Here is a 576,716-nt window from a genome sequence, read left to right as displayed (position 1 = left end):
GAAGAGAACTCAAAAATACTCATAAATACTCAAAAATAATGTCTCTAGGGAGAGAAGGAAGAATTTTTGAAGGACTATAAAGAGAGATCTGGTCTGTTTAAATTTAGATAATAAAATCATGTAAACTGACTTCCACCCTAACCAGAGAGATAAAATAACCAGGAGACATTAACATTACAGCCAGGCTGCTGATAATGACATCTTTTAAATTATCACAGTGATTTTAGACAAACAGGAAAGTCATTTAGTCACAGAGGTCAATTGGTCCATTTAAAGCCAAGATCATGCTTACCTAAATATCTCAAAATATATATCAGGTATTTATTCTAGGTTTTTATGTGAAGTAGTTTCTTGAAGCCTTAGAAAAATGGATAATTCATAATCTTTCCGCAAAATCATTCCAATGTTTAATTATCTGACTCCTAAGATGTGTTGTCTTCTATACAACTTTATATCACTTAGCAAAAAGTAGGTCTATTATATTTTTTTTTATTCATAATGTATATATATATTCCTTATCTTGAGACTGAGCAGCTGCATGCTCCTGATTATAGAGATTACAGATACTATTTGCCATCTTCTGATGGTGGAGATTATCTGACAAGAAAGCAACTTGTGTCTCTCCAGCCAAGATTTGGTAGGCAGCTGATATCTGATATCTCCTTGATCTGATATCTCCTTGATCTGATATCTCTCATGGCATCACTACATGAGCAGGAAAGGACTTCCAGAACCACCAGCTTAGAGCTTCCAATTTACTTGAGATTTCTGTTCCAAGTTGTGGGTAAAGTCATATCTGGATTTAAGTCCTCGAACCTGAGTATCTGAGAGAACTGATATTTCTTTTTGTCATTATTTTCAGAGTTAAATCCATGGCTCTGGCCACATGGCCAGTGGATTCAAGACAGTAACACCACATGTATTCCAGTAAACTGAACAGGGCACAAATATTTCCTATTACTCTATCATCTACCCTGTTAAATCTTAGATTAACCCTGGTGTAGTTTTGGTCCTGGCCGTGTACACCTCTCCCTACAGGATCCTCCAGCATGTTTCAGTGATTAGTCTGGACAAAAGACACTTGGAGGGTTGAGGAAGCTGCAGTGGGGATATTGTTTTGGGGCACAGGCATGGAAGGGCACAGTCCCATGCGTGGTGGCCTCAGAGCACTACCCTGGGCAGATTCAGTTTTTCAGTCTGCTGTTACTTTGAGTTTTGATTTTTGTTCTTTCTTTGTTTGGTTGTTTTCTTGAGGAGTGGGTGGTAAGGATATTTTGTAAGCCTAACCTAGATGACAGTGCACTGGACTGAAGCTTCTTGAAGCTGAGATCTTTTTCCTGTTCAGCTTCATTTTTTTGCATGATGTTGATTTTAAAAGTAGCCAATTTATTGGCTACTCTTCCTGTATTGTAGGCCTTACAGCATAAGATGGAGTGATATTCCTTTATTTAACATGTGAATAGCAAGATTGATATCCATTCCTAGCTGAAAGGATACCTATTAGTATCCAGATGCATAATGAGATAGGGTATTTTTCAAAGTTCAAATCTACCAAAAAGTTTTAAGGGTGGGATTTGCTTCTCTTCTGCAGAGCCATTTAGTAGTAGCTTGTGTTAAAAATAAAGTCTGACAGTAGAAAAAGATTTTCCACCTAAAACTATTCTCTAAAATGGAAAAGTTTCTAGAAGAGAACTTTTCAAACAAGCATCTTCAGGGAGAAAACTTGCTCTCATTACACTATAATATCCCTTGTGATTTCTGAGTATGAAACCAATGGGACTGTCTGCAAATTTAGCTTTCCTTTTTAAGATTGATTTTCAACATTTTTTTTTCTTCTTGTTTTATCGAGGGAATTATTTGGAGCTTCATATCGCTTGCAACGCAGGATTCATTTGCCTGAGAATTTTAGGAATAAAAAAACCCCAAGATATAAAAGTATACGAGCTTTTCACAACACTCGTGAACTGAAACTGAACATTAAACATCTGACTATGCTGTAATCACTGTTATGACTCCTGCATAACAGAACGTAGGCATCCTGAGCTAGTTTTAAACTAACTGAACAGAGAGCCAGCAGTCATTTCTCATGTTTAAGATCTACCTCTGAGAATTCACACAGAAATTCACAGCACATCCAGAGATCAGTATTATACTGCTTCTAGCACCAACATTACCTACTTTAAATTTGAAAATGTCTGTAACTGGTTAGCTCTATTCCCAGTTTTCCATAGCAATGCTAATTATTTTCTGGTACTTTGGGGATCTGGAGGACAAAGAATAGTTGCTTATTAAAAACTCAGATACTTTTGAACAAAAAAGAAAAAAGTAACTAATCACTTGCTCATAGTAATGAATATCCAATCATGTACACCCATCACTTCCTACTTTATTGTATTTTCCCTTAAACTGAAACACAGTACTGTTCTTTAGAGACCTAAAAAGCAGGTTTCTATTAATGGTTCATTATAAACCATACACTTTTTTATGACTAAATGCAGAAGACTCCTGAAAATGTCTGCAGGTTCAAACACACCTACAGCAGAAGTCCTTTAACTGCAGGGAACTCAGTATACACCAGGGATGAATTTGGTCCTGGGAGCTTAAAGCTTGAAGAAAACTCTAAAGGAACCAAGGCAAATCAAGAATATTCAATGAATTCCTGATGCATGCATACTGTTTTATTGGATTGTTTCCTCCAGGGTTTATTATGGGTGCATATTTTTTTGTTCAAAAAAAGTGTTCAAAAATTTTTTGGGAAAAAAAAAGACAATCATACCATGAAGGATTAAAAAATTATCATATATATTAATCTGCTGTCAAGTCAGAGATTTCTGCCAAGTTTATGAGATGGTTAAGTAGTAGTTCTCTCTACATATAGTGTATTTGAAATATTTTAGGCTTCAGTGATTATGAGTGTCTCAGCTGCAAGATGTTCTGCCACATTCATATACATCTCACATCTCTCCTCTCAGGCTTTTATTCTTCAGGGTTGTTATGAAATAACAGCAACCCACCAGCAAGTCCTACTCGTGGCAGCCAAAAATCTGTTCCTGACAGTTGCTATGACCAACTAATCAATCTCAAATTATGGTCAGACACTTGCTTACCAGCTACCTGCTTCACCAGCTGTACCAAATACAAAAAGATTACCCAATAGACAACAGAGAAAATTGCATAGGTAAAGCCCTTTCATAAGAATGTATTACAAAGAACTGTTTTTAAATCTTGGTTTTTGTGCACCAAACAAATGTTCAGCTCTTCTGCCCAGACACCTCAAGAGCTATGTAAGGAAATTATACAAAAAGAAGGCAAATATCTTACTTTCTGGCTTACTGCACTAATTTCAAAATGCCAAGTATGAATTCTAATTGTCACTAACATGGACATCATCAGCAATGAATCTTTTGCTAAGAATGTTGCTAGCTCCAGATGTTATTCTTTATAACAGTGGTCACTATAACTAAGCTTTGCCCTGTAGCTCGCATTGACCCTTTCTAATTCTGCCCACTGATACTAGGTTGGTTTTCAATTATTGCCGAAATAGTGCTTTCATGTCATTGGTCATATTCAATCAAACAGATCCTACTGCTTTGGTGGCCTTTTGGGTATATTCTTTCCAAACTGAAATTACTTAGGAGAATGTGGCCAGATTTCTGGCTGTGAGCAGTAAAAGATGGCAAAATATGAATAAATTAATTACAAATTTCTTTCAAATCATCAGCAAAGATACAAATTCAAGTAAACTAGAGTCTAGTGGTCTTACTTTGGCCACAGTGTCCACTTCAATGTAGTATGTAGCATTTATTACATGATCATTTACTATACTGAATATACCCTTATTTTTGTTCAGCACTCCATCTCTGTTTCTTCATCACTCACGTCACCTGGCTCACAGTCTTTTCCCTGATAGCTCATTCTCAGCTGCAGACTCCTTGCACCTCCTGTCCAAATGCTTCCTTAGTCCTAGCACACAGTCACTCTCTAACCTTCGTGCTTTTATCACAGCTCTTTGCCCCTTTCTGTGCCCAACAGCATATGTGAGCAGAGGGCATATTAAGAGGTCTAAGTTTAAGTAATTTGACCAAACGTGATAATTTTTAAAGCCATAAGTCAAATTTCTGAATTAAAAAAAAAATGCACACGTCATTTATCAAGTTCCCGTTGCTGGAGGGCCCTAGAGTTTTCAAAAGGAGTGATCAACATATTTTCTACCAAGACACTTTTTTTTTTTCTTTTGTTGTCTTTTCTCAGAAAGAGATGAACTCATTTGAGTGAAATTGTCTATAAATAACCAAACCTAACAACAAAACTGAGGCAGATATCCAACATGACAAATTTCAGCCAGATAATTATCTTCTGAAGTAACTGAAAGGGTTTTATTTTAGAAAGTGTCAGGAAGGCAATGGTACCCACCAGGTGCTAATGCAGCAAGTGACTTGCACCCACAAGTGCCTAGAGAGTTGGCTGATGTCATTGCAAAGCCATTCTTTCTCAGTTATCTTTGAAAGGTCACTGCAATCAGGAGGTTCCTGGAGACTGAAAGAGAACAAACGTCAACCCTATCTTCAAGCGCAAGAAGGAGTTTCTCTTTCGTTAGCCTCACCTCAGTCCCCAGGTAGGAGATGCCGTAACTAATCTTGACTAGCATGTCCAGATGTGTGAAGAACATGCAGGCAATTGGGAGTAATTAGCACAAATTACAAAAGAGAAACCAACTTCAGAGTCTTATCCAATGAGGTGACTTGCTTGGTAGACAAGGGAAGAGAAGTTGTTTATCTCAACTTTAGAAAAGTTTGTGACACTGTCCCCGCAAATATCCTTATAGTCAAGCTGATGAAGTATGGGCTAAATAAGTGGTTCATGAGGTGAACTGAGAACTGGTTGAACTACTGGTCTCAAAGCATTATAACGAGTGGCATGAAGTCCACACTCTGTGGACTTTGGCCAGTCTGGAGATATGGGATAAAGTTATGCCATATCTAGAGAGGAAGATGTCAGGGCTGTAGCATGGAATGAGGATGTTCTCACTAGCACTACATGGTCTAGAGACTTTCAGATCTCTTAAAGTTGAGATCTTCAAAACTGTAAGAAATTTGAACCTACATTGTTCTTTTTTTCTTTTTTTTTTCTACTTCTGTACTTATGTGCTATCAATGGTAGAAAGCAAAAAAAAACAAATGTCTCTAATAAAACTGAATTATTGTTGTGTCAGAAACCCATAAGCTTTGTTCGTTTTTCTGCAGCTTTCTATAAGACAAAGCTGGGATGCAGACAACTGAGGAAGTTGAACTAATCTCTGACAGTACCACTCTATTTTTACTGACTATAGAAGGCACGAAGACTTCTAGAAAATTTGTGTATTTCGAGCAAGCCAACCCTAGTGTTAGTTGAGAGGGTTCTAGGTTTGAAGGTGCATCCCTAATCAGTCTTATAATAAACCACAGGAAGGTATCACATGGCTTGAACCAGTTCCGCAGAATACCAGCCTCACTATCTGAGGCATAGACATGGTTGACAAGCAGTGCTTGGCAAAACTAGAACAGCAAAGCCCTGGAAAGATTTCAAAATCTGAAGAATTACAGGGAGCTGAACAAAATAGCTCTGATTAATAAATCCACAGTTTTATAGTTATACACACAAAAATTGCAGGAGTCTTTACAAGTAACTAGACAATTTCGAAACTTTTGTAACTTTGCAGTAGAAATAACAGGATTTTTTTACTGAAAATAAAACTTTTTTTAACAGAAGTGAGACTTAAGAACTAAGGAGCTCAAACCTGGCACATGTAGAAGGAAGAGAATCACAAAGCATATACTTTAGCAAAATTTTTATATAAATGCTATCAATATAGCAAATTAATCATGTTATACAAAGACATTTTCCATAGATACAATTAGGAAAAAAAAAAAAAAAAAAGAAGAAGAGAGATAGAGAGAGAGAGATTAGGTTATAAAATCATAATTTAACTTTCTTTTCTGGCAAAGAAGAAATTTTCTCCTGAACTGGAACTCAGTCTGTTTCACACAAGTCACTATAATACATATGAATATATTCAAAAACAACAGGAATTTTAATCCATTCTATTCTGTATTTGCTATACAACACCTTTAAGCAGAGATTCTCCTTTGCTATTATTATTTCATAGTCTTCAGAGAATAAAACTTTTGTAACATCCCCTATTTGCACTCAAGTGGTATTCCAATTAAACATAACAGTTTGATTAAATAAGGGGAGGCAGCACTGCAAAAGCTTAGAACTCATATTGGCAACTCTTCGTACAGATTATTGGTTGATCTGCATAGTACAAAATAGATATGAAAACAGTTTATTCATGTGACGGTGCTTTATTAGTTATTGGAGATAAGTACTCTAAATCCTGACGAGAAGCCCATGTGCAGATTTCTTAGACTCTCAGTAACATCAACCCATTTCACTCCTTTTAATCGTTAGCATATGCTTATTCCCGCATTTTTGAATAAAAATTATTCACTGGTCTAGTAAATGAAGGGTAATATAAATATGCTTATTCCTGCATTTGTGAATAAAAATTATTCACTGGTCTAGTAAATGAGGGGTTAACCCTTCACTAGCTCTACAACATACCTTGGTAATTACATAGAACTGTTATATAGAACTGTACCAAAAAGAGATTTGGTACTTTTAGTGAAATATTGATAATACATGCACATGTTGCTATAGATGCATATCTATCTAGTAGATAGATATATGACATTCATTATAGAACAAAGGCAGAGCAGAAAATTTCAAAAATACATTATTTTTGAGGTTAAAATGTGAATATTATAGTATTTATTCTTTAAAGTTCTTAAAAATTCATGATTCATATCATGAATAAGAACTTGAAAGGATTTGAGTCATATCTAACAGAGAAAGCTCCTGCAGGAAAGACAAACTGAAAACCGTTGCAAATTATAGATGAATAGTTTGCTTCTTAAATTTGAAATTTTACAGGGCTTAAATTTTCTTTAAAAATGCTTTTCTTTTTTCTTATTTTCAGTCTCTATTTTCTTATGCATAATTTTATTCAACAGCAATGTCTTTCGCTTTGTGTTTACTATCTTCAAATATTGCTACAGTTTTGAACCATCCTTAACCCTGACATAGCTTTGGTGAGAACTGCTATCATGCCAAACACAATGTGCCTGATTAATATAATTTAATTAAGAGGGATTCCTCATACCACAGAAAGTTAAGTGGTCGGATGCTATCCTCATAGAGAAGAGGCAGGAAGAGAATTGTCAGAAAATAAGTGGACTTTTGTATGATAAGAGACATAAATTTTGATGCCCATCTCAGAGAATCAATACAGATGCCACTTTGAAAACAGCAGCAGTTCAGGTACATGCAAGAAATAAAAGTAATAAAAATGTCCCTCAGCTACGTTTGCTGAGCCGTTACACCCTGGATCTCTGCATTCCTCCACTAGGTGAGTGCCTGAAACTTAAAGCTTTGCTACCTTTGCCTAACCTAATAACTTTCGGTACTCTCTAGGAAGAATATCATTTCTAATGAAACAATTAGAAAGAACAATGAATAAATCGAGTTAATCTCCTTTGATAGTTCATGTGCTGAAAAAGCTAATTCTTAATTTCTGTTCATACACGCAAAAAATGATTTTTTTCTTTTCATTAAAACTAAAATAGCAGGTATGAGGTTTTTTTTTCTTTTTTTTTAATTAACATTGATAGCAAGCATTTTAAGATTTTAAAAGCTTTTAATGCTATATATGCTATCCAAGGTACAAGAAAAACATTCCCCTGGGACTGAGATGTGATGATAACTTACAGGTGATTATTAGTGACTAAGGTTTTGTCTTCTCTGATATACTAAAAAGTAAGAAAGAAATAACAGCACTAACAAAACCGCTCAGGGCTGATTAAATTTTTCTTTGTTCAAGAAATCTATTGAATGTCAACAAGAGTTATAAATATCCAGCAGCAGCAGAAAAGGAAAAATCTTAGCTTTCAAGCGATCTAACAAATATAGTAGAAGAAAGAGTGGATTGTTTATTGTAATGTAATTGTAATTGTTTATAGTGGTGGGTGTTTCTTGTGTTCATGTTCAATATTAAGCCTTGTTATTTGATAGGCACCTAATGTCTTCATAAGAGAATTTAAGCACACAAATTACAGTGGAACACTTGTATAAATCCATATTAAAATTGAAGGCATAAAAAGACACCCAAAAAAAGTGTGATCCGAAACAATTATGAGCAAGGACCTATTTGCATTAATTCAAATAGCTCTTAGTAGGTTTTAATCCATCTAAATTTGTTTGTTAGTCTTGCTTTCTGTGTTAAAAGTAACATTCACAGTTTCCAAAGCACTTTTCCATAAAGAAATTCTTCACAGTACACAGAAAAAAGTGATGTAGGCTCCATAGCTTCTGTAAGAAAAAAATCAATAAAGCTCTATGTTTTTATGTATTAGAGGACTCATGAGATCTGTGATACAATATCCCATAGAAAGTATTAAAGATGGTTCATCTGAAGCTTCAATATACAATGCAAAGACTTAAAACTGAAAATTTGAAAGAGTATTCTCTCCTTAATTTACTGTCACTAGAAATTATTAATAGAAACCTTTTGCATAATGCTAGATTTCTTCTGGTATTAAATTGTCTCATATGTAAATATGATAGAAAGTTAAAATTAATGTTTGAATGTAAATGTCATGATGGAATGAAATGAAGCAGTGAGACCAAGGCATTTTCCTAATCATTTCTTATCCTTTTTTCTGAGCATCAGTTGCTGGCAACATCTTGAGACAGGATAGTCAGCTTGATGGACCTGTTGTCTAGCAGAATATGGCAATTCTTATGTTCATACAGTCTTATAACAGCGCTCTGCTCTTTGCAAGCACTTAAGCTTTAAAGTGCAAAAGCAAAGATAGGGGGAAGTTGATTGAAGGTGTGAAGCACAGCTTATGATGGGGATTCGTGAAGAAAAGCAGAACATGTATGCCCCAGGCAAATGCAAGGCCCGTGGCAGCAAAAGGAAAGTACTGCACTACAACACACCATGAAGAGGCACACAGGAGGTTCAGCTCTGTCCTTTGAGACACCTACCTGAAAAAGTGGTGTGTGGCAGGTACACAATATGCTCCTCTTTCTGGAAGCGGTACCACCGAGTACAATTGGAACATGGTGAGATCCATAGTTCTTGGTTTTCAAGTGCTATAGCTTTTTTCGTGCACCTTCCCATTTTTACCTACCCAAATGGGCAGGTATGAATTAACTCCATTCTGCCCAGTTATATGCAAGACGCTCCACACCTCACACTTGAAGAAGACAAGCGCAGACAGAAACTTAAATTGGGCATCTTCAGAATACCTGCTAGTTCATACTTTCCTATCCATAATGAAGATGTCCTAATAAATTACCCTTACTGAAAATGAGGATTTCACAAAATGAAGAATTCAGATTTCCATGTCTATGGCTAACTGAATCCTTAAGGCTTCATTTCATAATGACCATATAAAATATTTTCAAAAATCTTTAGAAGCATATTTTAAATTATTCCCTTAAAACCTGCTCAGATTTACTGTATGATGAATGTGGGAGTTTGAGTGAGAGTAGCTTATATGCCAAGGAGCAGGGGTAAAAAAGAATGACAAAGGACAAATTGAATAATAGGAAAGAGGGAGTTAGTTAACTTACACGTTCTTACACTTTCTTTTCTTTATGTATGTATAGCAGGTCCACTTTTGCTCTCTTAGGCATTATTGGGACTAACAGAGCCTATCAGGTATAACTTATACTGCCTTTTGTGTCTATTCTGATGGCTGTATCTCTTTAAATGGCATTTACAGAATCAGCCAAAGCAGTCTACCTGATCACAAGCATTTTTAAGGGACTTGTCACTTTGATTCCACAGCTGGATAATTTCATGACTACAGTTAAAACACCATTAACTAGGTTATTTTTGCTGTCTGCTGATGTAGACACAGCTCTGTGTTTCTCTAATTACCTTAATTTTGCAATAAAATATCTCCATACTTTATATTGTTTTTAAAGATTGTTCATCTTCATTAAATACTGGTAGCCTTAGAATGATTTCGAATTAGAATGAAATGCAGATTTTCACAGACTCTGTCATAGTTCTTCAAAAAGCACTTAGCAAAGGCCAACCATAACTCTTTAAAATCTGAAACAAACAACTCATTCAGCAAGGGGACGCAAAAGGTTTTTATGAACATGACTTGATCAGCTGCTGCACATCTGTCCCAAAGCATCAAAGCTGCAGATCAGGGTAGCCATCATTTATGGAATGATCACATGTTTTGAAAGTTAATACTCTAAGGGTATATATCACAGGAGGGTAATAAACCAGCATCACATTAGTAAACAATGTGACATCTGAGGGACATATTAGTCAGCTCACACTACAACTTCTCTGTCTGCTGTCCAACAGGGATAACACGGAGACCTTTTCATACCACTGAGCACTAATTAGCTGATACAATCTTCTTTGTGCTACCAGTTATAAATATTAATATCCTTCTATGTTTTATTCATTTTTCTAAGTAGTAGTTTTAGGATTCTTCTCATTTTGTAGGATGATATCTCACACTTAAAAATGTTAAATCAAGTTAAAAAGTCAGGGTGAAATAGTCTCTATATTTGTTGGAAAGGTAAAATGGAGTCACATTACTGAATTGATGTGTGCCTCCATCTTTTGACAGATAAAATTCCAATTGTGTAACTGTAATGCTCTCCTTCCTTACAGCCTTTTTTTTTTTTTTCTTTCTCACATAAAGATCAGGTCTTTTTTTTTTTTTTTTTTTTTTTTTGATCTCTTAATGCAATTATCCTATTGTCCTGATTTTTCCAATATTGTCCCAATTTTAGATGCCCTTCATTTCTGGTATAGAGATGTGTACCTTTCCTGATAGTGAAGTATCGCTTGCAGTGTCCAGTCTTTCAGTTTCAATTCAGAAACCAAGCAGCTAACTCTCCATTGCTTTTCCTAATATAACCTTTCCTATACAAATAGTATTGTATCTGACATCTGCTTTGCACTCATAGGGTTGAATTCTCCTAACCCAACATCAGGAGGTTAGTCATCTCTAAGTCTTGCTACCTCAGGCTGCCTACACAGGCAGAATTTCCTTGTCAATGACAAGTCTTTGATCTGTCTTAAAAAGCTTCCTTTGGGCGGGACAAGTCATCCACTACAGAATCTATTCTCTTCATTGACCGTAAAGAAAGTGTCAGAAAACCAACTGAGCTTTAAACCTCTAGCTTAGGTGTCTAAGATAGGAGAAATGGATTTCATTCAACTTGTCTGAACATGCATTTCAGTGAAAGAAAGTGGCACTGGAGAACTGAGATTTAATTTCTATTTCAGCTGTGCTCATGATTCACAGGTGTCCTTGGGCAAATCAATCCCCCTTTCTTCACCAGGAACTGATTTGCGAAGAGGCGAGGGAACCTCAGGATGAAAATCAGCAGCTCCCTCTATAGGAGTATTTAACTGCAGAAGAGCAGTTAAACTAATAAAAATGAGGGATGTGTCTCCATAGCTAGGAAAAGAAAGCATTTGTAAACAGGAAAATGTTATTTTTTCATGCAGAATAGGCCTGTAGATTTCAGAGTATGCTGCTCTTTGTAAAAACCTCATGAAGGGATCTTAGCTGGTATACAGTTGGTTATGCCCAATGATTCAAGAGCAGGCCAGAAGCAGATTTCAAAGCTGAAGTAAGCCCAGGTCAAGAAGGAAAAGTTTAGTGTTATAGAGTCTTTACTTTCTATAGAATATTGGTGTTTTAAAAGTCTTTCCTGCAAACTATTTCCAGACAAAATAACATCAAGCAAAGATGAGAGCAAAGTTAAGCAAAAAATCTGGGAATCCATAACAAACTATCAAACACACAGATAAATGCAGTCTCAGAAGTGCTGGGTAAGGAGCTATCAATGTCCAACCCAAACTCTTTTTCAGATCAGTTGAACTTATTAAGTGTTTAATTACAAAGGAAACTGCCATATGTAGGCCTTGTTTGCTTGATGGTGCTGACCATGGAGACAAAAGTCCTGTTACACTACCAACTCCTGAACTATTTAATAGGACATTCTCTTGTGGGTAATGATTTGGGAGTGCTCAGATGCAGTGATGAAACCAGGTGACGCCAGTGGTGTAGAATCACTTTTTTTGAAGACACTCAAAGCCAGACACATTATTCTTCTACTATAAGAAGATTTTTTAGGATCATCTGTAGCTCAGCAGAATTATTTCCAAGTTCTGCTCATAATAAGCAATCTGCTACTCCATGCAGGCAGGTAAGTTCCATAAAATCTTTCCAGTTTCTGTGAAAGCAGTAGTTAAAAGAGTGGTTTTATATACTTATAGGCTCTATTACATGGGTATCAGGAACTGAATTACAACTAGCAGTAAATCCTGATGAGAAACCACTCTGATTTTCTTCAGTAGCACTTCAGTTAAATCTTTAATGGAGAATACAGTCTTCAGCTTTAAAATTGCATAAACAATAAGCAAGAGAAGAAGAAATGACTCCAGAAAGTCCATATTTAAAATTCTATGTGCTGAAGTAAAGAAGGAAAGGTAGAGAGAACTGTGAACAGCTGCTCATAATATCAAATTCAGACTACAATGTAATTCTCCTACTCACATACTGACTAATCTTGCAGAAGTCAAGGGCATTACTCACATGATTACTCACCTCTATATGACTAAGACTATGCAAATCCATCCCGGATGATGAGGAGCAATGGTATAATGCTTCCTGTGGCTCCTTCTTCTTTGGTCAAACATCAAATGTCACACACACAAACGTCCAGGGGAAATCTGACTCTTTTCAACAAAATATTAGAAACTGATGCTTGGAGAAGCATCAAGAGGCAGAGGGAGGGCATCCAGGCAGTTCCTTCAAGGCCTTTGATAGACTGACCCTGAGTGGGACAGTCCCACTCATTCTGGCACAGAGCTGCTGCCACCCCATCACCATCTCCCACGACTCCTTTCAGCCTTCCTGGGCTTGGTGTTTTGGCAAAGGGTCATGCAACCTGCTTGTAATGTCTGTACTGAATTAACTGCCGCACTCATCTCCCAGCTAGGGAGCATTGCTAAATGTCAAGAAGGAGTCAAGGGGCTGCTGAGATGATGTCAAGGAAGAGGCAGAAATATCAGTTTGTTATAAGCCCAGAACAGTTCTCAGACCCCCAAATGTCACTTAAAAAAAAAAAAAAAAAAAGAAGTCAAGGCTCTAAATATAAAAGAAATCTTTATCTAAAAACATTGTTTACATTCCTGCAACCTTAAAGGCTTTACTTTGACATTAAATGCTAGAATAAAGTACTCATGCTTACATTAGAGCCAAGAAAAATAAGACAGAAATTTTAATATCTCATTTTAGGTAATATTTATCAGGAACAACTGGAAACATGGCAGCTTTATTCCATAGAGACAAGTGCACTTCTGAGATGTAAAGTTAACCGCAAAGAGAAGGAAACTGTTTATGCTGCTTTTGTTTGCTAGGTTCCCTGAGAAGCATAAATTGACATGAGGAAAAGACATTGCTCTGATCATTTTAATTAAAGCTTGTAATGCATCGGTGGCTACCTAAAAACAAACATCACTCTCATCTGCTGTTCTCCCACTCTTCTTTCCCTCAAATATACACAGCATATGGAGCAGATAGAATTTAAGACCTAATGATACACCTCCATCAGCTATTAGTATTTCAGTATTTCATTTTTTTTACATGGGCCTGAGCAGATCCAGGAACCAGGTGGTATTGGCAACAAAAAGGGTTAGGTTCAATCTGTCTGGGAGTCCCTTCAAAAATAAATAAAATGATGGCATGAGCTCTTTCCCATAGCCAAGCTTTTTATTCCTGTCTCCTGGCAATTGAAATAAAATTTTCTTGAACAAATGACTAATCAAATTTGTATACAGTAACTCCTGTTTGGCAAAACCTTTGATAAAGACCAGACATGGCTAGTTGTAGTGGAAACTGGTGCCATGATCACAAGCAATCATGGTTAATGCCATGAGCAGTGCCAGAAGTGCAGGCTGTACTGCAGACAACACACATGCTGAAAAGTATATCTGTTTACCTTCTTCCTCTATGTTCCTTCTTAACTCCTCGCTTTCTCAGACCCCTTTCAGAAGGGACATCAGCTCTTCCCTGATTCTGGTTTCACTGCTTCCCAGACCAAAAATGCATGTGCCATCCTTCACCTGGATGTCATCCCTATACTGCCACTCATACACTGCAGGATGCCCCAGCTTCTGTATACAAGTTTATAGAAGCCGTTCTCTAATACCTGGATTTATCTTATCTATTAAGCATGCAGCCACATGTGCAGTATGCTCTTTCCCATCAGGATTTATCCATTAGATGGTCTAGCTGGGTTGCTTCAGGCTGGAAACTAGAAACCAAACAACTGGAAGCTTATTTACAGGAAATGTCCTGTTAGCACGAAGGAAAACAAGAACAGGAATTCTGCTTCCTTGATCATCTCAACCCTGAGAAATCTGCAAAGACTAAAGAAAAATACCAAACTAGTGCTGAGGAAGCTTGTGGAAACAGAACTGGGAAATAGACATCTTGTTACTTCTACAGCTACAACTGGTGCTATTCCTGCCAGTATAATAAAGCCCTTCTTTCCCCCTCAGGTCATGACAGGTACAATAAACAAGAAGGCCAGCACATCTTACATAGGAGTTTAAACTTGGAATAACCTGAATATTCATGTGTATACTTCTGCCTTGTCCTACTGCCCTTTCCCTTATAGATTAGCTGTGAGAAATATTCTGATGAGTTGTAAAATAAAATGTACAGTAATCAAGTGAACAAATAGGAGAGACAGAAGAAGATTTCTTTCCCAAAAGCCAAAAAATATATGTTCAAGGGATTAAAACGAATGTTTTCAAGCAAATATTGCAACAAACCTTCAGTAAATTTATGTAGTTAACAGTTTGGGAACATATCTATGGCTTAAGTGTATCCAGAGATAAACTTTACCTAACAGTTGCCTTTCTGCCTTCATTACTATATTATGCATACAGTATATTATATATGATAAATGTATATAATAAAGTATAATATATACTTACATGTAAGAGTATATTGTAGGCACAATATACTAGTATCATATATAGTAGGCGACTGTCAGTACATTCAGTTGAAATGTAGTGAACAGATTATGCAAAAAAAATGTAAGCTTAATGCAGGTAAATCTAATTGTATCCAGTAATTTATAAAAGCTTTAAATGTGATCACTGATAGAAATATTTGAGTATCTCTTCAGGTTCAATAAAAAATAAAGGCTCAGCAGAACACTATATCTGTACTGAATAGGCTCCATCCCAAGACAACTTTCTAGGGCAGGAGTTGGTCCTTTTTCTCTGCTTTTTTTTTTTTTTTTTCTTTCTAAGGAATAATGTAATGATCACAGGAAATTAGATGAAGGAGGTCATATGGGGGTTGCAACAGCCCCAAGGGGCATATGTATCATAATTCATGTGCAAAAGGATATAGAAAAGGTTGCACAGTTAATGTCAGCATTTGACTACACCCCCATAACATTCTGCTAATTATATGTAATTTCATGTAAATTAGTAATGGGAAGGGCATGTATCTAACTTCTCTCTTCATCAATTCAGACTGTTTCCACTGTGTATTTGTTTGTGTTTGATTCAGTCTTATTTTAGAGGAATTCAATATTCAGCTATTCTCTTAGAAAGCATTTTAATATATTAAGAAATTTTGTTTTAAGAATCTTTTTTCTCCATCCGTTATGATGCATTTTAACCTTTCTTCTTTTGATTTTCCTCCCTGTGCAGCAAGATCTAAGTAGAATTCTCCATTCCTTTCCCCTTGCAGAATGCCTGAGCCAGAAAGGCTGATCACATTGGCCTGAGGTGGGCAGGTGGGCACAGTGTAAAATCAAAGCTGAAAATGTTCAGGTGCCAAAAGCCCTGGAAGGAAAAAAAAATATATAAAAAGCTAAAAGAAAAAAAAAAGAAAAAGAAAAAGAAAGAAGAAATCCAAGAGGGTTTCTGTTCATAAGGACAAAGCAGGAGGGAGCTGCAGCACCAGTCATTGTATAAACTCATTGCTCGTGCACCCTTACTGCGTGGGTGAAGCATGGTGGCCCATTAGCTGCTAGATGTAGTGCGGATTACAGTCTGATAGCCACCAAACACAACAGCTGTCATGTCTAATGCAGCCAGCAAACGACTGTTGGAACACAGGCACCATGCACAGCGGAATCCTCGGCTCCCAACCCTGCTCATCTTGGTGCATCTTTTCAGCCCTCCACACGGTGCTTTCTCTTCTTCCACGCTTGATCATTTCATTAAATGCCAGGATTCAAGTGTGGCCAACCTTCCTATGTTTCAATAGGTCTTATTTATGTTTTCTTCCAAAAAAATTGTATTGTAAGGTTGGTTTATTTGCAAGACGATGTTTAACAAAACAGTATGAGATGTATCTGATTAAAAACCCAGCCAACAATAAAGTGATTATCTTTCAGCACAGTGTGTGGTGCCATATGGTGACTGAGCAAGTGGGAAGAACTGGTGTTTAATATGCAGCTCCAGTGATTTACGGTTACTGACTTCCTGCAGAAAATGACTGCTTCTTTCATAAAAACCTAATTAGTTTCAAAAGTACATGTTTGCAGAGAAAATATATGTTGATAAAGTTGCCAATGCATTTTCCAAATGTATTAATGATCTATAAACAGCTCCATTGGCAGGTGCATTCTGAGCCAGCTGTCCCCCTCTATCCCACTGACCCTGATCAGAAGAGTCTTGAAATAACTGTGAGCAGCTGTTTTTATTTCTTTTTTAATATTTATTATAAAGACTTTCTAAAGAAAGAAAGCATTCTTATTTCTCCTAAATTCTGAGTCTGCTTTATCCCTATAACAGTATAAAAATACAAGGTAGCAACCTACAAAACATACAAAGAAGAACTAATAAAGCGGTAACACTTTTTTTTTTTTTAATCAAGAAAGATTCATTTCTTCACAGAGCTACAGTGTTTCTCCTTATTAAATCTGTACAAAAAAAATCTGCTTTACTTAGTACAAATTCAAAATAAAGCATTTTGTGTTAACAGGCATAATGGGAAGGTAGATGCCTTTAGGACCAAATCTAAAGCATATCAAAACCTTTTGGAGCCTTTCTGCTCACTCAAATCCTTAATTCCATAAATGGTAAATTGACTTGTATCGAGCATAAGATATCAGATAATTTCTAATATATATGTAATTCAAGCCTGTGGGATATCACAGTAGGTATTCCCTTTATTTCTGTATTTCCTACTTCAACCTTTATATATATATATATATGTTTAATTCCTTCTTTTTATCTTTTGAATTCAATATCTTCTAAATGAATTCACTTCAGTCAGCTTCATGCTAAAGGAAGGCTGAAACCCACTGAACCCTGTAGTGGCTAAAAAAACATGTATTTAATTTCCCTCTTAAGCTGACAGACCCACCGTCCTGTCTCCATCCTCCTCCCCATTCTCTATAGTCTCTTTTCTTCTTTTTCCTCACAACTCCCTTTTACTCTCTTGTTTTTTTTCCCCTATTTTATTTATTTCAGAGGTTCATCACCTTGCTGTAATAAATGTATTCATCCATTCTTCCATTTGCTTTTGTTCTCCATCCTTAACTTTTTTTTTTTTTTTCAGAAAAACAAAACGGTAATCATTTTTTCCCCAGATTATATACACAGTTCTTCCCCGTCTGTTGTGCATACATCAGTTTGGTGATGTTTCTTGACTTGTCTGCTTTGTATTTACCTGCAGACTTGTTGGCATGGGATTAAGCTAAAGTGTCAAGAATATATACATATTTTTCTTCATCATGACAATAGATGTTGAAAGTTCTGTATTGCTTTAACAACAGTGTTAAACACAAGTAGCTTAACTGAAAATAGCAGTTACATACAAATTTACATTTGAATTTAATTCAAATTTAATCCCAGGTGGACAGAAGAATGTACACCAATATACTATGAGTGCTGTTTCAACACCACGATAAATAATACAGTTTCTCAAATGAGGAATATATCCTTTCTAGGAATAGTGACCTACTAGCTAAAAAAAAAAAAAAAAAAGAAGAAGTAGAGATATGGGAATTATTTTCTTTCTTCTGCATGCATGTAAATACGTAAGAGAAACTGTAAAAGGAACATGCACTAACAAGACATCATGCAGCATATATATTTATTTCTTTAGGAAAACATAACTAAATATGTTTATAAATATATATAAAGAAATAAATTCTTAGGAATGTATTGCTAAACATAGTAGTAAAATTTCTAATTTATTTTGAAAATATTTGCTCTCTAACAGCAAATTGCAAATATTCACACTCATGTTGAGTAGAATATTAGACTAGATTCCTTCTAATAAACACTTTCTAATACAAACATTTGATTAAAGCAAGGCTTAGATCAGGTTGCTTAGAGTGAGTTTGCTCACAGAAGAGCAAAAGTAAGCCAAATTAATCCTAATTAATATTAAAAATTTAGTCAGCATAGTGGCTACGGGCTGTATTACAGGGTAGGACTGAGTTACAGGTTAAATAGATATTTAAATTTAAAGATTCTTAAGACCCTTGAATTAGTCTTAAGCACATTGAAGTGTCACTCTAGGATAGATCGTGAAGAGGAACAAGTGAGTATGAGATCTGGTGGTATAAATTCCAAACTGGTAATCAAATTTTCAAATGTGTCAAGTTGAAGGAAATCCTAGAGGAGTTCATGGCGGCATCGACGCTGTCCTGGCTTTGTGCTCCCAACTTGTGATTAAAGAATGATGACAAGTGAACAGTAAGGGAAGTAATGAGAAAGAAAGATGAAAGTGAAAAATAGAAAGATTTTTGAAGTGTAATGGGCTCAATTATGGATTCAGAAAGTGCGGGAGTGGAAGCACAAATGAAATAACAAAAGTGTAATTTAGAAATGATGACATTAATTGCTTTGTTAAGCCTTTGAGCATGCCCAGGATAAACAAAATGCTTTAAATTTAGATTTAATTTGAAGCTCATTAAATGGTTATGTGCAGGCTCTATCACTTGTGAAGTGCTTCATTTCACATAACTTTTCTCAGTCCAGAGTGAACATAGAGGACTGAATGGGGGACAATTCAGGTCCATACAACTAGTTAGCATACAGTCAAGAACACTTCATTTTCAGCTGGCGCTCTACCAGGCATGCTCCACCTATAAAAGGAGTGTGATATATTCCTGCCTCTTCTTTCGATACCAGCATGATTCTGTGGATCAATTAAACTAATTCTGTTACTCTGATTCAAAGCTGATATATTTTTTAAAAGCTCTGCAAGCTCTGCATCTTCCAATATTCCACAAAATGTATAGATAGAAGAGACGCCCATCCTAAACTTATACCTGTGTTTAATTCTCACCAAAATGAGAATCTAAATTGAAATTGGAACTATTTAATTAAACAACATTTCTTAAAGGACAAGTGTAGGGCAGGGGGTACTCTGGAGAATAATTGTTTTTTTTTTTTTATTTTTCCTCAATTTTTTTATCACTGCCTGCTTTCTTCAGCATTGGCTCCAGAAAATAGACCATAATTTGTCCATATGGAGAGTTACCACCTTACGTCTTTCTGCACTCCCCTATCCACCCTCTATATTACCTGTTCTTTTCTATTTGCAACTTGCTACCACTTTCAACAGCAACATCCAAGGCCTGCCAGTGTTTTGCTCTGTACCATTTCCTACAGCCATTCAGCTACAAGGAGGAGAAACGAAGCCAGTCTATGGCATGGATTTTAACATGATGAGCTGCCCGAATGAGCAGCTGAAGGAGCAGGCCGTACCATCATAGCTCTTGTACTTGCTAGGAGAAGAGTCACCTCAGGTACATGGTAGGACACAGTGTCTGGAGTTGGGCAGCTGGCACGTGCTGAGTATCCTGGTGCTAATGTGAATGAAGCAGGTGAGTCTGAGGGAGAATTGTGTGGTGCTGTGCCAGGAAATGTAGGTCTAGAACTGGCAGCAAGTAGATGGAAATTGTTTCAGGAAAAGTCTCAGGTTGCTGTTAGGAATTGGGGAGTTTTAGATCAAAGTTATAGGCCTCTTGGTTTGATAAGGGAAAAATAGCAGAAGATGTTCTTTGTTATTTGGTTAATTAATAGTGCCTTTTAGTGTTAGTCCATCATTTACATCCAAAAGAAAAGAAATACATTAGATCATTTGAAAACTGGAGCAGGTTGTTTTTATTTGCTTTGTTTTGTATTTAGCATATTTATCTTAAGAGTTCTTGTAGCTGTTTCCTCTCATGAAAAATAAAGGCTTGAAAAATAAAGGCTCGAACCTTAATCTTCATCATGTAACACCAGTTCACCAAAGGGGGGAAAGGCTTAAATACCTGACACAGAGAAGGTGGTTTTATTATTACAAATAACTGCTGGTATCCAGGTGGCATCTTTTAAGTAAAGGGAACTGACCCCATGACATCATTGAAGTTTTCATACATGATTTCACTCTTTTTTTTTTTCAATTGTCAAAATAAACAGAGAAGCTATCAGGCTACAACTTAAAGTTACACTGAGGCTGTCAGTGTGAGTGCTGGGGTTATTCTTTTCTGTATTTCCCAGATGGATTTCAGTTTGTCACGGAAGAGCAGTCACTTTTTTGAAATGGTGAGACCTTTGTCTCACCTACACAACACAATGAAGGTTTGTCAAACTAGCAAAAGCAACTTCAGAAGAAGTAGCAACAAGAAAGCCCCAGTATCCACACAGCACAGAGCAGGGTGAAGAGGTTCTCCAGGTCAAATTGAATCACACATTTTTGATGGTCAAGGGCAGGAAAAATTGTCAGTGAAGACATATTCTAACACCAACTCTGATAATATCATGATGCTATTTCTTTACACACGGCAACTGGAAAAAATGATAATTCATTTCTAATATTCTTTTTAATCTAAATATTATGAAAATAATGAGCAGTTCATCCAAATGCAACTTGTCTAATTGCAATATTTCTAATAGTGTACTTGAGCACTGTTGGAATAATTTATTTCAAGAAAAAAATATTTCCTTAGAAATCAGTAAGCCTCAGTTCATGAAAGATTAATTAGACAGGAATCAGATCTGGGCTTGACAGAGTGTGTGCTTTAATGAGACTCCACAACAGTGGGTACTTGCAGAAACACTACCTAGAGATACTGAGTACAGTACAGATCCTATTGGCCTCCCTTCCATGTAAGTCCATGTTCCTGGGATCTAGGTACCTCTGAAGACCATGAGGGAAAGTTAATCTGAATGACTTACATGACCACTAATGTCCACATACTACTGTGGGCAACATCAAATTAAGGTGACTGACACTGAATCTGTTTTATGAAGGATTCAACTCAGAGTCTTTTTCTGTATATTCTTAACTCGTCTTATAACATATTGGTAAGAGTTTCTTTTCACTGTTTTCCTACCTGAAGGTGCTCATTAGCTATTCATTGTACAGTCTCCCATACGTAGAATCTTTGACAATTTTTTGGACTCATGTAATACTATTTGGATCAGTTTAGGACATAAAGCTTGTATCATTTCCCATCTTTTATCTCAACTTGGCTGACTTCCACCTACAAAAGAAAGAGAACAGGTTTCTGCTAAAATAGCGTTTATGACTTTAACAGAAATCAAAAGTGGTTTTGATCTTTCTTTATGTGCTTGTTCCTTAAGATTTTCCATGGGGTTTCACTTCAGAATAGTTAAGAATTTACATTTGAGGAAATCCCTAACGAGATTAAGCCCTAGGATGTGGAAATGGTCGTTAAGCTATAACTCAGGGTAGTAATGCATGTGCCAAAGAACCCAATGCATGTGATAAAGTAACACAGTTCCTGAAGAACAGAAGACTGTATCTTCCACTGTGTTCTGATGGCAAGAGTTAGCCGAGGAGTTAAAATTTCTCGTGTTGCCAGTATTGCCATGTGCTTACACCAGTGTCTTGTTCAAGTCAATATATATGCACTGACAACAACTAGAAATACTAATGAACTTAATGGGCTTAAAATGAAATCGCTCTTTTCTGCTCCATTTGACTTGTAGCTATTTTACTTTACCTACAGTATGTATGTCACTCTCTGTGGTAAATTGACAATGAGGACTTGACTATTATGAATATTTTGAGATACTTATTGAAGTCCCATGGCAACACGATTCAACATTTCTTTTGGGGTTATACTAAGATTTTTTTAATCTTACAGTTGAACACAAGCAGAAAAAAATAGGGATCACAGGACAAGTAAGGGAGCAAAAGCTTTGAATATCATAGTCCCACTGGCAAATATAATGAAAAATGAGCTGTGGGTCTTCTCTATTCCCCCCACCTGTTTTTTAAGGAATGGAATTAGAAAAAAATTGGCAGTAATTTTTCATCATCCTACAGAATTCACAGAGCAAATGTGCTGCGTACAGATTTCTTAGCATATTCTTATTTTGAATATTAATTATAATGAACTACATTTCACATCATTCAAATAAAAAGAAAGATGTTCATCACTCATATGTCAGATGTGTTCTGCTGTTATCATAGAAGGTCCTATGAGGAAAGACTAAGTGAGCTGGCCCTGTTTAGTCTGGAAAGAGAAGACTGAGAGGAGATTTGATCAACATGTTCAATACCTGAGGGGTGAATGTAGGGAGAATGGGGCCAGGCTCTTCTCCATAGTGGCCGGTGACAGGACAAGGAGTAACGGGTGTGAATTGAAATAGATGAAGTTCCATCTCCATATGAGGAAGAACTTCTTTCCTGTGAGGGTGACAGAGCCCTGGAACAGGCTGCCCAGGGAGATTGCGGAGTCTCCTTCTCTGGAGATCTTCCAAACCTGCCTGGACATCACCCGGTGCTCTAGGTGTCCCTACTGGAGCTGGGGGGTTGGACTAGATGATCTCTAGAAGTCCCTTCCAACCTCAGCCATTCTGTGATTCTGTGATTTTATGTCTTATTTTATTTAGCATTAGAAAAGTTTCAAAATCAATACAATTGGACAATTGAAAGAGTTTAGATGTTGGTAGTAATTTTCTAAATGACTCTCATATTTATAAATATGGTTTAAAACTTTAAATAACTTTGAGGAGAATTCTATCCAGCTTTGCTGTTTTTCTGGGAGCCTCTCCACATGTTTACTTCTTACCTGGAAATGATTTTCACACCTGATTCCAAGCAAAGATCGGAAAGCCTGCAGTAGATGGTATTGGAACCTCCTTAATTCTTTTGTGAAGGATATTGGCTGAATTAATCAGATTATGAGTAGTAACCTGTTTAAGCATTTATACACTAAGAAATTGTATTTTCCTATTAGTATAGGCATGGCAAGCATTTCAAAACATTTTTATGGGCACTATTTATAAGATCTGCCTCTACAAATGGTGATGAGATGCTAGGAAAAGGTTTAAATTTAGGCATGACAGAGTGCTAGGCTCTTACTTCTCAATTTCAGATGTGGCATAGAGGTGACATCAGTGCAACACAGAGTGTAGGAAAGGAAATAATATCTCCTCTGGAATTAAATTAAATGCTAATTAATGATAAGAGAGAATGAAGACTTTGTAGAAAACAAACTGTTCTTCTGCCACCTCTCAATACTAGCCAGGAAGTATGAGATGGACTTTTGCTAGAGAAAATTTAACTGTGAATTGTGGGGGAGATTGGGAGGAAGACAGTAAAGCAATGCAGGAGCTTCTGAGAGAGTTTCTGCCTCCCTGCCCTCCTATGTTTTTCTATCATCTGCACTAAGGAAGTGTTCATCTCCTTTGAAGAAACTAAATATTAGATGGTTAGGTGGGATATTTTAATTTATATTTCAAGACTGGAATAGAATACAAAGCATAAACAAAGGCAGAGATTTATGGCATGAGAATGAGAAACATTTTGCATTAATAAGAGTTTAGAAGAACTGATATTCATGTTTCTAACAAAAGTAAAAGCAAGTGTCAAGGCCTCTCCAAAGGGGAGACTTTCTATTATTGATGTACACATGCTGCATATGATTCACCTGCTTTTGGGAGAGTTGTTGATTTGCATCTTATGTGCCTTGGTAACAGAATACTACTTGAAATGACATTTTAAACTAGCAAAGAAAAGAAGACTTCTTAATAGGTACACATATACATGAATTGTGATATTCTTTCTGTTCATAGAATTCTTGCTGGTTTGATTTATGCTAAAAAATGAGTTGGAAAACCTGACTTTTAGTATATCCTGCAAACAGAAACAAAAGTACATGGTTTACTCTTTCGCATCTCTTGATCTGATCAGTTTACTCAGATATAACTGTCACTAGTTGCCACCAGCAGTCCCATTCCTTCATTTTATTTGTTTTCCGTTTTCTCTCATGAACGAATACTGGCCTGATGGCAGCAGCTCATTTTGGTTCGTATCTGTAAATCCTAAATGGAAGGAAGAACTTGCTCCATTTCCAAGCTAGAACTTCAATATCCCCTCTTTCCTCAGCTGTGCTTGTGGCTAGCTCCAAGGTCTTCTCACCTGCAAGATATTTTATGTGAACTTGTATTTAAGTCCCAAATTTCTGTATGTGAGGCACCTTTAGTTTTAAGATTCCCAGAAATTATAGTACGCAGAAAATCTCTGTATTAGAACATGGAGTCTCTGAGCCATGGCCCAGACAGCTGCTAGGTTAGATCTTCTAATGCACAAGGACTGGCAGCATTTCCTACATATACAGAACAGTTACTCATATTTCCAGAAAAAAATATGATTGGGCTGATAATTCCTATTGTCTTAGTCAAAGAAAGAAGTGTGGTTTATTCTTCTTCTGTTTTGACTTAAATATTCAACCATGAATTGCTCTCTTCCTTCACTGCAATTACATTTAACATATGAACATAAAATAACCAGACAAGCTGCAATGATTTAAATAGCGTTTTGCACCAGCTATTCTATAAAATTTTAATGGGTACACACAAAATGATAGACGTTAATGCATTCTGTAGAAGGTAGACAAATCTGCAGATAACTTTTTATGGGATTTTGAATATACATATAGAGTTTATTAAAAACAATATTTTACTGAGGCTTATGAAACTAAAGAGTTCCAGTATCTTGTCAATATTTTATTGACTAACAATTCTAAAAAGTTAATTCACAGAAGAAGCAGTGGGAGGACCACAACAACTTGGACTGGAATCAAACTCCATTAATGACCTTTCATCTTGCAAAAGATAAGGGTTGCTGAAAGGGTTATTTATTTACAATGTCACTACATGCTATGGTGGGTCAAACTACAGTCTTACCAAGCCGGTTATACTTAGGTTGGTGCTTTCCAGCAAGCCAAGGTGTCTGACTAGTGCACTAAAACAGTATCACAATCACATGCAAAATGTCTTGCAGTTCATATTTAATGGTCATGGGATAATAACTATATATATATTTGTATATATTAAAAGCACAAATAGCATGGCAGAAATAATACAGAGAGTGCTGAGAAGTACATTCACTTGAAACTACTTTAAACTATTTCTAAAAACCATGGAACATTTGAATTTGAAATTGTTATAATTATACCGCCCTTTAACACTTTCCTTCTTGTGATCTTGGACAGCACAAGCCGAAACAGCTATTTAAGTTCTATTTTAACAATTGAAGTGCACCATGACAACAGCTTTGTATCTCTGAAAAGCAAGAAGGGAAGATAAACTCCTTCTCTGTCTAAAGGGATTACATCCCTTAATTATTTTCTTTAGTAGGCATCACATCCCAAATAGTAGCTTCCACATCTGCACTGTTTAGAGGCCAAAATACTGCATGACTCATGATGCAAGTAGTTTGCTGATAGCAATTTCTCCAGCTGCTCTGTGGACAGAATAACTTCCATATTGGCAAAATTGATTTTAACTGGGAACATTATCCATGCAAGTTGACTCTAAGAGCCAGATTTGAATCATTTTAGTGATTGGAAGAAGTGAAGAATATGTCATTTATATGACTAGTGGTGACAGGGGTATTTAGGGTAAGTATCAGTTTTGCGCTTAGGTCTATATCCATTAGTTCCACCAGACAATCAAATACGTAAAAATCCAGCATGGATTCCAGATCCATATCTGGAATACTTCTGCTGTGTCATGATTAGAATCTCTTATATTTTGCTTTGCTTGGCAAGGGATTTTCCTTCCTTAGGATGTTGTGCACCACATTATAACCAGGACAAATGACTTGCTTAATCTTTTTGTCATGGCTTGCTGTTAACTTAATTTTAACTGAATGAAGACAAAATGGGCTCTTTGGTTGCAGACAATATTACTCCCTTCAAGTTTAAAGGTAAAATTTAAAGGCCAATATAAACCACTCTATAGGGTAAGCTTCACACAGTTGTGTCAATCCAGCAATATAACTGCAGGATCAGACCAGTACCAAATAATATAAAAGAACCTCAAGTCAAATAAATATGCATACTTTTTTTTTAAATAATAATGAGAAAGGCTGAATCTGAGGAAAAAAAAGTCTTCATGTCCTCTTCTTAATCACTGGATAGTTATTCACCTTTGAAACCACCCTGGTTTGGTTCAGATGCATAGAAAAAAATGAAAAGCAACTTGCTCTCTATTCAAAAATGTGAATTTCTTAAATTGTATCATACGATTTAATAAGATCACAAGATTTAATATCACTATATTGGCAGAGGACCAGGAAGCATTCCTTTTAACTTCTTTCAAATGAAAATTTGAAATGAAATGTGTTGATCTTTAAGGTACACTGTAGTAGAGAGAACACATTGCAATGATCTGGATGTTGTACTGTTGGCTAAAACAAAAATGAAAGCTTACAGCAGAGATGTACTTTGCATTAGACAAAAATACCAAGAAAAAAAAAGAATTAGATTATGCAAGGCCCAGAACTCAAATCCCAATTCTCCAATCATCATGCTGTGCTCTGATTAGAATCCAAAAAATTGCCTCATTTCATCTTTGCTTCTTCATACTGTTATGCTTAACAGGAAGCCAGCACAGTCACCAAACCAAGATGGGTCAGCTTTAGCTGAGTGCCAGATTGCATTCAAATAGCTCAAAGAGTGTTTCAGTGACCAGCAGTGAGATGTCAGTACCCCCGTCACACCTCCTTGTTCCTAGATATGGCCGAGGTGCTGGAACTGAGCTTGGATTTGGGGTAGGTATTGCATTATTCCAGCTTATCATTTTGTCTGTAACCCTTGGATTTCTGAACCTGTTGTGTCACGTTCTTCACTAGTACCTGTGTGAAATGGAATCATTTTAATTTATCTCAGTTTAAAGCTCTTTCTTGAATTCCTTCAGGCTGCTTTTTGTTCTTCTTTTTTTTAAGAGCACAGAAATCAAGCCGGAACTTTCTGTTCTACTAATTGCAAGATTAAGAAGATACCCATGTATATAAGAAACACAATAATATCAGCATTCATATCGAAAGTTTTAGTGACATGAGACTTTTCCCAAGTAAGGAATATCTCCTTCTATTGTGCATATAGTTTACTAACAGGGATGGACAGAAGATGGTCATATTTGTGTTAATCCAAACAGACATAAAGAAAGAAAAATATTTAAGTGTTTCATTCCATAAGAAAACTTCTGTTCTAGTGCAAAGCCTTCAGAAATAACATGAATCTTTTCACTGATTTTAAGGATTTATAGAGTAGATCCTTACTATTTAATTTTAGACTTTTTACATTCTAGTAGAAAGTACTGAGATAGGATGCTTTTTGTCTGAACTGTGATGGAGTACCTAGAAGGAGAGGATATTTGCCATACTTTGAAAATAGCTTCTTAAAGTACTGTAAGCAAGTTTCTTCTCTGGTTATTGATCTACTTTAAATTAATGTTTTTTGAAATGTACATACTGTGGGAACTGCAAAATTTAATTATCCTGTCTGTGGCCAAATGTTTCTGGTACAGTGGTAGCTTCAGTCCTAAAATGTGCAATATTCAGACCTGGTGGCACAATCAAGCACCCTTTCCAAAACCATTAGCACCATTTTTTTTCTTCTAAAATGAATATGAGCTGCACTAATTTGGAACAGCCAGTCTCCAGTGAAAATCATGAAAAAATATGTCAGAAATCCATGTCTGTCCGTCAGGCATCCTTGGTTAACCTCTGATCTGATCACAGCTAGACCATAGAGTTTTATTTTGTATGAATATTACTAGTATATATAGCATAAATGCACTCAAAGAACTTTTGAGAACAAACTGTATCCCAGTATTTTTCTTTTTATAAACTTTTGAATAGCTATCAAGTAATAATCATACCCAGTCATTTCACTGAGAGGAATTTGAACCAGCTTCTATTTCATGAATTATCCAGTTTTCCAGCTGCATTTCTTTTGACCTAAAGAGCAAAATTGTTTTTCTTTGCTTACGAAGCTGGTTATTTTCATTTAACTCTTCTTTATGAAAAAATGTCCTTGTCTTAAATGTGAGGACAAAGGAAACAATGATCTCTGCAGCCCTAGGGATTTTCTATATGTAGACAGTATATTTAAGTGCCTACTTTTTGATCAAAGTTTATAAGCACTCTTTTCATAGGTTTTTTTGCATTGGGTATTTTTTTCCTTCTAAGTGCAAATTCAAAGAACAGCATATCATTTTTTTTACATTAGCAGTGAACTGCTTTTTAATGCAATGCAACAAGGCTTTGCTGTTTAATTCACACACCTTGAAGTACCAAAACACTTCACAACTGGACAACTTAGTCCTTCTTGCAGGGCAAAGTCCTTTACTTTTACTGAGCTCCTGATATATTGGTAATGTCAGGCTGTCATGTCATAGAAACTTTTCTCATGGAGAATGACTTCCAGCAAGCATTTCCAGTGCTCCTGGTCAAACCCTGCGCAGCGCTCTGCCATGAATAGCTTCATGGATCCTGCACATTTGTTTCCTGAATTATAGGCTATGCACTGGCCGGCTTCAGATTTCATTTTGGTAAGTTTTTTGTTAAGCAAGGTGGAATTGCCATGACTGTGTGCATTGTTTATAGCTCTTAAAAATACATTAAACACTTATGATTCAATATTGTTATTTTTACTGACATAGGTTTTAATTTAAGCCATTTACACCCTGTAATTTATTCCCATCTGATCTTAGTAGCAATTTCACTATGCAAAACATTGCCATGCCAGTTTATTTTTGAGTATTATGCCTTTGGTGCCTCATTTGAAAATCAGCATTTGAAATACTGAGGATGTACAGAAAGATGCACTAGAATAGTGCTTATTACAGCACATCTGCTTCCTTTCTGAGGAAAGCAGCAGTCTTATGCCAGTGCTTCATATTTGTCAATAGGAAGGTCTTCTGGTTCTCTATACTTCAGGAATATGTAACAGTCAGTTCAGCACACTGAGGCCAATGAGATTTTGAGCATTGGAAGTGGGAGATAAAGTTTTTTTCTGCTGGGGGTGGAAGAAGGTGTCAGTAGAAAATAATCCCCTTGGTTTACAACTTCTTCAATATTGTTATGAAAGGGAGGCTGGTTCCGCAAGGCTTTAGTGACATTGTTCTGTTACTCATCACAGTCTTGCAATTTCTTTCTGAAAGGATATTTAATTAATTGCTGTGTGAAGAGCTGTTGCTTGAACATGTTATGAGGGGAACATGACGGAAAGCTGCATAACTCCTGCTCCTTACAAGATTTTTTAAAGGGCTGCTTGTCGCTTCTCATCAACATCCACTGGATTAAATAGCATCCACAAAGCCTTGTTTTCATTAATCAACATGCATGATTCATCTTGAAAGAACAATGCAAAACAATACGTTCCTGTAATTATAGTGTAACACAAGACCAAAACTTTATATACCGAAAACAATTTTGCTTTACTCAAGTGTTATAAAGCAAAATACATACATGTGAGCAAGCAACCAAGCAAACAGTGAAAACACAGTACCGGAAATAAATGTAAATTCATACAGACACTGTTTTAATGCATTGAAATAGTCATGTCAGTTATTAGATGTAAAAAAAAAATTACATAGGAAGACAAAACTGGATGAAGGCTACTTAGAATCCATTTAATCTATATTTGAGAACCTCTCTTTAAGATGCAACTACCTGTCTCTATTGATCACAAAAGCACATTTAGGATGCAACTTGTACCTTAGGTAGAAAATACATAATGCCTGGGCTAATGATACTGGATTCCATACCTTCAGGCTTCTTAACTATTAACTCCTCTCCTAGACTCTGCTGCTGGCACACTGCTGCTTGTGTCTCAGCTTTCCTGTGCGTAAGGATTGACCCTGATATGGAAAAAAAAAAAAGCCTACAAAAAGCACCATGGAGATGGAGAGTGTGGGTTTTATATAAGTCTGTAAAATGCTGTTATGTCGGTAGGAGGATTCTGGTGGCAAAGACACTGCAAATGAGAGTCCCTTGTTCAAGTACATGCTAGGAATTATATGGTCTCAATAAGAAGCTAAGAGTAAGATTGGAGGAACTGGGAAAACCAATTTCCTAGAAAAAAAAATCATGTTCCATTATATATTTCTGCTATTGCATTTCTGCATAGCGCAGTCGCAGAAAAAAAATCAGAACAAAAGGGAAGCAATACATGATTGTTTATTCCTGCAACAATCAGTCAATCAATAAAAAACCATTTGCATTGTTCTTAAGTAACTTCTAAGTAAACTGAGCAGCTCTGGCATAATTTCAGGTTACCTCTCACAGAGGGTCCAGCCTGTGGTGTTTGCATTCTAGATGTTGCATGTATTTTCACACTAGCTGCAGGCAGAGGTAATCTTGCTGTCATTTCAAGAATTGCCACTTTCAAGATAAAAGTGATTTTAGGTTTCCTTGAAGTTGCCTATTTGGAAAAGATAGATGGAAGTATTCCTTACATCTGACCTATCTTTGAAATTTCAGAATCGAAATCCGTATTTTGCATTTTTCACAGATACCACACTCACAGCAGAGACGATAACTGTGCTTGCATGTACTGGGAGCTGAAATCGCTGGGCTCCAGGGACAGATCTGTACACCACTATGCCCTCATGTCAGTGCCACAAACATCCACAGTACTGTCTCTCCAGAGCTCAGGTGCAGGCATAGTCCAAGGATGTTCTGCAGAGTGAACTGTGTTTGTAGTAGATAAATCCAGATTTGAATTATGTGCCTACACCCAGCCAAATATCATAGATTGGTTAGAGTTTGGAGCATTTTTGAGCCTTCCAAAACTTGGAGGCATGCACCTAAGAGCCAGAAGTCAAAGCAGTATGACTATCATCTCCATTCCTTAATTTATTATATTCCTCTAAAACATTCAGTTATATATGTATCCCTCTAAAACTTTCTTTCCTCCCTCTTGTATCTAGAAGTCTTTCCCTCTTGTATCTGGGAGCTATGCTACCTGCTTCTGCAGTATTTGCACTGCTTGGCTCTGGCTATAGGAAGGAAAGCTAAAACCGTATTACCAATATAAGGCTGCTCTCTCTTGGCCCAGAGTAGTCAGATTATATTGCCTGAATCAACATATTCAAAACAGTGGGTACTCTGAGTTGTCTTTTGTGGAAAACCTTTTACTCGTTCTGCACATAGTGACAAATGACATCAGTCTACAGGGCTGCCAACATAGTTTGTATGAGGGCAGATGAAAAATAAAAAAAAAAGTTTGCCCCGTTCCTCTGCTCATTTGTGTGCAAATTCAGTGTACTACAGGAGACAAACAACCTTTAAAGTAGTAATTGTCAGGTTTGGGATCCCAGGCTCTGGCATATTGTGGACGATTTTGACCTTCATCTGGCCTATCATAGGTCAACTACTGTCAGAAGCAGACATATTATTCCGATAGCTTCACAGCACTTTGCAGGCAAACAAAAAAGGACATGTTCCTGCCCTAAGGATCTTGCTTCTAAATTGGATACAATAAGCAACAGATGTCAATAAGGAAAAGATGTATATTTATATATATTTATATACATATTTAGTTGGAGGTTGCAGTATAGGAACATCTGCAATAGTGTCAGCAGCTTTCCGGATATTTACTGAGCATTCAGTTCACAGGATCAGGCATGTAAATTATAAATGCCTGCAGTTTTTCATAGATGCAAGATAAGTATGATATACGGATACAGCAACAGTCTGCCAAGAGCAAGTATTGGTATCTTTTTTTTTTTTTCCATAATAGTGTCAGTATTGTCATATTTACCTCTTAAAAAAAAAAAAAAAAAAAAAAAAGATAAACATTGAACTTACCAGGAAATAACATCTTGGTAAATAGCCTGCAAATCTACACACAGCCTTCATTATGGCAATTTGAATAGCCATACTGCAAATAAGTAGTCCCTAGATTTCACTTTGTGGAGCTGAGTATATTATACTATTGCTTTCCTAGCATGTTTAATTCTACTACTAGAACAAACTCATTTTGTCTTCAAAAGTCATTTTAAAAACTGAATTCTGAAATAATCAGGAAAAATAGAGGGACTGTGTTTGCTTGACTATTCTTAAATTTATGTGTGGAACTCTTCAACAGAAATATTCAGACAATTTGGAGGTAAAAAAAGGCATCTGGTTGCTTAAACAATAAGTATTATTAAGAATTGTTATCAAAATGAGGGGACTAGAATTTCTAATGAGAAATATGAGCTTGTTTGCTGAAGAATAATTCTACAAATATAGCAATATTTTTATTCTACAGTGGTTCACTAGCTGTAGTGACATTTCTTCTTCTTTGTTTTTTGATTATTAGAATTATAAATCCCAGGTTTTGCATTATTAGAATTAGGTAGGGGTACAGCCTGTTTCCACAAACCCTGCACAAACTTTCCGTCAGTCAAAACCCAAGACTAGAGAAGCTTGCATACTGGGGCTGGTGCCATTTCAGGATTCACATTGACATTTTGTCTATTCTACAAAAAAAGACACACACAGTCTACAAAACTTAGAGAGGAGTTTTAATGAGGATTGCTACAGCTGCAACATTATTTTTAAAAGTCCTGGAGTATTAGAATCCAGGGCAGACTGTACTTAAGATTCACTCAAAAGATTGATGACTCAATTCAGAAAGTTTCAAAAGATCTAAGTACAGTCTTTATGACTAGAAATGCTTGCAGCAAAAGCCGGCAGCTCTTAATTTCTCTGAGTAACTTACTTGCCCTTTAAAGTAGGAATAATACAAATGTGAAGGTGCAGGGAATTTTTTGTCAGACTTCAGAATTAACTGTCTTCTAGAATCTACATCTTCCCTAAAGAAAATACAGAACAAACATTTCAGGTAGTAGCTTCGTTCAACGTATTGAAACAAAGCGCAGACTCTTCCATTAAAAAGCAGCCAGTTTAAATCAGCCCTCATTGGTAAGTGACTAAAAGCTGAATTCAGAGCCCATTAAAGTAAGCGGCAATCTTTCCATTGACTTCAAAGGGTTTTAACTTAGGACTGAAAATCAAAAGCATCCAACATCTGCTGGTGTCTGTTCAGAGGCCAAGATGAAATTAATTATTGTTGTTGGACTGTGTTTTGATTCTGCATTTAGAATAGGCAGGAAAACAAGTCAAAGAGCTCCCAGTGCCAGTAAGGAGGAGAATACTCCAGGAGAAGACCCACTGCTTACACATCTCAGGAAGGGAATGGTCTGTCTCTCCTTCTTCTCCTTACATTCCAGGGACAACTAGCTGAACCCACAAAGTGAGTAATTTAATCCATGTACCATAATATACTATGCCTATGGGTATTTAGAATGCACAAGCTAATAAGTTCCCATATGCTGCTGAAGTGCACCAGAGAAGGAACCATCAGTTTACTACTGGTTGGATTCTGCATATACACTCGAATTACTACATGCCTAAATGTCATGTAGTGTACTACATCAGACACGTATTTTCTTGAACCTCTGAGGTTTATAACCATTTTCAGATAATATTTTCATACTTCCTTCTGATATGTCATCCTCTGGGGCACAACTTTAGTTATTCCAAACACCCCTGAATGTGGAAGATTTTTTTGCCTTTTTTTTTTTTTTTGCTTTTTTTTTGTTGCAGCCTATCAACATAAACCTATAAACCTCAACTTTTTGTACCCTAGTAGCTGTCCTAGTTAGTGTCTAAAAATACCTGAGAATTTAAGATTTGGAAGTCCAAGGATACTGCCAAGAAATCATCTCTATCTATAATGATCCTTTGGATATATCCAATGGGATATAGGAAGGAATTCACATCCAGAATGCTAATTAACAATGTAGATGTGTAAAGAGTAAAGCTGTTTTAGGGCAGAAAGGGACATACAAACAACTGCTAACATATCATCAGCCACATACTATCCAGACAGTAAAAATAATTTTGTAGTTTCACCTAAAAAAAAAAAAGAGATACACAACCTTTCTTTATATACACCCATCTAGCTACCAGGTAATTAGAATCTGGAGAATGTTTAATAGAACCTAAAATATTTGCAGCAGTAACGATTTCAATTCCTACATGGATGTGGGATTGCAACAGTGGGAAATCAACCAGTTAGTGAATACCAAGCAACATGAGAAGCATTTCCAATAATAAACACAATTAGCAATGTAGATGAGAAATCTATCTGATTTATGGGCTGCATATGCAATTATAACACATTCATAAAATGTTACCCACAGAGCAATCCAATACATTTGTTTATTCGTGCTCCCAGATTAAGAAAGTAATGTTGTCAACCAACCAATTGTGGGCATTACAGATTCAAGATTAATTACCATCTGCATGGGACAGATGTTAAATCTTCAATTTCACGGCAAGGCATCTATAGCTTATTTCCCAGGGAGTGCTTCTTTCTATGATCAATAAATGTATCAGCCTAGCTGTTCATCTTGCCACAAAGGTCAGAGGAATGACAGAAGTACATCTGTTTTTGTGTCAAATAAGGGCTGAGGAGATGAATCCCATCCAAGCAGATAAACAACCCTGCTACAATTGTCCTTCAGTCTACTCAGCTACTGATGATGATGAAGTTTTAAGCATTTGGGAATTTGTAAGCCTTAGCACATTAAAAAAAAAAAAAAAAGAGAGAGAGAGAAAGGCAACCTTTTACAGGCTCTCAAACTCGAATTTATATCCAAAGTTTTTCTGCACTAAGCCTGATTCCCCTCTGCAACTTCAATTGATTCAATGGCTGCCAGTTTACATAACATCTGATTCTGAGACTGTACTCTTTTTTCTCTATATTATTTCACTTCATATAAGTATAAAGTATGTAAGTATAAAGTAAGAAGATGAATAATCTAATTAGCTGTCATGTTAGTGATTGAAGAGTGTATTTTTTGAAAAAGATGTAATAAATACCACACTAAATGCACTGTTGCTTCACAGCACAACATACAGAAACCTCCTTAAATTAGGATTGGACACAGAGTATTCTGACACAGCAATTTCTCTTTACCTAACCATGTGAGTCTCTCTACTCCTTAGATAGTGCCCTGCAACCTCGAGAACGTGACTTGGTGTAACCTGGGTCACCCATGACTGATCTGAACTGTCTGCTCTGCAAAGAAGGGAGCTGTAATGTAACCCTGGTCCAACATGCACAGGTAGCTGCTTCTGTTAGTTTAAGTGCCCTAGGTATGTCCAAAGAGACAGAATCAAGCTGCAAATGCCTCTCTCTGATGAAGTGGCAGCTTTGCTCACTGTGTGCATATGAGATGGGTTGTCTAGTTATTCAATTCCAAGGAAATTCCGTCCCAATAAAAGAACTTTATCTGCATTTTCCACCAGGAGTGCCCTAACCAGCATGGAGCACAAATGCCTTCCCTCCTGCTGATGCCTAGACCTGACCTGGCTTCAGGACAATCACCAGCACATCACCACATGCCATCCCATAAAACATGTTCCCAGTGAGCGATGGCTGTATTTTTCCCAAGGGACTGGAGATGGCAAATATTTCTGCCTGGCTTCTTGAACTCTCAGAAATAGATTAAACTGGATCTCTTTGTGAAGATGGAGAGAAGTAGTAAAGACCTCCTGCAGAGACAACTGAATAAGGCATTCAAATGCTTGTGTCCTATCAGGCTGCATGAATTTTCCTGGATGAGAATCTGTAAATAAAATTTCTATGAGGCAACACCTACGTTAGGCAGGAGAAAAGCAGACATGGGTTTGGGTTGAATTTCAAGTTCTACATGACAATCTAGGTGCAATAAAAAATAAATTGTGTGGTATTTAGCATTTTCTTTAAAAAGGGATGTTAACAAGTGCTAAACTGTAATGTCACATTGTATAAAGGCAGAATTAGGATTGCACAGCTAAATTTTACTTTAAATTATCATAACTAGTCATTTTATCTAGACAAACTGCCAGCACTGGTGCTAGATATATATCCTGATCTTACAAAGGAAGAACAATGTAGATTCAGTAATTTGTCTAATCATTTCAGCTAGTACTCCCAAGTCTACTACCAGGGAATTAACTTCAAATAGTAGTTCCCTCTTCATTTTTAAGGGTATTTCATGCCACTTACAGTGACTCTGATGAAAAGCTTACTCTGCACCGAAGACAAACATGCTCCTCTCTTGAGATGTTCTGTCTCTTGGACAGCATGTTCGGGACTGTCCACGAATCTGGTTTATGCTGTACCTCTTTATCTAATCTCATTGTCAGTGCTCTCTACAGAGACAGGTACACAGCTGTATGGCTGGAGATCCATGTAAGAGGAACTCGTTGACTTTGAACCTTCGTTCTTTCCGTTATACCTTTTCGGTGCGAGAAGAATAAACAAGGCTCTGAATCATTTTACACAATATGTAGAGAACTTGAAAACTCACTTAAGCTCTCAGCCATGAACCTCAGGAAAGCCAACCCTGCCCTGTAAATAAAGTTTCCATTAGGAATAAGCTTCTTGTAGCTGCTATTGTTGCAGTAACATTTTAAATGGGGAAAAGAAACTCAAAAGCTAACACTGCTATTAAAGACCTGAGGGGATTGGTGAGAATTTCTGTTGTTGCTTGAGAAAGTTAAGTAGAAGAGAGGAAAGAGGCACTGACGCTATTCTAAAGAAGGGGGAGTCAGAACAAGGCCGAGGACTGACCAGGTTACAAAGATCTACGAAGTTCTCATGCAGAGCCAGAAGCTGTGACAAAGCAAATTCGTACACACAACAAAGGGAAGTTTGATTCTGGAATGGGAACTAAGATTGATGCCATTGTTGGTTTTTTTTCAGCAGACAGAAAACATTATAAAAAAGCAGTAATATTTTCCTGGCACCAAACTCCAGATTTATTTTGCGTTTTTGTTTGGCTATTGTACATACGCTCCAGAAAGCAGTTTTATCAGAGTTGTATCCAGCAGTGCCCAGGGTGGATACCTGGTGGAATTGGCAGTGGTGATTTTTTTTCACCAGGCGCTAAGCCTAGAATTTCTGCAGTGAGTATCTGGTTTTATCCAGCTGAAGATGTGTTGCTTGGCAGAAAAGAATTAAAAATGCAGAGAGAAAAGAAAAGCACAGGGGGGAAACAAGATTCTACAGCTTAGCAGTCAGTACTGACTTTGGGATAAAGCAGTTTGGAGCTTTAATGCTGAATAAGAGAGAAAGGAAGGCAGCATGGTTTGTACCACAACAGCACTCATCTGCAGCAGCCTTTCTTGGATTCTGGTTTGTTTCTGGAGCTGCTTCAGTATACTATACATTTACCAAATATATAACAAAAGGAAGGAGAGTGCCTTCCATGCACAGAACCCAGACTATGGAAGTAGGAGATTTTACATACTCCCCACTGCACTATCTACTGTCTAGCTCTAGACTTTTTTTTTTTTTTTTTTTTTCAGGAAGCACAGTAGTTTCCTTGAATTGTTATTGAAATACATAGTTTTATTTTTCATTCTCTTGATATCTTCTGTTTTTTTTTTTGTTTGTTTGTTTTTGTTTTGTTTTGTTTTGTTTTTCTGGTGTGTCTTACAATTTCTAGCTTGCTTTCGTGATTTAATCCTTATGAAAATATGCGATCACAAGGAGAAGAAAATAGTGGATGGGTAACGACAAGCTAGAAGTGATAATATGGACCAAAACCAGTAAATGGAGTTTACTATACATAATTGTTTTCGTTCTAAAGTATATTCACAGCAAAGTCCTATTGATTATTTTTTACATGTCTCTCTGACGTCATAACAGATCTTCCCAAACATGAAGATATTGTATGGATGTTTTCCTCCCAGACTGAGGTGAGATATCCCATGCAATACAGAAGGAAGAACAACTGTGCTGCACAATGTTGGCACTGCTAGAGCTGTAGGACAGAGGAACTTAGTCTAGCCCACAGCAAATACTGGAGAAGAGAAGAACTAGGAACCACTACTGGATTTTTTTTTTGTGTGTGTGTGTGTAGTGTTTTCAAATATTTTATGTGCCATAGAAGTGGTTCAGAATCTGTATTTTATCCAAACATTTAATCCAAGGGACTATATTTGCTGAGAAATTAGCCCTAGACTTCACCACTGTCACAGACCAGGAATAGATGTCTTTCTTTCTCTGCAAACCAAGCCCCTTTTCCCCATCATCCAAAGCACATACTTGAGATAAAAGATAATATTTCATACTTCTAGAGTAATGCTCTACATAAACTGTGTTTCATTCTAAGTCTTGATTCTACAGCAGTACAAGTGGAATGATTCTTTGTTTGCATGTCATTTTTTGTAATCTCTGTTCTTCATGTCCAAGTCTTTTTTTTTTTTTTTTCCCCTATTTCTGAAGTAGTACAGTGAACCATCCGTCTTAATTGGGGGAATTAAAAGGTTTGCCCTCAGTAGGGGAAGGATCAACTTAGGGAGCATTTAAGTATACTGGACACATACAAGCCAATGTGACCTGATAATGATGCACCCGCAAATGCTGAAAGAGCTGGACAATGTCATGTTGTGACCACACTCAATTATCTTTGAAGGTAACGGCAATCAAATGAGGTTTCTGAAAACTAAAAAACAGGATCTGAAGAACTACTGTCAGTCAGATCCACCTTGATTCCGGAGCAAATATTCCTGCAAGCCATTTCTATGTACAGAAACAATGAGAAGGTGATTTGGAGTAGTTAGCATGGCTTTACTCATAGCCAATGAGTAAAAATCATACTCAATGAAACCTATTGCACCTTTTACATTGGAACAGCTAGGTCAGAGGATAAGGAGAGGGCAGGGGCCATTGTTTATGGTGACTGAGGCTTCCAACACTGTCTCCCATAACATCCTTCTCAGTAGTATCCATGAAAAGAATAAGAGACAATGGGCCCAAACTGAGGTATGGGAAAATCCATTAAAAAGTAAGAAAACTCTTTTACTGTGAGGAATGGTTGGACTCTGAAGCAGGTTACCCAGGGTGGTTACTGTAGAGTCTCCATCCTTGGGGATACTCACAACTCAAATGCACAAAGCTCTGAGCAACTTGCTCTAGATGACCCTGCTTTGAGCGGGGTAGGTGGACCAGATGATCATCGGAGGTCCCTTTCAACCTCCACCGTTCTGCATTCTGTGATAAATACAACTGTTAGATCCATTATCATTCACAATAAGAAATACTTAGAAGAACAGACTCACTAGATCTTTTTCTTCTATATAATTATTTCTCTCATCCTGGTATCAGTAGCATCAGGACTCTGGGCTTATTTTTCCATTGCATGGAAGACTCTCCTTTTTTATCTGCTGATAGCAGTTCCTGCTTTAGCCATCTCTTCTTGTATTTCCCTATACCGACAGCAAAATCTCTACTTCTGCTGCTGTGTTTTGCCTCAAATGTGGATAAGAAATGACTCATAACATTAATCTGCCTTGCAGACTAATAAAGAGCAATGCTGTACCAGAATACCAGGTGGAGAGCTTGTACCACATAATGAGACAGCAAAGACACTGGAGCAGCAACACTGTGATATCAAAATGACATGTTTTTGCAAAGCGTATCAACATCAGACAGATACCAATAATCACAGGTAATGAAACCCTGCGGGTACCGGGCCGGAGTCCTCACCGTGCAATAACGCTGCAGCCCGCAAAGGGGCACCCGGGTGCTTCCTTTAAAGCCATTTTCCTCCAGTGCTTTCTGCTGTGTATTTCTGCAGACACTTAAACTTCAGAAGTTTCCAGACAAAAGTTTCCTCTCACCACGACACCATTCCCAAGCCTCAATGAAATCCTAGCCTATCAAAAAAAAAAGAAAAAAAAAAACCTTCAAATCAGCGGAGTTCGTTTGAATATACATTTAATTAATCTCTCTTCATTTATCACTGTGACAACTGTGATACAAAAGTAATTTATGGGTGCTGCTTCTTTCCAACCCCCTCAACACTTTTTCGACTAATGAAACTGAGGCCAGCAACAACACTAAAAAAGCAGCCTCCAAGGAAAATTGCCAAGTGCTTATTTGGCCAGAATGTTTGTTATAAAAATAACATTACACATGCACAAATTATTATCAGTTAGATGCTGCTTGAATTTGCTCCAGTCCTCATGGTCTACAGCCTTCTGAATCCCTTTGCTCTTATGTTTATGGATACATAAACATTGCAATTTTGCCCCTTTCCACTGCTGGAAAGGGAATTAGGTATGATTCAGCTTTTTCAATAACCCCACCACATTCCCATTTTGCCTAGTAAAGTGCACTTAACATCTGTACACCAGTCCTTTTTCCGGTAAAATCTACTCGATGTCTGTGACATTGAAGAAATAAAGAAGGGAGGGGACCAGTGTTGAGGCAACCATAATGTGAATGTTATACCCAGCTGGTACTAAGTCTGAAATTAAAATGGCTTTGTAGCAGTTGTAAAGCATTTAAAAATGCATAATTAATACATGGCTGTGATTTCTGTGCCATACATTTGCCAGACCACTCCTTTAGCTGGCTAATGGTCTCTGAGAAAGCAGCTCTGAGCAGCTCTGCTCTATTGCTAAGAGGGGAAAATGGCAAAAATCTGATTAACTCAGTCAACAGAGGGAACAGCATTACTGCAAAGCAATGGACTCGTGTTCCTACATGAGCGGACCAGTGATATTCTGACTGAATGAGGACATCCTACTTTCCGGACATCAAAGGCATTTCTCATGTACAATTAACCTTTGCTATGGGTCTACCACTCAGTTAATAAAAGAGGATTCTCTTCTTTTCATATTAAAGCCTAATATTGTATCTAAAATGAAAGCATCTGATATACGCACTTATACAGGTCTGACATGACTTTACAGCACTAAAATACATATCACATTTCCAACACTTATCATCCATTATGGCAAGCAGCAATAGTTTTGGCTCATATTGTCAGCTGTTGGTGGAGAATAAGTCACAGGCAGTATGATTTAAGTCATTTTCATTTGGATTGATGTGTTCCCATCTACTGCTAGAAGACTGAACAAGCAGCACTGGGATATTACCTGAGGAACATGAAATAAAACTGATGAATTTTATATCTTTGATGAATTTTATATCTTTTTTTTTTTAAAAAAAAATGGTAATGTTCACTGTTTTCAAGTTCTTTTGCAGACTAAAGTAGTAATGATTGTAAGGCTGTATGGGACCTGCAGCACTGTTATGCTTGGACACGGGTTTGGGCCATTTTTTACCACCTGAACTTGTATTAAGCCATTCCACATACGCTTACTTAAACTCTTGCTGCAGTGAGATATGAAGTGTCATGAGACTCAGCTGTAAAATAATAGCACACAAACACATTTGTATCTTGATATGTCTGGTCCAAAAGAAAGATTTATTATGTCCTATCCATTTACTACACACGGCAGTCAGAGTCGTAATTGGCTAGGAAGGCAAGATTTGATTTAGGATGGTGATATTATCGGCTTGGGTTTTAGCTAATCAGGCATAAGTGGTCCATACTGCAATATATCTCCCTATGTTACGGTCTGCCCTAGGTAAACTGCATGCTGCAGTTTAATCTATGTATGCCTGCCTTTATGCCATGTTCAGTGACAGAATACAGACACGTTTTTGATCACCCTCCATATTTATAAGACAGAAGAATGATATTTCTCAGAGGCTTAACCTAAACTATAAACATTTCCAAATCAATAATGATTGTTAAGAGGATTACAGCTTCCATTTAACTCACTAAGACATTGGACGGATTACAATGATCAAAGCTAAATATCCTTTGGCATGAGGCTAAGGTCTCTTATTCTGTACTTGCTATAGCCTAATGCAGGAGAATCAAAGAATTAGATGAGAAATGAGCATTTATGAAGTAAGTAATTAGAAGTATGGTTTATGGCCAATAATCATTAAATGACTGTATTTTTAGATATATGTGATGAATCATATTAGCAGAATGAAGTGCAATAAAAGTAATGAATGCCTAATTCTTTTATGGAAATGAACAATGATATTTTCAAACAGAATCCTAATTACATAATTTTGCATGAGATGTTTTCTTGTTTTTCTGAAGTCAGACCTGTGAACATTTTTAGACTGTATCCTCAATAGCTTTTTTTTTTCATTTTTTTTCTTTTTTCTTTTTTCCTAAGAGGCTAGACGGCTAGATGGCACAGAGACAGAGATTTATGTAGAGTTTTTTCTCTAACACATTACTGCAATGATCTGGACCCCTCTCAGATCAGTAACAGTCATACATTAATAACATTATCTAGTGGCTTTTTAAAGTCAGTTTCCCAATTTATTTTCTAGTGAACATTTGTGTGTATGACGGAACTACCAACAGCATGGACACCTTTGCTGGAAATACAACATTTCTAGAAGTTGATGCTTGAGGCATCCTGGCAGGGCAAGAAGGCAGTGAACTCAATAATCACAGTGTCTGGTAGCAACGACTTAACTGTCTGGTAAGTAGCGAAGATTGTGTCTGTTGAATGAAAACAAACATTGAACCAGACTTAGGAAATGGAATTTCTGGATAGTTGCTACCTCCTCCTATTAAATAATCTCATATTATCATTTAAAGTTAAAACTACAGCTACCTCCTTGCTGCTGCAGAAGCCCTGGATCATCCACAGTTCTGTAGACACTAGTGGTTAAGGCTATGGCCATGGACGCTGGAGATAAAAGTCCAGAATTCCTTGCTCTGATGTGAACTGCTCATGACAAGCCAATTAGTCTCTCAGACTCCTTTAATCTTATGTGGCAGCGGCGCCCCATGGGGTGTTCGGGTTACCCAGTCTTCCAGTTCAAGAACTGTGTGTAATGTTCCACAGCTCCTGCAGGCCCAATATCCATGGTTCCTGGGCACAGGAGCAGAGTATACAAAGGAGATCAGCATGGAAGTGTTCTCAGGTCCCAAAATTTAGAGCTACCCACAAAGCTGCGGCTTTTCATTACTACCATGGAAAAAAAAAAAAAAAAAAAAAAGACTTTCCTATTATGCTATTGTAAAGATTGAGACACTCAGATACCGGGGAAGGGAACTCAGAGAGCTCATCTCACACACTAAAAAAAATCAGTTTTGTAAAATATTTTAGAGAGTTACCAATGTTACGAATGGCATTTGCAGACACAACATGTGTTCTATGTTGAGAGACACGGTTTGGGCTACATAGAGCCTGCTATCATGCTTACAAAGATGATGCCAATCTGTTAGGTTCCTTTAGTGTCTTTTGGAATCACTGAATTACAGGTCTCTTTCACCACAAGTCTTCATTTCATAAGAAAAAAACTCTAAACATGTTGCCTGCTCTAAACAGCAAAAAGACTGTGTAACTCTGAAGCAGTACCCAGAGCATTTTAGTAGAATAACAGACATCTTACTGGCATCCTGAGAGAGAAAGGAATGTGAGGTTATTTGGTAAAATCAATATTTTAATGTACTAAGAACAGCAAGTTTTGGAGAAAATCTCAAATAAGCCTTAAAGGTCTCTCTGTTTATAAAAGCTAAGTAAAGCTTTGTGTTTTCCTTGACCACCTTTCACCAGGATTCAGGCTGCTGTGATGTTTCAGGCTTTAAAGGAATGTGAGAGTGTTTATTCTTTCCACTTTTTGCTCTTTCAACAAAAACTAATATGTAAAAAAGGTTCATGGGCTGTGAGTGAAAGACGACACTGAGCCTTGTGTAGCTCTAAGAAGAAGACACATTTAAAGCTACTTATCTTCAGACACTGATATTTTCAGAAAAATGCCTCTGGCTAGTGGGTTTCTTGCAAGTCCCAGTTTAATTCTTCTCATAGAAAGTGAACTTTGAAAGTCACTCTGCTACTGGGAAAAGGATATTGAAAGCAATAGCTAGATTACTGTGTGTTGCAGGGCAAAAGGGGTCCAAAGGGAGAGCTAGAGAAAAAAGATACCAGCAAAAGTCAGTGAAAAACGGTACCTTTCTAATAATGTTTACCAGATATCACTGTTCTGCCTTATTTTTTCAGTTCTTCTCCATAAAATGCTCTTCTTAAGTGAATGTTGGGACGTATGCAACAAAAAATCAACACAATTTTAAAGATTGCTTAAAAAAGGAAATGAATAAGAAATATTTGCAGCTCTCAAAGGAATGCTCCAAGGGAGCAACTGGCTTTTCTATTCAGGACATGCAATAGATGGCCCATTAATAGGCTCTCACAGGGCCAAAGATTAGCCATGTTCTTTTAACTGTAAGATTATGCTCCTAAACTTGTGGAGGATTCTTTACTGGGCTATGAAATAAACCACTCTAGTAAATGAGATATTTGCTAGTGACTGTGCTGATATTTAAACTAGGACTGTAACTTTGGTTATTTTTATTACCTCTTTTAATTTGCATGGAGAAAAATGTACATTAATAGCTGTAAGATAGCACAACATTAGGTGTTGTTTCAGGTAGGAAGTCTGCCATTTGTGACTTTAATTAAGTGGGCAAAGACAAATCAGCTCCCAGACTTCCTATCCAGCAATGGTGAGAACAAATTTTGCATCTACAATCCACAGTAACAAGATGATCCAGCTCTACTTCTGACTGTGACCAAAATGGAGTTATGCAATTTTGAAACAGAATGTAAAATAAAACAAAGCAAAGTTCCAAATATTCCGAGTTTGTAATTAGGCTGTGGTTGAGAATCTTGTCCTGTAACAAATATGACCTAAATGTTTTAAAGCCTGCAGTGTACTCGGACAATGATCTCTATACTCTTGTCCCCTACTATATATGCCTGGCTAACACGCACCCTTGCTGAAGGCTCCAGTTGCTGTAACAAATTCATTAAGCCATCGTTTTCACGTGCATCAATAGACTAGTTGATATTAGTGCATATGAAACAACATTGAATCCTGCCCCTGAGCAAACCATGGAGTTCCTACCCATGCCCACCCTAAGGCTGTTGAATGAATGGCTCCTCCTTCTCATAACTGAACTTTGGTTCCTGTTGAGTCATTTACAGCACCGCATAACAGGATCTATTGTCTCTTATTGCATGCATGATGTACAGCCATTTCATCAAAATTTTGATGTGGCCATCAATCAATGTGCTGTAGGCAGCAAAAGTTTCAATATATAAACAAGCGTTGTTTATAGTGGTTCTGCATCACATTTAGTGTTTTTAAGTGTATTGGTTCTCTAGGTAGCCCTGTTATTTAGGATACATCCATCTCCTCCTTTTCCCTTTCTCCCTTCATCAAAAAAGTTTAAGATAGGATTGGCTTTGATGCTGAACATTTGTTCAAAGGAACTGATGTGAAGACCACAAACGAAATCTGTCATGTCCCACCTGCAGCTTCATCAAATGTGAGGTGGTCTAATTTGCCAAGTTTCCTAGAGATGTCAGGAACAGCTGCTACACATTTATGGCTTATAAAGGGCCTTTAATCAAAGCAATGTGGACTCTTGGGGGCTAGCAGCAATAGCAGGGAAAGACTGAACTCACTAGGCCCTTATTTATTAGTGTTAGGTTAATAGGTTTTTGAAAAATAATATCTGGCTGCTGTAGCTGGAAAGGTTGACAGGATTAGGTATAAGTACTGCAAAGGTTGTACAATAAATATTTGGAAAGAAAGCCAACAAAGATGTAGCTTCTGAAACATAAATGATGCAAAGATAAATGTCAATAGCAGCACAATATTAAGAAAGAGATTTAATATCAAATGTCTGTAGGAGGAAAACCAGATAATGAAAGCATTGAGGTTGTGCATAAGTTCTTTCTATACAAGGCAGTTAGAAGAAAGGGACACAATCAGTTATAACACAAAAACAACAACAACAACAACAACAAAAGAGTTGCAAGCTTGTTCAACAAAGTAAATCTGATAATGATCATTATTAAACAACATTGTCTCTGAGATGGACTGAGTAACAGGCAGTAGCTTTCATGTAGAACTTAAGTCTTCCCTTTCCTTGGAAAATTTCAATACAAGTCTCTTGTTCTGTTAATACTTCTATTTTCAATGGAAAAATTCTGCTCAGAAGCTAAATGCCTAGATGAACCAGAGGAAGCAGACTTTGGTTTTCTGGGAAAAACAGCAAACAAATTGGGGAAGATGATAGGTTCGCATGAATATACATATGAATACATGAATATCCAGCCCCCAGTATAGAAGACAAAGCTTATATGTGAAGGATATGCAGGCTGACATAAATCATCATCTCACAGTTCAGCAAGTGGCTGCAGGCAAAACCGGTGATACGAGGCTGAGGCCAAGATGTACTGTGAAGGTAAAAGCTTGTCTCTAAAGTGTTACATTAGCTGCAGGTTTGAAAAATAAAAAGCTTATCTATGTCAGCTATGATCTAATTATGATCTGATAGTTAGATGGAGGGCACTTTCATTATTAAAAATAAAAGAGCTAAGTGTATCTGGCTGGTTGCTTTTATCTAGGTGATGGATTATTCTCATGGGTGACTGCAGAGGTCAGGGATCATAGGCCAATCATCACAGGATGACTGTGTCCCAGCAAAAGACTAATGAGCATCTGTACACATAATCACTAGTCTGATTTGAATCAGTCATAAAAAGGAACCACAAAATTTACAGGGACCAAAAATCAACAAACTGGGGCTTAAGTGAGGGTACTTCAAGCACTTGCTTGCAGGAAAGGAAGTCTCTTCAAGACAAGACTTCTTGCATCCCTTGAAGAAATCAGTACGCTCAGACACCTCTCTGAAGTACCTGTACACAAATGCACACATGGGGAATAAACCGGAGGAATATGTGCAGTTGCTAGGCTATGAGCAGCATGTCTCACTAAGACATGGTGGCAAAACTCGCATGACAGGAATGCTGACATGGATGGATACAGGCTCTTTAGGAAGGAAAGGTCAGGAAGGTGAGGAGCTGGAATGTACTGAGCTCTGCCTAGGGTTGGGCTATGGGCTAGCTGAGTGCTTATGGATAAGGATTAAGAGGTGAACTAACAAGGTTGACGCTGGAAGGACAATACAGCAGGACACAAGCAATTCAAAAGGCTTTTGGAGCACATTAACGGCAACTTCCTGACACAGATTTCAGAGTCTCTGCTGGACCTCATACTTGCAAACAAAGAAAAGCTCTTTAGAGATTTGTAGAGGGAGCTTGATTCAACTGAGTCTAGCAGAAGGCAGTGCCAAGCCCAAACCTGTCTGATTCCACACGCGGGAGCTCTGGAATTACTTACTTGATAAAAAAGGTCCAGTGCTGAGAGTATTTTCAGGAAAGTAACCAGTGAGAAGACCTGCCAACAGTTGAAAGAAGAGCTGGATATAGGCAGCAAGGTTAATCATCTGGCAAGCCAAACTGTCCACCTGTTGGCAATGTCGTTGAAGGTGAGTTCTTCTAATCCCTAATCCCTAGCAGTATAGGCTTCATCTTTGAATCTGCCAGTGGAGCACGGTGCCACAGGGAGAGTGTCCTGGCATCTTCTGATCTAACAGGCTCCTTCTCCCCACTGAACTCCAAGGTGCTGCTCAGCAGAAGCCTGCTGCCTGCAAATGCTGCCAGCCTGGGATTGAAGGCAGCTCTACCACCTCTCACCTGAAGCAGCCAAAAGACACAAGTACTTTTGTGAGCTGCAGCAGCAGCTATTCAGACTGCCTCTCTGTTCCTCTGCTGACCAGCTGGAAGCAGGAGATCAGCAGCATGCACAGAAGCTTCCCAGATGCAGACCTGTCCTTCTGGAACAGCAAGCTGAAAGTTAAGGGACCCAGTAATACAAAGTAGAGCTTTTTCTCCCACAATAGGTAAAGCGCAGCTTCGAATACTGGGCACAGGAAACAACACCTTGCCCTCCTGGCCTTGCACTCGTTGAATGGCGCTCCCTCCCCAGCACATCTCCCGGCTGCTCCCTGCAGAGTTCCCTTTCTCATCTGAAGGCTCGATCTTTGCCAGCTCTGTACTAGTTTCAATCCTGAGCTCCTCCTCTGAAAGTTTTATAAAGAAGCCCAGGAAGGACAGCAGAATAGCTAGCAGACATATCAGAAAGCACTCCAGGGTGTTCACTGCCTGTGGGGCAAAAGGCCCCTTTTTTCAGACACTTCTGAGGCACACAGACCTTTTCCCTTCCAGCAAGGCGTTCCTACCTGCTAGTGTGGGAGAGTCAAGTCCTGCCTATGCTATATTTCAGTCACCTTATTCTGACTGTTGACATTACTCTGGTTTAACTCCAGGACTGTCCTGTTCACATCTGTTAACAGTCTGGAGTTATCCTCTAATTTATGAGTGTTATTTTTTTTTCTTTCTTTTTTTCTTTAGTTTATCTTTAAAGATAATTTCCTGCCTTTTTTTTTTTTCCTCCAGATTTTTCTTCCCAGACATGTTCAAACAGCTGTTTTACTTATTTACTTCTCCTCTCCCAGCACAGGATCTCCACATACTTTTAGCCAAGACTCCATTCCTTGACAGTAGCTCATAACAACACCATACTCTTATAAATAGGCTGTCATTTGTTTTCTCTCATATGAGAAGGAGAAGCTGGGGAATAAAGTACAGTTTAGACCTGGGATTTGCTCATCTGAAAGGACCAGTGCATCCTGTTATGCACCATATGTTTTACACCAAAAATGAAAAGGCCTCCTAAATTTAACTTTTAACCTCTGGATGAGAATGCACACTCACAAATTTAGCAATCTGGAGAAGGTAAGCTAAGGGTCTTTTTTGGTTAAAATTAAAAAAAAAAAATCAGCACCCACTGTGGCAGGGTGTCTTTCTGGAAGTGATGCTGTGGAGTTGTAAAGCAGAGATACACACTCTATGTTGTGTTGAGGAGTAGTCCCACTTCCCTGCTTCCAAAACAGGAAAAAAAAAAAAAAAAAAAAAAAAAAAGGAGCTCTAATCTCCTGTACGCTAGAGAATCCATTAGCGAACCAAAGAAACAGATCTGGTCCTTTCAATACTGTACAATTTTATACAAACAGTGTCTGTAGCTGTGGACTTCCCTGAGTAGATCTGAGGTGGCAAAGGTGCTCTGAGTTTAGAGCTCTGTTCATCAGGTGCAAGGAATGACTGCCAGCTCCATCCACCGCCCCTGGCTCCAGAGACCTGCAGGAAAGGTCCCAGAAGTCACAGGGAGGGACCTGATGCTGCCTCCCTTGTTTGATGGATGTCTCAACCACTCCCGAAATGGGTCAAAAGAAGCTTCCAGAAGCCCCCAACCTGTGGTCCCTCTCTCCTGCTTCCTCAAGCTGTTCAGTAACGTAACACAAGGTCCACCTGGGTTTCTCACACAGCCCCATAGGTTTGTGCAGAAAATCTTGCTGTCAAGAACCTAATGCCCACAAAAGAGGCAGAGGAGTCCTAAAACTTCATTTGAATAAATGGAGACTCCACTGGGGCATACCCCTATGGGGTCTCTCAAATTGCTGGAGGACGCTGCCTCCTTTTACCCTAATTTCCTGACAGAGGTACCCCCTCTTCTTTTCCCCATTGGCCAAGGTACTCAGAAGTTACAGACTTCCCACTGGCCTACTGTGAATTCTCGGCCTCCCTCCTGTTCTCACCTGAGGTCAGCTGACTTCTTTGTCCCACTCATCAGCCAAAGACTGTGGAGCAATTCCCTCATTTGCAAAGGCACCAACTTCTTGTCAGTTGTTCCTTTGTCCTGCTCATCAACCCAAGACTGTGGGCAACTCCCTTATTTGTAGAGACATCAAGTTGTTTGTTCTGCCCAGCTTAGGCAGGTATAGTTGTCAGAGGACCATCTTTGCAGAGCATCCCTAGCATTAAATTGGTGTTTATGCAGGAACCTGAAGTGTCTTTTCACCTTAATCCACACCGAGGGGAGGTCTCCCCTTTCAGAGGGAGTTGACACCACGGTTCCCCTCTCCTAGGTGGGAGATGATACCAGGGAGTTTAGGCAACCTCATCTTTCAAAGCCAACTAGCATCATTATCTGCCTTTTAGAGTCTCTCTTCAGGGCTAAATATGCACAACCAGACAGTCCACCATAAGACTGAGTCTGAAAAAAAAATGTTAAAGGCAGCCCAGATAGTGAAAGGTTTGTGCAGATGTGTCCTGCAAAACTGATTAAATGGAGGGCAGGCAGCTTTTTGAAACTTGCTCAAACAGAAAATACAAAAATATAGCAGAGCAGGCTAAGTACTGTCTGTTCTTCTTGTCTGTACCCCGGTCAGGTTTTCTCATTTCACTTATGGTCAATGCAGTGACAGCACAAGTCATCTAGACTCCTTTTGACAAAGTATAGTTGACAGGAATGATATAATTCTCTGAATTCTCCGTTACGTTTAACCTCATATATTGGGATTTGTTGCATCACATTAACAGTAAAACTTTTAGAAAGTCCTTTGGTATTTTCTTTATTTTATTTTTCTTCATGGTGCAAGGGCATATTTTGCATATCTTCTAAATTATGGAAAAAATCAAGAATTGGGGTCAAATAGAGAAAAAATAGGTGACTTTTTTTTTTTTTTTTTTTTTTTACTGTACATTTAGATTCCAGATTAGGAAACTTGCTGTTTAGAAAGTCTAAAAATTTATGTTCCGTCCCCATCTTGCCTTACCATCTTGTTGTAACTGTGTCACATAATTTCTATATATCTGTATTCTCTCATCCCTAAAACAGATATGGCAATACTTTATTTCCTTTGCAGAAACATTATGTGGTATGAACAGTTAATATTATGAAAGTGTCTTGAAGTCATAGAACAAAGATTCTCTTTCAAAACACTATTATTCTCTAAAAGTTTTTTATTTCCCAGGAAGGAACTTGATCTTCTTAGCTTTTCCTCTTTCCTCCTCCTGGTCTTTACCCTTCTCACTATTAATAAACTTGCATGAACAAATTTTAAAATTCATTACTAGAAAAGAAGTCCATCATTTTTCAATGCCACAATCTGGCATTGAATGCACACTAGGATCACGGGATAATTCAGGTTGGAAGCACCTCAGGAACATCTATCTAGTCAAGTCTCTGCACCATGGCCCTGAGCGCACCCTTTCCTCGGGGATGTCTGACCTAGGCATGAGTCACTGGTCTGTGCCCTGACAGCCACCTCAACAAATAACTTGTTTATTCCATACATCTTCTAGATAGGCCAACATTTTTGTGTAGCAAGTAGGCCCCATAATTATAAATTTGGTCTTTTTTTTTTTTTTTTTTGAATGGCACACTATCCTAGATATCCTAGATTTATTCTCAATAAATGAGAAAGTAGAAATTCCTCTGGATCAGAGGTCTTTCAAGGCAAGTATTTTGAGTTTTGTCTTCTTCCTGATCAGAATGTCAGAAATCTTTGTTGGTGCTTAAAAGAGAGGTCTTGTAAAACTGGTAGTTTCTGCACAGGCATACAGAAATAATATCTGAAGATGTGAGTGAGGATTTTAGTGTTGAAGGATCATGCAAAGACCTTGCAAAATCTGCCAGCATTCACATAGTAGGAGGCTAGAAATAGTCATTTGAAAATCTGGCAGAAAGTACACTCCCACAATCTCATTATCGTTTGATATTTACTGGGAAAATGAAAGCTTCATCTAACTTGATACATTGGTTTTGTACTACTGATAGAAAAATACCTCCCCCCCACAGTAAAAAATGTGTGCTACTGTTTAACAGAAGAACCTCTGAGCATCCAGCTCTCATTGAAGTCTCTGGGGAAATTCCCGTTAGTGAGTAGGATCATTCATATTTCTTTTTTTAACAGATTAGTGGGTGTTTACGTAAAGGCCCTGTAGGCACCAATTAATCTGCGTTCATATAGCAAAGGCAAAGCTTAAAAACCCCTGACATTCTTTCTTATTGGTAATTCAGAAATATGCTTTGGCAAGCAATGGGACTCATAGCATTCATCTTTTTCAGAAATTAAACTTTCAGTATTTATTCAAGATTTATTTTTAACACATGTAATTCTAAACACGAACTAAGGATAAAACAATACAACATCTTTTTTAAGGTTGTAGGCACTCAATTGCAGACCTTCTGCTGCAGCTCACAGCTTTGCTGGGAAGCCTCAGAAAGAAATTCAGCAACTGAACTGTTCAACTTCACAGTTACAGTTAGAGACCGTGTGGGCAGAAGAGGAACAGTCAGGACTCACATACTGCTGCTACTTGGGAAATGTTGAGTAGCATCAGAGAAAGACGCAGAAGTAATACACAAAATAAAAACGGTCAAAATCAAATATTACACCCAAAATCACTTCTTTGACTTTCATATAGAAGCCTCTGGAGTTTTCATTTCTAGCTCTTTGCCCATTCATACACCTGCATGTCTACACATTGCCTGCAGGTGCTCTCTGTGAGGATTATGATTGTGTGGTGGTAATAGTGTGCTTTTTACACTCCAGAGGATGTGTTCAAATAGCAAATTTAATTCTCTGGATTGACTCTCACGTACAGAGAATTGAACTTATCATCTATAACATGCCTGTATTCTGTTTCCCTCTGTTTAATAAAGATTTTTTTAAAAAATGCAAAAGTTTTGTTGATAGTGAGTATTTTTGTTAACAACTAATCTGGCCAGATCTGATAGATGTAGACCTCAGAGGCAGAGTGCAGTAGCTGCTTGCTTGAGCCTTAACAACCTAGGGAAGTGGTGAATGAAGAATGAGACTGAGAGAGATAAAATCTCATTAAATGACAGGAGAAAAGAGGCTGTGTAGTTGGAGGAAGTCAGAAAAAAAAAAAACAGCATTATAGTGAAAGGGCTGTCATGTGACATGGGACAAGACAGCATGGCTTGTTTAGCATAGCAGAAAAAAGCCTGGGAGAAGATTTGATTGTTTTCTAAAAATACACAGGTGGAGTGAGGGAAGTGAGAAAAGGAAGTAAATATCATTGGGAGAGAAAAGCTTCACATACTAACCAATTCCAGTACAGGGATTAACATATTAACTGTCCAAGAATAAATTCAGGCTGACAAATAGAAGAAAGATGTTACAATTATGGTGGCAAAAAAACCCTGAAGTCACAGAATGGACTAAAAAAAATCTCCAGTCTTAAAAAAAACGAGTTTGTGGATAGTCTGATTACCAGCAACACAGGAGTGAATGATCCAAAACATTTCTTTAGTTTCGCTAGGAACAACCAATAGAGCTTCGGTGGAAAATCACTAGACATGCTTTTTTGTTGCAGACAGCAACAAATCCACTGATTGTTCCTCAAAGCAAATACAATCGCAAGACATATCAGGATGGCTTTAGTGACTGTCCATGCACATGTTCTAAGTCTGGAGAGAGTGAGAGCACCTGGAGTTAATTAAAACGCCTTCAGTCGACTTCGCACTGGAAATACCTCACCTCTACAGCAGACTAACACGCACCGAGAGGTTTCATACCATGGATGGGAAGATGCAATACCATTTGTTCTGGTGTTTACATCATAAGTCACTTGTATTACCACAACCACTTACCTCCGTTAACAGCAAAGTGCAGGGAAAACTCCCTGGAGTTGCTAGAACTTTTATGAAAAATATATAACTCCTTTGGATTCCAGACGACATAAATTCTGCATCTCTGTAGAAATAAAATGACCCCTTAAAAACTTAAAGTAGCTTTTGATATGTTTTAGCTGTAATAAAATTGAAATACTTAATCATTTGATATAAGTGGTGGTAGGTGATTCTGATTTCAAGCTACAGTATTTGGTTGAAGTTGTTGGGCATTCTCACTTCTTTTTTTTTTTTCTTGGTCAGACACAAATCCTTTCAACCTGGACGTGATAATTATGAGGATTTCTCACATAAGTGCAATAAAAACTCAGCCTAGTCCAATCTTTAGAAGCCTCGGGCACTGTCGTTCATTTGCCAGCTTCGAGCTATTATGTTTTAGAAATACACGAAGGGACTCTGGGAGACAGCTGTACCTGGATTTATTTTTCTGGAGTCTAATGCATTTTTACAGAGGGCATCACATTTGGAAGAGGTGAAACAGTACAGAGTAACTGCATTTTGTACCACATCACTGGTACCAACAGCCCTCTTTCCTACTGGGCTGCTAATTATCTTTTAGCGTAGAAAGGGCCATATAGGCCAAGTGGACACTGCTTTGAATATCCTCTAATTAAAGAAGAAGATATATCACTGCTTACTTGATACACATGAACCCTGTTGCTTAAAAGGACTCCCCTGCGCAGTTCGTTCACTCTCTTGGAATGTGGACATTTCATCATATATCTTCTTTTTCTAATAAGGAGCTTCCAGAAGTTTCCCAGTGGATTATGCATGGGAAGAACTTATTTGTTGTGAGGATAACTCAGTGTGCAGTTTTCACAGCACTCAAGAGAAAGTTCTGCAGGTTACAGCAGAGGAGAAGATATTTTCTGGCCACGTTCTTCCAACACAGTGTAAATAACATGGACTGAGAAATGTTGAGCGGAATCGTTGTCACAGGTGCCAGTTGTCTGATTTATTCCCACTCGGAGGAATATATTGGCATGTATATGGATAGCAACACCTTGCCAGCTGGCCAGGAGGTGACATCAGCTGCCCTTTCAGACAGATGAATTACACTGTATGGCTGCCAAAGGACAGACTTTCCAAAAGAAGTAAAGGCAAAAACCACTTCATGTTTCTCTGACAGTAGTTTTTACTTAATATTTGTTTATAAAATTAACTTTATTGGACCAGCTTATCACCAAAATTCTCTTTTTGACACTGCAGTAAGTTGCTGGGAATGGATGCTATAAAGCCTAGCAATTCACGTAGGAATTTGCATTCTCTCTAATGTCCCTGAGCAGAGTGTATTTTTCTCAGTGTGGTCATAACACTGTATGTGCAATATGATCTTATTTAATCTCCTTTTTTTATGACCCTAGATCACTGGGCCAAAATAAATATCCTTACCTTCAGGCATCTAAATTAAATAGCCAGGTTTTAAGGCCTGTTTAAATGGGCCGAGCACTCATAACTCTACTGATAGTCATCTGCTCGTGAAGGCGTGCCACAAAGTCTCAGATGGCTTTAGGGGACAGAGCTCTGCTAAAACCATCCGTGATCACACATCAATACCACCCAAGAAGCTGGCAATGCTGAAGTAGTGGGTCTCAACACTTTTTACAAAAGGATCCCAAATGGGGTTTGGGATTCTATGACAACTGGAGGATCCCATGCAATTTAATCATAAAGAAACAGAAAATGAGTACACCCAATTTGTTTGCAGAATGAAAATGCAGGCTTCCATGTATAATAAGAAATGATAGGAATGATATTTAGCTAAGCTGAATCAGTAAGAAAGGATAAACATTGTGTGAAACAATTCCACAAGATTTGTAAGACTGTCAGATTAGAAATATAACAATGACTTTCTGATATTAGAAGCAGTGGTAACAATTTTTAAAAGCCAGCAGTGTCTTTTTAATTCATTTCTGGGAAATGTAGGTATAATTGCATCTGCTCTTTGCTAGAATATGTACCTTTTTCCTGGAATGAATTAACGTTGATTTTTTTTTTCATGTTTAGAGTCTTGTTAATGACCTCCGATTTTCAGTTCATTATGTCTACAGTAGCTATGTAGTTCAGCATAGGATCTTTTACAATGTTGATCATATTGTGTGAATATATGAAAAACTATCTTTTTTAATGATAGACATGTTTTCAGATTTGAATGCTCATTGTTCATTTTCTCCATGCCTCATGCTCTTTAAGTCAATTGTTTAATAGATTTCAGCTGAGTGAATTAAAAGAAGAATTGGAGTGAATGGTTATTTCTGGCTTATCTGGGTGCATCTCATACTACCCAAGTAGGGAATCTGGGTTTTCCAGAGGAGAGAGAAGATTATTTTCCCATCTTTCTAATGTTCCTGCTAATAGATCTGATATTCTTAGGCATAATATCAGTCAACGGTTGGACAGTGTCCCAGGCTGTATGGTCTACTTGAAGTGTTAAGTCTGCTTAGCAAGTGTGGTAGTAGTGGAAGTAGTTCCTCTTTATAGTAGAGTAATAAAGGAGCTGCTGCATTTTGTCTCTGGTATCTGTGATTTAGGTAAAATTGGATTACTTCTACATCTGCATCATTGAGGAAGAAACAAGCATAGCAAAGACATGATGTGATTTAGAGTATCTAGATGAGATCTTAACTCTGCAGGTGGAGTCCTTTAAATTTTTGTCCGGCATTCATTCTTACTCCCGCTTACCTGAGGACACCATCTCCATGTCTGAGTCATGACAACATCCTGAGATCATTTGTCTTCAATTCAAAGTCACACAGCACAGAGTGAGTCACCACTGAGTGTTTATTTAAAGCATCTGAGCAGACTTCTCACTGAAGATGAGCAACTTTCACACAAATAGTTAACGTGACTGATGTACAAATGCTAGTGAACAGCAGGGGCAGTACAGTCTTAAAATACCACAGCTACCAGCCCACACTGCTCATGCCTAGAGCTGAAGCTCTCTTAATGCCACCACCTATTTCTCATCCCAACTAGATATAGGCTGTGGTCTGTCTGATGGAGAGTGAAGGAGCTGCCCACAAAATCCATGCACATGCCTACAACTGCTGGACTTCCCAAATTGTGTTGCTTTAATTAAAAATATTAATCTGCTTTATACTTCACAGATGGACACTAATAGCATGAGTCTCTTCATGTAAAATATTGATGTCAGGCTCCGTGATGCAGAGTAGCAAAATACTTCATGCAGAAGCCATACAAACTTCATCTAGATTCCCTAAGGATTTTGGCCCATCCTAGCAAGTACCCATTAGACTGCTTAGGTAGCTGTCAATTACATTGCAATTTCAGGCACTGAGATTGCTTGGACTGTATTCTTTATTACAGCCAAAATAAACCCACTGCAGTGGATTGTTTTTCTCTACTAAGCAAATGAATATTGAACATGCATTAGCAATCGAAAGCACTCAATCTTTTTACTCAGTTTTGTCATTGACTTACCTGGTAAATGTGCAAAGTTCAAAGTTGGCAACAAATATACAGCTATAATTCTCTTGTGTGACATTGTATAAACATGGCTTTTAGAATTATGAGCTGTAATAGTCATTCTATGTGTATGACAAGATTGCATAACATTAACGGCCTTGGTCTCCATGACAATAACAGCACAAGATGTTGGATGAAAAAAAATGTCTATAAAGATGATTTAAACAAGTTTCACCACACTTTCAAGGCCTGTTTACCTAGCAAAAGTTTTGAATAAACTGGAAATAAACAAAGTATTATTTTGCTTCCTTATCTGCTTAGACAGCCAGTTTTCTAGGACAGAGATTGACTTTTTCCCGCATGTTTGTAAGTGCCAAGGCTAACTCACAGATAATGGCCCTCATCTTACTAATGTATCTAGGGATACCCCTTTCAGGAATGCTGGGGAGTGCTGAAGAGTACACAGAAACTCCAAAATGTAATGTCAGTCATATGTAACCAACTATACACAGCCCCAAAGTCTGTTTCTCCCTTCTGATTGCAAAGGTTGCCCCAGGTGTTCAGGGTCACCCACACACTGTAACGTGAAAGCAATATTAGCCATGCAGACATATTTACTGTGTTGGGTATGCTGGGTGGATAAATACTAAATGCCATAGACAGAATAAGGAGTTTTTCTTCTGCATCCCTCCTAGCTGGTCCTCTTGAAGCATGCTCACCAGTTTCATCCACCAGAAGATGACAACGGGATGGTCTCCCACAACAGCCTTTATTTAGTTGCCCAGCAGTTCGAATATCAGCGTCGATAAACAACAGACTGAAGCTTCTGGGGATTCTTTTTATTTCCCTTTTGAGGAAATGAATATTTTTTTCTTTATTTAATTTCAGATCTGCTTTTGACACAGCATTAGTTAAAGGAAAAATATTTTCCGATTTTGAAAATGTATTCTTTAATTCTCTTTTCAGAGACTGTGACATTTATTAGAATTCAAATTTTTAATGAATCACTATGTTAAGATAATAGCAGCTTCAATTTATACAGCGAGTGTCCATTTACACCAAACAGAAAACAAATGAGTTAGTTAATCTTTTTTTTTCAGAATAATGTATTTCAGGCACCACTACCATTTCAAGCTAGCTATCGGGCATTGCTAGGGAACCCTATTCCTGGATTTCTTTAACTAAATAAAACCATTCCCAAAAGAGTAATTGCAATCATTCTGTATTAATAACTGTATTAATAAAGATGAAGGCTCAAGATATCTTCAGATGATCATCTCCAGTAAGTATTGTTGAGACACTGTCTTTAGCAATTTCCTTTAGGAAAAAAAAAATAATGCCAAAGAAGATTATTTTTCATATGCATTGGCAACAAGACCCTTTGCTGTCTCTCAGCTGGTCATGAACTCTTAATTGTAACTTACTGCAGTATCTTGGAGATCTCTTTCATCTCAAAATCAAGTTAATGGTTGACTTATTGCAACTATCACTGAAATACACGGTAAAACCCAGTAAACCAAAGAGACAAGGGAACATTTTCTCAGATATGTGGTAGGCGTCAAGCTTCCAAAAAGCAGTGAACTCAATATCATTTTCAAGTCAAACTCCCTATTTTTATGTTTCATAAGCTGTGTGTTCTAAGCAGCTGAATACAACAAAGTGAAATTTAAACCACAATGTCAGGAAGTTGCAAAAAAAAAGGATAAAATGCATGAGAAATCCATTAAAAACAAATGCATTTTTTTAGGAAGGGTGTAGAATATGTAAAATATTTTCACCAGCCTACTTCTCAGTGTAACTTTGAATGATTTCAGTTTTATTGCCATTGTAAAAAATGCCTTCCATAGATGATTTTGCCTTTTCTTTAGAAAAAAAAAGTAAATATCTGACATACATAGTGTCAGACTCCAAGTAAATTAGGTTGTGTCAAAATACTTCAATTTCCAGGAAACATCTTCAGTATTTTATTTTTTGAAAAAAAAATAATCCTGAGGCCGCTTGTCCTAATTTCTTATAAATTTCCATGTGATAATTGCAGCTACATTTCTCAGATGTTTCCAAACAGGATCAAAGATGTTCTATAACAGCTCTTCTTTCCGTCTTCACCTAGAGTAGGACACATACTACGTATCCTGGACAAAACTAAAGCTGTGCTACCAATGTCTAAATTGCTTATTAAGTCTTCAGTGTGTCAGCTGGGGAGTTTGGGTGTTCTTCAGACTTTGGGAAATAATCCTCTTTGCCAGTCTCTGCAAGATCAAAGCTTCCTTGGGCTCAATTCATGTGGAAACATCAAGAAGGGAACTAGCTCTCCAGCTGCCTTGTAGTGTGTGTTATTCCAGCCTCCCACTGTCTGTCAGATGTGAACACACCGAAGAACCTTTTGCAGTTTCCCCCTGCTCAAGAGTAGGTAGGATCACAGGCTGCTTAATGAAGCAAGTAGCCATCTGCATCGAACCCCTGTCTCCAAGCAGACGTAAAACTGAGTCACCTCCATCAGTAACTGCATAAAATATGCTGGAGGACATCAATAATTCACAGAGATCCCAGAATAAGATGCTTTGTGACCCCATCTGTCCTATGCAGAAGAGAAAGTGTCTGTACAGCAGCCATCCTTGACCAGGGATTGGAATTCTTTTTATTATTTTTTTTATTATTTTTCTTTCCTTTTTCTTTAATTTTTCTTTCCTTTTTCTTAATTTTTCTTTATTGAGACAAGTAGCTGTCTGTAACTCATCCAATAAAACCAGAAGCTGAAAAAAAATAGACCTGGTTAATTTCGTTCTAAAATGAGAATGCAAGTAAACGGAAAAATGAAATAGTTGAGAGTTTGCTACCAATGCTATCTGCAGCGAACATACTAAAAAATATTTTTCCAAAGGCAAAATCCAGAGTCTATGTTCAATCGTGGGTAAACATCAGCCAGTATTTATAAATCAGAAAACAAAAGTGACTCCCCAAGTCATGCAGTCACACCAACGCACATGCAGGTGCAGCGGGGACAGTAAAGGTCCGGAGATCACATCCTTACTACAGCGACTTGACTTTTGCTTCCTCTTTACTGCATTCTCCTTAACCCAAAACCTTGCATTCAGTGTGTGATCCAGAAATTTGCTGAACTGAATCTTCTAGCTGGTTTTAGTGACATCAGATCAGCTGCCTCATGTGTTCCTGACTTCATCCTTCCATAGGCTTTTATTGTGAAAGTTTTAATTCCAACAAATACACATCAGCAACCTGAGTTCTAGCAGAAAATACAAATGCACCATACAATGTTCATACACAACCATTTACTGAAGCAGCATTAAAGCAACCGTCCTTGCTACCCACAAATATGCAAACTTATGTGTGTCTATTTTTTCAGAACTTGTAAAATGAATTTAGAGGAGAACCTCATATATTTCTGTGTCGATATGTCAGACTTGTAGCAGAACAGGAATTTGATAATGATAGCATTATTATCTGCATCTGACTTTTCTGGTAACTCTTTCTTGTTTTCTCCCAAGCATCAGTCTTTAATCCAAACAGATCCAACACAATCCTGCAATGAACATCTTCACCACGCTGCCCAAATATTAGAGGAAGTTCTTCTCTCAGGTTTCTCCTTTGACAATAAAGTGTGTTGAGTTTGTGAATGCCTGGTTCTGTTCATCAGCAACCTGTTTTATAGCAGAAATGCCACAGATAACAAGATGATAATGGCATTCACTATTGGAGAAAATGAAAAAAATCTAAGCTGGATAAATGCATGGACATGTGTTTTATTTTTGTTTTTGTTTTGTTTTGTTTTTGTTTTTGTTTTCCATTTTTAGAAACTTACTACTATATTTTCAAATTGTCATAGACCAAAACTCAGTTTACTCTGACAGGCTGGTCCTTCAAATACTTCTGCAAATATGGTTCTGTTTATCACTTTCATGAATACACTTAAGCATCTTTTGGCACTGAAGTGGAAAACTGATTGGAAGAGGTATTCGATTAATATTTGAACTTACACATGTAGGGAATACCTTGAAGGAAATATCAGACTTAAAGTGTCCAGTAGAAATCCAAATGTTTTGTTGCCAGACAGCTATATGCTCTAAATATAATTCAAATTTTTATTATTTTTTTTAATCATAAGGTATGTTCCATTTCTTCTATACGCATGAAATTCTCTCTATATAATTTATATAACCTCCCTATATATAAATTTTTTGTAATCTTCTCCTCCACAAAAAGAAGTTAGTCAATTTTGGAAAAAAAAGCCACTGTTCGTAAAATACGAGTTGCTGTGATTTAATTATTCTACTAGATAAGACAAATGTGTTTGACACATGTGCTAGACAAAGCTTTGGCTAGTGCAGTCATGCATAGCAAGTGGACATTTCCCTTGAGATGAAATGCATCATTCTGCTCCATTCCTGTTAAAAAAAAATAGATTTTGCAGTGTCCTAATTAACAGAAAAAAACAGCAGTTACAGGAGTAGGACATATCAGCACCTTCTCAGCAGCAAGAAACTGGTGAGAAAGGGTTCATGGCATCTAAAATTTTAAGCAATGGGCAAAGATGATACAAAGAAAAAGAATCTGATCCAAAATCAGAACCCCTAGAAAGACAAACACTGACTTCAGTAGGCATTAGATCAGAATCCAGGGGAATTACTCAAGGCAGTACAATCTCCAACAGATCATACAGTGCTTCAGCAACATTCGAGCCTGTCAGTGATGCCTAAAGAAACATTCAGTTTAATAAGAATGAATTAGGGTGAAAGTATCTGTATATTCCTTTTGCCTGCAAATAGTTTGTATTTTAAGATCACATAATTAGAATCAGGCATTCAAAAACATTCTTCCAAAAATTGAATTTGAAAACCGGTGCTTGCACACAGGTTGAAGTGGGCAGGTTCTCATGTGAAGACAGACATTGTAACAGCAGAATACTTTTGGAAGAAATGGTTTGTTACTGTGGTAGCGCTCACATCTTGTGGTATACTCACATCCTGCAAAGTAGTGTAAGAACAGGAGCACATTTGTGTGAAGACACCTGAGCTCCTTTCTGCCAAGACAACTTAGTTATTTTTATATAAGTCCTAATTATTTCAAAAAGATACGATGGAATTGCTGATTCTGTGGCTGTGTTTGAGATTCAATCCACCTTATCCAATTGAATCTCTCAGGGAATGTCATTGCTAGCACTTCCCTAGCTTTTGGACACTGTTTCTGGAGCTAATCTTCTGGATTTGGGGAATTCTGTTGTGGAAAGGCCTCTAACATCAGAAAATGAGTCACTTGGAGGTCTTTCCAGGGCGCTGCACCAATGCCTTGGAAGTGTATCCTTGTAGACACTCACTTCTGGTTGTGTCTGCAGGACGCTGCAGGTCACCAGGCCTGTGTGGTGCTCGACAGGGAGGGGACTCCACGGGAAATGAAGGTGTTTGCACTTATCTATGTCAGGCCTCATGAAAAAGATTTTTTTTTTTTCCAGGGGAAGCAATCGGGACTCGTGCTTCACATCCAAACAAACAGAACTTCCCTACATCCAGAAACAGCGACAACAAACCCTCTCGCGTTACCTGTCATTTCCCCTCCACGAACATCCCTGCTGCATCCCGGGAACACCGCACACGCTTCCCGACGGCCTCCCGCGAGGTGCGGGAGGTGGTACAAGCGCGGCGGTGGTACAGCCGGCATCCGTCGGCGCTGCGTTGCTAAGCAGCTCCGGAGCAACCAAATCCCCAGGCAGCCTGGGCTGTGCAGACACCTGCGCGTGGCCCCGCTCCGCTGGTTTAATGAACAACCGGCTCCGGCACCGGGCCGGAGAGCCACCGCCACCCATCGATTAGGGCGGCATTAAGCAATCCGCCCACCATGTGTTCCCACTTAGCGTGTCAATGAGCTGGAAACGCGGCGTTTACTCCAGCCTGCTTAATGGGAGGTATCTCAGAGCAGAATACGGAGCGTGTTGCAGGAGCCGAAAGCAAGCTGTCAGATCTGTCGCTTCCCATTACAAATGCATCTTAGGCAGAGCGTCTTGCATCCTCTTGAGAAATATCAATAATAACAGTTTCCCCCCAAAGAAGCATCAGTATCGCTTCATATTGCAGCTGAAGTATATCTGTTTGCCCTCTTTAATGGACAGACAGATGTGTAAATGTATACAGGTATAAAAAGCAAATCCGTAACAAAACAATAACGTTCTTTTTTACACTTCCTACTAATGAATGTCCTGTGTTCACTGTAGGTATCTGAAGATGTGCAATACTCTCCTGACACATTCTTTTTATACATTTCCAAATTCCCAATGTCCCTCATATCAAGCAAAAGGCATTGGTAACCAGGTTTAATCAAGAGAAACTGCCCCTTAGAGTCAGCGCAGCTTTAACGTTATTCTGCACGTGCCAAGTGCACGTGGAACTCCTGCTTGGAAACTCTGCTCTCTCGAGAGCAGCTACACATCAGGCAAATTCTTTGCAAAAAGCTCTACTCATGGTCCAATGGAGGATTCATTTTTAATATCTGTAAGGTACAATGTCTGAAGTAGAATTTCATGTAACCATATATTTTACTAATTTCCAGAAGTGCTGTTTCAGTTGTGAATGAGTTCCTAACACCCAGGGCACAAAATCACCAACAAAGAGCTGCATTGTTACACGTACATTAGACTCTTTTCCCCTAAGCCCCCAGGAGGGTTTATTGGTGTAAACTAAGCTGCCAGGCTATGTTTGAGAGTCAGTAAAGACTGTCAGATGGAATAGGAACTAGTAAGAACAAGGGAAGAATTATTTTTAAGTCAGAAGCTGTCTCTTTTCACTTGTATCAGAATATATCGCCTGTAAAACTACCCAAGTTAATGAGCTTTTTCAGTCTGATATTGGAATGAGATCAGAGTATAAGCAAAAATCCACAAAAATCCCTACTTTTAAAGGTAAATATGAACACTTTTTTTTTTTTTTTTTTTGCATAAAGAATTAAAAAGCCTAGCTATTTACCAGAAAGCCTTTTTGTTGACTTTAGCAAATAAACATTCAGTGTACAAAAAAAGGGTACTACTAGTGTGACCTTTGCTAAATAAAACCTGAAATACTCATGCCTGGATGTGGAGGTACCCTGTAACAATGCTTGCCATATCTGAAGCCTTAAATGAGCATTTCCTTTGCCTGCTAATGAAGGTATTAAAAAACAGCTATGCAGTAGTGACAAAATGAGCAACAAGGCAAATACAATTTCCCCATTAACCTCTTCAAACTCATTGGATGTATATATAATCTATATTAGGAGTAAGCAAGTAGCAGCCAGAGGCTCCAATTAGTTTAGGGCCCTCACTGTGCTGAATATTGCAGAAATATCGATAGGAAATATTCCTTGCCTCAAAAAACCTATAATCCAGACACCAGCAGCACACAGAGGAACTGGGGAGAGCAGTGTGGAGGAAGGATGCTGAACCTGAGGGCAACTAATTGGAGCTCAAGAATTGCAAAAACTATTGGCTGAGCATTCGATTGGAGACCTTAAAGATTTTTTTGTTGTTGTTGTTTTCCATAAAACAAGTGGGCAAGAGATACAAATGAATCACTATCAGCCTGCCTGCTTAAGCGCTCTCATTAAGCATGGATGTCGTGGTGAAGATGGATCTTAGGGCAGAAACTCAAGGCAACTAGGAGAATGGTTGTGTCTAATGATTTGGTTATAAAGGCAAAAATCTAATAAGGCATCAGTTATCAGCTCACACTATTAGAGAGCTTAACAAGACATAAAGGTATGGTGCTGGCAGAATTTCTATAACCAGCTGATACACATAACATGGGTTGGTGGGGAGAGCTGTGGACAGCACTTAGTATTAAGTCCTTATATTACCTGAGTTAAAAAAATCCATTGTAATAATCAGAAAATCATTGCATAGTCTTAATTTCTGTGATCGAGCTATTAGAAGGGGGAGGAAAAATCCATAAAATGAGACTTTAGTTGGGCAATGTTTACAGTATCTGTGATCTGTGCCCCCTCTCCTGCTGCTGTTTTCCTCATCATGCTTCTCCATGTGCCAAGGGCTCCGCGCAGAGCCAACCGTTCCCGAATCACACTTTCTGACAGCCAGGGCTTGTGCGAGGAGAGATGGACTTAGTGGTACAAAGTCAATGACCTGAATTTTCAGAGACTCCTAGTGAAAGCAGAATATGTTAATGGAAATCTTTGGCTACCTCTTTGCAGTTTACCATCTTTTCTACGGTAACACTAGTGGAGAGCCAGTAATGGAAAGGTGACCTGGGAAGAGACTTGTATCCTTCTGGCAAGGTAATTTTTGTCTAGGAAAAGAAGTCTGATTAGCAGTTTTTTTAGTGTGTTTTTTTTTTATATATAAAAAAAAAAGAAGAATAGAAAAAAATGAACAGTGGAACAGTGACTGGCAAAAGCAGAGCTTTTTAGCACACATGTAAACAAGATGCTGATCTGACATCAGGTCTACTTTTTCAGCATGCTAATTAATAAAAGCTCTTGCTATATTATTTCTGCTTCTGCATCCTGGGATACATTTGTTGTTTATGAGATCCAAAACATTGTGTGAGTCACATTCATAATACACAGTATAAAGCCTAATGACTTCTATCACATTTCAAATAATCTTTTTTTTTTCCCCTCCAAAGAAAAGCTTTAGTAAGTCATAAGAGGTTAAGAGTGATAAAATAGAGTTAGGTCATCTAAGTCTAATCCGGAAAATGATTTGAGTGAAAATCTTGGTCTCTGTGATATCTGAAAAAAAAAAAAAAAAAGAAAAGAGAAAAAAGAAAATTATAAGACAGGCAGTGGAGGAAGGAGAGGGAGAAGAAGAAATGCTGCAGGAGGCTATTCCTGCTGGGCATCAATATGGGAAGCCTCAGCTCCCCTTGCTCCTCTTGGAGTCCTTGATGGCAAATAAGTGCTCTAGAAAGCCCTTACCAACGAGAGACAGAAAACAGAGTCAACACTGCACTAAGCAGTGATTGCTCCATCCTTTCTCATCGTGGATATTGACAGCTCCAGATACACCTGATGTGAGTGTTGTCTGCAGCCTGCAGAACCATGCAGCCGGGGGAGGGAGGGAAAAGGGGGATAAATCATGATCCAGCTGCAATAACAAGGCAGTGGTGTGGAAATCTGTCAAGAAATACATACCCCTGATAATAGGAAGGAAGCAAGGCCTGATCTTATTTATTACAAGATGGGAGTTAACACGTTCTGCTACATGGCAAATAAGGCAGTTCCCCTCGTGTGAGCAGAGGTGCCTCTCAATTTGCATGAGAGCAGCGCACAGCTTGTGATCACTTGATCTTCCAGACCCTCCTCCTCTCCTCAGCTGTGCTGTTATTATCCTCTGCTGTTATCTTCATATTTCCCCTGGTTATTATCAGCACGTTACCTTTGCCTTTATGCTGACAAGCTACCTGGCAATTTTTTCCTCTCCAGCTGGCTTCCCTCTTTCCTGGGTGAGAAAACTAATGCTCTCCCTTCCAAAGTGAATGTCCTGTTCATTATTCTCAATGTACTCTGGCATGGCAGCACTGAATATCAGAAAAACTCCAATAAATTCTCATCTCTTTCTTAGTGTTATAGAACAATTAACTGAAGAATACAAGTAGCGACCTTGCTTTTCTTGTCCCCAATGACTTTAGTTTTGACTGTGCTTATATTTCACAGTTGCCCAGACTTGTGATGTGAATGAACACGTGAGCAAATATTGTTAAATAGTATACATTATGATGTGCCAGAGAACACTTCCATAGTATCCATTCTGTCCATTCAGGATAGAAACATGGAAAAATCATTTTTCATAACTAAACAGGCCAAAACAGAATACAGCTGTTGAAAAGAAACTGCTTGCTGCTTTGCAATGCCTGTGCCTTGCAGCCATCTCAATCCATCTTGTTCCTAAGCAGGGCAGCGGGGTGGTGGGCAAGAGACTTGACCTCTTGCTATAGGTTTGTCACCAACCCACTCTAATCCCTCCACCAGGTCTAGGGTCAGCTGGGACTTTCTTGACGTTATGGTCTGTATATTCTGCTTTTCTACAGCAGTATTGAAAATTGAAGTAATCAGTGTCTCCCCCCAAAAAATAAAAATAGATTGCCACGGCCTACATGGAGCTACTGAGTAGGTCATCATGCTTGAAAATCACTCTGATGCACACACTAGTAGGTTGTCTTATGGTCTTTTAGTTAAAGATTAAATCTTCTCTTGTCCTTTAAAACCTACCATGGCCACGCTTTTCCACTTTTTTTTTGTATAGAGCCAGCAAAATCTGTAGACCTCAGCAAAGACAAAGAAACAATAGCTAGCATTTCTCGTGATTAGAAACTTGAAGTTTTACAAACTTTAGCAATGTGAAGGTCAAGCTCACCATAAAGTCAGGACATGGGAAAAACAAGTTACAAAAAAAAAGGGATTAAAATGCAATTATGAAATATTCACCTAAAAACAATAATCAAAACTATTAATTAAAACAGTAAGCAAACCAGCATTATTTACCTTGCTCCTTCATGTAAAACTACAAAGTTCTAAACATTTAAATGAAAATGCTGCTGTCAATTTCCATTTGAAAAGAATATATAAGGAGAGTTTAATGGCTTCAGTTTGTTAAAGTCATTTTGTACTCATGCTTAATTAAACACATAAGGACTTCCATTGAGAATCAGGATGTTCTAAATAATATAATAATAATTTGTGTAACCAATTACTGTAAAATAAAACTGGATTATCCAATGCAACCTGTCTGGCTTTGGTATTCATATTTTTAAATCCCATTTAATTAAATCCTCAGGGTACCATAAACATAAACATAAAAACAACCATGACCTTCTTATATAATACAAATTTAGTAGCCATAGTGGGTCAGGAATGAATATTGGTTCCACAACTGGGTGACTCATTCATCAGAAAATTTTCTAGGCTCTCATTATATTTAAACAACATTATGAGCCAGTTCCTCAGCTGGTGTAAATGGACTGTTGTAAACTGACTAGAATGACTTTATACCATTGCTCTTTATCAATGAGGAAAAGAGAACACAAGAAGAAGTACAAGTATTTCTTGAATCTAATGGAGATGAGGTTTATTCAAGACATCTATCACTTGTTTTTTGTCTCCCTCTTTTTTTTTTTTTTAGGAGAGAAGGTTTGTTCATTGTGAGATTGTATTCTGTAATGTTTTGTTAATTAGTTTTGTGCTTTCCTAAATAGAATCAAGGCCAAATGAGAACTTGTCATCTAGAGGTCATGACAATAAACATATCAAATTGGGGAGTGATTTTTCTATGATGTTAACAATCTACCCACACATGCTATAAAAGTCTTTTCTTTTTTCTGATTTTTCCCATCCATTTTTAACCCAGCTGCATGTTTTCTGCACAATGAAGGCCTGTAAGTATGTTGTCTCATTATCATTCAACATATTCCAAATTTAATTGCCTCAACCATAAAATGTAGATCATTTTCTCAATATAGAAATAGTCGGAACTTAGGTAAAATGAACACACGTTTTTTATCCAGTTATACAGAAGTTTCATATGAAGTAACCAAGGCCCAATATTGCATTACATAAGTCTCATTATTTGCAGATAGCCATAAGTTGGATCAACCAACTAGTGTGTGATTTCAACAAATACAATGCTGTGTCCATAGGGCCAGATATATAGTATAATAAATTCATCATATTTTTTCCAGTGTTTTCAACAAACTGTTGAAGAGATTCAAAATATAATGTAATTAATAGAGGGGAACAAGTTGTTACACTGTATATATATCTTCATACATATATAAAGAGATTATTAAATAGACTTCATCTACTTTACATGTTTGAAGCATACAAAAGAGTTTGGAGCAAGTAATGATGTGAGCATGTGAAAAAGGCTGGTTATAAATATCTTCTTTTTCTTCTTTTTCTCATTGCCCTTACGAGAATTCCAACAGAAGTTTAAATGGTTGACATTCTAAAAAACTAGGAGCACAATTATGTAAAAGGAATTATTCAGATTTCTTTTTCAAAGTCTGATTTTTTAATGCAAGGATGACTAAGGGAATCATTGATGATGGCAGATCAGAGTCCACTGTCTTCAGCATCAGTGCAGCCACACAGTTGATGTTTCACTCAGAATTTCTAGCTTCTTATAGACTGTCTTTTCAAATATGATTTTGCTAATCAAAAATTATCAACTACTTAACAAGTTTTAAGATATTTTATTTCACAAAAGGCCACTTGTTCTTTCCATTTGGACTATTAAGTGATCTACCTACTTAAATAGTTTTAGTCTTTATTGTCCTATTAGCAAATTTACTGTCTATAGAATCCAGTACCAAAATATATCTACCATATAATGGTCCGGTCAGGGAAAAAAAAAAAAAGAACCATTTTTCTTAGGTTTTCTTTTAAAACCTAATCCACAAAAATCTCATTCTTTAGGTCCACCTTTTGGGACTGGAATGATGGAGTTGGGGAAAATTGCAGTGAACTGTTAACTACTGCTGTTGACTGAGTGGAAATACGTGCTGCAGCCGTGAAATTTCAAATACAAGGGGGAAATCCATGAGTATATAAAAAAACATAGAAAAGAAGCCAAGGTTCAGCAACAAACACATGTGTTTTTTTTTTCATATTCTGTCTGTATAGAGATAAGTGCTCTCTGTGAACATGTAATCATCTCGTAGGGTGAATAGCTTGTTTCATTACATTAAATCATATTTTCATGCTCAGCACATTGATGAGGAGACGAACAAAGCACATATCACTGATTTATAATTTCTGATATCCAGTGAGGAGTTGTCTGGAAGCATTAAATCAAGAGATACCAAACTGTCCCATTTCTAGTTTTCATTGTTTAATAACAACTCTTCTCACTTACCCACAATTTCTTAGTTTTCTTTTTCCATGGAGAACTTCTGTTTGATAATTAGCAAATATATATCTATGTTTAAATATTATTTATACTTATTTATATGTTTTATATATATATATACATATAAACATACAATATTTTATATACCTACATATGTACACATACACATATGGATTTTTGTCCTGTGAGATCGAGGAGTTTTGGAAGAAATTCTAAATATATATATGTATTAAAATGCATAAATATACACGTGTACTTTTTTTTTTTATAAATATTCTTTCTTGTATTTATAGTCACTATATGTACAGTACTAATAATCAGCTTTGACCACCAAGTAGGTACTACTTTCAGGTCTTAGAGATAATATCCCATTATCTTTTTTCAGTGTTTCAATCATTAGTCCTTCCCTAATAATACTTTCCACTTGTCTGAAAAAAAGCCTCACAGGAACCTTACGTTACCACTTGAAGACCTGCTGTTATCATAGGTACTCAGACATTCAAGTTGTTGCTATACAGGTAGGTAACTTAAGAAGTGAGCTTTTCTTTATTTGTATGAGTATTTGATTTGTAGGCTATCTTTTAAATTAGATTAGAACAGAAAACACTTCAATCATCCTGGTGTTTCATAGTTTCTGTAGACATTCGCTACATAACTCTTTCTACCATAGGCAGTCTTTGACTAAGCCTTCTTTTTGGATAATCTTAAGTACTCAGACACAACTCACATAAACCACTTTAGGGATAAGTCAGTGGCACTTTCATTTGGCAAAGCCCTTTCTCCTGGTTGTTTTTAAGTGCCTACTTGTTTCACCAGATAGAGTAAGAACTCTTTCTTAAGCTGAATACTTATTCTTAAAATAACCCCACTGGGCAAATAGAGCAATTTGCCTCTAATTAATCTCTTAGCAGGGATTAGCTCCATACACAAAACTAATACAGGGAAGACATTTCAAAACATTATCTGCAAATTACATTCTATACTGTCCTCCATAATTTCATTCTTTTGGTTGAAAATATGTATGAAGGTTAATTATTATAGGAAAAAAATCATCATTCATCAGGAAATGTGTTGAATATATGTCTGTCCTTTGAAGAATTTCCAGTTGTTTTGCAAACATTTATTAACTGTGACTTCTTGCATTCTTTGTGTGGAAAAAAAAAAGACCATAAGTTTCTTAACTATGATGTCAGGAGCAGATCCAGAGATAGTGTTGTTAATTACGCACATCTTGAGCATCATTCTTTAACTTCAAGACTATTCTTGGAGTCTTTAATACTTAATGTTGCAATAGTCCCCTAGATTGCAGCTCCCATTACAAACCACTGTATATGTTTAAAGTTCATTCATACAAAAATACCTTTTACAAAGGACAGCAGGACATTGTCAATAACACATACTAATAGACTAGTATAATAGTATGAATCTGATATTTTTCTAGGATAGCAGCTGCTATCTCCTCCATGTATCTTAGATAAAGCAACTTATTTCAAGCTGGAAATAGCCTGGTTATTCCGATCTTTGGTCTGTCATGAAAAGAAGCTACCATGTGTATCAGCCTGCCAGGTTTACATACTAGCTACTGTAAATCTGAGATGGACAAAACAAGGAACAAAACAAAATCATAGCATTCATTTTTTCTCATTAGATGAAAGATATATATATTCAGAGGCTTTTTTTTGTGGGTTGTAATGATGTAAAAGGAGACTAAGCAGGCAAAAACACAGGAAAACAAAGTTGCAAAGTTCACATTCATGATCACCAAATGACATATGTAGTTGTCATCATCGAAGTTTGTAATAGCTGTCTACTTACAGTCACAAGTGCTTGGGCTTTATCAGAGGCCAAACAGGCAGGTGGATAGTTCTTTGTGTATATGTCTACATACTTTTACTGCATGCCGCTGATCAGCCTCCTTCCTTCTGCACTCCGTCTCTTCAAGTGTCGTTTGTCCCTTTCTAAGCCCAGAGCAAGCTTTTATAAACAGAGCAGAAGGGTGAGATGGCATGCAAAAATGTTCAACATCTCTGTATGCACTTGAACAGTGTCAGTGGGCATAAACAAACTCTCTTCTTAGTTTATTCTTTACTAAATGCTTATGTCCTAACTCCTACATCCTCCTCACTGCCTGTGTTTTGACATGTATTGAAATTCAGCTTTGGAATGCACCAGTTGGTGTCCTGTTAAGGAAACTTGCTTGAAAGAGAATGCAAGAATGTAAGAATATCTGTATTAGTACAGACCAGTTGGGTGGCTACTCCAATAAACTGATCCCAACACTGGGCACAAATCTGGTGGACAAGATAAGAACTGGAAGGGTAACAGCATTTGCTGCTTCTCCCTAACTAACATTCTCCTTTCCTCTGGGTATTTCCAGTTCAAAGATTTGCTGAGTCAGAGGATGTTTTGTGTATTTAGTAACCCTCAGTGGATTTCTTTGACAAAACTTGTTCACTGTCCCCTTGAATCCACATAATTTTTCAGCATTCAAAATAGCCTGCTAGAAGAGCTCCCTCAGGCCTCCTGCATTCTGTGAACAGCTATCTCCCCGCAGGTGTCTCAATGAAACAAAAAGTGACTTCTATGAGTTTCAGGCTCTCTTGTTCTTCAGCAAAGACTCTGAAAAACTACCACACGCTCTCTTCAACCTTCACTCATTCTCTTTATAATTTTGTAAACTTCTAGCACATCTTGTCCCCTTATCATCTCTTTTCCCAACAGAAGAATCCTACCTTACTTAAAGGTTCCTTGTATAGAAGGTGTTATAGACCCCTGATCACTCTTGCCACCTTTCTCTGCACTTTTTTGAGTTTTACTTAATGCATTTGAGATAAGAAGACCAGGACTGCATAAAACATCTTAGGATAAGGTTCAAACCAGAATTTATATGGGGGGAGAGTGAACTCTGTTTTGCCCTCTATTACTTTTTTAATAATTCCTAACATTTGCTTTATGACAGCTGCTGAGTATCATCTGACATTTCAATGGAAATATCTCTCTCAGTCACAAAAGTTTTCCCCTGAATGGCAATGGTCAGCTCACTGCACATCATTTGTATATGAAAGTAGGATTGTCTTTTCTTTTGCTCCTCACTTAAGTAGGCAGAATTCCATCTGCCATTTTATTGCTCTTTCAGTTATCTTATACAGCCTTTCTGCAATTCTTTGCACTCAGATCTCATACAACCCTGAATAATTTAGTTTCATCATTCTACTTTCTTACATCATTGCTCACCCTGTTATGCAGGTCACTGGTGACTATATTAAGCAGAACAATCCCCTGTTCATATCCCTGTGGAATTCTGCTCCTGACCTCCCTTCACAGAGAGAACTGACTATGTACTCCTATTATTTATCCAAGTTATGACCTTTTTTTTTTTATTTCTTATGCATCGCTGCTTAATTTCTAAATCCAAATAGGTTATATCAATCAGTTCAGCTTTCTCCATATGCTTGATGACCCTTTCAAAGAACTGCAATAAATTTTCAAGACAGTATTTCCCTTTGCAAAAGCTGTGTTGACTTTTCCATTGTATAGTACAATTATCCTCATGTCCATTAATTCCATTCTTAATTATAGTTTCTCCCATTTTCCCAATGCAGACACCAGGTTTACAGGCCAGTAATTCAGCACATCTTCTAGATTTATTTTCATAAGTGAGAGTCATTTTTTGCCATGCTTTAATCTTCATTTAACTAGACAATTTTAAACTAAAATACATATCAGCAGTAATAATTCAGCTACTTTATTTCTGAATTCCTTTGGAGACCCTAACTAAACATTATCTGGTCCTTGCAGGTTGTCACTAGTCATTTTGATAGCTAATTCCATAACCTCTCCTACAGTTACTTCAGTCTTAGGTATCTATCTCCTCTGGAAAGTCCTCTACAAAGAAGCGACCGTATGGGGAAGTCTGCATCATGCATGTCTATAGTCAGGACAGTCTGTTACTACTGATCGATGAGGGAAGCAGGCAGCAGAATCCCCTAAAAGGCAGAAAGTTCAGCTTTTCATAGCTACAAAGCCAAGAAGTCTAGCCTTATCTTTTCATTCAATTCAATCTACAGGTTATTTAACCTGGTATGGCAAACATTTTTTTTTCTTAAGGATTTGGGGGCATAGCATGATTTTCCTTTGCTTTTCCTCCCCTTCCATAGACACCAGATATATAATCAGTTGCATCTAGATGAAAAACACTTTTTGTGCCATATGATAACTAGGACTTTCTTTTAGCATTTTCTCATCCATTAAAATAGGTTATCCTAAAATACTTCTAAATTCTGTTTGTTCCTCTTATACAGCAGAACGTGGTACATTCTTATGCAAGTAACAAGTAACTAGAAAATGAAAACTTGTAAGAAAAAAAATAACAAAAATAACAACGTGATAAAATGGTGGTACATGGCAACACTGACATTGCAGAAAGCTCTTTACAAGCATGTGTAGGCTGCTGGGGCACCTTTCATCAACCGGTACACTGCAATGAAAGTGGCTGAGTGGGTCTGACACTGCATTTACTATGGGCAAGGTGCTTATCCATACTCACTTACTACAGCTCAACTGAGATATCTTTATTCACCAGTTGCAGCAACCCAGTTACATTTATGTATTTTGAATACGGAAAACTCTCTCTGACAAAATATATATAGCCCATAATTGTTTCTACTGCAAGCTCTAATACATTAGGAAACCAGCATAGACTTGGTCTCTGAAGTCCAGCTTGCTTTGTCCGCAGATGTTCTGCAAAGTGGAAGAAGGCAGTATATGTGACAAGCCCCTGTCCTGTTCCACTAGTCATTATCTTTCTTTTTACTACACAGCATTATGCATTCTGAGTTCTCCTCTCATTATAATCTTCTATTCTGTTCAGCTATAAACTCATTAGTCTCCGTCAATATGACAAGCTGTCCATTTTGTATCACTCAGCTATTTGAATCTTTGTTAATAATCATTTTTCCTTATTTCATAGCCATAAGTCAGCATAAGTAATGTATGACTTCAGCCATTTGCATGTCACAGTAATTTGGCCATTGGCAATGTCTGACAGTCTGCATTTTGATCAGCTAGCTTAACCAATCCATCTTTTTTAACATATTTTTTCTATACATTGATGTTACACATTTGCAGTTAAACCACATAAAATTAAGACTCTGTTTCACTTTGGAACTAGATGTATTTTTTCTTATGACACATGTTCATACCCCCAGCCTATTGTTCTTTACTGCTGTATATACTTTGCAAATTTATTTGAAAACTGCAAATTTGTTCTCATAAGCTCTTATAGTCTTACTTCCTTTACTGTAACAAGTAGATTAAAAAAAAAATGTGAGGAGAACTCTCTTTATACTTACATATACATATATATATATATATATATACATAAGAGAATTTCACAGAATTTCTTTTACTTCTCATAGTATGCACACAAAGCATGGGCATATATGTATGGATTTATGTGGGTAATTCTGGCAATTCTGTGGCTCAGAAGAGGAAAAATAAGATTACATTTCCAAACGGTGAAACTTTTCATTTTGCAAGGGCCTTCTGATTCCATAATGTCAAGAGAAGAATAAGAATAATCTCTTTTCTATTGGTATCAACAGAAAAAAACTAGGAAAGTGTAATGTTGCTTGTGGTTATATTTCATAAGACTTTAGGAAAAAAGTGCCAAATTTGGGCTTGCTTAACAAAATGCATTTCAAATTCTTCTAATTTTAAGTAAAATAGAAGCTGAAGATGCTGAAACTCATCAGAAGGTTAAACTAGGGCAGGTGGATAATTTCACTAATAAGTAAATATGAAATGGATGGTTGTCAGTAAGCATGCTCTGCAATCACCATGTAATTTATTCTAACTTTCCATAAATACAACATAACCTTAAGATCTTATACAGGTGGTTTGCTTATATTGTCCAAATTATGCATGCAATATCATGCCAGTGTCCTCAAAAATCACCTCATGCAACATGATATTTTAAAATCACAGAATCACGGAAGGGACCCCTAGAGATCATGTAGTCCAAACTCCTGCTCCAGCAGGGACACCTAGAACACGTGGCACAGGGTGGCATCCAGGCAGGTTTCGAAGATCTCCAGAGAAGGAGACTCCACAACCTCTCTGGGCAGCCTGTTCCAGGGCTCTGGCACCCTCAGAGGAAAGAAGTTCTTCCTCACATGGAGATGGAACTTCCTGTGTTTCAACTTGTACCCATTATCCCTTGTCCTGTCACTGGCTACCACCGAGAAGACTTTGCCCCCATCTTCCCTACATTCTCCCCTCAGGTACTTGTACATGTTGATCAGATCCCCTCTCAATCTTCTCTTCTCTAGGTTAAACAGGCCCAGCTCCCTTAGTCTTTCTTCATAAGGCAGATGCTGCAGTCCCTTAATCATCTTGGTCGCTCTACGCTGGACCCTCTCTACAAGCTCCATGTCCCTCTTGTCCTGGGGAGCCCAGAGCTGCACCAGGTGCAGCCAGAGCTGAGTAGAAGGGCAGGATCACCTCCCTTGACCCGCTGGCAACAAAAATGATGCTGGCATGTTGCAGGTTTACATTCTGCATTCACTACTAATTAAATAGTTGATCTAAATTAAATTTCTCTAAATTGCTCGTTAGCACTGATGCAGTCCGTACTTATTGCCCAGACTTATGTCATTTCAGCGGGACTGACATCTTGGAAAGGATGTCATAAAGTGAAATATATCTATGTCTGTAAACTGTAAAAAGAAAGAAGAAGAACAAGAAGGCTTCTATATTTTGGTAAATAGGTGGTCTCATATTCTAAAATGTCCAATCTCTAGAAAGGAAAACATCTTTAAAAAATCGTAAATACACAATATTTTATTTTTTAGGTTTTTCCTCTTTCATTTTGCTAATTGAGAGACATAGCAGCATTTCTGCTGCTATCATACCTTACTGTGTGACTGCATGAATTAAAGCTGCTGCAGGCAAGAATTATGAAGACATCTTCCTGATTTAAACCATTTGATTAAAATACTCACTGAAATGCATACCACTGCAATTTTTGGTAAATAATAATGAAAGAAAAAAGATTTTGGATTGAGAACATTCTCCTGCAAATTCCATATTTATGTTGATGGAAGTGGAAGGTAAAAAAAAAAAAAGAAAGAAAGAAGGATTATAATTGGTTCTAAGCCGTGATTTAGTCTAATAACATGACTTGAATAATTTAAAGGATATATGTAAAATATCTGATTAACTTGAGAAAAGGTGTCTAGTTTTACTCATAATGAAATGAAGACCATCTCTTTTAACACTCACAAAGAATATTTATTTCTAATATGAATTATTTTGTTCAAACACCTTTTTAAATACTTAGCCTAAATTGTTAATCAGCTAAATTGATCTTGATAATGTATCTGTATTGTTTATTTTTACTTAAATATTAACAATTCCTAGACACTAATAATAATTTATTGTAGCTTTCTTTAAATGTTTTAATACAAATATATAAATGTGAGATAATTACATATACTTCAATAAACTTTTAGTAAGCTAAAACATGGACCAAGAACATTTGAGAACCTATATAGATGAACAGGTCTTTGTGTCATACACGTCAGACACAAAAATTAGAGTTTTAGGCAGTAATTTACCTCTTTTTATTATAATATCCACAGAAGATGGTTTATGAGAATTTTTACTGAAGCATGCAGAATGTCTAGATATTCATCATAGAATGACAAAATAGGCAATGCTTTGTCAGAAATGAATGATATCTGAATTAATCCCATCCAGAATGTGCCATTTCCTGCTCCTGGAGCACTTGATTATTGAGCAATGATAACACACTAATGTAAATTATAGCCCGGTTTGTTCAAATGCCCCATTATTGGCTGTAAAGTGTGGCTGCTGTGCACTAGACTTTAATTAAAGAGCCTGACATGCAAATTTGTTCTTCCCTAAGGCCTGAACACGTTACCAAGCACCCCAAAATGTGCAGGAATCCAATTTATACTTCCCAAATAGTACAGAAGATCAGGTTGCCTCAACTCTTGAATCTCCCTCTTCAACGAAAGGTGCCCATTGCTTCTGTGCTTTGTGCTAAATTTGACAGCACCAGCATTGAAAGATCATTCAGAGCACTCCTATAAAGAGATGTTCAAAACAGAACGTTCAGTCATTCAAATATGTGCAATCATGAGATAAGATGCTTGAAAAAGGTACATCACGGGATTAAAAAAACTTCTGAATCTGCTGTCCAAGTCCAAACTTAGGCATGTGGTCTAAGTCTCGCTCTGCACTCTCTTCATCCTGAGTTCCTCACATGCTGAGAACTTCTCTCCAGAATTTCACAGAGCTAATTTGAGGACTGATTGCTGATAGGTTTATTGTGTACTTTGCATGAACTCCTTGTTTCTGCAAAACCTAAAATTAACCTTATGTTTTGGTTATGTTTTGTTTTATTATTTTATAGTAATAAGGTTTTATGTTCTGGATACAATTGCTAACCACAAAAAAATACTTTTCTAAATTCCACTCTCACACGGGCATGTGCCACTGAATTTAAATAGAATCTCAGAAGTCAAAATCAGCGCAAAATTTAATGCTCTCATTTCTATACATCTAACATATGTGCCATAACGGGTATTCCACTAAATATCTGAGCCTGACGGTATTTGTGTCCTGAGAGTGCAGAATCAGTCAGTGAAGAAGAAATTCAGTCTTACACAAAATGTGGACATCTGAAGTTAAAACAAAGTAGCATAACTGCTACTCCCATAGTATCTACCCCAAATCCGCACTGCAGTCAGTAGGCAGCACTTCATGCCTCTGGAACCCTCAGAAACACCCAGAAACTTGTGTACATCAACAAGCGGTGTAATCATCCCCACGTCACTCAGTAATACCAACAAAATCTGGAATATGATTGCTGCAGCCAAGAGAAATGGAATAATTGTTTGCTTAACAAAAAAAAAAAAAAAGAGTCAATCCCTGATACTTCAGTAGGATGAAGTCATTGAGTCTAAGGGAGTCAAGCTGGAAACACAAAGACTTACTTTCTATTTTGTAGGGGGAAAAAAAATAAAAAAAAAAAAAGAAAGGATGAAGAAAGGCACTTAGAGTGCAAGAAACCTTTTAGCAGCTCTTGAGCCAGTCAATACCCCTGAGCTACATGTTTGCTTTCATGTCCCATGTGTACTAATGACATATTAACAAGCCACATAGGTAGAAGTGGGAGTTTGAAGGCCAATTAGATGCTGTGAATTTTCCCAAACGTGTCAAAATAAGAAAAGCAACTGTGCTAAATAACTCAGTGCTGATATACACTGTAGAAAATGAGTGATTAATAAACCTCAGTGCTTTTATTTGCTTCCTTGTGGCATGGTGATCTGGCTGCTCTGCACCGTGAAGCAGAGTGGTGTATGTACAACGCAGGAAAGACTAGCTAAATATCTTCCAAATCAGTGCTTTGTTTTAAAGTAAACATCCATCCAGGTTAACAATGAATATTTGTTCATATGTTATATTAATAATGGTACCAGATTTTCTGCCTCTCCAAAATAACTAGTTCTTGGCCCCAGCCCTAAAATGACATCAAGCAAAAGGGAATATTCTGAGGTACGCACTAGCACAGATCTGTACTGCTTTGTACCTACATGCCAAGATGACAAACTTCATTATCACACTTTTGGGCGCTGTCTAAATCAGATTGACCTTGGCAGCCCATAACTGTGGTCAAGAACAGCTTTCTATTTGTGATGTTCTGAGTACATGCATGGGCCCTCCATGGATGGCACTTTTTGCCAACATTTTGTGTATGTAGACAAAAGTGAACTTATAGCTAAGCATCACAATCTCTGCTTCTCCAGGCAGAGACTGGGAAATGAAGGTTTCCCCTCCAGTCTGGCTGGCTCACTGACAGTCACCTGGAGGGGCAGGAAAGGAAATATGGGGAGGGAAACACTCTCTGGCAGCCCATTGGAGAGCTGATGTCAATTTTGGTCTGAAGTGCAAATCTGTCAAGAATTTTGGGGGTAAGATGAAATAATATTTTTTCCCCAAAACATGGATTTCTAGGACCAAAAAAAAAAAAAAAATCCTGTTTCAAGATCCAGTCTTGAAAAACATGCCATGATTTGGAGAGCTGTTTCCTTTCTTTTTTTTTTTTTTTTTTTTTTTTTTGATTTCTGCTCCTGTATCTGTGCAATAGCATTGGATGTCTTTGCCAGTGGAAAAGTTTCTATGCCTTGCATGTGGAGTGATTCCAAGTCAGTGGCAATAATGCTGTTACAGTTTACCTCTTCAAAACTAACATATAAATGAAAATTTATTATTGATCTGAGCATTGCTGGAAGTTTCAGTGTCCTTTTTTGTAAGAGAGAAAAAAAAAAAGGAGGTTTGAAAGACAAAAAAGTAAGAGACCTTGCATTCCATACAAGGGCAAAGGTAAACCATGTATTGCATGTCCGTGCTATACAATATGCATTCTATATAACCATGCCATGCTTCATGCTTTAAAGTAGCTTGTATGCTTCTAGATATCTTGTCAATTTGGTGGTACTGGGTAAACAGCAACTTCTCCTCAATCTTAACACATCAGAGAGTGGAAATGCTTCAAAGGAGCCTTGAACCTCAGCAGAGTGGATGGAGGAGAAGTCATGAGCTCCCACACTGTAATTCTAATTAGGAAATCAAAGTTGTACATCAGACATGGGAATTTTTCCCTCTAAATCAAAAAGACAGCTGCCAAGCAATGTGCTTTGTGCTAGCAGAGGAAAGGTCATTCCCTGGGGAAGGCACAGTCCAAGAATGCATTTGAAAATAACCATCACAATAGCAGGAAAAAAAGAATTTGTGGGGTAGCAGCTTTCACCTGTAGTGACTTGGTGAAAGGTGAAATGGAGGAAGGCAGGAAAAAGCCAGGACTGTGTCCATATAAAGTTTTCAGGTTGATACCATCTCTGGAGTTGAATTCAGTGTTGGGATTTTGACGGCAGAACTAGGAAGAACACTCTTCTTTTTTATTTGATCTCTCATAAGGAGGAAGAGGTCATCTTTTAAAATGACTACTGCTTTTTTTACTAGAGGCAATGTCCTCACTTAAGACCCCAGTTAAATGAGACACTATGTTAAAAGAAAGTTCTTAGATCAAAGGCTTGATTTTGTCACTATTGAGAAACATCAAAAACATAAACCTTCCCACATGGGGCCAACTCATAACAAACAAAGAAATAGATTTAGGTTGTATGTCCAAAGTGTCTTCGTACTAAAAAAGGTAGAGGGACAAAAAGATCTTTGCAAACAGCAATAAATGTGAGCTTCAAACCAGCGAAAGGAAATACAAGGTTAGCCAGCCACTGTAAATGTCACACATATTTATCTGTAAGGCTTTGCTACCTATCATTTTCTTTCTGAACCCTACTGTAAGAGTAAAAAGAAGTATTTTGATTGCCAGAGATCTCTTTGACAAAGTTTTTTTTTAAAAAAAAAAAAAAAAACATAATTTGATTTATATGAACTGTCACCACCCCCATGCTATCCCTGCTATTCCACAGAAATTTTCCTGTTTACACCTCACATTTTTCTTCCAGGTTTTACTAAATGTTTTGAAATTCCTGGGGGCAATTTAGTAATGTTTCTTGTTGATTTTGATATAGGGCAAAAACAGGTACAATCTCTCATGAGATTTCCTCAGAGCCAGTAAGGATAACAAAATTAATAAATTAATAAAGCAATGCTTTCCATTTAAAAGGCATTATGTGGATGTTTTCTTTAAACTGGAAAGCTCTTCATCACCACAGAGTGGCCAGGTAAAAATGATATCCCACATCCAGGAGCTTCTGATACCGTTCTAAACAAGCTAAAATAATGCTCTAATGTGCCGAAGAAGGAATTTCAGTAATACTAGCAGAATTATACTGGTAGAACGAGTATGTGCCGTAATCCTACATTTATGGACATCTGCTCTTTCCTAGAAGTCTAACATGATGATTAATATATGACAGCCCAGAAGGAAGCATCACAAGTCTTACTCATTCAGGACTGTACAGAGCAATTATCATCAAGTAATGACTTTAATATTAAGAAAATATGTTGCTTTTTTAAGCCTAAGGCTAAGTTTACTTATTCATTGTCTGAGACTGAATCAGAAGAAGTCTCCAACATTGATACAGACATTTTAAATATTTTGCTAGGGGGTGATTTTTAAATAACTCACTGATTAATTAGTAGCATCAAAGTGTGGAACTGTACATCACCTTAGGTATTTACTGACTGCAATGAATAAATCTCATCATATGCTCTGGTGGTATCTTCAGTACCACGTTGCAGCTGACTACGCTTTGAGTGAAGGCAAAGGACAGGTTTATAAACTAGTTGAAATTGTGTACAATAGGACTATAGCAGATGTGGTCTGTGAACTGCTGAGCCCCTGTGGATAAATGGTTGTCTTATCTCACTCTGTTGAGCATGATGCAAGGAATCCTCCCTGCTCCAACTTGTTCTAGGTACAAGTTGTGGTACCATTCTTTCTACTCCAAGCACCTCTTCCACGTTGTCATCACCTCATCTCCCTGCCTCTATTGATAATATTTTTACCTTTGTTTTAAGTCGTTTTCTCTTGGATGACCATGTCTGACTTCTTTGCTCTGACAACTCTTTCTGGTAAGACAAAAGCAAATCCACGAGAATACAATCCACAGTGAATACTTAAGGCTTCCTGAAAGATAGGAATAACTTCATGGTTTTATCTCCTAGCAGGCTGTTAAATCCAGGGCATTGGGTTTGCATATACTATATGCCTGACTAGCAAGGAATCTCCCTTTCTGCTCCTGATCTCCCAAAGCTGCTTATCCTTTCTACCTGAGAGAGTGGAAAGCACAGCATAAGGAAGGTAGATCACACTCGGCCTTATCTTTTGTTTTTGGCAGGTACAAAGTCTGTCTGACAGCCTTTGTCTCTAGGTCTTCAGTCCACTAAATTATGCTTTGGCAGTGCTATTGGAGATGCAAAGAGAAGACTGTTACGTGATTGACTGCTACCCGATGTTGGCACAGCATCTTCTTGTTGCAAGAAAATAGCATTTTTTAGTAAAATTAAAAAATCAATGTCAGACTGCAGCCTTTGGGACAGAGCCCAAGTCTGGATTGTAAAAGCCAGGGCAGACTGGTTAGAAAAAAAAAAATGTTGGCAGATGACCATAGTTCAGGCCCTGAAAACAGTACCACTCAGACTCATTTATTCATTGAAAAATATGAGAGAAGAATGCAATTAGAGGTCTTCATAGAGCCAAACCAAACTCTGCATGGAAAACGGTGACGACTCTATATTTTATTGAAAAAAAAGTGATGTATTGAATTTACAAAACTAATTAACATAACTAAATATCCCAGGGATTTCCAATGCTCTTATTAGCTTGGTATATGAGCGTCTCGCTGTCTTCAATGCCTTTCTTTTCCTAATATCACTGTGAGATGATGAAGTATTATTAGGTCCATTTCACAGTCAGAAAAGTGAAGCTCAGCAGACTGCTGAGTTTGTGCTGGACCATGCATGTTGCTGATCTTGGTCTTACAGCCAGTACATGGGATACAGCAGAAGCATGTTAAAGAAAATGCTATCTCCTTTTTAAAACTAACATAGAAAAAGCTTTAAATAGGCTTTCTAAGTTAACCCTTGTTCTACACATCCTGAAGTCATTTATATCAGTGAGAATGGTGAAAAAATTACCCAACCAGCAGAGCAGCATTTGTAATTGATGACACAATCAAAAAGAGACAGCAAATTAGAACCCTGCATGTGTTACATTATTTTCCATACTTGGGTGCTAATGGCTTTCACATTTAGTCAGTTCACAATGAACAAACATATAAAGTATCCTGATGCAGAAAATACCATGGAGTTTGCCCTACAGGGTCTGTTATATTCCAAATAAAATAGGCTGTAGGTTTTCTTACAGTGAAATTTGGGCCACATTATTTTATTGATTTTCTAACACACAGTCTAGTGAAATCAATGGACAGTTCTGCTTAGTAATCAATGGTACTATCTGGCCATTAGCTTGTATTAGAAGAGAGATCTGAACATCTGATAGACATGTCTAATAGTGCAAACATCTCATTATAGCTGTGTAGGTCAAAACACAAAAGTGATGGCCACTTTGCATGGAAATACTAATGAAAGAAAATAATGTTTTTTCTTTTTATCACATTATCTCTTAAAGAAGTAAAATCTTTAGAAAGTATTTCGTGCATTCTTAAAAGAGTGAGCATCATCAGGCAGTCTCAAAAGTTAGGCAGTCAACACTTGCAAGATTCAAAATTAGCAAGGAATCTACGGCTGAAACCTTGAATTCACTAAACCCAATTTTTATTGGCTTAATTTTGTGTCTAGGATTTAATTCTCATCTTTCTACTGAAAGAAAGAAGTTCTGAAACTAAGCATGGCATACTTTTTACCTTCATGTAATATGTAAGAAACAGAACTAAGTGAGTTCAGAAGCCTTAAGAACCGAGTTGATTCACCAGACAAGCTTTGAAGTCATGCCTTGCACATTCAAATATGTGCGCCTTCAGGACTTATGACATTTTTAACCATGTTCTCGCCCTTGATCTGTGCAGTTTTTAATAGTTTGAATTGTATTGGGAATAGTGGAAAATAAATAAATTAAAGATACCTCAGTTATCTTTATATACCTATCAGTATATAGATATTGCATTATCTATGCTGCATTGCAAACAGGAACTTCGAGAGTTCCTCGAAGAAGGAGAGTTCCTCGAAGTTCTCCTCGAAACAGATCGAGCGTTCAGGTGGCCTACCAGGGAACACAAGAATAATGTCTTGCTATGTCTACTTAGGCTTGCCATGAGCACTGCTCTGAGGTGTGCTGTGGTAAATCTTTCGTTGCATGCATAATTATGTACTCACAGAAACAGGGACTGACCCCTGCTGAATCTGGGATTCCAAGCTAGCTACTCTAAAAAAATTTCTAACAGTGAGGGTGACAGAGCACTGCAACAGGCTGCCCAGAGAGGTTGTGGAGTCTCCTTCTCTGGAGATCTTCCAAACCCACTTCCATGCAGTCCTGTGCCATGTGCTCTGGGTGACCCTGCGTGTACAGAGGGATTGGACTAGATCTCTAAAGGTCCTTTCCAATGATTCTGTAATTAATTTATTTACATTTTAATGTAATTAATGGCATGGATATTCCCAGGTTTCACTACGGTTTTGGCATAAGATTAGTTGTTTTTTCAAAACATTGTGATTAATCAATGCTTCTAGTTTTTGTTGGTTCATTAAGTCTGTTTACCACAGCACAAACAGCTTGGTGTAGGTCTGGCTAGATGGAATTCCTTGATTCATTCATTCTATGACTGTATGGAGTGGGAGAACTTTAAGCTCTTTGTCTACACCAAACATGTAGGTACTAGTGGCTTTTAAGAGAATTAAAGATCTTGTTGGTATATTGCTTTGACCATTCACCAATCCATTTGAGTATTGACAGCCCTGAGAGCTATTTTGAAACTTCTAGTAGAATTTATAAGCTAAAAATATCTACCCCAGTTAACACATAACATGAAAAAAAAAAAAAAAGTGATTCATGTTTCATCCGGTACAACAGATAACAAGATGGTAGCAGTGTGCCATTTATACTCAGGATAGCAGATCGAGCGTTCAGGTGGCCTACCAGGGAACACAAGAATAATGTCTTGCTATGTCTACTTAGGCTTGCCATGAGCACTGCTCTGAGGTGTGCTGTGGTAAATCTTTCGTTGTATGCATAATTATGTACTCACAGAAACAGGGACTGACCCCTGCTGAATCTGGGATTCCAAGCTAGCTACTCTAACATTCTCCTTCCCTCTTTCAGTGAATAATTATTTTCATAATAATAGTTATATTATAGAAAGACCTTCTCTGACATCAAAAGGCAGACCTCAAAAACATAAATCATGGAAAGGGTATAAGAAAAGAAAGTCTTCTAGATATACATCTCTCCTTTTCTGTGGTTTATTTTTCCTCACATGTAGGTGAAAAGGAACAAGATCAGGCTGTCCACACCACTCACGTTTTGTGTGGATGTCGTGTGTGTTTATGTGAGTGCTGTATGACTGGACCTTTGGACAAGGCCACAGAAACCTTCTGTCCTCTTAGGCTGCCAGATTCAGAAGCCTCTGTCAACCTGATTACTCTTCCTCTTGCCATAACGCTTGAACAGATATTTCAAACACCTTCTCCCTTTTCCAGAATTCAGATATATAGGCTTTATAGTCCATTTAAAGCCTTTTCCTCTGCTTTGTAGAATAGCTGTGTCTCAAACTCAAAATGGCTGAAGTTGGAAGGAACCTCTGCAGGGCAACCTCATCTGCACCAACACTCCTGCTCAAGCCTGGTCACTAGAGTAGCCTGCCCAGGGCTGTATCCAGTTGGTTTTGAGTATCTCTGAGGTTGGAAACTCCACAACCTCCCTGGACAACCAGAAAAGACTGAGGACCAGAGGGATCCTCCTCATAGATACAGCACAGGATATGGTATTGTAATATTGTTGGAATGTCCTTTATTAGGACCATTGCATTACAAGGTGAACGTGGAACACTGTGGAACAAACTCTATTGTAACTAACTCACTACATAGCCACAGAACCACATATGATATTAATTAATATAGTACATATTTCTGGATTTATTGCAGTGGGCACAAAATTTGATGTATAGCTGTTAAAAGAAAATCATAAATCTGAATAATACATTTGATTTGTTTGTTCCTATGATAAAAAATAATCCCAGCATAACCATAAATAAGGGGAATTAAAAAGAGAGGCCTTTTCTTAGCAGGTGAAATTTAGTTTGCTTCCACTTCCATATATTCAGCTGTGAACATTTGCAGAAGCTAAAGTTTGACCCAGCAAGCAAACTTTGGATTTTCAATTGCATTTGTCACAATACATTCAAGATTTGTTAGTTGTACAGTATCACTCATCATGTTATATGCCATTTCTTTGAGAATGTAAAGGGCTGAAGGGACCATTATGATCGTGTAGCTTGACATTCTGCACAGCAACAAAAAACTGTGTTTTTCTCTAATATTTGATATATTGGGTTTGAACTTAAACACGTTTTAAGAGATTTATTTAGTTTTTATTTAAAATAAGTCAAATGCTGGAAAATTTATGAAGTGACAGTGAATTTATGAAACAAACTGACAAACTCTTCCAATGATTAATTTTTATCTCTATTAAAAATATATACCTTTTCTAGTTCAAGTTCATATATTTAATATGCAGCTTTTTTCTGAAATGAGTAAGTATCACATGATCAAATAGCTGAAGAAATGGCATGTGTGTTTGGCTCATTAACTAGACTGTGCATGTTAGAGACCCGCTAATGTATTCATCCGAGAACTATGTCTGCTCAGGAAAAAAATATCATCAATTCTCAGCAAAAAGGACCAATGTAGGAGTTTCATTAATGTCTCTTTAACTGCTTTCTAATTGGCAGTCATGGTGCTTTTCTATGATTTTTCAAAAGCTAATACACAAATGTAACAAAATATTTCTCAAAAAGCGAAGCAGTACTTTAGAAAGAAAATCCCCTTGTACTATAAATAATATGCTGAAAAATAATTGCCAGCTGGGATTTTAAATGACTATTTTCAACTGGACAGAGGATGATAGCTATATTTACTGCAAAGAGGCAGAATCAGTACAGAACTCCATTAGATCTTTTTCTCTCAAATGCCTTTCTCATGTGGATCTATTTTCTTATATTTCTTTCAGCTCCGTCAGAGTACCACATATATTTATTAATGTATATTGTGTGCTAAAGAGGCTGAAGATGCCTGCTCCAGAAGTGCAAAGCCAATCTGCTGTACACAGAGGGCTAGGGACTTTAAGAGTAACTCTGTTAGCCCCTCTTTGATTTAGTTTGCTCATGGGCAGAGCTTCCTTTGAATGTGTGAGCAAGCTTGACAACTGGCAGTTGTAGCCTCTGAAACACACAGTTCTCTACATAATTGGCCCCAGGAGAGAAAATGCACACTGTACCTTGAGGGTATTCCTGTGAGAATAAAGAAAACATCTGCCCTGAGAAGGTCTCTTTAAACATATATATTTAACAGATAAAATCTCCAGCTTTCTGAAAGGGTAGATACATTTGGAAATACATAATATATAGTTAAAAATAGCCACACGTCTGTCTTCGAGAAATATTTTGGCTTATTTTACTTCCAAGTTTTGAGCAATCTTGCCCTTTGTTTTCCCTCTACCCAATAGATACTCCTTGTTTATTAGAAAACAATCTATTAATCATTTTCTAACAAGAGCATAAAATTCATATACTGCTAAGCCAGAGTTACTACTAAAATGCAATTCTGGTGATGTATTTGTCCACGTGCAAGACGTGAAGAGGGTTTTAGGCGCACAAACAAAACTTGCATCAGCTTAAGTAGCTAAATCCAGAAGTGCTACTTAGGAAGAAAGAAATACCTGCTACTCATTGCCTTCTTGATACTAAACACAGCTTTAATTTGACTTAATGACTGCATTAGTATCCATGCCTATTTTTGGTACATGCCCAGAACTGTTCTGTGAGATGCCAAGAAGGTAAGTCTCATCTAAAACCTAGACAAAGCTAAAATCTAGGTGAGACAACTTTTCAGTTTTTTAAAGGGTCAGACCTAGAAGGCATGTTTAGGTCATGATAACAAACACTAAAGGAGATATCTTTCCTACTAAAGCTAATGAGGCCAGGGCATAAGTCTGCAATAATTGTTACAAAATGAACACTATTTAGGCATTGTGCTGTAGAAGATAAATGCCCCAGGGCTTTGAGGACATGTTGCATGTGGATATAATTACCCTGTTTTAGAAGGAGAAAAGAATCGAGCCATATGGACACAGGTCCTCCTGCATCACTTGTCAACAGGTTGGAAGGACAGGCTCCCTCCTGTTTGCTTTTTTACAACAGATGTAACTAAAATTATTGAACAAATAAATCATAGCAGCTGAAGCTGTATTCACTCAAAACAGGGCAAAAGGAATCAGTGATGCTCTCTATCTATATGATGTATTACCAGTAGCCCAAAGACAGTTCCATAGACTTCAGCTGAAGAGGTTCAAATGCATATAGTTTCCTTCCCCCAAAAATGTCTTAATCACCAGATAGCTTCACTGTGTCACTTTCCACCTCTCCTGTTGAAACTGGGCCTACTGAGCAACCAAGACAGATTTGAAGGAACAGAATGGAAAGAAGCACCAAAAAAAAAAAAAAAAAAAAAAACACCAACCCTTTTAAGCTGGCCTAATATAGCATTGAGGTCATTCAGCTCAGTGAGAGAGTCCTGAACTCTGATAACTGTTCCCAGCACTGTTTATACATTTTATATTAGGCAGCCATTGGATAAAATTAAAAATAATTCTGAGAGCAGGAATATGGAATGCAGCCTTCCTATCACTTCTTTGATGAATATCTTAGCAACTAGTCTGTTTTATTTTTAAAATGACTTTAATCCCTAACTTAGCTAGGAGGGAATACTTTGCATACAATATATTCCTACAATGTTTTCCTGGCCAAAAAATAGAAATTAGTCATTAGTCATTAATCAAGCTAGCCATTTAATACCATGAGGCATTAATTGCACTGCTCCGCTTTTTACACTCTTTTCTTTCATGGTCAAACAATGAAGATCAAGACTTTTTGTGCTGTCCTAGACATCCTTTGGAACATCACAGTGCAATGACAAGCAGAGCTGCCAAACTGTTTTAATGATGGAGACTGTTACAATAAGTCACTAAAGTGAAAAACTTCTAGGTTGTTTAGTTAAGGAAGAAACATCACTGTTAATGGAAAAAGAATAAAAACACATTCAAAATGTATTTTGTGAATGTTCTGCTGAAGAAAACCCTGCTGGTTCATTGTGAGTCCATTAAGATGATGGCATCAGCTATGTGCATTGTTGTATATGCTTTTCATCCTGTTTAAATATGCCTCTCAATGACTCCATGCATTCAAGCTAAAATGAAAATATTTTACAGGCAATCTCCTGCCCGCCAACTGAAGGATCATTGCAAAGATGTTCTGATACAGAGTGGCCTCCTTCACCTATTTCTTCTCTCCAGTCCACTTAAGAAATTATTTTCCTCCTTCCCCTCCCCACAATGTTCTTTTTTTTAATATCTTTGCTTTTATTTTCTGCAATGTTCCTCCTTTGTTCATCTGCAGTGGTTCTGAATGCTAATGAGTTCATTTCTGCTGTAGCTTTTTGAGGTCAGTTTGCAAGGAGACTGGAATAGACTTTTTTATCTTGAATCCGAGATTAATTAAAGAAATCTTGAACACAGATTCAAGATTACTTGTTTGAGTAGAGAAAGAAAGGAAGATATAAGTTCAAAAATACTCAACAATCAAAAAAGAAAAGAAAAAAAAAAGGGAGGAGGCAGTGACAAAAATGCTGAAAATGCTGGAGCAAGTTCACAGACCCTGTAACTTAGTGAAAATAATTTAAGTGCTCATTAGTGTTTGCAAGGCACATGTCGACTGTGCTGATAGGGTACCTGTGAGTGCCTGTGAACACATGCTTCCACAGATATTGCAATATCTAAATGAAAGATTTGTCAAAATTACAACAAATTCTCTGTCTTTAATGAGGCTTTTCTTTCCCTATTCAAATAATAAAAGCACAGCAGAGGTTCTCAACTCTGTTGGTCATATACATTAATAATTCTTTTTTGTTAGTTTAGACTCACACTTTGTTTGATTTCTTATACACTTCTTATGCTTTTATCTCCTCTTCGAGACATTTGTCTCCAATTGTGTGCACTTAACATGAAAAAGTTAACTCAAATTATTCTGAGGCTCCTTTCAGGGATGCTCTTTGACATATATATATTGAAAATAGCAAACTCAAGTTCAGCTATTTACCCCAGCAAAAATCAAAAGAGGCTTACTTTCTTGTATTGATAGTATCACTGTGATTTGAGCACAGGTTACTTTCCATCGTAATGAATTAATAATATCTTGGGAGCTCAGCAGTCTATTAAGGATAGGTGTTACCTCAATAGGAAAAGGCTTAAAGGAGTCTGCAATATAGCATAAAAATAGTATCAGCATTCAAACCAAGTACATATAAAAGTGTGCATATTAAGTACATTTCTGTATCCCCAGGGGAATCTGTGTCAGGACCAAACTCTCTCTGAAGAAAGGAATGTGCTGCCTTAGTTTGTGTTTTGGTTTCAAGACCGTACATGGGTTGTCTACAGACTATAGCGACAAACTTGTCAAGGCTGGTGCGCTGTTTTGATGAGAAAAGTATGAGCACGTACCCGACGTGCTTACCTTACACACAAATGTTCCAGAACAAATTTATTCTGTTGTGTAGAAGATACTGAAATATCTCCCCAGAAAATACTGCACCTTCACATCACTCGATACATACTTTTGTGTCCAGAACTGTCTTCCTGAGGCCGTTCTGCGCTGCCTGCAGAGTTCAATATGTCTCTTATGAAGTGAAACAATGTAACTGCAGAGATTACTTAAATATAAATTCAGCAATTTAGAGTAATGAATAAATCCTCATTTAGAGAATTCTGGGTACAAAAACTTCAAAAGTGTGCTTCACAAATGTATTGTCAAGGCAAGGCTTGTTTTGGAGGCCAGTGAAACACAAAAACCACATACCACGACATACATTTATGTCAGCATTTTCTGTCTCTGTTCATCCACAGGCATTAAGCCCACCCTCTAGAGCAGAATTTTGAAGATAAATATATTTTTTTTAACCATACCTACATTATTGAGGGAAAAAAAAAAAGAGAGCTAACAGTAAGATCAAATTATTTTCAACATATAGAAAATGAATGATCTATTTATCCAGCCTTAAAGACTGTGAAATTATGCCCAAATAATGACAAATCTGGTTATGGTCTCCTTCCATCACAATCTTACAAGACGAAATGCCCACAAATTTTATTTTTATCTCCATTTAAAATAGAAAGATTTCCCAATGCTAGAAACAATTCCCAGATACTGAAATTACTCAACTTTATCAAGACGGGAAATAATTTCAGAGAAAGTACATCAGAAATCATCAGTGTAGGTGTTAGATAATAACTTTTTAAAATATTATACATAAACATAGGTCATTAGTCCTAAAACGCTAACATAAGTGCCTATCTTCCCTGTAAGGATGAAGGAGAGAAACCACACAAGAAAAAGCTATCTTCAGAGGCCTCTGGAAGGAGAGCCTCTTCCTATAAGTCAGACACTTTAGATACACTGTGTTTGTCGCTTTTTTTTTTTTTTTTCTTTTGTGTTGCTTATATAGGGAGCTGAAGTACTTACTTCGAAGAATGCTTGCTAGGTTCTTAAAATTTAGGGGAAAAAAATGTGTAATGTTTACAGAATTTCATCCAGCCCTATCTCTACACATCTTTACACAAATATCAAAGGGCTTAGAGATACTGTATTAGTCTAAACCACAATTAAGAGTAATTTCAGAACTTTTAGATAAAACAAATATTGATCTGTAACCAACAAGCACAATAATTTTGGTATTGACTTCCCAGTCAGTAAATCCAACCAACTAATCCATATACATTTTTAGAAACACTGCTTATTTTTGCTTTATCCTTAAGCTCTAACAAAATGACAACAAATCTTTTGCTGATATAAAGCCTAAAATACATTTCATCTGAAATTTATGCTAGGAATGTATACTACCTGTACTAGCCTGCAATGTGGAAAAAAAAAATCCCTGTAAAGAACATTAGTTTACACCTGAATTGGTTACAAATGTCTTGGCATTATTACAAATAATATCAATTCTATAGTGATTAGTGATAAAGTGATTTTAACCTCTCTTCTTTTTAGACCTCTTTAGTGTACATCTTCTTTTTTATTATTATTTTGTATCTTACCAGTGTTAAAGAACAGAATATTATACTACTTACATGAATATCATTAAATATCTAAAAATGCTACAAGGGATAGAAACAAATGTTAACATGGAATATGTAGTATGTAAAATGTAACAAATACAGATTGTAAATTGTGCTTAAGTATGTATTCATTTATGATATGTTTTTAGAATTCTCAATGGCTAAACAAGACAGTGTTCAAGCTATACTGTTGCTTCTTTTGGCATTATTCACATTTATTTATTTCATGTGTTTAAGTTGGGTGTGAAACGCATGAAATTTTTTAGGCAGGCAATGAAGCAGTCCTGAGGCTCTGTGCCTACTTCTTCTGCAGCCAGCACAGAAAGATTTAGTGATGACTTTTAGATCAACTGAACCTCTCTCTGGAATCCCTCAAAAATGAGGAATTCAGGTTTCCATGTTGCTTCTACAGATCTTGATCTCTTCAGAGAAAGAGTTACACTGATTGATACTGATATTTATCCTGAACAATTCTCCTTTACACCAAACCATATTACGAGTTTAGGACATTCAAATCGTTATATGTATCTGGGAAAGAATGAAGACAACATAACGAGCTACCCTAAACCATATGTGAAGCAGAGCCCATGGAAAATCAGAGGAGCTATAAATGCCAATGCTTTTCTTTCCCTTCGAGGGTTGGTAATCTTTATCAGTAACAGGGCTATAACTTACCAAAACAAAATGTTATGGCCAATTGAGAAACAATAAATTCAATGATTTGAATGGAGTCAAAAAGGAGGTTGCTTGCTGAACACAAGCACAGTTGTGTCACTGCCTGTATGCACCCATGCAACCTGATTGCCTATGCCAGGGAAACCAAAGACCAAAGGGGATACACAGTAAATACAGAAAAAAACAGCAGATAACCTCTGATATCCATATATCAAAATAGAGAAGCAAGGAATTATGTCACCTGGATCACCTGCACATTTATCATGAATAGAAATATATAATTTCTGTGTGCAGTATCCAGTGGCTTCAACATCACAGTTTGCTGAGGCAGAACCACACTGTCACTACTGTCACTTCAAATCTGTCCCTATGTAACTGAAATTATATATGCAGTTTCTCCTAGGGTTTCTGCATTCTCTTATTTCTACTGTTTCTTAATGTCATTGCCCATTTGGAACTGTGTCCACTTCATTCTCTTGGATTAGGAGGACCAGTCTTGCAAAACATATAAACATAAAAACAAATAAAGAGAGACATCACTTTGCCAAGAACCCCAATTTGACTGGAAAAAAGAAAAAAAGGAAAGAGTGGAATCTAAATTCAGCTCAAACTGCAGTATGGAAAGGGATGGAGAGGTATAATGAATAGAAACATATTTATAGAAACAAATTGAGAAATAGTCTTTTGTCAAATTACACTTTCCATTTGACTTACTTAATTTAAAAGTTTTCTGATGAGTATTTCTAAAAGAAATAGAAGAAACAGAGAAGAAGTATCATCTCATTTTATTGAAAAAGACAGTAGCTGAGGTAGTCCCTGCAGAAGTTCAGGCTCAACTCCCTGATCTGAGCGAGATTCAAATCCACAGTTTCTGTGTAACTGTGCTAACAGCTACGGCAGGGTCAGCGGCTTCAGTTGAAGAAATATAAATTGGCAAAAGGAGTGAAACTCAAGGAAACCCTTTTTTCTCATGAGTAGTCAAAGTCAAGCAGGCATGCTCTCTTGCTCTTGTCACTGAATATTTTAGCACTTTACACTTTGATACTTAAAAAATCTTGTTTTGCTATACAGAGCAGCCTGCTAAAAGGAGGATAGGAAACGTGTTTCAGAAGTTCCTCATGATTATCTATCTACTTTGCTCGAACCAAGGTTTCCCAACACAGAAAAGGTGTCCTAACTACCAGGCAAGAGGCCTTTGTTTAATGAATATTTAAGATACTTTGTTCAGTGCTTCCAGACAAGCAATCATGGCTACTAAACCACACATTAAAAACATCTTCACAGCTGCAAAACGTGTCCAAGTCAAACCAGTGTGAAGCTGTCCATATGGCGTGTTCCCTGGACATGCAACAGGACAACAAGGTGCATCCCAGCTCAGTTCCTCCTATCACTCTTTCCATATGCATGTATACATGAGCTCCCAGAAAGAAAAGATCCTTTTTTGGCTTGTCTACATGTCATGCTTTGGGGAGGTCCCAGCAACCCAGAGACCACAGCTCACAGCTGCTGCTTTTGTCTTTTTCTCTTTCCATTTTTATTCATTTCAAGGGCATTTCAAAACACATGCATGTTCTTTCAGCAGCTGAACTACTGTAAATGTTATGAAAAGTTTATTAGCAGAGGCTGCTTGGAGAATATAAAGCTTTTTCTTAGAAACCACCTGCCAAGTATATTACAGACTGACAAAGCGTTATCATTTACATCATAGATCAAATGCTCAGAACAGCAAAAGCTGGACTCTTGTGACCTGTATGCTCCTTCCCCAGCTCAACCTGACTTTTCATATGTAGCCCTATTCAGGTGTTAACCTGCAGTGACATTATCTGATCCTGGGTGTTGCCTCCCTGATTTCTTCCCCAACTCAGACATTAACCGTCAATGACAGTCCCGATGGCTGCATCCTGATGGGTAGATAAGGCAAATTGTGCATACACCAGCCAAAATTGGGTTGAAATGAAAGAATGACTATAAGACAATCATCTTATCCCATAAATATGGGGAGAGCCTGAGAGCCCACTGAGCTCTCCTGCATGGCAGCGGGCTGCATGCCAGGATCTCCCCTTGAGCAGGGATGCCTCTCAAGGACACTCCTCAGGGTTAAGAGATCCTTGCCAGATCCTAACAGATTCATGGTAAGTGACTATAGTGCACTCTCCTTCTTTTGAACTTGTAAACTTCGCTGACATAACTGCACAAACTTCCTTAGTCCTAAACCATTGACCAGGTCTGGGACTAGGACTGGATCCAGCTGCACTCAGGTTCCTCTCAGAAGGAGTTTGGAAAGCAAAAGGGTCCAATCTGAACCCTGTGACTCAACAGGAGGGTGTCCTTGGTAATTCTATGTATTATCTTGAATGCCATGCAGTAAATAGTAAGTGACCTTGTCACAGAATCTCACGAAACTATTGTCCATATCAATAAAACCTATCACTGTTTCTTTCACACAAGTGAAGTGAATTGTGTCACTCACTCCCACCACCACTCCTTTCATGACAACTCCTTGAACTCCTACATATATATGTAGCACTATGACAGAATGACAGCTCATCGTCTGAAATTAAACAACAGGAAAGAAATCCAAAATATCTCTCATAGGATCATAGGGTCATATCCTGATTTTTTTAGAGTCTTGTGTGTGTGTGTGTGTGTGTGTGTGATTTTTCTCCAGCAAATTCATACCAAATTTGAAAGAAAGCCCCAAAGTTTTGATTTATTTTTACATAGTCCATTCATAGAATAGACCAAAAAAAAAAATCTTCAATTACTTCACCTGTAATAGATGACTATAGTCCACTAGGACTGTGTAGGTGGACTACGCAATCCTTAGGGCACATCAATAGGTTATGATAAGTAAACTATGAAAATATTGAAGAATTTGGGCTTGCAACCTTGGATCCTGTATAACTAGCACTTCAGTTTACCTTTTCCTTTATTTTATGTTTCACTCTTTAAAACACTGATTTCTTTCCATAATTTAAAGAGCTTCTTTCAGTGTTATCAAGGAAATTTATTGGTGTTCTGAAGACTCCAGTTATCTTGCGATTTATGTAAATTGTACTGAAATCAATGGACCTCTCCACTATCTTTGAATCAGGCTCTTCACACTTAACTCATGGAAGTCAAACATAATTGTTAACTAATGGCCCATAGCTTTGTGTGAGGTTTATCAGCTCTCTGAGCTCATCATTAAGGAAACTTGTCTCTTAAGAAAAAGGGAAAATAGAGGAGTAGACCAAGTTCATTGAATGCTGGCCATAAAAAAAAGACTCCCTATGGGGAACTGCATAATCCAAAAAAGACTTACCTGCTCTCTATTTACCCACTCTCTATTTATTCTCTTAGCTTGTGTTTTGGCTTGGCTGAAAGAGAAGCCCTGACTTTGATCAGAATGTCCCAAGTACTTCAGATTTTTGATGCACATTCAGTCTTTAAAAACACCCTAGCTTTACACAATGCTGAACCCAGTTCATCTTAAAAATCGATGTCTGAAGTGAAGAAGGGGGTTGGAAACCACAGCTGTGAGGGTGAAGAAAGAGGCATGGAGTATTTTTAAACAAATATATTAATCATAACTCAAAAGGGGGCTAAGAATGGGTGTCTGCCTGGAGGAGGAGATGACACAGAGAGTCAAGTATCTGTTTTCTAAATATCTGCTTTGCCATAGCTCAGAACAACTACTCCACGTGCAAATGTACAGCTGAGATGCAGAGAAAAGAAAGGAAACGGGTATTTTTCTACCCTAGCACTCTGAAGTAAGCCTACTCATTATTCTGACGCAGCGGGAGAGTGGGAGACTCACAGAAGCAGGGTGGACGTGTGAATGTGAACCTGTATAAAATAGCAGTCACCATTAAGTTATCCTTATGCTTCCTAATTAACACAGTTTTTAAAAGAAAATCAAATTGACCTGACAATGCTTTGAAATACCCGATTATTTCAGCAGTTTGTTCTTGATTTATTTCTCATGCACTAACTTAGGCCAGAGATGCACTGATGAGGCTGCTTTACTGCTTCATTTTTAGTATATTGTTGAGTTTGCAACCCCACATCTGGGCATGATTCTGAGCTGTTTAGTGAAAAGAACATTCAGTTTGGTGGTCTGAAAGTGAAAAACAGTTAAAACTGAATTCTTAATCTTCTTTAATGTGCATAGCTCATTAGGCAAAGAGGAATGTTCAGTATCGTTTACTAGTGGAATTTACCTTACACCCACAGCTTATGCCACTTTATGGTAATATACATATACATAATACAATTTGGAAAGCAAAGGCTTCTACGTCATGGTAGGTAGGGAGCATGTAAGAGAAAAAATAAAAATATGAGCAAGATTTAGAGAATGATTTAGTTGGGGAGAAAAATTCAATAAGGAGAGAGGTGGTTTGGAGTTTGAGTTGCTTTTAAGCATCTCAAAAATGATTTAGGAGAGAATAAATTAGAGAGGCAGATCTGAAATATTTGAGGAGCTTGTAGGAAGCAGAGCTAAAATAAAAGAGAAAAAAAATATCCTTTATGATTCTTAAAGCAGAAAGGTTGTTTATGAAGTTTCTCTACATATTTCAATGATCCTTTTCCTAATTATTGTCAGGGCTTTCATTTTCCCCTCTCTCTTTCTCTTTTTTTTTCTTTGAAAGAAATGGATTTCTCCAGGCAGTTGACATGGGCAGGAGGATGAACACCTGATTGCTGACGCTTGGCTGTGCTGGCTGCCCCTGAGCACATCGCTTCACCTTCGTGTGCTTTTCTTGCTGAGGTGTAAGCTGCTCAGCAGAAAAATGAACATTCAAGTTGAGGCACATGGGCACGACTACAATACAAATAATGTACCCTTCTCCCTAGTCAAGAAGGTCTTATAGTAAGGCATTGTGTTAAAAACTTGCTAAAAGGCTTCAGTAAGAAGATCTTTCATGTTCTTTTTTTCTTATCCCTGAATTAAACTGTCTGAAATTGATTTCATTTAAAGGTTCTAAAAAGAAACGTTTTTTGCATGACATTTCATGAGCACATAGTACCAACAAGCAAAATAGTGCCGCTAAATAGTTTTGCTGGGGTTAGTGTAAAAAGAAGTGCAACCATAGTGGTTGTCCAGCTGGGGTATGAAATGAAACTGCATCTATCATCTGCACAAAAGGAGGCAAAACCTACCTACCACTGTATTCCCCTGGAAGCATGAGTCACAGACCTACCAAGAACAAAATATGGATGTCAGATGGTTAGCCCCTCAGGCTGTCTGGCAACCTGCTTGCTACTCAGAAAGAGCTAACAGCTGCTTCATATAAGACTAATCAGGATGCTAGGAAGGCCTTGCTGGCATGCAGAACTCAACACCTGAAGAGAATAGGGAAGGGAGGCAGGATCTGAACATCAGGAAACAACAAAATCCTAGCAATGTTTGGGGAAGCAAGCTCTGGGTAGCATTCAGGTATAAAGGCCTACTGTGCTCCTGGATGTAAGGCTTTTTTATGGTTTCTGTTATATTGTTTTCATAGTGAGATATATGCCATCTTATATTTGTACTACATAAAGTATGTCACATTTGTGTTCATGTTTAAAAAATAACTAAGAGCCAAAGAACAAAAATTCACCAAAACTCCACAGAAAGTTCAGTGCCCAAAGCCTTCAGTTGTATGAAGTAAAAGCTCAGGAGTTGGACCAAAACTTCCCTCTTACTGTTGAACAGGGACTTTATGGTTTTTCTTTGCAGGTCCTGAAAGCTAGAAGGGTTGGGACTTTTCAAGAATATTTTCTTTCTCGAAAAAATTCAGCTACTAGACCAGACACAAATGATGTTCACAAATTAAGTGAAGCAGAGATCAGGAGTAAATGCAACATGTGGCTGACATCAACAACCCTAACAAGGTTTCACAAATGTGCATTTGTAAAGCCAAATTCTTGGCTCTTAAATGACCACTGAAAATATCAATGTAGGCCTGAGATTGAACATATCAGTGTGAAAAAAGGAAAACATTGGAGTTTTTTCGCCTATTCAAAATGATTTGCATTACACTTTTTTTAAAAAAACAAGAATTGACCAATATGTTTTACTGATGGTCAAATTCAATGTCTCCATAGCTGTTTTCTTTGTCTCTGCTCATAAAACAGATGCCTTGTCTTCTCTCATTCTTTCTGCTCCCCCAGCAAAGAAGCTAAACACTCTGATCCTAAATATGGGGAAATGATGCTCTGCCCTTGGAAACCAACAGCTAGACTCTTGGACCAGCAAAGACAGAAGCCTTCTGAAGAGCACATGGGTATTTAGATAGAGCTTTTAGTAGCTACTCATGCATGTAGACAATTCTTAATTCAGCTGCCTGGAAAAACATGAAAGAAATCCCAGATCATCACTGAAACAGATGGATGTTTCTCACTTCTACAGAAACCTGGATGTAAATAAGGCAGCCAGTGCAACTGCACCTCTCTTCAGATTTGAGCAGGATACCCAGACTCATCTCCAAAACACATGACTCAACCCAGATCAAAAGAAGTAATTTGACACTTTCCTGACCACCTTTTTTTTTTTTTTTTTTTTTACTAACAGCATCAGGTCTAACAGTAAAACTCAAATCAGCAAAAAGAGTCATTTCCCAACTAATACCCTGGGATGAGAAGTCTGGAAATAGAAGTTTTAACATCCAAGTGTAGGCTTCCTTCACGATCTCTGTGGAGTCAAACCCTCCTTCCTTACTCTCTAACCTTTAAAGATGATACGATTGTATTTTTTTTTTTACCCTTTAGGCAACAATAAGGTGCTCTGGAAGTTACTTGCAGCACCGCTATCACAGAATTTTTGATTCCATGCATTTCTAGGGGGTTCCTGAACTGCGTCTAAAATATATAACAGCAAAAGCTTCATTCAAGTCCAAAACTGGGCTTCTGCTCCCTGTAAATGCGTACATTTCAGTGCTTACCTAACAGCAAGCCTCTAAATCTTTGCATTTCACCCATGACTGACAGAATATGTTGAAATAGTTAAAATTATTTTTTAAATCCAGGTTATAAAAAGATACTCAATGAAACTCTGTCAGAATCTCATGGTAATAGGGGAGTGTCTTGAATGTCAGAATGCATTTAAATGCTAATGAATGTCTGATTCACATAAAAATGAACAAGATAATTTAGGAAATAAAAATGACCTCCCTCCTCCGTGCCCTATTGATTATGTGCCTGTAATACATCAGTGAATAGGATACCACCCACTTCTTCGATCATTATAGATATTCTGAGATACCTGGCAACTGTCAACATGTGTATTTCAAATATGCAAGAGCTGCAATGGCTGAAGGGCAAGCTTGTTATCTATTCAGATAATGAACAGAGCTATACTTGCAGTCATTATATTAAATCCTGGAAAAAAAAATCAGTCTTAATATCCAAGTGGCATGTACTTTTTAAAATAAAAACAGCTTTCCAAGACTTTTCAAAATCTAAACTAGTTAAATGAAGATAGGAAAAGAGGCTGACAGCAATAGTATAAAGATTAAAGAAAAAGTCTATAAAATGTTATTCACATTAATGTTTATTTTAGGAGTCAGGTCTATGAGCACACTGATTATCATCCATGAGTGGTGGGTCCTCTCTTCCTAACCTTCCATCCCAAGCATAAACTGAACAACTCAGCCATAGGATTAATGGAAGAAAGAATTAATCTGGGGTTTTATTCCAAAACCCTCACTGCAAATGAAACATGCACCTCTACTGATACTAGAATTCCCCAGCTCAAAGAAACAGGCACTTGAAAATTATTGGTCTTTGAGTCTAAAGAAAGGCTTATATATGCATATTTTTCAATGGTAAAGACATTTTCCTGTGGGACTTTTTTGGTGTGTATCAAATTTCCCAGTCTAAGCTTACAATACTCTTGTGCTACTCCATAAGTTGCTTTCTGAAGACCAAACCATTGCCTCCCCATCCGTCCCTAGAGACTCAGCTGTGCAGCACTGAGGAGTAAGGACGCCACAAGCTCTGCCCCTCTACCTGCCCACTAACTCTTGCCAACTCCTAGATACGTGTTTCTGCACAGTAGATCATGCACCACATCTAACATTTTCTCAAATACTGCTGAGATTTGGATCAGATATTTTTCAATGAATAGATAATTATGCAAAATTACAGCTCCAGGTAGGCCAAAGATAGATCTGAATTTGTGCTGAATCTAATGAAGACTTGTAAATTTAATTTTTTGATTTTTTATAATAATTTATTTCCAACACTCACAAAATATGAATTTTGATGCTATGAAAAAAAATCCATTTACAAGCCTAAGTTTGTGCTTTGAAATAAAGCTAAAGCTCACATTAAAATATTTTATTGTTGAGATTAAATAATGTTGCATTTAAAGACTTCTTTTGTACAGAAAACTACTTTTAACTTGGGTCCAATCAAACACTTTCCCTTCTTCTTTTTTTCAGTTCAGTTGGTAGATCAAAACTAAATTATCTGAAAAACTTTGTGCTTAAATATGGCATTTTATTGATAGACCCTTTCTTCTTGAAACTCTCTCAGTAGACAAAACAGAGGCAGGTGTTTCAGTTCCTCAATTAATCCTTGCAGCTTTGATTTCTCTGTATTCTGAGGGTACAGTTTTCAACATCAAGCTATTAAAACATATATTCCGATGCAGCCTGCAGTCTAGCATAGAGAAGACGTTTCATGCTAGTTCAGGAAATGGATTGATCAAAGATACTGCAGTTCTAATGACTTCTTCAGAGCAATCCTAACTTCGCAGGTAACATCAGAAGTAACTAACCTTATCAACAGAAAGCAAAATCTTCAGAAATGTGTGACTAGAACTATGTCTTTGGTCTTCCATGAGAAAGCCAGAAAAGTTGTTTCCAGCACATCTCTAATGTGCTGTTCCACTAAAGGACAGGATTTATGGGGTTACTAAAACAAACATCAGCCAAAAGCTCTCCTGTGTCCCCCAGAGGTAAATTAATGCTAACAGCATCCTTTCCTCTAGAGCCAAAATCTTCATTTTTGGCACTCCACTCTGCAAAACAGAGTAGACGCAGAATGCAATACTCCCCTGAAGATCATCAGTTATGAATTTCCATCCCACAAAAAAAAGAAGTGCTTTGGCCACTGTATCGGATAGCTGGTTTATGATTCCTAAGACATTAGCACACAGTAGTGCATCATATACAAGAATTATAGCAGCAGCTATCAGTGAGCAATGAAGTCACTTTTCAGAGCTAAGTATATGCAGATCTGCCAGGATGTTCTCCTCCTGTCATAAGTTCTGCAATCTATCTATTTGAATTTTAAAACTGAAAAATTTAAAGTTAAACTTAGGAATCTCAACAACAAAAGCAGATTTTTAGATACGGAAGGTGTTTGTCAGATTTTTCTTTTCCCCATCCTCCCTTTTTTTTCTTTGATAGTTTTATGCTATTTTGAAGATTAATCTTATAAAACGAAAACTTTCTTCCTTTTCTCCTTTTTTTTTAAGCCTGTATTTCTGAGTGTTAAAGAAATACAAGGAAATAGCTTTTCTTTTCTCACATCAAATATCTGAATCTCTGTGATGATTGATATGTGAAAGTAGCTATACTACAAACGATCACTATCATCTCATTGGAAGTGAGTGAACATATGGTGGTAGGATAAATCAACACCAAATTCATGAAAACAACAATGCCAAGTCATTAGGTAAATAGGGAGGAAGGGAAGATAACATTGCATGAAATAACTGATGACAGGATAACATTTGTGAAGAGAGTTTATGCTTAATGATGTTTCCCTTTTCTATGGGGCAACTGAGGGTAACATATGAAGCCAGTGATCTAGATATAATCTGGTTGTGTTTTGCTAATTAAGTAAAATAGCCTTTAAAGCAGTGGTGGGGAGATCACAGAAGCCTTGAGCACTGCTCTTCAGATGCAGATTCGAGCTGCAGTTCTGTGCGTGGAGCTCAGCCCTAGCTAAGGTACAGAAGATGACATTCAAGTGGAAGGATCTCCAAGTGCTAGCACACATCCAGCACTCTGGATATTAACCCTCTTGGATTTGAACTTGGCATGTGGCCAGTGATGACTGCCAGTGCCAAGAAGGAGGAGGGGAAAAGATTGATATCAGTGAAAGGGTGCTGCTTAGGATTGTTTCTGCAGAGATTGAAATAGCATCAAGCTGACGGGGGCAGCTCCAGGGAAGAATAACTTTCCCTGGTGAAATCTAACAGAAATGGCCTCTACATAACTTTTACCATGTCACATAGGGCTGACAGCAAGCAAAGGGCATTTCTATGCATAAAATTGCTGAGGAGCAATCACAGGAGCAGGAGGCAGGTTACAAGATCAATGTGACAAAGTGAGCAATCAGGGCTTTCCTCAAATGGAGGACAGACTTTTTCAGCACCCTGTCATCAGCTCTCAGGACTGAGGCTAATGCATTTGGCCTTACACGGGCTGATCACAGCAGGCCATCCTAGGTCAGGACCTATTGAGTTACTTGCTTCAGTGCAGGTGATGTTGTTCATTCCAGACGTGGCTACTCTGAGACATTAAATAAATAAAATATAGTATGAATTAAAGGACATTATTAAGCCTACAAAGGCTACAGAGACAGACATTCAAAAGTTACTGCTGTGCGCTCAATTCAATCCCCATCTGCTTATTTTCTCCATCTTCAAGTGACTCCCACCCACCCTTACAGCCCATTTGTACACCTATAGTAAATTTTGGTTACACAATCTACTGTCTATCCAATTTCATTCCAAGCAATTGCTCTCCTCATCTATTTTGGGCCATAAAGTAGAGTCCACAGGAACCTGCCCTTGAGTTTCTCAGAGCAACCTCTAAACAGAAAACAAAGCATCTCTCTGCAGTCTGTACATGGAGAGAATGTGTACGTTTACTGCACAGGGAGGATGCCTATGTGCTCTGATCATATAAAAGCTGTGGAAGGTTTAGTGTGTTCCCTGAGGACAGACCTTTTGGAAATTTCTGCCCTTAAGCTTTCAAAGATGTTTAGCAAACATGTCACCTGTGCTTTTCTAAAAGTTTGCCAACTGGTAAAACTTGAGCTGATTTTTATAAGGATAATAGAAAGTACCTTCCTAGTGCAAAGTCTGCCTCGTTCCATGGTTATTATGCCTGAATGAAAACATGGGAACACTACTGTACTTCAGATGAGAAGCCACCAGAGGCTTTAAATACTGGAAAAATATTTGTTCCTTTGCTTAAAAGTTACAATTTGTTTTGGATGACATGATTTCCCCAAAGTTACCTTGAAATAGAAACTTTCAGGGAAAACTTCCCAAAATGTCACAGCTTAATCAACTAAAACAATATATTTGTTAAAACAAGCCTTAACAGTAAGCAGATCTGCTAGTTCCCTCTCAGACTAAGCAGCACACAAGTATGGTGGCAGACAGAGGAATAAGAGTCTGTGTAATCAAACATTCGGACTCAAAAGTCACTTTATGTGGCCTGATATCCATGACCAAGGCGATCTGTGTTAATAGAGGGCAACATTTGCCCACTGGGTGTATATTCAATTATATTTCTTTTTCTTTGAAACCCTTGGGTTCTTGTACACAGGAAAATGCAAACGTGGATCAACTGATCTTCCAAGAAACTGAAAGTCCAGAAAGGTCATTGCAAAGCTGTGATCATTTGCAGAAACTGCTAATGGGGATATTCTTCATGCAACTCTGGATTTGCAGCAGACTCATCTCAGTCTTTCTGCTCTGCTTTCCTTGTCCCTTCTTTTCAAGGTCAGTGGGCCCAAGGACACAGGAGCTAAGCCCTGAAAGCCCATTCCCTTTCAAAGTAGCTCTTCCTCCATGGGGACAGTCCTCTGGGTCAGGCACAGAAGCACTTGACTCCGAAGAGGCTGTGGAACTAGCCATGAATATTAGTGAATTAACCATGAATATTAGTGACTGGCTCCTTGCATTTGAACCCAGAAAGTCTCTTCTTCAAAGAAACAGGTAAGTGAATAAAATAAAATGTCTAAATTCCATCTGAAACCATCTGAAATCAACTGGGAAGGTAAGTCCTAGATCCTACTGAAGTGAGACCAGGTCTCCTCCCTTACCTGTCAAATTTTATTTCTGCCACAACTCACGTGAATATAAAAGTTCACATTTATGTGACGCTATTGGGAAACTCCACTAAAAGCTAGTCAGCAAGCTAGAAATTGCCCTAATAATAACTTAATTTGACCTCTGGAAAGGGCACTGGTAGCAGGTCAGGTTTTCTCAACTTTTCTCAAGAAAAGTGTTAGCAAACATCAATAGCTAAACCTTTCCTAATACAATCAGTTTGTGAACAGGAAGCTTGTTAGCACAAACCACAGGTACAGATGAAAACAGCAATGAAAACGCACTAAATCAGTATCATACCAGAACTGTACTCTGTGTCTGGCCAGGAGCTGCATTTACCTGAGTTTTAGGTTTTGAGCTTTTATACCAGTTTCATTTCTCTGACTTTCTTGGGCCAAGCCTCTTCTCTGCACAAATATGCTGAGCTGGACTTACGGTCAAATGGGCACTAGTACTATGGAGCTCTGATGTCAGGCCAGGTTTTGTGCTTGCCTGGGAGGAAGTTCAGTCCACTCATTTGAATTTGAATTTAGTGAAAAGGACACTTTTCTTTACGAACTTTCTCCTAGATTTCTGCAAAATAAGCAAAAGGTTCATGAAAGGCCACCTGCAGAAGAACACTGTGTGGGAAGAGCAGGGGAGCTGGGTTCCTGGGTATTAGAAAAGTCTTCTTTATATCTTTTTTATTTTATTTCAGCTGCTTGAAAAAAAAAAAAAAAAAGAGTGTGTGAGTGGAATATTGAAATAAACTATTGCACATATTCGGAAACATACTGCTCCTTTTCTCTATCCAGAAATGGAGAAAATCCATCTCTAATCCAGAACACTTAGCAGATTCACTCTAATTGGGATAACTGTTTCTGTATTACAGTTGCATTTTGCAGCAGAGTTAACATTTTTACATGTAAAGTCATGCCAGTGAGTAGCTAGCTGTAGTTTACCATTTTATTTATGTGGAACGATTTGAAGCATTGTGGTTTCATGGTTAGCTGGAATAAAACCAAATCTGATTTTTTTTTAGAAAGGATAATGTCCCACTCAACACTTCTCTCATGACAGACTCATGACAGCAGCCAGCTATTAAGTTGATGACACATGAGGCATGCCTCTAGCTTTGGAAAGCAGGGCAAGCACAGGGCTTCTCTCTGACCACCGCAGCCCTCTGAAAGAGAGACCTCGTCACCCTTAACTGTGCTTGCATAAGCTCATCATTGCCCACATATCATTAGTTTTAAAATGAGATAGAGATGATAGAGGCTGAATTTAACAATCTGATTTCAGTCTGAAAGGATTTCAAATTACAGCTGAATTTTAGTTGCTTTTACTTCCATGGCCCATGATGAATCAATAATAGAAATAAATATGGATGTGAGGAAAAAGCACCTGAAACAGTTTATTCTTGTGATGCCTGTTCTTTATGCCTGTCTTTTCCTGTCCCATGATCATGAATTTTAAGGCTGTTACATGCAAATGATAGAGAATTCCCCAGGAGAGTGGCTTCTCCCATCATTGACCAAAAATATAATATTTTGTTTGCTTTGGTATACAACTTGCCAAAAAAATAAATAAAAAAAAAAGAAGAAGAAGAAGAAAATGAACAAGGTCAAGAAGCTTAACAATGTGATACAGGAAATGTAGAAAGTCTTACAAGAAGAAGGCACAGAAATAAAACTAAAAAGGTGAACTGGTACAGTAAAATAGGCTCCTAAGCACAAAACATGAAGGAGACAGATTAGAGCAAATGTACGTTCTCTATTAATAGAGAAATTTTACATAATCTCCACTGTCTGGAGAGTTTAACAAACTGATGTATTCATAAAGAATGGTGTTACTTGTGTTAAGTGAAATACAGACTCACTGTGGAAGTGAAAATGAGCTGTGAAACTGGTTGGGGCAAAAGGGCAATTGTACTGTTATTTGAGGGTTTCATGAACTGGAAACAGATCTTCTCTTCTTGCTTGATAGAAACTATCCCTGCTCCAATGGTTTTGATTTCCCATTTAAATCTATTCATGACTAATTTGTTCCCATTTGTTCTTGTACAGGCATTGATCATTAACTAAAATGGTTCTTCTCTCTCTTCTGTCCGCATGGTTTACTATTTCAGGGGGTAGTCATGCTCCTTATTTGTCCTCAATTTGCAAGAGTGTTGGGGCCTTAGTAATGGGATTCACCTAGAAGAGAAGAAGGAGTTTGTGGAGAACTGGACCGACGCCTAGCAACCAAGCACCTGGAGGAGCACTAACCAGCTGGGAATCTGTAGCTGGCCAATGAGAACGCCGCTCCTTAGCGCATGCCCACCTGCACCGGTATAAAGCCCTGCTACAGACAACAGCAGAGCGGAGTTGACTTCACTTTGCATAGAGGTGTTGTTCACTCTGGCTTGTGGGGAAGGCTTTGGCACTCACCATGAGTTAAACCCCCTTCATATTAAAGTGCTGCTCACTCTGATTCGTGGAGTGAGGCTCAACATTCGAGTGACCCTCGACACAAGAGGAAACTACATTTAATCCCAGGAATTCTTCTTAGCGTTTGCTGCGTTTAACATGGTTTGCCAGAAGTACTTTCCCTATTCAGGATGGGTCTTGTAGCTATACCTACATGGGAATGTAAAAACATGGGCTTCAAATCCCCATTTTTTTTTCATATTGCAAACTTAGACTGAAATTAATCACTTTACAAGAACACACATAACCAGACTACAAGATCATATTTCATTATTTTGTTTCTATATTACATCTATATTACATTTTCCAGGCACATGGAGGACAAGAAGGTGCTCAAGAGTAGTCAGCATGGATTCACCAAGGGGAAATCTTGCCTGACTAATCTGATAGCCTTCTATGATGAAATGACCGGCTGGATAGACAAGGGGAGAGCGCTGGATGTCGTCTATCTCGACTTCACCAAGGCTTTTGACACCGTCCCTCACAACATCCTCCTGGGCAAGCTCCGGAAGTGTGGGATAGATGAGTGGACAGTGAGATGGATTAGGAACTGGCTGGATGGCAGGGCCCAGAGAGTGGTGATCAGCGGTGCAGAGTCTAGTTGGAGGCCTGTGGCTAGTGGGGTCCCCCAGGGGTCAGTCCTTGGTCCAGTCCTGTTCAATTTATTCATCAATGACCTGGATGAAGGCACAGAGTGCTCCCTCAGCAAGTTTGCTGATGACACAAAACTGGGAGGAGTAGCCGATACCCCAGAGGGCTGTGCTGCCATCCAGAGGGACCTGGACAGACTGGACAACTGGGCGGTGAAAAACCTCATGCAGTTCAACAAGGCCAAGTGCAAGGTCCTGCACCTGGGGAGGAATAACCCCAGACACCAGTACAGGCTGGGGACCGACCTTCTGGAGAGCAGCTCTGCAGAGAAAGACCTGGGTGTCATGGTGGATGATAAGTTGACCATGAGGCAGCAGTGTGCCCTCGTGGCCAAGAAGGCCAATGGAATCCTGGGCTGCATTAAGAAGAGCATCTCTAGCAGGTCGAGGGAGGTGATCCTGCCCCTCTACTCAGCCCTGGTGAGGCCACATCTGGAGTACTGTGTCCAGTTCTGGGCTCCACAGTACAAGAGGGATGTGGAGCTGCTGGAGAGAGTCCAGCGCAGGGCTACGAGGATGATCAGGGGCCTGGAACATCTGCCCTATGAGGAGAGGCTGAGGGAGCTGGGCCTGTTCAGCCTGGAGAAGAGAAGGCTGAGAGGGGATCTAATCAGTGTATATAAATACCTCAAGGGAGGGAGTGCAGAGGACGGGGATGGTCTCTTTTCAGTGGTGGCCACTGATAGGACTAGAGGAAATGGCCGGAAACTGAAACATCAAAAATTCCATAGGAACTTAAGGAAAAATTTCTTAACAGTGAGGGTGACAGAGCACTGGAACAGGCTGCCCAGAGAGGTTGTAGAGTCTCCTTCTCTGGAGATCTTCAAAACCCGCTTGGACGCAGTCCTGTGCCACGTGCTCTAGGTGTCCCTGCGTATGCAGGGGGGTTGGACTAGATGATCTCTAGAGGTCCCTTCCAACCCTAAGCATTCTATGATTCTATGATTCTATGATCTGAAAAAAATCAACAATTAATTGATCATAGTCATCTTGTGAGGCACCAATATGTCCAACAGCGATGTCTTTCTAATTAGTCCTTAAATTCATTGCTTTCTCCTCACCTTCTTATTGCCCTCATCAGGGGCATCCTTCCCTTCCTGCCTGGTACTTGTCTCTCCCCTTGCATTGGCAGATCCTTTGTGGTATCAGCAAACAGAAACTGTTGGAAATCATCATGAGCCTAATGAAAATATTACATGGGATAGGTCTCTAATCTATTATTTAAGGTAATCTTACAGCCAACATTATACCTTAACTTAGCCTGTTTCATTTTTAAGTCAATTCTTCACTCACTTGAAAATTCTTGTACTAATCCCTGACTTCTCTACTTTAGCGAATAATTTCCCTTGCGGAGTTGTATCAGATTCTCTGTTAAAATCCAAATAGATTAGGTGCACTTCATTTCCATAGTCCAGAAAACCAAAGAAAAATACCATCTTAATCCAGCACTATCAAGTCATTTGTAAACCCATGCTGTATTTTATACCATTTTCCTATATCTTTTATTATTTTATTTTTTTGAGCAGAAAAGGCCTTGGAACAATCAGGATGTCCCTCCAAGTAAGTTCCTCAAAATCATTATCCTGTTAGATGAGGATTGGTACGGACAAGTCAGATGCACTGTCTGAGCCCTTTCCAATAACCAATGGTGTGAAACAAGATTGCGTTCTCGCACAAACTCTATTCACAATCTTCTTCAGCGTGATGCTCCAAAGGGCCACGGCAGACCTCGATGAAGCAAATGGCATTTACATCTGATATGGCACCAGTGGAAGCCTATTCAACCTAAGGCGTCTGAAGGTCCATGCTAAGATCCTAAATCACCTTGTCCGTGAGCTGCTTTTTGCTGACAACGCTGCCCTTGTTGCTCATACAGAAGCAGCACTGCAGCGCTTAACATCCTGCTTTGCAGAGGCTGCTGAGCTTTTTGGGCTGGAAGTCAGCTTGAAGAAGACAGAAGTTCTCTACCAACCTGCACTGCAGAAAGTTTTCTATCATCCTCACATCACCATAGGCAAATCAGAGCTTAGGTCAGTCCAAAAGTTCAGCTATCTAGGAAGCATCATTTCCTCGGATGGAAAGATTGACAATGAGATAAACAACAGGTTAGCAAAGGCACACAGAGCTTTTGGAAAACTTCATAAAAGAAGCAATAAACACCTGAAGCGAAGTACAAAGATGAGTATCTATAGAGCCATTGTACTGTCTACTCTTTTATACAGGTCTGAATCACGGGTCATCCACCGCCACCACCTGCGACTCCCCGAACCCTCACCTCAGCGCTGCCTCTGTACAATCCTAAACATCCACCGGACTGATTACGTGACTAATGTGGCTGTCCTTGAACAGACAGGTGACACCAGTATCGAGGCCATGCTGTGCTGGGCAGGACACGTCTCCAGGATGGGGATCACCGCTTCCCTCAGACTGTGCTCTATGGTGAACTCACCACTGGTTATCACAAGAGAGGAGCCCCAGAGAGGGCTCCCTGAAACAACACCTCAGCTTTGGCCATATTGACTACCATCAGTGGTCCACTCTGGCCTCAAATTGGGAGACATGGAGACGCACCATCCACAACGCTGCTGCTTCCTTTGAGAACACACGCAGAATCAGTCTCAAAGAGAAGAGACAACGCAGAAAGAACCGGGCCTCGCCAATACTGCCTAAGGAGACCTTCTGCTGTGCCTTCTGCAACCGGACTTGCCTTTCCTGCATTGGTCTTTTTAGCCACCAGCAAGCTTGCAGCAAACGTGGGTAAAGCCCTTCCCATATCTTTGTTCATGAAGCCTAGCCATGACTATAGATAAAACAAAAATACATGGGGGGAAAAAAAGAAGAAAGCATGTATCATAAGAACAAGTATTTTTTCTTTATTAAATGATCTACTAAAAAATTAGTCAAATGACAACGCATCCTACCAGCTAAAGAACATCAGTGGTGCTTCCCAAAATATTGGATAAAGCAGAGTCAGCAATTTTATACCCGCAGTTTTCAGACAAAGATACGAATGTATCTATGTCTGGGAATGAAATCATTAACTGCACTGCACATTTTTGTACATATGATAAATCTTACAGTCTCATTCCTGTTCCTATAGCTCTATGGCCGGCATACACTGGTTTTCATTCTGGAAGATTTTAGTAACCTGCCATACCCAACTTATAATACTTTGCTCCTCAGTACTGATGCCATCTTCTAGCTAGTTTTTATGTAAGAGCTGAAATGATCTATAACAAAGGAAATTAACCTGTCAAGCTGATGTACTGGAAGTAGCCTTCAATAGAATAAATCACATTACTTTCTGTTTGACACACAAACTGTCCACAACAACTCATTTAACAGCACAGAGTTATTTAAGAAAGGTAACAACACGCTTCTAAAAATATCTCCTGCTAAGCATCTTTCATAAAATAAAATCCTATTAGAAAATCAGATGAAACACAAAATGAATAGATGATATTATAGAATACAAGGTAGTGCAATAATGGGCTAGATTTTTTTCACCATTCCCATAATAACCTTGATATTTTGGGGTCATAGTTCAACCTGTGTAGATTGTATTTGGAATGAAACTATAATTTAGGAATTTTCAAGATACCAAAGGTTTTACAGAGCAATTTTTAAAGTACTAGAGGAAGAGGAAAGTGGATTTTTTTTTACTAGTTGTATAGATTCTTCCCTTCTCTTTGGATGCTTTTGAAAAACAGATTTTTTAAAAAATGCAGAAGGTTCTTTGAGAAGACTTGTACATTTCTGGGCATTTTGTGGATATTTTGTTTGACACGTTGGAGATTTTTTCCAGTTGGAGAAAAAAAATAGCTACGCAGCAGATGCACTAGCTATTTCAAAATACTCCCTCCCGCTACACCACCAGAAAACGGCACTGTTGATTGCCACTGCTTAATATCGTCTCCCACACATTTAGAAAGCCATGATTTTGAGAGTGAAATATCCAGGACAGTTCACTGAAATGAGGCTTGGCACAGAGATCGCTAGCCTGGCTGTAATCACCCTTTGAGTTATAGAGCTTGTAAATCACGTATCAAAACAGGGGAACACATCAATTAATGGTGTACTGGAAACAAATCAAGGACAAGCCTACGGTGTGACATTCTGCCAGTTTTGTGTTGAATAGATGTGGGGGGAGAAGCTGCAATGTTTGGTCACAGCCTTTATTTACCCAATCTGTCTTATATACTATTGCATAACGCTATCACAATATTAACATGCAAATTGCCACTCCAATAAAAGCTCCACTTTCCCCTTGATTCTCAGCAGAGCTTCTGTTACAAAGAAAAATACTCAGCACTTACATTCCCTTTTCATCTTCAACACTCTCCCAGTACATTTTAATTAATCCTTTCCCTTTCATTCCCCCAGCCCAGCATTTGGTTTGCTGCCTCCTTTCTGCACTCTCAAGGTTATGTCCCCCTTTGAGTGTTTTCCTCAGACTTTTGTTGTTTTTCGAAAACGATCTCCCTCTCATCTCTTTTTCATGCCTAGAAAGCAGACCACGGGAGACCGGCCAGACGGAAAGGGCAGATGAGGGCAGGAGAAGTGCCCAAGGTTGAACAGAAGCAAAACCACCCTATTTCCCGGGAATAATGAGGAGAGGGGGCTCCATCCACTGCTGCTGCTCCTTCCTCATAGCAGAGACCTCACATGGGTCAAAGTCACCCTGAGAAGGGGTGATTTTTTTGAAGGACCCAGAGCAAAATTTGTAATAGGAGCCCTCTTTTTCTGGCTTCTATTTTCACATTTTAGCTTATTTCATCATGCCCTTGGCTATTATTAGTTACTATATATTTTATGGTAGAAGATGATAATTGATGATAATTGTAAATACTGGACTATTAATATATGTCAGTTGTTGGGGTTTCCCCTTCTGAGGAAGATTAGACTCTGGCACCACTTCTCACCTACTTAAACCAGGATTTAGGCAAGATTTACTTATAAAGGTGAATGGGACAAGGACTTATCTGCTTAGGGGATGTGTTTCATTCACGGAACACAGATGGGAGTGTGTAGGACTTGACAGTGGGCTTTCCCGGTAGGAATAAGGGAAAAATTCTTATGCTGCATTTAAAAATGGGAGAAAGGATTCCGATCTCCTAGGGAGGCAAAATAGATATTTTAAGTAAGATTTTCCATCAGAGCTGTTAAGGGAGCGCATATGCCTCGCTATAACTTTCGTAAGACATTTTAAGAATTAGAGGTGATAAATGGCCACCACATTTCTTTACAGAGAAATGGTGATAGTAGTTTTCGAAATATTTAGAAACTGTAGATTTTATCAATAAGCATATTTGGATTAACAGAAAGCCTTCATTCTTTCAAGCAACAGAGGCCTATTTTCCTAAAAGTTTCAGTTTCAAACCAGCCCCACCAAGTTCAGCATTTAATAAGCCAGCGAAGCTGGAGACAGACCTAGTGGTCCATTTGTTACTACACACAGCCTGCCTCCCTTGGACTTTCCAGACTATACCAAAAAAGGCACAAACTGGATTTAAATTGAAAGAATCAAGCGAAAGCAAAGATTGGTACCTTAACTAATTGATTACTTAAGTTCCTTGGGATCTAAAAATCCCAATGTGTGCTCTGTACTGCTTTGTGCTATGACATTTTGTTTATCTTGCATTGCTCTGGGCTTGCCGGGGAGTGGAGGAAGATTACATTTTCTCACTTCTATTTTCCCCTCTAAAAAAAAAAAAAAAAAAACACTCAATTCACTTCCTCTCACACCTTCTTTAAAGTCTTATAGTTACTATGGAAACAGCTATTAAAGTGGGAGTGGCAGTAATTAATGACATCTGCAAGTGCAAGATGAAGGCTACAACATAATTAATCCCAGGGCTGGGAGGGGATTGTGCAGAGCTGCCCTTTTTGCTCTGCATGGGAGCGTGGCCAGCACAGAGCTGGTTGCAACAAGGGGCCGTGGCCCTGCATGGGTACAGTATGGCTGGAGAAACACTGGGTAATAGAGAGGTCTTAGCCAATTTGAGTGAGTGACATCATTATTAGATAGTTTAATATGTAATTAGTCGTATTCAGCACTTTTTGGACAACAAGAAAATATCCACTCACTGCTAAAATGTCAGCAGAAGGTTGATCTATGACTTAAAAAATTGCTTCCTCATTTTAATTATAGAGACTGGGGTTGGTCAGATGTGTAGTCTCACCTACAGGTACTTTTATCTTTTGACTTTTTACTTTAAAAGTTGAATGGGAATATTTAAGAACTGTCAATTAAAGATTTTAAATAAAACATTAAAACCCATCGTTCCTCAGGCTTCATCAGGGAAGGAATACTATAAATATTTATTTATTATTTTATTATTTCTTAGGGATACCTGGCACAAATTCTATCCTGTGGCTCACTATCTTCTTTCATCAGAAACTGTGTGCACATAAGAGATTCATGTTACCTTAAATCAGTTTTGCAATTGCTGTCAAATGTGTAGAAAACACTAGTATCTGCTTGCAGGGATATTGCATCGTGCACAGACCTAACTGAGGTCTGTCCACACCCTCAGCAGAAATACTAAATCTTTTGCTTCCTTGGCCTCAGTGATCTAAGCGAGTCATCTCCATTGACAGGCAAATGTAATAGATGGGGCGCAATCCCAGGTAGTGGGACCGTGAGCCATTCCATCTAATGCAGCATGGTCACAGCAAACTCATGCCCACCCACAACATGCTCTCCTGAAATACCTGGTTTCACATCACTTTCCCCTATTTTATCCTTTCTCTTCATTTCTTTCCAGTTTATCTTCTTTTCATGATATATGGAATTACTCTTTTGACTCATTTCCTGTGTCCTGTGCATAGCATTCCTTCTTATTTTGTGTATTTTCCTGATCTTAATTCTTATTTTTCTTTTATTCTGTTTCATTCCTGACTTTTTTTCCCCTGTCTCTTCCCTGCCTCATGTCCCTTCTGAGTTGTTTAGTGTTCATTAATAGCTTGCAAACTGGATCGAAGAGGAGATTGCTCCTACGCATCTCAACCACCCCTTTTAGGAAAGGATGCACTTCTCTGAAGGTGCTGACTACGTCCATCATCTACAAATGGATCTGAAATCCTTAGTTTTTACTAGGCATTAAATCTAAAGGCATGGGAAGGTCAGTGATCTGATAGTCACCGCAAACGCTGCGCTGGAGAGCACGCTGCCTTGTTCCTGTATGACACCATGTCCAGGTATACCTGTGGCCAAGGGGTTTTCACTCTCAGCTGGGAGCACAGGTCTCTTGCCCTGCTGTCCTTTAATGAAATGCTCAGTCGTTGCAGTATTTAATTAATCTGGACAAGACAAAAGAAAGTTCCCTTCCCTGAAGGGGCTCCCTCTGCATCCCCCAGCTTGCAGAATGAAAACAGTCGAAACTGGGATCCCAAAGCAGGGAGCTGCATCTCAGACAAGCTTTAGTTTGTCCCCTTGAACTTCCCAAAGTGGTGTCTGGATCTGGCTGCTGTGAGAGCTCATGGGTTTCACCCATTTTGCACGATTTCTGCAGAATCCAGGAAAATGATAGTTGTCAGAGCCATGGACAAACGATTATTAATAAAAAGAAAAAGAGCAAAGGGGCTCCAGTTGCTCTGCCAGAGTTCAGGAGATTGCATTCAATTATTTTCTCTGACACAGGCTCTTTGCAAGACCTTTCCAACTTACTGTAATATTGTGCTATATCTGCTAGAATTTCTCCTTATCCTAGTGTTGTGTAGAAGTGAGTAACAATAATAATAGCCAATAGCAGTGTTCAAGTAAGTATTTGAAATAGGTAGAAAATAGAGCTATATAGATGTCACATAAGATTCTGTTTACTTAGGCTTCTGTTTACAGGAGGCTATTTAGGGAAAAAAAAAAGTAAACAGACATTATTCCATGTTTATAAAAGAACGGCACGTGTCTATTTCTACCACTCTAAAGCCCTGCATTAGAAGATTAGTCACAAATCAAAGATGAATACACAGTGCAAGGACATATGGTAATGCAAGGACAGGTCTCGTCCAAGTGCTCTGAGGAACAGGAAGAACAAAGTTTTATTGTATAAGAATATTTAGGGTTAGAATCTAACAACTTCAGAATGCAGCTTTCCTCATCAACTGGTTAATTAGGTTAGATAGGTTAACTAGCTATGAGTTACTGGGCCGACTCCAGCACACCTGGAAGGGGAGAAGTTGTTTGCTATGATTATTCTGACTGGCATCTCAGAAATCCAACTCTCCTTTTCCAATAGGGCAAAGTAGTCTTTCTTAGAGCTAAAGAATTGTAAGATAAAAGATCTCAAGACTGAAGCATTCTCAGGTTTAGAAAAGCCTCTATGGGTGTAAGGATGAATATTGCAAGATGAAAACTTGGCTTGGAGAAAATTTGGGAACAAAATGCATTATTTGGGAGGTAAAGTGGAAAATATACATATTTTATAATACTTTAATTTTAAAAATATAAAGTGCCTTTTCAAAGATAATGGTAGAAATGGAATAAACCAAGTTAAAATAGATTAGGGGCTGGGAGGAAGATAAACAGGATTATACAAAAATATCTTGTCATATAAACCTGTCCCTTTATAAAACATACGTGCTATTCATATAGACAGTACTTACTTAGATTTCTTTACAAGCTCAGAACATACTGTGCTTTAACATTTATAATTGAGGGTTTCCTCCAGCAAGATTACTGACATTTATGGTTTTCTGTGAACGGTGTCACAACATCAATATATGAGATTTACAATGAACATTTCTATATTACACAGTGGGGCAGTGTGCAGTGATTTTTGAATGAGAAAGATCATTCTGCTTCCAAACTCAAAAGCATAATAATAATAATAATAATAATAGCACACATAGACTGCCTTTCAGAACCAAACTATTATCTCCACTTAGTGCTACACCGTAGAGGCACCTGGATCAGTGATATTTCAGTAAACCCTGAATTATGCTGCCTCCTTAAAGGGATAAAGTTTCATATTTTTGGCACTTCATTTTAAAATAATTTTTTTCCTTCTTCACAGAGAGAATATTTCTTAAGCTAGGCTCCAAGGTTCAATATTAAACTATCTTAGAATAATTATTGTTTTAACACAAGTGTCAAAAAAAAAAAAAATCTGCCATGGGAAAATTCATACTTCCCTGCTCTTATCACTAAAATTAAACCTTTTTCTCAAATTTAACTATAAGAATAAAAAATAAAACCACACTTAGATCAGGTAGGAAAATTTTGCTGACAGGTTCAGCTCACTCATAAAAATGACAATAAAGACAGGGGTGAGGACTAAATTCCTTTTTTTCTTCTTCTTTTTTTTTTTAATTTTAGGGTATTGACTGAGTTGGATGTAGCTCATAAAGTTTTAAATAATATGAAGTGATATCCAATTCAAATATGCAAAACAATTCAGCTCACTTGCAGCGGGCCAGATCCTGCATTCCCATCTGGCACAGACTTCAATAAGAGGTTTTTTTTTTTTTTTTTTTTTTCCCCTGAAAATAGAATTTGAGATCAGCCTGCCTGCACTCACTAGTCACCCCCGCATGGCTAAACAGAGTAAGAGTTGCTACATCTGCTTACCCCCCTCCTGTCCTGCATAACATGCAGGCATAAAGATGATACTATATGCCAGGAAGAAAACCATGTATTGCTGTTGTGGTGGCATTGATTAGGACCTTGTCATACTTTTTTTATTTGCATTATTTCAGCAAGCACCTTCTGGCTGAAATGAATGACATTAAGTGCACTTACCTTGGTGAAAAATAGGTTCATGGCCACTAACATCTACCACTAATTCGCTGAATCTAACATTCCCCTGCCCAAAAAAACCCAAGACAAAACAAACAAACAAACACCCAAAAGCACGATAATATATATATATATATATATATATATATATATATATATAAAAACTCAGAAAAAGAGATTAAGGATAAAGGCTTGGTCATGAATTCATACTCATTACTGATAAATATAATTTAGAAGAAGCCTTTGATGAAAAATAAATGCTGCATTTTCAATAATGAATTTTATTTCAGATGAAGGACTACCAGGATCAATTTGAAGATTCTCAGAAATTCCAGTAGTTGCAGAGCAAACTTTTTGCTCGACAGACCTCATCTTTATATTAATCCCTGCCAGTCACAGCCTCCTTCACGGAAAGGTCTCAGTCAGATATGATGGGCAATAAATTGAGAATGAGGTGAAGTAAGAATGAAGAAAGATTTACTTCTGTGGTTTGTCATCCAAATCCATATTCAAGTACTTAAAAAAGATGATTTGTCAACCATAATACATCTTTAGGAACCCTAAGGCAGATGAATTATATCAACAGTGCCACATTATTCTAAATAGAAATCAAATATTTAAATACTGTAAAATATGACTGCATATGGAACATAATCATCAAATGTTAATAAATTGGTCATTTAGGGGGTTTTAATGGCTTTTCAAAAATTCATGATGAAAATGGACTTTTCTTTTCTGGGTTACAGGAATATGAAGAAATACCAAGAATCTCAATTTTGCAAATATTATATACTAGGTCAACCTTACCTTCCCGTCAAAGCTAGTGAGAAGTCAGTTGAGTACAATTACTCACATCCATGCTCGTTTGTAGGATGAGGTCAATGTTTGTAAACATTATGCAACCTCATTAATTGCCTTGTAAATAAACACACTTTAACAGCATAAATAAATATGTGGAATAACGAGTGAGTTAACAGTAACACATTATTCCTGGAATTTATGTAATCTTTTCTTCTCTCTGCTTCAGGGTGGCATTGATTTTCTGTGTTTCAGACTCTAATAAATGCAAAACTTCAAAAGCCAGCTCTGAGCTTCACGCAATTTTGAAGGAAAACTGTTATTTGACTCCAGGTTTTCTCAAAGCTGGGCTCAGGTCCAAGCTTACTTGTAAATCTTGTAGAGCTTGCAGGCTGAGCTTGGGTTGTGTATCGGACACCTGAGCCTTCCCATGAGATCCCCAGAGGTAACCTGTGCTCTCATCCATGTTTATGTTCCACTCTGGGCTGCTTCTCCTACCTGAATTAGCCTGTTTAGAGCTAACCTGGGCATTTTTCCTCCATGCTGCAGCACACACATCCTTCCTTGCTCATCTTCACCCCAGAGCTTCACTGAGCTCCATGCAGACCAGCATTTTCATCTAAGTGCTGTTCATTGCAGAACTGGTACTTTGCTGGGAGTCGTTACATAGTTGTAATATTTAGCACAGTAGCCTTGATACTTCAAGTACTGTTTATATGAAAAATAGTAATGTTTTTTCTAGCATCCTTTTCATGTTTCATGAAATATGAAAAATTTCATATTTCAGCTACCATAACATCATCTTGGTACTGCTGAAATCCTTATGATCTGGATGAAGTGCCACCAGACCCATGCGTTGCGCTGGGTTACTGTCATTGAAATTATTATAACGATGTAATAAGGATGGCCTCCTGGAGCTCTGTAAATGATGAATGCAGCCTCACCTATGCATGCATACAGGAAATTACACTAATGATGAAGAAATTCTTCCTACGTTGCCCTGTGCTCTGCATTTACTAATGGTTTACTAATGGGTCTCTGGGCACCGGTGCACATTGAGCGTGAACGCCCTCCCGCTGGGTACCCACACAAGAGCCCTGGGGTCCCTGGTGACTGTGGTGGCCTTGGGATAGGGAAGGGCAGGGGGGAATGTCAGCAGCCCACACTCCTCGTTCTGAATTTCCATGTGCCGCTACAGGATGGGTGCCAGGACACCACTAGTAGAGGAATGACCGCTTGGAGGACTCCAGCGGAGGTGACACATGAAATTGGGCTGACGTTAGGAGATGTGTAAGAAGTAGATGCAGGGGAATCTGAGGAAGAGTCATTTTTCTAACTGAAGTGATTCCCCCTTAGATAGATACTATCTCACTATCCTGTGGGGACACAGCAGTGAGAAGAAGTAGCCTTGCATGGGGTTGGGCAACCTTAGCTCCCACATCTTTCCAGCCTCTTACCTTTGCGCTTTTGCTCCATATGCTGCTTTTGGCACATGAAAAACCTTCCTCCACCTCTTCTCTGCACACTCTTCTTCTCCGGTCCTGCACAACATTCTCCCAGTCTCTCCCTACCTTGCGGTCTCACCTAGATGTGAGACCTCAGCCTTGGTCCTTCTGCCACCCTTAGTATAGAAAAGAAAGCACTTTTGGGTGTCACAGAACTAGCTGTAAGTTAACACGTTCAAGACCCTATGATACAGCAGGAGAGGAGACAAGACCAATAGAGGGTCTGCTCTATTCTTGCCACCTGTTGGATTAATTACCTCAAATGCAGAAAGGAAAAAAAAAAAAAGGCACAAAGAACACCAGAACTGTCACTGAAGTTTTAATTGCTTCACTAAATAACCACGACATGCACCCCCTGATCACCTGTCTCGTCTTTTTGCGGACAACACGGAGCTGCTCCCGCGCCGGGATACGCGGCCGCGGATTAAACACGCGCTGGGACAGGAATCTGCCCAGGGCCCTTCCCAGAGAGGCTGGAAATAGCGGCAGGGCTGGAGGCGCGGGGGGGCCGGGCCCGGGGCCCCGCGGGGGCGGCTCTTGCGCGGGTGGCGGCACCTCCGCGGCCACGCGTGAAAGCGAAAAGGAGATAAGGGGTTTTAAAAATATATATAAAATATAATGTATATATATAATACGCATATATATGCCTCCCTGTCTGCAATGCACAGCAGCACACGGTGTGAGGCGGCGGCTGCTGCTGCTGCCGGGGGGAGGTGGCAGCGGCGGGGGAAGATTCAAATAACGCACGAAGCGCGTTTAAAAATAGCGGCCGCGCGGCCCCGAGGTGCGGCACGAAGCCGCGGCGGCTCCGCAGGGCTCCGCGGCTCCTTGTAGGGAGCGCGGCCGCCCCCGCGCCCGCGGGGAAGCCGGGAGAAACCTCCCCCTTCGCCGCTCCTCCTTTCGCCAACTCTTCTTCCCTCCTCTCCCTTCGGGAGCCCCTACCCCGCCCGCTGCCTCCTCCCCTCCCTCCTCCTCCTCCTCCCTCCACTCTGCGAGAAGGGGGATAAATCGGGGACGGGCGCGCGGGGGCCCCGCTACAAAAGTAGCGCTGATGGCGGCGGAGCGGATGGAGCCGGAGCCGCGGCGCGGGTAGCGCGGAGCGCTCGCTCTCCTCTCCCGTCCTCCGCTTCCCCCTCTCCACCCCCAGCTCTCCATCGTTCCTCCTCCTTCCTCCTCAGCCCTCCTCCTCCTCCCCACCCCGAGCGCGCTCTGCTCCGCGCTCCGCCGCGCTGCGCCTGCGAGGGGGTGGGGGGTGGGCTGGGGGGGAGGCTTTAAAAACCGCCGGGGCCCCCCCACCCCCGGCACTAATTTAATTTAGCCTCGTTATTGTTGTTATCGTCGTTGCCGGGTCGGGGACAAGGGGGGCGGGTGGGAATCGATCTTCGATCAGGAAGATGGCTGCTGGCTGGCTGCTGGTCTTCAGCCTGACACTTTTCCAGTCGCTCGTGCTCAACCTCTCCTCGGAAGGACCCTTCCCCTCCGCCACCACGTAAGTTCCGCGGCGGGCGGGGAGGGAGCGCGCCGAAAATCCCCTCGGGAAATAAAGTCCCCCCGGGAAGAGGCGGCGAGGGAGACAGGGCAGGAATTCGAGGGCCGGGAGCCGCTCCGCGCCCGCGGAGCCCCGTGCGCGGCCGGAGCCGCGAGGAAAGTTTCGAGTTCCCTGGAGCCCGCCCCCTCAGCGCAGTTTGGCCGGAGTTTTAGCGCTACTCCTCGGGGAAAGGAAAAAAGAAAAGAGGGGGAAAACAATAAAAATAACTTAGGCGTTTTTATTTAACATAACATGACAAAAGAATTTTCTTGCCCGCAGAACAGGGCAGGGCAGCGTTGCTGGGAGTTGGGCACACGCGTCTCGGCTCCCTCTTTCCCGGACACACTCGGTGGCCACCGCGGCCGCTCTGACCCTTCCAGGATTTTTTTTAATGCTCGTTGGGGCTGTGCGTGGGTGCCCCCGTGTCCGCGGCCCCCGAGGCCACAGCGGGGTCTGCGCCGGCCTGGCCGCCTGCGGGATGTTCCCGGCTCGGAGCAGCTCCGGATTTCGCGTGACGGCGACACAGGGACCTTTAAAGCGCTGCATGCTCATTAGCATGAAAGTGTTGCCCAGAGCGGTGCAAGGCGCGCACAATGAAATGCAGGAAATAAAAAAGGGGAGAAATAACTCCAAATACCATATTTCATACTCAGCTTATTTTTTTTCCTCTAATAATAAATATTATGGGCTGTTAATAATAAATATTATGGACTGTTAACCGTGTTTTTTTCTTTTTCTTTTTTTCCCCAGTCCTTCCTCCCTTTATTTATTTATTTATTTATTGGAAGCACTTACTTTAGTCCCTGAATCTGGGTCCACTTTTAAGTGGATGACTCACTTTAATGCATTTTGCATAAGAAAACCAGTGCTAATGGTGGACTTCCCTATTGTTTAACGCCAGCTAGAATTTATTGCCTCGTTCATTATGTGCACAAGGATGAGTTTACAGCAATTACCAGCAATGCATTTTCACCAATTAGTACTGCTGGTGGGTTGTTATAATTGGATTCAGTTCTGAGCACCGGGGCCGTTATGACTCAAAGGGCTCCTCGTGCTGCTAAGTGAAAGAAGGGAATGAAAAGATAAGTGCAAAATACTCATTTAATATCTTCTAAGTGAATAAACAGAGATGTGAAGTGAAAATTATCTTTAAAAGGTATTTTTGTTGTAGTTTATAATGATGTGCCATGTGAAAGCAAGAGTGAGGAAATATAAAGCTTGGGCTTTTTTAAGCAGTGCTTTACATGTATTTGACCTGCATTTGACTGGAAATACATAGGGAAAGTATGTCCTACAAAACTAATTACACTTTATAGATTAGATAAACACATAGAGGATAAAGGGAAAGAATGTGGAACATACTAGAATAAAAAGACTTTATGATTTCAAACAGAACTGTAGGTATTTTTTTACTATGTCATTACATAGTATTTCTTTAAGATTTTCTTTGTCGCTCTGTCTGTGCCTGCTACTTCCATTCCGAATTTTTCTTACTGTCAGCCATGATAACGGAAATTGTGCTTGTTTTATAATTAATCTCTAATTATAAGGTACATCTGTGATTAAGTGATCCAAAATACTGTAGTACGCTAGTCTACTAGTTAGCATTTCTGCATTTCAAACAATCTAATTACTGTTAGTTTTCTTTTTGTTATTATCATTCTAAAGAAATATTGGAGAACCGATCTACAGTGCCTGTCCATCTTTCATAGTAATGTTTCCCCTTGGAAAAATAAATAAAAGTGCAAATAAGATTTGGTTCATTTAGGAGACGGCACAACAGGTTGCTACAGGGAGAGCTGCTTTGCAAAAGTAATGGTGTAACAGGTGAAACGGAAAACAATTTTATGGCTGCCTTTCAACGCTTGATAGTTAGTGGTGTTTGGCTTCCTGCTATAGATGGCAAGTGGGGAAGAACAAAGGGAAGTGACACAAATAGGAGCGCCCTTAATGGGAATGATTCTGTATTTTAAGAATATTAAAAATAAGAAAAAAAAAAGAAGAGAATAAAGGAGAGAAGGGATATTAACAAGTATTAGCTGATGTTATGTACCTGTCTGCCTTTTTCCCACTCTTTTCAGTCTATTTTTCTCTTTTAAGTTTTAGTTGAAAAGTTGATTTGAGGCAGCACTATTGCCCACGTGTTTTATGAAAAAAATACACATATTTAAGGCTGTGTAGTCTGAGATTTTATCAACAGCTCATCACTGAACAATTACTTTTCCTTCTGTCATCTTTTTCTTCTGTTTTTTCCTAAAACATTCAGAATTCCATATCACTGCTTATGAGTATAACATATTTTTAGTTTGAAAAAAAAAAAAAGCGCCGAAGGTTTAGCAAAGCCAGTTTGATAGAATCTCATTCATTTGATTGATTTTTATTTCTCTGACAAGGCAGAAAGGCTTTGATATATTTCCCCAGCAATATCCAGAGAATTTCAAGTGCAGGTGTGTGGTATATGGAGTGTGAGCCTTAATCTTTCATTGAAAACCTGACACGGGGATATAATCACATTTGTTGCTTCCGATGTTGAAGCCTTTCCTTAATCGGCTATTTAAATGTAGTGGTAATTATGTCTTGACCTTTAGCTGTAATGTTTAGCCACCGATCGATACATGTTTGAGGTTTAGTTAAACTGTTTCATTTTAATTGTGTCAGGTATTAGGAATCTATTATATTTTAGAATTTTACAGAATACTATGCTCTAATTTTTAGTATTCCAACCCCAAATATTTTGATTACTGGTGCAGCATTGCAGATATTTTGCACTTGTATGCGGATATTGTTTTATATGGTGCTCCTGTCACTGTAACTACTAGCACAGCGCACAGCACACTTGTTTCTTTGCAACCACACACACTTACCATCTGTATCTATCTAGACTTAAGAAAGAAATACAATTATGTAGGTGTGTTTTTGCAACTTTTGTGATGAAAATACCATAGGACTCTCTTTCTTTTTACTGTTATTTGTATGACACCAAACCAAACAGCTTTAAGTTTAAAAATATGTTGTAATTGCTAAGTATTCTTTTGACAGAGTATACCAGAGCAGTGTTGATACTTTATTTGATAATGAGTAACATGTGATATAAAGATGCTGCCAGAGGATAAGTCCGGCTACTGCGGTAAAAGAATAAAACAGTGATATTTTGATTTTGTCAAACTTAGGGCTGAAGGCATATCAATGGCATTGTTCCTGCAGGGACATTATTCTGGTTATTGCTTAGTGTCTGCATGGTTTCTTTCCTAATTTTCCTCCTCCACCTCTTTCTTTTCTGTACCTTTCATCCTCCTATCAAGGCTTTTCAGTATGTCTGGATTTTAAAATAGAGACTAAAGTTCTCTGCTATATTCCAAATAGGTATAAAACATCTAAAGATAAATATGCATAGTGATATATATATTTGCAGTCCTATATATTATATGTATTTGCAGGTATTATGTATGTGTGTATCATGTAGACATGAGAGGCAAGGAATTCATTAGGAAAAGAAGCTGTGTCTTCCCATTTCTAATTTGTGTGATTCATCTTTGCTGTTTTGGAGTCATTAGGACAACTGAGAGAAGTACATACAACTCTTACGAGACAGGGCTCGCACAAGTGGGGGATTCCTGATTTTGCTTTCTGCACATGGACCTAACAAGTGTTGGGCTGCCACTGGTGGGAGTGTAGCCAGGCTTGGGCTATAGCATCACTTTCTATATAAAATCTGTCAGTGACCGAGTGTAGGTAGGAGGTATTTATGATGTGCTCTTCTCATACAGTTCTACCGTCATGCTTAGGAACTTGGATACCTCTCACATACGTGTGTGATTGCATCTTTTTAGCATAAGATTTTTAATAGCAGAATGTCAAGCTTACAGCAGAAGTTGATTAGAAAAGACAGATACCTTAATGGATTGTAAAATATCAGGCCCTGTCTCATTTGAATATTGTATTTTTTTCAGTCTATTTAATAATCTTCACTATTGGGAAGAAAAACAAAACAAACAGAAAAGCCCTGCTGAAGTGTATAGTAAATAAATGTGAATACTGAATAAGAAAGAAATGTGGAGCTGTAATCCACTTAAAATCAGGAAAATGCAATATCGCAATATCACCTCTTAGTGTTTTCTCAGCAGCCCATGGCAGTGTGCTGCACATTATACAAGATACCACAGATACTTGGAAAAAAAAGGTCTCGCTCCAATGCATATTTTTCTAGTGGAAGAATATTAAAGACAAGTGTGAAACAGCTTGTTGAGATATATATAGATATCTATCTATATATATATATAGTATGTGTATCTGCACATGTGGTAGTGCTATATGAAAATTATTCAGATCTGGAAAATATTTTTCCATTTTACATATTTTGAGGTTAATTGAAAATGGGTTTTTATTATTCTGGTTTTCTTTCTTTGTTATGGCAGGGCCTGAAAATTGGCAAATTATATAGACTTACATTTTACTAGGTATGAAAATTCAGCTGAAAACTTGAAAATAGACACTGATCATCGAGAGATGAAATTTCATTGAAATAAATCAGTGTTGTAGAGGTTCTTTGCCATCTTTCATTTTGCAGTGATGCTATTTTCAGAACTGCATTGCTCATACCCTGCAAAATGATTTTATCCAAGAATTCAGCTGCTAGAAAGAGAGCTGGAGCTTGGCAGCACATTAGCTCGAAATGTATTCATTGTTAAATACAAGGCCTGTGGTACACATCTTAAAAATATTTATCTAGCAGGGCATTTTAAATTGATAGAACCATGGTCAAATTATTACTTTAATCTTTTGTAAACAAAGCAACAAAATGAATTATTGTTGCTCACCGATAACGGTAGTCTGAGCTCTTATGCCTTTATTTTTTATTTTTTCCTTTTGTGCGAATGCTTTACCCAAGCTACCTCTTAGTATTACCTCTTAGAGCAATGCTGGCTTAAACTTCTGATACATGAGTATTGCAGTTCAGGGGTATTTTGGTATTTGGAGAGAGTAATGACTTAGTCAGTTCTACTGCATTGTTGAATTTAGCAAAAGCAGAATTGGGCCCCAGAGTGTTTAATACCTCTTTGCAATGATACAAGAGCTTTTGATCCTGGTATGCTTGGAATACATATTATTCTTAGTGTGTTTATAAAGGTGTTATGACAAATGTTGATGTTTTGGACTACAGAAAACATTTTTCTTGTGCCTTGTTAAATCACCTGCTTAAGCAAAAGAAAAGATTTACCACATCGTAACTGGAATGGAGTTCTTGGACCAGAGCTGTGCTTTGCTAAAGCCAGATGACACTCTTCATTTACGACTTTTATAAATAGTGAATGAAACTTATTGGTAGAAAGGATGGAAGCTCCATGTCTAGGTTGAAGAAAAATCTAGCACCTTTGAAATATGCAGAACTAAAGTACCACCAAATAACCACTGTATTTCCTCCTTCCTTGAGCAACACCCGTGCTTTTTGTCTTGGACTGCACTTAGTGCATTCCTTGTAGGAGTTTTTCATGCCATTTATGTCAGCTGAAAGACAGGTATCAATGAATACTTAAATGGTTTTCATCTGAGATTTCAGCCTTGATATTAAATATCTATATATATTCTTTGTTGTTGTTGCACCCATCTAAGAGCCTGATCGTATTCAGCTTTTCTCAAACATGTATTAGGTAAGGTTCTCTTCTTCAGGATCACACTCAGAGATGGATTTTGCAGTAAATGTGTGATTGCTAATTATAGCAAATTAGTCATTGTCATTATGCAGTGTTGTGATTCTTCTTTCACTCCTGGTTTGCAGTAGTAAAAGAGAACAGGACCCAGTATTGATTGTGGATTTTTTAATATATTTATTAAGATCTACTGCACAGTATATACAAGTCATTTAGTGATTATGGCTTGTGTTCAAAGTGTAAATATGTAGCATTAACAGTGAAAACATTTCCACCCTCTTCTGAACTTGCACCTCAGTGATGTTCATGTGCTGGAGATTCTCAATTCAGGGCCAGGCTGTGCTGCTTGTTCTTAAATTGAGAAGTACCTTAGGAAAAAATCAGTTTAAAAGCAAAAAAAAAAAAAAAAAAAAAAAAAAAAAAAAAAAAAAAAAAAACAGACTGTGTCTCAGCATTTTTCAATAGCTAAACACTCAGGATGTATAGCTGTAGCCATGCAGCACAAGAGGGATTTTCCTATTCCTTCACCAGTGCTTCCCAAACAATACTTAATTGATTCTGTGCCTAAGCAAGCTGAACCATTCACACCTTCCCTCCACTCAAACTAAGTCACTGTGCATTTAGAGTGAATTATAAAATATACTCACTGTTTCTCAAGCATCCTGTGTGAAGAACATGGTTCAAAATTTAGTAATGTTGTAGTAATGATGCTAGGGGAAGGGCTCTGTTGGCAAAAGTTGCGTTCCTCTCTCCTATGTTCTTTCCCTGTGTCCCAGCATCAAGAAGGTGACAAAGGCTGAAAGGCCAATTTTTGTTCCTTGTATCATTTTTGCTGTCTATTTGCAAAGAGTCTAACAACTTTATGGAAGAAATTGACATTATTTTGTATCAACAAATCAGTGTGCTTTTGAAGCTAATAACAGTAATTCAAAATCATTTTTTTTAAAATCTGAGGCAGGCCTGAAATACCCGTAGAATATGAATGTGAAGTTGTAATATTGCTAACTATTATAAAAAATGTTTTATTGGATTTTTCTCCTTATTTCCTAATTACTTTCTCACTCTCTCTTATTTGAGAGTTTGTTAGGACAAGAAATATAGATTGACTTAGTAACAGATTCTCAGAAGTGTGAATATAGAAAGGAGAGTTTTTAGAGTTCAGAGTTTTTTTTTATTTTTTTTAACAGTGATCGATTTCTTTAACATGGAGGTACATATATGTCCTGTTTCAATTGTCATGAATGTTTCAGTTTTTACTTGATGCTCACAGAAATTGTTGTAAGGACTGTTAAACTTCATTACAATAAATTGCGATACACTTTTGGCCTGCTTTCTAAAGAAAGTAAGTAATGATATGGCTGCTGAGCCCAATATGTGGTTATTACAGTAATCAAATGATATTTTTTATTATAATTATTTGTAGGAGAAAAGCTAAACCAGGTTCTCGTAACCAACACCTGTGTTCATATTTCCTATTCCATTGTGCAGCTCACCATTAGACTGGTCTAACTTTAAAACATTCCCCAGTTATACTCTCTCCCTCCCTTATCCTGATAGGGCTTATCATATGGGTAAGGCGTGGGCTAAATCTTTTAGATGTTCACATAAATAAAGTTATAAGTTGTGTGGGCAAGGGTGGCAGGACTGAGGCCTAAATCAATGCATGCCATTTATCTTAGGTGTCACTTCTAATATTGTGCCACATTTTTCTTCCCTCACTGAGGCAGTCATAAACTAGCCACAAAATAGGAGGTTTTCTTATTTCTTGGAGTGATTAGGCATTTGCCACACCTGGCCTGTGTTGACTTATGACTAGGATATGAGACCCATTGCATAGGAGAAAACTGAGTTCTGCGGGTCATTCTGCTGGAGGTTACGGGAGAATTCCTCTCTAAAATGGGAGAATTGTTTCCCGCTATCACAGGAAGGAAGAAAATAATGTAACAAACATCACAGGAATTATGAATTATGATGCTTCAGAGGTTGGACTGTGCATTTGGGCACAACGAGGTCTAGAAATAGGGCAGAAGCAACAGCCTCCATGGAAGGGTCCTACGTGTGGTGTGGCTCCTCAGTCCAAATTCCCTCTAACGTGAAGGAGAGGGCAGTTTGCAGCAAGGCATGACATCATTTATACCCCAGCTCTGATAAAGCTTCTGTTCTTTCCCTGCATTCTGTTAAAATATGAGTTTTGATTTATAATGTTCTGATGTGGACCACAGAAAAAATGCTTTCTTTCTGAAATTTGCTCTAAGCATTTCCCCACAGTACGCGTTTCCCCAGATGTGGGCCTGAATAGGGCATTTAATGGACATGTCTTAATACAGGCCCTTACTCTGAGGCAATACTCTGTAGCCAGGGAGTACTCACTGTGAGGTCTGTTAGGGTGGTGTTATGTGAGATTACTGCAGGAATGCAGTTGTTTTATGTGCAGTTATCAATGCAGGCAGTAGTTCTTGCAACATAGGATTAATTTATATTAATGGATTTAATTAGATTAAAATGCAATACATAGTGAACTACCCTAAATACCCTAAGTATTTAGAATGCTTCCTGTAGAAGGTTACCCGAAGTCTGTGCTTCATGTGTAGTTTTAATCCTTTTACATGTGAATGTAATGAGCCCATTAATTTACTTTATTTTTTTCAAAGACTGATTAAAATTCAGGGGCACATGTATGTGTGATGAGGTAAGGTGGAAATGGAGTGATGGGAGGAGTGAGGACTGATGCACTGAGTTCTTCTGTGAAGAGTTGTCCTCTATCAGGATGGATGCAGCTGAGTAAATAATTCCTAATGCAGCAAGTATTTCTCAGTATGAACCTTTGCTTAAAAATAAAAGGAGAAAATAAAAGATATATGTATATACCTTTTCCTTACTATTTCTGGTTTTGTTTTGTATGAAACTGTATGAGTGACCTAGCTGACCTACCTCTTTATTACTGCCTGACATGTGGCCTTGAGTTCTCTTAATTGTCGTGCTTTAGCTTTCCACCCTGATTTCTCTCATCAGAAAACTAGGAAGCAGAGCTATCCTATCATTTAGTCAGGCAAGGGTTTATTGTCAAGATTAATTTGTTAGCTGACGCTTGTAAAGCCCTCAGTAGTTAGAAAGTGTTGTTAATCTGTTCAGTCTTGTTTGTTGAGAAGCTTGCATGACCAAGTCTTTCTGGGATGATTAATGCTTCTGTTTTACCTGTTTCTTAAGGTTTTCTATGGAGTAGTTATAGAATAGGTGCCATTATACCTGCTTCTTTTGCTTCTTTTGGGAACTTGAAGTCTGAGGAGCTGCAAGAAGCTACTCCCACAATCTGTGCGTCTTGGATGTACGCAGATTGTAAAACAGAAGCTCTACGGCATTTTTAGAAACTAACAGGAGTCAGCAAAAATCTGCAGACAGTATCATGAAAAAAAGCCAACATATCTGACTCATGCCAACACTGCGTGTTAGCTACACTCCTTTCCACATTGCGAATCATTGCTCTCCATGTTGCAGGCAGTTGGGGATGAAGATACCCGGATCCTCTGAAATATGGGCTGTGAATATATATGTTTTTTTTTTTTTCTAATGAAAATAGAAGCAATAGAGTGGGTGCAGTGCTAGCCAAGGATATGAGTCTGTGGACCTGATCTGTCTCCTCTTGCTTTTAATTCTGGTGTTCCTATTTGTAAAATGGGAATGATTCCCCATTGCCATCCTGCCTGAATAAATGTGTTGCCTATTACAAAATGTCCTGCTTTTGTGTGAAGGATGGTCATGGAAGTGCATAATATAGCGCTCTGTGGGAGTTTGATATTGATTTGTTTCCGGTTATGGTCTACTAAACATGCCTAGGATTATTATTAGCAATCATTAATAATCTGTTAATCACTAAGGCTGTTAAGATTGCAGGTAGGATTTGCTGAATTTTAAAGCAATTATTTTGACTTGTCTGGTAAAAATGGAATTTGTCAAGAAATTCAGATTTCCTGTTTCAGCAAAATGACTATTTTTGTTATTTAGCAGCCACTTTTCTTACTTCACCATCTTCTTGGATTAGACCTTAAACTGTTTAAAGGTTTTTTAGATTATGCAGGTAGATAGATGAGCTGGGAGAGGATCACTAATGCGTGCATGAGCATATCTTAAGGAGATTTCACTATACTATACACATGGGGAAAAGCTTTGATGTAAGCGAAAGCAGAATCTGATCCTTATAGTCACTTTGGATTGATTAAAAACACACAGAGGATGAATTGGTTTGTTGCGTGACTAAGAATATGTCTCAGGATATACTCTAAATGTCTGTGGAAATGATTAGGAACCCAATTTCACCCTTCATCCAGTTTTATCAATGTAATTTCAGCAAAATATGTAGCAGCCTTGTGTCGTTTAAACCCAAGGTGCAAGGATGAATCCCCATAAAATAATTTCTGATTAAACGCATACCGGTTCCATCCCAAAGGAACGAACCATCACTGTCAAGACCTGATTGTAAAAATTATATAAAATAAAATGTAATACATGATTGTATTAGGCTATACAGATGGGTATAGTAAGATACCGCAAAGAAATGATGCGTGATATCAGATGTGGTCACTTGTCTTCCTTTTAAGTGATTAGCTCTGACATCACTTTGCTATCTGTGCCCCACTGAGCAAGTGTCCATGCAAAAACGAACTTCCTGATGTGCCGGAGGGCAGAGGAGAATGTTCCCCCAGATTAGGAACAAGCACAATTTTATATACATATGGAATTGTAAAGAAGAGATGCTTCTTTTTTTTTTTAATACTGAAAAACCTAATAATGTGCAGGATAACTGTAAGTGACTTTCAGAGATTTTTTCTTTTTTTTTGTTTTGTTCTCCTAAGCAATCAGTTTTAGAGCTCAGCAATGCATTTTACAATGATAGGTATGATAAGTCATTTACTTTAACCCCTCATTATGCACAGCTGATTAATTAGTTCACCTTATGTATGAAATCTTGATTTTTCAAGTTATTAGGTTTAAAATCAGCAACAGGTTTAAAGAAAAATCTTTTTTTTCTCCTTTCTCATGAAGCTAGGTTTGTTCTGAAAGATGTTGTTAGTACTTGATGTGGACATGAAGTGCTGCTCTGATAGGATAGCTGTCTTCATATTAGAAGCACTTGGCCAGTATCTTTACTCCTTGCTATGTAAGTGTTGTTATTCTAGATACTCTCCTAGTCTTTCACTTGGGAATAAAAACACATAGCACTTCCTTGCATGGATAATGAGAGATACGATTATGAAATGTTTGCAAAGTAGCTGTACAGAGCAATGGTTTGCCTGTGTATGCTTTGCTGCTAGCGATTTGTTTGTGTATAACTCCATGAATTCATAGGATTAAGTATTTCTATGGCCTGCAAAGTGATGTTTACACACAAAAAAAGCTCAGTTATACTTAAAGGTATCCATTCATCTATAAAGATTTATGCATTCAATCATGACGCTTTCAATTTGCCAAGCACAGATTAAACTTAAGTGATTAAGTATTTGGTTCTACATATCTAATTACCTAGGGATGGCATTTTTTCTTATTTATTTATTTAGTGAATGCCATTCTTGTCTACAATTGTCCCATTATTCTCCATGGAATTAATCTGTTTAGAGAGTAAGTGCTAATCCATTTTTAGAAGATGTATGTTAAAAGAAAGTTGTCAGATTGTAAAGCTAAACACTTGAACATTAGGAAATTAAGGTGGAGAAATTGAGGATTACCAGTTAAGATGGGGAAAATTCAGATTAAATATAGAAATTTTCTTGACATTACAACTTGGTAGACCTTTAGCGGGTGCTTCTAAACCATTAAATGTCTTAATTTCTATTGAAGGAATTCTGGAAGAGCAAAAGCTCTTTTCTGCATTACATAGGAACTGGACAGTGTATTTTTTTTCTGTTTTTTTCAATGCTCAATTGTTTCCTTGCTGACTGTTTAGCATTTTACAAATATTTCTTATTCTTACACTTAGGAGAGAAAAGTATGGAAAGGTTGTACAATATGGTTTTCAATAAAACATATCTGTTGTAGACTTTGACTTTCAGATTTCTGAATCAAGTACTGCTCGATAATATGAAGGAATACTACTAATTACTCTGTGGTATGACACATTTTCTTACTTGCTTTTTTGAAAGGCTCCTACCAGTATTTATGGAGATTTTTGTATGAGATTTTTTTAATGCTTCATGATGTGAGCACTTAGTTGCAAACATTTTCTAAAGAAGTGCAATGTTGTCCTTTAGGATTTCATAAAACTTGGTAATTCTTTCCTAGGTCTTTCTCTGGAGATGTTTTTGCATGTGAACATTTCCACACAGTTCAGTTTTGGTACAGATAGCCAAAAATATATTGGTAAGAATGGGCACAGGCAGTTTATTATAGGAGCCAGGTGTGTTAATTTATTACAGTAAATCTAGTACTGTCCTGTTTTCAGACTATGGTCAGTTGAAGATACTTAAACTTCTACATCTCGACTTTAATGGATTGGGGATCTATCGGTTTTGGTGGGAGTAGCACTTCAGATATATATCTTAACCTCAGATATATGTGCTAACATTGTTTTTACTATATGGAGTATTGCACTTGCTCTTTACAATGTATGGTAATTGCTAGTAGGATATTCTTTAACTGCAGAAGCAAAATTTATAAAATGCTAGTCTACTTGATATCAAAGCGAAAGTATAAAAAATCATAAAACATATCCAAAAACACATTAAGGTATGCTTTACACCTTATTTTTTAAAACATTGCCTTTTTTTTTTTTTCGTAAAACACTAATAACTTTGTGACTGTAGGCACATAATGTGATTATGTTTTGCTTTAGTCAACTGGTCTGTACTATGAACATCATTCCTACTCTGCACCAAGCCACGCTCAGCAATTTGTTTTGGATCTGATTTTCATCAAGGATTGAATAATTTAATCCTCTCTCTTTTAAGATATGAGACAAATGTGTGCAAGGTGCTTGCAAAATTTATGTTCCCTTCAGCAGAGCCAGAAGTTCTCCCTATTCATTTTGAAGTTATTATTTCAATGATATTAAGGTACATGGGCATGCACCACATGCCTGTGTTGATCACATACAGATTTCTTCCACCTACCACTAGTTCTTCAGTGGGCTGAATGCAAATTCATTCTTTGGCATGTGTTTATATTCATTTGTCATATTCTTTGGCATTGCTTGCCTCCGTATAATTAAAATTAACACGCACATACATGTTAGCTATGTCTGTATGCCACTTATCTGCCAAGCACTGACCTGTAGTTAAAACTCAAAAGTGATAGGCAAGTGATTAGGGTTGCTCTTGAGAAGATCCAGAGTTACCTGTGCAGTTGCTCTCTTGTGCTGTATGTGCAAAGTGAAACCTCCGCATTTAGAGGTGTTGAACATCTTTCAGGAGAACTGAGCATTTGCTCTCACCCATAAATGCATATAATGAACCTTTAACAAATACACAATTCATCTGCTATTGTCAGGAATAAAAAGCTTTAGAAGATAGTAGCTGCTGAAACTTAAATTCAGCTTGGTCAGTAATAGATGTAGCTTACTGAGCAATAGAGAATACTTAAAGGTCATTAGGTTTTGTTTCCTGAAAGAGAGGATAAGAAACACGGTGTTGACTTGCGTATATTTGTTTGGGAGGTGACTTTGGTTATTGTCATATGGATCTGAGAGGGTGGAGTCAATTTTGCATTTCTTTGTTTAGGGATTGGTGTGGAGTGCTTAGAAAAGGATGCGTGTATAAATTGAGATAGAATCCTCTTCCTGTCCTTGCCTTGCAGAGCTATTTATGCAGCCCAAATACCGTATGAAATCAAAGATTTCTGCTCATTGGGAGATCCAGAATTCTAGAAGATTAGCACCACTCACGCAAGGAGAAGGAAGTGCCTGCATGTTGCAAGCAAACTACTATTTCAGCTGGATTTTGTTCCGCTTCAGATGTATTATTCTTTTTATTGTGTCCAGAAATGAAAAAAGAACTGGCACATGATGGGATTATTCTATTAATTGCGTAGCATTGTTAAGTGCAAAATGTGTCCTTTTTTTTTTTTTTTTTTCCTTACTTTTACTGCATTTGTGCATGTATCTGAGAATCCCCAGTAGAGAAAGAAACCCTGTCAGATTAACAGCTTGGATTCTGACAGATGTCAGTCAAAGTTGGGTTGATCTTTAGTGACACTGGCAAGCCCAGAGCTGAGTATTTACTCGAGCTCGGTTGGGATTGCGAGTGTTGCTGCCGTGGCCTCGCGTTTGCTGCTCAGGAGCAGCAGGGCAGGGGACCCACCTGGAGAGCCCAGGTTGACACACTTGGACCACACCCAGCTTGGAGCATCTCTGTGACCTCCCATGGGAAGCTGGAGTCACTGATAACTAATGAGGTCCACACTACATCTAGAGAGCTCTCTGACAGCATGTCACACAACAGCAGCGTAATATAAATAATCAGATCTTTGCCTCTGTTTTCCTCCTTGCTCTTATTGCTTTTATTTTTAGCTCTTTGCTACAAGAGCTGGGTCTCTGGATTGCTTGCTCTGTTGCACCCACTTTCTTTTTTGCTGGCTGTCTGTCTCTTGACAGGTGTAAGGAGGATCCTAAATATAGAAGCCACCCGTCAGTTGGCTTCAGCAGTCAGCAAGCACTGATTTAGCATTTCTCCTACCCGACTAAGCTCCACAGGATGTTTCCTGTAAATGTCTATACAATTGTTTAATTACAAGCTTTCTTGAAGGTTATCAGCAAATTGGGTTACGCTAGGCTATGAAGACTATTGCAAGCGAGTATGTCTCAGAAACGATAGCTGTCAGGAATGGCTGTAGTGATGTAAGGTAGAGAAAAACCCTTTTTAGAGATCTCCTATATTTGAGCTGCTTAGCTAATGTATAATATCTCATTGGAGAAGACACTGACATTAGAAGAAATAAGCACAGTCTTCATTTTTTAAGTACAGAAACACATTTTTAGCTGTAAAAACATGTACACTCCTATGAATTTTTCCTTGGGAGAAAAGACTTAGCTGCAAGTGTGATCATTAGTCGGGGTTTGGTTTGCTGCACACGGAAGTTAAGTGCGTGGTAGGAAATGCAGTTGAACTGATACTCAGTGTTTACAGTCCTTAATAAAAGTATTTTTAACACAGTATGTTTTTCTTCATGATGCACATTTATTTGTGGTTCTGCTGAGATCGGCATAGTACTGATTCTTAAAGTTAATTGGGCAAATTTAATTTATTATCATTTCAAGTAGTTCTAATTAAGATAGTTAAAAAAGAAATGCATTGTTACATTAAAGGTAACTTTAAAATTTGTGTTATTTTACATGCAGTCTCAAATTCTCTTCCATGGCCCAGCGTCCATTAATTTTCATAGCAATTCTACATAGTCTACAAAGAAAGGAAAGAGATTGTAAAATTTAGAATTAATCATGGCAAGTGAATAGCATTTGATGGGGAACCCTTTTAACAGTGAATACATTTGATTTTTATGTCTTATGATTGTTACACCCCTCCAAAACATTAACTGTTATGTTAAACATGGGCAAAATCAATGCCTTATTTTTCTCACAATAATCATAGTTATGACATGTGGTCCTCCTAGCTGTGAAAAATCTGTATCACAATATAGTATAGGCTTGTTGTGGTTCAATCAGAGTGACTCAGACCTCTCGAATGAATTAGGAAGACTGGTAGGTAAAACTGGATGTTTGACACTGAGAAAAGGGTCTAGGGCTGAATCTGTATGCTCTGCTTTCACCTTCCTTGCTTCATGTTCTTGATATATTTTCTAAATAGGATAGGTATTTGCATCAGATAGTACTGAACAGGAATTTTCCCATCAACCTCAGTGGGTGTTATAATAGCTTCTTGTCTGTATTCTGTGAAAATATTTTTGTATCTAAAGAGAAATATAAAAAAACTATGAAAAAATATGCAAAGATATATGAAGCAAAAAAAAATCTAGGAAAACTCATACTAATAAAGCTCCTAGCAAAATGCTTTATTTAAAAAAAAAAAAAAAAAAAAAAGAAAGGTTTCTAAGAATTAGTAAATACCTTCTATATTAAACTGTTTTCAATTATTTATACATTCATCCATACATTTGCTCACTCATCTATATTTACTGGGATAAGAGTTGGGGATAAGGAACACTGCCTATAACTGGATTAAGGTAAGGAAGTAAGAAGGTTAATAAGAGGATGTAAAGGTACTCTGTGGGCAGAGGGACTAAGATTGCTAGTAAAAATAGAACTCCTGGTCTTATTAAATTCTTGCCATTGTTGTGCTTGGAGTTCGTGTTTTGGTGCACGTATGTTTGGTGAAAGGACTCACTGCAAATCTGTGTCATTATGTAGATGTGGTGTGTGGTACGGACACTTCTTTGTGCATATATATGTATTATGATGTGTGTGTGTGTGTATATATATATATATATGTACAGGCTTGGCTTGCCACATGCACAGACCTCAGGCATTTGCAGGCATTACAGACTGAGATACAAATCTTGAACAAAAGCACAACCGCTTGTGATTTCCCCGCAGAGAGCAGCAGCCCTTCATTGTTTTCAAAACAGACTTGTGACTAACAGCTAGCTGTATAAATAATGGATATCTTGTATCTTATGTGATACATAAGAATTATCCTCTCAAGATGTACTGGTAGTCCCTTAAGCAAACAAAATGTTTATTTTTCAAGGGGCTGGGTAGTTTTTAAAAGCTTTTCTTTACTCTCACTTATCGGTACTTACACAGCTAGAATTTGCATTAAGACTTGGTGGGGCATGTCTGGCTTTTTCCCTGTTGCGATGAGTGCAATGTATGCCCTCGTGTTTGAAGTTATTTGGGGTGGTGGTGAAGACAACCCCCTTACAAGGAGATGTTCCCAGCCTCTTAAAGTGATGTTTTGGGTTAGTATCCTTTAAAATACGCTCTTCATGCTAAAAGTTGGGTGGAAGAGGCCTAGCGTGCCACAGTAAAACACTTCATAAAAGCAGATGGGCAGGATGGCAGTTTTAGGAAGCAAAGGGAGAGCTGCGATCCTTGTGTCTGAGCCCAAACCCACACCCTGGCACTTACAGAGTATCATCTTTTGTGCCTTAAGGTTTACAGGTTCTCCAAACCCGTAGGTTGGACATATGCCTTCTGTTTTTCTTTCCTTCATGGGGGGAATGAAGATAGACATTTCTAAGTGTTTCTCTGTGTGGAAGATTTGAGATTACTGTACATGCTATGAAAATTATTCTAATATGGAAGAAAAACAAAGGGAAGCGCAGCAACAGCCCGGCACTGTTCTCGTGCCATTTCCCCCTCCTATAACCCTTCAAGTCTCAAATGAGCTGAAATGGTGGCCTCCCCAGACAGAACCTTTCAGGAGAGATGGCCCTGTCTAATTTTCAGGGCAGATGGTTTCAGAAATGTGAGCATTGGTTGGAGTGGATGCCTGCCTGCCCGATCCTCCTTGGAGTGAGTGTGCAGTGTCTGGCACCCGACCATCAACAGGGATTGATGGGGCAGCTACGACCGATGTTAATGGCAAGCTACAGATAGAGGAATGGAACAGATCAAAATATATATGTCTTAACTCTATGGACTCTCCTGCTGGCACTGACAGGGAAAGCTGGCATAGAAGAAGCCTGAAGTTGTGTGCGTAACCCTGCTAACAAACTTTCCTGACGGCCGTCATCCAATTTCTAGCTCAAGAATTAATCCCCCGGGGACTGAAGCATAGGAACTGCAAATCCTCAAATAGCATGATCCTCTTAAGGGAAAAGTATAGATGTCCGGATTGTGCTTCCAAGAAGCGCTTAGTGGGGCACCTATGGAGAGATTCCCAACAGGGGCCACCTGCAGTTTACACAAATACAAAAGTTTCACTTGAGTCAAAGTAACTGTGGGAATGGGATGGAGAGAATTAAAGTGACTCTCACTAGGAGACCAGGGCCACCTGGCAGGGCAACAGCTTGAGGGCTCTAATTTTGCAATTAGTCTTTGTAAGCAGAGTTCTATAATCTCTTATGAATCACTTGTGCTCAAATTAATCTTGGGCTGTTTTCTTTAATTAAGGAATGTAAGCTAGATTTCCGGAATTGGAAAGAATTGGAAGGAATCTAAAGATAGAAATGTAACTTAGATGTTTTTACTATTCCTAAACTCACGCAGGAGTTAAGCTTGCCTCACATGGAAGTTAAGCTCTAATTAGTACTCACACAGCAGCGTAAATGGTGCTTCTTACATAAGTCCTTTCGGTAGCTTTCTACACCCCTAGTGATCTTGTTGCAGTGGGCATCATACAGCTGGGGTATTGCCCCCAGTTTTAGGGCCTATATAGAGACTGCCCAGAACTGTAGCCTCTGCTGTGCAAAGCTCTCAAAGGATAGCTGGAAAAGGGTGGCCAGGGAGCACAGCTCTGTGGCTACAGCACTTCACATGTTAGCTTCTGGTGTTGTAGTTTCAACTCTTTAAAGAAAGAAAGGTGCCTGAGATTTTCTATTTCTAACAAAAGAGCCAGAGAAGATCCTTCTTGGAGCAGGGCTGGTAAAGCATGGCTTAAGCTAAACTTCCCAATATAGCACTTTATAAACAGTCACCACATTTTAATGATTTTCATCAAGACACGTTCACTGCTTGTCTAAGTGTCAACATAAAGGTACTAAAATACAGAAGAACAGCAGTTTGGGCGAGACCGGCAGGTGTGTTACCTTCCTTTGCCCTTTCCAGCAAGGCTTTCTGGCATCAATAAAAGTGCTATTTTTCAAGGCTACCAACCCCACTGTAACTCTTGAATCCTTCAAGACCAGCATGTCAATCCTGAGCAGCGTAGAAGTGTTTTTAGTGTAGTTTCAGAGCTCAGGGGCCATATGACATGGCCGTGATCGAAGGATGGCCAGCGGCATTCAAAATGCTTGCTGGAGAATTTCACTAGCTTTTTCTTATGTACTGTCCTTTATTTTTCTTTTAAATGTGATCGGTTGCCTCTTGTGGAAGTGATCCAGCTCTGCCCGGCCCCTGCTGCCACGGGGAAGCGGAGGATGCGGGATCCTCCCCAAGGACTGCTGCTTGGAGAGGCCTCCTGTTTTTTTTTTTTTTTTTTTTGCCTCACTTCCTACCTGCAAAATTATCACCTTTTTGCCATAAAGGGATGCTGGATTCGTTTCGGACTGCGAAGTGCTGAAATTTCAAAGGCACTGTATAAATATATGTCAAATATACCTGTTGACAACATACTTCTTAAAATGTTAAAAACCTTCCCTCCTCTGAGTCCTTTATAGTCAGCACACACACACAAAAGAAAGGGGTAGTATTTCTATATGACACAAATTTCTTTTTTTTTAATTTATTTTATTTGTGGCTTGTGAGGATGGTTAATAGCCCCTGTGTTTACAGGGTGTTGCAGGTGATACCAGCACAGAGATTCACATGTTGTTTTCCACGTTTGCTCTGAAATCTCCTCTGATCTTTTGGCAGCTGAAAGATTAAGCACTTTTTTTTCTGCACAGATAAGTAAAAGCAAGAAAAAAGCACTCAGCTCCATTTACCAGCAGACAGCTGGTCATAAAACTTGTGTTCTGGTACCTGGCTCTGAATTCATCACATGTTGCCCGTCACCCTCTTCAAGGCGGGGATGCCCCCTACAACCTGTCATAGGCCAAGACTGAGCTGTGGCTGTGAAATTCAGCTTGGAGAATGTAGGGGCTGATTTTAATAACACGTAGTAAATATAACGAGATTAGTGGCAAGCTAACAAGAAGGCAGCTCATTTGATAAGCTTGTAATGTGAGCCTGGGTATAGTAATTAATTTGCATATCAAAACATTTCTCTTGAAAGTAAAATCTCATGCAAAAAAAACTGTAGTGGGAGCTCTGCTGGGCTAAAATCCCACCTTAGTCTGAATAGCTTAGTAGACTAATTGAAGGCTTAACAGTTAGATCCTGCAGCAAACTGATGGAATTTCAGCATCCAGATTTTTTAGTAAAGAATTTAAGAGTTCTTTATAAGAACAGGCTGTTCTGATATTATTGTAGGAAAAGTGTTTCTCGAATGACTGAGCCATAAATGCACTTTGTGTTTTTTTTCCTTTTTTTTTTGTAAAACAAAAAGGACACCATTATCATATTTATATTTCAATTGTCAATAAGACTTTACACCACTGTAATCTTTACAATTTTTATATCTGAAAGTTTAGTTGTGTGAACAGGCTGTGCTAAAAAAACTAAGAAACGGGAGAAGGGCATATGATCATACAAAAGGCTTCTGATTCTGCAGATTCGGAGTATGTCCACATGATGGTAAAACAAGATTAAAAAAAGAATGGGGGAGCACAGGGCCTATAATAGTAAAACTTAAAATGACTTGTTCAAACAATATCCTGCAAAATTAAATGCAAATTACAATGCTGCAGATTTTAATATTGTGAGGTACATCTTTAAGACTGTGGGGTAATGGTAGAGATGACTGCTGGGTTTTCATCAGCCACAATCCACGTCCTCAGCCTCCAAATATTTGAACTTCATTATCCTCAAACTGTCCAACTGTCACCTTTGCATACCCCCAAGGAAGCATAACCTTGCATTAGTTAGCTAGACTCATGCAGCCTGCAAATGTGCAGGTCCAGACAGCATTTAGTTCAGAGCTCTAACGGGATATCCCCAGAATCTGTGAAAAATATCTGCTCTAACGCCTAGCTGTCAGATATTTGGTATCTTGAGAGCAAGAAAAATGTGCAGAGCACCTAGGGACACACCAACCAATTACTCTGTTCTGGAAAAATATGCAAGCCATGTTGGGAGTTGTTACAGTCTTTCAGATGGAATTATGGAACTAACCAGAAATATTTCAGAAGCTATTTCTCTCATTAAATCTAGTCATTTGTAGCAAAAGAAAGTTGAAGAGAGATCTGATAAGAGGTGCATAACAAAAGGCTAAAATCATCTGTTTAAGCAGTATCAGGTTACCATCAACATTTAGTGAAATAGCAAGGGAACAAACTGACCTAAATGTACAATGTCTTGGAGAGACTAGGAAAAGATCCATGCGATGTGCTGTAGCTCATTGTTAACTCATTCAAAACAAGCAAATAAACAAAAACTCTTAAAACAGAGAATATAAGAAAATATATTAAAATATTTTGAGGGAAACACTATTTAGGAATTGTTAAAAGGCAAAAAATGGAGCAAACTTGATGTGAAATAGAAGAGTTGCCCCTTATAGGAAACAACATTTTCTCATCAGTAAGTAAAAATTTCTTTCTTAACTGAAAAGAAACATATGTATGTACACCTATACATCTATATTTTTCCAAAGGGAGTCCTTTCTTCTAGAGAGGTAGATTACATATATCTGAGTTCAGATTTTTATAAAAGGGACTATTCAGTCAATCTGGAAAAACAAACAAAAAAACAAACCCCAGAGTTTATCTTGCATATCCGTGCAGAATAATTAGACACTTTTAAAAGTCCTGATCATATAACCTGCATATTTAAGGTAGTATATATAAACTGAATGTGAACTTTCCTGGGTGGTATATGTTGTTTCTGCCAGCATCTCCTTAGAAAGGATATGAATACGAAAGAGCTGCAGAAAATAGAAGGGGTTTATTTTTAACAATTTAAAAATGGTCTCAGGTTAAAACTAGAGCTAAGCTTTCATAGAAGAAGACTCTCGTCCTATGGTCATATGCTATAAAACTCCCAAGGTAATGATGTAAATGGAGGAATGGTTGTGTATTTATGAGAAGGTTTAGATCATAAGAACAACTGGAGAACAGAATAGATGGCTAATGGCAAAAGCAGCTTGTAAAGTCATATATATTAGGCAAAATAATTTTGAGGCACTATCTATCCTTGTCTTTATTGTTGTATCAACAGTTTATTTTTCCTAACTCTGCACGCTGATCATCTCTGGTAGTGACTCCTACAGACTGTGGATGGGTGCTTTGTAAAAATGTTTTATACTATGTCATCCCTTTGCTGGTCCTGTGTGCCTGTATCACCATATCACACATTTTCTGCTTCTGCTTTTCCCAAGCAGAGTGATGGTGCCTTGGCTCCTCAGGTAACTAGCCTTTTCCATGCATGTTGGTGGCCATCCTTCATTCGGTGACCCCATTGCACATAATTTTTCTCAGTTTTCCGTGGCAAACAATGCTTTTATGCGTTTATACTGCTTGATGTTGTCTCTTAAAGAAGATATTTCTTAACCTAGTGTGTAGGAGGAGGATGGTACATTTAGGTATAGAGTAGTTCAATTTTGTTACCTGCTAGATGCTAACTGTAGTGAAAGCACTACTGCTCTGTAGCTTTTGTAATGTAAATAAATTTAGTGAAGACATTGAAAAAGGCTTGTGCAATAGAAGAAATAATTTTCTTCTTTTTCTCCTTAGTTCTCCTTGTATATCTTGGTATATCTTGTGGAAGCAGCAGTAATTTGAGCTTTAATGAAGGAGTTTGGGGGCTTGGTAAGTTGGGAATAGAAAAATATTCCACGTGTAACATCCTAACTAGCTAATGAAATAAAGAAATGAAAAGGGTGTTAGGGGCTCCGCTGGCATTCTTCTTGACCTGTAAGAGGTGATTAGGGAAGAAGGGCACTATCACAAAGTTGTAAAAACATTTTACAGAATTAAACAAATGCATGAAGAAAATGCCTTCCTTCTCCTTTTTAGTGGGTTATCGGCAAATGTAACATTTACAAAGTGCTATTTGCTAACACCCTCCTTTCCTTACCCCTCTTACATGAATTGCCTATGTGGCCATCAAGAGGAACAGAACATGGGCCAGGGATGATTTATGCTGTTGAAGTTATTCCTGGCATGGCTCTGCTTTATACAAACTCTAGGAGTGTCTCAGCGTGCTTTTGAGCTCAACAAAATGTTCTGTTCTCAGTAACCAGGTTGGAAGTGGTTTCTGCTTTGGGAAGAGGGAGAAAACGGAGGTGCGTGCCTGCAATCAGCGCTTTGCCATGTAGGACAACTGCACCTCTTGTTCTTAAGAGAGCTGCAGATCCTTAAACTGTTAGGAAGCATCCAAATTTCACAGCTTTTGGAGTTACATTGTGGTTTATTAGCAAAAACCCTCAAGGATGAATAGTTTGCTTTTAGCCACAGTGGTCTGCTGAGGACCAAATCCTGAAGTTTGGGCTGTTTTTGTTTGGACTGTACTTAGGGAAGGCTTGATTATAAAGGAATATTTGAAGAAGGAAGGAGAGGTAAAAAATGTGGAACTCAAGTGTGCTCTTCTGTTTATGCATAAAGTGACTGGCACTTCCATGTTTGCTCCTGTGCTGGAAAGGTAGTTTTGTTTTCTGTTTAGCCTATGATTATATCTACCATCAGCAACCTTCTAAAATTTCAGACTGTTTTCTCCTCCGCTGTCCATTTTCTTTGGAGGACCTCTATGTAAACACCTTAGTAGCCAGTGCTAATTTTCCTCTTAGGTTTATCTTTAATGTTCTCTCATTTTTCCTCTTGGTTCTTCAGAATACTTGACAACACTTAATGCAGTGATGTGCTGAGCCACTTGCCAGTTACATGGAGCAATATTGTCCTGCTGTTTTCGCAAACTACCGTATTCACCTGCTGTTTCTTGTTTTTGCTTTTGTAGGTAATAGTTTATTTGTGAGATGGACTCTCGTTGAGAATAACATAAAGGTGGCAAAACTGCGTCCCATGGATATGGCTTATGGCCTATGACTTACAGAAAATGACAACAGTAATGATAACAGTAATATAGTTTGGGTGCAGGTGACTATTTTCTATTTCTGCTGTATATTTTATGTCAGTTCAGCAGGGTAAGAACTGGTGAAAGATCACATGCGGTGTCTAATGGACACCGGATTTTGTAACAGGCACTGTATTATCACCCCAACTTTATCATAAATTTTCCTTAAAGATGTGGATGAAATACATTAATGATGAATTTGTCTTAGGATAGTCAAAAGTATAAAAGTAGGCTCTCTATACTGGAGTTGCATGTTCTGGATTTGATAATCATAGAGCTCTACTTTTTTTTTCCTTTCCTGGAAAAATATTAAAGAAATTAAATTCTGAGTATCAGGAAGCTGTTAAGATACATGGCAAATAGGCTGATGCCCTAAACCATTCAGTGACATGATCACCTAGTTTGACCTTCTGCTTAATGCAAAACCTCACATAGTAATTTCTGTAGTCAGCACATGACCTCTACTAGGGTGATAGGATTACACATAATTATAGAATTTCCCACCCCGCTGAAGTTCAGGACACAGGATTCAGTAAGGGCTCGATCTCAAAGAAAGGAGAGAGCAGTGATTAGTGACATGCAGTAGGCATCTTATTTCCATGCATCTTTAAGCAGAGTTTGTCAGACCAGACTTATGTTGAAGAGAATGAGAGCAAAAAGGCAAATAATCTTCATGATTCCCTTTTCAGGAAGTTGAAGCTGGAAAAAAATAATTTGTTTTCTGGAAACAAGACTTTCTTGGCCTTCTTTGACCTTCTTCCTAGCTCTCTCCAACTACCCTACAAATAACTGAGTTAGCATGTTTCTTTCTTTAGATTAAAATAAACAAACACAAATCAGAATATAAAATGACCTTTAAAAGGGAGCAATCACTTTTTATTTAAAAATGATTGTTATGAAAAGGCAGTTTTTGTCAAACTTCTCAAAAGATATTAAACTGCTCTGAAAATTGATACTTTTTATTGTATATGTAATAGGCCCTAACTGGGGAGTACAAGTAAAAAGCAATTATGCTAGAAAGAAATTTATGGAAACTTGAAAAAAATCTCATAAGACTTTAAAACATACAAGATTTTTAAATGTTATTTGAAACTGAGGTGGTAAAATTTCGTATGTCTTCAGGTCCTTTAAGGAATAATTAACATGTGTCTGAAGGATTGGAAAGAAATGTTTAAAGCAAACTATTAATGTCAGAAGGCTGCGTGTGACAACCTTCAATATCCAGATACTGCATGGATTTTATGATGTGCTAATGCTTTTTCTGCCATTTTTCTGAGCACAGCAATTTGGTACTTGCAGAGAAATTCCTATATGCCAAATGTTGAAAGTGAAAGAGTGGCTCAGTATATGAACTTGATATCATGGTAGTCTTGCAAGTGCATTGAGTAAGAAGTCTGTACCATGCTGGGAAGCATGAGCACATTAATCATCACTGTAAATCCATGCTAGATTCCAGCATTAATGATGATGGGAAGGTCTGCATTAACTGTGTCTAGCCCAAAGCAGAAGGGTTGCCATCAAGCCTTGAGAGAACAAGCAGTGCAATTTCTGACTACACAGGTCAGGGATAGAAGAACATTTTAACTTGTGTGTCCTTTTGCCTTTTGAAGTGACTTGTCTGATCACAGGTTGTGGCATATTGACAGGTCATTTTGGGAGAGACTTGTAGCATTGCTCATTATAGACAAAGAGGTTCCTGGGTTTGTTGGTCTACAAATGCTTTGGAATTACTGTTACAAAGATGAAATTAGAGAGAATAGGGAAAAATGTTCATTCTTATTTAGCTGTGACAGGTAAAACAGGTTCTAAAGTCAAAAAAAAAATCAAAATATTCTTAAAGTTTTGGCATTACTGCCTTGGTAATATCCAGCTTTGGGGCTGTGGCCTGAAGGTAGAATTGAATACCCTCTGTCCACCACATAATCACCTTGAAGGTCAACTTCTTCAATACTACCTTTAAAAAAAGTTCACACCTCTGCTGAGCAGAGCATCAAGATTCTGTAGACCTTCTCTGTTGCAGCCCGAAGCCTAGCTCTCAACAGGAAGAGCATATGGTGAGATTCCAATAGAGTAATTTGTTAACAAGACGGTTATCTTGCTTTGAGGTGCAGGTTTCTGGCATGATACTTAATTCTTTTTTGTGCTCTGGCTTGCTAACCAAAAACTCTGCTGAGCTTCTAACATCAAGAATGGATCACTGGATAGAAAAGCCTTGCTAATCCTGCCATTGCTTCTAAAGATTGGTGATGCTTGTAAGACTTCAAAACACTGTAGGCCTTAAGGCCTGATTCTACTCTCAGCTAACACCTTGCAACCATTGGTGCTTAGCTTTTGTTTTATGCCGTGTGTTCAAATTTACCTCACTACTGATATATTAGAATTTTATATCTTTTTGTCTTACTAAATGTCCAAAATCCTCTCCTTGGAGGATAAATAATGGCAGACAGTTGTGATAACACACGTTATCTGCTTCATTATCCAGAAGTTAGATTCTTTTGATATTTCAGACTTTTTATGAATACATTGTAGAAAGGGAAGATAATTTCCTCATGTTCTAAAATTCTTCACATTTGAAGCACGAAAATCAGGTAAGTGATCTCATTACTGCATGTAGGAGAAGTTGGTAAGACTTCAAGGCCTCCTTGTGTTGATTAAGAAGACCCTTCTGGCGAAGGAATGCTTTCTTTTGAAAAGCAATTTATAAAAACTCTATTTTTAGGTTTTTCCTCTATCGGGCAAAGCATTATTATCTATAAATTAAAATAAAAATTGAACCTATTCTGTCTTTTTAGCTCACCAGTCTAATTCCTTCCTATATAGATATGATTTTATATCAGAGTGTTAAAGATTGCCTTAGCAGTATATTTTTATGGCACAAGTGATTTTATGTGTGCTTGAACACCTTTGTACATCTAGTCCTTTTAAAGTGTACTTCTTGAGATCTTCTGTTTTTCTCAATTAAGCTTGTATATCACAGCTCAAACTATGCTCCAAGATGACACTGCTGTGGATTCAGATTACTCTGATTAGCATAAGAAAATGCACACTGAAAGAGTAGCAAAATTCTGTTCCCTGGTCTACACTGCAGATCTCTCATGCCTGTGATACAGCCCTTCATTGCAATGGGTTCCTGATGCCTCCAGTGGAAATGGTGTACAGGATGCGAAATACTCAGAGGTAACCTGATGTGTAGATAAATCATACACATTGCAGATGATAAAAATAGCAATTTTGCCATTTTTATTAGCTTGTGCAGAGAAGGTGCTGTTGCCGAACTTGTCCTTACTTGCTTTATTATTTGTAGATTAATGCAGCAGTTCTTTGATCAGTTCCACATGGGAAGATGCAAGTTAATTTTTCTTTGTACCTATTGTGGTTTTCACGCAGGCATATGAGATTTCCCATGCAGAGCAATTTGCAGGATTAACGTCCAAGCTAACACAGGAAGATATGGAAATGGAATATTAATATTACAAGACAAAAAATTGGAACCTTATTCTCTGAAAGAGTTGCATGGGTAAATGTCTGTGTAGCCCTCCTGCCCCACACACATTCACATAAGGTTTATGCACAGAAATAGCGCACACACGTTAAAAAGGAATTTGGACATTAATTCACTGAGTACCTTTTAGAAATGCTTTTCCATTAAAAGCAATTTGAAAGTAAAAAATAGTGGAGCTATATCAATTACAAATTCTCATTAAAAATAATTTGAGCTATGTAAATATTTTTCCATTACTTCTACAATTTATTCGAAGGAATTCATGATATGAAAGATTATGAATTTATTATGAAATATTATGAATTTATTATGATTGGGCAGGCATATGAGGATTTTGAAGTGTGTTCTGTTTTTCTGCTGTCCTTAGAAGTGAGGCTGTGGCCAGGGTCTGCATCAAGCCTGGTGAGGGTGACCAGTGTCAGACACAGCCCCAGCATGGCTGGGCAGGGCTGTGGGGACAGGCCATCATCCCGTGGACTGGGGTTGGCAGGGCTCGTGGCTGCGCAGGGACACGGCTGTGGCAGAACTGGAGAGCAGCACTGCTACCACAGAGCTCTGGTAGCGACTAAACATCTTGTCTGGCCTTATATATTGCAGTTGGGTCTATGGTCAGGGCAGTACGGCGTGGGGGAGACCCCACATGAGGCTGATCAGGAGCATTAAGACCTGTTAGTACTCTAAAGGCCATGACTGAACATTGGCTGGACTCCTGGGCTGAAAGGGTAAAAATAAGTGGTTTGGTGGCTAATTGGTGGCTGGTAACAAGTGGAGTATTCCAGGGAATGACAGTGGGGCCGATAGTGTTCAGCATATTGAGATGTGATACTAAATCAGGCAGAGTGTTTGATGCACTGAATGGCAGGTCTGCAAGATGGAAGGACTGAGTCAACAGAAACCTCGTGGGCATAAACAAGGAGCTGTGCAAAACTCTTCACCCATGGTGGGATAACCCTGTGTGCCTGAACAGAACCTGACTGGATGAGTAGCAGCCCTACTGAAAGCAGCTGGTGTTGAGGGTGCAGGTCAAATAGAAAATTTGGTTGATTTTGCAGACTCACCTAGCAGAGTCTCTGTAATGGGCAGATTCTTCACTTGGGATGGCAGTGAAACATAAAGTCTTCTAGGTGCAGCGTCTTCAAAACTGGCCAAAATGCCCACCTTCACACTACTGGCAGAGAAGGGAAAGTGTCCACAAATTGATGTTAGGAAAGTTCACGTAGGAAATTAAATAAAATAAAACAAATGAGTGTAGTATAGCTGTGGGAGCAGGCCACCCAAAGAAGTTCTGCATTCTCCACTTGGAAGTAGTTTCCAAGACTTGGCTAGGTAAAGCTAAGCTGAGTTGACGTAGTACTGGCAGCAGACCCACTTACATCAGGAGTTTGAACTAGCTGATTTCTGTAGATCACTTTGTATGAATGTTGCTATGAATCTATCAGAATAAAACTGAATTTTACATACACATTTTCTGAGTGAAAGGAGCTCTTAAATCTAAAAATAACATTTTGTGCACATATAGGCTGATAAAAAGAATAAATTAGCTGTCTATATAAATACCTAAATAAATAAACTTTCACTTCTTCATTGATAATGAGCCTGAAGAATTTCAACTGTAAAATTATTTTCATAGTGCTTGATGTATCGACAAATTATGCAGTACATTCTTGTCTTCAACTAATGTGCTAGTACCACAGAGTAACATAGTAATTTCAGATTCCATAGTGATTTCAGAATCATTTGATTATCATTTTTCTTAACAATAGTTGAATGCATTTTGATTTACTTCTGATTTGATGAGATGACTGCCGTGAAGTCCATCACTGAGAAAATAAGCGATAAAGGGATAAAATACACTTAAAGATCAGTTCTTTATGTGGCAAATTATTTTACAGTGGTCTCAGTTTCTATAAGGATTGCTCTTTATGAAAGAGGAAGGAATAATGTTTGAAATTTTCATCACTGTGAGAAAGGAAATACTTCACAATTATTTTCACTGTGAGAAAGGAAATACTTCACATTGCGAAAGCATGCCAAGCTTAGCATTTTAGTTCAGAGCAGGAGTATACATGTTGGATTCACATTGCAGAGTGATCGTGGTGCACACAAATTTGATTCTGGGAGAAACTGAACTGTAAGACGGGTTTGAGAACTTGGCTTATATTCTCTAGCCGCTCACAGGCATTCAGTCCATGGCACCAAACTAAAGTTAAGTCCAAAGTCAAATCTCTCAAGTGCATCTGGATTGAACACCAACTGTTTGGCTTCCTGAATTTGCTCCTGTTAATAATTCAGGCATAGCTTCTGTTTCTGGGATATTATGTAAGACACTGGTTACCTGCACTTAATTTTCGTGGGGAGAATCCTGACCTTACTGACATCAGTGAATGTTTTGACTCTGACAAATTCAGTAAGTTTTCCTCCCTGCTCCTTTCTCCTTTGAGTGTTTTCTTACAATTGTGATGTGGAGATTTAGCATTTTATGCAAGACACTTTGTGAGCAGGGCCATGATAAAGAGTGAAAAAAAACACAAGTCCCCTATTGTCTCTTCTTTCATTACCAAATTATTCTATTCCTTTATCTATTCTAAAAGTATCAGTTTTTCCTTGTGGTGCTGCAACTGGAGCTCATCATATTCTCCCAAAGAATTTCAAGTAGAAGCTGCAGTTACTGTTCAGATGCTTCCAGAATGTCACGCTTCATATTTATGGATGACATTACTCTGTGTTGTGTAACTGCATGCTGGTGCAAGGAATTTGGGCCATTTAACGTTAACATTCAAAGAACCACGTAGAACATTGTAGGTACATGTGATTTTTCTCAGCTGTTTCCCTATTAAGTGGTGCAATTTTAATGTGTTTGTGACATGAGTTAGAGTGGCTTTTTACTTAAACTAATTGATGATACAAAGTCATGGAAGTAATTGCGATCATGGAGATGGTAGATAATCAATAAAACTGGACAGGCAGTAAAAATATTTTATAGTTGCTTGACATCCTTTGGAAATAGCTGTGTGAAAAAGAAATTGTACTTGCTTTCGGGTAAGAAGCAACAACAACTTGGTGTCTGTGTACTATCAGTTTATGTGGAGGATGTAAACAGTTAGCTATTAGTTGGAGTAAATTTGCTCGAGTCTTTTTTTAAAAAAACTCATTATATCTTTCAAAATACCTTCTGGTAATTTATTTTTTTCTCTTTATAAAGGCTTCCTTCAGCTCAATGAATAGAATCAAGTTAAGTCCTTAAACAGTGAGATTATTTAGTGTAAGCGTTTTTTCCTTATTAATAGGCTTAGCTGAATGGAATATGTCACAACACCTATTTTTTTTCTTTGCTTGAGGCTAAAACTGTGTTACAGGAGTCTGAAAAATATTGTCTAACGTATGTATGGCACACCAGTAGCAAGAGCTGGAATGCATGGCTGATTAAAGGCTAGATGTTTGCTGGGCTATATATAGCCAGGCAGTGGCTATCAAAGGACTAACCCAAGTCTACGCAGGCCACCTGCAGCAGAGGATGTGCAGACCAAGAAACATCCAAATATGGCAGCTGAAAATACATAGCACAAATACAACGCGTGCTGCTTGCTAGTGACCGGAGTTTAGCATCTGGCTGAAACAATAAACTCAAGTTGTGTGTGCTAGGAGATGAGAGCTGCTGGAAGAATGCATGATCTCATGTGTGAGCAACTTGGTAAAGGCGCATAACCTAGAGCCATAGTATGGATTCTTTGCATTCAAGCTATAAGACAGCTGACCTTAGCACTTGGCCAATTGTTAGGCTTCTTACCACTGTGCTGTGAATAAAACAAACCCTGTGTGGGAAAGCCAGGGTTAAGTCTTGCAGCCTTGCAAGGTGAGTAATTCCTCTTTAGAAGAGGGATGAGGAGGCACCAGCTTTGGAGCAATCAGCTGAGACTCCTACCTGGGATCTTCTGGCCTGGAGGTGACCTGTTGCCTTGGGAGGCTCCAGGACACTTGTGCCTGGCATCACACAGCCTCTGACCCTTGAAGAGGAGCTGATGGGTGTGGGAAAGGCAAAGCCTGCAGGGAACGGGTAGCATTTGTCTTAGTCTGTTATCAGGCAGCTTTAGAAAAGAGCACCAGCTTCTCGTTTGTCTCTAAGTGCATGTTGCCTTTCAGGGCTTTAAATGCTTTGCTGACCAATATCAGGTTTTCATATAGTATAGTATATTGGGTCTACCAGTAGGACTTGGTTTTCCACTGTGTCCTGTCACTTTTAATTCTGATAACTGCTAAAACTGACCCATTTATACCAGCATTAAATGAGCAAAGCAGTGCAGAGCTAGGCTCCCATTACAACGCATCTTGGGAGTGAGGAAGATCTGAACAGAAGTGGAGGGGTAGAACTGCCCTGGTTGGTTCAGTCATTTTCCTTGTTTTTTTTTCCTCTCTAAATTTTAGGGATGAGGAGGGACTAGGGACTTGCAGGACTAAACTATCTGTTTCTGTTCACACATTTTTACCCAAAAATCTGGTAAACCAAAAGCAAGGATGATGATTCTTTTCACGGTTCTGCCCTGATTTCTTTTATGATTTTGGCAGGTCCCTTGTAATTCATTTAGCCTTTCAGGAAAGGCAATTTTGGAGCGTGTAGTGCTGACAACAGGCTGATAAGCATAACAAAGAGGGTGGTCCCTTGCACTTGTCTGGGTGACTGATAACAAATAAAGGACAGTTTCCGATTTCATAGGTCACTTGCTTTTTTCTTTTAGGAACAAAACCATTTACCCACTTTCCCTCCCCACGACCCTTGCAAATGGACTGTGTGAATGATGATGTGACTCCTTTTGTGCTGACACGCTTCTTGCATTTGGCATTTGAAAGGAAATGGCAAAGGTCAGAAGCCCATGCATTAGGGTGGGCACTTGCTAAGGGAAAGAGGGTTTTGGACAGTGCAAGAGATGATCTAAAAATGTCCTATCAGAATTGGACAAGAGAGGATTTTGTAATCTTATGACCGAATATCTTTATTTTTTCTCCTTACTAAGCCAGAACATGCTATTTGATTCATCTGTATTTAGCCATTGTCAAGTCTGCAACTGTCTGGAGTATGCTAACTGAGCAACCAATACCTTGTTTGTATAGGAAAGCCAATAGCCATCAGATCATTCTCCAGAGCAATCTGATATATATTCTCAATATCTCATTATGTTGTTTTATTATAAAGGAATTTCTTGTATTCTGATAGATAAGTTTATAAACACAAATATTTTGCCTCATCTAACACAGTGTATTTAGGCAGACATTTAGACATAGAAATTTGGATCAGACACTGTCATTTAGAATTTTCTAATTTTTGTAGATAATGTTAATTACTGTCTTCTGCTTTGGCCTTTTCACAGCACATCATTGCTTTGCTTCCTTTCTGTACCAAGACCTAGCTGAGCAGTCTCAAAAAACGGTTGCTAGAGAGTGGTATATCCTGAAGATATCTGTATTTTCTTGCCATGCAAGCTGATCTATGAGCTGCATTTTCTCCCAGTGTCTGAGGGTAGTGCTGTTTTTATGCAGCAGATGAGGCAAAGCCTGTCTTTTATGAGGAGTGCTTCTCATAAACTACACGTTAGAAATGTATTATTTCATGTTCACAATACGGAAGTAATTTATTCAGAGAAACAGAAGAATTATAAAAGATTTATGCACAATTAGTAGTTCAACTTGAGTAGAAATGTCAACATTTTTTCCCCAAATGCTCTTCCTTGAAATTATTCTCCTCTTTCCCTTGGAGGATATATAGTAGCTTATATAAATCGAAGTATTAAGTTGATTAAATATTAAACACTAATTCTAAACTTTTATTAAAGCGGTCTGTTACCTTTGTGAGACTGAAAGCCATCTCATCCTTCTTACCCACCGCGCACTCTGTTGTGCTGCATGCTGTAGATCACAAATAGCACTGTGCTCTCTTGCAGTGTGTGAAGAGAGATGATGTTTCAGAAATAGGTTTAGCAGAGAGTATAAATGGATCCTTGGCTATGAGAGGGTTTTTTTTTTTTTTTTTTTTTTTTTTGGGATAGAAGCAGATTGCGAAATTTATTGCAAGAATCCTTTCTTTTGCAAAAACAACCTTTGGGATGTGGACACTTATAAAAGCTCTTGTTCTCTGTCCCATGATACTGTTCTTAGGTGCTGCCCAGCAAACCCAAACTGGGCACTTGACTTTCACGTGAAGTCAGTGCAGAGGGGTAGGAACTTGCAGAGAAGCAGCATGAAGAACCCATGGTGAGCACCTAAAGCAGGTCACGTACATAGCCCCCTGACTCTTATTAGCAATGAGACTGAATATACAGATCCTTTAGGCATTAAAATATACATAGAGAATAGGAAACACTCCGAGACTTCATTCATACTTCTAAGCATTATGGAAGGTTATAGTAAGGACACAGTCTATATTTCTAGAGTGCATCACGTAGCAGAACACTAAAGGTGAATGGCTTAAACCATCTAGTCATGTAATAAATAATAAACCTGCTTTGACACCAGCTGTCTGCACCCCCTGCCCGCTGCTGCTGATTAACTTTCAGACAGCAAAGCCAGCGCAGGGGGCTGTCTCGCTTCCTCCCCAAAGCTTGGCCGGCTTTCGCACGTGAAGAACTGCTGCCAGCTCGCTCAAATAACCCGGGTAAAACCACGTCACATTAAAGCATTATGGAATATTAAACTGCATTCCTGAATTTGAGAAATGATTCTTGATTTCTGAATGTTGCACCAAGTGGTTAGTGGAAGGGAGTGAAATACTATTGTTTGTGTTCATAAAGAAATGGAGAGGAAATTATTTCTTGGCACGTGGAAATGGCTCAGATGATGTTTGTCAGGTTGTATTGATTCAAATTGCCCTTGAGGATCTGCTCCTGTTTGGATCCCATCTGCTACGTTATTTGTAATCCACAAAAAAAAAAAGAAATTTAAGGACCCTCCAGTGCATCTCCGAAACAGTCATCAATAACTAGGATGTAAGATATAGGCAGTGGGACAGGCATTGGTTTTAAAGCTGGCTTTATGATCACACCATAAGTAGCAAGTTTATTTGGCCTTTTTTTCTCTGCAATCTAACTAGAATTTTTGGCAAAATTTGAATAGTTGGTTAGTGCTGCATTTTATTTGATTTACCTGTGTGGTGTAAGGTGCTTCAGTTGCTAATATTTCAGTAGATACACTTCTGTGTAAGAGAATATTTTGAAATAAGCAAATGGCACACACCTTACCATGCCCCAAAGTATATTTAAGTTTGCATGTGAGAGAACTTTGCAGAAACTGCTAGTCTGTGTGTTTTCCTGCTTGGGCTCCTCTTTTCCATTTAAAACTTTTATAATTTACGTTGAAAACCATCTTTGCTTCGTGTGGCTCCTTGTCATATGCGATGGGTTCATTGCATTGCTAGTTGAAGCCAAGCACCAGCTGGTTTTGTTGCTAAGGAAGAGAGAGCAAGGTGCTGTCTAAAGGTCCAAAGGACAGGTAACATACACAGAGATTGACAATCTGAGCAGAGAGTTCTTTTCTGTTGCGTTTTAACATGTCATATGCAGACAAAAGGACGACATAATCCTTATAAAGAAGAAAACAGTCCTAATTCTGACCGTTAGTGGATGAGAGTCTGGCAAAGGAATAACAGCTCTTTCTATGGTGCGCATGAGAACAAAGTTCTACCAAAGATTTTCCATGTTAAGTTTTCTTTCCACCTGGGGAATTTTGCATGTTATGATACGTCAAGACATTTAATGTGTCCTTGTAATTTGGTGGGTTGGCACAGCAAAATTTTATTATGGTCATGACAATGAAGAGAAACTCAGAAACTGAGCTCAGTTTAAAAGCTCCTTCATCTTTCTCTAGTGATCTGGACAGCCTTTGCACCGACCTGGTAGGGAACTGCCTTGGGTAGCATTTTATAAATAAAATAAAAGAAATAAAGTTGAAAACCTCATTCAAGGATATTTCTAAGATGAGCAAAATTAAGCTTTTTAAATTTTATTTGAACAGGTCTTGCTCTCTTACACTTATTAAAGTTGTCAAGTCTCGTGCAACGTGATACGCCAGAGCTGACATTTTTCCACTGTCTCTGCAGCGTTTTCAAGTTTTATCTTTTTTTTTTTTTTTTTTTTTTTTTCCTGGTTTATCAGGCTCTTTTCTAGGTTTTGTACTTTTCATTTACCTGCATATTTCATATCCACCTCGGAAAATGCGCTTTAATCTTCTCTGATTATCCGGGTTGTAACCGAGGGGTCTCCTGCTTGCCACAGTGACTGCTAGAAGCTCTTAGGGAGATGTTTGGAGGTGGAGGCTGGAGACTTGCGTTCTTTCGTATGATCATATTTAAATTACCATTGCTGATTCAGTTTGCAAACACTTTTTATTATTTATTTATTATTCTTATTTAGGAAATAACTAATCTCCTTGATCAGTATCAGTGAATCTGAGATTATATATTAAACTGGTGGTAGCACCCTTCCATCAGAGCAGCTATTACCATAAATTTAGATTAACATTTTTTTCTTAGTGAAATATTATTTATGATTCTGTTTTTGCCACCCTCCCAGCATTTTGTACTGGGAAATGGAAACAAGAAAGAGAGGAAGAGACGCTGGAAAAGGGAGCGGATCACCCTCGTGCGCCTTAACTGTTTTGCATAACACAGGAATTACTTTAGCAATTGGTGTTTTCTCTTTGCTCATTATAAGGACCGCTAGAGATCCTGATTTAATCACCCAGCCCTGCGAGTGCCGTGGTCGTGATTCACATCGTTGTGAAGCAAACAAATGTTTCACAGTAAATTGCCAAGGGATAGCGGCTCCTCGGCGCTGTTTTCGCTCAAATAGATTGTCTTTTAAGCAGCCGCCTCATAAAAAGCCTTTGCTGTGTGTGGACCTTTAATCAAAATGTCACTGAAGCCTGAGCTCTGGTATGCTTCGTTGGAAACACATCCAATACCCTTATTTATTAAATCGTCTGGTGTCGATTCTAGCCACCATTAACCCTAGTAGGCAAAGATGGATGAGTGAGTGACAACAAGCTCGCGTCGGAGCTCGGCCGGGCTGTGCGGGGCTGATGTCTTGATCTCTTTGTACAGCCCTCCCGGGGCCCGTTGGGCCATCGCGGTCACCCATTTCGGAGACGGCCCCCTCTGCGTGCTCTGGTTTGACAGGGGAGTGGGCGATTCCTGGCAGCGACTGCTACATTTGGTCGATTCTAGTGTGTTGTTTTGGTGCTTAATTAGAGAACACGTTGAAATTAGGAAGGGGACAAGTGGAAGAAGTAGTGAATGTCAGACACTCCCGTAATAGCCTGTCATTGAATGTGCATTGGATGCACCAACGAGCAGCGTGGCCTCCTGACCTCCAAGCGTTTACCCCGGCCTGAGGAAGGCGAGCAAAGCCTCTTTGAGAAGACGTTGTTTTAAAGCCGAGTTACACTGAATGGCACTCTTGTTCGGCTTTCCTGGGAACTGACCCTTACTGCCCTTTGGCCCTGTGTGCACAGCTGGAGCCTGCCTCTTTCCCGAGCTTCCCAAATCCGACACGTGCGGTCCCGCCAGCCGGGCTCCCGAAAGCAGCGCCCGAGCATAGGGAGATGCCTTAAAACCTCAAAAGTTAAAAATATGCTGTTAATGTTTCTGAGATTTTTACAAGTTGTAACCTATTTGTATTTCTTTCACCTCTCTCTAATTAAGAAACAAACAGGCTTTCATGTGTGCCCAGTAATAGGATTCAGTGTATTGCTTCATTTTTCAGCGTCTGGAGCTTCCACAGATTCAAAAAGATGATCCATACTGTCATCGGAGCACCAGAATAGAAATACAAAACTGTGCATGACTGAACTGGCCTGTGAAGCCCGCCAGTAGCTATTACAGAAGGTTAATTTTTTAACATAGAGGATTGGGATATAGTCCTGGCCGGTGCTGGCTTTTTACAGGGTAATTGCCCTCTTACTTTTTTTCCCTGGAAGTTGACAGTCTGCTTGCACTTCTGACACAGTGCTGGTCTAACACACTCGAGAAATTCAGACATCATTTTAATATAACTTAAAGTCCATCCTTGCCTGGTTCTGTGATCAGGAGTACTGCTCTCCCCGAGGCTTGCTAACATACAAAGGCTTTATAGATTTGGACTTTATTACACAATGGACAGTTTTCAAATGATTTTAAGAAAGCTGCACTGTGGATGGAAGTAGATTGACACTCCCTTAAGCAGGAGGAAAATAATACATTAATTATTTTCTCATATTTCTATTTTCCTTTTCAAATAGCCAGGGATAAGCACCTGCATCCCAGGGAGCTCAGCACACCAGCTGCGCCTCCAGCAAGGGCTCAGTGCAATTCAGTGCAACTTGGTGAAACGGATAAATTTAAAGATCACATGGATATTGCTAATTTTGATGCTAATTTCTGTGCAAACATCTATGCCAAAATCTTGAGCTTGCATAATAATCTCTACTTTGCCTCTTTTGCTTCTTTTGTGGTGATACTTTAATTTTTGTTTCATATGACAGCGCTGAATGCAGGAAGTGCCTATCTTTCAGAAGGCTGAGTCTATTTAGGTCTTTCCAGAACAAATTCTCCTTATGGTATGACATTAGTGGCATGTTAGGGAGGTGACAGCTTTGCACATGGGAAGTCAGGCTTTGAAAGCTAGAATATATTTGCAAATGAAACAGCTGATTAATTTGAATGCACAGCTTTCAAGCAGTGCTCTTTGGAGTGCACTGTTCAACCAAGATTTCCTAATGTATATAATAATTTAAAATGCTGTCATAAATTAGATGATTCCATTGATGGAGTGATGGAGTATGGATGGGGGCAAGCTTTTTTTGTTTTGTCTGCATTGGTTTGTGAGAAGGTGGTCTTCTGCTGTGATATAATAGATATTTTATTTATGAATTTTTGTCATTATTAAACAAGAGGAACGAACATCACAGCAAACAACATTTTAAAGGAAGTTGTAAGAGTTGGATCGTGGTGAACAGTTCATGGCTGTGCAGTTTTAAAATGATCGTGCAATACCTTTAAAATTAGTTTCACACAAAACTACCATTCTTTAAGGATATATTTTTAATAATCATCAACTTAATCATCATCATACAAAACCATTAGAAAGATTCCCACTACACAGTCAAGCCCTGCAATCCAGGGAACGTAAGTACCAGCTTACCTTCAAGTGTGGGCTGCTAAACTGAAGTGAAGCTCTGCTGCTCCTCTGCCCTATCTATAACACTGTATCAACCTCTTAAATTAACGGAGCTTCTCCCTAAAGAAGGGCCGGCCGCCGTAGCCCTCTGTGAGGTGGAGGCAGGTTTGAGGCTGCAGCGTGAACGCAGCATCTCGCGGTGCTGCTGCGGTAGCGGCACAGCCGTGTGGCTGGGGCGGAATTCCACACAGCTGGAATTGCCCTAGGAATGTGCACAGCTATGAATGTCTTCCTGATTTGTACGAGTCTCTTCACTTGTTTCCTTTAATCTCTTTACTGGTTCCCCATATACCATATTTTAATTTCATTATGCCTTCTTTAATGCATAAGGAAAAAGGAGTAATTTTTCTTTTTTTTTTTTTGCCCTGAAGCTAAAATGCAGTATTTATTATTTTATGGAAGAATTATTTCAATATAAATTATATATAAAGTATTACTCTGAGATCCTAAACAACTGATATTGTCATTTTATGCCTGAAATACTTTAAGATAATCGTGAATTTAAGCACTTTTTAAAGTCCCAATATGCTGAGATTTCTTTAAAAAAATCAAAAGTACTTATTTTTTTTATTCTTCAGTCATACATATAATTCAATACAGGCGTGTTTATATTATACTTTTATGGTATAATGCAATAACACTGAATAACATTTACCAACACTCACATATTAGTTTTCGCAGGGATCAGATTTTAATCTCGGTTCCTGGTTTAGAATAGCCTAGGGTAGACTGGAATAACAACATTGATCTCTGGATTGAATTTTGGTCTCCTTTTTTTACCATATTTGGTAAGGGATATAAGCCAACTAACTTTATCCACTAGAGTAATGAACTTAATCCAAATAGTATTGGATACTTTAAACATTAGTGATCAGTGCTGAAGCAAAGAGGTATTTTTAGGTCGTTCTGAAGAAACACCAGACAGAAATTTACTTGTTTTTCTTTGTCTTTTCATTTTAAAGTTCTTTTTTTTCAGCTATAGAAATGATATATATTTTTTAAGGCTAAGCAGTAAATGGTACTGGATTTATATCTAACTGTAAAGCCTTTAATGAAACATATCTAGGGAACAGTGACACTTATTTGAGTTGTAAATTTATGTCTGTTAAACTGTTTTAGCACTATAATCTTTGGTAATTAAACCAAGAATTTTAAAGAGTTATTTTTATACTACATAGCAATTTTGGAGCTTATTCTATTTGTCAGACTTGCATTAAAGAGCTAACTTAATTTATTAAATGATATTTTATGCAAGAGTGATTTCCATTAGAGGATATTTTTTCATGTAATTTGCAGGGAAGCTTTAGACTGCAGAAGAAAATTTGGCAAAAAGAAGAGAAATATTTGTGGAGCAGAAGTTGTAATTGTGAATATGGGTGGCTGTCAACTACTTGGTTTGTATCGGACAAGCTTCTAAAACAGTATGGTCCGATCTAGCTTCTGGTACTTTATAGTGAACATCTAATTTAAGGAATTACTTGGTCACTCCTATGAAACACCTAGGTGGTTTAATATCTGTTTAAAACACTTGCCTAACTGGGAAATGGGAAATGTGATTGCAAATAAAGAACCTGTAGTGAGGGCTAAGAAGGAGAGGAAGTCCTCCTTGTGCAAGTCTAAGGGCTGGCTGCAACAGCCTGATAAAGAAGTGCTCTGCATGTTCCACATTACCTTTGGATTTGTTTTAACAAGAATTTAATTTTTCCTGATTCACTGCAATATGGCAGGGAGTGTATTAATGGAAAATTGTTGAAGTTTCTGTAACTGGATAGTGAAAACATGTGGAAAAGCAATCCCAACTATTAAGAAGTCTGGTACTGAAAATCGGGTATATTCTGAGGCATTTTCAGCCTACATTGATTCTAACTCACTAAGCGCTAAAGCTGTTCTATCAGAATAAAGATGACGGATATGATATAGAAATTAGGTCTTACTCCCCAAATGTTTGTTTAACAAAATCCAAATAAGCATTTCAAATGAAGTGGTTTTTATTTGGAAAAGAGAGGAGAGCTAAAGTCTTCATCTGGTCCTGGCTACTAGTATCCTTTTAAATATGTAAAATTATTGTAGACTGTGTGGCCATCAGTGTGTCATGTTTGGATGGCAAGTACAGATAAAGAAGGCAAAGAAACTAAGTAGTTTATTATTATTGTTATTTTGTTTGTTCTTGGTCTTTGTAACAGAAGAAATGTCTTTGTCCGTGATGTAGGTGATGCATTTTGTACATTCCATTGGAGAATGTGGTTTCCTGGCTTTCCTCATTCAGGACAGTAGCTAGATGCCATGGATTAATCTGTGTTTTTCTTTCATTAAGCAAAAGCTGTTCTAAACATGTATGAAAAACTGTGTCATTAAGCGAACAGCTAACAGTGACTATGGATACCTGTATCATCATCAAAAGGGGGTAAGATGGGGTCTCCAACATTTGCAGCATTCAGAGTCTGTAATGTCCTTTGAAACTGCTAAATGCTATATATATGCAATATTTATATATACTGACGGGAAAAAATACTTGTATATTAGCAGTTTCTCAGGAACAGGAAGAGGAGGATGCGACCCTGTGCCACGTGCTCCAGGTGTCCCTGCTGGAGCAGGGGGGGTTGGACTAGATGATCTCTAGAGGTCCCTTCCAACCTCAACCATTCTGGGATTCTGTAAGGAGGGTCTGTGGAATATAGAGGCTACAGAATGAGGTGAACATGTCTCAAGATGAAGATTTGAAGTTTGTCTGTTCTGTGGCACTTCATTGAACTCTTTTAAATCTTGTAAGACTTGGAAAATTCATTTACTGTAATGTTGGCTACTTTCATTTATTGTGCTTCTCTATCACATCTCAATTTTATAACCCTCTTCTGTGCATATGACGGAACACTTGGTGGTGGGGATAAGAGTTGCAATTTACCTCACTTGCATGAGAAAAATAGTAGTATGCTTTATTGGTATGGATAGTGGCTTCAGCAGTGACCTTGCTTTTGAATCTTGTTATTTACTGCACGGAGGACAAGTTTCTAGAAAATTCCCAAGGACACGGGGTTCAGATCGGGCTTCCTTCTTAGAGATGCGGCCGCCTTCTGAGTGCATCTGGATCCATTCTTAATCCCAGACTTGGTCAGCGGTTTATTCCTAAATGATGATGTGCACTATTGATCCTAGATAGAAGGTTTCAGCATGCTCTATTTGCTTACCATGTATCTGCTGCTGGTGAGGATCTCTTAACCCCGAGGAGCATCCTTGAGATGTGTCCCTGCCCAAGGGGACATCCTGGCGTGCATCGTGGCCAGACAGATCTAGCGGCCCTTGGGCTGTCCCATACCTATGGGATAAGATACTCAGTGCATATCAAGAACTGCTGCTTTATCAAGAGCTTAATCTGATAACCAGAGGATTTTAGTGATCTTTGCATCAGTCCCTCCAGTTCTCTGCTTGACTTAGAATCGGTGGGATTTCAGCGCACTGTGTGACAGCTTGCACAATATTTCGCAACACCTGCCTTTTTTAGTCTTTGCAGTGTCTGGTTCTCTGTAAGTCTCTCCATTCACCCACATATGTGAAATGCAAGTACTGTCAGCTTAATAGGTCATCAAAATATATAGCCGTGTTAAAATGCAGTAGTTTTTGCAGTAGGAGGTATTAATGCAGCAACACTGGTAATTTCTGTGTAAATGGTTGTTAATCAGATTGTGGTGCAGGTGGTTCTTTCACATGGCTTCTAGAAACTGTAATAATAGTTTCTGTTTCCCTATAGCATTGCCTAAGAGGCACAAAGAATGGCTGAGAATCCCGCTTTTATCATAATTTTGTAGCCTTTCCTCTCTCCTTCACTGACAGCAAGAACTCTTCTAAAAAGCATCTGTTTCTGAAAGTGAAGGTTATTCTGAGCAAGAAATATAGGGCTTATTTTGAAAAAAAAAACAGCAGGGCTTGCACTCTTACTGTTTCTGAGTCAAATCTCATTTATCCTCATGTCTCAAATGCCACTTTTCTATTGAATTAGGAGCAATGCGATATATATATTTTTTTCTTCTTTCTTTCTGATAAGCCAAGAAATATTGACCTATTTTGGAAACAATTCTCTTTCCTCTTGCTACCTCTAGGTTTCATTATTGTTATTTTTAGGTGTTCAGATGTATGCAAGGCACAAAATTTGGGCAAAACATAATCTTAGTTGGAGAGGGTCGTATCTGGAACACCAGCATACAAAACTGGCAGTCTTAAGCTGGATGCCTGCCACTTTTAAGACAGTATCCAGGCAGAATGCAGGTAATAGGCCTTAAATTATTAAGTATATGCAGTCTACAAAGCCATGGTGTGTAAGTACATGAATCTGCTTTCCTTGAAGAAAAATTGCATACGTTTCAGTGGGAAAAATGTTATGGCCAAGTAGTCCTGCTCGTAGATCTCTTTCCTTCACAAATACAGGTGACCAGCACCCTCTTCTGCAAGTATGGTTTGGAGTATATATAGGTTTAAAATAAAAAGAGATTTTAATGAAGTTGAAGGAAAGATTTCTCTGTTTATTCTGAGGTCTGCTTGGAACATGACTTGGGGCACACGTTAAAATCTTCTCGCTATAAAAAATGTAATTGCGCTGTTAGGAAAAATGGTAAGTAGAAAAAGAGATTTCTGGGCTGTCAACGTGGCTGTTAGTCTGGGCTGGACGCAGCTGTAACATGGATGGATGGGTGGATGGATGGGTGGTTGTGGCTGTTTATTCATCAGTCTGATCACAGCCTGGGTCCCGTCCAGCAGCTGGGCTATAACTTCTTCCCCAGGAGATGACTGTGTCAGTCTGTCCTTAATCAGACACAGTCGCTTTGCAGGGGGACATCCAGTGCGATGCTTCGAACCTTGTCAGCAGTCTAACCTTTTGCACCGCCTTTCTGGTGCTGCCCCGTGCAGGAAAATGACGGCTGCTTCTTTAAGTCATGGGGCTGCATGTTTGCTGTGACAGCTTTCCAGTTGTTAAAGAAACTCTGACCAGGAGCAGCTGTCAGGCAGATACTGCGCCGCAGGCTTCAGTTAAAGGAGCCCCAGGCAAGCGCCTCAGTGCCCAGGGGCTCCTTTTTCCTTTTTTCCTCCCTCTCCCTCTCCCTCTCCCTCTCCCTCTCCCTCTCCCTCTCCCTCTCCCTCTCCCTCTCCCTCTCCCTCTCCCTCTCCCTCTCCCTCTCCCTCTCCCTCTCCCTCTCCCTCTCCCTCTCCCTCTCCCTCTCCCTCTCCCTCTCCCTCTCCCTCTTTATAAAAAAGAAAAGAAAAAGAAAATCTCAGGTTTAGGAGGCCTTCCATGTGCTGCTACATTTTCCCAAGAAAGCTTTGGGCTCTGACTTTGTCCTGCTCAGATACATAGTCCAGGAGGAGCTTGAAATATCCGAAATATCCGTTACTAAGAAAAACATGCGTGTCTGGAAAGCCTGGAGAAGTGACATGCAGAAACATGGACATTGGAGCTTATGAATAGTGCTGGCGATATTACTTAAATTCTTGTGGGCAGGAGACAGTAATTATAGTCGGCTTCCGCAGAGTTTTAGAATGCCATTTCATCATTTGTACTTTTAATAGTAGTCTAGAGAAAAAAAAAAAAGAAAAGAAAAAACACACTGCCTAAATTACTCAACTTTCTGTTGGACCTTATTGCACGAACAGATAAGAGAAAGATGGTTTCTCCCATAGAAAATCCAATAGCTTTAGATGAATATGCGAGAATATGCACAAAAATAATCTTTTAAAGATCTTTAAGATTTTAATATGCAATTGGTATTGGAAGGAGCTTGATTACTCACATTGAAGTTGCAGCTAGGGAATTCGAATTAAAGTACACCTCGCAATTTTATCTAAATTGATATAATCTAACTTAATCTACCCAGAGTGAAGCATCTAGCCTAACTATATTGGGGATTCTGATCTAGGAATCACTGTTTAGATCTCCAGTAAAGCAATGTAGAGAGGTGGGCAGTTCATCTCATTTTTTTTAGGATGAAATGAGTCTCCTCCAGGGATGCTGTTTTCCAGGACTGTAGCAACAGCCTATTTAAAAAACAAGCAACAAAACAGCCTGGGTGCCTAACCTTTATAGACAAGGTCCTCGCTATGCCATGTTCTTCTTATTCTCAATTTTGGCTGAAGAGCAAACTATTGCTGCCTTAAGAGAAATAAAATAAATAAGAAAAAGGACAGAGAAGAGAACATCCAGTAATAAACAAAGCAATGGAAAATGGAAAAAGTCAATTTAAAAATCAATCCTCCCTGATTTCTTCTATCGACTGTTTTTAGAAATAACACCCAGAATTTTTATAACTGAAGTAGATAATAAAAAAAACAAACAATATTGTGTTCAATAATTTATTTTATGCTTTGAAAAGCACTTGGGTGTAATGGGTTTTACTCTTTCTGCTTTTGTATAGTGCATTCTTTCATGTAGAAAAACAGAAAATGTACAAAAATGGCAGATGGTAACAGGGCCATGCAGATACTTTCTCAATCCCTTCCCCTTCCAATACTCACTCATGTTTCCCATGAAACGACTGTTACTACTGTAGCATTTACTGCTACTAGTTTGTTAGCATTTGTTGTTACTAGTCAGCTATGAGCAGACTGAATTCCTAACAGCTGCTACGGTACCACCCTGCTGAAGGGCCTGTCCCACGAGGCATTTTTTAAATTCCCAATAGCACATTTTCATCAGAACTTGCACAATTTTGTTTCAGAGAATCTGGTGAGTATTTTATACACTAGAATTCTCCCTGGGAAGAGGTGGTCTTTGTCCATTTTTCTTCTGGTTGGATTTTAACAAGATGGTTGGGGAGAAAACAACTATAAAGCTGTAGAACATGCATCAGGCATTGCTACATTTACACGAGTAGGAGGATGAGTTTGAAGGCCAGGGAAATTGTAACCTCTGGTGGCTTGGTCTGGCCTTGGAAGCTGCCTGCCTTCCTGTCAGCACAGGCTACTTCCGCTTGGGAATTTGCCTTATCTCGGGAAGACACAGTCTTCAGAAAAGCTTCAGGTGTTGCTGCCTTTCTGCAGGGGTGGGTGGTGCTCCCGAGGCGTGTGTGCGGGAGGAGAAAGGCTGGCAGAGGCTTCAGCCCAAATGCTGGTGTACAAATCCCGCGCTGCAGAACACCCCAGGGAAGGGTCCCGCAGGGCAGCTGTGCTGCATCTGAGTGTGACACTGGCTGCAGCTTGCACCACTGCAGTCGTTGTGCCCGTTGCCACGGTCTGTTATGGCTATAGAAGGCGGTAAAACTGGCCAGTGGAATATATGGTATGTGGGAGGTTGGAGATTCCTTCAATATGACCACTTTGCTTCATGATGTCGCTGTGTATAGGATTTGCAGCTCGACATATCTAATCCATCATCTGATTTATACTAACACTATATCACTTTTTTTTTTCTTTTTTGGTAAGTCCCTGGTCTGCAGCATTTCATGTTCTTAGAGTGGACTTTTACAAAATTTCACTATGCTGTCTGGGTTGGTGGAGTGTAATATGTCAAATATATGATATAGCTATTCAGAGGAAAAGAAGATTTATAACAGAACCTTGAAAAATAATTTACAGTCATATTTTCTAAATAATAAGGTGTGGATTGAGGGAAAAAATGCTTGCTGAATTTTCAGTTTGCTGTGAATGATAGTAAAACTTGATACATACTTTATTTAAATATATTGATTTTCAAAGAGTCTACTAAAAGTCTTATAGGAAAGATTTAATATATATTTTTAAGTAGGTCTAAGTTTAAATAAATAAATAAAAAAAACTGCAAACAAACAGATAAGTTAATGTAAATAAGAACCTGAGTGAGAAGGTCTCATCTTGCACAATTGATTTGGGAAGCAGAGTGGGTCACTCCGTACTCTCACAAGGTTTTAGAATCCTAATTTTTACATAGTGGGTATTATACTGTATGAGTGCTACCTTCCAAATCAAAAACATCAGGGAAATGATGTCTCCTTGTGGGGAAACATCCCCTTGGTTGCACAGAGGGAACAGGACATTGCTGCAGGTGCGACTGCGGTGGTGAGTGTTCCTGCAAGCTGGAGCATGGAGTTGTGCTACAACTTACAGACTGGGCAGCCACCTAAAATAGACTGAGAAGAGACTTGTCTTAAATGTGGCACCTATGTAAAACGTGTTAATTTTCTGTCAGGGTAGGTTTAGCAGTTTGGGTTGCCAGAAAGTCCTTCCGGCAGAAAAAAAACAGCCTTTAATCTCCTTGATCATCCTTGATCATAACTAATCCTGTTCCTCTGAAATGTGAGGAAGGATCTTTTAAAAATAAGTGGCAAAGTAGCAACTCCATAATAGAGGCTGTGCCCTTTTAAGATGCAGATTATGGTTTAACATAAAACACACTGTTGATTGTGGGCAGAATTAAATCCAGCCTCTGTATTCTTTCTTATTCTTCCAAATTTTCCTTGCTATAGCAAAAATAGAGAGTCTTCCTTTTACCCGTTTTCCACATGTTCATGAAAGTAATCAGTTCCACAGTGTCAAATTGAAGACAGGATATTCTTAGGATGCCTGGTTATGTAGGTGTGTGGATGTGTTTCTGTATCAGTTACAGATTTCACAGCAGAGCTGTGGCAATGACAGGGGTACCATGGTGGACGAGCGGAGAACGAGCGGTGTGGCTAGGCAAGCTGTGACCTTGCCTTGTTGCTCGAATAAACACGTACCTCGCTAGGATGAGCTTGCACCATGGCTCCTTTCCTCCTACACATTGGGACATATGAACATATAAGCCCTTGGACCCAACACTTTTCCAAAGGATCTGCCTTTTTTTTCCCTGGGCATAGGGAATCCAGGGCACACAGCAGTGTATCACCGCCTGTTGCCCAGGGAAAACCAGGAGCAGATGCTGCCAGAACAACCCATGCCACCTATGCTCACTGCTGCCTGTCCTGCAGGCTCCTTGGATGGGCTGCAAGCCAGCACAATCACATAGGAGTGACATAGGGACCTCTGATACAGCTGGTAATAGAACTGATGGCAGGCCTGATTTTACAGCCAGCTTGGTATGGTGTCCTTTACAGAAAATTGTGTGACAAAATCTATCTTTAAGACCTGATAGAGGCTATATAATGGCTATATAATGCTAGGACCTTGGTGACTTCCAATAAGGGACGGCTAGTCTGATCTGTCCTATGGTAGGAATGATGTCTGGAGACCCACCGCCAGGCAGACTTTAGCTGATGAGAAAGAAAGGAGAAAAAAAAAATGCCTTAGATTTAAGTTGGGGAAAGAGAACACTGTTAAGATGTAGCTTGAGTATTTTGGCCCATTCCATGATTTTTTTTTTAATCAACCAAAGACCATTCTTGTAGATTTTTTTTTTTACTTATGTCAGCATAGTCTGACTTTTTGCCTTTTTCTCATGCTGAATGATTACATGCAACTTAGTTGTGTTCGGATTTTGAGAAGATAAGAGCTTGTGAAAGAGTGTGAGTAAAGGAAGGTAGAGAGCATGTCTAAAGCAGACTCCAAACCGTACCAGGGTACTTCAGGATCAATGTACCACACAGAAGTTAACCTGTCAGCCTTTATTTGTGTTTGAGATCTTCACAGATATTTGCCATTGATCTGATTGGACAACTTTCTCCCTCTTTTTGGTTTCTTCAGGATAAAGTCATGGGTGGATAAGATGCAAGAAGACCTTGTAACGTTGGCACGAACAGCAAGTGGAGTGGACCGGCTCGCTGCGGTGAGTTAGAAGACATTTCTTAGGCTGTAGTAACTAGAAGGGAGAAATGAATGGTGTACACAATAACCAGAAGAGAGAAATGAATGGTGTATATCATCTAGACATTACAGTTATTTCATCTGAGCACAGTAATACGTTCTGGGGAATTAAACTTGGTAGTGTTTATTTTCTATAATGTTTACCAAGAGAGAAATGAGCAACAAGCATCCATTAATTCACTCTTTAATTTTGCAGCACTTGCTCATTGCTAATATTTAATCAGCTTTACAGTTTCAGGCATAAGGTATACCGTTATTACAACACCCCACCTGAAGCAAGCTCTTTTATTATATGTTTGTCAAATATGGTATCCAGGAAGAAGTCATTCAAGTTGATGGAAAATTCTGCTCTCTTTCTCATGCCTCCTCTTGTGAAACAGTGGATCTCTGGGATGATGGGGGGTTAGATAAGGAAAGGAAGTTTTGCTATTAGAGCAAGAACTGAAGTTATTTTTTCAGCAAACAATAGACCATGGAATTAAAAATAATCATAATAACAAATAAAAAACTAAAAAAAGCCCACCCTCATCTGGATGGAGAGAAAGCTATATTTTTGCATTTTATAAATATTTCTGGAAAATCATGTTTTTTTTTTTTTTTTATTCTGTCTTGGTGAATAGTGAAAAGCTATTAAAGATCCAGATTCAAGTACTAAATATATTGCTTATCTAGACAACTATCCTAAACACAAGTTACAAATTCAGTCTATCCCTACCTAAAAAGAAAAAAACTGAAAAAAAAAAAAAGCATCCCAAGGAAAGACTCATTGACACTGATCAGAGCCATCCAAAGGTTTTTCATTTGATAGAAAGGGTATAAACTTGAAAAAGTTGCATCTATTCTAGTGAAAGTGGTTGTAGATTGTCTGAAAAAATATTAACTTGTCTGTTGTTGTGAAAGCAGCTGAACACTGTGCTGGGGAGCCGAACATGGAAGCCCTGAGATTTGGTTTTCAGCAGTCATAATCTCTCCAAATGATTAGTGAAGTGAACAGTAGCTGTGCTTCAAAGCTATTCAGTGTATTATGAAAAACATGCTGAAAAAATCAGGTCTTAATACTCTCAAACTTGACACCGCAGTTTTCTCTGACACCCAGACATGCACATAGCTCATGTCCCAGGAGTCCTTCTCCTTACTGACCAAGGAAGAGCCCAGGTTGCTAGCTCAGATGTCCGTGTTTGCATTGTAGAGGTCTCAGGTGATATCATCACCAGCCTGCCTAGGGAAAGACTGTATCAATGCATACATGAGGGACATAAATGAAGGTCACAGAGATTGATTTTAGTTTTGGCCTGTCGTAATATTTGAGTGTTTAGTGTTGCAACATATTTTAAGAAAGATAATTTAGTTTTTAATCTTGGATAAACCTAAGCAAGCTTAAAGAAAATCTTTTACATTCTAGCACAAAGCATCAGATTGATACACATGTGGGATTCTAGCTTAGGTTTCCAGCAACACAGATCTATGCACAGATCCAGCAACATCTATGACTGCAGCTTTTTGGGAAGGCTATCCCAACACAGAAAGCCGATGGGAACTTTTGTTGGTCTCACGCAAATCTGACAACAGAGGATGATAGGACTTGTGGATTGGGCAAACCATAAAGTTTTGCTGAGGAGTTTTCACTAAAGGAATGAAGTGTCCGTGTTGTGATGGACTAGGCTTGCCATGCCTTTTTTTTCCCCCCCCCCCACCATCTCCTCATTCAAAATCATATCACTGATCCACCAGTGGACTTTGCATTTCTGCTGCCCTGAGTGGACTGTCTTTCACCTCCTTGAGACCTACTCTACGTTACTATCTCAGTTCCCATCTTTGCTGCCTAGCCCGTCTGCCTTTCACCCTTTTAGCCTTCCTGTCGCTCCTTCGCGATTTCTGTCCTAAATCTGCTCCCACCTCAGACCCCCCTCCCTCTCTTTATTCTCTTTATTCTGCTCTTTATTCTGCTTCAGCATTTCCAAATGCTGCTGTCCAAGTGTGTGGGGCCAGCAGCCCTACTGCACCTCTTCCCTTCAGCAGATATTTTTCTTCTCCTCTTTCAGTTTCTTATTTCCTTTCTCCATGGGCCATTCCAGCTCTCTTTCTCCACCTGCCTAGATACAGGAAGGACAGAGATGGCCCTAGAGAAGGCAGCAAGCTGGGTTTTGGCTGCTGAGGATGTGTGATGCTCACTAGGCTGGAATACACTTGTGCTTGAGATCCTGGGGATTTAGCTGACAAATCTCTGCAGTGACCTGCCCTTGTTTTACGGGCTATAAATTTGCTAGCTTTGGGAAGCATTCACCAAGTAGCAAGATGTATGTCTCTGGAAAATCATTACAGATGTCAACTTCTTCGTCCAGAGTACAGGGGCAATAGGGCATTTCAAAATGATTTACAGAGGTTTTCTAACTTGAGCAAAACAGTGAGCTAACGTCTGAACCATTTTGCCTGATATTTCTAGAAAATGAAGTACTATAGAACAGATAACAAAAATCCAAGGGATTGGTCCCGTCACTCTTCTCTCCTCCTGCCCCCTTTTGGAAAATGCTAGTTCTAACAGGGAAGTAAACTTAAGGACTGCTAAAAAGTCTTAAAATGAGACGTGTTGGGCAAACATAATAACGTATAATGCTACCAGGTATACTTAAAACATACCACAGTGACATGCAAGCTGAGGAAAGCTTTGGTCTATGAATAATGTGAGTAAAGCTTCCTTTCAAAAACTGAAAGTCCTAGCATACATAAAGCAAATCACAAGTTATATCAATGGATAATCACAAGGTGGGTTAAAATACACTTGTAATTCTAGAATTGAAAGCCTGGAAGTGATATGTCTCCATGTAAAATATCCCTATATATTAAAGCTGTTTGTCTGACTTATTTTTTTTCTGTCTTTCACTAGCCACAAGTTTTAATTAGCTCTTGTCTCCGCAAGGGAGAATGTGAAGCCCTGCAAGGTGTGACCCATGCAGTCGCTCCCGCGTTCATCTTGTTTACAGGCTTTTGTTGTCACTTCCAGATTACAGAAGGACTTTTTTTTTCTGCTCACCGCCTATTAATGTTTAATCAGAGCCCTTCTGAAAGAACTATAGTCTTGCAGAAGTGGTAATTAGAAGAAATTAAATACAGAATGCTTGCATGCCTGTCACACGAATTCAAAGAACTTGCTTTCAGCAGCTTAAGCTGTGAAAATGCTCAACTATGAGTTTGCAGCTTTGATTATGACCACAGCTTCTAGTTATTCCAGAATTATTTTGGGAAAGGTGTAGTCTTCATGTTTTTGGAAAAATTCAAATAAGCTTTTTTTTTTTTTTTAACCTGCGGTGGTGGTGGTGGAAAGAATGATTAGTGTAAGAGAAAGGAGCATATGCTTCTATGATAAAATAGTTGACACAACTTTTTGTGAGCTACTGTAGTGCCAGAGAGAGTGGAGTTGAAAAGCTACACTTTAGATAGGCAGACTTAAGGAAGGAAAAATGCCTTCCCATGTTCTAGAGAAAATCTGTTTTGCTTAGGCTGAGCAATGAGGTGAAAGCCCAGAGTGAGGACATGTAAAAGATCATAACAATTTCACAGCTTGGTGCCTCTCCCCATGGACTCAGTAGTGGAATCGTACTGGCCCAGCTGCAGTTACAGTCTGTGTGCTTTGTACACTTGAATCTTCTATGGAGATTCCCAAAGGGGCCCTAGACAGCTCTCAAAGTTGGAACATAGCCATGGACAGTGCATTGGTTCACTGAAAACCAAGGCTTTTTTGGTTAGCCGCCGTGCCGTGAAGGTTACGGTGCTTCCACCACGAAGCCTTGTTGGAGATACCTCAGGGTTCACCAGTGTGGTATGCAGGTATGTGACTTGGAAGTCCTTGGCTTTTCATGCTGTAGCAAATGACAGTGCACAGTGGTCTGTTCTGAAGAACTGTAAGATATTTTATCTTTCATTTTTTTTTCTGGCCATTGTAGAGAGGTATAGGAGAACTGCTAGAGCGCCTAGTTCTTCTCATTTTACACGGGAGGAACTTTTGATCAGAGAAAATGAAACTTCATGTAATCTGTATCCCAAAGGAGTAAAGAAATTCAAACCTAAACCACCACTAAAATCCTCAAATAGGAGCTGTGTTAGGTGACTCTGAGGAGTCCTTTTTTTTTCTGTTCAGACTTAGAGTCTTGGAATCATAATACTATGATAGTGCCTCGCCATACCTCCCCTTGCTTGGAAATTTATTCAGTCAATTCCTTCAACAGTGAATATTTCTGAAAACACAAACATGTTTATGCTGATGGACATCGTACATATTCTTTCTCTTGTTAATAGTAATGATGATGGTAGTAGAATGCTTGTAGTAAGCAAGTTGCCAAAAAAAGCTTGTATCCCACTGAATCAGGAGCTCTAAATTGAGGCTGCAGTTTTCCAAAGCCTTATCCAAACAAAACAGTGTAACTAGAGTAGAAGGAACAGAGCAAATGGATATGTGTAGGAGTTGGAGAAACAGATGGAATTTGAGGTTTTAATATGGTGCAGAGACAAAATATGATCTTTAATTTATAGATGTTCCTTTGTCTCTAGATGATTTTGGCCATACAGAGAGCATCTGATCTAACCAATAACTGAGCTCGGATCTCCAGTTAGAGCTTTAACTCCAGATCCTTATTCTGCTAAAGTACTTATGCTAAATTATTACTTTGGCAGTAGGAATCCTAGTACCACCAAAACTTAATTTCGGTTATCAGTAAGATGGATCATGCTTAAAATTTAGTTCCCCTTTGTAATTCTTATTTATACTATGTGGGAATGGTCTTGCAATAGTGCTTCAAAAATAGCTGCTAACATAATACATACTGCAATCTCACTGCTATTGCTGTTGCATGGATGAAAAGGGTCATGTTGGATACATTTTTATGACTTAAATAGATTTTTTTTTCTATGAAAAGAAATGGTAAGTTTGAAGGTGTTACATCTACCACAGTTTAAGACTTGGAAGCTGGAGGATCGAGTACATGGGAAAATAGAAGACTGTTAGGGAGGCATGAAATGTCTAGTGCGTCTTTAAATGCCTCTTAACAAAGGGACAGTTTCATACTACTCTATGCCCTTTCATGTTTTTTTAAAAAAGTTTTCCCTTTTTTATTAAGAGAAAAAAAAAGGCATGTAATTGTCCTTTCAACTTCAAAAGGTTCACGTGATTTTTGTCTTGTTCATGAACTCTGTGTTGTCAGGCATTATGAAGCTGCTGTGGTGTAAATGATATGCAGTCCCTCCAAGGAAATAGGCTTTCAGGAAAAAAAGAAAAAAAAACAAAGACAGATATTTAAAAGAATTTTAAAATTCATGTAACAAAGTAAATATTGAGGAATTGAGCATTTATGTGATTTCAATAAGTGTATTTATCAGTAGGTTTTTGTCTTAAAATTTCTAAAAAATGAACCAGGTGCAAAGTCACATTCTTTACCTGCCAACGGTTACTTCAGTTACTCAAAAATAGGTGAAAAGCCTATTAGAATAGGCTTTTTTTTTAATCAAGTAAGTAGTCAGCTTTTTGATAAAAAATATGCTTACATAGACCTTTCACAACAAAGGCCCCTGACTAAGCTAATTGACAGCTCTTTTAATTTAATAAACGACAACAAGTCTGCCTCTGCTTTCCAGCTCCGCACACACCTCTAGGGCTGGGGCAGGAAAGGGAGGGCCGCTCAGGGAGATCCCGAGCAGAGGATTTGCCCGGCAGCGACGCACAAGCGCGTCCCTGCCAAGCGGGTTGAGGAGAGTCATCCTTTACATAAAGCCTGTGTTCAAAACGAGGGTCTGCATCGAGATCCTTGACGTGACAGATACGCAGGAGCTTTGCTGCGACTGCTCAGGCAGGGAAATGCCATCTCGTACAGTGTAACCTTTTCAATAAATGGGATAATTGAATAAAGCAGCAATTAGAGATGCTGTTCCAGGGAAATCTAGGCCCGTTTCCTTTGTGATACAGGGCTGCAAAAGCAACCCAAGGATGCTGTTCGTGAGCAGTGTTATCACTGCAGTCCCAGGGGTGCGCCCCTACCAGCAGCTTGGCCTTTAGGTGTTATTCATCCCAAGACGCAAGCGCAATTTCTCCCTCCAAAGCACTGCGTGTGTTGGATACCTGCTGTGTTACAGTAAGTCCCAGTTGCCAAATCAGCCCACCAATAACTGTGGGAATTTTTTTCTTTTTTGAAATATATTTTTTCTCTTTTGTCCAGGAGTGGTGCTGTGCATTTGCTCGGCGCGTGCTCCCTAGGCAGGGATGGCTCAGCCCGGCAGCGCATCCCCAGCCCGCCGGGCTCTCGGCTTCCCGACTCCTGGGAGCAACCTCTGGAATTTAGCTGGGAGATGTGGTTTGTAGGAGAGAGCCTGGTCTCCGGAGCATGGGCATCCAGGAGAGCCTCCTTCTGCCAGCAGGAATTAAAACCCATTGGTGATTTTGTCTTGGACTGATTACAGATTTCCCCCTTCTTCTCTATGACCTAGGTGATATTAAGTTAGGTTGGGGCTCTATACACTTTGTAATTATTTATTTTAAAAAATAAGCCAATAAAATAAAAATAAATTTCATTTTTTTTTTTCCCCCAGAAGCTCTTTTTTTTTCTCCATTGCCTGTGGTGATGCAGCTTGAATGTTCTTTAACCAAAGACAGTTTTGTATCTTTGCATGTCTCTTGTGAACTACCAGATGGACTTGGGGAGTGTGTGGCCAGGGTCCAGAGTATGCTACATTCACCCTTGTTAAGGTTAAAGTAATGGAGAGTTTTATGATTAAGCAAAGAATATAGGAGAAATGTGCAAACTTGATTTTTTGAGGAATGTTTTAGGGTGAAGAATAATCCCAAAAATGCAGTTGGTTTGTGTTTTACTGAGGTTATATTCTATGGACTTTTCAAGTCTGAATTTCTTTTGAATATTTTGATGGTTATAGATTCTGATTAGTGTGCCACTATTTTGACCCAGAATTTTAAGGAAAATTCTGACCCAAAAAACATATATGCACTCTCCAGTGCTCTAAAAAAGTAAAGCAATGCTAAATAAGTGGAATGCAGCTATCAAATAATTTCTTATTCAGTCAGTAAATTGGGCCACCCAGTAAGGTGCATTCTGGCTGTTCTCAAAATTCAGAAAAAAAAAAAAAAGCCCCTGTTCTTTTCTACTTTTGTCTCTTTTTGTTCTCCATAATGGAACTAAAGGCTAAAGTACTTTATTTATTTATTTATTTTTATTTTTAAACATCAAATGACATGGAGAGGCTTTTTAACCTATGTGAAATAATACAATTACTTTCTTAAGCAAAGTACCATTTTGAACTAAAATAAAAGTTTTAAGGCTGCAGAAGCACTTCTTGTAGCCTCATTGCATCTTTACTTGTGGTTTGTTTTAATATTTGCTGAAACTTTACTGATTTCAGGACATCTTTATTGGATTCCTCTGGTAGATTTATCCCTGCTGTTTTCTGCATACTTTTACTTCCTTGTGCATGTTTTTCTAGGGAGCAGAAAGAGGCAAAAATGAGCAAGCAAGTAAGGTAGATTGTTGTAGGTCCTCTGTGAGGTTCAGACACTGTTTTCAGGAAATTTGCTGTGGCTGGGTTGACTCAGCATGAAGCCAGTGCTCTGAATGTCTTGAATTCTACGTGTAAATTAGCTCCATACCCTAAGGCGAGGATGACCCTTGACTCTGAGCAGGGTATGGTGAAGGGAAATCAGGTCAGGAATGCTCTTACAACTTAAACTTTTATGTGAATATTGCTATGAAGTGGTTGGTATAACAATGCTCTTATACACAGTAATGACACTAGTAAACACAGACATTGTATGTATTCATTGACAAGTTAGAGTCTTTTTGGCAAAAATGAATCATATTTGAAAGGTTTTGAACAGATTAGGTATTCCTCAAATGCAGAGTACTGTACTATGTTTGCCAATGTATTCCCATGTAGTCATATCACTGTTAGATCACTGCTGCTGCTATATCCTACCTACCAAATACCAGAGCTGCATGCATTAGGAATAAAATCCTCTAAACCAGCTTCTGTGGAGTGTGCACATTGCTAGCCAATGTCAGTAAAACTAAATCTCTCTTAAAAATGCAGACTGGGAAATTTGAAGACGCATCTGCAAATTCTCTGTATAATCCAAATGGAAATTAAGAGCTTGTCAAAACATAGGGAGCCTCATTTATTATTTGCAGATGCTGCTTTCCCCCTGCTCCCTTAGCAATAAACTGGCATTTTGAAGAGTTTCCTCCTTCAAGCAAGTGAAATCAGCCATAAGACACAAAGGGTAGGTGGCTCCAATAACAAGCTTGCCCAAACTCAAGGGAAGGGCTGGGCTAATATTATAATATTATATTATAATTATTTTAATTATTATTTGATGGCCTGGTAATACTTGAGCATAAACAGTGTTCTTGGTTCAGCTGTAACTGAATAGCTGAGCAGGACTGGTTTTAATACTGATAAAGAACTGTCCTATTCTTGCCTCTGTTAGTGCTGGTATTCTCAGGTTTTCATAAAAATAGAACTAATTAAGTATCTTCCTTTGAAGACTCCATCTCCAGGAAGACTGTTCTTCTGTTCTCTCTACCAAAAAGAATCTGGCAGTACCCCACGAATGAAAATAACCTTTGGTAATTAAATGCTTTAACAGCATTTAGGGCAAGGCAGAACTTCTGAATAGGTGAATATGAAAAAAGACATAAATGTCCATCTCAACATATGCCAGAAAGGCAGAAGAAATGTGAAACTCTTTCTTCCTATTGCTGTTCTTTAACTGCAAAAACCACTTCTATATGTTGTATTTGCTACACAATTTGGGATTTACAGAGTTCTCATGCAGTCTTGTCTTAAGGTCAGAGCTAAGAAAAATGTTGTGAAAATATTTAAGTTATATGCTCTTATTACTTATTCTTGAATTGCTATCACTATGAAACAAAATACGTCACATGTGAGAGCTCAGTACTCTCTGACCAGGTTCTTTCTGATATTACATATATATGGAGAGTGCAAGATTCAATATAAAAGTTTATTTTGAAAATAATAGATTTTAAGTGGGACTTCTGATTTAGCAGTGTGATTCAGCAATAATACTGAAAGCAGAAAACGAGTGTGCGCTTACATAGTTCAATGACAATTCCAGTGTGACTGCCATTGCCAGTCCTTGTAATATGCTCACCGTCATGATGCACGGTGTACTACATAGCCAGGAAAGAGTTATGTGAGTTGAAGCCAGCTCAAGCACATTGCTCCCTTCAAAACTCCTTTGTTGTTCAAGATTTATACCCTTTCTGCTCCCGAGATCTCTGCTTGCATTTGGCTTGTGTTCAGATGTCAGTCAAATGGTCTCCCTTCGCTGCGTTCCTCAAATAAGTGACACAGGACCTTATGAGATCGTGATGCCACTTCATGGCATGCATGAAGCCAAAATATAAAAGCATTTAATATATGGGTGTTTTTTAACTAGTATCTTATTAAGTAACAATAAAACGGAAACTTTTTGTGACTGTGTAAAAATGTGATGCATGTATTTTTGTTGACAAAAACAATGCAATTTTGTCAACATTAACCCAAATTTCAGTTTAAAATACTCTTATTTTTAAGTGGGATGAATCCTTTCTCCCATGATGAAATATGAAGTTTAATTTTGGGCCAGACTGTAGGGATTATTTTTGGATGGGGAGAGGGAATAGAGAACAAGTGAGCTCAGAACTAAGCAAAAAATCTGGCCCACATTAAAGCAGATGAAAAAATTAGAAAATCTCTTAGCTATCTGGTTAGCTTCATTTCTATTTAATATTTGGTATGATTGCTTAGGTAAGAATTTTACTTCAGTAAATAATTGTAGGGCAATTATCATTTGTCTGGATGAGAGGCAGACAGAAATACTCCCTAATAGAATAAATACACCTCTGGAACTGCCTCTTTCTTTTAGTAGCTCTGAAGGTGACTTGTGATGCTTGATCAGCTTTAGGTTTAGACGTCCGAGTTGCATAAATCTCATCCCAAGTGTTAGCAAAGTAAGTAGGATGGTCTCCAAAGCACTGCCCCATATAGTATGATGGAAGTTAGCTTGATTTTGGATCCCAAGCGTGGCTGAATTGTAGTTCTGGCATTGTAATGATCTCCAACTGGTTGAGGTTGAGTATAAAACATTGGTTGTTGATAGAATTGTCTCTACAGCATATGTGAGCCAAGTAGGTTATGCTGCAACTGTAACATAAGCACTTAAAATAATAGAAACACCAATAGATTTACCTTTGCTTAGACAGATATTAATGGCTTTGCTGACACTTTTTTTTTTTCCTATATTCTAAAGTGCATTTCAAGGTGGACAGACATATACTGTGATTTCTTAACTTTTGGAATTCTCGGTGTAAACCTCTGAAGATGTCATCTGACTGCTGTGTCCATGCGAGTATTCCCTGATGGAACCAGCATTGGCATGTAGCTATCCTAAGGTTTTGGGACCTTACTCAGGTTACTCCTGTCCTAAAAAAGGTTCCTTTTTCTTAAACTGGGAAGCTGGCAGTTGAAAGGAAAAGGAAAAGGAAAGGCATGCAACAGATTTCTACTGCATTGTAGAATGACTCAACATCAATTCCTATTCTTTACTAACTGGCTAATCTGTGTAAGCAATGCCAAGACCACTGGCCATCTAATACATAGACCATTTCAGAACCTTGCGTGAGAAGCCAGCTTTTCTGAGTTGTGGAGCTTGAGGGCCGTTAAAATCAAATTTCAGTGTTATAGCAGGCCCCAGTCACCCGGTTTAGGTAAGTCCCAGTGTAGTGAGGGTCACACAACGAATTTGCATCTTTCATTCTCTCTGAGTTTGGATAGAAATGTTTGATTATTTTCCTTAGCAGCTCTTACAGAAAGAGGGAAGAATGTCTCTTTATAAGCAAATTATAAATACATCGTAGAAGACCGAGCAGACAGAGGCATGTTCTGCTAAGGACCTGGCAATTTTTCTGATATTTACCACGTTCTACTATTGTTCTTGCTCTTGTGTCATTTCATACTAAAGTGATTCCTCCTGCCATATTCTCTCCCCTAAAGCCTTGCAGTTCATTATGTCAGAATAAATATTCAGCATTTAGAAAGTGCAATTCTGATACATTCTTGCCTGAACAGAAAAGTACATGGCTATTGACTTCAGACAAAAAACATATTTTTGTGCTATGGCCTTAGAGATTACTCGGGTATTCAGCGAGACTTTATTCTGTGTAAAATGGCAGGGTTTTACTGACAATACGAAGAGCTATTAGCAACACATTAATGCCTAAAGCACTAAAAATGATTTCCGATGTAAAAGCTAATAAACTTCCATTCATTTGGCCACAGCAATTGATAACGTGTGTTCAAATGAGCTCCTTTGACCAAGCCGCCGAGGCTGCCAAGCTGCGTTTGGAGACAAAGGAGTGCACCTGGGCTCTGGGAGCCCTCGTGGCTGTCTGAGATGGGCTTTTGCTAACCGGGGTTGACGGCGAGGCGGGGGGTTTGGAGAAGGCCGAGTTTGTTGCAGGACGCCAGGCTCTGAAGCGGGTTTCGTTTCCCCTGGCACGGTGGTTCTGAACCTCCAACTACAAATGGCGAGCAAATAAATTATGTAAGAACACTGCTCCATGATAGTTTAGACAAGTCTTGCACTTCAGAAAAATATAGTAGTGTGTTAAGACTTTGAGGTATTTCCCATCCCTCTTCTTTAAGAGCCTGTGAGATGGATCTTGGGCTAGTGGTAGCAGCAGGGGAGGTGAGTGCTGGGAGTCCCTGGTGTAGCGCAGAGTGAAGCAGAGGAGAAGGAGAGTTGGTGACTTAACTCAGAATCTTGTGCAGAATTCAAGGGATTTGGTCTTTTTTATTTATTTAATAAGTTAATTTTGAGTTACTGACAACTATCACTCACTGTAGCCAGCCTTCAAGTTGTGTTTTCTCATTGACAGGGCTGGCAAGGCCTGTTTTAAAGGTTATGCTGAACAGAAGTAGGAACGGAATTCCTGTCTGCCGTGGCTGTTGTCTCCTTATTAAATGATTCAGGCATCTGAACGGTTCTTCTGCTGGTTTAAATGAAACTTTTTTATTTTTAAAGAGTATAGTGAGGATTATTCTACCGTCTTCCTTTTTTTTTTTTTTTTTTTTTTGCAAAATCCTGTGAAGTTGCTTTGTAAATCTAAACTTCAGTTGATGCGGATGTACAATAAGCAGGGATTCATAATGGCGTTCACAGTCACAAATGAGATGTAAAGCATTAGGCACAGCATTTTACTTCAAAGAATAAAACATGAACACCTGTGACATACCCAGCCTTTGGTGGTTGTTTCCTATGTGATCAGCATGAATATTGGCCCATGATGGGAAAACCTGCTCGTTTTGCCAAATTTGGTCACTTTAATTTAGATGCTTTTCTGAAATTTTCTAATTCAAACTGTTGGAGCTAACAAAGCTCCTGCCTGGCTCCTGGAACGGCAGGGCTGTTATCTACCACAGTCACCCTGCCATAAAGATCAGTAGTCAATATAACCTTAAAATCCATTTTTTACTACAAATTTTGGGGGCTTTTGCAAGAAAAATAATGGATGCTCAAAAGGATGATTTTATTTCTAATTGCATTAATTAATAAGCATTAAGAAGCAATAAGATTTGTGGGTTGTGGCTTTTCTTTTAATAGGCTATAGCGCTGCTGTTATCCTAGTTCTTCAAAATATATAGATGTAAATTTTCTGTATGTCAATTTTAGAAAAAGAAGACTTTCAAAATGTACAAATTGTAAACAGTGTGCTCTTTCCTAGGTGAATTCTTTATTATTATTTTTTGCTCGTGATACACTGAATTTTAAAAATAATTGTCCCTGTATCTAGCATTAAAATGTATTCTAATTAGCTAATTACTTGTATGATGGAAACACTGTTCCTGGGTTAAAGAAAAAGAGAACACTTGAATGCTGTGAAACTCAGAGTGCTGGAAAGCTGTGCATGCCCCGTGCAAGCCGTGGGCTGCAGCGGCGCGGCTGGACCCTGGTGCCGGTTCCGCGCCCGGCGTGGCAGCGTGGGCAGGGGGGCAGCCCGGCCGGGCTCCGCAGGGTCTCTGCTCCCGCGTGGGAGCCCAGCCAGCGCCCGGGGACTGGCCCTGTTCCTGCGGGTGCCTGGAATTCCTGCCCGGGAGACGGCCCGGCCCCGCACGCAGCGTTCGGAGAGGCGCAGCACTTGAGTAAACTCAGGCCATCTGTTGGCTGCATAAATTAGTTTTCCCCGTTTGCCCATCTAGCCCTAAGGTGCCTGTGTTTTTTAATTTATTTATTTTTTTTACTTTGCCAAATTATATATTTTTTCTTTATCCAGTTCTAGTAGGATTTTTTTTTCTATTTGCCCTATTTTATTTCTTGCGCTTGTGTGCATTTCATTGTTCCAGTTTGTTTAACAAACATCTCCTTTATATAAGTACCCCCATGAAAGGTAATCTTTATTCATGATGCAGACACTATTACTGTTTCTTTTCTTTCTCCTGTCATATCCTATTCTAACTCTTCCTGTCCTTTCGCCTCCTCTCCCTGTTTATTTGTCTCCGTCTGTGTTTGTCTTTTCCCTGTTCCCTTCCCGTCTTCTTTATTGCCTTTCCCTTCTTCATCTTCTTTCCTCTTAACAGTAATACGAATCAATAAATAGAAAAGGCACTAAATTGGTTACGTCAGACTAACTTCATTGATTTTACTTCCCAACTGGTATGTTGCTCAGCATTCAGGGAAGAATTAAATCATTTAGAATTATTTGATTTTAACTTCAGTTGTTTTAAAGGTTCTCTGTTTTACATTGCCCTTAGCACTTTATGGCAATCAGATTCCTTAAGCATTTGGAAACTGAGCATTTATTCAGCAAAATCAGTCTCTTTTGAAGATTTCTCATATTTTTTTTTTTAGTGCCACCTTCTGCCTGTCAAACAAAAGGGTGAAATGCATCTTTCACAAAGCAAATTTAGGCTTCCCAACAGATTAGGCTTTGTGAAGTACTCCAGTAAAGAATCGAGGATCTGTTGGCTAGTTTGCTTCTTTTGAATGTCTGTTCCTATTTTGAATTATTCTTTTTTCTTCCGCTTGCAGATCTATTTGCAAAACAAAGATTTGTACACTGTAGAAGCCAACAACCCTCGTCAGTTGGTGGAAATAGCAGCCAGAGACATTGAAAAACTGCTGAGTAACAGATCAAAAGCCTTGGTGGTGAGTACTAATAGATGAGGTTTTCTATTTTTATTATTTTCAATTCTTTAAAACTGAAGCATGTTTTTATTGTTATTTTTCTGCCTATGCACTTAGGGCAGTGTCAGCTTGACGTGTACAGGACATGACATGTAGAACGCTGGCTTGTGACTTCATGGTAGGACAGGAACTCATTAGTCAGTTGGCATAGGGCAGATGCTTATAGATGCTTATAATAGTGATGGACAGATTAGGAAGCAGGGCCAAGTAACAAATGAAGATATAAATAGATTGCAAAATATTCCAGTGTGTGATGTACATGAATTTTTGATGACCTGAAGATCCCTAGACTCTGTAAACAGTAATTATCTTAAGGGGGAAAAAAGGAATGCAGCTTTTTAAAAGCTAGTTTGAACATAATCGTATCTGTGAGGGTAATTTTAGTATTATTGCTGAACAGATCTGTTGATGTTTAATCTCCTTGTCTTCTCAGTTCCTCAGTGTTTCATGGTGGTAGCAGTTAATTCTTCAGCAAACGTAGCCATGTGTGAAACACATGATTCATTTTCATAGCTATTCTATTTCTGACTTGCTAATTTAAACTGTATTTCAAACATGTTTTGTACAAGCAAATTTAATCCTGAGCTACTAGCATTAAGATGGTGCTGCATTGTAATCTCATGTTTCCTTATGTTTTAAGTAACAAGTAGCTGCTCTTTCAAAGTGCTTCTCTTGCAGATCTATCACCTGAGATGCCAAACTTGGGTGATTGCTCCTTATAACTTCTACTCATATAAAATTTGAATCACTTCAAAGATTAAGGTGCATTTTAGAAGATACTGGCCAAACTTACGTAGGATATTCTGGATGAATTTGTAATTATGTCTTTTATAGAATCTGAGCTGTAGGCAAAGGCTGAAAGGACAGAATACTAGAGTGGAATTGCTTAGAGGAATTGAATAATCTACTGTGGCTTGAATTTGAGTTTGGATATGTCATTTAAAGTGAAAGACAGAAGAAGGATGGATTAACTCACCTAACACTTGGAGCTAGATGTTAAAACTCAGCTGGTTGCCCTAAGCTCCTTTATGGAGCAAAATAGGCCCTTCTCAGGTGGGGCTTACCCACCCTGTTCTAAATGAGACTTTCAGATGGGATGAGCTACAGCCTAGACGTGCTAATTTCTCTCTTTGGCTGTCAGAGGAGCTGAGGTGCAGATGTCCATACTGGAAGCATCTCAGGTTAGGAGAGATGGGTTCCTCCCAAGGAGTGCTGGCATCAGTGCAGCTACACCCTGCTAAAGAACCAGGCAGGGACTGAACTTGCTGGTCCATGTTCTGCTGAGGACTGGTTGTCTTAATGGTGAGGACAGAAAGGTCATTTGCTTAGCAGGTTTCTGTGTGCAGATACCACTGGAGATGCCCATTTTCCTTCTTACGTGCTTAGCAGTAGGAATTTTTGTTCCCTGTACTAGTTCCCGTAGCTTCCCTGACACATCATGTAAATCCATGTAAAAGCTTCCTTGTGTGTGTGTGTAAAAATATAATAACAAAGGGTTCCAAATAAGTTTTCATTTCATTTTTCTATAATAATTCTGTGTTTACCTAGCACTTTGAACCTTTTATTATTCATGCACAGCATTATAAATGATTTATAAACTTTTGTGAATATGGCAGATTTTCCACCATTTTCCCATCAATTCATTAAGTTACAGTGAGTTTAAGTTACCACAGCCAAATCTTTTGCTTGAAAGTCATAATTCTTGAAGGGGTTTGTGTGTGTGTGTGTGTGTGTGTGTCCATGTGTGTTCTGTAATTTTTTTTCTACTGTGAAAGCCTGGAGAGAAATGAAATAAGTATCTCAGACTTAGTCTAGAAAAGATACCAGAATATTTTTGCCTGTGAATGTGGCAGTATTCTACCTGGTATTCTACCAGTATTCTACCTGGTCTTAGGCAAGTCCCTGGTCACTTTTTGAAAGGAGTTACATGGTCCAGTTGGTAAGTTGGAGAAGGATGTGTCTTCAGTCCAGTTCCCCCCTTTTAAAAAAATTACACAGCAACTGTTTAGTCTTTGGAACTTCTCCAGGTAATTTTAAATGGTAAAGTCAATACTTCCAAAGGTAAATAGAAAGTCCTTCAAATACATTAGTAGTTAAACATTTATGGCTTTAAAACCAATTCTATTATCCATGATACGGTTCATGGTTGAGGGTGGCATTATAGCCAGTGCTGCAGTGTATGTCCAATGCTTATGGTCTTTAGCCATGTGCTGTAATTTCAGGATGTCTACCATGATTCTGTGCATTTCTGCAGAACTTCTTCATGTCAAACTTGCCACTTCATGCAGGGTGAAAGTCATCCCAATGTGAATGAAAATAATTGGTCTTAATCCCTTCTTTCACAGTTGAATTTAATTTGCTAAAGGAGAAATCTGCTTCAAGACAACTTTTGGATGATAGTCAGTCATGAATGCTTCCCAAAAAAACTTGCTTTCCCTTTGTATCAAAAACCAGACTTACCATAATCCATACATTCAGAATTGTAACACTTGCTCAGTGTTTAATAAGCAGTTTAGTATTATTTTCAATATTTTATTTACCTTTTGGTTTTAGATTCAGACATTTTTAGCTATGAAGGCTAGATGTTCTGAGGAAATTCTCTAGAAAAACGTGTTTACCATGTATATTGATGAATGCAGAGGCTTAGTCTTATTAAAAGAAAAGGGAAAGAGGAGGCCAAAATTCCCACTCAAGAGGAATAACAGCCTGTTATTAATCTTAGTCCTACACAGATGTCCTTGCTGATTCATATTCTATATGGTTATTAATTTTAGATGACTTTATGTTGGTTTCTTTTGTGCTTTCACCTTAAGAGCAGTGAATGGCTCAGATATTTGCACTGGCTTTTCTGTTTGCAGGAATCCTGGGTTCATATCAGAGTGATATTCAGTGACTTCTGATTTTAAACATTCCTCCAGGTCATTTTATACACTTGTGACACTCTCCGGTTATCTCTTGAACCTGAACTATTACCTTCTACTAAGGGAATTAGGGAATTTCTTTACCATCCAGAAGTTTTTTTTTTCTTCTTTTTTTTTTCTTTTTTTTTTCCCAATAACTACCCTTATGTTTGATTTTATAAATAATTCAGCTTCACTACCTAATGCTCCTCTGAAATACAAGTCTTGTTAAATCTCCTGGGTCACATTTTCTCTGAAGTCAGGAGTGGAGTCAAATAGGACTGGTACTAATCACTGCGCTTAGGGTTTTACCTTGGGGGCTAATATGACTCAAAGTGTTAATTAAGACCTGAATGCTGAAGAGAGGATGATGCAAGAGGAGAATAAATCCTCCAGTAATGCCAGGAGGAAGGTGCCAGCGAGTGACATCAGCAGCTCGTTGTTCAGACAGCAGCGTGCCCCAGGGCTGCCGCTGATTCCCCCTAGGCCAGCCACACAAACAAGGTTTTGGCAAGGTTATAATAAGCAAATATTAGTGGTGACTTTTCTAATAATATGCTGGCTTCCCTTGAGCTGCAAGAGCACCTTTAAGTGAAAAATTACCCTTTAATAGAAAAATTATTTGTGTTTCTATGCACTTCTGTAAGAAAAAAACTATGTAAATATGATTTAGAGGTCCTAATGTTTTATAGTTCTGGGCATTACAATGAAAGGCTTGGAACTTCCGAGTTAGCTGGGATGACCTATGTCATCTCATTTCTGAAAAATCATGATGTGTATGTGGAAATATTACACTGACAGTCTGGACAAAGATGACTTCTTCCACCTTAAGGAAAGAAAATATATTGTTTTTTTTTTTCCATGTTTGGGCATCTATGCTTGGAAGCAGCTTAAAAGTGGTAGTTGAAAAAAAATATAGTTGAGGACAGGGAAAAGGGGAAGCCCTGCTCTGAAACTGATGTCAGAAGGGCTTCGTAGAAGCAAGGACTGGAAAACATTACGGATAGAAAAAGGATGAAAAGAGGGGGATTTTTCAAAGCATGTGCTACAAAGGAGTGTAGCTTTTGTAGCAAGAAGTTAGGCAGGCAATAGTCCCTTATATTGAAGGATGTCCAAGAAAGTGTTATGGTAGAGCTGCTGTTGAAGCGTGCATGTTTTTCTTTTCTTTTTGTTTTTTTCTTCATTATCCCTGTTTCCTGGCGTGTATTTGCCCGGTCTAACCCCTCCTGAGCACACAGTGTGGTGACATTTACATATGCAAATGCCGTGTTGTGCTTTGTGAGTCCGTATTCTGCCCGCCGCGCGCGGGGACGCAGCTTGTGCGGGCCAGCCGCGGGCCCCGCGTTGGCACGTGCGCCGTGGCAGATGGGCGGAGGTGGCACCGAGCAGGTGTCTGCCAGCAACTGTGGGCAAAAAGCTGCTGCTTGGGCATTTTGCAGGTCCTCCAGCTTTGCCAGGCCCTCAACAAGGGCTCTGCCTGGCACCCCAGCAGTCTGGCACCTAAACTGCAAAGTGCCACCAAAGTGATCCGAGGTGTCTTCAAGGTCCTGCGCCTCCCATGAGTGCAGTGGCTTTCATGGAGATAACGTAGATCACACTAGTAAATCACGATCTGTCTGCTCAGCTGGAACGTAAAGTAATTTAAACAAAATGTTGTCTATATGCAAGAAAGTGAAGAAAACTGCACTTTGAAAAATGCAAATGTATTTCATTACTACCATTACGAATACTGAATAGAGTACATGAGACTGATATATTCGTAAAATGTGACTTATAATATATAAATATTATATATTTATATATAAATATTATATATATATTTTTATATATATTTATATATTTATAATAGATATAATAGATATTATAAATATTATATATTTATATATTATAATTTATAATTTATATATTATAAATATTCTCCCTCTGTCTATACGTACAAAAAAAGCCTTTTAATATATGAGATGGGCTCAGGGCATATTTACTAATCATATAAAATGTTACAGAAAACTCAAGATTTGCAAATATCCTAAGTTTTGCTGCCATATGTTAAAATTTTAAATATTAAATCAGTATTTTTAAAGCCAAATTTAAAGAGTCAGTGTTTTCCAAAGAGTTGTTTTGAAGTTTTGTCTCCCTTTATCTTGTGAGAGAAAAGGAAAATGCATCCAAATGTGATGCTAGATCCAGTGCTGCACCCTGAACATAGGGGTGCAGCTTTTTTCCTCTTCAACAGTGTGAAGTCAGTAGTTTTGCAACCTTAGCCTTCTGTCTGGCCATCTGATCATTAAGTGTGAGGCAGAATCATTAATCTTGTACCTCAGGAAAATTTGCATTTTTACCTTCATGCTTATTTTTGTCGATATTTTGAAATGAAGGAGAGTAAGCAGTTTTGGATCTTATATAACAGAAAGAAAAAAGTTAAGAGAGAAAATGAGGAATTAAGAACACACAATTCTCTGCAGAGAATTTTGGATGAAACTGTTACCAGTACATCTCACCTTAGATAGTATCCATTCCCATAGTTCCACATTATTTATTTTTTCACTACTTATTTGTATAATACTTCCAGGTGAATCCTTCTTGTTCTTCTCTCCAAATTCAGACATACTTTCATTCCTCTGCAAATCCCATTTTCTGCAGAAGAAATCTCTCTTTGAAGGAAACCTCGGGGCCAGATCCTTGTTATCAACACTATGATCTATGGCCAGAGTGCACGTGTTGCAAGTCCCTCATTCTATTGCTGCCCACGTTCTAAGGGAACAGCGTAATCATGTGTGTAGGATAGAAGCGAATACTCAAATTCCATTAAAGTATACTTTTACTATTGTATTCTTGCTTGAGTTTTTTGTGTTGCTTTGTTGTGGAGATATTTGTTTTTACTTTCAGCTTGTAAACTCTTAAAATTTATTGAGAGAAAGGTACTAGTTTTATGAAAAAGTTAGTACTTCCTGGAGCACTGCACTTGGGCTACATGTAGACCAGGCAAGAGTTACATGCAATTTTTCACCTTGTTGTCCAGGTTCTTCAGACCTCTTAGTAAGAGATCTGGACATCAATCGTATCTTCGTTGCAGCCGTTAAGCCTTGGATTCTTTTGCAAAGTGAGGAAACTGAGTTTCCATGGAAACTGAGGCCCGGGTTGTGTGCGCGGAGACAGATTCCCCACAGATGATGTTGGGCGATATCCAAGGTGCCTCTGCCCGAGAACCTGGAGCTCCGGGTGTTTGTCCTGCTAGCTGAGATGCAGCTTCAAGGCAGCTGTGCAGCTGTGTCCAGCTGCCGTAATGCTTCCCTGCCCGTCTGAAATACGGCTTCAGTGTTTCAAATCAAAATCAAAACTGGTTTCGGTATAAAAAAGCGTTGGGTATATCTTGATAAATTTGCTTGTCTTTCTGTCTTTCCCTCTCTCCTCCTTGAGACTTATAGGTGTTCCTACCCTTTTTGACTCACTTGCCACCTACAGGAAGCTTTAGGCATCCGGCTTGGAAAAGTTTGGAGAAATTCAGAGAAGGCAGATAGCTGGAGTGGTGGTTAGTCTCGCGGGAAGCAACATTTCCTCACGTTTTGTTAGGATGCTCTCTTTGTTGGCATATGAGAGGCTGCCATCATAAGGGAGCAGGCAATGGGGTTCATGTGCTGGGTGGCTTACCGAAACAATTTCTGGTGTGACTTATCCCGAAGAGGAGATATACATGGAAAAATCAAATTAACAATAGTAATTGCTGGTAGAACCATTGAACAAAGTTTTATTGATGCATGATTTTGTGCAGCGTGTACAGAGCTGTATACAGAGATTTTAGGTTGTGTTTCACTCCAACATGCTCATTTTCCCCTGGAGTTGTTAGGCCATAGACATTTGATCTATTTTAATATTTTAAATACTTTGTTCTTTTATTTTAATATTTTGTTTTGAGCTGGAGATGGAAAAGGAGTCTTAAAATTTTCTCTTCAATCTTGGACGATACTAAAAAAAAATTCTAGACCTTAGCAAAAATACTGTATTTTCAGTATTTTCACAGCATCGTATTTGTTCACAGCATCAAAAAACAAATGGCTTTAACTGTGCCAAAATCCTACATTAAAAATACCTTTTTTCAGCAAAGTAAACATAAAACATTTTTTGTATGCATAAGGACTAAAAGATCATGCATGCTATATGTCTTTATATGACATTATGTCTTGGTTCTTTAAGTTTTTCCATTATGTATTTGGTAGAATTTTACTGAGTTAGGACTTTAGCTCTATTTATATATCGCTTTTTATATCTCCATCATTTCTCTATATGCTGAGTAATTCACTGAGGTGGAAGATTTCTACATTTTATTTATGGATGCTTCATGTGAATTTTGAGAATAGACATTCTTGTCTCTTTCCTGCAGCATTGTATTTAGATTTCAGTCCATGACCAGAACTAGTAAGATGAAGGTAATCCAAGTAATAGAAATAGCTAATTCAGATAGGATAAGAACTCTGCAAGTATATTTACAACTGATGCCATGCTATTTTTTACAACTGGCTTAGCTGGGAAGTTTTCACATTAGAAAAAAGATAGTACATATGCTTTTTAAGGCTGTAATATGGAGTCAGCGAGCGTGTATGAACTTTGTTTAAATCTCCAGATGTAAATGTAGTCTATTTTGAAAGTCAGTAGTAGTTGCTGAAGGAAATGTGTTTTGGAATGACAGCTAGTGAGATGTGACACTTACGAAGTCAAACATTTGTCAACTTGTCCACATGTCAGATGTTGGAATTTGTTTTTACTTGTCTTGCCTTCAGTCTTATTTTATTAACCTAAATCCAGGTTTTATCAATGCAGCTTTATGCCTCAGAGGATAAAGTCACAGAGCTCACACAGCTTGCAAAGCATCATGAAGTCTGGAATAATAAATCAGAGGATTTGCAGTTAAAGTTCTTATGAATATGGCCTGTTTCTGTGTGGGTTTTTTTTTACCTTTCTTTCCGTGATTTATTTGACTTGGCTTCTGCACTTCTTGCCTTCTTGTTGACAGATAAGGAGAGGGTTATCCCTCCCCTTCCCTTATTTCCGTAGGTAGCCCTGAGTAAGCGATTGAGTCCGCTGGCTTGGGAGAGGCTGCTGCGTCTCCAGCCTGCCGGCACAGCGCGTTGTGGTCGCGGTTGTGAATGTGACTGAGGTGCTGGAAGCTGAAAATGGTCTCGTTGGGCAGCAGCTGCACAGCTTGACTGTCCTCCTTGCACGGTGCACTGTCCCTGATGTGAGAGCGCCGGCGTTGCCTTAGCATTTGGGACGTAGAGAAACCAGGAACGCTGAGAGCTCCTTCCTGTGTGTTGCTGTTAATTCATTTGAAAAAAAAATGCCTGAAAAAAATAGACTTGCATGGCTAATTTTCCAGAGCTTCTGTGTGTGTGCGTGTATAAAACTCCCTGTTGGACATAGTTTATGTGTTTGTTACAAGCTCGTTCCTTTGTCTAAGACTATGGATACACAAATTCCATTTCAGAAAGGTGTTTTGCAGGTGCACTGCTTCATTAGTAGTGAGTGTTATTTGAAGCTGATGGGTTGCACTAGCAGCTGTGAAAGCTGAAATCCTGCTCCAAAGACCTCTTTATGATCACTTTGGTTTTGACTAATTTTTACAGCTTTAGAATCCAGGATTTTAAATGAAATGATGCGACCCAAACTGTTCCTATGTTGCTCCTATGGGATTTGTCCCAGATTTTGTCTCCAGGGCTTTGCTACCCTTCTTACCTGAGGCCTCTCCTCAGGCAGCTTCTGCTGCTGCAGATATCTTTTTTCCCTTGTATGCCCCTCTGCCTAATACTTACAGAGAACTATTTTCTTCCTTTTTTTCTCCTCCATCTGAGGATCTTCATTCTGATCTTTCCGAGAAGCAAGAAACATGTTCACACCTTCATATTTTATAAAGGAATGGTAAAATCCATGATAAAACACATAATTGTCAAAATCCAAATATTTCACACAAATAATTGAATAATTTTGTTACCTTTCTTCCTAAGCCTTCTCATTTCTCTCAATGTCTTTTTTTTTGAGAGCGTTCATAGCTAGAATTACAGGATTTGTCTCAGTGAACAGAGTATTGAGAAACCTCTTTTGTGCCCTTGGCTTCTCTTCTTTTATTCTGTTAGTCCTTTTGGTGAAGGAAAGGGCTCTCTCAGGGAAAAAGCTTCAGGAAACAAGGATGAGAGAGAGGTAACAAGGAGTAACAGCACAGGAACAGGTTGCCTGTGGAGGCTGTGGAGTCTCCTCTGGAGATACTAAAAACCCACCTGCACATGATCCTGCGCAAGGTGCTCTAGGTGACCCTGCTTGTGCAGGAGGGTTGGACTAGAGGATCTCCCAAGGTGCCTTCCAACCTCAACCATTCTGTGTTTCTGTGATTTTTATGAAATGCATTTGTGGTTCCGTATGTTCAGAGGGACAGTCTTACTGAACTACCTCAGTGTGTGGTGAGCCGCATGTACCCTGACCTGTTCTCGAAAGGGCCAGGAATCACGACCGCTGGATGTGTCGCATCCCCCTTCAGTGCGTCCCCCTTCATGCGGAGCTGTGGGAAGCCATTGGCTCTTCATCTTCTGCTCTTCGTCACCGTCCCTCCTCTGTCACCAGCCATGACAGCCCTGGGCATGGTGGCAGCTCCTCAGCTTGCACGTCCTGTTCCAGCTACAGTGAATGTCTGGCAGCTCCCCGGGCATCTTGCTGTGTGCTCATTTACAAGCCAGAAAGTCATGGTAAAACACTTGATGAATGCTAGCTGATAAGAACTGAGTACATAGGGAAAAAACTGTATTCACTTCCATTTTAACAGCTAGGCTTTTGAATAGGAAAGTGAAAAAGAAAGATGCAGAATGGGTTGAGACTGACACCAACGGGGAAAATAAGCAGGTTCTACATTTTAGAAGACACAGAAAGAAACAAACAAATAAAAACCCCAAAATCTTAATAATCACAGCTCCTCCAGAACAAAATAACACCACAGAGCAGGAGATTGTTTGGGCTGAATAAATCAAGTTATAATTTTAGAATAGTACTTCAGCATGGTCCCTGAGCTGCTATAAATCTGCATTACTTCACTTGTATTTCCTTATGTCTAGAACCAGAAAAGGGGAATAGCATTTGCACGGCTAGATAGAAGACAACGATGCCTGATTTTAACGTGCCTGACTATCATGGAGGTATCAGAAACCCAGAGGGACAAAGAGGTGTGGAAGCTGCAATGAGGCCTATGGAGGTCTACCTGCTTTTCACAGAATGGCTTACACAGGTGTATCTGAAATCCTCTGTCTGAATCACTGATGGTTGGATCAATAAAGCTGACACCTTACTTTCCATGGGATAGGAGTCTGGCTGGAATTTTCCCATTAAAATTGGCAGTTGCAGAGATATTTATGTTTCTTTTTTTATGATATTGGAAGAAGATTCCATATTTGAGATATACATCCAACAATTAGGGAAATGGGATCAAATCTGTCTTCTAAAATGTTTCTCTCTGCCTCTCACTTCCCAAGAGTATCCTGAATGACAAGATCTGCTGAACAGAAAGGCAATATTCTTCCTTGGTTGTTCTTCCATCCTACCAGTGCTAATCTAGAGGCCACTTTTACAGATGAGGGCAGAATATAACACAGAGAATGGTAGAAGTGGTGATATCTAGTTTAGATGTGAGAGAATACAGTTTTTGGTTTAAGATGCTTCCCTTTAATGGTCTGCACCCTCCTCTTTTCCCACTTCCCACAAATTGATTTCTAGTTGATTTTCTTCATGCAGCCTAGTCGTGCATCAAACTTGGAAGAAATTCATTATGGAAGTTTCTAACAACTCCTTACCTCTGCTAAGTCAAGAGTGACATCATTAGCCTGTTTCAAATTTTTCATTTTTTAATAACAAGAGAAGTTTTGCCTGTCTTAAGGTTCAGCATATCCCGAGACAGAGATTGCTTTTTTTGCAATGGCCTTTTTTATAGAATGATTTAGGGATTAAATGTATTTTAAATTCAGCATTTCATATTAAAACTTCAATCACCTACCACTTGCTTATAATTAAAAATGCCCCTAGGCAATAAATTTTGTTCTGTGTAAATATGACAGGCATAATTATGGCAGACTTAATTGTTCATATATTCCTAGTTTTCATGTGGTGATAAGTTGAATATTAGAATAAGGGAGGAAGTAATTACATCTACCTCCACCCTCCTTTCAAATAATAAAACAAAACAACAAAGTCTGTACTTTTCCTTGAACTTGAGTCCATAATGCAGTCTCCTGATTCAATAAATTCTGAAATTAATTTCACACCAAAGTTACAAACATTGTTGATTTGTGTCCCATTGAATTGTGAAGAGGAACAAGTGGCTGTGTTTGGAGGGGAGGGCCGGGGGCATTTGGACCTGCGGAGGAAGCGGCGTTCTCCTTCCATCCCTAGCATTGGCGCTGCAGGGTTCAGGGGAGCAGAGGACTTACAGCCACCCTAGGTTCCTCCATTGCCATCTTCTTTACATCCAGCCCTGCCATTGCAAAGGAAAAATGCATTTAAAAAAAATATTTATTGAATTTGTGAAACTCATTTGCAGTTACGTTTTGAGAGAAAAACCTTGCATGTTTCTGCGGTGTGACCTACAGATCTCAGCTGGTTCTTTAGGAAGGAGAGATATATATATTTATATGTGTATGTGTTTATGTGTACATTTTATTTATATATATATATACATATATATATGTATTTTGCCCAAAGGGGCACTTGCCCAGAGCAGAAACATCAGTGAAGATGCTTTAGGTCTTGCATTGCTGTACAGAACCCCTTTACCCCTTCAGATTCGGTTGTTCCTTGCGCCCTGGCTGTGGCCAGGCTTCTCCTTTGCTCCTTACGCTGTCCCCAAGTTGGTCTGTGCTGCAGCAGCAGTGACTCATTAATGCTCAGTCCACTGTAAAGCACTAAGCAGACAGGCTCTGCTGCCAAATTCAGTGCTACTCCCCAAGTACCTTCTCTGAGTCAGAGCACTGTGGAGCAATAATTTTATTTTTGCTGGCTCTGTTTGGGAGGATGGTGCAGGAGTGGGTGACTGGAAGGCTCTTGTTGCTGAGCAGGCAGTGAGCAATCCTCCATGACGTTTGTTTTGTCTTATTTATTTATTTATATATATATTTATTTATTGCCTGTATTTTGGATTTGTTCATATTTATTTCTGTTTAAACCAGTCTTTAAAATCATTCATGTACATGAACAGAAAATGCCTGGGGAGCCTTTGTACCTCATTGCAAGGTGATAAAAGCAGTTTGAATGGAAGTCCTGGGGATGAATATTTTTGGGAAGATGAGGCAGAAATCAGTCTTTAGAAACAGAGAAGATACCAATGTGCAGCCCATGCAATCCCAACAAGCACCGATTCAGCACTAGCAAAGTGCCCTTTCATCACTTTGGCCATTTTTTGTTTCATCCACAAGTAGAAATCCAGTTGGTGTAAGTTAGCCCTAGATAATCCTTTCAACACCTTCTGTTGCACATTTTCAGTATGGTTTCTAGGTAAGCTATACACTGCAACCTTAACTCTAATTTTTGGTATGTTTCTTAATTTTAGGATACTTATTTCCTAAAAGAGTGTTTATCACAGCCAGCCCATGTGGTTACTGAGAGAATATGGTAAAGAACTGACTAGAGAGGGATGAAAGCAAGGAAAAATCAATATCACTATTTACAAACTACGGTGTAGAGTAACTGTAATGATTTACTGGTGTGGTTGGGCAGTGGAACATAGTACTGCCATAGGTGCTTTAACTTCTTGGTTTTATAGCTGTAAACTTTTCATGAAGCATGCTCTGTGTTTATCAGTTTTACCATTTCATAAAAGTGCTTGCTTTATATGCAGTAGATTCCCTAGGATACATATTTGCCTAGATAATTGTAATTAGCTGAGATGTTGAGGTTGGAAGGGACTTCTGTAGATCATCTAGTCTAACCCCTTGCTCCCCTGCCAGATACGGTGTGTTGTCTGGTTTACCCTAGGTTTTGAATTCCCACTAGTTTTCACTGAAATATCATTTTAAATAGGTACAATGCTTGAAATGGTGTGTACACCTGCACAAAATTTTAATATTACCTGCTTTCGAGTGCTCTGTGTATCACTTTTTGTAGCTCTGGTTATGAATTTTTGGTTCAACTACTGCAAAAACTCTTCATTTAATTGGTCCCCGTTGATACTATTTAAAACACTTCATCTTTGGAACTCAGTGACCCTGAAAGCAGGTGGGAATGCACTGCAAGAAAATTCCTGTATAAATATTAGTGCTATTCTGCTGTGTGATAACAGAGTACTAAGCCCTGGTGTGCCTGATTTGTTACAGTTGCTCTGTGTTTTGCATACAACAGGCTGGAAAATCTGAATACCTGGGCAGTTCCTTGAGCAATTCCAGCCTGAGGTGATGCAGGAGGACTTTGTGACACGGAGGTGACACGTCCTTGCTCTAGCAGATGTTAGGCTTTCAATGCTGATGCTAAGGCAGTTAACGTGGAATGGGACTAGCACTATTCCAGTTCAAGTGGCAAAACTGAACTTGTGGTTCAGAGTTACATTTTTACATATGTATGTATGTATGTTCTATGTGTGTATGTATAACAGGATCTTTACAACAGGTTTGAGCTTTTGGAGCTTGCTCATCAGTTTGTTATTTTTCCCACTGTTAGCTACACAGTAACACAACACATTACTGCGCCTTTCTGTGCCTCTCTTTTTTTTTTTCCCTCCATACATAATAATACGCAGAATAGTCTAATGAATTATTAGTATCATTCTTGGTTCAACTGTTTTGATGAACTGCTGCTGCTCAGACTTCCTCCTCATGGTCTCCGCTGCAACAGCAGCTTGGTCAGATGTTTTGGCCTTGCATCAGATTTTGGAGGAGAGACGTGAAGTGGCAGAGATGGGGGATGAGGTATGCCTGTGCAGGATGCCTGACTACATGCTCTGATTTATTATTTAGCTGTGAGTGATGTTCAGTTCAGCAGGGGAGCTTTCCTTCCTGCAGTTGCACTGAGGTCGCTGTGTGTTGCTATTGTGCAGTGACTTGGATGACATTTCTGACTGCTTGCCCCCACTGCATGGTTTCAGCATGATGTATTTTCACAGTGGCTTCAAGGCCTACAGAAGACTAGTTTATACTTGGTTTGGTACTCTTTTAATACTCGTCTTCCTTGCACAAACATTATACTGCTAATTGCGTCTTTGCTGGCTGCCATTTGTCAGCTTGGAAATCACAGAATCCCTTTCGGTTATATAGAATTAAAACTATTGATAGTAAATAACTATATAATTAAAAGTGCTCTTTCCACTTCAGAGTGAACTACCAACGTGGCTTAGCAGGCATGGTGGTGAAGGGCTTATGGCTGCACTTGATGTTCTTGAAGATCTTTTCCAACCCTAATGATTCTGTGATTCGGCGAAGGTTTCTGATATCTTTTTGATCTGCTTGAGTGAGGAACAAGCAAGCTGGTGGGGGAAGCTCTAAGTGCTGGTGGAGCAAAGTTTTCATTAGGTCTCTGTAAGCAGCGTATTTTGAGGGCCTGATATTTACATCAACATATACCAGCAGGATTTCTGAACTGCAAGAGTCTTCAATGCTACGAATAAAAACTTAATTGTAGTCTAGCTAATCTTTTAAGTCATTAATACACGGGAAGTGCATCTGCCTAAACTAAAATAATAGACACAGAAATGCAAAGATTAGAGGCTATTGTAGTTAAAAAGTTGTTGCAGAATCTGGTCTTTTCACTATTAGAGTGGAATAACAGTCTCAGCTGTGAATATTTTTCAGGCCATTCTTTATCCGTGGTTGTAGAGGTTGTGATAAAAATGGAACCATGGCAACTTTTATGGTGAGCAGATAAATTCCACAGGCAAGGGCTTGGCGACGGCTCGAGAGCTGTGATCCTGCCGCCCCGGTTGGTGCTCATGCTGGTGCTGGCCTGGTTTGTGCTCCTGCTGCAGCTTGTCCTTGTTCCGGAGTGCAGGGGCCTCGTGCTGTACGTACTGCCTCTGGAGTTGCCTCCAAGTGTAATTCCCAGAAACACAAGACATGCCACAGACAGGTTCATTATTTTTAGCATTCCCTACAAGCTGCTATCCTTTGGAACACTTTGTATTATTTATTAGATGGTGACTATTCTGGGCTGTATGCGAGATCGAGAAAACACAGCATATGATTCATTTTGCTTACGTTATATAGAAGCCAGTTGTCTAGTCTAAGCTAGGAATGTGATTTTCTGCTATATCCATTGGAAAATGGGCACTGCTAGAATGAAGATTCATTTTGCTGTCTTTCAGGCCCATTGGTGCTATCTCTTCTTCCTCAGCAGAAAGAAACACAGGATTCTTTTAAATTTCTTTTTACAACTTAACTGCTCCTTATTCATCTGCCTTGTGGATCATTCTCTTTTATTCCAGCAGTGACCACCGTTTTGCTACTGCACTGCTTGCAAATTGCCATTCTCTTTGAAAACCTCAAGAAAATTGAGCTCCAAGAAACTGAAACTCCAACAAGTTCCAAAAAATTCAAATGGGTGGGTAGGATCTCCAAATATACAAAATCTCCAAATATACAAAAAGTAGAGGAAAAAAAAGTACCTCTGGCCTTTTTTCCCCCCTATTGCTTTGATAAACATGTGGATAAACTCTAGCCTGGGGAGTTGTGCACCATTTGCACTTTCCAAAATAACTTTCCAGTGTGGATGCAGGTGAAAGAGAAGCTAATGTTACTATTTAGACATTTATTGTAGAGAATACAGAAATGAAATGTCACGTTCCCCTAAACGTGGACATGGATTATTTTTCTCTATGTTGAGCGTGAGCTTATCAAATGATGTATTGTGAAGGAGGAACAATAATTTGCCGTCCTGTGAAAATGGCATCAAATGATTTTTGTGGTTTCTGAAAGCTCTTTATAAGCAGAAGCTGCTAATTGATGAAAAACAAAACAAAGTTGTTATTGCAACAAATCATGTTTACTTTTAATAGTCTTATATGAAGGAGAAAACCTTGAATATTGCATTACTGAAGCAAAAATCTTATTTCTGGGAAAGAAGGAGCCTTTATTACAATATCAGAGACCTTGAGGCAATTTGTTTACCTTCTGTTCATGAGAGTCAAGGAGCAGCACTGTCATTAAAAAAGAATGAAGTGCATTCAGACAATTAAAACAACAGTAAGATGTCAATTAAAGAAATTATAGAAAGATACCACACTGTGCCCTTTTGTTCTCTACAGGAATTTAATTTAGAGTCTTTTTTTTTTTTAAATGAAACTAAAAGTAACTAAAAAGATAAGCAAAACCACAGAACACTTGATTCTTAAACAAGAGTATTTTTATATAGCAGTGTCAGTTTAAATATATATGCCAAATCTGTCTCAGGGGTCGGCAAACTGCTGGAAAGGGAGATGCACAAAAGCCAAGCCAAAAGCAATACAGACTGACAATACAGAAGGAACTAGAGGAGCAGATAAACAGCAGAGGTGGATTCAGGTGGAAGCAGCAGCTGAGCTGTGAGCAAGGGGACACCAAGGCGAAACTTCAAACAGACAAATACAAAAGGAGGGGAGAAAAGAGAGCGTGATAATAATTATGGTGTCCGTGTTCAAAGTTCTCTTGATCCTGTTGTTCTGTCTTTTATAATTGATCAGGAAATGATGGTTTATTAACTTTTCATTGCAGTGGTAAACCTTTTATGATTTGGATTAGGGTCTTGGGCCTGGGAAGAAAGCGAGCTCAGTCCATGGATGCTGGAGAGCCAGAAGATAAGCAAAAATAGACTATTAAATAATTTCTATCGTGGTGCAGGGAGAGGGCTTCATAGTTAATTGGTAACCAGTAGACTTACCTGTCCATGCTATAGAACTTCAAGTGTGAGCAGTTGCTGTGGGTTGAAAATCTGATCCAGGCAAACTACACTTTGCATGTCAGAAAGACAAGGGGACACATAACACGCACTGACCTACCGGGCTGATGTCACCTCTCTTGTGGAGGATGGACGTGCCACGAAGGGATTCCCTGTATTGATGTTTTTCACCTAGTCACTGGGGAGAAAAGTACACCTTCTGTTAGCTTATGGATTTTTGATTTAGTTCACCATAATTTGATAAAGCTGAACACTAGATCTAACCAAATATATTCAGAACACAGCCTCAATCTGTCATGAAAGGAGACAAAATAGGTGGCATTGCTATACTTAATTGGTGGAACAGTAAATCTCATTAATTGAAACAGTATGTTACCCTCTGGCACATTAATTAATTTTGACCCCTTTATCAAGAGACAGCAGACACCCAACAAGCGCTTTCTTTCAGTAAACATATTTTGAAGGGGAATTAGATCTTGACAAAGTAAGAATTGCAAGCCGAGTTTGCCAGCTACTAGGCGAAACTCCTGACTAAGTTCTCTACGACAACTTATACCGAGAGCCTAAAATATTTCTTTAATAGTTCTTTAAATACTTTGTTGGTTTAACTGTATTATGTATATTTATAGCTAGTAGCTCTCTAAAAGCTGAGAAAATCAGTACTAGAAACAGAAAAAAAAAATATTAAACGTTGTAATGTTGTGGTCTCTATTGATTTCTGAAGGGAGGACTGTAAGACTACGTTCCTGGAGATAAATGTTACTCTGATTTGATATTTCATAACAGTGGACATACTAGTCCCTCAAGCGAGACCACCTTGGCGGAAAACATAATAACTCAGGATCATTTCTTACATTCACTGTTTTTCTTCTTGAATTAAGGAAAACGAAGTTTTGCTCGACTTACAGATGAAGCTGAAAAGCTGCTGAAACTTTAAAGAAATAGAATCACAGAAAGATGCTAAAAATGTTCTGGAGACACAAACCACCATTAGTTGATGATGGAAACTCCAGCAAGTCTTATGTCTAGCTACCTCTTATTTTTACACTGTGAACTGATTTTAGGTTTTCTGGAATTTTTTTAAACGTACAACTGAACTAGTTTGTGCTCACAGATACATTCCTGAACAGTTAAAGCATGTAGTTAATATGAATATGAATATCTGGTTTAATGTTCATCCTGTTCATCAAGACCAAATAGCAGGATTTCTGCTTCAGTCTTTTCTTTATTGAGGATTAGCTGAATAACCCTTCTTGCTGGAGATAAGAACTTACAGCATATATGACAATTTAGAGCCTTGCTTCCTAGGTATAGTAGGACTTGAATTACACTGTTTCATCTGATAAAATTTTGGTTTCTGTAATGCAGATGTCTATGTTAAGGTGGTTATTTAAGCAAACCTTACAGGCCATGGAAAGAAAGGACCATTTGTAGGTCATTTGATGGAGTTTAGATCCCTTTTTGAAATGACAAAGTCTGGACCACATCAAGTACGGACACACTGCTCAGATGAATCTCACCTCTCCCGTGCTCTTCATTTCCCTCTCTTCATCCGCTCTGTCCTCTAGTAAGTGGCTGTAAATTGAAAAGAGGGGAAAAATACTGATGGGGCAGTATTATAGGTCAAAAGGTTAGGAACACAGTATATTTGTAGATTATAGGAAGAGCATAAGTGTGCCAAAAAGTATAATATTCTTTCAGTAGGAGGACCTTTTGTGTTGTTTTGGGTCATGGATGATTGTCAGGCTTATAAAGTCGTGTTTGATTTCTTTGAGCATATGGAAAATTGGGCATTAATCAACTTGAACATTAGATTGTTCAATATTAGTTTTTGATGCAGTCGGTATTGACTATTTTTACTTCTATCAAAGGAGAGATATGATGGTGGTGGATGGCAGAGGCATTAGAGTAAAAACCTTGCCAAAGTAACACTGAAAATAATTAAATTCTAATTGATTTCCTTGAGCACTGCTGTGTTAAAGAAATGCTTGTGTTGTATCATCCAAACCTGCTGTATTGCTTTGGTCCTCATTTGCAGTCTGATCAAATGCCATCTGGGGCAATTCCAACATGTAAAACAGTATGTTCCTGCTGAATCAATATTAGTTATTAGGGCAAAATCCATTTTATAATGGAGTTACATAGTTGAAAAGAAGGAGACCCTCTGGAAACTTTTTTTTTTCTGTTTTCCCTCCAAATAAACTATAGAAATGAGGTTCTTTATTCTTACAATTATTAAAGATAACAGAGGACCTTTTATAAGACCAGAGTACTTTAGTAACTTGATTTAGTCAAAACAGATATATTCTGCTTTTGGAAATTGAACTGTGCTTACCTATTCAAATAATTCCTGCAGTTTTGAAGGAAAAAAAAAATTCTTTACCTTTTCTTATTCTACCTTTGGCTATAACAGCACAGTGTATTGTGGAAGTGCTGTACAGTTCAAAACTTTGTTCTGTGACAGGAAGTAGCTGTATTTCAGCAGTTTGTAAAAATGTTTTGTTTTCAAGAGAAGTACCTATATATATATATTTATACACACACACACACATTTATATAGGATGTTACTTATTTATCCCCAGAAGGAAAGGAGATGTTGTTTTATGCTCCTGAAATTAGTATTGATATTTTCTATTAAGAAAGTGTCCTTAAAAAGCATTAGTCACTCTAGGTATTCTACACATCCGAGAGGCATTCTCACTGCTGGCCATAAAAGCAGTCCAGTGAAAGTTCCTGCAGTGTTACGAGAAAATAACGGGACTCGCTTTGGACAGGTAGTTCTGTAGTAAAGGAGCGAACAGAGTAGAACTGATTAAGTAAGTGAAATGGTTGTGCAGAGCTTGAGTCACAGAAGGGCATTAAACTGCAGCACTGTGAAAACGTCATTAAATACCAGGTCTTTATGTGAAACAACTCTGACGAGATATTCCCCGAGCTGTCTGCGATTTGTCACTTTGTGCCATCGAGAGCATTTGGCCTTTCATCAGTTAAACAGACTGAAGTGTCGCTCTTGCGAGATAATTGCAGGTTCTCAATGAAAATGGCAGGGTTAAAGCCTGCGAGACGGCGCTCGTCTCGCTGGAGAGAGCACAAAGGGCCTACGTGGGCCTCAGGCTCCGCGCGGAGAACCCCTGCCTGGGATAATGATCCCGCTCATCGCAGCCCCCATGGATGTGGAGAGCAGCCTGATGGGGACGTGCTGTTCTGCCTTATGTGGCCAGCTGTGCTGGTCCCATTCCAGAAGAGCGGCCGAGATGGGAAGGAAATGTGGAACACTCGGGCCATGCCGGCTCCCCCTTTTGCATAAGATCTTTGCGTTGAACATAACTTTGTTGACTTAGGGATGTCCTGGGAAGTATCCAGACGTATTATATTCTCCGCTGCTCTTTTGGTACGTGGCTTGGAGAGTTACAAGTCTCTCGCTGGAGGTCCTTTGTAAAGTCTCATGTTTAATTAAAGTGCTAAGGTTTACATTGCAGCTTAATTGGAATCCCCAATGAGAGCTGCCTGCGTGGTGGCTAAAACAGTGTGTTTAACAGTGCTTGTGTTTAACTCTTTGCCGTAAGTAAAGCCTGTTTCTTTTTATTGTTTGCATGATCACCCTCTACAGGGATACAGTTACTGAGCCAGATTTTTAGCTGATAAATATCAGGGTAAGTTCCAATTAAATTAACATTTCTTTACCAACTTACTCCAGCTCATGATCTGGCCCATAAAATGCAGGGAAAATTAAAGGGGGTGTACAGAGGACGTAATACTTTCAAAGCGGCTTGATGATCTCTTTATGTTTATAATAGTCTCATTAGTAATTGGATCTTTGAATCAAAAAGCTGCATATATTCTATTTTTGAATTAAAGAGGAAACTTTTTTTTTATTGTTGCTTTAATTATTTATTACAATTTGTGAGGCAGTGGGGGGTTCACAGCGGTGTTGAGAGCCCATTGGTGAAACTAATGAAGAGAGCTGGAGACACTGTCAAGCTGCAAATGTATCCAGCAAAATTCTCTGTTGGATTGAGTATTTGTCTACTGATTAATATATATTAAGCATTTATCAGCACTGTTTGCTTTTGGAAAATATATACAAATATAATAAGAAAGAGAAATAAATCAGTGCAGAAGTGGCAAGTTCACAAAAGGAGAATTTGAGAGGCAACGATTAGCATCTTTTCAGAGACTTTATTAAAATGTAGGAGGCACAACAAAAGAAGATGGGAAATGGAATCAAAAGCATCATCACCAGGATGAGTTGGCTGCACATTTCTGGTGCTAATGCTGGCTAAAGACTTCTGGGGAAGCACCCGAGAAGCACCCGAGAAGCTCCCATCATGAGCCCGCCTGGCAGCAGCATCGCGAGCAATGAGTTTAGTTGGACAAGTTGTCAGTTCTCACGGACTCTCTGCTCAGGCAGGGAGCACTGATGGGTTTTGTGTGTGGAAGACAGATGTTCTCTTTACAGTCTCTAAGCGAGATAATAAAAGTTCCCTGTCATATGCCAACCTGCATTGGAGCAAACCCAAAAAGAGATAATAATGTGCTGCCAGTGCCACTGCTTCTGGTTCCTTTGTGCAAGACATTGGAAAGCACAAGAAAGGGAATCTAAAAATAATAACAGATGCAAGGGCTTTGTGCTGTGGGACTGTACTTGTGCTACGGAAACCTTTACTTTTTATTTTATGATGCCATTTGTTTCACTTCTGGTTATTTGGAGGACATGTTATAAAAATATTTGTTATGAAGAAATGTGCGATGCTGCATATTAGGATAAGGTAACTAGGCAATAAAAAAAATCTCCCCTATGCATGTTCAATTGCTTAGCAAGGTTTTTTCCACTGTCAAGCTGTTAGATCAACCTGCCATAATAAAAGTCCATATGATAAAGGGAGGGAAGGGAAAGGGCAGCATTTAGAGCCAGACGATGCTAATTGGTTTGAACTGGCAATGAAACATTTTCATTCAGAAGACAGTAAATATCATTTTAGATCCATAGCTAATGCTGGCTCAACTCAAGTCTTGAATCTGATTACCTTAGAAGTTTTTGCTGAATTCATATTTGATTATCCAGCATTAGAATCTGTTTCAGTAGATTTGCTTTTGGGTTAGAGTGAAACCTGCAGGGAGTCTGTGGGCCTGGAGTCCATTTGGATGTGGCTGCAGCTCACAGGAGTGCCTGGTTTGTTGTGAGATGTGTGTCCAGTGTCCAGGTTTTCAGAAATTTTATGGAAACACGTGATTGCATGCAGATATTGTCCTTCTGGCTCAAGCTCTCGAGGTCCCTGAACTAAAGCTCTTGGCATTCAGTGTCAGCCTCTCTGCTTACGTTAGTAGCAGCTTTGCGTTTGCTGAGGACACACAGTGTCTCGTGCAGGTGTCAGTCACCATGACGAGCAATAGCAGCCCCACTACGGGCTCCTTGTTACCAACCACCAACTACATGTCAAGCCACTGACCACTAACCCTTTAGCCTGACAGTCTATCTCCTTCCAGCCCAGTAACATGATTCAGCTCTGTCCCTTCACTCTGATTTTCTGTTTATTTGGGAGGGAAAAGTTCAAAATCCCCGTGGAAAAAGGAAGGAAAGTTCAAAGAAGTTTTGAAGACAAGATGTGACAGCAAAGCTCTAAATCTTGTCTTTCCACTTGCTGTTAAGAAGAGTGATAAATGCACACATTTGCTTTTCAAAAGATCAAGTAAACACAAGGTTTATTATTTTTCATTGATAATAAAGACATTTTTCAAAGTAGCATCTGCTTAATTTTCACAGCTGATCAAGAGTCTGTTAGCAAAAAGCACCATAAAAATCTTGTTCAGCAGCAGTTGTATTTTGTCAGATTTTTAAAATAAATAAGTACTCGAAGGACAGTAAGCCTTAGATGCATTTGAATGGAAATGTGGGAATTCATAGAGAAAAAAAAAAAGTGTTGTTTGGCCTCACAGATTCATGGTCTTTCACTTACAATTTTTGCTGTGACCATCCCCGTTCTGTTATTCTTAGTGATATCATTGAGCCAAAGAGCAATCTTAGCAAAAGAAGTCCCTCCCTGCAAAAGCAGTCTAGACTAATAGAAACTTCCTTATCGCCACATCCAGACTATGTTTTCCCTTTGTTTTTATTCCTTATCCTTTAGATTCAAAATTCTCCCTTCATTTTTTTCTATATAATGTATTCCCTTTATAACATTTTTCTTGCCATTGGCTAAACTTTCAGTCCTTTATTTTTGAACTTTCTACATGGACTGTCATGACACTTTGTATTCAGTACGCCAAGCTCCTCAAGCATTAAGGGAAACTGCTCATGCTGCCGAGTAAACTAGGACATTTTCGATGAATTTTTTGATGCTCTCAGGGAAGGCTGGTTGGGAACAGTCATTATTCTTGTTTCAGTAATAGCCAGTGATCACTGAGATCTTGCAAACCACCATAGAGAAGATTAGGCATTTCTGAGACCTGGGGTTCACCTAATCACAGCCAAGAATGGTAGTTTACACTTAAAGTAAAGCAACAGTAATACACTAGAATGTGCTCCTACTGCTAATGCAGTGTCAATCAATTTTGCTAGGTTTCAGTGCTTGTTCACTCTTTACGTTGTAAGTTAATGCCCAGCAGACTCTGTTACTTGAATTATTAATAGAGCATTTTGTTCAATGTAAGAATGCAAACCCAGTTTTCAATCAGGAGGGTAGGAAAATGCTCCTTATTTATTCCGAAGGTGTCATTATGAATATGTAGCTTGGAACTTAATATCATGGAATCCTTAAGGTTGGAAGGGACCTCCAGGGATCATCGAGTCCAACCTCTGCACACGCAGGGTCACCCAGAGCAGGTGACACAGGGCTGTGTCCAGGAGTGATTTTACTTCATCTTACCAAAATTACAAATGAATGAGATTATTAAATATGAAGTTAACAGGGAAGCATTTGTCTTGTGCCTGACTCAAAAGCCTTCCCGTCCATGGCATTTGAGAGCTTTCCAGATTGCAGCAGCCTCGAAGGTGGCTTTCACAGCAGAGAATGTGGCATCTCACAGGCAGCCTCTGAGCTGCAAACTCTGCCTGTTATCTCTTTCTAGTCTGAGTGGAGAGTTGCATATGTCTACCTTCGAAGCAATATATAAGAACAGGTCGTATGATTTCACATGTGAAAGACAAAACTCAAGTTTTGAGCCTAAAAGGGATCTTTATGTGTGTAGTTCTACCCAGCTAACGATATAGGCTTTAGGATTTCCCTTAACAATTCTCAAATAAAGTTTACATACACAGGCCAAGACTATCCTGCAGAATGTGTCCCAGCTATAGGCTACATTTATTGTAACATTGTGCCAAAAGAATAGACAGAAGATTTAAGTGAGAACTTTGAGAGTAAAATTAAGGTTTACATAAACCTTCTAGTTTGCAGTCTAAAAGGTTTATGGACACCAGAAGTAACTTGCTGAAAAGGAAACACATTTTTTTCAATATTTTGATGTTTAGTGAAATTGCCAAAAGGACACAGGAGTTACCAGATGAGGCATGTGGGGGTGGATTCCAGATGGATTTGTTAATTTGTTTGTTTGTTTTAGAGGTGTTTTTACTCTTTTGAATGTAGTTTTTGGCTTATGACAAGAATAGAGGTGGGAATTAACACCTTCCCAATGAACTATAATAGCTTCCTGGCGAGCACACATAATTTAGTGTACACAAATTTAGCAGGCACATCAGCTTAAAAACAGAATTGATTTACTTATTTTTTCTCCATTGTCTCTCACTTAACATGCACTATTCTGCCAACCTGAACTTTTAACTCTCCTGAGTTCACAGGCAAGTCTTTGCACAGGCAAAATCTTCCTGAAGCTCTAGAGAGCCCTGGGAGGATGCTGGCTTTGGCTGTAAAACCCTTTTCTCTGTAGGGATAGCTCAGAAACTGCAGTTTCTATTACACTACTTGCTTTTCATTTGCTTGATTTTTAGTCAGTCAGACTAAAACTTTTAACGGGGAGTACCTGGAAGTGCCTTTTCTTTCCATAGTGAGATCGCAGATAACTAGTTCAGACTAGACATGTAGTATTTAAGCAGCTGAAGACTCATCCATTGGATTGTCCATCTGATTTGTTATAACTTTCCTGGAAGTGTGGGAAAAAATAAGTTTTATAGCATAACGCGACCCTCTCTGTCACGTTCCTTTTTTTAGGTGCTGTTAAGTGGGATGCAGGGGCACCCCCTGTGATGCACAAATTGGCAGAAACTTCTAGTGTGCTCTGCATTCTGAAATGCATTTGAAGATGTCGTTGTGTGTGGTGTGAACATCTGACTCCATCTCAATGAGCCCCGTCTGGCCACTGTCATGCCAATGCCAAGCGATTAGTACTTGGTTGACAGGAAGACCTGATCTGGCTTGCACAGAAGTCCCAAGGAGACGTGACCTGAGGCGATCTGAGTGTCTAGTCTTCAGGGTGCTCCTAGGACTAGCTAGCCAGGTCAAGTATAGACATTTTTGTTCTGCATCAGTTCATCTCTACAGTGAAAATGCTCTTTTGTGCTGACCTTGCAAGGCTTTGGGCCGGGTGTCGGTAGGGATTCAGCCCTCTTGGCCACCCCAAGCCAGGGCCCAGGTGTGAGCTGTGACTCCCTTTTGGCCTGCAAATCCTCTTCCCTCCCCGCAGACACTGAAGAGTTTGTAGGTTGGGGCAGGCATGTGGGTCTGGCCCCTTTGCGGGGCAGGGTACGCACCCAAAACTCCTGGAGCTGCAGTGGGTGTCTTGTCTGCAGCCCCTCTTACTCCGGTGGTAGATGGGCCACATGTACCACAAGACTGTTACAGAATAAACAAGCCCAACTTGAGTTTTTCAGTGGCTTTTAGTGACTATTGCAGTATAGTATGTAAGATAAACAAGAGAAATCAAAACACATCGTCTCAGATCAGCTGTGTCTCTTGAACAATATGCCTTGCATTCTGCAGTGCAGGCAGTCCCCATTGCCCGTCTGATCACTAATTAAGTAATAAAATTGTGGCAATTTATCATTATCTCACATAAAATACCATTACGACAGTTTGACAAAATGAGCCCTGGCCTATCTAGCAGTGTGGGCTCAATTCTACAATTCAAATTCTAAAATTAGAAACCTGGAAGCCCACAAGCACTCTATATGGTGTCAGTATACAATGGTTATTTCAGGAAGGGATCCAGACAAACCAAGTAGCTGCCATTCAGAATAAATCTCAGGGATCTCCCTTTGGACAAAAGCCATAGCGGGCTTGGATTGCTCATTATTTTTTGAAGGAACTTTTAGAAAGAAATGTATTACCATGCACAGTACAAATCCAACCCCAGAGGTCACTGAGAGTTTGCAATTTGCAAGTGCTTTAGGAATAGTTGTTAAAGGATTGGCAAGGAGGAGGGGTAGGAAGTGTCCGTAGGAAAAATAGTGCTGTAGTGCTAATGAGCAGATGCTCCACTGCCTATCGAGAGACCTTCTTGCAATTAAAAAAATAGTTTTAGGTAGGAGGAGATCACTCAGCTGTCTATGTGCTGCTGTCAGTTTTAGCTTGACCAGCTTGTTGCATGACAGATGCATCTTTATTTAACCAAAAAAGAAGGGGGAAGGAGCCCTTGGTAGCTAGTGGCTGATGTGTGTAGCAGAAAAGTGAGGTCTATGTTGGAAAGCAGCTGCAGGACATCCTTTCTGTCAGGTGTCTGTGACCTGAGGACAGTTAATGATCTCTCACAGATCTGCTGGCCCCTCTGTACGTGAGGGGACGCGAGCGTTACCTTTAGAGGGGAGAGCGGCTGCTCCCGTCTCGCCTCTCCAGCCGTGGGCCTTGAGGAGTGACACGCGTTCCATTTCCTAGCCTGTCCACTCAGGAGAAATAAGGAGCAAGAATGAAGCTTCTAAAGACCTTTGCCATGGCGGAAAGTGGGTAGAAAAGGAGCAGATTTTAGAACGATTGCTCCAGCTCCAGCTGCGTGTGCAATTCTGTTTTTTTTCTTAGAGAAATGCAGAGAGGTTGTTGGAGCAGGTGCGGCTGGCGCGGCTCAGCTGCTGCAGGTATTGCTTGATCCCGCATGTGCACTTGTCCCCTCTCTGCTCCCTACTCTTTCTTTATTCCTCTCCAGGTTAGGGGGCTTCCAGCTTAATTAGAATTTGAATTATTTATGAAGAGCCATTAAAGTGGGTGGCTTGCAGATTAGTCAAAGGCAGCAGAAACGCGGCGTGAAACTGCTTTTGTTCTCCCCTTCTTTTGCTCATATAGACTGCCTGGAAACCCAGATGAAGCCTTCTGGGCTTTGCAACAGAAAACGAGTGCTCTGTGGCATTGCCTGTGTGTGTGCAAGGACCCTTCCAACTGCTTGGGGCAAGCTGAAAATACAGGGGGAGAGAAGAGAGAAGGGTATTTTGAGAAAACAAAGAGAAGGGGTAGGTCACGACTCATTATGCAGCTTTGGAAATTACAAAAAAAAACCAATTTATCTGTCAACTAGAGTTTATGAGGCTAAGGAAATTTAAAATCAGTGGGAGCTCATTTGATAACTGTAAGACATACAGTATTTACCAATATTATGAGGAGTCTATCCAAAAGCAACATAGAGGGCTCTTATTTATATCCTGCCGTGATACTAAGGACATATCTCTAAGTAGATAAGATCTATACCTCTAATAGATGAGATCCAAGACAGAAGAAGTTAAGCCTGGTAACTGCTCTATTTTTGTCTTCAGAAATTAGAGGAGAAATTCTGAGAAATACACATCATGCCACTGAGATTAGTCTCTCTCTCTCTGGCTTTTTACTTGTTTTCAAGTGCAGTTCTAGGTGCTGATCTTTGTCCTTTCAAGGCTAGGTCTTTACCATGTGAGAAACTCTGTTTTTCACTGCAATTATTGGTGAGTCCAGGTTGTGTGAATTACTGAAGCTTGCAAACCTTATATATTATTAAAGGGACTTGTGACACTAATAATAATGTCATAGATGGACTTCTGTGTATGATGGAAAGGCAACAGGATTTTTTTTCCTTCCAGTCATTGAAGCAGATGCCTTTACATATATCCAAATGGTTTTAAAGTGCATTCTTATGTCCTGAGCCTATGGAAGGCTAATGACCATCACTGAATATGGGTATAAAAGAGCTGAGGTCGCTCATGAAAGCTGCTCTTACTGTCATATTTTCAGTTTGCTCATCCTGGTAGATGATAGCCATCCATCCCTATGTGTAACACTGGAGGAGAGGAGTGAACAGTGTCCCTCTCAGCTCTGTCTTCAGAGGCAGCAAGGACACAGTGCATAGTAGCACCTTAAAAATATGTGAATTCCCTGAAGTGACTTTTCTTCCACATGAATTTGTGCTACACATTGCTGTTTTCCTTAGTTGTCAAATGAGATAATCTTATATATATATATCATGCAATAAATAATTCAAATTCAAGACAGATTTCGGAAGTGGTAGACATCACTGGTGAAAGTTTTGGTTATTTTTCAAATAATAGCATCTAGTTGGGACGTATGGTCATATTACCAGTATAAGAATAAAAAGGGGAAATTTTCAATTTTTTTTTTGAATTATTTTGAATGATAGTTCAGATCTTCCATGTAGATTATATTTGATCCCTTCTGTTCCAGTAGCCTTGATTTTTTTGCTGCTGAGCTATGTAAATAAAGCATTTTGTCCGTATTAGTAATTCTTTAAATAAGGCACAGTTACTCATGTGCCCAAAAAAGTAATAAAATATGTAGGTAAAAAAGGCTCATAGTTTTCATTCCACTCTTCATGAGTGGTTCCCCTCTTCCTGGTGGAGTCTTCTTCGATATGTGTCTTTCCATAACCATGCCAAACCAAGTGGGTGATTCCTGGGGATATTGGGAAGAATGCTCAGTAGGACGCAATAGTAGAGTCATCTCAAGGGATAACCGCAGGGGCATGGACTTCCTCGCTTTTCTACAGTTTGGGATATAGCCAACAACATCTTTTTCCAACTCTTCTCTTGGTTAGGTGCTGTTTTTATTTTTTTTCCTTTTTCTTGCCTTTTTTTTCTTTTTTTTTTTTCCTGTGTTAAGAATAAACAAGCTTCTTCACTGCTCTGTGCTTTATCCACAGAATGTTCAGAGCGCTCTGGGCTTTACAAGTGAAAAGGCATTAAATGAATACTAAGCACAAGGGTATTGTTATTTCACCATTGTGTAAATTGAAGGACATGAACATCTATGGCACTTTCTTCTCTGGGTGAGCAAATAGCATATAATTCATGAATTCTTGTCCTCATTACAGATAAAGCCAACATTTCTATGTTGTGCTCTTATATTTTTAAATGATTCCTACAATCTGTCAAATCATTTAGGTACATCCCACATTTGCTTTTATTTATCGACAAAGTGGAGCCTCTTTATTCATTGCATTTTGGCTGCCAGCATGGGTAGAAACCATCCCAAGATGTATATGAATTTAAACGGCAACAGAATGACTGGCACTAGATCTGTGTTTTTAGTGTCAAGGCTATGGTAATGCATATCATTAGTTGTTAAACATAGTCTGCTGCCGGCGCGGTGCCAGCGCGCTGTCTTGTGCGCAGTGCCAAACCTTCCTGGGAACCTAGTATGTTCTGTAGTTCAACGGCGTGTTTTCTCAGTTGTATCTGCAGAAACGAGACACCAAATGTGGTGACACAGAATAATTTCTGAACTATGTTAATGCTGTGCTCCAGTTTAACATGAGCATCCATCTCGCTTTAGGCAAGGTTAGGTCTCCATTTGATCTTTAGCTTCCCTTTGGTTTCATGGGACCATCCTAAATGAGAAAAGCCATCCTAAAAGTAACCCATCCGAGAAAACAGTAATGAAATCATCTTTGAGTTCTCCCAAAACGATGGGTAATCAGATGCAGAGAGAAGGAAAGGCAGTTTCCCAGAATTATTCCCTCTATAGTTATAGATGCACATACATTTGATATGTCTGTAGATATCAATATAGCTATATGGATACATAGATATATGTATTTGATTTTGCTCGCTATCAAATTAATCTGAAGTGCTTGACATTCAAAGAAAGGTGAGATGATTTGGCTGAGACAGCGTGTTGCAATTTAGATCCCAAAAGGGAGAGGATAATTAACAATAAGTTGCGGTCCAGATTCTAGAATATCTACTGATGGGAAATAGGCTAGCTTAGACTAATGTGTAATAGAATAATGTGAGTAGAATAATGTGTAATAATCCAATAATAAAATTCAGTATTGCTTACCAGATTTTAGTTTTATTGTATTGTAAAGGGTGAGGATTATCCTTATCTTCTCCTGGCTCTGCAAAAGTGCTATTATCAGACCTGAAGTTTAAAACAGCATCAAAAATGCAAAAATACATGCAAGTTAGTAAAGGTAATATTTAATAAATCCGCTAGTCATTCCTTGAAAACACTTTTTTTTTCATTTACCCAGTGAGAGAACCCCAAATCTATCCCCTAGTTTTCATGTGGCACCTGTGCCTGCAAGAGGAATTTCCATGGCACAGAATCGGGCAGCTCCAGCAACAGCAGCCACAAGCAGGAGTCCCACCTAATGGGGACCAAGGGCTTCATGAAAGGATTTCGTGAAAGTGGCCTGGTCAGATGGATAGAGACGGCAGGATGCTTCCTTGGGATCCATGGGCTTTGCTCCAGCGGCCTGGGAGAAGATCAGGAATGGCTGATGTTGGATCCTTTCTGGGGATTTCTTGCTTGTTTGTTTGCTGCTGTTTTTGATTTAAACGTTCACCTGTAAAACTTCAGGTGCTTTTGTCACCTATGTATGGATAGTTTTGTATTTCCTCAGTGTCCCAGAGTCCACAGAATATTGGAGAATTCCTGTTTCTCCCAGAGGTTTCCTACTGGATGTTGGGCAAGCCGTTTCTGTGTTCCGTGTTGGAGTTTCACACAGTTGGAATAGCATTTTCTTGGCTTGTGGGATGGTTTAATAGTGTGTTTCTGCTGAACAAGGCCATGTGGATACCTGCAGAGGCATACCCGATATCGTTTGGAATTACGCCCGGGTCTTGGTTCAGTGTTGATTTGGTGCAGTGAGTTCCACCAGCTAGTTATCTGTTGAGTGAAATATTGTTCATCAGATGTGTTTCACTGGAGGGGCTGTCAGGCGACACATTTAGACTTAGCTTTGCAATTTAGGACTTCTGAGCATTTGCCTTTGGAGTTTTAGTTTTGCAGAGACATCTGTTTTGCTGTGTTTTGTTTTCAGATGTTTCTCTTTAATAGTAAAGCCTCTGTGATTTTTCAGAATTAAAAATGCAAATAAAGCAACACGTTATTGCCTTTTACTAAGCATTTTAACTTTTATAGAGTTTTTGCCTAGGAAATAAACTTATTTATTTATTTATTTATTATTTCTTGGGACATACATTCTCTGCCCACAGAATCCAAATTCCCGGTGCGCTTCATGGTTCTCTGCAAACTGGATCCCAAACGGGTGGACAAGCAGGATCCGCTTCATCTGTGCAAAGCACAGAGCTGGCTCTGTGTGGTGGGAGAGCTAATGCAGCAAGGGAGTTAACTTAGGTAGGATGTTGTCTCTGCGGTCTGTAGCTCTGCTGCCATTTATCAGAAACCAAGGTTTTGTTTTCAGGATTTATCAGCTATAAAATTGCTTTTTCCACTGAAAGCAGCACAGTCAACATTCTGGAGGACACTGATCAGGCAGTTCTACTTGCAACTGTGAGACTGCACAGTGGTGTTCACTGAGGAGGAAATTTAGGTCCTTGAAATTTCTGTGTGTGTATCCTCGGCCAAATCTGAAAGCAGAATTAGATTGCCACACAGTTGATGTTTTTTTTTAAAGGAGTATTTTGTTGAAGCAGGATTTTACAGACCCATTTCCTGACATACAAGCATGAGCTTTTATTCTTACTCGTGCTAGAGAGTTTTTTTTAATGGTGTTAGTTGTGAAATTTACATTATTTAAGATATCAACTTCCAGAAGGAAGTCACTGACGCTACTGTAATACATGGAGGAGAGAAGATGTGCCCACCAAAATTACTAACAGACAGTGATTCTAACATTTTATATTGCATTTTATTTCATACATGCTTGGCAGGTAATAGAATTATTTTTGCTTTCTGAAAGCTATCATAATTCCAGTGTAAAATCCCATTGGACTAAAATATGTTTTCCAAGTTGCAAAATACTGAGAGGAAAAAGAATCCATAATGGTTGATAGAATTTTATCTTTTTTTTTCATGACCTTTGATAGTCATCTCTGTTAAGAGAGGGAAATGCCTTTGAATTGGATTATAGCTGAAGTCTGGAGGACTGTTTCAGCTCAGTTGTCCTAACAAAGACTTTAAAGTTTCACCAAAATAAAAACAAATACAGCAAGAGATGAAAGGCCTCCTGATGCAAATAAATATAGAGGGGCAATTTAACATGTGCAGAGAAACGTCTTAAAACGTGCTAAAAGCAACAGCTCTAAAAGTGTCTTTTCCTAAAACAGCCTTGCAAATTCCTCAGTGAAAGCTGAGTGACTACATTTTAGAGTTTATTTAAAATGATAACAGGGTCTCAGAGACCCAGCTTATTAATTCCTCCACTTAGGCCTTAAGTGCAGCAAATGCTAAAGGGGCTTAAATTTTAGGTTTGTGTTAGCCTTTCAAAGCCCAATACTGATAGAATTATTTTTTTACTAGAACCTATCAAAATATTAATTAAAAGCTTTTTCCCTTTTGCTCCATCTTTTGATTTACCCGTTCCCCTGAAGTCTTTGCAGTTCAAATGCTGCAGCAGATTGCAGATGAACGAAGTAATGAAAGGAAACGCAAACAGACGAGAGCGGCTTCATCCATAATCAGGACTTGCGGAGTAGATGAACAAAAATAAGGATCCCATCTGGCAATTGGGCCTGCCGACACAAAGAAAAGTCAATATTTGTTCAGATTTAGCTACAGCAGCATTAATTGTACATTCCAGCTTTGCGTTTGAGATGGAATATGTTCCAAGCAATCTGATTTGAAATAAAGACTGTCTGGACGTACCTAGAGCTTGAAGAAAAACTGACAGGCAGGAGTGACCTTTCTAAAATTAATTAGTGCTCTCCCTCTCTATCAGGGGCTATATGTGTCCATCTAACAGAAATGTTGCTAGCTCCAATTACCACTAATTGGCAGCTCAGCTGACTGTGAAAAACAAGGATAAGGATTTAGGGACCAACCTTGCTCTCATTAACACAGAGAACAAAATTGCTCAAAAATACTGGAAATGAGACAGAAGGATAGTGTGAAGAGCAGTGTGTATCACTGCGTGTGCTGCCTCCAGGCAGCCAGCGCAGGGCTGAAGTGAGGGTTGATGTGCTCCTAACAGAGCGGCCCGGGGACTGGCTGCAGGAAATCCACGGTTTGGAACAGTGAAGCTGCGGGTGGAACTCTTTGTAAAACGGGTTAGCACAGGGAATTATTATACCTTGGCACCTCAAGCTTTGTTCAGTGATATAGAAGGGAAACTGTTAAAAAAAAATAATTAAAATAAAAAGAGTCGGAGTTTCCCTGATATACAGGAAAACTATAGATTTCGTAAAATGAGATAGGAAATAACTTCTTTTTTGGAGGATTTCTATTCCTTTTTATATATAAAAATAGCAAAAGAAGCAAAACAATTGCAAATGGGCTGGACAGTGGCTTTGTACTGAGACTGACACCCCTGCATTATACAAGAAATGAATCTCTGCATAACAAAGGACACAGGCGATGCTTATATTTCATTGCTCATTTTCCTTTTCCCTCTGGCAGGACTATTTAATTAGTGTTTAGTGAAACTCTCGGCACTTCAGAGCTTAACCTCTCCTAATTGAAACAGGGATACTGTGACTGCTCAGCATTGCAGCTGGTTCTTCTACCTGCAAATCTGTCCTGTATTTCTCTTCATATTAAATAACTTTTCTTCCTTGTCAACAACATGAAAAACTGACCCTTTGTTTCTGTGAAAGCCCCACTTACTGCTGCTACCTCGTCTTCTTCACTACCATCCTGACAAGGGCCAAAATGTTTTCCTTGAAGGAGGGAAGATAACAAAAGAGGATTTTTCCTCGATATTTGTAATGTGGTGACATTGTTCTCCTCCCACTTGGTCTCTGCAAACTGTTAGGCCCGTGCTAATTCCAAGATTGCAGATGCCTTCTGGCTGCTGTTGGAGGGATCACATCCAGCCATTCCTTGGCTAAACTGTGTAAATGTGGTACGAGCAGCCTGTTTATTCCGCTGCAAGAAGTCGGAGCTGTCATATGAAATTGTTATGAAGCGATCATAAGACTGCAAGATCATAAGAGCACAGGTGAGGGGCTGTGTTGGAAAAAGGAGTGGGTTTTCACACAGCATGGCTGTTGGTCTCAGCAAGTACTTGCAGGTTGCTGTGGAGAGTAACAAGCAAGTTTATAAGGAAAACCCCATCAAGGCTCTTGCACAGGAAAGCACCACGTGTAGCTCAGGGATTGCATGACTGGAGAAATACTGAAGATTGGGAAAGTATCCTTGTTTGCTTATGTCCCTGTCTGGATATCCGCTTTTGCTTTCTGGGAGGAGATGTCAAACCCGTTAGACTTGGTACAAGTGTGTGTGTGATTGTCAAGCTCGCACAGGGCAGGGCGGAACTGGACTGTACGTGGACATCTGAACAAGATGTACGAAGGCAGTTTGCTGCCTGCTGCTTGGCTGAGTTCCCTGTTTGCCAGGCTTCTGGATCACCCTCACTCTTCATTCCTTCCCTGAGCACAAAATAAATTCACTTGTTTTCTACAAACTTGAAACGATTAGAAGGACCCGCCTGGACGCCATCCTGTGCCACGTGCTCTAGGTGTCCCTGCTGGAGGAGGGGGCTGAACTAGATGGTCTCTAGAGGTCCCTTCCAAACTCAGCCATTCTGTGATTCTGTGATCAGAAGCAGACAGTAGATATTAGAAGTAGATACCCTCATTCCCATCCCTGTCCAATGCTGAGTATTGTTAAGCGACTGCTTAGGGCACTTCACAGTCAGGGAGATGAATCTGGATCTTTCTGGGCGAGCCCAGACACAGGAGTCCCAGTCGGATTGCACGAGTGACCCAGTGATCTATCCGGATGGCAGTGGCATCCCTGAAAGCTAAGCCTGGAAAGAAAAGAATGACCCTCTCATCCCATGGCAGCTTTTCACTTTGACTACTGGCTGCTGTGGATCCCCTGTGAAATAATAAGTGCCTTCTATATAGGGAGCTTATTTGTCTGATATTTGGGCGGTAATTCTCCCCTTGGACTATAAAACGGCCTGTGTGTCTCTGTCCTCTCTGTGGCTCTGCTGTCTCATTGCCTGTCCTGGCATAACAGTGCTCTGCATGTCAGTGGGACAGGGTGGAGCACAGAAAACTGTGAGGTAGTTGGCCAAGTTTCTTCTAGTACTTTTTCTTAGATATTTTGTGTAGAAATGCAGAATGTCACATCACCTGATATCAACAGAAACCCCGCAGCCTTACACAGAGAGTGTCAAAGTGACTATCCAGTGCAGTGGATTCTGAGTGATCTCTGTAAGTTTGCTGGGTGTGGAATGAGATAAATATAACCAAGGGGAATAATCTGAATTTCTAACAGAAAATAAATCTCATATAATATAAAGGGTAATAATCTGAATTTCTAACAGAAAATAAAATCGCATATATATATTTTACATATATATATATATTTTCTGGTGAGATTGATGGGATCTGTATGTAGCAGCTGTAATATACTTGATGTTGTGATGCCTAAGATACTGTGTCTCATGAAGCCTTAATTGCAAAATTAATTACAGTTGGCTTTACACATTCTCACGCCATTATAAAACAAGCAAGGCTAATTGCCAGATTCATTGCTTGCATAGACTGGTGCAAGTTCTTCAGACTCTGAATTTTCTCTTTGTTTACACCAGGAGTAAATTTGGCCAGCAGTGTCAGACTATGGAGAAGTGTCTATTGAAATATTACAGGGCAGATTTTAAGTTAGGCCTGGATTAACATCATCATTAATGATCTGCGAAAAGGAGGTAGTCAGGAGGTTCATTAAATTTGCATGTGCTACAAAGCTTGGTTTCAAATACCATTCAAGGCATAAAATCACAGAGGGGCAGAAGGAAACTTGACAGAACAAAGCCCATCAATAACTCAGCTAACACAATTCAGGTCTGCAAAATGTAGATTGATAAGTATGATGATAATATTCTGAATTACAGTGTAGGAAGGAGAAAGCCTGGGTAATGCCAACAGAAACAAAGACTTTTTATTATAAAGGGAAAACAGAGGGACAAATCATTATTATGCCCTAATGTACTACTAAAGTTAAGTGAGAATGGGTTGGTTTAATAGTGCAGGACTAACAAAATCTGTACAAGTAGCCGAGCTAAATGGTATTTTCAGGGAGAGGTTAGGATGTGTGGGAATACTGGTGTGTGTGGGTGCAAATTGCCAGAGCGTGTTGAGGGTGATGCCGAGGGGTGTATCTAGAATTAGATGGGGATGCTCCTGCTCTCCTGTGGCCCTGGAAGAGAGGACGTGCCTTGAAAAAGCCTTCAGCTGGGAACAGAAGTGAGCAGAACCTTTTTTTTTTTTTTTTTTGCAAAGGATAGAATGAAAATAAGGTTCTTCTTTTGTTTTTATTGTGTCGCCCTCAAGTACCAACAGCTTTATTTTTCATCCTTCTCAGCATTGAGATCTGGTGACTTTATTGTAATTTACCATGTAGGAAGCAGCTCTCTCAATGTATGAGCTGCCCTGAAAGTCTGCTTTGCTTTAAGTGTGCCCTTGCAATGTCCCACTTAGCTCTTTCATTTGAGTAATCACTTTTATTGGAACGGAGCAGGAAAATACATGCTTTTTATCATTAATCATGTTGAAATTACTCATAAATGCTTCAGTAGAAAGCCATAAATTAGTATTCTTTTTTTTTTTCCACAAAAAGTACGAAGATTTTTGCAAGCAATATCTTTCTTCATTACTATCTTCTGTTTGGTCATAGCTTCATCAACTGATATGGTGAATTCAGTGAATCTTTCTAATTTGCCTGCTGATTTCACTTTAATTAATTTTCTTATTAAGTTTTCAGTAGTGGATGTATCAAGGAAGGGGAGATGTAAGTCGAAGATAAAATTCCTACTTCAGATAGCTTGAATAAATTGGTAGATCAAAGCAGCAGCTATTACTCACTATCTTCTAGGTTTTTAAAATAAAATTACTTATTTTTTTTTTACCCTAATATGATCCTTGAAGTCTGTGCAATTGTGTATGCAAGCTTTCTAAATAGCACTTTAAAGATGGTGTAATTACTGTTTGAGGAACGACAACTCCGGAGAGCTGTATTTGTAGAAGCGGCTCCGTGAGGGAGTCTCTGAGTCTCTCCCACAGCAACGGGTTGTACCGGCAGAAGGATCCATCGGTGTGAGATGCTCTAACTGATTCCCTCTTCTCAATTCAAAAGCGTTAGCGTCCCCCAATACTGGAAATAACCAGGGGAATTGAAATGTCACTGGTGAAAGATTCTGCGTGCAGGAACAGGAGTCTTTTGGTGGAGACCTCTGGTTATGGGGTTCAAGTTGCTTTTCTGCCAGACATCCTGTGTTTCATGATTAACCCAATTGACTTAATCACTTTATGCTGCTGAAAAATTGGGTAATTATATTTCACCTCCATCCTTTTTGAGATAGTAAGCTCTTCACAGTAGGCAGTGTCATTTGCCATGTGTTTGTTCTGGTTTAGACTGAAAGCGTTTGGGGATGTCCAGATGATACTGTAACACACATAACTGACCAAAAGGCTTGTTTCTTGTTTGCAGCATCCACGGAGTGGCTATGGTTATAGCTTTCTGGTTTCTGTTTATTTTATTTTATTTTATTTTATTTTATTTTATTTTATTTTATTTTATTTTATTTTATTTTATTTTATTTTTTTAACAAACAAAAAAGACCTGGTGAAAGATAGTCATAAAAATGCTGTAATTACTAAGTGTAGAATTTCTGGGGGAAACAACAACAACAACAACAACAACAAAACCGACTTTTGGTGCCTGTTCTGTCCTCCCTTCCTTAGCTTAGCAGCCTATATAAATGTGTACCTGGGATGCCAAAGATGCTTTAGGCAATAGAATCAATTTATTTCCTGCCTAACTTCCTTCCAGACACATTCCCTGCAATTTTTGTTTGTTCACTTAGTTAACTTTAACAAATTCATAGGTTGAATCCAGGTCCTCAGAATATTGGCAACAGATACCATCTCATAAAAGCTAATCATTCAAAACAACTCTGTTTAAATCAGGGGAGGCAGTAATATACTCCTCTGATCAGAGAGCAATAAAACACTAATTAATAAATAAACTAAAGGGCATGAATAGCAACATGAACATCCTGAAAGTAAGAGGGATGTGTATGCCTTAAGGAACCTCAGGAGTAAGGCAAGAATTACCACTGGTCTAGTGGCAATAGTTCCTACTTATGCTTTAAATAATTGAGCAATTGCAGAAATGTGCCGTTTTTTCACAATTCAGAAAAGCAGCCCGCATGACTTGCTGCTACCAGTCATGGAGGAGGAGGCCATGGGCCTGTGTTCGGCTCATGAGGGTTAGGCCTGCTGTACCCAGGAGGTGCAATACCAGCACATAGGTCAAGGGGCTGATTGATGGCCTACATCTATGATATCTGCTTTTTATTTATTATTATTGCTATTATTATCTTCAGACTGGATTTAGAGTGGCCCTTTGACCTGGATGTGCTCCACGGCAAACATGTTTGTGCAGGCACAACGAGGAGATGAGGGGAGGAGGAGCTGGTTCAGGAAAGCAGTGATGCTGCAAAGGGTATAGAAATCACAGTACAGAGGCAGCTCCAAACCACCTTCCCCTCTTTCAAATGCCCCCTCTGCGGACCTTTCAGTGGTCCCTTCTGCCTTTAAACTCTGGGGAACACATTAAAGGAGCGGAAAGGATCATTAGGGGGATTACTGCTTTTGTTTATGCAAGCAGCCCATTTATCAGCAGAGCTAAGGACAAGTCCTGGAGGTACCTACAGACACACGGGGCACAGAATCTGCTCTCTAGGTCACTTGTGAAGTCAAATCTGTCTAACATGACGATAAACTCTTTAAAATAGACAGTCTATCGCTTATGCCATACGTCCTCTGCGAAGCGATAGCGATGTGGAGAGCAGGCATATGGCGAAAAATACGTCGATCAAAAGTATGCAGAGACTATCAAAAAAAGCAGAGTCTGCATCAGTTATAAATCAATGAAGAAATTTTCTATACAAATCATGGTATGGTATGTATACATATACTGCACAAATATGGGATAGTATTATGGTATGACTGTAATATAATTAACCTATGCAATGGCATTAATTCATTTTTTATTGAAATAGCAGTAAGAGTTTTCCTTCTAAGTTTGGATCACTTAGAAATACTCTTTCAGCCTTTTCAATTTGTCTTTTCCCTTTAAAAACAAGTAATGACAAAGTAATAACTAGGTCATACTGAGATCCCCTAACACTTCAGTACCCCTATGCTAGCAAGCAAGACTTAATACTTAAATGATAGACCTTTAATAAATCTGTAATGGGCGTTTTCAGAAATAGCCCTGGTTAGTTCTGGGTGCCAGAAGACAAGAGTTTCTCTATAACAGAAATTCTCATTTAGTACATATGTAAATAGAAAATCCATATAGTAATTACTTTTAGATGAATTCCAGGAGAATGTCATTTTGTCGGCTTAATTTTCTACTTAAATAAAACTGTTACTTAGAGTAGGAAATATCCATGGTCTCCTAAATATCTGGTGGTTGCTTACGGTTTTCATGGTGAGTAATGCTGCTACACGTTTAAAAAATAGAGCGGTTACAGGCTATGTAAGATAGATCAGAGACAAGGCGGGCTGCACATTGCAGGCAGATTTCTGCCATGGAAAAAAGAGGTTTTAATCTGCAAACACAGTGCAGTGTCAGTTCCTAGGGTCAACTGCTGCTTTGCTCACCCAGGCAGATGTTGTAAATTGCTTTAAAGAGGTGGTGGAATTAAAGTGACAAAAGTAATTTATGCTACCTGAGGTTCTGTTGGCTCCTTTAAAGGGATGAGATGCTCTGCTGAAGTCCTTGAAGACTGCTTGAGCTGGGGAGATATCCGAGTCCACCTCAAATACACCTCCTCAATGACACTCGCTGGTCCTGGAATACACGGAATTTGCACAGCTACCAGGAACTTGCACCCGAGAGCCGGGCTTGTAGCAAAGCCAACCTTGGGCTGGCTTGCCCGAAGAACTTGAGTCCAGGCCGTTTTAAGCGCTTGGGCCTCACGATTAAGGTGCGTGTGTGAGCCGTGCAAGTTCTGCTGTAGGTGAATTCCTAGCTGGGGAAGGTGGTGCAGACAAGGGAAGGCACAAAAAGTATTTTTTTTTTTCTTTATATTCCTGAAAGAGGAGCAGAAAGCCGTTGTCGAAGCTCTTTCCTCCAGCACCTTTCCCAGTTTCTCCAGCACACCGCACGCATCGTTAAACACTCCCTGCGTCTCCCGCCAGTTACTGGATTAATCTTTCACTAACAATCCCTTGTATGGCTATAAGAGAGACATTGTATTTATAAACACACGGCAGGAGTGAGAGGTTTAGCTCAGATCACCACATTAAGGGTGTCCATCTGCACACGCCGGTTGCTCGGACCTTTCCTCGTGTTTCTGTGCTGCATGTTACATTCAGGCATTTAAATGCTAATCCAAGGGTCCTAAGGACTGGTAGTTAAAACAGCTGCACTCGGTATGAACTGCAGCTGTATCAGAGACGGGGCGGGCTGGGAACTGTGCTGCAGCTTGGCTGCAGGGCCCTGTTGGGTGCCTTACGCCAGTAAACAGCAACCCTAGGGAAGCAGCATGTGCCTTTCCGTGCAGGCAGCAGAGCGAGCCACTGCTGCCAGTGCGAGGCAGTCCCATGGGTACATCCAAACCCTGTTGCTCTTTACTGTGTATATAGTTAATTTAGGACAAACAGCAAAAAATTGCTGTGGAAAGGCGGTTTCTAGGTGATCTATTTTGGATATATATTTTTTTTCAGTTTTATGCTAAAAAATGCATAGGGAAAAATGTCTTTCATATACAACTGTTGTCAAGACCAAGGTATTTCTTGATGTGTCCAGAAGCTGAACTTGAGCAACTTAAAAATTGAAAATATCTCCAAAGAGAGGTGGCCATGAGGAAAAAAAAAAAAAAGTGGATTTCAGCAGACTTGAGCTTCCATTCTGGTCCTTTCCGGGGTGCTCCCCTCCTCTGTGACTCCCTTTCCTCCTCTGCTAAAATGGACTGATAGTGTGTGCGCCATGGAGGATTTCCAAATTAATTAATTCTGAAAAGCGTGTTGAGACATTCAGATGGAGAGTACTGTATAATGGCACTTGTATAATTATATACTGCAGAAATGATCCAAGTACCAAAGAGAAGTGGAACACGAAAGAACAGCTAAATTTATCCCAGAAAATGGGTTCAGTAGTTCAGCATTCAGATTTAGATCAGTAGAGCAGCCTCACTGCTGTTGAAAGCCATGTTATCAGCTGGTTTTGGCTGATGTGATCAGCTGTTGAGAAGTACAGTTTTGTGTGTGTCCTACTTATTAACTGAAAGAAGCTTCAGTGTACAATTGGCTTTTTAAAAAAAAATTAAATATTTTTAGCATATTGAGGTGAAAAGTCTTGCACAAATTTTAAGCACTGCAAATGAAATTTGCTCAGAAAAATTTTAAAATCCCCCTTAGGATATGCAAAGATTGGGCCATGTGCAGCAATTTCGTTGTTTACAATTTTCACTACCAAAATGTGATGTAAATGCTAGCGTAATCTGCCAGGTGCACATGGGTAAATGTGGGGATAAATGGGTGTGTTATTTTTAAATTTTGAATTTCAAATTTGAAGTTAGAGGAGTGCTGGAACGTCATGCGTGACACCTAGAACCTCTAGTCTGAAAAAGAGAATTATAAAAACAGCCACTCAGCCTGTTCCTCATAGGCATGGCCGAACTTTCAGCTCGTGTAAACTGAGCTAGTGCTGTTGCAGGTGATGCTGTCCTGTTCTGGGCTATGCACGGAGGTGGAAATGAGCCCACTCTATAACATTAAGCACATGGCATTTCCAGTGCTGCTGTTTAAAAGGCACTTACTTACTCCTTGTGTGCAGTGATTAAAAATACTACGTATTTAAGAACTCTGCAAGTACAGCTCATTTTATAGCACACTAACGATGGTCAGAATTATGCTCTGAAATCCAAAGGGACTTGTGTTTTAGGATGACGTAGTGGAAGTTGAATTTTAGGTAAGTGCTAAAATAAAGGCTGCTTTACTGTGGCGTGAGGAAAGGGATGCGTGGTTAAGTTTTACTCTGTTCACGCCTTCACCACTATATGCTTGTTGTTAAACAAGAGATGAGCAGTGCTATTGCTGCTTATTTGTACTTCAGAGAGAAGATTGTATTTTTCCTTCCATATGCAGACAAATAAGATATCAGTGTTGGAGTGCTTACCAAAAAAGTGGTTTCAAATAAAATCTGTGCCGAGATTCTTCTGGCAACAAAGTCTCCTGGAGAAAAGGAAAAAAAAAAGTCATGAAAGATAAGACTAGTAAAATTGAAAATAAAATAATTAAGTTTTGTTGCTACTCCATGGAATGGGTATTTAAGGATTTCACTGCATTAAATTTTCAAAAAGGAGATCTTCTCTGCCTCTGCAAATTAGCAGTTAATGTATGAAATCGAAAATAACGTGTTACTTCCTGAGATAAAGGCATTACTGCCCAGGTGGAAAGTTTCTAACCGAGGCCATTTATCCGAGCCATTTGCAATGAGTGTATTTTAATTATCACATGTTGGTGAGCACACCACATACCCATGTTTTAAACCCAGAAAACAGCGGCTACGGGCTGCATTTGCCTGCACTTGGTGCCACTGTATGTACATATTTACAGATGCTAATAAATAATAATGAAGTTCGTTGCTTTATTAGAGGTCTTGCTAGCCGACTAACGCCCTGATGGTTTTGCCCTTTGCTCCCCGTTATTTATATATATATATGTGTGTATATACACACACGAGCTGCCCGGGGCGGGAGCCGCTGGCTCGGGGCTTCGGGCGGACGCGGCGCCGCGCGCGCCCGGCAGGTGGCGCTGCAGGAGCGGAGCGGAGCGCGCGCGCGGCGCCGGCGCCGCTGGAGCGGCCGCTTCGGGAGCTGCCCGAGAGGAGGCCGCGGGGAAGCCGCTTTTCCTTGGGATGAGCGATAGGCGCTGGGATGCCAGCGGTGGGCGGGCCGGGGTCGTTCAGGCAGGGGGAGCTGCCTGGGGATGCAGTTTGCCTACGTAGCAGCTGTGAAGCATTAACTCCATAGGTGTAAATAGTGGAATTTGCAGATTTGGGTAATCTTGCCTGCAGATAAGATAAGAACAGGGTGTATAGCCAACAGGTTCAAAGTCGGAGTGCTACATAATTCCCCATAAGAATCCTGCATAAACATGCCAGTGTTCTGTTAAATGTGATGCAGTAGAGGTCACAGCAATAGGAGGAGATCTGGGAAGTGACAGGATTAGGGAAACTGGGATAGAGACAACTTCCAAGAATTTTTTTTATCCTAGAAGTGAAATGTCTAAAAGATGATGTCTGCACATGGATTCTCGAGTTTGGCTACTAAGAGATTATTAGGAACATTAATGATGGTGTCGTCAGTGCATTACAAAGAACAAATCCGATCAGAGATGTCCAGTCCATGTGCCCAATTAACAAGCTGTGCTTAGCTCACATGATACGAGCTCGGAGTTTCTAACGGGGCTTCTGCAGCCCATATTCCTGAAAAGCTTGGCAAGGTTAGACAAGGCAAGACAGCCAAGGAGATGCTTATTCGTAAGTGATGGAAATGGCAGGGAGAGTTTGGGAGACAGAGAATTCCTGGGTGCTTACCGGCCCTCACTGACCCAGGAAAGACTGACGCGTGATAACCTTGTGAGACACCAAATTGGGAGTCACTCTGCCTTGAAGTTGTGACCAGAGATGACTCTTATCCCTGGCTTTGCTCTCTTTGCCTTGTGTTTTGTTTTCTTTAGATATAGGTATTTCAAGATGTGAACCTGTCTAGGAAATTAGGTAACAGACCTGCTGTGCTTTGAAGCAATTGCCTGTTTAAGCACATGCAAAATGGCACTGGTAATATACAGTGTATTAACCTGATGGATGCAAGCAGCCCCTCTGTTGGTAGGAAATAATGTAGCTAATTAAGCCAAGCTCCTGCTTCTGTGCGTCTTTCCGGTGTCTGAGAATTGCTGCTTAGCTCTCGTATCATAAAGTAGCAGTAGCTACATTTTTTATTTCAAAGGTGTTTGCACTTCAGAAGAGGCTAAAGTATCTCTGGTTATAATAATCCACTCGGTCTGTAAAAAGCTAAGGAATCCATTTTCCAGAAAATATAAATGCAGAATTTTATTGGTCCCCAAGTGAAGGTAATTGTGTATCGCAGCATCATGTGGAAACACTCTGGCTTTATCTGTCATTTGTTTTCTTCTCGGAAGCTCTAGTAAAATGCCTCACAGGAGCAGGGATGCTAAGCCTCAAAGGCAAAAAAAAGTTCATTTTGAATGAGAAATAAACAATACTTAATTGAAGAGTTCAAGCAAATTTTGCAGTCCTAACCTCCCCTCACCAGTGGCTGTAAATCCATTTTCTTTTTTGATCTGTCAAAACTCGTTAAAACAGGAAACATTTATCATTCTGCAGATATTTATGTTTTTTTTTTTACTATTAGCCATCAAACCTGTGGCAGTGCTTTATGCTGAGTGCTTTATGCTGGCAGTGCTGAGTTGTGTATGTGTTTCTTTTTAGGTAATATCATACATTCGTTTTGGTAGTTATGATGCCTTCAAAAAAGATGCAGGGAGCTGACACAGGTTTTGTTTTGGATCCAGGATGTTCACTTTGATAACAAGTCAGGTCTGGATACAAGGGAAATACAACTAACTCCTGCTGAGGAGTGGAATTCTTGGTCCTCATGGTAAAACAGCACTAGCCCTAAAGTGAAAATGCTAAAGTTTCCTGTCAGACTCAGCAGAAGCTAAAAATGCCTCCCAGAAATCACACCCGCTTTTCCAGTTGTCCACGTATGTTTCTAGAAGTGTTACGGAGATGAGATACCTAGCACGGGTACACACACGGGACGAACCTGGAGCGGCATTTCCTCCGAGTAGCCTCCTTGCCGCCAACAGTTTGCAAGCCAGGGATTTCCCTGGACACAGATGGTTTTAATTGCATTAATAACCCTCAATAGATTTGCCTTCCATGAGTATATCTAGCCTGCTCTCACCATATGTAAAATTTTAGCTCTGGTAATAATATAAGACAAGTTCTATGGTTTGTGTTTTGTGAAGAAGCATCTCCTCCTCCTCGTTTTGAACTGGCCCCTGTAAACTTGTACTGGAAGAGCCTGATATCAGCCAGACTCTACTCATTCTTTCTGTGCCACCAATAATTTAAAGGTTACTATCACACATTGCCTCAGGGATGTCTTTTCGGAGTTGCTAATAATGCATAGTACGTTGAATGTATAGCAGTAACCATAAAATTATCTTCTCTAATGTGACAACTTAGCCTTGACGTGAATTTTGCTTTGTTTCTGTTCGTAAGCATATTTTACTAGTGATGGGTCTAAGGCTCATGGAGGTGTCATATAATGTTGGGGTTTATTTTTAAATCAGACTTGTCTGTGTATATCCTTATTAAATCTGTTCGTTGTTGTTTTGTCTTTTTTTTTTGTCTAAATAGCTGTTGTAAAGCATTCCAAAGTTGACTAATAAAATGAGCTATGTAATCTTCCTTAAAATAAATGCAAGATGTTTCAGCAATAAATATTTATTACAATTATGCCTGGAAGTTTATTTGGGAGATGCCTGGGTGCTTTAAAGGCAGAGTGGCTTTCTGGGGAAATAGGCAGATATAAAAAAGGAGGAATTATTAATAAAAACAAAACAGAAAGGAGTCTCCAGGTATCATCTACTCAGCAGGACCACTAATTCATAGGCTAAGTTATAATTGGCAGCCCAGGATTCATCCTCTTCTGTAAAGTGATGTTGTATGTGTGTGGGTAACACTGATGACTTGCAAGTACACTAGTGAGAAATAAAACTAATATAAATTTTGGATGGAAATCAATTGAAATTAGAATCAATGGCACAGAGTTTCAAAAGGTAATCTCTAAATTACGTTTTTTTATGTAGTGTGGATGAGGGATGCAATTAAAGAAGATCTCATCTCAGATTTCATCATAGCCCTGTGGAGAGTGAAGCTTCACTAGGGTTATGTTTTCTGCTTCAGGACACAGCGTGATGTACACACTGAAAGCTCACAGATTGCAGTGGTTTGCCTGTGGTTTACGACAGCTTTATTAACAGGGGCATTATGTTCTTTTCCTGATTCTTCCATTTTAAAACCTCCCACATTTTTAGAGGATACAACATACCCTTTCTAAAGGACACATTGAACCTGAGCAGTAGAACCAGGGCTGAAAATCTGCTGGGTATTTGTGATAACATGGGACCTGCTTAAGATCAAAAGTCCCTTTTGATCATGTAGTATATGCCAAGAGCTCATGTTAATGTATTTTGGTGTTGCTATAAGTTATAGAAGTAGAAAGGAAAAAAAGAGATACAGCGAAGTGATATCCTCAAGCAGGCCCCTGGTTTAGTATTCTGGCTGGGCTATGGTGCTGTTCATGGTTTCATAATTTAAGGTTGTCCACGATACTCTGGGGCAGGTTAGTGTCTCACTCGCGGTGCACATCTGCTGTGTAAAGTAAAAAGAAGCTGTTACTGTTAGCAAAAAATTCACTGCGTGAGCATTACAGAGCACCTAAGGAGCATCTCCTGACGTGGCAGTTGCAGGCTATGCATCACTGTCAAGGAGTATGGGAAAATTAAATTAATTGATACAATCTTTCATTCAGAGGTAAACTTAATAGGCAAATTCTTCTCACTATGAGCATATGTTATTTTCTAGTTTTGTGTTTCTAGTGTTTTATGAGCCTCACATCACTAGATCTTATTGAGATGAAGATAAATTTTAATTCTAACTACTTAGCTCAGACTGTCCAGTTTACTCAGATATAATTATAAAATATCAAGGAGTGAAAAGCCAAATTTCAAAGTCCATATAACATTTTTTTTAATTAGTGGCAATTATAACTAAGATCAAGTTAAATCTGTTTCACTCACATGCCTTGGTCATAAAAAAAATAAAATTTTGTTTTTAATAAAGAAAGCGAATGAGCAATGTATCATGTAATGACAGGCTGTGAAGAGCATCAAGTGCCTGAGGAAGTTTAGAAACAACCCAGGAAAATGGAATTATTTAATGGGATAATAAAGGAACAGAAGAACAATAGCTTGGGGACAAAGTGTGGACAAGAGATGTTACTTTTTTCAGAAAGTGAATCATCTTCCCTTTCATTTTTAATTATCAAGGATGAATTGTATGTCTGGTTTTATCACAGCTGAATAAAAATCCTGCGGTGATGGGGAGTTTTATTTATAATGGGGCACTTTAGTATGCCACTATATCAATTTTTGCTTGGTTCTGGTTACATAATATTTCAGGAGTCTCTGATTAAGCCATTATTAATCTTATTTTGTGAGCCTTGTTACATCTGCAGTGCTGGTTCTGCCTCTCAAATGAGGCTATCGTCAAAGCTATCAGCATTTGTCCTGAAATTTGATTAAGTTGATAATGTTGGCAAGCCAGAATATGTGCTATTAAACAGGCTTTCTCAGTGGTATTAAAGCACTACACAAAAATAAACTTAAGACAAAAGTTAATCATAAAAGTAACTCCTCATCATAAAAAATACTATTACTTGTTCTAAATAGTCCTAGTTCATGTCATGAAAAGCTATTTAGTTATTTCATCTTCTTATGATGAATGAAGCTTAACTGGTTAACTCAATATTAAAAAAAAATTAAAAAGTCCTTCTTTTTATGTAACTCAAAAGAGAATAATTAAAAGGCATCTTACTAGTCATTGCATCTTAAGGCATCTTAAAACTCATTGCTAAAAACATATAAGGAATCTTACATTTCTGATTAACAATCCATATGCTTGTTACTCCAATTCTTTTTGGATAGGCAGCAGTCAAGTCTTCTTTCCTCTTCTGAGTCCAAAAGAGTTGTATAAACAAAACATCCAGAAAACTGCAAACCTTTTTTTTTTTGTAGCAGAGCTGCTTGACAGCAACAGTTACAGAGGTGTGATGTTAATCAGACCATAGAAAAAAAGTGTTTCATATCTTTAGGAAAAATGGTTGATTAGAGAGAAGTTTTTCCTTATGTTCATCCCTTCTATGGATGGAAAAATAGAACTAATTTAGAGTGTAAAATTATTGAAGAGGCAGCTTATATTGCAGTAACTGCTCACATGCACAATCTTACCTCAGTTTTCCTTACTCAAACACATAGTTTTAACCTGAAGGCTCAGCAGTGTCACCTGTAGTGGGATCTCACCGAGGGCAGGATTTGAAACAAGGAACTTTCTCCTCTCCTGCTGTAGATAGTATATTGATCCTGGAGACGGATAGTTCACCTACGTTCCCAGACACCTTGCACAGACAGTGTTATTTTCTTTCAATCTATTTAGGAGAATAAAACACGTGAAGAAAAATTTAGCTTGCCTCGTAACTGATTCCTCTGTCTTAAGGTTTTCTACTTAGATATTTGTGAAATTATCCAAATGAATGCATAGTGTTAGCCTGTAGAAAGAGACATCTTCCTTATCCAACAGAATATTGCCATTTCCCCTACTGTGCAATGTTATTGGAAAACAATTATCCAAAAGATTAATATTATCACAAAACTTGCTGTTAAAGCAATAGTTCCAGTTAGTCTTTTCAAAGCTGGCATCCTGCCAAGGAAACAAGCTCTATGTAAAACTGAAGGCACGCATAGCAAAGCTATCTAATAGATAAAATGCATTTATGCTGAAACTCATTCTCCTCCCCATGCTTCGTGAGCTCTGGAACAATGTCATTAATTATCATGGCTAATTTCTTCCCCTACTATCTCAATTTGGTCTTTCGTGCTTCATAACCCATACCATACGTTCCTGTAGTACTTGCACAGTGTCTCGCTTCATCTCATTTTGGTAATTATTCTCCTAAGCATTGCCAAGGTCTGGATTTGAGCAGCTGAGTGACTAAAATATTTATTTGTCAAACCATATTCACTCCTACCATGTATTTGCTATCACTGAGCTCCCAACCCTGTGCTAGCTTAGGTGACAGATACAAAAATGTGAAAGTCAACAAAGTGTTTCACACAGGGAGAAAAGCAAAGGCTTTGGTGGTCATTGCTGCATGTGAAAATCGCGTAGATACTAACAGGCAAATCCAAAGCTCCTGCTTTCTTGCCAGGACTCAGTACTTGCTGTTTGACACAATTATAATGTTAAAATTTGCATGAATGGGAAAAGATTTTTCCTGGAGTCCTGTGGAATGAGGGCACCACCCTATTTGAAATAACTGGTATTGAACACAATCACCAATACCATAAAATTGAGAGGTGTATGTTTTTCTAGAGCCATGTTATTTTCATTTAACCATCAGATGCGCTGTTGTTGAAATCTAAGTGATTTTGACTCTACCAAGTAAACCATTCAGAATTCTTACAGATTTTATATAAACAAGATACTGACTTGAACATGATTCGTAAAATGTCTTCCAGTTTTCTTTACATGCATATTCTGCCTGATTTTAAAAGCTGTTCACATTAAAATCACAATCTGGAGAAAGGATATTCAAAATATTCAATATCAAAAACAACAACAACGAAAGTTACTTGCACTGCACTTCCAGCCACATTGCACTTGGTTTAAGGTCTGATGTGCCAACAGTCACCAGAGTTTGCCTTCCAGAAAGTTGGCCTGAGGAAGGCCTTCTCTGCCTCAATGCTGTATAGTCTTCAGTGTTTGCCGTTCATATTTATTTAAACTTGACTAATATTTCTGTTTTGTACATCTCGAAGAGACTATTTAGAAGCTGTTTTGTATGATATGTAGAAATCCATTAAGATAGAAATCCAGTGTCTGATGATCCAGAAAGAAATATCTATTTAATATTTTCAGATTTGAAACTATTTAAAAGCTTCAGATATTTAAAGTTTCATGAGACATACACAGCTTTACCTTTCTTAGAAACGTAGAATAATTTAGGGTCAAAGGCAACTCGGGAAGATATCTGGTCGAACCTCCAGTAAAGGCAAAGAATATGAATACAAATTTGAGATATAGATGAATAACTAATTAACAATTTTCCAGCTGATTTCCCAGTCTGATCATACTTCCTTCAGTCAGGTATCTAATCTATTATCTGGTGATAGTGGATTAAGGAGAAGAGTGTTCATCTTTTTAATATTTCAGTAAATTCACTTAATTTCCAAAGAGCCGCATGACTGTGTCCAGACCTATAATTTAGTATGAGGTTTAAATAAGAAAATGATAAGGAGAAGAGTTGGGTATTTATCCCCGATTACTGGAAAAATCTGTGTGGAATATTCTGATACAAATGGAATTACAACTCTGCCAAAGTGAAGCTTTCTTTTAAGGTTTCTTTCAGCTCATGGCAGCTTGTGGCTCCTTGCTGTGTGAAAAACTGGCTGGATGGCCAGGCCCAGGGAGTGGTGGTGAATGGAGTTAAAATCCAGCTGGTAACCAGTCACAAGCAGTTGGGTCTGGTCCTCTTTAATATCTTTATTGATAGGGGATGAGAGGATTGAGTGCACCCTCAGCAAATTTGCAGATGACACCAAGCTCAAAGGAACAGTAGATCTGCTTGACAGTAGGAAGGCTCTGCAGAGGGATCTGGACAGGCTGGATCGATGGGCTGAGACCAACTGGTTCAATAAAACGAAGTACAGGGTCCTGCACTTGGGTCACAACAACCCCATGCAGCGCTACAGGCTTGAGGCAGCGTGGCAGGACAGCTTCATGGCTGAAAAGAATCTGCGGGTGTTGTTTGGCAGCCAGCTGAACATGGGCCAGCAGCGTGCCCAGGTGGCCAAGGAGGCCAACGGCAGCCTGGCTTGTATCAAGAACAGTGTAGCCAGCAGGACCAGGGAAGTGATCGTCCCCCTGCACCCGGCCCTGCTGAGGCCGCGCCTTGAATACTGTGGCCAGTTTTGGGCCCGTCGCTACAGGAAAGACATGCAGGGGCTGGAGCTTGTCCAAAGAAGGGCAACGAGGCTGGTGAAGGGGCTGGAGCACAGACCTTATGAGGAAGGGTCTGGAGCACAAAGCTCATGTGGAGCAGCTTATGTGGGAGGAGGGGTCTGGTGAAGGCCTGAGCAGAGACCTTAGCACTGTCTATAACTACCTGGAAGGAGGTTGTAGCGAGGCGGAGGTTGAGCTGTTCTCCAAAACAGCTACCAATAGGCCAAGAGGAAATGGCCTCAGTTGCATCAGGGGAGGTTCAGGTTAGATATTAAGAAAAATTTCTACACAGAAAGAGTGGTAAAGCACTGGAACAGGCTGCCCAGGGAAGTGGTGGAGTCACCGTCTCTGGCAGTGTTCAAGAAACGTGTAGATGAGGACATGGTTTCGCAGGCATGGTGGTGATGGGTTTGCGATTGGACATGATGATCTTGAAGGTCTTTTCCAACCATAAGGACTTTATGATTCTAATACTATAAGAATGAGATAGAAATTAATTAATTTTCTAAGAAAAGATATTTAAGGTGACGTCCAGAAAGCTGAGATATGGTCTATCAGGATGAAAAAAAAAATAGTGCGGATAAAAGAAAAAAGTGCTGAGTTTTTTTTTTTATTGTTTTCAAGTCTATAAGCTTTGCAGCCCTACAAGCTCTCTTTCATAGGCATTTACATGGTCCTTTCCTGGACAAGTGATCAGAAACAAGTAATGAAAATAATAGAATCACATTTGCCCATAAAAGGCACGACTCATTATCTGTATTTTTTTCAATCACAAAGACAGAGGACTTGTAAGAGATTCATGGGATCAAATGCTAGAGTGAAGTGGACTTTGCTGATACATATGAATTTGCCTCCTCGCCACGCGCTCTGCTTCTTTGATGCTTCCCCATGGCCACCTTCTTTTTCCTCTTTTCTCTCTTCTCTTTTCTCTCTTCTGTCTTTTCTTTCTCTGTTCTCTTTTTTCTTTCCTTTCCTCTTCTTTCTTCCTTTTATTTTCTTAATTGCAGTCCTTTCCCCCATTTGCTCTCTTTGCCTTTCCATTCCTGTTTCTTTTCTGTCTCGTTCCTTTTTTTTTGTTGCTGCCTTTTCCCCCTTTTTTCTCCTTTTTCTCGTCTTTCTCTCTTGTTTTTGTTTTCGTTTCTTTCCCTGCTTTTCATTCTCACATTTTTGTTTGCTTTTTTGTATATTCTTTCTTTCCTGCTGCCTTCCGTAATTCCATGCTTTATTTTCTCTTTTTCACTTTCCTTTTTGCTTGCCATTTTTTTATTTCCCGTCCATTTTGATTTCCATTATTGTTTCCTTTTTTCTTGCTATCCTTTTTCCTGATTGCTTTCCTCTTGCTTGATAGATTGCATTCCCTTTGGGTTGTTATCCCTTGACTTTGTTTCCTTTTTTTCTTTCCTTTATGTCTCCATTTTTTACTTTTCTCTTTTCACGATTCCTTTTTTTTTCTTTTTTTCTTTTTCTTCCTTCTTCTTTCCTTTTCTATTCTTTCCATTTCCTTTTTCTTTGCATTTTCTCTATACTCTGTTTCCTTTCTCTCTTCTTAGTGGTTTTCTTTCCTTGCTTTTCTTTGGGATTCCTTGATCTTCTTGAAGCTGCTTTGCTTTCCAGTTTTCCTGATATTGGACTTTTCCAGCCTCTTGTCTCTTCCGTTTTCTTCTTTTCTTCATTCTCTGCTCTCCTCCATCTTCTTTCTCACCCATCCTTTTCCTCTTTCTTTTCTTTCCTGTTTCCTCTCCTTCTTTCTTCATTCTTTCATTTTCCTTCTGGCCTCCCATGAGACCCACGCTCAGATGGTTCCAACAGCAGAGCACAGCGGTTACTCTCCTTGCAGCTTTGAGGTCTTCTTGCCTCCTAGAAGCTTTCCTTTTCTTTCCAGGCAGTGTGAGTGACTCTCACGGAGGACATGTACAGATAATGTAGCGGTGACTGCAGTTAGGATGTCACCTTACGCAGACAGAAAGCCCCAGTCCAAGACCTCTAGCTGCGTGGTTGCACGTGAGGAGAGAATGGAAGTGCATGTGCCAGACAGGCTGGGTGCTGCCTTTGTGCACAGCCTGCGCCTGCTGTTCCCACGGGACCGGAGAGGAAACGGTGTTGGCTCAGCCGGAGGGGTGGCTGCACACAAAGTGGGATATTGCAGGGTGTGCAGCCCATGTTGCTTCCGCCGAGGCCATGCTGGCTCCTCAGCACAGGGTCACCTGCCTGTGTTTAAGCAGAGCTCTGCGCTTTGCCCTGGGGCTTTAGCTCTCTACAAGCACCTGCTACCCCCAGGTTGGGATGGTGCTTCTGCAACTAAATGGCACCACAATCTCAGGGGGATCTACATTTGTGAGGGGTATTTGTCTTTATTGCCTATTTTCTTTTTCCTTTTGATTTTTTTTTTCTTATTTCTTTTCCTGTCTGCTTCTTTCTTCTTTGTTTATCTTCCTTGCCATCCTCCTCCTTGAAGCTCCTCCTCCTCCTCCTTTCACCTCAGCCTGCCCAGGTGCGTAAGCTGTTTGCCCGTCGCGATGCTCACAGCTTCCTCAGTGCATGGCCATGGCCTCCTGGGCTCTGGTGGCTCCTGGCCCAGCTGTGGCACACAAGAGCATGGCCGCTGGCTGCTCACATTGTTCTGGTGGCCCAGCAGGCGCCAGAGGGCATGGGGGCTGGCCGCAGGAATGTCTTGGAGGGGCGCTGGTAACCTGGCAAGGCGCTGTCCAGGGAGCGCGTGGAGGCTGCTCGGGGTGGAGAGCCCCGGGGGAGCTGCGCAGGCAGCGGGGCAGGCTGTTTCTCCAGGGCCTTCCCCAAGCACGGCCCGTGCTGCCCAACAGCAACGTTGTGAGCACTGCTGCTGCGCTCCTGGTGCCTTGTGCTGCCTTGCAGGCACTCCCGGGTGGACAGGGCTGGTGCTGAGAAGCTCCTCTCCATGGTGCTGTGCTGCATTTCCCCCGCAGGCAGCAGCAGCGGAGGGGCAGAGGCACAGGCTGCAACGGCCCTGCTGCCGCTGGGGCTTCTGGCACGGGGCTGGTGCTGCCTCTCGCAGGCTGCGGGTCCATGTGCAGCTTCAGGCTCGGGGCTGCTGCTGCCCACAGCGTCTTCCTGAGCAGCCCCGGGGGATCCTGTGGGCAGAAAGAGCCCGTTAGCTACTTCTGAGTGGCTCTCTACAGGCAAAAGGGGGCTTTGCTGGTGGGACCGGACAGTCCTGGCAGATGGCAAGCTGCAGCCTTAGCCCCTCGGGAGGTGAGGAGCACTTCAGGAGACACAAGAGCCCCCCGAGGCCAACATCCTGCATGGACAGAGTGCAGTTCTAGCCCACAGTGAGCAATGCTGCAAAAAGCTGAGCTCCACCAGGGTTTAACATCAGGGGGGCCTTGTGTGACGTGAGCGTGGTTCTTCTCAACTTCTGGCAAGTGCTGCCAGACTAAAGCCCCGGCAGGAGCCATTGAACCCTCTGCACACAAACCTGCGGAGCTGCCGCTGTCCTCGCAGGGCTCCTCAGCAGAGGAGCTGTCAGGGAAGGCCACGTCCTCCCCGAATATTGCTGCGTGGTTGTCGATGAGGACCTCCACCAGCACGGCCACCTGCACACACAAACCATGGGCGTCAGGCAAAGGGCTGCAAAGGCATCAGCGCTGTTTGCTGCTCCCCACTGCTGTTTCTGTTCCCAGAGCTGTAGCTCTGTGGCTGCAGTCAGAGCTCTGCCTGTCAGGTTGCAGGTTGCCAAGCGCAGGGGCACCCCCGCGCTCCCAGGGGCTGCTGCTGCTTTTCCAGTGGCTGTGGCTTGTGTGGACCTGGCTCAGAGGGGCCCAACGCAAGAAGCTCCCTGGCGACTTCCACACACCTTGTTGTTCATCTCAACCTGCAGCTGCAGGGGCAGCGTGCTGTCCAGGCCTGGGCCCAGCATGCTGGGCCCGATGCAGATGGCCAGGTTTCTGGAGGTCATCTTGTTAGTTGATGCTCCCTGGCTGATGGTGTGGAGCGTGGCAAGCAAGGTGCCCAGCAAGAGGCGGTTTGCCTGGGGCAGGTCCTGAGCCACCCTGTGTGAACACAAACACAAGGCACCCTCATTTCAGGAGGCCGTGGCTGCTGTTGCTTACTGTGAGCAAGAAGTCTCAAGGAAGCTGCCCCAAATGACGGTGCATCCTCCACAGAGAGCCAGGGCCCTGCTTTTTGTGTCCCGTGGAGCAGCTGAGCAGCTGCTGAAATGCAAGGTCTGCAAGAGCAAGATCTTCACTAAAAGGCAGGCATCTCAGCACAGTGCCTGCTTTTCAGGACATGGCCAGCGTGAGGAAAGGAGAGCTTTTCAGGAGACGTGCTAGCAGGCTTTGGAACGACCCAAGAACGCCTGGGGCTGTGTTGTGTTCTCCCAGCACTAGCTTGCCGACAGCAACCTTGATGGCTCTTTGCAAGAGCCTGCCCATTGCCAGAGGGGACCCTGAGCTCTCCCAGACACTCCAGAACGCTGTCACTGCCGACAGCACTTACTCTTTGAGCTCGGCAATCTTCTGCTCCTTGCTTGCCGTCTCCAGAGCGAGCATCCATCTATCATAGAGGGCCACGGACAGGAGCATGGAGGGGATATTCCGTAGGAAATCCTGCAAGGCCAAGATATGGAGATGAGGCTGTGGACATGAGCCCTGAGCCTAGAGGGAGCATCCATGGCACTTGGGCTCCTAGGCGGCAGCTTGCTTTGAGCTCCCTGCTCTCCAGGGTGAGCATGAGCACTGCACAAGCTGCTCCAGTCCCTGCCCCGTTGGCGCAGGCTTGGCTGAGTGCAGGCACAGCCCTCGTTCCCATGAGCCTCCATTGCAGCCGCAAATCGCCCTCTTCCTCCCAGAGGAGGCAGCTGGGGAGGAGGAGGAGGAGGAATGAGCTGCAGGGCAGGAGAGGTCACCTTTAAGAGAGCAGCCAGGAGGTTCACTGGCTTGCTCTCCAACTCCACATGGACTCCTGTGTTGAGGGCCTCCCTTAGCTCCCGCCGATCCTTCTCGCTCGCCGCGATGCGGAAGACGCCCTCTGTGGCAGGTCCCTCTCTGTTCAGGATGGCCAGGAGATCCTGCCAGGAGAAGCCAACAGGGATGCAGAAAGGGATGGGATCCTGGGATGCAGAAAGGCCGCTAGTGCTGGGAACTGAGCTTGGGCCTGGCTGCAGAGAAGTGCATGTGGAGGCCAGGTCCCCAGTGGCCTGTTTGATGTACCTGAACTGGCTGGGGAAGGCTCCCCTCTTCCCCACAGAGCCGTTCCAGAGGCTGCCCAAAGAGCGCGCTCTGGAGGACAGGCTCTGGCTGCTCCGGGCCGTTCCCGCTGGCAGAGCTGCGTCTGCGGGAAAACGGCCACCGGAACCTCCTCCTCCGGAGAGGCCCGCGAGCTGCTGGCGAGAGGAAAGCAGGAGTGACTTCCAAAGCAGGGGCAGAGCTGTGTGCGAGCAGCGCCGAGAGCTGCCGCCTGCGAAGCAGAGCAGAGCAGCGCGGGGCTCTGCGCGGGGCTCCGTGGGGAGCGCTAAGGGAGAGGGCAGCTGCTCCACTGCTCTTCCCAGCCCACTCACCGGGCACACGGCAGAGTCCATCCTCAGGAGCCGCGGGGACCACGGCAGCTCCTTGTGCAGAACCAGCCTGCAAGAAACGGGCTCCGTTCACAGGGCCGCCCGCAGCAGTGAAGGCTGCAGGAGCCCCGCAGAGCCAGCCCTGCCGGCCACAGCCCCCGGGCGCTTTGCGGGGCTGGAGGGTGCTGCGAAGGAGCAGCCCCACACAAGGTGCCCAAACGTGGCCCAGGGCAGCCACTGGCTCTGCCTCTGGCTGGGGCAGCTTCTCCCAGGCTGCCCCACTGGGCAGCAGCTGCTGTCTCCAGCCCTTCGGCCCCTGTCCCCTCCCCTGGGAAACACAGATATCTCCTGGCAGCATCCACAAGGGACAGGGCAGTGGGAGCAGCCGCTCACCTCTGCCCTAAAGGAGGATTCCCTGCCCACAATCCCGATCTTGGTGCCATGCACCGTGGAGCCAGAGGCCCCAGACGAGGCCTGCGAGCTGGGAGCGGGGTCGGGAGAGCCCCGCGCGCCGCAGCAGATGATCTGCCCCATAGTGCTGCAAAGGGCCAGATGAGCACGCCGAGCAGCACCAGGAGCTGAGCAGGCCTGAAAAACACCGGGACCGCTGTCCCCCGTGCGTAATAGTGCCACTCAGCTGGGAGCCCACGTCTCCCTGCTCTCTCACGCCGGCACAGCAACGCACTGGGGCACGGGCGGGCGCTGCAGGCAGAGGCCACCTCTGTGCCACTGACACACATTGTGATGCGCTGGCCGCTCTGTGATGTGCTGGGGAGCAGGACACAGGGGTGCTGGAGGCAGGGGCAGCCTGCCTGCATGGCTGCAATGGTCCTGCAGGTCCTGGCACAGCTAGAGCAGCTTTGGAGTTGTCCAGCAGGAGGGCCTGTTCCGCTACAAAACCAGGGCCCAGACAGTGCCCCACAATCCCAACTTCCACAAGTCCTCTGTACTCATCAATCTAGAGGCCAGCCTCCTCTTCAGGTGTCTCAGTGTAGCTTGAACACGGGAAAGGGAGAGGGAAAGAATTACCATTTGAACCTGCAAGATGAGTTCCTCAAATCGTTCTCACTAGGCATTCCAAAACACATGTGCATATTCATCAATGGAACTATTGCCTGCAACAGAGCAGGTGTCTTTTAGCAGTACTGGGAGTTGGTTGGTGAGTAGTGATAAAAATAGACATACTTTGAAATAAGGAAATAATTGTTTGCCTGGAATAAAAGCATTAACTGCAAATGCCTTTTGACTCAAAGATGATTGTTACTTCGGTTTTCTGAGAAGAGATTTTGGGCTGACAATGATCTGCACCCCTTTTCTAATTGTGGGCTCTTTGGCAGGTTCCATCGTTGTCCTCCTGTTAGGGACTGCACAACCCACGTGCTCTATCTCAAAGTCACCACCCAACTTCAGATTTGGGCACTTAACCTGTTTTTCTAGTTTACAGATTACATTTCCTTTCACATGTTGTTCAAATCCTTTTTCAGTAAGCAACTGGATGCTTTAAAAACTGAAAATTTATAGGTATGAGAAGGGGTGGCTCAGTTTCTGCTCTCCCTTCTCATTTATCATCATTGTGAATTGTTCAGTGGTAAGGATCCAGAGAACAGAAGAAGCATCCACCTCTAAAAAAGAGTTGCACAGTGCTTTGCTTTGCACTAAAGGAAAACTGCACTATTGAGTGGTCCTTCCTCTCTGCAGAAAGTGAAGTAGGATTTCACAGAATCATAGAATCACAGAATGGTTAATGTTGGAAGGGACCTCTAGATATCATCTAGTCCAACCTCCTGCTCCAGCAGGGACACCCAGAGCACGTGACACAGGGTGACATCCAAGCGGGTTTGGAAGATCTCCAGAGAAGGAGACTCCACAGCCTCTCTGGGCAGCCTGTTCCAGGGCTCTGTCACCCTCACAGGAAAAAAGTTCTTCCTCGTATATATATATATATATTTCACCTCCAGAGGTGAGGAATAAATATTTTTATATTTTGGTAAGATCCCCTCTCGATCTTATTTTTTGCAAGCTAAACAGGCCCATCTCACCTAGTCTCTCCTCATAAGAAAGACTAGGTTCGAGTCCCTTCGTCATCTTCATCGCTCTATGGTGAACCCTTTCAGGAAGCTCCACGTCCCTCTTGTGCTGGGGAGCCCAGAACTGCACCCAATTCTCCAGGTGCGGCCTCAGCAGAGCTGAGCAGAGGGGCAGGATCCCCTCCCTGGACCTGCTGGCAACACTGTTCCTGATGCAGCCAGGATCCCATTGTCCTTCTTGGCCACAAGGGCACACTGCTGCCTCATGGTTAACTTGTTGTCAACCAGGACTCCCAAATCCCTCTTTGCGGAACTTCTTTCTAGCAGGTCAACCGCTAATTTGTACTGGTGCCTGGGGTTATCTCTCCCCAGGTGCAGGACCCTGCACTTGCTGCTGAACCTCATGAGGTCCCTCTCTGCCCAGCTCTCCTACCTGTCTATATCCCTTCGAATGGCAGGACAGCCATCTGGAGTGAACCTTTTTTTTTGCATGGCAGTGTCAGCCTGAGTATGTTTTGAGATCCATCAGTTTAATTTGAAGGTGCCCAAAGAGGCTGATAGTGTCAACAACACAAAATGCATCTGGGCAAAGTCTAGTCCTTATTTTAATGCTTATAGGGCAAGATCTGTGGATGATACCAAATACTTCATCTCTGTGACTTCAGTGAATCTCAGACTCTATAAGCTCCTAAGTGAAATCAATGGAGTTATGCAGGAGGTACCCCAGGGATTTCGCTCAGTGAGTTTAAATGTACTCAGTAGCCTTTTACTGCTGAATGTTTAAACCCGTGTGATTTTGTTGTCAGACTTCTGCATAATGCATTTTTCTAAAATGCTTACTGATATAGATTTAGAAGCAGTATGATTCTTATAGAGACAGTCTGTTTTTTGGTGCAGTGTTAATTGGTATTTGAATTTTGGATCTACAGTATTATACCTGCAGATAATTTGTTTATTAAAATCAGAGCTCACAGAGTTAAGTCTCATAGTTAAGTTTTATTTATTTAATTTCACTATATCTGAGGGTGTTGAGTGAGAAATAAATCATTGTCTTTTCCTCATATTAAAATTATTTTACACTGGAAATTTTCTGTACAGTACAGTATTTTATTTGCAAGCCTTCTTTTTGCTCACTTTCCCTGTGATCACTGTTTTTAAACCTTTCTTATTTTTGAATCTGCATGGTTGCATGGGGCCTATCTCCTTCTCCTCCCTTACTCATCTTTCTCTTGTTACTTCACAACTTCAATTTTTAATATTGAAACTTTTTTTTTCTTATTTTCTTATTATCTTGTTATCTAATGGCCTTCCTCACTGTGATACACCATGCTTTTCTTCTGCTTGTCAGAAAAGGTTTTGTAGGTGTAAGGCAGTAAAAAGCTTCCGAGCTTTTCATGGTGCTGATAGCAGTTGCTTGTTATAGCAGGAGTATGGGGTGACAAGCTGAGAAGCCACCGCTTCTTCCATTCTTTGTGTGACCATCTGCAGAGCAAAGGAGTACACAGGTGGTGAAGAGCTGTAGAAAATTAGTGTTTTGTTGATTTGGTGATCTGGATTAGTTCTGCAGCAGCAACAGGTTGTTCTCTACTGTCATGGGACTATGTGCAGTACGATGGGTTCTGAGCCATGTAAGAAAATTTACTGTAATATATTCTTAGTTGCTTGTTGACATTCCTAGCAAAGACGTCTTTGGCTTGAAGAAAACAAGGAACGTTTGGTTTATATTCTCTGAGGAGAAGATTTATTTGCAGGTTTCTGTTTGACATTTTTTAACCTTGACAGGTCCTTTAAGAGTCTTTTGTAGCAACACTCTGCAAGGGTGACTTGGGAAATCTTGTGTGACAGGCTAAAGTGGGACATATGGGGCAAAACAAAATTTAAGTGTTTCAGGGTGAATCTGGATTTTGGCATGGGGGTTCAGAGTAATTCAGCAATTACCTGATCCTTTCCTTTTTGCAAAAGTGAAGAAAAGATCTTTCACTGTTTCTACCTGATCATGGATTTATAATTTTAAACTCACTTCATAGATTTATTTTTTAATTATACATTTTATCCTTTTATTTCTGTGTTTCGTAGGGAATTGTATGATTTTCATAGAAGGTTAGAACTTTACTATGGCCGTTCTAACAACATATGCAAAAACTCTATTGAATTCATAATAGAGCATGGTACCTGTTCAAAGTTTTTACAATTTTACAAACCTAAGAATATTACAAGTGCATAATAGTGTTCCTTCCAGGTGATTTTTGGTGTCTACTTGTACGTGTATGAAACTTGGTACATGTCTGTTTTCATCTGCTGCTTCACAGCAGCTTTTCATGATGCAATGAATTACACACTGAAACGTCTTTCACTCCTCTTCACAGAATCACAGAGTGGCTGAGGTTCCAAGGGACCTCTAGAATTCATCTAGCCCAATCCCCCGCTCGCACAGGGACACCCAGAGCACGTGGCACAGGGTCTTCAGGAATTCCTTAACCTTGGAGCTGGCAGGCAGGACACATCAAAAAATCTCTGTTGGGTTAAACCCACAACCAGTCAACGAGGTTGATTTATCCTGAAAAAATCATAAATTAAAGAATAGATTAAAGTAAGTTCATAGTTGTAATAACGAGAATATATTGAATTAATCCGTAAATTAAAGACTGGTCCCCATAACAACAGGTAGTACCAGGAAAGAAATGCTGTCTGCTGCCGTTTACATCAGTTGATATTTGGAGTGGAAGTAGTGAATGAATGACCAAAATATTGAGTGTTAAAAGTCATCTGTGCAATAGGATGTCTTCAATTGCAAAAAGAAAAAAAAATCATTAATATTTCATATTTCTTTGGCATACAACCTATTTTGCATAGGTGGCAGCTGGAGGTTCAAAGCAGCATTATATCTCCACTACCGTCACTATAGTTTAGCAGGTAAATAATGCATGAAGTAAGAAGAGTTGACAAGGCAGACGATAATGATATATTGGTTCAAAAGTCCTGTCTCTTTGAAAAGTACCTGAGGTTGATTTCTATGATGAGAGCTATTATTTATTTTGTGTTATTGCTCAGAATGTGCATTAATAGAGTATAGAACTGTCTTAAGGAAATGGCAGCTATAATCCTCATGTTTGTATATATGCTCAAACACAAACACTTGCAAACATTCCAGCTCAAAATTGTGCGCAGTTTTAATCCTCAGTCTTCAGCACACCAAAGCATGCACTCATATCTAGGAAATCAAATATTCTTTAATAGCCTGTACCAAATTACCCAATTCAGTCTAGTTTTGATACTAAAGATCACTCTAGTTTTGGGCTCATTTGCCCATTTCTGAAGGTTGGCTGCCTGTCTAGCTGCAGTATTAATATCATTTAAGATGGTGTTTTTCTATCCAGGAGGCATTCTAGGAACCTTGACTCAGAAACAAAGAGCATCCTGACAGGTGGAGTTATGCAAAGTTAGTGCTGGTAGTCTGTGTCTGCCAGCATTTTTGCATAATATGACATCTGATAGAAATGCTGGCGGACAAAATCTGCTAGAGCACATAGCACAGTTAAGCTCAGATACAGGCTAGTGGCTGATATGCAGTGGCCATGGAGCCATCTTCATCTTCTCCATTTGTTAAAAGTGATAGGATATTTTTGTGACTTAAATTTTGAAAAATCACCCTGTCTCCATCCATTGCTCACGGTCTGCGTAACCCATAAACGTGAATCTTTGGTTTTGGTTACTAGATCACTTGGTTTTGGTTACTAGATGACCCAGTAGTGACACTTGCATACAATAACTGACCCAACATGTTCAGTCTTATCTGGCCTCTTATTTAATAGCTGGCCCGGCATTGCTTTTTAATATTGCAGCCAAGCAGAAAGGTAGTTATTTCATATAGCATTTTTAACATGAGGCTGCGATATCTGAGCTTCCCTGGAGACCCCTCAGAGCTGGGGCTAGCCAATAAATAGCAGCAGCTCTGCAGCAGCCCCAGGTATTGACAGATGCTTCAGAGCAGGGGCTTTATCTGCAGAACCTGCTGAGAATATAAAATCACGAAGGACTGATGAGCGTTTGTTAGTCAGAAATGAGCTTTGGTCATTTTCTTCTTCTTCTTCTTCTTTTTTTTTTTTAATAGGAGATGGTGATAGGGATTTCTTCCCTATCTCTGTGGTTATTTTTAACCTTTCTTTTTTTTTGCCTCAAGATGTGCAAGATACAGACCTGACTTACTAGATTACTGTATTCAGCAAATGCACTGCAAGTAATTCATTACACTGACACCAATTTCCAGCTAAGCAAGAAAACCATTTCCTTAACCCAAATCTGCAGAAAGTAGCAAGAATGCCAGTAGGAATGTGGCGGGACCAAACGAGATGTGACCCAACACCATGGAGGGGATTAGGCCATTCGTGACTATAATAGAGACTGTGTGCAGTATTCAGATCAAATAAGACAGTAGACTGTATCACACAATGGGGTTGTGGAGTTGTTCTTTGTAACTATAGAAAATAAAAACTGTAAAAATATAAAAAAATATTTACAGTAAAACCTGCTAGGGAATCAGGATCAGGTATGTATTACGTTCTCCAAAAATACCAGGCAAACACATCTTTCCTTCTCAAAAAAAAATACATGATTGATTAAGCACTGTATCCCCTGCTGATTTCGAGATCTGTTTTAAGGGATTCAAGTAGTATGAGCATGTGTGTATGTAAGTGCTAGAGACTCCAAGGACACATATGCATACACTTCTGCTGGATGGGGAGGGGCTAAGAAAATAAAAATAAATAAAACCTTTATTTAATGGAGGGCTTGGTGAAGAAACTTCAGAAAGTCTAACATATGAAATATAAAATTCAGATGTTTTTGGACTATGTGAATATCCCGCGCTCTTGCACGCGAGCCCCTGGGGAGCTCTTGTCACTCAGTTCAGTATTGCAGTTCTGACTGTGGAAAATGACTTTTTCTCCCTTCCTTCTCAAATCTGTTTCATCATCTTTATTTATTTATGGCCCGATTTATAAAGAGACGAAGTATGGTTACCTTCCCCATTCCGGAGAACAGCATTCTCGCTGTACAACGTGAAGTCCCTGGCTGAGTGTTGCTCAGTGGGGTGTCGGTGCCCGCTGTAGGAAAGCAGCGCTTGGCAGGCCCAGCAAGTTGACAGGTTTTACTATGGGGTGTATATGGGATGCCATTCCTAAGATACTGATCTATTATCCAGCCTAATGGCCATTCCTAACGTTATTTGCAGTTCCATGCCACAAGTTATAGCATCAGTATGTTCCAGCAGAATAAAAAGGTTTGGATGAGCTTCAAATGTATGTTGAGCTAAAGCAGAATATGAGAAGTGTTTAACAGATCCGGATCCATTTTCATAATGTGGACTGGTTCTGGTTTGTATGGAGAAGCTTGCAGAAGTTGCAATGTTTGAGGCAGCGGGATGGTTGTAAGGTGCTTCATTTCCTGAAATATCTATAGTGCACATGTATGCTAAAAGAAGGCTGAGAGGAATAAGATAAATGCAGTGTCCAACATCCACTCAGCTGATGCCTGATGACCTGATGTCAAAACCAGATCCTTATAAAGACCATCATGTGAATGCAGAATAACAGAATAAGAATAGGCCATGGTAAAGAGCTAGCCCATGTTAAGTAAGGATTAGTAGGAACACATCCAGGCATTTTTGCTGCTGTTGTTGTTGCCTTTTAGTTCTAGTTTACATGCACGAAATTCCACTGTACCAAATAGGACTTGAAATTTATATTCATTGATGTAGGAATGTGAGGAAGGGCAAAAAATAAGAATTGCTTTGTGAAATACTATGATTTGGAAAACTAATAAATATAATACCATAATATAGGTTTATTTAGCTTTAACTACTCATCTTCCAAATGGAAGTAAAATTGGCTTCTGTCACTTGGAATTTGTTCCAGCTACCACTAAGAGACAGGTGTCAGGGAGATTTTCATATTAAAAAATGCATTTTTTTTTCCTTACAGAAAACTCAGAGGTCCAAGTTGCTGGGTCACTTGTGATAACATTATCATTTATAATGGAAATATCTTTTTCGGTGGCAAAATCCAGTTTCATCTGATACCTTCTGTTCTGATTTCTAATGGGAACACTTTCTAACCCAAGGAACATTTGGCAGTAGTCAGATTGACTTGGTACTTTTTCCCAAGGTTCAAAAGAGCTGCAATTTCCATTAACTCAGGAATTAGCAGGAACAATTAATAGTGTAAGCAGTAATCTTAGGGCAGATCTGAAGTATTTCTCTTTTATACAATGTTTGTAAAGATATAGGAAAGGGAGCTTTACATTTTTAATGCATTTCAGCATCTGCTCATTTGCATCATCTGGGGTCCCTTGAGTGAAGAGGTGCCTGAGATGAGATGTCACCAGGGCTCTCTGGCCTGCTTTGAATGGAGACCTTCCTGTCTTTGAAGACTCCTTGTGGATGGCAGCTGGTTGTGCGACTGAGGCTCCTTTTAGAAATGTAGATATTGAACGGTCGAGTAGGAGCAATGAACTGTGTGTGTGACAGAGGGGAGATGTGGGAGAAGGCCTTTCCTCGAGCACGCAAGAAGCACCCAAGGGTGTGGGTCTGTCTGGGACCTCCCCACATGCAGGTGCCACATGGGGCTTAGATCACTGCCACATTAATGGTAGCACTTCCTTTAATCACCCTCAGGGTAAAGTGCCAGAGCCTTTAAGGTGCTCATGGTTGAGCATAGGAGGAGCATCAGGAGATAACTGAACTTGAATGCGTCTTGGAGTCCCAAGGCAAAGTGAAATGGTCCCCTTGAGTTCAATTATTGGTAACACTTACTTACTTATGAGCAGTTTAGTCACTGACAGCTTCAAATCACTTGGCTGAGTGTCTGCTTGAAGAGACGATGCTGCCAGTCAGGAGTTGCACACATGGAGCTGGGAACAAACCAAGGGTTGAAGAGCCTAATGTGGGGAGAAGGACAGGAGAAGGATTTGTTCGCCCACATAAAACAGTCACAAAAAGACAAGTCTTTACTTTTCTGCCTTTATACCATATTGCACAATTCAATAGGGAGGACTTACATTTTCCTGAAGATGAATGCCATGAATATTTTCAGCCAGACTTTTCATGAATATGGAAAATTGATTGTGCTTTTATTGCTGTCCAATGCATCTGAAGAGTTTCTGTTTCACAATATGAAGTATGGATGGGAAATTGGAATTATTACATTTATTTTCTAGATTTATTTTTTCTTCTCTCTAAATAAGGTGTTTTAATATAATGATTTCAAAGATGAAGTCTGTCATGGTTCATTATGGAGTAACTTGCCCGTAGAAGAAGTATTTGCTGCTTCGTGTGCCCTCTTGCCAGTTATGATTTGAGTGTAAAATGCTTTCAACTCCCTTGAAGGCTGGGGAATTGAGACTGTTTCTTGACATGATGACATTATCTTGTCTCCCTTCAAGACATTTAGCAGCATACTTAGCTTTCAAAACCATAGGTAGATGTAAGCCTTCAAAGTGGAATAAAGGAGTGTTTGAGGGAGCTGGAGAGGGAACCGTTTCAAAGCTCAAAAAAATTTGGAGGTGTCAAGACAAGGATTTCCCCATCGACTCTGATCCTTAGTGCTTTACAGGAAACCCGCCTGTAAGATCAGAGTGATAATTGCATTTCTTTCCTTATGCAAAGAAGTGAAACAGCTAAAAAGATCGATCAAGTATCATCATATGTGTCCTGCTATGTCATACCAAAGGAAAAAAGAAAAGCAAATCTAAAAGGTAGCATAAATATTCTTATTGCTTAGTATTCTGTGGCTGAAATACTAATATATTGATATATCATCATTTAATATATCACAAAAAAGAGCGGCAGTTTTAGATAAATAGAGGAGTTACACCCAGAAGATTTTCCGGGAAGGTTTCTTCATTGCCTTTAAAAGTCCTTGTTTTGAAACAAATGAACTTCTAAAAAAGTACTTCTGTTGTTGTTTTGGGTTTTTTTTTAACACTATAGCACCCTTTTTTCTCTGTGGTGTATTGTTGTGGAGACACCGTAGTAATGCTACTAGTCAGGAATTGAGTGAGGACGAGGTGCCTCTCATATTTTATCAAAAGTATAAGTTATGTTAAAGGAAAACTGTCTTAATGAGGAATTATTCTCACTCTTGGTAAGGAACACTAGCCATCGTGAGGGAAAACATGACAAACACAAAGACAAGAGTACAAAAATAAATAGATGTTATTGTTATCACAGAAGCCCTCTGCGTTTCAGAGCTCAGCTTAAGATAGTGTGTCTCTTTTGTCACATCCAAAGATGACAATTAAAGAAAAGAGTAAGGAAGGATAACGTCCATAGATTCCATTAGCAGAGAAGATATGATGTGTTGACAATAAATCAATAGTTATTTTAGACCTTAAAAACAACAAAGGAAATGTTCAGAGGGAAACTCAGTTTAGTGGAAGAAAATGACAAATGGTCTCAGATTAAGGACAAATGTCAAAATGTCATTAGGGACAAGTAACATTTGAAGGCATAGATCAATATTACCTCTTACACTCACAAAGCAGAAAACCTGGAATCAAAGTTAAACTGTCAGGAGACGTGAATCTCTCAAAATGCAGAGAATTCTCAAGAAAAGACCTAAATACTGTAATTCTGTCCTTGTCCTTAAAGAAAAGCAGAGATTTGTGTTCTTTTTGTCCTAGTCACAGAGAGACAATCTCTGTCTTTATGAACTGAACAAAACTAGGGATCTACATGTGGAATAGGAGTCGGATTTAGGCAATGCCTGTGCCTTCTTGCAGAGCGAGGATGCCTCGTGTTTGTAGGCTCTTATCTAGGACTTTTTGTTGTAGTGCCCATTGGTTTCTTGTTCTTTGTAAGTCAGTCTTTTCCAAATGAACATACAAGCTATTAGTACTCAAATTTCCTTTCTTCCTTCTCTCACAGGAATACTGTACCGTGTAGTCAGACATATACATCTTTCTTTTGCTGTTTCCTATCTTACATTGCAACCTGCCATCACTTATACCTACACTTAAGTGTAAACTTACCATTCCTCAGTTGAAAGTCAGCTGGAGGTTGCTGCTTTACTCACAGTTCAAAAATGCAAGTTATTAAGAACTCAGATTGATAGAATTAATAGCAAATCAATATAGAACTTTTTTTAAAAATAAACTATGCTAGGATTTATACTGTTTTATGTACAACTTTTTATGACATTCATCATCCTTGCATAGATAAAACTAAATGATGTATAGAAACATCATCTTCAGAATAGTGAAAAGCTCCTATTTTTAGGCTTGATAGGTAATTAAATATATATTCAATCTTCTACTGGTATTGAAAATAGTACACTGTCCTTTTTAAGAAAAATATTCCAAATTTTGATGGTAAAACTTTTGGTTGTTAGTTTATTTTCGCTTAAGTAATTATTTATTTTAAACCATATAATATCTAATTGACATTTCTGACAAATTTGGAATTTCATTTTAGTTTTAGAAAACATGGATTGCTGAGCAGAGAGAAAGTAGATGGTATCAGCATGGTGAATAAATTTGAAAATGACACGGAGAAAATGACACATAGTATTTAATTCAGTCCTGAAGAAGAGCAATTTATGGATGAAAATATTTCTTTGAATATTTTTTATGCTTGCATGTTTACACAATATTTCATCCAGAAAGACCTCGCTTGCTCAGTGTATACTCGGGGCCTATGAGGGAGCGAATAGTTTTATGCGCTTTTCTCCATTCTTTGAGTACTTGATTGGGCAATCTAAATATTGCTATTATTCTAACACTGTTAAATTATGAACAATGAATATTTTGAGTTGGAGCTTTTTGACTATGATGTGTCTTGGCTAAATTAACAAACGTTACAGAAAGGGGATAAGAGAGAGAGAGAGAGTGATGTCCAGGGCACTTCTCATGTGGACCAACCTTGAGTAGGCATTAAGTCCACTGGAGTAAAGCTCACTCAGAGTCAACATCCTCAACACATATGGTGGTGTTGGAGGGCCTCACCACCAACTCCTCCTGCTACCGATTGAGGCTCTTGCCATGTAAAACTATTTGCTAATATAGACATAGTGATGAGGAGGGCATTTCCTTGAGAGAGGTCCATGTAAAGCCAGCTAAAAGTTCTCCTCCGGAGTACTTGTCATTAAAGCAGCTCGATGTTCAGGTATCTGTTACATACTTTATTTTTAAAACTGCACTGCAGTTGCAGTTACATCCAATAGGAATCCAACAACAAAACAAAAAAGAACCCTAATAATTCATGAAATAAATATAAAATGTATGTATCTTTTTAGTAAGGCAAAATCTTATCAATTTTTTCATGATCTCTGAAAATCGACATTTTGCTAGTTTGCAACTGGAGGGAGAAACTTGGATTCTTTGTCCACAGGGCACAAAAGTGAAGCTGGGAGAAAAAAAAAAAAAAAAAAGATGTCAAGGTACAATTTCCCAGTTTCCATTGCTGTAACTTTCTGAGCACTGGAAATGGTACCCTTACTGCTCAGAATCGTTTAAATGTTTGTGGTCTTTTAACTGTATATTCAAAGTCATTAAAAGCAACATGTGTTGAAGTCATCTCCAGTGCTAACTTGGCAGACAGGAGTACCATGACCCAACTAGCTGGTTCATTGGCCTGTGGACTTGCATGACAGTGGGAACAGGGAGCCGTATGGAGGGTCCAAGCCAAGAGAGCTTTTTACACTAGACACAAGTTCCTTTTTGATTTTGCATGCGTCTATAAATGTGTTATTAACAGCCAAGTTAGTAAAGTGCCTAAGTGCATGAAGGGAGATGACAGAGATGGAACAGTAGATCGATCCTGCAAACCACCTTGTACATAGTCTTCACAATGCTATCTTTTTTTTTTTTTTTTTAATCCTCTCTTTGTTGGTGGGAAAAGAAGAGGAAAGTAAAGAAATAAAGACCATCTTTGTTATTGGACAAGGGCAACTGAAAAGGGAGGGAAAGCACTGAGTGGAAACAGCTGGGAAATGACAGAATCGGGAAAAGAATATAGGAATTTCTTCCTATGTATGTGAAGTGACTTTCTTAATGAAATTTCCTTTTCTCTGGAACTCCAAGAATTTCTAGCCTTTGTTAGACTAAGATAAGATTTCTACTGAGCATCTTTCTTTTTTTTGCCATGTGCTGTGTTATTTGTTTAGTCCTTTTTGGAGGTACAGTTTTCCATCAGTGGCTTTTCAAGTTTTGTGATGGTAAAATGGCTAGTAAAACCAAACGTGTTAATGTCAGTTTGCTTTGCTTTAAAACTGTGTTTGTTACTAAAGCATAGCTCTTCTGACTATGTTCAAAGTAGGGAAAAGAATATCAGAAATAGACCACCTTGGCCCTTGCAGAGTCATACCCCATGCGTGGCCTCCTGAAGGCGTAACAGGAGCACGGGGTGTTTCTCCTCGACTCAGAGCTGCAGCCGCCCTGCTAAGAGCTGCGCTGGCACGCGGGCTGGTGGTTCATTAGCTCCAGGATCTATTTTCCTATTGCTCTTAGGAGTGAGGAAACAAGAGCCCAACTGCACTTTATCCTCTCTGAGGCTTGACGGGCAGCCCGTGCCCAGTCCTGCCCATCGAGGGGTGACCTCGGCTCACCCGTCGCTCGCCGCCATCATGTCAACCCAGCCGTTGGTGGGTGCTGCCGTGTGGGCACTTCTTTGGGTTCTGATGGATTGCCCTGTTGGGAGCTTTAGGACATCTTAATCATGGACAAGCCCCGATGCTGAATGCGAGCCCATCAGGGATGTGTTTTTTTGACAGTGCTCACTGAATAGGAAGGAGCAAGAGGGCACGTGCTCAGCATTGCCGAGCGCGTTCCATCTCGCATTTTCATTTCCATGGGATGCTTTCCTGCTACAAAATGGCATGCAGCAGGGGATGGAGATTCATGATGACTTTTGCCCTGATTGCATTCCTGATAAACAAAATCTATAACTAAAAAAGAAAAAAAAAACACGATTATGCTTAATTTATTATAATTTAGTCTCGCCCTGGCCTCGTTCTCCATCTGTGTGTGCTATGAAAAGGGAACTTTGTTGTGAGAAAAATCTGTGGCATTGGGAAGCGTGTGCCTGCTGACAGCCCGTGTGCCTGTGTGCACTTGGGCATTCAATGCCAGGCTAATTCCTAGGGCTCGCAGAGCTGCACGGAGGCAGAGAACAGGCAATAAGGTCTGCGCTTCCTCACACTGACAGCTTCGGAGCATCCCGAATTGCACTGTGCAGTGAGCTGACAGTTTGCAGCCAATTATTTTCTAAACCGAAATGCTGAAGAGAAGGGAATAAGCAGAGGCAAACCCTCATTTCGTATATCAGTGCCATGCCATGGGGTAGTTCTGGCAATATACCCACCTTTTGCACATCCCATGAGTTTGCTGGGTCATTTAGCAGCTGCGGTGGCCCTCGGATGGACCCTTGGACCTCGCAGGGAAGCTCTGGTCGGCTCCCTGGTTCCCAACGCGGGCAGGTGTGCAGGATTTGTTTGCAGCCTTCTTTGCTTTTGCTGTTTCTGGAAAACAAAGCCGTGTGTTTTGTGCTTGCCAGAGCTGCGGGAGTCGCTCCCTAATGGTGAGCAGAGAGCAAATATTGCCTAGAATACCACAGAATTTTTCTGGGGGAAATATAAAACATCAAAAGAATTTCTAGGATGCATGTAAAGATAAAAACTGCTTTTTAGGTGTTGTGATGTGCCAGCTACCTGGATGAGAAAAGAAAAGGAATAAAATTAATTGAATATTCTGTAGTTTCACACCTTCATAACATCCCTTAGCCACACCTGGAAGGCCTGAAATTTTAGTCAAGTATGATCTTTGTATGGAAACTAGTGGGGAATGTCTCTTCTCATTGCATAGCAAGGAGGGTGAGTGGATGTAGAGGAATGGTTAGAGAGCCGCGGACATGGCTGCCTAGCAGGCCTGCTCAATTCCAGCCTTCAGGTTTCAGTGAAAGAACAAAGGGACTGCTAACTAGGAGATAAGGAAGTAGACCAAGGTCAGAGGGAATAAAAGAGCTGTTGAACTAAAAGGATGAGCTAAACAAGTAAGGGGGGCTGTAAGGGTCTGAGTTAGATCATTGTCTACCAATTAGGAGCCTGTGTAATTACATCACTAATTGTTAAGAATCATATAAATGTACTGCATGTAAGCTAATAGACGAAGTCAGTTCCAGCTTCTATGAAGTTGATGTCTGGCATTCCTGACCCGCTCCAAGCTGCAACAAGTGGCGCCCGAACAGGGACTCGATTCCGAACAGGGACAAGATTCCGAACAGGGACAAGATTCCGAACAGGGACCTGGCACAACGGTGCGGGATTCCGGAGGACGACATACGGGTGCAGCCGAGTGATCCGACCAAGAAGGTGGACCGGAGCGGGTAAGCCGGCCGTGAATGCGCACACGGAAAAGGCGACGTTGGGGGGCGAGAAGCCGGGACCCGGGACGAAAAGTCAGTGTTGTGGGGCAAGAAGCTGGGACCCAGGTTGCACGTGCAAGAATAGAGCGAGAAGCTGTGGTACAGCTGCTGCAGGTGAAAAGAGAAGCAGCAGTGAGTACGAAAATGGAGCAAGAAGCTGCTGTACAATTGCTGCTGGACTTATTAGCAAAGAGGGAGGCAGCAGTGAGCATGAAGAAACTGTATGAGCTGTATAAATGGGCTAGAGACAAGGGACACTTGCAAAGACCCAAGCTGAAGCGAGGGGGTTCTGAGACCCACCATCGCCCAAAGGACATCACAGGGCCACCGCCAGATCGTGAGCCTCCCGAAGCTGCGAGCAGTGTACCTGTAAGGGCCTTTGCGAGCACTTCAGGACCGGGACCGCCACGCCACCGAAAACCGCTGGTGTCTGGAGATCCATTGCCAACCCCCCCCCGCCTGCGTCCTCATCTGTGCCTGTGGCGCCTGCACCATCTGTGCCCCCACTCCCGGACCGCCCCGTCGTGCCTAAGAACGGCCCGGCTGGGTCCAGGACTTGTTAGATCACCTTTAAAAAAGGAGAAGGGGGGCCAGGGAAGAAAAGGCGAATGAGATCAAGGAGACTTATGTTGCTGAGGGCTTGACAATAGCCAGGAGGGAGGTGCAGGGGGATTTGATCCGTCTTTTAAAGTGGGGGTTGAAGAATTGTAATGCTTTAAGTGAGGACAGAAACCGTTATTAGGGCTATTGTTTCTATTTGCTATGTTCATCTCTATTATGTGTTGTATCCTTTGTATATTGATGCCGAAACGAGGTATGGTTGAAAGGTGGAAATTTGTATGATCCGTAGAGTCATAAAACTATTGTACAAAACAGAATCCAAGACCTTGAGAAAGAAGATGTTTGCCTGCCCAGGCTGAGTGATAAGGAGCGTGGAGGCGGCTGCTCAGCCAGGCTCAGAGCCGACCTCCTCCAAAAGCAGCTGAAGGCGGCTGCTCGACCAGGCTTGTAGCCAACTTAACTGCAAACACCCTCTAAATTAATTTGAAGGTAAAACATCCGAGAGGGAGGGAGATGAGAAAGGCAGGACCCTCGGACTGACGGCTGGGACCACTTACTGGTATGCGCACCTGCACGGCCAGGAGGGAAGGTTATGTGACTGAAGGTGGAGTTTGTCCACCCCCCCGGTCTGCCTGCTGGCACGTACTGGCCCTACGTGGCAGGATGCACCGGGCATAAACAGACAGTGCAGAAAGAGGGGGGGTGAGACTCCTAACACTGAGGCCCACGTTGTCTCTGCGGGGACGCCCGCCGAGTTAGGAGCCTGTCAGCAACCCTCTAATCTGCCAACTCGAGAGAATGTTCAGTCTCAGTGTCCTGCCGACAAGTATTACCTCACGAGTAATTAGGCATACTTTGCTTCTTTAACGTGCTTTCACCTGAATAGCCGTAGCCACTTTGTTCTGTGTGATTATTGCCGAATCCCAAACCCATTCGCAACCTAATTGGCAACGAGGATGGGACTTGGCAATTGAGACAGTGGAACTCACTAGTGGAGTGCACAGCTACGTGAGGTCGTGCCACTGGATAGAAATTGTGTTTGTGCTGTTTGTTTGTGTGGTCTTTAGATCTTTATTGTGTAATTTATATATCAGCAGAGAGGGCTGAATAAGCACAACAGGAAAGTGCAGAATTTGAAAGCGGGAAAGCCAGGAATAACTCAGACTATGGCGTCCCCCCCCCCACCCCCAACCATTGGAGGACTGGGAGCCGTACTCTGACTTGTATCCTTGGGAAGAGACTAGGGAAGTACTTCAGCATGGGAAACAAGAATGAAGCGACGGCCAAGCTCCAGTGCAACTGGCACGGAAGGACCTGCAACAGTCCTTACAAATTGTAAAAGCCTCAATGCTACTGGAGCGGGGGCCTCCTTAATATATAGAAATCCCAAGCAATTTCTGGGGAGGAAACCAAATTGAAGCTATGCAAACATAAATAGAAATGGAAATCGAGGACCTTTCAAAATGATTAGGACATCTTAATAATCGATTTGAAAGATTGTTTTTTCACCATACTATTGCATCCTGAGGACCATGACATAGTGGAACGTATGAACCAAATGCTGAAATGCCAGCTATATTAAAAAAAAAAAAAAAAAAAAAAAAAAAAAAAAAAAAGAGAGAGAGAGAGAAAAAAAGGAAAAAACAAAAAAAAGAGAAAAAAAAAGAGAAAAAAGGAAAAGAGAAAAAAAAAAGAAAAAGAAAAAAGAAAAGAGAAAGAAAAGAGAAAGAAATAAAAAAGAAAAGAGAAAAAAAAAAAAGAGAGAAAAGAGAAAGAAAAAAAAAAAAGGGGGGGGGGAAATTATGCCTGCAGAAAAATTGGCAAGAGCAGAATATGTTTTAAAATTTTGAGATTACCCCAGGACAGCCTAGTCCCTCTGATGGTCAAACACAGGGCTGGGCTAAAGGGAGCCCTGACAGAAGTAAAGTCGGGTCCGTGTAAGGTGATACTGAGAGACTGGAACACCGGAAAATGGACGGGACCTTTAGACTTGATAACCTGGGGAAAAGGGTATGCTTGTATCATTACAGATGCTGGAATCAGATGGGTGCCAGAAAAAATGGGTGAGACCTTGGCTGGAAGCAAACTTGCATACATCAGATGTAGCAGGCAAGCAGCCGGTACCCTAGCTGTGGAAAGTGTGAGCCTGCAGAAGAACAACATGGGAGGAAGAAGTGTTACTGTTCTTATTAGCTGTATATTGTGGCTGTTAGGAGGTAACGTTACTTTTAATGCTATTATATAGAAGCTGATGCTACTTTTAACACTAATGGATATGTTATGCTTCTTAGGCATATTGTTAATTATACTCAAGTTAAGAGTTGTTGGCTTTGTGGGACAGCAGACCAATTTGATGCACTGGTGTTAGGTATTCCTTTAAACAACTGAACAGTGTTGTAGAGCGACAAGAAAAGGATCTTAATAAGCTCCAGGCAGAGGTGGAAGATCTTGAAGAAAGGAACAGAAGTGTCCAGGCAGCACTTGACAGTGCTTACAAGGAACTTGCAGATCTTCATAAAGCTAATGCCACAAAGGACAGTGAGGCACAAGAGGCAGCCCTAAGTCGGGAAATGAAGGCAAAGGAAGAACTTGGTTTAGCCTTGGAGAAGGCCCAGGATGAGGCATGGCAGCAACAAGAAGCTTTGGCGATTCAGGTGGCAGACCTGCGGCTAGCGCTGCAACGCGCAGAACAACAGGTAGCAAGAAGAGAGGAACCAAGAACCGAGCCAAAGTGTTACATCTGCTACATGGCCACTGCTTCGGCAAATAGAAAATTTGCAAGCCATGCTGGGAGCGCAAACCTCCTTGTGGGAAAAATTGGAAAAGCATCTTTCCAGCAGACTTGGTGAATCTCAAGCCCTTTTGGCAGCAGCTGCCAAAAGAGGATGGGCTGCAACAGAAGAACTTCTTTCTACTAAAGTTCAGATGTCTTCTACTGAATCGCAGAATAGTCTTTTAAGGCAAGAAAATGCTCGTCTCCAGGCTCAACTAGAAGGGGAGAGAAACAGACTGAAGAAAATGGAAAATGAGAACAGTAGATACGAGGTTGAACTGGAAGGTCTCAAAGTTGAGTATGCAAAAACCCTTGAGGAGGCAAGAGGGGAAAAGGAATGGTGTAACGGAAATGTTACCCACAATACGGGAACTATCCGGCTTAGGAAGGTTCCCACCGGGTGGTTTTTGATATGTGGGAACCGAGCTTGGGCTGGCATTCCGCCCCAGCCTATGGGTGGGCCTTACACATTTGGTTGCCTTAGTATGATTTGGCCACATGGCCCTCTGGGGAACAGCAAGACCCTGTTAAGGCAATCAAAAGGAGCAGCAAACTCTCTTAGCTCAGAATGTGAGGATAGTGTTGATCTCTGGAGCACTTGGGAGGTTGTAGCAGCATCCTTCTTCGTCCCCAGGGTATCAGCCACACGGGCACACTGAAATGTTGAGCTCCTTGCCTGCTAGGCCTTGAAACAAGCGAATGCAACCAGTACTGTGCTTAGTGAGTTGTCAGATGATTTAACCCAGGTACAACACGCTGTACTGCAAAACTGTGCCACTGTTGATTTCCTGCTTCTTGCTCACGGACATGGGTGTCAGAACTTCGACAGAATGTGCTGCATGGACTTGCAAGATCACTCGACAACTCGGCGATACATGGACAACTCCACGACTTGACCAAGCATACGGAGAAAGTAACAAAGGATGCGGGATTTTTCGGTCTAGACGGACTAACGGACTGGTTAGGAATTGGGGGATGGATAAAATCGTTGATGAAATCGCTGTTAATGTTGTTACTATGGGGACTGTTGCTTGTAATTAGCTTAATGATTGGTTGTACCTATTTGCGCGCTTTAATGTCACGTTTGTTAACTGCTTTTTCACGCAATCTGAATCTGACACCTCAAGGCTGGCTTGCTTCCTGGGGTCACCTAATCTAAAGAAAAAGGGGGAATTGTAGAGGAATGGTTAGAGAGCCGCGGACATGGCTGCCTAGCAGGCCTGCTCAATTCCAGCCTTCAGGTTTCAGTGAAAGAACAAAGGGACTGCTAACTAGGAGATAAGGAAGTAGACCAAGGTCAGAGGGAATAAAAGAGCTGTTGAACTAAAAGGATGAGCTAAACAAGTAAGGGGGGCTGTAAGGGTCTGAGTTAGATCATTGTCTACCAATTAGGAGCCTGTGTAATTACATCACTAATTGTTAAGAATCATATAAATGTACTGCATGTAAGCTAATAGACGAAGTCAGTTCCAGCTTCTATGAAGTTGATGTCTGGCATTCCTGACCCGCTCCAAGCTGCAACAAGTGGAAGTCTGGAATTATTTCTGTAATAAATGCCCTGGGGAAGGGACTGCTGCTTTTGAACTGCTCTGTGCGGAAGGTTTGCTTTACCCTTTTCTTTCTCAGTCCCTTTCTCCTTTGCCTTTAATTCTTTTTGGGGCCAACAATTCCCTTGTGGATCTGAGAAACTATCTCTTGACAACACTGTTGTCCTGTCAGGAAAAAAAAAAAAAAAAAACAAAAAAAACCTCTCGATTCAGAAGAATCAAGACCCAAACCCCACAATTTTTGGATAAAGGAAAAAAATGTTAAGAGATTCATTATCCACTTGGATTATAGCTGAATTGCTGCTGTGTTGGTATTTAATCCCAGATATGCACAGCCTGCCTGCAATGGTCTGAAGTACAGTAGGTGGCTACAATCTACTAATTGGAAACACTTCTCTTGTTGTTTAATACTAGTTACAAAGCTCGCTACAGCATTCTTTAAAAATACACTAATTTTCAGTTGAAAGATCCTGGTTACATATGCTAAGGAGACAGTCCTGTGCTTGACGGGCTGTTCAGGTCCGAATCGTGCAACGCTGAGGCCGGAGGTTCCGTGTCACGTTTTGCTCTGTTTTCACACATCCGTTGTGTAGCGCATTTCGGCTGAGGCTGCTGTCAAAACCGAGCAGCAGAGGCCAATTCCCATCTCCTGAACTGTCAGCTGCTGCTTTAATTAAGCTACAAAGCGGCTCCTGTCTAGCGAGAAAGTGGTAGGTGTCTCTTCTCACCCTGCAGATCTAAGGCTCGTGCTGACACTGTAAAGTCAGGTTGTTGCCAGCTTCTGTACTTGGCCGTGTAGGTGAGACAGCCGGAGGCACCGTTTCCTGTGCGTGTGTGTGAATGGTTTGGGTAGCAGAGGGTAAAGGGTTGAGAAGAGCCTTGTCCCCAGAGACATCTTGCTCCTGGGGCAGCTCAGCAAGCATGGAGTGTTTGGGGCAATGTTCCTTGAATATATTTGGGGATCATTTCTTGGATATACTATTATTTATCCAAAACTGCGACTCATTTCTCATACTTCAGAAAGAGGTTTTGGTGATGAGATTGCAAGGCTGCACACTTAAAGGAAGGTCAAAGAACAGGACGCACCAGTAGCATCTTGTTTTCTACAAATATCTTTGGAGCTGTGTCCCGCCTCCGTACATGGCACTGAGCAAGGAAGGGTAGAAACCCAGCTCATAATGCGTTTGAAAGCAGGAGGGATAAAATACTTCATTGCTAATTATGAGAAAAAGCAAATAGGAAAAATAAGCACGTGAATTTGTTGATGGAAAGGGGACGGGGGGAAGCTCTTGCAGGGACACAGTCTGTCTGCAAGTTTGACCTCGCATGGCTTGTAAGGTGGCATTTAACTGCTCAATGTCACAGTTAAGGAGAGTGACTAATAAGCATGATGACATTTATTTTAATGTGTAATTACAGAACATCACACTGCATGGTTAAGAATACAACATTTAGGTTTTACTCTTTTAATTATGATTTAAATAGCCACCCCCCCAAAATAAAATAAAATAAAATCCTTGTTGGTAGCATAAAATCAAAGCGTCTGAAACCTAAAGGCTTCTTTGTGGGCGCTTTTTTACTCTAGTGAAAAAATACTACCAAACAAAAAATACTACAAAAACTCATTGTGTTTTCAAAACAAAACGAAAGGCAGCTTAAAACCAGAAAATAGTTATCTGAAAAAAAATGTATTTATAACGTGTTTGGGTTTCAAGTTTTAGCTTTTAATTAGCTTGTATGTTTTTTCACACTAAATTATTTACAGGATTTTTCATGTTTGGTATCAATTGAAATGGAGGGGGAATTAAGTAGGGCATATATAATGAGATTTAAATAACTGAGGGGAAATCACTTCAGCTCAGTTTGTGCTGTTAGCTAGGTTGCAATTCAGGATGTGCTGTAATATTGTGTTTGAACCCTTATTCTTTAGGGATTTCTAGCATTGCTGTCCCAGTATGCGAAGACTTCATCTGTGTAAAAAGGGTTTGCTTTGTGTTACTGCATCCCAATTCCACAGTGATTTCTGTGGCAAAGATACAAAATCAGGTCCCACATTTGATAATGAGACTGAGCAGATTTGCTGCAACTGCAACTGTAACAAATAATAGTTTTCTTGACAGTACCGTTTGGTAACACAGATTGGCAAGGAGTATTTTAAATATGCATGAGACTATGATTTGTTTGTAGAAGTGACTATAAAACCAGATTTCATAAAATTGTTTGAGTACTAAATAGCTGAGAGTCTCTCCAAATATATTCACACGTGTATGTCACCTCAGATAGACAGCCAAGCATTGTATGCACATTAACACATGCAGTTCATTGAATCCTTGTAGCAAATATAAAATCCTCATCTGCCAAGTGATGACAGATATCTAAATGCAGATTATAAAATTATTAGAGTTGATAAGGGGCAGAACAGAATACTAGTAATGTAGATGAAATTGTATTGATACTTCCATAAATCGATAATTCCACAAATATCCTCATGTCCCGAATCATTAGGGATTCTCGCTTGTGATTTTCTTACCTAGATAATTTTATGCATAGTGTATAGCGTATTACTAATGTATGCAAATGAGGGTGATGGTTAGAGGACTCTAGGTGAGCTGACTATAACCATATGCGTCTCAAGTTATCAAAAACTTACAGTGAGCAAAAACTTACAGTGATTGATGTTCAGAAAACTTTCTGATGCCTGGATTTTAAGAAGTCCTTTATAATTTGAGCAATATCAAACGAATACAGAAAGGAAAATTGAATTGGGTCTAGTCTGGTAGTGTTCCACATGTATAGTGCTCTTTTTTCTTTTTTTGTATGAAAAACTGAGAAAATCCTGTCTTAATTTTGCATACAAATTTCCTCTTAAGGCCTTTTTTTTTTTTTCTGTTCCATGATTTGTTCCATAACCAATTCTTCCCAGATGTGGTTGTCTCTCTGAATATTTTTCTTGTATGAGCAAAGCTAGGCCAGCCACGCTCGAAGCAGGAGGCAGAGGAAAGACAGAGTTTCCCCCCGCTTCGGGACACGCTTTGCAGCTTTGGCAGGGGGTGGTCTGCTTCGATATTACTACATCAAGGTGGAGACGGAAGGTAGGAAAAGTGAGATACCACCTGGGTAACTCAGTGAGATGTCTGGGTCAAATCCTCCTCTCTGCTTGGTTCTCAGAAATGGCAGTTCCATGTAGTAGCTAAGGTCTCTGTAAGACCTGCTCTTATTTCAGGAGATTCCTGGTGTGATTTCTGGCAGAGTGATGAGCCCAAAGCTTTTAGGCTGAACTGCATAATGGTGCCTGGTAATCCCAAACATACAACTATCAGAAGATGAAGCTTGCTTTCTACTTACCCTTTTTCTTTTCAAATTTATCCTTTCCTTTTTTTCTCTCTTCTTGCGTTTTTTTTTCCTGAATTTAAAAACACACAAAAAAAGAACTGATCAATGAATGAATCAGCTAAGCAAACCATAAATAAATATTATTAATAATAAACACACTGCGCTACAGTAAAGAAGTCATTTCTCTGGGTGTTCTACCCCAAAATCATATTGTTATTTATATTACGGATTTCTTTTTTTCTTTCTTTCTTTTTAATACATTAATTAGATCACATCTGTTTACTTGAGGAAGCACTCAGAGCAAGAGATGTATGCTTTGAATATACATTTTGTAAAATTTGAGCTTAGCTATGCAAACAGACGATAATCCAGTTTGCTTTCTGTGAGCTCAGTGTGACATACGTAGTGCTGTATCTTGCCCTCTACACGGCACGCGGGGCCTGCAAAGATCCCCCACAAAGCGTGTGCGGAAATCTCCTTTCCACGGCACGTTTGTTGGCGCGCGGCGTAGCCCAGCGGTTACGCTTGTTGCCTTGGTCCCTCTTGAAAGGATGCTCAAGGCTGCGACCCTGCCGACAGGCGCACGCGTGTGTGAGCAACCGCGTGATTTCTGCGGGGTGACTGCAGCGATACAGCGTGCTTGATGGATCGGGAGCCACGGCCGGGTCCGGTAAACAGCGCCTCTTGGAATTGGAACTACTGAAAATTACAAGTTGACAGAAGCAGCCACCTTTGTGGTTTTATTTTTATTTTATTTTATTTTATTTTATTTTATTTTATTTTATTTTATTTTATTTTATTTTATTTTATTTTATTTTTATTTTTTGTAGCTTTTTGGATGCAATTTGGCAGGCAGGAAAGACTGGGTGAGAGAACTGGGTGTTCAGTGGCACATCACCCGGCAGAGGTAGTGGGCAGGGATACAGTGTGTGTCTAGCGACCCTCGGCGGGCGTGAAACCTGTTTGAATATATCCAAAAAGAAGTCTTTGCTACGCTGATATTTGTCACCATTACACATCTGTCTGTACCTAGTAATATTTTCAGTTCCAAAGGGAAAATAATAATAAAATCAGCCAGATCCCTCAAAATTATTATATGAGCTTTATAAGCTCCTAAGCTCAAGCTTTATAAGCTTGAGATAAATCTCAAGAAGAAAAAAGTGCCATTCCCTGATCAGTATTAGGGCATTTTGAGCTTTTCTTTTGCTTTATTCCTATAGAGGATGTGATACGCTGAGAAAAACATCCCTGAGTCCCTGATCTAGGGTTCAAAGTATCACGGGATTAGCAATAATAACCTGTTTTGACAACTTGACTAATCATAATAATAAATCCCTTAAAATGCAATTTAGATTTTTAATGCAATAAATAATGTTTAATTTCCTGCTTTTTCATCTTGTATGACCTCTGCCCTATATACCTGGCCTATGCTTCTCTTCAGCTCTCAAAGTCTTTCATAACCAAATCTCCAAATAGCTACATTAGCATAAGCTACAGTGCAGAAGATGCAGGAGGAGTCGCTGTTGTCACTGCTTGCCTGCCTCTTTATGAAGATATTTACTGTTTTTCAGAATTGCCCATGCACTGGGTTCCGGTTTGTTAAAACCATCTGAGTACATGATCACATTTGGCTCTGGTTTAATTTAGTGAAAGTGTCTGATTTCGCAAGTCTTTATGTTTTGTATGTCTGGGGTAAAGCTGACAGAGAATGGCTTTGCACTCACAGAAATTACTTTAGTTATCTCTTTTGCAGTATTCTATGGAAATACAATCCAAGCAAAATTCTAAGGAAGGAACATTCTGTAGCTTTTAAGAAAAGTACAGGCTTTTAACATTTTTTTTTTAGTCTTCCATTTTCAGCTCAGATGTTTAAATTAGAGATTATGAATTTCTGACAATTCCCTCGGCCCTTTCTGCCATGGAATGAGCGGGATCTGGGGGGTTTGCTGAGCACCGCTTGGGTCACCTGCAATGCTGAGTGAGCAGGATCCACATCCAACCTGGCACATCTGCTGCAATCTTCGCATTACGCTATCCTCGTACAGGGACACTCTTGACGGACCTACCTTGGTTACTCTTTATAATAATAATTTTTTTTTGTACTACTTTTTGCCCTTCACAATTTCATTTTCATGAAAAATTTTAGTAAGTAGCTCCAGGAATGAAAGAAAACAACTTTTTTAAAGTGCTAAATTCAAGCTAAGCTAAGTTTGTTATTTTTTTCTTTATAGAAAAAATGCACACAAGTGAGTGGAAGTGACATGAGGAAAAAGGGGAGTTTTGAGGTGGGGTATTCTTTGATTGTATTCTTTGAGTTAGAAGGTGGTGATTGGATTTTCATACACAGAAAAGTGTGAGACGTCCTAATTAAACACCTTTTGCTGGAAGCCTTCATTGATAAGCCCAAATTGCTAGCAGTAGCTCTCAAATGTGTTGCCTTTGAGGCTAATGCTAGAAAAGTGTCTTAAATATACATAAATATTTATTTTAACTTTGGAAGGAAATTGTAATTTGGGTGTTTATTCATGTGTGCACATTATAGACTTTATCATTGCTCACTAGGAGATTCAATTGATATATCTTAACTATACCTAGAGGTAATGTGTAAACTCATAAAGAGGGGAAATATCCCTAAAATCTGTTAAGATAAATTTGCCCAGAGGAGGAATTGTGTGTATGGACTGAGATTTACCTAGCACCTGACACTAATATTTTGTGTGATCTTGGTCAGATCATTTGACCTTTCTGCTTTTTATTCCTTTATATGTTAAATAGGATTGACAAACTTTGCTTCATGGTGTTTGTGTAAGGATATTAAAGATACAGTGATGGCAGTATGTTTTTTAAACTTAAAAACAATACTTTTTTCCCATATATGAGGCCAGTTTTTGTATCTTCTCATGGAGAGGTGTGAAGTGACTGTGTTACTTCCCATGCTAACGGCGTTCCTGAAGCAGGTAACATTGCCTTTGTAAAAGATGAGAAGTCCCAGAATTCACTATAGTCCGTAAGGAAAGGATAAAGTTTTGTCTGCTGTACGACAGCATGTAGTCCTGATAAATAAGCTGAAACAAAGCATAGCCATCAATGTACACTGAGCCTAGATTAAAAAATAATAATAATAATAAAAAGCTCTATTTCCACATTTAATCATCTTATACTTAATGGTACTTGAGGCAGTAAGAAGGGAATCTCAACAAAAAAGTCCTCATGTGAACTGCACTGGGGTCAGGATCTCTGATGAAGAGGGTGGCTTTTTGAGTTGAACTTGGTGACTTCGAGAGATATTTATGTATCTGCTGAAAGGCTTTGCCTATTAAGAAGGATCTTTTAATAGCTCTCCTTGGGGCTGTAACATTAAGATAGTTATGTAAAGCCTGTGGACTGTTGCGTTAGGTGGAACGGGATGTAGCTGGGAAGTAACCTCATGCAGTGCAGCTCCAGCAGCAGTTGCTTTCCAACCCTGCAGCTCTCGCAAGGCAAATCTCGCCTGGGAGAAGCAGGAGGAGCTGCAGGAGCAGGACTGCGATTGGGAGTCTGCAAGTGCTGAATTTCTTCCATGTTCAAGCAACATGGGAGCGTGTTGCAGAGACTAAATGGGCTGGGGTGAGGTAAAGACACTATTTTAAACATTCATCTCTCAATTTTTTGCCCACTTTTCTCTTTTCAAGTGCTTCTTTTTTTTTTTTCCACTTTAGAATCTCTCTTTTTTTTTTTTTTCCTTCAGAAGCTGAGGAAAGAGTAGGCTTCATCTGGTCCTTTCTAGAAGGCAAAGCAGTGGTCGAGGAGGTGAATCATTTTTACAATATCACACAAATACATATAAAAGCTTAATCTGTTGGGATGGAAATAAAAGGTAGGGATGCTGGGTTTCCTTTAAAAACATGAGAAAGCTTAGAGATGGTTTAAATAGAATTAGAAGAATGATGATGGCTATGCTTCATGTTCTAAGAAAGACGTGAAGGAGATTTGGTTATCTCATAAGTAAAATGACAGAGTACCTGTTTGCTAGAAAAAATGCATATAATCAAAAGGAAAAGGGATTTATAGGCCATAAGTATAGAAATGATTATTAAAGTGATGGATAGGAGACCGACTATATGGATAGGAGGTAAAGAAGGAGCACTGAGGAAAAGAGAGAGAAGGAAGGAGTTGACAGAAAAAAATGAGGGAGAAATAACTATGAGAAAATGAATTTTGAGATTTATAAAGGAAAAAAAAAATAGTTCAAATAGGTTTGAAAGGTCACTACTGGCAGAAAGTGTTGAACGATCGGGTATTACAATTCAACCAGGAAAAAAAATGATGAGGTAAGTGAAAGAGCATGCTGGAAGGTGGAAACTCTAAGGGTTGAAATGAAGGATGGAAACTTCCAAGGAGAGATAGAGCTGGTTTTCTTAGGACATTTGGAGAGGAAGGACACAACATAAACTGGTTAATAATTTAAGAGCAAGAGATTTGCCTTCTTTTTAACAGGAGGAAGTGAAATAATCACTGAAATGAAAAAATTAGCAAGAATTTTTGTTGCGGGGAAGAGTGAGAAGAAGGGTGGCAAAAGAGGTTCAGTGGGGCAGATGACAGGCCCTGCAAGCCAAAAAGCTTGTGGAAGAGACAGCCAGCAAAGAAAAGCCGATTTGCCTGCAGTCCCCATCAGTGTAGCTTCAAGTTAAGTAGAAGCTGCACTTTTTAATGAATCCAGTGCTAAATTAATGTTGTGAGGGATTGATTTAAAATGCCATGTAAAATGAGTAGACATTATGGTCTCTGCACTTTTTAATAAATACTTGACCATACAAGACAATAAAAATTCCAGAAATAGGCAACCAACCAGATATACACAGAGATAAAAAAGGATTTTCTCAGGAGACTGCATTAACTAGCCATTCTTTACTATTCCACGTCCTTCAGCCTATATTTATAATAAAGGCTGGTGTTTTATAATGGAATCTGAGAGTGAATCTTGGCCTCTGTGTGGAATTAATTTTATATTGAAAACTTCCATGAAAAAAAATCTATTCTCAGATATTTCCTTTTAAGTCCTCATAGCTTATTCTTGACTATGTCTACCAGGGACAAATAAAGCACTATATGAGCTTGGAAAAGAAGGATTGAGGAATCTCAGTGATGTCCTAAATGTATTACAGTTTTATTTAATTTGCCCTAGGGATAATGAGTTTTAAAACTACATGCAAATATTTTACACAGCATTTTAGAAGGGATTTGGGGAAAGTTGATGAAGTTTAATCCCCATTAGACTGCTTCACTTTTCTGCATATGTGATTGATAGCCAAGAGTTACTCTTGTTTTTAGTAATTAATCTCCTTTGTGCTACACACCAGCTCTTTTGTTCTGAAACAATTTATTCATATTTTATGAAATTAAATATTGGTCCTCATTCAGAGAAGTCTAATTGGTAAATTGATCTTATATTTTTATGGCGAGATAGCATTGAAACCTTTTTTTGGGTTTCGAATCATAAGGTATTGTTCTAGGAAACACTAGGAAATTAAGTAGGATTTAAAGAATGAACTTGCTTCCTGCCTGTGTACTCAAATACTGCCCATGGTACTTATGACGAGTGTTTCTGTAATTAGTTCACCATCCCTAACAATTCTATGCATAACCATATGCAGAACAGCTTATATTTGTACTTGCTAGTGATTGCAGCCAGGGTCAGAGAACAGAAGCAAAGTGGGAATTCTTCAGTTTGCATTGCTAGGCCAAGGGTGACATGCATTTTTAACTGTGATGATTGTTTAAAAATGAGCATGTAAATGGTCCTAGAATCTGAAATGTGATTTATTATGGTCAGAATTGTGCTGCTCAAAGCTTCCTCTCTCTCTGAGCCCATGAATTGAAATGCTGGGAAACTATAAAGACGGTTTAAGTGCTTAACTCTGATTTCAAGTATGGGATCCAGAAGCCTAAAACTTATTTCTCTGACTGGTACCAACTTAAGTCTCTTTAAACCTCAGATAAAATTCTTTAAACTGGGAATTTCCCCAAAACAAAACAAAACAAGAAGAAAATTAAAAAGAAAAGAGAAAAGGAGAAAGGCTTTCATAAAGAATATATGATAAGTGGTGGAAAAAAATAACTGATGAAAATAAATGGAGAGAAAATATCTTATAAGTAGATACGTGTGTTAAATAGACAGACCACTTAAGACAGATGCACAAACCTATTAATACTTAATAAGGACAGGTCCTTAAACTATTTCTGACACTAGAGCAGAGAAAGTCAAGCTGCTGATACAATGAAATTTTATCTGACATTCTGTAACTAATCAGTGTAGTTCACAGTGGAGTCGTCTGAACATCTGTGATAGCAAAATCTTGAAAGCTTTTATCTGCAAATACAGTTTTGTTCTGCAGTTCCTTCTAGCATCTTGGAAAACTGCTGACTTACTGAACATTTTCACAAAGAGGGAATATGGAAGACCAGGCATGGCCAACAGGGTGCATTTGGAATGGGTTATTTTAGAAAAGCAGTTATGTGAGTTATGGTGTTGATGACATATAGCCATGATTTAGGAAAGGGACTTTGCTAAACTAAAAAAAGAAAAGGTTTTGCTAAGCTAAAAAGAGAAAACGAGAAAACCATCAACAGATCAAAAGCAAAAAACACAGGCCAAATAATAATTCAAGCTGTTGCTATCATCAGCTCTCTGTTTCTATCCCATGGTTTTTTTCTTAGTTTGGGGTCAAGTCAGATACTTGCAAGTTCCTTTGGAGAGGGGAAGTTGCACCGGAATTCTGCAATTAATTAGACTTTATAGTCACAGATTGTTTTCTTACAATCCCCTGCAATTGCAGATTATTTTCTTTTACATTTGTGAAATAAGCTTTGAAATATCCGGTTTTGATTCCCATGATGTTTTCCCAGGTGAAAGCCAGCACAAGTGTTGAACAAGAAGCAGTTTTGGTCAGTTTTCAGTAGGATCCTCTTACCTGCATAATAGCATTTTTCTGTGAAGAAAAGAAAAATGGTTTTTACTATTTGCCAGGAGAAGTGTGTTTTTCTTTGCACTCAGTTTTCTATAGGACCCTTAGTTAAACAAATCTTTATTTCTTTTGACTAAAATTTTTGCCACCAGGGAAATGTTGCCTGAAAATAGCATGTGGTTCTAACATACAAATTGTTTCTGCTGTTGCCAACGGTAACATGTTTCCTTGGCTCTTGCCCACCGACTGTTGATGAGATCAATTTGATTATTCAGCAGCCATAGCCTGCATAGCCTGCCACCTGCTCCATTTTTTTTCCTTGACATGCAAAGCTGTTAATATGCTGTCTGCCTTGTTAAGGCCACATTTGTTATTCAGCCATGCTTAAAAAATACATCTTTTTTTTTTTTTTTTTTTTTTGTTGAGAAGTGGATTCGTTTTTTAAACAGCTTTTAATCAGTCAAGTTCAGACTGGTGCTACTTTATAACATGCGAGAGTCTGGGAGAAGATACAGATATTGTCAGGTTCATATTACCTTTCCACTATTCAAGCTCTGAATTCTATTATGAGTAAATTTGCGTATTATTATGTATACCTCGTTTTGGAAAACGTTAGTACAGACATTAGTGTTATCTCAGTTTTGTTGTAAATCATTACTTTGGACTTCATTATGTTGTCTCAGGTTATGAAGGTTCCCTAATAACATGTTGGCTCACATTTTATTTTATTTTATTTTATTTTATTTTATTTTATTTTATTTTATTTTATTTTATTTTATTTTATTTTATTTTTACTGGAACCAGAATCAGCAGATATTATGATGAAGTAGGCTGAGCCACAGAGAGCCAATATTCAGCAGAAAATGTGTGGAAATTTTAGAAAATCAGAGCAATTTTGCTATTTGCAAAGGATGTATTTGCAGTCATGATACCTATTCCCCAGGTTCCCCATGCACTACAGCTGAAGGAAGAGGCTTTCAAGACCTGCCTGCTCAGTATATGTGTCATCTTCTCATCATGGCTGTGAAGTTAGAAGCTCAACTGTGAAGCTTAAAAGGGTTTCCTAAGGCAGGCAGGGAATTGTAGCTGGTAGTGTTATGCAATTTGTGATTTGCCAGAGCAGTTGGCAAATTCAGTCTAATGGTTTCAGCATTTGTCCTTTGCTTTCAGCTTGTTTAAAAATCTAACACTAATGTAGCTTGCATTTAAGGCGTATGAATTATGAGAGTGGAAGTGTAATGAGACTGTAAGGGCTTGAAACCTCTGTAAATGAGAAGGATAAATTGTATGTTAAAAGAAATGGTCTTTTACTGATTGTATAAACCATTCTAGGAAAATTTCACTGCTAGATGCCAAGATAGATTTGACAGACTATTTCTTATTTCTCTTTTCTGCTCATTTTTCTTCCTGCCTTTATCTTCAGTTCTTTCTATCTTATCCTCTTATCTACTGAAACGTTTTTTTGCAGCATCAAGCTGTCATAATATTGCAGTTTTTCAAATCTCTGGATCCCACACATCCTACAGATATACTCAGACTAGCAAACCGAACCACCTTCCTCCCTCCCTCTCCCCTTTAATTTGCAGAACTTTAAAAAGTACCATTTCTCTACCTTCTGATAGGAGCTTCCTAAGTTCTCAGTTGCTGCTAAGCAAGAGCCAAAAGTACTATTTCGTAGACTCACTTTGCAGCATATTACATTTGTGTTAATATTTCTTCAAAGGTTGGATAACCCATGTGCCACCATCATGATAGATTATGCTGTGATACCTCTGTCCATCTTTGTGAATAAATTCTTACATGTATGTTTATAATCTTAAAGGAACATTCAACTTCTTGAAAAACTCTAGATTAAAATTTCCTAATTTTTGCTTACATATTCCTTATGTTCCATACTTATCTGTAGGTCGTTCTGAAATCCTACTCAAAAGCCTTTTTCTGGAAAATTCTGATGAATGCAATGATGTCCTAGCCTACTGCCAGGGCCTGCTTTCCAGTGAACATCCATATGCAGATTCTTTGCAAAGTCTGTGTATATACACACATCATGCATATACGTGAAAGAATATAATTATTGAGGAAATCCATTTTATTTACATTTTGGTTTTTGCATTCTCACTTTTTTTTTTGTACTTGAGTTCTTCATGTTGAAAAGGCGTCTAAGAAAAAATACTTAATATAGGTATTTCTTTTCATCTCCACCTCAAGAGAGGGGTTGACCTCATTTCTCAGGAATCAATTCTCATATGAGAATGGACCAAATCAAGGCATATACGTATTGTGTTTTTCTTTATGATCTTCCCTAAATAATGCAAAGGGAAGCAATACTACAGAAGAAAGATTAAAGTGATACAGTGGAAAAGGTTATGTCAGAATATTAACCCAGTCTACCTAATCTAGCCTGCCATCTGTGCAGATAATGAATAATTTTATAATTGCTGCCTATCTCTCCTCCTGTATGTGTAGATTTCTTTCAACTGCTGAAATTTGACATTTCAGTTTGACATTTGAGTTAAATAGACCTGAAATGTGTTTAAAATCTGAACAATGGGCTCTATAGTGAAAATACTACTGCCCGAATGACTTTTTGTAAGTGAGAGCAACAACACGCTCTCTTGCATCTTGACAAGTACCTCGAGACAAGTGCATCTTGAACAGGTACCTTGAGAAGATGCCTTCCATTTTTCCTAGGGAACCTAGGGTTTCTGGGAATGGAGGTATGAAGAGTTACAGCCTTAAATGTAACTATAAACGTCGCTTAAATGAAACTCAGAAGGGTCTCTGAAAATACTCGGAATGATTTTTATTTTTGAGTAAAAAACATATGTATATATATGTTTACAAGTGTGTATACATATATACACACAAATATGCATATTTATATACATATATATAAGTAATATATGTATATGTTTATGTATGTGTATATAAGTAAGTGCACACATGCTCTTATATTTGGGCTACTATGTCTAATGAGTTGTTTAAACAATAAGCTGATTATATCGTTTTGGAGTATATGTGAATTTGTCTTAATATTCTGAATTGTTTTCCACAGGGTTTTCTTTAAATGATACTACAGACATTAATTATTTAGAGCCACATCATTTTCTTTTTTACAATTACTGAGGAGAATAATTTAATACTTGATATAATTACAACTTGTTATTATATATTGAACATTCTCACTTTCTACTTAAGGCACAGTCTGTACTTGGAGATTTCCTAACCTTCATTCTCAATCGATATCAAATGTGAATGTGCCGACTGGCTGTCATAAAGGATTGATTGTACTTAATTGCTTCAAAGAGGTACTATATCTAAAGAACTATTTTAGCATTATTTTAAAAGTAGTACTAGCACTGTGTCAGTTTTGCTATAATTTATTTAATAATAAAGGTATTATCAGCAAAAATTCTTAAATTAACATTGAGAGAAAGGAAGAAATAGGAGAGAGCAGCTCTTTCGTTCTGTTTCATACTTTAGAGAAGTATGAAACAGTATGTTACACTTTTATGTAACAGAAAAAAATACTATGCCAAATGGACTTTGGTTTTAATCTTTTTCACTTTTCTTATATTACTGATTTGCAGAAGGCAGATTGTTGCATATGGTAGTGTAGATGTCAAAGGCCTGATGTTCAATGCATTCACTTACAGTGTTAGGGTATTGGGGTATTTCAGCTTTTCCTATTGACATCAATGTGATTATTCACGTCAGAAGGCACTGACCTCACCTGCAATTTTGTACAAGTAATCTCAGGCAGATTTAGATTCTCATTGAATTTCTGTCCTTATTTAGATCAATTTCTTAACTGATTCCAGATCTCCTGCTTTGGAATTGAAAATCCTCTGTATGAGTGAAATGGTCTGTGGAAAATTTGTCTGATCTTTAGTTCATTTAACTAAACCATATGAATAAAGATTGTCTTGAAACTGTTCAGTACATTTATTAACAGATGTTATGCAAAAATCTTTCAGAGTCATACTGTATAGTCAAACTGCATACTGTATGGCTTTCAAAGCCATATTTCTAAATTTATGGAAGGTAGCCAGATTCCTCCAATGAATTTTTTAGCCGATGTGACAGTCTCCTGTTGGACATGAGATCATCTTGTTAGAATCATTGATTAGGAAGCTCTGAAATATGATTACTATTTATGTGAATAAAGCAGAAAGGTCTTGGAATTAAACAAGATAAATACACAAGATTAGATACACAAGATATATAAAGTAGTTTTCTGTTAATAGTTAGTTCCATTAATTAAATCTGACTTTTGCGGTCGGCTGTTGGATTAGAACATAATTTCAGCAACTGTCATGGGGAGTATATGAAACATTAAGTTTGGTAATGGAAAACAGAATTTGAAGCATTCTTTTAAATTTTAGTCAGGAGTATATATATATATATATATATGTATGTATCTTTTTTTTTCAATTGGGTTAGTTGCTGGGTGTTTCGGATTCCGCATGAATTTAGACCAGCTGTTCCACGACGAGGGCCTCGGTGAAGCGCAGAGGAGCGGCCGCTCTCGCCATGCCCTTTTTCCTGGTGAATGCGGCTCTTCTGCTGCTTCAGATGACGAAGGTGAAGCTGTGGCTGCAGACAGGAGCTGGGAAATGAATCACACGGGGTTTGGGGTGAATATAGGAGACCAATTATAAACAAACTCGTTCTCTGTGACCTTATGTGCTTCTCCTGTCCTCATTACCATCCTACGGATTGGACTGCGAGGATGAGGCAGGGCAGATCCCGGCTCCGCAGTGTCACTACGTGCAACGCAGCTGCGCTGCTGAGCAGCACGAGGCAGGAACCAGCTGCCAGGCGCCGGGCAAAAATCTTAAGAAATCCTGTATGCAAGAAGGCCAATTTGGCCATGGTCCAAATACGCTTATTCTGTCTTAGTCTTTTTAATGTAGAAAAAAAGAAAAGCACAGTATGAATCCTTGTAACTTTCAATTCTTTGAACAATTGCTGCAAGAATTTTATGGTTTTTTTTTATGACTTTTATCTCACATTCAGTGAAATGAATTCTAAAACATACAGTGAGCTGACCATCATTTGCCTTGCTGTGTCCTGATCGCTTCATATTAGGACTCTGGTTGTAGCCAGAGTCCTTCAGATCTAAATTAGATAGCTTTTCCCATTTGCATGAGAATCATTTTTTTTTCCAGCTAGACAGGAAACAAAATAGGGCCAGATGGAGATCTGTAACTGATGCTTACTAATTACTTACTAAACTTGACCTGTCTCTTACACTGTGCAAAATCTGTTGTTTATTATCATTCAAAAATCCACGCTGTAAAAGCTCCTTTAATTTGTCCTGTGAACAGTTATTTCTGTGGAAAGACTGCATCAACCAAACTGATGTGTTAATGTGCACTGCTAGACTTTTTAAACTGCTGCAATTCTACTTTTAAATTATGCTTTTATTTCCACAATTCCAAGAGGGGATTTATGATCTGTGATTCAGTGAGCTGCACAATTCGGGCTACACTTAAACATTCATAGAGCAATTCATAGGGAAGCAGGGTTTTTTTGATGAAATAGGAAAATATGAATTACCTTGAAAATTTATATATTGTATTTCTGTACTCAAGTGGTAACAATGTTTTTAAAAGAAAAAAAAACACAAAATAAAAAGCAAATTGGATGTATGTTAATGGCTCAGATGTAAAACACCCTTCTATGAATGGGACCAGCTTGCCAGAGTGAACAGGTAATGTTACGTGTTGCAGCTTCATCAAATCTAGGCTGGCTTTTGTGCTGCTGATAGTTAGGTCTAAGATAATCAAGACATAAGAAAATAGCTCTAATTTGACTGACAGGGAAATGCCCCTCTGTAAGCTTTGTCTGTATGAAAGTGCTGGTGAAGTAACAGTTTCAATGTTTTAGTAGGGACCTCTTTTATTAGGACCATTCAATTATTTATCCAAGTCTTGTGAACATTTTTTTCATTATTTCGCCATTATTTTCACCACCTTGTAAGTGGTGTGAGATTCAGAATTGCCTAGACTATTATTTGTGATGCCTGTGTGAAAACCATCATCCAAAACCTTTGTTACGGGCACCACTTGGTAATGGCTTTTATACTATTTCTGCACGAGCAGGGTTGAGCAGATAGATCATACTTTAAATTCGAGACCTGAAGTTCATTCTGTTGTTCTACCTAACTTGATGTTGGTAATTTGTTTTTTCAAACAACCATAAAAATTTCTTGCATTCAGTATTTTTTGAAAGCTTTTAGAGGCTATTGAAGTCTAATAACTCTCAGCTTACACATTTTGTAATAGCTTATATATCAAGGAGTAGACAAATATTATTTTCTCGATAAAATACTTAAGGAGAGTGAGAAGCACAAAAAGACTGATTTCATTGTGCTGAACAGAATTGCAATAGGGCCATTAACTGATGAGATTTGTGCTGGCTGTGAGGAGATAAAGATATGGCATATGCACACAGAAAAATGAAGGGTGGGAGATGAATAGGCTTCCCGGGAACTGATCTTCACACATGAGATAAAGATCCTGCAGGTCTCGTGCCTGCAGGCTCTGCTGCAGCAAAGGCTGCCTCTCCAAGACAGGAACGTTCACCCGGAGTCAGGGGACGAGACCTTTACAACAGTCAGTTTTGAGATTGACAGTCGGGCGGTTGGGTTCTGTATTTATTGATTTGTTTTGGGGGGTGGGGGAGTTACCCTTTGTAAATACTTAAAATCTTAAAGAAAAGTTCATTGCCAGCAGAATACATAAAACCTGGATCTCTTTGGATATTTCTATTTTTTTGCAATAGCTGTTTACTTTAAAGGTAACAAATCTCCTAGACAGATTAAAGGAAACCCCAGTGGCAGGTAACTCTTCTTTTACAGTGTGATTAAAAACACAGAGGTGTTGGCAGTGGCCGCCTTTCCCAGGTTAACTGGTCTCTTAATATTGATCCAGGAGTTCTGAAAGATCCTGCAGATATGGAGCCACAGATAGCAAGGGACAGAGCACTTCCCATTCATTTAAAAGATCTTTTCATTCTGGGAACATTTATTAAACAAAAGCTTGTTTAATTGCAGTGTTTTCAAGTATCTTGGAGTCAGTGTAGTTGCAGTATCAACTGTACCTGACAGCATTGGCTGTCCAGAGTCGACTCTTTTGATCTCTCCTACATACAAACAGCATCTCACACTCGCAGATCTCCGTCAGGCGTTCTCCAAAAATACAGCAATAAACATTAAAGCATTCAAAAAAAAAATGCATTCCTTCCTCCCTGCTCATTTTTACTCTATTTGCATACTCTCCATCAAAAAAATATGATATTCATGAGTGTTACGTTGTAGGCCTGAAGGAGCTTCACAGCTTCACAGAGAGCTAAACGGAGGCTGGTGGTGAGACCCAGTTAAAGTGTAACATGCAGAAATGTTATTTTAGCATTTAGCAATTTTTAACATTTTAGTATTTGCCAGAGAAACCCTGTGCAAGCCGTGTTTGTGGTGGTGCAGGGCACAGGTGCCTTGAATTTGCCTCTCAGTCTGGCCACTTTAGACCCAGGAGTCCTGACTTCTTACTCGAGCCTTGCCAAGGTGTGCTCTCCATGGAGTGGTGAACGTCTTGGGCACCTGGCTGCATGCTTTTCTGGAGACTCTTCTTGCATAGAAACATCTTAACCTTGCATAGGAACATGGGAACATCTTAACTTCATAATATATTAATACCCTTGCACAATAAATTTCCTAAAAATGTCAAATATATTGCACAAGACATAATTCTTATTTATTTTTTGTTTATTTTTGCATGCCAACCTTCCTATCAATTTACCTATATCTTTTAAAATAGTCTTGAAAATGAAATCCTCATTTAATACGGATTCTCTTGATGGTCTGTGCATAAAGGCTAAAGGTCTTCTGCTGGAGGTGGGCTGAGCAATCAGAGTTCTGCAGTTTACTGATCTTTGGGAAACTTTCCCTTATGCTTTCTGCCTGTACAATAAACATAGCTGTAGAACTACAGGCCTGTTAAATTGCTGAAATAGAAGTTGAAAATATAACATCATTCCTTTAGAGCCATTAAATTGTTTCTTGTGAACACTATCAGCTAGAGCTACAGATTCCTCTTAGTCCTGCCTGTGAATAATTATGCTATTGATCATTTTAATAGTATTTATGGGAACTGTTGATGGCAAAAGCCACCTGTTCCTGGCTAGGCTTTAATCTCTAAGATAGGATGTTGGGAAAATAATATAGGTCTGCATTTTCAAAACTGGCCAGGGGTTTTGAGGCAACATAGCTAAAAAAGGCATTTGGAATCCCTGCTTCTGATTGACTTCAGCTATTGGATAATACTCCTTATACTTTTTTCTTTATAATCTATTTATCAGTACGTACATTTGGGTCTTGTCTTTTGCATAAAACACATGCAATTCACTGGGTAATTACCTCCAGTAATGGAGCAGACTGTGAGAAGTCTAAGGCAGGCAGTGCTAATTGCACTCATGCACATATATAATAAATGTCCTGTCTCACTTTGTTACAGTCTGGCAAAATATGGCTTAATCAACTATAACTCTTTATGGCATAGGCTAAAATTGAATGCAAAACAGGCTTTCTTGAGTGAAGAAATTAGATGCACAAGATCTTTCTGGCATGCAATGGAGAACTGAAAATCCTGTAGGTATCTGCTTGTCCAGTTGTGTTAATGGAGAGCTGTGCTCATGGTTTGTTGCAGTGTGCTCCATCAGCCACCAGCTTATATTGTTTTTTTTTGTTTTTTTTTTTTTTTTTTTTTGTAGATCTGGTATCTGACAGGTTTGGAGGGTACCAATGGTTGGGAATAACCATAAGATATTAAGTTTCCATCAGCTCAGAATCATTTGAACCAACAAAAAAGCAAACAGTAGATGTAGTTACCTTTTGACAGCAGAGTGTGCAAATTTGTTTGAAGGATGCTTGCAAAAAAAGAAAAAAAAAAGGCCTAAATTTTGCTCTGTGAAGTGCATCAACTTGTCAGTTTTGAGAGAGAAGATGGACCACCCTCATGGGACCAGACACCGTTGCAGGTGCCAGCTGGGGCTGGGGCTGAGATGAGATGCTGACAGCACCATTGCTGAGATTTCAGCTTGTGTGAACTTTCTGGTCATCCTCATTTTGGTTGTTCGGAAGAATGACAGTTGACTCAACTGAAAATGTGACTTAGACCATCAGTTTCTTTTGCATAGGTGTTGATCTGAATACTAAAAGGAGCATAAGGCCCACAATGAAAATATATCATTCCAGAGTAAAGCATTCTCTTCCCTAGGTATCTGGGGTACACAGAGCTGATTTCTGTTAAAAAGGGGCCATGGTTGCCTGTTGCTGTTTTATATTTCTTATTTTTTACTTTTTGGTAGGCTATAAATTACTTTGGTTTTCAAAGTAAGTTACACAAGAACTGGGACAGGAACTGTGTTCAGATCAGGTAGCAGCATATTTAAAATGTAAAAGTTTAATATGTCATAAAGGGAAGGACATACCACCAGCACCATGGTTGTGGTTATGCTCCCAGGAAGAGGCTTGAAGGAGAATCATCTGAACTCCCTAGTCACTTGCTTTGCTTCCTATGGAGTACTCTGGGAGTAGAATTCCTTCAAATCAAATTAAAATGGAAAAAAATGCCCTCTAGAAGCATACTCAGTACTCTCCAATGGTTAATGTTCATTCAGTCCGTGGAACCAGACTACAGCTAGTCCAAATTAATAACTTTTTCTGGGTCGCTTGTAATCACAGGGGCTGTTGATACAGCCTGTAATTGAAACTAAATAATGTAATGGGAAAATAAACATCCATAATGCAATGTTTTAAGATTCTAATAAATATTGGTAGATGGGATGGTAAATTAAATTTATATGTATACTAAGGTTTAATGCATGTGTTGAAGGGCTTATGTTTGGGCTTGATGGTGTTGAAGGTTTTATCCAACCATAATGATTCTGTGATTCTATGATTCTATGTGAGGAGAAAGTACTTTCAGAAGGGTATTGATTGATTTTGAACTTACTTAAAACTCCTTAAGGGAAATTCATTTTAGGAAGTAGCTTTGTAATGTATAATTGTTGTGATTACGTAAGGAAATAAAGTAATATAAAAATCTCTTTCAGAGAATATATGGTGCATCTCTACTCAGATATGTATAAACGCAAATAGCTGCAAAAGAACATAGATAATATATGGAAATTATACTGAGAAAGCATATATATGAAGAAATTGGAAATACTTTACTATGCAACAGATCAGTAGGATTAAATAAGAGTAGTTAATTCCAAGATGACTGCAAAATGGACATCCTCTTTCGTTAAAATCATTCTTAGTAGATAATACTTAATTAAAAACTGCATATTTACATACCCGTGTTTGTATGCTTGTGCTACTCTGTATATTCAATTCCTTTATTATACAGTCATTTTACAGAAATATGCCATAGTGAAAAGATGAAAATAAACAACTTGTTTGTGTGTATAAAAAAGGAGGCAATTTACACATGTAAAATGTGTAAATCAAAATTAATTCAGTCTTCAGGCAAAGCTGAAGGAACCGATACTATCGTAGTTTGCTTCAGTAAGCAGCACGCATTAAGCTTACTTGCATGGACTTTATTATTAAAAATAGCGACCTTAATGTATTAGGTGCTTGCCGGATTGCACATAGGTGTCTTTAAAAGCCTTTTCAGTGATCTCTTAAAAAGTTTAGTGCTTTATGAAAACTGAGAAGGGAAAACCAGATAAGCAGTGAGAACATCCTATAATAGGGTCCATAAAAAGGCTATGGCTTCTCCATATTAACAGTAGCATGTGCAACAGTTACCAGCCTAAAAATCAGAAGAAAGATTATTTTATTCTGTGTCGTTTGGACGTGCCTTTTTAAGCCAGGTATTAAGGAAATTAAAACTTATGTCCTTTTCTTCTTTGGTCTACAGCGTCTCGCTAAAGAAGCCGAAAAGTATCAAGCATCACATCAGTGGAGGGATGAGTTCGGGGTAAGTTTCATTCTTTCTCCTTTGATCTTCTCAGAATTTCCCTCTTCGAAATGGTAACTGTGTTCTTAAAAATATGCTGTTTATAAATCCATCACAAAAGGAATCATTGCCTGTGCATGTGTGTTTTATTTTACTGAGCAAACAAAGATTCAGGCTGTGTTTCTGGTGAATAAAGAGCGTTTTGCCCTTCGTAGGATCCTCAAGAGCTTCACAGGCTCCACCATGTAGCTCCGAGCTGCACCCAGGACGTCTGTTTGTTTTGAGATGTAAGGAGTAATTGCAGAGAAGACATCTGAGTGATAGCAACTCTCAGTAAAATGCATGTGCTCCGCCAAGCCCTGAAACATGCAGAATTGGTTTTAAACAAGTTTTTAGTTTATGTAGTGGTGCGGGGGGCAGTGGGAGAGAGGGAAGAGGAAGGTTTCTTTATACCTACATGATGCTATATAGTAAAAGTCATAGCCTTTTTTTGAAAGACAAGTGAGATTGTTGCAAAATATGCAACATTAATTCTTTTATTTTGCTCAAGTCAGATTAATACTGTGCTTCATGACTATAAGCCTGTCAATTTTAGGCTACAGTTCCCTACTAAGTGTCAAAGAAGTCATTTATTATGCCTTAATTACCTGTTTTTTCAGAAATAAAAGCAGATGGTACTTTTATGTGTTGCTGTAACACACATAGACTCTGCCTGCACATGTACTGGAATAATACAGGCTCACAATTAAATGCACAGTGTTATTTTTTGTTTTCATGATGTCCCATGTTCCTCAGACACTTTAATATGGAGATCTGCAGAAACACTCCTGAGGTCAGGCCGCCTTCAGAGGGAAGTGGCAGCTCGTAGGAGTGCAGAAACAGTTCGGGCACTGCCAGGATGTTTTTCAAGTGTGGTCTGTGCACAGGCACAGCTTCTAATCCATGCTAAAATGCAGAATCCCTGTTCCATAGGGATGCAGGAATGTTTCAGCAGCCTTTTCTGCTAGAAAAAAAAAAAAGCCTGCAGTTTTGATGGACTCTGTGCAGAACAGCATGAATATTATCAGATGCTCTTTCTACTGATTTGTTTTCTGTTACTGTAGACACTGGCATCACGTAACAAGACTGTCCCAGGTTTTGATTTTTCTTTTGCCCTTTCCTCACTCAGACCAAAGACACTTTTGTTCTCATCGGAATTCATTGCCAAGGAGAGATCTCGAAGTAATTTTGATATGTGATTTTATATTAATGTGTGTGGCTCTGGCAATGACTGTGGTTAGAATGAAAAAACGGTGCAGTTTTAGATTTATAATAAAGTAACTGCAAACCAAGCTTGTGCCTGGCCATTTTGAATTTGGATGAGAACACTATGCAGCATGTAATAACCTTGACATTAGGTTATGCAATTAAATTTCGAATAAATGTATTAAGCTTCTTATAATTTAATTTGTTCCATTTTTGCCAGAAGTAATCTTTCTTCCATTCTGGCCTACTTTTTAGAAAATGCCTGTTCAAATTAGTTTGCACACAGATCTTTCTGATAAACTTAATTTTCACTGGAAGATTCATTCTCCTAATGGCTGGGAAGGAAAATAGAAGATGTACTGGAAAGCTTTCCATGGTTGGTGGTTCTTAATATACTCCTGGTAGCATTATAAATGGTTCATGTTGTGTGAGGCTTATTTCTTTTCCAGGCGTGGTTTTGGGGTGATGAAAGCCCTTTAAGCCCTTTCTTTTATGAGTCAGAAGAGAAAGACATTTTGAAGGGCAGGCTGTTTCATCTTCTAATTAGTTCACAAGCAGCAATCAATGTCCTTGACGGTCAGATTGCAGCTCGGTGATGGCCTATGGAGCTTTAGGGAGAAAATATCACAAACAAGCAAAGACCAAAAGGTTCTTTCTAGGGAATTCTATACTGGCCCGCTTCAGTGCAGGGAATGGGGGAGAGGGAGGACAAAGAGTGTGAGCACTGAGTCCTACAAGGGCTCATTTAATCAGAAAACTGTGAGACCGGCACTACTAACAGCTTCTTCTGAGTGTGAATGTTTATACATGAGTGTACAGATTGCAAACTGAAAAAAAAGGGAAGATTTTACTCTGCAGGTTAGAGTCAGAGTGTAGCAAAAATTCCATATCCTCAGATGATAAGGTGTTTTTAACTTACCTAGTGGGTGAGAAAAGCTACAAAGATCCAGATTTGATGCTGCAGTCTCACTTTTGTTAATTCAGGTTATGATTTCATGCTGCCAGAATTTGCAAGAGTTTTTGAAAGAATTTGAAAGAAATGTTAAGGATACTTTTTTTTTGCATTGCAAAATGAGATAATCTATATGATTTTTTTAGGAAAAAAATAGCGGAAACTATGCTGATTGAGCTTCGTGTCTATATATATATAAAAAAATCCTTCTAATTGCAAGAATTGCCTCTTATTTCAAAAAGACTAACCAAACAAAAACATAAATACAAAAGTATAAATAGTTATAGTTAGTTATGTTAATCCTATTTTTACTCTATGGTTATCATCTTGTACATCTTTCTAAATACGCATGCTAAATTTGGGGGCTACATATCTGTGTGTGTGTGTGTCATATATTATATATAGTCATATATATATGTCATATATATTTAATTATATACACACACTTTAAACTGAATCCTATTGAATATATGTTGAGTGTCTTGAAAATCGAAATCTAAAAAGACTTAAGACTTAATACTTAAGAGTATGTTTTAGATTTTTACCTTATTTTGGGGATAGCTAATTAAAATAAAAAGATTGTAATGACTTTTACCATTTTGCATCAGCAAATACAAAATAATTTTGTTAAGGCAACTAAGGCAATAATTATTACAAAAAGTGTAAAACAATCCAGAGAAATATTAAGGATACGGAATATTTTCTGCATTAAAATTGACATGTTTTATGAACATCTGTTTTTAAAACATGTTTCCTGATTAAAGGTAATTCCAATTAAAATATTTGATTCATGGTTTACATCTAAGGCCCTAAAATAATATCTATCTATTACAAATTATTAATTCTCTAGAGAATATTTGTGAAGTTTATGAAGGTAAATTCAAACTACTTAACTGCGGGCAAATAAAGAAATGTTATTCTCTGCTCCCTGCTCCATCAGCATTGTGCAATTCCCTAGATACATATATGGAGCTGAAGAAATGAAAACTACTTAAGTACTTTTAGATTAATGCAGTTATAAATCAGATGCACAAAATGATATTTCTAAATGGAACAGCCTTGTCAGTTTGAATTTCCTCCTATTCTGAAGAGCTAAAGGATGGTATTTTTGACACTTGCAATGGTCCAGTTATTTTGCTGGAGTACAGATGGATTAAAAAAAAAAGGGGGGGGGGGCTGGAATTGGAAGGAGGAGGGGAGAATCCTGCATGAAATAATTGCTGTTATTCCCCAAGTGGATCTTCCACAATTACATTTGATACCACATTTGATTGCATGGAAATGGTTGGTTAACTAAACCAATTTTGTTTCCAATTGGGTTGCAATATTAATTGTACTTACACATGTATAAATATAAGGAATCTCATTTGTATTTTAACAAGGAGAATCTTTATGCATGGCCTATTAGCATCCACTTATTTATATGAAGACTGAAATTCAGACTTTTAGGAATTAATTATCACATTAAAAAGCCACAGGCAGAAGTCTTTCAATATGTATTATCTTCTGAGCAGTGGTGTTGTTTTATACTCTTCTGGGTAATAGTTGATTCCCTACATGCTACAGTTTCTGAGAGGGAATTAACTGCTGTCTGGGCTTAAAAGTGAGACAAGAGGTCATGGAAATACTACTTTTGATTTTTTTATTATTATTATTACACGTATTTGGTGCATAAAAATGTAGTGAGGAGTTGCTCAGGAAAGAAGCGAAGAAGAACACCTGAGATGAAAGCAGTTCTCCTTCACAAGGGACGATCTGCAGAGGTGACACAGGGGTGTCTGCAAGAGCAGAGCAGGAGCAGATATCTCTCACTGCTTGACCTCTTCTGCAGGTTGAAGGCTTGAGTCCCCAGGACTGTCTGAAATTTAGCATGGATGTTACAGCAGCAGTAAAATATTAAAAAACACCTGCCAACTTTAATAATACTTCATTCTAATGGGGCAGTATACATAGCATATTTTATGTCTTTTGAAAGAGAATGTCTATCCCTTAGACATTCGGGAAAATTCAGGGATGTTGGAGATGCTCAGGTAACCAACTAGGTTCTTGTTTTCCCCTCAAGCCATCATAGAAAGGATACAGCTCTCCTGAGTTAGTTGTACCCCTAATAGTCCTCTTCAGGGCAAGGAGTGGGGAGATGACAGTCCTCAGAGAAGAGCAGAGCACTGGCCCCTGGGGCAGAGAAGAGGTGCAAAACCTTCCCAGTTGAGTGATCCATACTGAGTTATCAAAATGTTTATGCACCGAGCACAGCTTCACGTAATGGTCTATTCCAGTGCCTGGTTAAAACCAACCAACCAACCAACCAACCAAACAACCAACAAAACGAAAACAAAAAAAAATACAAGAAAACCCAGGTTCCGTTGATTTTGATTCATTTTGGGTGAGGGCTCATGCTTCTAAAGCATATGTGACTTGTGAAAAAAAAAAAAACATGCAGCATGATTGATTTGAATTGACAGGCAGATGGTCAAGGTCTTTGGGAGGATAATATTTCCTTCTCTGAAGGGCTGTGTGCCACCTTCACTTATGTGGCATATAGCTTTGATTTGTGCATAATTTAAATGAAATGTGCCATATATCTCACTGCAAGGATGTGAAATCAGCTTTTGACTGTCAGTGACTGTATGCACTTTGGCATCTTTTCACTCGGGGGACAGAGCTGTGTATATGCTGGGTAGGTTGTAGAAAGGTGAGGTACAGAGGAAATAAAAATGAATTGCAAAGTACTGAAACTGGGTGTTTTTCACAGGTTGTTCTAAAGTTTATATGATTCTCACCTAAATAATCCATAGCTCTTCAGTTCAAAAAACAAACAGCAATTTTTGCAGGAACTTGCATTTCCACAAGTTTTTCAGTAGTGCTTTCCCAAAAGAGGACAGGAAGTATAGCAATTACTGCAATTTCATCACTTCTAGGGTAAAATAAAGCTTTTTTTTAATCTAAAAATTCTCCCTGTTAAAAGCAAAATTGGCTTCATTTCCTGCTGTGTTTCAAGCAGTCTCACCTTGCCTTGGAAGGATTTGCACAGTTAGCGAGCAGTGTTTCCTCTTAATTTAGCAGTTCAATTCCTCTTAATTTAGAAGTTCAGCATGAACATGACCAGGAAGGCTGAAGCCTTCATGTGACATAGTGGAATATGACATAGGCGTCATTGTACAAGCACCAAATTTGTCTGGCATTCCCTCCTGGGAACAGAATCTCCTTGTCCAGCTTTTTGTCCCCAGGATTTTGCCCCCAATATTGAGTTTCTAATTTTCACAAAGCCTCACAGACGTCCTCTGCATTACAGCTTTTTAGGAGACACTTGTTAGATATAAGACATGTTTACAGAGACAAAAAACTACAGTTCTTTAGGTGAAAACTCTTTTAAGGGCAATGCCTCTTGCTAGCATGCTTGGAGTCTGGAGCGGGGAGAAGGCGACTCTGTCTCTGCAGAAAACAGGAGGGTTCCTTGAGGCTCACCAAGACGAGATCCATGGGAGAGCCCAAAAGAATCGGCTAGCTCCCTTCCCTTTTGTAATTCTCTATTATCTCTCTGGTGACCCTTGATCAATTTTTATCTAGAAATTATAGTCTCCTAAAATCAGTGTTGCCATAGGGGATTTCTTCCATGCACTCATTCTCCTATAAAAGATCTGTTTTATGGGTTAGTGCCATCTTCTGGCTATAATCCCTGTGTTTTGTTTTGTTTTGTTTTTACCATAAGAATTTTAATCCAAAATGGAGGTTTGTTCAAGGGGAAAGTAGGAAGGCAAACTCTAGCTTTGCGTTCAGAATAGAGATTATACACAAGCAGGGATCTTAGATGGGTAACTATAATAAATAAATTAAAAAATACATTAACCAGTTTTTCTAACAGATCTTTTGGTCTTTGGATTTTGGTTGCTTATGCTAGCTTGTCTCTTAATATGTTTACACTTAGTTTAGGAGTGTAACTCTGTAATATAAATCATTACAAGAATCTTATCAGTGCAGCAAAGTAGTTCACTGGTAGAGAAAATGCCAAAAAAGCTTTTAGGGTACAGATGAAACACCTTCAATCATTGTTGAATCTTTCAAGCATCCCATTTTATCTGAAAAATCAAATACATTAAAAGACATCTCATATTCTTTCTACTTATTGACCAGGAAACTCATTAAAAATTGTGCTGCTTTTGAAAGGAGGAGGAAGAGAGCAAGAAAAAAAAAAAGAAAAGAATGAAAAAAGGTGTGAGTTCTTATTATTAAGACACTATGCATATGCATTATCACCTTCTTGTTGAATGATTCTTTAATGTGCTTTCTGAACAAACATCTTATTAAAAGCAAGATGTACTATTGTACTCAATTTATTAACACCCTGCAGGTTCTTTAGTTTACAATAGAGAGGTGCCGTATGCTAAGAAAAGCTTTCTGCAGATGGCTCTTGTACGTATTTTCTCACTGACTTTGTAAAACAGTTAGATAATTATTTCCATTCATTCTGTATTTCACGTTCAAATTCAGTTTCTTAAATACATTTGTGATATGTAATCCTTAGCAAAGATTTACTACATTAGATGAATAAAAAAATAAAGTAAAAATGTAATTCTGGGGTCCTGTTTATTTTTTATTTATTTTTAATTTTATTTTTTTTTCTGTTCAAAATTCCCAGCATCTTTCTCCTCGAATGAATATTCCTGCCGGCCTAAATGGCATCTTTTAGTCAATCTAGGATATTTCTCCTCTGTTTGCATTATCTGCTACAGGCACTCAGTGGGTCAAAGCTATTCCTACTTAGAATCATGTTACCTTGATCTTTTTAATGTTGAACTTAGCAAATGCATCAGCAGTTGTTAAATATGATTTACCACTATTTCTTTCGAAATGCTAATAGCCTTCCAGAAGATCTTTTTTTTTTTTCCTTTTAAAAAATAAAGATATCAAATATGCACAAAGAGTTGATTAACAGAGTAAGAAAGTAACATTCGAATGTAACATTTTCATAATGGAGGTAGACTTTTAAAGATTTAGAAATTCAGAAAATATTAGAAAGTTTGGATTCTTATTTTGTAGAATGAATGGCAGCTATACAGTGTATACAGTGTAAACTGTTTAATAATCTTTAATGACTGTTTTTAAATGATAACTTTGGCAATTTTCATTCTGATTTACTATTTTTCAAAGTAAATTAGACTCAAAATATTTTAAGTAAGTAAGTGCTTTATGTAAAAAGGGGCAGAAATGGGGAATACGCAAGACTTGCCTCAGGTATAATATTTCACATTGAAAACAGAGTCCTTTTGAAATTTTGAGATTTGGATTGCATTATTTGGGGTGGAGATCTTTATTTGTGGCTTTTCTTTTTTGACTCTGTTTCCTTCTCTTAACCTCTTGTGTTTAACTGGCAAAGGCATAGGAGTCATCAGGCAGTATCTTGAGAGCTTGCCTTGTTCATTAGGCAGAGGATTTTCTTTTCTTTTTTTTTGATCTCACATCAACGTTCAGAATGTCTTTGTCACAGCTCATCATCTGTGGAAAATAATATATAAAAATATGAGCTAATGTGGCAAGTGGAAAGTTTAGATATTTTAATGTTCAAAGGCCTTAGTGTAGTAGAAATGTCATGAAATATCATGCCAAAAGAGAATGAAAAGAAAAAAATGTGAAAAAGAGAGAAGAGAGGAAAAGAGAGGAAGGAAGGGAAAGGGAAAGGAAAAGGAAAAGAAAGGAAAAGAAAAAAAAAAAAAGAAGACAAAACCTAGTGGATTAATAAACAAAATATTTGCCATTTCCAAACAGAGTGCACTTAAATGATACCAAGAGCTGATGTGGCAAGAATAGTGCTCTGTGTAGTGGTTGCAAACAGAAAAAAAAAAGTAATAGTTTGCAGTTGCTCCACAGCAGAAAGGCTAATGAGAATTTTGTTCTTAATTGTCTTTAAAATGACCTCAGAGCTGCTGGTGGGCCCCCAGGATAGCTGCTGGTGACAGCTCCAGTTTGCTCCATGGTTTTGGGGATTCTTATCCTGCCACTCCCCTGTGCAAACTACCCCTCAGATTCACGGTGCAGAGTATGCATCTGGTTTTCATGGAATTTCAGTAAATGGTGGAATTCTGACTTTTCTAAGCTCTGAAGATGAACATTGTGTCATTCAAGTAATGACAGGAGTCTCTGAGATGCTGCAAAGCAAGAGATGTGCATAATGGAGAGATTCTTTGCAGTAAGGGTTAATGTTCCCCTATTTTTTGCAAAGAAACAGTAATCTATGTGATCTGACCAGAAATGCATCTGTTAAGTATTTCTTTCCTTTCCCTGTTCACTTTTGCTCCCAGCCGTGAGCAGATGAAGACTGTGTTCATGCATACGCAAGCAGCTCTGTGTCTCAGTGGAGCGACATTAGGAGTTTAGCAAGTCTGATGAGCTCTAGACCGACTCTGTGGCTGCCTCTAATTTATGTGTTTATGGAAAACACTATCATTCTATTTTCTTATTTCTATTTGATATTTCCAAATTATATTATTGCCGAAGCACTCCACATTGTTACTGTCTTGAAAATCTAAAGAATAAATATAAATATATGAGTATGGTGATCCAGAACAGATCCTCACTTATAAAAATGGATGAATAATCCCCAATGAATAATTAATTCAAGTAGGATTTTCTTCTTAGCCCTGTGAGTATTGCGACTTCTCAAGAGAGACACTTCGCTTTTACATTTCTTGAGTTACACATGGGAATAGTAAAACTAAAGAGCCTGGCTATACATAGATTCTTGCATGCCAGCACATAATCCTAGAGTTTTTTTCCTGATAAATCTTTCATGTTTTGTGTATAATTTTTCTGTCCAAAAAGTGAAAGAAGACTTTCAGAGAACAACAACAACAACAACAAAAAAGTTTTATACCAGATTCTAAGTTTTCTGAATATGCCAGTTGAATTTCACTAGTAGTTTAAATTATTTCTAAACTGAACTTATTTCAAAATAGGTGTTAGGGAAGCCACAGCTTGCCACAGCTCTTCCTGTCCTTTAAAGAAAACTATGTTTTCCTTAGAACCATGGTTTGTTTATGATGGCATTTTGTGCTACAGTTGCATTACTGCCATGAAGAATGAGTTAAAAATTGGGTGTTCTTTCTTTTGGTGAAGTATTTCAGGAAAGGATACCTCAGGATGGATTAAGGTTCTATATTTGTTTCTAGTATGTTTTGCATAAATTTGTTAATCTCTAGTGATAGATCATTTCCACTTCTGCTGATTGATAGGTGACTTGGGAAGGGAATAATTTCCTTAATATACGAGAGCATAGAGAATAGAGCATTCCAAATACTTCCATTCTCTCTCTTTTTTCTGTGTTATTTGTCAAGATATCTCTGCCTCAAAGCTTTACTTGAGATGAATTCAATTCATAACATGGAATATTGGGGAAAATGCTGTAAGTCCTGACACAGCATAGGCAGAATATCACCGAGTGACACTAAAAATCAGCTCTGGTCTTCTTTGGCTGAGCTAAGTCATCGAACATATCTGTAAAGATTGGCTGATCTTTAGATCAGCCTTGCCTTAGACTTTCAGCTAATTTAAGTCGGGTTTTGAAATTCTGTATCTGAAGCTGGAAGTTGCTACGCTGCTTTTCACGTGTGTGAATAGTATAAAGGAAAATTGGTAAAAAATGCTGGAGATGAGGCTCACAGGTCAGTTTTGAGTAGAACCTTTTGGATAGTGCCTGAAGCCTTAGCTTGGTCAGGGCTTTCCAGCCCTGCATAGAGCAGGTAGGAGTAAAAGGCAAAGGCCTTCGGCAGCCTACCCAGTTGTGATAGGGCAAAATCCCAGTACTCATGTGAAAAGAATTATGATATGGTTATGAATTATAAATACTATTTTATGAAAATATATATATATATATATAACATAGACAACAAGACTGGATTTCCTCTCCAGATTCATATAAGTAGGCTATACTGACACAAGAATTCACCACTGAGGTGGTTATGCGTTGGTAAATGTACAACACTGCAAATCCATAGATCTAATGGAAGTTGGGTTATGTTTGTCAAGTATAGGATGCACCTACAATAAAGCCGTTCAGATCATTGTCATGTATAGACTGATGAGGAAATACTGAGGGAAATAACTGAATATGCCCCAAACTTTCAGCTCTGCCTGGAAGTGCTGCAGTAGTATATCTGTATAGTTTTAAAGGCTTTAGTATGAATCAAGACAAATCCTTCCCCTATTGCTTTAAGATAGGAAGACTTAAGATGATAGAAGATTTTTCTACATTTCTAAAATATTGGATATGCTTTTTCCTGTGCTTTTTAAGTGTTACTAAGCAGGAATGTGGATAGATGCTAAGATTCAGACAAGGCATGAACTTAAACTAGTCGTGGTGAAAAGGAAGGTATGTGTTTGTGTACGTAATATGTACAAATATTCCTCTGCCTATGTATATATAAACATGCATCACAGTCATATATGTGTGTGTGTGTGTGTGTATATATATACATGCACGGAAATTCATCTATACGTCCATATATACATCCATATATTTACATCCATAGGCCAGTACATGCCGTTAGATGACCCTTCATTTTGCACATCTGCAAGGGACCAAAGTGGGAGTGGAATTACGTACCTTGAAAACACAAGTAGTTAAACCACTATATGCCAGTTCCCTTGAAGTTTCACCGTCGTGTTTTAAAAACAAGAAATATTAGAACAAAAATGAAGATGCAAACTGAGAAAACATAATGAATGATTTGAGGAGCTCAGCGTGACAGCGTCTCTGTAGAGCACAGCAGGGAAGGCGTCCTGGCTCTGCCGTCAGCTGGCACAGTATCCACCCCCCAGTATCCATAATGTTTTTAGTGTGTGTGTGCTTTATTTTTGATTCACTGTGCCTACAGACTGAGCAGACTGTGCTGACTGCCTCAGAATATTGTTTTTATAGCATAATGCTGATAACGTGACTAGCAGGGAAAACCTAAGGTAATATCATTATGAGGTTTGTACCCTGAACTATGTGAAGAAAAGCAAGGGGGTAGGAGATGGAAGAATGCCAGGAAATTTAGTGCCAAAGAGATCATAGTTTGGAAAGGTTTGGTCAAGACGGCTCTCCTACAGTATTATCTGCTGCCTTCTGGCACAGGTTTTCTCTTTATGTCTCTTCTGGATATGAAAGTGGCCTCATCTTTGACAAAATCCTTCTTTCCTTCTTCTTTCCTCCTCAGCTTAAATTTCCATGTTCCCCTGCCCCTTTTTATGGCAACACAGTTCTGTCTGCGTGTTCCTCTGCATTTTGTGCCATAGCCATTCCCAAAGCAGCAAGGAAAGTACAGCTAAAAATCTTTATTGTCATCTGTGAGAGAACGGTGAGAAAGTATAAGTAACTTTACATATAGTGTGATTGTTAATACAGATAGTGAAAAATATAATAGCAAAGTACTGGCACAGCTCTCACACCTCACTATTCTTCTACAAAAACATCAGTGTAACTGTGGAATATAACAGATAATAAGAGAAAAAAATAATCATTTTTTAAATTATTTGCAGTGCAGACATTTTATTTCAATGATTTACTGGAAAAATCCTCAGCTTTCTTATGCCAAGAGGTCGGGCCATGTTTTGCAAGCGCTGGGTGCCCCACACTCCTGAAGGGCTTCTCAGACCAGGTGCTCTCCATGCAGCTCTGCTGGGAGAGCAGGCAGACCCGGCCCAGAACGCATATCCGAGCAGAATAATTCAATTACGGTGGTGTCTGCTCTTTATTAATCAGGTATTTGCACCCTGGGTATTTCTTAAGCCTGATAACTAGCTGCTCAAAGTAGTTTCCCTTCTGAGCCACCAGAGATTTAGCATAATCGTTTAAAATAAAGGCTTTACAAAGTGGACAAGATTTCTATTTGTAAGAGCCCCATTAAAATAATTTCAAGTCAATATGCCAGACACATGTGGTATGTACATGAACTGAAACTGAAGTGAGGAAAGAAGATATGGCCTGAAATTCTTTAAACTTTATTCCCCTTTGGAAACCACCTTTCCATGCTAAGGAAGAACTGGGGAGATTCGGTAGGAAAGACTGCATAATTGGATAAACCAGGGGAAGAGAAGATACAGACAAGGGGAAAAAAAAAAAAAGAATGAAATGCTTTTAAAATTTGATTTAAAAGATACCATTAATTTCACAAGACAATTCCAGATGTGACAGTGGTATGATCCAAAGTTTTGATCGTATTCTCATAATTTATGTATGAAAACTTGTTTGGCCTCTTTATGCACTGTTGTAACACTAAGCAAAAAATCCTGAGAGTCTAATTTTCCTATAGAAATACAGAAAGTTATAGTCCCTCTGTATATTAGCTTTTACATGTGCCAAAAAAAAGAGGAAAGAGATGCATAAATCCCTCAGCTGCTGTTGCTGCAGTTTAAAGCAAATTATACAAAACGCTAGCAGTTTTTCTGGTACAGTGAGTTTTTTAAAAGACATGAATCTGGCTGGAAGATTTCAGCTTAGATTTAATTACTGAGACTGTGTAATAGATTCCTAGCCATCTCTCTCCTTTTTTTTTTCTTTCTTTTTTCCCTTTTTTCTTTTCAAAGTGATAAGTAAATTTCCGTTTCTGGGGAACTGTTTCAATTGTTGGACATGTTCTAAAAGTTTATGTATGTATGTAAATGTAAAACGGGCTTGCCTCATATAATGTTTTCATCTTTCATTTCATAGTGTTTTTCAAAAACTAAGATGGCATGTGTTTTGGAAATTGATATTTCTCAGGGAAAAAAAAGTGTTTATCAGAACTAAATCTCTTTTTAATAGTAAAATTGTAATGATTTGACAGAGGAATGAAAGAAATAATATTTTAATAATAATTGATTTGGTTTTGTCTGATTGTATAAGGAAAACTATTTTTGCATTTTTAAACTTGTTTTTTCAGAATATACAGATTACATATGGTATTACAGGCAAAAAATTAAATAGAAAAAACTTAATGGATTGAACAATAAATGCAGATTGATGCCATTGATGGAACCAAAGTGAGCCCTCATTGTTCACTGAAATAGACGTATTCACAGTAAATTTTGTATTCTTCTTTTAATTCCTGGTTTCATAAGAGTTTTATCATAGTCTTCATGTTCTTACCATAGTTAACTAATTGCTAGGTTTTCTGAGATCTAATCCACCTAATCCACCTAATAATTATGAACACTGCTGCTTCAAAATTTCTTCCACTTATTGCATATGTCTAATACTTATATTTTTTCCTAATAGCGGTTGTTGTTGTGGCCTGATTAACTGTGCATACTTCAAATGCAGCAGCTTAAGTAATGCCTTTAAAATACCGTGTGCAGCCTACAGAAAAAAAAAAAAAAAGAGTATTCTAGTGTAAAATTCCAAGATTGCTGAAGATCTGTTAGAGTGGGAGAACTGGCACATTTTCCATAGGCAATTATGATAGTATGAGAGTTGTAAATAAGTGCATCCCAGTTTATTACATTTTAACTGCTATCTAAGATGAATTCAGAAGGCCAATCTTGGTATCTTGAAAATGTGATTTAAATTTCATGTTCAATTGTCCATTTTTTTTTTTTTTTGTGTAATGTAATGGTTCTTGTAATGTAATAATGCCAGAATCTAGATAAAATCTGCATTCAATTTAGACAGTTTCATTTTTTTGGAGGGGAGAAGGAAGGGGGGAGGTGTTGCCAACTACCAAAAGAAAAAAAGCTGAATAAATTAAGCTAAAATAAAAATATGCTAAAGCTTTCATTAAGCGGATAGGATAGTGTGATATAAAGGTTAATTAGCTGCTAATATGTTCATTTCATTTTCCCACCTGGAAATCTGCTTTCCCATCAACTGCATTTTGCCTTGTAAGAAGAATCCCTACTCAGTTGGTTATACTTTGAAGAAATTATTTGATGAGAAAATTAGCAATTTCCTAAACCATTTGGAAAACATATATTTGCTTAAAAAATAATAAAAAAAGCATCTCAAAATCATCTCTGCTCATTTAGTGGTGTGGAGGAGGGATAAACAAGATAGATGAGAATATTTATGTATGTATTTAACCACTTCTTTAAACTTCCTTCCTTCCTTCCTTCCTTCCTTCCTTCCTTCCTTCCTTCCTTCCTTCCTTCCTTCCTTCCTTCCTTCCTTCCTTCCTTCCTTCCTTCCTTCCTTCCTTCCTTCCTTCCTCTTCCTTTCTTCCTTCCTTTCTTCCTTTCTCCCTTTCTTCCTTTCTTCCTTTCTTCCTTTCTTCCTTCCTTTCTTCCTTTCTTCCTTTCTTCCTTCCTTTCTTCCTTTCTTCCTTTCTTCCTTTCTTCCTTTCTTTCTTTCTTTTCTTTCTCTCTCTCTCTGTCTCTCTTTTTCCTTCTCTTCTCTCCTTCTCTCTCTTCTGTCTTTCTCTCCTCCTCTCTCCCTTTCTCTCTCTCTCTTTCCATTTGTGATGCTGTTTTACTATTAGAAGTGTTTATAAAATCTTAAGCTTTTTGTCATTCTTTGGGAGGATGCTAAAAGCATGAGTAGGAGGTGAGGGAGAGAAGGATATCTGAAATCATTAACGTTCTTTTTACTCCTACCAGGGCAGCCCAGCGGGATATTATAAATCTTTCTACTTCCTAATTGGAGTGGATATTGATTTTGGAGTTTGTCTCCGGTGGGACTATAATCATATTATTCATGACTTCCCATTCATAACATGAAAATATGTCCATAGAAATCCCATTCCAAAGCTGTTCTGTTGAATTCAACAAGTTTCAATTTGGACTGACATCAAATGATGGGAAGAAGTTTTGGGGACAAAAACAGCCTGAAGAGAATTCTGTGAAATATTGTGATGCCTACTACAGGGCTTTTATGTCGTCTTTCTCCCCACTAAACTGGGACAAGTAGCTGATGCACTGGATGGCTCCTATTTGGAGGGACCTCAGCTGGCTTGGGGAAGCAGACAGGCAGGAACCTCATGAAGCTCAATGAAGGGAAGAGCAGAGTCCAGCAGCTAGGGAGAACTAACCCCGTGTCCCAGTACAGGCTGGGTCTGACCTCTTGGAGAGTAGTTCTGTAGAGCAGGACTTGGTGGGCCCTGATGAACAAGGTGACCATGAGTGAGCAATGTCCCTCGCAGCAAAGCCCACAATACCCGGGGCTGCATGAGAAGAGTGTTGCCAGCAGATCAAGAGAAGTGTTCTTTGACCTCTACCCAGGGAATTCCACAATACGTCTTTATAAATTGTTTTAAAACAAAGAAAAATCAATTAAAAAATTGGTCTTAATTTCATGTTTTAAAACACGTACTAATAATTTTGCAGTACTGTGAAAGTGCGGAGGAAGAAGATCATTAGAGTAGGATAGGATAGGACAGGACAGAACATAATAGTGAAAAGTAGAATAGGAAAATAACAGAATAGTCAAAATATAACAATAATTTGGACTGCAATGTATAATATTAGTTTGCCTTTCATATCTTGGTCAGATCCTGAAGCTTTTTATGTTGTTGGTGCCAGCTGTCCTTTTGCATTGTATAAATTTTGCAAGCATGTATGACCAGCAGTACTATGTTAAAATCTAATTTAGACCTATGGTCACCTAAAGTATTTTCTGTCATAAACACATGTTCAGGAGTGTCCTAATAATTCACTTCAGTCACAAACTGAAGTGCTAATGAATATAACAAATATTTACTTTCCTTCAGCATAGCATTATTGTATGGAAAAAAAAAAAAGGAAAAAGAGAGAGACTGGGGTATTTATGCTGTGTCTTAGACGTGCTGAAAAATTATGCAGTGTTCCCTGATGGCAGGATGCTCTACAAGTGTGTAACAATAGGAAGGTTCAAATTCTTTGTGTCAAGGAGTTAATAAATAACTAAAGTACTTGCCTGGGACCCAGCAACAAAGCAATTTGTTCTTGTCATCTGGAAGTGGTTAAATTATGAAAAATTGTCCTCTATAGATTTAACTGATCCGTGAATCTAATTTGTGAACTGTACAGCGTTCAGTGTGGTGCAGCTCTGTGTAGCTCATGCTTTCTATATTAGGAGCAGTGAAATATGACCAATGTCACTTTTTGTTAATGGATTATATAGGTAATACCTCCAGGCAGGATAATGGACTACAAGACATGAATAGCCTAAAAAGCATCTAATTTATTTTTGGTGGTTTGTTTTAATTAACTTCTAAATGTGTCTCGTTTCTGAATTATACTTCTTTAATAGGTTGTTTCAAAAATATTGTTTAGTCCAGTAGAATTAGGGAATGGTGCTAGGTTTGAACAATTAAAACATACTAAAATCTAAAATAAAAGAGCAAATATAATTGTGAGAACACAGAACCCCATATTTCAAGAAGAAAAATGGAATTGAGTGCACAGAGGACAACGTTAAAAGTCCTATGCATTAAATGGTCCTATGACCAGAAGTACTGTTAGGTAAAATTGAGAAGTTTAAATGGGTTGGGGGGGAAATAACCTGATACACTGATGAAAGGCAGTGCAAGAGAAGACTGACTAGAATTGTGTTCATATGGAAATATTCTTTTTTAAATAAAATTGCTATAGGAAAAAAATATATATGTTATATCCAGACAAATATGTCTGTGTTGCACTTTCCTGGACTGATTTTCCTCCATTTTCCCCCAGCAAAAGCTTTGGGGCAAAGACTTGTAGGGGATCAGCTCTGGGAGGTGTGGCAAGAGGGATCTTCCCATTTTTTTGTCTTCTGAAGCTCTTTTCTTTTAATAAGACAAAATCTTGTGATAAAAGCACTTTTTTTTTTTTCGCTAGCACTTGCAGTTAGTATTACTTCTGGCTGGATCCTAAGCATTTTAACTGTTGCTTGTCAATCATCATCATCATTATTTTTGGATGGAACAGTTTGTTTACAGTATGGTTGTTTCCATACACCACCATGTAAAGAGGATGCAAGTGAATCAAGAATTAGCTTTGGCATCAAATGAGGAAAGGAATTTCCTCCTTTGTGCTCAGCACACCATGGACTCTGGTTTAGTAAAAGCAGTTGCACGGGGTAAAGATAATGAGAATAGCTAAGTGCAGTAATGAACATCAACTTCAGTAAGGGTCTGTTTCTGTTAAACTTTTGAAGAGAAAACATGAAGGAATGCAGATTTATCTGAATATATGTACAAAATATTGGTGTGCTCTTTATGCATTACATCTGAACTAACAGAATTCCTTTCTTTCTTTTACAGAATAACGATATAATCTATTACAATGCAAAAGATGATCAGAACGATGTAAGTAATAACTTTATTTTGGCTTCATTGCGTAAATTACAACAAAATATAAAGGGATTGAAAAGTTTAATCAAACTCTAAGACCATCACTCAGATATTTCACAGAAGGAAGAAAGTAAGAAAATTATTTTAAAAAATCCTAGAGAAACAGATTATATTTTATATTTTAATTCTAAAGGTCTGCTTTCCCTCATTTAGTTTTCAAAGCTACAGATCAAGGGAAGTGTTAGGAGGAAAAATAAGGTGGTCCAGCCGAAGTATCTTTCGTTTCTTGAAATGTGATAAAATCATAATTATAGGACTGGAGAATCAAAATGATAAATGTAAGGAATTTACTGTACTCTGAAAAAACACTTTTCTGGCTCCCTTTTCTAAGCTCATATTTCCCAGCCCTGCATTTGCTGTAAGAATTCTTTTACTTGAGTGAAAAGCAGGCATAAAATGTAGCTGGATAACTGTTTTCATCCACTTTGTTATCATTCATTAATATAATAAGATTTGGGGGAATGGAAATTCACTCTTTTAAAGTTTTACAATTGTGTGGTAATTTAATCCCAAATTCTAATAAAACTCTGGCTTCATGTGGTTTGAATTCTACTATTCTGGCATTAACTACTAAGAATCTTAATTTCTTTTGGGAAAGAAACAAGTTATCATCGCTGTCACTTGAGATAATGCAACTGCTTGTCTTCATTATAGATTTAATTTATAAAGTCATTGAAAAGATATTGTAAATGTCTTAATCAGAAGTATCAACATACTTCATTTGCACTTTTTAATGAAGTATTCTGTAAAGATTGATGTCATCAATATTATAATTGATGCTTCTGCTGTAAAGCAATTAAAGAAGATGCATAGATCGCGACAAGATCACGTCACAGATCACAGCATAGATCACGCTGACATGTTTATACAGAACTAAGAGCACTGGAACTCAAGTACAAGAAGCAAAACTACTATCTGAATTTTTAAAGCTTGTGTGCTTTAAGTAACATTAACTAAGAATGACTTAATTTTAAAGCTATTCTTTTCATTCAATTGATAGGATTTTCAGAATTTTTGTAGTAACATGCCAGTCACTTCTGAGAACAACATGGGCTTTGTTTACCAAGCTCAAGCATTATATTCCAAGGCTAAATATATCATAAAGCCATATATAAAAGTCAAATATTATTTGGGAATATTTGTAACTGAATTAAAAGTTTTAAATCCAATACTTTTTCTGTCATAAATAGTATCAAATGAATTTTTTAAGAACACGTCGTGGTGTTATTTGAACCTACTTAATGGTTTCTAGCCTTATATAGTTGTTTGTTTGCACTCTTCACTTGTCCAATTGAGAAACAAGAAAAAGTCAGTTTGCAAAGGTGAATAGCAGTAACCAACGTCTAGTACAATTGCATGCTATAGAAATCTGTTCTGTAAACACTTTTTGTAATATAAAAATATAGGATTGAGGCTTGGTTCTGTGGGCTGCAAGTGTGCTGATAGGACTATATGCGTTGGGATAAGCAATTACATTTCTTTCTTTCATAATAGTCCAAAGAAAAAGGTTAAAGAGGGGGAAGGCAGAGGGAATGCTTTCTGTTGGTGAACCTTTTTCCTGTTATTCTACTTACTTCTTTCCAGGGTTAGATAACTATGTAAATGGAAGGGATTTCACGAAAGTGTAAGATTCTGAAGTCTCTGGTTGCTTGGAAATGCTTTGTGTCTGCCATTTGAGCTTTCTTGTTGTTGTTCTTAATATGATCAAAAGGTTTTGGGGTGCATTGCAAGCAAATGTTTTGACTTAGATGCCAGTGGGTCTCCCAGGAGTTCTAATTAGACCATGGTGTCTCTGCCAGTGACACCTTACAAGTTTAGCACATCTGCCAAAGTGTAGATAGATCATCCTAGATATAAATTCATCTACTTCTGTTTCTTGCTATTAAGTAAAGGTGAAAATTCATAATAATGCTAAACTTTATCCTCCTTAATCTGTAATACAAATGCTAAGTGTAAACTAAAATTCTTATGCTGCTGTTAATAAGTAGTATAACAAGTTAATAAGTAGTATAACATGAACAATTAGCTTAGAGATGTTATTATATATGTAGATTTATATCTCTTTAAAAGGCCCAATATTTTAAGAATCACTAATGTGCACCTTCTAAAAAGGCTCCATCGTCTTGCATTTTTCACTTTATATTTTTTAATGCAAATATTTCTTTAAAAGTCTAAAATGTAGTAACTATTTTCCTTCATCAGTGAAGCTAAAGTTATCAGTTAAGTGTAAAAAATGAATCCAAGAACACCTTGTATTTTAACTACAGCACTTCTTTGGGAATGGAAAGATGTGGGGATACTTACTGCTGATTGAGAAGACTGACAGTCAAGTCTAAAAACTGCAGACTCTTTGTCCCTGTTTGTGCCTGAACCCAACAGTCCATTCTTCAGTTCCATATCTCTAAAATAAGATTGTGTAATTACACAGCGTGGCTTTTGGCAGCTATTCGTGCTTTGTCATAAACCATAACACAGATGCTTACAGTGAAGAATACAAATTCATGGGAAGACAGAAAAAATCCCATTTTAAAACTGTGTCTCAAAGAAACAAAGGATTGTGCTCACATGGATCTGTGATTTAATTTATATTCTTGATTTTACTTGCATTCCTCTTCTGGACCTGACTTAGGCCACTTTATTGTGGGAACTTTTGTTTTCTTCTGTTCACTTCCTCAGTTCTTATACCTGTAGAGGAACTCTGCTTGAAGCATGGATGAGAACTGTTTACTCCAGTTGTTTTGTTTCATTGATTTACTGATCACAGTAAATGTTATTTTGTAGAAACAGAATGTTCAACTTGCCTAGACTTTCTATTTACTCTATTGAGTAAATGATTTTTCAAAGATTTTACATCTCTACATTTTTTTTTCTGTAAGCTGAATGAGAAACAATTTCCCATTTACAAGGTTTAATATTGATGTGCCTTTTATACACCTGCCTTTCCTTAAAAGGAATCCTATGTAGATTGCCTAGTTATATTTGCAATTTCTTCTATATCTTATATGTCAAATTGAAAATTGTCACCTATTATCATTAAACTTGGTATGAATCTTCACTTGCCCCTCCAATCCCTTACATATTAAAAAAAAAAAAAAAAAAAAAAAGATATAGAGCTTGGAAACATTCAACATTGTTCCAGTGACTGTAGGGAAATAACATGTCGCACTCAAATGGCTTGGAATGGAGAAGGTACCATAGGTATTTTTGGTAGAGAGAAGGTATTCCTAAAGGGTGATTTTAGCCTAGAAGGCCGACGTCCATAGTGTCTTTCTGTAGCCCACAGAGAAACTTTTCTACAGCAAATCATGCAGTGGATCACACTTTGGAGTAACCTTTCTTTGCCAATCACCCAAGGAGGGAGGACAGGAAGATGATTTGTCCTGTAGCTGATAGTAAAGTCTTTAACAGCTTAGTTTTCAGTTGAACTGTTGACACTGTGAGCAGGCAGCAGTGTGTCCAGGCCTCACTGGCACTCAACAGCTGGCTCGGGCTTGAGCTCAGGTCTAGGCTCGGGCTCCCCGAGTTTTAGATCAAAGCTTATCCAGGTAGCTAGACAGCAGATTTTTATATCCCAGTTATTGTTGGGATACTGTTTATCCTTCTTGGCTTGGTGGGACTGAGATCTTTCTGCTTTTAGATGAAGATACAATAACATTTCACACTAAGAATGAATGAAGATGAAGATGAAGATACAATAACATTTCACACTAAGGTACTGGAGTTTTCCAGATGGCCTCCATGGAATATCTTGTCTGCTGTCCCTTTTGGATGATCCAGTCCCATGGCTGTGGTTACAATGACTGCCATCATCCATCTTCCCTTTTGGTTAATAGAGTTTATTTGTAACCACTATCTGCTTATGGTGCTCAGCATAATTACTAGCTTTTACTGTCAGCTCATCCTTTCTTCCGTCGCTCTTAACAGTGATTCCTTCTCTGCGTGCTCCATGGAAGGAAGTGCGCTATCGATGGTGCATCATCATTCTTCATTGGTTTTGTTTACAAGTCTACTTTTAATAGATTTTTTTTCCTGAATTTAAACTCTTATACTTAATTAATTCTTTTCTTCTTGTTTTTGCATCTCATTGTTTTGATTTACTAAGCCAATGATTACATCAAATAAAACATTGTTATGTAGAATTTTACAAGTGTTTTTTTTTTAAAAAAGTTCTTTCTTACACATACCTACAAACATATACATGCAGATATCTCTGGTGGGATGGGTCACTTCTTGGTGTCTGTTTTTCTCCATTGACCAAGTTCCTATAATGAATCTCTTAAATATTATTTAGTTGTCTAAAGAATTATAAGAAATTTATCATGCTCATCTTTACTTGCCTTCATGAAACCCTTTAAAAATATGATTTCTTCTATTCCTTTTTATCAGAAGGTTGCTCTAAGGTAAATCTTTTTGTTTGTTTGTTTTTCTCCCGGTCTATGTTAATGTTCTCCAATATATTTTACTTCTGTTCCTTCTGTTTTTGCACCATACTCAGGTGATCCTTCTGTCTCATTTGTCATCTGCTGTCTAGAGGTGCCTTTTTCCATCTAATTACTTTGTTTGCTTGGATTAAAAAAAAAATCAAGCTTGTGAAGAGCAATCATTCCTGGGGCCTTTTGGTTTCTCAGGTAAAACAATCAATCTTTAACCCCTCAGTTCACCAGTCAGTAATACGCATTTTGCAAGCTTTATCCTGCAACAGCAATTAGATTCTACTTGCTTATTTCCCACCACAGTGCTGTAATATATGAGCACTTCATAGGAATTAATGAGTTTTATCTTCAAAACAAGATAGGAAGTATTAATATATACCCATTTTTTTCACATCACGCAGAAAGGCAATGGCCAAACTAGTAATTTAATGCAGGTCTCAGGTTTTCATTCACTGTCCTGTTCCCTGAGCCCTTTCCTTGTGATATATTGCAGTCTGTCGTGCACTTTAATTTGCAGATGTCAACTACTCTGTCCTATGACTCTTTCATACAAATGATGCACTATTTTTAGACGGGTAAGTGGTACCACATCAGGATGCTTTTTCCTACAAGTTTTAATATTACTTTCCCTGTTTCTCCCATTTTCTCTTCTTGCCTTTTATCCTCCACCCTATTTGTAGTCCTCTTTACTTCACTGTTCAGTTCTTTCCATATTTTTATACTGGTCTCCATTTGACTACCACTCATTTCATACCTTCTTCATACATCTTATTTCCAGTTGCCCCACCAATATGCACCAAATTGCTCATTTGTTTAGTTCTCATTCTTCCTTGATTCCTTCCTTAGTTTTCTTTGATTTCTTTTTTAACATCTGCTCCTCTTTCTGACTTTTAAATGTAACTTTCAGTAGTGTTTTTATAAACTCTTCCTTGTACAAGTTACGCCCATCTAAGAAAGATATTTTTTCCGTGACTTAACTGAAAGGTCCAAATGCTAAATGAATAAAAAACTGTTTCTTCAAAATACAGCTTACCTTATGCTAGAATAGCCATCTCTTCTGGAAGTTTACAGCATCTCTTCTGGTCTTACTCATTAAGCTTTAACTGGGAAGTCAGTTGCATCTCCTGGCAATTGCTGTGTCCCTAGTTAATGCAGATGATTTATCAAAGAGAAGTTTGATAAACTTCTCTTCACACAGTTCCATGCTGGGTTGTTGTCATGACTGATAGAGCAGTTCTCCTGTGCTCCTGTTAACTGTTTATTAATAAGTGGTATTAACATTTTTTTATTCTTGTTTTGTTTTACTGAGTTAACATGAAGACTCTAGAGTTATGGTCCTTTTAACAACTGAGTAGGTACTTGCATAAAAAGTGACTTAAATATGTGACTATGTGAGTTCTATCTATAGAGAAGCAGTCTGGAGCATGCCTTTGACTAATTGTTTTAAATATGAAATACATTTTTTATTACTTTATAAAATTTGTAGGGAGGAATCTTTAAAAATTATATGCTGTCTTTGCCACATGGCTTAAACAATGGTTTACAGTCACGATTTAGTGTCTAATTGCTCTTCAGGAACAATGTATGAAATGTTAGCTCAGTTCCAGATTAAAAATGCTACATACTGTTTAACTGCATTTTAACTGCAGTGGTTATCAAGATTTTGTAAATACTCATCGTGTATAAAGGTTCATCTACAGCAGATTTTCAAACAGAAGATGTTGTACTTACTCTGTGAAGAACCCATTCTACCCTAGCTTAGAAAGCTAAATTGCCCCACTCTGTACTGCCCTTTTTATTTAAAAAAAAAAAAAAAGTGTATTTATGGTCTGTGTGAATATAGGCGTAAGTAAGCACAGAGCAGAATGCTTATCTAACAGGCACACTATTTCAAGATCTCCTTTTCCTTAGAGAGGCATTTGCATTTATTTTTTTCTTTAGGAATTCTTCATGCTATCAAATATTGCAAAACTGAATTTGATTTGCAACCTTTCATTGCAGTTTATTTTTTTAATTACAATTTGTAATTAATTTAGCAAAAAAAAAAATTGATACCTAGTATTTATAGTCTTGTGGTATTAGTGGCCAGGAACAAATTTAAATTTGGGTTGAATTTGAATTCGTGCATGGTATCTGTTCTAGTGCAGTGATTTATTAGAAAGATTTGTTTTAACTGTTACGACTTGTCCAGCAGATTTGAGCAGATCTGGTTTTAAGATTTTTTGGTTCTTGTTATTTATTTATTTTTTAAAAAAATCTAGTAATATGACCCTTAGAAATCTCCCCAGTGTCTTCACCAATGCTAACATTAAAAAGGACTTCTATTCACTGCTTTGACTGGCTTTGCTTCTCATCCCACAAATTATGAGATCGACATCCTACCACCTGCTCTAAAGCTAATATGTTTTGGACGTTATCCCTATCTGTGTGATAACAAGTGGGATTCATGCCATCCGTTTTTTTCAGAGTCGAAGCTATTCAATCTTCAGCCGCTTATAGTGAGTGAAGAGTAGACACTTCCGATGGGAAATTTGTCTCACCTAATTTAGGATGAGATTAGCTGGCAGTCTCTAGAAGACTTAGCCTCCTTTTACACTGGAGGAGCCTAGTGATGATACAAGACAGCTGACTTCTTTATCTAACCTTCAGTGATTATTCCCTGTGTTTTTGTTGTATGACAACTAATACATTTTGACACTATAGCATCGCATGTAGGTATGTGAAATGGATGCAGCCACAATTAGGATATGTTGTGTTCCCTTTCATCTTCTCTTTGTCCTTTACTTCTTTGATGTTTAAATTTTGCTAAAATGAATCATAATGGATTTGCCCCGGGTACTCGTATTTATGATGATTAAGTGGGCAAAGGGTGTTTCGAGCATATTAGAAAGTGTAGTTAGATAAATTGGCAGTAAGTGTAGTACATCCACCATCCTCATGTCACCTTCCCCTTAAAATAGGAGAGCAGGTAGATATTCATAATTCTTTATTGATGAATAATTGAGAACCTTTTCAGTTTATAGAGGCTCACCTCTATTACATAAAAATTATTGAATAGATTTCATGTGGTTGCAAATGATTCTGTAAGAGCCGAAAAAGCAAAACAAAACAAAACAACACAAAAAAAAACAAGGTTAGCCATGCTTCTTTTGCCTTTTTCCATCCTCAAGAAGGCACCATCATGTAGTTCCTGTAGCTATATAAGTCTATTTAGTGATTATATTTTTGCTGCTGTTGCTCACATGTGTGAGGTACAGCTATTTTTAGATTACTTTTGTTCTCTTGCACTGAATAGGGTTTTCTTTTTCTTTTTTTTTTTTAATATGTCTGTGTAGAGAATATCTCTGAAGCTCTAGAGAAGCTTCATTAGACCAGGAACTTCTAATCTGTTAAAAATAGCCTATTTTTTCAAGTATATTTTCATTTTTGTTAAGATACTTTTTGAATATTAATTCATAGTTTTAGTACCAACTGGAGGTACCTGAAATTAATTGCTAAGTCTATAATACATGTAAATTACATGGAATGAGATAGATTGGACAGATTACCATACATGTCCTAACCTTTTCCATTTTCAGCAAATATTGCCTGATTGTTGCACTTTTTTGATTCCTTAGAGTATTCAAAGCCTCTGTGCATCCCAAATGTACAACACATTCAGAGGTGTTACTCCTATGAAGTGTTATATTCGAAATATCGCAGGTCATGCTTATTTTATTGCATATGTTGTGAGAACTACCATTTGAGTTAATCTGTTTGAAAATGAACCTATAGAAAGCATTTTCTGCCCTTAAAAGGTGAATCCATGCTTTTACTTTTTTATGAAACAGGTACTTTTGGGATGTTGTATAAGAATATGCCAGAGTTTATATCAGAAATAATGTTTATGTTTAGTGTATCATACGCTCATCACTGAAGTGGAGATGAGAAGGAAAATCCTGTTACCAGACAGCAGTATTACCTGCAGTCCGTGGGGAGGAATAGTCAGCAGGCCAGCCATATTGTTTTGTCCTTTGTCTCACAACTACTCTTGATGCTTTTTATACATCAGAAGACACTGTTCCACTTCAGGCACTTTCATGGTCACTTGACTTCTGTGCCTTTTAGGAAAATACAGACCCCAAAGTTTTTGTTGTGTATGTCCCACATGTGGTGGAATTTTGCCTTATCATTTTTAACGGTGTGATTGGGGTGACTGTGTGAATTAGTACTACTCTTTGGGAAACTGGCATTTGCCCTGACCATGAGTGTGTGATTGATGCTGGCTACTTTAGTACCAAGACTTTTGGAGTTGTTCGCTGAGATCTATGTGCCCTCTGCCCACTGGCAGTGGGAGATGTGCCAGCTCTTTTCACTTCAAGGCACTGCAGAAAAACTTGAGCCCAACCCAGGACTTCGTGTTGAAATTATAATGATCTCCTTGCCACGGGGAGCAGGTGTTCTTTGCCTTGAGTATTCTGGGTAAGAAAACTAGGTGCCAGGTTGATATTCCTGTATTCAAATCCATGTGGGACTTCTCCCCAGTGAATGTATGTTGGAGGCTGCAATGAAAAATAGATGATAATGAAATATGAGACTGCCCAGAGCTACCTGCTACCTGTGAAGCAGAGTTATGAAATAATAATGGTGAGAGTGGTACTGTACTTGTCAGTCTCCTAAAAAGATGGGGATGTTCTTAATGCTGAGGATTCTACCTTGAAGGCAAATTTGCACACAAGAGCAGGGGTTGAAGTAACCCCATGGAGGCTAAGTTTACGCCTCACCAGAGATCAAAATTCAGCCCTAAAGCTAGTGATTCATCAGTTTAATAGAAAACTTCTGCCTGTGGGATATATCTTGTATCAAATGCATGAATGTTAACAATTGCAGTGAACGCAGTATAATTGTATACTACTAAGTAAAAGCAACTAGAAAAGCTGGGCTTGTTAGAGAATACTTATAGTATTTGAAGTAGTCATTTTGGGAAAGCACTTTACTGCCCAATTCTAGATAAAAAAATGTTATGTTTAAGTGTTTTGATGCATCCCTTTTAGATGTGCCAGTCACACTGAGTTGCGTTAAATGATACAAAACAAAATGATTGACATAATATGACATCTTTATACAGTTGATCTAAGGTACTATGGTTGCTTTGAAATTTGCAAACCATATGAAGAAACCAGGAATAGAATATTTCAAATATTTTAATAAGTTTTGAAATTTAGACTCAAGACAGCTAAAACAACAAATACATTTTGAGTTAAGTTGTTGAGTGTGAGGAGAAGGAAAAAAAAGTGTGCTGGTAGTGTGTCCTTTATCATCCTGCAGATCTGTTCTTTCCTTATGATATTTAATGAAATAAGTCACCAGTCGGACCCTTCATCATATGTATGGCTCAGATAAAAAGTAAATATTTTAACGGCATTTGGGCAAACTGCAGCGTTGACTCTGTTATTCAATTTGTAGATGGTGCAAAGGAAACATGCTGGAATCTACATTTGGAAAACTCCATGAAATTTATTACTAATTGAGTATTGCTTTCCTCACAGCTGCTGAAATGGAGATACAATATCATATTGAGTTCTTTGGAGATATTTTCAGAATAGTTTATGATTCTGAATTTATCCCCAAGCAGAAAATATGCACATTGTAGTATTTCAGGATATTCAGCAAATTCCTGTGGTTTAAGTCATTGAAATGCCATTCCTCGCCTGATTCTGCCTTGCCCCTGGCTCTCCAAATGAGAGTGTTTCTGAACTGGCCAGTGACATCAGCAAAAAGCTGGATCACTTCCCCTGTTCATTCCATGCATCTGTTCCCAACATGCTCTGCCTCTATTGTTTTTGGAAGGTTGGTGAAAAATACACACTAGATGGAAGAAGACACCCATATCCAATATAAAATATAAAATTTGTAGATATTTATAAGTTGGTGATCAACCTACCCTATGAAGCATTAGGCTATCTTATATTTCCAGGGTTATCATCTTCTTCAGTTCTGTATGCACTAGCATCTCTGGTTGCCTGTAATTGCCATAAATAAGACTTGAAACTTCTTGTTTTTCATGCGAGGTCACTTACACTGCAGTGCTGCACAACAGCTGTATCTTTCCAGATTGAGCTGAACAGGAAGAAGGTCGTTTATCTTCAGAAATGCTTCTTTCCCTGGCTGGGAAAGGTCATCTCTGTGACTCTTTCTTCAGTTGCGTTCTCCCAGGTGACTTCTGGTGGTTCCATGGTTTAAGTCTAGGAAAAGGATGTTTCCAGCTAATCTAGCAGGTTTCCTTCACTGTGTGTGGTGAAAGTAACTTCACTGTAATCTGGTGGAGAGTCCAGATCTCAGCCTTTTGAATTAGGCTTCAGCTAACCTTTGTGAAAGGTAGTCTTTTTTTTTTTTTTTTTTCTGACATTTTTAAAGAATTCTCACAACATCTACAGGCTGACCTATTTCTTCTCCCTTTTTTTATCGCCTCCATTTTCTTTTCACTAACAGGCCTCCCTGGAGCAGAATAACCTTCTAAAATTCCTCTCTGTCTCTATGAATGCTGTTCTTCTGACTTACTACTTTTTTTTAACATCTTCCCATAAATTATTTTTAAGACTATGAAGTTATTATAACATACTTATTCTGTCAATTTATTCAAATTATTGTATGGTGTTTCATCTCTAGGGAGAGTTCCTGTTCTACATGTGAACCAGAGTTGAGTGCATGGGTTAGTGTTTACTACTTTTTTTTTTTTTAATTTACTGAGATACTGCTGGCATTTAATTACATGAAAAGACAGAGTACATTTATGTCAGCATGAATTAGCAATGTAGAAACAGTTATCAACAAAGGGTAGTTTACATTCAGAAAAAATGCCTGAAGAGGCAAATATGTGGTTTTAAATTATCTTGACTACCTCTGAAGATGATGAAAAAATCTTGTCCTCAAGAGTCTTTGTCCTTGATACATACTAAAGTTCTTCAATTGACAGAATCCTGAAAATAAAATGATTACTGTCAAAGGAATCTGGTTTTAAATTGTAAAAACCTCATCCAGAGTTTTGCCTTTTTTTCTTTTTCTTTTTCTTTTTTTTTTTTTTTTTAGCTTATTTCCAGTAAGCAACTGCCACATTACAGGACTATGGAAACATAAAAAATGCTGAGAAGAACTCATGTATATTTTCAATAAATGGTCATTGAACATAACTATTCTACACAATAACTATTCTACAACTGGAAAACTGTTTAGCTACCTGGACTCAACATGATTTATATTTAACATCTCTTACAGATTAAGTAAAAATATTTAAGTTTTGATACAAGTGATTTCTTGTTTTATTTATCACCGTTGTGGTCAAGTTCTGTCATTAAGAGCCTGGAGTGGAGAGAATAATTTTACTTTATTCAGTATCCTAATTTATCTTAATAAGGCCTGCAGTGTGCCCCTGACAGGCAAATAAAAAGTGAAATAAACTGTTTTCACCTCTGTCCCAATCACCTAAATGGACTTGGCAGTTTTCCGGAAAAATAGAAAATGGCATATAAAGAAAAGAAATATAACATTGACCGTGGGTCCTGCTTTCATTAAGTTATCTAAAATGCTACCAAACTACTATGGCTCTTCAAATTGCATCCTGGCTGCCTTTTCCAAATGGACTTTGCTCTGTCTTGTCCTTAGAAGAGGGTTCCTGTCCTTGGCTCGCTGCAGGCACCATTGCTGAGCAATGTGCTTCAAGCAACATCACATTTTACTCTCAGTGTCAGCCCCAGCTGTAATGTTTTATTGGGGCCACAAGCAGGGTTGGAGGGGTTGAGCATGTATTTCTAGTGGATTGCTGTCCTGGAGGAAGAAAAAGCAGCGAAAGTTATTTTGAGTAAGGAAAGAAAGCCGTGCTTATTTGGTGCATGGTGCATTTGCTTTGTACAGGGTACACCTGGGAGTGGACTAAAAGAAGCATAAATTTATGTTTACAAATTTAAACAGATATTCTGAAATCAAGGAGGAACAGAATGTTGCAGATGAAAAAGTGAAATTTTGAGAAATCTGTGAGGAAAGAGGGAAGTTAATGACAGAGCAAGGAATCTGGCTTGCCTAAAACCTTAACGGTCCCCACTGAATCTCTGCATTCATCCTCTTAAATATCGCTGATACGTCAGGACAGTGTGGTTTTATGAAAAAGCACATTCCTTTGGAGCAGCAAAAGATACCAGCAGCCAATTCCTTTCTATCTCATCTAGATGTGAAAGTGGGCATTTCTTTTGGATATCTGCTTAGCAGTTCGCAGGAAAAAATCTACCTTTTGTTCTTTTGTGTTCTTGTGGAATTGGTCCTGATATTTCAGTAGCTGAATACAGTCTGCCTTAAGTACACAACTGAAGGATTGCTCCTTTTTCATTGATTTTGTTCTGTTGGCAACCGCTTTTTAGTGAAAGCTCAGTCTTTCTGATGTTGAAGAACCTGCAAGAAGCAAAAAAAAAGATTATTTCTAATTACAAGAATAAAATATGTCTAATTTGAAGAATAACTTAATGCTTTTCAATTCAATGAAAATGTCATAGTAGAAAATCCACTTATGTGCCTGATGTCAATAGGCATGAACTATTTCTGAGTTTCTAGAAATGCTTTAGTTTTATTCAAATAGCATCTTGTGTTCCCATGCACATCTTCCAGAGGCACTTCTTGGCACAACGCTTCCCGGTACCCCATGGACAGGAATTAATTTATGCTCACAGAAAACTTGAGAGAGAAGTTACATTATTTCTTCTATGTGTTTGGCTTACAAAATCAGAGGTTGAGGATAGCACTAATTGGTAAGCAACTTCCAGTTTATTTTAGATGAAGCTCTAAGTGATTTGGCCAAGCTTATGTAGAACATCTATGGAAGAATCCACTTTACCAAATTCTGGATGCTATAATACTTTCCCTTCAATCTGATAGTGAAATATAGGCGCATGAAAAAAATACTATGTTCAAGATAATGTCTTAAAATGGCACAAATGTGAACTGAAAAGAGAAATGGATTATCTTTCTCTCCCAAGGGAGAGAGATTCATTTCAGAGAAATGAGTGACTTATTTTGCTGACTGCCAGTGGTAGGTAACAATGCAATTCAATAATTGAATACCAGGTTTGAATAGATAGAAAATTAATCTTCAGCCACAGTCTCCCGTGGGACCTTCCTGTGCCAATATTGATTGCGTTTCAGTTCCTGCCTCAAGAGAAATTGGTTGGAGTTAGATTTTAATTGTATTCACATGCCAGATTACTTTCTTTCAAAATATGTGTTACTTTTCTGAAAAACAAAGTTTAAAAACTTTGCATTAAAGTATTAAAAGTGTAGCCACCAATGCAGCAATCTACTCAGGCTTTTAGTAGGCATATCAGACTTATATCATTAATAACATTGCATTTTCTTTATTCATCTTTCCTTACCTTTTTAAAATTCAGATGTTATTTACGTGTAATTTAGACTTTTAACAACTGAAAACTACAGAATTCTTACTGAAAGTAGAAGTATGTATAGCAATTAATGGATGTTGAGGGCCTGGCATAGCATTAGTTTTGCTGGTGAGGAAGCAGAATCCTAAGCGAGTGCAACACCACCTTGCCCATAATGCTGCCCGTATTTGCTGTTGCATCCTAGAATGAGTTCAGGCATCTTTAGATTTAATAGTAAAATTCATGCTCTATCAAGGGACCTATAGGACTTTTGGATTATTTGGTCATTTAGTGCATCTAGGTTGCCTGGGTGGGTGGTTTCGCTGCCAGGTTCTACTTACTCCTAGAACAGGTCAGCAGTAGGGTTGTAAAGGCTTCTAGATAATTTTAGGTAGTTCTGTTAGGTCCAATGTTTTGCACTGCAGAGTCATAACACACATTTGGAGCAAGTGAATCAGTTAAATTGAGAACAGAGAGTCTGTGAGTTGCCAGATCCATCTTGTTCTTGTTTTGCTATTATGTAATATTGTTGGGTAAAATATTATGAACATTTTTTGGGAGGATGCCCATTGTTTTAGGAGGAATAAGTATACTGTTAGAAATGTGGGACTAGATTTTGTGGTTGGATTATTAAATCCTACAAGTTTTCCACAGCTTACCCAAATTTTTGCATCTTGAATATTCTTCCATAGCTATGAGTGATGGGAGAGTCTGAAGTTAATACCTATAACTGGGAATGAAATTAAAATACCCAGAAGAAGAAAGATGATGATTCTATGTTCAGATGCTGAATTCCCACAGGATTTTCAACCAAAAATCTCAGTATATTGTAGTAACAAAACTTCTATGCAATGTCAATTTGGATGAATATACCCTGATTCTCTTTTACTGCCTACCAAGTATTTCTTGTGGAAAACTAGTTGGGAGAAATCTCATGACAGCTACTCATTCTGGTGTTTTATTAGCTTGACAGTCCTAGGCATTTTTTTCTGAAGCATTCTCTGAAAACATTGAGAGGATGTAATTGCTGGTGATAATTCCAGAAATAAATTAGTGTGTTAGGCTTTTTTAATCAAGCTGTTTGCAGGCATGTGAGAAGTTCTCTCACATTAACAAGCAATTGTTGTGATCGTATTTGCAGTCTTAGACAAACTCATCACTTTGAGCAGCATGAAGCCAGAAGATAACTTAGGGGAAGAATTCCAGAATTTGTTTAATGTTAGTTAGCATTTCAGACATTGATAAAAATTATCCCTTCTGAACATTTAGAAGAAAAGAAGTGTAAGAATTGAGCCAAATTACATTGTCTGAAGCTATCATAATGTTGTGTCATTTCAAATCACAAAACAGCTATAAACTATCACTGAATTTGTCTCTACACGTTTGAAGGTGAATTGTACCAATGTTACTTTTGGAGATACACTTGATTCCATTAGCCTTTTAAAATACAGTGACTGCTGTACTGTACCAAAACATTTCAGGCCTGCTTTTCTAATTCAAGTTCAAAGCTAGAACAGTACTTTCTTAGTAGTATCTAAATGCAAAACTCCAATATTTGGAAGTTTTCTGGCAACCTTTAGACATTTTGTAGATATCTTTGTTAGAACTGTTCATGAAAATAATTGTACGTGGACGAAAGTGCATGTAAAGGTCACCATTTGGCCTTGGATTTGCCACATACCTTACATCCATCTATATTACTTAGCACCATAAATTATAGAATCATAGAATGCTTAAGGTTGGAAGGGACCTCTAGAGATCATCTAGTCCAACCCCCCTGCACACGCAGGGTCACCTAGAGCACGTGGCACAGGACTGTGTCCAAGCGGGTGTGGAAGATCTCCAGAGAAGGAGGCTCCACAACCTCTCTGGGCAGCCTGTTCCAGTGCTCTGTTGCCCTCACTGTTAAGAAAATTTAATACTTGACAATAGAGTTAGGACAGAGAAAATAACTACAATGTCATCTTAGTTAGGATCAGGAGTTCAGTAAATCTGTTTGTCCCACTTCCTGTATTTCACAGACCCTGCAAACTGGATTTCAAGTGAAACCAAACTAGAAAATGCACAGGACCGGTTCCTACTTTTTTAAATCATAACCTCTAAAATGCATTTCTTTGGGTTTGCAAATACCAACAGGTATTTCCCTCTCAGTACCCACTGGAGCTTGACATGATAGAACCTTTTCTGGCTCTATACTGAGTATTAAGAATAGTGTCTTCCTTTCCTTCTCATCCACTGAAGAAGTTGTGTTAAGTGATAATGAACAAATGTAACTACAAACAAGTCTACAAACAATAACATTAACAGAAAGATACACAGAAGTTAAGCTGTAGAAAAACAACCATTATTGAGTGTTCACCTTCTTCTCTTCCAGAAGTTTAATGGACTTGGATTTTGAGACTCAGCTGACCTAATTTTAGGCAGCTGTGTTGCAAGTACATACAGCTAAGCTAATTGCCCCAGGCTACCCTTGCAGTTAGAGGAAACAAGGAGGCACACCTCCATCATGATCCATCTCATGGGAAAATAGGTATGAAATTAAGATGGGATGATTTGCACTCTGAAAGTGCCACCTTCTCTTTATTAACTATGAAGGCAGGGAGCCTGGGATGATCAGCTGAAGACAACAGAGAAGACAACAGAGATCACAGGTTGGCTGAAATCTGTCCTTTGTGTTTCTGAAGGGAACCGGCTCCCTGAAAGCCCTCTGAGATGTCTGCATACTTCCAGCAGTGTTTGAGCCTGTGTTTAACATTATATTTGTCTGATCTCCTGTAATGAAGCAGATGAGGGAATTGTATTTTTATTAGATTATTTGTTGGTGACTTAAACTTTAATCGTCTATACTTCAGTAGTGGATAACTGACATGGTGAAAGCCTACAAGGAATAACCTCAATACACATATGCTTGGCTGTTCAGATGTTTCCCGGTCCACATGGTTTTTCAGACTATAACATATCTTCAAAAAAAATGACTCTGCAATATAAAAAAAACTCTTTATTTTGCATGAAATTACTGTCCTAAGTAATTATTTGGTCTCATGGTTGATTCATTATTAACTTAAGTGGCCGTCTGAGTGTGTGGTGAGGCTGGCTGTAGTGCTGCAGCTGAAGCTGATGAAGGTGCTATCTGCATCTTTGCTAGTTCCTGCTACTTTCCACAATTCAGTCTATGTAGTTGAGTTTTCCCAGAAAAACTCCAGGAAAAAAAAGTCAAAATTAAAAAAAAAATAGTCCAAAAGAGTGAAGTGGGTTGGAAGGAAGCAAGAAGTTGTGATGCTGGTAGATATGGTAGATTGGCAATCTGAGGCAGGCCGGTTGTGGGGAGTACTTAAGCTTTTGGGAACAGTTCCATCCTGTTGATTGTAGCCAGAAAAGTTCATGGGATTTTTATCAAGGCTTTTCAATAAAGGAAACCAATGACCAGAACCTGTTACAGTGAGAAGTCCTAAAGAGGCTTTATTTTCTTTTCTGTGTCTCGTTGTATACCACTATTGGTCAAAATCTGCTTATGAAATGTACATAACTTTAAGATGGTGATATAACTTGCGAACATTTGATCTACTATATAATTGACAGAAGGGAAATTGAGATCTACCATATTTATATTCAGTACAAATTATTGTATAATTTGTATAATAAAAATATATGTGTATGTCTAATAAAAATTCCATGTGCTTGTAAAATTTAAGTGTATAAAGTGTTAGATTCTTACTTTATTTTCTGCAGCTCTTTGCTTCACTGACTTTTACTAGGTAACTTGTAATTGTAATTTGGTAACTAGGTAATTTGTAATTTGTAACAAATTAAATACAAATTACTTGTAACAAATCAAATACAAATGGTTTTGGACCTGGAGAAAAATAGTCTGTTTATAGACAGATGCAAAACTTTAGCTACTAAAGAAAGACTGAGTCTTTACGCAAATAGAGACAAAAGTAAACGGAATTGTTTTTAGCATACTTTGTAATATATTGACTGGTACATCTCTTTCTTTAAAAAGCCTGAAAAGAATGATACTGAATCTGGCAGCCAGAGAATCAGACCAGTGTTCGAAGAAGATCCTGTTTTCCGACGGCAAACTTCTTACCAACACGCAGCAGTCCACATACCAACAGATATCTACGAAGGCTGTAAGTAGCATGTGAATAAAATGATGTTGTTATAACAGTACACTTATTATTTGTGCCTTGTTCTTGAAAATATCTGTCTTTAATAAGTGACAATGTGCACTTTGTGTGCAGGATAAAAGAGAAGGGACAGGCCATTGGCTTGGCTTCTGTGTGTAGAGTATTGATGCTTTGGTGCTAAACTGTTATAAAACAGGCATGAAATCATTAGAACTTTTAAAAACGAAACAAACTTTGATATAAGATGTCATCATCACAGTCTTAAAATGTTTTGCTATTGCATTGAATTTGCTATTTTGAGTGCTATATCTTAAAGACAATTATATTTCATAGAAATATGCATTATATGATGTTATTTATGTACATTGCAGGCCATATATCTAAAAATAAGGACTGTGACTTCCATAGAAAGAAACTTTCGTATCTAAACAAAAATGTGAGTTTTTTTCAGAGAGGTACAATAGCTTCTGGAGAGAGCATGTGCAATATAAATCGTTCATGAGAAATTCATAATTCTTTTAGGCTGTCTGTCACATTAGCTGCCAGGGAAGTGGAGTGCCTAAACGGTAATGATTTATACCTAAAGAACAGCAAGTAAAACACATCAGGGTTAATTCTGCAACAGCCCCTCATAGCATAACAACTAACTAATAAATTTATAGTTGAAATTTCCAGAGTTAAAACCTTAAAATTTGCAGGTTTTGTACCAGTAAACATTTAGTCAGGAGCAGGTTTCTGTTACAGTTACAAAGTTTGTGTGTCACCTGAAACACAATAAGCAAAACGGAATGCAGATTTCTGATGCTAGAGGTTAATTTTCTTTACACAAACAATTTTATCTGCCAACATTCATTTTTAATTTATAATCCTGAAAAGGGTGATAACATGTCTTGAACATGACATAAAATGACAATTGATGTTGTCATTTTTTTCCTGTGCATGTGAGTTAAATTGTCACTTTTTGATAGAGCTTTCAGTGCCTACTATACCAGAAAATAGTTGTACATTTTGACAATAGTTTGATTTGTAGTTCCTTGACTCATTGCAGTCTGCTGGTGAACACTTAGAAAGAGTGATTACAACAACGGCTTCAGGGAAACTATGGATGAGACACAATTTACAGCTTTTAGAGCTCTAAAGTGAGGATTTTCCTGAGTGAATAACACCTTGGAAAACAGATTTTATGTTTTTCCTCTTGTTATCTATCTTTTGTAGAATGCCAAAAGAAAAAGAGTTGATGCTGTATGTATCTCTCAGAACAATTTTCAGTGATATTTGAATTCCCTTTTCTTTGAGATTGGCCCTAGTTTTTATTGCCTCTTATGGCAGCAGGTCAGTGTTCCCAGGGGAGAGAGAGACAATTATCATAAGAAACAGCTGGATTCCTGAGTCTGAATTTTCACTTGTGTCTGTTAATCGCAAGTTAAACCAGGTTGTTTTCTTGCTGAAGCTGAAAATTTTGGAATGACTGACTCTTAGGCAATAAAAATAGTATTCTATGCCTGCATATTCAGGGAGGTGCTTACTTTGAAATTCAGTGACAGTATTTTTGTGAAACATCCCCTTTTGCTTTATCATAGAAATGTGTGATGAATCTTTACTTAATGACCATTCGCTAACATCTAGATTGTTACTTTGGCTCAGTCCGGTGCAGAAAGAAATACTATGCAAATGATCTTACTCTGTTCCATGTATCTGATGTCAAAATCTCAGAAGATACAAGGAAAATTCAAGGAAGTTTGTTAGCCTTTTTGTTGTTTTTTTGTGAGGTTTTTGTTTGTTTTGTTTTTGTTGTTCCTGCTTCACTTCCTCTGAATCAGAAGTTTAAATTATTTCCACCAGTCACAATTTAACTCACATTAGAGTCAGATTGGTGGTGTTTATATGCAGACAGCAATGTCTTTGGTGTGATGGCATCACTTTGGACACATTTGGACAAATACCAACAAATGAAAAAGATTTCCCCTGCCCAGAGTTTATCAGACCAGTCATAAATAAACTTGTGATTAATTGGTGGTTCATTTAGCTTGATGATTAAAAAACAAAATGCAAGCTGTTCATCTTGCCCACTTATTGGAATGACAGTCAAAGTTTTGCTCTCCTTAAAACCTCTTCAGATGTGTATTATTTTTTGGTAGTAAGCTTGACAGTAAGCATCAGGTTTTGCCTTTCTAACTGTTTATCATTTGCAAAAGTTCATCTATTGATTTCTTGATATAATAATTCTTAGTGCTGGGAGACGGTCAAATTTTTTAGGAATAACTTGGAATATTGTTGATTTGATGCTACAGCAATTTGTATTACACTGTTTGCCTGGACTTGCTATACTATTCAACAATTACTGAAAATCTGGGGTTTATCAGACACAGATAGAAATATTTTTGGGGAAGAAATTTTGAAATGTTGGGAAATAAAGTCAAGAGAGCAAGAATACCCTTCTCCTACCCTCTCTCAACACATACACACGCACACACACTAGAAAATCATCTGTGTAGGTAACAGAAAAGGCTTATTCAGGGAGCTATATTCAGCTATATGTTGATAACGGGCTCATGTAAATATTTTGGAGTGCTACATCAGCATTCCTGAAAAGAGCAAAGGAGTAATAAAACTCCTTTGTGCCTTACGCACTTCATTTAAAGAAGAATTTAGTGTGTTTGTTGTTTATTGCATGCTAGCAACAAGGATTTTTTTTCTTTGGAATTACTTGTTTTGAAAGATTAATGCTATTAAATTCATATACTGGTGATAGCTGAAAGTCTGATTTTTTTTTTTCCTTTATCCGTCTAAAGGTTGTTAAGGATATCAAATATTGCTGTCTTACTACAGCTGAAATTGAAAGAAGAGTGGCATATTTTTGACTCTTGATGGTTGTTTTCTGTTCACATCTTTGGAATTTAATGACACTTTTTGCTTTAGAAATAGAAGTTGGATTATATGACTGTGTATGTCTCGTGCAGCTGACATAATGACTGTTTGTTCTATTTTTGGTTTTATTTTTTAATCTTTTTATCAGTGAGCTATTCGGGTGGGAGGGAGAATATAATGAGTGAAGTAGACCTTTAAACAAATTCTCTGTCAGCCTGTTTTAAATACCAAACTGTATGGCTTGGGGTAAGGATAAAGCAAATGTTAGTTCCAGCCAAGTCCCTGTGTGCAACAACCCTGACTGGCTGCTTTCAGTATTAAACCTGGAAGGAAACTACTGAAGCATAAACCTAAGCCAAGAACTCCAGGGTCAGTATTACTTTCACGTTCTGAATATTATGTTATTAATTTAATATGAGTAGCTTGTTAAAGAAAGAAAATCTTTCTAATTTAAAAAGAGACTTGAGAACAGAGGGTTGCAAGAGCTATAGCATCAGGAGAACAGAAAATATAGGAGCATGACTAATTTAGTGGCTAGTGTCTTCTGCTGAGTTTAGTGTGAACTGCCAAATACAATTTTATTATTATTATTATAAATACAGCTCACAAGTGTGATTTAACTTTCCTCTCAGTTCTAGATACCAAACTTAGATATAGTAGAAGAAGTTGGAGGGAGGATGAATGGGATGTAAAAGAAGATTCTGTTTTTTTCTTTCTCCTTTCTGAAATCAAATCAGTTCGTATAACTTGGGGAAATTTAAACAGCAATTTTTTCCTTGAACTAAGAGTTCATCTGCATATACCATAATTAATACCATAGTTAATATAATATACCATTGTTTTCCAAAATACTCAAAGGTCTCCTAATTGTGGTTCACTTTTTGAACATCATGTTGAGAGGTGAAAAGTCATACCAGAAGCCAAGCCAGTGATAAATTGTTAAACTGGTAATTGTGGTTCCGATTTAAATAAAAAGGAACCCTTAAAATGAACAGACTTTTCAGAGTCCCTTTTCTGCTAAGTTCTTTGTTTTTGAAACTCCAGGGATTTAGGCAGAAAGATGCCAAAACAGTTCCATGTTCTAAGATTTTAGTGTAGAACATTGATTAGCTGAGTTGGTAATAAAATGTGAAAAAAAATATTTTCTGGTAATTTAAAATAAATGTGGATTATCATTACGATTGTATGTGGTTGCCTTCCACTCCACATACCCATACAGAACTATCTTGTACGTTAACACAAATGTCAAAATTCCAGTGTTTTTTAGGCAGTTCAACTGAGTAATAAATGTTGAAGCTGTGCACACTGCCAGCATCTATTTTGAGCCCAAATGATTACTGCTGTTCCTCAGATCTCTTTCCGTTGCTTCTGCAATATTTTCTTTTATGCACAGCTTAGAATAGCAATTAGTATCAAATCCTCTTGTGCCAAGAGGGGAAATTTGGCTCTGCAGCAAACTTGGTCATGTTCTTCTGGCAAAGACAGCTAACACTGGCATTTGCATTTTAAAATAAAGAGTGAAAAGCAGAGTGCTCTGAATATCGGTAGATCTTTAATTACTGGACATATGAGAAAATAAATAAATAAACAGCGGCCTTACTGAGAGTATTTGATGCTGTTGTGTGAGATCCTGCCTAAGCAGGAGCCAGTGAGAGGATTCTTCATTTCATAAATCTTGCTCAGCTTTTCAAAATAGGTTGCTACGGTGTGTCTGTGCAATCCAAGCCCTGTTATTTGTCTCCCTGGAAGGGAAAATGTCATCTTAGACCTTTGTTCAGCCGCATCACTTAGGAGCTTGAGCAGATGTGAGAAGTGACAACTCTGTTCTCAAATCTGCTATACAGTGAAGAAGAAGCACCAGCAGGTTGCACTCTGGCTTTCTGTGAGTGTGAATGACACATAAGTGCTTTTATAAGATTACCTGCACAAAGATAGATAGAGCCCTCTCTTTTTATAATCGTTTTGTCAAGCCTGTTCCTAGAAAGGTATAAAGGCATGTGGAAAGAGCTATTCGTTATATTTGCAAGCTTAGAATGTCAATAAGCGTTTGGATGTGTTTTATTCTCATCTTATAAATAGATGTGATAAGCTAAATTCACTAATGGGAAAAAAAAAGTATCTAGTATTATTTTAAATAATTAAGAGCTAACAAGTGCTTATGCAATAGCTTTATGGGAAAAAAGTATATCTAAGGGGGCTTAAAACGTAATTTAAGTGTGAGGATGAGAGAATTGGAAATATTACTTGGTGACTTGCTCTTCAGATTAATTTGGGTGTCTGCTATTCTCCTGATTCCAGCAAACATGTTTCTTATTTCATACAGTGTTGGTGTATTAAACTGAAGTATTAAAATGAAGTATCTCAATATGTACATGAGATCTAACAGAAGAGGAAGGAGTGGAGAAGGGCAGGAGAATCGTGGGCTCCCCCCTTTTCTCTCCCTGTTGAAACACAAGCCACCAGCTTGCTCTGGCTGTCAAGGATGTAACCTCTGCTATCCCTCTAGAGCCAGCACACGCGTGCAGGCGAGTTTTACTTCTACCCCTGCATATCTGTGCACATAATATTATCCAGGCCGAACATGCAAGTGGAAACATGGCATGAAGTTGTACAAGTCCTTAAAGATGAGGGGAAAAATGTTTTAAACGCAATATATGGTAGAAAGCATAAAGTAACTACTATATATGGCTAAGAATGAATCTATAAACAATAAAAATAATGTATTGCTACATGAAGCATTTGGGTTATTACTTCCTGAGCCTGTATCAATTGTAAAGGGGATGAAAAGAAATCCAAGATTTTTGCCTTGGAAAGTTATCTGTTTTCAGGTTTGAAATAAAATAAAACTTCCTTGAAATTTGTGAAATCATTTATTAATATAATATTAATACCATACTCAATACCATGCAGAATGTAGCTTAAAGTACATTGTTACTACCTCTGTATTTTGTGTTACCTGACTCATTGATGATCCACCTCATACTTTTTTTCCCATATAACATCATTTACTGTAATAGACAATAGAACAAAATATTCTATCATTTAGTAATGAGGTGCTGCTCAGGCAAAACATAAATCATAGCTTTTGTTTTCCCTTTATTGGAGAGTATTCCATGAAGTATGGACAATTTTAATGTAGGCATTTCTGTTTAAAACACACACATGAACATGTGCCTGCACACATGCACACAACCTAAGATGTTTCAATAATTAATACTATCTAAGTATTAATTTTCAGCTTGTATAGTATTCAGATGTTCATTTTAGAATATATTATATTTTTTGTAACATGTAGTTATCTTGCATCAGTTAATTTGAAATTCAGGTTAGATTGTTGTGTTCTTATGATGTTATTCAACTAATGTTAAAAAATTTTAGTTGTTTCTCTGTGTCAAAACTTGTGTTCTGCCAAATTAGTATGTTTATTTTTTTTCTGTCTGGAACTGCTGCCTTTTAAGACTTCTGTCACTAATAATAGATTAGTTTCATTTGTTTTCCACGTTGCCTTCCCTGAGATCTCTTCGTCCTTTAGTCTGCTTGCACCATATTTCCTTCTTCTTTTGCATCAAATTCAGCCCTAGAAATTCCTTAGTAATTACAGTCTTGCAGATTTTAGCACACTCCCTCTGGAATCCTTTTTAACCTCAATGTGGATGCATTTTCTAACTGATACATGATGTATTCTTCTGTTAGCAGCATTAGCTCTTGTCCTCCATCCTAATGAGAAGCCCATGCTCATCATTTAGTTTTCTTAAGATTACTCCAAAACTCTATCCACCCTTTCTTTTTTCTTTCTGATAACAACTTTGTCTTCTCTCTTCTGTTTCATATCTGTTCATTCACTTTTTTTTTTCTTTTTTTTTTTCCTCCATGAGTTTGGTCTTCTGACTGTCTCCTCCTCCTCTTCCGCTTAAATTTGCGTTTTACCCATTTTTTCCTCTGTTGAATATTTTCTCTTTGGGAATTCCAACTTCCTCAGCTCTGTTCCTCTCTCAGGAGAAGGGATATCAGCATCATCTCTGCTTTGCCCTTACAGACAAGATTTCTTAACTATTAGCCAACTTATTCAGAACTTTCCCTTCTGATCCTCTTGCTCAGGAATCATCTGCAAGTTCTTTACATTTCTTTCATATCAATCACCTTTAGTATTTCATTGATTCACCAAGTGCGTCTCTGGTCATGTTTCATCTTCCTATCACATAATATTTCCTACATAGCTTTTGTCATGCTTCTGCTGAAGATAATGCACATCTTGCAGCCTTGGCATCCTGTCAGCTTGAGTGTGTCCTTTCCCTCTGGAGTCCCCTCTCATATGCTTCCTTAACCAATATTTATTACATTGCTTTAAATAAGAAAGTTAGAAAACTTACAAACTTGTTGAATTTTACATTTATTTTCTGGTAGCTTCTCTGTTTCTTGTTTGTTTTTGATAGTATTTGATTATTTTCCAGGATATAACTCTTTTGAAAATAAACACTGACCATCTTTAATCTAAAGAATCTAAAACAGTTATTATTCTTTTCTCTACTCTGTATAAAAATATTTCAGTTTCGCCTCCCAAGTATTTTTTTCAATGGAAAAATGTGCTGGAAAAAACAATTGCACATTATCCTTTGGCATGTTATACCTGACTTATAAGCTGATTCAATGTAACTGAACAAATTATGTAAATATTAAAGTGGGTTTATGCTTGAACTTTCTTGTTTATTAGCAGAATTTTTGATCTCAGACACAAAACTTCATTGAGACCATTGACTACCAGTTCTACTGGAGTTAGAATCCTACAAATGACTAGATTTAATGAGAGAAATAGCTTCTGAAATATTTCTGTTAATTCCCTTCTGTCATGCTGTCATGTAAATGGACATTTTTTCCACCTGTTTATATATATATATGTATATATATATGCACGTGTGTGTGTGTATACAAAACAGCTGCTTATATATATATATATATATACTTGAGAGACTTGAGAGAGAAGTTATATATATATAAGCAGCTGTTTTAAAGTGAGACCATGGCTTTTCGTTCAATCAGCAATACAGTGTTAAAGTTTTAATTCCACTAATGAACAGGGACATGCATCTCATTGCAAGTCAATTTTCAACTTGCAAGTTATTTATTTGAAAGGACTTATCTTGTACAGCTGGAAACATGATTCTTTTAAAACAATTATCTGTGTAACTATTCAACATGTAGATCTTTTTCACTGTAAGTTATTCACATTTTCTAACCTTCCAGCCTCTGCCCGTGAAGCACTAAGTGTCCTTGGTATGCATTTATTTCCAGGAGCATTTAAAAGCAGCTAGGACCGTTCAGGTCAGCAGCTTGCTCTGTGATAAACAGTGATCACAGGAAAGGAGTAGGAATGGGGGAAGGGGAAATCTAGACCTTGGCCTTCTCAGTTGGTGCTTGAAAATCAAAGGCACACTTGGGTATCTCAGCGTGATGGGAATAGCAAGTGACAGAGCACTCAGAGCTGAAGGAAAGAAGAAAATGAAATCTTAAATTAGAATAGCTTCCAAAACAGGCTGACAGAATGGCTCAAAACATTTTTTTTTTTTTTTAAGTCATATAGATCCTAGCGAATGGAAAGAAGGAAACAAGGATTGGGAATGCAAGAAGACATCTAAATTTCTGGATCTATCTTTTGGGTATTCCTGGACCCTGGTGGGTTCTTTGAAAAGTGCCCTCCAGTTTATACTTTTGACAGTATTTTGCCCAGAAATAAACACAGATCAGGTACATAGTCTTACCATGTTTTCATATTAGATGTACATGTATTCCTTGTTAGGAAACCCTAAGATGTAGATAAAGATAGTATTAATTAGCTCCGTCTTCCCTTTACGTATTGAAGTAAAAGAGAATTGTATCTTGACTTTAGTTGGGCTAGCATTTCACCTGAAACATCTAAATAAAATAAATTGACAGTAGTATTTCCAGTCTAACCTGTAAGTTACTTTTTCTGTGCACTTTCGATACAGTGAAAACTTGACAATAGTCACATTTGCAGTTAAAAATGTAACAGGAAATGAAAGAAAAAAAATCCTACAATTACAGTAAAAATAGCATATTAAATTGTTGGATCTTTTGTGATAGTAAAATAATAAAAAAAAAAAATCAATTGATTTCCTGTTGACAACTTATAAATGAGAAGGAATTGTGTCTTGGAAATTCCATTAGCTCCAACTTGAATATAGTAGTATGAGCACTGAATAAATGATATTTCATTGAAGGATGCCTACTCTACATTTAGAAGAGATTGGCTAGTGATATACAGCATAGTCATTAATTTTTTCTTTTATAATTTTAAATTTCATTTCCTGCATTCTCACCAACATGAGAAATTTACATTGTCTAACCATGAAAATCTTCTTGATTTGAAAACATGACAGGGATCTGGAAAGTGCATTTTGACATGCAAGCTAGATAGTTGCAACATTTATGTACATGGCTATTTACTTGATTTTAATGGTATGGGGTTTTTGGTGGTGGTGATGTTTTGACATTAATAATGTCTTTTTTTTTTTCCCCCTACACATCCAAATGTACTTGTGTGTCCACAAACAAAATAATGCTACCATTTGGATAAGTGTGTTTTCCCTGGATATGGTGAACACAGCTTTATTTTTATCATGCTATAGGTTTTGATGAATTACAGGTCTTGCTTGTGCTTTTTCTTCTTTCTTTTTAACTTTTTTTTTTTGTCTTTAGAGAATAACTTGCAAAAATTTAATTTTGAGCTTAAAGATGAATTAGTGCATAAAGTTGCACGTAAAAATGCCTTCTTGTGGGTATTTATGATACATGAGCCACAATGCATTTTTCTTGATATGTAGCTCAGAGCTGGTGCTGATTGCCATGGTGAAGAATCTACCAAGTCAAACCTCAGCATTCAATCATGTTGTGGTTGGTATTTTAAGATGGAAGGCAAAAAGAAGTGTAAAGGAAAATGATATTTTAAAATAACTATTTAGGATCATAAATTCTCGTATATATGGTTATTATGGTGTAAACCATAATTCTTTAAGTAGAAAGATGCTGGTATGTTGATAATCTCTTCTCTGAGAGTAATGTGGTTATATGGTGGTGTCTTGGCTTTTTGTATCTAGTGGGAAGATTCACACTTTGCAGACTGTTCTTTTTACAAGAGGAGTTGTGATTCTGTATAGACTACTTGTTTGCACTTAATAATTAGCTAACAAGAGATGCTTTTATTTAGAAAGGGCTCATAGGGCCAGGTTTCATTTCAAGCATCTAGCAAATTGCTGAATTCTTCTGCTTATATAAGATGACTAGGGTTCAGGAATGTAGAAAAGCAAAATGATGCAAGGAACTGTGTTTATCGTAGATTCAAATTTCCCTTTACCCAAAACATCAGATTCATTTCTTTAAGCTCTTAAAGCAGCATGTCTCATTGTGAGGAGCATTACAGCACCAAAGAGGTAGCAAGGTAGAAACCCGTGCAGATGAGCAGGAAAACTCTTCATGCTTCCAGAAGTCACACAGCCAGACAAACAAGGAACAGCCAACGAGCTGCATGATGTTGAGGAACCACTGCCTCTCCTGATGACCTTTAAAATAATAGAGGTGGTCCTTTAGCATGAAAATGTTGCCATCATGTCAGAAAGTTATGACAGCCAAGCAGCATCCATTCTTAAATTAAATATGTGTAATACAGGGATTATAATGAGTTGGTAAAGAATTTCAGAAAGGCAGAAGGTACTCAAATTTCTTCAAACAAATTGAGTCTGGAGTTATCTATAGGTTATCAAGCTGACAGCTTGGCTTGCTGTGGTGAAAGTCTTGATCATCTTGATCACACCTACTCATGCTGGTGTCTGTTTGTTGTTGTTGTTTTTGAGGATGAGCTTAGACGTTTCGTTTAGTCGTTAGGCCAGCGTTGCTGTATACAGATGGCTGAGATCATGCTGATCTAATAGAAAGGTGCAGGATAATGGTCTCCTGCCACTAGCTTAAGTGCAAGGTGAAATGGAAACATTTATTTTCCAGATAAGACATTGATTCAGTAACAGCATCCTATTACTGCAAATTGCTGCTATCGAAGGTTGTGTTCTCCTCCCCTCAGAGCAGCTACCACGGTCAGCAGGATTTGCAAGCGCTGGCAGCTCCACTGCGCCAAGACCTGCTGGGCTCGGACAGCCAACCTGTTATCCAAGTCATACTCCACACTTAAGGGGACCATGAAATTACAGTTGTTAGCTGAGGTGCTTGTTTTTCTCTTGCTTTTTTGTTTCTTGTTTTTAAACAGCTGGGTAAAATGGCAATTTATCTGGAACGGATCTGCCACTACACTCATCTCATGTTGCCTTTATGTGACTTTTCTTGAAAGCTATAACAAAACCCTGTTGCTTTATTATAGATGTTACAAAATTATTTTTCTTCATTTTATAGCATTTTTAATGGGATTTTCTGTATTTCTGCTATAATCCAGTTTTGTAGAATCCGGGTTAAGCAGGAGAGCAGTTTCAAGCTTGCAGCACTCCTCCTTGGAGACTGGTAACTGTTATCTGGGATGGTCTCAAATATCCATATTGACGTGCGGTGAGATATGCAATAAATCTATAAATTCATATTGTAAATTAATCTGAAAGAAAAAAGGCAAAATGTTTCTTTTGCCTCAGTTCTTTAGTTCAGGTATTTTTTCTTCTGGTGATTTCTGAGATTTTCTTTGCACATTTTGTTCAACATTAGAGTATTGAAAATTATGAGCACCATTAGGAAATACAAAGTCAAAAAGCTTGTTAATGACACTGAGGAGATATAAGCAACTAAAGTAAAACAAAAATCGTAATCAGAAATAGGCACATTGTACAATATCTAAGCATTACCTTCTGTGGGCTGGTAATCGGCCATTATCAGATATCATTCTAAGTTAGAGGAGATCTCATGCATAATGAAAAAAAACCAGATTGTTTTTCATTTTGAAAGCAAAGTAGCTTCTTGATGTAGGAATTACATGTTTTCATCAACTTGTTAATTTCTCTGATCTTAAAAAAAAAAAAAAAGACTTACATAGAACTTACTTATAGAACTTACTTACATTTCATAAGAAAAGCAAAGAGATTTTCTACATTGCTAAGTGTATTGACCGACGGGCCTGTGAAAGATTTGTTCTTTCCCTCTCCTTCCTGCAGAGAAAGAGGGGGAGGACATTTTTAACAAAACTTTGGGGGGCATTTACTTTCTATGCTAGATTTGGAGATTTTAATTCCTAACTACTCAGCTTAGAAACGAAACTTCAGTTTTAGAATTTTCTAGGCATTTTTTCATTCCACTTCTTGAATACATTTTCATAATGCATTTTTATGAATACTGGTGGAAATACATAAATTAATGCTAATCATACAATTTAAATTCAAAATGGTGCACGAGTAAAACTAGTTGATGCTCTTTTTAAAGATCTAGTTTACATACATTTATTCACGTTAATAGAAAATGCAGCTGTGTACATTGTATATGTTAGTTAATCTGAAAGGAATTTTGTGTTTGAGCAGCATTTACATGAAGAAGACCTAAGTTATTTTTTATGCGGTTTAGCTTTTTATTTTAAAACAAATTACATATTCCTTTTTAAAAAAGAAAAAACGAGGGGGGGGGGGGTTATAACTAACATCATCAAAAAGGCTGAAAAGGGGAATACACAAGTATTACTTTTTTTTTTCTTTTTTTCTTTTTTTTTTTTTTTTTTTGAGACTGAATGGGAACTTGTTTGGAGGGACCTGTTTTACGTAGATTGGCAAAGTTTTCTTTCAATATTACACAAAAATAAGTGGGAAATGAAAAGCACACTCTCCATCTCATGGTCAATAAGCAATGCACCAGGAAGCATTCTTCAAATACACTACGGAGTGTGGATTTGTCTCTGCTTTGTAAATTAGTAATGGGATTTGACGTATTAGAAGTCTGTTCGTCTTCAGTGTGTGGAGGGTCGAAAGGATTTTTCTCTTTTCTCTCCTAGTGGCTTCTGAGACCTGGTCTGACATAAACTCTTTTGATCTCGGCTACTTATCTGAGATGTCAGGATCTCATGGAGATTCCCAAGACAGAAAGGGGAAAAGTTGAGATCTGCGTTTGGCTAATTTATAAAATCCATTAGGAAGGCAGATGAAGAGGCAACTTGGCTTTCATTTTGCCTGTATTCACTCCTTTTACGCCGTTACTTCTGAGTATCTCTAAATGCATATGCAGACTATAACCAGAATGATGCATAATGGAATTATTTCATTTGGCTGCTGGACTATAATGATTAAATTGCAGAAAAACAAATAGGCAGAAAAGAGTAGTTTCCTCACAGGGGAAAAAAAGTCAAATATATGCTTCTCTTCTTGTAGGACACGGATTCTAGGCAAAGATCGCTAACCTTTCTCTTTGAATGAAAGAATTTGCTAGAATTTTATTTTAAAAAGGGGAAAAAGCCTCTTGATTTGCAGTAAGATGTTTGCAAAGTTAAGGATAAATGCATTACTCAAATTCTCTCTGAAGCTCTGCCTAACTGTTAATTTAACTATATATATCCCTTTCATGTCATCCATAAAAAAGAGATTACTTTTGGAATGGTCTGCTTCTGGATATTCTTTTGAAATACCATAAAGAACTCATTAAATATTAAAAAAAAAACCTTTACCAATCTATATGAAGCAGCAAACTTAATGCTGTAAGTTCCCTCCAGCTCTATTCATTCTTAAAAAAGAAAGAATAAGAATTAAATTATCCCCTAACGCAGGGCAGCTTTAAATCTGCGGTGATACTGCAGTAGTAAATCAGCTTCTAGTTGATCCAAAAAAGACTACCCCTGTATATCTACCTTATCCTTTTAAGTTAATTCCCCGTAGAAACTCTTATTCATCACTCATGCAGTATTGTTCATAGTGAAGAGAACATTCTGCTGATATTGGACTTCTGCTGATATTTCCTTCCCTAAATTTCTATTGGACATTTATTATTATTATTACATGATATTTTCCAGAAGTTATGAGCACACATTTAAAAATTTCTGTTTCTATGTATTTGAGAGAAAATCAGGATCTCGAGTCCATTCTCAAGACTAATGGTCCTTGTGCCTGTTGATTACGGCGTGCCCACTAATTCCCTTTCATTCTGCTGTCTGTTACTGCCCATGAGCATCATTAGCCAATTTTACATGAAGTGCTGCTTGGTAATAGGGATGTTTAGTGTCTTGAATGGAAGGAAGAGGCTACTTTTAAATTACACTGCTTCAGCAATTTAGAAAAAGCTTAATTTTGATCAAAACAGTTGGTATCATGTTTCCATTTCTTGCTCTGCCAGAAACTGCACGAGACTCTGGATGTCCCTGGGAGGGTGGCTCAGGGGATTCAGCGCCTAGCCCCGGCAATAGCGAACAAAATGGGACTCCGTGGTCACTGAGCAATACTAATTTTTGAAATTTGTAATAAAATACTTTTGAAACAGGCAGGGACTTACCGGGCTCTGCAGTGTAAGCTGCTGCGTGCCATTTGGACTGGAGGCAAAGGAAGGATTTGCACACTGGTCTGCTGGAACTGTAGTGTCAACACAGCTGCTAAATTGCCCAATTTGACAGCATCCACTGCAGAAAAGCTGTAATAAAATGTCAAGATAAGCTATAATTAACATATAGGCATGAATAAAGTAGATTAAGCCATGACTGCAAATATTTCAGAGGGAGTGAGGCCTGGGACACAAGCTGGCGTGGAGCGATGGATGACCTCCGTTACCCTGATGCCTTGGTGAGCAGCAGCCCTCTCCCTCCCTCCTCCTGCTGGGGGAAATGAGGGAAGGAGCTTTCAGTCTCTTCTGATTTTTGTTTATTTGTTTGTTTTGTTTGTTTTTGATAATCCTTGCAGTTGTACTTACCAGCCTGCCTTCCAGCAGAAATCTGTATTTTTTTTTTTGAATGTGAATGGCCATGCAACCTCACCAGGCACTATACTTCCTTAAATGTGCTAGAAATGTTCTTTCTCAAACACTTTAAGACAAATTTGCTTATTCTGCTTGTGTTGTAATGCATTTTTCTCCTATTCAAAAAAGAGAAAATAAGCTTGAAATTCTCTGAGAGTAATGTCCATATATTATTTTTCACTAGGATAGTTCGTGAAAGCACATTGCAGAACAGCACCATTTGAAGCTACTGTATTGTCAAATTTATGTAAGCCCTAAGTAGTCCTTCATGTCTCCTGTCTTACACCAATAAATTTGTTCCTGTTATTTCTACATCACAATCAAGCTAATCTTTCAATTGTGATTATATCAATAATTATTGATCACTTAGTCATTGAGCATAACTGTTGAGTGCTGTTAGGAATGAAGGTGCAAGCTGATGGTGAAGAGCTTTTTGTTTTTAAGTAATTTTTAAAGAAAGATAGAAGCAAAACCAATAATTTCTGAAGTTGAGGATTTTTTATTTCAATTTATGGGCAAAGCACTTCCACCATTACTTTTTACCAGTACTAAACTTAAGAACTGAATAAAATGTCAATGCCAAAGCTACCATGTGTCACAAGGAGTGAAAGGAGAGATTGGTTGTCCTTATTCCTACACTAACGCTACATTTACCCAAATAGCATGTGAAATGAAAAGCAGTGCTAGTTTCTGTAAAAACCTCTTTAGTATGACTGGCTAATGGCAGGTTTCCAGGAAACAGTCCACTCTTAGTATTCTTCCAGTCTATTAAAATTTGTGGCTGAGGGGCATCCTGATCAGGGTTGATGACTTTTTTTTTTCCTTTTTTCTATATGGATTTGGAAGCTTTGTAAACTTGGCATCTGCAGCAGAGGGAGTCAAAGGATTATGTATTGGGCAAAGAATTATCTTCTGTTTCACCTGACGCTTGAGTTTCACTTGATTTCTCCTAATTCTTGTATTAAAAGGGACGGAAAGTACTTGTTCTGTGTCTACCTCTTCCAACTCCCCTGCCATTTTATCTTCTTCTTTTGTGTATTGTCTGGGGGCTATAAGACTTTCCCCCGTGGTGAGGGAGTTCTTATCAATTCACCTCTTCGTTATATGAAAGCCATTTTACACCTTTTACCCCTTTGCTGTCTTTCATTCCTGAATGACTCCCAAGTCGAGCATTCATGATAAAGAAGACTGCAAAAAAAAAAAAAAAAGAAAAACGTATCATTTTGAGCTGATTTCAGATCTGACATCTGGTTTATCCCTTAGTCTCAGCATGGGTATCAGAAGAGTCAGCAAGAACACTGAAGCGTAGCATGAAGAGCTACAGACTTGCCTGCTTGCTTTCACTTGCTTGGAGGGAAGGAAAGCAGAACAGTAAAAGAATAATAATAATATCGCATTATTCAGATATATAATGATCTAAAATTATTATTAATAACCAAGTTTAAAAAAATCAGGTGTTATAAAGTCTTCCTCAATGATCCACAGAGGAATGTAATTTTAAGAGTATCCCAGGATGATCTCAATATGCAATAGTACCAATAGAGCTTTATGCTCTGCTAAAACACTTTGTGTCCTCAGTTTGCCTTGTCTTTCTCCTATCTGCCTCACACTGCAGCTCAGTATCATCCTTTGCTTGAGCATGCGCTTACAATGTTTAATAATTTTTATATATTTGACATTTCTAATTTTTATATATATATAATATAGATAGATATAGAACAGTTGATGTGCTGACTACCTTTCTGTGTGGTACTCACACATTTCTTCTTAACACTATGGATGTATCTCATTCTGTGTCTTTGTGTGTCAAGTGTGGAGGTTGTACAAACATCTCATGCCTTCTCCTTTTAGCTGAAGACTTGGGCTGACTTTGATGCTGCTTTCCTCGCTAATTCTTTGGATCTCTTAAAAGCTTCCACCTCATCCCCAATGTCCCTGTGCCCAAGTGTGCCCTTGCCCTTTTTGTTCTTAGCGTGGTCAGACATCACACAACTTCCTTGATAAGATCAATTTCTGAACCTTTTAATTTTTCTCTGTGAACAAGAGCCCCTTTTTGAGGATTACTGCATCTCCCTTTCTTTGAGTACTTTTGCCACCTGACACACTCCCTTTAGAGCTGCATGACGGAGGTTCAAGCTGAATTATTTATTCCTCTCTGAAAAATAATCTGTGGCCTCTCTCCCACTGTCACGGGGATCTTCATTGCCGATGTATATTGTGGCTCCCATGAGGGAGGATGTCTGTCTGTTCTCTGGAGCTTCTTTTGTAATGCGCCTGTCTATTATTCTTAGGACTGTATTCGTAAAATCTTTTAGTGGTGCTAGCGTGACTTTCTGGTTTTCTTCTTTCCAGTCTTTCTTCTAAATTTACGTCATACTGACATCTCTTTCTCAAATTTTGAAAGAAATATTATCTTAGGTGGTCTCTGGAGAGCTACACTATCTTCTAGTCCTCTTGGACTGGCTGCCCTTTTCCCTTTTCTTTCATCATTTGACACATCCTGGGTTTTTATACTGCATTTTTTTTGCTAGCTGGTCTTTCTTTGCCTTGTTTCTGCAATCACCTTGTGCCACTGACTGCCCATACACCAGGAAGCCCTTTGACTTGGCCTCTCCGGGATGAGCTGTTTCACATCCAGTCTCGTTTTCTCTTCCTTCCATCACACCCGCCAGTTCCTCCTGACGCTATTTGCTGTTTTCTCTGAAATTTCCAGTCCTTAGGTTTTCTGGTGGTAGTTTTCTGCCTGGCTGCCACGTCCTGACACATTGTGCATATGCGACTTCTCTGGCAGCCAGCTGCAGGCAGATGTGTGAAGGGAAGCTCCTACCCTATTCTCTCCATTATTTCTGTTAGGCATGTCACTTCTCCAAAACTCTTTCAACTGCTTTCTTTGCAGAATAGAGAAAAGAAAAGAAAAGAAAAGAAAAGAAAAGAAAAGAAAAGAAAAGAAAAGAAAAGAAAAGAAAAGAAAAGAAAAGAAAAGAAAAGAAAAGAAAAGAAAAGAAAAGAAGAGAAGAGAAGAGAAGAGAAAAGAAGAGAAGAGAAGAGAAAAGAAGAGAAGAGAAGAGAAAAGAAGAGAAGAGAAGAGAAAAGAAGAGAAGAGAAGAGAAAAGAAGAGAAGAGAAGAGAAAAGAAGAGAAGAGAAGAGAAAAGAAGAGAAGAGAAGAGAAAAGAAGAGAAAAAAAAGAAAAGAAAAGAAAAGAAAAGAAGACTCCCCTGCCCCCAAGAGAACCCAATATCTCTATAAACTCTCTAACAAACCAAATGACTACCTCAGCTACATTTTTCCTATTGTATCCATGATGAATGTACACGGTTATTTCAAGAAGTGATTCCTTGCTTTTCTTTCTTTACACTTAACTACCCTAAATGTTTATGAAGGAAGAAAAATCCACTTGGAGTAGCTGGAAATGTGATGACTTACAAGTGATAGCAATTTTAACTTATTATCAAAGAACACAGAATGCCATTTTACTCTTTTCAGAAGTAACAGGAATGACAGCACATTATACTAAACAGCACACTTTGCTTAGACACAGTGAACCGCAAAAAATGCATAAAAACTGACCAAATGGTGTTCCAGTTCTGGCTTCGATGAAGAAATTAATGCTTCAGGTTTCCAGTGCAGATGGATCAGAAGAACCGTACAGTGTACTTGCTAATGGGTTAAATCTGTGAGAAGCTCCTGTAAACTAGATAGCTCTGTTCCTCTTGGAATAAAAGCAGCAGCATATTCTTATAGTAGCGTGTTTATTACTTTTTTTAGTTATTATTTATGGTGCTTATCACTGAGCTAATGTCAGGTAACTCTCTTTCTGCAATGGCAGTACAAGATGGAGCATTATTGTTATCCCCAGCTTTGCACGTTGGAGATGTACCTGCCTCTCATACCTCTGGTGGTCGCTTGCTTCTCTAAGACCACTAAAGGCCACATAATTGCCCCTGACTTGTCAATATATATATTGACGGAATATATGTCAATAATGTCAAAATAATGTCAATTTAAGGTGCCATTGAAGCCTGTAGGCTGCCAACAGCTGCTAATTAATTGTGAGACAGGAGGATCTGGACCAATTTTTACCAATATCTGTACAGCAGTGTTATCTTTCCTGTATTGATTGAAACACAATTCTATTAATGTTGGCCAGATGCTTCTATGGCTTTTATTAAAAATCATTATATGGACTATAGGTCAGGGTAGTTATTTCTGTGCTGTGTTTTCATATAAAAGTTTGTCTAGCATAGCCCAGTAAGCCGTTATGAAAATGGTTTTATTATGAATAATTATATTCTACCGATTTTAAATGTATTAACTAGAGGAAATACTGATTATAGAATTACTAGGATTGATTATTAAAATGATTTTATTTGGGTAGATAACATGGTTAAAAAGAAGGCATGATTGGGAAAAATGGTTTCTTTGCAGGCGAGACCATACCTACTCTCAATCACTCCCTTTTATTCAGCTGTTCTGGGATTTCCTGTAACCCAAGAGAGTTGTCTGCTTGTTCCTTTAGGATTCCAACTTTAGCAAAGCCTTTTCTTTCTTTTAGTACACTTCTACTAATTTTATGTTTGTGAGCTGGTATTTTAAGTGGAATATTACCTAAGAGATCAGACTAATCATAGATCAAAGTAAAAAACAAAAAACGCCCACTGAGCTGCAGTCTTAAGAACCTCTCTGATGCAAGAGTTGCTTTGTGTGAGATAGAAGGCATTTTAGAATCAAATTTGTTGCTGTTGGAAGTTGCCTTTTTTTTTTTTGTGGGATGAGGGAAGGATTTAGGAGTGATCTTTCAGTAAATATACTTAAATTTTTCTTTCACTTGATTTTTGACCTGTTGTAAAGTTTTGCTTTTCTAAAGATTTTATTAGACTTCAGAAATATGTTTTTTTTTTCAAAAAAGTCAATTCTAGCAAGTATGATATTTCATTTTATTTTTATTCTCACTGAAATCAATGGGATAATTTAAAGAGTAATGTTCAGTGTAAGTAAGGATAGATAAATATGATCTAAGAGTGCTGTGAATTTAGGACTGCAAAACGTACTGGCCAGAGTTACCAAAGGGTTTCACAACTGTCCTTCTGGGCAGTTAATGATAATGGTGAAATCAGATCCCTAAAATGTTTTTAGCTGTAGAAATGTGGCAATGTGGAGAAAGGCCAGGAGTGAGGTGAGCACTTTGGTATAAAATGGATGTGATGCATATGAAAATAAGAAAGTGGAAAGCTGTTACTTGGAAAAGATCAATATAAAAAAATCAATAGGAGCTGATGAGCAAAGTGAGAGCTCTTTGCTTGAAGATGAGTATCAAATAGGGATAGAATCTGGCAAGTGAAGTGAAAGATTGATGCCTGCAGGAGATCAATAGGAAAAACAAATATGATACAAACCAACAAAGAAGCGAAAGGTTCTTGCAAGAATAAGATTACTGTGAAAATACGTACAATGCACAAAGGCCTCTCATCAGAAAGATCATCACATCAAAAAGATGAGGGCATGTGATAATACATATAGAAGTATAAACAAGATTACTGTGGAGTACCTGCTGCTTGTACTGTTGAGCTTCTAACTTCTTTTTCAGTCAGTCCTTCAGAAATGCTGTTATTTCTATAGCTTGGGCCAATCATTTTTCTTATTTTTTTTCTTTTTTTCCTTTGATGGCTTTTGAAAACCAAGCAGTGTTTCCCAACCCAGATGGCTGGCGTAATGCCTCATGCTCCCTGTTTAAGCTTTAGCTTTATCATTAAGACAGAGTTACATTTAAAGTCTTCTTTCTGGTAGAAGTAAACAGTTCCCTCCAGGAATCATAAGAAATGGCTTTACTGTCCTAAATCTGAAATCCTTTGTGTTCATCAGAGAATTTCTGAAACTCTAGGTGCCCTGCAGTTCACTGGCTTTGTTTTGCTGTGCAATAAAGAGAAATTTCAGCATCCCAGTGACCCGGGTCCAAAGTTTAGGCTCAGTTCTGCCACAAAGCTCCATCACTCCATCAGAAGAGCTACAACTTCCTCATGGACATCAGCACTGATGAAATTTCAGTAAGGGGCTAATTATCACTGAGCTATATTGGGTCTGTAGCTCTTAATATTGAAATTGTAATAGCGCTTAGATTTCTTTACTACTTCTTCGGGTAAGCTGTTTGGTTCATGATCTCTCACTAATGAACCGTAACTATTTTTCTTTTGTGCATCAAGCTACTTAGTTTCCAAGACATACTACTGGAGTGCTTATTTTCAGTGCTTGATTTCATATGAAAGATAGTCAGTGAAGCAGATGACCGCTGTTGTCATGTTGTGGTCTGAAGAAAAGCCAAGCAAGCTCCTACATTAGGGCTATGTTCTGTTCCTCTTTCAGATACACCTTGCAGAGTTATTGCATTATTTGCAATATTTAGGCTAATGTAATGCTAATTAAATCAATGCGTAAACTTACTGGATGAGATGATGAATTTGATCCTGAATTCATACCCAAGGAAACTTCAAAGGTCAGCATATTTGAATGAGAAAGGATTAAAATTTGGGGCGTGGTTGCTGTTGGACTTCTGTGTGTGTGGATCAGTGAAGTTGTAGTTAATCTTTACATAGATACTTTAAGGATTTAGATTGTTTTCTTTCACCACAATGCATGCATATGTTTGGCAAAGGAAAATTCTTTTAAATGAAGCTTAAGACTCATTTGAGTGTGTGGTGTGTATACACATATGTGTGTGTACACGGTTATGTATGAAACCTTGAGGTAGTCCAGAGACTTAGTATTCATGTATATGAGACCTGGTCCTCTGTATTGAAAAGACAGAATTGTATTTCATTCTTTAGTGATGGCACAGAAGTTGGTCAGATAAATGAAACAAATTTAGCTACATATGCCCATTTTAGGAGTTAATCGTAACGCAGTGATGGTAAAGCTGTCAGGACCTGTTCAGGACCTTTTCCTCTACTTGAGCTACTTGATCTCTGTGTAGGCTTATGCCCTGCTGAAGGATTACATTGTTCCAATCCATGACATTTTATGGTTTATCTATGCCATTGCTTTTTGCAAGATCTTTTGAGCTCGTAAGGGTTGTTGCAATACTAAAATTCCTCTAGAGAAGGCACTGGTAAGCTCCGCTGCTTGGTGAGCTTTTTCCCAGAGAAAACAAACTCTTCCAGTTGAATATTTGTCTTTTTGACCTAACAGCGTGTTGCTAAGTACATACCCTGACAGCTCCAGGCACGGAGCAAGATTGTAAGCAAGATCTAACTGTCTGGAACAGCTAGGGGAAGCCTGGAGTAGAAGTGAAGTGATATGTAACCTGAGGGAAAACGAGATAACTTCTCAGTTCAGCTACTTCCGACTCTAGTGTGAGAAGCGTGTTTTGTGTTGTCAAAAACAGGTTCAGCTGAGACCTTGCTGCTTCTCCACATAACAAGATACAGTATAACCACGTAAGACTATAGACGTATCTATATAATTTGTAAGTATGTGTAATTATTGGCAGGAAGGGAGATTCTATATATGTTTTCAGATGCTTTGTTGTAGTATTGGCAGACTTGGTGAGTCCTTTCCTGATTCAACAGGACATATCCTTTTCTGTGAGCAGTTTAATGTTGTTTTCTTGGACTTCTTTTTTCTTAATTCAAGGTTTTTAAAATTATTTTTACATTCATAATATTCAACTGCCCCTTTTATTTTTTCCGTTTGCAAACAGATATTCTAGAAATAGACAGTAAATCTGATCTTTGTATCAGTAATCTTTTTCTCCCTCCATTTAATAGGCTTTCCAGGTTTATTGATGTACAGGACTGCTTCGACAAGTCAAATACTGACTCAAAATTCAGTCATTTTTGTACGAAGTATCATATTTTGCTTAAGTATGTGTAAGAATTGTATCTTTAATTTTCACATCATTTCCAACACAGGAATGTGATGTGTCACTGGTGTGAAGCACGTGGGTGCTGTTTGTGTTTTAGCGCTTGACATCATGACTTTATTTAGTCAGAAATTACTTAAATTCATAGGTAATTAAGAATTTTGCCACCCAAAGAGGGTAGATCAAGAATAAAACAGAAAATACAGAAGAAAGGAGGAAACATGCAATTGTTCTGAACGTAGATGAAATACTAAAAATGAATTTCTATTATTTGTTTTGATTTTCTCCTGTTTAGTCTCCTGGTCTCCTGTTTGGATTATAATGTATATAAACTAATAAGGGGTGTGTTTCAGGATGGCTCTTGACATTAGAAGAGAGCTAAGAGAGCAGTCCAGCCTAAGCATTTTGACAGTCAGCTGCAAGCTTGAATATATGTCTCTAAATGGACAACTGTTGATTTTTTTTTCCTAAACAGTAGATCCATAAGAGCCTTGTGACAGTTGAATCCTTCATTTTTCTTTACTCAACCTGAATATAGCTTTGCTTCTTTCTAAGCCAGAAGTAACTGAATATTTGCAATGTATTTAGCTACACATGATAGCTCTTGTAAGTGTGCTTTTTTTACAGGCTTGTGTGTGTTTGTTGATGGTTCCCGGTGGAAATGACATGTAAACAGCATTTAAATAATATAGTTTGTCAAATATCTCTGTGCTTCTCTTCAAGCAGCTCTGTTTAGGGTAGTCAAAGGGGGTTAATGGGGCAATTTTTCTTTTAACTTTTGAATAATAAGTGCAAACTTTTGACCTAATTTCATGAGTTGCTTTCTACCCTTCTTGCCTTACAAGAATTAATTTTGACATACTGTCTTGAAATGTCTCATTCATTTCTTTCGATTTTCATCTGCCCTCACCACTTTTCTTGAGGTATGTTTTTTTTTTTCTCTCTCTCTGTTTTTTTTTCTTTTGGTATTTAACTACATGCCTGTGCAGAACAAATTCCTGCTAATCTGTCTCCAGGGTGGGTCCAGGGTCCATTTGTAGAGCAAAATGCCCTACACCACTTTGCCTGCCCTTGTTCTGCTTCTGGTCAATACAGCTACTTCCCGCTTTCGAATTAAAGACTAATTTGATCAGACTTCTGTGTCACAGAAAGCAAGGAATGGGAGGCTAGAGGCAGATGGACAATGAGCAGTTATTTTTGCTGCATGAAAATGTGGGAAAGGACAATAGATAATTGAAGGCAAGTCAATTTTTTGCAAGTCAGCTCCCAAAGCCTCTTTTCTTATTTTGCTGCCAGTCTGGTCCTTCCTGCAGCACTACTCTTACCCTCCTACTCTTGTTTGCCTCAATCATTATATTATGTCTTAATTTTTATTATAGAGTCTTCAAGAGATAAAAGATTCCTGCCTACTTGATTAGACAGTACTTATCCAAACAAAATAATAATACAAATAATACATTAATTAGTAACTGATTAATCATAACAAATTACTTAGCAATGGCACTTCTCTTTCTCCTTCTCCTGCCTTAGGGAGTGACTCCTGGACATATACCTGCTTGCTTGTCTGCTCTTTGAGCTGCTCGTGGACTGCCAGAGAAGGCTCTTCACTGTTTCCTTGCATTCAGCATGTCTCTGCTCATGCTTTGCTATTGCATAGGCTACCCTGAAGGGGAGAAGGGGAAGGAGTTTCTTCCTACACAGAGATACTTGGGAATCACTCACTAGGGCATTGAACTGCTAGTGCCTGAACTCCAGCATTTTGGTAAACAAATTGTGTCTTTGGCTGGTCCTATAACATGTCTTCTGGGGTTTGTCCGTGCTTTTTCCACCTGAAGCTACTTTGCAGGAGTCAGTCATCCCTGACATTTGTACAATTCAGCATGTTTGTTATCGTTCTTGTTTTATGTTGCAAATGGAATGAAATAAAATTTTCCAGGTTGGTTTCTGCGAAAGTAGAAGGGTCTTACTAAAACAGAAGAGTTGGTCATAAATATATATATATATTTGCTTCTTGACTCTAAAAATACTTTCCATTTTTTTCAGCTGATCAGGTGGCTGAAAATATAAGATGAAATCTATTTTATAATGATGTGAAAAAGTGATTTTTGTCTCATAGCTCTGCAAGCATCAGTTGATGTTTCAGTTGTCTGACTGATGCTGGGTCGGGAGGGAAGCACTTGCTTACAGATGTCTCTTTTCTGCAGTACTTTCTGTGATAATTTGCAATTGCAAAATGCAAAATTCTGACTTCTGTCAGGACAAATACCAATAGAGAAAGTATCTTCATCACAAAGATGCTTTTACACCAAGACACTACATTGTGTTGAGAAATCATTCAACATGCCTTTAAGACATTGAAAACAAGGTTTAGTTGCTACTTAAGTGTGACTGTGAAGTTAAGAATATATATAGATATATGTATAGTTCCCTTTCTGTAGCTGAGGAGCTGAGGCATAGTGTGATTACGATACACTGAAGATCATTCTGAAAGTCAATGTTAAAATCAAAGTTAAAAGCACATGGATCAAAGCAGCTTAGTTCCAGTGACTTCAGCGTTGACTTCAGAGTTCCAGTGACTTCAATACATCACCTTACGTGAGCAGGGTGCGCGGATCTGCTCTCTTTAGTACGGCTGTTGTCTCATTTTCCGAGCCACTGCTGTATGCATAAAGCATTTACGGGAATTGATTAAAGTATAACTCTTGTACAGAATGCTGTCAGATCCCTAAAGTGCCATAATTGCTTAGCTCTGCTTTGTGCCTCTCATTTTTTAATGCTGAAGGAAATACTTATAAAATCAGGGTCAGATTTTTGGCTGTTTTACACAGTGGTATAGTACCAAGGAAAATATGTCAATTTGTAACAGCTGGGAATTTGTCCGTTAGTCTATAGAATATTTTACCAAGAAAGCAATGCCTTTTTTTTTTTTTTTTTTTCTTTTAGATAAGAAGCTGCATTTATATATATATACTCTTAGTAGTTATGTATATAAAGATTTTTTTTCTTTGTTTTATCATGCTCAGGCTAATTTAGCTGAAATTGGTTGTCCTCTCCTGTTATGGTAGGTAATGCAGCTCTAGTTGGATTCAACTGCATTTGCTGCTTAAGATGACTGGGTGATGGAAATCACAGGATGATATTTTGCTCTTGAGCCCTCTTGAGCTAAGTATTGGTGTGTTGACTGTATACTTTCTGTGCCTGAAAGTCCTTTTCTTTTCTCAGTTATCTAGTTTGTATGATTCTTACTTATCATTACAGGAGGTTCAGGCTGTGCCTGAGCTGGATCCACTTGTGTTTGCTTATAGCTCAGATGGAGAGTGATGCAGCAGCATTGCAGCACATGCCGTCTGGGTGCCCTTCAGATATGGGCTCTTAGAGTCATCCTGTCCTGCCTCAGCTACAAATGCATGTTCAGGACAGATCCTGGACAGATTAAATGCAACAGAGAGTAAAGCATCTGAGACGTTCAATGGGAGTGAGAGAGCCCCAGCACCAGCAGTTTCAAGCCTGTGTCCGTTGCCTTGCCCAGCTTGCTGGTGTAGGTGAAGCCACTCCAACCAGGACAGTGGTAGAGAAACAAGGCAATGACTTTCTCATGTAGGATAAGTCTTCTGTAGCTTCATGCACTCATTTTTTTATAAAATGATCCAAAGAACTGCTGGGTCTTTCCCTTTCCTTTTTCAAAACTGTTCTCAAAACAGGTAGTTAGCAGATTTGGGCCCTCATTTCCCTGGGTTATGTTCTGAATTGATGAAGATTGTCACTGCAATAGGAGATTGAGCGATGCTCAGCTCCTTTGTTTATGGAATAGGAAGGTTAAGTATGTGTGAGACTGAAGTTTGCTCTATTTCACAGTGTAATATGGGTCCTTGTTAAAGACTTGCATTAAATCCAAATTCTTACGAGTATTCTTCTCCTTGTCTTAGGAAATTACTTTGCCCTAACTCCCTGAATTTGTTTGAAATGCATATAATGTTGTTCTATATTTGTGTTGTTTAACATGCATATAATGCTAACTGTTTTGGTTCCAGATGATTTTTTTTTTCACTTCTTTTCACTTTTTCTCTAAGTGTCTGTTTTTCCAGAAGTCCCTCCTCATTATTTGGAATGATTTATACATAAGGATTTAGAAAATTCAAACTCAGCAGCTCTGATTTAAAAAATTCTCCTTATCAGAATTGCTTTCACATTGTTATTATACTTACTAACTCATTAGTGATTATGGGTTTTGGATTTAAATAAGGAAAGCAAAAGCAGCTAAAGTTTAGTGACATTTAAATTGTCTAAAAATAGAGTATATAAGGTGAAATGATTTCTTTGTTCATCTCATTTCGGTTGTTTAAACTGTTCTTTGCAACTTTATTGGCTCTTCCTGTGGTTTTATGTAATCACAAACTAAGCAAATTGAAGCCAGGGAGACCTCCAGGAAACACACATTTATAAGATGTGGTTCAGTTTGAACACTTTGTACAACACAGAGAGAACCTCTATACTGATTAAAAGAAATTTAGGTGAATCTGAAGAGCGTACTTCATAGCATGGAAGTAAACCAAAAAGCTTTGCAGGAGCTGAATTTTACTGCAGTTGTGCAGATCCTTTTGAGTCCGTAACTATTTCAAAGACGTCGTGATTTTTACAGAGTGATTTTTAAGTTTTTGCTCATCTGCATTAGAAGCTGAAGTGATAAGTGCTGGTTCCTGGTTCTGTGCCTGGCAGCCCAGGGCACGTGGAGGGAGCAGAGGAAGCCTGCAGGGCACATGGTGTTTTGGAGACGGGATGAAATCGCTTCCTGCTGCGGTCAGGGGGGTCCTGCAGGGAGGTCAGGATTCACCTGAGCTTTGGGATTTAGATGGGCATTTTGGAAGCACAGGTTTGGGAATGAGTACCTCATAGTGATATAGATTAAGTAAAAGAAACAGATTCTTGTTGTAAAGATAGGCAAAAAGTCTTTATTTATAAGGCAGAGCCTTCAGAGAGAAGGGAAAGCTCCCTTGCAGAGGCAGCTTTGAACTGTGAAACCTTTCTCATATCCTACAGGCTCCTTTCTGCTTTAAGGAGGAGTTATATTAATGTGCCCGGAAGAAGAAAAAAAAAAAACTGAAAATAATACAAAAGCAAGCTTAATTAACAGACAGGTTACAAATGGCAATGTCATGCTGTAGGTGGACGATGTCTGTTTCATTTTTATATTCCAAGAAGGCAGATGCAGTAGCATATGAGACATATTCCAACTGTTGGAGGTTGAGGACACTTCCTCAGGTATCTGCATTTTAGAAGATATTCATCATCTTCAAATTTCTGACATAGCAAATTTCTCCAGGGAGAAAAGACAATGGCACAACCTTTGGCTAAAAGCAAGGATAAAAAAAAGGGAGGGATGTGGAAATTTCATTATTTTCAGTCTGCAAAGCTCAGAGGAGGCTAGAATATTGACAGGGAGCAGGGGCTGTCACCTCTGCGCTAGCTCAGGTGATGAAACGGACTTGTCCTCATCATCATTTTTCTCACGTTTCCCATTTGTGCATTGTATTCCCCTCACACTCACTGTGGCTTGGATTTCTGTTGCCAGAGATGCATTTAGATAGATTAAACCAGTCTGCTCATTTCCCTGCCATTCATTAAACTTTCATTTACATGGGGATTAGATTAGAATCCATTAGCCAAATTCACCGTACCATTTTAATATTTATAAAAACGCCTTAAACCTTAGAAAAAACTTTTTTCTGTGATAAATATGTGAATATATATTTATTTTTTTTATTTTCCATTTTATGTGCATGTGTATTCATGTAAATGAAAGAATTCCCATAGTTTATTTGCAAGCATTTAATATTCATGAATTAAAAATTAATAAGAAAAGCTGTTTTACTGCTAATTCTTTTGCTTCAAGTCTGTATGAAGCTGTTTTCTGTGGTTACTGAACTTCAGCTTTTAAAATGACCTTTTCTTTATTTGTAACGGAGCATAGGGTATGAGAATTGAATTGCAAGTGCCTTTGTGGTCATCAAATCGTAATCTAGCTAGTCCCTATCATTCCTTTACTGAACTGATCAAACTTGGATCTTAAAAGCAGGGGAAGGCCTGGCCCATTTGCTCAGTTCTTCTATCTGGAGTTCACTCAAAGACCTTCTGCTCTAAAAAAGCCCTCCTAATTTTCTGCTCTAATTTATTCTTAGCTATTTATACCCGTTTGTTGTTTTGCAGCACTATCCTTTTGCTTATAAAACCTTTCAGGATTGCTCATTTTTGTAGGTTAAATGATTTGAGCAATTTGTCACCTCTCAGAAGACAGATATTCTTCTTTTTCACTACTTATCTTAGTGGCTCTTTCAGCACTTGTTCTGCTTACAGTTCATCTCTTTGGCATAGAGGACAACACAAATTAATTGTCCACAGGTTTCCAGACAAGATGCCAAGCGATCTTTACATTACATGCACGTCTCAACCTCTGTGAGAGATGCTTGTGCTTTCTAATTTACTGGGACTGGGATTAGGATGGAGGGAATTGCCACTGACAAATGGTGAACATGTTGCAAGGAAAAAATTGTCAGAACTTTGTGGTAAGTGCTCAGCTTGTCCGCAGAGACCGCAGGTTGGTCTCTGCAGAGCTCATTGGCCCCAGCCTGTCCTGGTGCATGGAGTTATTCCTCCGCAGAGGCAGGACGTTTCATTCCCTTTGTTGAGCTTCCTGAGATTCCTCTGCTCCCATTTCTCCGGCCTGTGGAGGTCCCTCTGGATGGCAGCACAACCATCCAGCGCATCAGCCACTCCTAGTTATGTATCATCTGCCAGCTTGCTGACGGTGCCTTTTGTACCATTATTCAGGTAATAATTGAAGTTATTAAACACTCTTGTAGCTTAAATCATGCCCTGTGGGGCACCACCAGTGACCGGTTATTTAAATCATTCTGCTTCTTGCTTTACTTAGGTTCTTATATGGTGCTTAGCTCCAGAAAATCTGAAATTCTTCCAGAACATCGCTAAGCAACCTAGCTCACATTTTTCATGCAGTATGTCTCCTGGCCCTCTTTTCTGAGAAGGAAGAAAAAAAAAGACTATTATGTGGTTGTTTTTAATGTCTAGAATACATACTGTTATGCTTTCATATTAGAGGAAGCAAGATAAAAAACACTGTCCATCTTTTACAGCTTAGAAGATGCATGAATAACATAAGCAACAATAGGACACAGTATACTTATACAACATCTTTCCTATTTTATAGTGAAATAAATAGCTCTTTAAAAACTATGTACTGAAGATTTTATGACTCTACCTTTTATTCACTCCTTGTTGAGCTGTAATAGAAGCTTAATTCCATCTTCTGTTCTTGACATTTTTATTTTCATTTCCTTCTCCTGGGCATTTCTTATTTTAATGAGCTTTTAGTGTGCTATCAGCATATTGCAGCTAAGCAGTCAGCATACATCACATGGCATTGCCAATTTACTTGATTCGACATAGACACAACAGAAAGCTAGACTTCAGTGACTTCTTCAGAGACATGTTTATAGACGTGTCTGGAACATAATGTCAGATATCTAATGGGGAACAGAGAATTTATTAATTTAAAGAAAAAAGGGAAAGTACATGGCACTATCATTTATACTCTTAATTACTATTGTAAACAATCTGCTTGTTTTCCAGCAGATGTTTTGATTGCTGTTGTGTATGTTAGAAACAGAATTCTCTCTATATAATATATATGCATGTATATATATAAAGTGCATACATACGATATAATATATGCATGTATATATATATATACATTCTGTTTCTTACATAGCATTGAGTACTACCTGAAAAATTCTAAATGTCTGGGAATGTTAAATTTAATCATAGTAGAATACACAAATGTTAATTTCAAAGCAAGATTTGGTGCCTGATATATGATTATAGGATAACTTATAATATTGTCTTTGATAATAGACAAGGCCTCTTCAATTTGTATTGTTTCTCCTTTCCTAATTCTTTACTTTGCAAAGTGCATAATGAATTCTAATATAGTTATCCTGCACACATTAAGAATATTTTCAAATCAGCTGATAGGTGCTTCCAAAACTAGACACATGTTATTACAACATAACTAATCTGATGAATTAGGCATTCTGGAATATATGCACAAAATACATTTAAAACATTCATATGATCCACATGCGTGTCTATCAATCACAAATGTATGTAACCAAAAAAATTGAGAATCTGCTCATGGTAGGTCAGAAGAAATTCACTTAGGCAGCGGATGTGGCAAAAATTATTTTCTTTATAGCTGTTCTTTTTCGCCATATAAGTAGGTGTTTGTTTTGGGTTTATGGAAGCACTTTTTAATCTATTAACCTCCAATAATTAAATATGAAGGGAAAATTAACATTAAAAATATGTCATCGTAATCCTCTTGTTCTGTCCCTTTCTCTAAAGAAATGAAACAGCATAATTTGTTAATGAGCTTTCATTATTTATTGTTATTATCTATAAAATTGTCAGGTTCTTAGTGTGAAAAAATGGGGTGTATCCAAAAATAATATTCTGTGTACATATTTAAAAAATGGTTAGTAGCAGGGTATTTCTTGGATAGTACTTTGGCCCTTGTGAACTTTCCTGTGTTAATGGACAGTGCTGCATGAGGTTAAGTCTGTAGAGATGTTAAGCTTTCCTTAACAAAAATAATAATAAATAATAATAAATGAAGGAAATCTGGAGACTTTTGAGTCTCAAGGTGCAGACTTCTGGATTCTGTATTCAACTACAGTACTATGCCACTGTGAAGCAAAAATGCAAGATTCATGAGGCTTGGGAGGAAAACAAGAGCAACAGCGGAACATATGAGTTACAGTGTGATGCTGCAACCAGCAACTCTCCTCCTTTGGCCTTATCCTATCCAATTATGTTAAGATTTCTTAATCTGATAATTAGTTGTATAAACAACTGTAAACAAGTAAAAACCTGTAAACAAGAGTACTACTTGGATCTCCATTTTGGGCTATTGTATGTCCTCTTTCTGGGGGGGCTGTGCACTCTGCTTGGCTAAGGGGGTGGCAGTGACTGCATCCTTTGCAGCCCTGATTAAGTGGCTTAAACTCTAGAGAAAGGTGAGAAAAAATACTCCCCAAGTCCCGAGGTTTTCTATTACTCTCTCCTAACTGATTTTTGATTATATGTGAAGGATTTTGGATAACGGTTTTGAGCTGAATCGTTTCTTGTGATATTCTGCGGGTAGCCTAAGTGCCTAAATTCTGACTTCCAGTTCCACTCAGGGGAACAGTTACCTAGGAGATAGTATTTAATTTGGAGGCACTTGAATCTTTCAGTGGCTCTGGCCTTTTGCTCATGCTGAACTTTGCATAAACTGCATGACTTAAACCATGCATCCAGATTTGAAGGGTTGAAATTCAAGGTGCTAGCAAACAGAGTTGTTCTCCAAAATGGTTATACTTGGGAATTACCTAGAAGATGTATCTATACGAGCCAGTGCAAACATAATTAAAATATACTTTGGTTTTTGAAATCTATGGGAGACCGTGCCTCTCAATTCAACATGAGTATGGTTTTCCAGTGGTGGTTGAGTTTGTTACACTGTATTTAATTTAACATAAGCTGGAAATAAATTATTCTTGAAAAATTGAGTAAAACTTGCAAGTTGTAAAGGCTACTTTGCATTTTCGTTAAAGTATCTATAATATACCTCAGTAGAGTATCTATAATATTGAGAAATTATGAATAAAGACAGAAACCTGTCAATGCATACATATTAAAATAAATAAATAAATATGCTAATGTTTGATTGCCAATATATATTTCATTCCTAACAATAGGTATGGCACTGTTATCTTTAAAGAATTCAGTTAAACAGGATATGGAGCTGTAACACTTTCCACGGAGTAAAAGACAATAAATGAAGCACAGAGGCAGGTCCCTCTGCTCTCCCTGTTCTGCAGATAGCTGCTTCACCAGGGAACGGTGGCTGACATATTTCCAGCCATAGTAAATAGCTCCCAGGATTTTCAAATGAAGTTACACTTTGCCTTATATGCAGGCCAGAGCCTCTACATTGAATAAATCATCAGAAGTGTTTTCTTCCATTTCTTCTAAAGAGAGAGCAATAGTGCTCTCCCTATTTTATTGATTGCATTTGCAGGGAAAAATTGAATCTGTTCCTTGTCAGGGCCCCTGAATCTCATGTCATAAAGAACAGAAGAAAAGAAAAAGATGGATGGAGTTCAGTGGGATTAGCCAGAAAAAATATGTTGCCTTTTGTGCCATGATGAATTTCCTTTTTTTCATCTTGCCCACGTCAAGTGAAAGAGAGCAGTTGAAGTACTTTGAAGAAGCAATCTTCAAAGTCTTCTTTTAGCAGAATTGGAAATAAGCTTATTGGAGAGTTGTCTCAAACTAGATTTTCTGCCAATTATCAGTCAAAAACTCTTTTCGTGTGCAGAGGTTAATTCAAAAGGAAAGAGAAGAGTTTCTAGAACATACACATCTCAATAAGTATGCCCATAAATATTTCTGTTTTAGTAAGATTGAATTTCTGAATAAAAGAAAAACAGGTGAAATCCTCACTTACCATGTAAAGTGAATAGAAATTCGTATCTTCAAATTAAGGTGTTCTAAGAGGTGCTGTGCTTTCTACTGTGAGCTAATCAAAGTGACACTGCATTGATTTTAATGTGCATATTAAGAATCACAAGATCATAGGAGGAACTATTTAAAAATAGTTTTATTGCTGTTTGTGATGTATTTACTTACTTTGGGATGGCAAGTTTAAAATCTACCTCTGTAGGCTTTAAAACAGAATCAACAAGTATTGGTTTGAAATTGCCTGTTATCAGAAAACCACATTCAGAAAGGCAGAGGAGCTGATTTTTGCTTGCCTTTTGAAGTCCAGAGGGTATTCTTTTGCAACAGCAAAAACAGCAAATAAATGTTGCAGATAAAGACATGAGGAAATAAATTAATAATGCTAGCATTCCTATCAACCCTTACCTCATTGACTGATACTAGGTTAGTCAACACAAATTGGATACCCTCTGTGTGCCAATAGTTAATGGCAAAAAATAGAAACAAACTAACAGAAAAGTGAGCAAGCTTCAACTGTAAAAAGAAAAGTGCTCCGGAAATAATGTGTTAATGATCATGTGGTGAATATCTACATAGGATTCACATCAGATAAACTGTGTACTTGTTCCAAATATGGAACAAATTACTGTTGTCAAGATGAGAAATTTAATTAAGAGGAAACTGATGTGTGTTGGAACTGACAATTACGATGTCAAAATTTATTTCTGAAATGGGACTGAGGCACTTAACTATTAATTTCACAAGTGAAAGATTTGTTTTTCAGTGTTTGGGTACAGATATGTTACATACTGTTACTATCTTTTTATCCCACATTTTATTCATATTACCTATGTGTGGACATTCTGCTCTTGTTCCTTATTTTGAATTGCTCATTGTTATTTTCAGTCATTCAGACTTGATAAAATATTTCTTCCCAGCTGCAGCTCTTTTTCTTTGTTTTTATTTTTTTTTTAAAGAGTGTTTATCTTTTTTAAAAAGTCTAAAGAAAAATTTGGTAGAAGTTTGGGGAGAGGAGGCATAGAAGGGAGGTGTGAAACTGGGACATAGATAAGAAAATAAAAATCTTGACGCTGGGGCATAACTGCTTCACAGATATTACAAACAGCATCTAGAGAGCCATATTTCTATCTCAACTAGTCCAACAAAGTGATGAAATGATCTTCTTAGTTCCTTGTTTTTATATATGTATGTGTGTGAGATATGTATGTATTTGGACTATATTACAATGACACCCTTTGCAACAGTATCTGTAAATGTATAGATATATATTACATATATCTAAATGTTGAATATAGTTTATTCATTTTGCAAGACTTCTTGTCTGAAGGAAATACTCTCTCTGGAAGTATTTTATTCCTTTTCATATCAAAGGAGAGAGTTTCAGGGAATGTATAGCCAGAGATTTAGAAAAGCAATTATGAGCACCACTAACTTAAAATATGTTTCAGTAAATAGGGATATTATTGGTCTGAGCAGCACAGTAAAGTCATTTTGAGGGCGAGGGATTTCCGTCCTCCAAGTTTCGGTTCTGTGACCTTTTCTATCCCACGTTATGCACAACGGTATTTTTAAAATTGGAGGAGAGTCATCTAAGACTGCATCTAAGTCAAGTCTCAAGGACATACTATGGCCTAGTTTACATTTTGATTTGGCTTGGGAATCCATGGAGGACCCTGAAACCCAAATATTTTGTCAATGGAAACATTTTTGAGAACTGTTGTCTCTCCGTCCAGTGCCTTGGGTCTCCTAAGCTCCAAAGTCTACATTGAATTAGAAATTAGGCTTGCACTTGCATTGGGCCAATGAAATTATTATTTCAGTAAGTGACAAAATCTCTAATAACGCCATGGAATCATTTCAGGAAGTAAGATCTGAGAGGAAGTTCGATTTGGAAGAATTTAGAGAGATGATGCGTAATGCTTAATTACACAGTAGATCAAAATGGTTCTAAAAGACATAATAGAGCAGTAACCACTTTAAAATGATAATTAAGTTCTTATGATACCCAAGGGAGTTTTCTCTCTTTCTTAAGTAAATATATATATTTTTATAATTGCCTAATTGGCAAAGGGAGAAGTATATAGTACAAGATTATTGACTACAGGAAATCTCAAGAGTTGGAAATTGAATGTGATATTTCTATGTAAAGCTGTATCTTGAGAGAGTAGTATTCTCTTCAAACTTCTTTTCAAAACAGATAAACCTTTCCCCAAAACACATGGTGTAGCAATTTGTCTTTACCCTTTAAAAACAAACCTATAAAATTTAATGTTATCATCTCATTTCTCTAGTACCTGTAACAAACGTACTTTGGAAATTGTCTATCACAAGTTAACTTTTAGCCTGTCCTTACTTTTATTATTTCTATTTTTCATCACAGTGGCAAAGGGTTAGAAAGAAGACCTAAATACAAAATTTTGTACCCTGATGCCACTGATCTGTCTTAAGCTTGAACTGTTTTTATTTCACCTTGACTTGCCTATTTGCAAGAGAAATGAAAATTCTTGCGTGCAATATTAAAGTGTAACCTGAATTACAGTATTGCTTTTCTTAGGATCTATGTCTACGTCTTCTACTGGTTTTATTTTTTTATTTTATTTATTTATTTATTTAACCTCATCTACTTCTCATTCTACTGTAAGTGGCTGCTGTATCACTATTCATCTAGATGTTTCAGAAATGTTACTTATAATGCCATTTGGCAACACAAAGGAGAGGATTAGTGACCCAACCAAGAAAAGAAAAAAATTCTTCCTCTTTCTAATTAACTGAATGCCAGTTGTTGCCTGACATGAATAAGACTTTTTTTTCAAAGTTAATGAGATCTTAACAGCTGATTAGATCATGAGGGAAAGAATGGTTATCTGTACCATAACAAAATTTCATTACCCAATTGCTTATTACTGTAGCAGTGTTCATTGGCTGGTGAGCAACATCTCTTTTTCACAAACATGTTTCAACATAGAACATATTAAAATGTATATTTGCACGGTTCACACAGGCTGTGAATAAGAATTTCTGTGTGACTGGCTACTTAGTGTTTACCTGGTGATGCTTAAGAATATGGATGTTCCTGTATTTTATCTCCTTGGGAAACTGAGCCAGTTCATAAATATTAATGGTCACTCTGCTGGTCAGTCTGTGAGTGATCACAGCTACAAACATGATGATCTTGTCAACACGTAGTGCTAGATAGGTCCTGCTGTGCAAGCTGGTCCCATCCTAATTTTATCCTTCTGATACTCATTGTTGCTTTTTTTCCCCCCACAGAATTCCCTTACAACATCTATCCTGAATGAGAAAACTCTGATAGTTTTTCTGAACGATTCATCTACTTCTGTTCATTCTAGTCTTTCTTCTTGCAGTGTGATGTGATTAATAAATACAACCTTTATATATTTTCATTTTCTTTTCTATGGCTGGGAAGTACAACTCAATTTACATCTCAGAAAAAATACTTATAGCAGATATTGAATATGCAAATAAACAGTTATGGCCTATTGTTAATCCATCGAGAAGAGGACAATGTAAGGAACTTAAATTTGCCAAAAAAGAAAGGTGTATTTCCTTAAATATCCTGATACATCAAACAAAATGTTTTAACTTTCTTCTCTTTTCTCTTTATAGTCATTGCTACTTGTCTAAAGATGTAACTGAGTAATACCAAACTTTTTTTTTTTTTTTTTCAACAGCGACAATCGTACTAAATGAACTCAACTGGACGGCAGCGCTGGATGATGTTTTCAAGCGGAACAGAGAAGAAGACCCTACTTTACTGTGGCAGGTTTTTGGCAGTGCCACTGGCCTCGCCAGGTATTATCCAGGTAACTGAACTCTGAAAAACTGTCCCGTGGTGCCAAAATGTGGTCACCTATTTCCTTGAAAAATTCTGAATGATTTACAAGCAATAAAAGATAACCATAGACAACTTTCTCCTATAGTTGGTTTTTCCATATATGAGAAATAACTCAAAATCTGTGAAGTTATTCTGATATAGAGTGTGTAGCTAGGTGCATATTTTGTAGTAGAAGTGGACAGTGTTTTCTGAAAAGTTAAACATTTACTTATTAATTTTGATTATTTTCTGTGTCTTATGTAAAGAATATATACCAGTGAGTTTTTTTTTTAGCTGTCCAGCTTTAAAATTAGCAGATCAATTACTAAATAAGACAATCTTGGGGTTAAAGTCACTGAAAATGCAATTGCACAATGAGGTGTATTCTGGGGAATCCATGATCTCTGTCAATTATGATTTTGCCATTAAAGCTAAGGTCAATGAGTACGACTTGATTATTTCAACCAGCATCTGTTCTACCTGTCAAAGCATCCCATTACTGAATTACAGCAAGAACCCTAAGTAGGGGTATATTTTAATGAATTTAAGCCATCCATACAATGAATTTATATGTTTGATATGCACCACCAAATGGAAAGCCCTTTTTTTTTTTTTTTTTTTTTTTGATAGGCGTACTGCCTCGACTACTGCTGTTCTTCATAAGTGATATTGTTACCAGTGGCAGAATCCTGTGGCCGCTAGATGCAGCCTAATTGTGTGCACTGCTTTCTGTCTTACCCACAACTCGTTAAAGAAAAATTTGGGATTCTTTCTGTTCTGTTCATAGAATTCTGGTATCTCTGAGGGTGCAGAAAAATAATTTAAAGCACAATTGCTAACTCTGGCAGAGAAGCTGCCTTTTTCTAGTTTTGAAGAAAAAATACTTCATAGCACTTGTGTCCTGTTTGAATTATTTTCTAGAGGCCAATGAAATAAGTACAGTGAGGTAATGCAGAAAAAATAATATTGAAAATACTCATTTCATATTTCATCTATTTCAAAGGGTTCTGTTTCAATGCTTGTGAGTTCTATTAGTACTATGTTTAAGGTTGCCATTTATCAGCATTATATGGTTTTCAAGTGCTAGTAAAGCAGTCTCTCTAATACAATCCTCATCTAACTACAGTCAAATGATGGTTATCGTTACCCAGAATCTTAAAAATTCCTTCCCGTTTCCTCCCCAGAAAAGATGTATGAGGCACATAGTGTGGGTTTGGATACTTCTTGCTATTTTAGCTATGCTCAGCTGAGTGGACCCAGGAGATAGCCTTAAGGGCACATCATGAAGACCTGAATATAATGATGGAGAAGTATATTTCACAAAAACATCTATCACATTTACAAGGCACTGAAATAGGTTTTCAGAGATAGGGTCATAAAAACTATTCCTGCACAATGATTTTCCATTGAAAGAAATTGGAGACAATTGGAGACTGCTATGCAACTGCCCGCTTCCTTCAAGAATGTTGCAGATAAGCTTAGGGTTACATGTCATTTAGCCAGTGGCTTGTGTTTAGCCAGTAAAGTACAATTCCTTGGTATATTCTAACTGGGTAGCTTCCCAACTCTTAAATTTTACACACACACAGAGTAATGTGGAGCAGTCTGATGTGTATTTTTTTCTGTGCCTCTTTTCCTTCCCACTTCCTGCTTATAGCTTAAATCAGTAAGGCTTTGATTAAGTCTTTGTGCACGTTCGTCCATCTTTCTTGTTTTCTTACATTCCTGAGACCAGACACACACAGATGTGAAAATCAAGTGGCATATAGTTGAATAGATGCTTTTCATATTTACGTCTTGAAAATGGTCTTATTATATTGTAAACAATTACTTCATTAGATTGGTCTTAGGTATGTCTGCTGCAAAAGGATGGTTTTCTCCATAGTGATGATGTTTGTGAAGGATTTGGACTTACCAAAAATCAAATGTAAAATGAAACTGTTTGAATTATTAGCTGCAATATATCTGCTGATCGTCTCTCTAGGTCAATCTTTAGGTACCTCTGAGCTATAGAGAATGTCTTCAGTCATGGGGTTCTTGAACTAATGTATTTATCTGATGATATCCCACTTCCTTGAGTAATGGGATGGCATATCACTTCTGTACTAATAGGCTCTTAGGCTCTCCTTATCACCATGGTAACCACCATAGTATTAAGGGATCGTTCTGTGAGTGACCCTGTAGGTGGAAAGTATGTCTGAACTATTAGATTATTTTTCTATTACATGCATCCTGTTGTATCCTATGTTCGTGCTGTTGTAGGCACTCTAGCATCTTTTATAATCTTCAGCAATGCTTTGTGTGACTCGTAGGTGCATTAATACTCCCTTCTCTTTAACAGTGGAACAAAGATGGATGTCTGACTGCAACCATGTTGAAATAGCATTTATGCCAGTCCCTTTTCTCAAACATTTTTTCTTTACAGGCTTAAATTAAGGTATTAGACTTAAATTATACATTAATTAGATATAGTAGAATACAAATACATTACATTAAATAGATAACACATTAATTTGTACATTGGTGTTAGATGGAGGAAGTAATCTATTACTTCAACATTTTTTTCATTTACATTATTGTGGTGATGTAAGCCCATTAAATATTTGTTATGCTCAATGTCATTTATTATGTAGGAGAAAGTCACAGTCTATGTGAAAGGTTATCTTGGGGAGCTTTTTGATGTTTTGCTTGTTTTTATTTATATTTTTGTTTTGTTTTTTGAGAGGAATGTATGCAATACAGACAAGGCAGATTTAGAAAGACACATGTGGATTGATGGTCACAGATGCAAAAGAAAGTTAGGTATAAGAAAGATATATGGAAACACAGATCTATCTATCTTTGCATATACCTACAGTGACAGCAGATTCACTGCCAGGGGGTCTGTAGAGCAGGGATGAATACAGCAGCTTCCTATCATTACCTCAAAAGATTCCCCAATAGAAACATCAAACTGCGCGTTATGATCCACTTCTCCTATTATAAGTGAATTGATTGCTTCCTTCATTCTTTTTTTTTTTTTTTAACTATTTTTCCCTGGGAGAAACTCAGCACAGCTCTCATTTTGAAACATCAGGACAGGAATAGGAGAGAAGACACGATGCAGGGTATCTCCCCAGGCCTTGAGCCTTATTTTTTGCATATTTCAGTTAGAGCCTGAAACAGCTTGGCAGACTTACCTTATCTAAGTCTCTCCTTCATCTAATTGCTTAACAAAGTGTACCTTGACTAAATATAATTTTATAGATGAGAGAGAGCACTTAGTGTCAGCGCTTCTGTTAGCTTCAGCGGGAACTTACATGTGAAGAGAAATGTTATTCTCCATTTTTCCTCCATTAGCACTGCCTCATCGTTCCCTGAGAACCATTGACTTCATCCTCATGGCAGATAGCTATAAAACATTTCAAGAACATTTATGAGAACATTCATGCATATATATTCAACTGTTAATGAAAAAAACCCACATTTCTTTTTGCATAGCTTTTACCTATGTGGCGTTAGATGAAGTGATGATGGTTGGCTGTAGTGCATTGCACCATTACTTTAGTAAAATATGATTATTGTGCTGGCTGGAGAATCATATTAGGGAGCATTTAAACAATCTGGAACATAGGCAGTCTGTTGGACCTGATGAGAGTCACTGTGACTGCTGGGGGAGGTGATTGATGTCATCACAAGGCCACACTTAATTATCTTTGAAAGATCATGGTGATCAAGAGAGGTTCCTGAGGACTGGAAGAAAACAAATATGAAAATAATAGCTTTGAGTAGTGTTCTTCTAAAATATGAAAATGATTCTTCATATATATTAATGAGTGGGAAGGAGAAGGCTGAAGAAGTTGCACATATTGGGAGGTTGGACTAGATGATCTCCAGAGGTCCCTTCCAAACTCAACCATTCTGTCTCAACCATGAGTCTGTGATATTGGGGCCTTGTGGTGTGGCCTTGAACACAGGCCCCAGACCCTGGGGAGGCTGCAGAGCTTCAGAGCTTCTGCTTCATGCAGGGGTTTGACATCTTCGTATATAAGGAACAGATTGATTTCATAATCCGCAGACACAAGCAGGTTTGTGTGGGACTACAATTTTCCTGTCATCATTACCCTCTTGCTCAGGTTGGGAAATGTTTGCTGATTAAAAAAAAAAAAAAAAAACTGACAGAAACCTCCTTCTCCACAGTAGCTAGTTGCATGGGCTGGTTTATTGAAGGAAGGAGATATAGATATAAATATGTGTGTGTTATTTATATGTATATACACATACGTATGAACATACATACTGTCCTTTCCATCCACCCGTGCAGAAACCAGTAACAGTCATGGCATGGCTGTTTTTTGCAGTCTATAGGGTAACTGCTATATCTGATCTAATGAAGTTGGCCTGCAAGTCCTGGGGATTCTGCAGAATGACCATTCTCCCTCCAAGCCACAGATGACTGTTTCCTCTGTCATTAAACATATAGCCACTACTCACTTATTTAAAAACGTGAAGCATTGCAGGTTCTCCTGTATAAAATATGCAGTTCTCCAGAGATTATGTTAAATATTTTCTGAAGATTTCATCCACATGTTATGACATCAAGTAACTGTAAAGGCAGCATTCAGCAGAATGGCTGGTGAGATTGTTAAGTCGCTAAAATCAGATGGCTCAGATGTTTGAAGAGCTTTTTTTTTTTTTTTCCCCGCCAAATGTAATGCCTTGGTCTAACAAGAGTACAAGCATATTGCTTTCAAAGCTGTTCTCAAACAGAATTGTAGCTGAGTAGTCTGCAGAAGGCAAGTTAGTTCGGAGCACCCATCTAACTTCTTTCTTTTTTTTGTATTTTTTGTCATATTTCAGTGTCTTTATGAAACCTGCTACTTTTCAAAGTATTAAAATATATGTAAAAGCTTCCATTCTTTGTCCTGAAAATGAACAGTTTTCCATTATTTACTTATAACTCAAAAGTGAGATTTAGTTTTCACCAATGCTATGAATTGAAGTAGAGGTGAAAATAATGGTTTTTGTTTGTTTGTTTGTTTGTTTAATTCAGCAAATGTTTTTCAAAATTGATATCATGGGATTTTGAAAAACAAATAGTTGGAAACAGTAAAACAAACTAACACAGAAAAGTCACCAAGTTTTATTAGTAATACTGTGAGGCACCAAGCTAAGAAAGTGTCTTTCCTGGGAGACAAAGCGCAAAAAATGCTATAAGTTTTGAAGCGCTTTCTCAGTAGCACTGTTCTTGCTACTTTCTTGAGGACTGAAATAGAAAAAGAGACTGCCTGCCTGCAAGTTTATTGCAGGGCATAAGCCTGCAGTAATATATTTCTATTCTTTTTAACTATTAGGTAAATACAATTAATGAAAACAGGAGGAGAAAGTAGTAAATTTTGTATCAAATACCATTAATTTCAACAAAGGATACTTGTTTTTTTTTTAATGTAGCTGTAATTAATTAACAGCTCTCAATATTATTTTACTTAAATCATTATGCCATATATACATTGATTAGCCCTTTGATGGCTGTCACTCTTGCACAGCATTTTGTCATCCCACCCACAAAACTGCAGCTAAAGAGTTTTAAGTTTCTTCTACTTCTAGAAACTAGCATATGGAGAGAAGATAGCCTCTAAGGTGGCACATGCATAATCCTCAGAAAGGATCTGACTAAATTCCTGATGAAAAATTAAAACCAGAGATATGGTGACATTTTAGTAAAATCAAAATTGCCAATTAACTGCAATCCAAATGGAAATTTCAAAGATGTAAAATTGGAAGTATCTCAACACAGTATTTTAATATTGGAAACTTTCATTTCTGGAGTACTCTAAAAGAACAGGAGACAGAGGCAGCCTGAAACAGTGGTGAAGGAGGAGTAGTCCATGGTTTTTCTTCCTGTACTGCAAGTAGGCTACTACAATGACACGGAAAATGCGGCATTGGTCAATGGGCTTCCTTTGTATCCCCATGGGAGAAGTGATTCTGAGATACATTAGTCTCTTGTTCTTCACTGCCAATGTTGCTCTACTCCAATACTGTCAGGGGCACTAGCAGCAAAGGAGGGACATGAAGCCTTGAGGGTGGACAAAGCGATAGACCTCCTTCATTCCTAGGAGTTGGGCAACCCTAGGAAGCAACCCAGCGATAATAGGTGTCTTTTTCACTTACAGCTTTTCTTTTTCAGAGGGTAGGATTCATTTTAGCCATTTAAAATTAAGGTGCACTTGGGCTCTAGGCACTAAAGGAATATGATTATCTTCAGGTGATACAATCGTGCAGGTAGGGACCTACCTACAATAGATGAAATGAATGAATACTCTGGAAGGATATATCTATCTATCTCTTCAGATATGGTTTATCTAATACAGAATACCCAAAGCAGATTAACTTTTTAAAAGGTAAAAGTAACTGAGAATAATTGCTAATGTAGTTCAGGATTTGTTTTTTTAAGGTTTTGCTTAGATGGCAGTAGCCCATGCAAAGTTTTAACTTTTTCTTTTAATAATGAATTAGTTTGTCACAAACAGGTAACAGTGGATTCAAGCCTTCTCTAACTGGATTCTTCTCCTCCTATGATCAGTCCTCTGGGTTCTGGTACGTGTAGTCTGTATGTAGATAGAAAAGTGCTTCAGTGTAAATCAGACTACAGATTAAATTTATGATTAACCAGAGAGCAGTGGACAAATTTGTTACCCCTAGATAAATTAATTTAATTAAAACAGTTTAATATAGTTTGACAGATGTTAAATTACTTACATTTTGTAAGGCATCTATCTGGCTAATTTTACTGCTAGGTTTTAGAAAGCAGCTGTTTGAAAGAACAATTTATGATCAAATTTTGGCTTGGAGGTGTAAGGTGCTAACCAGCCAGTTCTTCTTTTAATCTTGAAATTCTTCTTAAAATTACAGAGCTAATGGGGATTATAATTGTTAATCAATTTTTCATTACAACCCTTCAATGGAAAGCGCATTATTTTTACTTTAGCAATTACTAATTAAACAGATTGAAAGAACATTTTGTGTTTTTGTGTCTTCTGCCAGCCATATTAATCACTTCCTCACTTCTCTGTTTATTTTGTTTTGCAAGGATAAGATCCTTAATAAAGGATGCATTTTGTTTTGGCCTGCAGACAGCCTAACTAGTGCATTTATCTGCAGCTAACTATGATATAGAATCTTTCTAGACATGGCAATAAATAAGATGAAGAAAATTTGGCTGCCAATACTTACTAGAGTGTAAAACCACAACTTTGATTTAGATTAATGTTAAGTATGGGACACTGTTTGGTCAGCAACACCAGATCTATTCTGTCAGGCAAAATATGAAATAATACTTTCCACAGTGTAATACAAGAAAGAATATTCCTGAAAGGAACACTCTCAGGTTCTAGTTAGTAGATTTTATTTAGAAATAAAATGGTACTGTATGGATAGGTTCAGTATCCTTTAAGGAGAACTGTTGACCATAGTGGTAATGTGACACAGTATTTGCAGTACTGGGAGACCAATGTGCCATGCTGGGGCAGGATCAGAAAAGTTGAGGCAACCACTAACAAAAAGAAGACTGAAAAAGAAGTACTATCCTGTCCCAAATGTTCCACACCTTGAATCTTCACACCTCTTCCAAAGATGTAACAGGGGGCTGTGCAAACTTAAACTCATGGCTCGCTCATCCGTGGTGATGCTTCTGGCAGTGCCCACCCTTGCCAGCACTGTGACTTCTCTCTGGTTTCTTCGAACAGGAAAAATTGTCCTGCAGTCTGCAGCTCTATCACCCAGGTGGACATATGTGTCCTCATCACTTGACGATACCTGATTTAGAGAAGGAGGCAGAGGCTGGGAGTGAAACAGGTTGAGAAGAGATTTAGTTCAACCCTGGTTCATGCAGCTACAGGAAAGCCAATAAAAAGTGAAGTGCTGCAATATCAGCTTCCTCGGTGACTATTAGGAGCTTTATGCTTTGTGATAGGGTATTCTTGCCAGTAAATTCCTAAAGAAATGGAAAATTTACCAAAGTTTCCGGTGAACTAGATGCAAAGCAGCATTTCAAAATGGGGGTTGATCATTTATGGAGATGCAACTCTGTTTATGTGAAAAGTATTGAATTAAAATAGCAAGATCATATTAAAAGTCATTCAGCTATTTATATATTTAAATACTGGCATGTGTTAGTCTTCTCAGGTTCTTTATAACACTGGGTACAGAGAGTCATGCTCAGAATTGTTGCATTCTGTTCCTTTCTAAAGCAGACTGGTCTTGATTTTAGCCTTACTTTTTTCATCTGTTAGGAGTAGTATGATGGGAACTTTCCATCCTGTGCATTCCTTGTGCCAGTACTTTACTAGGATATTTGGTTCTTCCTATAATAGTTAGAGCTTACTAGATACTAAATGGAGAAATTCACAGCTAAGGAAAAGGGAACACTCAAGTTGATTATTCAAAAGCCTTCTGAAAGAGTAAAGTCTTTGATTAAATATAGATAGAGAAGAGCTAGTATTATCTCTTTCCCTTAATAATAATAATAAAAAATCTTAAAAATCTTTCTAGATGTCAGCAAAGCAGGTTTCACTCAACTGCTGAAGCACTCCCTGCTTAGATAAACTAATAATGGAACAGCTTTAAAAATCAATTTCTAATAAAATAAAATGGTATCTCTTCAAATGAAGGACTTGCTGTGCACAGCTGCTCTTGTGTTAAGCATGAATGCCAAGTAATCGTCTTGCTGCCATGATATTGAACTCTCCAAAGAAAGTCATTACTGAAGCAGATAAGGGGTTAGAAAGCCTAAAGAAATACGTACAAAATGAATCCAAAGCTTTGAAAAATTAAGACCTTAACTTTCTTTTTTTCAAAAGGTTTTCTGATTATTGTTGTAGCTGATAGTTCTTGTTAAAAGTTCTTGTTCAAAGGAGTCTTTAGCATATGAAGAAAAAAAATAGTGCAATGGGTGCAATTAGCACAAAAGTGGTACATTTATTCTTTTAACATTGAAATAAGTCTCTGTAAGCATTATTAACTTTTTCTTTCTTGACATCTTAGAAGAAAGGGCATGATCTTACCATCAGGATGTGGAAAACCTTTCAGCATATTTTGTTGGGCTACATTTCTTGAAAGCTGTTGTGCTAAATTGTGCAGTTGTGTAAGCAGATCTTTCAGTCATAGGATTACTTGTTATTGATAGTTCTAGTGAGTTAGTGGACATTGCAGCCAGGATTTGTTTATAGTGTCTCTGAACCTTTGTGATGCAAATTGAAATCTCCAGAATTTGCATTTATAGGAAAGAAATATATATATCTGTCTTTGTTCTCTTAAATTCTAAATATATTCTAGCCCACTGTGAAAGAATACCTAGTTTAGGTGAAACAAATATGAGCAAAATATTAATGGGGGTTGAAATTCAGTGTATTGATTCAGAGTTATTATTTGACTCTAAACTGAGATAACAAAAAGACATTTGAGGGACCTTTTTTTTTCTGTTTCAGCATATCACAAGTTGATTGCTTTTCTTTGGCCTTGAATTAAGTCCATATGTTAGGACAATAATAAGTAACTTCTGTCTTGGGTAGAGCGGGGCAAAGCATATCACATAGAACTATTAGTGGCTATTAAGCTATGACTATTTATTATTTTTATTTATCGTGTCTTACCACAGTTCAACCTTCGTTGAAAAATTATTGAGTAATTCTGCAAAACTGCTGATGTCACACCAAACAAAACAGAGGATTTCCACCCAACATGGGCAGAAGTAAAAAAGTAGCATAACTTCATCTTACTTGAAATATAATTAGACTTAGATCTCTGTAAGGCAAAGAGCAGAAGGGGTATTAAGCCAAATTAATAATTTATAAAATATCAAATCTAACCATATGCCAAACAGGAAAATCATCAAAGGAGAACATGATTAAAGCATAACGTATGCAACAGAGAACTGTTTAGGGCTGACATAGTTCAAAGATAATAGTATGCAACAGTGAAGCACACGCTGATGTTGACATCTTGAACAAAGTCTGTGAGCCAAATTCCAAAGCATCTGTTTGCGATGCATGTTTAAGCAATAGGTTATATGTAAGGCTCAAAAATATTGATCTTGAATTTCTTGAATTTTACTTTTTTTTTTTTTTTTGGAGGGAGGGTAAGTTGTTAGCTCTTTATTTGTGTATTTCGTGTTTATTTTCATCTCAAGGTCAAAGTCTATAGCCAGTTTCCCCAAGTGTCGGTAGAGGGTGTTCAATATGCAGGGCAATGGCAATGCATGTTTCCCAGAGATGAATATCTAATCACTTTCTGTATTATTATAAATCTCTAATTATTTTTATATTGAAAGCACTTGTCATCTTCTGAAAATTATAAGACATGAAATCAAGGTAAATTAAAATTAGATCATTGGATATCAATGGGAATGTCCGATGGGAATTTTAGTTTTCCAGTAGTGGTGAATCAAATAAGATCCTTAAAGTCACTATGTATCCAAAACTGGTGAATAGGTTTGAGACCATTCACAGCCATCTGAAATAAAAGTGCAAATCCAGAGAGATAGTTTAGGATGAGTGAATAATTTAGTCAAGCTGACTCTTGAGGATGAAGTGAGATTTCAGCACTTCCTTGGTGTGAATGAAATGTTAGCTAGTAAGTGCTGAGTCTTTATTTGTTCAGTCATGCAGACACTTGTTTCCAGATTATATTTACTGTTGTAGAAAACATCATAAAAATCAATAGAACTACTTCTGTCAGCAAACATTGCTTTCCTTAATTAGTGTTTGCATGATCCAGCACCAATTAATATCTCATGAAAATTTCCACAGTCACAGTGTAAATGGAGTAATTTTTGCTCCCATGGAAGCTCCCATATGCAGGTGCTTGTTATGTACATCTAAATTGAAGATAATGTATTAATTACAAAAAACTTCATTTTGACATGTGAAACAGAAAAATAATTCCCAAACAGCTGTTTTAAATAAGTGTAAAAAAAAATTCATAAAAACCGTCTGCAGAACTGAGGACAGTCTTTCCATGCCTGTGCATATTGAAAAGGAACACACAAGTTAAAGAGCACTGATAGAGTTCAACTGGTTTGCTCAAGACTCAGTCTAACTCTCAAAAGGAAAAATTGCAAATCATCATTTACACTTATCTGAAAAAGTCATAGCTAAGATACTAATAGTGTGCTGAATGTTCCCATTTCCCCCTCCTACAAATTTATTTTGTGTTCCTTTAGAAAGGTGTGATTGGACCACGTTCATGGACGTGTTCACAGTACAATGAATCAAGCTCTGGGGCTGTCTTTGCTACCACAGTGGTATTTAGCTTACTAAATTCTAGGTAAAAGGGGTGGTTTGGACTTCATTTTCAGCCAAGAAACTATTGAAGAAATGAGAGCAAGACTGTTGTGTGATTCTTCAAAGACTCACCTGCTCTGAAGAGGGTGGCAGAAGGGATATGTTTTCAGGTCTTTCATACTGTCTCACCCAGCAGTTTTGAATAAATATATATTAAACATTAAGTATATGAATATGTTTTTTCCAGTTTGTATGCCAGTAAAAAATAGCTTTTAATATTCTGAGGCTGTTGTTGGTGCTTTCTGGAAATATAAGGAAAGATATCAGACATCTCAAAGTTTCTTATTTTGTATTTTCTTATAAATATGTTAGCATTAATTTTGCCACTTTGTATTTCTGAAAGATTTGACACATGATATTTGGTTGAAATGATTCTGATGTTTATTTTATCTATATAACTGGTATTCACCTTGCAGTTATTTAGTGTCTTCTTGAAGGCTATGGTATCAGATAAATTAGATCTAAATTATGTTTTTCAGAGGATAATTTATGTAATCTAGATGATTAATTACATTTAAAATACAGAGTAGTTCGATTGCTCTTTTCGCGGAAACAGTGTTGATGTCAGAAACACTCCAGTTCCTGCATTTAAGTTGTCTTTCAATCATTTGCATTTGTTTTGGAGATTGCAATTCAGAAGCTGGACTTCTCTTTTGAATGAAAACAATACGATCACTAAAAAAGATGTTTTAATTCACTTCTTAGTGGAGATTGTTCAAAATCATTGTCACAGTAACCATATAAACTTTTTTTTACCTATTATTTTGAAATAAATCCAGGCGGATATATGCAGATAATTGCAGTTCTTGTTTTATTCTTGATTATTTGACTGTCCCGGATACGAATTTATTAACAGGGGCAGAATTGATAGGGCCTAGCATTTTGCTGGGTATCCTTGGAAAACCTAAAAGTTTGGCCAAAGATGCAACTTTGATGGTCCATATTTTGATTTTAATTTGTTGCTTTACCTAAAGCACCCGTATCACAACATGAAATTACTACATTAAGTACATGTTTTTCTAGTATCAGAAAGTGAAGGAAGGGTTTTCAGGTAGAATTCCAATACATTTGTATTGGACAGAGACACAAGTACTCCATGACTAAATATATCCAACTGTAGTTCTTATTCTATCCAGGTCATTGAATACATCAAGTATTGGATACTTAGATTACCGGAAAAAAAAAAAAAAGTCTTAAAAACTCTTATTTTTTCCATTCTGGGAACTGCAAAGTCCCTTACTGCTTTGGATCCCAAAGCACTTTGAGTTGTCTAGGGTTTGCAATAACTCCAGGACTGTCCATCTGTCCATAGACTTTGAGGCTCTTTTGGTATGCAAAAGAACATAATGTTTTTGTTGGTGTTATGCTAATAAAAGTCTTGGATGTTATGCTGTGTTTAAATGTTGTAGTTGCTGATGTGCCAATTCAGGAGATGGTGACTTACAAAAGGGTTCATTTAGTCAAGTTCAATTTGGACAACTACTTTACGCTCCTGACTCTTTCTGCTTTCAAGGGGAGAGAATCATGATTCTTCCCATTTATTTTAGATGGCCGCATATTTAGGAAGAATAACCCTGGAGGTGCCAGTATCCCTCTACATTTACTAGGCAGGAAAATGCTTAACTTCAGGAGATAGCTCTCCTGGTACCGTGCTGTACAGTGAGAAAGCAAATTGCAGAACATTATTTCAGTTCATACAACTTTTCACATTTTTATTTCTGTTCATTAAATTGTCAGGTGTTTTTGAAAGGCTTATTTTGTTTTTCCGTGAGATTGTTATTCTTGTAGAAAAATATTGTAAATCTTAGATTAAAGAAAATTAAGATAAGGTTAAGATAAAATTACACAAAGTTATTAATCTTCTCATTCTTTTTTACATACGCACTGATATTTTCATTGTATAGTATATTCAGAAAAAGTGGCTTTTATCTTTTCTAATTTCTATCTTTTTCTAAAACCAAGCAGTCTTGAATCAGAATAAATTTTTAGATGCAAAACTGCATTCTATATCAGCACCGTATAACATTACATTATTAACAAAACATTAATTGATTAGTTGTCTTTTATTTAAAAAGTACTTTATTGTTCTTAAAAAAGATATTTCATATTGCAAAATGGTTCATTGAAATAGTAGTTCCATTGAAGTCACTGGTCAGTCATAGTCCATAAGTATTTTCTCAGGCAGATCTCATTCTTTAAACCTTCATTGTATTTCTATTCTATTCTATTGTATCTTATTATGCACTCATAAAAAAATATATTGCTCGTGTGTGTGTGTGTGTATAAATATATTTGAAAAATAGATTGCTAAAATGCCTCCCTTACCTATATGGAGTGCTGATATTTGTGCAGAGCCTGTGACCTTGATGCATTGTAATGTTAAGCTTTTGAAATACTTTAGAAATAAAAATTAATTTCTTTTATACTTTTTAAAAACTTTTTTAGCTTCCCCATGGGTAGATAAAAGTCGAACTCCAAACAAAATAGACCTGTATGATGTTCGCAGAAGACCATGGTAAGCTTTTTTAAAAACATTTTAAAGCAAATGCGTCTCTTGCTTTCTGGATAAGATTTAAAAACTACATTTTTCTTGATATTCTTTGTGGCTAATAGTCCTCTCTTTTAAATATCATTGCTTTCTTTTTTTCAGATCAATTAATTATTCCCTGTAGGCAATATTTGCATTATACTCTTTCTTGTGCAATTTCTGTATGCCCTGTTGCATTACACAGGCCTTTTCATGATGAGGATGGCTATGAAATAGATATGAAGACAAGGCAATTAAATACTTTGGTTTTGAACCAAAATGAAATATGATTCAGATTATCAGGCTCAACCATTCTTCCAGATGTCACCAATGTATACAAATGTGTCTCGTGGTTTGGACTAACGCAGTGATCACCAGACCTCAGACAGCAAGTGAGCCCTGCACAGGCAATGCTCGTCCTTAGTACTGTTTGTCAGAATGTTTTTCTCTTAGCCTCTCAAGGCACAATACATACTGATACTGGGATTTGTGCTAATTCAACGTATGGACAAAATAGCTTTTTATGAACAAAATAACTTTCCCAAAACTGGGCCGATGCAATATTTCCATTCACCTGTCATCAAGATCTCGGCACATGGCACATGGTTTTCTACTAGATTCAATGGGAGAATGTTGCTTGTTCAGCTAGACTTGCTTCAGAGATGACAGATTTTCTAAGATCTTACACAGCTGTAGTCTTTTCAAATGTGTATTGTTTTCAAATGTATATCTTTTTGTTTCAGGTATATCCAAGGAGCTGCCTCTCCCAAAGACATGCTTATTTTAGTTGATGCGTAAGTGTTTATGACTGTATATAGGCTTTAGAAAAAAAGACTTCCTGTCTATTGCACAAATTGATATATGCAGAAAAAGGCAGAGAGAATTAGGAAGACCTTATGTGCAAGCATAAAAAAATCTTGTGTATGAACAAAATAACCACATAGGAAAAAACAGCCCAAACAAAACCTGCAAGTTGTTTAAATTGTTGTACACAAGGAAGTGTTTTTGAATCAATTTGATATTGTTCTGCTTTCAGCCTCTTAATTACTAAACTAATCAATGGGAAATTTCTCATGTGAATGCCAGAATTTGTTGTAAAATACAAAAACAAAAGCAAATGAGTAGAAGCATGAGTCTGTATTTAATCATGTTTTAATGACCCTGAAGGATGAAGGTTTATGCAGACTTTGCATGTTTTACCTTACGTATTTAAATATTGCCAAGTTTAGTTCCTGTAGAATATTAATCCCCAAGCAATGTAAATTATTTTAATGGATAGGTATGTCTTATACTGTATATAACTATGAAATAAAACAAAAAGAAAATAATAAGAGAATTTGTGTATTTTAGTAAAGGTTGCACTTTGTCAATATAAGCCTCTTTGTCCTTATTGACCAGATGTTTAAATTGTTTTATTCTGTGAGGACAGAAGAGAACTATGTTATGATATGATATGACAAATTTGCAGCTGCTGTTTCTGATTTCCTATAAAAACTCATCCTATATTTGGCATTTAAACTGAAAGATTTATTCCATGTAGTATAGAAACTGAGCAAAGAAATTTAAAAAAAAAACTCTTGTTGCCTTGTCAAGGCGTCCTGTGTGTAGTGAATGTCAAGGGACATTCTCAATAAGAGAATTTGCATTGAGTGCTTTTAAATTTGGTCAAGTGCTTCCATATCAGAAGTGGGTTTTATCAACATTTGTTATTTCTGTGCTTCAATTTAGGTCTTTCCTCAAATCAAACTAGCTGCCATTTAGGTATCTGAAATTGTAAAGCTGTAACTCTATGCATAGGAGTATAAAATGCTATGATAATACATCAATTGAATGTGATAAACTCCTTAAATTTCTTGAAATAAAAATAAACAAATGATGTATCACCATGGTTTCATCTGAGCCACAGAACTGTGGTTTTTAATATCAGGATTATATTTCTATTAATGTAAAATCGTTAATGGTGAGTTGGGGGCTATATTAGCAGTTCAGGAAAATTATTAAAAATTTGAGTGTGGAAGTTGCTGAAAGCATTGGTTTATGCCTTCTATATTAATTTTACATTTTCAATGCAATTCATTAAAGTCATGTTTTTTCTTATTCTGTGTGTTTCTGTTAGGAGCGGGAGCGTCAGTGGATTGACATTGAAGCTGATCCGCACATCAGTCATTGAGATGTTGGAGACCTTGTCTGATGATGACTTTGTGAATGTAGTTTCTGTGAGTATCTGCACCTTCAACACAGTTTGCATTGTCAACAAAACCATAAACAAACTATTTTCAATGCCAGATATGAGCGACTGGAGTATCAAGCTGTTAAGAGACTTAGAAACAAAATATCGTGTTTGGCTGAATGTTTTCTTGTAAAGTATAATGAGAATCATGTACTTGTTCACATGTATACATTTGAATGAAGAGCTAATCAGCAGTCAAAGCAAAAGTTGCATAAACAAGCTTATTTTTAGCCAAATTCTCCTTTCCAGTGCATAATTCTGGTTCATGTAATGCATCTTAATGTTTGTTTTGTAAATGCAAACACTTTGAAATTGTATGTAATTCCCAAGTTCAATATTGCAGTAGGAGAATTTTTCTTTGGAGAAAGAATGATACAGAGAAGGTCTCTTTTTCTAGACCGTAGACATTTGAATTGCTTATCTTAAGTAATGCATTATGACCAAAGAAGCGCAACCATATACCACCAAAAATGTGTTCCTGATTAGTTCAACAGTTGGCAATTTGATGGGTTACGAAGTAATTTTTCCCATAATAAGCAATGTAATAAATCTATACATGGCCTTAAAAATGCACACAATTTAAATGCACAGAGACAGCATACGTAAAATGCAGGTCAGAGAGGCAGGAAGAGAGGATTATCAAGTAAAGGAGAGGTTGACTTTTCAGCAGCTGAGATACTTCAGTGCATGGTCTGAAACTGTAGTACTGCACGTAAGTACTACACTTTGAACTTGAGTACCAGACTTAAAACTTTAGTTTCTTTAAAACAGAGTTTTAAAACAGTTTTTTTTAAAAAAACAGCTGTTTTGGAACAGTATTTCAGTCTTTTTCATACTTGCTTGGAGTTTAAAATCCAAATTCCCATTTTTCAAGAAGAAGGAATAAAAAATAAAATAGATTTGGGGGTGGGAGAAGGTAGTATGGACTAGTTTTGGTGGTTTAGTTTTGAATGGAATGAATTGAATGGTCTAGCTTCATGTTTTTTTTTTTTTAAAAAAAAAAACATTGAACTATAAAACTAAGGATTTAGGATGTCTAAGGATTTAGGATGGGAATGCTGAGATACTCTTAATGACAAGAGACAGGCTGTGTGCTGAGTAACTGCAGTGATTTTGGAGGCATTTTTCAACTTCTACAGATGTGTTGTAGCCATCGTGCAGGGAAAAAGACCTGAAATATTGCTATCAGAAATCTCTTTGAACACCACTTATTGATTCCTCTTTTGCTGTCAGTCTAGTTAGACCCCTTTTCTAGTAGTAAGGGCGAGCTTTCATTTGCAATGGCATTTCCTTTGTTAAAATTTTTAATAGTGGATTAGATGATTTTCTTTAGTCACTGTTGTAGTGAAAAGAAGTGAAGGTAATGTTTTTATTAAAGGAAAATAAGTCGTAATTATGTTAGAGAACTGAAATATTGTTAGGTTCACTACTCAAAACAAAACAATAAAAAACTCCTGAACTGATGGTAATTGATTACTGCCTTCAGTGGAACTGTCACAGTTTTTGCCATAGGAAGATCTGGAGCCTGGCTACCCCCAGATTTGCAGAGCTTTCCAAACTCTTTCTTTCATTTACTCCCTGCTGACCAGAAAAGATTCATCTTAGCACTGAAGCCAAGGTAATAAGCCCTGCTTAGAGCCAGGGTATAACTAGCTAAGTTTCAGCATTATTCTAGGGAGTCCCCAAGATTTCGAATTGTATCAGTAGAAGCCTAGAAATACTTAAGTGTTTTCTACCTTTTGGATTGCAACTTCTAATATTTAAAGAACTTTCTTTTCTGAATGTCAAATATTAGAATCCAGGACCAACAAAGACTTTTTTCTAGTCCTGTCTTCTTTCTCAGGGGAAGGTGACATTCAGAAGTATACATACCAGAAAATGGAAGTCCTAAATATTTTGTGGCTTTTTAGTGTTGTGCATTTATGATTCGAAACTCCATACTAAATCTTTTCAGTATTGCCATTCATTTTGGGTAACCTATACTACTCCTTGGCTTTCTTTACACAATAGAAGTAAGCATAGAAACTTAGTCATTTTTAGCCTTCTCTAAATCTTATTTTTTTTCCCACAAAGAAAAGTCCTGCCAAAGACTCTAACCAAAGTTAAGCACAAGAAGTGATAGTACTTTCAAACCTGACACTATTTGTTCTGAAGTATATTTATAGAAATATATCCACATGCATAACTTTATCATTATCCACTGCAAAGTTGATTTTAGTTGCTGTACTTCTTACTTTTTTCGTATATGCCGTTATGATGCAAATATCTCAGCACTTTAGATGAAACATAATAGGTTAAAACTGTCAGAGTTCTGATCAGTCAGATCTTTGACAATGTTATATATATTTTTTAAAGGATTTCTTTGCAGGTGTGAAATCTCATCTTTAAGTGAGTATACAATTCTTCATTTTATTGTTGATTTTTCCTCATTTACCCTTGCTCGTATACCTTTGGAGAAAAGCCTAGTGATTCATGAGGTCGTTGTACAGTGCTAACAGTCAGCTGATTCATTAATTTTTATCTAATCCTAAAATAGTCTCAATATGTCTTTTTGAAGTGATCTGAGGGAATCTGTAGAGAAATAATGATTCATACACAGAAAGGTCATCATCTTTCCAGAAATAATATTCAATGACTAGTAATGCAGTCTAAATCACGGCCATCACCAGTATGTTCTTCATAAAACCAAAGCCCCCCAAAAAACAATTAAAAAATTTTGTCCTAGGTGGAAAAAACATACATTTATTTAATATGTTTCGTGTTACTGCTTCATGACATTTTCTGTTGAAGCATGCAGTATTAATTAGGCATCAATGCCTATTCAAAAGTCAAAATAAGTAAGTGATAATTCTCAGCTAATACAATATTAGTGGATTGATTTATGAACACTAGCAATAATTGGAGATTATCTACAACTTTTATTTCCTCCCTGGATTTTTTGGCCAAAAAAGCAGCAGTTGTTTTATGGTTTGTTAGATTTAATAACCACAGAGCAATTAGTAATGAGGTTTGGAGTTAACAAGAGAGCTGTTCTTCAGCTCATCTCTGCCAGGATGTTGTCCCACAAAACACATATGTGTGGTGATTCATGCCCACAAATGAGACATACGGATTTAAGCTCTTGTCAATCATTTCTAGAAAGTGACAGGGTGATTTAATCAACCATGTCTGGGATGTGGAGAAATCCTGGGGAACAATGAGCTTAAAAGTGGTATGCTAAGATACATTAGTTCTACTGATTTAATTTGTGCACTTATTTCTGTGCAGGAAGAGTTGAAAGAACTACTAAGTCATATGAAGCCTGCCAGGGGTTAATATGTCATGATTTCCTCTGGGATTTGCATTTTTCTTATCTGAAGTGCTACGCTTTGTTGCAGAAAGGAAACCTGCTGTTAGAAAGAGCTTAAATGTATAATACAGCTGTTTTCCCACTAATCTGGTTACATGCTTTGATAGCAGTAAGTGGTAGGTGATAGGGGCAGCAGTTCCATCCCAGCACGCTGTGATTTAGTGACTTGGTTTCCAATGTTGACACAGAGAATATAATTTGTTTATGATGGTGGGAAGGCTGCAATGTGCAGGAGAAACGTATTTCAGCTTTGAGTCTGTAGAGGCGGGGATATCACTCAAAGGAAAACGCCGACGTACAACCACAGATATGATAAAGGTCAGGAGCTGGAGGACTGCTTAGAATCACTCATCCTTTGTAGTAATCCAAACTACTACTTACTGTTTGGAAACTGGAAATTAGATGTTATGAGCATACTAGCAATAACGGTGTCAAGATGTTGGGAAATTGAAAGCTCATCTCCAGCTCTTGCACAGTTCCTGAGTGCAGACTAAAAGCGAAAGGAAAGAGATACTAGGTGAATTGTCTGCAAGGAAAAAAAACTATTAATCAAATGTTCTGTTTTCACATGGATTCTGAATGGCAACTTACTGTGTAATTTTGGTTGGCCAGTGAATGGCAAACTGTTAATTTACACCCATTACTCCCAAGTTAGTACTAGCCTTCCTAATCATAATATTAATTTTGATATGATTAACCTAATACCAGCTACCAGTAATGTGTAGTAAAGAGCTTTTTTTCCAGCAAAGAGATCCTTTCCTTTTCAGCTGTCTGTATTTCATACTTCAAATTACACTTATATTCTCTTAGATCGAGGGGTACACTCTCTCTTTTTACTTAAGAGATATTTCTTAAGTGTGTCTGAAAACTTGGCAGACAAACCTTATCTGGAAGCCTTACTGAGGGGAGGAGGATGCTAGACTTTGCAGCCTGCTAACATGTTAAGCATATGCTTTCTTTGCTTGATTTAGATTTTTGGGTGTATTTATTTTATTTACTTCCATTCACTTGGTAAAAGATTCCAGAAGTGTAGTTCTTAAAGTTAACTTCAAGTCAGTTTCTTTTGTTAATTTACATCCATTTAAAGTTTTTTTTTTCTGTGAACTTTAAATTAAATAATGAATTTAAACTTGCTAAAAATACATTTTATTCCTGTGATTTTGAATTTTGACCCAGAAGGAATCTGTAGTGGTTAAGAATTGTAAATAACATGACTTGCTGAGGAAGAAATACAACATGTTAACAATATCAGGGTGAGTTACTGGCACTCATATGACAGCATGGTTGGATCTAGAGGAAGAGTTGAATAGGACATCTGTATGAGGGGGCTTGCCAGCAGACTCTCTAGTGCTCTTCAGTCTTTGCTTTCCCATTTTCCACAGCAGCAGACAACATTGAGGAGAAAATATATAGCTGTCTGCCATCTTTTTCATTATTTGACAAATTCAAAAAAAAAAAGAAAAGGAGACTCCAACTGTTGGTCTTCATGACTATCTCCATTATTGATTTAGTCCTAGAGCATGCCAAGTAACGAATCACAGTAGCTGCTACTAAGTATACAGTCTCCTCAAAATTATAGCTCTGGAAGGCAATAAACAAATATATGTTATTCTCTTTTCCTCTCAGTCAGTGAAAAGCAACCTGACAGCATGTTTAGAGATGAATGTGGAGCTTTGTGATTCAGTTATCCTTGAGTCATCTAATTGTATCTTGACCTTGGAGTTTTAAGTACAACTGCCCATTTTCAAGATAAAGGGAAACAACTATAGCTACAGAGGAACACACCTTCATAGGAAGATCATTATCACTTCTTGATCATTATCTTCTGCCTTCCTATTCAGGGAACAAATAAGCTACTCCATAGATTTTCAGAAACATATGTTTTATGAACTTTATATGTTCAGGCATGAAACAGAGCTTATGAACTGTATGTGTTCAAAATAATTATCCAAATGCTGCATTACTGATCATTTCAGGTAGACCTACGCTAGATATATTTGTAAATATGTGTATGGGTAATATCTCTGGAGTACGTGTTGAGCAGATGTAATGATGTGTATTCTGCAAATAACAAAGGAGCCACCTGAGGGACCCAGTAAAAATTCGGTTACTTTGGAAATCCATCAGTTGTTAAAAGTTAGAAAGATTTTTTTTCCTTTATGGAATGAATGAAAGTAGGAAGATTGGCAAGGAATCACAACAATCATTAAATTTTGGCTGCTCAAAGAATTACAGTTTTATTTTATTATTTTTTTCCCTCCATAAAAAAGAAAGTGGAAAAGAAGAGTCAATGACACTATCTTAAAGTATTTCAGGTGGAGTTTGAGTAATGAGGAAGATGTAGGAGGATGTTGTATTACTTAGCTCTTTGAAAATGAGCTTAGTTGTTGTCCACAGAAGTCTGATCCTTAGAAAAGCAGATTTGTATCAACAAAAAGCAAAAGGCTACTGGGAATCAGAATTCTTGCAATCTTCATCTGACATGATGAATCCTAAAGGCTGGTGAAGCTTCAGTCACATGGCCGGAGGCAGCTTTCCATCTAAATAGTTTATGGATTGATGATTCACTTTCCTGGGAGGTGGGCAATAAGTATTCAAATTCAGTTTTGAAATATCTGTCTCCTTTATTCAGGCTGAATACATAGGCTGAGGACATAGATGTGTATACTGGAAAATATAGAGTCAGATTTAAAAAAAAATGATTGTAGCTGCCTTTCCTCAGTATAGAATGTGATTTACAGTTGATTGCTTGGTCTCAGAGTCCAGAATGAGTCATCTGGGAAGTTGAATGTCAGACATACCCTCACAAATTTTGATTCTTGTTTTTTGGCTGCTTTAGAGAGTATAAATAAAAAGTCTGAGAACTGAACTTATCACAGGCAAGAAGTACTGTCACTGGGGAAAGCTCTTGCATCCGTAAAGATTCTCAAAACTGTCAGCTAAAGGCATCACAAGAATCAATAGTTGAAGCCTGATGATTTTGAATGGCAAATAAATAGTTCATATGCTTCCATACTACATCAAATTGTGAAGAAAGATTCTTGTTGTTTTCGGTCTACTAAAGGATTAACCATGAAAATTTTAAGGGCCGGTGATATGTAAGTGGTGAAATGGTATGCATGAGGTCAGACTGAACCATCCATTGAACCATTGTCCTTTTTGGCCTTAACTCAAGATTTTTTTTTGTTTGAGTTTATGTGTTGTTCATTTTTTTGGCTCACTGAATTAAAAGCTTATCCCCAGTAGTTGTTTATCATCCTCCTTAGTTAATAATGGACTGGAAAGTATTTCATCATCCTTGTGTGAAATGAATACATTAGCCTTCATCTTTCTAAACAGAGAACATTTACCATGTATTTTTGACCTTTCTCTGTTAACTTAACAGGTCAGCCAAATCTATCTAGTAACAGATCTGTTTGCTAGGCTTTCTTTTATCCCTAATGTACTTACGTGTTATCTTCAGTTTAACCAGCCCCACAATACTGTGCAATAAGACAGAACAGCAAGAGAGGCAAACACAGAGTAATCCATGATAAAGATTTGAAAATGAGGTGTCATTTTACAATCACACTGATAAATAACCCCTGTGAAGCAATCAGTAATATTTGGGTGAAAGTATTATGCCAGTATGGAAATAAAGTACCTGAAATATAATGTTGGTAGTTAAGGGTAAAACAGTGTATTTTCTCTCTGAGAATTACCACTAGCAGTAAATCCTACTATTTCTGCTCAGTAGAGAAAGCAAGGAAGTCAGTAGGAATGAAACAAATTTGAAAACAAGTGGCAAGCATTTAAAGAGAAGATTAGGAACTTAAGTCTTACACTTTTCTTCTGTGTTACTACTTGTTTTGTTCACATATCAGTTGTTTTATTAACTGTAACTTTTGTTTGCTATAAAAGAAAAAATGTCCAAAAAGTATGTAAGAGAGAAAAAGAAGTGAGAAGTGCTGGAAAATCATAAAATAAGATCTGTTTCATTTTGTCATAAAGCACTGATTGTAGGGAAGAGGGTACTTGAGTGGACAAAGAGCCAGAGGAAATGGAAATTGGGCACTGAAATTCTAATTTTGGATGTCAGGAGCAGCGATATTACTGGAAATTGTACATTATTGCTGTGCTGTATAGCTTACAATTCTAGATGTCTAGAAAAGATGTCTATTCCCTCTTTGAAGGTGTGCATTGGGCATCAATACAGATTTTTATTGTCTCCTCTTACAGCTATCACATGTCAAAAAGTCAAACTGCTAACAGCATATGGCATTGACTTCTGTGCTTTTCAGATTTCCCGTGTCTTTCTATTAGCAGTATATTAACATAAGTATATAAGCAAAAGCAAGAATATGTAAGTTTATAAGTATTAGCAGAGCAGCATGGCTCTACCTCATGGTTTCACTAGTTAATACAGGTTTGCTCTTTCCTCTCTTAACTTTCAGCAGGCCTCGCATGTTGAGGATTCACTCTTTCCCAGCCCGCCTCAGTGGTGGCAGCCCTCCCTCAGTTACAGTGTCCATCACTCATGATTTGGTGCCTTGCGTTGGTGGTGTTCTTCTTAGTCCCAAGGCCTAGCTGAACGGTCAAACTTTGGTCTGATCTTTTTGACCTAGCTGATGGTGCTTGAAGCTCAAAACCACTTGGCTGCATGAAGGCAGGTGACATGCAGATCGCAGCAGCACAGAGAGCAGTTAAATCTTTGGTGGACTTAGGGAACACATGATGTACATACTTCTACATATTAATTTAAGCACAGTAGCCTGAAAGGACCAGAAATTAATTTGACCTGCTGAGCGACCCAGAGCCTGTGCTGAATCCACCACGGCCAGTGGAGGATGGGCAGCAGCCAGTCTGAGCTTCTGGGCCCAGCGCTAGTCCTTCTGCACTTGCTTTCTTTTCACTTATGTGCAGATAATTAAATTGACTAGAAAGCTTAGCAAAGTTAACAGAGCAGATTTTGGCCAAATATTTGTTCATTTAGCTCATTCTGCATTGCAATAATTCTTCAGCAGATCTTTCTTGACGTATCAGTTACGTCTACGTCGTTGTTGAGCATAGTTACTTTTGAGTCTTCAAGTCTTTTGGCAAATTTAGTATTAAACATTTTTGCAGCTTGTCAATATGTATTCTCTCCCTAATATACGTGTATCTCTATCACTGATCACTGTGAAAACAAAAACAAAATGTGATGCATTTTAAATATCAAGAAACATCACTGTTTTAAAATGATATATTACTTATTTTATTTCACCCTGTGCTAGAAATATCAATCAGAAAATAAAGAGGTGTTCCTGCTAAGCGTTACAATGAGGTTTTTGCATTTTCTCTACAAAGCATGCGTAGAGTTATGCTATGTAGCCGAAGACTAGCTCTTTGTAAGTCATAGGATCGGAGAAAACAGTTATCTTATAGCAAGATCCAAATGCAGAACCTTAATACTGCGCATTAGGTTTTTGCTATGTCAGATTACAAGCCTTTATTCCTTGAACTGTCTCAATTTTTTCAGGGTTGTACTAAGATACGTACCGATAAAACTTTGCAAATTGCTTTCTGACTATTCTCTAAATGGCTTCTGATAAATATTTATAATATCCTCTCACTACTGAAATATAGATAGTAACTGGCCTTATTCAACATTCAGTTATTCTTGGGATTAACCCTAAAATCCTATTACAGAGCCTACAGCAGCAGGAAAAAAAGGAAAAGAAAGCAGCAAAGCTGGATTTCTTTAGGAGACGAAAGCCTGATGAAATCAGATCTCTTTCAGTATTGCTCATTTAATATGTATAGATACAACTGGGTCACCAAGCTGATTTAGCCATGAGGTTGAAGTAGCATAGCAACAAACCCCAGTAGACTGAAAATCAGCAGCACTAGTATCTGATTAGATCTTCAGCAAGCTGACCATATTTTCCTCAATTTTCAGTATTCCCGGAGTAATATTTCTGATTTATTCAGCTATCAAAATAACACTATTTAAAATGGATGAATTGTGTCTCTGTAGCGAGTTAAAGTGTAATTACTGCTTTGGCCAAGATTTTTTTTTATATAAATGCTGAAATGCTTCTTGATATACATACATTTTAAGGCAGTCTTTCATTTAATATCAGTTTCTTTGTTAGTTTGTTAAATGTCATTTGAAGAGATTCTAATTAGACGTGTTTAATCAATAAATGCAAATAAACTATGGGATGAGTGAAGGGCTTTAGGGTGGAGTGAGCTTTAGGGAGGTAGCAAGTAAATTGGAATAATCTGAAGTTTTAGTGTTTACTTGGTGTTAAGCAGTGGGTAACTAAGGTTGTTAAAGACTAGCAGAGTGCTTGGAAAGGCAGGAAGACATTTAGAGATAGGATTGTCTGAGAAATGTTAACTTTTTACAGCTTTCGTGTCATGAGTATTGTAAACGCAATTTGTGAAGCCATTGGCAATTCAGGTGCTTATTTTGGTATTCAGGATCCTTTGTGGGAAGAAATAGAGGATGTCTGTCCTCCCAGAGCTGGGACCTACTGTGTCATTTGGAGTTTTTTAATATTCCTAGGTTCTTTGACTCATTGGCACACAAGAATCTAATTGTTGTAACTTTAATAAGAAATTGTTGCCAGAGAAAAAGCAGAAAGTGCTAATAACCCCCACCTAAAGTATTCATTTTCCATGTAAAATAACATTTATGAGACCATATCCTTTATTGTTATTATTTTAGTGCCCCCTAGTGACTAAAGCCTGAATTTTTTTAAAAACTTTTAGTAATTTACTGGGCTTGACTCATCTGTTTTTTCACAAACATTACATTTTACAGTAATAAGATCATTTGCAAAAGACTTTGTTCTCTGCAAATTGAGCTCATGCTTTCTTCAACTTCTTTTTCTGAGGAGCTGTATTGATTTATACTGACTGCCATCCTTACTGAGGGTTGTAGCATGGGTGAATTCTTTGCCCAGATTGCAACACATACATAGATGGCAGATTGAGTATGCTTTCTTGAGCATGTCATAAAAACAATTAAGCATATATGAATGTGGTATACATTTATATATGAATATATCAAATACAGCAGAAGATGGTTTCTTGATCATCAGAAACTCTAATAAGCAGTTTCTAATCAAGACAAATGAATGCCCCAGCATCCTTCCAAATGCTGATGTTCGTGAAGATCCTGTGATAATGTCTGCTTGTTTACTGGTCCTACCATTATCAATAGAATCAACCCAGTGGATTTCTTGGGTTTCCTTATAATAAAAGAAGCAGAATCAATTTAAATTTAGTGTTTGTATTTAAATAATATAATACATATGCTTTCTAGAAGAACATTGACATTGGTTCATAGGTTTAAAGCCCTTAAATTTCTGTGGAGATAGATAGGTAGGTAGGTGGATACACAGGAGATAATTTGAAACATACATCTAATTACAGTTCATCTGTGACATCAGATTTTTCTCTGGCAGTGCTGCGTTTTTCAGAATGAATGTCATTAGCTAGGTATGCATTTCTAAGGAGTTTTAGTGACAGAGGTTTTTGAGAGTATGCATGCTTGAAGAATTTCTGCCCTATTTGTCCTTATGGTTACAACAGATTAGAGTAAAATGACAAATATTAAGTTGAAGGGTGAATCTGAGGACAAAGGAAATGCAAAAGGCCAGAGCATATCCCAATACTGGAGAACAGAGAATAAGGCTTCTGGCTCCATCCTTGTTTCTTACATTATTTATTTCTTCTTGGTTCACTTTTCTCACCAATAAAATGAGAACAGTTTTCAGCTATTTCACAAGGACTCTGAGCTACTCAGGCATGTTTGCAAAGATCTGTGATGCTAAAGTGTGGATATCCCAGGGAGCTACATGCTATGTGCTACTTGCTAAATCTTGCCAGCCTGGGAGGGGTTGGCTGCTACCTACAAAAGATAGATTTAGCAAAAAAATCCCAATAGACAAGACGTTTTGTATCTGTCTGGCAGTTAACATATTGAATTGGATCCTGTTTCAGGAAGAATATATAAATACACCATTATACATGTTTTCCTTATCTCTTTTGTTTGCTGCTTTTCCTGACTGCTTTTTAACTTTGATCTTTCTACTACCTCATATTCTTTTTAGTCCTTGTATATCCCTCTTCTTGCCATCTATTTAAATCAGCTGGTGTCATCTGAATATTGATCCTTTTTTTGCCTTCATTTTTTCAGCTTTCCTGTATGAGATTTTCTTTTGCTTATTCGTCTTGTAATGGCCTCTTAAAGAAAGCAAGTCTGTAGGGTCTCTTGTTGCAATTCATTTCTGATTTCCCATCACATCCCCCAAGCATATCCACAAGAATGGAAAGAGATGAAGGAAATAAATGCACATCTCTGTCCCTCTTTCTCTGAAACCTCTCATACCCCGGTGTCAGGGTAGGAATGTAATGATTTTAAAGAAGGATGCTCTTAGTGAAAGCAGGTCCTGGTTCTGAAGAAACAGGTCTCCAGGTTCTGGAGAAAAGGAGACTTTTAGCTCTATAGAGGTACCTGTTCTGGCAGCAGCAGAGGGTCTGATAGTGCCAGTCCTTCCTCGTGTCCCTTGGTTTGAGCGTTGGGCACTTGCAGCACTGCTAGGGGCTGCCTGCCCGCAAGAGCTACCCGGCTCGATACTTGACTGTGGTTCTGTTTAATTTTCGCCTAGTTTTGCAATTTGAAGCTTCTCTGAGTGGAAGGATAATGACAAAGTCCTTGTGAGACTATAAGACTGGAATTTCTACTTCCAGTGTTCACGAGGGTGGCAAGGTCCAAGCAGCATTACATTCAAAATTCTCTGAGTTTCGAGTTGAATTGATTAACTTATCTTCATGCTATTGAATTGCCTTATATATGGCCAGTTCAAGGTCAGCTAGGATAAATTCTCTAAAACTCAGCTGCAGGCCAGGTATCCCCTCTCCAGATCAGTGAGGAGGAGGTCGGCATTTCCTTAGACCTGAGGATTCATCTTCAAGGTCCCAAAGGCAGATGCTGCAAACAGGGCATAAATAATCTGGGTGGGGAAAAATCATCTAGTGAAAAATACAGTTAGTTTCTGTAGCCTGTTACATAATAACAAGATAAATTTCATAGTACTAATACTTCATTATACTCAAGTTCTTTTCCAGGGCTTCCAATATGTTATTTATCTTAGTTCAGATATAGGAGTAAGCTTTTTAAAAAGTTGAAAAAGCGGAAGCTGTCACTAGTGGTGAGATGCTGGATGGGTAGCCTTAGATTTTAACAACTGAATGGTTCGCCTTCAAATGTCATTCAGTGTTTTATAAATGATTCATTAAGCCCATGGCATAGTACACAAATCCCATGTAGGTTTCTTTTTATCACAATAGCATTTATATGGTATGTATTGATCTATACTGTAATTATTCAGGAGGAAATGCCAGTCTGACAAACACCCAACTGGCATGATTGTTACAGATATATGTTTTTAATAAAGTTGTAATTACTTCAATTTTAAACCTTTGAGAGGACTTACTTTTTTTAAGAATAATATAGAATTGACTTTCCCAAATGACAACTCGATTTTGAGATCAGGCTCATTATTTCTTCCAGGTAGGTACAGAGTAGTTGACTATATGGTTAGGTGCTTTTCAATAAATCATCCCAAATTAAATAAGCATTATTGTTGTTCTTAGGAGATAACCAGTAACTGTGAAAGGCTCACTGAAGTATTTTGGTCCTGGCTGTCTTAATGTGTGAAAAATTATTCTTGCCATTATTGCTAGTGTAGTTCAGCCGAGCGTAATTGGAAGTTGGCTCAGTAGGATATCACTTGCCTAATTCAAAGTTTTGCAGTAGTTGCTCTGTTGTTGATTGATTGTAGTACAAAATTATTTCAGTGCCGAGTAGTAGGAATGACAAGCCGATTTCAAGGGCAGTGTGTAGGCTTTTGCACTTGAAATCCTGCCTTTGCTTCAGAGCTTTATTGAAGTTCAAATTAATTAAATGTAACCCTGAATATTGTCAGCTCTCTCTGGACATTTTTATCAGTCACACTTCAACCTTCAGGCACTTGCCTTCCCCTTTTAGCAAGCAGGTTAATGTTCATTTTGGAGGATTACTTTTACATCTACTGATTCTTTTATTTAATAGAAATGCTCTTCCCCCTTCGTTGCCTGATGTCAACATATATGTAGACTCATTTATTGCAAATGGCTGGCTCATATGTTTTCTTAATTAAATTGTAGCATTTGCAGTCTTTTGTTGATCTAATTCTCTCTCCTACAAATGTGCTATTTCTCTCCTCCATTTTGCATCAACCTTTGTCTGCACATTGATACAGCTATTTTCACCTTCACTCTTTATTTATTTGGCTTACATTGTGCATAAGCGTGGTAGAGTTTACATGTTAGCTGTTGAAAGAGTTCAAACCAGAAGTCATGTAAATTTTTATACCACAGATTCTGTATGCATGAGTACCAGTGGATGTGCTAGGAGTCCAACCTCCACTGAAATAGTTGTCCTCATGCCATGTGCAGAAATGGCAGCAAGTAAGGTTTTTTTGATTTGGAATTTAATGTTGGTGACATTTCATGGAGAAATTAATACTTGCCACTAAATTTTCACTTGAACACCTAAGCCTCTATGCAGCTCTGCCCCAAGGCATGATATGCATTGACCATAAGACTGGGTTTATGGTTATATGTAAATTAGCTCATTAAGTAATTTGCATAAAATGTCACAGATGAAGCAGAATGCTGCTTTCACTCTTCCTCAAAGGAAATTGGATTTATAAAGCAGAACTATCTACCTGACAGTGCTTTTATTATGCTTTCCAAGAGCAAGATTTGTACTCTAATATCATCTCATAATTAGAATTCATTTTCAGACTGTATATTTTTAAAATTACTTTACTTGAGTAATTTTCACATCATGGTTACAAAATTAGGTCAAGACAAGCAGAAATAATTTCACAGCACAATAATGTTTTTGCTCTCACATGATCTATGTACCTAATAATCATAGGGTGATTCATTGGCTACTTTTAGAAGAAATACCATTAAGTGTGTCAGTGCTTTGCACCAAAGCAAATTTATTAAAAAAAATCTGCGTTTGGTGGTTTTGCTGTGTGGGCAAAAGATATTGTGCTGCTTCTAGAAGCACAGCAAATAGGATCACCAAAACAAGATACAGAGGAGAAAAAGAAAATGAATGACAGTAATTTGTGGCTGGGGAAAGAGCTCTTATGAAAGACAAGAGCTTCGGAGTCATGCAAATATGGATGTGAAGGGTGTCATAAACTCAGGAGTTGTACATTTTAAATACAGCGGAGGATCAACCTTACCGATATTCTAATCTGGGAAATGTGGGATAGGTCTGAGGAACTCTAACTTTTAAAATTCGTTTCTAGACAACCCCATCCCGTGTATTTATTTATTTTAAAGATGAAACTTAATCTGTGAAAATTGAAAAATAATTTTCATCTCCATTACCTCATCCTGTTTTCAAAATTTTTTTACTAGAAAAGGTTTTAGGCCTAATAGTACATCTCTCTGTGTGTATATATGTACACACACATTTCTGTTTTTTTGCAAAATAAACTGTGGTAAATGGAGTATTCTGAAAATAAATAAACAACTTTTGTCATATTATCCTGCACAACTGGTGCTTGTGTAGAATGCTTGATTAAAGACAGCAGTGCAGAATGTTTTTTCAAAGTTAAAGCCTTTGCTCGTCTTTTACATTTTTTTTATTTGAGAAATTTTCCTTGTGAAGCCTAGGGAGCTCCGTACTGACAGAAAGGGGGACATAAAACTTAGTGTAGAATCATTTGAGAATAACTCGTTCCCACCGTTTATAATGGCCTGGGGAGCACTGTTCTAAAATGACACAGAATAATAACTCTCCTTATTAATTAGAAAAAAAAAAAAGATAAAGATTCTTACGTAGGTATTCTCATGATGTATATCCTTGCCTAGAACAAATCAATATCATTTTTTTAGCAAATAAATACCATAAGAAGATAGGAGATGTACCATGAACAGTATCAATATCTTGCCAAAAGGCAGTATTAAACCATGAGGAATGAGCGAAAATAAACTCCAAAGAAGAATAAACGCAACATGAAGATGACAAAATACTGCATTAGCTCTAGTCAACTTTATGCTGGAAATCAAAATAGTGGGCTTTCTTGTCTGTGTTTTACATTCATATAGGAATGGCTGGTGATATAACAGTGATATTGGAAGTTGAGGCAAACTGATGTCTTTGTTTTGTGCGGCACTTTGATATTTGCATTTGCAGGAATAAGCAATTACATATAGAATCCTAAATGAGGACCCAGGAATACTCAGTATACCAACAACTGTCAAATAGTGCCTAGATTTGGACAATTATACATAGGCAAAATACAGGTACAGCCCTGGGGCTATGTTCAGGAAGGATTTGGAACAAATTATGTGAAACCTACTGATGATGATGATGATGATGCCTTTCTCTGTTGGTCATCTGTGCTACATCTGTGCTATATTTGCCACTTTACAGTCACATCTGCTGAGTCGGTGGCAGAAGCCCCATTAATCAAAGAAGGTGTTTGATTTAATCACTAGTAGTTCATATATATGGATGGTCCTGAAAGCCAGGGACACGCATATGTTCATATCTAATTCCAGGAGGTGGAAAAGTCTGAGAACCTCCTAAGTGTTGTACTACTTTGAAATCAATTTTAAAGCATGATTAAAGATGGCTTGATAAATCTGGCATTCTTTTATGCTGTTTGTTGTGTACAACAATCAATTTAAATTGATGTTTAGTACTGATAGCAGTTCTCTCTGGGCATGTCCTCTGTGCTTTAAAATGCTTCCATTCAAATCAGGTTGTGCAAAGGACTTTAGAAGCCTTTAGGAAAGTTGGATTTAGATGTCCTGATTTCCACAAGAGTAGATATAATACAAGAAAAGAATTGCTGTTTATTTATTGATCCCCTCAGTTATATCTCTTTTTTTTTTTTACATCTTCTGACTAGCATATTTTTTTCTATATTTTTGATTCACCTTGCTATTTTTATTTTCTTGAAGGTGAGTCAGTGTTCTAAAAAATAATGATTAAATGCTCCTGTTGATAAAAATCAAAATGTATGTATATCTGTTTATGTATTTGATTTGATTTGCTTGCCCTTTGAGAATTAAGTGGAATGTCACTGAATTCTGAAGTGACAATTTTCTGAATTTAAAAATGTGGCTAAATAATACAACAAAACATGGTGCTGGGGAAATGATTCTGCACCAAAAAAATTAATAAATAATAGTAATTTTAATTCTTGCACCCAATTCAAAGTGGCAGGACTTTGCTGAAATTGGTTGTGTCAGGTTAACATAAAACTGTGCAGTGGTGGAATTGGGCCCATCCTGGGAACTTCTCAGCCTTGCTTGAGTTAAGTCTGTTTTCACAGATTGCTGCATTGCTGGTGTTAATCATGGAGCTGATGGGTCATTTCTGCCTGGAGTTCGTGACCTCCTACTCGCTCCTACCGTTCTGATACTCTTTAGGTCTTGCGGAATGATTCTTCTTGTCTTATGCATGATATGCCCGTGGTTTATACCTTGGTTTCAGGTAGTCTATATGAGACAGTCTTAAGTTTTGTAGTCACTATGCTGAAAAATTGCAGGGTTTCTACATGTAATTTTGTAAAGTTTCATCACTCCTTTCCGTGGCATTGTTTTTTTGGTATACATTACAGAGATAATAAACTGTGTAAGGTGTACAAAATGAAATTAAATATATTCCAAGGTTTGTAATAAGTAGCAGCAATTAAGGTTCTATAATGAACACGGAGGATAGAACAGTATTTAATAAGAAATTATTGAGTGAACCTCATTTACGTGACGTGCTGAAAGACACAAATAGCACTGATCATAAAATAGCCATCTCATCTCATATGTGAATTTACAAAATGTTGTATTTAACAGGCAGAAGCAAATGTAACTCTGGAACCTACATTCTTGCTTTTGCAACCTGGCTGCCTTTAGCTGTAGTTTTTCGTGCCCATAAGCACGCGCGTCTTCATTACCTGCCTGCAGTCAGGGTTTCTCTCTGTGGCAGTAGAAGGTCCCTAGATAAAACACTCACACATGCCAGGAGGAAGCAGCCTGATACAAGGGCTCAGCATCCCGCCTTGGCACTGGAATGTTAAGCTTAGTTTTGCGATGGCATGAAGAAATAAAACTGGTCTGGAAACATCAATTTTCCATCCAGTGTAGAAATAAGGTGTTCAGTATTGCCTGTGGAGATGAAAAGGAGTCTGTAAGAGGGGGCTAAAGTGTGTGAGCTGCCTTGGTGATGATTTTTCACTGTCTAGTGTGCTTGAAGCAAGGGGTCCTGCATTAAAAAAAAATGCAATTAAATCTGCTAATCAAATCTCCAAGTAGAAAGACAGATATCTGGAAAAGCATATAATAACTTAGGTTAAAAGACCACTAGACAGGAGACAAATGAGGTTATTGGGTGCTTCGCATCCTTGAACAATTATAAAGTTGTCTGAATATAAAATATTAGGGCAGCAAATCTGGAGCAGAATGATTTGTGCTGTGCCAGGTTCAGTGCTTAGGGTCACCTGGTACCTCTCTAATTTCAGGCCTTTATAAATGGCTGATACTTGTATTTCCTGACTTGTCATGCTTTCCACATAGATACAATCTTGATTCTTTTTTTGTTGTAGAAGTCTTATTTACTCGTCACCACTGCCTGATGTAAGAGCGATATTGGTTGCTTACTTTAGGTGGATTTTTTTTGACCACAACTTATAGCTCAAGACTGGAACGTCGAATTATTTTTCTGTAGTACAGTTTAATTAAAATCTATCCTGTGTAGTTTAGTATTACTTTTAAAGTGATTTTTTATTATTATTATCATGCATAAAATCATAGCACAGTGCTAGTCTGGGCAGTTATTCAAATCTCTGACCTTAGTTGCCTCCTTATATGAAGTGCAGCTGAACTAATTAGCAGTGCAGATACTTAAACCTGCAAGGTCTAATTTTTATGTTATTTTAAGGCTTTTTCACCAGGCTGACAGTATAAAGAAATTGCACTTAAGTTTGCTTTCACTAAAGACCTTTAATCAGAGAAAGACATAATAGACTGTTTTCAGCTGCAACATGAATTGGGATGTCAGGTATAAAGTGCTTTTACTGAAATGAAGTTTTAGAGAGATTTCAGTCATGTTATTTGACAGTGAGAAAAAAGCCCACAGAAGAAATCTGGATAGGCAAGGTGTTAAAAAAGAAATGTCTAATACAATATATGTTTTGGTTAATATATTCCAGCTGAATATTAGATGAAAATCACCATGTTCTGGTTTAAAGGAGGCTTTCATTCAAATAGTGCTAAATGCAGATTATACATAGTAAGGGGCACTTTCATCTGAGACTGCAAGTAGAAGTGTATGAACTACAGCAATTTTTAATGTCTTTTTATGTTTTGTTTTAAAACAAAGAATAAAGGATGAAGTGTTTGCTTTTATTATGTTTATTGCCCAAATCCGAGATCTCTAGGTGCCAGCGGACCTGATGAATACTGTGCAAATGAGTATCCAGGTGTCTTGTTCTTTATCTCATGGATCAAGGAAATACGAACCTAAGTACGTAGAAGAAAATAAATGAATTGTACACCATTGACTTCAATGCTATTTTCTATTTATTTTGCAGTTTAACAATAATGCGCAGAACGTGAGTTGCTTTAATCATCTTGTCCAAGCTAATGTGAGGAACAAGAAGAAGCTGAAAGAAGCAGTCTATAAAATCTCTGCTAAAGGAATCACTGATTATAAGAAAGGCTTTAGCTACGCTTTCGAACAGCTGCTAAATGTGAGTATGCGGGTCCGCAGAGCGCAGTCCTAGACTTCTGATATCCACGTGGCCCCTGCATGCTCCTCCATCACCCTGGTAATCTGCTGAGGGACAAATAGGACAGTGACTTTGTTTAACAGGCAAATACATCCCTTGCAGATCCCCCCATCCAGCAGCCTGAGTTTGCTAAAATTTAGGAATAAATTTGTTTTTTAATATTGTACCATTTCACTTCATTCTGCTAATTATTCATTTTACATGTGATTCTCACATAGCTGTAGTAAGAAAGTGTTACATTAATTGCCATTTCAGTTACAGGATGTCCTAATGTACAGGATTCTCTAATGTTCCCAATGTTTGCCAATGTTCAATTAATCTGTAACTTTATAATAATCTTATTCCAAATTTCAGTGATAAATCATGGCTTGAACTGGATAGAGGAGGGCAAATAACTATTAGTTAATAGAAGGATATCGGGCTGCTGAGATCATTCTAATTCTTTGCTTCCTCTCTCATATATAAAATGATAAGCTTCATCAAAAATTAAATGCATTCACTCCATGTTTTAATTACATTGTACTTCTAGCCTTTACCCAAGCACCACTTTTCTGGTTAGTAATAATGTTTCATACTCCCCATAAATGTTGGGTTTATTAGTCATTTTTGGAGTAGTTTATATGTAGTAGCTTATAGTAGCTTAAAATAGCTTTCTACATTTCACCTTCATAAAGATTGCAGATTGGATTCTCACCATAGTGTACATAAAGTTATACCAATTTACAGAAGCTAAGAATCTAGCTTAGTAAATATGGTTTGCACACATTTTTGTTTTTTTTTTCTTTTTATTTCGATAATGTCTCTTAGAGGAGGTATCTTTACCTTTCTCCTTCAATCTGCCAGAGTCTGGCTGCTTCCCTGCCACTGGATATACACCCCAGACCTAGTGGTGGATATGCACTCTGGACCAAGAAATTTCCATGGAGAAAAAGAAAATACAGTGTTTTCAAAACATTTTCTTGCCAGATTAGTCTTTTGCCTGGAAGAGGGGTTTGGCGGAGAAATGATTGTGTGCCCTCTGCTGATGGCTGATGAAACTGCAAAGGGAATTTTAAGCAATGACTTTTTCCATATTTTCCCCCTTTTTGGTATCTATTCCCATCATGTGCAGTAGGAGCCAGGAAGATACAAGAAATTTTGCCAAACACAATTGGCTCCTCAGAGTGTTTCAAAAAAAAATGCTGCCTGATATGCTGTTACATAAGAATAGATAGCATAGGTTGTTCTCAGCATACTAGTTCAAGTGGGTATTCATAATCTGGATGCCATAATTTTAGCCCTTTTTTGTGTGTGTGTGTGTGTGTGTGTGTATTGATATATTAACTCAGTATGTCTTTGCAAATAGTGTTATTTTAGCTTCCATGATTCAGGAGGTTTTTTTCCCATTCCCCTAAGCATCTTGAAAGCATCTGTTCTGAAATCACATAGTGGATTTTTGCCTTGCTTCACCTTTCTTAGTGGCATGAAACTGGCACTGAAAAATTCATTCTTAAATTCACATCCTGAAGTATAGCCCTGACCTGCTGCTCAAAGAATTAAAAGGTGTGGGACTCATGTAAAATGTGTAATTCCTTACTTACTTTAAAAAACAAAACAAGGCAAAATCAAGAATAAATAGATGACTTATTCAGTGCAAGTGAGAACTAAAGTGAGAACTAAGGGATAGTTCCAACCCTTACTCTTTTGTGGTTTAAGCTAATAAGCCAGTTTGGATATTTTGTACTAGGAAATGCTCTTCTGCGAGGTCTGTTGTGAGAGGGCAGAGACATTTCTTGGCATGGTGGTGCAAGCTCTTTGAAAAAATGATGGATTTACTGCATCAGATTTTGCAAAATGTATTCAAGCCCTTAGCCAGTATCTCTCTATCACTATGGCTGTAGAGACGAAAAAATGTGCTGTAAAGTCCATCTTGCTTTACATTTGATCACTCATGAAGGACTCATCTGCTATAGGTTCTTTCACCAGGACACAATCTGCGACATGCGACATGCAATTATCATCAAATTTGAAATACAGTTTAGATTCTAAAATCTTGGTGTGTTTTTTGTGACATCACTTTAGTGTCTAAGCAGTGCAGTGTAAGTAAAAGCCAACATATAAGGGCCAGAAGGTATGGAGAAGAAAATACTGCATTTTTCTGGCGCTATCTAAATATGTGCTGAGTGAGCCACTGGAAAAATCCCAGTTTAATCCATTATAACAAAGATTAGATTGCGTTCAAAGTTTATTTATAATAGCTGTCCTTTTAAAATCTATAAGAAAGTCGTATAAGACAAGTGGGCTTTGGTCCCTTCTATGTCATCACCTTTGTGTCCCTCTTGATTTTATTTCGGCCTATATATTAAATCACTAGTAATGTAGATGAGTTTATTTATGAAGTATCTCGCTCAAATTTTATTACTTTTTAATATCAAAAAGACTGCAACCCAAGGCAGTATATTGTAGGTTGTATTTCACAAGCAAAAGGTGGTCATAAATTATTTATTTCTAAATGAAACACAGAGTGCTGATGCAAGGGGAGAGAGTGTATTGACTTTAAGCTGTTTTATTTGTTGCATGTAAGAAAATCTTGAACTTGTTTTTTTCAAATGGTTAAATAAATATTCGGTTAATACTGAACCATAAATACAAAATCTCTCTTAAATATAAAGATTGCAGAGAAAGTTCCCTTTCTGAGAGTGATCTGAAGGTTGGAGCTGCTGCCCCCTGGGTGGTGCTTGGCCCCCTGGCTTGGCCCCCTGTCATCTTTCTGGTAATGGAAACACAAGGAATCAAATCAGAAAGTAGGATGTAAAGTAACTGTGGGAGGTGGGATCATCTCACCTGGTCACTCAAGTTGCTCCTTCTCTCAGATGATAAAGCTTCTTTTCAAAAGCAGGAGAGAATTAGGTACTTCACAAGCCTCCTTCTTGCAGGAAAAATAAAAACAACAGAGTAAGGATTTATTGGTCTGAGCTGATTTTAAAGAAAAATGGCAAAAACAGCAAATACAAAAACACCTCTAAGTTCACTGAGCTTTATAATTTTGTGAGTAAGAGTCCCACAGAAGAAAAGTGGAGGTGTTGCATGTGAATATTTGTTAGTTCTTTAGAGGGCCATTGGCCCTGAGTAACCACAGAGATAGTTAGGATGGGGAAGGGAAGATTAAAGCATTTGGATGGGCAGTTCTCTGCATTGGGCCAGATCTCTCATGTGTCATCTTTGGCTCTCAAAGAATGGAAAAACCTTTTTTTGTTGTTTGATTGGTTTGCGTTTTCATTCATTTCATGTAGTCATGAGCGAACAACATCTCTGTGACATGAAGGCAAAATACAGAATACAAAATACAAAAAAATACAAAAACTGTCATGGAATTGTTGCTGGATGAAATCCTAGAAGACTTTGGAAATTTTGTCTTTGATCTCAGGAGAGCGGCAGTTTTACCTCTAATGTTAAAGTTGTAAGCAGGTTGATGTGGAAGGCATCAAATACATCCCTTGTTATTTTGAATAGGCTGAAATAAGAAGTGTTTCTCTTGGTATCTCCTACAGCACAGTGTCTCTAGAGCTAACTGCAATAAGATTATCATGTTGTTTACGGATGGTGGTGAAGAAAGAGCACAAGAAATTTTCCACAAATATAATGAAGACAAAAAGGTAAGTGATATGTGAAAGACTGTACACACACACACACAAAAAAAAAAAAAAAAAGAATATTTTAAGGTGGAAATAATAATATCTTTTAAAATCTCTTAGCATTGAACCTCAGGCCACTTAAAGCTTTGTCAATCTATAACATTTATCTGAAAAGAAAAGAAAATATATTTAAAATTTTATACTTTGGGAAGTTGAACATTTATGGACTAGAAAAAGCTCCAGTAAGTTGCCGTTTGAGGTTAATTAAACATTTGCACATTTTAGCTAGGACTGGGATGGCTGAAATTTGTAATTCAGTAATTTTCCGTTACTGAAATTTGTTCTATAGGTCAACTAAAATTATGGGTTTCACACAAGGATTGCTGGATTTGTCTTGCAAACATTAGATTATTAGCTGTTTATTTATTTATTTATTTATTTATGGATTTAATCAAACTTCCCATCTGATTTTTGCATATGCAAACATAGGGTATTTGTGTTTCCCTGTATATGGTATAAACTCCAGTTCTATGAATTGGCCCTTACTACCCTTCAGTGTAGGTAAATATGCTTGAAAGATTTATCACTTTTTAAGGGAAATTTAAATACGATCTCACTTTTTACTAAAACCGAGCCTTTAACTTTCCTACTGTTTGGGGATGTGCCTGTAGATGGCTTTTATTTTTTGCAAGCTAAAAGTTAGATCGCAATTCGCCAGGATGCTAAAACCATTATTATGGGTGCTTATATGTAAAGCAGTGGAGACAATTCATTGGACACCTTAATGTACTGATCCCTTTAAAAGGAGAACTAGAAACACAAGATGCAATTTCCATCTCCCCCAGTGACTCATTCCACGACCTTGGAAAACGGCTCCATGCCTGCCCTGTAGTGGTGCTCGGGGTGGAATGATGTGCCCGTGCTTAGTTAACCTTTGTGTCTGAGCTGGAAGCATTTTTTAAACTGACAATTAATTAATTAGATGGAAGACTTGAAAACATGGCAACTCAATGTACGACGCACACAGCTGTATGCTGAAATAATATGCAGAGATTTCGAATTTGAACTTGGTAGCGTTTATTATAGTGAGTGTCATCAGCTAAAGGAAAGCATATATTCCTTATTATTTTCATTTAATTCCTGTGTTATGAGGAACGCTTAGTAAAATATCCAGTTGTAAGAAACACATTTTCAGTCTTAACAGCCCTATGCCTGACATTCAATTATTCAAGAAGGTACGATGGAGTAGGGATTTATTCATTTAACAAGATTATTTTTTTCCTATACTTTGCACTACCAAGAGTTGAGTTGTTTTTACGTGTCCTGTTGCCCCATGGCACACTCTTACTTTCCCCTTACTGGTAACAAATGAAGGTTTAGGCTTTTTACTGTATACAACATATGCATGAGTGATAATTGTTACTGTCTGGAGTTCTGTTTATTTAGATGTGCCTTCTTATATAATTAAATGTAATAGAAAACTTCTTGCACTTGATTAAGTTCTATATATCTAAAATACAAATCTTAGTAGGCATCTACATTTTTGTTCCTTTGTTTATTAAAGTACTAGGTTGCTTGATGCCATCCCTGATTGCTTTTTTTCAAGGTGACTTTGGAAATACAAGGAATAGTAAGAAAGGTTTTGGCAGGTGTACTTTGAAGAACCATTCACTTTCTCCTTGAGTAAACTTTGTAGTTTTCAATCAGTAACAATCTTTGTGCTCTTGGGGGAGAATTTGTGGTAGCAAAGTAAAATTAAAGCTTTTTTTTTTTTTTTAAGGAAAATCTCTAAAGAGAGTGAGCATTTAATATTAGTAAGTTAAGCCTTATAAGTTATAATAATAGATCCCTGACAATCTTTTGCAACAATTTAGTATTTTTGAAAATAAGAGTAATATAAAATATATTAGTGGAAATAGTCTCCCTGTTAAGGATACCCTGGATTCTAGAATGATAAAAAGCATGCTTGCTTGTTTCTCCTCCTCTCTGTAACTAAATTTAATCCAGTGGAGCATAATTGCATAATATGCAAATATGCATAATAATAAAATTGATAAATGCATTCTAATGTTAAAAATACATGTACTACTAATTGTGTAAAGTAATAATGCCTTCTTAGTTTGCATTGTAGGATGCTTTCATAGGGGAAGTACTAAGAAACATAAAGACATGGCAATTCAGATTCTGGTGTCTTCAGTAAAGTTTAGTGTTTTATATATACATATATTTCCTATAAATAGTGTGTAACATACTAGAGGGCTAGTTTTATAATTATTTGTAGTAGGTGCAGGCACTTATTCTGGGTGCCATGAATAAGGTATTCAAAAAAGTTTCCTCTCTTTACAGGAGAGTTGTAACACTCCACAGTATCAATATCTGTCATGTAATGCAGACCAGGCATGAAAAGAGATTTGCTTGATCACTTTTCTCTGTGCTTTGCAAACAATATATTAATAATAAATTTTTATGATTTTACTGTGTCACAGTAGATAGAGGCAGGAAAATTGTCCTGTTAACTTAGTGGGTTTCAACCCTTTGAGCTGACATATAGATATATTTAGTTAAACTACGTTAGTAGTTTTGGTGGTTTTTTTGTAGTTAAATTACAACTAAACTATGAATGCGAAGATCTTGATAAAACTGATATAACAATATAGAGGAGGAACACTTCTGGTTTTTATTCTGTTTAAAGTTGAAAGTCACAATTATGTCTCACCTTTGCTTGTCTATTTCCCTTAATAAATCCAGATTTTATTGTCACAGATTGCAAGTGTATGCTATGTGTGACATTTTACAATTGCCATATTTACCTTTACTGGGATGTTTGGGGTTACTGCACTAATTGTGTGAAATAGCATGCAAATGGCCAATTTCAGGAATGAGGCTGGTAAATTCTCGTTTTATTGGTATTAATGCTGCAGATGGCTTCACTGAAGATAGCAATATAAATTTAATTGAAATGTAGGCACAGTAGGCGTTCTGCAGCCTGAGAGCGTTGAACTTGGGTTAAAAATAGACAGCCAGCTATGGCTCTTTGGGGTATATTGTACACTCTGAAATAGGAGTATCGAAGGATTGCTCAACTCATGTAGGCAGGACCTTAAACATCCCTCATGCTCTTAAGGTTGGTATTGCAAAACTGTCTTATAAAAGAAATTCTCTCTGCTTTTATTATCTGCAAAGCTCCATAACTATTAAGTTTATTGGTCTGAATACCTTTTTGCACAATTACAAGTAAATTTAACAGGCAGTGGTTTTGCTACTGGTGTTAATGAAGACAGCAGCTTGGTACTGCTAGAGTCATCTGAGAGGAGCCTGAAAGCTTTTGTCTCAACTACAAATGACCATTAAAAAAAGCACATGACATTTCCACTTGGGGTAGCCATGGGACTCTGCCTGGTGTCAGCCTGAATAAATGTAACTTTCTACACTCACTCATAAAGCTGAAAATAGAAGCACCATCTTTCTCAGCACTAACTGTTCATAGCTGTTTATAACAACTGTTTATAACAACTGTCCAAGTGCGCTGCTCTAGATAAACTTGCTACGCAACATATAACATAAAGGACTGAAATTAAGGGTTGAAATGAGCAGGTATCTGGAATTTCTGTTTTTATATCTGAACGACATGTATATAGTTTGCCAGCTAAAACAGAAAAAAAAATACTGAACTGTTCTCTGGGCTTCTCTTTCATTGCTTTCCATAGCTTTTGGACAACCCTAAGCTAGGACACTTCTCATTTCTTCTGATGAATCAGTGTCAGCAGTGAATTGTAATGATGGTGCAGGGCCTCTTAGGCAAGAGAAGTCTCCGGATTGCCAGTTACCCTTGCTTTGCTTTGGCACTGTGATGCTCAGCAGTACTGATTGATACTCTTCAGCCCTTTCACTGTTCGGTCGTTAGAGAAAATTCTTCGGACAGCAATCTACCTTTGTAGATTAAAAAATAGGTAGGCATACTAAGTGCAGAGGAAGATAACTCGGAATTGTTTCCCCTCCAATTGCAAATAGTCTTCTAAAAATGGAACCAGTTTATGGTCATTTGATGGACATCAGCAATATGAATAATGTATCTTGCCAGGCTGAAGAACATTTTTCTCCTCAATGAAGGCAAAGGACTATTTCAAACAGAAACAAAACAAAAAAAATCATGTTTTTTGAAGCAACTGACTTTATTCTGGAGAGCTAGAGAAGAAGAAGGCAAAAAGACACAAAAAAAGGCAGACATGATTACGAAGTCCAAAATCAGCCTTTACAATGTGCCCATTATGCTTATTCTCTGTCTTCAATCAGACTGAAGGTTTTTGATTCCATAATTACCTCTGTCTCAGAAGTGTGCCATCTTCCAGATACTAATTTTAATTAGTTTAATTAATATATGTACTCTGATACTCCAAGATTCAAGGCCAGGAAGGCACAGGGGAAGAGGGGCAGCTGAACAATTATTTTAGGGAGGTAGTCAGCAGGCACAAGAGCCTTCTTACACCTGTGTCAACAGGTGCCCTGTATTGATACTGAATTTCTGTTTATGCTGCTCTTTCATTATTTGCATGAGCCCTTATGAGATACCACAGGACATTTTTATCTGCTGTGCAAGATAAAATCCACATGGTGATGTTGAGAACTGCAGAAACCTAATGAAAGTTTTAATATAGTTTTGTTGAAAATATAATCTTATCAGTCATATTAGAATCATAGATGGCTGTTCTATGAAACCCAAATGACAGCTTGTTTCATTCACATTGGTCAGGGAGGGAGCTATTCGATACTTTCATTTCTGCAGGTCTTCACTTCCAAAACACTTCATTAATGGTGATTGATTCAAGGTCTTGCAAGCTGGGCAGTGCTACAGGTGTCATAAACTGATTAGTCGAGACACCAGGAATAGGAGGCCACTTAATATAGAAAATAAGTTATATTTATTTGGGAATGAAAATAGAGAGTCAAACTGTATTTACCTATTTATACCAGTAAAATACTCTGTATGACACAGCTGGTTGAGGTCAAGAGGCTCAGGAGGTAGATTTAGTGTCATACTAACCTTGGGCTTGTTATTGTGAATTTATGATTGCAGGGAAATACAGTGGGAGCTAGCTGCCTTCTGTAATTAAAGAATAGGAGTGGGACTTTAATCAATGAGCGTGAGCAATTTAATACCTAGGTGATGTTTGATGATGTCTGCATAAACCCTTCGTTAAAGTATCTGGTTCCACAATTTTCAGTTATGTTTTCCTGTTTTGCTATCTACCTGTTTAGAAGGTTTTCCCTAAGAATTTTTGTACAGCAAATAAACTTGTTTGTTTGTTTGTTCTACAGTAGTCACAAGGAACAATTAATTCTTGCCATGTCCTCTTACACTTTAGGATATAAATCCCCTTATATTTTTAGGAGGTAGATCTTATGTTGTTATCCTGTTGTTCTTCCTAGACTTTGTATTTTCAGCTAAACAAACTCCTTTATTTCAGAGTTCTCATAAAATGCATCTTAAATTCTTTTTATTCTTTTTGTCCTCTCCCATTGTATATAAAGATACATTATCTGTACTTTTCCTAAAATATTCTTTGGAAGAACTACAGATAAAACTTGAATGGTACCAAGAGAATAAACTATTTTCTATGATGTTTCTTCATACAGAACTTAGGTAAATACATCATAAATTATAATTTGTCTTTTCTCAATAGCATGATAGAATTGAACCATATTTGTTTTTGTCCTTACTCTGATTTTTTTTTCCCCATACTGCTGCATGGGTATCCTTCAATTTCAGGTTATGCATTTGATTTTCTTTTCTAAGCTTTTTCATCTTATATTGCATTAGGCAGTTTTCTCTTGTATGTTTAATGTATTCCTCTTCATGACTGCCAGCTTTCTTTTAATGCTTTATTCTTTAGATTATCTTCCCAAGAGCCCCAGTTAGTTCTCAGAGTTTGCTCAAGTCGGTCTTTTTGAAATCATATGCTTATTTTACTGCTGTCTAACCTTTCTTTCCTCAAAACAAAAACCACTTCTTGCTTTTTACCCCATATTAGCTTTTTACCTCCAGATTTTCAGTTAATTCTTCCTTAGAATTCAAAAACAAATCTCTTTTTGCCATCTTCAAAGTAATGAGCGCAGCTGTAGATAGATATGAGTTGTTTTGCTGTAAAAGCTAACTTAGAAATACCATTAAAAGCATAAGAGTGGAGGATATTTAAAAATTAAGAATTGCTTTATGTAGACGATGAAGCAAAATTGGACACAAGAAAAAAAATATGATGAATACAACATGCTTTTCTTTGAATCTACCTGTTGTGTAATCATGATTCTAATGTTTGTATTTTGACTGAATCTTGAATTTTAGAAAGTTTAGTCTTCCACCATTGGAGTAAAGTTGAAAATTTATGGGGGAAAAAGAGTAGAATTTGTCCAATAGATAGAGTAAAAGTCATGTGATACCAACCTAGTGCAAATGAACTTGATGCACTAAAATCTGTAATACATTAAAATTGAGCTTTTAAAACTGAAATCTTACAGGTTATTGAGCTCTAGCTCTCTTTGAAAGTGGGATGGTATATGGATGAGAAGAACAGTCAATGTACTGGAGAAGAAACAGTCAGGAAGACATGGAGACTTTGTACTAGAGCTCAAAGGAAGAAGTTGCAGAGTGAAATGTCTGCAGGAAGCAAGCAAATAATGGCACTGCTGAGGCAAATGGTAGCTCCAGATGTATATATGCAGGTGGAGCAGGTGACAGCTTCAGGAGGAAATAAAAAATCCAAGAAACAAAAGTACATTCCATTCAGAGAACAACAAAGATACGTTTTTATATTCAGGCAGTGTGACATAGGGAAGGGATATGAAATTGGAAACGAGGTAGCTTAAGTGTAGATGTACAGTAGAGTTGACATAAGCAAGTAGAAATTTCATTTATAAGAAGGAGAGCACTTTATGCACTTTTAATCCAAACTGGCCAAAGAACCTGCAGTGCATGCTGAAAAGTATTTTAATATGTCTTTTTAACAGGAATTTGTCTTGTTTACTAATGATTTTAGAAAAAAGATATCAGTGCTCTGTGTCAAAATCTTACAGTGAGGGGATATTTTATCAAAAACAACCTTAATGCAATATTTTTTCTATAATAACTTTCTCTGTAAGAAGCAATTTGATAAAGAAGGCTGAACAGTTTTTCTTTTTTCATTAAAAGCTGCAAGAAAGCCAACATCAGTATTCAAGAAGGGCAAGAAGGAGGACCCAGGAAAATACAGGCCAGTCAGCCTCACCTCTGTCACTGGAAAGGTGATGGAGCACTTTATCCCAGAGACGATCTCTGGGCACATGAAGGAAAACGTTATCAGGAGTAGTCATTATGGATTCACCAAGAGAAAGTCGTCTTTGACCAACCTTCTACGATGGGATGAAGGGCTGGATGGATGAGGGGAGAGCAGTGGATGTTGTCTACCTTGGTTTCAGCAAGGTTTTCAACACCATCTCCCATAACATCCTCCTAGGGAAGCTCAGGAAGTGTGGGTTAGATAAGTGGATATCAGGATAGACTGAGAACTCACTGGATGACAGAGCTTAGATGGTGGTGATAAATGGGGCCGAGTCTAGTTGGAGGCCTGTGGCCAGTGGTGTCCCACAAGGGTCAGTATTGGGCCCAGTGCTGTTCAACCTACTTATCAGATGACTTGGATGAGGGAACAGTGCACCTGCAGCAAGTTTGCGGATGATAAAAAACACACCAGAGGGCTGTGCTGCCGTTCAGAGGAACCTAGACAGGTTGGAGAGTTGAGTGGAGAAGAACCTCGTTAGGTTCAACAAGGGCAAGTCCAGGCACCAGGACAGATTAGGGGTTGGCCCTAATCAACTCCGTGCAGAGAGTTTTGGGAGTCCTGGTTGACAACAAGCTAACCATGAGTCAGCAATGTGCCCTTGTGGCCAAGAAGCCAATGGGATCCTGGCTGCATCAGGAAGAGCGTTGCCAGCAGGTCGAGGGAGGGGATTCTGCCCCTCTACTCAGCTCTGATGAGGCCTCACCTGGAGAATTGGGTGCAGCTCTGGGCTCCCCAGGACAAGGGGGATGTGAAGCTTCTAGAGAGGGTACAGCGCAGAGTGATGAACATGATTAAGATGATACAAATACCTGAGGGGAGAATGTAGGGAGGATGGGGCCAAACTCTTCTTGGTGTTGACCAGCAACAGAACAACTGGTAATGGGTACAAATTGGAACACAGGAGGTTCCACCTCCATGTGAGGAAGAACTTCTTTCCTGCGAGGGTGACAGAGCCCTGGAACAGACTGCGCAGATAGGCTGTGGAGTCTTGTTCTCTGGAGATCTTCAGTTCCCACCTGACTCTCTAGAAGTCCTTCCAACCTCAACCATTCTGTGATTCTGGGAAAAGAGAAGATTTTAGTGAGAGGTTATTAAAATCGAGTTACCTCACGTCAGAGAAGATTGAAATACAGCTTATCTCCTGAAAGTTTAGCCTTTACTGTTACAAAGTGTTAGATACGTCAGGGCCATAAACAACTCTCACAGCAAAATATAGGACAATGAATTGTGTGTAGGATCAGTTTTATTCTTTCTTTTTTTTTCCCCATAAATTTATTAGGCTGATAGCAGAAGAAATTGGGGGGGGGGGAGACGAGCATCACTCGGCATAGGAGGAAGATGTGTCATGACTAATATCATTACCTTTAAGGCATCCATAGATTGATAGTATCTATAAATTCAGTTATATTTAATATTGTCCTGATTCGGTGTCAGGGAAGGTTTCAGTACGATCCCAAGAGCGAGATTAAGACGCAAACAGGGTCAATGCCATACAGCCTTGTTAGCTTTATTCTCATAAGTGCAATAGGACAGAGAGAAGAAGAAGAGAAAAGGGAAAGAAAGATAAACAAGCAAGCAGGAGAGATGCAACAGGACTATAGTTACCACCACCACCACAAGTCTGGCTAAGTGTCGCTGGCTCTGCTTCGGTACAGGTCCCGGTGCAGGTGATGTTCTGTGGCAGAAGGCTATGCACGATGGTGCAGGTGATGTTCCACACTGCTCCGGGGAGTGGAAAATGTGCTCCTTTTATGTCCCTCTTCTCAAAGGGTCCTCCCATTTTCTTGAAGTTTTCTGGTATTTGTTGTTCCTGTCATATGTGCTGTGTGCTTTTGTATTCTTCTTCACCCCCAATTTGCATGCAAACTGCTCTGGTGGGCACTGTGATTGTTGTCATTGTTCAGGTCTTGAGCTAATCTTGGAAGATCAAATAGATAGCTGCTATTACAGTCTTCCCAGAGATAAGACGCCAGGGTTATGAGGTGCAAATGGTAAGAGACCTTCCCAGAGAATGGTGAGGGACCTTCCCAGAGATAAGATGCCAGGGCATTGTCCAGGTAAATGGTGTGTCAATGATGCCAAGAAAAACACAACCCACAACAGTCTCTTACAAATATATATGTAGAACATCTGAGAGATTCCTGAGCGTTCAGGTACATTTTTGCAAGAAATGCAATGAACTCTCACGCATGCACCATGAATTCATTAAGCACAGTCCTACTGCCACTGGACAGTCTATAGCACATGGCCACAGTCCCTGAGCTCTGCAAGATTTGCAGGGTGCCCACAGCAGGCAGCGTCCATGTGGAGTGGGGCCAGGAGCTGTGCTTGACCTTCAAGCAGAGGCAAGATGGGATTGCTCAGATTGATGAGGCAGCAGTGAGTTTCCAGCACTACACAGTAGTCCTACTCAGTTTCCAAAAAACAAAGGAAGTGCCTTCACCACTTGAAATTACCCTAAGCCAAGTCATTTTTTCTTAGAATTTCTCACTATTTTTCATGTTCCTTAAGGTTGCATTTCTGTTATTCTGTCAAAAATCATCCATTATAAAATTAGAGCTTGAACTTTGAGTAACTGATAATTCCAGAGAGGAAAATTTCCTGTAGAAATGTTCAGCTGGGAAATGAGTTTCCGGTGGCCCATCCTCTTTCCCCTTCCAATATGACATTTTGGCATTTGAAACCACTTAATTTCAGTCAGTGTTTTCCACATTGTCAGAAATGGAGTAATGAAAGCAGAAAGCAGGACAAAACAGTAATGATACAAGAGCATAGGACTCTACTTGCAAAGAGAGAACATTTGCATGAATAAAAAATAGTCATTGTGGAGTACCTGATGAAAACTGGTATTTGAAACATTCACCTTTTAAAGGCAGAATAAATTCAGTGGAATTGAATAAAATTCCTTTAAATCCTTAGCTGGTATTTGTAATTTTTATTTCCCAGTGCTTTTGAGATCAAAAAAAAAAAAAAAAAAAAAAAAAGGAAAGAGAAAAAAAAGGTATAGTGCCAAAATATGAACAGTAAATACCTATGTAGTTATGTATCTGACCAGTTGGCCAGTTCCAGCTGGTTACCTACCTCCAAATATTGTTTTGACTCTCAAAGAAAATTGTAACATGCCTTAGACTTTTAATCCAGAACACAGGGGAATGTTAGGACACCTATCTGGGCATATGGCTTTCTGGCATTATGGACTTTAAAGCAGGCTGTGGGCCTTGTTTGCCATCCTAGTCACGAATTATAGGTCATCCTAGTCTTAGTAATGGATTGAAAAAACTTTTAAATTGAGAGAATATGGAGGGGAAGGGATGCAGCACAAATCAGCTTGCTTTTTCAACTCGATTGTTCCAGACATGGGCCAGCAAATTTACAAGGAACTCCCAAAGAAAGTGAAATTTTATTTCTTTGTTTGTAGGAATGATAAATCCTGAGTGTCACTGAGAATTAGTTCAGAGAAAAGGGAGATTTGTTTGTTTTCAATTTCTACAATGAAGTTTTATTATTAACATAACCAAGGAAGGAAAGACATCAAGCAAGTAAACAGAACCCAGAAAGACAAACTAAAACCTTCATCGGTTGAACTGTTAGGAAGAGGATAGTGTCATTCCTTCATTGGAAGGAGGGATTAGGATGCAGAAGATCACAAGATCCTGCAGTTGTTTTTTGAGAGCAGAATTTTCCTTTATCCCTGTTCTTGATACCAATACCATATAGTAGAACAGAGCTGATTTGCATCTACACCTGAAAAACTTTGGGTTTAAAAATTTCCACTCATAGAGTGCATACAGAGGCCACAACAATCTTGTACAATGTTCCTGCACTGATATCTTCAATTCTTACAAAATTGGATAATTCACTCCAAGTCTAAACTAGGTAAGCACTTCAAGGATATCAGTTTAATTATGAACCATTAAAGGTAAACTAATATGTACCAGCTGACCTGTTTAGCCCTACATAAGTAAAGGTGACACAGCACGGCGAGGCATCGAATGCATGTCAGCCCTTTCCTCTATCAGCCCTGAGTAGCTGCAGTTCCACAAGGTGGCACTAATAAGATGCAATAAGTTGTCTGTATAACAGAAACTTCTTTTTTTTTTTTTTTTTTTGGTTAGATCTGTCAAAGAGCGTTAATTGTGAAATTGCTCAAATTGTAACACTGGAATGCTGGAATTTCAACCTATGTACTAGAAAATATCCCAGTTGCATGCATGTAAGGCAACAAAAAGTTGTAGGATTTTATCTCTAAAATATTTCACAGTTCTCAAAACACATTTCACATATAAATAGGATTTTCAAAAAAAAAAAAAAAAAAAGAATAAGATTCACTTTAGAGGCATATTCAGAGACCATGGCTTTCACTGTGTGCATGTGTTCAGGTAAGATCTGTACTTCCCTTTGTGCTGCAGTATAATTATACCACACATCAGTGTTCTTGGCTATATTATTCCAACATATTACATCCATCAAAAGTTCTTTAACATGTTTTAACGGTATAATTTATGGTCATATCTAAAGCAGATGATGAAGATCTCAGATTTTTCAATAATCTCCAGCCATGTAGCAAACTTTTTCTCCTTTTTCAAAGCTTGGATTAACATTGGACTGTAATGTGAACTCATTTTTAGAGTGGCATTAATTTCTATATTAGACTATAATTACATAAGCTATAATTAGACTATGAATTCCTAAGTTGGTGTTGGAACTTGAAGTTTGAGGTTAAATTATAGTGAATGAGAGACGTTAATGATAAAAAAAAAACTTTACACATAGAAAGTCTGGGAGGAATAATTCATTGTGGATACAAGACTAGAAAAGTAGCTTCAAGGACCTACTTCAGTAATCTTTAAACATACATTTCAATGAAAATAATTTTCTTTGATTCGAGGGGCGTTTCTTGTACTTTTAAGTGTCTTACTGAATCTGAGATTAAGGGCTAATTATGAAAACATTTGAGTAGATATTTTATCAAATACTTTCATATTTTATGCCTACAAATTCAAAGACATCTAAACAGGAATTTTCTTTTGCATCTAAATGTGGTCATTTGGGAGCTTCAATCTCACTGTGTTTCCCAGTTCTTTTTGCCCCAGGTCTATACATATTTTAGGAAAGTACCCAAAGCAAAGAGGTTTAAGTATCAGTGATAAAATGTAGTACATTTCCTTTGGTGTATTGGGCCACTACAAAGTGGCCCACTCAAAAACTGCCCTCATCTTGGATTTTCCTAACTTCACATAAAATTTGAGTTGTGTATTTTAACCTGTGTGTTGCCCATAGACTTTTTAAACTTCCCAAGACTTAGCAGCTGAATCGCTCCTGCTAAGATTATCTCTGTGTTTTTCCCAATTATTGTTAAGTGCAAAATGAATAAGGAGGCACAGAATCATGGAGAAAGAACAAAGTGTCCTGTCTCCTAGCTAAATGCCAGCTTTCCTTAAGCTTGGTATTCAGCAGTTTGAGTTAGGAATTTGCTCAGAGACACGAATTTAGATACCTCTTGTCTCACCATTAAACTTTCATTTAGAAGGTTAGAGGCACTACTGTCAAAGTCGTTTTGAAAAAGTCAAATCCTATTCAGCCCTTCACAAGAAACCCTTCAAGCATCGTGTCTTAGGAGTGACTCACACTGCCATGTCCAGCTGCAGAGAGCCACCGTTCTCCTCCATCCTATGTAATTGGTAGCAGACTTCATGACCCCATAGTTCTTGCCCATGGCCCTCGGCTCTTGGGAGCAATGTCCTGGTTGAGTTCGGGGTCGCATGAGCTCTTCCCAGAAGTTATACATGAGACCACCCAGTGCAGGAGGTGGTATGGGCAGGGAGGATGGCAAGATGATTTACCATGGAGCTGGGAGACATGCTGTGCTGCTTTTCCCCCAGGGACTAAGAAATAAAGGGCTGTCTCCCACTTTATTTACTGTCTGAACATAGCCTAATGGACCCTAAAAGTTCCCTCTGACACATCACTGTGAGTCTTGCGCTTGCTGGTAAACACAGAACTTTCTCTTATTCCTCTCTTTGCTAATAGAGCAAAGCTGCTTTACTTCTATAGACACAACCTAAATGGCCTGGGGCTTGGAAAACCTGACTTCACTTCAGCACGAGTGTGGACCGAAATTGGAATGAAACTCAGCATTTGGTGCTTCTTAGTGGCAATTCTAGGTGGTGTCCCAATGCGTAGGGTGTAGGGTTTTTAGATCACCCCTCTGAAGTTGTGTCCTGGGTTCAAACTGGTTGTAATTGCCTGCTGGCCTCAGTGAGTTCAGAGCAGAATCTGAAGTTTTCTTCAACTTTTTTCTTTCTTTTTCCTCCCGTCTAAGGAGACGTGCCCACAGCAGTAAGGAAACACATGCCTTCCGAAGTTTAACGGTGGCAGTTTGAAAACCACACAACATTTCCATGACCAAAAGGATTTAAGTGGTTTAAAAGCTATACTGACTAGGGTTTTTGAAGATGGAATGCATAACAGGATGTTAAAAAAAAAAGCTTTTATGATTTTATTCAGAAAAATAAGCTTAATTGGTAAATTATCCATTTGATTTAGATTTGATTTAGAAGTGTGACTAGGAAATGCAAACCACACACAGTTTTTCATCATAGCTGATAATCTTTTTGAACACATTAGTTGAAAAAATTATTTTCCAGGAATATACTAGAATTACTGACTTCTTTACTGCAGTTTCTCTTGGTCAATAGCAAAAGAGATCTCTGTGTCTTTAGCTTTAGTTATAATGGTCTGATTAAAATATTCTGAATTTCATCTTATGCTGTGTTATTTCTGTGTGTCCTCATAACAACAGAGGTTGCATGATGTGCTGAGATAATTTTTGACCCAATAAGGTTTTTTTGTGTGTTTTTTTTTTTTTCCTGATGTTAGGATAATATTTCTTATTGTTTTTAATGGTAGCCATAAAATGGTGAGATTTATCTTTGGAAAGAAAGAGATACAAGCAGATTCATCTTGGTCCCTTGGCTGACTTTGGGTTCTGTTGCAGGAAAGTTTAACACTGATCATGGTTTTTGCTAAAACTGCCTAGTTTCATCTGACTTGCTGACTCAATTTTCCAGCTGGTCCCTTATTCTATGCAGTTCCAGAAGAAACAATGGGAAAAAGAAAACTCTTTTGAGCATAACACCCCTTTGCCAAGCCAAGTAACAATTAAAAACTCCAATTTACATTGCAGTTCTTTATCTCTGTTAATTACCCAACAGTAAATCATATGTACTGGACTTTGCTTGTTGTCAATAATTAAATTTCTAGATTTTCTTTTATAGATTAGCTGCAGATTTGATGTGCTGCTTCTTTTCCCTTCATTACATACCGTTTCACAACTTGAGTCCAATGTTTCAGTGCAGTGTTTCATTTTTATATTTGAAAACAAATGCTAGACAGTCTCGTCTTATTGACTCATGGGTTTTGTACACAGACAAGCACACCCCTGTGACTGTTTCTTATTTACTAAATTAGCCACTTTTAATCATGTTAAAAGAGACATCAAGTCAGTCAGCTATCTTAGTTGTACTTTTTAGTGGGTTTTGGTGATTTCACCATCATCTTGAAGAAGAAAATAATTCGAAGGAAGTGTTTAGTGGGCACTAAGTTGTAACAGTTGTGAGTGCAGAAAAGAGCAAAAATGTTCCAAGGACCTTGTGAGCTGAGAGGTATTGATAGAAAATAACACTGTGATATTCAACTTGGAAAAATGTTCAATGACTAAATGGAGACAGAAAGATCCATTAGAAGGGATATAGCTGGCACTTTGTGAAAAAGGTCAAGGACAAATGGAGATGGCAAATCTGACTTGAATTTATAAGGTGATAGAGCAATAAAAAAGCAAATGAGATGCAGACATATCAGTTGACATCATGTAACTGCTATCAATGCTGATATTTTCAAGGTAATGGAAGGTTTTTTTCATCTGTCTTTATACATATGAGCTATGGGAGGAAAATTTTATCACATCGCACATGTACAATCATTCCCATACCTGTGTAACTAGAACTATCGTGGGCTTGAGTCATTGCTCAGGGGGAGCACGCTGTAGGGCACAGTTTTGGTGGAAATTTTCCCTGTATTAAAAAAAGAAAAATGTAATCAATCTGATAGACATTAGTTACATTAATTCAGCCTTTAGATACAGAAACAAATGGCTTATATGTATAAAGGAGATCAAAAGCTGTTGATTAAGAATGACATCCAGCACAATTTTTTTTTTGCCCTTCTTGCATGTAAGGGTCAACACTAATAAAGTTTCACCATTTGCTAGCTGCTGACTGATGATTTGGAGCTACTCCGAAACACTTGGTTAATATATAAGCTCCAATTTTGTCACACAGTTTTGCTTGCTTATCTGACAAATGAAGATCTGCCTTGGAATATGCTAAAAAAATATGAAAAGTTCTATAAATGACCAAGCAGCAGTCAGTAAGCAGTCCAAAGTAGGGTCTGCAAGTTTACATTGTAAATATTATTTAAAGAAAACATTAACTTATTACTCATTTATAGCCTCCTTGCAAAATAAGTGTAATATGTTTTAATTTTCAATATAGTCATCAAATGAGAGAAAAAAAAAGTCTGATTTTGTACTGTAATCCATGTTTTGTAAAGTGGGTAAGGTCCATAAAGAAACAGATGATTGAAAAGCAAAAACAGTCTGATCCTGGGCCATTTCTTATAAAGTACATGATAATAGTAATATGCTATTAAATCTGGTGGGGATTTTTCCCACCTTTTAAAGGATTGCTCAGCTTCTGAGCAAAATGTTCAGCCAGAAGCTGGAACATAACATTCCTATTTCATACGAATTGTAATTTGTGTACAGAATTACTTTTTCTTTGTTTTGGGTTTTTTTTCGTCATTTAGATCAGAAAAATTGAGGGGAAAATAATTTCTCAGCTACAGAGCTAGATTGGGCTTGCATTAACCAAACAGAATAGAATAAGGCTTGCAAAATGAATAAATATCAGGAGCTTAAACCTGAAAGTCCTTCCATAGAATTCTGTTGATCTAGCATAGTGATTTTGCTCTGGAGGTCAGAGCAAAAGGAGAATTTCTTTTTAGGGATATTTGAAAATTTCATACCTTTCTGAAATAATTTTATAACCTGAAAAAAACATTTTACATTGTTTTGAATCCTACATCCAACATCAATAAGAGCTTAGGTCAACTGATTTAAAAAAACTCTGAAGCACTCTAAAAAAAATCTGTAAATACTTCTTAGAGAATAACCCCTGTAAGAGCTTAAAAGCATCAAAGATTTATGAAAGAGTGTGCCTCCTATGAGCTTTCCTACTAATATTTTCCCAAAATATTCAGTAGGAATACATAAAATATCACAATACTCTTGTGGCAATTGTAGTGATGTAAAACAAGAATTTTACAGTTTTCTTTTAGTGTTCAAATATGTCAAAAATCCAAGCAACATTAATTAACTTGAGAGTAACAGCTAATTAATGACATTGAGTTATATGCATTTTTTTTCCAATTTGCATAGGTACGTGTGTTCACATTTTCTGTTGGTCAACATAATTATGACAAAGGACCCATACAGTGGATGGCCTGTGAAAACAAAGGTACTGCACAGTTCTTTGAGGTTATGCTTGGCTAGAGCTTTAGATAGGCAATAGCTTAAATATTATGCAAATACCACAGATTTTTCAGTCTGATTTAAGTTTTATTGTATTTTTGAGTGAACGTGGTTCATTCATGTAGTACTTCAGAATAAATTGGCATTCAGGAGTACAGTTCAGTACATTATTTCATCTTATAAAATAAAAAATATATAAATAAAGCCAAAAGAAACACACTATACACTATACAGTGCTTAAGAATAGCTAGCCCAGCCTGGCATGGTGATCTAGCATATGTAGACATGCAATGCAATGCTGACAAAAAAAAATCTTCCATTCATAAGCATGATAGTTTTCATAAAATTTAATTAGAATTTATAATTTAAATTAATTAGTATGAAGAGTTTAGCACCATCATATAATAAGATATTATTGTTTCTGCTTTAAATTTTAGGTTATTATTATGAAATTCCTTCCATTGGAGCAATAAGAATAAACACCCAGGTAAGTGTGCTTGCAGAAGGTAGAAGATAGTTGCAACACGAGAAAGTGGAGTAGTTTTCACTTCAGTCTATTAAACATTAAGACACATTACATTAAGAGCAGATTTCTTTTCTCTTTCCAGTAGTTGCAGTGAGTCAATGTACAGAGTGATCCCAGCTCCAGGATGCAGATGGCCAGAGTGGCTTGTGTGCATGCTGGTGCACCCAGCTGGTGCACGGGTGCATACTGGTGCATACTGGTGCATGAACGGTTGCATACTGGTCCTGCTGGTGCATGAACGCATACTGGTCATGCTGGCGACCGCTGCCGCGGGCTGACCTTGTGCACACAGCGTAGAGCTTGGACTCCGTGCTCTCTTGGACTCTGTGATCCCAGTCTGGCCTGCAAACGTGGGTGTCTGCTCACTCACAGGTGTTCTAGCGTGCTATGGAGATCACACACTGCACTTGCTCCTTCTCTGCATAAGGACTACAGTTTTCCTCCAGGCCTTGTATAAGCCCACTGCCATCCTTAGACACTTTTTTTTTTTTTTTTTTTTAAATAAATCTCTCCTGTTTTGACATTCATAGGCATTCTTTTTTTCCTGTTTAGACGTTCACAGGCTCTTCCTGCTGTACTTGTGTTTCCTACAGTGTCACTGTTGTATTATGTGGAGAAGGCTGCAGAGTGGTGTGAGGACATAACCCTGTGAAAATAATATCATGGCATTGAGCTGGGCACAAGCAGGGACCTGGCACCCTCCTGATTATTGGAGAGGTTCCTGGATGGATCCTGCCAATCTGGGAGAGACACAGCTGTTCTCCTTCTGCAGGGATGCAGGAGCAATTTGGCAGGCAGGAGCATAGATAATTGAGGACACAAGACCCAGGGATTACATGACATGACCCAAACCAACCCTGTAGATGAGCTTACATTCCTTTTCATTGTCAGAAAGGTCATGTATTTAGATGTTCAGAAAAGCACAGAAATCCAATAGCAGTAGATATGTCCTTCCGAAGTCAGAATGACATTTTTGGTGCAAATTATTTAGGCATGAATAAAAGTCCTTTAATTCTGTTAAACTCCTCCAGATAGGGTCTGGCAACTGGAAATGTTACTAAAATGTTAAGATGAACATGTAAGGTTGAAGCTTAAAATAAGTTTCATGGCATCACCTCATAACCAAAACAGAAGTCTGACATCCCACCAGACCACCAGCTTTATCCATATTCTGGGACTAAAGAAAGGCAAAGACTGCATGGTTTTAAATTTTTAATATTTTGTGTCAGTTGTAGTTAGGCAAATTCCTGCTGTAGAAGATAAGTGTTCCTGTTAACCTCTCACTCTCCACTGCCTGCTCCCTCTCCTGGGTTGAAGGTTCTGGGATCTAGCTGTAATTTCACTATTAGCAAACAATTTTTGAACAGAAATTTAAATTCTCACTTCTTGGAACGAAAACAGTGATTATAGTTCTGTAACCTGACTCTAAAATGTAGGGATTTCCTTGACAATAGGTACTGCCAATTGAAAACTGAGTTGTTGGCAAGTACAATTCCAAAGAAATACTTTATTGAATTATTATATTACTTTTGAACTTGGACATTAATTCTATTTTCATTGTATTCATTTCATTAATGTTTATTTTCTATGCTGTTTCTGGACTTAATCTAATAACTACTTCTGATGAATTTATTACACTTTTTGGCAGGAATATCTGGATGTTTTGGGAAGACCGATGGTTCTAGCTGGAGAGAAAGCCAAACAGGTCCAGTGGACAAATGTCTATCTGGATGCTCTGGTATGAACTGTATTTGTTTATCTCTGGCTAAGTGAGAATCTTCGTATGTGAAAGGCCTAGCAAGTCCATAACCAGAAGAACTGTCAAAATGTTAAAGCAGATATTTGGCATATAAAATTAGAAGAGGATATTTGTAGAATATTCATTTATCTCTAGAGTACCATTATCCACAGTCCTGATGACTCTATTTCCTACGATCCCAGACAGAATAGTCTTGCATTTCTCATTTCTGTACACTTAGGGAAATTTTTCTGAACAGCTCATACCGATATGCTCATTGTTGCTTTCACCTGCTATCCTCATAAGTGTCTTTAATCTTACCCAAAGAAACATAATTTATCCTATGATCAGATCCTTAAATGTAGGTCACTCGCTGGTGTCCTCAGACTAACAAAAGAAAAAAGAAAACTTTTCCAGTGGTTTACCTATGCTGTAGCAGAGATCATCAGTCATGCAATGAGGGTGATTGCATTAATTGGACACTGTATATAACGGGGAAATAAACAAAAAAGATAGAAGAAGCACTTTCGTTGCTGCTCAATTTATCACTTTGGTCTTGTAAAACAAACATATACAGGAAACTGCAAAATGCCAAGTATTATTAGCAGCAATGCATACTTTTGCTCTAGATAACTTTCTTCTGAGTACTTCTGTAAATTGCTGTTAAATGGTTATCCGAATCGTGTCTTTATCCAAGTTCACATGGTCATATAATGTCATGTCAAAACCCACTGTCAGCATTACTGTAAATTTTTTATCAACTCATCACAGAACTTTTATCAACTCAGAGCAGAACATGACACAGAGGAACCAATTTTTCTTTCTTTGGAATTTCAATGGCCAGAAGTTCATTAACCACATTTTCTTGGTTGCCGCTGAGGTTCTTACTGGAAGCATTAAGGATGTGATGACAAAAGTTCATATATTCTGTGAATATCCTGTTGTAAAGCCAAAGCTGTGGTGCAGGATAGAGAAAGATCTACCTAACTAAGCAAAATGAGAGGGATACCCTCACTCTTCTCTCCTGTTGGTCTCATTTCAGTTGGTTAAAGTCTTCTCTGCAAGCTTTTCTGTGTGCGTTGTGTATGTGTGAGTGTATATATATACATGTGTATGAACACAAATATATATATATATATATAGAGAGAGAGAGGTTCTTCTCCTAATATATTTATTGATCTCAACTATTAGTGCAAGCTAATAGTTGAGATAAAAGCTGAAACAGAGGACTTACCCATCACAGGTATGACAGCCCATGTGGGTGTAATCCACTTTGGGGCCTCTTCTCATTACTAGATTTAGCCATGATTGGGGCTAATTTGCCACAATATTTATTTATCTTGAATTCCTTAAGGCAACCTCATGTAGGGTTTGCCATTGCCTTGCTTGTGATGCACTGCAATTTCTTCTATCCTTTTTATCCTACTGGGTCAGGTGCAAAACGTGTTTCAGGAGGCTGCGTTCCAATTCAGCCTACCAGAGACACTCACTTTTCATGAAACCCGGTTTAAGGTTCAAGTACAGGTTATGAAATCCTGAAGACCAATACTCATTTGAGGCTGTCCTTCAAAATGGTCTCTGATAATTTGATATATTTTTGGCAATTCACAAGTCTTCTCTCACTCTTCGCCTTCAGAGTTCATTAACAGTGTTGCTCTGGGATTAGTTTCTGCTAGACAATCCTAGAATTTTCAGATGCTTTTATTTTTTTCTAGTTATTCTTAATTTATCATTACTATTATTTTCAAACTGTCTTCTCTAACTATAGATTTTGGGGCAATTTTCTTTTTAACCTGAGTCTTATCCATCCCCTCATCCCGGTTCATTATGTACCCCTTTAATGCTTGTTCTTTCAAATAGTCATTTCATTTCTTCAGATTATCTCTATTTCTTCCTTTTTTATTCCCTAAAAAAATGCATTTCTTGCCTCGTCTTGCTCACTGTAACCTTGCTAACAAATCTCCCTGCCTTTCATTTGGTATACAAACTTAAGCTCATGAAAGATGGATGAAGGTTGGAACAGGTGCTATAGGAGTGGGAATGCAGAGAGTTTATTTTGTTAAAGGGATTAATAAAATATTTTAGTTGATATTATTCAGATTAAATGAAGGCAGAGAAGTGATAAGAATCTAACTTAAAATACATAAGAAAAATAAGCATCAATAAAGAAATGAATTTTTGAAATTAGAACAACCTTTAGCACTAAAAAGGTAGAATTGCCTGTGGACAATTTAGGAAATCAAACCGTTTCTGACTATCTAAGCATATTTTTTCCTGATTCAGATTATCAGTACATATTGCCACTGTTAATAAAAGTAAATTAAATTTCTTATATCCTTCCAAGTAAGTGAAAATTCTTCACTGCAATACCTGTTAGAAGAGTCTATGTAATTTTGCAAAACTGCTTCTGGACATTATAAGAAGACATTGTAAAGCAGTGATGATATTTTGTTTGATTTTTTTTTCCATGTTACCTCTGTTTGTATGTGTTACTTTTCTGCATACTACTTTTAAGTTTGGTTTGGCTAAATTTTTTTTTATTATTTCTACTAACTGAATTTTGTAGTACAGTGAAGACTGTAAGTATTAATGTGTTTTTGTAATATTGAGGTCTTATTACATCCTCAATTATTGCATGCCATCTATTTTTTAAAAGAAATGTATTATTCATATTTGTACACAAAAATGTAATCTCAGCTTTATACACATAGTTAATATTACTGCTTTTCCTTTTCACAAACTGAAAATCAAGACTGCAATCTAGTGTTCAGCTACAGTAATCTGTGCATAGTTTTAATATCTTATAGTTTAATATTTGTTGTAAAACTAAAAATCCTTTTTTCCCCCTCTGTGTGTGACTGTTTCTTAGGAGCTGGGCCTTGTGATCACTGGAACTCTGCCTGTCTTCAATCTAACACAAGGACAAAATAATAAAAGAGTAAGCTGTTACTTTTAGCAAAAACAAGAGAAAAAGTATTTTCAGTTATTTGAATGAAAGTTAATTCCATAGTTCTTGAGGAGTGTATAATTCCTTAGAATGCCTATTGTTTTGTGCAGCAGCAACAAACAGGTCATCGCGAGTTGTCCGATAACTGCCTGGGAAGCAGGAAACACAGCCCGCCCGGCCTGGACATTGTGGGTTGCAGGCCATGGTGTCCCCTGCCCTGCCTGGGTGACCTCCTGGCAGCAGGGCTGCCTTAAGCACTCAGGAGATGGGAAACAAATGATAATATTATCCAGGCCTTTCCAAGAAAGGAAGCCCAAATAACGTATTCTTTTTAAACTTAGTCTTTGAAGATAGGATTTTTCAGGCTAAAAGGCAATGATCTGGGAGTTCAAATTCAAATGAATTGACAATAATGATTATAGAAAATATCGCTCTGTATACAATATTAAAGTAATTATTTAATAAATATAGTTGTATTAAATTATATTAAACAAACACAATTCCCCATCTCTATTACCGTCTGATGTTAAATCAAAATATATTTTTGCAAAATCAAAATGCTACTCTTTTCAAATCAGACTTAGAATACGTTTTATAGTGTATAATAATATGCAGTTGACATAATACTCATGTTCATTCAGGTCACCTATTACATCTATTACACTGATATTAAAAAACCTGATATAAATGTGTTTTCATGTTACAGTTACCCCTTAAAGAAGCAAAGAATGCGAAAGTTTAGCCAAGATATTCTTTTATTTCATTTCTCAGAGATTACATAGCCTCAGAATGAGTAGATATGAGTTTGATCAGTATCATTTATTTTATTTGCTTTCATTTTATAAAAAAAAGTTTTCATAACCTCATCTAAAAGATAATGCCTGGAATTCCCTGAATCTGCTGTCTGCTTTGTTTCTACCTGAATTTTATAGTGCACACTACATGATGCACTTTCCAACACATATTCCAATTTTTTCATATAAGAGTAAAAATATGAATGCCTTGATAACATTTCACCAGTATTTGTTGTTGCCATGAAAAGCAACATAAAGTTATTAGCACTGTAGCCCATTTCCTCCATTTATAGAGTCTTATATAATTAATGTCCACTGCTCTTTGCTGCTAGTGTTCCAGAATGTTCCCATCTGAAAATAATTCTGTTAATAGGTTTTGATAAAGACCTTAAAATTCAAGCATTTGCAGTATCTTTTTCTTTTATTCAGGGAAGGCTGTAATGAGTTTAGTAACTGATGTTCACTTCGATAAGCAATTTGCATATTCTGTTGTGAATCTTGAATATATTGAATATTATTTTGAATCCCTTTGGATATTATTAAAACTATTCAGAAAAGAAAGATAAGTAAATGTACAGCTTTTTAACTAGTATCTGGCATGCAAGCGATAAAGGCAAAATTAAGATTCATGGACTCTTGCAGTTACTTTGCATTTTAAATAGGCCAGACGTACTAACATTTTGGAATCTTGTCTAGAATCAGCTAATTCTTGGAGTAATGGGGGTTGACGTCTCTCTGGAGGATATTAAAAAACTGACGCCACGATTTACGGTGAGTGGCCTTTGTTGGTGGGTTGGCGTTGTGTATGATTTCTTGGCTTCCTCTTTCTGTCCAGTACAGTGCTGATGGGAAGCAGGTCAGCTCCAAGCTTCTTTTCATATATTCTTTTTTGTTGTTGGTTTTTGGGTACTTTTCTCTCCAGCCATATTTGTGCTGTTGTGACAATTGTCCATCCAGATGTTTCTGTAAGAGCCAGCTTTTACATGGGGCTATATTCCAGAAGCCCCGAGGACCACACACTTCCATATCACCATATCTATTGCCCTGTAACCTATGGCACTGCCGCACTGTCAAGTAATATCACAGTCTAGACTACAAAATCATGGTAGTTCATCATTTATATTTCGTATTTGTACAGGATACTTCCTTACAGAAAGGCTCTTAAATGAGCATGGCTGTCATGTTCTTAAATGAACACTACACATTGGGATTGCTTTATATATTCAGACATCCAGCTAAAGAACTCCTAGGAAAATATCCATTGCTGTGGAACATAAAACCCAGCAAGCAAATGAGCAGGGTGAGTTTCACCAGAGACCAATGCAATGTCAGGCACGTAGGACAGAATAATTCCATGCTGCATATAGGCAGGCAAACAGCAGGAGAGGACCTGGGGATCCTGGTGAAGGACAGGTTGAACATAGGTCAGCAGTATATGCTTAGAGTAAAGAAGTTCAAAGGTGCACAATGCACCTGTGAGTCCAATTTTGATCTCCCCAGGATAAGAAATACATTGACACACTGGGAATACCGGGGTCCAGAGCTACTGAGGTGGTTGAAGGTCATGTAAATTACAACGTGTGAGAAGCTGAGATGGATTTATTCAAACTGAAGAAGAAAAGAAAAGCAGGAATGTAATTTTACATTCCTCATCTACTCAGTGGGAGGTTCTGGAGAAGATAGATCTAGATTCTTCTTGGAAATTTGCAGCAAAAGACAAGAGGCAACCAACATAGTTGTGTCAAGGGAAAATACAACTGGAAATAAAAAAGAAATCATTGTGAAAATATAAGTCACTAAAACCCTGGTGCAGCTTGCCCAGGGAGATGATGGAGTCTCTGTCCTTGGAGATATTCAAAGTGGATCTTCTGCAACCTCACTTAAGCCCTGATTTTGAAATTAAGCTCTGCTTTCAGCAGAGGGTGGGACCACATGGCCTCCATAGGTCTTGTTAGCTTAAGTTATTCTCTTGAGTTTATAAAAAAGTAAACCTTCAAAAATGTATCATCTTCTACATTAGGACCACACATATGTCATAATGTTCAGGACAGTTTATTTTTCATGTTCTTACCTTTGTTGGGAAACAATCTTATAAACTTTTCTTATTGCTATATGTAGCACTTATATATAACATATAATCCTAAATAATCCTTCTTTCTTCCAGCTTTGCCCAAATGGATACTATTTTGCAATTGACCCTAATGGGTATGTGCTACTTCATCCAAATCTCCAACCAAAGGTATGAAAAAGTCTAATTTAAGCCTCTATTGTGTGGGGATATAGTCAGAAACAACTGAAGCACCTAAACTCTACCTAAAGTGTCAGTGTTTGGTTGTGGGGGTGGCAAGAATGTTTCAGGTTTGGCTCCTGTAATTTAGTTATAAATAAAATAAGAAAAGAGTTTATTTTACACATATACATGTGTGTGACATGCACATACAGATTAATGCACATATTCATAACAAAATAGCTAAGGCTAGCTGCAGTATCATTCTGAAGTAATTCTTGGGGTATGTTACATGATGTCCTGTAAACAAAGCGAGGAGTTTATTAGTGAACATGTTCATTTTACAGTGCTTTCTCTTTTTAGAAATTGGGCTTTCTTATTGACAAAGCTTCAGAAATCAGAGACAAAGTTTTATCTTTTTTTTTTTTCATATCAGAACTTTAAGAGCTTATGTTTTAGCTAAGGGTTTCTTCATATCAATATATTCCCTGTGTAGCAGAATATTTCAAAAGGCTTTTATTTTAATTCCATACTTTCAGCAAATGTCCCTCAGGGGGGTCCATATTATATGCATGCATCATTCTGTAGATATGATGTTTCTGGCCACAAATTGTTGACCTCTTGGCTGTGCAACTGTCCTCTCTTGTTCCTTCATTAGAAAGTCCTACTATAGCTACAAGGGGAATATCAGATGGACTTTTTCAGCACTTCATCATGCTTAACTGTCATAGACAGGCAGAGAAGCAATGATGAACTCATCTACATGCTGCAGTGATGGATTTAATTCTCAAGCTAGAGGCAGTCAGCTTTATGAATATGTCCTGTGAATTAATTTTCTGCTAAAGTAATGAGCATGTTTCAAATCTTTTGCCAAGTGTGTAACAAAGTGGGGGACAGGAGATGAGGGAAGGTCCTTTTGAAGAAGAGAGAGAATTACTCAGTCTTAACCGATAATATTTAAGTTTTGTCTGTTTTTGTTCCATCTGACTAATTTTGAAAGTACCCTTTTAAAAAGAAAAATAAAGGAAAATAAGGATTTTCATAATTATATACATATATATGTATAGAGAGAGATTTTATAATTTACCTGTGCTTCAGGTTTTGCAAATACGCATTAGGTCTTGATAATATTGCCAAGAAAAGTGGAAGTTTTGATATGGTGATTCAGTTTGTTGAATTATCCTCAAGCAAATAATTGCATCATTATTGACTGATCCATTTCCTCGTTAGAGGTTATTGGGAACTCAGAGGTTGGAGAGTGGTTTGTCTACCTTTTCTTAAAGACAAGGAGACGAGCCCTTTCTTTAACAGAAGGAATGCAAATTGCAGCAATGTAGTAGCTTTATTTTAGGCACAGTTGTGTGAGGAGCTGATATACTTTGTTATTTAAACGGACTCAGAAGTTCAGAGATGCTTTCAAATGCATTTCTAATGTTTAATTTGGAATATGTTTAATAATGGATATTTTATAAGTATTATTTTGTGTTTTATGTTTTAAAATAATGTCTAAATGTGATATTAAGCATATGCATTATTATTATTGTTATTGTTGTTATTAACAGTTACACAGACTAGACTTTTTCACTCCCAGTTTGTTTGGGGTGGTGCATGCTATTCAGACTGATACAAGAACTACGTTTTAAAACTAAGGTACACTACAAAGACAGATGTATATTTAGACCTCATGGACCTTCTTTAACACGTCATATTAATTGTAGTTGAATCTCCTGGTAGCTGTTAACGTATTAACTAACAACATCTTAACCCTCCTTGCCAGCAGTTTTTCCATAGATGTAAACTAAAACATAACTACGTCTTTACCTTTGAAGAGGTGAGGGTGTATCAAACTGCCAATAGTTCCTTCTTCTGAATGCCTTCTGCTTTCCTCCTTAAAATCTGTCACCTGGAATGAAAACTGGTACAACACAATTAACATTTTTGAGAAATTTTATTGCAGTATCATCTCATAAAAAAGCCCCTTGAAACTCTAAACTTATTAAATGGGCTACACAACCAATGAAATCTAACAAAAGATGATTTCAAAAGCAGATTAAAAATGTCAGGAATTTTCCTAACATGTTTTTATTTGTACATGAAAACTACATGAAAACATAATAAAAGAAGCCTTTTAAAAATTTTCAGTTTAATTTAGTCCTAAACTGTGTAAGCATTTTTTTTTTTCAAAGTGATTGTAGTGGTGGATTGCCTTCTAAAAGAAATACTTAATTTTGCATTTTTTCTGTCATTTTTTGTGTATGTGTGAACACATGTTTCCCCATCATCCTGAGAAAGCAGCAGAATATCCCACCAAATAAATGTAGTCACTGAAATAAGTGGAGCTAGTTTGCACTAAGCCTGTGTTTAGATTATTGGATTTGAACTGGATTTAAAAATAGCAAATAGTCGAATTTCTGGATATGTTCTAAAGGTTGAAATCCTTTTCTCCTTTTTCCTTAGAGTTCTAATCCACATCCTTTCATTATTAAGTTTAAAAATCCAGATGCCTGCAGTAGGGTCCAGTATTTTTGTTTAAAAGAAAACTAGGGGGAGTGTTAGTTTTAAGAGTATATTAGCAGGCAACCAAAAGTGACCGTTATCTTTTTCTTTATTCTAATTCTGGCAAAACACGTGTGATGAAGAGCTCTGTTAATTTGATGCATTTTGTTTTGCATATGCCAATTTTCTGTTTGCTTCAACAAAACCTGTAATTCTGTCAAAGAGCTCAAACTCTCGGTCAAAATGAGCTTCCAGGAAAATGCACGCTGGACTTCATAGGCGCTGAGAGAAGACATTAGTTCTCTAAATGGTCTGTTTACTAATAGTGTGAAAGTATAAACTACTGCTTTTTTTGTTACTTTAGCATATTGGTGTGGGCATACCAAAAGTTAATTTGAGAAAAAGGAGACCCAATGTACAGGTAACTTTGGATGGAGGTGACTAGTGCATTAGAGTGCATAGACTGGAAATACGTCTAGAAAGCTGCTGCCCTGCTTTACTAGGAAAAATCTAACTAGGGAACTGTTTACTCTGCCAAACAGCTTCCAAAGCATGAAGCTTGCATCCTTCCTTGTTGAAATAATAGAAAACATATTACTGACTGTAGCGAGTTTTGTTAAATTATGGTGCTTTACTAATAGGTGCTAATTAGAGCTATGCTGTAAAAACTACTCTTCAGATTTTGAAAAGAAATTGAAGACTAGAGGAAAAGAAAAAAAAAGGAGACTGCTTGTGCTAGCTTCACTTTCATAAACTCCAAGTTCAAGGATCATTTATTACCAGGTGTTACTGTGCAATGTATGCTGTATAACACTACAGAATTTGAATCTCATGTTAACTCTTTTCTGCAGAAGCTGGAGCATACATTTTGTCTGTTATTTACAACAGGTTTCTCTGATTAGCAAGCCCAACTCCATTGAGGATTAAATGCTGTCAACTCCAGCCAGGAAAAGGCAATTAATAACATTTATGTAATGCAGTCCGTGGGCAGAAAACAATGGAAACAGAAAAAAAAATCATTAAAGGAATATATCAGCTATGTAAATAGCAAAATAACAAAATAACAAAATTACATACATTACAACATGTTAATGTCTCCCACATCTGGGAACAGACTGTAGGGTCTTCAGGTGCAGAAGCCGGGGGCTGGAGGTCCTGATCTCGCACAAGTCAAGGGCTTTGCTGAACCCAGTGACTGTGCCCACACTGCACCTAGCAGACGCTCTCTGCACTAAATTCATATTTCACACACTGGAGAAAGCCAGAACACAGGAGAATATAGGCACTTCTCCAGCCTCCTTCCAGCACCCAAGGTGTTGCTGCTTCCCTTGGCATTAAAGCCATGTATTGTGAAAGCCCAATGGCCCATATGGTCATTACCAGGGCAGGGATGGATAAGAGCTCAGCGACTGCACCTCAGATGCCTTCCCTAGTATTTGTGAGAATACTGAGTTGGGTGCTCAAAAGCACCCAACCATGGCATTTTAATGAACTTATTTTTATGTTGCTGCACCAGTTCTTTCTTTCTTTGTTTCCTTCCTGATTTGCCATTGAAGTAATAGATCTTCGCCTTTCCTTTTCATGCTAGAAATGGATCGTGCTCCCTTTATTTGCATGCCTCATTTGCTAGTGATTTACCCTTGTTTTGTTTAATTGAGTTGTGCTAGTTGATGTAGTGGTGGTGTGCTTGGTTTAGTCATGTCGTGTGCATGACTGGATAGGAGAAGAGCAAACTGAGCCGTAAGTTTGTTTCTTCATGGCTTGGAATAAGTCCCTCAAAATGGCAACCTAGGAAGAGAAAAATATGGAGCCCAAATACGGTAAATCTTCATTCCTGAGGAAAAAAAAAAAAGGGGGGGGGGGCGGGGAATAGTCTTCCCTTTAAAGTACTGCACTAGAAACTACGTTTCTATTCTAATCTCTAACAGATTATGTTGTGCCTTGGGCACATCACATCATCTGTTTATACTTAGTCTTCTCATCTATTAAAAAAACATTGATAAGTACCTTATAAAGGTGGGGATGGAAAGTAACTCTAGAGTAACTCCAGGAGAATTGCTTAATGAGTACTTGAATTTTGACAGATTGTTAATGTTGACTGTTTTCTTTTTGGGACTCCTTAACTATGGCTAACCCAGGTTATCATTTGAAATAAATAATTGACCTTGATTGGATGTGATGGCGCTTTTTTTCCTTTTTATTACCATTTCTTTTCTTTTCTGTTTCTTTGTGTGTTGGAATGGAATGTGATCTTCACAAATGCCACTTCTTCCATGACAATGCCTTCATGCATGCTGTTTGGGTTTGACCATGCTTTCATTATCCATTGCATGTAAGAAAATGCATTTTCTTCATTTATTTTTACATTTTGGCCTTTTTGCTATTTATTTTAAGAGGGTGGTTTTGTTGGGGGAGGAAAAAAGCACTGAATAACAAAAGATAAATTACACTGAATGTTTAAAGTATGGGTCTTTTAGAATTAATATATATCTTATATTGAAGTTACTAGTTTTATTTATCCTATATAAATAAAAGCATACACATTCCTTTGCAGTTATCAGTAGAGACGTAGGAAAAAAATAGTCAGAATCTTTTGTCTGAAGTATTTCCACTGCATATTTTCTTTCTGAGAATACTTTTTTTCTCATGGCAGACAATAACACTTACCTGCCAAGAAAATGAAAAAAAAAAATCCATATATCCAGTAGCAGGTCCTTTTGTTCCTCAAAAATATAAAGGAACAATCTTGTATCTTTTTATATTATTTTATATTGAAGTCCTGGACATTGGGAGTACAATTAAACACTTAATACTCTAGACTGTTACCTTAAGGCATCTTTTCCCAGCTATTTAGGATTTTCTTCCAGTAGAAACTGAAAATAAAAAACAGAAAATAAAGGTAAAATTTAAGGAGAATCCTGCTTGCACTGTTTGATAGAATAGTCACCTGTATATTTGTCACACCAAAGTATCTTGTATAATCCTAATGAATCTAGCTTATTAGAATAAAAAGACTAAAAAGTCAAGTTTTAAATGAAGCAACTTAAATCTACTCAGTAAATCTGTTACCATAGCTGAATCACTGAAAGCTCATAAAGAAGCTATTATCACAAATTTCGTTAGTCTTGAAAGAACAGTGTCCACCAGTAAGTGTTTGTATTACTCATACCAAAACCAGGGCAGAGTTACTGAGAGACTTAGCCTTAAGATCCTGTGCTATATAAACTGTACTATTATACAATGCAAATTATTTTCAATCAGAATAGAGAAATAAACCTGGGCTTTACTCCTCTTCTAATCTAGCATATGAGACCACTTCTCAGCAGTGCTTGGCTGAGTGATCAATGCGTTCAAACCTCACAGGGGCTTGGGACAGTCCTGCAGAGCTGACCATCAACTCGATGGTTCGTTAGTTATAATTAGCAAATCCACTGTTACAGTGGCTGCCTCTTGTTGAACCTCAGTCTAGCCAGGCATCCTACAAGCAACTCCGCAGTCTGCAAAGTGACAAAAATGCGCTGTAGTGTAATTGTCCCATTTTCCTGGTCAGTCTTTCCCTCTTCTGCTCAAGAGGCAGAACAAGTTGCTGTCCAATGCGTCCGGACCCTTCTTCTCCCATACTACAAGTTGTGACAAACCAGCCACTTCTTAGCACAGCACCACCAGTGACAGAAGGTGGCCAGATATAAGCCCTGGGCGTTAATCTCATTCTTGCTTGCCCCATTACCCTCTTCATTAAACAACATGAAATAAATGAGAAGGGGCCACTAGTAATTCCTTACACTGTCAGGAATTAAAGGTGGAAGGGTAAGTAAGTTTAAATAAATGAGGGGATTAGAGTGACTTCCAGCAACCTGTTTGTAATGTTACAACATGCCATCTTTGTTGTTTGATCGTTTATTATCTTTTGCTTCAGAACCCTAAATCCCAGGAGCCCGTGACACTGGATTTTCTAGATGCGGAGTTGGAGAATGATATTAAAGTTGAGGTGAGAAGAGCTGGTTACTCAGTATCTCTTGCTGCATGGAATGTTTCCCTAAACAATCCCTGAAATATTCTGGATTTTCAGTGGGAATTTGCCTCATAAATTTTAATTTGAAATTGTTGAAGGTTATGAATTTAGAGAGATAAAGTTATAATGCTAATTTTCTAGAAAATAACTTGAGTCTCTATATTCTTCTTAGGCAAAGACAATGGATTTTATTTCTCTCATTTTGAAAGAAACCATAGATGTTATTTAAATAATAACTATCAATTTGCTTTGCTACATGGGGATTCCTTTTTGTTTGTTTTATAATATTTTAAAAGCAGGTAACTCTTAAATAGGATATGAGTACATTACCTGAAATACTTAAAAAAATATTTTTCCTATTTCTTGTTAGTGCAATGTGCTGCATTATTACTATGATAGGAAAACAAACAAACAAACAAACAAGCAAAAACTAAGAGCCAAGTTATGACTGACAGCAATGTGATTTCTTATGTATCTTTCCGGTTAAAACACTATGAGGCAAAATGACACAGAAGTACAGGAACGCATTTGATATGGTAGACAAAGCTCATTCCTCATACCCACCAAAATCATATTCACTTTAATACCGAATGTCAAGAGTGTACTTAATATGATGATCTTGCTATGCAAAATGAATTGGTGCTTCACAAATCTAATAATTCAGTATATATTTGTATTGAACAAGTTCTATTTTCTAATTAGAGCATTCAGAAAATAATAAACTGTTTGTAAAAAGCTATGACTTTCAAATGCTTTACTATTTTTTAGTTCCTATAAAATACCTAGAATCATTGAAAATACTAATTATGTTATGTGGAACACCTAATCTTTTTGCTTGGGTTGTGTCTTTATTTCTGTTGTTGTTGCTGTTCTTGCCTATAGATTCGGAAAAAAATGATAGATGGAGAAAGTGGAGAAAAAACATTTGAAACATTGGTCAAGTCCCAAGATGAGGTAAGAAAGCAACACAGGTTATTATGTTTGTAGGAAAAAAGGTAATAATAATGTGAAACCATGAAAAGATATTCATTTTGTAATGTCATTTTATGTTCTCCTGCCTCCCTCCTTGATTTCCACTTTGTACTTGATTATAGTAAACAGAATTATGTATTTATTCAGAAATACATTGTTTTGTTCTCACTTTCTTTTGTTCACTGTTAATTAGGCAGCTGTTGATGAGGTCTTGCATTCTGTTCCCCAAGCAAACCCAGCTGACTTCTTCACATGAATCCCAAAACAAAATACTAAATGTGCTTAGGGAGGTGGATGAGAATGGGACTGTTAGACTGTTAATTTCTATTTTGGTTGAATGGGAACAAATTAATGGGGAAAATATAGTTGCAACATTTGTAAAGCTTGAATGAAGACCATTTGGCATAGGCTAATTAATCTTACAGTTACATTATGTACTTGTGTTTTCTAAATAACTTGTTTGGTTCTCTTTATTTGCTTTTCCAAAATCTTGATTTAAATTAAGATTGCTGCTGGTTTGGTTTGCTCTAACAAGGAGGAGTTGCTTCCTAGCAGTATGAAGTGCCTGTATTTGCTATGGACTCTTGCATGTATGCTCTTACCAAAGTTCCCAAGAACAAATACGAAGAGGATAAATTATGGCCAGAGTGTGCCCCACCGGTACAGTTCCACAACAGCATTCTGAAATTGTTATATTTTGAAAGCAGACTAGCTTGAAGAGGGCTGGTTTAACATTTTGTCAGAAGAAACATGAAGAGAACATAAAAAATAAGTATATAACAAACATTACATGACCTTTACGTATATGTGAACACCATACCAGTACCAAGCAGAGTCGTTAGAGCGTGTGCAACTAGTTCTTCATGTGTAGCATTAACTGCCCTGGTGGTCTCCAGTTGCCTTGGTGTCTTCAACAGCTCTGCTAGGTTTACATTTAAATAGCAGAATACTCCAGGAAATAAATTATTCTCTTGAGTCATATGCTACAGACTCAAACAGTTAAATTGATAGGAAGTCAACGTAAGTCCTGAGAATTGATTTTTCTTTTAAATTCTGACAAAAAAAAATGGGAATTCAATACTTACCTTCCATTCAACATTATTAGATGGCAGTCACTCTCAAGCTTTGCTTTAAATCATGTGCAGATCACACCAAGTTACCCAACACTGAGGCGTTCCTACAACCAGTCTTCTGAATCTGTTATGCACGGGATGAGGGAAGATTCTTATAAACTTTTTCTCAATTTGGTACCAAAAAAAATAATAAAAAAGTAATGTCAAGTCTCTTGTTCCCAGATGTTTAAAGTGCCCAAGCAAAGGTGGAAGGGAACTTAACCCTCATCTTGCCTCCTACTGTGAACCCAGATTTCTTCCTCTGCTCTGAGGGAAGGAGGTCATAGCCATGGGCTGCTGCTGGTGGTGATGGCTTCAAGGCCCAGCATGTTATGGCTGCAGGCCACGAGAGACACTGTAGTGCTGCTGGGCCTGAGGCTCGATAACTACTATCCTAAAGGCTTGATAACTTCATATATTTGCTTACAAAAAGGGCTGATATGGTTCGGAGGTGACAGTTGCAGTCTTGAGGCTTGGAATTAATGAGATAGAGCTCATAGCACATGTGGGGGGATGTGCTGGAGTCTCCCAAGGCATTGGAGGCTTCTCAGCTCTCAGAGGAGATGCCAGAGCACTGAAAGCATTGCTGCAAGTGGACAGCTGCGGTGAGCGGTGGAGACAGGTCCCCAAAGCTGCAGTAACGTATGCAGAGCTCTACGGCAGTGCCCACCTGGTGGTGGGACAGCCCAGTGACAACCCAGGCAGAGGTAAATGGGAGCAGACGCAGGAGGATGTGCGATATGCTGAGTTGTCTTTGACAAAATGTAATCATAAGGTCACAGTTGTGTTCTTAAATATAAATAGCCTTAGGAAGGAATCTGCTCAGCTATCCTTTTACCTCAAATATGAAATGTATCAGAACACTAGCCACTAATATAAGCTTTCTTTCTTTTTTTTTCTTTACCAAAATGACTTTCAAATTATTTACACCTGTTTTGCTGTGCTGGAAAGAGCAGCAGCCAGATAGTGAGAAGGTATCAAAACATGAAGGTCCTACAAAAAAACATCTTTTCTTCATAATCATGGTCATTCCTATTTTAGCCCAGAGAAAGAAAGACCGTAAACATACATCTGTGATACCTTTCACTCTTATTTGTAGTATTGCAGTGTAACTACTGCACTGACTTTATATCAGGCATACTTATAAGTCTTTGACTGCAAAATAATGATACATCTCAGATGGCATAAACCAGTAATTTTTGAACTTAGAAAATCAAATAAAACTATTTCAGCCAAGTGCATTATTAATGATTAAATCAGTGGGGAGCTGTGGGACTGTATCTGTCATGTCAGTTTTTACACAAAAAGAAAAGGAATGGTAAAGTTTATTTTAGTGTACCAAGTTAATTTTTTAAAAAACCCTTATTTCATGATAAATTTTACCCAAACGGAAGAATCTCCTAATGAGCTTAAAGCAATCCGTTAAGACAATCTCATCTTTTATCTCATTTAAAGCAAAGAGGAAAAGATTTGTATAAATTGATCTAACAAATATAAAATGGTATATATTAAGTAATATTTATGCCTGATTTTATTTGAATTTGTATTTGAGGGTTTTTTTGCTGTTCAATAAAAAAGATGCAAATCAATGTTTTGCATTATATAATTTTGAGAATTGTTTAAGAAAAAGCAGTTGCAGCTCAACTCAATCTTTCAATGAAATAGTCGAAATAAATAAATCCCAATTAATTAAGGAAATCCTGACAGATTTGTGCTGGATTTTACACTCTGTTTCTCAAGAAAATGAAGTTATTGTTGAACCATGTGAGTTAATAATTTCTTTGTTCACCAATGTTGCTTTGTAGAGATATATCGATAAAGGAAATAGAACATATACATGGACTGCTGTGAATGGCACTGATTACAGGTAACTGATTTATCTTCTGTGGCAGTATTTTTTATTTTGCACTTTTTTTTTTCATCCCTCCTCTGAAATTTGTACCTAATTGTGATTGATCAGTTTTTAACTAACTAGCACTGATATTGCTTTGCATGTAAAAAAAATACGGTAAATGGCAGCAAAAAGAAATTAAGTGACAGTGAAAGGCATACCCAACTTGAATACAGTATTGCAACGTGCATTATTTCAATCTTCTTTTTAACCATACAAACCTGTGGTGTCAGAGGGCAAGTGGCAACCTGATATCATCCAGAAGAAATAAAGGTTTACCAAGTCCCATAACATTAAAGCTCCTTTAGCTCAAAACTGAGTGTTGCTAAATGGTAGTAAAATTGAATCTGCTTTCTTGTCTTCAGTGTCCAGTTTAGGTTGCAGGACCTTGCAGATCTGAGTATATCATCATTAAAAAAGTCATTGTTGATGTAAGAATTTAGGTGCATTATGCAGAATTAGAAACAAGGATTTTTAATGCTATACATGTATAGTGTTTTGGAGAAGTAATTTTTTTTTTGTGGTAGGGTCTGTAGTACTGACTTCTCTTTGCTTCTGGGCACTGTACAGACATACAACTAATGACAATGCACAGGTTAATTTGTATGCAAAGTCAAACAAAATTAATTTTAACAACTGAATGTAAATGTAAAACTTCGTATTTTATTCTATGCTGACTAGCTTCTGTCTTTTTACTCAGTAAGAAAAAAAGTTTACTTTTTTTAATCATGGTATGCCACCTAGCAATATGTAAAGAAACACATTTGATTTATAGGACTTCTTAATTCTTACTAAGCTTCCTGGCATGAGATACAGTAATCTTTCTGTAAAGTCACATTGCAGAAAGCCCATTAAATATAAAATTATAGATTTTAATTAGCAGTTTCTGTTAGCAATAACCCCTAATGACAGGTAAACTGCTAGTGATTTCCCCAGAGAAGCATTGGTAGAAGGCTATTGCTAAATATTCAGCAATCTCACATTCTATTTAAATGGCAAATGTATTGTTAAATGTCATCTCTTTTATGGCCCAGTTGTGCAACTTGTTTTCATGTTAATTCCTGTAGTTACCCATTAGAACCCGTTGCAGTTCTATATTCATTAAAACTGAGTGCAAATATTAAGGCTGTGATGTGGGAGATGATGATACATCTCTGATGATGATTTGTACCTGCTGCCCTACACGTAGCTTTTTAGAGGTAAACTTCCATGCATTTGGTGAAGAGAATCTCTGTAATAAGTTAACGCATATATATATATATATGCATTATATACATATTAAAAAAAACTAAAAGAAGTAATACTGTAAATGCATTGCAAATCTTAATATGTTATGCAATGGTATTCAAAGGTTATTAGTGGTGACTGCATCATTCTGGAAACATTTTACTTCTTGAAGGTAATGTGAATTCAAATACTGCAAGATATTAGTAACAGGACAACCAGTCATCATATGCGGCTTACCCATTAGTGCAGTTCTATATGCTGTTTTACAGTTAATGACCCCCTGACATGTATTACATTTGTCAAATGTGATGTGCCAAGTGTGATGAAGATACAGGAGACTGTATCATGTTACTGTTTAGAATAATATGTCCATAAAGAAAATTCCTTGCTTACAGATGAAGTACATTTATGCCTAAATGCATAAAAAAGAATCAAAATAAATGCTGGGAACTTCAAGACTGGGCCACGAACCTCCCTGTATCTTTTAGAAAATATGGGGCTAATGTGTCACTAAATGGCTATCTCATCTCACAGTGATTCAGCTTCCAAAGTTGTTCATTACTTTAATAGCACATGCTAAAATGCTAAAATTAGGAAAGTGCTTCAGATAACATAAGTGTTCTTTCTGACTTTTTGTTTGTTTGTTTGTTTATACTTCTCTAATCTCTATTGCAGTTTGGCATTGGTATTACCATCATACAGCTTTTATTATATTAAAGCCAAAATAGAAGAACCAATAATTCAAGCTAGATGTAAGTACTATGAAGGTTGCCTAGTTTTGTTGAACTATTGCCAAGGCTTAGATTTACTTAAAAATACAATGTTAAAAATTCATAAAATTTGTGGAATTTAATGTTATCATGATGTACCCAAAATCTGTAGCAATGATTCTAACCCATTCTAACATCTAAGGTACAAGAAATATTCTACATAGCTAGAATATGTGCAGGTACCCCGATTTCACTGACAACCCCTTTCCCCTTGCTACGTACCTGTAGAATCATTGCTTTGTGTATCCTCTGTTGCTGTCATTTTAAGGGTCTGGATACTAATATTCTCATTCTATTAGCCAAATATTATGATTTAGACTATAGCAGCAAAGCCTCTTTTGTTATTTTTTGCAGCAGTTACAGTACTACATCTACCAAATTACCTTTAGAAATAGATTAGTAAGAGAGTGCTGTTTAGTTTGGCTGCAGCTGCTTCTTTATGTTGCACTTTATTAAGTAGTTTTAGTGGATGTTTGTGATACATTTTTTAATTAGACTAATTTCAAGCTGTTCACAGATTCTGGAGAGATAATGGGAAATGATACTTGTGAGTATTCAAAAGCTTTTGTTTATTAGATGTAGTTTAGCTGTGATGTGAGTAGACAAAATAGAGCCCATCTCATCCTTTTAACTTTATCCAAGTTTTACAATAAACTTGACCAAGTAGGTAGATAAGTACAAAATCAGAAAAACGTGATAAAGATTTTTGACAGTCTCTTAGTTCAGAGAAAACTTGATTAGCATAAGTCGCCATTCTCTTCCATCACGTCTGGATATGAGATGGAATATGGCAAGTTTTTACTAAAAAGTGAATTTGTGTTATTAATTTTGTAGCATTGTCATTTACCGAGTAGCTCAAAGTTAGGTCTCAGTGAATGAATATGGTTCTCTTTATGGACTAGCTTGTCTAGTTTTGCACTCAGGTCAATATAACCTGCAAAGCAGACCCTTGAAATAGCCGCAGTATGTGGAAGGTACTTGAGAAGTAATGGGCCCGGGCATGTTCTTCAGTCTTCAGAGATGTTTGTCTTTTTTTCCAGACTACAGCTGTACATAAACTGAACCTTTGATCTATCTATGCACAATATTTTTATTCAAGGGGCTGTTTGAATAAAATATTGGTTTGTGACCCCTTTTGCTTTACCCTGTTTTTTTTCTGTTTCCCTGCTTTCTCTTTCTGATGGATAGTGGCAATCAAAAAGGGCAAGTATATTCTTGTTGCTCAATTTCCTTCTGTTTACTACAGTTGATATTTTTTCACTATATTTCTATTCCTACTGGACATTCTCCTCTGTATTTGTCATCTCAGGATTTCTGCCATTATCATTGGGTACCAGAGCTAGAAAAGGCAAAATAAAAGATGAAAAATGTTTTTGTTGCTTTTGTTTTCATGCACATTTCAGTATGTGGCTAATCTCTCTAATCCTTGTTTGTTTGGTCCTGTCATCTAATTCGATGACACCAGTTTTTTAAAGCTGTTATTTCCAGTAGCATTTAACGTGATTTTTTGTTAAGCTAAGTTTGTAAAACCTATTGCTGAAAGTACCATAAACAATGATTTGTCATTGTGTTCTAGCTGCTCAGTTTCCCAAATATTTCTTTGTATCAGATTGTAATTCTAATGAAAATGTGCCACACATTTTCATGTTTTCATGTTAATTAAATGTCATGTCTAACTAAATTGTTACCGAAACTTTATTGTTGCCAGATGTGTTGTATATAATAATCAAGTAATTTCTTCCCACAGTCTGAAATACTGACAGCTATACAATGTAGTAGTAGGAAAGTATTCCAAACTAAACATTTCTTTCTAAATTCAAGAATGCATGCAAAAGCTAGTCTAATAATTCAGGAAAAAAAAAAGGCGGGGGGCGGAATGAGCCTGGTTTCTTATGTGATGTTTTCTCTTCATCTTTTTAGACTCAGAAACACTGAAGCCTGAACATTTTGATGAAGCTGGCTATACATTTATAGCACCAAGGTTGGTCACCTTGCTAGTAGGAAGCATTATTTCAGCAGGAATTAGGAAATTTGGTAATTGGGTAATCAGTAAAATCTGAACTGTTGAGATCTGATATTTAAGCAGATTATTACCTTTATTCATTTCCCGTAGCTGTGACTTTTAAGACTTTGCTGTCTTATCCAGTAGCTTCTCATTTGTAAAGGGGTGCAATAATAGCCACATCTTCAGGTTTTCTGCTTTGTTTGTTTTTTTAAGAAATACTTGGACAGACCTCTTTAGTTCATCAAGTTAATGAAGTTTATAGAGTTTGTTTAAAAAAAGAGCCTTCCTCTTTATTGTTGTGTCCTTCCAATTTATTGTACTCTCCAGATTTTGTTTAAAATTGAACATAATTAGTCCTAGTCAAAATCCAACATATGCCTGCAGAAATCCCAGTGACTATTATTTTGCATGCTTGTATACAGTGAATTGACCAATAATATATTGTTTGATTGTATTACATTATGTAAATGACAGTAGTTTACTGTTTATGTTTTGCATGTATGTGCGTGTATGTGGTATGTGCCATATAAAAATTAAGAATTCTCAGAGGATATGATCTCATTACATAAATGCAACCCTAGCTGAGCAGTAAGTGACTATCTCTCTGACAGCGATCAAAATATTTTCCCATACAGCCTTACCTAGTGAGAGTTTAAATTTACTGCACATTTGCTTGTTGAGTTCATAGACTCTATTGGACCCTAAAGTTATATCAACCATGGGGATTGCAGTAGTGCCAACCACCCTTCACACAACATGCTAATAAAAGTTTCTGACCTTTGTATAACTTTTAAGTAATTACTATAGCTAATACTGCTAAAGCAATTGCCTGAATTCTGTTAACAGACAGAGGGAGATTCTGTCCAAAATGGAGGCATTTTAAGCCATCTAGGTAGTCTTCAATGTTGAGAGCACGATGGAGTGACTTGGTCCTTCTCTCTGAGATCTCCAAGGACTGGAGCATTGGTGTGGCCTGGCAGTTTACTCGCAGTATCTGTCCACATTCAGGGAGCAGCATCTGTCCCACCATGACCAGTCAATCCCAAGTTAGTTTGGCCCTTTCCTGTGCTGATCTTCTAGAAAAGCCCATAGTGAGGATCGTCAGGGGACTGGGTTCAACCTTGAACCACTAATTGCCTATTTCTGGGTGAGTTTTCTAAGCAGCGAAATATCACGAAGACTACAGAGGGCACCACTGCTTCATCAGGCATGTTATCCTCAAATAAAAATGACATGGAAAGAAAGTATCTATGATATCCTCCGCCATCAATAGTAGACATATTAGAACTTCTTGTAGAACTTCTGTAGCCTGTAGCCATTTGAAAATATCTAGTTTCACCAAACATTGGAAAAGGTTGAGTTTGGAAAATGGGTCTATGAGAGCTTGGTTGAATATCCCTCTGCAAATCTACAGAGGAACTTTTGTTTCTTTGGCTAGGATCCCACAGTCCTGCTTGAACTTAGGAATACTTGAGTTTCAAAAGCATGTTAAATAAAGCTGACAAGACTGTTTTGGTATTTTTCAGAGAATACTGTAATGATGTAAAAAAATCAGAAAACAACACGGAATTTCTATTAAATTTCAATGAATTTATTGATAGAAATACTCCAAGCAGTCCTTCATGTAAGTATTCTTCCCTGTTTACTCAAATTTTGCCTTTAGGAAAATACTTATTTGTAAACAAGTTAGTCAAAGTGACATCTTACATGTCCAAGTCCATGTTTTGAAGTTTTATCTTTACTTTTTAAAAAACAGAATTATATCTGGCAGTGGATTTTTCTACCCAAAATTGAGATTCTAAAATTAATTTGCAGTTTTCTGCATTTAATTAGAAATGATTGCACTGCTGCAGTGGTGGACCCTGAGCTTCAGGGTGGTACTCATATTGAAATTGGGTCCTAAACTCTCTTTACAGTGAGTGAGGAAAGCAAGGCATTCAAACAAACTGTTGTTAATGTGTTGTTCAAACAAAGAATTCAATGTCTGGATTTGTTTATTTATATATAAATAATTCTCATTATTAATCACTTTTAAACATATGGATATTTTTTCCTTATTTTTCCCAAGTCTTTTTGACATTTTGCTCAGTGGATCAACTTGAGGGGAAGGCCAGGCCTTCTTACATAGTAGTTTTCATCCAGAAAAGAGAAATATATATATATATCTATCATAAGAATATCTTTGCTAGACCACATAACTGAAGGGATGTAAGCTTAGTAAGCAATCTTTTTATACTGAAACTGTCTTATATGGCTGTTTGTTATCGTTTTTCTATATAATGATCTCACTCACTAATAAATCACTGTCTATCTGATATTTGATTGAACCCCTTGATTCAGTCTAGGAAGAGGAAGCTTTCATTTCAAATGACTAAACTGGTGAATAAATGAAAATACTAGTTTATTAGGTACCAGTTTTATAAACTGATTTTGAGGACACATTTAATGATAATGTAGTGTACACCAGGACTTGTAAGTAATTATGACAAATAAAATACACAATTTTTGCTAGGTTTCATTTTGAAATTTACTATAAAATTTCCTTTTTTTCTTTTGCTTTCTCTAATAATTTGAAGTTATGTAAAATACTCTTAGAAAAAGAAATAATTCTGACAGAAGGAAGCAACAACTATTAGAATTATATACTTGGTAAAAGCTGTTATTTTTGACTCATTTCATTTAATCTTAGCCAGTTTTTAGCCAAGAAGTCTAAACTAGCTGTGCCAGCTACTTCTGTCACTACTAAGGGGACAGTAAGAGCTATTCACCCTACTTGTCTCAGACATCTACTTTATATAGGCAAGTACCACTTTTGGGAGATATGTGGTTTACCAGGGCATTCTAAGCCAAAGGTACAGCTAACAAAATAGTGGCTGTCCATACTAGCAGAGCAAAATACTGCTGTAAGACATACATTGATTCTTATATGTGGATAGACTTCCCGTTTAATTTCCAAGAAAATGTGAATGCAGCAAGGCCTTCCAAATCCGATCCATGGGAAAGTTAGTAGGGCCTTTTCATTTGTTACAGATGAAGAAATACTTCTAAAACAGTACCCTGAACTTATGTTACATACTGTACCACAGCAGCATGCGGGTGAATTGGCAGGTGGGTCTGGGGCATTAGACACAGTTTAACAGGGTGACCTGCCTGAATAATGTGCATGTCTTAATTAGTATTAAATTAACGTGCAGTGTCTCATGCTGGTAGATCAGAGCTTGTGATCAGAGCTAGCTCTGTGTATAGCATGCTTAAGCATTTAGATTTCATTTGGTTTTACCACAAACCATTTTTGCTAGGGCTTGCAAAACTTTTTAATACCAAAATACTGTATTCATCAATTTATTCTGGGAAAGCAGTTTGAATTTGCATTTTTTTAATGAAAGATTCAGTCTGAGTTTCCTGGAATCGGAAACTCAGGGTAAAACCCAGGGCACATCATGGATCTGTACCATGCGAAAGTGAAAAGTCTCTCTTTGTGTGTTTCTATCTTTCCCAGAAGGAGATTTCAGTCCTCTCTGCAGGGCAGAGCTCTTGGAGTTTTGCCTAGATCAGATTTGAGCTGTACCTTCCAGTCATGGTTGTGACACGGATGTGCTCTGTGCCATGGAAGTCCAAGTGCCAGAATTTTCCTTTACGTTGCCCAGTTCCAGTTTGGCCCTGCTTTTGCTTCTTTACTCTCATTTTTCCACAGCAATAAAATGAATCTTAATATACTTTCTTAGTTGACCTTTCTAAGAACTTTCTCATGCAAAGTGGTGCTGAGAAGGACCCTTGAGAAGCACTGACTCAGACCTTCTGTTCAAAATTACTTAAAAAGAACAAATTTATCTGAGTTATTTATCCAAAATTAGTTTATTTCCCTGTGCCCGTTTTTGGGTAAATGACAATATATTTTTCAGACGCCAATACGTAACTGAGTAAAATAAATGTATATTGTAGTCAAATTATCTCAAGTTTCGTACTTAAAGTAAGAATTAAGTGTTGTTTAATTACGTGCTTTGAGAAACTGGGATGACGAAAGTTTGAATGAAAACATGATTTAAAAATGATTTAATCTCCAAATTCAATCCAGAGGCCTTACAGAATTGGGACCTTTTCCCTTAAGTAATTTGCTTATTCCTACAATGCAAAAAAAAAAAAAAAAAAAAAAAAAGAATTTATTCTTTTAGTGAAAACAATGAGGGAAAAGCTTAAATGTAGCCAGCAATTTCCAGAATGGTCCATTTAACAGTAAGTACTTGAAGCAACTTGAAGTTAATCTGAGAGAAGTGGCCCAATTTTCAGAGGCAGTAGCATCTTGATGACTTCACATCTCATTTTAACAATTTAATAAAACTCAATGTCAGACTGTTTCAGCTGTCTTAACTCTTTTGCTAGGTAATACTGATATGATCATTAGAGTTTTGCTGGATGCAGGATTTACAAATGATCTTGCTCAACATTACTGGAGTAAGCTGTCTTTGTAAGTATTATTTTCATTGGTTTTGATTTTTTTATGAATTAGTTTGAAAATCAAATTATTTCTGGTGATTTACTAAAATAGTAGCATTTACACATAGATATATAATGTATACAAACCATTTTTACACAGGGCAGAGATTTAATTCATAATTATGTAGTTAAATGGCAACCATTGACATGGGAACTTGTAAGAATTTCAAGTAGTTTTAATTGTAGTTCTTATTTTTATTTATAGTAATGGAGTTGTTGCACAATTTGTTGTTACGGATGGTGGAATTACTAGAGTATTCCCCAAAAGGTAAGAATCTATTATAAAACAATATAGTATGAAGATGAATTTTGAAATCTCAGATGACTGGAATGACTGGGAATCTCGAAGGCGCTTTCACAGAAACTCTTTAAGTTGTTTTTTCACCATATTCTCCTATACAAAATAGGGAAGTACTCCAGAAACTCTGTTTATGTAATAGGGGTGAATTTTACTTTCAAAGTTCCCCCCACTGATTTACCAGACTGCCTTATAAACCCTTATGGTTTACATGCTGATGGATGCTGACACTTATGCAGAGAAATCTATAGCACCACTTCTGGTGTAGCATCAACTATGAATTCTAGCTAGCTATAGAGTTGCTATTAAATATATATACACATGTATATATACACACACACATATAAATATATACATATACATATATATATATATATATATATTCTGAGATTGTAGGAAGAACGTGACAGAGGAAATGTTAATGATACAACTTAATGTATGGGATACCTGTGCTTAGAAGTTGCTGCTGTTAGTAGTGCCAGTGGAGGGTATGGTCTCAGGGTGTGGTTAGTGTGTACGTACCCCACACCGCTTCCTCGCATCCAAAGCATGCCATTGCAATCCAAGTTTCTCATGGGCGTGAAGTGAGCAGTAGTAAAAAGAGCTCCTTGTGGAGAAAGGTACTTGTGTTACCCCCTGGTTGTTCCCAAGTGTGTTCCTGCCTGACAGAGTGCTAAAGTCCAAGAGCCACAGGCGATTTCCTTTAAACTGTGGGGAGCAGAACATCGGGTGCAAGGAGTTCCAGGGAGAAGAATGTGGCTTTAAAAAAAATGTGGCCTTATCACAGAGTGAAAAAGAGGGTTATGAAAGGGTTCATATTATCAGCTAAACACTCAGCTTCAATCAGTGGGTACCGGTATTCACATATATATGGCAATATGTATGGTAAATGTATCTATGGTATATGGCAAATGTATGTATTTTGTTAGGTTATTTTGTACGTTTCATCAAAATGAGGGATTCCCAATGGATTTTTCTCCCCAAATCAGTTTATTTTTGTTTTGTTATCATTAATAGTATAAAATCTTTTCATATTTCTTAATTTCTCAAATTTCTTAAGAGACAGTATGTGGTATAAAGGTTCGCTTTTATTTTCTTCCAAGTAATGCTGCAGTTGTATTTGTTTAGATGTATCTGAAAAGCAGGAGGTTTGGTCCATGTTGTTCCAAGAATATTCTTTTCCTTATTTTTTTTCAATAAGCTTGTTTTATTAATTGTACCTAGCTGCTAAATCGATGAAAGCTGAGAGTTTTACAAAATGCAGTCATCTAAGCATCAGCTGAAGACTACTATGAATAAATCTTGAAGACTACTATGAATAAATCTAATATTATTTTCACTTGTGAAACATAAATACCTCATGCAGCACAATTTTACTTAGAAGCTATATTTCCTTTTTAAATACATTTCTTTACTCATTTTTGTTTATTTTTTAATTAAAATTTTTCATAAATAGGGCAGGAGAAGATTGGTTGGAAAATGCTGAAACTTACGAAGTCAGCTTCTATAAACGGAGCTTAGATAATGACAACTACATTTTCACAGCTCCGTACTACAACAGTAAGTCCTCACTGTTTTGAAATTCTCACAGCTAGTTGGTCCAATGTAAGTACATTTGTAGGGCGTTTCCTTGCCCGTTAAACTCACTGACCAAGGTTACAGTTATAAAGCGTGACACTTTGTGAGAAAAACAAAGCTGGAACATCACTCAGTATGACAGAAAAAGTACCCAGAAGGGCATTAAACAAGGGAAATAATATCCACTCTGATGTCCCTATATGCTTAGAATTAGCAAAGCCAAGAGGATATGCAGATTTTTCATTTATTATCCTGGACCAGTGGTTTCTACAGATGTTTTGGCAGAATTGTTGTAAAGGAAGGGAAAAAACACTGCATTCAGGGAGACCAACACTGTCTAAACCTTTGCTTCCAAAATCTATTTCCAGTCAGTCAGCGTTATTTGCCAAAAATGATTTCTCTGCCCTGCTGTGAGATTTAAAACCTATATATGCACAATCATAAGTGTATTAGCAAGAGGAGGCTCATTCGTGATGTGGGCAGCATTAACCTTGCCAAGCTCTCCAAAAGCAGATACCACCACAAATGACTTAGTCCTCTCTTAAAACATGTGATCTTTCCATATTGTTATTTTGTATTTATTTATTACTTTCTTCTTTTAAAAAATTAAAATATTAACAAGATAATTGAATAAACTCCCTGAAGCCCTTGTTCATCGGAGACCTTGAGGGAATGTGTTTTAAAATTGCTTTTTCATACTAAGTAGTGCTGAAAACAGGCTGAAGTCTGTCAAAGTAGTAATTGTCAGCTAGGGAGTGGTGTCAGTGTGCTCTCTATTGAAAAATACACAGACGCCGGCGTGATAAAATCTCTGGCTCCGATTCCAGTTTTAATAGAGCTGCTCACATGTAAAGTTATTCATGGCTTTGTTTACTGAAAAAAAAGGCTGCACTAAGTGTATGAAGTCGTGAAACCATGTGCGAAAAATGAATGAAGAAAAATAAACATAATTATTCCTCTTGGTCACCCAGATGTTAGTGGTCTGAGCTATTGCAGGTGATAACAAGAAACACAACTGGGCTAGTGTTTTCAAATAAAAGATTTTGGGGATTGATAGCAGATATTTGAACAATCACTATTTTCAGTTTCAGAGAAAGAGCTTTCTGTTTCATGCTTATCATGCTAACCTCCTTTTTTATTTTATTGTTCCCCCCTTCTTTTTCTCCTCTCAGAAAGCGGTGCCAATAGCTATGAGACAGGGATAATGGTAAGCAAGGCTGTGGAAATAACAATTAATGGGAAGCTTCTGAAACCTGCAGGTAAGGGAGAATGGTGCTGAAATGCTAAATACAGGGGTTGTTTTGTTGTTGCGCCACAGTGGGGTCAGTTAGAATTTTAATTGAGATTTCAAAGGAGCTTCAGTTCATACAACACCGAATTCGCTGAGACTGTTCTATTTTTACTAGTGAAAATCCAGCCACATTTCTGGCAATGTTGCAGTAAGAATACTTAATTTATTAGTCTCATGAAGGGCCCTGGTGATCAGGTAACTGAGCGAAATTAATTTTATTCTTTTTCCAGTGTAAGAAGTTAGAATTTTCTACTTTTTTTTTTCCTTTGGATTCTACAGTTACCTATTTTTTTTCATTTTAGTAAAAATTACTTTTATGTATTTCTTCTTAGTTGTTGGAATAAAAATTGACGCAACAAGCTGGATGGAAAATTTCACAAAAACCACAATCAAAAGCCTGGTAAGCAATTGACCAAGTCTTTTTTGAACTTTATTTGCATTTCTCAAAGCTTCAGATGCAAATAGGTCTAGCAGCTTTTTGTGCCAGAGTCGCACTGCTGCATAGTTGCCAAGTAGTTGTGGGATTTAAATTATTCAAATGCACCAAAAAAAAATCTATGTTGAAACAGGCTGTATTTTGTATGTCTTGCCTTCATAATTATAGTAGATGGATAAAGACAAAGAAAAATGACATATTCTAGTCAGCAGACTCCCTGTAACAGTAAATAAAATCTTCAGAAGAATTGGTTTCAAAAAACTGGAAAAAATAAACCTATTCATATAGAATATTAAGGGTATATAAAGTAGTTACTAGTGAGCATTTATATTACAAGCAATGTCACGACATTTCAACAGAACTTAATGAAACAGATGCTTAACCCTTTCATTCCTTAAATCTGAAGTTTAGGTGGAAATGGGAAGGAAAAAAAGAAGGGGAAAAAAAAAAAGGAATTATTTTGGAATAATGGTGGAATAAAACACGTTTGGAAAGGAGAGACCCAAAATGGAGATGATTATGGGACAGTGGGATGGGGCTCGGCTCCTCAGTTTCTGATATACTAATGCAATCGATCCATTTGTGGGGCCGGTGCAGAAATTAGAGCTGGTGAGCCAAATGCATTGACTGCAATATCAGAGCACCTAAGGACAAAACACACATCTGAGAAAGAGAGAGTAGTGTCTCAGAATGAATTTGGGATGAGTGACTGCAGAACTATCTGGTAGTTGGTTAGCTCCGGACATAATGCAAGGAAACGGTCAATGTGTCTATATGTATTGTGAATATGTATTGCAAGAAAAAGAGAGAAATATTAGTGAACAGAACCACAGAAGCAAACAGAAGGTGGGGAACTTCTTAATCTTATTGGATTTACATGCTTTAGGATTCATGAAACTTGCTGATCTCTTTATGGTCAAAAAAAAGGAAGTGTGGCCATGTGTTTTCTAGTCTTCTCTTGCATCCCCAAAACAGGCAAATGGACATGTTCTCTTGCTTCCATTTTATATTCCCAATAGTAACTTCCTGACAAGTCCCCTGAACTGTAATACATTAAAATCTATTTGTCTCTATATAGCAAGTATTGTCAAAAAGGAAAACATAGCAACGAGTCAGTGAAAGGGATTGTGCTGTTGCTAATTACTGAAGGCAAGTCGTTCACACAGATGCTTCACAACAAATTGCACATACACAAGCCTTCCTCCTCCCACAAGCTCTATGAGGTGGATTAAGACATAGAACATAGATACTGAAAATCAGATCACTTGGTCTTGTCTTGATCACTAAACATTTCTGAGAAATGCAGTTTTGTTTGAAAGTTTTTTTGAAAATGTCTGTGCTTGTGTTTTTTAGTGCAACAGTGAAATCTGTGGCTGTGAAAGAAACAGTATGGTAAGAGTATATTTAGTTTATAAATACCTGGCAGATGATTAAAAATCACTCCTATGCTGTCTAGACCTATCTAAGACCACTCTTCTATCATGATGTTTTCTGAAATTTATAATCAGAAGTCAGTTTATGAAAAAAATGATCATTTGTGTGTTAAGAAAAATGAAGATTAGGAGGGAATAAAAGGGGAAACAGTCAGATAGAATGGCTGTTGCAGAACTTATTGCTATAATGTTATGAGAACTACAGAGAAGAAAAAAACAATATAACGAGTAGAGGCAATAAAGAATGATATGAAGAAAAAACATGAAAAAAATAACAGTAATTTTCAAAGCAAAAGGTGAATTGCAAGGAAAAGGAATGAGTAAAAACAAGAAAAAAAAAGAAAAAAAAAAGCTAAAGAGTACTTTGGATAAAGATAATTGCAAACTGAAAAGCACCAAAGTACCTGTTGTACCCTTCAACAGTTATGAGTCATCTTCCTTTCTCCTGTTTTCAGATCGTTCAGGATTTGGGATCTCATAACTCTGCTAGCACTCAGGAGAGCTGTCACAGTATGAGGTTCAGCCATGTGCTTAAAAGGTTTCTCTGCTGAGGTCTTGAAACTGAAAAAACAAAAAAGTTTCAAGGGGTTTGAAGAATGAGTGTAAAATGCAGGAGTTATAGCAAAAAGAGCACTGGGGGAGGTTGTCTACGTGGTATCACCAGTGTCCCTGTGATCCCTTGTCTACAAGGATGTTCTACACATGCAAAGTACGAGTGGCCAGTGGTCTTCCCACTCCTGCACAAAACAGCCAGCTGAACCCCACTGCCAACCTGGGCAAGAAATGTGAAAACAACAGTGAATATTAAGTAGGGAATCTGCATTTAGGACTTCTGCCATTAAAAGCTGCAAATGGAGAAGAAAGGTCTTTAAGCGTGGCTGAAAGCACACCAGAAGTTGTACTCCATTATTCTGAGTTAAGACTCAAATACTGTGAGGTTTAATAAGGCACTCCTAGAGCTAACAAAGACTTTACAAAACAGCTTTTGAAATTAAGCCACAATGAAGCTTTGATCTGTACAAACATTTGTAAAACTGATAATGCTGCTTCTTATAATTTAATGTTGGCCCTTAGCAATTTAGCCTGAGCCACACAGATCGGAAGATACTTCAGAAGTGTTGAATAAACAAGTGTTTCTCACAGATTGTGTTATGAATCTCTCCTGAAAAAAACATGTTTTTACTTTTTTATAATAGCATGTGGACTGTGTTATCCTTGATGATGGTGGATTTCTTTTGATGTCAAATCGAGATGAGTATACCCAACAGGTATGGATATTTTTAAGTACGGTAAAAATCACTCTCAGCTTGGCCTAAGAGTAGATGTTTCATGTAGATATATTGTGCTCTCCAGAACTTGGAAAAATGGGTCCGAGATTGGAAAAAAAAAGTCTGAATTAAGAAAGAAAAATGCTATAGATAGGGGTAATCACATGCCAGTGCTCAAGCTTGGTCCTAAGCTTTGTTGCAGGGCAGAGATTTAACTGTAGACTTTGATCAGTAATCATGTAATTTGGATGTTAAACGTTCTCTCCCAGGTAATGTGAGAGAAATGATCAGACAGAAACATATATACAGGCAGTATATATACAACAGATATACGGACTCAACCGAATGAGTTTCCTTGAGAAATGAATTAGTGAAAAGAATTCAAAGCTGTTAACTTATTTTTTCCTTCTGTACACATATAAAAGGGGTATCCAGAAGTGCTCTAACTTATTTCCTTGTACTTTCCCACACCAGATTGGAAGATTCTTTGGTGAAATTGACCCTGGCCTGATGCGAAACCTCATTAACGTGTCCTTATATGCCTTCAACAAGTCTTACGACTATCAGTCTGTCTGTGATCCAGAAGAAGAACCAAAACAAGGAGCTGGACTTCGTTCTGCTTACGTGGTCAGTAGGCCCTTGTGAGGTTAGTGACATTCCTTGGAAAGTGTGCAGGTGTCTGTGCCAATAACACAATCTTTGTTCTTTTTTTTTCCCAGCCTACAATAACAGATATTTTGCATTTAGGATGGTGGGCTTCAGCAGCTGCCTGGTAAGCGTTTATGAAAGCTATATATCAAAACTACAGTTATTCAGTGTTATAGACTGGGTTAATCTCTCTCTCTCTCTCTTTTTTTTTTTAATGTTTAGCTATTAAGTCCCCAAACTCCCTTGAAAATTCAATATTTAGTCTACAATCATATCCTAAACTGTTCTTGCCAATCAGAGCCAATATGCTCTGACATTTCAGGAAGTAAGTTGGATGACATATTTGTCCAAGTCTGATGGACTGGTGTGACGATTCAGATGAAATTATTATTTTCAGAATTATTTGTTCCTATTTCAGAACACTTTCTTTCACTTCTTGTAAGAAATCTTAAGAAAATCAGTGTTTGCTCCTCAGTTATCTGAATGCATACAGGCAATAGCAAGTGTAAAGTCTAGTTCAGAATGCAAGATAACCTATACTTTGTTTGGCTGCACATTTAATTAAGGGTTCCCACATAAATTATTTGCTGTTTTTTTTTTGAAACCATAATGTATTGCCTTATATATGTAAGATTCTGTAAAATATCCCACAATGCTGTTCACATTTTGTTTCAAATTTTCCCTTTTTCTTTACTCAAAAAACCTGTAATATAAAAAAAGCACTTTGTTTGATGCTCTCATAATATGTCCTAGTGCTTTTTACCAGCATGGATTCACCAAGGGGAAATCTTGCTTGACTAACCTGATAGCCTTCTATGATGGAATGACCAGCTGGATAGATGAGGGGAGGACCTCACCAAGGCTTTTGACACCGTCCCTCACAACATCCTCCTGGGCAAGCTCCGGAAGTGTGGGATAGATGAGTGGACAGTGAGATGGATTAGGAACTGGCTGGATGGCAGGGCCCAGAGAGTGGTGATCAGCGGTGCAGAGTCTAGTTGGAGGCCTGTAGCTAGCGGGGTCCCCCAGGGGTCAGTCCTTGGTCCAGTCCTGTTCAATTTATTCATCAATGACCTGGATGAAGGCACAGAGTGCTCCCTCAGCAAGTTTGCTGATGATGCCAAACTGGGAGGAGTAGCTGATACCCCAGAGGGCTGCGCTGCCATCCAGAGGGACCTGGACAGACTGGACAACTGGGCAGTGAAAAACCTCATGAAGTTCAACAGGGGCAAATGCAAGGTCCTGCACCTGGGGAGGAATAACCCCAGACACCAGTACAGGCTGCACCGACCTTCTGGAGAGCAGTTCTGCAGAGAGGGACCTGGGCGTCATGGTGGACGACAAGTTGACCATGAGGCAGCAGTGTGCCCTCGTGGCCAAGAAGGCCAATGGGATCCTGGGGTGCATTAAGAAGAGCGTCTCCAGCAGGTGGAAGGAGGTGATCCTGCCCCTCTACTCAGCCCTAGTGAGGCCACATCTGGAGTACTGTGTCCAGTTTTGGGCCCCACAGTACAAGAGGGATGTGGAGCTGCTGGAGAGAGGCCAGCGCAGGGCCACAAGGATGATCAAGGGCCTGGAATATCTGCCCTATGAGGAGAGGCTGAGGAAGCTGGGCCTGTTCAGCCTGGAGAAGAGAAGACTGAGAGGAGACCTGATCAGTGTCTATAAGTACCTCAAGGGAGGCAGTGAGGAGGATGGTGCTGGCCTCGTTTCACTGGTGGCCACTGACAGAACTAGAGGAAATGGCCAGAAACTAAAGCATTAGAAGTTCCACAGGAACTTAAGGAAAAAATTCTTGACAGTGAGGGTGACAGAGCACTGAACAGACTGCCCAGAGAGGTTGTGGAGTCTCCTTCTCTGTAGATCTTCAAAACCCACTTGGATGCAGTCCTGTGCCACGTGCTCTAGGTGACCCTGCGTGTGCAGGGGGGTGGACTAGATGACCTCTAGAGGTCCCTTCCAACCTTAAGCATTCTATGATTCTGTGAGTATTAAATTTATCTTTGACAATGCTTGGTGCATCTTAACACTAAAGAGCCACATAAAAACTTTTCTTTTGACTTGACTTCATGCATAATTAATCTTAGCCACAGAAATAATTTGCCTGTTTCAGAGCCGTGTAGATCAGCTACTTACTTAACCCCAAGCGGGACTGTAACTTGCTGAGCATGGGGTGGTACTTGTGCAGTGCTGTGAATTGTTACCTTGGAGGCCGTCTCATTCTGCTTATTTTTTGTAATAATTGCCAAGCTGGAATAAATTACCCATTTCCTAGATTTAAGAGTTAAAATGTGTAGCAGCTGAACAAATATTTAATGGCTATCTCACAGATAGCACTGTGAGAACTGTTTGTTGTTTTTTATTGTTGGTTACATTTTGTTAACAGCAACAGCTATGGTCTTGGTTTTCTTGAAACAGGAGCAAACCTCAAAAAAAAAAAAAAAAAAAAGATGGGCACTAGTCCAGAAGGGAAACTTGAGCTCTTCTCAAGCAGAGAAACTTTAGTTTAGCGGTGTTCAAGTCAGACACAGTGGTCTGGACTCAATTTAGACCTGAGGTTTGTTCCACGTGATGTTTAACTTGAAAGTACCACATAAAAGTATTTCTATGGACGTTTCTAATGGAGTCTAGGTCAGAAGCAGGCAGAGAAGGCCATTAAGTAAGCAGAGTGAACAGGACAGACCAGAAATGGCTTTGGTGAGGCACCTGGCAAAAGCAAATGCAGAGAAATAAGAGAAAACAGCTTAAAGAAGACTATAGTGTTTCAGGCCACAGTATGGAATTAAAAAGTGAGTGATAATTTGCAAAGTTTATATGGGATACAGCAGCATTTGGTTAAACGAGTGCATAGCATTTTCCCTTCGTGCTCTTTCAACTCAGAAGATCTGACACCGATCTCCCAGGCTGCCTTTTAGCTTGTTCTCTGGAAATGCTGCGGCAAAGCCTGCGTAAGGGCTGGGGAAGGATTACTGTCCTCTCTCAGCACATGGAATTGCTTTCGCATGGCTTTCTGTCTCTTCTCAAGACTGGCCCACTCTCCATCTGATGATGCAAGTCTGCGGGAATGACTCTAGAGCTCCTTCCAGCTATAGCTCAGCTGGGAAGATGACAGACAGATTCAACTTTTTTAGACATATATTACCCTAGCTTAGAAGAAAAGTAAATAAACCTGGAGGTTGAATAGAGCCATATGCTCCCCTCCACCTGAGGTATATATATTGGACTTGAATGTAATGGGAAGAGGTTAGGTCATTTCTGAAGGCAGCAGCAGAGCCTAAAACATTAAGACAAAGACTTACAAGTTAAGAAAGTAATGGATGGAAAAGCTTAACTAGCAGCTCCTGTTTTGACAGGTTGGTAGGGTAAAAGGAAGCTGTGCATGAGCCAAGCCAGTACTTGCTTTGCGTAAATAAAATAGGAGAAACATGATCACGAATGAAGAAAAATAACTTGACATAAATGACAGTCTGTAAGTGTAAATGTTTTGCCAGCACCTAGGAAGAAAATTTAGTCCATACTTTAAGAGCAAGAACAGAGATGATTTTAAAAGTCACCAGTGCAGTGCTAACCTTTATAATAAACTTGTGATACCAGTATTCATCTCCTTCACAGCAACTTAACGAGCCATAACCAGTATGAAGTATCTAAATCAGGTCATTTTCTTTGAGGGCCAGTAAAATACATAGTTGACAAAGATCATGTTACAAATATATTGTTTTTCTGTGTTCAGGTCTCTCTTGCAGCAGCTGTTTTTGAGCCTGACTTTTCCACGTTTTCTTGAGGCAGGTAAGTCAAGACAATGTTAAAGAGTCAACTTTGAGTCAAGTAGAAGGTAAGAAACTAGATGGGGGCCATTTTGGGTCTCCCCATTGCAGCTGTAATTCTAAAATACCTTTACTTATTCATTTAATTTCTTTTACTTATTTATTTAATTTCTTCTTTCTGCCAGCTGATATGGAAGATGATGATTTTGGTGCTGCCCTGCCTAAAACAAGCTGCATCACTGAGCAAACTCAGTATTTCTTTGAAAATGATGATAAATCTTTTAGTGGCATTGTAGACTGTATAAACTGCTCCAGGTAAAGTATATTCAATATAAGTAATAGTTTGTGGACACTCATTTATGTCAGAAGAGCTAATCCCGCTACTACAAGAACAAAAAAATACATTTTTATCAATTATATCAAATTTACATTAGCAAGACAGAAGTCTATAAAAGAAGTATAAAGGGAGTAAAAGGATAAACTGCATTTCTCATTTACATTTGTCTTAGAATAAATCTCATCTTCTATTTGTGCTAGAATAAATCTGAATAGTAACTGGACTAGCTAAGAAATATTTTATTTTAATTCTTGTTTTCCAGTGGTCTTCATATATAAATTCTTTCATTATATATGTTTTTTTATATACTTCATGAAAATATATTTTATTTCTATAAGAATTCATTTTATTTTAGTCTATTATTTTACAGGAGTTCTGAAATATTCAGGAGGTGATTCTTATTAATCCGGTTATATATTGAAATTTTTAATAGACTAACTACAAGTTCATACTATTAAACTTCAGTTTCACCTTGTACTCAACAATGCTGAAAATTTAACAGCAGATGCAAGACTATATCCACTTCGGTGTTCATCAGTCTCTGAGGTTATTGTTAGAAGTCTGGGAAATATATTCCACTTTGAGTAACCAAATTGATGGATTTTTTAAAGAGGATACCCTCCCTCCTCAAGAAAAAGGCATTCTAAAGACATTTTAAAACATCTTTTCCAGCAAAATTATAAATCAGTTTAAAATTCGTATGTAACTGTATAAAAATGGTAAAAGCAAAGATGCCTGTGGTATTCTGTGTAAACAGGTATTATACTCCGTGCAGATGTGGAGTCTGGTATGCATTTGCAAACTAGAAAGATTTCTGCAAAGTAAGAAAGGACAAGTGAAGCTGTTGCTATTTTAAGTCCAACATTGCTGCATGTTTCTAGTTGTAATAGCTGTGCTAGTACAGTGAAGACAAGAAAATGCAAGAAGTCAGCGAAGGTCTGAAAAGGAGTGTGGGTCTTAGCCAGCAAACCGTGCAGTTTTGGTTTGTAATTAAAAAATAAATCTTTCAGGCTTCATGTGCCTATTCAAGGGGATGTTTAATGTTAGAATGAAACTTTTATAATACTGCAAAACCAATGCCAGGGGACAGGAATGAATAGGCACAAGTGATTTAAACTGGCTAAATCAGCCAGATACGTAATCACAGGGTCTGTTATTAAATTAGCTGACATATTTTGTCCTGGCATTGTACCCCAGTCAGTGGTAGGAGCTCATCTGTGAAATTGCAGAAATGATCAATTAATTCACATCTAAGCAATAAAAAATCTGCCTATACTAGGCAGAGTAACTGTCATTGCTTTATAGAGAGGTTGTGGAGTCTCCTCTGGAGATCATAAAAACCTGCTTGGATGCAGTCCAGTGCCACGTGCTCTAGGTGACCCTGCGTGTGCAGGGGGGTTGGGCTAGATGACCTCTAGAGGTCCCTTCCAACCTTACGGATTCTATGATTCTATGATTCTATCTTTATAAAAATGTGCTTAGAATCTATTAAATGCAGTTAATCTGTTATGGTGTCCCAAATTTACCTTCCTTTATAAGTTAAAGCACATTCTCTTAATAGCTAAGAAATATCATGATTGTTTCTCTGCTCCCTGGAAGGTCTGTCTGCCTCTTCTGGAGAGGCAGTAGTAATTTAAATAATACATGAAACTCATTTATTGAAAATCCAGAAATAGTAGTAAATACCTGTAGCCTCTAACTGATAGCTCATGAAGTGTCGTATCTGTATATTTAAGTAGCTTAAAGTAGCTTAAAGATATAATGCTGCAGATACAACTATTTGGAAATTGAAAACAACCTTACTAACTAAAAGGCATTTTGTGCAATTACATGTAAACAAAAATACAACATATACATATCCTATATTCTGTATACATATCCTAAAACATCTCTCTCCTTACAGTTTTTTTCCTGACATTATTATAGTGTTTCTTATAGTGTTCTTACAGGAAAAATCAATGCTGAACTGGCTTTGTTTTGCAGTTCAGTCATCTGGAGTCATTCTATGCTCTTTTCCATTTTTTCCTCTAATAAGTCAAAAGCGAGAGCCATGCAAATGTCAAAAAATTACAACATTTTTTTATAAATGTTTCTCACTGTTCATTAATACAAAAAAAAAGATCAACAGTAGCCAGCCGATTGAATCTGAAATTGGGTTACTTTTTACTCCAATAACACATGTTGCTCCCAAGTACGAGTTTCCTTGTTCTATTTAAACATATCTTTTGTTGGCTTTCTTCCAGACTTTATCATGCAGAGAAGATTTCAAACACCAATCTAGTATTCATTATTAGTGACAGCCAACTGCTGTGCCGCTCCTGTGACCCAAAGCCACTGATGCAAGCAGAGAAGCCGGGTATCCTTTAAGAGCAGGTTATTTGGTCGTGTAGACTGATGCTTGGCTATGGCATATGGGAATATATTTGGGAGAAAAGTACGGCCCTTCTCTGTGTATATTAGCATCGTACATGTCATTGGGGTGCCTGAGGCAGCAGATATTTGTAGATGATGGCCAACTAGCTGTCACTGCACTGGAGAGCAAGGCTGCTTGCTGTGTGAGGAGAACCTACATAGTAACTTAATGAAGTTTCCAAAAGGCCATGGAGCTGGTTCTCCCCATCTCTTCTGCACTGGGAAGGTATGTGTGTCTGGAGAAACAACAAAAGGGACAACTCCAAGAAACGAATGTTTGGTCATGAGAGGTTAAGAGTGCCTGCATGCCAATTTATGCCCCTACCCTGTTCTCTCCACTGGGTTATGTGGAGAATGGTGATGGATACACAATAAAACAAATATAGACACCTTTAGGTGGGGAGAAATTCACATCAAATGGCTTCTATGAGTTCTTGAGGGTAGCATGGAGGAGAGAGAAAATTGAATCATAATTTGGATTATTATACAGAAAGAATATATACTATAATCAGGAATAGATTTGGTCATGTCAGGAAGTTGAGTCAGCATACTCCCTGAAAGTAAAACAGGTGATGGGAGAGAAAACAGTATCTCTTGGGCAGAAGCAATCCATTTGTTGTCACGTTAATACAACTGGAAATCCTTCCACATTGTGCCAAGGAAGCTATGGTGAGGTGGAAGCAGCAGCCCTGTCATCGCAGAGCTGTGAAAACACAACTCATATTCTAACTGAGTTTAGTCCGTGACAGTTTGATTAACTTGCTGCTGTCTGGATTTATGGAAAGACTTCCCACAGAAAATGAAAATTTGAAATGGAAACATAACTGGTGTTTCCCAGTGGGGCCTTAACCTTCCAAAGAGCAGTAAATGTACTCAAATGGCAAGCAGCGTGACTGGGTGGACTTATATTGACTAAATTAACTATTTCACTTTTTAATTTCAACTGTGCAGTTTTAAGCCAGCCTCCATTTTTTATAGCTAAGAGACATTGTGAAATGCAGATGTAGTATAACATCACACCAAGAGGAAGAACAACCTTTGGGTGCTATTTGGATGGTTATTAGGCTCTGCTTTCCTGGCTGTATGCATGACTTTTTAGAGTATTCCTACATTTGGACTTGCCTTTCATCTGGGCCCACACAGAGGAAAATGGAGATGAGCCTGATAAAATCTGAATGAAGACAGAAATAGTTCATTGAACTGTAAAACTAAATTCCCTGCCATCTTGGCTTCTTCTCCACTGGGCAGCTATTCACTGCAATAAATTTGCTTTAACATCCCACCATTACTGTACAAATGGGATTGCTCTGAGTACAGCTTAGAGCTATTAAAATAGTAAGTAGAGTTTTAAAGTGTTTAGTGGTTTTAAAAAAAACTCAAACCTGGATTTAATGTGTGTACCACTGACAGAAGAATTGATAAAAAGCTTAACATGCAGCTTAACATAAGCAGGTTTTTTCAGAAGACTGCTTTATAGAGTTTGCCAAGTAAGTGTTTTTCAGGTGAGCTGCAACGACTCACGTGCCTTGATAGCACATGGCATATATATACAATAGTATTTATGTTCAAATAACAGCAATTGCAGAGCTCAGAGACTTGAGCTAATGTATTACCTCATGCATTTGCAGGAAGTTAATAGCATGTTAGTTGAGGTGCAGTGCTGCCATTTCCCTGTCTTCAGTGCATTCCATTTCTTGTCCAAACTGTCTTTCTGTTTTTACTTCATTTTACCAGAATAATGAATAGTGTGACTCACTCAACCCAAGGAAACATTATAGCAGACTTACTATTTCATCAAATATTTTTGTGATGTTTATAAAATATTAGGGAAAGCAATATAAAATCTTTAAAAATAGCTTTTATTTTTATATTGCTTCTGAAAATTGAATTTGCAAAGATATGCTGAGCCTTTCTGAGTTTTCTTTATAGAAGCAGCAGCAAACAAAGAGTATTTGATTTCTATTAGTCTGGTGTTTGTTTGGCTTTGGTTTTCTTTTATTTAGACAGGAAATCGAAACTGTGAATGTTTATTTCAGTGCTACATGAATTATCATAGAGCTTCTCTCTTCCCATAAAGATAAAGCAGACTGTTAATCCTGAAAATGCAACAGAAAAGAATTATGCTCCTTAACTAGAGAAACAGATGAAGGGCCAAATCCTTGTGAAATGGTGAAGCAGCCTAGATACCGAAAGGGGCCTGATGTCTGTTTTGATGAAGCCAAACAGGTAAAACTGAGCTTGTAGGACTTTCAGACTATCTTTTAAAACAGTTACAGAAGGGGTTTAGAAGAGCAGTGAAATATGTGTTTAAATGAACCTCGATACCTGATAACCTGCCTATCACTGAACATTCACTCTAGACCATAGTCACTCTATTTCAAGTATCCCATTAACATAAACATAAACATAAATTAACATAAAAATAACAGCTGCTTTCTTATCTGCCTTTCCTATAACCATTGCACTTTCACACATGATGTCCAGTGAAAAAATATCAGCAAGCGTAGAACTGATGATGTGCACAGAGTGCTGTCAAGATCAATTCTTTTGCATTGGCAAACAAATAGATTATATTCATAGTGTAGAAAGAGAATCATTTTATTAGTGGTTCCAAGTATCACTTATGGGTTCCATGGTATCTGGCTGAGAAAGCTGTTTTCTCTTTGGAATGCTTCAAATGTGTAATGATTCTAGGCCTCATTCTTAGCAGGTATAAAACTCTGTTTCTTTTCTGAAATCAGCAAAACCATCTGGGTTTAGGCTTCTCTGTTTTGTATACATTGTAACAGTTTTAAAGGAGGAAAAAATGGTAATTTTGACAGATAGGATGCAATTTATTTTGAATGTGCTTTCTCTCTTAATGCTGTTGAATTGAAACTGTTAAGAATAAATAAAATTTCAAGAAAGAGAATGCTAAACAGGGAAATATCTCCAGTAATATAAAATAAATTATTAAATTAATTATTTACAAATGCATTTGTAATACCTGGTCCCATTTCTGCAAAGGAAAGATTGCTCACAACTGTTGGGGAACTTGGCTGAGATAGCATGACTGGGACTGCTGCATACCAGATTTTGGTGCAATATATTCTCTTCTTTAATAAGGCATAATAATTGACATGGCTGTTTTGTTTAAAAAATTCCAAGCAGTTAGTGTTTTTGTTGTTGTTGTTGTTTTTAAACCCCAAAGATTAAAGAAAGTGGAAAACCTATGCTAAAGCTATTCGGCCATTGTAAATATGCCAAATCCTGCAGACATCAGACACGTATTATTATGTGTGAAAGTGCAATGCTCGCTCACTAGCTTGATGTGCTGATCAGTGTGTAAGCCATGTGTTCTGTAAGAGTGGACTGTTTTGGTTAAGTTTATTTGCAATATTCGCTGTGAATCTCTTGCTCTTGGGTGGATGCTTTCACATTAACTCTGCTAACTGCCAGCAAACTGCATGATATCTCATCTTGTATGTCTTTTTTTCTGTGTTTTCTTTCCTTTCCTCTACTTGCTACTTTGCCCGTTATTAATAGGATCAGCCTATATGCACAACGAGTCGTGCCTCTGCCATGACGTCCGCTCCTATCTTCATTTTTCTGCAAGTTTTCATGTGGTGTGGATGGTCAGTTACTTTCTCTAATTTTTTGTTTTGTTCTTGGCTTAAAACTTTAGCAGACCTTTTTACTAAGTAAGCAAAAGAAAACACAATCAAACATGTCCCAAAAGCAACAATCTGGAGCAAATTACTATTGCAATATTAAGAGAAATTAAATATGAAAAAGCATGTCTTGAGCCTTATAAATCTGAGCTGTAGAATATGAGGGCCTCTCTGATAGAGAGAACCTGCAGGGTTTCTGGGGCTGGTGCCTCGCGATCGTACGTGTGCAAACTGAGTCTTTGCCTTTCCCTTTGTGACTTCAGAACATTTTTTCCCTTGTTAACCCTTGTCCTCGTTAAAAAGAAACAGAAGAAAAAAAAGTTTTTGGCATAGGAATAAGCAAAGTTACAAAGCAATGGGAAGAGGGTGTAATACCTGGGAAAGTAAAGTTGTACTTGGGGAAAGCATAGAGGATGGCTTTGTGCAAGAATAGCCACAGCATTGCTCTAGAGAACAGTAAGGAGTTTTCTGTGCATTCAATTTAGTGCAAATATTAATGATAAAAGGTAACAGCATGCATTGATTAGGTTGTTAAACTATGAATTAAGAAAATTCTGAGTTTTTCTTTCTAATTTATCAAGACCAAAACCTATTAAATTGCAACAGACCTTTTCTTCTAATGAAATATATGAATAAATGTTAAACCTGATGTTCATCTAGTGAAAAAACTCAGGGTTTCCCAAAAATATATTAACAAATCCTTGATACCTTGATATTTTTCTCTGTGTTATGTTTAATAGTTGGGAACTTGCACTGCTGTGATAGTGACATATATGCAAAATAATTGCTATCTAGTGAGAGTAAAGGGTCAGAAAAGAGACTTTTTTGACCTTTTCTGCTGGATGGGCTTCTAATCAATATAACTACTCAGAAAACCACTAGAGGGAGGTACTAACATATCTATTATCTTAAGGCTAACGATGAGAAGCACAAATAAAACCCTGTAGATAAGTCCTCAGTTAGTGGAGTAGAATAGTAAAAATCATAACAAATTTTATATTTATTATCTTTACATTTTGGAGAAGGTTCAATTATTTTTACATGAATATCAATAAAAACCTTCTATGTAAAAGCAATAACTGAGTAATTCTGAAGTTTCTTATTCTGTGTCATCTATTTTCTATCAAGCCTAGGAACTTGCACAGACATGGATCAAGGTAGTAAGGAAGGGTGAAAATTCCTTCCTCAAACCAGTAGCATTTGACATTAAAATATAAAAGATTAACATCTGATACTCTTACTTTGGCAGTTTACTTTGTAAGTAGCCTTCTTTTAGTTAAAAGTAACTACCTAATGTACACAAAGCAGCAGAGATTTACCTTGAACTGAATTCTTAGTGCCTATAATAGCCTTCCTGCTCAAGAATGCAAACTAAAATACTTAACAGGTGGAAACCCTTGACGCATAATTTTAGTTGATAGACTTCTGGCAGCAGAACGTTATATAGATAATTTTGTTCATCCGTGCTGTTTTTAATAACCTTCAGGTTTTGGTAACAGGATTTCACTGGATGTTAATCCATGTTGTTTTATTAAAATCACTGAAGCCAACACAAAACCAGCAGATCAGGTTCGATAACCACAGCTCTTTCTTTTCATCAAGCATAACAATATGGTCTTATTGACCTCTTGAACATTTTTTTTTCCTGCTTTGTATCTGCACACTCTTCTTGTTTGCCGTATCTTACAATAAAGGGAAGAACTCTACAAGTTTTCCTACCCTTCTGGACTGTTTTACTTCCCTCACCTCCCAGTGATGTCAGCGGGATCTTTGAGGGTGATTAGTGCCATGATGACTCTGCGCATCTGGGTGGGATGGGATGTATCCCCAATCTATCCGTGGATATCTGTATAGCTTTGGCTGTGTTGTGTGGTCCAGGTGATGGAGAGAACATTTATGAATAGAACATTTATGAAGGATCACACGTGGAAATGAAATATCACTTGAGTATGAACAAAAGTATTTACTCTGCAGTGTAAAACGATTATCGTATGCGCTTGTTAAAGGTGTAGCAGCTGATAGCAAAGCTCAGATTAAAGGCTCTTTGGCACAGAGATCTTTGTTTCATCCTCTTATAAGCAGCGCAGCAAATACATTCTATGTGATTCAGGTTTCAAGACACAACTTACATAGTTGTAGAGTGCCTCCTAAGGGGTAACAAGTGTGTGTATACACTTAAGCAGGTATGTGTATATGTATGTATAGATACTTATGTGTGTGTATGTATATCTGAAATTATATACTGTCTTCCAGCAAACTTTGATAATTAGCAATGAATGTGTGGTTTTGGCATTTAGCAATGAATGCTTAATTGAAAAAAAAAAAAAAAAAAAACATTGATTTCTCTCCTGGAAGTGCTGAATAATTTTCACAGTGTGTGATTTTGTAAAATAACCCTCTCTAGATTTGTCATCGTAAGGCATAACATGAGAGAGATGACACTGGGATTTGACACTCCTCCATTTCCAATATCCAAAGAAATTTTACATGTGACTTACTAATGCAAGAAATATCTAGTATGCTACTGATAAAAAGCAACTGTGTAAAAAGGATTTTTTCCAATGAATAGAAGTCATATGTGCAATATTATATGGAGGATAACAAAAAAAAGGCACCCTATACCAAGGATTTCTGAGTGTATGTGGTAGCAACTAATGTAATGGGTTGGAAGGGTTCAGTGGAAGTAGTTGTCTAATTGCACTGACAGACATGAAGATGACAGTGAAAATGATACTGTCCAATTTATTATAAGGATTTTTATAAGATAGACTAGGGTTAATATTTGCAGGAAACTGCTTACAGGCTTTCTTAAAGCTGAAGAATTGGCAGGTGTCTTCAAATAAGACATTTTGAAGACCATTTGAAGCTAAGGTTTCACTGAAGCTGATTCTGGTCTCATCCAAAATAGTAATTTCACACATTTCTATAAAAAGGTTGGTTCTTGTGCACCTAGGTAAATTAGTGTGTAATCAGTCTTTCTCTGCCCCCTGTCTCCCACTACTCATTTATTTATTTATTTTTGTGTGTGTGATTCTCACCACAGTTAAAGCATGCAAGAATATTGAGGATTACAATGTATGCTGCTGGGCTGGGAGGAGGAATTAATTTAGACAGGATTCAGTGTATCTTCCTTACCACTACTACTTTTTTCTTGGATTGGGACACACACACACAAAATACACCGTTTAGAAATTGGTGCATAAGCCTCAGAAGTTCAGAGTGTATTTCATACATATCTTAAAATATATATGTAAACTATAGGTACTTTTGACTAGAATGATTTAACTTTGTCATTCATACTGAGGAGGTGCCTCAGTATGAAGGTTTCCAAGACATTCTGTTTTGTTAGGAAGCAATGAGTCATTTTACAGACTTCATAATGAGGATGGGAGATAGTAAAATCTTTTCAATCTGACAGGTCTATTAACCATACTACAGCAGTTAAAAATTGTGCACATCAGACATGAAGTAGTTCTAAAAAATCTCAGCAAGTAAATGGAAATTGGAAACCACCCCTCCTCCCCAGTCACACAAGGTATACATATTGGAAGAGTTAATTTATCAGTATAATTTACACAGTATTTGATCTAACACGGTGATGACATGAAAGCTGAGTGCTGTATATGAGCTGGAGATCCATATAGTCTGAATCCAAACCAGATATTGTTTTCACTGTGGTGTTATTTCGCCCTTCCTGTTATGCACAGATTTGCCTTAAGACCATCAGCTTTCTTCTTACTTGCTCTCCAGACATATTCTGTCTGTTTCGGAAAATACTAAATTTCATGTTTATGTCTAGCCTGTTTCTTTCAGGGTGGCTCTGTTGTGTAATTTGAGTGGTAAGAGTTTTAAGTACCAAGAGGAAGCACTAAGCACCGTTCACTGGAGTGAGAAGAAATCTGTACCCGATAAGCCTTTTTCTAATGGTGGAAGAAGCAACAGGGTTATTTTTAGGTGTTGAGAACAGGAATAAAGCTACATGACAAGACACAATGCAGATGCAAAGAAGCAATGGAGCCAAACTAAACAAATCAGAAAGTTCAGTGCATCTTCAAATCTAGCATCTTACTCCAAATTTGGTGCAGGAAAGTTCAGTTATGACTTCTTTGCTGACTAGAAACCTTATGATTTTTGAACTTGAGGAGTGCAATCAGCTCAAAAAGCCTGAGTCAAAATTATAGAAGTAAATAATAAAGCTAACAGATGTCAGAGACATATCTGGAAAATGGCTACTATTGATACAGAACAGTAGCTACTCTGAGTCATTTACTTTAAGACTAAATTGTATTATTATTTGTTTTTAGAAGGAGAACTTGCATAATTTTTTACATCCAAGTTTCTTCAGGACTGTTGGTGAATGTTATCATTCCTTGCTGAATCTAATTTGCCTGCGTGCTCTTATTTCCCGTGTATTTACTTCAAGCTGACTTAGTTTCTCGGACCTGTGTTCTTGGAAAGATGTGTCAGGTGTGGTGGGACTCACACAGAAGTCATCATCCTGACAGACTGGAACAAAGACATTACCTAAATCCTGTCCTAGCCTTATAATCTCCAAGATCATTTTTTGCACCTCTGTCATCCAGCAGTTATACTACTTCCTTCTCTGACTTCCTGCTTTTGATTTATTCAAAATTGTTTACCATCATTTTGCTCCCCTCGCAGGGAGGTTATCAAATTCTTAATCATCCCTCTCAATTTCCTGTTTATATTTAATATGGCATTTTTATGGGGTTTTCTGCTGTTCTTACTTCAGTAGATTTTTCATTTCTTAATTGCTGACCCGATGATAGCCTGCTTCATCACCCGACTGACTGATGCAGAGTTTTCTGTTTTGTTTGAATTATGGCATTCCTTTTACCTGGGCTTCCAATGCAGTACAACCTTTGGGATTCTATGGGGATCTTGTTTTTTGGGGGGCATCTGCTTGTTTCAGATTTTTTTCCTGTGCTCTGTGTTTAGGTTTGTTTGTTTGTTTTACTGTTTCTCTAAATTTCACATAATTACTTTTTTTTTTAGCTTAAGTATCTTTTGTGTTGGATTTGTTTGGCCTGATCTCTCACAGAATAATTGTCTTTGGAGCAGCTCTCTGCTAATAATTTTTCAGTGGGCCCTGTGCACCAGTCAAGATTCAAAACTTTTTTTTTTTCTTTTTTGTTATAGGACATAGCCACTTACTGCATACAAAAAATCAATTTCCACATCTCAGCTTGATAGTGCATTGATCCAGTCTATATTCAGCTTCTCAAATCTCATGTAGTATGTCCTGACTGATATTATCATTTTGATTGGGGAGGTCAGCAGTACAATATTGGTATTACATTTTTATTATAAGAGCCTGACGTTTTTTCCCCCAGGGATTCCATTACCCCCTCCTTCCCCCCCCCCCCCCCCCCTTTTTTTTTAATTTTCATGTTCCTACATGTAAAAGCACTGGGAAGTTTTGCTTAAGGATATGCCAGTAACCTGCTGGTATCCAAAGGTGCCTTCCTTATTTATTCTGACTGCACCATTTTATCCCTCTCCTGGTCTTTTCAAAGGCACATTGAACATTAGTCACATCTGCCTCAGTCTGAACCAGGGCAGGGTCCCTGCCTGTTGGCTTTCCTCTGCTTCCTCTTTTAGATCCTCCCTTGCAACCTCTGTAATTTCAGAGCCAACAGCCCAACTCTCCGGCAGCAAAGGTGTAACCTACCCTTCCTGCACATGTTGCTACAGCTCAGAAAGTTTCCTCAGTTCCTAATAAGCCTAAATCCCTCCCCACTTTAATCATTGTCTCCCCCTTGGAGCCCCTGGATTTCTTGGTGCAATAAATGGAAAATGTCTCATTGCATTATAGGTGTCAAAGAGAGCAAACACAAATAGAAAGTCATGTTTTCAGCCCACAGAGCTGCCTGTGATTCTCAGATTTGGAGAAGCAGAGAACATTTGCCTGGACTTCTGGGCAGTGAAATATAGATTATGTCAGTCTTGAGAAACAATAAAACATAGAGGTTTTGAAGACCCCAGAACTTGTATCAAATGTGTTTCACCCACACTAATGAGTAAGTCCATGGTGCAAAAGATACTGTGCATTATAGCAAGATACGGCCCCATAACAGTAATTAATGTTAAAGAAGAGTGGGGAGAAAGACTGGTATCATCTAAGGTCTGTGATTCCTTGGTGGCATGGTGAATAGTTAGGTTCTCACACTGGAGTACAGCATCAGAGACGGAGAAGGAATTTCCTTCTTTTTGATCTTATCTGTATCTGTAAAATGTGTTGGTTTTGATGTGTGACATTGTCGATGTAATGGGTGTGAATATAGTCTTGTAATTGTTTTCTTACCCTGAAAAGTTATCTGTTCTTCCCTCTTTCCTTGCAATTAAGTGATACTCAAAATCCCAAAGTTGATGTAATGCTAAGGAGCATAGATGTGGTTTTACAGGCCCTTCCAGGCATATTTTTTATTATTTCTTGTTTGATTGTGTAAGCATCTTGTCTAGTTCACAAGTGACTGCAGTAAGTCTGTAAGTATTTATAGTTATTATAATAATGCCACTCTTTGTATTAAACATTAACAAGCTTCCAAGAACTATTTTGATGTTATTTTAGGCATATAAGGTAAAAATAATGTGTTTAACATCAAAATAGGCTCCTCAAGGATAGTTCAAATTTTTTAAGCCTAAAATATAGATTACTCTGGGGAAATATATTTGTAATTGTTGTTAAATTATTTCTTCTTTTCTTGTCAACAGGAAGATTCAGCCGACTGCGGTGGTGTCTCTGGTCTGAGTCCATCGCTGTGGTCGATGGTAGGAATTCAGTTCATCCTGCTTTGGCTGTTATCTGGCAGCAGACACTGCCAGTTATGACCTTGTTAAACCAAAACCTGCATAACTTAATCAAGTCTGGCCAAAACAATAGCCTCAATTTCATTTTAAAAGGGTCAGCTATTCAGACAGCAGAAGCACAGTAATGCTCGTGTCTGCTTTTCACTCCTTGTGAGACTCATAAAGGCACCCAGAGTGGCTGCATGTTGGAGTGTCAGATCCTTAAATTTGTGTGAATGCTGCATCATCTATGCCATCCGAACAGGATTCTGTACGTGCTTCATTGGGGAATCTCAGATTAATGTTTGTTTGTTGGTGTAATATTGATGACTTCATGTAAAAGGGCTCCCCTTAAAATAGCTTATATATATATGATTTTCATTTATTTTAACCTTTGGATTTTCTTGAAGATCTTATATTCTTTTACATGAACATTTGTTAAATATATATATATGTAAAAAAAATAGAAAAAAAAAAGTACTGCCCCAATATACTTTCCAATACCATGATGGCTGCTTTGAACATCAGTTTTGTCCAAACCAGTGGAATGAAATGAAAATATTGGCTAATCTTCAGGAGAAGTTCATCAGCATTGACATGCTTTATGATGAGTGGTTTAATATCCAAAATTAATCAGAACAGGTGGTCAGCCAAGTTTTGGTATGTTTGTAAATTGTTGGATTAAAAAAAAGGGAGAGACTACTGTATTTAGAAATATAAGGGTGCTTGAGACCTTAACTTAAAAAAAAATATTTTATTCTTCAACTTTGTCATCTATCAGAAAAACATTGATTTCGATGTAATAATCACCTTCTCTTCACAATACACATATATAATGCTAGTCAAATTCTTCAAATGCTCAGACAAAATGCTTGTGTATAAAAAAAAAGTCTTTGTGGTTACTGAACGTTGGTTTCCAAGGGTATTTTGCATGATGATGATGCTACGTTATTGTTTTTCAGTTTGTTTTCTTTGATGGTATAGTCCATTGAAAAGGTAACTGAGTGATTCTTTTGTTGTGTGAGAAACTGATCACTGCAATGTTTTGCAATCAAATCATATTAAATTATATTATTAAACAGAGCTCTGAATATACTGTGCAATGAAAAAGCTAAGAAAATAAGGTAAATTTAGCTGCTGTAGCAAAACGGTTGAGGTGGATTTTTTACAGAATAGCGCTCTCACATGAAAACCTGTGTACAGATATTTTAAGTATATAAAAATCAGATTTGACACATTTATTTTTGAAGTTATATGTTCTGCAAGGTTCATACCGCGTTCCCCCTTTGTTTCCTTTATATAAAGATATCTGTAATGTTAAAACTTTTTTCTGTTGCTATTTATTATTGAAAACAACAAATCTAATAGAGCCAATCTCCTGGTTGCTAAAATTAAAACAAGAACTAAAAACAAATGGGGAGCCCTGAATCTCTATGTATGCACATTGATTCTTGATTGTGAATAATATTTTTTAAAGTTGTTTTTATGCAACCTCATTGGTGATACAGGTTGGTGCAGTAAATTGCAATATGACAGTGTAGCATAGTGTTGATGCAGAATATGATTTGCGCTTTTTTTTTTCTAGTTTTCAGAACTAAACAGTATTGCCAGACAGCTAAACCAATGAATGTGCTACTCTTGCTGATATTGTACAATTTTGCTAACAACTGCAATATGCAAATATTAACATGGCACAATACACTAGCTGTTTAAACCAGAAAGAAAAGGCAAAGCATTGGTATGTATACGCTGGCAACTGATATCATTTTGATCATGTCAAAAGCTCAAAGAAATAATTGGGCATGCGTTAATATCCAATGAAAACCGAAGAAGCTACTCAAAGCCATGGCATGGCTTGAAAGATCAAATGCCTACTGAAGCTGTACCCATGGCTGAATCATTATTTTTCTCATAATCCCTAGGTTCCAGATAAGTATTTTCTCATGTTTAGGATTACAGCAAGACAATATAATAATAAAAAAAGAAGCCCTTCAGATTTTTTTATATTATTTTTGGTGAGAAATAGTGAGGTATTTTGGATAACAGAGGTGAAGATAATCTTGGATCTCTCTCTTCCAGTCACATTACTATACAATTAGACTTAAGGCTCTCTTATGAGGTGTTCGCTGAGGTGGTATCCTGATGTTTTCTTGGATATCGTCAGCTGAAATCTTATGGGAAGAGTGAGTTTTGTAGGATTAGGCCAATACTTTTTACACTCATAGCTCTTGCTCAAAGATTACTTAAACTGCATATTCATTTGGATTCTGCTCTTTTAATCACTTGGAAGCTCGATGGCTTATTAGTGTTATAGTTTTCCACTTAGCTTCCCAAAAGAAACCCTTCATGGAAAAGTTTCATTACAGAAGAATACATTCAGGCATTTCAGAAGAATTTGTCCACAGAGGAGAGCCCCATCCTGAGTTGCTTCATGAAGAACAGGATTAGAGTTTGGTGACATATGGCAAACTGGCCCAACGCCATCTGCCCCAGAAGATGGTGGGGACTTTGGTGTTTATCCCATGTCCTCCTGGAGCTCTCTGGGAAGGTGGGACGGAGAATCTTTGCTCCTCTCCTGATCCCACTTATAATCCCTCAAGAACCATGTTTCTGGATAAGCACCCTAATTTTCTAACAACAATAAGTGTGTATCAAGATAAAAAACTCAGGATTTGGCCCTCCAGGCAGGATTTAATATTATGCTCATAAAAGTCAATGCTTTCAACAGAAAAAAAACTAAAGTTCTGGCTTCTGTTTGCAGAAAACTATTTTATCCTACTGTAGCCAAATGATATTGAAAAGTTCCAGATTTTTTAAAATGCACTGTCTGTGTACCTACAAAACACAGCACTCCAGAAAGCAAATGCAATGCGAACATTAGCTTTGCCAAAGTCTGACAGAAAAAACTTATGGGAGGAGATCCATATTCTTATGCAGAAGAGTACTCTTACTCTCATGTAATGCACAGTAGTCATCCTCTGTTGTTAAATAAACTTGATCCTGGGCTTTCAAATGAGACATTTTTAAATTACAATATGCTGTAATTACAAAGAAAAAAAAAAGTCACATAATAAGCTATGTTGATATTTGCTTAGATCCTTTAAATAGCATTAAAGGATAAATTTTTGAACTGTTTTAGTTTACACCAATGTCATGCAGCCTTTAGTAGGTCTGACAAATCACCACCGCTAAGGCTCTTTACAGTGTGGTACTAAACAAAACATGGTTTTAAGACTTAACATGAAAGGTTTCTTTCTAATCTTTTTTTTTTTTTCATTTAAACAACCAGCATTACTGCCAACACACTGATCGTGGTCCATATTTGTAACAGGTTTTTAACATGACATAGCAGGTTTGATTGACAAGATTTTTAGGTCCTGTACCTTTGAGACTTTAGTATGATCTTTTTTCATGTTTCTAATGCTTGAGGCTTTACTGCTTAACTTGACAAAAAAAAGTGTTGCTGCCATTTGTAAGTTTTCTTATAATGTTCCTTTTACTAACTTAAAAACTGGCCTTACTGGGTTCAAATAGGCAGTATCCCTTTTAAGTGACCTTTGCAACCCAAGTGTTACTTGCTGTGGTTGAGCATTTTTTCCGTATCATTTAAAAGACATTGAGACCTTTGTTCCTATTAACACTGGAGCTCAGAGAGCATACTTAGTCTGTCTTAATTTCAGAACACAACCTCAGTCCCCCTAGTCCTAAAAATTCAGGTCCTAATACTCTGGTTATTAAGAAGTAAATATATTAATGCCTACAAGGCACTGCAGAGCTCTGCTTCCAGGATGTCTCTGAAGGTAGAATATCAATAACTCCTTTCTTAGTATAAATGTTCCCCAGCTCATTGGACATGCAAGCCTTTAAAAAAGGCCAAACTTTTTCTTTTCTTTTTTCCTTCATACCACAATGTTAATATTGTTAATATTCATTGTACACTACTGTAAAAAGATGAAAACAAAGTGTCTGCAAGCAATTCCAGAGTTTTGAAAAGTTAGCCTCACTCTCCTCCCAGCAACTTGCATCTGTGCTGTTTATGGTTTAAAAGAAAAATCATCCTGAAGAAATGAGTTTCGCTGAGGCTGAAGGGATACTGTCTTGTTCAGATGCCATGAAATTGCGAATTGTCCTCTCTTCTCGTGTCGTATGGAATGTCTGGATCATGCTTTCGGGGTATTTTTATTGAGATGCTCGGTGTGCGTTCCCGCAAGCAGAGGCTTGGTTTGCTCTCCTAAGGCAAACAGGTCTTTCTCCCTTTTCTTGTGTTCTCTTGACACTTTTGTGGAACTTGACAAGCCTGGAAAAAAAAAAAAAAAAAAACTAATTTTTTTGTAAAAATTTGTACAATAATGTTATAAAAAAATTTATAATCCTAGAACTGTTGTGTTAATTCTTGTGCAAAAACAGTATATTCAGAATAAAAGTTTATCATTTAAAATCAATAACCAGCTTGACCATTCATTGTGTATAGAAACAACGCGGACCTAGGTAATGCTGAGTAGGATTTCTGGCTTTGCCCAGAGGTCGTACCAGGGGTTCTTGCAAACCTCTGAGTGCTGATGGAAGTGGCTCAAAGACTCAGGAAGTGGCTCCTTCCCGTGCAGCGTTGCATTCCCAGGGGGTTATTTTCCCATAGGGAACAGGCCTGGGAGGGTGAGGGGCTACTTTTCGCCATGGCAGTGGTGATCTCGGGCAGGAGGGCAGGGCAGATGGCTGGAAGTGGGAACCGCTTTTAGCCGCCTGATTTTAATCCCCCGCCGCATATGTGTCGGAGCCCGAGTAGAATGGCAGTCGTAAATCACAGCTGGATTTGCTGAATCCCTGGGGAGGCAGATAAGCGGGTAAGAAATCAAATGCAGATTGGAGCGTGTGGAGTTCCCGCTCGCCCATGTGGAAATGCTGCGAGGCAGCGCCTGGCACTGCGGATCCCCAGGCAGGGATTAGTGCCCTCAGCTAGATTAAACCCTGCCGCGAAGCTGCACGATTAACCCCACATGCTGCACTAATTGCACCCTGTTCCCTGTGTGCCGACTGCCATGGAGATGCGGAAAACAAGCCCCAAATCCCTCCCCAGCACATGTTTAATCATTTAATTTAAATTCAGTCTTATAATATCTATTAAGCAAGGGCAAATACTTTTTTCTCTTTTTGAGCTAAACAGCTACAAAAATCACTATATTATATAACAGTGATTTTACAAAAACCTTTCCCTGCCACATTTATTAGCCCAGCTCTCCTTATCATCCTTGCCTGAACCAAAGCACACCCAAAGTGGTACCAAAAGTATCTTAATTGCCTGTTGCTAAAGACATTGAGAGCAGCATCTCCCTTTCCAATAGGCTGCTATGAGATTTTGGTCACAAAGTGCATGGAGGGCAGAAGAGGAGGGAAATGAGATTTTCTTTGCAGCAGAATGAATTCTAGATAGATTCTAACAATATTTATTCTATTATATGAACAGATAGGTACATATGCATGTGCATATACACGCACATTTCTCCAGGTTTCTGATTTGGAATATTACATTCCCAGAAACTGTCCATTCCTTTTGAAAACTTTTCCAGAAGCACCCCTTTTAATAAAACACCCATACCTTTATTTCTTTTCGAGTCTCTCTCTTTTTTTTTTTTTTTTTTTCTTGAATTCCACTATCCAAGTTACATCCCATTTAACAGTACAGCTATTTGAACTCACAAGTTCAAGTGCTTCCCTTGGGGAGCTGGGAGGAGTGACAGCTGTGGTTTGACTCACCTAACATTAATTGTCTAAAATTAGCCGTATGAGTTCACTTCTCAGGAAAAAGAGTTTGGGAACTTTCTGTCCAAGCCATTGGCCCTGCCCAAATTTTGATCTCAAAAAAATGAAATGATTCTTAAAAATGAAACTTCTCCTTTAGTTTTAGTATTATACCTTCACACTAGGTAAATCTTCACATCAGATAAAGCTACATCTGCTACTTTTTTATTATTTTCATACCACTTTTAACGGGTTCCTGTTGTTATTAGTTTCTGACAGCTGGTTTACAAAAGAAAATGTGAAATATAGGACTTGTGGCATTCATTCTTCCTCTTCAAGATAATCTTTCAATCATTTTTCAGTCTCTGAACTAGCTATATTTATACGCAAAGTAAAATGCAGGGACACCAGAATGTGAGAGATCTCAGAATTTCCATTTTAACTTTTGTTGCTTTAACCCAAACTCTTTCTGTGATCTCAGCCTACACTCTGTGGTTTAATTATTTAAAAATAAACGTGTTTGGTAAAATAATGCACACACACAAGGACAAGAGTCTGGAAAGGATAACTAACATGCTTGGATTACTGACTAATCATTAGTACTAAGTTACGCTATGTGTGGTTAACGTATTATTCCACTGAACTATTTAGAGTGTCCAAGCAGTTAATGCTATGATAAGGGAAGGGCAGTTTGCCATATAAGCCTTTATATTTTCAGGAATCAGTTAGTCATAAGAGAATGCTGCAGGTAACTAAAACTCACCTGGGATGTTATAATAATCCTTAATTTTAAGGACCTGGAAATTAGCGCTGTTCTCCTACACCAGTTACATGTAATTGGTGCAAAGGATTGGATGCTTTAGAGATCTTTTTGGAATTACAGCATGGGAAATAGCATGATGCATGAACCTGGTGCTAAGCCTGGTACTAAATCATGGGCAGCTGAATTCAGCTCCAGGATAAGACCATATTCAGACTACATGGCAAGCGGTCTAGGATCCTCGGATGCTCTGGGGACACCTAATCATTGCAGTCACGAGGGCATATTCAGGTGACCAGCCCTGGGTGCAGATGCAAACACAACCTTGCCCTTGAAATTTAGGCGCTAGGATGCTAGACCAGGGAAAGACACCTCAGGCGTTGCAGGCACTGTATGAATTCAAAATCTGACTTCTATTTTACTGGATCCACCCAGTTCCTAAGCCCGAGACTGGGGCCAAGTAGATTCCAGGTAAGCCATGAGACATTTAGGTTCTTGCAGGGACTGCTATAGACTTCCTTTTGCCTTAACTGTCATCATTGCTATACAGTCCTATAACTTGGGACTATAACTTGATCTGTTGGCTATCTTACTATCTGAAGAAAAATATGTAGTTTCACTTTACCTATATCTATCTATATCTATGTATCTGTATTTATATAAACGACCAGGTCGAACAGTCCTGCTGTCCTTTTCTGTGGCAGGTGACACGAGCAGCAGCAGCCTCAGAGCAGCCTCCATGCTGGGCTTTATTGGTAGACCCTCAAGGAGAGCAGACGGGACGGCATCTAATTTCCTAGAATCTATACTTGAGTGAAATGCCTTAAACAGAAACTGGTCTTGATCTGAATGAAAACGTGTCCCAGGGATTGCACAGATAGATACCGTTATTGTTTCCAGAAGAGATGGCTCATGTAAATTGATATTCTGTTACTGGAGGCTTTTTTTTCTTCTTTTTTTTTCTTTTTTATTAGCCATTTTTAAATTGCATAACAATGTGGAAAGCTGTATTTTATAGCTCAACTGTATTCACTCTGATGTAACTAAGACTGTGGACTGCCTTCAGTGTAGCTCGGGCTTCTGCCCACAATTAGAGTTTACACAGTGCAGTAGATCCCAGGATCAAGTTCCAAAAGAGGACAGATGATGGTGACAATGCTAATGGTGAATTAATTATTATCATCATTATTTATTTTTATTTTTTAATAAAAGTTCTTAACAGATTAAAAATCATTTTAAAAGTAGCAACAAATCTCACACCAATTATTTGATTTCCATTAGGAAATACACATTATATTGATTGCTTCAAACTCCTAGTATCTTTATGAGCTGTTTTTCAAAGTTTATACTATGTATGTAATGAGGTTATATTAAAAATAAAGTCAAACTTTAGTTCATTTTATAAGCATAGAACATGGAATGAGTATAGTAATAGACATAGTCTTTCTCCAAGAGATACAGGAATTTAGTAGGTATTTTTCTTATGATATCAGACATACCTAAGTAAGATGAATTTCATAGTTCCTGAATTGAATAGTTAGTTAATTTCAATTCTCAGCCAATCACAAGGGCAAAGAGGTAAGATCAGTGTATGAGTAAGCTTGTATTTAAATTGTATGTAGATACTCAACTTCCTGCCAGTCTGAGTTGAACGTTCTGAAGTTAAACACTCTAGATTTGTGCTATGCTACTTTTTGGTATTCTGCCATTAACATAATAATGCACTAAATGACTTAAGGAAGCATCTGCATTTTCAAGACTGCCAAGTATTTGCATGTCTAAGAAGAAGCTGGTTATGGGTCTTGAAGGATCAGCCACCTCTGAAAAGCAGAGACCAACCAATGAGACCAACCTCTTTTTAGAAATGTTAACCAGGCTAGAAGTAGTAGTTATGCTATCACTAAGCTGGTGGTGACCAGAAGTGTAGAAACAGGAGCAACTTGAACATGTTAGTGCAATGTCAGGCTGCTGCATGGAGGAATCTTATGGACGAGCCAGCATGGCCACTCCTTGAAGCTTTCACTGATCCTCAGTCTCTCCACGTCCTATCATGCAGGAGAGTGACAGTTGTTCTGTCATATGCACATCCAACTCCCATGCTAGGTGTGCTTGGGCCCTGTGCTCAGGCCGTGCAACCACGGTGGTGCTCACAACACTTGCAGGCATCTTTCAAACACGGCTGCACATGAGCACACGCACGAGCACGCGCCAACACTAGCCTGACCCTCTGCATTTCATAGTATTACTCATTGTTGGTCAGAGAAAGTCCAAACAGATGAAATACATAATTTAAGCCACAAATAATTTGAAAAGTATGTCTAGAGTGTCTGGATATAGTTTTGCATGGAGCAGTAGAATCTTTGGCAGTGCCAGGCAATTGCCTTTTGGAAACATGGTGTCCTGAAGTTAATTTGTTTAGCTTTTGCATATGCAAAACTGCTGAACTTCTTGACCACATCTGTAAAGAACCCAGAGGTTATAGATGTGTAACTTCAATTTATATGAACTAGAGACAGATGCAGCTGTTGGAAGACAAACTATAAAGTCATCTGAATATTTTTTAAGTGACTTCACCAATATTTTGTCTCAGGTTTTCTAGGACTCATGATTAGTATTTTCAGATGTGATTCATCTTTCATGTTATGTTCCTCTATTGTTGATCTAACCTTAAGGAAAAATGATAGAGCTTAAGAAAAAAAAATGTTTGTCAAAACTCGCATTTTTGCATATTCCTACTGGTAAAGCACCAGCTATTAGAATAAACTTATAAGTCTATATTCTTTACTATTTATTTTCTTTTCTCCTAAGCAGAGCATAAATTTGAATATTTTTTGCCTTCTTTATTATAATGCTGTTTACTACTGACTGATAGCGTTATTTATTAAGGGGACAGACTCTGGTTCTCCTTTTGCTTCAGAAACTGTGACAGAGATAGAAAATACATAGCAGGCACTTTCTCTACCTCTCTTTTGTATTAATATATTTTTTTGTATAACAGTTAAAAGACACAAGGCTCATCATCATTTCTGGCTGTGGAAATTCAAGAAACATTTGCCCTTAGAATGGAAATGTTATCTATAGAGAATGTTTCTAGTATTGCCATCTGGTTGCTCTCCCGAACAATCATCTGGTGAATTGCCTGAAAACCACAGAATTGAAGCACTTGCTTTAAATTTAGCACTCATTTCACTACACTAGTGGGAGGAACTCTGCACATGCATAAAGCCAAGTATGTGCTTAAGTGCTTTCACTGAATAAAAGTATTTATCAGCTAATATGTTGTTGCTTACAATGGGAATTCTATTATGTTCCCTTTCAAAGCTACTTTATACTTGAGACATCACAGTTGATTTTATCTTTTGCAATTTCAGAGTTGGATCTATTCATGCTTTAAAAAAATAAAATACCATTTTTGAGAACTGCGACTTTAAACTCTTAAATTAAAAGCTGTTAGAGTTTTCTTAATGTAGAAAAGTGTGTTTGCCAAGAGGGTCCTTGATCTGTTATTTCAACAAACAAACAACGTTTTCAGTAAACTCCTATTTAACATTAAATAGGAATAAATAGGATAGCCCAGGTGTATATCATATGTGACACTTGGTGATTCATTCTCCTTAAGTGAAACCTTCACAAGGAAATTAAGTGACTGCTAACAAATATTGTGACCGTAGTTCTTTGTAAAAAACCCCATATTCATGTTGCAGAGACAGAAAAATCCTGCAGCCATATTTCTGCCTCTTCCCAAAGCAGTTCGTATCCAATACTTATTAAGTAATAAATACTTTTCAGCGTGTATGAAGTATAGAATTGAGATGTAGTTCACAAATGAAGGTTGATAAATCATTGCTCTAAAATGCAAAGTTCAACTTAATATAAATGTAATCGCAGTATGAGGAAAGCCGATAATGTGTTCAACAGCCCCTCCGTGAAGTCAGGCTCTTTCCAAACAGATCAGACGTGCTTGTGACTTGCTAGAAATACGAATGGCAATGAAGTAAAACTGTTTTAAAATACTATTCTTTTTTAGAAGAGGAACTTCTAAATATAGAAACAACTGCACTTAACATTTAAAACAGCTGAGATGCAATAAAAACCATGAAGTTAATCCACAGATAAAAGCTGGTCGAGCACTGTGTAGCCCCCCAGGGCCATTCCTGGATGTGTGACCCACAACCATCTATTCTCCCCGCGCTTCATGCAGGTGAGAGGGACCTTTGGGCAATGTGGCCATCAAGGGCCCTCCTCAGCCCTCAATCTTTCCAGAGCAATTGGGGCAATTGCAAGGGGGGATGAACGAGCAGTATGTGGGACATCTGGGTTTTAGTGCATTTTGCATCTTTATTGACAAGTCATAACTGTTTTCCAGTTGTTCGACTTTTTGAACTTCACTTTTAAGGATATTTCCCCAGCTGTGTATGTTGGCATTGAGTTTATTTATAATTTTGGTGTAGGGAATGAAGTCAGTAATTTCATTAGTTAAAGTTGTGTTCAATACTAGGAGTTTGTATTTACCACCAAAGAATAAGAAGTATTCATGGTGGAAAGGTAAACTTCGATCTCTTAGATTCCCCAGGTTTTTAACCTAACTCCAAACTGGGGGTCCACATTTTCTTTTTTTATATAAATAAAAGCAAAATATAACAGACCGTGAAGTTTAAGACACATTAAGCTGGTCAGAACAACATCCAGTCTCTCAGGTTTCTAATGAATGAGGGGCTTGAAAATGCTTGAAGTGTCAGGCCAGATGTGAAGTATGATGTTTAACTTTTCCTTCTCAACAACACAGTCCCTTTCTGGAGTTACCTGTTGAAATGGTGTTACAATCAGATCCTTCCTCTATGTCATGCCCTACAACGTGGGCCCACCCCATACCTATCCCAGAGAAAGCAATTCTACCTATTGATAAATGTAAACTTTTAAATTCCGAAATTTAAGCAAGTGTTAAGCCAATCACCTCAGACCAATATCAGGGCAAAATATCTAAGTCATGGCATGGTTGTTTTCATGACAGTTAATCCGCTAAAAGATACATATATATTAAATTCAGGAACAAATATTCTTCATTTTTAGTCTTTTACTGTTTGTCCATAAATGAAAATGGCTGAGCCAATTATCTAAGATAAATGAATTCTCATCTTGAATGATGTTCACAGTATCTTAATCTGGTAAAAATAAATTGTGAAAAAGACAGTTGAGTTTGAGGTTCTGTTTTATTCAGTAATTTGGTTTTTGAGCCTTTAATGCTCACTTCTTTCCATTTTCCTATCAAGGAAAGAATTTTTTTTTAAAAAGAAAGTTGATCTTAGACTCCAGGTGCTGTTTTTCTCAAATCGAGAAATACTGAGAGACTCCTGATTAAAAAAAAAAAAAAAAAAAGTAATTGGCAAAGTTGCTCTTTTTTTTTTTTCTTTCGTTGTCTTTGTGGCTACATGCACCTGCACATTCTACACTGGTTCTTCACAGCTGTATTTGGCGGTATAAGTACTGCCTGTCTCTATAACATATGCCCAACACACCACAAGAAACTGCAAGCTGTTTGGTGATTTGTGAAGTTTCTCAGAACATTCTTCCAACAACAAAAAAATATATATAATAGTTGATAAGCATAGAGCAGCATTTACAATCAGTGCTAGAAGGATGAACATAGGATAATGTATTTCATATGTGTCGTTCTTTTTCTATCAGTGACTCTTTTGGACTGTGAGACCTATAAAAAATGGATTAGTGTTAGATTTTTATTACTCAAGCACATACTGAAATTCAATACCCTCTTGTCCTCCAAACCAAATCATAGGCTTAAAGTGGTCAGGGTCTTTGTTTAAAGTACGAGGAAGATACAAATATAAAACGGAAGTAAGAATGTCATGACAAAGTATAAATAAATAATGAATGTATGACATCAGTATCCTGCAAACTTAGGGCACATGAGCATCTCGTGTGAGCCATCCTGCTGACTTCAGTGGAAAGCTCATGTGAGTCGTTTTATAATCTAAACAAGAATTTTTGTATTAGACACAGGAATGACTTTAAAGTACATCATTTCTCTCTCTTTTTGAGGAATGCATTTTATTGCATAAGAGAAATTAAGGTTAAGTTTGTTCAGAGCATGTCCCTTCTTAAAAGTTCGCGCACCGAAATAATAATAATGATAACAACAACAACAATAATAACAAGTCTTATTTTTCTTGTATACTTCCCAGATCACTGCTCCCGGTACAGGCAGGTACCTGCACTTCATCACTCCTTCTGTATCTTTTCATTTACACTTCCTTGTGAAGGTCAGATCTAAGTGAAATTATCATCAACTATCACATCAGTCTGGAATGTAATGTAAACAATAGCCTATTTTTGGTTTTGTCTATGGTGAAACAGGGTAAAAATGTTCATACTGAACATGGGAACTTCAGTATGTGAGAGAAAAAAAGAACAGGGTGAGCTTTACTTTTCATTTTCTCCTCTACACACCCTGCAGAAGGATGTGATATGTTAAGAAAAATAAATATATATATGTATATATTTAAATCAGAAAGGACCATGGCAATAAAAAGCAGTTACTGCTAACTTGTTAAAAGGATGTGCTGATAGAAGCGACTAGATAGAGTTGTGATGCCCTTGCAGTCTCCCCTGTTGTTTTCCTGGCCAGACTGAAACTTCTGTCTTTATCATTTAAGATCCTGTTAGGCTACCTGGGGAAGCGTTGTGCAGCGGAGACCTTTTGTTTGCCTTTCAATCCTGTGCTGACAATTTCTCATGTTGAGAGGGCGAGGGGGTGGACATGTATGTGCATAACAGTGTTCGATATTCATGCACTAGCTTAGTGATTTCGAGTGCTTTTTCAGTATAATAATTCTTTAATGCAACTTGTGTAGAACTTCCATCCTGTTTTCTCTCTTAAATTTTGGATAAAATTTTTATCTCCTTCCATATTTATATCTATACTGGCAGGTTTTGACCTTCTTACTGTGTTTTCAAAGTTACAGCAACATAGGCACTGCTCCAGAGTGGTGTGTGATGTGTGTGAGAACCGTGCATGGCTGAATTCACATGATCCATTATCAGCAGTCAAATTTTGGTGTTCAGTAGGGATTGCTTGTGTCCAAACACCAATACAGCCTCATAAACCAAGCTTCATAAATAGTTTTGACTGGAGTGCATACAGTTGGCTATATCAGAAGTAATGAAGAGTACCAATTTAAGGAGGTTAGAATGGTGGGGGAGTTTGCCTATATAAGGATTATACTCCCATCTGTATCAAAAGAGCACTTCAGTAGAATGTGAGAGGCCTTAGTCATTTTAATATTCTCCTAACCCAACACAACTCACCACAGGGCAGCAGAAGGTTAGAAGCTGTCCATCTGCGCCTCACAACCACAAATATTTGTCCATTTTTAGTTTTAATTGGCAAGGCGAGTTTAAGCAAGGAAGTTACACAGTAGAGTCTAAAAAAGCCCAAAACATTATACAAGATTGGAGACAAATTTCCCCATTCCAGTAGCCAGGGCTCACCACAGGCTTAGGACTTGAATCAAGATTCTGGAGCCACCTTGATGGGGAAGGGACATGCATGAAACTACTTCACCAGGCTTGCAACACCAGGCAGTTCTTAACTAGGGGACCGTTCTCTAGTTACTTACGGAATCAGAATGAATCCAGAAATGAGGCTGACAGATGGACCAAGGTACAAATGCCGACTGCAAACTCCCAAGGTATGAGAGGTACATGACAGGTATCTCTACACTTTGCTGTTTTGATCAGCTATCTAATTACAACTGGCCTAAGGGAAGAAAACAGCCACATAGTCCATAATGGGATAAAAAGCAACTGTGTGAATACACATTGCTGTATTGCAGAAGTTCAACCAATGTTTTGCAGGTGACTGACCCACAGGATTATGATACACCCTCTGGCTTTAAAATCTATGGCCATATTCTTAGGTTATATTTGCTACTCAGCTGAGGTAAAATATATCTCCCTGAGAATCTGCTGGCATTTACAAGCAGTTAATATTTTTTATTATTATTCTCCTTTCATTTTTCCCCTCTCACCTTGCACAGGATTGTAATTTCTGTCCAGTTTCACACTCAACAGTGAAGCAGGGAAATCCCTGCCCACGGGGCTTCCTCGCTTGGTAACTGGGGGAAGGCATGTTGCAGCCTACTTTACTTTTGTGCTGAGAGTATGCACAGGAATTGCAAGCTAAACTCACAAGCACCTTCTTAGCAGCACTGGTTGGGCCTGAGGCTGAATTGAGACTAAAAGATTTAGCAGTAATACATGGGAAGTGATACTAAAGGATCGTGTCACGGACTAGGCCCAGTCGGCTCCCCCAGGTATTGTGAATGAGGGAGGCTAAGCGGGCAGCTCAGCTAAGTCATTTCAGATGTTTGTAGCAGGAATAAACACTTGTGCTGTGACATCCATGCCAGATGTTGCATTGTTGGCTGCAGGCAAACTGTGTAATGCAAGTTTATACGAGCTGTGCATATAGGAACCTATTAAATATTTTTTTTTTGATAAAAATGGACAAGGCCTTAAAACAGAGAGCTACAAATTGATACATTTATTTCAAATCTGGGTAAATGCATGTTATTTGCTTCTGGTAAGAATCCTGATGAGACGCTCCCCATAGTCCACACCTATAGCCAAAGTGATTTGCCCTCCTCATTATGAAGAATGACTTGAGTCAGTCATCAAAATGGAAACTCGTAGCATCCCAAGCATCTCCGGTGCTATTGCAGGAGATATTGAGGACTGGAAGATCATATGTGAGCTATGCAAGAACACAAGACTCTGCCACTGAAAGTCATTACAGCCTCACCGGAGTCCATGGTTAGCTGTATCAAGACTTAGGGGGTCTTAATCATAAACCTGACTTTGAAGCAAAACTCAGAAGTCTTTTGTCTTCCTGATAAGTAATGAAAACTTCCCAAAGCTCCTGAAAAAAAAGATTCTTAGGTTTTAGTGCTTGGCTGTTGTTTTTTTTATATGTGTTCAGATATCTAACTGGAAAAAAAAAAAAGAAAAAAAGAAAAAACTACAAGGATAATTTGATTTCTCCACTGCATATTTTGAATCAAAACCCACTGTGAGCTTTTGAAATGTAAATTCAATAAACTAGTGCTTAGAGCTCTTTTTAGATACACAGTCTAGTTTACAGACGCTTCTAATATTAACTGTTTATTCTGTACATGGTATGAAGCTAAGAAAGACAAGGTGACTGATGTGTAGCCATGACATATGGACAGAATTTTGACTTTGGTTGCCTTGGATAAGTATCTTTGCAAAGATATTTAGGTATCAAAGTATTTGGCAAAATTAAGGCACATAAACCTTAGCCAGAGTTTTCTGAAACTTAAAAAGGATGAGGTTTGGTTTCAGCCATAAGTAAAGCTTAGCTCTGAAACTTATTTTTCTGACAGGAAATGTACTAACTTCTATTTATTTATTTTCTTAAAGACCAAAATTTGCTCTTTAGTCTTTTCCCTAATTGAATATTTACTGGGAAAAAAAGGATTTATTGTTTGTTTTTCTTTCATATTTACTCACCAAATTAATTAATTACTTAAAAGCTAAGTCAAGTAAAATCTTGAGATTCCTGGTGATTAGGTCCTTAGATTCCACATGCAGCTACACTGCTTTGGTAGCAGACGGTTGCTTGTAACTGTTTTTTTTATTCAAAGACCCATGTTCTAAGGTCTCGGGAAAGCTCAGGAGGTTTGGTTGAGAGGACAGTGAGGTGGACTGAGGACTGGCTGAATGGAAGAGCTCAGAGAGCTATGATCAGTGACACAAAGTCCAGCTCATGCAGGACTGGGGCAGGGCTTCATTTATGGGTCCAGTGTTGTTTAACAAATTCATTTGTGACTTAGATGAAAGGATCAAGTTTGCTGATGGAAGAAGTGGCTGATACAGCAGAGAGATGGGAGGACATTCAGAGGAACATGGACAGGCTGGAGAGATGAACAGAGAAGAACCTCATGAAGTCCAGCAAAGGCAGAATCCTGCACCTTGGGAGGAATAACCCCAGACACCAGGCAACGGGCACAAATTTAAACACAGGCTGTTCTCTCTGAACATTAGGAAAAATCTTCTTTACAATGACAGTGACAGAGCGCTGGAACAGGTTGCCCAGAGAGGTTGTGGAATCTCTTTCCTTGGAGATATTCAAAAGCCACCCAGACACAATCTTAGAGACATGCTCTCAGTGACCCTGCCTGAGCAGCAAGGTTGGATCTCCAGAAATCCCTTCCAACTTCAGCCATTCTGTGACTATGCTACACTTGATGGGACCATATTTCAGACAGTTTTCACATATAAAAGAAGACAACATAAACTACTGGGAATATTGTTATTTTGGGATAATCATTCATTTCAAGTAAATCTTTTAGAAATACAAGAGTTTGTTTCAGAAAATTAAGAAAGAAATGAAACAAATCAAAGTAGAAAATGAAAAAAGAACCTGATGAGACAAAGTGATTTGCTGCTCCTCTGAATTCACGAGGAAAACATTCACTTTTAAGAATATATGCAGCTATTCCAGCGATCCCTTTCTTCATGCTTAAAAAGTCTACCTTTGGAAAAAAAAAGAAAAAACAAAAAAAAAAAAAAGAAAAAAGAAAAAGAAACTTATATTGCAGTTTCTTAAAATGAGGGGGTAGAAAGAACTGTTTTCCATAGGAACTACCTCAGAACCAGAGTAGTGACAGGTTTCCAAGAGGTCAAACCACTTTCCCAAAGGGCCAATTTCTGTCCCAATTCTCAGATGGAATTCATATCTATTGCTAATATGACCATTTGTGAATGTAAGGGGTGCACTACTCAATGAAAGGCTGGCCTTTGGTAGTTAAGGCTCACTTTGTGTGACTACATTGTCTCCTACTAAACCCGATATCTATTTTCTGCCTATGATCAATCAAACAGATTCTTTTAGATATTTTACAGCTGATGTTCAGAGGTCTTCTTTAGGATGAGCTGAATGTCACATGGCTATTTCTGTCTATTTCTGACTGTAAAAGGGGTATAGAAAACTAATTTAGATACAGAATTTCCCATTGTAGACTTTATTATGTGGTCAGATTAATCCCATCCAGGATGCCTGGCTCAGCCACAGATCTCCTGTGGGATCTTTGGCAAAAGACCTCATGTTCCACGTCCATTCCTCCCATGTAAATCATACACTCATCACAACTGTACTATTGCCCTCTGCCTGACTTCTCTATTTAAACTGGAGGTTGGCCAGGGCAGATGGTTGTCTTGTATTAAGAGAAGCCTCAATCCTACTTGGAGCCATGAAGTGCTGCACTGATTAAAGTAAGTTGTAATGCTGTACTATTGGTCCATTAACATCTGTAAAAACACCTTGAAGAAGTGGTTTGCTGAGAATGATTCAGAGTTAAAATGATGAGAAAAAAAAAGATATACGTTATTCAGAAGATGGTGAGAGAATAGCTGATGGGGAAATGTAGCTCAAAACGAATACTTTGAAATTCTGTAATCAAAGAAGTACAACCTTTAGTTCAGTATTACGCTAAATAGATTTAGGCCTACCTGGGGTTTGGGGCCTGTCTCGTAAGAATCTTTAACCGTCAGCAGTGGGAAAGAGGATGTACTTGAAAAATATGAATTATTGGGGTATTTAAAGGTAGTCCAGACAGGAAAGCTGTGATAGATCAAAAAAAAAAAAAAAAAAAAAAAAAGGGAAAAAAAAATATGGCTGCTCTCTGGAATTCTTCTCCCAAGATGGACCTTTCCTAGGGTTTGGAATTTATTAACATAATAAGGCAAATCCTTCTATTTTCCAGAAAGGAACAAATCTCCTAACCAACAATAAATTAATTTTACTAATTTTTGTGGATGGACATACTCATTTTATATTTCTTCTTCAAAATGCAGCATTCAAAACTTGATTGATTTGTCAAGGATTTATTTATTTTTTTGATGTTCATGGAGCACTATCTTGCCAAGATCTGAATTATTTAAAACAGGATAAGAACACATGTGGGATTTCTGCTTTAATCAATGTCAGTTCCCTCTGTTCCGCAAAGGGATTTTCTAAGGGTTAGTATACATTTTGCATTGTCATTATTAATTTCTTCTGTATATAAACCGGATAAAATTTCTACTGAAATAAGGTTCATATTGCACTAGAAGCTTATATATCTCTAATACTTTTTCCCCTTTAGTTTTCCTAAGTGTTTTAATAAAAGGCTATAAAGTCTAGGTTGTATGGTTTCCAAAAGCAGCCAAAAAACTCTAGATGATACAAATGAACCTCCCCTATATGATTTCCTAGCAATTGACTAAGAATGGGAGCTAATGGTGCTAATGGAGCTGCCAGCAAATGCCTTCTAGTTTATACAACTTCCCATCCTAAGTGAGGAGGCTCTATCTGGTATAGCCTGGATAGAGCAGGGTGTATGGGGCTTTACACTGTGTGATGGAGCATGATGAGGAGGTGCCCAGTCCTTGGCAAGCTAACATTTGTTTTGCTCAGCTAAAAATACCACCATTGCCAACAAAAAACTCACTAATTATTTTCTAATAAATTTTGTGCTACAATGGCCTCTTTATATACGGAGCATGACCTTTTAGTGTGTATAGTTTGGAACTGTTTGTATTAAGCTGGCTCCTTAATCAACCCCAGGATCTTCAGTTCCTCCAGGTTTAATCATAGTGTAATGGTGGGTAATTTTGGCTTTAGAGGTTGGATAGAGATGTGACAATGAAGCAATGCCTTTAACAAATCACTGTATTATGCAGACAATGATCCTCAAGCTGTCAATCCCATCAATACCTAGTGGACTTTAAGAATCTCTTTACATGACCACTTTTCTTATAAAAGTAGCACTGAAGCGGAGAGACACTAACTGACTCCAAGAGAAGAAAGAGGCAGCAAATCTCTCAAATCCTGTGCTAATACAGATTTGCTGAGCCAACTTTCGCTTTTCTGAATGACCACCACTGTAGTCTTGGCCTAAATCCATAGTGAAAAGATATTTGGGAATTGGCATTAAAAAGTCTTTTTGGAACAAAAAAACAGAATTGCTGAAAATGCATTATTTTTCTAAAAAAATCTCATTCATACTTGACTGAAAAACTCCAGCCGCACATTTTAATCAGACAAACAAAATGTTATTCTTAAGGAGTATTTTTATACTGTGGTTTATCTGTTTTGTTTGATATTTCACCATTATTGCTTTGTTTTTTCAATCAAAAATATTTTTTTTAAAAAAAACTCAGTGGTCATTTCATGGACATTTCTTGTTTAAATATCAATTTTCAAAGAAAAGTGTTTCTGGTGAAATAGTTGTAGTAGCTTTCCTAATTACAGTTACAACATTTTCACTACACAGCTAATTGTTTTTAAGTTTTTTTTTCTTTTTCTAAACAAATGTGTAGCTCTTTTTTTCTGATAATTCCTTGTGAAGTAAATGAAGAAAAAAAAGGAGGAACCCAAAGCACCCCAAATTATCAGGTTTACCCCGTTCTAGAGTATTCTCTTTGCAGAAGGGCAGCCTGTTCTGGGAAAGTAATACCTCAAAAGACAGGTGTGAATTCCCTCATTATGTTTTGTTTATGCCTATTAAAATCTTCAGAACTGGTAAACAGAACTATTTTTGCTACTGCTGCCACTAATCTGGTTGTACTGGTGTAGTTCAGGGAGACTTTTAGGTCTAATTCTGAGCCTTTTACTAAGCTGGTCCCATCTCCTCCTGCCATGAAAAGCTTGAGCTTTCTCTGCCAAGTAAATGTTCCTTCGAAAATCTAGGGAAAAGGAGAACTCACCCGAATAACTCATAGCAAGGCAGCGTTCTCTCAGCTCCCAAGACAGAAGAGAGAATTTTGTCTGACAACTATATATCTAGACTGGAGAACAGTGTTGTATTACTGTATTTGATACAGTATATTGATCAGGATTTCAGGTTTTGGAGTTTGCTTGTTACTATTATTTTTTCTTACCCTAATGATAAGTCCATAGACTTATAGAACTCAAAATGGAGCTTAAAGAACTCAGAATTCAAAAATGTAAGGTAAAATGGCGAATGGCTATTAATTAGTTAATTAAATTGCCAAATTAAATAATTTTCAGTGTATTATTACATACATCTATGTTAACTACAATGGATTTTTTAAAATTTTTTAGTAGAAAATTTCAGTAATATAATACTCTTTTTGCCCTCAGGAAAAAACATCCTTTTCTCTGTTTTTTTTTTTCTTTTTCTTTTTTCTTTTTTTTGCTCATACATTTCTGTAAATCAACATGCCTCAGAGCTGGAAATTTTCAGTTGTTTAGCCATAAGTAATTGTATTTACAGCCAAAGTACAACTATCTCATTATTCAGGTCAAAAGTCAATTTATTTATAATACAAAACATTTGAAAACTGACATCTGTTCTTGAGATACACAGAACTTCTGATTTGACGTCAATGATGTAACCACACACAAAAAAAGCTTCCGGTGAATTTCCTTAGCATTTTTATCTGAATGATAACTCAGCTCAATACATTGTAGTTTACTTGCTTTTCTTCATGCTACGCAATGGTGTGAAAGGGCAGATTGTGCGAAAGGGCAATATGCCCAGTAGTCATAAGCTACCTAAGCCTAGTTATCCTCATGTGATGGGGTGAGGTCTCTTTTGTGGACTGCGAATAGGTATGATGATAGCCACTTCTGAAAAAATGTCCTTTTCTGTAAGAGTTGTAGCTTTGAAATCTGGATTCACTTGAAAAGTTGGCTGTAGAAGGGTAAAGATTTGCTTTCAGATGTTCCCATGCTTTTCAAATGGTCAATGGCTGGCAACAGCAGCTGTTTGATTTCTCTAAGCAACCCGCAGACTCCTAGAAGTTTTGGGGTAAAGACTTAAATCTGCATCTTTTTTTTTTCTTTATAGTATGGACTATATGTCAAGAGAATAACTTACAGCAGCTACTGCTGCAGTCATTAAAGCGAAGATTATTTCTCTTTGGATGCCACACTTAGAAAACTTCCCTCCAGGAATTTCTTATATGAAAAATAGTCATTAGGAAACCATGCAACTTTTTCTTAGCTGTTTTTGGGGAGTTTACCTCCAAGCAGTACTCCTCTAAGTATTGAAGTTTTTTACCCTTCTGGGACAAAGGCTTTTTTTTTTTTTTTTTTTCTGGAGTCGTTAGCAACTCGTCTGCAAATCTGCAAATTAAGGATTTTTCATAAAACTATAAAATAAAAGAATGACTGTGTAAAGACTTTAAAATGGAAATCTGAGCTTAATTTTGAAATGCCCTTATGGGATAAATTGTGGACACCTTTTGGATTCTCAATTTGCTGTTATCCCTAAACCTAAAGAATCATCTACAATACTGAATAACTTGAAGTTAGGAATGACCCTAGACCCTAAGATATTTGTTTTGTCCTCTCTAGTTGATGACCTCACCACTGGTTAACCAAACTCTGTATGGTTGCTTTATCATCATCCTATTACTTAAGGCTGGGAAGTACCATTAGTTCAGGCTGTTCTCTGAGTAAGGAGCAGCTCTTCTTTCAGTTACTCTTTCATTCAGCTTTGGAATTGAGTTTCTAAGAAATCTGAAAGCTTGTCAAGGTCGCGTTTACTTCTTAGTAAGAGTGACTAATATAATTCAAACATCATAGCAGGACTCTTGTTTTGTTTCATAAGTGATGGAAAACCGATAACCTAGAGATTTGTATCCGGCCTCAGTAGTCTCATAAGAACCATATGAACAGCCAAGAGGCAGTGTGGTTAACCCAGACTTGAACATAGACTGCTTCAGGCCTAAATATATAGTGAGGTGTGTCCAGACCTATAGACAGGCATGGCTGGTCAGTCCAGACAGGATGATCACTATGCACTTGTGGAATGTGGCTTCTGTCAGCTGTGTTGGGCAACAGTTAACTTATGTTCTCCTCACCTGTACTGAGCACCTCTCTCTCTCCCTCTGTCTCTCTTCTAACATGCTCTGCTTTTCACAAAACTTGCAGAAATTTAACATTTTTGGGAACATCTCAGCAATATAGAAAATTAGACACTGTTGGCAATATATTGGCAATATGTAGAATTGGACACTGTTCAACACTACTGAGAGGGGCCGTTGGTCACACAGACAAATAAATAGACTATGTGGTTGCAAAAGCCTCATTTCTTAAAGCAGTCAGAGCTATTGAATAAATTATTTTACAGTAATCAGAATGTTAGGTATTATGCTTAAGTATCTCTAGGTGTTTTCTAACATCCAAAACATGTCATCTAATTCTGAATTTTTCTGTTCCTGTTCTGTCTCACTGAATCTCTTGCCTACTCACATAGTATCTAAGCTATTTCACTGCAAATGGTCATAAGTGTAACTTGAGGAAAAACGTTTAAAAGTTCAGTTAAGCAATATATTACAAAGAACGAGATTTTGATGACTTTCGCATTGTATTAGTCTATGACTGGAAGCAATCTTCAAAATGGACCTTAGAAAAGTCCACTTGACTTGGTCTACTAGTGCTGCACTATAAATTTGAACATTAGACAATAAATGTGTCAATTAACAATTATTACATGTTTGCTAGTAAACGTGATTTTACATAAGGCCGTGCAGTATCAACAGGCAGTCCTCTTATAAAGATAAGCACAGCTTTCACTTCAACAAAAAAATTATATTGAGAAACAAGTTTTCTTGGTCTGTTTAGGAATGTAAGACTACACCCCATAGTGACACAGAGGCTGGCTAATGTGCACTATCAGTTTAGGTGATGCCTGAGGAAGAGTTTAAGGGTTTTGTTCTTCACTTCTTGGGGACAAATGAATAGGAGTAGAGGGTTTTTTTGAAAATAAATGTCTTTTTTTTTTTTTTCCTCTGCTCTCAACTCCTTAATCATAATATAACAATGTTCGCAAAAAATCTAACTAGTGTTTGAAAACTGAGCTTCAAATCTAAACTTTTAAATTTGTCAAAATATGTCTACATAGCTTTACAGCTAAAAATATTAGGACATCAGAAAAGGACACTTAAGGAAGAAGGAAAGAACACAGAAAAATTGAATATGAAATGCCAGAAATCATAAAAAGAGTTTTCAACTACTAGCACAGTGAGAGTTGAAGATAACTTCTAAGAAGGTTGTGGTAGCATGAAAAAAAAAAGTGGTTAATTTTAATATGTTGATAGAAAGAATTGTATAATACTTTTTTTCTGTAATAGAATAGCTCTGGACTTGATGATCAAGAAAGTAAGTAAGTAAGTGCCTTGCAGCTCTACGCCTCATGGTTTCGACCACTCCTATTTATTTTAATGGAAATTACATGCCTAATTGCTAAAATAATTTTGAAAACATGTTTTACTGTTTGAAAACTGAACAGGAAGTTCAGAAAATGTGTTGTGTTGACAAATAAATCTCTCTCTGAGTTAGACACCAATCAACAAGTGTGAAACTTTTGAACCAACATGTTTTAAAAACAGATGGCTAACACTAGAATTGTAGATACATATTTAGGCACTTATTTGAGGTTCTTATCAGAACTGCAAACTTTTAAATAAATGGCTTCTCCATAAAAGGAAACAGACTTTAAAAATAGGGTTCTATGCTTCTCAATAACAAGAACCTGAGTATTATAGACAAAACTCAATAATAGTAATATAATGTCATTTATGCTGTGTAATGTAGCATGATATAAAGGACAATATATTATTTTTCACTGGTTTTCATTCAAAATCCTACTCTATTTTCCATGGCATGGATGGAATTTATTTCTGCTTATTTCAGACAGTGAAGGAGTCATTTTTTAATATGCCCCTGGTGCAGATAGACTGTGGCTAAATTACTGTCTCTGACTCCCTCCCCTACTGCTAATGCTTCTTCAGTAAAATAAAACAAGCTTTTGTTTTTCATTCATGTTTGCAATTATCTGACCAAAAACATAAGGAGGAAGGATTCATACAAACGAATATTGATAGAATCGAGACTCTGGAATGAAACTTTAACATTTGACTGCTATAACTTTATACATTGCTAGGTTACAGGAAATAAAATAGGAAATACATAAAGAAATATTGAACAAAAGATCTCTTTAGCGGGAAGTGGTTTCTCAGCAAACTCCAGACATTTTTACTTTTTCAGCACAAATATCAGACTGGATGTGCTGTGATGCATTATTATGTTTTTAAGATTCACATTCCCCTTTCACCTCTTCTTCCTGCACAAAGATAATTCTCAGGATCTTCCTTTAGCCAGAAGGGGCAAATTAGGTGGTTTACTTCTGCAATAGAACCTACTATTATTTTTTTGTCCAGCTGGCCTGGCATGGGCAGTCTGCCTCCATCTGTTCCCCATTTCAAGGAGACATCATTAACTCCACTACTCTGGTAAGCTGAGTGAAATAAAACATGGCAAAAAAGAAGTTCTTTTCAAATTCTTTTAAAAATCCCCTATGTCTGTGGAACAGACATGCTTTATTGAACAAGTTTCAGAGGAGTACTGTGATTTACTGCAGTTTCAACTCACACTAAGTCTACATTAAATCACCAATATATGCGATGTCAAGGTGAATGCAGAGATGGGAGGAAAATCAGAACATACAGATTTTTTTAGAATTTAAAGATAAGGAATTTAAGCATGTGTAGTAGCAAATCATGTTAAGAAAATTATGTTAATACAATGGTCAGGTAGGAAGATCTTGTTGATAGTTTCTAGCTTTTTTTGTAATATACAATCTTTATATCGTCATAAGTGAAGAAAGTCTGCCTTATCCCAGAGCCCAAAGTGGCATGCTAAGCAGCCTGCATATCACTCTAGTAAGACCTGCCACAAGAAGGTTATACATTCTGCATTGAAAAATGGTCTTTATAAGGAATTTGTTTTACAGTCTCAGAACCAATCTGTTTTTTTGGGGTGAACATATAGAGAGTAACTCATCTGAGGCTGGCAGTATCACTTACGATTCATACACACACAGAGCTATAGGAATTCATCTTAGGCAGTTACTTGCAGATGAGAAAGGAGAGAGCAAGTGGCTAGATAGCAATTTGCAAGTGGCTAGATAGCAATTTGCTTTCAACTCTTCAATCCACCTTTCTGGATAGTATGGTATTTCTGAGGTCTGAGTCAGCAGCAATACTAGATTATGAAGCAAAAAGGCAGCTTTTAATAAATGAAAGGAAAATAGGAGCATCTGGCCCTACCTCAGTCCTCTTATAAAGAGTGCTGCTAAGGCTGCTAGCTAGTGGCCTCAGGACACCCATAATGAAAATAAAGGTTAAGTTATAAAGAAAAAAATCCTCAGTTAATGTTGGAGGCATATAATGTAGTCATCTACACCTGAGATAACCACTCCATGCTCCTTTCATAATAAAGGAAAAAATAGCACAATTCCTCTGACTTGTTTTAGATGCCTGTGTTATGATGAAATGAATAGTGTCTCTGATACACCTCCTCTGTGCTATTGACCGTAATGAGACCCTGGATTAATAGCTCAGATGCAGCCATTGAATCCTAGTAAAATGAATCACACCTAGATTGCTTAAAATCTTGTGTTCTTATATGAAGTAAAGAAGAGTGAAGGTAAAATGTAGTTATTTATGTAAAACAATGGTACTTGAAATGGTCTAGATAATAGAAATTTCCTATTATTACTTTTGTTTAATCTTCATGCTTGGAAAAATCAGTATTTTCTAATATAATAGAATATTTGCACAGTAGAATATTTGCCATAGAGAATAAAAATACATTAAAATTATCTAAGCAAAAGAAAAAGAGCAGGAACTAAACTCAGAGAATAATAGTTGTAGTTTCTGAAGGAGGTGATTAGTCATCAACAGTATTCTGCCCTTGGAAGAATGTTTAGGAAGTGAAAGTGCAAGCTGGGTATTGCAGCCATCCAGAAAAACAACCAGACAAGATCAAGTGATATGACCTGACTATGTCTGTGTCTTTTCAAAATAGTTTATTTGCTTTTGTCTGTTGCGATTGACCTTAAGAACCAGTCACTGTTTAAGATGGATCTGTGAAGAGATCCTCATTCATAGTAGAGGATACAATCTCAGCCAAAGTGTCTATCAGTTTGTTCTGATCTTTCACTTGAGTCAAAGAGTTGAGTTTAAATATACAGGAATATATAGGAAAGGAAAAAAAGAAAGGCTAGAGTTAGACTGATAAGGGGAAAGAAAGGACAAAATTTGCTCCAGCATGGATGATAGCAGATGAAAAAAGAAAAAGTCTGAAGATGACATTAAGCTTACGTGGATGTCAAGCAATTTAGAAACAACTATTGATGAAGGAGGTAGTGTAGGCAGCTTGCCTTGATCATATTGGACAGCAGATAAGTTATTTTAGGTGAACTATAAAGATAGTAATAGAAATGAGACTGAAACTCTGAGGACAAATCTGCAGTATAGAAATGTAAATTCTTTCTAGTTATTCTAGCCATGGTAGACAAAAATGCACATAAATGAATAGGCAAGTAAACATGGAAAGGGGGAGTCCTCATGTAATGATCTCTAGTGAGGAAACAGAGCTACCAATGGGACTGCTGACAGAGCAGCTAGAGAAATGAACAGTGAAGAACAGTCATGGGAGCTAGGGAGAAACTGGCTGCCAAGTAGAAGGGAAATGACTAAATGCATCAAGGACAACAGGAAGATCAAATAGGCCTTGAGCCAAGACAGAAAAAGAAAGCTAGAAGGAAGCTACCATGGCTCATGTACTGATTTGAACGTTTTTTTTTTTTTTTTCTGCAGTGTAACAGTGATGCTATAAGCCCTCCAAGATTTAGGGAAAAAAAAAAAAGATGACAGTAAACTTTCATAGGCTTTTCATTATTACCTTTAATATCTGTTTGCAAATTTTATTCTCCTGACCTGCACACTACTGGTTTAGTGTACAGGGATTCCCTGTTCCAGGAGTTCTCATCACTATGTGCAAGGCTCATCTCACTCCATGGCGGTAACTTTTTGTACTTGCAGACAATCCTCCTGGGTGACTAATGGATCATTTACACATCTGAGAATGTTGTTGAGAAGCTCCTGAGGTGGAAAGGGATTCCAACCAGCTGTAGCAACTACCTACTACTATTACTTCTTATGGCAAGCTCCTGGGAGTTGCATAACTGCCTATTAGCAAACTGATGATGGAAGGAACAGCTGTAAATCTCACATGCAATGATAAGCTTGATGCTCTTAAATTAGCTAGAGAAGAATAATTTGGTCATTCAAAACCAAACCTTGAACTGGGATCTTTTTACAGGTTAATGCCACTAGGAAGACAACAGATCTGTGCCTATAAGCTCTAAATATTTCTCAATTTCTTACAGTTCTCCACCATTTTTGAAATCAGACAATTCAAATGTCAAGTTTGTTTGAGGCTTCAAATTTTTTGTTCTGTTGATCTGCTGGATGATCTTTTGGATGCCATGTGTTCCCCTTTGATTCACTCCAGTTTGTAGCTATTTTCTTATGCAAAAGAAGGACCTAAAATTATTTTGGAAAGCAAGTGAAAATCAAAAGGAATTAATATACTAAGGAGTCAAAATAGGATTTATTGCTTAGGGCTGATGACATAGAAGAAACAACAGAATGAGGAGGAAGGAAGAATAAGGCAGCTGTTTCAGCAGATGGAAAAGAGAGAACAAAAAACCAATGGAGACTCTGTTGCAGTGTTCACAGGATCTTTGAAAGCCAGGCTGAAGTGAAGAGAACATGCTGAGAAAGGAAAAATGAGAGGCTGAAATAGAAGAAAGCTTGATGCACAGAAAGTAAAACTTTGTCTCCCTTGTAGTCTTTGACAGAAAGCCAGGAATCTACCTGAACGACCAGGCAGACACTGCTGAGGGAGAAATGAACAGCATACCTGGCTAGACAAGTTACAATATTCTAAAATATTCTAATCATCTTTATTTTTTTTACTGTTTCATCGTTTGCTCTTACTGGTTTGACCTCACCCAACTTTAGAAGTCTATACCTGAGTTAATTTATAGCACACCTAGCATTAAGCGCTCCATGTCCGTAGCACTCCACCACCAGTAGAATACAATCATAATTTTATCACCCTATAGCACTGGGCACAAACCAAGAAACCTGGAAGTCTGAGATGAAAACGCATGCTCGCAATATACAAAAAGCTCTATCTAAGGCTAGTGCAAACTTCAGCATCAGTTTTAGTTTATCTTTAGATCTGGTCTACATTTAAGAATGAATCAGGTAGGAGATCTCTTCCAGGCCTAGCAGACTTGAAATACTCCTACCTTTTGGCAGTGAAAGGATTTTTTATACTGGAAACTCAGTCTACACATACTGATACGCTCTGTGGTATTTGGAGCAGTACACATTTACTAGTCCTATTTTCCTCTTCAAAAGGCGTGTGCACTGTTAATTGTTCTGTACAGGCACAATCACAGAGCATATGGAGCACTTGGTTCACTTAATACTCAATTTATTCATTTACTGCAGAATCAAAGGTTGTATGAAAATGTGCAAATGTTGCAATGGTTGAAAGACCTAAACATTTCTGGCAATCACTTTTATTAATATCTAGAGTGCTAGTGGTGAAATGTGTGAAAATAAACTTATAGCAGATAGAGTGAAACAGCTTTCTGAAAGCAAGGCAAAGCAGCTAGCACGGCATGATCCTGGTGCTCGCAAAGCCAGTTCTATTCTTGGTGTCACAGTGTTACTACCAGTTGTGAAATTGCTGCCTCCTTTCTCTTTTGAATAAGCAGAGTATGAGCTTTACCAAGCAGATATTTACACCATTTCTAGGACAGTGCTGCTTCATTTTTTGCTGAGGTTTGTGTTGGGAATTATAAAATTGACAAATATACTCCCAGCACTAAGTGATCCAGGTTTATTCCCTCTCTCCCTGATGCTTCAGTGCCTGACTTTTATAGCTCCATTATTCATGTAACTTAAACATGCACCCGAATAATTTTTGATGGGACTTCTCACGTGCTTAAAACATTAGGCAAATATTTAAATGATGCCTGGGATTAGGCCTCTGTTTAATTGCCCTTCTCTGCTCTGTATGAAACATTTCGAACGCAACTCAATTGCAAGAATAAATGGCTGGTAGCGTGTGTTTAAAGAGACAGGAAAATGTCACCAAGGGAAATTAGAACTCCAAATGTCTTTTTCCTTTGGTGCTTTTTTCTTAGGAAGCCTTATGCGGATTGATGGCTTGCTGTACATTTTCATTGCTTTTGGTGGGATCAAATGTGTGCAACACTTTCCAAATTTAAACACGAAATGGATGATTCTCCATTTTTTGTCACCTCTCTCCAAAAAGATAGAGTGACTGAACAACCTAGTCTGGCACCTACAATGTCCCCTAGAGAGACGATTTGTAAGCTACTGTTTTATGGAGATTATTAAAGGGGGAAAGGGCAACATGTATCCTCCCACTTTTATTTCTCTTTTGATTTGCTTTTCAAAATGGTTGGCCTTTTACTAGTTTGCTGTCTATTTTTATGGTTTCTGCTACTCTTGGTCTTTTTACAATAGAGCAGTGGCACAATCACTGAAGAGGGAGAAGAAACAGCTAAAATACTTCTTCAGTTTTATACAACTACCCCAGCCATGTCTTTGCTGGAAAAGAGCAAAGCTCAGTTGTAGCAAACGACCTGTCAACACAGCACGAACAGCTAATGTGTGACATTGCTTAGATGAAGCAGATATTATACTGGAAAAAAAATAGAAAAAAAAAATGTGTTGTGGGACATGTTACAAAGTTTGGAGTTGAAATGAACTGACAAGCTAGTATACAACAGTTAGTCGCAAGAGTCATCTTTCAAAGGATAACATACACTTCTATGATGCTCAGAATACCTGTGCAAGAATTTTATTAGTTAATCATATTAATTGTAGATTTTTTTGATCCCAATGCAAAAAAAAAAAAAATAAGAAAATGAAAAAAAAATTTCTTAAGCAAAGTAATCTTATGTCCTCAGTCGAATATATGTGGCACCACTATCCTTGCAGAAATATAACAGCAAATATAATTCTTTCTATATATATATATTTAATAGGCATAAACAGATTTGCATCAAATGTCCAAATTAAGAATGCCTCTTCTTAATGGTATTTTAATCTTGGTTTAAGTCTTGCTCACTTCACTGGTAAATTAACATCCTTAGTATTGCTCACCTGCTGTCGAGAAAATATAAACCATGATGCTGAAAAGCAAGGACAAAGAGAGGTCAAAGGAAAACTGAAGTCTTTGCATTCAGTGATTCTTGCCTGGTGAAATTTTAATGGTAATAATGAAAATACCAGTATGATTAGTGGCATATGTAGTTGCCTTAGGGGAAGGCAGCTTACATTTACAGAAACAGTAAGATAAGATTTTAGCTGAAGTGTCCACAGTCTATCTCCAAAATGTTCTGGAAAAAAAGCACATTTTCTAGCTCCAGCCAACTGCAGCTATGAAGAATAAACAAACAGAAAACCACCCACCCAACCTAACAAGCAAAAGCAAAACTCAGTTGTGCTTTCCTCCCCTCTTGCACAATGTTATCTCAAGCCTTAATGCTGCTCTGTTGACCCATTTGGAGAGTTAGGCTTCCTCCAGGGCATTGCAGCTGCCCTTTGGATTCAACGTGAAGAGCATGGAGGAGTTGCTGAGGTCATGACACTTGTAGCTACCTGGGATCTCAATTAGCATCATAACCAAGCTGGAAAACAATTTCTGTTATTTTGAAAATGTCACAGACGTGCCATCTTCTCAAATATTCATTCAAATATTCAAACAGAACATCTTAGCATTCTTTCTGTCTTCAAGGTGACTAATTAGGAAGGTAATGAGGCTACTGAACTGTCTGTTTTCCTTTGGATTTTTAAAGTAGACAAAGTCAGTGAAACTCAAATATTATTATTTATTTTATTTTTATCATTTGAAAATTCTATTACAAAACTTATAGACACAAACATGCATCTATGGCTACTAAATACAATGGCTAGGAATGCTTGTCTGCATGGACTTGACTGTCTTTTCAGATTATATACAAGATATATCTTTTTTCATTATCTTTACACACTGGAAAATACATTTCGGTATTCAATTTTGCTATTTCTATTTTGAATACTCTTACTTGAAAATAATATCAGACAGATACATTAGAATTAGTGTTAACTTGTACATTATAGATTTGAAAGATTTTTAAGATAAGTATATTTCAATTTTTCCCTATTGTACTGTTTAAAAATAGGCATTATCTAATACAACATCACAATAGTAAGTATATTTATAGCTTATGTATTACTGATATACAGAAGTCTTAGTGAGTAAATAGAGACGGTATTATTATTTGGTTCTAAATAACTCTTCTTATACCCTTTTCTCATGAATTTTGCCAAAAATTTGTTTCTTATCTCTCACTCTAACTGCTGTTTGCACAATTATACATAAGATTATCTAAAATAAACTGGCAACAGAATAAAGCCTTAAATAAAAATAACCTTAATCGTAAGAGTTCTCATCAGGTAATTTTCAAATCATGTTGTGGGTTTTGTCTGGAACAGGACTGTACTTTGTAGGACAGAAATAGCATCAACCATTTCCATGTTATATTGAAACTTTTAAACCTCAGCTATTTCTTGCGCCAATCTTTCTTAAAAAAAAAACATAAGATGTGCATATTTTTCAATAAAGGGGAAAAAGCAACGTATATGTATATATTTCAATTTTTGTCAGGATGTCACTTACTTTGACCATAAAATACTGCCTTTTGGTCACAGATCCACTATAGTGTAAGAGGTGAGATATTTAATCCGAGGGAAATGTTCCTCCAAAACAGGATGATCTGAATAATCATCCACTGACTCTAAATCTGAATTTCCCACTCTGACAAACTGTTCCCAACATAAGTACTCTCCCTCTAATGGATTTTTGTCTGTGACATGCTACCAAGGAATAGCATGAAGGAAGGAAGGAGTTTAACTTTGGATGGAGAGTTCAGAGTCCCTACGGATGATTTAAATTTCTGTGCTGGTATTTGGTGTAGTGAAATAGAATAAGAGGCCATGTGAGCCTCCTGTGGGTTTCCCACCAGGGTAAGGAAAACACGTTTTGGCAGCCTTGGACCTCTCCTGTTTCCACGAGGATGGATGTGTACTAAATTTCTTGACTTAATTCTATCTAGAAGACAGATTAACATTTGATAAGTAAATTGAATCTTGGGTTTTCCTTCTCTTTTGTCCCTTCTTAAAAATATCTCAAATTCTCTTCTCTGCCCTGATCCACAGTGGGAAAAAAGAAGCACAAGAACATGTTCATAACACCTGCTGGGACAGACAAAGCCAAGATAATTTTGCATCTTTGATGTAATAATTGAAATAATTCAACCCAAACTATCGAAGAGATTTTATTTCCATTTGCATATGATTCATCTTATAGGTTTCTCTTGCTAATGATTGATAGCAACATAGTAAACACATGAGTTTAGGAAGAAAAAAAAAATACAGTTGGTGAAGAGGAAATTGTTCGAACAGTATGGAAATGCCAATCTAAATTTAAATGTGCCCTTTAAAGACTTCCATTCTCTCTATCTCTCCTGAGCAAGTGCTATAAATGTGTCACTTCTGTTTTCTGTAGTTTCAGATTCTTCTATCTTTTAATAGACTCTGATGGAGTGTCCCACTAGCTCTTTTCCCCTTTTTCAATATGTCCAATGAAGTTGGGGTTACAAAAACCAGCACAAAATTGAAAAAAATGCTCTTTTCATGACCATATCTCTTGCCAGTTTTCACTTCTGTTCTCAATTTATTCCAAGCAGCTTATTTTCATAACAATAATAAAGCTTTTGATATACACAGTAAGTTTTTTTTGAAAGAAAGAAAGAGGCTAAAAATTTCCAAAGGCAGCTTTTAATTCCTGGTGCAGTGATGATTTAAGCATCCAAATTAAGACAAGTGAGAGCCCATTTTTAAAGGTGCTGAGCATCAGCAAGTCTGAGTTCTAGAGCTTTAAAGCTCAGTGCAGACAAAAAATCCAGTAGGCACATACAAGCAGCTCTAAGTCGGAGACTCTTTTGGAAAATTTAGCCTTGTTTCTTAAGGGTGAAATCTCGGCCCTTCAAAGTCAATAACAAATCTCCCAATGACTTCAATAGGCTAGGATTTCACCCTTTATATTTTATAGGAAAAACAAGCAACATCATACAGAAGTTTCTCTTTTATGATTTTCTTGATGTTTGCTCAACCCTGGCTTCCCTTTAGGTAGGAAAAATCATGGTTTTAATTTAAACTCCATAAAAACAAATAAACAGTAGCTTAATTATGAGGGTGGATGGCATGTTTCACAATGCTTCAACTAATGTAGTAAAACACCAAGTGTTTGAAAAAACATTTTTAAAGCTCAGAAAACTTCAAACTCTTGTATGTTTGCTCCTCCCTGTTCCCAACAATGCTGGAGTTGCTAATTTTACAGCACAAATCAGAAACTGATGACAATTTCTAGTAAAGTAGTTTCCATTTGTTTTGGCAGATGTCAGTGGCAGTACTATAGCATAACACTCAACTGCTTTACATGTAGTACTTTTTACGTGCTTCAGGGTAAGATACATAGAGGAAGAATGTAAGATACTTGCTGCCTACAAACCAATTGTATGATACTGATCTATTCACAATCACTTAAAAACTGTATCTCATGTTCATTAGTGTTCATAAACATTTTATGTTTGCATAAAACAAACTTGTTTCCCTATAATTGACCACACTATGAAAATACTTTATAAAATACTTTCACTGGATGCTGTATTATTTTAAAATTCATAGACAGTCTATTGGGCTTTAGTTGTGCTACTCAGCTGAAGTGAAATGGACTGTTCAATGTGCCAAATAAGCTTTAAATCTCAGGAAATCCCACAAAGTGTTAAATATTTTTTCTCTTCTACATTTATGACATGTCTGAAAATTTTATGGTGCTGTCAGTTCAAAAATTGAATACATGCTCTAGGAAACATCACCGCCTCCCATCATCCTTGCACCATCCCATTTCTTCAGGTGTTGGAAAAAATAAGAATTGATCTTGATAGGGCTTGTTAGCATAAAGATATGATTCTTTCCTTTTGGGATACGCACATGTGCCATCTATGCTATCTTATTTTCCATGATAGGACTAGGCATGGAAAGGAGAACTTGAGCTCCCGGATGAGTCAGTTTAGAGATGAGAACCACCAAGAGCATGTTGGTAAACAAAACTCCTTATATGGTGGAAGATAATGGACCAGCAGCTGTTCTGGGACAGCAGAATAGTCTTCTTTCCCGTTTTTTTTTATTATTATTATTTTATTTTTGAACTATGCTACTCATCTTCTGTCTAGCGCTCTGAGATTTGCGTAGAGACCTCCCCTTTCCCTGCAGGAGTTGGTGTCTGTGGTGCTCAAGTTACAGTTTTTGAGATTCGCTTGTTGCATCGACACCAGTGATTGGACAGTCAGAGCTATATTTGTACCTCAGATGATTTGCTCACTAGGCCAGTAGCCTTCGTAGAGTACAGCTGTCCTTTAAAGGAAGGGAAAGAGAATTTGTGCTCTCTTATTTCAGTGGCTTTCTGTTTTCAGGCAAGTTGGTGAAGTTGTCTGTGGCTAAATGGTCCCAGTTATGGTGGCACTGAAGACAGAAGACAACCTTCCCAAGACACAGCATTGGTTTCCATTTTAGTCTGCAGGGCTAATTTTAGAAAATTGTCCTTCGATAACTAGCAAATAGAAAATATCAAGGAAATATGGGAGAGACTCTTTCCTTGCTATCTGGCTAGAGGTCATATTTCTGTCTGAGCTTGCCGGAATCTCAGATTGTTCTTTTGAAAAGTACAGTTATCACCAGGCAGTGCTATGTTTAAGTCATACTGTTAAATTCTTTTTTTTTTTTTTTTACCAGATATTTAACAAATCAATATTTGGTGGATGTTTCTAGAAAATAAAGGACAACCCTGGCCTATTGCATTTTAGTTGGTTCTGCTTTTAGACACTGTAGATTTGTTTCCAGGATTTTGCAAGTCTCTCAGTAGCGAGTGAATCCTTACCTACCCACCTGCCACTTCTGTGTATAATGTGCTTAGAAAATATGTTGCACTATTCCACTTTAACTTTTGCCTGGCAATACTCCGGAGGCATCTGCTCTGAGATCAAGGTAATGTTGAAAGGCCTTAAATCTGATCTCTCAGACAGCTGTGCTAATTTAACTAGAGGGGCTACAAGAGGGGATGGAGAGGAATCTATAAAATATTTGGCTGACATTTGAAAAAAAAAGAGATAGGATGTTTTCTTGTTAACCTTTAGAGCAACCCATTACATAAATTGTGACAATGTTCTCAGATTAAATGAGACTGTATTCAGGCTTAACTCTAGATTTATCACTCCAGCAAATGAATTCTACTGTAAAGTCTGGCAATATATCTTTTAAAGAATGCTATTTATCTCACTGGGGAAGCAGAGTGCTGATAAATAAGAAGCACGGCCTTTTGAATGAAACATTGTAAAGATGGTCTGGAAAGAAAATTCAATGGCATTGCTTTCCTCTGGCAATGTAGAAGTTTTCCAGGAAATATATCAATTAAAATGACAGATCTCTCATAACACCTATATAAATGTGAAATGATACTCAAAAGTACCTAAGAAATGTTACCTTTTGCTAACATTTTTTTAAAGGGGAATCATAATTACATGCAAAAAACTTGTGCACAGGATTCAGTGATGAATGGCTATTCAATGGTAGCTTAAATTTCTAGTTTTCTTTCTGTTCATTTTGAATAAACAGATATCACCAGTTTCTGTCTACAAGAGAAGGCTGGAGGTAGGTAAAGCTGCACTGATATTTTAAATCGTATGGGTTTAAAATCTCCTAAAATTCAAACAACTACAATGCAATATCTGGATTTCTAAAATACTAAAACTAGATCATGCACTAGTTTTTAAGTAAGTGGTGAGAATTTCTGTGTATTTATTTAAATGCTGACTCACAGTATCAGAACTTGAAATAAAAATCTCCAAGATCTGAAATGCCTTTGTAGATCTTTAGAAAGAGAACAGAGAAAGCTATGAAAACTTATTTTAGATTAACATACTAAAATATTATGCAAAAGTGTGAAATATTATCAGAGATTATTGTAAATAAAATATATTTTAAAATAATTTATAGTGTATAATTATAAATAGTTTCTGGTTTATTTAAAACTGATTAAGGAAGAGATCAATAAATTTGTTATTAATTAGCCTAGGGCACTGAATACTAACCTTCATTCTAATAGAACTGATTTTGGAAACTTAATCAGTGAATGCATAAATAAAAGATTTTCAATGCTAAGTCTTAAAGTGAATGGAGAAAATCTTTTTGAGTAAGGGAAACTTCCAAAGGAAAGCACATATCTTCAATATAATGTTCCAAAGGAAGGGTCCTGATTATGCAATGCATAAAATATCAGAATTGTTTTACAGACTATAAGTCTGCAATTGAATTACTCATGAATGTAAATCTACTCTTCTGAATAAAGCAACAAATGATTCTTCCTTATAGGGTAAAATCTACTTTCAGTAAGATTTGGTTCTCTGGGGGAATTGAACTGAGCAGAAAGCAGAAGTACATAATGCTACTATCCCCCACACTAATTTTGTTGAAGGTTGCAATGTTTCCTTATTTTATCTTTATTTACTGTAGAAAGTTTGTTGGGTGATGGTGACTAATAGCTGAACATCTGGATGCAATGACCTTTAAGAGTCTTTAGTCATTACTGTGCCCAATTAAACTCAGTATCAACAGAAGTGCTTGCATTTTGACTGGACTAGTATAAATCACTTAGCAAATAGATTGTGCAAACCAGGGGAAGTATTACTGGCCTGTGCTCATTCCCCTCTAAATGACTTCAGCAGGACAGGTCAGGAGCTAAGGACTTTTATTTTTCCTTACCCAAGTATGAACTTCAAGAATTAAGGAAATTAATGAAGTTGACAGAACTCAATACCTCAAGAACTTGAATAGGAAATGTGACTGGAATGTATGTAAGTGGAATGTCCAAAAATTATCCGGAATTTGCATCTCATGTAGTGAGGAAAACTTGTAAGGAAACATTTTAGAGACTAAGCTGCCATCTCATAAAAAGGATATTAGAGGTAAACAGAGCCTATGTGAAGTGGAAAAGCGGACTGATCATTAAAGAAAGCTATATTTTAAAGGTCAAAAAGTGCAGGGACAAAGTGAGAACTGCCAAAAGTCAAGCTGATTTTGCCTTTACAAAGGAAATTAAATCAAGTGGCCAAAGGGCTCTTTTAGCTGTGTCACAAACTTGCTCCAGTCCCAGCATAGGGCACCTCTGGGTGGAGGTCAGAGATCTGTGGCTGGGCCAAAACAGGGCTATCATGGGGCTAAGGCCACTGACGTGAGGAGGACTGCTAACCATCCTTCCAGATCTTTAGGAAAACTGACTCAGGAAACTGTAACATGGCAAGAAATACTAACATATGTGGCAATCTGAAGATTGTCTTATATAACCTGAAGTTATACAGTGTAGAACATGTATTTAAACTGGAGAAAAATGACATTGTGAAGCCCTGGAACAACTGTTTGACCTTTATGATACAGAAGGCTTTTGAAGAGACCTGTAAAGAAAATTCGATAATTAACTGAAAAGGGCAAAATACCCAATGAGTTTATCAAGGTTATCATAAAAAAATATCATTGGCATATCATGCTAACAAGAACCTTTTGAAGTCACTTGGTTTTCAAGACAGTGAATATACTGAAAGTGCATTTGTTATTATGGCACATAGAAAAGTATTAACTGAACGGAAATTCTTCCACTGCAGTAAAATCAGTTGCGGATGGGCAAAGACAAGATAAGAAAAGGCAGTGATGAACGGAGTGATCAGAATAGAGAAGTGAAATTCTGTGGAACTAATTCTGCCTAATAGTGACTATAGACTAAAAAAGTAAACATGTTTTAATGGAGCTTATTAATGACATAATATTAGGAGATACTGAGTATATTTAGGTGAAATGTCACAATTCATTAGGTAGACATTAATAGTCCCAGTCCTTGAACTGTTTGTATCCGTGACCTATCTGTAACATATCAAGGCCCCATCCTGGCCCAGATAACTGATGGCATGGGGATGGAGCTGTATGCATTGGTCTTGACTTGAAATGGGGTTAGGAAAACTGTAACATTAAGCAGTACGAATATAAATATTGTCTGTTAAAGAATGGGTTTAGAGCATTGAAGTGATAGGAATAAAATGAAATTCAACATTACTATGTGATAGGGCTTACATGTGCGACTCGTAACAAAGAATTCTCCTATAGCCTGGGAATTCATTACTCATAATTGACAGATGAGGAGAAAGATCAGGTGCCTAAATTTAGGCTGCATGAATACTACTTAAAAGAATTTAGTTTATTTATCCTGGTAAAGCACAGAAATAGTGCTGTTCTCTGGTAATGGATCTCTATCAAGTTCAGGAAGGCAGGAAAGAGTTTTAAGATGGGCTTCATTTCTACTACAAGAAATTGGCCATGATTACACTGAACAAGGAAATAAAAGCCTAACTGTATAAATATTTCAAGCATTAGAGTAATAAAATTCTTATAATAAAGTTATACGATGTATATAAACCAGTTTATAGAGAAAGTGGACTGTTGCAGTAGGTATCTCGTAAGCCACACTCCTACTCAAAAATTTACACATTTGTTTTTACCTTTTTTTCCCCCCCTCATCATTCTCAACAATTCTGCATTAAAAGGTGGTCAGATGTGACTTCTTAAACTCTTCAACCACCCAACATTTTCTGCAATTTTGTATGAGTAGGCTCATTGTTGCCTTCCTTCTACCACTTTTTGTCAGTATTGAATTGCGCATCTCCCAGGACAGGCCAAGGAAACATTCTTATTGCTTCATAGTGCAGATATTTTTTTCAAAGAGAATGAAGTTCTTTGTACTCTCATTCCTTACTTTGTTTTTGATATCTAAGAGAAAATAATTACGTATAGGTAGATATCTAGAGATAAAAAAACTAGTGTTTCATTCTTCAGAGAAGAAACCCATAAGGTATATAGAGGTAGATTGTTTAGCACATATGCATCATAAATCCTAGCAAAGCTCCCATGATTCTTTTAATCTGCCTGCAGTATTAAATCGTATTAATGGAAATTGTAATAATTGTGGATTCAGTCTGCTATCTTTGGCGTCTGTAATGCTAACAGGGTGAACAAATTTATGTATAAAATGCCTGAAAAGTTTGAAGGACTAAAGGAAAGAACAAGAGTTATATATGTGCCAGTTGGATTTGGGATCATAGATAGCTCAAGTGTTTGAAGATACAAGGGATAAAAAATATTTAGTAAGATACAAAAAGTATTCTGGAGGGGGAAAAAGAAAGGGGGCATGTTACTTCAAAACTGAAACCTGGCTCTCTTACAAGGTCAAATGTGAGGCAACGAGGAGCTGAGTGGTTCAGCAACCGAGTATTGCTAGGACTCATATGGTGACTTTAAGAGTTGTACTCTGCATTTCGATTTTGGTTTCTGCTTTCTATTCTGCAAAGTACAGACAGACCTGTAGTTAGATAGGCACGCTGTCCTCGTGTGTGCAGGCACAGCTTCTTAACCTCATGTCGACTGCTGAGTCACAGCATTTCCTGTCTACTTCACCTTGGCTTTGCTGTATGGGCAGGTTACAGCTTCTCATGGGTTATGTCCAGACTGATCTGGGAGAGTGAATGCAGTGTCTGGCAAGATCTAGATTCCTGGTAATTTGGATTAGCTGGTAATTTGGGTAAGTGGGGTTGGGGCTGCAATGTAGCAGCTCTGATTTGATCCTAGTTCCTGGGTGTTATTGTCTGGAAACCAGGAGTTGATGGAAGGAAGATGATTTGTACTGGTCATGGAATGAATGATGATTATATTGGAGGAAGCAATTATTTCATTGTTTGGGTGGTATCTAATTTTATGAATTGTCTGTGAGTCATATGGTCTTTGTTAGTTTTCCCCTCCATTTTGTTTAAACTTTGCTACAAAGAACATGTAGCAAAGTTTCTACAAAGTTTCTAAGAGGAGTTTCTTTCTCATTTCTAAAATATTTATATACTTTTTTAGTAGAGAAGTAAAAAATGTTTTGAGAGTCATTTTTAATGTTTCCTTTTTTAAAGAATTTGATGTGTTTTTCTTGTATCATACAACAAAATAACCAAACTTTGATATTCTTGACCATTCTAAATTATTGCACTAAGATTACCAAATGTTGAGGTATTACAGAGAAATTTGAATTAAAAATGACAGCTTACAGTCTCATGATCTCTTTTGCCATAGTTTCTTCCTATACAATAGAGCAGCCTGAAGAACTAACTATAGTTGTTTGAGGCCCAAAATTATAAAGGCTGAAAACCTGTTTAAATAAGAATGCTAGTGCAAGTAGAGTACTCAAAATATGTGAGCTCCCAAGGTTATATGCTGTGTATTTAAAATGCTTTGTTCTTTTCAATAATCTTGAGAATTTAGGCTTAAGAGAACCCAATATGCAGATGGTTGATCCTACTTTTATTCAAAAGTACTAGTTGAAAAATTTTAAAATAAATGACTACTAGAATTTACATTGAATACACTATTAACATGATTAAAAAACCTCAAGTATTATCAAGCTATTTGGTTTTCTCCAAATTGTTCCATTTACTGTAAAGTACTATTTAAATAATCAATATTTCACAATCTTACATAACAAATTATTTTACTGAAGAAAACAATTTTTGTGGAAATCACTGAGGCAAAGTGTCAGAAGAAAATGGAGTAATTTCCTGAAATGAAGCCAGAAAAAAGCCTAAAATTAGTTCAAAGTTAGACTTTCAGGATTTCTTCAAGAACTGTAACTCCGCCTTGACTAGGTAAATTTAGGTATCTTGATGGAGGGGATAAAGGATATTATCCCACAGATTAAGTGATCATAAGGGACAGATATATAAAAGAAACCTTCATCATTAGTGAGTTCTTACAATGAAGAAGAAAAGGCTTGAGAGAAACAAAAATGTAATTTTAAAAAGTAGTAATAAGAAGAGATGTGGAATAATTCCCTTACACAACAGGCAAACTTTACCAGCATTTGCAGGCTGCTGGATATCATTTAAATTAAAGCATCTATAAAGTGGCATTGTAAGTACATACAGTTAAAAATTAATCATCAAATTGAAAAGCGGTTGTAGAGTCAAAAATAAAACAATATATTCAAGTATTTAATTCATTAAGATACATCTGTAAACAGAACTAAAAGTTTTATAAGTTTTTTTGTAAATACTCTTGATTAACATCAACTTAAATATTAATAATTATAATCTCTTAATCTCACCTTGTTTTTCAAATAAGGATCAGCAGAAAGGGAATTAACTACTGTAATTACTGACCTAATTATATATAATCTATATATCGACCATTTTCTCAAGCCTTTGCCTGGCTTAAACTTGCTCTGATAAGCCTTCTTCTCAACTGCCTTTCAATAGACCATCTGGCCTCCTTTTTTCCTCTATCTTTTTTTCCCTCCTCCTCAAGTTTTTATGGTCTGATGAAAAATAATGGGCAGTAAGTATCTTGCTCCTTTTCCACCAAGGCTGTGACTTCCCCTTTAGAAGTTCCCAACATACCCATGGAAATAAAAGCAAACAAGCACCATTACTGAATATCCTAATGAAAAAGATGAACTCTACAAGCAATCTCTCTCTGTGCGTTTATGGAAGCTATGCCAGAAGGTAGAGCCACAGATCAGTGTGGTTGTGGACCACTGAAGAGCATCCTCATGGGACCAGCCATGCCACAGCTGACTTGAAAAGGTCTCAGCTGTAGCTGGAACCTTTCTCCATGCAGAACTCCAAGCCCAGGGCCTCAGGAAGCTTCGCTGACAGAAACACTTCCAGACAGGACCTCTCATAGGCAGCTTTGTGCGTGGGAATTAGCTTGGAAATATGGCATGCCTTTCCCAGAAGGGAAGGGACAGAAGAGAAATACTCTCCAAGAGGCATGTAGACATAGCCATGAAATCAAAAAGCAATTTAGGGATTCAAATGAAACAAAAAAAATGCAGGCAGGCTACATGAAACAATACGGGCTTTACCGCACACAAACACACACACACTGCATACGTATCCAAGCGGTTCAAGGTGAAATTTGCACTTTTCAGGTGCAAAATCTATTGACTGCTTGTGTCTTAAAGATACTGCAAAGCAGGAACAAGTTAGTCCCGAGCGTGAATGACAACATCACAAAAAAGAAAAGAAATTCTTCTGAAACAGCCCTCTGTGCAAGTGTTCGATTATCACACATTCCTTAAAATGTCTGGGGTAATTTGCTATGGTTAGGAGGAGTTATGTTCCCACTTACTGCATGTTTCAGCAATGGATGCTTCACTCGGATGCTTCACTGTGTATTAGTGATCTTCTCTGTGTGTTAGTCTCAAAGAAAGAAAGAAAATGTCATAAAATACTATACACTACCAGTGGTGACAAGAGCAAATAGATGCTGCAAGGCCTTATGCTGTATTTACCTTTGCCTGTACAATTCTCTGTCTGGTTTTAACAAATTCATTTCTCAGAAACTTGTTCATCTGAGCAGCAGCTGTTTACCATATGGGTAAAAACTATATTTGGCAAATGGGATCATTTCCTCATGCCCATCTGATTTACATGTACAATCATATATCTGAATGTTTAAGGGAGAAGTTTGCTGGTCTACTCAGGATGCTTCAGCTGAGAAGTATTTATTTTGAATCCCAGTTTTCTTTTTTTTTTTTCTTTTTTTTTTTTTCCAAGAAGCTTTCATTCCTACAGAAAACTGAAAATGAAACAAAACAGAAAGGGCTTAAAACCAAAACGTTATAAAAAACTGAGAAAAAAATACAGACAGAAGAAAAGTGAAAGACAATTTTATTAAGATTGCTTTAAATCTTAATAAAATAATCCAATATTCTTGGTGAAGTTTTGGCTTCAAGGAAGTAAAAATAGCTGTATTTCTTGTATCTTCTAAATACTTCTAAATACAATAATACCATTATTGATGAAATCAGCAAATTCAATTAAGGAAAAAATGGAGATGACTGCAAATAGCAATAATAGCAATCATCTTTTAAAATACTCAAAGAAAATTTCCCAGTTTACTGAGTTATTGTTTGACTCTTTTAAATAAGATTATGCAAATATAAAGAAGAAATGCTTTTTCCCTGAATGAGTTATAATCTAACATGATTTTTAATAGTTATATATTTCTAGCACTACTCAAGTGAAGCTGTCACAGCAGATTTTTTGCTTTTAATGAATGAATAGAGCCTCACAACACCTTCTGGATATTATGGGCAAGAATTATTGCAACTAGTAAGTAAAACAAGTGAGATTAAGAAATTTATTCATGGACATAATGCATACCCAGACTTACATATTATGTTCACATGTTCCCATATGGAGTCTTCTACTCACAACACAAAGCATAGAACATCAGAGAAATAATAAATACATAAAAATGAATAATGTATAATTGTGGATTCATAGGAATCTTTGGTGTACTGTTCTCATGACAATCACTGATTTCACTGACCTCCTGAACCCTTGGCTCATGGGTTATTAATCAGAACTGCAACTATGCAGGAAATTACTTTTTATGATTCTAAGAAATTTTCTATGTTTTTTGACTTCTCTGGTCTTTGAGGAAATGTCAAAATCTTTCATTTGGGGGGTTCTTATATCAAAAATATATTGAATTTCATCAGATTAAATGATGTATTAGAGTTTAGTTCTATTTTATTTTATAATTCTTTCTCTTACACATTAAGTTAAAAGAGAACACTTCAAACTGGAAAAATGATCTTTCAAATCCAGATATACATCAAAAAGTTCAGATTGCCTTAGAATTCTTAGAATTTTCAGAACTCTTTGAAAGCAGAACAGAGAATAGAACTGATTTTAAAATGTTTGGCCTTCAAATTCGTAGTCTGTTCTAATTAATGCTCATGTTTCAGTAAGCAGGTTGATATAACTTCTATAAATCATATAGATACTAGCAAGAGAGATAGCTTCTATGTTGATCACGCTTTGGAAGTTTAATGCATTCAAAATAACATTCTGAATTACTCATATAAATGTTCAGAATCTTCTAGATTTTATCAGCATTTGTTTAGGGCCCCCTGCAATTACCTTTGTTTCTAGTCTTCAGTTGCGATAAATCCAAAAAAGATGTAAAAGGCAAGAACAGCAGCACGTAGTTTTTTTTAGGAAGATTGTCCACTAAGAAGAATCCATAACCCAGAGCTGGATGTCTGGACTGTTTAGACAAATTTAAAAAGTTACATTGCAATCAGGTTTCAAAGATTCCCTTAGCTGTTTCTAGTTATGCTGATACATTCCCATAACAGAAAGGTCATTTAGAAACACTACAGTTGGCTCCTGACATAATATATACATCTGACTGTGGTGCTGTGCCCAATAGCCTGTCCTTAACCTCAGAAGGTGTAATTAGCTCACACCAACACAGGAGTGCCATGTCCCTCCTATTTCTTGCTCCAGAAATAGAAAAGTACCATCTATGAGATACCTTTGCCATATATTGATACAGATGTTTTGATCATGGATTCTGAATCAAGACTTGCATACAGCAAGTGAACAGGAGAAGCTTAAGCTAAGGGATTCATGCTCCCCTCTAGAGTTAAATTCTTGAGTTGTGTCCCTTTTTTCAGCATCGGGGAACGCTTATGAGATAAGCATTTCAATATGCAATTCAAACAATATGCATTTCAAACAAATATTGAAACACTGCAGCGGGTTTCCTTCTTGACTTTCTTGTAGGCAGCAGTGCTAAATAGACTGCTCCCTCAGGAAGCAAAAGTGAATGGTTCACTGTCCAGGTTTCAACTCCATACCTGCAACTTCTCAAAGTATTGCAAGATACTTTAATGTTGCACATTAGGTATGTTCTAGGGACAGTTTACTCATTCTTCTGCAGTTATTTCTGTGCCTTGCAGATGGACATCAGCAGCAGAAGGCAATCAGCAGGAGCAAAGTTGATCACATATTGAGAGGTCTGAACGGGTACAGAATACAAATTCTGCCACATAGAAACATGGAAGATAAAAGGAAAGGTGTCTAGTGAGTAGAAGACATCTATACTTCTTGAAAAAGTCAAATGGCTTAAGGGATATTAGTTGCTGACAATTTAAGACTTTAAGCATGAATGCTGTACTGAGCCAGCCGGTTACCTGTCTGTCAAACAGGAATCTGAAGTCTGTGGTAAGTTTTCAACAAATGCCTTAGTATTCTGTGTTACATCATGAAAATATGAATTTGGAAATCCCATGTGGGTCCACTGCTTTCAGGATGATTTGTTCAATAGCATTAGAACAATTCCTGCCCTTTATCAACTTCCTACCTTACCATATGTATTTCATTAATTCCTAGCCACTTGTCTTATTATCCTCATCATCTTTTAATTCCATTCTCCTCATAATCAAAATCTATTAATTTTAGTTAAGGGTATATATGTTAAGGACACTGAGGAAGTTATGCACTGGACCAGCAGAAAGCATATACACCTCCAGGGTACTTTTAGGGCAACCATCATCTTATTCTAAAGTACCAGTCAGATTAATTGTGCCATGGAATATGTATTTGTTTCCATAAACAGAAAAGGGTAAATTGATTAGTGTAGATGCAATTGTAGATGCAAAAACATAACTCTCTAGTGCTAGATGAAGTGAATTCCACCAAACTGTGTAGCTAGGTAAAACTGAGAGGTCCCCATAAAGACTTCCTTTGAGAAGGAGGCTGTAGTGAAGAGTCATTGTCTGGTTTATTCAGTCTGGTCATGGCCAGTCAACATGACTATGCCGTATTACAGGGCAATTTGGCACTTTTTTTTTTTTTTTTTTTTCCTGAGCTCCCCACCAAGTGCAGGTAGCTCTGGGAGGTGACAGGTAGCTAAAGGTAGTACAGGGACAAGCAAGACACATGCACCCAGCAACCTCATTGTGGCAAGACTGGAGAGCTACCGGACATGTAGGAACATGACAGAAATATGGAGTACAATGTAGAAGTAATGCAAGATGTGTCAAGCAAAAACATGTATTTCCTCTGCTATTTATGACCGGATCTCAAGTGTCGATGCTCTGGCTCCTATCTTGCAATATTTTTACACATATCCCGAGTGCTGGAGATATCTGCAAGTTTTCTCGTATTCCTCATTTTCACTTGTGGTTTCCCAATGCTTACATAAAAAAGCCTTTCAAACTGAGTTTGTGGGTAGGCAGCCTCCCACCCCAAACACAGATGGTACATTGCATTTATTATTTAGACATGTTAAGTGGTACACTTTCTTACAATCCATTGTAACTGTAGTTTGTGCTCTTTAATATATTAAATTTGGACATGGCACAGCAACCATTTTGTTTTAAAAAACAAACACATTTATGCTCTATTACCTAGTTAAAAAAAACAAGCAACTATTATAATGCTTCACTACAGTTGCTTTTCCGTAGTGATGTTATCTGCAGAGATTTCACCGGACAAAGAAAGCTGTGTCACTGTGCTCTTGTTCATCAAGCATGTGGACAACCTTAGTTTAAACTGTGTGATGAACCTCAGAAAAATGCTTTTCCTTCCTGTTGCAATTATCGGTTTTATTTCACCATGACTCCTACTTCACTGGAATTTTTGCCTGCCCCTATGGTCTTTCATTCTCATTTTGATTTTTTTTTCTGTCCTGCCTTTCATAGAATCATAGAATCCTTAAGGTTGGAAGGGACCTCTACAGATCATCTAGTCCAAAATCCCTGCACACACAGGGACACCTAGAGCATGTGGCACAGGATTGTGTCCAAGTGGTTTTTGAAGATCTCCAGAGGAGATTCCACAATCTCTCTTGGTAACATGTTCCAGTACTGTCACTTTCAAAACTTTTTTTTTTTTTTTTTTTTTTTTTTAAGTAAGGGCATCACAACACCTAGCTGTTCATTCAGACTGGATTTTACGGTGGCTATAAGGAAAATTAGAAAACTTTGGACTTAGAGCAATTTTTCTGGGCTGCCTTTTGGCAGTGTTTGTATGGTACTGCAGTGTTTGTATGGTACTGCATGGTTGGAAAAGGAAAGAGAGAGAAAAAGAGGAAAAAAAGGAAGGACGGAAGGAAAAAATGAAGGGAGGGAAGAAGGAAGGAAGGAAGGAAGGAAGGAAGGAAGGAAGGAAGGAAGGAAGGAAGGAAGGAAGGAAGGAAGGAAGGAAGGAAGGAAGGAAGGAAGGAAGGAAGGAAGGAAGGAAGGAAGGAAGGAAGGAAGGAAGGAAGGAAGGAAGGAAGGAAGGAAGGAAGGAAGGAAAAAAGGGATGAGAGGAAAAAGGAAAGAGAAAAGTGGAAGAAAGGAAAAAATAATAAATCAAAAGTAAACATACCCTACCCGTCAGCTATTGGCAATGAGGCGTATAAGTGGTTTACCAGAGAAATCAGTGCTTGAAGTTCTAAGAAATGTGATATACAACATTCATAATTATGTCATCTGTTAAAATTTGGAAGATTATTTCCAGATATAGAATCAACTTTTTACACCAGTCCTTTGAATGGTACTATATTGGCCATCCTTAGGACAAGATAGAAATGAATCATAGATAGCATGATTGTTACTCCTGGAAAACTAATGCCATTTTTTTTTTCTTCTGCAAGAACTATAAGAAAATTGGCTTAAATGTTCTTCATTTCAGCCTTCATCTCCAATTTAGTGTGGGTCCTCAGCTTGCATTCAGAATGATTTATTTGAAGGTCTTCCACAAGTGAAGGACCTGTACATAAAATAATCTAAGGCAAAAATAACAAATTGTTATCATTGCATATGTTAATTGAAAACACATTGCTTGATTTTCTGGGAATAACTGAAGAAATATGTTTGAATAATGAAATTTAGCTAATCAGATATGAGGCATGGAAATCTACATATTTTCAGATGGGATGGTTTCATTTTCTTATTAAAAATATTTTATACTAGTGTTTAGATTACATTCAAACAGTGTGGAGAGAATGGAGAATTCTCAACAGAGAATGGAGTTTTTGTTTTTTGTCTTTGTGAAAAGTAGAAAAAATATAAAACCAAATGCTTGTTGTTCTACAATATAAAAAAAATGCCTGTCTATGTGAAATATTTTGTACCAGTCACTTAAAGCAACTCAAAAGACATGTATATTTAAAAATTCCATGCCTAATTCACACTTAACTCATATTTATGGTTGTCTGAGTGATACTTTTACCATAATCATGGTAGATGGCATGTTAACAAACAAACTGTTAACAAATTTTTCCCTAAGTTCCTGTGGAACTTTTGGTGCTTCAGTTTGTGGCCATTACCTCTTGTCCTATTGCTGGTCGCCACTGAAAAGAGGCCAGCACCATCCTCCTCACTGCCTCCCTTGAGGTATTTGTATACACTGATCAGGTCCCCTCTCAGCCTTTTCTTCTTCAGTCTGAACAAGCCCAACTCTCTCAGTCTTTCCTCATAGGGTAGATATTTCAGACCCCTGATCATCTTCATAAATCATTGTGAAGATAATTAATTTTATAGAGACAAAAAATGGTTGATCAGCAAATATTGGCAGGTAGCAAGTGTCACTACAGACTTTTCCTGTTTTTTATACTTTTCTGCTAAACTATTAGATTGCCATTAGATAAAGCTTTCAGTCTACATGCACTTTATCTCCAACCCAATCTGTAGATTCTTAAATCAAAAAATCAGTATTGCTATTCAAGGCAGGCAAATGCACAGTGAATATTAGTCTATCCTTTGCTATTTTTTGAAAGCTTTCAGCATAACATAGCTTGCAATAATAGTATAAAGTAGGAGATAATCTGTCCCAGTTTAAGATAGATTCATAACTGGTATTCTGCAGGAAAATAAAGTGAAGTTTATTTTATATTGCTGCTGCAGATGCTTTTATTGTTTTACGTCTAGTCATATCAATCTGAATTTATTAAGAAGATAATTTTATATAAGAATCAGGTCAGGTTCTGCTGTCACGATAGAATCATAAGCAGATTTATTTATCTTTCACTTCAACACTGATCAAAAAGACTGAAACAGACCATTGCATTAACTTGTTTAGCAGTGATATTTTAAATTCAAGAACTTTAACTAGCAAATTTCATTTTGGACATGAAGAATGGGGTCAAAACTCTGGGAAAGTAGAGCAAAGCTGATGCACATGAAAAAATAGCTTCTTGTCATTGAAGAAGCAGGTATTTTTAGGATTGTGCCTTCAGATCACAGTCATCTAAATTCTGCTTCAGTTTTATTTATGCCACATAAGTTGGTAATGAAATCCACAGGAAGAAAGAAATGCCAAAGCCAGAGTGTGCTCTGTCAGTTATCATATCTGGCTAATGTGCAGAGGGCCTCTCATCCATGCTCAAATTGCACCTATAAAAGAGAGGAGAGGAGAGGAGAGGAGAGGAGAGGAGAGGAGAGGAGAGGAGAGGAGAGGAGAGGAGAGGAGAGGAGAGGAGAGGAGAGGAGAGGAGAGGAGAGGAGAGGAGAGGAGAGGAGAGGAGAGGAGAGGAGAGGAGAGGAGAGGAGAGGAGAGGAGAGGAGAGGAGAGGAGAGGAGAGGAGAGGAGAGGAGATGGGAGTGTTTATGTAATGTGGGGATCAATTATTTAGTAAAAATAGATACCGTAGTGCTGAGATAAGGACTAATAAGAATAACATTAAGAAAAGAGTGAGAATTGTTTAAAGGTCCAGCAAACACAGAGGAATTACACTGTTCTCAGTGTCATTTCTTGCTATCATATTAGCACCTGCAGATCTTTAAGGGGAAAAGAATTGTGCTGAAAAAAGGTTTCTCTTTTGTATATAAAGAAATTGAAACAGCTAAAAAAAATCTAACAGTTTGCTCTGCTCTTCCTTTGAGAGTTCCTGTCCTGATTCTGCAGCCACACATCTCTTTTCCCTACTTGACTATTTTCCAGAAGCTGCATTACAAAGCTCATGTCCCAAACATAGAGACTTTGGTTCAAATAAAGTGCCCAACAGTTTTTTCTTGAAAAGAATTCAAGCTGAGATCCCTTCTCTGATAACATCTTTTTTGATGGCTTGGCAAACCTTCTGTCCCAGGGGTTACTAACCTTAAATCAGGAGAGATCAGTGCTTTATGGACATCCACTCTGAGCTCTTTTTTTTTGTTGTTTGTGCTTTCTCCAGGCTGCTCTTAATATGCCCTTGTGTCTGAGAGACTGCATAGAAAGTGATGAATCCTCTATTTAGGTTTCTTTCTAAAATATTTAGCAGCATCCTGGGTAGAAATTCTACTCTTTGATATGAAATCCTAGAGAATTTACTCATGACAAGCAAGTTCTGGAAGTCTTCAGCCTCTGGAATTCAGAGGCCTAATGCTTTCGTGTCTGTGTTTTCCAACTGCTCAAGGCATTCCATAACGTACGGCTCACAGCCAAAGTCCAGCTTAATTCTATTATTTGATTCTCTAAACATAATGGAAATACATTTGAAATTGTCTATCAGTTTGAGAGGTAGTAATAGTAATTTTATATTGCAATGCTTCGTTATGTTGAACCTCAGTGCCTCATTACCTTAAACCTCATTAGAGATTTTGATAGGGTCTTTTCAGCGTATCTCTCAATGAGATACGCTGAAAGCAGGGAAGCATCATATTGGAAGACAAGAACCCTTTAATATCTGCCAGCTATTCCACCTCCTGTATGCATGTTACACCTGTTTTTAAGTTTTCTTCTGAATAAAAGTGCACATTTAAGCTCAGCAAAGCAATGTATGGATTAACATTATATTACTGCACAGATTCAGTCAAAATTGCTGGAAATCTTTTGAGAAAAGAGCATTTCTTTTAAGAAAAATATTTCCATATATAATTGAAAATGTTGTTTTGATTTGGAATTCTTCACATTTTCAAAATACATTGCTGAAAATCAAAAAATGCTCTATGAAATCTTTTTTTTTTCTTTTTTCCAATTTTGGGATTGAATATCTTTAAAATACCTGAAAAATCTAAAAAATATATATCTCTTGATTTTATTGTTAAGTTGATTAAAGGAAAATTAGTTTGTGAAGGTATATTGTGTGCGGTTTGTATTTAAGTATTTGTATTTAAGTATTTAAGTTTCAGGATAAGGCTAACTGCACTTTCAAGATCACATATTTACAAACCTTGGCTGAAATCCTGAAACTGGTTTAAAAAGCAGGGAATTTCAAAATCAGTGGATATATTCTTAAAGGTAGAATATTTTGGTTTCCTAATGTCAAGCTTACCCAACAATGAGAAAGACTGGAAACACACTTAGAAATAAATGCGGAAAAATAGTTTTCCTTAGATTACCACTTGACTTCATAAATTTCCTAATTCATAAATATTCAAAAGAATGTAGCTTTCTGAGTAAAATAAACTAAAATAGAATAAAACAAAACGAAACAAAACAGAACGAAATGAAATGAAATGAAATGAAATGAAATGAAATGAAATGAAATGAAATGAAATGGAAATAAATAATAAACACCTGGAAAAAAAGCAGACCTGGAGACAGAGTGATAACCGCAGATCAATACGGCCGAACACTCAATTTTCAACCTACATCGTCATGGAGAATTTGCCTTCTAATAAGCATGACAAAGCATGTTTCCATTTGTTAAAAAAATGAAATGCTTATGGAGAAGCAGAAATATGTACATACATATTTGAATAGTTAAATAATATAGAGAGCAACTATCTGCAGAGAAGTAACCCAGTAACTATGGCATGTAAATTAAGGGCTTCTGAGGATATTGCTTCATATGAAATATATTCAGCTTCTGTTTGTTTTTTTTCTAGTGGCCAATACCACAACTTGATTTTTGTAGACAAAGGTCAAAGAGAAGTTCACTTATTCTAACATTCTTGCACAAAATAATCTATTATAAAGATTTTTTGCAGATTGATTTGGGCCCTGAATAATACAGGCAAAGTATATAAGAATATATTTACTGATGCCGTCAATGATGTTTATTCTTTCAAAACTATCTTGGCATTGCAGAGAAGATAGAAGTGGAAACGAAACAAATTTAAACAAAAAGTTTAAAGTCCTCTGTCAACATGTGTAAACTCTGAACACACACAAGGAGCAGTTTTGCTGAATGGTATGAGTGGTTTTTTTCTTTCTAGTGCAGAAAGTCTAAGGCTGTGTCTAAAACATATAGCCACAATGTCGTACATTCCAAATAACTTCACGTTGACGTTAATGGGAGATTTTACAAAAATAACTTGTTTTTCATGTGACTTTGTCTGAAGGATTTGATTTCCTGTAAATAAAGGATTTAGGAGTTGAAAAGGCTGGAAATTTGGTTGGGTGTTTCCTTCTAACAGCAACATGGTGTATATAGATTCTTGCATTTCTGTATGTTTTTTTCAGAAACCTTGGAAATAATATTTTCCAAACTAATCTTGAAGGTACTGTGTTATCTTAGGCTGCTGTAGTGTGCTGTGCCATAAATTGCTAGAATGGCTTTTACACCAGAAATTAAGAATTGCTTTTTATCTTTTCTGTTCCTATTTAGAATATAATGTGTTTTTTTTTTTAAAAAAAAGCAGTTACAATATGTTTTACACAGGAAACGATACAGGATTAATCTAAGGAAATGATAAACTTTGAATTATGTAAGCAGTGTTTAGAGTACAGAGGCCCAAGTCTAGGCGCAGAGAGAAGGGTGAATTCAAGATGGAACTTAGTATGATCTTATCACTTGAATTCATGTCTCTTTTTAACCTAGGTAACTTTGAACGCACACCTGTCATTCCTCAGAAGCATGAATATGGTATAAGGTGGAGCGTGAATATGGTATAAGGTGATTATTCGGTTTGTTTAACATTTCATATGATTTTGCAGCGTTTGTGCCAGAGGGTGTTTAGGCAAGGTGCAAAGCCTCTTCGCAAAAGCCTCTTTGGGGGCAGAACAAAATCAAGCTCTATGGGTTCAAGTCAAGCCATATCATGCCTGCAAATCCTGATAATAGCCCGCTAGCCCAAATGAGAGCCCTGACCCATCTTTATTTACAAATTATGAGGCAGACTAAAGGAATAGGAAGATTTTTTAAAAGCTGAGCCCCTTAGGCAGATAAATTCCTGTGGGGCTTTATCTATGATTCCAGCTTTGCGGAGGGGACTATCTCTGAAGTGGAGGTCGGTGCCTCCATCCGAGAGGGGATGTGACTTGCCTTCATCCTCACACTTCCCTGCAGGCTAATCCCTGAAAAATCCCCATCCGAGGTGCCAAACTCTCCCCGCTCACTGTGTGGGAGAGTCAACACTTGGCTGGTGTGGTGGATTCACCCTCTGGGACCAGCAGCTCGCTGCAACATTTAGCATGATGACATGTAAAATCTTTTTGGCTGAATCTGAAATGATGGGCTCTGGGGAGCTTTTGAGCTTCTGCATTCAACCAGACACATCAATCCCTGCCCTAGGAACTCTTCATCCTCTTCTCTCTCTTCCTTTCTGCCTCCCCACCAGCTGCCTCCGTGTCTGCATGGAGCAGCTGGGGATGGGCTAGAAAAGGGCCAGGCTCCAGCCATCTCCAGAGGCATAAAGACTTGCCGTGTGTTGTAACCTGCGCTCATTGCTCTGCTTTGGTCCATATTTTGCTCTCCTTCGAGCCCAGTTTAGCAGCTGAAAGGAGATTTTGGTACAGTGCAGCATCTCCTGATCCAGTCTTTCCTCTTCCTAGTTCCAAGCTTAGTTAAACAGATCCTGCTTGAAAAGTGAAGTAGAATTGCTTGGTTTAACTGTGACTTTGTGGGCAATTTGAGGCTTATTTCTACCAGTCATTTCAGTATTGAACAATAATTACTGCATGATTATTTTATTGGGCTTAATATCCAGCAAGACCATAACAGAGGAGTGATACACAGACTGAGAGTAGCAGGACTTTGAAGGGTTGATTTGGAACATGAGAGGTGATTCATGCAACAGATGTTGATGCCTTTAGAAAAGTTCTCCTTTATAGCTATCTGAGACTTACTCTTACTCTGCGTGTGTATGTGTGTGTGTGTGTTTGTGAAGATTGCTGCCAAAACTGTAAATATCTAGCATTTCTGAATTGCAAGCTACATCTGAAAAATACATCTAAGTGTGGTTATGGTCAGAAAAGAGAATACAAAAATAGCAATTTCTGTGTATTTGGTCATGTCTGCTTACTTTTCCAACCAAAATAAAGCTTTTCAAACTTTTACTCGTGCAGGCAGCCTGGAGCCAATACATTGTTGGTAAAGTGTGCAATAACTCTTTTCTTCTTGGATATTGTCTACAGGAATGTTATGCTACTTTCCTAGTGCAGCACCACACTGATTTGAAAGTCAGGTTATCGAGGCAAGTTTGCAAAACTGCCAAGAAAAACAGAAGCCAAACCAAGCCAAACCAGAAAAAGGACAACAACGAAAAAAGGAACCTTAAGCCCCAAAAAGAGAAAAAGAGAAAGAGATTTATAGGTCTGAAAGCATGCCCTCAGGAGGTCAAAAACAATAACAGAATATTCTTGCATAAACCCTACAACTTTTGGTTATCTTATTTAACTCTTTTTTCCTCCTTTTTTTTTAAAAAAAAAAAAATCTCAGTTTGCAGACTGGAACTTGGTATGAAAATCTTTTTAAATGAAATAGGCATGAAATGGATTTTTTCCAACCTTCATATTAAATTTCATTTCAAGGTAAAGATTGATTTAATTGAAGTAAAATATCATGCTTCGGTTCTAAAATACATGGGGCAAGAAGACAGACGAAAAAGGATCTGACTACATTTCCCTGTATATGATGCGGGACCAAAGGGCAATGTCAGTTCCCAGATGCAGTTGCAAGGCTTCCCAGATCCAATTGCATAGAAATATAGGCAGGCAAATGCCCTTTTTCCCTTTCTAATCTCCCTCTGTCCCTTGTCCCCTACTCCCTGTGCCCTCGTTTTTGCTGCAGGGGAATACTTAGAAGGGCACATGTAAGAGGTGGCAGTGTCCTCCTGCAACTTCCCGAAGTGGGCAAGTGCATCAGCAGGACTATGGCATCGCACCCTGCCCTGCATATCATATGCAGCCAAGGAAGCTTATGCCAGAGGCTTGAGCTCTCAGGCAGAATTACAAGTACCTCATGAATTATACACAGGAATATGTATTAATAGGAAGAATCCTTACAGCAAAATATTTTCTCCATTAAGGAGCATCCTACTCCTCATGAGGCACATCATTGGAAATTTTCCCCAAATTCAAGAGAAATCTGACTACTAAGAGAAGTTGCTGGCAAAAACAAACAAACAAACAAACAAACAAAACCCCCACAAACCCTAGCTGACTTTAATAGTATATGATTTTGTGCTTTATTAAAAAAAAATCATAAAGGTCACTCATCACGTGCATGGACATCAAGTCAAATTCATCTGGTCTAACAGAATGTGGCTATTTTGGGTTTAGAATGATGTTATGATTACTTTTGTTGTTTGTTACTTATCTATATGTCTGTCTTAGAGAGAACAACAGAGAAAAAGTAAGAAATCCAAGAAATCTAGAGGAGAAAAGGAGATAGAGTCCGCCAAGCGACGCCAGCCCAGCTGATACTTGACCTTTAGATTCCCCAGAGTTGCCACAATTTTAGGGAAGTGGCACTTGTCAGATGGCCAGAAAGTGTGATGCCAGCTGGGGGTGAGGGGAGGCAGGGGGCGGGTGCGAGGACATGTGCCAGACTGCGTGCCCAGCGGGTGATGGGAGATGCTCCTCCTGGCTGGAGGGAAGATGAGTTTCCTGGGACAGGTGGTGAGTGGCAAGCGGAGCCCAGGGCTGCTGCTCCTGGCTGCAGAGGGGTGTGTGTGGTGGGGTGAACAGAGTTGGGTGATCCAGGGGTGGTTGGAGTGGGGTGAAAAAGGGACAGCTGGAGCAGGGTGATCCAGGGGTGGCTGGAGCAGGATAGTGGCTGGAACAGGGGTGGCCAGAGTGGTGCGGTAAGGGCATGGCTAGAGTGGGGTGATCATCCATGGGTGGATGGAGCAGGGTGATCCAGGAATGGATGGAGTAGGGTGATCTGTGGGTGGCTGGAGGAGGGCAGTATTGGGGTGACCCAAGGGAGTGATCAGGGAAGTGAGGTGATCTGGGGCTGGCTGGAGCAGGACGATCCAGGGATGGCCAGAGCGGAGTGATAAGGAGATGGTTGGAGCAGGATGATCTGGTGGTGGCTGGAGCAGGACGATGCAGGCTGGCAGGGCCCGGAGCCCCCTCCTTGGCTGCAGGGCGGGAGAGGAGGCAGCTTCTGCTCCGTGCTGGGGAGGGGAGGGCGAGAGGAGGCAGAGAGGGGATGTTGTTAAACAGTTTCTTACCGTAAGAGGGAGTTGGGACCCAGATCTTTCCAGTTAATCACACAACAAACTTAGATCATCGCAATAAAAAGCAGCGCGGCTCTCACTGCCTCCTCTAGTGACCGCCCGGGCGCGGGGTCCTTCCGAGGAGCCATCTCCGCTCGCGCTGCCGCCAGCCGCCGGCGGGGCCAGCGGCACCATGCGGGCCACCAAACTCCTGCCAGCCCTGCTGCTCCACCAGCTGCTGCTGCTGCCCATGGCCATCCCGCCGGCAGGTTAGTGCTCCTGTCACCTCACTGGGGACCCGCCGCTCGCCTCGCAGCCGCATCACCGCGTGAACCCCCGGCGGGGGATGGCGAGGGCATCCGGACCCCCTGGAAGCGGCAGGGACGGGTCGGGGGGACGTGCGAGCTCCCCGGCGGCGCTGGCTGCGCGGAGCGGAGCGCGGAGCGGAGCGCCGGGAGGGTCTGCTCTACCGCGGGCGAGGGGCACCTCGGCACCAGCGCTTCGGTGCGCGGCGGTGCCACCTGCGCACGGGGAAGTTTCCGCGGGCAGCGCGGCTGGGGTGTCCCCGCTGTCCTCCTGTCCCCGCTGCCCTCCGCCTGCCGCCGGGGATCCCCCAGCGCCGGCAGACCCGGCGGAGCTGGCAGTCGGAGAGGGCAACTGCAGAGGTACCCAGAGGTGCTGCCAGCCCCTGCCAGGGCACGAGGGAACATCTGTCCCTCGTTTGCAAGCGGAGGCATAAATGCTAAATTACATAAGATGACAAGGAATACCCGCAGCACATAATAGTATGTCGCTGAGAGAGAATGTGCCTGCTGAAGCTTAGCTGCCTGAACATGCTATTTCCAGGCTGAAATAATATGTAATTTCTTTAGAGACTCCTGATGAAATCCAGTGGGGGGGAAGGAACAGACAATAAGTAATCAACCAGTGGAAGTTCTTTAGCTGAATTTCTTTCCTGAAGTGTCCCTCTTGGACTGGATATCTGAGGAGATAGCTCTGTATTTCTATTGGTCCTCTGGGGAGATGTCTGAGGAAAAAGAGTTTGCAAAGGTTTTTACAAACTTTTCCTTCCTTCCGCCAACATAGTTACAGTCAGACCTTTGCACAGAGAGAAACAAAAGAGTCACAATGGAGGGAAAGGATGTTCCAGGAGGGGCAGAGGGACAGTGGCCAGAGCTAGGACAGGCACATGCAGTGCCCCGCACTCTGGGACAAAATCTGAAGCATCCAGCGCTGTGTGTGGCAAGCAAGGTCAATGGTTTCAAAGAAATAGCTGGGCTTTCTAGTTAGAACATCATTATTTTCAAGCATGATTTAGGAATATTTTGTGATCTGAGCAGGCAGGTCAAAAAAAAATATGAGCAGCATCACAGGTAGCAAAATTTATTCTTTTTTCTTCTACAGTAGGAGTGTGTTTCTATAAGATGCTGAACGTCTCATGAGAGCGTCTATGTTCAGTCTGCTCTCACGAATGTAGTTTTGTGGGGCATTCTTGGCAGGTGATGTAGAGATACACTGCACTATTATTCTTTTCTGAACTCCTTTTCCATGTACATTGCAATTTCCATTTTATGGACTTGTGACCTCTTTGAAAAGTGATGACTAGAGCTGGCTAGGAATTTTCTGAGGATTTTTTTTTTTTTTTTTAGCAGAAAGTGCTGACCCATCAAAACTTTTCACAGAAATAATTCTTTTTGAACAGAAAATTTATTTGACATGGTTCCCCCAAATCCAATGAAAGAGAGATTTCCAGCAAGAGGTGTTTACAGAAGCTTAGGGTAAGGGTATTGGGACATCCTCACCTAGGATGTGGACACACCAGATGATGAGCTAGTTTCTAAAAGGTAGAGCAAACTGTCAATACTTTCTTAGCCTGTTGGAGCTTTGTACAATATTTAGATATTCAGTGATCCAAAGAGGCAGGAACTGGTGTAGAGCCTGCTTCATAAGAAGTTAAGTCATGCATACTCTCTTGGAAGTCTTGAATGAAAGAAAATCTTTGTTCTCCTATAGTCATAGGCTCTAAATTTTATAGGTTTAAACTACAGGGTCTGTAGTTTCCCAAGCTCATTGAATCTGATATTCCAGTTGCACATTTTGAGAGACACCTTCATCACCCGCAGGATCAGTAGACTGAGGATCTACTGATGGCCATGGAGCTACCATAGGCTATTGAGGTGGTTCAGCAGGATGGTTCTTAGTGACATGAAGGAGAATTCAGTTTCTTCAGATTTTTACACAGATTAAGCTTCTTGTTTTATGGGCAACTTTCACAATTTCATGGAAACACCCCCCCCTTTAAACTTTCCTCCCTCATCCACCTTAATGTTAATCAATCCTGTCTGCCTTATGGTCAAGAAGGATGTTTCTTAGCACACACATTTTGTTTATCTTGCTTTTAAAAAATATTGCTTCAACAGAAGCGACTGCATTTGCATAACACAGCAAAATTTTCAATTTCTGAAAATATATTGATTGCTTTTGAAACAGATATGGTATCCTTTAAACACAATTTTGAGTTGTTTTTACTTGGGTGTTTTTAAGAAAACTTGCACCATTCCAAAATATGTCTATCATTTAATTATTATTTATTATTATTATTATTTTATATGTGATAAAAATAAGCCAAATTATGAATACAGAAATCAAAATAATTCTTAGATATTCTTAGTATTGAGTGTTCTTACAAAGTATCTCTTTAATCAAGCTAGATTGAAGCTGTCTTCTTTTATGAAAACCAAAAGTAGACTGATATAATGCAAAAGAATAAATTTATATCAATAATATGTTTTCTTTTTCATGAAAAGACCAGCCAAGTGTGTTTCTTTAGTCAAACTTCTTAGCACTGTCTGTAGATTAGATGATCTGAAGCAGTTGCTAATGAAGATGTGGCAGTTGCATTTAGTTCTTATAAATAAAAATAAATAATAAAAAAATCTAATGACCATAATCGATATATGAAATGTTGTGTATTCCTGAGGTCTGCATAGCTATGAATACTTTAAAAGTTTGATGTGAGTTATACTTCCCCATCCCAGCTGCAGATAATCATTATACTCTATACCGTCAACAACGCAAAGTGATACACTGCCAGTTGGAAGACTTTATTCCTTCTGTTTAATGGAATCCTTTTGGTGCACAATGCCAAGGGCTGCTTGTTTTTCTCTTGCATGTAATACAGCACTTACCCTTCTTAACAGATTTTCTGTTTCTATTAATGCCATTTTCATAAGCAATGTAGCAGGAGAACACAGAGTTGAAAGACATGAGATTAAAATGTTGCATAAAACTCTGGAAAATTGTGCACCGAAGTCAAAGGCAGGAAAGCCTCTTATTGGAGGAGCTCATCTGTCATTATTGTAATACTTCAACTGAGGCCAGAGTTGGACGAGAAAAGCGCATTCTCCCTCGGAGAGCCTAATATCTCCCCTTGGATCTCCACGCCGAACAGCACAGTTTGTCACTTCAGCATTCCAGACCTTCCCAAGGAGTGCAAGGGTAGATGTGAAAGGGGGATAATCAGGCCTCTTGACTGGTAGAAGCTTTCAACAGAGAGGAGAGGCTGGTCCTCTACATCTTGTAATTGCTCATCTTGGACGAATCAAGGAGTTTCATGTTTTCCCTATTAGTCATGAGTTGTGGGATCAATGGGCTATGAAGCAGCAGGAGGGGAGAAGGCATTGACCTGCTGGCTTGCTGGGGAAGCACAAATGTCAGTGGTGGGATGCTGCGAAGGGGAGCAAAGTTTGTACTTTGCAACATGGAAGCAGGCCATCTACAAAACATTGGGAATGAAGACATGATTGCCTTACTCTGTCTTCTTGGTGGCAGGGGGTAATAGAGCTATTCTTGGTACCTGGTACCTACTAATGCACGGAGTGATGTATGGAGTGAGGAGCCTGCTCTAGAGTTGTAGCATGGCTAGGTAAAATCTAGCCGTTAACTGCCTTGGGGACCCCTAATCATTTGATAGGCCAGATCATGCTTTGCTTTAAGCACCCAGCTAGGGACTGGCTGCTCCCTGCGTCTCCCCTCTCTATCTGTGCCTCCTTCCCTTCCTGAGACCCACTACATTTATCGGTGCACCAAACAAGTAGCAAGGTTATCCTTGATCGGGCTTGGTGCCCTCCACAATCTGCCTCTCTGCACTCTACAGACTTCAAGCCCTGCTTGTGTTGGAGGAGGCACCGGGTTTGATGAAGCTGCAGTGTGAAATAGCAGAGCTTCACTTCCAATGCAAAATGTATAAGAGTACAACCCCCACAAGGGAAGAACCTCTCAATAATTTAGTCAGAGGTTAAATGCAGCAAGGCAGCCTACAAACTGCACAACATTTGCTTCTGTCAATGGGTCCCAGTATGCCCTTTTCCCAGATAAGTTTGTCCTGCATGAAGAAGAGCTGTCCTTTTGCATTTACTGTTCATTTTTAGAATGTATTATCAATTGTTAATGTTATCTTTAGTTTCTTGAGCCTTTATGCTGAGGATAGGAGAGAGTTACAAAGAAAAGGCTTAGAAAAAATGTTAGGTTGGGTCCGAAGTAAAGTCTTAGCAGCTGCTAATGAGGGGCATGCAAGTATGTGTGTAGTAATACACAATGTAAAACAAAAGGGAAAACATCCCTTTGTACTTCCTGCATCTGCTCAACAAGTGAGTTGAACATTATTGTAAAATAGGAAAAAAAAAATGCTATATATATTTCACAATATATATTTCACAGTTTTCAAAAAAAAAATGTAGATTTTTGCATGATGACTCTTGGGCCAAGAAAATAATTTCCAGAAATTAAAATAATTGTGTAATCCTGATACCTTTCTGGGAAGCTATTTAATTGTGAGATTAAATTGTAGAGAATCAGAATTCGTCTTTGTATAGCTGTTTTTATTTTTCTGACTTTTCATCAATACAGCTGACTGTATCAGTTTTTAAGGATATGGTTGGTAAACTTCTTTCATGCCAAATTATTATCCTGTGTAAATAACTGCATTAAATTTAATCTGGCATCTAAGTCTATTCAATCTACAAAGTTCTTTTCTTGGACACATTTCAGAATTGTTGCGGTTTCTTATTTTATTGGTCTCTTTTTTCCTTCCTTTGTTTTTTTTTTTTGCTTTTTTCTTTTTTTTCTTTTTTTTTTGTTTTCACTAAATGAGAAGTCATTTGGAAAGGATGCACTCTAACCAGATATCCAGGAATCTGTGCATTTCTGATACTGAAATAAACATAAGGAGAAGTTGCTTAAATTAAATGAAAGTAAGTTAAAGGTACTGAGCCTGTTTTTTCCTTTACCAAAGTAACTCCTGCTAGAACTTATTTTAGAGGAGAAAAATGTCCTGAATATACTTGCTAAAAAATGCCACGCTGACTATTCTTTTAGATAGCGATACTTTGACGACCTGAATAATGACTTTTATATCAACACTTACCTTTAGTATTTTTCCTTCCATTGCTATGACCATACTTAACTTAAGCATCTGGTGTCTGAAACCATTTAGCAGCGTGTACTTTTGCCATCTGGACAAGTTTGTTTTTTCTTAATGAAGCCGATGTATTTACAGTATCAGACTGGGGCCTCTACTAAAATACAGTTTAGCCTTTCTGATTTATATCCTTTGAAATCTATCGTCCTGGAGATGTCCCCTGAACCATGTTTTATAGACAAATTAGACACCTCACTGCATTTACGTTGATTCACATACTGCAACCCAAGCATGCACAGGACTCTTGCATTGCTTCGAATACTGTTCAATAACTTTTCCTCTTACACAAGCTTTGCCAAATACAATTATTCTCTGCATGTAATTAAACAAAAACTATTTACTATTTTAACTTTAAATTGTCACTATTTACCCTGAGGTAAGTGTTCAGATGCCACATCTCTTTGGAAATATGCTTTATAACATTGTGATAATCCACATTTTTGCAGATTTTTGCTTTGTATATTTTATTAAGATCTAACAATTTTTTTTTGTTTTTTTTTTTGTTGTTGTTTTTTTCTCCTTCAGATGAAACTTATGAATATGTTAGCTTGGGTTTTCCTTTGCAATTTTGGTTGAGTGGAGTGTTTCCTGATAATATGTTTGCTCTGTTACTGTGTCAACCTGCATTTTCTTGCAGTTATTTCAAATGTATTTAGTCATTTTTTTCCCCTGAAGGTTTTTCACATGATGGTAGATTTCTGATCTCTCTCTCTCTCTTTTTTTTTTTTTTAATGAGCTTTAAATCAGATAAAATTCAACTCTAGTGTTTCTTTCTTTTTTTTTTTTTCTTATTTTTTTTCTTTTTCCATCTCATTTGGGAAATTCAGTTTATTTTGGCTTGTAGTGATGATGGTTCTATATAAAATTAAGCAAATATCTAATCTCATTTTGGCCTGACCTGGCTATCAGCTATAACACAAATAAATCAATCCCTAATTAGCCCATCTGTTAGTTGTTCAAGGTCAAGTGACTTCATTTCATTACAAACATAGTGTGAAATATTGAACAGAAGTCTAAAATGGCAACTGGTATTCAAGAAAGGGACTATGTCTCTTACATTCTTATATGATTGAAAATTTCTGAAATACTTTTTTCATATAACCATTTTTCTTTACAGGAATGCATTTCAATTCTACAGAGAATCTGGCTTTGTACCCACAGTGCACAGAGAATTTCCTGCCTTTTTTTTTTTTTTTTTTCCTAATACCACTTGATTATGGATGTCGTAGCATTACTTGGAAGAACTAAAAATTATTTGCTTTTTTTTTTTTTCCTGTTCAAAGATTTAGTTTAGCTCTGACATTATCCAAAAAACATGTAATGGACAGTGCTGATATGTGACTGCTCATATATATAGTTTCTTCAAAACTGATAATTAAGAAGGTCTTTTATTTTCCTTTCATAGTATGAAGACTCTGGCTGACATAAGTAGTTTTCCTGCTAAAAATCTTTCGTTACCCTGGATAGCTGAAAGGATAGTGCAACAAAACAAACAAACACTTAGGAAAATATCGAAGTTCTAAAAATTGTTATCCAGGTTTGTAAATGTAAGCAAACAAAATCAGGAAATAGGTTTAATACCAAAACAAAAAGATTTCTTTAAAGATCTTGACTTAAACATATTTTTGTATGTGTTAATATTTATTTATCTTCTGATCTGGAAAACTTGGTGCTACATTTTTATGCACATACACTGTAAAATAAAGAGAGATTCCTAGAAAGAAAGGAATGAGGCTCATGCTGTGTTTCTTTAAGAAAGGGCTAACTGTTGCTTAGACCAGAGGGAAACATGGAGACCTTGTAGGCTGACAAGGTCTAGTGTATCACAACTTGGGTTCAATAAAAACCCTGTAGAGTCTGTGACAAGTCAGTAAAAGCAGGCAGATTAGTCTGGGGGAGATAGCCAGTACATTCCCGTTGTGCTTGGTGAGATTACAACTCCTAAGTCTAAATAAACATCTATATTAAAAAGGCTAGACAAGTGAAGAAAGGAGAAAGGGGTTACCTGTGAGTACGTAATGTGAGAGCATTTCATTGTAAAATTTTGCTATAGAAAATGCAACCAATATTTTGATCTCATTTTACTGGACAAAAATAATCTTTAGGCTTGTTAATGTCCTGTATGCTGTTTTGGTTACCAACACAATGATATCATTTTGGATATATATATATATATATTATAGAAGGGGAAATGAAAAAACAAACCCTTTCTGCGGTTTTAATACGACCTGAGAATCTGAAACTCGACTTGTTTAGGTATTTCAGCTATGAATGGCCTAAAACTATATTTATATTCCCATGTAGCTTGATATCAGACCTATTAATTTGTACTAAGCGTAAGGTTTCAGCAAGCTGCAATAACCACACCGCAAATGTAATAACATTTTGAATACAGTTTTGAGCTGAGGTTCTAAAATACGTTCTAATAATTCCAGTTGTGAGTGATGTGGTCCTGCAGGATCCCAAAACTCTTTTTTGTGTGGGACACAGGACCAGAAGAGAAAAAGAAAACGACATTGCTGCAATTTTCCCAGTGGTAAGAAAACACCTAGAAAGATCAAAGTACAAATGCATTACTGACACAAGAGATATTTCTCTTTTTAGTCAGAAAAGTGTCTTAATCTCTATGATACTGAATGTCATAGGGCACATTACTCAGTGGTTGCTGGTAGACATGATCTACTTTTGTATAAAACAGTGAAAATTGCAGTCAAGCAGCAGCTAGAAGGCAGATACCTCAACCTCCCGGTGAGTTTCTCACTGTAAGGCTGCAGAACAATAATTTTCTTTATCTGTGGTATTGTGAGAACTTTGCCATAGGCTGGAACTCCTCCAAGAAAAGGTGATAAGGAAAATCTTCCCCATCCTGGGGAAGATAAAGAGTGTATGTAGTTAAGGATCGTTCCTGGCTCATAGTCGACTGGATTATTTTGTATTTGAATCATCTGTCATTATTTTCAATAGTAAACTGAATGTCAGATTAGGAAATCTGATTGCTAAATATGTGAAAAATCAGAAGATATAATCCACAAAATAACCCGAAGTCTTAGCTGATGAAGATTTAGGAAACAGGAATGAATGCTGATCACAAATTAGCATTATCAGAGAGTGCTGCATGAGAGTCTTTAGTACAGAACATCTCTAGGGCATTCTTTTATTTAAGAGTTTAAAAATAAAAGCACTGAATTTGAATTAAAAAAGAAAGCTCAATTATTTTTATTTCTTTTTTGTTCTTTTTGGTGGAGTTAGAGAATTAATGCCTTGCATTATTCTTCTGGTTCTAACAGAGTCACACCAAAGATGCATTTGGCCCTGTGCCTTCTGGATTACAGGCAAAGTCATAGAATGTTATTGTTTGAAAACTAAAGTAAATCAGGCTGTTATGAATTGATAAATGCAAGATCAAACCCATCATCCTCTTTAGACAACTTCTCAGAAAAAAAAAAGAGCACAGCTATGACCCATGTTTTTCAGCCTGAGCAAAATTGTTTGATTTCCTTTTTATCGTGTTCTTGCCTGATAGCTGATGAGAGTATAAGAGGCTGTTATCATAAGGAATTAAGATAATGATACTTATCAGTGAAGGGGAAATGTTATCATCAGGAAATGGAAGAAAATGCTTTGATATTTCTGTAAATTTTTTACCTTTTACATTGACATAAAAAACCCATGTCTGAGACAAAATAGAAATAACAAAGAAAACTTGTAAGATAAGAGAGTAAGATGTTTATCACCAAAGCTTTATGGAAGGCTTGCTTTGTTGTGGTTGCCTTAAATAGCAGATGCGATATTTATTGTAGCACTTTGGCTCTATCATAGGAACAGAAACAAATAAAAAAAGAGATATGTTGCTAATACTTAGCACAATAGTTTCCTCCTAACATTTCCCTAAATGTTATGATTCAGTTTAGGTGCATATGCACTTAGCAATGCACAATGCTAGACTGGAAAACCCTAGAACCGATAGTATGTATCCCTAACACAGCAACAGGACTAGCTTCATCTTTTAATTGAAAGCTCCTTCAAATAAGGATAACAGATTTGGACAGCAATTCATAAATTTATCATTCTGAAAATGTCTGTACTTTGAATGAACTATGAACTACTGAGCACAAAGGAGTTGCATGTTCACACTCAGCAGTTTGAAAAAGAGGAGAAAATAAGAGAGCAGAGTTTTTGCATAGTAGCAGATACTTATTCCTGTGATTTTTATAATAGCTGAAGCTTGATGAAACCTAATATAAATGCCTTCCATGTATATTTTGGTGTTCTATGGATAACTCACCACTGAGAGGTGTGATTTAACAATCCAGTGAAAAACTGAGCTCATGTAATGGTACAGCCGGAGGTTCTGCAGGGAAAACACCCTCAGGCCCTCTTTGGCTTTGCAGTATGTGCAAGTGTCAGGAAGTCGTTCACAGCTGTGGGAAGCTCCTCTAGTGCTGCCTTGCAATTCATGGAGTTATTCTGAACATCTGCACAGAGCATGCCAAACAAAAATTCACCTAAGTGCACTTTGCACTTGCACAAGGAATTATTTATTCAGGATAATGGAGCGCGAGGTTGAGCATTCGTATAATTGCAGAACTCTGGCAGAATTCAATAAATTGATGTTCTGTCATTGCTGTAGAGGCTGTGGAGAAAAATGAAAGGACAGATGTGGAAACTGCTACATGAAAAGAAGCTATAGATAACAGTGACTATTTCCTAATTTGTAAATTAGAGAGGAATTCATTCACTTAACTTTATCTACTTAAATGTATGATCCCTGAGTGAAATAATAGAAACATCTCCAAAGACCATTTTTTTTCTCCTCGTTACTCGTCTGTCATTAAACAGGGAGAATCCCCCTCCAGAGGTACTCGTGTGCTTCTGCGGACTGCGGAGATGTCTGGACTGTCTCACAGGACACCCAGCACTGAACATATTAGCCCCTCAAATTTTGCATTTAATCAATACGAAACGCTAAATTTTTGTCCATTTTAACATCCTGATTTGTTGAAAATACATTTTTCGTATGAATGCATTGTTTTCTATTGGTTTTCCCATCGAGAAAAAAAAGATTTTGCTTGTAGAAAAAGTGTGGTGTTTTCTTGCAGAACAAGTATAGTGTTTTCTTGCAAAAATGAAAGACGTTTCCTTCCTGCACATTAGCCAACCATCTCTAGCCAACCTTCCCTGCTGTAGTTTATACTCGCCTTTTTGACAGACAGGGAAATCAGATCCATGCTTTCCTTTCCGTAGAAATCTCTGCAACAGTGCACACTCTTACTGCCATATTAGGGTCTCTGTCCCTCCTCATCTTCTTTTTTTTTGGTTTAATGACTTCACTTCAATCACACCTAGGTTGGATACAACACTTATGTTGTGTCTTCCCTGGATCATGGTGGAGACAAGGGATTATTCTGTGCGTCTTCCAGGCTCCAGTTCCGTTCACAAGTTGTGATTAAGAGTTTGCTCTGCTAAGAGAAGTTTATCACGTTCTGACAGTGATTCCTTATAACATATAGACCCTTTTCTCTAAAACTGTTGCCTGGTGCGTTTTCCATCCAGCACTTCTTAGCCTAATTATATCAATCTGAGAACAGAAATGGCACCTACTTCAGTTGCAAAACACCCTTTTCTTTGTAAGTCTATGTTGCCTTTCTAAAGAAGACTTTTGCCCATCTTTTTTACTTTATTCTTTTTCCCACATGAAGATTTCTAAGATCTCAGATTTGACTTGATGAATAACACACATATATTGGGGGGTCTTAAAGAAAAAGAAAAATTTGCCTCTTACACGTTTCTGGTATTACTAAATTCTCTGTTTGGTATGAGTTTGGCTGTATTTCAAGAGAGTCAGGGTTTTGAGAACGGGGATCACCATCCCATTAATCAGTAACCAGTACCATCCCCAGAAATCAATTCTTCCCATATTTCTGCTTATGCCTGCTGCGAATTTCTCTGCGAATTTTAGGGACCAATGTTCCCATAACCCCTTAGCAAACCCTCACTTACCACGAATGCCATTTTGTCTGTATTCTTCTTTACAGTATTTGCTTTCTTTTTCTTGTTGACCTTTTTCTCAGAGGGGAAAGCAAAAAGGAGAAATCCTCTTCATGATTTCAAGAAAACAGGAGAGATGATGCTCATTAAAGTAAACAAATCACTGGAAGTAAAAACCAAGCTGTTAAATACCACGGAGCAATGTGCCAAGAGATGCAATAGGAACAAAGGCCTTTCATTCACTTGCAAGTAAGTTATGTATCACTACTATTTTATGTTTTAATCATAAGACAAATACAATACTCTCTAACTAAATGTCAGGCATATATAATTGACATAAATGATTTATATTGAAGACACTCTAAAGTTTGTCCGTTTTGGATTTCTGTGATCGTGTTCTACCTGTCTGAACAGTGTCAGTCCTTACTGAAGCCTTAATATGAACTGTTCTGTCTTCTCAACTTATCCAGTCTGTAATCTTTTCTGTAATATATCTGAAAAAAATGTATTCGTTTGAAGATGTGGATGACTTGTGCGTTGTAACATGCACTGAACATTTCTGAGATTTTTATATCTCTTATAAATGGTTATTGTTACACATCACAGCTGCAATATTTCAGCACCACTTCAGGCCATATTCTGTCTTCATGCTTTGCACATTACTCCCACTGAAATTGGTGGGAATTTCACACATGGAATACAGATACAAGCACGGCTGAGCTTCACTGCCAAGTCCTGTGAATGTGATACAATAGAATCAAACCTTTTGGGCTACAGAATCATTGCAAATATACGATAGCAGTTCTTCAGCATCTGCCGTCTCTTACAAACACATCATGCAGCTGATTGTTTGTCTGCCTAGTACATATTCTCTAGTGTTTTTTTGGAACAAACGGCTATTATTTTTCCTATGTGCTAGACTTGAATTATCCCTCTGGCCTCTCTTAGTCTGTACCATTAGCAAAAAATGAAAGGACATGAATGCAGGAGGATCTTTGAGAGAATGGTTTACTTCTGCACTGGCGAGTACTGTGCCAAATGTGAGCCTGATCTTGAAATACATACAAATTTTGCCACTCATTGCAAAAGGAAGCTAGATCTAATATGATAACAAAACTCTTCCTAAGCAAAGATCCTCCAAATCCTCCTTCTTTAAGCCTTTAATTGCATTATCTGGTTTGTATCATTTTGTACCCTGACTACATATTTACATGTGTAAATAATAAGTGGAGTTTACTTACAACTGTTAGAAATATTTTCCAGGCACTAATATTTTTCACATGGCAAGTGAGTAGGGGTTGACTCCTCATCTTATTGGCAGAATTTTCCCTAAAATCATTGCCAAGGGGATCAGGTTGTTCCCAACACAGAAAAAGATCCATGAGCTCTGATGGTCAGTAGTGAGGAGTATTATTAAATAAGGTTTCACAAGATGAAAAGAAAAATTGTGAATGATGCCAAGCATACAGCAGTTCTAAATTCCAACATGTGCTTAAGAAAATTGTTTCAAGCCCCTTCTAGTTGTAAATGCTCTGGCTGGTATATTATATGTTCAGAACACAAAAAGTATCATAGAATCATAGAATCGTTAAGGTTGGAAGGGACCTTTAGAGATCATCTAGTCCAACCCCCCTGCTCACACAGGGTCACCTAGAGCATGTGGCATGGGATTGCATCCAAGTGGGTCTTGAATATCTCCAGAGAAGGAGATTCCACAACCTCTCTGGGCAACCTGTTCCAGTGCTCTGTCACTCTTATTGTTAACAAAATTTTCCTTAAGTTCCTGTAGAACTTTTGGTGCTTCAGTTTGTGGCCTTTTCCTCTTGCCCTATCATTGGTCAACACTGAAAAGAAGCCAGCCCCATCCTCCTCATTCCCTCCCTGGAGGTATTAATATACACTGATCAGGTGTATATCTCAGCCTTCTCTTCTCCAGGCTGAACAGGCCCAGCTCCCTCAGCCTCTCCTCATAGGGCAGATGTTCCAGGCCCCTGATCATCCTTGTAGCCCTGTGCTGGGCTCTTTCCAGCAGCTCCACATCCCTCTCGTACTGGGGGGCCCAGAACTGGACACAATACTCCAGATGTGGCCTCACCAGGGCTGAGTAGAGGGGCAGGATCACCTCCATCGACCTGCTGGAGACGCTCTTCTTAATGCACCCCAGGATCCCATTGGCCTTCTTGGCCACGAGGGCACACTGCTGCCTCATGGTCAACTTGTCACCCACCATGACGCCCAGGTCCCTCTCTGCAGAACTGCTCTCCAGAAGGTCGGTCCCCAGCCTGTACTGGTGTCTGGTATTATTCCTCCCCAGGTGCAGGACCTTGCACTTGGCCTTGTTGAATTCCATGAGGTTTTTCACCGCCCAGTTGTCCAGTCTGTCCAGGTCCCTCTGGATGGCAGAGCAGCCCTCTGGAGTATCAGCTCCTCCTCCCAGTTTCGTGTCATCAGCAAACTTGCTGAGGGAGCGCTCTGTGCCTTCAACCAGGACATTGATGAATAAATTGAACAGGACTGGACCAAGGACTGACTCCTGGGGGACACTGCTAACTACAGGTCTCCAACTAGACTCTGCACCGCTGATCACCACCCTCTGAGCTCTGCCATCCAGTCACTTCTCAATCTACCTCACCATCCACTCATCTAACCCACAATTCCGGAGCTTGCCCAAGAGGATGATGTGAGGGACAGCATCAAAAGCCTTGCCGAAATTGAGATAAAATGAGATCTACTGCTCCCCTCTCACCTATCCAGCTGGTCATTCCATTATAGAAGGCTATCAGGTTAGTCAAACAAGATTTCCCCTTGGTGAATCCATGCTGACTACTCTTGAGCACCTTCTTGTCCTCCACATGCTTAGAGACAACAGCCAGGATAAGCTGTCCATCACTTTTTCAGGGATGGAGGTGAGGCTGAACAGCCTATAGTTGCCTGGATCCTCCTTCTTGCCATTTTTGAAGATTGGCGTGACATTGGCTTTCTTCCAGTCCTCAGGCACCTCCCCCATTCTCCAGGATCTTTTGAAGATGATAGAGAGTGGCTTAGCAATAGCATCTGCCAGCTCCCGCAGCACTCTGGGGTGCATCCCATCAGGGCCCATGAACCTGTGGGTATCGAGTTTACCTAAGTGTTCTCTAACCCAATCTTCCTCTACGCAGGGCAAGTCTTCCTCTCTCCATGCTTCTTCTGTTGTCTCTAGGGCCTGGCATTCCAAAGGGCTGCCTTGGTAAATACTGAAGCAAAGGCAGCATTCAGTAACTCAGCTTTTTCTGTGTCTTTCATAACCAGGGCACCCACCCCATTCACCAGCGGACCCACATTTTCCCTAATCTTCCTTTTGCTACTAATATATTTGAAGAAGCTCTTCTGGTTATCTTTAACATCCCTTGTCAGATTTAATTCCAAATATGCCTTAGCCTTCCTTGTTGCATCCCTGCATTCTCTGAGAACATTCCTATATTCCTCCCAAGGGGCCTGTCCTTTTTTTCCACATTCTGTATTCTGCCTTCTTAGGTTTGTGTTTTGCCAGGAGCTCTTTGGTTATCCACGCAGGTCTCCTACCCCACCCCCCACCCCACCTGACTCATAGGGATGCATTGATTTATAGTTTGGGGGAAGTGCTGCTTGAATATTGACCTGCTCTCTTGGGCTCACCTTCTTTCTAGAGCCCTAGCCCATAGGATTCTTCCAAGTAGGTGTCTGAAGAGTCCAAATTTGGCCATCCTGAAATCCATGGTTGCAAGGCCCTGCTTCCTCCTTGCTGAATCCTGAACTCCACCAACTCATGGTCACTGCAGCCGAGGCTACCCCCCACCTTCACATCTCCTACAAGTTCCTCTCTGTTTGTTAGTAAAAGGTCCAGTAGCCCACCTCTCCTTTTTGGCTCCTCCACAACCTGTGTTAAAAAGTTACCATCAATGCTCTGCAGGAACCTCCAGGACTGCTTTTGCCTGATATCAGGGTGGTCGAAGTTCCCCATAATGACCACGGCCTGTGACTATGAGGCTACTTCCAGCTGTCTGTAGAAGGCCTCGTCAACTTCCTTGTCCTGATCAGGTGGCCTGTAGCAAACACCTACCGCAATATCTCCCACATTAGCCTGCCCTTTAACCCTTACCCACAAGCTCTCAACTCGCTCATCATCCACCCCCAGGTTGAGCTCCATGCATTCCAGTTGCTCTCTCACATAAAGAGCAACTCCACCATCTCGCCTTCCCAGCCTGTCCTTCCTAAAGAGCGCATAGCCTTCCATGGCAGCACTCCAGTCATGTGTTATCCCACCATGTCTCTGTGATTCCAAAGAGATCATGATGCTGGAACTGCACACAGAGCTCCAGTTCCTCTGTTTATTCCCTGTGCTGCGTGCATTGGTGTGCAGGCATTTCAGAGAAGTAATCGAGCCTGCAGGTTTCCTGGAAGGGGTGAAAGAGGACCCTCTACAGTCATACCTTATATTCACTTCCCCACTTACATGCTCCCTCTGGATGCCTTCTGACTTGGCTGCATCATACTGATTGCCCTGTCTTATGCAACACTCCTTTTCCCTTCTTGTTTAGTTTAGGCTAATATATTATACGTTATAACCTGAAAGAAAACACAGAAAATCTTTTGTATTATTATTATTATTATTTATTTTCTCATTTCATTTTTGCATTGAGACAATAACTGTTCATTAAGGGGCAAGCTCTTTCTGCCATAACCAATCAATAAAAGAATATAGAGGAGCCACAAAGGAATCTGAGAAGAGAGTTTAGGAGAATCTTACAACTATTGGGAGAATCTTTTAACTATTTTGCGTTGGAGACAGAATAGAATTTCAAGGCTGACTTCTAATACTCTGAATTTCCCGTTTCCCCCTACACTTTTTTTAAAGGGAAAGGCTAGCAGGAGAGGTGCAGGGGATTTGTTCTTGCCTGAGCTGCCACTATGCAGCAGAACAGGAGAGATCTTCTGCATCAGGGAGCATTCTCATGGTTTCCCATTTGGCCTCAAATGAATCCTCTTGCAATGTATATAGTTCTTTGATGCTACTGTAAACATATATTTGACATGTTCTGTAATGTTTCCCATTTACTGTTAGGATATCCATTCTTTAACTTCATACCGGTTCTACAGGATGAAACTTTTTGCCAATATAGATTAAATCCAATTAATTTACTGTTTGATGTGGGTATATCAGGTCTGTGCCCTGCAAGTCACCCAAGCAGGAAGTGGTTGAGCCTTGCCAGGTCTCTTTCCCTGACAGAAGGTAGCAAAGCGGCACATCTCAGGAACTATAGGCCTACATAGAATTAGTCTCCCCTTACCTTCTGGGAAAAAAAAAAAAAAAGAAAGGAATAAGACAACTTTTGATATATTTATCTTCTTTTTCTCTCATGCTTGAATATAAATGATGAATGTAGATTATATGGTTTATATTTTGTAATCATTAATCCTTGCTGTTTTTAAGATGGGCCATTTTTCAGAGCTGGCTTTTCGTCTTCTCCCTTATTATCACTTCGCACACATCTTGTTCATCTCAAATGTGTATTACAAGATTCTTATCTAGACTAGTTTCTCTCTCATAACACTATTCCTAAAATCTCCCCATCAAAATCTCCCTTAGATTAATTTACTGTATCTTTTTGACTTCATGACTACCTCCTGATCTGTTTATTAACTCACTGCCAAGCTATTCCTATTCCTTTTTATAAGCACAGTCCATAATTCCCAATGTTTTCCCCTCAGTCATCCTTAGAATTTTTCCCTACATTTTCACAGAATCACAGAATGGTTGAGGTTGGAAGAGACCTCTAGAGCTCTTCTAGTCCAACCCCAATGCTCAAGCAGGGACATCTAGAGCATGTTGCGCAGGATGAATTTCCTTATGGAGGAGAATAAAATCCATGAAAAAGGACACTACTGTTTTGCTGGCTATCCAGATGGCTGCTGCAGACATGTCAGTTCTGTACCTACGAAGTTCTGCTTGCCTCCTTATTCTCTGTTGTTCTCTTGCTTTCTGGAATGCCTTTTATTTTATATTTGTGCAGAATGGAATTCCAGTATACACCATGCGATTCCAGTATCAGATCTGAAACTCTACCGACTATCTCAGTACAAATAGCAATAACAAAAAATGTTGTGATCGGCAGTATCAGTAGAAAATAGTCCAAGAATTTGCTTAAATATGTTGACTTTGGATGTGTAAAAACCCTCTGGATTCAGGTCCAAGAAAAGTCTGTTAGAAACTTTTATGTGGAGAAGTGGTTGAAGCCAAACTGGAAGGAAACCAAGAGCCAACTGAAAGGCAAAAGCTAAAAGAAATGTTTGTAAACAGTGTATTCTGCATTCCCACTTTAGGAGGAGGAAGGGAAAGGAGAATGTAATTGGAAAGGCAGGAAAGGTCAAGGATATTTTTATGAAGATGGAGTTGGAGAGACTTGGATACATTCACATTTTGAGAAGTAGCCAGCAGAGAACAGAAGGCTGAACAAAGGCAGAAGGATGAAGGTTAGCAGGTTGGAAACATTTGGAGTCAACAGACTAGAGAGAGCAGTTGGATGAAAAATCTGTTTGGTGATGGAAAAGATAATGAAGAGGATATTTGAAAGAGAGAGACAAGTGGGGAGGTTGGATTGGATCTTGTAATCCTCCTAATTGAAGCCAGCAAGATCTTCAACAGAAAACTTGTTAGAGGGAGATTAAATGGAAACCAAAGAGCTTTATGTTGGAGATGCAGGATTGTTTAGCTAGTAATGTGTAAGTGCCAAAATATGGATTTAGCATAGGAAACCTGTGTGTCCTTTGGATATTATTAAGCAATTTTAAAAATGCCTTCATAGGCTAGAATGAAGCAGCTGAGAACATTTGGGATGATGGATGGCTGAGAAGAACAGACTTCATGGTGGGGTAAAGGTGATAGTGTCATGTGGATAGTGTGTTGCTTAATTCTCCTGAAAAAATTAGGGGAAAATGAACTCTAAGTTGTTTATTATTTTGCTTTTTTATTCTTAAGGAATATCTGCCTGCCCTCCCCACCCCTCCAACCCTAGTATTCTGGACTTTGCAATCCAGCAAAACATTTGGTGTGAATAAATGTATTTCCTTTACTTCTGTGTTTTTAAAATCCTTTAAATATTTTACGTGTATTTAAGGATATTCCTTTCAAAATATTACTGGGACAAAGAAGTCTATACATTTCACCTAAAATGCTGAAATAAAATATTTTACTTTTCCAATTTTTTGTTTATCTTTCTCCCACTCTATCCCCCCACAAAGAAAATACACTGAATCCAGCACACATTGTACTCCATCCTTGAAAGCAGTTAAAAATGAGAGAGAAAAGAAAACAAAAGCACGGCAAGGACAAGCTGTAGGTACACTATCACAGTTTAGACTATTTGTAAAATAAAAATAGTCTTGCTTTCAAATAGCTGTGTTGTTCTAGGCAAGGCACAGATTCCTTGTGCTTTTTCCTCTAGCTATCAGTGAGATAATTAACTATTTCACAGGAAAGTAAAGAAGCACGGCAAAGAAGATCCTTTCATTTTTTACTTTTTTTTTCCCTAGGAAACAGCTGAACTGGGAGAAAATACTGTCTCAGTCACATTTATCTCACTTTTAAAATAGAGATATTTCATGACAAGGGAACTCTTATATTAGTGTGAACAACTAAGCTGGCATTTAATGTAATGGCCACATCAATTTAATTTCTTTGTTTCTTTGTTCTTGTCAGCACAGTTGTGGGTTTAAATACTAATTTGGGCTGTTTCTCTGACTTTCCCAGTAAAAATAAATCTGATGTCATTGCATGCTCCTTGGCAAGCCATGTGTCATTATTATAAACCACACAGAGATTTTTTTTTCTCATCCAGATTTTCTTTGCAGGGCCTTTGCTTATGACAGAGTTACAAAACGATGCCATTGGTTATCCTTCACCAGCTTGACAAATGGTGTGAGAAAGAAGCAAGACCATGCGTTTGATCTCTATGAAAAGAAGGGTAACTGATTTATTTACTGATTTTGTTTTTTCCAGCAATGGAAGGAAAAATAGCTGAGGTCAGTCAATGACTTTTATAGGGTAGATGCATCCTGGGTGTAGGATGTTTAATACTCTCTAAAGGCTGCGTCTTACAGTTCTATTTACAAATATCTTTTATCTTAGCTGTCATATGAGGACAATGTTGGTCTATATATTCAGCTTGAGTCATTTTTCTAACTTGTCTCCCATGACTCGTACTAGTCTAAATTGCTACTTCAGTTTGCTCAGTCATATGAATTGCTGGTATTGACTTAATACTGTTTTTATTCTGGATTTCCAGTCTTAGTGCTTTCAGTAGCTTTTCAAGTTAAGTTAACCTGTTTTGTTCTTAAGAAACAAGAATCCACATGGAAAATTTAACAATATTTTGAATCATGGTATCTGTAAATACTATCAGAAGTTTTTTTTCTATTATTTAAAGACTGTTGATGAGCTAGACAAAATGAGGCAATATTTAGCCAAACTCCTATTTTTTGCCGCTTTTCTTTCCACAGACTATGTTAGGAACTGTATCATCGGAAAAGGTGCAAACTACAAAGGCACAATATCTGTTACGAGAAGCGGGATCCAGTGTCAGGCCTGGAATTCCATGATCCCCCATGAGCACAGGTAGGTGTTCAGGAGCGGAGACAGCTCTACCTGGTACTGTGGTGGCTCTCACAGACCACACTTTGACTTATTAGCAGACAAAGAGTTTATGAGAAAATTGAGCTTAAACAACAATGTCTCTTAGGTACATTTTTGCATTTCCCCAAGTGGTGCCATTCTCCATGTCCTAAAAAATTCTTACCTTCAGGAGATACCTTACAGACTTTCTCCAAAGAGGTCTTAATGCTAGCATGGATGTATACCTGGATCCGTTCCTTTCTGCCTTTTTTTTTCTCCACTTTTTTTTCTTTTTTTTTCCCCTGTTTATATCCTTTTGATCTCTTGGCTCCTGGCAGTAGCTAAACAGCTGTGCTATTTTAACTTTAGGTATGAAAGGCTATCACAATTTTCTATTTGACTCCTCAGAAATATGTCTTTTTAAAAAATCCAATATAGGAAGGATATTAGTCCACCTATTTGATTCATATATGATTTTTGTTACTATATATGTATTCATTTGCATGCATTCACGGCAGATTTCAAACTTTATAAAGCCCTTTGAATAGGTGGCAAGTACAGAGAAAGGATTAGCAGATGAATGAAATCCTTCCCTTCAGATCATGCAAGCAGTAACTCAAGGGAGATTGAGCAGCTGAGGGACTTTTAAATTCAAGGCCTGATATAGAGAGGAACTGAGACTGTATCTGCACTGCAGACAGAGTCCAGAGGAGTCTTGTGAGCCCTCTCACCCGCAAGCCTCCCATCCTTGCTGCTGACTTTTACTCAACTCACAGCCTCAACACTTGGGTAGAAAGGGCCAAGCTGGAGATTACTAGTGAGGAACTGGTCTATACCCTGCTCAGGCCTGTCCAGATTCAGTCGAGCCAGAGGGCAAGATGAGAGCTTGGAACGACATTAAAAGGGCAAAGGAGACTTGGGTTCTCTCTTTGTACAATGTGGTACAGAGCTGAGCCCCAGGCAGCCCAAAATGTGGACTTGATGGCTCAGACTATACACAGGGGTGGGTTTCATTTTCAGTACGTGAACAGACTCATGCTTAATTGTGAACACATGCTAAATGTGATCAGCTCACACTGCAGGGGCCTCCTGAGTCTCTGCACCTTGGAGAGTTATACACTCTTCACCTTTTATAAGTGAAAGAATTCTCAGGGATTACTGTCTAACCAGGAATGCATATTTGATTTTATATGATAGATATACATGTGCTTTTATATATTAAGAGAAAGATGTATATGAGAAGAAATATATGTGTCACTATGTTGCATTTTTTTAAGTATAGCATACACAGCTTTATCTAATAAATTTGGACAGCCACTCTTCCATGATGAATTTTATGAGAATGACTTCTCCTGCCTTGTGCAATAAGCTTGATTTTTAAAAGGTCACTGGATAAATGAGGTGGCTGCATGCTAATTTTGTTTTTCAACATCAGAAAATATGATTTCATCATCAGAGACATGAGGGAAAAGGGAAGAAGCAAACAGTAGTGGTGAGTTTGGAACTTATTAGAATGAAAGGCTTAGATTTTTCAGTCAGTTATTCTCAACATCTGATTATCACAAAATGCCACTTGGAAAATAAATCCTTTTTTTCATATTCTAGGAATAAATGTATTTTACTGATTTTTTCACAAACTTCCCAGCAAAATTAGACATAACTTCAGACTTAACATTTCTCTTTGTATTTAGAAAATTGTATGTTTTAAAAGAGTTTGTATTTCAGTAGAACCAGGAGACTCCCAAATGAACTTGGAACTCCATTTTTCAGTCACTGTCCTAGATAGTTTCAGACTTTATTATCTAAGTGGCTAAAGCCAGTATAGAAAGAGTCAAAGAAAGAGGTTCAAGGAGCAGAATAGTACCCAGTAAACTTTTTTTTGAGTTTTGCTGTGGTTGAATCTGCTTTCGCCATTACTCTTACTGGCATGAATTTCTGTCTTTCTTCTTCTTTCTTTAGCTAGTATAGTTCAACTAAACCAGTGCACTAGTGTTGCGCTTTTTTTTTTCCCCATTTCTGGGTGGGTCTTTTATGTGTCTCATCTTTTCCTCTCTCAAAAATGTGGCTTCAGTAGCTGTTGAAGACATTTATATATCTGACCTATCTTGGGTCTCTCATTCTATTAAGGAACGCTTCTTACTTTTTTTATGTTCTGACAACATATCTAAGGTCATTGGAGATCACTTTTTCCTATGTTTTCTGCCAATCATCATTTCTGAGCAAAAAGATTTTCCAGAAGGAAAGAACAATTTTCTAACATTCAATGGCGTAGCGCATTACCACATACACAAGGTATAATGCCCCATCAGAAAAGTTTGCCCAGCTGCCTGTAGCTAAAATATTTTGAGAGATTTGTATTTTAAGACTACAGACGTGAAATAACAGAAGCAAAAATGTCATGGGCAATAGTAATGGCAGAAAAGTTATTCTCTTAAAGGACCAAAAATAAGAAAAATCACTTTTAAGTACTGCTTCCACATTGCCTTAACTAGAACCAGAATGTGATTAACAGAGGTATTTTCCACTTCAGTTCATTCAAAGATTTCATTAAATGAAATCAAACATGATCAGAATGTCACATGTAGGAATTTTCTTTTCTTTTGCATTCATTCATAACATAGAGCTTGCCAAGGGGAGCAGGAACCATACATGTCCCTTGTGATTTTGGATATAAATTATATCAGTGCTTGTGTATAAAGACTGTTCCAAATGCTTAGTTCAGTTTCCTGAGCTAAAAATGTATACATTCTTCTGAAGGAAGTTGGGTGAAATTTTATGTCTTTTTCTTCACCAGAATATAGATGTGTTGAATTCCTTTGAAGATTAAAAAAAAAAAAAGGAAATCTAAAATAAATGAATGGACATTTTCAGGAGAAAACGTGTATGTTTTATTTTCATTCAAAAATGGAAAAAAAGGATGTTTTAAATGAAATTAATTTATTAAGCTATATTGCAAGTTTTGCATGATTCCTATGTGTTTCCTCCCACTTTTCAGTTAGCCTATCTCTCAAAAGATTTTTGATAGAACTGAACATATGCTGAATTTAGTATGTTTTTTCTCTGTAGAGACTTAGTTTAAGCGCCACTGCAATGAGATCTCTGGTAATGTGACACTGGGCATGTCTGTAATATGCAGACTGACTGTGGCTCTTGAAGCAGGGGTAAAAAGTGAATGAGCTCTGGGATCAGGCTCCTTAGAATGGATAGAATGGAGTTAGCTTCAAAACCTTGACCCTGGAGTGTTCATATATGATGATCTAGGCATAGACAGCAAAATATCATAGTGAAAATGATAGTGAAAGCATCGTATGAGCAAACATTTCTATCCAAACCCTAAGGAAAAAGAGAGTGCTCCGCAGGCCATCACTGGTTCTTGGTGCCCAAGGGACGGAGCAAAATTTGCTAGCGCAAGCTACAGGCCAGACAGATTGTCCCAGACTTTGCCCATCGGTTGAGCAATCCTGACTGGAGATGTGTATTTGTGTCCGAACAGATATTTAGGTGCGTGCTTTTGGGTGGGCAGGGTGGAGGGAGAAGTGAGCAGAAATGGGATTGCTTCTGTTTGTGAAAATACTGTGATTAACACTGAAGCTTGCATGCTCTTATACTGTAATGATTGTCATTTTAAAACTAGCTTTTTGCCTTCGAGCTATCGGGGTAAAGACCTGCGGGAAAACTACTGCCGAAATCCCCGAGGGGAAGAGGGAGGGCCCTGGTGCTTCACTACCAGCCCCGAGACGCGCCATGAGGTCTGCGACATCCCCCTCTGCTCGGCAGGTAACGCACACGGCTCGCGTCCCGGACCCGAGTACAAATAGCAGGGACAGGAAAGTGTTCTTAGTGGCAGTGACACTCACCTATGCGCTCTGAAGCAAAGGGTGGGTGATTTCTCCACAAGAATGACACATTTTTCAGGAAAAGCAAAGTTGTTAGAGAAGATCTTTTTATATATTCTAATAGATTTGGAAATCCGGAAAAACACATTCAGGCCCATCAACTTTCAAGTCTGAGAGACTGGAGTAATGACATTGTTCTGATCACACATATGAGAGCCATTCCTTCACTGCCTACTTTGCAGGGAATTCGCTAATCACTCCCGTGTTGCTACTGCATGAGATCTTCTACTGTTGTGCCATAGTAAAATCAGCTTTTTATCATTATCATGAAAATATCTATACTGAAGTAGAGGCCAAGTGCCCATACTAAACATGTGCTTTGTCTTTCAAATGGATACTTTAAATGAGGAAAGTTTATTTTCGGTTATCCTCAAAATCATGCTTTTATATCTTGCTAATCACCAATTCATTTCCAGTCAATGAACTCATTTAATTCTCAGGATTGGAGGTCCTTAATTTTCTAGCTGTGCAGTGGTGGGAAAAGAAAAAGGAATGGAAGAAAGGAGAAAATGAAAAAAATTAGAGGGAGCTGTGAAATCTATTAAGAGATAGTATTTAAAGATCAATTTAACTGAGGTCCAAATGGGATAAAACCTGGAGTTCACTGCAGGATCAAGACTTTCATAGTGGATGTTTTGACTGAAGACAGAGTTTAGTAATAGCATAACTTGAAATTTTCTAAGTGATATTTAATTGCAATTAGCTTAATTGGGGAATGGCACTTCAGAAATTTGCCTACCGTTAATTATAGTGAAATCATTTCATATTTTAAGATCTCTCATCCTAAATTATGTAGCACATTTTACACAACAGCAATTTCTAATCAATTCAGTAGCTTCTGGCCACCTTCCCCCAGCCCCCACTTTCTAAAATCAAGGCTGAAAATTTATCATCATTTTAAGCTGCCAAAAAGAATTAGTTTCGAAAACGAACAGCATCATATGTACTGCTGGGAAATTAGAGGCAGAGTGCCCTTCCCTAAATTTGTGATGTGACCATTATTGTGGACTTACACTTTTCCTGCTGTTATACAGATCCATGTGGTTTAGAATTATGAATAGTCTTTAACTAGAAAGTAGCACCTAAAAAACAAACAAACAAACAGAAATCCTCAAATATGTGTCTCTATAACAGCATCAGTTAACAGCAATGCTCTCTGCTCAGCAGGGCAGCCCATCAGAGATTAGCACCAGAACTCAAGCAAACTACCATAGCTAGGATAAAATGCAGTTTGCATCTAGCTGCCTTCAAACTATAAATGTCCCATACAGGGCTACCAGATTTAAGGATCTGACTTAGGTCTAAGAAAGAGATGTAGTTGTATTCCAAACGTCATTTGGTCAGTTCCCAACCCAAGGAACCCTGATTTTAAAGATACCATTTTTGTTTATTTGTTCGTTTTTTAATAACTCCCTAGGTTGGATTCAATTTACAACATAAGTTTCTTTTGGGCTGGGAGTCACCAGTCATATAAATGACTAATACTTCTCCCTGCCTCCGCCAGTTGAATGCATGACCTGCAATGGAGAAAGTTACAGAGGACCAATGGACCACACTGAGTCAGGCAAGGAGTGTCAGCGCTGGGATCTCCAGAGGCCACACAAGCACAAATTTCGTCCAGAGAGGTAACCCCTCCTCACTCCCAAACAAAGCCAGATCATGTGAAAATTACACATATGATGGAACCAGTTGGGCTCAATGAGCGTTATCTCAATCTAAATTAATAGAGTTTACCAGTTTTGGTTGTCTGAGAAGCCCCTCGTGCGTGTAGGCTAGAATGTGGGACAGTCCTGGGGACAGTACAGCTGTGAATACATCACATTAGCTGTGCTCTACTGTGAAGTCTATGTGCTGCATTACTTGATCAAAATTTCCTCCCTAGCACCTGAGTGTTTCTGGATATGTTATTCAGTGAGATTAAACTTGCAACATTAACAAGTCAGAGTATGTTCATTTCTAAAAGAGGGAATAGCTTTAAAGCTGTAGCTGGTCTTCTGTTGCAATCGTGTTTAAACATGTAGTCTGCTTGCCCAAAATGTCAAAAATATCTTTGCCTTTTTTTTTTTTCTTCTTTTTACAGCCTGGAAAAAAATGATAATTAAGTTTAGCATTATACATAGACACGGATTTAGGGCTTAGTCTACTTTTTAATTGTTATTATTTTTTGGATATAGGTGTATAATCTCAGAAAATGAGTCAGAAATAGCAAATTGCAATTGCAAGTTAGAATTTGCCCTGGAGGGAAAAATTCACCCAACTGTGTAGGGTCATCTATAACACAGCCTTCTGGAAGGCTTGTGTGTGTGGGTTTAGGCCACACAGGAGGGGCTTTTGTCTTTCCTAAGCCAGACTAAGGATTCATTTTAGTTTAAGTAAGTTCTGTGTTTTGGATTAGCTCCATTTGTGAAAATGATGGAATAAACTTAAGCTTCCTCAGAGAAGGACAGCAAAAATCATTAATTACAGAATGGTTATGTACTTTCCCTGAAAGTAAGTTCATAATTTTTGAATTGCTCCACTAAAATCATGGTTTTTATGCTCAGAAGTACAGTATTTGTAGATTTTAGAAAGCTTGATTATTAAGCAAAATATTAAGGATCTGTAATTTAGGAGTTTATGTGATGTTTTTCCTCTTGGAGGAAAATGTTTTTTGTGATATGTTTTTCCTCTTCCTCTGCTCAATGAAGAATAGCCAGCTCTCCCATAGTTCTGCAACAATAAATATTTCCTAACAGCAGACTGAGGCTGAAGACAATCTGTTTCTGAGCTTTGTCATGGAGTTGATGTGCGGTCTAGAATGACTCACAAAAAGAATTTTGTTCCTTAGCAATTAAACATTTAGAGAGCTTTTGAGCGCAATTAGCAATCATTTTACTGTCAATAGGAAAAATCTTTTTTTCTTTTAATTTTGGTTTGTTCGAAAAATGACTTTCAGGACTAGCCGCAGTCTCGATCATCTTAAAAATTAATGCAAAATTTATTCTTGAGAATTCTCAGGCTTAGAAAAAAAACCTGTTTTATTAAACAGTCAAAAGCAACCCATACAGATTAAATTGATCTGTGCATGCTTTTGGAAATGTAACTGTTTTTGAGGATGTTTCTAATACACTGATCTTAATTAACTTCATCAAAAGGTCAGCAAAGGTAGGGCAATTGTGCTTTAATTACATTAGCTCTTTTTTTTTCTCTTTCTTTCTTTTTAAAGTAAAAATGTTTGAGTTGTAAATAAGAGAAGAGGTCTGGAACATATGATCCATTAAAGCACAGCAATCTCCAGGGAGGCTTATAAATATGGGTTCTCTATATTATCAAGTTGTGATGTGAAATACTTGGAAACTAGGAAGGATTAGCACAGCTGGGCAGATTTAACCTTATTTGCATTAATGGGTTCATTAATTGTTGTGCTGGAGGAAGAGGTAAAACCACTAATCTTTTCAAGAGCTCCACAATCTACCTGCTGTTGGACAGCGTGGTGTTGAACTACATGACCCCCAGAGGTCCTTTCCAACTTCAGCTGTATGTATTTTGTGATTCTGTGAATAATTTCAGGCCAGGGTGAATACATCTCCCTTTTCCCCTCTCAGGGAACATTCCAGATTTCTTCCTTTCAGAGAGGACAATTACTGAAGAAAACCGAGAATTGCTGTTTACTTGGATGCGACTAGAGCTAATGGTGGAACCTTCCCAAAACAACAGCTCTGATGGGTTTTTAGTTATTACTGGATGCAGAGTTGTATTCTGAAGCTCTGCTTCCATACTGTCTTCTTCATAGTCAAGATTTTGCCTAGGTGTGGGAAGAAGACCACTGAGAAAGGCTTGTAGAGTTATGGAAGGCATAGGGAACAGCAGTTCTACCCTATTCCACTCATATTTTCTACTCAAAACCAAGTACATTGTGGATACAGGCTTTTATTGCTTGGAGAGGAAAAAAAAAAGAAAGAAACAAGGATGAAATGTAATGCAGTGCTTTAATACCTGAATAATTAAAATACTCGAATTTTTATATCAGAAATATATATATATTAAAGGTAAAATCAGATTTGCAGTCCTCAATATATTTTAGAACAAAAAGGAGGGGAAAAAAAAAAGTGTTTGTGACATATTAATTTCAGACACTGAATTTCAGTTTAGACAGCTTTAAAGCTTATTTGGACTAAGAGAGCAAGAGATCAGTGTCTATCTCCTTAAAGAGAATAAATTTATCTCTTTGTCTCTTCTTTTTTTTTCCCTAGAAGCAGAAGAAAAAAAAAAGGCACAAAAACTCTTGATTTTGACACCATATGTATACCTTTGTGATTCATTTCAGCTCCTGCAGCGGAGTACAGATGTTGCAGTTTCAAGGAGAGAAAAAATAACAGAACGAAAGAAATGTGTAGAGTTATGAAAGGACTTGGTAACTGAGGATTTTTTGCTGGCTTCAGAGACAAGATTTGGGCCTGATATATTGACAGAGAGGTATATTCAGAGCAAATGGAGAGAGTCCTCCACAGACTCAATGTTGAGAGCAGTTTGAAGTTTCATCCTATCCCTAATACGTTTGGCTTTAAAATTGTTGGCCCTACGGTTCTGTTTGCATATAATGGGAAGGTTTCAAAGGGACTTCTATTTCTATATCTACCCTGCCTGAACTTAGAACATTTATATCAGTTTTGAACCTTGAGCCATGCCAGCCTTTCACTAATTTATTATTCATGCTGAATCTCTTAATGGACTCATGGATGTAACAGCTGGTAAAGACAGAGTTCATGGATACTACTTCACTCAATGAAGGCCAAAGCTTGATCCTCAAACATATGCTTACATTTCAGCTAGTAACTAATACAATTCAGTAGTATTCATACTTACATAAAATGATGAGGATGTATCATTCAGTAGCATGCTAGGTATTTACCTTCTAGAAACTGAATTATTTTTATAGCCCATGATATGAGAGAGACAACTGCACAGATTCAACCATTTGTTGGCTCTCCTTGGTTGGTGGATAGTGCTATGGATTCTCCAATGCTACATGATGTGGCACAGGTGTGTTGCTGTCTTCAAAGCCCATCACTGCCAGTTTCTGTCCAAAGCCACCTTGTTTTCTGCCACATTGTTATTCTATAAAGTGTTTGCTTAGGGAATTTTTGCAGACAGTATGATCCTTCAATTTTTGCAGACAGTATGATCCTTCACAATTTCCCTCACACCTAGCAGAATGCAAGGTCATAGAAGAAATCATAAGAGAGTGCTGTTGCTAGTGCTGCTAGATCTCACTCTCAGCTGCCCTTGAATTCTCATTTTTGTGAGGCTTCTCCTTGGGTTTCTTTTGAATTCTACTTTATTACTATTCCAATTTCCCCATATACAGTGAAGGAGCTTGATTTTTCTCAAGCAATGGGAGATCAAATTCCAAATGTACAATAGACTTCAGGATGAATGTGTGATAGAAAAAGCGTCCTAGCAAAAACACATGCTTTTAAATCATATTTTCCTGTTTATGAGAAGCACATCTGCTTGCAGTTGTAAATGAGATTGGGTTCCTAGGTAGCTAACTTTGTTCTCTTATGTAATCTTTGTTTTCCTCAAGGGTAAATCTTTTTGTTTGTTTCTTTCTCAAACAGATTTGATAAAAATGAAAAACCAGTACAATTTGTATTCATCAGGAGAACTATAAAATGCATTTATCTTCTACTCTTCAAGTTTTCAGTTGTTCGTATGGCTCATTTAGACAAAAAGAGCATCCTTATCTTGAACTGCCCAGTATTGGCAGTAGGAATGTGGAAACAATTAAATGGCACAACAGTTTCAAACTTTGATGAGATAAAGGGAGACTGAAGGCGCTTTTTTTTTTTTTTTTTTTTCCTTTTTTCTTTTCACCCCCCCAATGCTGGAAATGAGGGCACGACCTAGAATGAGTTCTATTATGAAAATGGAGCTATCATTAGTAACAAAGCTATTCAAAACAGCTTCCAGTTTGAACCCAGGGCTGTTGCACTAAAGAACCTGTTTTCTTAATGAGTCCAGCTGCCTGGCAGTGTTTATATAATGCACACTTAATTGGGCTGTTTGAAAAAAATGAGTGGCTTTAGAGTCTGGCCATCACTTGACAGACACGAGAGCAAGAGTCTAGCAATTAGCAGAGTTACCCCATCCGGTGGCCTGTGCATTAACACAGCAGGGGATCCCCTCTGTGCAGGCCTGATTCTGCTGCAAGCTTGCAAGGAGATTTTATGTCAGCAACTTTCTAATAGCATTAAAGTGTGTCTGAATCCATATCTCAGGATCGGACCACAGGTTTAATAGGAACTGGTTCTCATTTGCCGTTGCTGAAGACTGTCCTTTGCATACCTTGTGTGCGCCTGGGTAGTATTGCCAGGAAGACTTGCTTGACACGTTTCTTGCTGTGGTTTGCAGATATCCTGACAAGGGCTTTGATGATAATTACTGCCGCAATCCTGATGGCAAGCTGCGACCGTGGTGCTACACTCTTGACCCTAACACCCCCTGGGAGTTCTGTGCAATTAAAACGTGTGGTGAGTTCAAGCAAAATTTATTACTTCCTTTTCCTTTCCAAAATCTGGACACAAGCAATTAATTTATTTCATACCACCACTGCAAGATGGTAGCTTTTGTTGTACCCATTGAACCGTCCCAATGCCATCCCCCAGTCGGGGAATTGTAACAAAATGGTACCAAGGTATACAGACATTGGACGCCCACTTTGGACAGAGCTGTAGGTCAGATTTTTTAGATTATTTACCATTTGTATTACCATGTTCTACTTTCAAAGTCCAGCAGGCGCTAGGAACAGGAGCTAACTGCAGTTGTAGATATGAGCTCTCTGTTTCTGTCTTAAACTAGGTGTCTAAATGAAAAATAGAGGGAAAGTAAGTAAGGAAAAATAATTCAACATCTCTTGAAAACTTAGGTGTTTTTCCACTCTTTCATGGAACACAGTGGCAGAGGCAGATGGTAGTATTCATTTTTTCAAGGAAATTTTTTCAATGAGGAAACTGAGATTTGCATCCTTGAAATTCCTTGCCTCATTTGCAGCTTGTATCAACATGTAACAAATGAAATGTGGGATGAACAGGTGACAATCTCCTCTGCTATCTCCTTCTCTTTGCACTGAGGAACTCGAGACATTGTGGATTCTGTTCATTTAATGAGCTGTGATCCTGTGAAAGGACCAGTATGTAAACACAAAGTTAAAGGCTGTCTTCTTCTAATACCTCATGAATTTTCCTTATTTGCTGAACTCAAAACATTTTGTTAAAAACATCTTGAGATCAAAGACGATTTCAGAACACAAGGATTTGACAGTAGGAGCCTGTCTGCTCCATGTGTCCCAGCCCTGTGGCAGAGTTAAGAGTGTGGCAAGAGGAACCTTCTGAAACAGCTCAGTGAAACCCAGAATTTGCTATTAGCTGATGAGGTCACGAAAAACTCAACTCCTCTTAGATCAGCAAAATACGGGAAATTACAAATTTCTTTGTTGTTCTTCTCCAATTTTGACTAAAATTAAGTGTTAAAACAAACAAACAAGCAAACAAACCCTTGAAATCAGATATTCTTCTTTCCATCTAGATCAAAGTGTGACTTCAGTGGGCTTATGTCATTGTAAAATTCATTTGGCATTCCTAGGAGGAGAATAGAGAATAGATCTATTAAAAAGATTAGCTTCATCTGGAAGTTAATTTACATGAGAACTTGAAAAAAAGAAAAGGAAAAAAAGAAGATAGGAGAAAAGGTTGATTTTAATGAGCTTTCCTTAATTGTCAGAGTTTTCTTTTTTTGTGTTGGTTATCTTTTTCTTTTTGGTTGTTTGTTTAGTTGTTCTTTTTGAACTGACATAAGCCATTATGATTCAAATCCAGTAAAAATAGAAAAATACAGTTGTGGATCTTATGAAAAGTATACTTCCATAAAGTAACGATAAAGTACTTTTTCCTATAATACCTGGATGTATATGTATTGGAGGGAGGAAATGGCTCCAACATAAACCATTATATACAAGCAAATGGCTACCTAGAAGGGTAAGGATTCTTCATCAGGGATGGGATTCTTCATCTTCACTCTGGAATTCTTATCAAACCAAACCACACATTTTTGTTTTTGCTCTCAATAGACCAGAACATTCTTTCCTTGCTTTACTTGAGTTAGGTCACTGCAATGTCTTGGGGTATCAGTCACCTCCTATGGGGTAGTCACTTGTTAGAAATCCAAAGGCTGAGTACAGCTATTCTTCATGTACTCTTGGATGGAAAGTACGTGGGCTATCTTTGCACTAACGTATTTCATGGTTAATGCAGTGTCAGGTTGTTAAAATTAGCAAAATTATTTCATTGTAAACAGAAAATTTGCCACTTTAGGTAGTGTCTGTAAGTTGGTTCTGCAGGGACAGAAGACTTAACAGGACTTTACTGCTTGCTCTGTGTTAGCCCCCATTAGGTCATGCCACGCTGAGAGTCTTTCCAGTGAACTACAATACCAATTCACATAATCATATCTGGAGGTTTTGGTAATCTGAATATTTAACTTTAAGAACATTAAGAACATAGTCTAGTGCAGCAGTATAATTGAATTGTCTTTTAAATCCGTTAATTTGTTATTTTGGAGTTTTTTTTTTTTTTTTTTTCTTCCTAAGCTCTGCTTCCTACATCTCTTGAAACAGTAGATAACATGAATCATGTATATATATTTCAACGGGGCAATTCTTGTCCCCTGGTAGAAGTGATTTTATTACTAAAATAAAAATATTCCTCTGTTAGAACTGACTGTTTCGCAAATGCAGCTTTTATAAACCTTTATCCTTTGGCATTTCCTGAGCTGATGTGTCAGTGTTCTGAGGATTCACATCTGGCTTTGTTGGTCACGTAAGCTTATAGTCCATGCAACTCCCAGCATTTACAGCCTGGACTAAGTTTTATAAAATCACTGTCTGGAAGATCTCCTGCAAACTACTGCAGTATCATCTCTGTGTATATGAATCACAATTATTTTTCAGTCCTGAATAAAAAGTAATCCCAATACTGGAATCATAAAAATCACCATTATAATGGTTGTAATGTTGTGATGAAAGACTTTTTTTTTTTTTTTAAGAAAAATTTGACAGTATTAAATGTAAATTCTTTCTTTGCTGTTCAGGTAGAAAATAAGTTTCTCATCCCCTAGTGGGGATCCCAAAGACCTTTTTGTGTTTTAGTGGCTACTCTGTTTTTTTGAAGCTGCAGCTCTGTGCAAATTGACTGTACTAAAAGAAAGCATCATGAGTTATATGTCTTTATGGCTTTGTGGTTTGGATTCTCACATAGGTTTTTAATTCCTACCCTGAGGACTGTTTTTATATTTTACAAGAAATATTAATTAGAAAGAGTACTTTGAGGATCCAAAGTTCTTGGATCATGTACAAAAACGTAGGTGTCCTCTCTTTAGGGGAGTGACCACAAGGCAGCATGCTGCTTGTGGCTTTTGCTGCATGTCATGAGTGTCAGTATACTCTATAGCCGAAATGCTGACAACAGCTCATATACAAATTTTAAGCAGAAGAGGCAGTGGAAGGAAGCATTCAGAAAATAAATATGTTTCTAAGACTGAGGAGACAGGAGGGCATTGTAACTTTATTTCCAAGCACAGAAGGCAGCATAAAACATGGTGGCTTACCGCCAGAGCTGTGAGAAAGAGATGACAGGAGCAATTAGGGATTAGAGATGGCTCAAGCTGCAAAAATTGGATCTGGATTAAGACTTCAGGGACCCCAGGACGGGTTTGAAGTTGCTCACATATGTGTCTGTGGTTTTGGCTTGAGACAATTTTTAGTTAGAAAAGAGGATAAAAGGGCAACTACAACAGCAATAAGAAGTGTAGGATGAAATGAAGAAATGGAAGCAATGATAGCAAATGTGAAAAAGCAAATGACTATTATTTTGGCATGGATTCTGATATAGACTTTGGGGAAGATAGGACTGTGAAGGTAATATATGTTTAGAAAAAAAAAAGGAAAAGAAAAACAAGGAAAAGTATATAGCTAGCAGCAGGACTATGAAAGAGATGTAGATGAGAAAAGTGTTGAGTCCCAGAAGGCAGGTAGCTACTATATCAGCCATTTGAGAGCTGCAGAGATACATGAGATTATTTTGACAGGGAACTTGTTTGTTTGATGCCTACCTGCTTTCCAGCAATCACAGATAATTTTACTATGGATTTCCCACTTGCATGTCAGTACTTGAGGGCAGCATCTGGGAGTGACTGGAGGCCTAAAAGACTTGAGAGAATTTCATAAGGGTCTGGAGCTGATGGGAGAGAGCAAAAAAGGGGAATAAAAAGACAACAAAATTGAAAATCTGGACATAAAATGAAATGTGGTAGTACACCTAAATTGTTTGGGAAGGTGAAGAACATCCATCTTAGTCTTCTCAATATTACATTACTTACCTTTTAGAAACAGAGTGAATGTGAAGTTCTAATTTGTTTTATTTACTACTCAGTGAAAGTATATAAACAAATAAAAGTGCCATTCAGTTTAAGCTTAATATTTACATATTTTATATGTAAATATGTTTATATGTTCATAAACATATATGTAAATATGTTTACAGAATGCAGTCAGTGAGAAGAGGCTGATACTTAAGAGTTGATAAACCTTCCATCTCACAGTCACCATCCTCTTCATAGCAATGGTCTATATAAAGGTATCTTTTTCAGATCCTTTTCCTCATTTCTCCATTAGGTTTTAAATTGAGATGTAAGAGGTCCACTGGACCTGCAAATAAGCCTAATGGCAAAAAATTGGATCCAGATCAAGATTTTGAATGGATTAAATCCATCAATGTGTAATTTGCTAATTTTAAGTTTTAGAGCAGCTCTTTCACTGGGATAGGTACACCTTTTCTTTCAAAATCTACCTTATTTAATTGTTCATTAAAAATCAGTGTGCATTTCCTTTCAGTGACTGACAGCAGTCACTGAATTAAATTTTTTTTTTAATTGGTGAAATCATTTAGGACCGTGTTTCCCATTCTATTCCATGTTTCCCATTCTATTTTGTTTTCCAAACATATGTAGCTAGTATTATCATGAAAGAGCATCAATACTCAAGCAAAATCCCTCTCTTCTTTTAAGTCAGTAGCAGTTTTGCCATTGACATCAATTGCCATTGACATCAATTTCTAAGTCACTAACGTTAAAGATGGAAATAGAACCCTGACTAGTTTTCTCAGCTGTAAAATTCTTTTGGAGAAAAATGGGTCAAAGTTCCTGCTGATTCCTTCATGCTGGCATTATTGTGAGAATCAGAATTTAGACATTGTCTTTATCTTTACACATGAAGCTCACAATAATATTTTTATTTCTTCACTCAAGCACTAATTAATATATTAGCTGCCCCATATTAATAATGTTGTTTATTTAGAGGTACTATAATATGGAAAGTTATATGGAAATGTGACACTTCTGCAATGTCGGATTTTGGTTGGTGACCTGATGGTGAATGTGTGAAGGTGCATATAATTCTAACAGGAAATCCTTGAGTACCTGTCCTAATTAATTGAATTAGAAAAAAGCATTGCACCAAAGTTCAATAGTAGCAAAATGCTGATGATAATTGCTAATTCTCCTGTTAATAATGAAGTTTCTTAGGTAGGAATAATAACTGGCACTTAATCAATAAATCGCAAATAAGCATTTGTATAATCCTTTTTTTTTTTTTTTTGATCTTCCTTATGGGTGTTTTTTTTCGCTCAGTTTAGAACTAAACAAGCTCAGTTTAGAACTATACAAGTTAAACTTGAGGAAAGAAAAGTACTTGTAATATGAAACTCAAGTGTTATTAAGGTACATAAGGTACATATAAAAGAACATAATTATGGAGAATTGCTAATTGAATTTCAAAATCATCTCCAAACTTAATTCATGATGGCTTTTTCAGTGACAAAAGTACTCCTAAGTGTTGCAGCTCATTACTTATAGCTTAGGGTAATTGCTAGGATAAGGATGTGAGTTCAGCCTCACTGATGTGTATCTTCATCTTCTGTCCTCCTGTTAAAAGAACGGGAGAGTGCATTCTTGGGAGTTGAGCTATGGCCCTCCTTCTCTGGTGGTCTGCATACCTTGTGTTGATGCTCAGTTGTGAGTCGCAAGATCTCAAGGACCCGTAATGTTATCCTAAATAAAGTGTTGTTGTTGTTGCTTTTTATGATCACTTATGGACACTGCCTGAGACTTAAGAGCTAGAATGTGAGAGGCTGCTTTGGAAAATACAAGCACTTGTGACTTGGTAAAGGGAGTGGTTAATTACTGAAACATGAGTCTCATTTTTTCAAGCTTAAAAATTAAAAGTTTGTAGAAAATGCAGACTACAAAAAAATGTGGACGGTTCTGTGGAGCTTCTTGAATTATAGAATTGCATTATTAATTCAAATAAAAACTAATATTTTAGTGATCCTCCTCCTTACTGACCTGCTATTAGAATAGTGGTAACTGAGAGCTGCCACAAAGTAGTAAGAGCATCCACCATGCATTGAAGATTATGTGACCATTTCATTCTTATACATTATAATATGGGGCCTCCTAGCAGTGGCTTGATCATGCAATTAGCTTACTTTGTCTGGCTAGATGTTTCTTTAAAGAGAGCATTTTGACATAAATTGAGAGAAATTTGATCTGTAGAAAGACATCCCTGTTTGGATGGATGATGTTAGGTCTAAGAATGAGGTGTTTATCTACAGATATTTGACAAAAAAGGTCAAAAGGACTAAGAAATAACTCTATGGCCTCACTTAAATTATTGGTGTATTAAATATTTCAGAACTGCTTTAAAATAAATGGTTTTATCAATGCAATCGTGCATGTTTTCTGTAGTATTTTCATACATGTTTTCTGTAGTATTTTCAGTTGAATATGGAGCAGATATAATATTTCATTACAGCTGAAATAATAGCTTCTTGTGTACAATTAAACCCTATGTATTTAAGTTTTATTGCATAAGATAGCTGACAAAAACAGCTGCATATTTCTAAAATATTCATGCATTCCTCTTTTTGTTGTCCAGTTATTCATAAAGTGAATAACGATGACTAAAAATATAGTTGCCTCCAGTCCTTTTGATGACTCCACTAGAAAGGATGCACTTTGTCAGCCTGCAGAAGCCAGATTGTGATGCTTCCAATGCAAAGTCTTTTTGACTTTGAGTGAGCTTGGAATTCACAATCCCGTTGAAACAGGGCAACTGTTGCAGATGAAGTGCCTTGGGAAGGAAGGACAGGAAATTAATTTGACCATGAACCACTGATGCAAAAACATCAACCAGATGAAAAGAAAAAGGGAATTTTTCTCCAGCACATAAAAATGTATAACACAACTGCACAACTTGATGTTATCAATCTGACATGGAAGTGATCAGTAATGTAAAAGATTAGAAAGCAAATAATCCAAACCCATCTGTTAAGACATTTGGTTTCCTATGCAAGATCATAGAACTGGCTGAAGTTACTAGGAATTAACCATAGTATGAATAAAACACATGAATATAGTTCTAATCACTGAACAACTAGAAGAAAAGTAATTTTAAAGCTTTAGTATACTCATTGCTGGCAAGAAATACTTGGTAAGGTACTTGATAAAATTAGTCTTGTGAACAAGAGCAATTACCAACAGATGGACAATTTCTTACAAAAATATTAAGTTGCAAGGTTTTGGGAATATTATCGAGACATTGCTCTTACTGCAGTCTAATTAGTTTTGTACTAGTTTGTATATATCTGGTGCAATATCTGTGCAATTATTTGACAATTATGGATATTGCATAAGAAAAAAACCTTTCAAGTTATGTGAATGAGTCATTGCAGAAACCGCTGTTTTTCTGAATTTAGTTCAAGACAGCCCACACCAGGATGAAGGCAGAACATATCAACATCTGCAAAAGATCTTGAGTATGATGAATCTGTTGGTCTTTACAACATTTGTCTCTCTGTAGAGAATATTTATCTTTGATTTCCAAAAGCTTGGGATTTTTCTTCTCTAACTACATGAATCATAAAAAGAGGGATTTAAGACATTACTTAACAGTAAGATTTATCAATTTTCATTGATTTCTGCTTGCTTTCCCATCACTGATGGAATGGGAATGAGAATTCTTTGGAGAAAATTAGTAGAGTTCTAATCGTGCAAGTGTATTATGATATTTAACAGTGTGAACATGGGTGGTCTCTCAACTGTGTAAATCTAAGCAAGTGAAAGAATATTTGTTTAATTGGAAACAATAGCTTAGACTATTACATGATGTTTAACGTTATTAAATAGACTGGATATCTCTCTAAAATTGTTAGATATTGTAGATATTTTAGGTTCTTGGCCTAAAGAATCCAGTAACTGTTCTGATCTCATAGGCATTATAAATGTGAAAAGGAGAAAATTACTCTTTTAAAGAATTCAGCTTGGCAATTTCACCAAAAGGCCCAAATTGCCACAACTTGAACTGTGACACAGAGTTTATACCTGACACTTGGGCTCAGTCCCAAGAGAGCAGGGCAGCAATTCTCCTCTCCTGCAGATCCGAGCGTTGTGAACAGCACGGACGCAGCGGCTGAGACACTGACGTGTAGCCAGGGCCAGGGCGAGGGCTACCGTGGCACCGTGAGCACCATCTGGAGCGGCGTGCCGTGCCAGCGGTGGGACTCCCAGTTCCCGCACCAGCACAATATCACTCCAGAGAACTTCAAGTGCAAGTGAGTAGATGGATGCAAGTGTTATTCCTGCAATTTAGAATTGTGTTTCACCAGAACGGGTCAGGTGGCCACCATCCCTCACTCTGCAATCCAGTCCAGCTACTTGGTGATGCTGGAAGCTATTTGAATATGGGATTTTTTTTTTTTTCCTAATCTTCTTCAAACACTTATTCACCATGTAATTGATTGTGAAGTGTATGAATGTTTTACATTAAGATTGTTTTTCTTAGAGGAGAGCCAGTAGTTTTGAGGCTGACTTTAACTTAGTATATCTTACCCCATACTAGCTACATGTAATCTCATTCAAAAGACTGGACATTCATAGCATTTGGCCACATTTCTTTTATTTTGCATCCTTTCAGAGTTTTTTTCTGTCTCATTGCTAACTGTATTTCTATTTGCCTGAATAGGATTCTTTTTACTTAGGTTACCATTGGTCATCTAAACCTCCCCTGCACTTAATAAAAAGAGAAGAATAGTCCCAGCACATGAATCATCTCCTTACTTTTGACATATTCCATAATAATACTCTTCAGATGTCTACACTAAGCATATAGGAAACCTGTAACCAACAGGCAATCAAGCCCAGCTTATACTGAATAAATTTTATATGGCTAAATATCAGTCTGGCCTTGCACCTATTTTAATGGTGTGGTCTTTTGAGATAAAGTGATGATTCTGATCAGAGATTATGTCTCTAATAATGACTTGTTCGAGTGAAACAGATTTGCTGCTTTAATTCCTTCACCATTATGGTTAGGCTTATGAATAAAATATTGTTCGTAATAACACAACCAACGAAAAGTTAGCAATAATTAACAATAATTATTGTAAAGAAAAACAGGACTGACTCTGAGCTTCCTCTGTCAATCTCAGGATCTTCCTGAGCTTAGAAGTTAGTGCTTTAGCTTGATCCCACAGCATTTTCTCAAACAAGATACCACTTGAACTGCTTTGTTTTGTACCTGAGCAACACTGCAATATGATTAGGCCTCTTTGCAGTGTTAGCAGAGCAGTTAAAATATTAGGACTGCCACTTGAAAAGGTAGTGGCTATTCAGACCAGCTCTAGTAAAACCAGCCGAACAATTTGTGTGAATTGAAGCTCATGCGATAACAACTCGCATATTGTGCTCATCCTTTCTGTAGTCAGTTATCAGTAACTGCTGCTGGTGGAGAAAAGCAGTGAGATATGGAACTGCACAGAACAACTGTCAGGAGATGAAAGAGTAAAACCTACATTTGAGAGTTTTGACTGCTTAATTTGAGCTGCAAGAGACATTTAAAGACACTCCCTTGTGACTAACTTTTCCTCTAAAGGTAACACGTATTGAATTTCAATATGCATTTTTTCATTTTTCAGTTTCTTAAATGAATCACTAGCAATCCACAGGACTCTCTTTCTCTAAGCTCAATGGAACAATTCAAAGTACTGGGAATTTTAAGTACTCCGGTAATATTTCTGTTTGAAAGCACATGTAATGGATTGCAGGTGTACCTAGTGCCACTTTGCATTCAAATTTTGGTGAAGATTCCTGAATAAAAATAAACTATATTGGAAATATTTTTCATTTTCAAGTGAAATCTTATAGTCAGTCAAAACGTAGGTCCACTGAAAATGAATTCCCACAGCTTTATTCTTGTTATAACTAATTTTACTAGATGCTGTATTCGTACTGGCTCTGCATCTCCCCACACTTGACACTGATCAGTAACATACAGACCATAAGGAGCCTATATTATTGCTAATTCATAATAAAAAGTGATATAATGCATCATTGGTTTTAGGTTATCCCTGCTGTAAGCTAACATATTTGTTTTTATAGGGATTTGAGGGAGAACTACTGCCGAAATCCAGATGGATCTGAATCACCCTGGTGTTTTACTACTGACCCAAACATCCGGATTGGTTATTGCTCCCAGATCCCTAAGTGTGATATCTCAAATGAACAAGGTAACAGAGGGAGAGGAGATGAAGTGATTTTAAGTGCATTTTCAAATGGCAGATAAAAAAGCAGGAAAAGCTCATGTCAGTACATCTGCATTACACCTGTGCCGTCCTGCCTCAGCTCTATTTGCATACTTGGGATTCATCACGGTGTAAATGAGATTCAGTTCTCACTCCATATTTCAGTTCATCAGGGAAGGCAGCAGCAAAGATTTACTGTAGGATCTGATCTTTAGACAAGGTGAATCTGCAAGTTGTTTTAGCTGGAGTTCTCATCCAAAGTCTTGATTAAATTGAAAGACCTTTTCCGGAGCTGAGATGATTTCCCTTGATTTCTTGGTTGATAGTCTTTTTATAACTGTATATGAGGCCACCAAATATGATATTTTTCTCATACAGCACATTGACTAAAAGAAGTTGAGCTGAAACAGCCTTTCTTCCACATAGCTTTTTAGCATGGAGTAGTTACATAGGTCTGTAAAGTTTGCTCCAAAGATCCAGGTAAATATTTCTGTGCTTTTTCCCATTAAATCTTGGCATTACTCTAACAGTTGTTATTGTCTCTTGAGAACTGATGTCAGTCATAGAATAAAATAAGGTTCCATTAAATATACTTCAGAGTAGCTTTAATATGGTTAAATACAAGACTAACTATTAAGGTAATAAATAATAACTCCATCTTTAAATTTTAGCCAGTTTGTCTCTTAAGATTTAAAATAGGTGCCGTTGCAAGAGTAAGGATTCAGCTTTGCCTTTCATTCTGTTTTTTTTTTTTTTTTTAAGTATCAATTATCAAAAAGTAAAAATACTGATGAATGTGAAATGAAATGCTTTATACAAAAGTCCTTATAGTAATGAGCGTTTTAAACAATCCTCTTGAAAAGTTTCAGGAAGACTTGTGATAAAGGATTATGAATTAAACATGACTTCTGCTGCAGTTAAAAGGCAAGTTTTTGAATTACATTAAAAGTGAAGTTGTGTTGATTTTCTCATTTTGCCAAAGTAGAACTTAAATTTAGAATTATATGGTGCTGCCTTTATCCAGAATCCAGACTAAGGTGTATTACTTGTTCCCAAATAGACTTAGAATACCTGGTTTGCGGGTGAGGAGAGGGAGGCTTTTTTTTTTCCCCATAAAACACCTCCTGACAACTTTTAAGTATTCTGTACGAGACTTGCAAATTAAACATAAACAAACTATTTATGAAGGAAAAAATCCAAATTTACTTAAATAGGACAAAATTTAAAAGGGTACAGCACTGAGCATGTAGGCCTCAATCAGCAAATTATATATCTAAATTTAAAAGCTTTATCCCATTTTTTTTTCTGATTTGATTTCTACTGGTATCTGATTTACATTTTGTAGTGTTTATATAGTGTCTTTGATTACCTGGAATTAAGATGGAATGGAAAAGTTTTCCTTTCAGTGTTGCACTATCACCTTCTACTTTTTTTGTCTCAATCTTCCTTATTCAGATTGTTATCGTGGCAATGGCAAGAGTTACATGGGAAATTTATCCAAGACAAGATTTGGACTAACTTGCTCCACATGGGACAAGAATATTGAAGACTTACGTAGGTGTGCACTCATGAAACAGAAAGAGATGGTTCACTGCGTCCTGAATAAATACTGCCTCCAGATGGCATCTCTTCTTCTGCTGAGATTCTAAAATAGCCCCTTATGCCCTACGGCTCATAGTTTTTTTATTTTATTTTCTTTCCTTTTCTTTTTTTTTTTCTTTTTCTTTTCAATGTTTAAATATATTACACAACATGTCTTTGTTCAGACTAACCACTAATTGCAGTCTTTGGGATGATTCTTAGCATTTAGTTTACAGGCCTGGTTTACCCTATCTCTGTCCTTTAAAGTTTTTTTTTTCCTGTGAGGGGGATAGAAGGAACACAGCAGAAGAAGGTCCAGTTACAATTACTTCTCATTTTCCCTTTTCAAGGTACTGAACATAATTCTCTGAGTAATCTAACCTGATCAAAGCTGATCCTCTTTTGAGCAGGAGGTTGGGCTAGAGACCTCCTGAGGTCCCTTCTAACTTGAATTATCCTATGAGTCTATGATCTAATGCCATTGACATCAGATGTCATTAAAGCAATTTGCCATTTCTACTGCTCATTATTGGTTTGGCTTCCTATTCAAGCAGTGGAAATGACAACTTAATTTAAAACATTCATTAAGGTAAAAATGAACCAGTCGTCCAAAGGATGCTGTGAGTTTCCAAGACTGTTTCAAATAGGTCAGGATTCTCCATGCTGTCTCTGTTGGCTCTGGGGGAAAAATTAATAACTTTCAGGAATAACAGGAATGATGACTTTCAGATAACAGACAAAAATGCAAGTCATCAAAAATTGCCCTTTGTCTGAGCTTTCACTCACATTACTGCCCCAGATAGAAACATTTTTTTTTGTTCTAGCAGAAAACTAACAGGTTTTCCCCCTTCCACATTTTTTTTCCATCTGAGAAGTTTTGTGTCACTCCAGAGGCTAATCCCACTGTGGATATTAATAGTATGGATGTATTCATAGCATGGATAGACGAATATCCAACTTATGGATGTGCTATAAGCGATGTCATGGCTGGCTGTGAGGTGACAAGAGAATTTTGAACTGGGAATTTGAGAATTTTGTGCTCCTGTCCCAGCTTTCTCCATTGAAGACTTTCAGTCCCAAACCTTAAGCTAAATGCCCAACAGAAGGTTATAATCAAGTCATCTATCACTAGTTTTTCTGAGCTGTGTGTCCTTCTCCCTGTCTTTTTAACTTTCTCACATTTGTCCTTCTTTGCCAGATTTGTCCTGTGCAGATGCAGTGCTCCCCCTCTGCTCACTGTTCACCTGCAGTGAGAGGGGACCTGCGTTCCCTGAACAGGCCTGCAGAATTGCTGCATGCAACATAGACACTTTTCCAACCAATTTTAAAAGCCCTCTTTAGGGTATCCAGGCATTTCAGCCTCAGGGAGGGATCTAGAAAACTCCCAGCTGTCCAGTGGACACAGTGCTTAGAATACCAACCCAAGGAAACTTGGACCCAGAGTCAACAAATATTTGAGCCTCTGATTTCCTTTGATTTTAACCAGCCCTAAACCCTGACCTGTAGGCTTCTCAATCAGATAATATTACAATGCAGAGCAAGACAACACTTAACCTTTGAAAATTTGGGCTATAGTATAAAGCTTTTCAGCACTTCAAATTTTTCTCCCTGTAGGCATATACCAATATTCAGAGAACCAGATGTTAGTAAACTGAAGAAAAACTATTGCCGCAATCCAGATGATGATGCTCATGGTCCCTGGTGTTACACAGATGATCCTCTTGTTCCCTGGGATTACTGTCCTATTTCTCGGTGTGAGTACTCAGTGTGCCTCGGGCATTGCCAGCTGTGCAGTCTCAGTGAAGCCGTGGTGTCACATGCATATCTATACCTTTTGGCTGTCACTCATGGCAGCAGAAAATGTGTAATTCTATCAAGAATCACTTGTGCATGACTGAGAAGGAGCAGACAAAATTGTGCAATATATCTACAAGGGGTCATTTTCCTTGACCAGCTTGGAAATTTTAAGGCTTATTTATGCAGCAGGAGCATAAAAGGACTATTAAAAATGGTCAAACATTTTCCAACAAATCTAACTGTTGAATGGTGGCTGGAAGGACACAAAGAACTGGTCAGAACACTGTCGGTGGCCTTAAGAAACCCAAGGACAGTTGTTTTTGTGTCACAAATTTCTTTGTGTGTTCTATACTTGCTAGCAGAATGAGAATAAATCACTATGTATAGTATATGTATCACTGATATATAATACTGATGTGTATATACGTTATATAGATGAGATTGCATTTCAGATGTTTATGGGATGATTTAAATTCTGGAAAGAATCAGAAACATCATTCCACTAACGTGATCTGTTAAGAAAAAAAGACAGAATAGTTTAAATAGCCAAAATTAAAATGGATTGAATGATTAACTGAAGATAAGCGGAAAAAGAATCATACAGAAGAATGTGAAATCATATTTAAGATGTTGCTCTTCAAGCATATTTCAAACCCACAGTGCTGTGTATCCTGGGAAGTTGTTTAAATGGTAAATCAAGTTCTTGAATGCATTCCTGTGATCTGTAGAGGTCGAGCATAATGTCACGCTCATCTCTAGCAGCAATATGCTGCATGTGCTCACGGTCTGAGCTGCAGCAGCTCTAAGAGGTGATGTTTGAAGTCTCAGGTGATTTTTATTGTCTGTTTGGAGAAAAAACACAATGTGCAGAAGGTTATTTGTGTCAATTCAGATGAAGCACAATAGCTGAAGAAATATAAACTCTCTTCACTTTCTCTGAATTCATTATCTGGATTTATGAATTCCTAAGGAAATATTCACTGCAACAGTTGTTGGCAGGGTTATGGAAATGGTGAGTATTGTCATTTCTGGACTCAAACTCCAGGACTGGAATATGTCTAGTTCACAACCCTAACTTGTGTAGACTAGTTTTAAATTATTGGTGGCTTATTTGGGCAGTGAGAACAGCTTAACAGATACAGACAATGTACTGTCAGCTACCAAACACCCAGTGCCTGCAGTTGGTCTGATCAAGCTACCCTATATCTTTCTATCCATCCATCCCTGTATCTATATATGCATAAAACTATCTATCTATACATCTATATATCTGTACATGTTACACGTATATAAAACAACCTATCCTATTAGATTTCCATCTAAAACCATATGGGACAATTTTAGGTTTGCACGTGCAAATTTCCAGGAGGTGCCATCATACATCTGGCTCATACCTGTGGGACACACTGCAGACCACTTTACTGAAGGCAAAAGTTTTCAACAGGAAGAGACTTACTGTAACTACATTTTGGCTTGGGCTAGAGGATAGAATCAAAGCAGATTTTGGAGAATATATTCTCATCAGGAGAACCTTTTGCGGATAGCAAAGACATACAAAAATGGCTCAGTTTTCAAAGGTTTTTATCAAATTAGAAAATTTCACTAGAGCTTATTTGGATTTTATCATTTGACTTCTATAGTTCCTGTAAGCTTACAAAAAGCCAAACCAAACCAACCTACCAACCAACCAAAACAAACAAACAATCAAAAAAAAAAAAAAAAAAAAACCATCACAGCTCCATTTTTAAGATTGACTTTTTTGAATAAAAGATATAAATCAAATGTGGCAGTCAGTCTGATATATTTGAAACACAGTGTTGCAAAATGTTTAATTCTATTCCATTCTGCTTTCTGGTTAATCCTTACCAAATTGCACCTTTACAGCCTAATCACAAAGCACTGAAGTTTTAAATTTTATGAATTAGCAATATGCCATTTTCTAGTTTATTGTGACCCTGTTCAATTTTTAGATGCCTTTTAATTTTTCTGTCTTATGGATGTCTTATGTGTCTGTCTAGGTGAAGGTGATACAACTCCTATCACAACCAATTTAGATGGTAAGTAAGTTTGCAAATGTACTGTGTTCATTGTGTATAGTGTATCCTCTAAGACTAGCTGTTCTTTTCAGATTGGGATACTGAAAAAGATCTACTAAAGATAGAAATTTACCTGTAGCTTGGTAAAAAACACTTTAAAAAAAGGAGAATTGCTTGATTTGCCGATAGATTTCGTAGCTGTATTCTCACCTTCCTGTCTTGCAAGTCGTGAGATCTGGTAATGGTTTTCAGTTTTTGTTTTATAACTATGTGAATTTCCATAATTAACTAATTTAAATATGTGTATTTTAGAATCTCCCATAAATACACTGAGACACTGAGCTCAGCTTCAGTGAAGTAGTTTGAATTCTTTAGAAATAAATTTTATTAGGTCAAGAAAGAAAACCCTATCCATGGTAAATATTGACCTTCTTGTGGTCCTTATGTGCAACTGTACAGGTTTCCTACCGCTGTTTTTAGTAAAATGTGATCTCTGGACCTGCTTTCAGATACTGTCATTCCTTGTGCCTCAACAAAACAGGTGAGAGTTGTAAATGGAAACCCAACACAGACTAACAAAGGATGGATGGTTAGTCTGACATACAGGTAAATATCACTTTGAACAGAAAAACAATACATATAATAGAGTATTTGTTTTGGGTACAATAGAAAAAAAATGGCTACAATAATTTTGCATCTATTTTTTTTTCCTGGAACATCTGGTGATTCCAAAGTGTTCTGTTTGTCAGTGAAATGATTATATGTTCTGCTAGTTGTATATTACTGCTAGCTTACAAATAACATCTTGTAAAGCGTACATAGACTTCTTCTCCTTAGATTAGCTATTGTAGATCTTTTCAAGTCACTGGCTTAGTGTCCAGCAGGATTATTACTGTTATTTTTGTTACCATTATAAGAAAGTTGAGGTTCATGTCAATACTTGCATTTTAACAGCAGTACATTCATCTGCAAACTGCTGGGTTCAGGATTTACACCCATATCAAATTTAACTTTTTGCTCTTATCATTACATGCAAATGAATTTTAGTTTGTATTAAAATATGAGTGGAAAATATAAGGAAATCCTTTACACCCTGTAAAACAAGACCCCAAAGGGTACTGCTGGAAATGTTTATTACATTATACAAGATCTTACTTTGCTATTACATAAAGCCAGAACACAGAATTACTGCTTCTTGTGTTCATTACTGTTTGGTTCATAACTCATCAGCTAGACTGAAGTGTGAATCATTAGTGAATAACAGGAAATATCTCATGCTTCAGAAAAAAATCTTTTGTCTGGTAATACAGACTGAAGTACAGCTCAATGCTTTCAGCTTGTGATTTGTCAGTTGAAGTCCCTTTTAAGACTATGTTGTCAAATAGGTCTAACTCAAAATTAGGGTAAAAGAAAAGATTAATTTCTGCATTACTTTTTATGAACTGAAAAAATATTGAGGATTGTTTACATGCCGTCGTAACCTGTGCATTTTATGTCCTTGGATCGGGCCATTTAGAAGTGTAGAGCATGGCCCAGAAAAACATTTCTAGAGGAATATTACTCTATTTCTGCAACAGATACCTAGATAGGTCATTATATGGAAATGTTTTTTTTTTTCACACATCAAGGTCTATATAGGCCTTGATAGCTGCTGATGATGAATTTTTAGATAGGTAAGGAGAATGATCATTTAAATAATCATATATTCCTTTATGAAAGTGGGATCCCTAAAATATTTAAGTGGCATAATGTGTTTTTTATGTATTACATGTGGGTATATTTGTTGGGCAAAATCTAACCACACATCTCAAAATGAAATTGCCATGTTTATCTCAATGATAAAAGGCTTAGTGATGCTTACAAACTCGTGTTTCTATTTTGTAACTGAGGACCACTTCTAAATGTTAAATAAATGACATACAACATCACATTCTCAAATATGGGATATAGATTCCATTATCAGATATAATTAAGTACATCTGGAGGAACTTCATCTATTTCAGAGACTCTACTCTGGATGTGGGCCATATTTAAATGAGAACTTTAATCTTCATATGTGCAGTGGTCAATCTTCTAAAGCAGATGGTGCAATCTTGTAAACCGTTACATAAAGATAATATGCACGAACACACATTTGCACTCCTGTTTATGACATTCTTGTAATAAAACTAGGCAGCCTAGATTTAAAAAAGAATGCAGCTTTTTGGACGAGATATTTTGTTCCTCAACCAAAACACACCCCTCCCCAACCCCCCAAAAAAGAAAAAGAAAATGGCTAGCGTCTGTTATTCTGCTGTCTTTGAACTGTACATGAAGGCTGGGTTCCTTCCAGTAGTACTCTGAAAAGCTGTGAACATTTGTGTGATTTGAATTTATAAATTGTGAGATTTTTAAGCTTTGCCCAAGTTGCTGACAATTCTGATTCACTTTCCAAAGAGCAACAGAAAATGAATGTGATTTTGGAGGCACAAAGAAGGAAACTAATTAATCTACATTCCACATGCTTCTTAATTCCTGAAAGGACTGTCACGTTTAATTGCTTGGATTTCCCTTGATATATTATGCTGCAGTTTTGCTATAATCACACGTAGGTCTTCATACACTGCAGATTGTTTCCAACTGAAGTATGTGGGGACTGAAATGCCATGGGACTAGCAATCACATAGAAAGTCTCCACCTTGAGGTCAATGCTTTGAATAATACCTCCTTGAATAATGATCGAGTGTTGTTTACATCTGGTGGCAGTTTGGGGGCTTACTTAAAAGTTTCAGTCCAGTTCCTATTACAAAGAATTCTCCCCCAGTTTTATGTTGTTATGTAGTTCCCTTATTAAAGATCCAACTTTGAAACTGGCAAGTGAACTAAGTAGCCAAATTTCTTTGTCTTCTGGGTGATACATTTGGAGCCATATTCCTATATTGAAGCAATAGCGCAAAGGAACAGAGAGGAATTTTGGGGGTGCTATCAAACAGCTGGTTTTCACTGGCACTAATGCATTAAAAGTATCTGGGAAATTGACAGTAAAAATACTGTTAGAATTTTTGAATAAATAGAAATGAACACTATTTTTTGTTTGTTTGTTTTCTCTGTTTTCAGGAATAAACATATCTGTGGAGGCTCTTTGATAAAGGAAGACTGGGTTCTAACAGCAAGACAGTGTTTCCCTTCTCGGTACAGTAGTAGTGCAATATTGAAATCTGTGTATTTTCTGTTACTTAGCACCACAACACTTTCTGCTTTTACATACTGCACTTTTCCCTCCTGTTTGGGTCTAACACTGCTCTTCTGATGTAGGAAGTCCTGTGGGACCCTGTTATTTTCTATTATTGGTGCTGTTAATCTAATAGATCTCGGGCTTTTTTACCTAGAAGTGTAAATACATTTTCCAACTGCAATGGCTAGACAATTGCCTCTTTATGAAAAGAATCTCATGCTTCTGCTGAACAGGACTGAATAAAACAGAAATCTTGGGCAAATCTCAAAAAAAAAAAAAAAAAAAGGTTCAGACTGTCCAACGATCTAAATGTTTGGATACTATTAGGAAACAAAAATTACATGTTAGTAACAGTTAAATTTAAAATTATGCAGTGGCTTCATCCCAAAAGCTTACATTTGAACATGTTGATTTTGGAAAAGCAATTGGCAGCATTGATGCATTTCTACTGAAGAGTATTAGTTAAGATCTTTCCGCATAATGATACTAAGCAGAGTGTTTTTGTGTGTTATTTTATTACGCACTCAGCAAAAGCCTAACCAGCTTTGCTTCATTTAGGTACAAAGATTTGAAAGATTATGAAGCCTGGCTTGGAGTCCATAATATCAAAGGAAGGGGAGAGGAGAAGCATAAACAAGTTCGGAATATTTCCCAGTTGGTCTATGGGCCCGAAGGGTCGGACTTGGTCTTACTGAAGCTTAGCAGGTTAGTTGTTACCATCATTATCTCCAGGATTTTCAACTCCTGAGATTCCTCTTAAATAAGAATTGCCTATTCAGTTCTCTGCTCTTGCAATACTGCAGATTACATCTCTATAAGGTAAACTATGAGAAGACAAATAATGTTGCTCGTATCAGCTGTTTCTGTGCACTTCACCAGCATAATATGAATATTTTAAGTGTCTGTTTTTCTGTTGATATATGTAGAAATGCAGGCTCATCTACCTTACTCAGAAAACAGATGCTACCACATTTTTTCTTGATAAGCAGGTTTAGCAAGGAAAGAAAAAAACTATGTGTTTTTACTGTGCTTAGATTAAGCACCAGATTGTAACTCAGATCTTTGTGTATACAGGACCTTTTGAACTATCTCTTTGTTATCAAAACTATTTATTCAAATGAAATGTCATCATTACTTCTTTTAAGAGGAAAGTGGTGACAGCATTTCAAGAAATCTTTTGAAAATTAACAGCTGTAACAAAAAGTAGGTAGAAAGATCCATCATATTCTCTAAAGAGGGAAATGAAAGAAAGAAAATTGGCACAGTTTTTAGTTGCTGTGGTCTATGATAGTTTTTAACATAATTCCTAAGATACATTTTGGAATGCCAGGTAAAATTCATCACATCTATTATTTGTTTTCTCTTTTCAGACCTGCCATATTGACAAATTTTGTAGATATAATACGATTGCCTATTTCTGGATGCACCATTCCAGAGAAGACTGCTTGCAGTGTTTATGGCTGGGGATACACTGGATGTAAGAAACAATTTTTTAAAATTAAATGAATATGTTGACAGCTTGCTTCCTACCTTTGGTCATTATAGCTGAGGCTACTGACATTGCCAAATGCTGGGATTGTACAAAACTTCTTGTTATTAAAAGCAAATTGATTTTTTATAATTATATAAAGCTATAAGTATTTCAGCTAAAATCATTCAATGTGAAGTATTTTCTACTAGTCCACCCTTCTTCCGTTTTTTTTTTTTTTTTTTAAGTTTCAGTGACAAGCAAAGTGATTCAAACATTTCAAAGAACTAACTATAGAAAAATACACTGCTCTGTATGTTAAAAAACCCCTGGCAGGATTATTTTGAAGAGTTCTAACCCTTTTTTGTAAAATTCTGATTCATCTATCTGAGCAGTTTCTTTCTGCATCCCAAAGCAGGCAGCCCTGTGTGGGCTGGGGAAAAAAAAAAAAAAAAAAGGACTAATATAGAATCATGGAATCAAAGACATTGTTATAATTGACACACACAAAGTCAGTGAATTAAAGACACATAGGCAGCCTGAAATCTGGCATTTCCCAACTTTTGCTTACTTGACTTTGCAACCTAATGTTTATTAAACACAGGTTGTGCGTGAACTAAATACAAATATATGGGAAAACAGACATTTATTTAGCCTGGTAAATGCTATATCTGGCTAATTATGTGTTGATATAAAGTTAATAGCTGCCAGTTGACAATAATTACTCCAACAATTGCTGTGCTCCAACGTTGCGTTGCCACAGCAAGCAGCAGCCGCACTGCTCAGGAGGCACGAGGGACACATGGGAGCTTCTCCTCCTTGTCCCCATTACTGCACATTTCTTTGTGGGTGGCAAGTAGTGTGTCCCAGCCTCTCCCTGATGGGCGGCTTTGGTGCTGGCAGCGCGGCCCAGGGGACGCGGCGGCGCGGCCGGGAGAGCCTGTAATGGGATCTGCAGGATTGCGGCCTTACGTAACGGCACATAGACACAGCGTCTGTCAGCCAAGGATTTTACATGGTATTTTATGTACGACTTAGTGTAATCCTCCCTGCATTCCAGGCAGGGAGAGAAGTATTGCATCCTTTTATTATTATTATTATTATTATTATTATTATTATTATTATTATTATTATTATTATTTAGAGAAGCAGGATGTCCACTCAGAGCAGGGCAAGGCTGGCACATCCAACTGCTGCTGTGCAGAGCCCAGGCCTCCTACTTACATTCACAGCTCATAGGACTGTCTTCCGACACGTGGATCGAGAAGGCTCCTGCTTCCTGACCTCTCGCTGCTGTAGGGCTTCAGTGCTTTCCAAGTCACAAGTCCTGCCCCTGGCTGCCTGTGGTGGCAGTGCCACTGCCCATTAACCCCTATAACTCCTGTGCGACGCAAGGAACAAAACACTTCCGCTGGCATCTTCACACTCACTTTTTTTTTTTCTCATTTCTGTGATGTTTCAAAGCAAGCTGGTAGTGGGATGTGGAATAAACCCACCTCTTACCTAGTTATCTAACCCTCCTACTAACAAAACCCAGGTATTCTCTGAGATTTAAACAGACATGCACACCAAACACGTTTCTTCTAAATCGTACTCGTAACAAATATAAGAAATTGAAAAGACAAGCACATATTAACAGTGAGAATGGAAGGAAGCAAGTGTCCTCCAGAGAAAACATGACCGAAGCAGCATAAATCAAATCAAGCTTTATCTTCAATGTTTTTGCTAATAGCAATTTCTGTTTTCAATTCTAGTAGTTCACTACGATGGCCTTCTCCGGGCAGCAAACCTGTTTATTTTGGGAAATGAGAAATGCAACCAGTATCTCAAAGGGAAGATCACTGTGAATGAGTCAGAAATCTGTGCTGCAGCTGAAACCGTCGGTGCCGGGCCATGTGAGGTGAATAGTCTGCTTGCTAAGAATGTATTAAGAGCCATCAACTTTGCTGCTTCTTTCACAGAAAAAAAAATAGGGTTTTATCTAATTATCCTCTCTGCATTACACTTAGAAATGACAAAAATATATAAATATACCCATCCTTCTGCACTGCAAGCTGAACGGTCTTTCCAGTGATTTCTTTTCTACAAAAGCATTGTAAGAAGTTCCTATGCCTCAGTTATGGCATACCACCCCACTAGTAAAGGACTTAAATGCGCATTAAAATTTTTCATGCACCTAGGCACTTTGCTAGACTGAGATAAGTTTGTTTCTGTTCAATATAAGAGCAGCTAAAGAGGGCTGTGGGCTAGCAACAGCAGTTTTGGTTGAATAAAGCAAAGCAAAGACTGGAGCAAGTTTAATTAGGTACATGAGGATTTGCATGCAAATCCAAAAAAAAAAAAGAAAGTGCCTGACAGAGCTGATTGATAACATAAGAAAGATCCCCAGAGCATGCAGAGTTCAGTGTTATGTCAGGAGGCTATAGCATTTAGACTCCTTAATAAGGCTGAGCCAACGCTCAGAGAGAACAGTGGAATTACTTCAATGATGGTGGTGTTTGATTGAGACTTTTGGGTTTGGGACTTGTTTTGATGGTGAAGAAAAGAGGGCAGAGGAGAAATATTGTAAATCATTTATGGCAGAAAAATATCATTGTTGTGTGCAAACTCTGCCTGATGTTTGGAAGGAAAGTGGTCATTAGTATCAATGTGCGTTCAGTATTTGGAGTAAAAGAGATGGCTTCCTACTACTGATGTTAATCAAAGAGCGAAATTTTCCCTGCTCACGGGTAAGGAAAACAGTGGGTAAAGCACGTCTTCCTAAGGTTGAAGAATGGAAGTGTTCCATTCATTATTAATGTTTCACAGGATCATTTTATTATTGCAGAGCATTTTCTTCAAAATTAAATATTTAATTATAAATGAGCTCTTAGACATGTTAAGGTTTATTAATGAAACAGCTGCATGGAAGTCTGCTGGGGATCCTGCACTTTGTTTTGCCCTTAAAGAAGAAATGGACTGAATTAATATTAGTAATCAGTCTTAATCATTGGATAGTTTCCTGCTCCCTAACTTTCCCTTTGAAGCCTCCTTCCTCAGTAAAGAATAGGCAGAAGAACAAAATCAGACTGTCAGGTGAAACTCCACTTTTCAAAATGTTTTATGAGCAGCTTTGATGGTTCTGACATAGTCCATTGCCCATGTGGGAATTAATCTGCAGTCAGTGAGAAAAAAAAAAAAAAAGCAAATAAAGGTCAAGCATTGTTTTTTCTCTAGCAATCCAGAGAGAATAGAATGCTAATTGTCAGCTTTTAGTTTTTGAAACAGTATCTCATGCTCTGGTACAAATGCTTTGTGCTTAGTTTTGTGGGCAGTTTGCTGGATTTGCTGTAAGTTTTTAAGCATGGGTTAAAACTGCAATATCTATGTTCAGATCCTAGACCTATATGAACATACTCTAAATTAAAGTTCTAATCTAATTTAAAATGAATTAGTAGATTTTAGTGCTAAATAGGACTTCCATCCAAGTTGGCCTTACACCATATTTCAGGTGAACATAGTGAATATACATATAGTAAGTATACATATATTGGTATCTATATATATCATTCAATCAGAAAAACAAACATAGTTATTTTAACTAGTTAGGGCTCTTTCACTAAAAAATATGATCAGTCCTGTTTTTTGGGGGGTTGTTGTTTTGTTTTGTTTTCCTGCCTACAAAAACACATAGATTCTCATCCTAGGGCCTTGTGAGATGGTTGACTGATGGATGACTCCGTTCATGGACTCTGTCTATGCTCTTTTATCCAGAGCCTCTTATTACAACAAAGAAGTTCATCTGACTGTCTGGCCTATATGTACATAAATAAATATTACGCTTGCCAGGTAGCTGAAAGAGGTCATTGAGATCACTGGTAGTGGGATGGGAGTTGGAAATTATTAGAATTGCGTAGAAAGAAAGATCCTATAGCTAAACTTTTGGATGAACCAACCTAAGATCAAAGGGCACCTGTGATATTGTCTCATATAAGCTCTGAATGTGAAAGAGGTGTTGGTAGCTGGGTTTCATCCTTTGGCAAGACTAGGTCCTACTCCGGCAATAGGAGACAAGTGGGAGCTATGTCGTGTAGCATTTTCAGAAGTGACGTTCTTTGTATTTTTTTCTTAGAGAGATTATGGTGGTCCCTTGGTTTGTGAACAAAACAGGGTGAAGATTGTCGTGGGGGTGATTGTTCCCGGCCGTGGATGTGCCATCCGAAATCGCCCTGGGATTTTTGTTCGGGTGGCATTTTACTCCAAGTGGATACGCAAGATTCTGCTGACCTACAGATGAGTTGCAACTCAATGCCCTGCAGACCTCAACAACTACCAATCACAGAATGATTTTGGACAGAATGAAATTAATGTATAATGTAAAGATCAATAATTTTAACTACTTGATAGTCAAGTTTTTGAGCTTTTAATATTTATGGGTGTTTTTGTTGGTTTTTTTTTTTTTTTTTGTCTATCAGTGTTGTTTTATAAATGTTGGAGTGACTTACAGTATATGCAAGTATGGTGACATATCTCCTGAAGATACTTGAATGGGTAAACAATTTTGCAAAGATCTTATCGATGAGTGTTAAATGGTTTTGTAGAAATAGATCATATGACCTCTTTTATGCTGCTCTTCAGATTATCTTACAAGGAGAAAAAAACAAGAGTTTTATTTAACGCATCTTATTATTTCTATGAGCCATATATTTCTCTCCATACATGATGAAAGACATACTGAGAGGTATATGTATCAATCAAGGACAGCATATATGATCCTATTTCTCTTCTCACATTACGAGAGGTTAAAAGTTTGAATGTTTCATTAAAAATAGTCTCTTTAGAAGTTATCTTTTCATTGTTGACTGACTTTGATCAGCAGAGCTCTCATAGCTGTCAAAATCACTTCCTTTTATGTAGATTCTGTACTTGGTCCCTTCAGTGTGTACATGGTCCCCCAAGAGATATCTCAAGAAACCCTCTAGATGAGGGAAGAGACATAGAAGTGACTTGGATGGAAAATTGTCATTCATTTGCTTAAAGGAAGTCCCAGAAATAAATATGAATGTACAATGCTAAGAAGTGTGTTTCATAGGATCTGGAAAATTATTCCTCATTATCTAATAACAGACGTTTTTGTCATTAAAAGAAATTTCAATCAAATATGCCCAAATCTTTCTCAAAAGACATGTTTTATAAATTCAGTTAATTCTAGTTAAAGCATAAAAAAGGGATAGCTGAATCTGGGCCCTTGCTGAAAGGCTTAATAATAAGAAAATATAAGTTACCACAATTATCTTTTCAGAGACATCAGATCTTTAATAAAATCCTAAGAAAAATATTATCAGAATATATCCTTTTTATAATTCTTTTCAGGGTAATAAAATGACTGCAGGGATTGATATGAGCTCGTGTGTAACATGGAAAACATCACTAAGAGTTTAATAGCTTGGGTTTCGCATCTATACGTAGAAACATTTCTGTTGATGGGGAAAGGGAACAAACCATCATCTCTGAAAAGTGCTTGTTCTCCTTTAGACTTTTGCTTATATGGGTGGAAGCATTATAAAATTAGCAGATGGCAATGTTTCATTATACATACCACCAATTACCCTGTAATTTCTGGAAAGTTGATAAAAAAAATATATCCAATTGTTATTTTTACTACTGTACATGTAACCGCATAAGTAACTGCACTGTTACTAAGTTTGTGAGATATGTAATTGTATATGTTTCCAGTAGCAAATTGTAAGGTATGTACCATATCTAAACGCCTAGCCGCTAAAACTGACATCGTGCTGCAGACATATAAAGGAACATTTCATTACATTCAGATGATGCAGGGTTGCATCCTGTCCTGTCAGAAAGTAACCTTGTTAGGCAAGCTGCTTTGGGAGGCAGCCCTGATGTTGACTCGCCAAATTGTTTTCTTCAGTAATGCACTTTGATTTAAGAAGTGGGACTTAAGTACACTTACATACCCTGGTGAACTGGGATGAGTTTCAGTCTGTGCTTAAAAGTGGCTTACTGAGATTGATCTTAAGCATCCAAAATGTTTACTGGCACATAGGAAGAAGCATTTCAGTAAGCAGAGCTTCTGAAATCCTTTATGATGTAAATAGTCTCCTCAGACAAGATGCAACTTCTCTGTACGGAGAAGTACACACATGTGTTGTGGATGCTACATGGATAGTCTGTCTCCATCTCTCTGGGCTGCCTCTGAAGGCTTTCTGCTCCTTTTGGTCTTTCTTACTCACCAGGCCAGAACAGGGCAGGATTTAGCCTGTTGTATCTACAGTTAATTATTGCCATGTATGTAAAGAGTATATTCTTACTATACACTGACTACATCTTATTGAAGGGATTGACTTTTTAAGAGAGACTTTTAAAAACTCCAAGTGAGTTTTGATTTCAGTCACAAGTAGAATGTGGATAAAATGTATGATTCCATGTTCACTCTTTGTATACTAAGAATTGTTATGTCCTCACTGTATTATATTTGCAGGCATTTTGTTATGTCTATCTAAAAAAGAATGAATCCTAAAGTATTTTAGTTATAAGCTTCTGCTGTGCAGAAGACTGTGATTTATATATATATATATATATGGAAAAAATACTGTTTTTTGTTAGACAATGTGTAAGGATTTTTACCTGTTTGTTCTGGGCAGCACCTCAGTAAAGTAAGTTGTGCAGAGTTGATGCTCCAGAACTTAACATGTTTGTATGCACTTGCTCCTCAGGTGCTCCTGCTCCCCCCATTTCAGTTTGGAGGGCACATGAGACTCTGGAGAGCAAGGGAAGAGAAGAATAATGATATGTGATAATGGATTTGTACTTCATTTATTCCTGTGAATATTTCTTGTTGGTACCAATGGTACTGTAGCAGGCAACTGTTATAACTACAGGATTCTCTTTAAAAGGACACTGTATAGTTATTTCTTCATTTTTTCTGACTTTTTTCTTTCTGTAATAACAGGGGAACCTGATGTAGTGCCCATCTAAATTCCTGGAAAGCCTCTTATTGACTTCAGTAGGATTTGGACTTCACTTTGTATATGTGCTTTTTTTTCATATTAAAGAAGTGTAGTTGACTGAGAAGGCTACAAAACTCAAAATCTTATCTGAGGACATTCCTAAAATCCACAGTTTCATCTTTATTTTCTTTGCTGAAAATAGTCCATGAACTCTGGAAAGTGCAATAACTGGATACAAAATTTCGGAATTAAGACTTAAGACCTGACTGCACCGCTGAAGTTAATTTGACTTTGATTGATCTTCTCTAGACATTGAACTGACTGATAATTCTTCCTTTCATTAATTATTTTTTCCCCTAAAAGAACATTTTTTCCCTCTTTTTGTCTTTCATAAACCTCATGACCCTTGGAGAAACTGTAACTCTCACTGGGAATGTACTGATCTAGGTTTTTGCTGCTGCTGCTGAAATCTTCATCTCTAGTTTAAGATTGCAATTCTCTGAGGTATCCTTCAGACCCTTCCCATGGGCAATGCCAAAGCACTTGACAGAGCTACTTACAGAAGT

General features: G+C 37.9%; 3 protein-coding genes across 5 annotated transcripts; 2 read left to right on the top strand and 1 right to left on the bottom strand.

Annotated features, from left to right (window-relative positions):
- Nucleotides 1-121,690: 121,690 nt before the first annotated feature.
- On the top strand, nucleotides 121,691-463,586 carry CACNA2D1 (calcium voltage-gated channel auxiliary subunit alpha2delta 1). Of its 3 annotated transcripts, XM_088523513.1 has the most exons (39): nucleotides 121,691-122,189; nucleotides 169,902-169,983; nucleotides 184,102-184,218; nucleotides 282,256-282,315; nucleotides 299,656-299,700; nucleotides 317,583-317,712; nucleotides 354,620-354,751; nucleotides 368,529-368,598; nucleotides 369,354-369,404; nucleotides 370,727-370,826; nucleotides 389,825-389,983; nucleotides 393,553-393,657; nucleotides 410,446-410,524; nucleotides 410,976-411,025; nucleotides 412,713-412,802; nucleotides 415,672-415,740; nucleotides 417,240-417,314; nucleotides 418,708-418,782; nucleotides 425,183-425,254; nucleotides 426,161-426,232; nucleotides 429,168-429,229; nucleotides 431,156-431,232; nucleotides 433,171-433,231; nucleotides 434,782-434,879; nucleotides 437,636-437,720; nucleotides 437,955-438,017; nucleotides 439,504-439,607; nucleotides 440,798-440,884; nucleotides 441,249-441,316; nucleotides 442,706-442,744; nucleotides 443,982-444,053; nucleotides 444,528-444,680; nucleotides 444,773-444,825; nucleotides 448,432-448,487; nucleotides 448,651-448,780; nucleotides 451,046-451,158; nucleotides 453,358-453,440; nucleotides 454,740-454,828; nucleotides 461,600-463,586. In XM_088523513.1, the coding sequence occupies exons 1-39, from the start codon at nucleotides 122,095-122,097 to the stop codon at nucleotides 461,634-461,636; spliced, it is 3,258 nt and encodes a 1,085-aa protein (XP_088379639.1). In that variant the 5' UTR covers nucleotides 121,691-122,094; the 3' UTR covers nucleotides 461,637-463,586. The 3 variants fall into 3 exon arrangements, with proteins under 3 accessions (XP_088379639.1, XP_088379640.1, XP_088379637.1); XM_088523514.1 differs by lacking the exon at nucleotides 454,740-454,828; XM_088523511.1 differs by lacking the exon at nucleotides 454,740-454,828 and having other exon boundaries at nucleotides 431,156-431,247.
- On the bottom strand, nucleotides 237,809-241,262 carry LOC148594856 (T-cell activation Rho GTPase-activating protein-like). The gene is made up of 8 exons (XM_088523508.1): nucleotides 241,122-241,262; nucleotides 240,732-241,056; nucleotides 240,385-240,554; nucleotides 240,081-240,242; nucleotides 239,672-239,781; nucleotides 239,028-239,223; nucleotides 238,650-238,767; nucleotides 237,809-238,305 (listed from the first exon to the last, which is right to left on the bottom strand). The coding sequence occupies exons 1-8, from the start codon at nucleotides 241,260-241,262 to the stop codon at nucleotides 237,809-237,811; spliced, it is 1,719 nt and encodes a 572-aa protein (XP_088379634.1).
- A 54,992-nt stretch (nucleotides 463,587-518,578) lies between the features above and the next one.
- On the top strand, nucleotides 518,579-573,723 carry HGF (hepatocyte growth factor). Its single transcript, XM_088523519.1, has 18 exons — nucleotides 518,579-518,714; nucleotides 529,996-530,161; nucleotides 537,779-537,891; nucleotides 538,427-538,541; nucleotides 542,173-542,315; nucleotides 543,939-544,059; nucleotides 548,828-548,946; nucleotides 556,962-557,136; nucleotides 558,962-559,089; nucleotides 560,560-560,662; nucleotides 562,300-562,439; nucleotides 564,501-564,539; nucleotides 565,028-565,124; nucleotides 567,615-567,689; nucleotides 568,291-568,437; nucleotides 569,103-569,209; nucleotides 570,955-571,100; nucleotides 573,312-573,723. The coding sequence occupies exons 1-18, from the start codon at nucleotides 518,639-518,641 to the stop codon at nucleotides 573,474-573,476; spliced, it is 2,175 nt and encodes a 724-aa protein (XP_088379645.1). The 5' UTR covers nucleotides 518,579-518,638; the 3' UTR covers nucleotides 573,477-573,723.
- The last annotated feature ends 2,993 nt before the right edge of the window (nucleotides 573,724-576,716 follow it).

This window comes from Tinamus guttatus, unplaced genomic scaffold (genome assembly GCF_059628265.1).
Source record: "Tinamus guttatus ecotype Peru unplaced genomic scaffold, ASM5962826v1 Tinamus_guttatus_pri_ptg000193l, whole genome shotgun sequence".
Classification (NCBI taxonomy): Eukaryota; Metazoa; Chordata; class Aves; order Tinamiformes; family Tinamidae; genus Tinamus; species Tinamus guttatus.
The sequence above is the reverse complement of the archived record's forward strand: the minus strand, read 5'-3'. Positions and strand labels throughout refer to the sequence as shown.

Bases quoted from the DNA above. Each gene is read 5' to 3' on its own strand.
- CACNA2D1 (XM_088523511.1), top strand. From the start codon at position 122,095: ATGGCTGCTGGCTGGCTGCTGGTCTTCAGCCTGACACTTTTCCAGTCG. The intron at 417,315-418,707 runs GTGAGTGGCCTT...TCTTTCTTCCAG, and splicing joins AACTGACGCCACGATTTACG to CTTTGCCCAAATGGATACTA. The intron at 451,159-453,357 runs GTATCCTTTAAG...CTAGAGAAACAG, and splicing joins GATGCAAGCAGAGAAGCCGG to ATGAAGGGCCAAATCCTTGT.
- LOC148594856 (XM_088523508.1), bottom strand. From the start codon at position 241,262: ATGGGGCAGATCATCTGCTGCGGCGCGCGGGGCTCTCCCGACCCCGCT. The intron at 241,057-241,121 runs GTGAGCGGCTGC...TGTGTTTCCCAG, and splicing joins AATCCTCCTTTAGGGCAGAG to GGGAGGGGACAGGGGCCGAA. The intron at 238,306-238,649 runs GTTTGTGTGCAG...TTCTGCCCACAG, and splicing joins GGACAGCGGCAGCTCCGCAG to GATCCCCCGGGGCTGCTCAG.
- HGF (XM_088523519.1), top strand. From the start codon at position 518,639: ATGCGGGCCACCAAACTCCTGCCAGCCCTGCTGCTCCACCAGCTGCTG. The intron at 542,316-543,938 runs GTAACGCACACG...TGCCTCCGCCAG, and splicing joins CATCCCCCTCTGCTCGGCAG to TTGAATGCATGACCTGCAAT. The intron at 565,125-567,614 runs GTAAATATCACT...CTCTGTTTTCAG, and splicing joins ATGGTTAGTCTGACATACAG to GAATAAACATATCTGTGGAG.